Raw genomic sequence first — 531,747 nt, forward strand, 5'->3', positions numbered from 1 at the left:
GATTTTTAAACCTTTCTGAAATATACAGACGAAATGTCTATTGTCACGAAAGGAAATCATTTTCAGTAAATTTTAAACAAATTTTCTAAGCATTACTAAGGTACTCAGTTGCTTAGAAAAAATGTTTGCATCTCGAAGAGGAAGAATAACAAAATTTGTACACCTTATTTCGGAAGCACCCGGTATATGTTATATTTTAAGGGGGAACCTTTACGAGTTCGGAACGATCGATTGTTTTTCCATTTGCTCATTTAATTGTATGTAGTTAAATTGCACAAAATACAGCGCAAAAGTATAGCGCAAATGTTAATACGTCGCGAGATGATATTTGCGAAAACTGTCAATTTTAAATGGTTTCTCACAATATTTGGTGTACATATTGTTGACAGGATTATCAGCGACCTGTTGAGCTACTGTTTTAATTTCAAAATTTGTCAGCCTTTTATTCGCTAATAAAAGAGAAAATTGCTACGTAAAATGACACTATTCCTTTTAAATTCGCACGGTTTTATCGCTTATTGAAAATTTGAAAATTATCCCCGACAGATCGATCGATGCAATAATATTCGATCAAATTCCATCCGTTTTCACATCGAGAACTTTCATCTTGCAGACAAATTTAATTTGTCGGTAGTATTTGCTTGTGTACTACTTCAAAATTTTTTTACAACAATCCACAATGTATCCTCCCTTTAATAAAAGAAAATCAAATCAATTTATCGAATAGTAGTTGTGGAATAAATTCTTGGAGAATGTCCTTTTTAAAATGACAAAGTTACAAATTTTCCAAAGAAACGTACAACGATCAACGTTCGTTAAGAAATAAATAATTTTCCAGTGATAAAAATTGCACAAAATTGAAAATCGTGTTACAGGGTTTAGCTTCGTGTAATTCAAAAAATGAAATTTATTGATTTAGAAAAATTATTCGGTGTTTCGTTTTCATTTAACGATAGTGTCTCAAGTACGAAAACCGTGATAGACTCGCGAACAACTAATATTTGAGAATCTTAATTGACACAGATTCGTGTCAACTCGTCACAAAGCTCTCAGGATATCTCCACGCAAGTGTCATGACAATTTCTAGCCAATTGAAAGAATCTGACAATGTTAAGAAGCTCCAATAACGGACCCCACGGTATCTGAACGAGGATCAAAGAAACGGAGCGCTCGGTTCACTGCGTTACCATTAATTGAATGAATTATTTCTGCATCAATTAATAATTCGAGATGAAAAATTGAATACCTTACGATGAATGAGTATCAACGAACAACTCGAACCTTCTCCAAATCCTAAATTTCTCGTTCGAAGAAGGTGAAATTTAGTACCTGTATATAGGTATACAGGTATACAATATAATTTTTTACAAGGAAAATTAATTTTAGTAAACAAAAAAGGCTGATCTTTTGCACAGTCACATTACACGATTGACATTGAAATAATTGACTGAATCGAAACGTTAAATTTTGTTTCGTTTATAGGGTTTCTAACAAGACACATTCTTACATCGATATCCATCGATTTGTATTTTTTTATTTCTCTCGATGAACGTTACAAGAGATAAAATATTTTCGATCAAAATGGTAAGGATAATGGATAGGTTGTTAATAGTTCTGTAATATTTGTAACATTAAAATTATGCAAAAGTTGATCTCTCCATTCGAGTTAAACACTCCATGGGTGTTCTAAGTTTATCTTCGTTCGTTAAAATTGTTATTTAAAGAATTGAAGCAATCGTTACTTTTATAACTTGTTAATATCCCTGCAATATTTGTAACATTAAAATTATGCAAAAGTTGATCTCTCCATTCGAGTTAAACACTCCATGGATGCTCTAAGTTTATCTTCGTTCGTTAAAATTACGACTGATCGGCAAGAGCGCTCCGATTAAAAAATTAATGCGATGAAAAATGAAAGCGTATTCAGTTCACGCGTAAGAAACAGACATTCCACGTGTCATAACTTGATATTAGTTCTAAGCGCGTAACTCAGGAAGGAAGCACCGAAGGACACACGTACAGTGGCTCGCGAAAGTACTCGTACGCCATGTTAGAAGAAAATTACCCTAACCTATAAGTCCGATTTCAATGAAAGTTCATGTGTATGTAAAGCACACCGAGCTGAATACGACACAATTTTTTCGTCGATGAAAAATGTCTTCGAGGGGATGAAATCAAGCCCCGAAAATTTCACATATTTTCCTTTAATAAAATATCTTCCAAGAATTTTTCACAGTAGAGCGACAGAACTCCAAAAAATTTTTGTAAGAAAATGTTCACTCCATCTTGCGCGATTGGAAGGTTAGAAAGAAAACAAAGTTGTTGCAAGCTCTCAAATCAGTTGAAATAAAAAAAGAATATTTATAGTGCCATTTTTTCTTCCATTTTTCAAATGCAACTCGATGCAAAATGGAGCAAAACTTTCCTGCTCCATTTGCTCTATTGTTCTGTTACAAAACAAAAAGTTCCAATAGAAATTACATGTACAAAGAATTAAAGAAATCTTCCTTGAAACCTTCGAGATTTTATTTCAACTTTTTAAAAAAATTTTTCCTGGATACAAAAATTGCACGTTATACGTACTGTTATACTGTACATACGTACCAACTTTCGTTGAAATCGAACATAGAGTTAGGGGAATTTCTTTATAATATAGCGTACGAATACTTTCCCGAGCTACTGTATGTACGTTTGCATAATTTTGTTTCAGCAGTGTAACAACCAGAGCGACATTCTCGCAGAAGTATCCGCCCACTTGGTACATGTAGTCTGCTTATTCTAATTAGCCTCGATGCAAACCTCGATTCATGGTTGGCCCGAGAATGAATTCGATGGACAAAAATCGTAGGAAGTTTATTTAACGCGAGTCGTTACATTCGTCCGGGGCGATTTTTAAATAAGTCGTACATAATTTCCAAGTTGAATGCATCCTAGCTTAAAGTATGTTAACGAAGGTTTACATTAAGGCGCATTAGCATTGGTAATTCCAACTTTGAAAGTGATTATATACGTGAAATATATTATACGTGTGGCGCGGATCCTTTTGTAAGCAGCTGGTAGAGTTCGGCCAAAGAGTTTAGAAACAGTCTGTATAATGATCTGTTTATTGGTCGCGAAAATACACGAACGAGAAAGACGAGTGTTCTTGAATACAAATCCAACGTATTTCGCAACCGACATTATACAGGGCGAGACACTTGACATTTCCACCTTGATTTACGCCAATATTATTATCTCTAGCGAAAAATAGGTCGAACGAGCGTTCCACGGTTTCGAGAAGGACGTAAGTCGAATCGAACGAAATCTTTCTAGATGAAGGCATGTGAAGCTATCGAAGGTAACCTTGTTTCCTTAACAGGTTGTGCAACCGACGAGTTTTTCGTGTCTCTACATTCGCGCCAAAAGGTTTCGTAGATGTTCTGGGTTTATCTTCGTTTGTTGAAATTGTTATTTAAAGAATCGAAGCAATCGATACTTTGATAGGTCGTTAATAGCCCTGCAATATTTTTAACATTGAAATTATGCAAAATTTAATCTCTCCATTCGTATTAAACACGTTCTAGGTTTATCTTCGTTTGTTAAAATTGTTATTTAAAGAATCGAAGCAATCGATACTTTGATAGATTGTTAATGACCCTGCAATATTTATAACATTGAAATTATGCAAAAGTTGATCTCCCCATTCGTGTTAAACACTTCATGGATTTTCTAGGTTTATCTTCGTTTGTTAAAATTGTTATTTAAAGAATTGAAGCAATTGATACTTTGATAGATTGTTAATGACCCTGCAATATTTGTAACATTGAAATTATGCAAAAGTTGATCTCTCCATTCGTGTCGAACACTCCATAAGTGTTCTACGTTCATCCTCATCGTTTGTTAAAATTATTACTTCAACAATAGAAGCAATCGATACTTTTATAACTTATTAATAGCCCTGCAATATTTGTAACATCAAAATTATACGAAAATTGATTTCTCCCTTCGCATCAAACGCTTCATGGACATTCTAGGATTATTCTCGTTTGGTAAAATTATTCCTTAAAGAATAATCTTTGATTCAATAATTCCTGGTTTAGTTTATAATATTTGTAACATAAAATTATTCAAAAGTTTGTCTTCTTATTCGCGCCAAACGCTACATAGATGTTCTACGTTTGTCCTCGTTGTTTGTTAAAATTATTACTTCAAGAATAGAAGCAATCGATACTTTGATAGGTCGTTAATAGCCCTGCAATATTTTTAACATTAAAATTATGCAAAAGTTGGTCTCTCCATTCGCGTTAAACACTCCATGAGTGTTCTACGTTTATCCTCGTTGTTTGTTAAAATTATTACTTCAAGAATAGAAGCAATCGATGCTTTCATAACTTGTTAATAACCCTATAATAATAGATTGTTCAATAAATTTTGTCGTACGATAAGAAATGTCACCAATAGGTTCGTCGTTTTATTTTTCCAAAGATGGTACTACTATTTAATGAACACGTGTGAAGTTTCATGTAAATCTGTCGACTAATTTGCAGTCTTCAATATTGAAGTGTCATAGTAATTTTTTACAATAGAAAAACGACAAAACTGAACCAAGTATTTCTAATATTAAAATTATAAAAAATTTGTCTCTCCATTCACTCAAAAACGCTTCACGGACATTCCAAAATTATCCTCGTTTGGTAAAATTAATCCTTAAACAATAAAAGTAATCTTCGATTGAATAATGGAAAGTAATCCTTGATTACTTTACAATATTTCAAACTTAAAATTATTCAAAAGTATGTCTTCTTATTCGGAGCCAAACGCTCCATAAATGTTCCATGTTTATCTCATCGTTTGTTAAAATTAATACTTCAAGAAGCACTTGATACCTTCACAGCTTGTTAATAACCCTACAATATTTCTAAAATTAAAATTATACAAAAATTGGTCTCTCCATTCGCTCTAAACCCTCCATGTATATTCAACGTTCATCCTCCTTATCTGTTAAAATTATTGCTTCAAGAATAGAAGTTCAATCGATACTTCGATATCTCGGTGATTACTTTACAATATTCCTAATTATTCAAAAGTTCGCAATTATCGATCCCGGGCTCGCAACTAGAAATTATCGAGAAGGCGTTCCAATTCCCAAGCGTCGGTCACCGGTGACCGTACCCCACCCTGTCCCACCAACCGTCACCGTCTCGCGACAAGATGACGATCACGGTTACTATTCCAAACGCTTACGTCGCACCCATTTTACGATCATTCACCGTTAAAACGAAATTGACGTCTACTGAAAATAATCCTCCCGTGAAAAACTCCTTATACCTATGTAGAGACGAGTTTTGCGCGAGCGAATCGCGTGAAGTTTCGATTGAGCGAGCGACTGTTTCGATAAATCGATAGCTCATTGAAGCTCAGCTGCGAGAGACAAAATATGAGTTGTAATGTAACCAGTGACCGATACAGACGTGAGTCGATCGTTATCGGGAAAAAGTTAAGAAGATTTTTCGAGAAAACATGTGTTTGTGTGTGTGTGTGTGTGTTTGTCTTTTCCTTTTGTACGCATGGTGACCTTGCGCAGACCCTATATTTAGTAATCCCCCATCTGTAATCCAGAGAGAATATATTATTATAAAATAAAAATAGGCATATTTTTCTATACATATATATTTTCCTCTACACCAATAACTCAAAATTCTCAATATTGTTCCGTGTGTTCTTGCGTTACTTCACTGATTTACACTCTCCTCGTGAATTTTCGTCGGCAGTGGTCGCGTATCTATTTTCGTCGCGAGAGTACCCGAGCGGCGCGTTCGGCGCGTAAATATACACATAAGTGGTAATGAACACCGAGTGTCGAACGTAAGGTGCGTTACGGAAAAGAGAAGAAAGAAAAAAGAAGAAAGAAGAGAAAAAAAATATGCGGTCGAAGATTCCAGCATACGGTATCAATCGAAGAATCGATCCACCGATTACGCGGTGGCAAAACAACTGGAAAAACATCGAGACGGGACAAAAACGGAGCGGATCGTTGGTAGGGATCACCCGTAGAGTAGGACCGTGGAGTAGGTAGGAGGAGGGGTGTGGTGGGTTGGGTCGGGTAGAGGCTAGGTGGAATCAGGAAAATCGGAAACAATTGTCGCTCGTGTAGGTTCGAGGAGAGAGGTTGTGCGCGCGCAATTTGCGCGTCAGGAAAATGCATGCTTCGATGGCAGCAGCTGCGGGACGTTATTGATACTACATTTCTCCCGATTTGACGAATTGCCGTATTGGACTAATGGTCCGAATACGAAGGCACGAGCCATCAGACCTCCCCCCACCACCGCCATTGCTTTCTGACTCGCGGCTTCCTAGCCGAACTGTTGACCCCTCGTAAAACTATAACCCGCTCATAATTCTCCGGCATTTCGGTCTGGAGGAAACCGAAGGTAAACGAGAAAACGAAAACCTCGAACGAACGAGCACGACAGTACGTTCGATTCTTCCGCTGGTTGGGTTACTCGAAAAATCAATTCCATCTCGGTGTATATACCGAGTTTCGTACATAGGTTTCGACTTTGTAGGTTATCTTGATGTTTCTTCGAAATTGGGAATTACCACACGCGTAAATAACACCAAGAGTTTGAATAAAGGAATCGATCGAAGCGTTTGGATCTTCCTTGATGTTTACCATCGATTCTGTACAGGTTACCGTGAAACACGAATCGAAAATTTCAAGGGTCGAATAAACGATCACGTGACGCCCGAACACGCGCCATTTTAAATGCACGGATCGGTCCGTGTAACGTACGAACGATTCAAGTTTCGATCTATTCCGGGGTTACACGCGGAACGGTCTCGAATTGATCGATATAAATTAGACCCTCTTACCGGAGAAATGTGACGTCCGTCGAATCCAGCAGTTTCCACGTTGATCCGCACACGGTAACACCGAACACACTCACGTGAACGGGGAATGACGCGCGAGTTTAGAAACGAACGTCACAGAAATATCGCGGTGCAAGTTGGGAAAAATAGGTCGATTAAGATTGTCGGTACCCGTCGAACTGGCTGTTAAAATATTCCGTGCTCGATCGAAGCGCAATCTCCGAAATGGAGGCGAAAATACACCGGAACGAAACACACGTAACGTGTGTGTCCGTTCGAAAGGGAAAAGGGGACTGAGGTGTGCGTGCGTAGCGGCTAGCCAGGGATATCGTCGAACGTAAGGAGAGGAGAGAGAAAAAAAAAAGAAAAGAAAAAAAAAACGTCAACAAAGACGGACTGCTTGCTAGCGTACTTCTAAATATATGTGTATATATATATATATATATATATATATATATATGTATATACAAGCTGTTCGAGCTGGCCTGCCCGCTGCAGATCACCGCAAACAAAAGTAAACTGTTTACAAAGTCAACGGCTCGCGCGTAACGTCGAAATATCGCCCGACATCTTTAACCTCGGCCGCGTGGAAACGGAACGAAATATTCAACGTCGAGAACCGATAGATCACTGTATCTAATTAACAAGGTGTCGGTGTTGAAGGTTCGTTGCACGCCCGGTGAATAACTTGAACCGATACCGAGACCCATTTCACGGAATTAAACGCAGAAGAATTCGGTTCGATCGTTCCGTATCCGTTACGGAATATTTCGCATGGAAGATGATCATTTCGCAAACCTTGCACCGTTTCTCAACCGGTAATCGTACTGTTCGTTTCGTTAATGGCCGGACATATTGGATTCCGTTCACGACGGAGAACAAAACGATCGTTCATTAAATCCATATTCGCACATTAAATAAACCGATTTCGGAGTATCTTATTAAAAAGCAGTTAACTCCTAATGTATTTTTATGTATATATCTTCTAGTGTATTTGTGTATATATATACACTAGGAATTAACTGCTTTTTAATAATTATACGTATATAATATTATTAATAATTTAATTATTATAAATAATTAAGAATATTATTAATAAATATTCTAACGGATATCAGCAACGAGTTTTGTCCTCGTTTGTAACCTCTTACGGGAAACGTGTCGCCCATTTGAACGAAATTTGACAAATTTGTAAGTTCATGTGGACAATAATTCTAAACGGAGTTATAACCGTAGATGATCGATCAATCGTGAAATAAATAACAGTTTGGACAAATCGTTCGATCGAGTGTACTCGAGCAGTAGTGGATCACGACCGATAATAACTGTAACGTAATGGTGAAGATAGTAATTTGGATGGAATTCGTCTTAGGAAAGATGAAAACTTAAGTGTATATTATACTAACGCTATGATACGATAGCAGTCGTTTTATGCTTCTTTCTTTCGTGAATTATTGGTAATCAATAGCTGTGATTCCGTGGATCGTGAAGAATCGGTACCGAAATCTTTTAGGTTAGATACATCGATGAAAAATGATTTCTGTGAAATTGCAAATCATCGAACACGAACTGAAATTTTTACCTACGAATTCAAGGGGAAAAGCTATCACCTACAGACTCATATTCGACAATATTTCGCGACCAATTGGCGTACATTAACTTTCGATCGAAAAGAATGTACACTAATTGCGCAAACGATCGCTATCGAGCAAAAAGAAAAAAGAAATCGTCGAATCGAACGTTCGCTGGCCGGTAGACGTCGGTGTCGCCATCTGGCAGCGGTTCCGCGAACTCTGCCCTCCTTTTTCAATTATCCACAGTGAGTCATCGATCGTAGTCAATTTAAAATTTTTATCGCTTCTTCGAGAATCATTCGTCGTTCCTCCCGTATCGCTTTCGCGCGGTCTGCTATCGTTTCGAGATTAATTTCGATCACCAGTTGGTAAAAAAATTCAAAAGAATTTCAAAAGAATTTCAAAAATGCGACAACGTATCGTACGATAGGTTAATAACGATGGATACCGTACGTTAAAATGAATCGTCTCTCCAACAAATAATTGCGACGATTTGCGTCGACGAACGGAACATTAATAAGTAAATAATGTCCCGTTCCGTGATTCTCGTACTTTTTCTTTTAATATAATTACGAGTCAGTCGCAATTAAGGCACTCGTATTTCTTATTTCCTCCCCTCTAGGAGGGGAGCCCGACGAATTGATTCGGAAAAATGGCCACCGAAGTCGAGGAGGAACGAAACTACATTATGCACAGCGGACCGTTTTGCTCGCAGCATTCTACCGATGATAATGGCATCGTTTGAAGTGTTCGCGTAATTAATGAAGCTAAAAACTTTTGACCCTTAATTACGCCGGCCATTGTACTCGAAGAGTTCCATCTTTCGCCGGCAGTACCGTGAGAAGAACGCGAATAAAGAATCTAACGAGGGTGCCATATTGCGATCGACCGATGTCACTTTAAATAAATACTACACGCGCGCGATAATTTTTATCTTCGATCGCAACGATTCCGTTTAACGAATATCGAAACTTTTTTCGGTATTACGATACTTTCGATCGACTCGTCAAGAATTGAGTGAATCTCTAGCTCGACCATTGAACTGAAAATTCCACCAAGGACAAAAATGGCGGTTCGAAACATCGTTACCGCAAATAATCGGGATTAACCTGTATTTATCGGGACTCTTTCAAGGAATCGCCATCACGGTCCCCATTGTTCGAGTACGGTTCGAAAATGGTTGTTCGAGGGTTGTTTGCACAGACGAGTCCGTAAACACTTCCACGTTGTTTCTTTAAATACTAGTCCTTTGAATAAATAGTCCTATTGTGTTCTACTTCGACCAAGACTATTTCGACAAAACGAAATCTTATTTCTAATTCTCGATGATTCGTAGCTACACCGATAACCTATAATTCGGAGATTCTACTAAACATTAAGTCCACCGCTCGATAGTTTAACGAAACAATCACTGTTAACAGACACAGAGTGATTTTCTGTATCGATGCACGGACGATGAAACGTGTACGGTTCGAAAGGACCCGATGTAAACAACGATCGATCGGTAAGAAAGAGTCCTCGCGTCGCAGTCCTCGCAGTGGCTCGCTCGGTAAGAGAACATCCTTCGATAAGTACCAAGGTACGTACCACTTCGATAAGAATTTTTTTTTGACGAATTCAAAGGTTAGGTAGGATTGTTGGTTATTGTCCGGTCGTGACGAATGGAACGGAAAGAAACTACGTGCTTCGTGGCTGGAATCGACTCGTCCTTCGTGAAAATTATACCCGACGTGGTTCAAGGATATACTCGCCTAGGTACCTGTCTTGGTTAGGATACCTTTCGCGCGTCCCGAAGCCTCGCTGACCCTTTGTCCCGGTCGGGAGGAATACCTGGATTCGTGGAAAACTTGGAACACTTTGCTACGGGTCAGAGAGGTCTACGAATCGAAACGAGCGGCTCACGGACGGGACCGGATACAAAATGTAGCGGGACCGTGAATGCAAATTAATCATAGAACAGGAGCTGCCAACTGTGCGCCGTGTCCTCACGAAAGATATACTTATAAATATTTATCGCGCGCTATGTGATGCGTTATTTATGGAATACACGAGAAAAGTGTTTCTTTCTTTTTTTTTTTTTTAACTAAGATTTAGATTTATCGGAATTTTATTCTATACTCAGTGTTCGAGGTGCAACTACCGGGAAAGTGCAGCGTAATAATTTTGAAATATTCGATCGATAAAATCGAGTTTCTCAATCGGGAAGATTTCTATATTTTTGGGTCGGTAAGATCAATTCCATTTCGAAGTATTACGATTTGCGATAAAAAATATCGATACACACTTATGGTACCTTTGTGCCTCGTTTTAACCTTATACCGTATCCGCAAACTCGATGTTACTAACCTGAAAGGTTCCTGGATTTTCGCATCGGTGAAATCTCAATTGCATCTCAAAGTATTACAAATTTCTCGCAAAAAAAAAAAAAAAAAAGAAACAATAATTACGAACACTTACGGTACCTGCGTCCATCGTTTCAGCACTCAATCGCATCGACGAACTCGACTCTTCTAATCGCTCTTTCAATTGCATCGTACATGGTTTTACAGTCCAGCTGAAAAAAAAATAAAAAAGTAAATAAATAATCTGAAACGCTTACGGTACTTTTCCCCATCGTTTTAGCACTCTGGTCGAGTGTCTCGATATTATTAGCCGGTCTCAGGTGCCAATGGCCTATTTATAGTACACGTGGTAACCTCGTGGAACGAGATAATTTCCGCGGGGGAAAAACCCACGGTTCCCTGACTTTCGGTAAAGTATTTTTAAATCTACCGCGCGGACGACCAACGCGGATTCAAAGAACGGAATAATAATTCGGGTGCTCGAACGGTTTAGAAACGTCGCGGTGGCGATCTACCCTATCCGTTGAGTCCCGTCGCGTCTCGCGAGAGTGGGTGGGCCCGGACGCTCGCGGTCCCAGAACCGAATCGGTGTTCGTGGGGGCAGGCTACGTAATGGCAGGACAAAGAGGGGTGGTGGGGGCAGCGGCGCGAGAGTCGGGGCCTCGAGGGCCCCTCGCTCGGGTCTACGGGCCCGGTACAGGGGAGGGGAGGGGCTCGAGGGGGCAAAGGCACATTCCAAGGCGGAACGGCTGCCGGTGAAGGTGGAAGGCACCGACTCAGTCTCTCACGATATTGCGCTCCGCTCCTATCCTCCGCTCGCTTCCTTTCTTCGTGTTTCGTCGTTATTGTCGTTCGTTTCGTTTCGTTTCGTGCCTTTATCGTCGTTCGTTCGTTTCGTGTGGTTATCGTCCTTCGTTCGTTTCCTTTCGTCTCGTTTCGTTTCGTTTCGTTTCCTTTCGTTTCGTTTCGTTTCGTTTCGTTTCGTTTCGTTCCTCCGTGGGAGACGGTACGATGCGGTGTACGAGACTCTCCGGCACGGACCAAGGGGAATACGTGCGCCACGGTGACCACGGTCGCTAGTGCGGTGCGATATATGGAACGTTTTACGTGCGTCACGGTGCAACGAAGGTGGGCTAGCGCGAGCTAGCTAGGTGACCGAGTGAGTGCGAGTGCGAGTGCGCGCGATCGTCTTTTTTGGCGCCACGCGTGGCCGCCCCGACGATTCGAAAATGCGCACACCTAACCCGGGACAACACACCACGCGGTATTCCAGTGGGATGACCAAGAACGAGCAACGACGTGCCCGTGACGAAAATAGAGCCCTGCCTCGTGTTCAGAAACGTGCACCGATCGTCGGGCATGCGGAAGGAGCCTCACCGGGGGACAGTGATTGAGAGGATCCGGGAGCACTTTGAATATTCGATCGCGCGCAGGTGAGGAGACGCGAACCTTCTCCCCGATTCGACGCGATGCTCGACGCGATTCCGCCTCCCGGTGTCTCGCGTGGGCCCGCTCGAGACGGGCCCAACCGGGAGTGGGATAGGTGTTGGTATCGCGCGCGCGGAAAATATATTCTCAACGGCTGGGTGTGCGGTAGATTTTTCTCACGGTACCGTACACTCCCCCTCCCAACACCCACCACCACCCCTCCCATCGACGATACCAACGTCGTTCGAGATTCGTCGAATTCCACGAGGCACCGCGAAACCGTCGCGCCTCGCGCAATTCTCCTGCTAGAGAATCGAACTCGTTGACGCTCCAGCGCGTTTATCCTCGATCGAAACCGGTATCGGTGAAGCGACAGATAGCCCTATCCGATCGCTGGAAATTAACCCTTTGCACTCGAGACACTTACGATACGAGGAATCGAAGACACCTCGATTGGATGATTTATAACGAATGTATTATAACTGAACCGTTGGAATTATTTTTGAAGGTTACTCTTTCGTGTCGATATTCCGTGTGTTCTAAATTGTTATCTAAACGCGATATTTCGATCTTTGGAAGAATCAGACTCGACTTAATTGAAAATTTGGTAGAGGAAACTGAAACACTTCGACGAGATGATTTATAACGAATTGTATTAGAAATAAACCATTGGAATTATTTTTGAAGGTTACTCTTTCGTTTCGATATTCCGTGTGTTCTATTATAAATTGTTATCTAAACGCGATATTTCGATCTCTGGAAAAATTCAGACTCGACTTAATTAGAAATTTGCATCTCGATAAATATTTTCGATAACACTTCGACAAGATATTATATATAAATAAACGATAGAATTATTTCGAACCATTTCTTATTCTTTAGTTTCAACATACCATAAATTCTAAATTGTTCCCCGGGCGCAATATTAACGACTAGAGAAATACAACTAAATCGAACGATCTAGAATCTCCTTTCGATTGCAACGAATGAACAATCGGACAGGTTCGATTAACAGTCGATCGTAGGTTCGTAATCTCGTGGCGAGCGCGTTTCGAGGTTTCGACTGTTCGGTTTCCCTTTCTATACTTTCGCGACAGTGCGAGACGAAATCGATGTTACGCCACGGTGGATGGCCAGCTCGTGGCCGAGGGCGATAGTAAACATCTCGGTTACGTCGGTTTTACGATCGGGGCGCGTTAAACAACCGCGTGAATTTTTTCCTGCGATGTGTACCGCGGCTGTGCGAAGTACACACGCGTGTCGTGGTAGTAGGGTGCCCGGATATCGGTCGGCTCGCGTTCCGCGCGAACGAAATTAAATCCACGTGCCGCGAGTGGTCGGTAGTCGCGTATCCTACGTGGTTACCTCGATCGGGGGAGATCGTCGAACGACAGAAAAAGTGAACCGTGCGTCCCGAGCGTACGCCATCGGCATCGAACTTGACCGTGGCCTTCGGGAGGCCTTTGCGCGGCTCGTATAACGAGATACGAGGAATGCGAGTCCACCGGTGCGGAGTGTCCGTCGTCGCGGTACTCGCGAGGACCACTTCGGACCAATCGTTCGCCCGTAACTAGATGCGAGGATACCCGAACAACCGCGATCCCTCTTTAACACTAAACGTACCGGCATTTTTCTATACCTAATCTTACCATAGGGGGTCATTTGACCCCTTATGAAATAAACGTAGATTTTTCGTAAGAAATTCTTTATTTATTAAAGGAAATCATTTGCAACATCGTTTCCGATTTCGTATAAAATGAAACACATATTTTTATCGTTATAAACAAAACAATCGACCAATTACATTTTTTACATAGGATGGGTTTCTCCTTCGTACATTTCCCGCGAACAAATTTTTTTACAAATTATGCAAGTTTGTGTTGTTTTATCGCCCGCGCGCAATCTTATTTGACATTTTTTCCTGGATTGAGAATTATTATTGGAGCTGCTTGATACTCCTTCTCGTTGATTTTCCTTTTCTTCTTCGCAAAATTCGAGGTACTCTGTAACAAGCTCGTCTGCTAATTGTAACAGGAAAGATTGCCTCGATAGCTCCAACCCAGTTGTTTCCTGATAGAGTATCCACGAATTGATTCTAGCCAGATAGAAAATATTGAAAAATACCTGTACAGGCCATCTATTGCACTTCGATTTGACGCTATACTTTCGCGCCGTTTGGTCAACTATATCGACGCCAAATTTGGTTTTATTATAGTAACTGATCGTTTCGGATGTCTTCTTTCTATTGTTCTTGATTTTTACGGTTTTACGTTTGGTACTCGATATCGCTACTTTTTTTTCTTGGTTTTGATTTATAAATCGTTAGCGTACAGTCATTCGATTTGTACGTCATTGTTGAAAGAAGTTTCGAATTATCTTTCGTTGTTTTTGCAAGTGCGGGCAATTCCCTCCTGTTCGCACGCATTCTTCCCACTAACGTTGTCCTTTTCGCCAATAATTTTGCAGCCAAAGATGAAGTCGTAAAAAAATTCTCGGTTGTAATATTTCTTCTACAGTTGGTGAAAGCTTCGACTAATTTCATCGCAACAAATTCGCTGAGTGGTATTGACGTCAGGCTGGTTTCATCGCGTTCTAAGTATGAATTTAGAACTAAGATTCCAGTTGGAAAACTGCTAAAAAATACGTAAACTTCGTACGGGGTCAAATGACCCCCCGTGGTACGTAAGGTAGGTAAAGAATTTTTGTCGCTAAAAAATAAGCTACGAGAAAAACGGAAAGTGGGAAATTGAATAATCGGATGATATAAGAATTTACAGAAAGTCAAATGACCGACAGAAATAACAATAAATGTACGAATTTAAAGTAAATTTTCAAAGGGGTCATTTGACCCCGCTTGGTACGTTTAGTGTTAACGCGGTACCACGGCTGGTACGCACAACGACTGACACATTTATTCAACGGACCGAGAACGTATACTTAATAGTTGCTTCGAGAACGAAGAATGTCTCGTTCTCTCGTATCTTCGGCGAATGGAGACGAACACGAGACAGAAAACGAAGAAATAAGTTTGGTTAATCGTTGTACGTACAATAATTAAACAAACTTATTTTCTTCGTTCTAGACCTCATTCTTGTGTCTCCTTTCGGTGAAGATATCTTCTCTTGTCTGGAACTTATCAACGGTGTAACGTTGAGTATTGTATATATAATCATTGAACATTTGTAACGTTTATTACTGTATATACGAGTGAACGTTATAATGTTAATTATTGTAAATGTAATGATTAGAGAAACTTATTTTCTTTCTCGTTGCAACGAGTGAACGTTACAATGTTAATTATTGTAAATGTAATAATTAAAGAAACTTATTTTCTTTGTCGCTGCAACGAGTGCGTTGTATATACAATAATAAACCTTATAATGTTCAATAGTTATATATACAATACTTGACATTACAACGTTAATAAATTTGAGACAAGAGAAGATATCTTCAATGAAAGGAGACACAAAAATTAGGTATAGGACGAAGAAAATAAGTTTCTTTAATCGTTGTATATACAATAATTAACGTTACAATGTTCAACGGTTATATATAACGTTTTTTACAATACGTACCATCCCAATTGCATGAAACTCTCCGAGTAACTCTCCTGTAAAAAATATACTATACATACAATGTTATGACCACAGTGTTCATGTCCAACATTGCCCGTATTTACGATAAACTTCGAAGCGACGTTTCTCAAGAACAAAAGCTCCTTCTAACGAATGATAAATACGCACATCGTTGGTAGACAATGAAGATAATTACGCCAATGAAGTTTCGCGCGACGATGGACGCGCACAGCGAAGCAACAAAGCGGAATTACAAACACATATCAACATATATCTCGTTTTGTATCCCTCTTGTCGATTATTATCCGTGTCGTGATTCATAGAAACAAGCAGAAACGTAGAACACGGTGCGAACTTACGCTCGGGTCAGAATTGACCCGTCATCCGAGTGTCAAAGGTGACGGTAGATGCGATCGATATCGCGGTTAGAAACGCGAAGTCGCCATTAGGCTGAGCAGATTCCCCGGTTAAAGTAGCCGTAAACGGGCCCACGGCTCGTAATCCTAGATAATGGCCGATAAGAAGATAATGCGAGTTTCTACCGTTAACGCGTCTACGCTATGGTGGTGGTCACTGGTGACCGACGCTCGAAAATTTTCTCCAGAAAGCTTCCAAAGAACGAACTCTAATAAATCTACAGTACATTGACACATCTACACATATATTTAATGTATCTACACTTTTAGGTAACGTTACGTTAACGATACTATAAAATAACAAATACATCAACTATCGAATATTTCCACTTTTCACGTCGACTCCCATTTTTATACTTTTAATACATATACAAATAAATTACAATATATCTACACATATATCTAATGTATCTACAGTTTTAGGTAACGTTACGTTAACAATTCTATGAAATAACAAATACATCAACTATCGAATATTTCTACTTTTCACGTCGACTCCCATTTTTATACTTTTAATACATATACAGATAAATTACAATATATCTACACATATATCTAATGTATCTACACTTTTAAGTAACGTTACGTTAACAATGCTATAACAAATACATCAACTATTGAATATTTCTACTTTTCACTTCGACTCTCATATTTAAAGATGTCCTCAACACTTATTCAAACGGTAACGTGGAAAAGAGAAATACTAAATACTTCTTCGAACAATTAAAATACTTATTTTAGAAGTTACTTAACCTAAAGATAGTTTGTTGATGTATTTTTCACTCTATAGAATCGTTGACGACATTAACCACACTTAAAAGTTTATTTAGTACGGACCACTAAAGTAAATGTCCCAATTACCGCCATTTTGAGCTTATCACGTATCTTCGTTTCATTATTTCAGAAGCAACCTAACCTAAAAATCGTTCCAAATTGGAACATTACGTTGCCTAACTACTTTTTTAATACATTTTTTCTCAACTAATTTGAAAATTGAAAACAATTGAGAACAAAGACAAATATACTGTCTTACAGCGAACAGTTGCTCGTTCGTAAAAATTTAGGCAATGTGTAAATAGTACACTGCAATGACGCACGGGACAATGACGCACCCAACAAAGCACAATGCTGTTGAGGCAATGTTCAATGTGACATGTCGCATGCTGGAATGACGCATACCTCTTGGTCCTGAAAAGATACATAAGGAAAGGATAACTGTCACCAGTAGTTACTATTTAGTATCAGAGCACCAAAATGACAAAGAAGAGAATTATTGAGTCAAGAATTTCGAAAAGAATATTTCGATAAATTGGTTATCGATGATAGAGAGATTTATTCATGAACTTTTCACGAATGAGAGAGATTTTGAATATTTATCACAGAAAATTGTGAATGAGTAGAGATTTTGAATATTTTTACCAGAGAAGATTATTATTGTTTCCAAAAACTCGTTGTGTGCATCGGTAAAATTGATTTTGACGAATACTATTATACAAACATTGACGAAAGACATAGGGTGACAATTTTTCCATGTGACGTCAAAGTTGTGGGATTGGACGACATGTGGCATGCTACAAGTCGCGTATCAAAAACAGGCGCACACTGGACGACATGTGGCATGCTGCAAGTCGCATAGTGTTGCCTCACGAGGGAAGAACCTCTGTTTTTTAATGCATTTTTCTTGAAAATGGATCCCTCGCGATGTGTGTTAAATATTAGCTATGGTTATTCCATAATTTTAAGTATATAAACAATTAGAGTTACATAATCTTGATATATATATTGCAAATAAAAACTCAGAACTTTGAAACTTCATTGGCGTAATGGGATGAATACTATGACAAACAAAAACTTACTTTCAATTGTTACAAATCCAATATAAAAACTGACGCGATTTAATTGTTAAAAATTCAAAACCAAAAATTACACAATTCAATTGTTCGAAATTTAAAACCAAAACTTCCTAATTCAATTGTTCAAAATTCGAAACAGAAACTTATTTTTGATTGTTAAGAATTCAAACTAGAAAACTTTTAGTTGTTCAACGTTCAAAACCAAAAATTACACAATTCAATTGTTCAAAATTTAAAACCAAAACTTAGTAATTAAATTGTTCAAAATTCGAAACAGAAACTTATTTTCAATTGTTAAAAATTCTAAATAGAAAACTTTTAGTTGTTCAACATTCAAAACCAAAAGTCACTCGATCCAATTGTTCAAAATTTAAAACCAAAACTTACTAATTCAATTCTTCAAAATTCGAAACAGAAACTTATTTTCAATTGTTAAAAATTCTAAATAGAAAACTTTTAGTTGTTCAAAATACAAAATCAAAAGTTACTCAATTCACTAGTTAAAAATTCAAAACAAAAACATATTTCCAGTTGTTAAGAACACAAAAATACGTTCAATTGTCCCAAATTCGACGCTAAAAACACTCAATTCAACCGTTCGAGAAACGAAACAAAAATTTCCTCACGATCGTAAGAAACCGAAACGGAAAACTTATTTTCGATTGTCGAAGAATTCTCGAGCCCGAGGTATTGTTCGGTCACGTGCAAGTACGTTCTCGTTCTCTAAAAAAAATTCCTCCCCGTTCCCTGTTCTCGTCCGTACCCTCGAAAGAGTTCAAACTGGAGCCTCAATCCCCGCGAATGACGCAACAAGCGCCCCGAACGCGTCCTCCGCAAACGGGCGATCGTCATCGCTCGAATATCCCACCGGTCGTTGCGATAAAGAAACTCAACAATAGTTTCGCGACGCGGTGCTTATTATTCGCGATCCGTGAAGAATTTCTTAACAAGACGACACTTTTTGGAGTTAGTTACGGGGAAGAAGTAGGAGCAGGAGGCGATGGAATTCTTCCAAATAAACACAATACCGAACGGTGAAAGCCACTCCCCGCGATTCTTCCGTTGAATCGTCTAACGCTCGCCAAGAATATTTATATAAGTTCCCCGAGAGCTATTCGGAGAAGTTTTAACGACGGAAGGCGCTAATAGGCCGCGAAAGTTTCCCGTATTTCCGCGTCCGTTCCGGATGCGGTGTCCGCAGTTACCCTCGTCCCCTGTTCCGCGATACTGGCCACCCCTGACGCGTTCGACGTGGTAATTGGAAGATTCGTTACTTCGTCAAACGAGCGTTCTATTGATCACAACGACAAAGGGAGTCCGTTTCTTGGGTGTCTTTGCAGTCGATGCTTCCACGGACAGAGTTGTCGTTTCTATCACATCGTACGGGGTTCCTGTTACGCTGACACTGACCGTTTCGCGATAGGATACCGCTGCGTTCGGGTTCTGAGAGCCTACGCGAAAGAGTAACAAAAAACCGGGATACTCTAACACCAAGAGACCTAAAAAAAAAGTATCGCAAATTGTAAGTTGTGTTGATCGTAACGGATCGATGTCTGGTGTTTTTCAGGCACGAAGATGTCCCAGCCGCAATTGACCACCGATCTGGACGTTCCGGAAAGTCCGCAACACCCTTGCCAGTGCTCCGCGATGAGTAGCATGGATTCCATGAGAGCGCAGAGGGGTGCGGAGCGTGGCGTGGGCAGCACAAGAATTTCCAACAGCCAAGAACTACCCAGGGGTCTGGAGGCGCTTCAGAGCGCTTTCGAGCCGATACGAAGACTCGAAAGTCCGCTGTCTCATCAGGAGAGCCAACAGATCAATTTGGAGAACACGCGGAACGTCGATATCATGGAGCACCAGCCCGTCGGTCTGTCCTCGTCCGCTACGTCGAATCAGAGACCATCGTTGGACGGTCAAGGGGCGATTCTCGCCTCGCGACACGGTCACAATCTCTCGTGCAGCCCGAGGAACTTGGACCTATCGCGAAACTTGGCGTTCGAGGCCGCCCGGAGAGTTCAGGAATCCGGTAGCCTGCCGGATAACCAGCACAGCTTAACTTCAAGCCCGAGTCCTTTGTTGGAGCCGAGCGGCTCGGTGTTGCTGGAAGCGTCCGCGAAGGATCTGGACAAGCAGCTGGACGATCACGGTGGATTGTCGCAGAAACAGTCGGCACCTTCCGGCAAAGAGAAACTGAAGAATATTCAGCAAGCGTTGAACCCCTATCAGCACCATCACGAGCCGACCTCGCCGGAACGCAATGTCCACGGGCATTTCCACGGCGACACCCACGCCCACGTGCACAAACACGCGGACAATTTCCGCGCCGGGACGAATTTGGACGTCGGTGACGGACTGATGGGGTTCCAGCAACACCAACGCCAGCACACCCATCATCACCACGGTAACGCGAAGCCCGCGAACGTGACCCATCATCACGGTCCGGCGACCGTGCACCATCCCCACGGTGCGCAGGCTATGACGGGACATCATCATGGTAACCTGGCGCCAGGTCTGACGGGCCACGTTCACGGAAACACCGGACCGTTGACCGGGTCCGGTTCGACATCGATGACAGGTCACGGTGGTCAGGCAACCACCAGTAATACCAGCGCTCATCACCATCCGAACCCGATCTCCGCGTCCACAGCGATTGGGCACAGAACAACGTCACCGACCAATCATCATCGTCTCGGTGCAGCTACCGGTCTGACTGCTCACTATCCGACCAATTCGGGGTTCAACAGCGATCACCACGGCACATCCAGCGCGATGAGCGCCGCTTCCTCGAACTCGAGTATGTTGAACCACGGTGGTTCACCGGCGGTTCATCGGCACGTTGTGAACGCCAACAGCAGCCTATCGACCACCCCGTTAGCCGGCCACCATCACGGTAGCTCATCCGGTAGCCTAACCGGACACTCCAGCGTGAACCATCACCACGTCAGCTCCGGGATATCGTGCGAGTCCTCGTCGTCGAACGCCAACACCAGAACCCACAGTCGTTTGGATCACGTACACGACCATCATCATCATTTGCAGCAGGTCCATTCGCTTCACACCGGTCATCCCGATACACGGCAAAGGGACAGGGCTCCGTCGAGCCTCGAGCATCACAATCATCATCACGGGCACATTCACGGTCACGGGCATCAACATCCGCAGAACACCGATACCAAAAACTCGTCCCTCATCGGAGTGGACTCGATTCAGGTATTTCTCATCCGCAAACGTGGGAATACGCGTTACCTGGGGAGAGTCAGAGGTTCAGTGGTAGACCAGGTGTGGACCAGAGACAATGAAATTGCATCGGAGGTTACGTTTCCGAGGAAAATTAACTCGGATGTCGAAGTGACGCACACGATCAATGAACAGCCTCACGGATTTCATCGTGGACGGCTACTGCGATTGTTTTCTACGGAAGAGTATGTCGAGCACTGTGTTTGCCATTGATACTCACCTATTGACCTATTTGCATTCGAGGAGCGGAATATTCCGCCCGCGGTTTCTGGTGCGGGGAATAATCCGCACATGGAGAGTTACGTTCATGGAAGTATTCAAACGTTTCTTGACTATTGATCCGATATTGTTACGAACTTATCGATATACTCGAAAAAGTATTTCTTCCTTTTTTAGTTTACATCGTAGGAGGGATAGGTTACTATAGTGCATGGATCTATTTGAAGAAAATATTAAGGAGTTGTGTCAGTTTTGCGATGGGAAAAAATTTTGATTTTGTTTGCGAGTATTAGACCATGGTTTGAATCCTTGAAAATAATATAAAAAGTGTAGTATTGTTGCAAATATGACTCCTATTGTATGGATCATATTTTTCTCGAAAAGGTTTTCACTCTTTTTGTTACGAAATATATAGTACGTTCTGATATTTATAGACGAGGGTGTACATATGTATATTTGTGATTTGAAAAAAGTAGTATTGTTAACGACACGTGTCGAGTGTCAATGGTATAGATAACTTAATTTAAATTAGCAACGTAAATGAGTTTTAAAAACGCCATAATTTGTGGTACCAATTACTCTACTTGTTTCCCTTCTGGATACAAGCGAATAAATGCATTTGGAAGACATTTTACACCCTTTGATTATGGATTCAACGCACAAACGTACTCTCCGTGCGGAAAATCTTCTCGCGCATCAAGTATACATACTCACTGAACGCCTATAGGCGTTTACCGCAAGCGAGTGTCAAGAAGTTAAATTAAACGTCTGATTTTCGAATACATTTTTCTCGAAAACGAAGACTCTGATGTAATTTTTTTATTGCATATTCTCGCTTTATTTCGAACCATAAAATCTCCCCAACCCCGTTTGTACCATGAATTTTGTAGCGTTTTCATACAAAATTAAATACCCGGATACAAGATCGATATTCAAATGCATTTTACTCGAAAACGAAGGCTCTGATGCAATTTTTGTATTGCACAATTTAACCTCATTTCGAACCATAGAATCTCCCCAACCCCGTTTGTACCATGAATTCTGTAGCGTTTTCGTACAAAATTAAATACCCGGATACAAGATCGATATTCAAATGCATTTTACTCGAAAACGAAGACTCCGATGCAATTTTTGTATTGCACAATTTAGCCTCATTTCGAATCGTAGAATCCCCCTAGCCCCGTTCGTACCACGAATTTTTGCCCATAGTGTTTTCGTACAAAATTAAATACCCGCATACAAGATCGATATTCAAATGCATTTTACTCGAAAACGAAGACTCCGATGCAATTTTTGTATTGCACAATTTAGTCTCATTTCGAATCGTAGAATCCTCCTAAACCCCGTTATTACCACGAAATAATACGTAATGTGTATATTTTTACATACACGCACGATTAAACTCTCACGTAACAAATTGATCTTCAAGTGTACATGTCTCGATCGCGAAGCAGCCAATGCAATTTTGTTATTCTACATTCTCGTAGTTTCATTCGAATCGTTGAATTTCTACGATTTCGTTCGTAGTGGTAATTTCGGTCCACGGGGTATACGAGAAGCCGAGTTCGGGTTTCGAGCCACCGCGAAATTAATTTCCAACGAAATCTAAACGCGTCTGTAATTGACAACGGTGTCGCTCGGCGTTAACGCACACCGCGTTTGCTCCGAGAACATCGTTCACCGAGCAATTTACGCGTCGCGACAACAATAGGGCGACATAATTCAACCGTTTGCACGCGTCGCTTCGTGTCGTTTTATTGGCCATTTTTCCACGAGCGGTTGTCCCTTAGGTACACACGGTAACCGTTGAACATTTTGCAAAAGTAACGCTTTCGACGTTCAGGTGTCGGCCCCTTCGAAGAGCAAATGTCAATGTCACGTGATGCAGACCGGTGGGAACAAGAGAGGACAAGAGGGTGAGAGCGATGGCGGCGTTGAGACGGCTTCCAGGACACATCAACCCCCTGCCCTTCCTCCACGACCACCCCCTAGACCAACCAGGCGATACGAAACAGCCTCTGCTAATCAATGTAAGTTGGTACAAGACAACCATCGTGAGATTCTTAACAATGTACTGTTCGGAGCTGGAGAGTGGACCTAGCTGAGGAGCGTGGCTCCGATTGGTCAGTGTGGCTTAGCTCTGTGCATCGTATACGCGACATCTGTAACAATCAAACAGGTGTTAATCGTTAATCCAATCCATTGACAAGAAAGAAAGAAAAGATAAAAGAGGATGTCGAATTTTGTCCAATTGGTCAAATTTTGTCCAATTTTGTCTGACATGACCATAGATCATCCCTTGTGCCTTAAGAAAGAAACAAGTTGTAATTTGTATTGGATAAAATTGGATATTTTTTTTAACGAAAATTAATTTTAACGCTGAAAGGATCGATCGTAGGATCTATGTTGATTAGACGTTCTTTATGTTTGGTAATGTAAGTTTTTGGGCACTTTAGGAGTACTACAAGTTTTGAATTCTTCTTTTTTATCACCGTGTATATTTCACGTAACTATTTCCATCAAGAGAGAGAGCAATACTTTGAAAAAGATAGCTTGAAAACTGATCGTTAACTCGGTCAGAAATGACACTCGACGATCGAGCGTATGTGAAAAATCTCGCATTGTCGTAGAACCAATCAACATCGCTTGGTTGAACGGTTTTGTCGCTGTGCGACATCTAATTAGAACGTGGAGTTAGCGGTGTCGCTTAAGTAGGCGAATCGAACAAGGAACAATCGTTTTGTTTCCAGCTCTGAATAGTATGTACTGTGCAGAGTGGGAAAGTTGGCAATTAGAGGTTATGTACATTCCATTTATTTCGAAAACAAAAATAAATACTTTTTTTACGATTATGTTAGACAAGAGTGTCATGTTAGAAAAATGATTATATTATAACCGATGAAACTTGTCTACCAACTTTTCATCTCTACACTGTACAATGATACACAATTTCAATTATACTGTTGACCAGAGTATCTATCTATAGTATTGTTTTCTTTATTTACGCCAGCAACCCTTTACAGTGTTAATGATATGTTCGTTATCGTGCATAGTTCGCTTTATTTTTAGTCGTGTCGTTTAACAATAAGTAGGCGGAGCGAGCGAGGGTCGATTGCCTTTTTTCTAGCTCCGAACAGTAGAAGTGCAACTTATTGGAAATATCAGTTTAAAATAAAATTACAGCTAGGATTGGGGACAAATGATACTGTACAATATCATAAGAAAACTAACAAACTTTTGCATCTCAAATTCTCGGTATTGACGAAAGGCGAGAACTGTTCGAAACTTTGGTCCAGTTGAAAAATAACGCAAAGTAACGATTTGAAATTTTTAATAATTATATTATATTCTCTTACGATCTAATCTGAAACAAACATCACAGCTTGGATACGATTATCTTGGGTGAATATCAATTTCATGTTTGAAAATTTACCCGCAGTAATCGCGGATGCAACTTCCGGAATCGTAATCAGTATATTCACAGGGTACCCACGTTTCGCACACGAAACGCTGCGTTCATTCTTCTCTTTTGTCTTCGTAATTCACATTGCAGAAGAGGTGCATCCTTCTTGCATTTATCTTCGGTATTTCGAATTAGCAATGCGGCGTTCTAACCTAAAAAAGTTTCACGTTGTATTTCGTGTTTTCGAAACGATCAGAAAATTGAAACGAAACCGTGGAACTAATAAATGAAATCAAATAAATGAATTAAAGTATTTATTTAAAAATTGTAACATACTTTAATCATGATCGTCACGATGGAATACTTACTGGAAAACTTTTGCAAAACAAATTGACGTTCCTTAGTCATTTGTATTTAAGTATTTATTTAAAAATTGTAACATACTTTAATCATGATCGTCACGATGGAATACTTACTGAAAAACTTTTGCAAAACAAATTTACGTTCCTTAGTCATTTGTATTTAAGTATTTATTTAAAAATTGTAACATACTTTAATCATGATCGTCACGATGGAATACTTACTGGAAAACTTTTGCAAAACAAATTGACGTTCCTTAGTCATTTGTATTTAAGTATTTATTTAAAAATTGTAACATACTTTAATCATGATCGTCACGATGGAATACTTACTGAAAAACTTTTGCAAAACAAATTGACGTTCCTTAGTCGTTTGTATTTAAGTATTTATTTAAAAATTGTAACATACTTTAATCATGATCGTCACGATGGAATACTTACTGAAAAACTTTTGCAAAACAAATTGACGTTCCTTAGTCATTTGTAGGTCGAGTCTAAAATGTCAGAAACGTTCTATAAATGTCATTGGTTGACAGATCGTTGGCTCCTACTTTATTATTCGTGCTGTTGCAATTGTTAGCCCTTTACAATCGTTCGTTTCTACTTTATTATTTGCTCTGTACAATCGTTCGTCTCTACTTTATTATCTGCTCTTTACAATCGTTCGTCTCTACTTTATTATTCACGCTGTTACAATAGTTCGTTTCTATTCTATTATTTGCGCTGTGGCTTGACTAAGATTAATAACTTTTCAGTCGCTTTGGTATTCCAAATTACCAACAGTATGCCAAAAATACGTTACCACGAACACTTTAGAACTACTACTTGTATGAAGTTTGATTGAAAATAGAATGAAAAATACACTTAATTCGTAGCAACATCTCACAACTACTTCAAAGCTTTCACAATTAAAAAAAATATATACATATTAGTATATATTTTTTGTATATTAATATTTGTATTTGTATATTCTCATCTATAATTGCTCGAAAACGTTTCTGGCTGCTTTTGATATTTTTTTCACAATTTTCTTATAATTCTAGGTCGCGATTCTATATAAGTATAACTCTCTCGATCAATTGATGTTTATTTCGATAAATATGTGCGATAAAATATTCATAAATAAATTTTCCATTGAAAATCTTCAAAATAGTCGTAAGATGTTGTTACGAATATATGAATACAATTTTCAAAAAATTGAAAGTATTATTTTAAGGGCACTTTAAGTTCAATTCTCGACCAAGTAATATTTTCAAAATCTTCGTAATAATTTGATTGCCCACTGTACTTACTTCACGTACAACACGAACAACCGTTCTGAAATTATTAAATAGCAATTCTTATAATAACTATTATACAATAATAATTAAAATAACTATTATATAACAAGTGTTAAAATAATTATTATATACTAATATTTAAAATAATTATTATACAGTAATAATTAAAATAACTATTATACGATAATAGTTAAAATAATTACTACATAGTAAACTTGAAATAAGTACCATACAGTATTACTTACAATAATTATTATATGGTAAAACACGAAATAACTACTATACAGTAATACTTCTAATAACCAGAAAAATAATAATAATACTTCTACTAACTACAATAATAGTAATACTTCTAATAACCATAAAAATAATAATACTTCTGCCAACTACAATAATAGTAATATTTCTAATAACCATAAAAATAATAATACTTCTACCAACTACAATAATAGTAATACTTCTAATAACCAGAAAAATAATAATAATACTTTTACCAACTACAATAATAGTAATACTTCTAATAACTACAATAATACCAATACTTCTAACAACTATTACAATAGTAATACTGTTACCCTCGTACGGTCCACACCGACAACGGATTCAGACATAATCGACGACTCCGCGTCTTACTCGCCCCGATATCTTCGACAATATCGAATCGTTGTCTGCTGCGCGCGTAAGCTTGGCAATTTGAATGGCCGATAGACGTCGTCGTTTCCGTTCCAACTACCCTTACTCGCTTCTCGATTTCCGTTTAAAACGTTCGTGTCACCGATCGGACAGTGTTTCCTGAAACAGCGATAGAATTAAACCCGATGACTCGTAGCTCCACCCTTGGTAGCTCTCTCGAGACCCAAGTGCGAGTCCGCAGTATCACTCGCACCGTGGTCGTAGAACACGTTCGTTCGTACGTTGTTATCAGTCGGCGGACACCCGGTATCGGTAATCGACACCGAAAAACGCTAGCTGACCGATTCTGCTCGCATCGCGTAGCAACCCCCTTGGAATTTCGACCCTCGACCGCGTCGAGTCGCTCGAATCGTCACGGTATATCGACCAGTCGTTGGCTCGCACCAACCGAGAGCAGGAGCACCGTGTCGAAGAATGCTGCGAATCGAACAACAAGCCGCGACACGTACACGTTTCTCAACAACGAGACGATCACGGGACCGTACAAACGCGAACCTAATGCCATCATCGATTCCCACGCAACGGGACCATTGAGCTCGTACCACACGGGCCCGTATTCACCACCACCACCACCACCTGTGGGACACCCCAGCGTGCGGCCCGACAGAGATCTCGTGGACGGTCAACTCTCGTGTCTATTCGTCTCGAACTGGCCGACTAGAACGCGCGAGGACGCTAACGCGAGGAAACTGATCGCGAGAAACGCGAGAAGAGAGATACGGACAAGTTGGGATCGTCTCAGGTAGAAAAGTGTCTTACGGAGACGCGTCTAAGGGTGTTTTCTAATCGTCGAAGAGACGTTTCGCACGCACGAGGCAAGTAAACGTGTTCCCAGGTGGAAAGGAGAACTCGACGAGAGGATTCGACGCGTGAGGGTGTCTCGTATCGAGAAGAACGTATCGTTGATAGGAATAGAGAAGAAACGGTGTCGAGGGTGAGAACGATCTTTTGGTCATAGGTGAGAGTATTTTGGTCTTGCGAGGAAAGTGAACGCGCGAGAGGTAAAGGGAACTCGTTAAGAGGATTCAACGTGTAAAGGTGTCTCATACAAGAGTGTTCTAATTGCTTCGAGAAGGGTAAGCGCGTTTCCAGGTGGAACAAGGAACCTGAGAACCAAAAGTGTCTTTCGGTGGTAGAAGAGAGTGTTTCGATCGCGTGAGGAAAGGAAACGCGTTTCCAGGAGGGAGAGAGGACAACTTGTGAGGAAAGACAATTGGTCTACCGTCTACTCGTCTACCGTTCGTTGTCATGGGGTTTGTTTCAGTCCCACGATAGTGTTTCGATCCCAGCGAAGTAGGTAAACCCGCTTTCGGGTAAAGCGAGGAACACTTGTGGACGAGTTGGGGGGTTCAGTGTCTTCCGTTTCCGTGTAAGAGTACTATTACGGTCGCGGTAGTAAAGACGTGGGACGTGGTCGTCCTAGGGCGATCGTTGTCGCGAGATCGCGGACCGATCGATGGGAAAAGTGCAGAAACGAGGGTGATCTGACCTTGAGGTAACGATATCCCCATCGCGGGGTGACACGTGATGCGCAAACGTGGTCGATAAAAGCGTCGTGGAGGATACGTGCGTGCACGTAACGTCCGCTTCGATTTATCCGCAAGCTTGCGCGGATTACGGGACGTGGTACGTCGGCACGCGGTAAACCGTGTGCGGGACGCGATCGCAACGCGTACTGTTTCCGTCTCTGTCGGAGATAAACATCGTGCCACGTGTGTCGCTGCTCGTGACCAAGACAAAAGAGAAACAGAGAGAGAGAGAAAGAGAGAGAGGAATATATATAGAGAGAGAGACTCGACGAAATCAAAGTTGGTGAACTTGGACCGTGACTACCACCACAGCTACACATCGTGAAATCGTGGAAGATGGAAGGATATCCAGTGCTCCAGATAGTGAGATGTCGGCTCGGAACGGAAATGGAGATGGATAACCAGGGTTACCCGTTCACAATGGCGGCGCACTCGCATTCCCACTTGCCGCATCCGGCAAACCACGCGCACTTCCCGATATCGCATTATCCTCACCCCTGCGGTACGCCGATTAACCCTTCTTGTTAATTTATCAATCGGTACCACCGACCCGGTTCCGTATCCACCATTCGTGCACGTATAATCCGCTATTAGCACGCTCGTTGAATCGCCTCTGGCGCGACAAAGTCGACCGCGGTAATTAATTCGAACGCGAATTTACTCGCGATCGAAACCTTCCGGGAGGAGAAACTGACGTGGTTTTTTTTTTTTTTTTTACGGTTGGGAAATTAAGTTGAGGGTGTCTCGTCTGTAAGTACGGGAGAATATTTTGGAGGTTTGCGAGTTTTTTAGGAGATTGTGTCTCATTGGACAAATTTGGTGAAGGTTTCTCGATGAACGAGAATTAAATTATGTGTACTTGCGATCGAAATCTTTGGGGAGGAGAAACTGATGTAGTTTTTTTTTTTGCGTTTGGAAAATTAAGATGAGGGGGTCTCGTCTGTAAGTATGGGAGAGTAGTTAGCGATTTTTTAAGTAGATCGTGTTTCATTGGAGAAATTTGGTGAAGGTTTGATCGGGAAGGTTTCTCGATGAACGAGAATTAAGTCAAAGAATGAATAAGAATTAAATTATGTGTACTCGCGAACGAAATCTTTGGGAGAGGAGAAACTGATCTAGTTTTTTTTTTTGCGTTTGGAAAATTAAGTATGGGGTGTCTCGTCTGTAAGTACGGGGGAGTAGTTAGCGATTTTTTAAGTAGATCGTGTCCCGCTGGACGCTGACCAATTTGGCAAAGTTTTGATCGGAAAAGTTTCTCGATGAACGATAATTAACCCTTGTGTCCACAAGGTACCCATTTGTACGTTTCTTTTAATAATTGAACGTGTTCTTGTCAATGGAAATCGAACAAAATTTGCGACTAGGGGAGCGTTGTCGATAACTATGGTATAATATTTTGTACGATTGATTTTTTCAGAGTTGTCGATAACTATGATATAATATTTCGTACAATTGATATTTAAGATGTTGATTACTACGAGATAATATTTTGCACGATTGATTTTTTCAGAGTTGTCGATAACTATGATATAATATTTTGTACGATTGATATTTAAGATGTTAATTACTACGAGATAATATTTTGCACGTTTGATTTTTTAAGATATCGATTACTACGTGAAAATATTTTGCACGTTTGATTTGTTAAGATGTTGATTACTACGAGATAATATTTTACACGTTTGATTTTTTAAGATATCGATCACTATGAGAGAATATTTTACACGTTTAACTTTTTAAGAAGTTGCCGATAACTATTATTATACAATAGAAAAGTTCGTACATTTGACTTTTTAACAAAATCATCGTGTCCCCTTGGATAATAGACCACCTTGGTGAAGTTTTGATTGGAAAAGTTCCTCGATGAACGATAATTAACCCTTATGTGCACAAGGTACCCATTTCTACATTTCTTTCAATAATTAACCGTATTCCTTGAAATGGAAATCGAACGAAACAAACGCTTGTCGATACGTTGTCGGTGAAATAATATTTTAAACGTTTACGACATTTTAACTAGATCGTGTCCCAGTGGAAATAGGCCAATTTGGCGAAGTTTTGATCGGGAAAGTTCCTCGATGGAGATTTAACAATTCTGTGCACAACTGGGTATTCAGGTACCCATTTGTACATTTCTTTTAATAATTAACCGTCATCTTGTTAAAATATCGCAGAATTGTCCCACAGTTTTACCTCGATCGATATTTTGCAAAGAAAAATTTATCTTCACAATTTTAAGCAACTAATGTTCAAACTTATCATATGCCTGTTGTCGAGATAGTTCAGTATTCGTATAAAACAAAGTATATATAATTTAAAGAAATTATTAACAGAAATTCGAGATAGAAATTAGCATGGAACTCTAGCATGGAACTCTATCATATTTTTGAGTAATTTTTCACTTAGATTGTTTAAAACAGCGTTCGGTATATTATAGGAAAAGAAAATTTATAGCTTAGAGAATATACGAAATAAAAATAATCACTAAGTATCTGGTGTATCGTAATGCTATGCACAAAGGGAAATCAAACTCGTTAACAAACCAACTAATAACTATTATATATATATATATATCTGTTGGTTGTACTTCGGTTGTTCAACAAAGTTGAACATTTTAATTGTTTACATAAAGTTTAAACGAGTCTTCTGGAAATCTATCAGAAAACCATCAACTTCTTCTTGATTTTTTTCCAAAGAAACCGTAAGATTTTTTTGTACAAAAACTTGACGCACTTGTTCGTCCATGTTTACGTTAGCCTCGTGATTTTTTATAAAAAGAAATTGTACACACAGGGATTAAACATCGACTCGATGTTTCGAAAACGTGCGTCCAACTTTCCATTACAGAATTGTTGACACAAAGTATCGCAAGTATGGATTCTCGGATACGAAAATAAGGAAAAAAGTCTCGTGCAAACATATACTTCGTACGAAAGCTTTTTTTCCACGTAGCAATAATTCTTTACGAACACAAGACACGCACAATGCAAATATTGGCTCGGTGTTCGTCACGGGTTCAGCCAACACGCTAGACACTATATAGATCATCGATTTTCTAGGAAATGGATGTGGAAGTTCAATTTCCTGGCCACCTCGATTTCTGGATTCAAATCCAGCCCATTTTTACCCATGGAGACGTTTAAAATAGATAGTTCATAGAACTTTGATTGATAATATTGAAATTCCACGTCAACGTAGTTTCTATAAAATATCTATTGTCAAGTCCGTACACCATTGGATTTATTCCGTTCGAGAATCAATAATATTAATTCGAGAATTAATAATATTTCGGTAGCGAAGCTGATGGTAGTCACTTCGAGCAGTATCTCTGTACAGAAACAATTATTGCAAAATAATCTGTAACTTGTAACTAATCTTGAAAAGAAAGTCGTATCGTGTATTTGTTTGTACGAACTTTCTTTTTCCATTCTTAGGTTCCAAATCTGTACTCGAGATAGTTTTCACGTGCCAAGAGACACCCTGTACAATAACACGATATCATCGCGTAACGCCACCAATGACTTTTCTAGCATCCATGTTCTATTTTTGCTCGCGTAGAGAAATATGTTACACCGTGGTGGAAGGTCACGTGGACGAGGAAAGGTTGCTGTATAAATAGGTATCGACGAGTTCCTTGATAAAGAACGTTCGATGCCTGTGCCAGAGGCGAAGCTCCGTAAAATTTCGAAAAACCTCGCCTCGTATCGAGTGGTTTTCGATTCGGATAAAAGCGAGCGAACGCGGCTCGAATCGCGAAATATGTGTTTCGTTCGTGGAACTCACGGTGGCTCCGATGAACGAGTTTTTCTATTTTTCTTTCTTTCTTTTTTCTCCTTTTTGGTTGAAAAATATGGTCACAGTGTATTTTAGCAACCGAATTCCGTAGACATGGAATGGACAATTTTGAAAATTGCTATTTAACCGTGTACTGTTCTCAGGGATCACTATTCGATCATTATGTATATATGTGTATGTATATATATAAATATACGTATGTATATATGTATATGTGATATGTATATGTGTTCTTGGGGATCAGTATTATGTATGTATGCAATATTTGCTTAATACTTCAGTTTGTATAATTACGTTACACTTTTGAATTACAGTTTTCCAAAAAGGTAAAAATACATGTGCAAGTTTAAACATTTGCCCGAGCAATTATAGATCCTAGATAGCTTTTAAGAGAGAAGTCTCTTTGCTTGTAATTGTCTAGTTAGCTTTGCTTTTCGTGCGTTATAGAGATAGCACTGTCAAGTAGTATGATTTATGTCTTCCATTGCACTTTTATATTTACATACCTAATTAGTAGCTATGCAGATTCGAGATAATGATTCCGTTAAGTTGTAATGATTTGCTCTACAATGGTTAATGATTACAAGTTCACACGGAAGACTTTTACACAGAGGTATCATGGTTCTGATTTATCAGTACAATAGTTGCGAAAAGAATATTAGTCTTTGATAAGATCCTGCTCTTAGCTTGGAAAGTGTTCATAAACATTGAAATACGTGTTTAAATTGATCTAGGTATCGATACGAAAATACTTTTGTAATAAAAGATGCAATTATCTAAGATGGTAAGCTTTACCATCTTTCGAAATTTGTAATCGTGGATTGTCACAGTAATCGAGAATAGATTGAAACTCTTAATTTACACAGAACGTAAAGTGAACACTACAATGGCGTAGAAGTTACACATTTAACGATTTCATGTACGAAACATTTCAAAGTTACTGCTAATCGTAGAAAATGTAATTCAGTACCTTCACGATCCTTCAAAATTTGTAATTGTGGATTGTCACAGTAATCGAGAACAAACTGAAACGCTTCTAATTTACACTGAACGTAACACTACAATGGCGTAGAAGTTATACGTTTAATAATTTGGTACACGAAAGATGTAATTCAGTACTTTCACGATCCTTCAAAATTTGTAATCGTGGACTGTCACAGTAATCGAGAACAAACTGAAACGCTTCTAATTTACACTGAACGTAACACTACAATGGCGTAGAAGTTATAAGTTCAACGATTTGATACACGAAAGATGTAATTCAATACCTTTACGATCCTTCAAAATTTGTAATCGTGGATTGTCACAGTAACCGAGAACAAACTGAAACGCTTCTAATTTACACTGAACGTAACACTACAATGGCGTAGAAGTTACACGTTTACCGATTTCCACGTAGAAGACAATTTATTGCACGATGGGACCCAACGATCGTTGTTTCGAGGGAAATTGGAAAATCCACTGTATCTATTTACCATCGAGACGTGTACTTACGCTTGGCTGGCCCCGAAAAGGAACGATTTTCTCGGATCTGCGCCGATACAGGTAGCGCAGGTGCGGTTCGACGATTCCGCCTTAAATTTCAGTTGCATTCAGCAAGCCTGGGAGCAGGTATTCCCGAGGTATTCGGTGAAACGATTTTCCGTGGCGATTTCAATGGAGGGCCCGCGGTAAACTGTTACGCCAAGGTTGTGCACATTGAAGTCCGTGAAAAGGATTTTCGAGTCATTGAGAGGGGAAATTCCCCGACCGTGGAGAATCCGTTTCGTCTTTGACGCAAATCGCGTCAAAGGAAACCGAGAGAAAAAAAAAAGAAAAATAGGAAAAGAAAAAAAAAAAAAGAATTCGAATCCTCTGGCCCGAGATTTATTTCGTCGAATAATGGCGTCGCGTTTGTCGAAACGCGAAAAAGTCACGGATTGGTTTTTGTTAGCGTCGTTCGAAAGAATGTCGACTGTAAATTGCACCGAACGAGCCAGGACCCTTTACAGATAGGCGCGTAGCCATTCTCTCGTTTCGAGAGAATTTTTCAATTTCGAATCACCTGCCTAATATCTTCAATGTACTTTGCTCGTCGGCAGAAAAATAATTAGATTTTTAATTACGGAAGATGATCTCTCGGCTTGTTCCCTCTGGTAGCTCTATAGAACCGCACGGTATTCTTCTTTATTAATGGGAAACCTGATTAAAAAGTTCAGCTCTGGCGACTCTATCTCTATCCCTCGGAGAAAGAATCTTCTATTGTCTTTGAAGCGACGTGGTACAGACGCTTCCATCGCTCGACATTCATCCGGGGAATTTCCAATACAGCGTAGTCGGCTGAATCGGCGCGTAGCTTTGACAACAAAAGTCGAGGCCCTGAACCGCGAGAGAACGGGACCTCTGTTATACATCGAGCCGCGAAAAATCGGCGGTAGGATGCTTGACTCGAGTGCTGGCAATTTTCTACGCGAGCGTGATTTCGGATAAAATCCTATCGTCGACGTTACCGGATCGAGAATCATCGAGGGCGAATAATCGCTCGACTTCGTGGATAAGGAAGTTACAAAAGGGAGGGACGGGGGAGGGAAATTAACGAAGGACCGTTGAACGTTTTTAAAAACGACGACCGATGGTGAAAGGTAATCGACGAACGAGAACGAGTAGTCGAAATCGAACCAGAAGGTAATCGATCAGGGAGTTGGATTCGAAGAATGTTTTCTCGTTGTGGTAGGATCGAGATTTTTCTAAGGGTGTCTTTTAATTCTATGGGGAAGTATTTTAATCGAGTGTGGGAATTATTATGTAAAATATAATATTTTAATCGGTGTGAGGAAAATGAACGAGCTTTCAGGAGAAACGGAGAACGCGTAGGGACAACCTGAAGACTAGGTATGTGTTTTGGATCTGTAAGAGAGCGTTTCAGTCGCGTCGAGAAGAGTAAATGTGTTTTCACATGAAAAGAAGAACGTTTCAGGATGACTTAAAATCTAAGGTTGTATTTTAGTCTTGTAGAACAATGTTTCAGTCGCGTCAGAAAAATAAACGTGCTTCCACGAGTAAACAAATACGCGTAGAGACAACTTGAAGTCTAAGGGTGTGTTTTAATCCTATGAGGGAGTATTTTAACCGCACGAGGAAAGTAAACGTGCTTCTAAAGAAAAGAGAACGCACCGGGACAACCTGAAAACTAGGTATGTGTTTTGGATCTATAAGAGAGCGTTTCAGTCGTGTCGACAAGAGTAATCGAGCTTCCAGGAGAAAAAAAGAATATTATGATACTGTTTGAGGTCTAAGGGTACCGTTTAGTCCTATGGGGGAGTGTTTTGATCGTGTCGGAAAGGTAAACGCGCCCTTAAAAGACAGAGAAATCTTCGGGACTACCTGAGATCTAAGGGTGTCTTCTAGTCCTACGGAACAGTGTTTCAGATCGGGACTACCTGAGATCTAAGGGTGTCTTCTGGTCCTATAAAACAGTCTTTCATGTCGAGACTACCTGAGATCTAAGGGAGGGTGTCTCGTAATCCTATAGAACAGTGTTTCGGGTGTAATTTTACACAAAATCCTCTATTCAACGTTACCGGATGGTAACTCCTTCTACCATCGATGGTGAGCACTCGGTAGATTCCGCGAACAAGGTGGTTACAATGGAGACAATTAACGAAGGATCGTTGAAGGTTTTTGCGTTTTTGGATACGACGGCCAATCTCCAAACGTAATCAATGAACGCGAGCGAGCGATGAAAATTGACCCAGAAGTTAATCAACGACCAAGCGAGATTCGAAGAATGTCTCTCGCGGCACGTTTCTCATTGTGGTCGGATCGAGGCTCCCGTTGTTGGGTTCTCACGCGAGGACAATCATTATCCTCGAGAGAAGGAACCAGCACGACGGGAATAAGTCGTGCGGGACCATTTCTGAAAAGGGTCGATAGCGCGTACAAAGGATTCCGTTTTTGGCCACCAAAAAACCAACCTTCATTTGGCTATTTCGTGTTTCAACGAGATCCCTCGAAGCGATACAGACGACGACCGAGATCCGATCTCGAAGGCTACCTTCTCTCTCTCTCTCTCTCTCTCTCTCAGAACTGAGACACACCGTTCGAGATCTCTCGTCAATGATTTCCGAAAGAGTACTATGTCTTTAACTTACAATTTCTTTTTTTTATGGCATATCACATCCTGATTTTGAAAACTACCTCTTTGGAAACTAAGACACCATTTAGCTCGTCGATGATCTCTGAATCACGTTCAGGGTGCTAGATTTACCATTGCAGATTGTTTCTTCGACCTGAAATTGCATCCAGATTTCGAAAACTACCTCTTTGGAAAGTAAGACACCATTTAGCTCGTCGATGATCTCTGATTCGCGTTCAGGGTGCTATATTTACCATTGGTGATTGTTTCTCCGACCTGAAATTGCATCCAGATTTCGAAAACTACCTCTTTGGAAACTAAGACACCATTTAGCTCGTCGATGATCTCTGAATCGGGTTCAGGGTGCTATATTCATCATTGGAGATTGTTTCTTCGACCTGAAATTGCATCCAGATTTCGAAAACCACTTTCTTACTCGAACCTGAGAAACTGTTCTTCTCGTCGATAATATTATAAATAAACGGGTTTAAAGTGCTCCATCTACGACTTTTGATTTTTTCTTCAACACAAGATTGCATTTAAATTTACTTTTTGCATATACAGTTTCAAACGTGCTGATTACTTAAAATGAAACATTTCTCCTGGGTGTAGAAGGACTTGTATCTTTCTTTGCTGTGAAACGCATCGCACACTTTACGACCAATTTATTTCTATCAATCGAATAATTATTGATGTGAAAAATTTCTGCAATTAGCTTCCTAACTAATTTCTTTAGCTCTCACATTACTTTTAGACGTAATCTCTCTCGTGTGTTGTCTATATTTCTTTTACAGTTGCTTTTGTATTCTTTTTTACGTATATATTAAAAGGTTCGTGCATGTAAATAAACTAATAAGTAAATCTCGGAAACTAGCATCTCTTTTAAGACCGAGAAACTAAAAACTATTCGTCTTGTCGATAATTTACAAAGTTTGTTTAAAGTGATACTCTTACCATTTTGGATTCTTTATTTAGTAGAAAATTGCACCTCGATGTCAAAAATTACTCTTTCCTCAACCGAAAAAACTAAAGAAACTTCATCAATAATTTTTAAACCATATTCAAAGTACTAACCTCACTTTCTTGAATTTTTTATTTAGCAAAAAATTGCATTTCGATGTCAAAGACTACTTACTCTTTTCCCAATTCAAAAAACTAAAAGACTTCATCAATAATTTTTAAATCATGTTCTAAGTACTAACCTTACCCTCTTAGATTCTTTATTTACCAAAAAATTGCATCTCGTTGTCAAAAACTACCCTCTCTCTCCCCAACCAAAAAAACCAAAAAACATCATCGATAATTTCCAAATTATGTTCAAAGTGCTAACCCTACCCTTTAGATTCTTTATTCAGCAGAAAGTTGCACTCGTAGCACGAAAGTTATTGTCTCCCCTAAAAAGGAAATCCTCCTCGAAGATTTCCCCCACACACCCCCACCCTCCGCATCATCGGTTTTCTTCGAATTCCCCGCGTACAGTTCCGCGGCTATCTGTGACCGATTTTTCTTTTACAGGCCACACCGGCGAAGGTGGTTGCTGCAAGAAGTACGTTGTCCTTTGTTGCCTTTGTGGCGGGCTGAGCGCTGCGGTCGGTAGTCTCTTTTTGGCGGTGCACGCGGTCCTTTCAGCCCACACGGCCAGCCTAGCGCTCTTTGAGACTGTACCATCTTACATTCCTGGCATAATGGTGAGAGGCGCAGATCGGAATCTATTAACCCGATCCTCCTTTAAACGTAGACACTGCTTTTCTGTACGAATTCCCATATCGCGTCCACGCGTTCACAACGAGAACACCCGCCCCCTTTGCCTAGCGATCGTCTAATCGCCACGAGATAATAATTTACATTCAATGCGTTTTACAGTTAATTTTAATGGGTCTGTTTACGATGCTACTCGCGAGGCGGAAGCACAGATACGGTCTTCTGGTAAGCATACACCGTGACTCGTACGAAGATACCCGTCGCAGACAGTTTCATCGTTGAATCGTGTGCTTCATTTTTTTTTCTTTTTTTCTTACAGATGAAGGTCTGCGGATCGGTCGGTGTAGTCTGCGCGTTGGTATGCGTCCTGGTCACCGTCACGACGACTGTGATACACATGTCGCGGCTTCAGGGACTGCGAAAATGCGTCTACACGGTGAAAGCTAGGTACCGGTACCGATTCCTTGCTACGGGATCGAAATTCGCGTTCATTCACACGGTAATTGTTCCGTCAGGTCGTGCACGTGTTATGGGGCACCAGAGGGCGATCCCGGGGTCCTCTTCGAGGGCACTCCTCACTGCGAGGCGGTACACGGTGCCCTGCACGCCTGCCTGAGAGCCTTGTTCGGCGTCTCGGTCGCAGGAATCTTGGCCTGCATATTCTCGTGCATGCTGGTGTACCAGTTGTTGAGTCACGAGAAGAAGAAGATGTACTGGGAGCAGTTGGAACTCAGATGCAGATCTCTGTACGGTCAGGGAGGCACCGTGGGACCGCCAACTGGTTCCTGTGGATGTTGCAACGATTGCGGCGGTGCTAGTCCCTGGTGGGCACAGACGCCGGGAAATCTCTACACGCCGAATCCCGATTTGGCACCGTCGAGGTACGCAATATTTTTTATCCTCAATACTCGTTCGACGTATCCAGACCTCCTTATCTACTGTGAGTCGCTGAAAAGTTGACGGGCGAAAGCTACGCGCGAGTGGGCGTGGCGGAACTGGTCACGCCTCCATGTGGGCGTGTTCTCGATCGCGGTGTATTATTGGAAGAAATAGTTGGGCGTATTTCGTCGACTGACAAAGAGTGGGAATGGGAGGTGTCGAAACGAAACTAAATACTGGGTCGTTTGGAAGGTCATTTCGTTTTCCAAAATGGAGAATATATAATTTTATAAAATGTTTACACGCTCTAAACAAATCGTGTTTCATTTTCACCAAAAAAAACGAAACGACTTTCCGAACAACTTAATGGAATAATGCACGGTTAATTTTCGCTGAAATTTGGACAGTCAATTCGTCAAGACCCACTCAATCCCTTTCACTCGGAAAGACGCGTAACGTATTATGCAATATTGCATACATTAGGTCAATTTAAAATAGATTTACATCGCGCTTGGACTTGTTTCGATCGAAAGAATCAGTAACGTTTTTAGAAGTATATTGCAAAAACAATTGATACATTGCACGAATATTTTTTATCGTCGACCAACTACCACGCTTTCCCCTGTTACTATTTTCCTCGAGAAATATCCGATTCCGGTTTTACGAAAAATACGCAAAACTATCACGGAAGGGTGCTAAATTTTTCAAAAGTGAACCGTGTATCGCTGTACCACGAATCGCGTCGACTCGTTCTTTCCCCCACTCCTCCTGGATCACGATCGCGACCGAACGAACTGGGCGGAGCAAGCGGTACGGTAGTGGGCGTTACGGAGTAGCGAAGGGCGGGGTTCAGGCGGAGCCAGGGACTCCCCTTGCCCCTCCGTCGTCCCGCTGGTCATCTTTCCAACGACGCACAGTAGCAACGTCCGTCCTCGCGTACCACGTTCGACGTGACGAACCCAAACGACTCTACAATCATTTCTTCGCGATCGAAACAACGTTTGGACGTTTCGATGGACCCCGAACCTCCATCGGAAACATGATCGAATATTTATCGACGCGGTAGCAACGCGCGTAACGTGGTTACAGTTACGACGGTTCGCATCGTTACGACTTAAGGTCCGCGATGAACTTCATTGAGCAGTTATCGATGCAATTCAGATGTCCGGCGTGCAGGTACGTTCTCGAATGGAACGATACATATTCAACGGATTTCATTCACGAGTGTCACGAATCTCGGGTGAGCGAGCGGGGGCGCAATAAACTCGTAAACAAGCCAACGATCCCGCGGCTCCCAGGACGCATTGTATTCCGGTAATACGTTAATGTATGGCATTAATTAAGCCCGAGGCATTCCATTCCGCTCACCGACGTTTACCCGGAGAGGATTTCTTCGTCTCCGGGAATAAATTATGACGAACGGCGCCGCTACCCACGGCCTCTGCTTTTCGTACCCCATCGAAGTCGATGGGGGCAAAAACCGCGATCGTGCTCGGTGATCGCTCTCGCGTACCAGCACGCGATGTTTCGCGCGCAAAAATTTCGTTTAGCTGGAAAAAATATTCCACCCCTCGGGGAACGCGTGTTCGTCATCCCTCGTGATTCGAAACGGAAATAATAATAATAAGGATGATGGTGATGGCGATGATAATAAAAATAATAATAGAGAGACGCGATACTGTGCACAGAGACAATCACGTGACGAACTAGACGTTAACGAGTGAGAAGAACGCGTTTATTGTACTGGAAAATATACGAGAACACTATGAATACGAGGCAGTGTGAGATACGTTACTAGGTAGGAATAAAATTATCGTATATTATAGATTGTTGCGTTAATCGACAAAGATATAGACAGTAGTTGATAGACGTAGGTAATAGGCATTGGTAAGGTGAAAAGAAGAAGGGAAAATCGTGAAGTACGAGGTGGAAATAAGAAACAGTTACGATAGTATAACCATGGTTGTGTACGCAACAGGCGTCGCGTCGAAGGAATTCTTACGAAATCTATCAACAATAGAGCTGGACTTTGAAATACACGTAAACGTACGAAAAGCAATATCGTTAGAAACAGTAACAATGGTATGAAAAATCATACTCCGAGTGTATAGGACGAGTGTACGACTTGGAAGGGAATCCAAGTACAGCTGAAGGACTCACAAAAGTGTGAAAAGTAGGAATACTAGCAAGAGTAATAGTAATAATAATAGTAGTAGTAGTAAGAAAAAAACAATATGGAATGAACAAACAATTGCAGTAGTACCCATAGTAATGTTAACAATAGGCCTGCATTCGCGAATACACATGAATCTGCAAAAGACAGCACTACTAAAGATAGCAACAATAGTCAGGAAAACAATGTGAAGGAAAAATATATGACAAGGAACAAATCCCGTCATTATAATGAAATCCACAAACCTGTGAAATGAAAATAAGAATAATAATAGTAACAATAATAATGATAATAGTAATATTAATAGTAGTAATAATAATAATAATAGTAATAGTATTAATAACAATAATAATAGTATTAATAGCAATAATAATAGTATTAATAGTAATAATATTAATAGTAATAATAATAGTATTAATAGTAACAATATTAATAGTAATAACAATAATAATATTAATAGTAATAGTAATAATAATAATAATAATAATAGTAATAATAATAGTATTAATAGTAACAATATTAATAGTAATAACAATAATAATATTAATAGTAATAGTAATAATAATAATAATAGTAGTAGTACTAATAACAGTATTAATAGTAACAATAATAATAATAATAATAGTAATAAGAATAATAGTATTAATAGTAATAATAATAATAATAATAATAATAGTATTAATAATATTATTAATAGTAATGATAATAATAATAGTAAAAATAATATTTGAAATACGCGCCCACTCGAACCGAATTCTAGCAGCGGTAAAAAGGACTCACCGGTCTCTTTCTAATCTCGTAGAAGATGGCGACTACCTTGGTCCAGATCCAGAGGACCGGCTCCCAGTCCCGACTCGAATTACGGCTTTCACACCCAGGCAAGACAAACGGAGGCCAACGCGGAGAACACCAACGGTCCTTACAGCGTTCTCAATTCCCAATCGAGCGGACCGTACTCGGTCCTGAACGCGCAGACGGGCCCGTACACGCCCAGCACGGCCTCATACAGCGTTCTGGAGGCACCAGTACCGCTCTGGGGCCCACCGCCGCCGTACAGCGACCCGAACAGCCCGGCACGGAGACCGCAGGTGGCTGAACAGAGGCCCAGAATCGCCAAACGAATAGAGAACTTCGAGAACAACGAAGGTAAAAATCCTCGAGGAGAAATAATCGGTTTATGCCCTTTGTAAACGAGACACTTGACTACGTACTTATCGTTAGTTACTTTCACGTTTTGTAAAAAAGAAACAAAAGCGTTTGGTGACCTAATCGGTGAAAAATTGCTCAGAGGGAAGGGAACGATGAATAAATTGTCCTGGTTGATTTCGATCGAAGTGTAGATTTTGCAATGGTAGAAGAGAAATAGTATTGAGAAAGGTATGATAAATAAATTGCCCTGGTGGATTTCGATCGAACTGTAGATTTTGTAATAGTTGAAAAAAAAATATAATAGAGAAAGAAATGATAAATAAATTGCTCCGATAGATTTCAATTGGAACGTAGATTTTTTAACAATATAAAAATGTAAAAGACAAAGATACTCTTTATTCGAAAAGTACCAACCCTGACGTTAATTATTTTTAACGCACTTTTAGAATTACACCTAGGACTCCTGTTGTACTGTAAAAACGATGAAATTGGACGTTTACGTTACGTATACGTTATGTGTAAAGTATGAATAAATCGAATAAAAATCGTGTAACTATGAATAAATCGTGTTGAAATGAATACCGTGTAAAAGGAGTCTCACGTGTGTATACTATTCTTGTAGTAAATTCGAGTTCACAGAAACGCGTTGTGAAATGTCGTTTCCTGAGAAATACAGATTGATCAAACTCGCTACATTGTACACCATAGAGGTCAACATCTGAAAACTTTTCAAGTATATTGAAATAGGAACAGTTTACATTATTCTTGCAATAAATTGAAATACAAAGCGTGTATTATTCTTACAGTAAACCCAAGTTCAACGAGATAAGAAACGTAGGTCTGAAAACATAGTCCTGAAAAATATAGAGTCATTAACGTACATTGCATAGCGACGAACACCTCACATCAGAATAGAAAAAAAACGTGTATTATTTTTCTAGTAAATTCAAGTTTTCTAAAATATATATTCTTTTAAAGTGCACAGTATGCTTTAACAGCTAACACCTAAAAACTTTTCAATAGCATTGCATTCGAAACAACGTACATTATTCTTCTAGCACGCTCAAATTCAAAGAGACATCGAACCTGACCTAAAAACTTTACAATTACATTACAACGAAAACAACGTGTATTACTCTTCTAGAATTCTGCAATTCAAAAAGACGAGAGATATAATTCCCTAAAAAAATACAGCTTCGTACACTATACCACACTCTACGTCGAATCTCCCGTAAAATCTTCCCTATTGCTCACGAAATCATAAACAACATCTCCTTATTCCAGGCAACAACACGACGTAATCATTCCCGAAAGTCGTACGTTACAGATCACAGATCGAGGTCAGCGAAACGTCCCTCGGACAACTACGAGAACGCCGAGGAGATCTCGAACAGCACCGATCCGGAGGGCGGGAACGAGGGGACCATAAAGGGCAGACGGATCAGGAAACCACTGAAGGGCGTGGAGAACGGTGCGTTCCAACAGGAAGCGAATCCAGGACCGAAGCAATCGGAGAGCGAGTTGTATTTCGGTGACGTGTCGTCCTGTTGCGGCCCGGAGAGCAGTTTCTACGATCTGGCCGTGGAGAAAGAAGGTAGCGGTAACCTCCGATGGGGATACGATATCGAACAGTCCATAGCGTCGATCGTAGCCGATTAATCGATCGAATTCCCACAGGTGCGGAACACTCGGAGGGTGTGGACTACCTGGCGGCCCGATTGGGCAAACGACAACTCTCCAAACGATCCAGATTGCCTCTACCACTTCCATCTGACAGCGGTGACATACCGTCTGACAATTACGCGAACAGTGACGAGCCGAGAAACGCAAGAGGACCTTTCCTGGCACCTGACGCCCAATACGAGGTGATACAACAAGGTCGTTACTCGTACTACCCGGCGAAGGACGACGAACAACTTCAGGAGGGTCCGGCCACATCTGGTTACTTCCGAGAGGAAGAGACCGACAGAGCCAGGGAGAGAGACTACAGGGATTACAGGAGCAGCCAAGAGGAGGAAACGCCTCAGTGTTGTCTGAGCGACTCCACAACTTTGGATTCGGGCTGGCAGAGCGGCGAGCAACAACAATCGGACGACAATGTACGACCGGTGAACGTGTAACCGCGAATTGGTACAGAGAGCGAGTCAACTTTTTACCGAATGCAGTCTTCTCGAGTTGTCACAGTACGACTGGCGTCGCGCCGGATGACAAGCGACAACCATCGTGTCCTCCAGTAGTCTTTTGTCGTACGAACTGTCGCGAGTTACTAATAGGGAACGTGTGTGCATGTGTGTGTGCGTGTTTGTGTGTTTGGGTATGTCTGAGCATGTGTGTGTATATGTAGCGATAACAAAGAGATGGTGATAAGTGCAAATCTAAGATTACCAGTTAATTTTACCAGTTGATAGAGCAGTCTCGAGCGATGTGATCTGTTGCGGTAACAGTTTAGCTACTGAGACACCGTAATATACCTTAACCGTTAGCGCGTAAGCAAACAAACAACCGATCATCGTTAGAAGTCTGAATGGGATCACAGGAGCGCGCTGCGCGAAATCAATCCTACCGTAGCCACGTATTTTTGTTAATTAAGCGATGTCGCCCGTGTTGTTCGTAACATTGATCGTTATTGTACGCCGAGGATTAGAAACGGTGCGCAGATAAAAGAGAGAGAGAGAGAGGAGGGGAGAAACAGTTAGTGTCCGTAGGTGAATGACACCAAAGGAAGGATCTCTCCGGGGAAAATTGAAGATGGTTATTTAAAATGAAGAAAGAGAAAATGTAGGAAACGGTTGAAAGTAGATTCTTCGTAAGTCGTCTCGTGTAATCGGTACTCCTTCGAAGGGATCGTGTCTTTGGAGTTGCGTTAGAAACGTCCATGTACAAAAGTGTGCTTTACTCTTGCCAATACCTAGCTAGATGTCAGCTCGAATTCGCACCTAGATGCTAACCGTTTCGATGAAACAGTTCATCGTCAGAGTGTTACGTTCCCGATTCGCGCATCGAGAGGTTTCGTTAAATTTACTAAATGCTCGATCACTGCCACTCGACATTTATCGCGCTATCTTGTTCATTGTTCACTCGTATAGGGTGATTCTATTGCTGGTAGACTCCGGAGGAGTGCCGCCATCTTGACCCGTTTCTCTCTTAGGGATATAACTCTCTTGAAACTATTCGTCGATCGACTTCTGACGCAACAGAAGTCTGACCTCCTCGTCGACAGATTGTACAGGGTGATTTCGAAATGCGTGTGCATATTTAAGGACATGAATCTATGCAATGAAATGAGTAAAACAATATTCTTTGCGAACGTTCTAGACATCTTGGTCTTCGAGTTATGAACAATCGAAAAAATTGTCCAAAAGTCCACGAATAGTTTCAAACCCATTTTGTATCGTTTCTCGCACATCGTGTACAGTTGGGAGTTGGAAAGATGACGTATGGATTAAAGAGGGGGTAGTAAGACACCTCCTTTCGCTAATAGCGACCTTGCCATAAGTATTTGAGAGCATCCGATTAGCCTCAACCTCAGAATTTGACTCACAAACGGACATTTTCAATCGAGAATAACTTTACGATACAAACACATATCGATTAATGTTTCTAAAGGGTTATGTTGACGGATGCCCAAGTTTATTGAACGACATCTATGATCTATTTATTTCGGCCACCGCTTACCGCTAGAGCCATCTATCGGGAAACTGCGGAAGCAAAGTTCTGTGGATACCCAAGTATACTTAGGTATCACTTAGGTATTACCTAAGTATACTTAAGTATCACTTAAGGTATTACGCAGGTATTCCCTAAGTGTACTTAGGTACTATCTAAGTATACTTTAAGAGCACTTAGGTATCACCGAAGTGTACTTAGGTATTATCTAAGTATACTTAGGTATCAATTAGGTATTACCTAAGTATACTTAAGTATCGCTGAAGGTATTACTCAGGTATTCCCTAAATATACTTAGGTATTATCTAAGTATACTTTAAGTGTACTTAGGTACTATCTAAGTGTACTTAGGTATCACCGAAGTGTACTTAGGTATTATCTAAGTATACTTACGTATCAATTAGGTATTACCTAAGTATACTTAAGTATCGCTGAAGGTATTACTCAGGTATTCCCTAAGTATACTTAGGTATTATCTAAGTATACTTTAAGTGTACTTAGGTACTATCTAAGTGTACTCAGGTATCATCGAAGTGTACTTAGGTATTATCTAAGTATACTTAGGTATCACTTAAGTATACTTAAGCATCGTCTAAGCATAGATGAGTAGAACGAACGTTCGTAGGTAATTCTTTTGTTCATCTTAATGCGCAGATATGCCCCCTGAAGCGCGAACATGTATTTACGAATCAGTCTCCACGCAAATATGAGACTATCGTCGCGTTGGTACATCTTCGTAGTCTATCGTCGAGAGAATCACCCGGTAGATGTTGAGAGGATCGACGAAACGTATTGTACGCACGCGCGTTTGATATTCGCCGCACGCTCACGACTTTCGCGTATTCGCGCGCGTTCACGAGTTTCGAATTTTGTTGTCGCGCGATCGTTAAACCAGCGTACTCGTCACGCACCCGCGATTCGCAAATAAATGGTTAGCCTGTCGTTGTTACGTGCTTGTCGATGAATTCCATCGATGGAATACGTGTTCGTGGTCTGTGTTAGCTTCGTTCGAGAGCTTTTTTACGTTTTAGGGCCGCATTCGCTTTCGGATATAACACAATCCAGGTGGACCAAGTGAACGATATTAATCGATCGATCGATCGATCGATCGAGCCAGCTCGATCACCGTGACAGATTAGAATACCGTCTATTGCCGTAGTCAGCCGTTCGTTACGTAATACACGTTCACATACACGCGCCTGACAGCGCGCGGGCACACATAAGTAAATAAATAAATAAATATACGTACACGCACAAACGAAGCAGATACATATTTTCTAATCGGGATACAAGAGTGAAAGAGGCAAGGCCAGCTTAGGGGAGTAGTTTAACGTTGTTTACTCGATAAAGTGTACCTTAAGAGCGATCTACGTAGCAAGTCGAACGATCTGTAACTGACAATTAATGAGAATAAAGCTTCGTTTTGTAAAGAAATCGCGGGGCTCGATGAATTGTAACGATTCTCCCGAGTGTAATAAATTCAAAGAGCACACACCACCCTATCCTTGTACTATCTCGATAATTACCTATTATTTTTAGTCCCGATTCGTCGAAGCACGAATCATTCGTTCCGCGAAGAGTATTGAAAACTGAGAGCTGAAAGGTGAGCAAATATTAATTTTATTGCGAGTTATCTGTCGTGAAATTCGACCAGCTTAATAAAAAAAAAAGAAATTAGTTTCGCGTTTCGTTTTGAATAAATTGATAATTTATACGTTTCACTTTTGGATCTTTCGATGTAATAAATGAAACACCGGGAAACAAGTGTATTCGAGAATTGGGCAAAATTTGAAACGTTCGTTTGTGAAATTTGTGAAGTTTCTTGCGTATCGATACATCTTGACCATTTAAGTTGAAATTTATATATTTTCAAACAATTTAGCTTTTAGAGAAACTTTCCACAGTGCAGTACTTCCTCGAAGGATCAACACGAAATCCTGCTCAATAATTTATAAAATAGATTTTCTAATAATTTTCTTTTTTCGTCAAACTCCAAAATAGAACTCCAGAAATATATTTTCAAATATATTTCTTTTATTTTGAAAAGCTTCCCAATCGAGAAACGATACTCTTTTGAAAAATCAAAGCTAGATCCCCTCCTCCTTGATCATAAAACGTATAATTTATGTATAATAATTTATAAAATAAATTTTCTAATAATTTTCTTTTTTCGTCCAACTCCAAAATAGAACTCCAGAAATATATTTTCAAATATATTTCTTTTATTTTGAAAAGTTTGCCAATCGAAAATCGATACTCTCTTGAAAAATCAAAGCTAGATCCCCTCCTCCTTGATCATAAAACGTATAATTTATGTATAATAATTTATAAAATAGATTTTCTAATAATTTCTTCTTTCGTCCAACTCCAAAATAGAACTCCAGAAATATATTTTCAAATATATTTCTTTTATTTTGAAAAGCTTCCCAATCGAGAAACGATACTCTTTTGAAAAATCAAAGCTAGATCCCCTCCTCCTTGATCATAAAACGTATAATTTATGTATAATAATTTATAAAATAGATTTTCTAATAATTTTCTTTTTTCGTCAAACTCCAAAATAGAACTCCAGAAATATATTTTCAAATATATTTCTTTTATTTTGAAAAGCTTCCCAATCGAGAAACGATACTCTTTTGAAAAATCAAAGCTAGATCCCCTCCTCCTTGATCATAAAACGTATAATTTATGTATAATAATTTATAAAATAGATTTTCTAACTTTCTTTTTTCATCCAATTCCAAAATAGAACTCCAGAAATATATTTTCAAATATATTTCTTTTATTTTGAAAAGCTTCCCAATCGAAAATCGATACTCTTTTGAAAAATCAAAGCTAGATCCCCTCCTCCTTGATCATAAAACGTATAATTTATGCATAATAATTTATAAAATAAATTTTCTAATAATTTTCTTTTTTCGTCCAATTCCAAAATAGAACTCCAGATATATATTTTCAAATATTTAACCTTTTCGAAAAGCTTCCCAATCGAAAATCGATACTCTCTTGAAAAATCAAAGCTAGATCCCCTCCTTCTTGATCATTAATCCGTAAAACGTTCTTCTCGCAGAATGAAATACACATCGAAGGAAGAAATCGGGGATAACGCGGGTACGCGACTCGTAACACGAGAGGTTAATCCGGTGATTGAACTTTGTACAACGATGTGGCACAATTAACAACGAGCGTTCGAATCTCGGTCTTGAAACGTTTCGGAGCAATTCAACGATGCTCAACGAGGATTCCTGTTGCTTCGAGACACGCGAGTCTCTCTTAACATTAAAACTGCCGATAGATTTACATTAAAGTATTCCTCGTATGTGTTTTCAGAAAAATCAATAATCAAGGGAAAAGAGAAACTTGTAAATTGATTATACTAGGTTGTCCAATAAGTCTCGTCGTTCGATCAAATTTATTGAACAGTATAGTAATAGGTTGTTCAATAAGTTTTGACGTTCGATAAAATTTATCGAATTTATTATCTATATAATAGAAAAGGTCACAACGTCTTTTGAAAATATCCTATGGAATTTAAGTATGGTATTCTTGTCTAGAATTTAAAAAAAAAAATCGATTTTCTTTTCATTATCTTCCCTTGAAGAATATATTTTTAAAAACTGTTCATTCCTTTATATTTTTTCAAAACGTTACAAACTCGATAAAACAAAAAAACCATATTTAAACTTCAAAGTGTCGCTATTTCCTTCATTATCAAAATTTTTTATTCGGTTATAAGCAGTTCGTGCAATTTTTATTATTTTCGATTTAGAAAAATAATTATATACAGTTTAAGTATTGGTAAACACGTCTCCCCTAATCCACACTCGAAAACGTTTATAGTTTCCTTTTCAAATTCCGAGTAAAATCGAAATAAAAATTCTAAACAAAAATAACTTCTTAAAATAAATTTCATTCTAAAATCAATCAACAACAGTAATTTCGACCAGTTAGTAAAATCTAGCCACTATTAACTAACCATTTGTAATTCATCGTGAAAACGTTTCGTACGGTCCTCGATTAAAGTGACGGTGCATAAAAGCGGGGCGGCTAATTGTTCTCTTCGGTCGACGATTATATCGCGCTCGATATGTCACAGAAACACGCCCAGGTAAGCATTTAACGAGGAATGCGGGATCTATAACGGCCGACGCTATTGTCAGCAATTTTCTTGGTGAACTCCCGCGCTCTCCGCGTTGGCCAATATCAGATTATGAGATTTCGCAACAGGCGGCACGATCGTTGAACTTTCGCAACACGTATGCCCGCGTACGAGAGCCACAGCCTCATTCTACGTAACATTAGTTTCGCGTAATCTGGATCGATCGATTAACGATCGAACAATGTAAAAACGAGACGTTTCCATTGTAAATTTCGTGCTTGTATGTTCAAGTTCGACTGTACGAAACAATGAACGAGTGCGACAACCACCTTGATGAGCTTGTCCGATAAGTACGTGAGATTTCTGACAAATACGTCAGTGACTGATCAAGTTATTTACGAGTACTTTCGATGTATCGATTATTCGCAATTTGGTCGAGAATGGTGTCGAAAATGTCCTGAAAATGATACTTTGAATTTTTAAAAATGTATTTACAACATGTGTTAGAATATTTTTTTAATTCGTTGCCTACGAGATACTTCGTTTCGTGTTTAACTTAAATGGGACATCCTGTGTGATATGACACTTAAAAGATAGTAACGTGTTCAACGTGTGCATGTATATCGAATATGTGTAACACATCATATATATAAAACTTCGGTTATTGTTGTTTCCACGAACACGTAATTGCCAAAACGATGTAACAGGTTGTTCAATAAATCTCGTCGTTCGATAAAACTTGAATAGTACTGTTCAATGTAGTACAGTTCGATAAGTTTTGTTGTTCGTTAAACTTATCGACAGTAGATGTAGAACAGTACTACATTGAACGATACTTATTGAACAACCTAATAGTATCTTTCATTAATTTTATCAAACGACGAAACTTATTGAACTGCACTACATTGTACAATCTAGTATCTTCCATTAATTTTATTGAACGACAGAACCTATTGAACAGTACTACATTGAACAGTACTTATTCAACAACCTAGTATTCTTCATTAATTTTATCGAACGACAAAACTTATTGAACAGTATTTATTGAACCATCTAGTATCTTCCATTAATTTTATCGAACGACAGAACCTATTGAACAGTACTACATTGAACAGTACTTATTGAACAACTTAGTATTTTTCATTACTGTTATCGAACGACAAAACCTATTGAACAATCTAATATCTTCCATTAATAAAATTAAAAGAAAATCTTCCATTGCATTCTAACCTTTCCTCTGTATCTCGATCGATTCATTGAACAGTACTTATTGAACAACCTAGTATCTTCTATTAATTTTATCGAACGACAAAACTTATTGAACAGTACTTACTGAACAATCTAGTATCTTTCATTAATTTTCTCGAACGACAAAACCTATTGAACAGTACTACATTGAACAGTACTTACTGAACAACTTAGTATCTTTCATTAATGTTATCGAACGACAAAACCTATTGAACAGTACTACATTGAACAGTACTTATTGAATAACTTAGTATCTTTCATTAATGTTATCGAACGACAAAACTTATTGAACATTACTACATTGAACAATCTAGTATCTTCCATTAATTTTATTGAACGACAGAACCTATTGAACAGTACTACATTGAACAGTACTTATTGAACAACTTAGTATTTTTCATTCATTTTATCGAACGACGAAGCTTATTGAACAGTACTTACTGAACAATCTAGTATCTTTCATTAATTTTCTCGAACGACAAAACCTATTGAACAGTACTACATTGAACAGTACTTATTGAACAACTTAGTATCTTCCATTAATTTTATTGAACGACAAAACCTATTGAGCAGTACTACATTGAACAGTACTTATTGAACAACCTAGTATCCTTCATCAATTTTATCGAACAGCAAAACTTATTGAACAATCTAGTATCTTCCATTAATTTTACCGAACGTCAAAACCTATCGAACAGTACTACATTGAACAGTACTTATCGAACAACCTAGTATCCTTCATTGATAAAATTAAAAAACAACACTCCACCACATCCTACCCTCTCCCCGGTATCTCGATCGATGTATCGACCGCAACGTTTCGATTTCTGACGCAACGAAGAGTAGAATCGGTCACGGACGAGGGCTCCGTTTATCGTTGTTTCCACGAGCACGTAATTGCCGACTAATTGCGAGAAACGACCGAATTTACACGGTTGTCGTTCACGCGGGCAACGCTGCGCGTCCCTCAAGATGGGATCTACTCCAGTTGAAGAGGATCTCGACGTTATTCGGTCGAAGCGTTTTAATTAACGGTAGCGACGGAACGCTCCGACCGAATCATAATAAATTGTAATTAAGTGTTTTCCAGGATGGTGTCGCGGCCGATACGATCTCGTGGAACGAACACTACTCGTAAATAACTACCGTTCTTTAACTGTACCCAATTGCGCGGCCGAATCGACCGCTTCTATATGTGCACCACTCTGTTGCAATCGCGGTCGACTTCGCGGGACGTTGTTTAAATACAAATTACTCCCCAGCAAGCTCTACGGTACGTTTCTATCGCTTCGGGTCAATTAACGTAGCCGTGGACGAAGGAAATTAGCAGTATACGCTGCGTAGACGTTTATTACTTTCGTTGCATAATCGATTCGCATTATCGATGACCTTACGATCGTGAGGTATTAACGAATTATTCCAAGGGGGACTGTTACTCGAGGATTTCATCTATGGAAACGTGTCTCTGTTGAAAGAATAGTTCAAATTAACGTATCAATTCGAAGTGTACAGGGTGTTCTCGTATGGTGAAATAAATGGAACATCTCGTGCAGAATTCTAGTTGTAGCAAAAATTGTTACAAAAATTGACTATTGTATGCTTGAACAGTACGGGATTGATTTTGGGGGAGATATGTTCTTTAAGAAATTATTACTGTGTAGGTGAATGGTACGGAATTGAAGTTACAAGAAGGAGGTGTGTTTAAAAATTATTACTATATGTTTGAAATATACAAAATTGATTTCGGAAAAAAATGTTCTTTCAAAAATTGACTATTGTATGCTTGAACAGTACAGGATTGATTTTGGGGGAAATATGTTCTTTAAGAAATTATTACTGTGTAGTTGAAAGGTACGGAATTGAAGTTACAAGAAGGAGGTGTGTTTAAAAATTATTACTATATATTTGAAATGTACAGAATTGATTTTGGAAAAAAATGTTCTTTCAAAAATTATTACCGTATAATTGAAAGGTTTAGAATTGAATTTATAGCAAAGTGTTGATTTGAAGATTGTTACTGTTGTCTTGAAAAGAACAGAAATCGAATCTGTTGAAAGAAAGTTCATCGAAGAGTGATTTGGTATAAAGTTTCAGTCTTTTCTGGTTCTATTAAAGAAAAATCGATTTTAAAGTATGTCTTACTACACTACCCGAATAAAAAATATTTACAGCACTTTCTGCTTTTGTATCGAATAATTTTTGTAAGAACTTTTTCTCGTACAACTTGAATCCTGTGCAAAATATTTTATTGTTTCTAGTTAGTAAAAACACCCTGTATACTGCACACTTCAAGCGTTATCGATGTCATCATCAGTGCAGGAAATCTATATCGTAGAAATCATCACCCTTTTAGGTATTTTCACGTGTCGTTGTTAACGTTACGGTATTAATTTCTGAAATATATTCAGCATACATTTTCACGCGTTATGAACATTAACGTACATAGTGAATGCAAAAAATTTGTAGCTCAGAAATCACGGTCCCTCTGGACGTTCTCTTGTCGTTATTAACGTTATCGTATTAATTATAAAATACAAGAGTGTTGCCAAACTGATAGTTGGACAAAAAAAGAATGAATCTACGCTTTACCCAAAAAATAAATGGAAAATATAGAACGCGATTTTCTCGAATAATTAAAAAGCTTCGTTCTCGAATAATTCCAAGTAAACAATTCTTCGAATAATTATCTACGTGTACTTGTCTATACCATAGATTAATTTCTGTTCGTATTTATAAACATTATCAATCTTGTGACTTGTTATCGTCCTCGATTCGAACTTCCGGTCATGGTCAGTCCAAACGGATTGTTCTTGTATGAAAATTGCTCTTTTATTTAAAAAGGAAAGAAAAACTCTGGAAAATAATGCCAGAAATATAATACAAGGATTAGAAATTTTCAAACATTGTTCGTCCTTTATGAACTAAACGATGAAATTACCTACAAATCCGAGCAGCGATGTAGTATATTTGCAATGATTTTTATTAAACGTAGGCGTGAGATCGTGTTATGTAATTGCACGCGTACTCTTTTACATTCATTTATTCGGATGCGTAGTTTCGTGCAAAAAAATGTCAGTCTAATTATTCGATTTATTTTTGCAAGAAGATTGATTTATTCGGATGCGTAGTTTCGTGCAAAAAAAATGTCAGTCTAAGTATTCGATTTATTTTTGCAAAAAGATTCACCCCTTTTCGAGTCGTACCACCAGTTGGAAAATAATTTGTATATTTCACATGCAATTTACAAGTGTTATTCGCAATAGCAAAAATATGGAAAATCCGTAGTGCAGCGAACGTCCTTATAATTGTTTTCATCTGTCGTTATTATTGTCGTACTAATTTCTAAATTAAACTATACATTCTTCGTAGACTTCACAGATGTCGCACGAAAATTTGCAGCATAGGAATCATCGTTTCTAAAACCATTCGTTACATAACTATTTTTATTTGTCGCTATTACCGTCATCGTATTAATTTCTAAATTAAACTATATATTCTTCGTAGACTTCACAGATGTCGCACGAAAATTTGCAGCATAGGAATCATCGTTTCTATAACCATTCGTTACATAACTATTTTTATTTTTCGCTGTTACCATTATTCTATTAATTTCTAAATTAAATTATACATTTTTCGTAGAATTTATACGCATTGTTTTCAATAGGAAAAAATCCATAGCGCAGAAATTATCGTATCTGCAACTATTTTCACTTATCTTTGTCACCATTGTAGAATTAATTTCTAAATTAAACTATATATTTTTCGTATAATTTATACGCATTGTTTTCAATAGCAAAAAATCCATAGCGCAGAAATTATCGTATCTATAACTATTTTCACTTGTCTTTGTCACCATTGTAGAATTAATTTCTAAATTAAACTATATATATATATATTTCGTAGAATTTACACGCGTTATCCACCGTAGCAAAAATATGGAAAATTCATAGCTATTATCATCTGTCACTGTTATCGTTATCGAATTAATATTTAAACTCTCCATATATAAAAATCCACACATTGAAAATCATCGTCCCCGCAACTATGTTCGTGAGGTGTACCGAGATCGAAAACAGCCTGCAAATATAAAACACTATGTCCATAAATATACAAACACCTCTGAAAATATCCAGAGAAACACCATAACCGTCTCTAACCGTTGATTTCAAATATTTTCAATCACGACCCGTGATTCGATTAAAAGAAAACTCCGTTCGATTATTTACTCCAGATCGACGTAAAATAATACCAGACCTACTAATAGGAAGGTCCACGGAGAATAACATTTATTGCTTCACGAAAACTCGACAAATTCTACCAAAAAAGAAAAGACAAATTCTACCAAAAAAGAAAAGACAAACTGACGTCTCAAAATATCAAAGAAAAGTGACGAGAAGATTCCATGGAGTTTGAAAAAAAAATGGTGAAGAATCACTTTCGTGTAAACGTTTATCCCTCTTGAATCAATCCTCTCTTCCCCCCAAATCTCAAGAGCAAGATCCCTCGACGTTCCTGTGGGCAGCTTGATTCGCCAGGAATCTCTCCACCCTTTCCCTGAACTCCCTACTGGATTCCGGTAAGGGCAAGCCCGGTCCGGAGTTCCTCAGACCGTGCAACGCGTTCAAATTCTGCAAGCTGTCCGATAGTCGTCGATCGTGATCCAATATATCGGGCCTGGGAGCCGGTGGCTTCCTCTTTCCCGCCAAAACTCGTTCCGAGTTCGAACGTCCGCCATTGGCGTAGCCCGATTCCGGCAACCGGTTCAACATCCCGCGCAACGCGATCCTGGCGCTCAAAGCGGACCAAAACGCCTCCAAAAGCGAGGCGACCAACACGTTCACCGTGAGGAGGATCTTCGCGTGAGAAGCGTCGCGATAGTTCTTCTGCCAGAAGGACATCACCCTGCTCTTGATGCTCTCCAAGGATTCCTCTGTGACGTTAACCGATTGCAAGTTGTCCGCGACCATAGACACTTCGGTCGTACCGTAATCCCTCGAAGTCTCGAATTCCTCGATAATCGGTGTGGAGGTGTTGGTCGTGGTTCTAAGAATGTATCCGGATATATTGGACATGTTGTCGATCACTATCCCTGGCGTAGGAGCGTTGAAATTGCTCGCCTCGAGGATGTCCCCGTCGAGTAACCCGGTCTCGTTGTTCGATGTGTCGTTAACCGGATGTACGTCCAAGTGGGAACGACCCCGTGGTTGCTCGAGAATCTTCTCGAGAGACCACAGGGATCCAGTTGTGTTCTCGGCAGCAGCCGCGATATCGAACACCGTGGCCACGAAGCAAAGAATCGCCGCTACTAGGGAGAACAGGCTACCGTAGAAGAAGATGGCGATGTTACGATCGATGTACCAACGTCGCCAGGCGAGCAGACCCGTCACGAACGGGACCAGACACGCGACCGACAGTATCGGTCCTTGGATGGACAGAGCGAGGCTACCCAGTAGCAAAGACAGTGCCCCAAGACCGAAATGAACGAAAGACAGACCGCCCACTGTCGAAGCTGAGTAACGACGCTCCGACGGATAGAGCGAGGACAACGGTGGCTTGGTTTTCACCTTTATCACGTACACGTTCTCCATGGTTGTACGATTCGGTGACGGTGTTACGTAACTCGGCTTGAACGCGGTGCTAGCCGCGGAAGGAACGAGGCTAATTGGGGCGGGAATAGAAAATGTTCGATATTACCAACGACGAGAAGTTCACCGCACCTGGCGCGCGGCAACGCATCGCCGATGCCATTAAATTTCCCAGACACCGCGCGCACGTAATCGAGGTATCCTGGCCTGGTTCCCTCCAACGGAAATTGCTCGCCCGTTTCCTGTTGCTTCGGAATAAAAGGCACTTGACCGTGAACGAAATGTACCGGGTGACACGCCGGTCAGCGTGTCGTAGGAACGGCGTCGGTAGGTTAACGCTGAGGGCAACGTTGGGAGCGGCGTCAGTGGAACATCGTGGGGAACGTTGAGCAACGGAAACAGCGTCAGGAGGACATCGTTTTTCGAACGGTGTCGTTAGAACGGTGAGGGTAGAACAGCGTCAGTAGAATATCACTGATGGAACAGCGTCAGGAGGATATCGCTGATGGAACAGCGTCAGGAGAATATCGATGATGGAACAGCGTCAGGAGAATATCGCTGATTGAACAGCGTCAGTGGAATGTCGCTGATGGAACAGCGTCAGTGGAACATCGTTGATGGAACAGCGTCAGGAGAATATCGCTGACGGAACAGCGTCAGTGGAACATTCGCTGATGGAACAGCGTCAGTAGAATGTCGCTGATGGAACAGCGTCAGTGGAACATCGGTGATGGAACAGCGTTGTTAGAACGGTGTCAGTAGAACAGCGTCTGTGGGACAGCGTCGGTAAAACAGCGTCAGTAGAACAACGTTGAGAACAATGTCAGTGGAACAGCCTCGAGAATAGCGTCGGTAGAATAACGTCGAGAACAATGTCGGTGAAACAATGTTGATGGAATAGCATTGAGAACAGCGTCATTGAAACAGCGTCATTGGAACAGCATTATTATGACAATAGCGTCAGTGTAATAGCGGCATTATGACAACATTGAGAGCAGCGTTATTAAAACGGCATTGAGAACAGCGTCATTGGAACAGAGTTTAAAATAACAGTAAAACAGCCTTTGGTACGTCAGTGGAACAGCGTTGAAGACAGCGTCAGTGTAACAGCGTTGAAGACAGCGTCAGTGGAACAACTTTGACAACAGCGTCAGTGGAACAACTTTGACAGCAGCGTCAGTGGAACAACTTTGAAATCGGCGTCAGTGTAACAGCGTTGAAGACAGCGTCAGTGGAACAACTTTGACAGCAGCGTCAGTGAAACAGCGTCGATAAAGCAGCGTCCACGACAGTGTCGAGAACAGCGTCAGTGGAACACCGTTGAAGACAGCGTCAGTGGAACAACTTTGAAAGCAGCGTCAGTGGAGCAGCGTCCACAACAGTATCGAGAACAGCGTCAGTGGAACACCGTTGAAGACAGCGTCAGTGGAACAACTTTGAAATCAGCATCAGCGGAACAGCGTTGAAGACAGCGTCAGTGGAACAATTCTGAAAGCAGCGTCAGTGGAGCAGCGTCCACAACAGTATCGAGAACAGCGTCAGTGGAACAACTTTGAAATCAGCGTCAGCGGAACAGCGTTGAAGACAGCGTCAGTGGGACAGCGTCCAGAACAATACCGTGAAGAACGTCGAGACGCGGATGCGCGGCGAACAGGGTCGGAAACGGTCGCGAAAACTCGGTAACGTCGAGGAGGAAGAACTCGTTGATTCTCGCGGTGAATCGGTACTGGTTTCGCTACCCACGATACCTCCGCGTTAATCCAGAAAAGAGTCTTCAATAATTTCCGGGCGGTAGCAGAAGGGAGCAGCCGGAGCCGGGCCAATTATGCTAACCGCAACGGCTTAATTGAAATCTTCGTCCCTCCGTCGCGTGGATTTCTTCGTGACTCTCGGCGCGGTTGTGCAATCCTCGCTCGTAACAATAGAACGAGGACGAAAACCGAGGGAGGAAGAAGAAGAGGCTCTCTCGGCCCACCGGGGCCGTATCCAATGAGCGTGAACGCGGAACGGTGAACAAGTTTAACAAACCGACGCGTCGTCGTTGCTTCAACCTTCCACCACCTCCTCCACCTACCCCTCCTCCTTCCTCTTCCTCTCTTCTTCTTTTTCTTCTTCTTCTTCCTCTTCTTTTTCTTCCTTCCTCCTTCTTTTTCCCGACCGCGACCGAATATTGCGCAACCCGATCCTCGATTGCGAAGCGATGTCTCGCACGCGTGTGTACCGGTGCTCGCCGTCGCTCGACTTTTCTCAGACGATCTTTTCACCCGATTTCTTGCACACCGTGCCCCTCCATCGCGTTACAAACCTACACAACTCCCGATGCTTTTCGATCTCTTGGGAAATCACCGATCGGATTAACGACCAATCTCGATTCCACATCGATGATAAATAGTTCGTTGTCCCGATCGATCTCTCGTCCAACAATCTCGCGGTACTCTTACGCGCACTAACCTCCAACGAAAACAAAGACGAATAGGTGTCGATCGAAGACGTTCGACAACGATGGTCACGCTGTCATTAGCACCGTGTTAAGATCGTCGAAGGTCGCGCGCGGAATGTTTCTCAACACTCGATACACCGAACGATTTCAACCAACTGTTCACGAACACATTTTCGAACATTTTCAACACCATCCCACGAGACACCCAGTCCTCCGCAACTCCAAGAAACGGAGATGGAGTCTCGACGTTCGTGAAACCTTTTCCCTCGAAATTTGAAAGAATGGTTGAATCAACCGAGAGACTACGACGGAGACTGAGCCACGAACGAAGACTAGTTCGGGTTGAAATTGCTACGAGATCCTGAACAGGCCTCCCACGCGGTCGGTTCCCAGTGAAAGGGACAACAGCGACGTATAGACGAACCTTCGCGCGGCTTTAAGCCTTCTTCGCGCCATTTTCCGCGCTCGCGGAACGATGTCACACTTAGATACGGAAAAATGCAACGCGTTTACACGCGTTAACCGTTCGTGCACCAGCATTCTTTTCAGGCTGGAAGAACACTCGTTGGAAAGGATTTTTATCAATTTTTATCATTCTTGCAGGTCTCTGTTGGCGAAGACATTACGTTTCTTGGGGAAAAACGGCAGCTTGGTCACGAAACGTTACCGTTTTGAGAATAGTGGAGATTTTCTTCGCGTATGAGGTTCCAGTGATTGTGCAACTCTTATAATTTAACGCTAAAATTACAAGAGCCGTAGTTTTGTGGTAATTGAATAACAACGATAGCGATAGTAACGATAGCAAGTATCGATGCTTCTTTGAAAATGAATAACAGTGGAAATTTGTGTCGAAATTTGTTTACTTGGTGGTACACGAATGTAGATTATTTCTAGAATGGGAAAATAATTTCGTGTTCTCTGGAAATTGTTTCTTAGCAAACACAGTACAACGATTGTATTCCGTAAACAATTTCGAAACCGGCGAAATAATTATTCCTATGTGCAACGAAAGTATTACTCTTGTAAATCGAGAAGATACAACGAGAGAGAGAAAACGGTGTAAATATCAACTAGAAAGATTCCCAATGGGTGACGACACGGTTATTATTGTTTCCACTCCGTCGAAGGAAAGCAATAACGGGAAAAATGATCGATGGACAAGTTTTCCTCGCGAAAAGAACGTCTCTTTATGTCTCATCGTTAATCTCGAAGAATCTCACGCTGCAAAGAGTGTAAAACGCATCGACCATTTTAACGTATCGTACCGAAAAAAATTGTACGTTTAAAATAGTGTAAAAAGTGAAATTTGTGTGAAAAGTGTATTTGTCGTGTAAAAAATATACAGGTATGAAATAAACTTTAGATTACTTAAGTGACACTTGCCAAAATGCATTTTATATTTTATGTGTTATTTTTCATTTTACTTTTTATGACTTTTACGTATTTATTTGATTATCGTGTTTTTTTCTCTTTTAATAATTTTTCGAAGTCACCCTAACCAATACATACAAATACACACACATACATACATATATGTATATATATTAATTTTAAATTAAAAAGGTCCATATTTTATTTCGAATCCTAACTCCCTTAAATTCATTCATCCATCCCTAACATCTCACGATCGAAAATACTTCGACAACGACAAATATTTACAGAGTGGATACTCGTTGTAAATATTATTTTGCCACGAAGCCAACATCGGGAGTACGAACGAACCTAATCCCAGAATCCTCGCGAAGGATCGCGCTAACCTTTATTCTTCTCAGTGGAAACACATAGGCTCGGCACTCGACCTTTTAGCTAAGCTGTTGCTAAACAATAATACAAAGGTGAGTTTACCACCGTTTTTCTCTACGACAAAGGGTCGATGCACAATTCAACTACCAACGAATAATTCCCAACGAGGACGACTTGCGAGTCGATTCTAATAACCGGCATAATAATTATGGTACCCGGTTGCTCACTATCGACAAAGCAATTAAAAGGAGGATTAATAAAGTTTGTTACGGGTTGCTAACCCTCGACTCGACTCAATTGTGTGTTATAAAGACACAGTTTAACCGTACGAAGAACAAACCGAAGGACTCATTTTAGAGCCGAATGGCTACCAGAAACGAGAAAGGTACCGTATTTGGGACATTCGGTGAATAATAGCTGTAATCCAGGTATTTACCTGCGATTTCAATTATCCGGAATGGGTAAATCCCTGGTGACGAGCTGGTAAACGACCAAGGTTCAATTCTATTATAAATCTTGTTTACGATCGTATTTGTCGTGTAAAAAATATACAGGTATGAAATAAACTTTAGATTACTCGAGTGACTCTTACCAATGTGCATTTTATATTTTATGTTTCATGGTGAGTATATAAACAGTTCAAATTTATTCGAAAGACGAATAGTGGGTATTTAGGTATCTTTGAAAGTGTAAGAAACAATTTTTTGCGACAATTGGACGCGATTTCTGGTAACTTTATTTTTAGGTGAAAGTGTAAATTGATAATTTACTAAATTTTATTTATAAATTTTGAATTTTGCGATGGTTGGAGCCAATCTCGTGGAACTGTTTCGCTGGAATTGCTGGAAAAGGTGTTCAACGATTATATTTTATTAAAAATTTTGAATTTTACGATAGCTATGTAGAACTCGATAGCTTTCGTTAGAATTGTTGTCAGAGATGTTCAGGGATTAAATTCTATTGAAAAATTTTTAATTTTCTTATGCCTAATCACGTGGAGCTACTTGGCCAACATTTGGAGAACAGATGTCCAAGGACAGTATTGTCCAAAATGAAAAAGCAATGATTCATAATCCACATAGCATGGGTTATAGTTGGGCGTATGGATTTCTTTTATTTTTAATTCTCAATTTTTATCATTTTCCACGATTCAATGGTTAGACACTCTTTTCGTCAACGCAGACGAAATGACTTTTTATCGGTGCAACGAAGGATATTTACACGAATCAAAATTTTAAATAATTTACAAGAATTACAATACAATTTGGTAAATTTATAACCTCGTACACAAAACGTCCATTTTATCTCGATACGGTTGAATATCTCACGAAGAAACAAAGTCGTCAAAAATATCTTTAAAAAATTGTTTTACGCGGAAGAGGATATTCCATTTGTGTTTCTTTTTATCCAAAGACTTAGCTAAAATTTCGTTAAAAAAGAAATAGTTTCCAGAAGAATAAAATTCTCAACGTAAAGTTCTTTGAATTATATTCAAATATTCAAATTATTGCATTATACCTGTAGAAAGAAATTCTTTCTTCGTCAGCAACGCAAATTTTTAATATTCTGTTTCAACGTGTCCACGTGTAATAGTTCCCCACTTCTTTTGCACAGAAGAGATTCTTTTACGCAATGTTTCTTCCATTTCTTTCGACAATTTTACAACAATTTCAGATTCACATTCGACGAGTGGAACCCAACTCCTGATACTTTTGCACAGGGGTGTACGCGATGAAAAAGCTCGCAGACGGGGCGACAACTTCCATGCAAAATTTAATTTGACCTTCCACCTCGGTCTACGCAAATAATTGAACGGTTCAGTGGCCCGCGGATACCGCAGTGCCGCGCGAACATCGAACTGACAATGGAAAAAGGTTCGATGACTCATTGCCGGAGCACGGGTTCAAACGACCGACAAAAGAGAAACGAGACGACACGCGTTTCGACGCGTGTCACGTAAATGACTACGCACGTGCGAGCACCGTGTTTTCCGAATCTCGATCTCCGACGGCATCCACGCACGACGTTTCTCGATTTTGACCCCTCGTTCTACCGTGCATGGGTCTCCTCGGACCCAGAAACACCGTTGCTTCAATTATATCGTCGTAGATACAAATCTTCGTACAAAATTCAAAAAGGTACTAGGATTCCTAATGGAATAGAAGTTCCTAATGGAACTTTTATTTGAGATGTTTGAGATCGAATTATGGGTCTATTTGGACCCAGAGAAACTTTTATACCGTTCAATTATATCGTCGTAGATACAAATTTTCGTAGAAATTCAAGAAGGTATTAGGAAGTAATGGAATTTTTGTTTGAGATGTTTGAGATCGAATTATGGGTCTATTTGGACCCAGAGAAACTTTTATACCGTTCAATTATATCGTCGTAGATAGAAATTTTCGTAGAAATTCGAAAAGGTACTAGGAAGTAATTGAATTTTTGTTTGAGGTCGAATTATGGGTCTATTTGGACCCAGAGAAACTCTTTTACCGTTTAATTATATCGTCGTAAATAGAAATTTTCTTAGAAATTCAAGAAGGTACTAGGAAGTAATGGAATTTTTATTTGAGGTCGAATTATGGGTCTATTTGGACCCAGAGAAACTCTTTTACCGTTTAATTATATCGTCGTAAATAGAAATTTTCTTAGAAATTCAAGAAGGTACTAGGAAGTAATAGAATTTTTATTTAAGATGTTTGAGGTCATATTATGGGTCTATTTGGACCCAGAGAAACTTTTATACCGTTCAATTATATCGTCGTAAATACAAATTTCCTTAGAAATTCAAAAAGGTACTAGGAAGTAATGGAATTGTTATTTGAGATGTTTGAGATTGAATTATGGGTCTATTTGGACCCAGAGAAACTCTTTTACCGTTTAATTATATCCGTCGTAAATACAAATTTTCTTAGAAATTAAAAAAAAATACGATGAATTAACGGAATTTTTATATCGTTCAATTGTATCGTTAATACAGCTTTTCTGAAAAATTAAGAAACGTACAATGAAATGATGGAAAATTGATTTGAAACATTTCTGCAAGGATTTCAAATAATGGATCTACTTGGACCCAAAGAAACTTTTACAACGTTCAATTATACCATTAGTACAATTTCCTTAAAAATGAAACAAGGTGCAAATAGAAATAATGGAGTTTTTATTCGAAATATTTGTGTAAATATGGTCGAATTATGATTCCGTTTGAGACTTTTTCATCGCGTAATTATGTATCGTTAATACAGTTTTCCTTAGAAATTGATGGAGGTACGATAAAATAATTTATTCAAAATATTTGTACAAGCAAGATCAAATTACATAAGCACGGTCCCTCCGTGGTCGCCTAAACTATTAGTATTAAGAGGGTTGGTACAGGGTCGAGTCAACGACTATCGAACGCGAAGCACTCCTGCGGGAAGAGTTCGAAAGAACGATAAAAGGGCCAAGACTGATAAAAATCGAAAGCGAAATGCACGTCGACCCCTCGTCGAGACAAGAAAAGAGGAAAGTGGACTTTCTCGTTGTTCCGGAACAAAATTCTCCGTTGATAAATCGTTCGAGCGGAAAGTATGCTTCACTTTCGTAGCCAACGATCGCAATTCCGCGAACGACGACGTCAGTACCGTCGTTTAACGGAGGATGTTATCGTTGGAATAAATCGGACTAAATTTCCTTCATTTGAAATTCGTTGCACCGAGTACATCGTCCATGACACGACACGCATACTTTTACAAATTCGTTCGAACGAAGCGGAACGTACTTTCATCGGGTATTTCGATTTAGAATTTCGAAAAGATCGATTTTTCAATTTTTCAATTTTCTCGTGGCAGCTGACTTCGAAAATCTTCGTGGGAAAGGATTTCCATGAATTCGTAAAATTAACGAAACTACAGGCGTTCAAAAAGTGCAGTGCACGGCTCGGTGCGTGCATAAGGAAAACTTTAAACGCGTTTTTCTCGAATCTGCATTTCTGTAACTGGTTGACGGTATATCTCGAGTTCAAAACGACCGATTTACTTCAAATTTCGAGAGAATCTTCAGCAGATATTCCTTTACCACGTAGAACCTCGAATACTATATTAATATTTGATGGCTTTTTCTATTTTTTCCAGTACGCTAAGAGCGAAAAAGACACAAAGATATTAATATTCGAACTTTAAAAGCCTCAATTTTTTTTAAATTCTCGAAATTGTTTTTGACATACTTTCGTGTCGATCGAGACACCGTTTGGTGTTTTCGTGTCGCATAAGCAGAACGAGAGGAATCGCGTCATCCACTCGGACCAGTTTCTCAAAACACGCTTCACCTAAGATTGTACAACTCCTGCAATTTTGATTATTTTCGTTCCAAAAAAATCGTGAATCTAGTATAAACGTGGATAAATACCTTGCGAAAACTTCGTACCGAAAAATCTTATAGTGTCTCCGGAAATAAATCAAGAAATCGACGTACCTCGACACGAATACTCACTTGACCCTTGTCTTGTCGCACCTGGGTCTTTTCAGACCCGAAGAGAGATTTACCTCCTTCGATTGTACCATTAGCACAACTTTTCTTGATAATTGAAAATTGTACAATACGAGAATCGAATTCTTATTCGAAACATTCGCACGAGATCAAATTACGGGTCCATTTGGACCCAGACCCTTCAAAACACTTTCAAAAATTTCAAAAATTAACCACCGAATACGAATACTCGAGGAAAGTATTATTTTGTGAACCTTTCGTTCTCGATCTCTGTTCGATGTTCTCCAATATTGAATTATTTTCATATTTTCATCGTAACGCATTCCACCATTTCTGTTCACCCAAGTGTCTTAACTGAAAAAATCGGTCGATTCGCTCGACCATGAAACCCCAGTCACTTTCCTCAAGAATTGAAAAAAGTACAATACGAGAATCGAATTTTTATTCGAAACATTCGCACGAGATAAAATTACGGGTCCGTTTGGACCCAGACCTTTCAATGGTCATTTAAAGCCATTGTATTTCAACGATTACTTACTACTACTCGTATTTCAAAGATTAACCATCGAATACGAATGCTCGAGGAAAGTATCGTTTCGTGACCCTTCGTTTTCAATATTCTCCAATATTTCATTATTTCCATATTTTCACCGTAACGCAATCCACCATTTCAGTTCACCCAAGTGTCTTAACTGAAAAAATCGGTCGATTCGCTCGAGCATGAAAGCCCCAGTCACTTTCCTCAAGAATTGAAAAAAGTACAATACGAGAATCGAATTTTTATTCGAAACATTCGCACGAGATAAAATTACGGGTCCGTTTGGACCCAGACCCTTCAACGATCATCTAAAGCCATTGTATTTCAACGATTACTTACTACTACTCGTATTTCAAAGATTAACCATCGAATATGAATGCTCGAGGAAAGTATCGTTTCGTGTCCCTTCGTTTTCAATATTCTCCAATATTTCATTATTTCCATATTTTCACCGTAACGCATTCCACCATTTCAGTTCACCCAAGTGTCTCAACTGAAAAAATCATTCGATTCGTTCGAGCATGAAAGCCCCGGTCACTTCTTGTGCAAATGGATCGTTTCCAGCGCGGTCTAGCCGATCGTTTCGAGCTGTCCCGATCCAGCGTTGAAGTCCCCCGCCGTTATATTTTTCCAACGATTTCTCCCTCTGCGAGCGTTCCCGGTGATCCACGTTCGTACGTATCGGGTTCTTCCCCGTTCCACGAAAATGACTTTTCGGCCGTTAGCGAGGCGTACGTCGGTACGTACGAGCACAGACAGTGTATTTGGTGCACGAAGAGTGAAAGATAAAGAGCGTGTTTGTGATCGAAACGCGTTTGTGTTGGAGCAGCTGTTACGATCGGGGCACGCGTCCCAACGGTCGCAGCAGCTGCCCAGAAAATTATCTATAGTGCCCTCGACTGGAGTTCTTACGCGGCACACGCATACACACGCGCACACGCGTGGATAACGAGGCCTCCGCGTCGTAACGTTTGCAATAAACGTAGTTCCAATTTACCGCGCTGGTATAGATCTTTGGATAGAAATTTCACTTCAAAGTCGTCACTCGGTAACGTCCTCGTTCGTAGTTTACTTCTACGTATTCGAGTGTTCAACGACGAATGATCCGACTGTCCCTCGAGAAAGAAAAATTTCATTGAAAATTTACACAAATAATTATGAAATAAATTATTGGATTGTTCTGAAAGTCATTTCGTTTTTTTTTTTCTTTGGTGGAAATGAAACACGATTTTTGTAGAGTGTATAAATATTTAAATTATATATCGAATAGCAAACTTTTCCAACCCTGCTTCGTTTGTCTTTTTCTGGAGTATGGCAGAACGTGAGAAACGACAGTTTTTAAATAAGTTTCTTTTACTTCGTTTATCAACGCAACACAATAATTTCTTTCATTTTATTCCAGTTACTTGAATACAATTATTATAGCAAGAGGTGTTACGCTGTACAGTGTTCGAAGAGAAATATTGAAAAGGAAGTGAGATATCGGGTTGCTCGGAAAGTAATTTCGTTTTCCATAATGGAGAAAATCTTGTTTCATTTTCACCAAAAAAAAAAAAAAACGTAATAACTTTCCAAACAACCCAATAGTTGACGATTCGTAGACGAGAGTAAGAAAAATTGTGAAAACACTCCGGCTGACGAGTCGAATACAACTCCCTAACTCCGCAAAATGGTGGCACACGAGGGAACAGAATCTCTTCACCGAAAGTATTCACATTGATCATTATACAATTCGTGGATTTAAACAATACAACGAAACAAACTCCTGACGTATCGTTTTCTCGACACATAACCTACATACCAATTAATCACAGTTCTGAAAATCAAACCGTTCAAGAGTTAGCAAGCTGATTTAAACATCGACTTGGTTTCCACGTCCTATCGATATTTCGACACCATGGACCACCTAACCCAACCCACGCGTTTCAAAGTCAATAACGAAGAACCTTGTAACCGCGCGGGATTATTTAAAAAGCGGAAATTAATCTCACCAGGGATTTAAAATTTAAATGTCGCGAGAGAAACCCAACGGGGGGAATACATCATAAATGCGTCCGTGTAAATTCCAGTAGACACTATCGAGGGTAGTGGGAACACGGAAAACGTTGGAAGGAAACGTACTATAGGTGACAAGGCCCCCACCCGGTGACAGGACACCAGGCCCGTATTATACGAACCCTCTGACAACCCCTCAGGTAGTACCAGCGCACACACATTCGCACACATACACGCGTGACCGCTGGAAACGCACGAAGGAACGCCCTTCGTGCATCTGCTCCTAAGGGAACTCGCGTGGCAGTTTGTTGGAGGCAACCGTAGTGCACGGACCGAACGCAATTCCAGCACTGGACTTTGTGGACTTTGCCCCGACGGACTCGCGAACGTTTCGAGGAAGATTTTCGCGCCACGTTGGAAATCATCGAACCGACCCGTAACGAAGACACACCACTCTTTGGGAACCTGGACGAGATCCTTGGAAACTTTTCCAACTTGAAATCGACCACCGAGACGACAGAACGAAGGAGGGGAGATCGAAAGAGAGTAGAGGTTGAACGAAAAGGAGTACGCGATTCCAATCGGTCGAGAATCGCCTGAAAATGTGCAGGAGATACCAGGATCCCGAGATAGGCGTGATCTCGCCGATCGTACAAACGATCACTTTCTCCTTGGAAACCTGGACGTCACCTTCCTACGTCAGCAACGCGTTCGTGATCCTCGTGAATCGATCTTGAGGGACAGAATAGAAGGAAGAAGAAGAAGGAGAGAAGAAAAAGACACTCGGCTGACCGATTCCTCCGTAACTCGTGCGATGAACGCTGGAAGGAGCTCTAAATGCGCGTGACGAACGTCGTGCGCGCCTTAATAGAGAGTCATCCATTTACGTCCCAGTGCCGCGCGCGTACTATCAAGATATAGTGCCTCGTGCCCGCTCGGAACCACCGCACGCCGCGTAAAAACCACTCGTTCCAAAGACATTAATCAAACACGGTCGTGTTAGCCGCGAAACGATCGGTAAAAAGGGAATTGAAAAGTAAACGAGGGACAAGGTTAAAAGGGAAGTGTAGAAAATGGCACAGACCACCGAGCCAGCGCCGGTTCACTGTTACACGAATCCATCGTTCTGTCGGCAATCGGAGTACATTCCGGGCGATCAAACCGGCGATCTGCCACCGCCCCCGCAATTTCAGAGCAACGAGGATCTACCGCCACCTCCGCCGCCCCTTCAGATACAATGCAACGGCGGTCAGAGCAATCCCGCGTTTCAAGGAACGATCGAGGGTGTCCCGATCGGGAACACCGAGATCGTCGATCGTTACTGCTACCTCGACGAGACCAACCGTGGCGGCACGGTGATCCATCGTAGGTACAGTAGCCTACCGGTGGACGAACACCCAATTGGATACAATCGTGGCTCCAGGTACGAGTACCTGCAAGACGAGCACAGGAATCAGATACAAAGAAGGGGCTCCTCGAGGTACGAGTTCGTTTCTTGTCAGAGGCAGCAGGTGCAACAACAACAACGTTCCGCAACAGCGGCCAACCAAGACGACGCCCGGGAACTGCAGATGCAAACATGTCGGAACAACGCTGGTAGATACGCTGTTGTACCGGGTGATCAGGATTACCTGGACGAGGAGACTGCCTGGAACGTCACGAAACACGTATCACCGGTCAGGAGACACGTGAACACCCATCAGGGTAAGTGACATCGAGTGTCTATTACTATCACCCGCGATTTACGTTACGTTCGTCACGCGGGAACGATTCGATCATTCGATTTTCTTTTCACGAGATGTGTGAACGATTGTTCGAAACTTTGGCTTGTTCTAAGATCTTGAGGACTTCGTGGACACGCCGAGAACAGGATTCGCGATTGTTTTTACATTCGCGTGTGTGCATTGTGTGTACTGGTTTACGAAATGTAAACTATTGGGGGATGGTTCCTTGGAGCGTGGCTAGAAGTAATGGAAATCGATGAGTAGGCCAAACTTCTGAATGATTGGTGGATTATTTTATTTTAATGCAAATTTTCTCGTTTACGAAGGAAGTTGTACTAATGATGTTGATAAAATTATATAGAAGTTTTGAATAGATATTCCACTGTTTTGTAATTTTCGTACTTTTTGTAATTTCTAAATAAAGTTTCGTCAACGCTACAATTGAGCAAAAGTTTCTCTAGGACAGATTCATAATTCGACGACCTTGTATAGATATTTCTAATAGAAATTTCATTATTTTATTGTATTGTACTTTTCGTATTTTCCAAATAAAGTTGTGTCAACGTTACAATTAAATTATGCAAATCGTTTCAATCGTTCTTTGGTTTCAAGTAGACTAATAATTTGACCCTGCACAAATACTTCAAATAGAAATTCCATTATTTTAACAGTATCCTTCTTCATTTCTAAGGAAACTTTTACCAATGGTATAATAGAAAGATATAGAAGTTTCTTTGGATCCAAACTGACCCATAATTTAATTTTACGCAAATATTTCGATGAAAAATTTCGTCTGGGTTCAAAAAGATCGAGACCTGGTAAACCAGGGTTAGATATGGGTTAGGTAAAAAATACTTTGATAAAAATTTTTGTCTAGGTTCGAAAAGATCGAGACTTGGTAAACCAGGGTTAGATATGGGTTAGGACTGGATTAGGTAAAAAATACTTGAATAAAAAATTTTTTCTAGGTTCGAAGAGATCGAAATTTAGTAAGCCAGGGTTAGGTCTAGGTTAGGTAAAAAATACTTCGACGAAAAATTTGTTCTACGTTCGAAAAGATCGAGCCTTATGAGCTAGAGTTGAAGTCTCGATGTTTCGTACGAGTTCAATCGTAAAGAGTAATTTTCCGTCGAGGGAACGCTGTAAATTAAAATTGCACGCTATTTTTCCCTGCGATCGACGATGGTTAAACGGTAGCGTGTTACCAGGTCGTTACAGCAGAGTGCCTCTGCAAGAAGAAGACCCTCCGGCGCTGCCAGACAGAAACGTGCAAGAGCTCTCGATTTCACCGAGAAACAATTTGGCCACGCAAAAACTCCACGAGATACTGACCACACCGAGAAAGCCGCGATCCAGATCCGAAGAGAGGACCCTATCTCCAAAGAGACAACAGTCGTTCAATCAAACCGGTACACCACAAAGAAGAGCGCTCACGCCAGGTGGCTCCCCAACTGGTATATATTATATATATTTCTTTTTTATAAATATACACTATACGCGACTGCATCTTGGAAAATTCCGAATCGTGTATCCGATCTTTCCACCTTGGTGGTTCTTTTACCCTTAAGGTTCTTTTCACCGTCAAGGTAAAAAGGTTCTTTTAACCTTTCTCGTACATGGGTCAAAAGTGACCCGAAGGAAGCTATTAAATCGAACAGAGATTCTCTGAGATTTGTTGGCGTTAAGTATTCGTTAACCGTTCGATAGATGTTGAAATTGCAATGGTATATTCTTCGATTGACTCGACCTTCCAAAGTTATGGCACTTGGGTTCGTAATTTTATAACAGAATGTGATAACAAAGAGAATAGTGGAGCACAGAGCAGTAGTATCTGTTAGAATGACTTTAATCGCGGAGAAGAGATATATATTGCGAGGACGTGGTGGGTCGAAAATGACCCGAGGCATCTATTTAATGAGAACAAATTCTGTGGTGTATATAATATCTGCTCCCTGAGAATAATTTTTAAAAAAGATTCGATCAATTGAAATTTGTTTCCACGAAAGTAGCCAAGAATTACTGTAATAACAAAATATGGGTTGTAACAAAATATTGAAAAGAAGTTCTCTACTTCGTTCAGTGGTTGCTGCCTGTGCCATAATTTTCATTCTTTTCAAGAGTATCGGATGACCCCCGATGGGGACGCGAGTGTGTGCTCACCCTCATCACGATCGGACTGCTTCCTCAGGGATCTATTTTTTTTATCGTCGAGCTATACTTTGGGAGGTGGATTAGATTGGTATACTTTTGATTGCTTCTTGAAAATTGAAAACGACTAAAGAAATCTAATGAAAATAAAAAGAAAAGTAGTTTTCTTCAGAGAACTAAAGAAATAAAGGAACTTGAGAATGAAATCCAAGAGAAAGTTATAGCTAAGTGTCACCACGATTCAAAAATAAAAGAAAACTGTCGAAAAACACTTCGAAAGTATTATTTATTTAAAGTTTGCTCGAGAATGGAATTCAAAGTGCCCTTAAAACGATGACCTAATTTTTTTTTAAAAATGTATCGTTATATTCGTAACAACGTCTTGTAACTATTTCAAAGCTTCCTCGATAAAAGAAAACACATATTTTCATCCACAGTAAACATCGATCTCTCAAGAGAATTATCTCTGCGTGTCACCACGAGTTAGAAATAAACGAAAACTGTCGAAAAAATACCAAAAGCATGTAGAATTAAATAATGACAATTATAGACGAGAAAAATAACGTGACCAATCACCAACGCGTATAGAATTTTCTCAAAATCTTCTGAACAGTCTTAGAATATTTTTCGAATTCCATTTTCAATTCCGTTCCCGATCGAATTTTAAATAAGTAGAATTTTCTCAAAATCTTTTGAACAGTCGTACAATATTTCTCGAATTCAATTTTCAATTCCGTTCCCTATCGAATTTTAAATAAGTCTTAATTTCAAAGTGTTCTAATAATAATAACCAGCTGTAAAAGAAGGAAATACGCAATCTATCGATCTCTGGCAAGAGAAATACGTTTCCAGAATTTCGCCAAGTTTTCCAGGTCATCGAACCACCGTGTAACCCTGATCCGATATCGTTGAGCGTACGATCGTCTTTCACGGTTCGAGGTTAACGTTGATTTGTGACCGCAGGTCGTACGTTCAGCCCCAGTCGCACGACACCGCAGGGAACGCCGCCGAACCGCGCGTTTTCCGCAACGAGGCCGCAGACCTCCACCCCCAACAAGGAGTCGTCTGCACGGAGGTGTCTACCGCTATTGGAGAACTCGTCCCGACCGCAAGACATCGTCTGTCCGGCCAGCAACTGCGGTAGACTCCGTTACGTCGGCACGGCTCCGGTCGACCTTGTGTCGATGGGTCACGGTGAGCCACCACCACGTTACGCGTACATGGAAAATGGGCCGGAATCCATGCCGATGGTGTCCGGTTCGCCGAGATATCAAGTGATACCCGCGGGACAGAAACGGAATGGCTACCAAAGCGTGGAAAGTGCGTTCATCGCTAGGACCGCGGTGGTGAGTAGGGTAGTACTTTCGGGGTACATGTGTATGTGTGTGTATGTGTGTGTGTGTCATGTTCCATGTGCTGATGTGGGCCTAGAACAACAGTGGTGTCGAACACCAGGCCCGTAAGACCCCGATGTGGCCCACCTAAATTGATCTCTATTGAAGCAATCAAATGAAACTTGACAAATTTTGAATATATATTTGAAAATATTTCAAAGTGATTATTGCAAAGTATATATTGTAGAGTAAAATTTGAACGATTGAAATGAAATATACATTTGAAAATATTTCAAAGTGATTAGTGCAAAGTATAGTTTATAGAGTAAAATTTGAACGATTGAAATGAAGTATACATTTTCAAATATTTCAAAGTGATCATTTCAAACAATATACTGTAAAGTAAACTACTGTAAAGTAAAATTTCAACGATTTATCGAATTACTAACATTACTTTGAAACTCCTTTTGTTTCTACATCCAAAACACATGCACTCGATGGCCTATGTTCGTCTATGAATTGACACCATTCGTCTAGAAATGGAGGCTGAACGTGGATAGTACACGTTCGTTGATCTAACGAAAAAATGGCCCGTGAAGATAACCTAATCATTGTTTGAACAGGTCCCACCTCTGTCACCACCAAACAGCGATGCGAATACAACCTTGGCCAGTGGTTTGGAGAAGAACGACAGGAGAAACGCACCGCTCCTGTTGGTGCTTGTTGGTATCCTGACCTGTGGTTTGGCGCTTTATTTGTCATGGACCCAAGGGAGACGGTAAGTACTTCTACTTGTGAAGGGAGAAAAATATCGCTCGATAAAAGGTATTGCGAATTCAAGGTACTGTGGAAGGTACCTTGGATCAATGTTGGTGATCTACAGGATCAGATTAGATCACTGTTTGTCACTGTTTGTAACTGTTTGTAACTGTTTGTAACTGTTTGTAGTAACAGGGTTTGAAAACAAACGTAATATTCGTCTTGTTTCTTGAAACAGTTACGTGAAACATGTTTAAAATTGTACAGATATGTCAATTCTGGCTTATTTATTTAAATTCGATTACGATTTTTCAAAACTAATATTAACGATCGGCTTCTGCAATCGTTATTTTTCGTTCTATAAACTTGTCAGTTCTATATCCATTACGATTCTTCAAAATCTATATTATATTCGTTTTATAACCGTTATTTTTCGGTTCTATGAAACAAAATCCCAGAATACCCCTTCTGGTAAAATAAAAATGAAATTAATTCAAGGGATAGCTTTCCTTGAATACCTTTTCAAAGTACCTTCTTTTACCGATACAAAGATATATGTACGTCACTCGTACTAACAATAAGTGGAGCAAGCGAAAAAGAAAGTAAACAGTTAATAATAACCGTTCCGTGTGTCATTGAGCGATACACGTACAATACTTTCGACGAATTTCAGGTATTGAATTGCTCGATGTTTACTTCTAGATACTACTACGACAGTGCAGCTGGTTGTGGGGCTTGTTGCACTCTGGCTGGAGCTTGCAGAACATTGAGAAGAACTTGGACCGGTCTTGGCCTCGCGGGACTATCAGCGCTGAGCTGCGGTGGACTCTTCTTGCTTGCCGCCAAATCGCCCAAAGCAGGCACTCCTCTTCACGATGTCACCGCTGGAGCTTTATGCGGGGTATCCCTATTGGGCGCGGCTTTGGCACTATTGGCACTTCTTGCACCCAGATGCAATTTGGGGCGACACAGGAGGGTCCATTCTTGGATACCTCGTCTCTCGCCTTGATTTTCTAGTTCGGTCCATCGCCGCGCCTTTGTTTCCACAAGGCTGCGTCGTCCTAACTGAACGTCGTGAAAAATGGAAAAAATGACGATTGGAGAAAATTAGAATAGTAGACGTCGATTGGAGAAAATTTGAATAGATGTCGTTTGGAGAAAATTTAGGTAGATGTCGATTGGGGGAAATTCGGATAGAAGATGTCGATTGGAGACAATTTGGATAGAAGATGTCGATTGGTGAAAATTTGGATAGAAGATGTCGATTGGAGAAAATTTGAATAGATGTCGTTTGGAGAAAATTTAGATAGATGTCGATTGGAGGAAATTCAGATAGAAGATGTCGATTGGAGAAAATTTGGATAGAAGATGTCGATTAGAGAAAATTCAGATAGAAGATGTCTATTGGAGAAAATTTGGATAGAAGATGTCGATTAGAGAAAATTCAGATAGAAGATGTCTATTGGAGAAAATTTGGATAGAAGATGTCGATTAGAGAAAATTTGGATGGATGTCGATTTGAGGAAATTCAGATAAGAAAAGGTGTCGACTGGAGTAGATTCGGATAAGAAACAAAAGCTAAAAAAATGTGTCGATTCGAGAAAATTCGAATCCAGAAAGATGTCGATTGGAGAAAATTCGAATCAAGGAAGATGTCAATTGGAGAAAATTTGGATAGAAGATATCGATTGGAGAGAATTCGGATAAAAAACAAAGAATCGAAAGAGACGTCGAGGTATTAGACTTGGTTTCCTCCGATCGACATCTTTTATCCTCGATTTGTCGTTCAGAGACGTTCAGTTAGGTCGCGAGCCTGAGAGTCGATGCAGATGTTCGATTTTTTTCGTTGCGATCGTTAGCCTGGCTCTGTTGTCTTTAATTGGATAAAGAGGTTGTTGTAAAGAGAAATATACGATCAAACCTTAAGCTCGATGAAGACTTTTCGTCGCACGATTTTTTTATATTATACCACGCTTTTCTTTGTTCTTTCAATCGACAGCAACCGAAAACAACGAAGACAGACACGCGAAACGACGCATGATTTTCAATTATTTTTCCTTATTCTTCAGATCGAGACAAACCGAATACAACAAACATAGACGCACGATCGCAACGATGAAAATCACACGTTTGAAATCGATCTCAAACGACACGCCAGCGGAGAGATAACACGAGAACGGATGTCGATCGATGTTCGGAATAATTATTCACACAAAAGCGATTTTCAACACGTAGAAACTATCATACTAGTGTCGTGAAAATGCGAATCGCTCGAAATAACGACAGAAATAAGTTACTCCGAATTGATCGAAACAAATACGACGCGAAATTTATAAATTTCAAGCGCGAGAATTCTTTTATGTTTTTCGGGGCTCGACCTCGACAAAAATTCGACGGAAAATTATTGATCTGAAATATTGTTCGTCTCGATGTTACCGTTCGGTGCATAAACAATATCCTAGTCTGCTGGTTTTGTCGTGAATTGATCGTGGAACGCGTTTAAGAACGTAGAACGATTCGAACACGGTGATCGTTCAGTAGCATTTATACACGTAAGACATTTACGACGAAGCCAAATAAATTTTTTGTAATATTTATACGATAAGTGACGATTCACGTGGTAAACGTACGTACGTGGACACCGATCGTGATAGATAACCGAGTAAGATGTATCCTATTCTCGAGATGGAACAATTCTACAAGGGCATGTACAATTTTTCGTACCGATTCTCGAGGGAAGAATTTCTCAGATTCTCGTGGCAATTTTATTTCCACGCAACGACGCGCGTAATTTTAAACACCTAAGTGAAATATATCGCAACAAGATTCGAATTAATTTTTCAAAGAGCGTGTACAATTTTTCGTACCGATTCTCGATGGAAGAATTTCTACTATTCTCGTGGCAATTTTATTTCCACGCAACGACGCGCGTAATTTTAAACACCTAAGTGAAATACATCGCAACGAGATTCGAATTAATTTTTCAACGAGCGTGTACAATTTTTCGTACCGATTCTCGATGGAAGAATTTCTCAGATTCTCGTGGCAATTTTATTTCCACGCAACGACGCGCGTAATTTTAAACACCTAAGTGAAATACATCGCAACAAGATTCGAATTAATTTTTCAACGAGCGTGTACAATTTTTCGTACCGATTCTCGAGGGAAGAATTTCGACGATTCTCGTGGCAATTTCATTTCCACGCAACGACGCGTAATCTTAGACACTTAAGTAAAATATATTGTACCGAGAGATGGAATAAATTTTTCAAGGGCCTTTTCCTTTTTTTTTTCTTTTCTTTTTTCTGTACCGATTCTCGAATAAAGAAACGTACGCAACCGTGTGCAATATTAATTCCCACGCAGTACCTACTCAATCGACGAAGCCCGAACCGGGCGCTCCGTGGAAACGTCTGTCCCTCGACTATCATTATTGCGTTCAGGTTCATCATTTACGGCTACCGGATATATTTCTTATCGCAGATTCACCAGTAGGAAGTCCATTTCCTTTGCCTCGTGCTTCTCAAGTTTCACTCGCATCGAACGTACACGCTGAACGCTTCCTCGACGCGCAACAAATTAAACACGACCACGCCGCGATAATGAAATGTAATTGCGCGAGAGAGCCACACCGGTGGTGATTGGTGCATGTATGTATATATATATATATGTGTATATACATACCTATGTGTATGTATATATACCGATCGGTACTTTCTACTTCCGAAATTGCAAAATAATACAATACTCGGTGTTTCGTTTCACGGCGAATTAATAATGAGCGTAACGCGGATCGTGTTTCTCGTGATACAAGTGTACATGGTCTCCGGACGATTGACCGTGTTCAGGAATATATACACAACTAGTGGAATGTTCGGTTATGGGCCAGGTTCGAGGAAATTGGTGTGCGCGTCGACGAACGACGGTGGTGCTTTAATATGGAACGGTAACCTGGACTGGAAGTACAAAGATTACAAGGATTCTGATCGAAAATCGAACGTGGGTAAGTGTTTCTCCAGATGGTGTCGATTCTGTGAAAGGGACGATCGTTTTGTTTGAAATGACAGTGAAAGTGTTCGAATACTTGCGTTCGCGAAAAGAGTGTTCTCTCGAGTACGTAAGGGTCGTAATGATAATGTGACTATTTAAACCTCGTGCGAAAAAATTGCATTCTGTTGGAATATTCGTTTGGAAAGTTACTTTTTTTTTTTTATTTTTTTGGTGAAGACGATTTTTTCAGTGTATACACATTTAGTATTGTATAGTATATACACACTGTATACACATTTTATTGAATTATATATTATTCATTTTGGAAAACGAAACTACTTTCCGAACGACCTTATAGAATGCAATTTTTTCGTACGAGGTTTAAATAGTCGCGTTTTTTGACACGATGGTGTCTGTTTGAAATTTTGTACACAAATCTTGTGTACATTTGTGTACCATTTCGCGGTTTGGAATTGGAACGAATGATCTTCGAAACGTTTTCGAGAGTTCATTCGAGATTGCCCGATATTACCCTCGGTAATACCGAAGAAAGTAAAAGAGGGTTGGAAATAGAATGATTGCCCGATGAAATTTATTTCCAAAGCAACTTTTACAAATCTAGTACATTTACAAATCGAGTTTTAGTGAAGAATCGTTCGATAGAGATCATTTAGACACTTACGTTAGTTTTAATAATTTGCTTTAGTTGCTTAATAGTTAATAGTTGCTTTGTAAGTTTAATTTTAACTTCAAGTTTAACATCGAAAAAGAACAAATTCCCTCGTATCGCGTGAATTAAAATCGTATATTTATTCGCGCTTCTGGTCGTTATCTTCGTATTACTTTGTTTGAAATATCTTTCGTCTTCGACGAGTAAAAAATTTCAATCGCTCGAAACCGATTGAAACAAATTATTCCGAAACGATCGAGATAAATACGAGAAAAAAAAGAATTTATAAATGTCAAACGTGGAAATTCTTTCGTGTTTCAACTTTGACGAAAATTCGGAAACGATTGGTCCTAAATGTTATTCGACGAAACGTCGGTGAATATTTGAAAATTAATTTCAGAGAAACTTGTATCGTAGGTAGTCCACTTACATTTGCACGTTGAAATTTACTAAACTTATCTCCATACGATCGTCCACGATTTACTTTACTTAATTTATCAAAAATTAATTTCCACGAAAACGACACCGCGTACAAAAAACTTGTATCGAGCGTGATCTACTTATTTTTGTACGTTGAATCTATCCTTTTACAATTGTACCACGATTTCAACTAAACTCCGTGCAACGAAGTATCTTTTCCAACGAAAATATCTCGACCTGCGTTAATTTCAGCTTTTCGAACCGTACACCCGTACCCGAGTGCCAAAATAGACTGCAAGTTTAATTCAAACGAAAACTGCACCTCATCCTGGAAAACAACCGGCTGGAAACTAATAAATTCCAAAGAGAGACCCATGGGTCCTGTGTTCGATCGTCGATGGGAAGGTTCGTTTCGATAATTTGGTAACCATTCGCGACCAATGAAACAAATTGATACTAAACCGAACCGAAGAACAGTAAAAGTCCAAAACAATTTAAAGACACTTAAAGAAACAGCTTTTCGTATTCGTTAGATGTGAGGGACTACCCGAAAGACAGGTACAGGATAAATTCGTTGCATCGTTCTCAATCCCAAATACATTTATCGAATTTTTACGTACGGTGTCGAGGTTGTTCGAAAATGGTTTCGAACTCGTCGAAGATTCAAATTTTGGACTTGTATCGTTCCTCGACTCGTCGAAGATTCAGTTTCGTTTAACGTTCGAATTTTTAGACTTCCACGAATTGGAACACTCCTTCGAAACGAAGGATTACCTATCGGTCGATTACTTGAGGAAATCGGGAGCTATAGCGGTGTCGATACGCGGATCTGTGAACGTCGGTCTCCTGCTCTGCGAGAGAGAAAATTACAAGAGCGATTTCTGTTACTGGATCGTATTCAGCGGCTGGAACAAGAAGCAACAAGCGATACGAAAATGCCCGAACGGTTTGCCGCCTTTGTTCGCGTGCACCGAAACGAGCGTTTCCAATACCGTAACTTCGAATTTTTTCACGCGTTCCGTTCCTCACCGTCCACGAGTATCTAATTGTCAATTATCACTTGTGTAGCAGCACGATGCACTTTCTAGCACCGAATGGAGAACGTTCGTTGTCACGTGGAACGAAGACACGAGAAACGTATCGGTTTACGATACGAAGAGACTGCTCGTTACGTACACGGACAGCGAGGAACGATTATCGAATTCAACCAAATACAGACTGTTCTTACAGAGTTACAACACGGCGTTGTTTCGATTCCATATATGTAAGTCAGAAAAACGTTTAATTTTTAACGATCGACGATCAACCAACGACCATGGTTGGAATTTTATTCTAACTGGACAGTGATTATCCAATTTGATTATTCGATTTCTGTTTGGTAATTATACTTCTATTTCGATTTCACATATGTAAATCGAAAGATGTTTAATATTTATCAATCGACGATAAATTAACGATGATGGTTGGAATTTTATTCTAACTGGACAGTGATTATTCAATTTGATGATTATTTGATCTCTATTTGGTAATTATTCTTCTATTGAAATTTTACATAAGTTTATCAATCGATGATAAACTAAGATAGTTGGAATTTTATTCGAACAGGACAGTGATTATCCAATTTGATGATTATTTGATTTCTGTTTGGTAATTATACTTCTATTTCGATTTCACATATGTAAATCGAAAGATGTTTAATATTTATCAATCGACGATAAACTAACGATAATGGTTGGAATTTTATTCTAACAGTGATTATTCAACTTGATGATTATTTGAGTCCTATTTGATAATTATTCTTCTATTTCGATTTCACATAAGTCAAAAGACGTTTAATTTTTATGAATCGACGATAAACTAAGATAGTTGGAATTTTATTCTTGCAAGACAGTAAGAATTTCGCGAAACGTTTGTTTTTCAAATGTACTCCGTTCCTTTTGCTGACCAATTCGGATAGAATTCCAAGCATAAAATATGCAGGGTGTCTCAGATAAATAGGATCGCCTAAATGTCTGTCAAGGACTACGAAAATGATTTTTTCTCAAGATCATTTCTTCTACGAGATTTCAAGATCAATGATATTTATTTAAACGGTACACTTCTTTTCCTATCATTAAACAAAAGAAATTTAATGCAATAGTGCAATTAATGTTTCTTTAAACATTAAAATTGTAAAATTATGTATCGATTTGTTTTATTAAATTTCCCAAAATATCACGATCTTACTGTATTTAATTTTACATTAAACTTATGTATTTGAGATAGTGGAAGTTTAAAGGCCACTTAATCGCCTACAAAATTAATATAATTACGGTTTTTAAATGTTTGCTTCGTTTTTCACGAAACTTTTATCAATATATTCGTAAGATCTTCCTGATTAAAATTAGATTAAATATAGCATAATTTGCACGATACTTACTCATCCAGCAAGTGATGTTAACTCGATATTTTTCAATTATTAAATAAATCTCTCTTTTATTCACACTTATCGTAGTCTACCAGTGTTACATTGTAATCAACCGACGAGTATCGTAAAGTTTCACATTAATCGTACGATTGATTTCAAGGTAGACTTTCTCCAACAGTAGGGCAAAACTTTTCACATTTATCGTGGACTTTCAGTTTCACATTTATCGTGGACTTCAGTTTTTCATATTTATCGTGGACTTCAATTTTTCACATTTATCGTGGACTTCAGTTTTTCACATTTATCATGGACTTTTAGTTTTTCACATTTATCGTGGACTTCAGTTTCACATTTATCGCGACAATACTGTAATTCTTCCTATATGTTATCCAATTTCTGCGACTTTACGTTTAGAAAAGTTACAATACTTTTCAGAGCAAATCGATTATAAACGGTATGGTTATTATAATTGTTGAATTCGTTTTTTCCATGATTAAATAACTTCGTTTTGAGAAGTTTCTTCGTACACCAAAAAGTATACAAATAAATAGGTGATCCCATTTAGCTGAGACACCCTGTATACAGTAATGTACGGTTAATTGTCCACGATTCATCCCCCCAATCCTTTCCACTCAGCCTCTCGAACCTAACGAAATCCAACCCAGCGGACAAGGAAAGATATAATACATTACGTATGGTATATATTAACTGAATTAAAAGTACTCCGATATATGTTGAGTTTGGACTCATTTTAATCGTAAGAGTCCGAAGAATGCATCGGTACCGTTCTTAGAAAGCTGACGCGAAAATCAAGAAGAGTAAAATCTTATATATTGCACAATTATATATTTTTTTATCATAACGGGATCTATCTCGTTATCTAAACGATAGATCCTGTTACAAACGTTCTCTTTCTTCGTCGAGCAATGTTCGAGTCCAGTTTGAAGAAAGTTCTCTGCTCTGGTTCCCAAATCTTATGAAAATTAACCGTGCGTCACCGTGCAATTGGTAAAACAAAGAAGAGCAAGATCATTGAAATTATTGATTCGTGTAACAGAGAGTGAATCGATTTCAGACGATTTCTTTCACACGACTGATCCGAAGGCAGCTCTAACGAGTCCCGAGTTATCCTTGTCGAACAAAAATCTTTGCGTGGAAATGATAATCGGCCTGTGCACGGAATGCGAGATGGACGTATCGTTGGTGAAACATTCCAACGAAAACGTCGAGGAGAGTTTAGAGATAATAAGTGGATCCACTGTGGCCGGTGCTCACGGATTACCGATGTGGCAATACGTACGGATCAAGAAAATCGTTTCGTCCGATTTGGGGCCGAGCGTAAGATTGATGTTGACGCCGAGACTCGAGCGGAAAAGTCCCAATCCGTTGTGGGCGGTTGCGAATTTACGCGTGTGTCCACCAGTAGGTGTGTCTTATGTATAACCATAAAATTCTGTAAAACAACGACGAAAATGCATACGGATCGATCCACGATTATTACGTCGTATTCCACGTTTAGATTCCGTACGATATGGGAGTATGAGAGCCACGCATGATTACTCCTCAATTTATTACTGGCCGGTAGTTTCGTGCCAAAAGCTCTTTTACAACGAAATGACCATCGTAAATTCCGTACCGGACGTCACGTGGAATTTAGAATTCGGTAACGAACGATTCATTCAATTCAATTTACTCAATATAAACTTATATATTTCTATTTCTATATTTATTTATATTGTTATTTCTATTCCTATTTCTATTTCTATTTCTATTTTTATTTTTATTGTTATTTCTATTCCTATTTTTATTGTCATTTCTATTTCTATATTTATTTCTATTTCTATTTCTATTTCTATTTCCATTTTTATTGTTATTTCTATTTCTATTTCAATTTTTATTGCTACTTATATTTCTATTTCTATTTCTATTTTTATTTCTATTTTTATTGCTATTTCCATTTCTATTTCTATTTCTATTTCTATTTCTATTTATACTTATACTTCTATTTCTATTTCTATTTCTGTTTCTATTTCTATTTCCATTTTTATTGTTATTTCTATTTCTATTTCAATTTTTATTGCTACTTCTATTTCTATTTCTATTTCTATTTTTATTTCTATTTGTATTGCTATTTCCATTTCTATTTCTATTTCTATTTCTATTTCTATTTTTATTTCCATTTATACTTATACTTCTATTTCTATTTGTATTTTCTATTTCTATTTCTATTTATACTTATACTTATATTTCTATTTCTATTTGTATTTCTATTTCTATTTCTATTTCTATATCTATTTATACTTTATATTTACATTTACATTTATTATACACTTATATTCGCGAATACACGATTTTTGTCTTGTTCTTCGTCTTTTTCTTTCACAGACGATTTACAGTGTCCCGACGGATACTTGGGACCACACTGTTCGTTGAGTTGTCAAAATCATTTGGAAACCGGGGCAAACTGCCTGGGCACCGTAATTTGCGAAGAAACAGGCTGCACGTGTCCAGCCGGTTTCGTTGGAGCGAATTGCGATTTTGGTAAAAGTCGTGCATTGTTAAACTGCGTCTACATCGAAGCAACATCGAAGCAACATCGAGAAACATTGGAAACATCCCGTCGATGTTCCATGTTACCGAATGTTGTTCCAGATTCATTCAATTCAATTCATTTAATAAAAATTTATACATTTCATAGGATGCTCGACAAGTTTCGTCGTTCGATAAGAAATGGAGCTATTAGGTTCGTAGTATTATTTTTTCTAAAGACGATACTACTGTTTTATCGAACATGTGCGAAGTATCGTGTAAATCTGTCGATTCGTTCGTATATTTACAGTGTTCGAAGTTTAAGTGTCACAGTATTTGTTTACAATGGAAAAAACGACGAAACTTATCGAACAACCTAGTATATCCTTTTATTGTAACTTTTTTAGTACAATTTCCTTTGGAAACGAGAAAACTTGCAATGAAATGAAGGAATTTGACAATTGTTCAGAAGTTTGGCCTACTCGTCGATTTTCATTACTTCTAGATACATTCTAAATAACTATTGCCGATAGTTTACAATTCGTGAACTAGTACATACCGTGCACACGCGCGAACGAAAAATTTATTGCAAATTCTATTCTCTGCAATATATCCACAAGTCCTCGAAATCGGTGAATAGACCAAACTTTCAAATAATTATGTTACACTTTTCGTATAAGATATTGCGAGTATATATTTGTATTTATATTTATATATACATTTAAATGTATATATGTTTCTATAACAAACGACAAACATCGACAATGTTTTTCGTAAACTGTTTGCAAACCCATTTCTTCGATAAATGTTCGTAAATTGTTCCAAGCAGGAAAGAACAAAGTAATTAATTATATTAGCTTGTAAAACATTTACAATACTACTTTTGAACATTATTCACAAATTGTGTATTAGGTTGTTCGATAAAATTTGTCCTTTTTTCCATTGCAAAGAAACAAAAAGTACAACGACACATGAACTTTGAACAACTGTAAATACACGAACGACTCGACAGATCTACATCACACATATTCATCAACAGTATCATAAACATACCATCTTTAGAAAAATAAAACAACGAACTAATTCCATTTCTTATCGAACAAACAAAACTTATCGAGCAACCTATCACACCCACCTTGATTCGTTAAATATCTTCAAAAACGTTTCGAAACGTGCACCAACAACTGTCGACAAACCGTTTCTCGATGTTGCTTGGGTGTGAACGCAGCTTTATGAATAAAATCGTCATAAAATCATATTACGAATAGCGATTCTAGTTAAAATCGATTCCTTATTTACAGACTGCGATGCAAATCGATACGGGCACGGATGCAACGAAACCTGTGGCTCGTGCAAGGATCAAGCGTGCAACGTCAAAACAGGATTATGCACCCTGGGTTGCGAGAATTCCGTGAGACATTATTTACCACCGTTGTGCAAAATCGGTAGTGTTATTCACAGTCACGTTTACCATGATTTCTTCGGGAATCGGATGGTGAATATCCGCCTATTCTTTTTTTAAAGGACTGGACAATCTTCCAGCACCGAGCATCGATTTTATCAACGAGACGGCCGTTTGCGTTGTTCTTTCAACGAAAAAAGAGTACGAGCTGGCGTTTCCTAATTATAAATTGATCATACAGGTGAGTATTCCCAGTATCGAACACCGTGCACGTTTATCGTGTGCCTGTCACGAAAGTTTGTACGAGGTGTGATCGAAAAGGAACGATACTGTGCTTAGAAAAATGTTATTATTCGACGAACCCAAATTTGGCTTTCGTTATCTTCAGAGTAGTTCTCTTTTGCGTTGGTATAACGATTATGACGATACTGTCGTGGTTTAAAAGTTTCTCCTAGAGTGTCTTAGCACCTGTTTGCGATTTTCTGTTTCATACACTGTGTCGAAACGTGGTCCTTTGAGCTTTGTTTTTACTTTTGGAAATAAGAAGTCACAAATGGGCTAATTGTATCGAATACGTGTATTCGCAATGGGCTGATACGTGTATTCAACACACTTGGCCCATTTGTGAGTTGTTCTTGTTTCGACAAATGAAAACGAAGCTCAAAGGAGATGGAGTTTTAAGGTACCGTGGATGAAAACACAAATTGCAAGGGAAAATGATTTTCAAATAGCATTCGAGATACGACAGTGACGTTAGGATTGTTGTACCAATGCTAAAGATTACTAATGTTTGTAAGCTGTACCAATGCTTTATTTTAGTAAAAATGAAATAAGAGTTTTTTAGAGCGTAGAAACATTTTACTGAATTATATATTCTCCTTTTGGAAAACGAAATGACTTTTCGAACAACCCAATCGGAAAGTCATTTCGTTCTTTTTTTTTTTGGTGAAAATGCAAGACGATTCTAGAGTGTATAAACATTTTTTTAAATTACATATTCTCCGTTTTGGAAAACGAAATGACTTCCCGAACAACCGAATATTATTCACAAGGAACTATTCAAAGAAGAGCATTCTTGTGAATTCTCAATTACTATTAATTAACAAAAAAGAAAAAAGAAAGTTTTCTTCTTTCATCAAGTACCATTTACACTACAACTTACTTCCTTCAAAATTATACAGAGTATAGCAGAACGTGAGAAACGACAGTTTTTAAATAAGTTTCTTTCTTATAAAAAAGAAAAATTTATTAAATAAGTTTCTTTTTTATAAAAAAGAAAAATTTATTAAATAAGTTTCCTTTTTATTTAAATAAGTCTCCCGAGGAGACTGGTTTCATCCGTGGAAATAATTTCCTTAATATTACTCGAGTCACTTCAATACAATTATTACAGCAAAAAGTGTTACGATGAGTATTTGAACAAAAATATCGAAAACGAAGATATTGGCTCGTTTGGAAAATCGTTTCGCGTTCCATAATGGAGAATATATAATAAAATGTTTACACACTGTAAAAGAATCGTGTTTCATTTTCACCGACAAAAAAAAAACAAACGAAATGTTTGAAGAACTCTCCGAACAATATTTTAAGGGAACGAAAGCGAAGTTTAGGTTTGTTAAATAATATAACACAGCACCACGCATCTCCGTTAGAAAAAGGGAACGAACACCGCCATTGCCGATCGTTTCGTCAGATATTACGACCGAGTGTTCGAGAGAACCATCAAATTGGTCGGTTGCACCGAGAACTTGGAACCCGGCACCGTGTACAATGTTTCTTACGCGATGCACATCCGCAATGTCACGCATGTTACGCCCGGAGAATGGACCAACTTTACAACTCGTTGCACGTGTGAGTACACCGTGTAAAAGTTGCTGCGGCAAGCAATGGGGAAAAATTGAGAGACCCCGTATTATCGAATTAAAATTTTTTTTTTACAACGTTACCACGTGTTTGGTATTTTAAACAAGGCGCGTTTTCAAACGAAATAAGTAGCAATCGATCTTCATTTCTCGTCTATCGTTTACCCTGAATTTCTTGCTCGATAATACGAACATTTATTTTTATTTGCATATAAGTATTGTGTAAAATACTTAAAGATGCATACTTCTTAACGTCTATATTTGTTTTTTACGAATACGATCAGTTCTCACTGATGCGTCTAACTTCCATGGAATTTTCAATCGCTCTCGAGAGCAACCTAACCTATAAAAAACCTTACCTATAACAACATAGCAACCTAACCTATAAGAGAAAGTACTTTGTAGTTTTTATACCATTCTATGCTTAAATTCATCGGTTCTAAGTACTATCATTTTATCAATTTTATTCAGAAATGAAGTTTTCTTTAATATTTTGTTTCGAAATACTCGAAATTGTCTAAATTCGGAGTAAACAATTCAGATTTAATGGGCGCGTGGGTGTCGAGAGATAAATCGGAGAAAGGGAAGAAAATTTTGGATAAATTAATGACGATTTTGAACACGATGTTGTTTTTGATACTTTTTCAATTTCTCTTCGGTTTATTTCGAGAATTTGATAGTTCTTCTGATATAAATTGGTACGGAATTACAAAGTTGCGATAATCACTTCTCGTTACGTAACGGATAATCAATATTTTTTATCGAAGCTGTACACTTTTTGATAATAACAAATCCAGACTTGTATTTTCTTTGAGAAAGTATCAGTGGTACCGAGTCGAAAATGAAAATATTTAAATGTTACGAATTTTATCATCGCTCGTATACTTGCCGCACTGTACATCGATGCAATGGCGTAAACACCAACTATGAAATTTTTCAGCGACCCACAAATTCGAGATTGTCCCGAGAAACGATAGTCTCACTCTGAGGAAGAGCCAGCACGCAGTACGTAACAAATTGTAACTTAAAAAATTACACAGCCCGACACGATTTTCGTCTTTCAATAACTAGTGGATAATCCTCGTAGAGCCACACCTCCCAAATGAATAAATAAATTCTGTATCACCCCAAATTTTCGAAAAACACGAGATTCTGTAAAAACCAAGGATTTCTTACAAAAACTGAGATATTACATGAAAAGTAAACACGTTAGAAAGTTGTAATTGGTCTTTGAAAATAAAGGAGAGTTTCTCGAATACAATTGTGTATAATTAATTATTTGTATTCGCAAATTTACGGATAATAAACTTTCTTTAAATTAACTTCTCCGATGGCAGATCAAACTTAAGAATTGTATATAAAGAAAAAAAAAAAGAAAATGCATCGTCGAGATGCGTAAATAAAATTGATCCATTTTACAGCAAGCAGCGAGGTAATTTTTCTCAAGTGAATTTTTTCATTGCAAAATTGTACGGTAGATGAAATTTCAAAATTTTATACAAATGAACCAAATTTAAATATCACAATGTGGCCACGAAGGCTAGTGTATTTTTATTATAGTATCTGTAAACTAAAAACGAAACTCACACGAGATTATCATTAACTAGAGTCAATTAACGAGAGAATCACCTTGTATACTCCGACGATTTAAAAACGTATAAATGATTGATTGACCGGTAAAAATTATTGATTTTTGACAGGACGACTCGTCATATCCGTGTCCAGATCACTGGTACAATCACGTTTTCAAGAACCGCGAAACAGGGGTTCAAATTAGCAAAGGGCCTCTGGACGAATTGCCGCACACATTCAACAATCTGCGACCCTTCACCCTTTATAAAATTACAATCGTCAAAGGAGCAGCGATCCTCTTCTCACAGGAAATTCGAACCCTCGAAGCAGGTAACAAACAAATTTCTCGAATTTATAGGAGTCTTCTGGTAATCGAAAAAAAATTCACTCCTTTTGAATTTTTTTTCAAAGAAACCATAAAACCTTTCGGTACAGAGTTTTCGTACACGTATTTGGCCATGTTTGAGCTAGATTTACAATTTTTTACAAATGAAAATAATAAAAATTACAGTAATTGTACGATTTTAGGTGAAACGTGTTTTGAAAATTGATTCGAATGGCTAACGCTATTCCAATCGTTCTGCTTACGTGAAACGAAAAAAACTAAACCATATCTTGATCAGTATGAAAATAGCTATGGTATCAGCCATGGAATCACTAGAAAAGAATTTCGAAAATCGAAGAAATAGAGGCTCTCGAAGTTCAAGTGTCGATTTTTTCGCATATTTTGCACCTTTAGCGCAAAAAAAATTAAAAAAATAAAAAAAAATGTCAAATTTTGAAATTCGCGCGATAAAGAGACATCTGTCAAAGATTCTCTCCGAATTTCAAGTAAATCGGTCGACTATGTACTGTCGGTCAGTCTAAAAAGTGCGAATTCGAGAAAGACGTATGTTTAATGTTTTCGTTAATTTTGCGAACTCGAGGAAGTCCTTGTGCACGGATATTTTCGAAAGATTCGAGAAAATAGTGAAATTAAAAATTCAATTCTTCGTAATCGGTTTACCAGGATACTCTCTTAATTCCAAACGTTTCAATTCGTGTAATGTCCGATGTACCTGTTTTGCGTTGGTAGCGCCCTCTGACGTGAGGAACATCAAGCAAACACTGACTTCGAATAACAAAGTAACGATAAAATGGGAGTCACCGCTGAATCTGAACGGAATGTTCCGAAACTACAAGATCGAGTACAAAGTAACAAAATTCTTGTAAAAAGCATCGAGAAATCGATTCACACGTAGTGATAAATTGATGGTAATTTTCAGATCCGAAAGCATCTAGGCTGCCCCGATCGAAATAACGATTCTACGAACAAACAAACTATAATCACCGGCTACACCAACGTCACGTTGCCCGATTTGGCACCGTACGCGAAATACGTTGCAAAAATCTCGGCGTGCAATTCTTATTGCGGATCGGTCAGCGAGATTGTTTTCTCCACTGCCCGGAATGGTAAACAACGATTAACAATTCTCGTTCGATCGACAGTGTGGTACACTCGAGTGTTTCAGGTTGTAATTCCGTTATTAGTACAGTTGCAGAAATATATCGTGAAAAGAGGACACAACGTTTCGAGGAGTGCAACATTCGTAGGACTGTACATGTTTGATAAGTGCATGTGCATATGCAACGGTTCATGTGCATACAAAAGTTGCATCGTTTTCTTAAGTGGAAATGAATTTTTTCTTTTCCCTGCCGAACGAATCCACTCGTCGTTCGACGTAAACAAATATGGAGATGAAGTGATAAAAAAAAATGATAATCAATAATAACTGGTAATTCAACTATTTAAGAAATTATTTTAAATAACCGAACTGAGGTGGAACGAATTCGATATTATCGATTTATGTTTTTCTAACGATGACGTTTCAAACGGACGGAATTGTAATGTTTATTTAAATTGTCTCGCGCACTGGATACTTTTTTTTATTGCTACGATTCCATACTTTTTTACGTGGAATGACGCGAGAGATTCTATGCAAATGAAAAGCATTCTCGGTTAAAAAAAAAAGCAGTAATACAAGTATTTGACGCACGTGTATCATTGCACTTATAAAAACAATACGATCTTAAAAATGTGTCACCCTTGAAACATTCTTTTTGGACATATTTTTTTTTTAACTACACCGATTACTGAGTTACGAACTAAAACAGTTGAGCGGATCACCGTAAGTATAACTAAAATTTTCACCGTGAAACCAACGAGTGTATTCTCCTTTCAGAAATACCGACAGAAGTGTACAGTAACTTGGCAATTAACAATTACATGTTAACGTGGAATCTACCGGAAGATTGCACCACGATTACTGGACCTATGCGCACGAAAATCATTATTTCCGGTATTAGCAAATCAGTGGCGAACTTCACTCTGAGAAAGCAAACCGAGCAATTCAAAATCAATTTAACGAGCTTTCTTCACGGCGCGGAAACGTACGAAGCACGGATTTACGTGATTCGGGATTACAAAAAGAAGCACAACGAGTTGCGTTATCGGACAATTATTTTCACCACGCCACCGAAACGTTAGTACAGTTATCGCATGGTCTAGATCTTCGACACGGTGTCTTCGATCGATAACCAAGATTCGTTTGCGACAGCTCCGCCATCGGTAAGGAATCTGGAGATTTATGAAACCGACTCGCGAACCAAGAACATTTATTTAAGGTGGCAAACACCAAAACCACCTAACCAGGGAGTAATGCAACATTATCGCGTGAGCAATGTTTACAACAGAGGAAGCAATATTTTAACGAACGTACAGCCAACAGCACGTTGTAACTTGTGGGACGAGTACATCTGCGCGACTGTCACATATACCGACCAATTGCGTGGATGGATCAAGGTAAACGAAGATACCAAGGGAAAGATCGTTAAATGCAATTATTTTTTAAAATCTAATACAGTAGAAATGAAAACAAGGGTCACGCGTGCATACGAATATAAAGGGACGAAAATGCATAGAAAAAGTGAAAACATTCACAGAACTTCGTTAAAGTAAAGTATAAAGTAATTATAAGTATCCGAAATTGTGGTATTACTTATAATTGAAGTACACTTTAATTAATTTATTAGGTGCCGCGAGATTTCGTTCGAATTTTCTGCTATTCGAACCGAGTACAGTATTGTCCACGATAAATGTGAAAAGTTCATCCTCGCTACTAAGGGGGAGGAGTTTCTGGAATCAGTCAAGCAATTGATAGGACAGTTCACAATTATCGATTAGAATGTAACGAAACGATTTATCGGTACACGATAAATGTGAAAAGTTCATCCTCGCTACTAAGGGGGAGGAGTTTCTCTTGGAATCGGTCAAGCAATTGATAGGACAGTTCACAATTATCGATTAGAATGTAACGACACGATTTATCGGTCCACGATAAATGTGAAAAGTTCATTCTCGCTACTAAGAGGGAGTAGTTTCTCTTGAAATCATTACTGAATGAGTGAATATCGTTCAAATTATGTCATATTTCGTCTCACAAGTACATTGATAAATGTTTCATGGAAGAAGAAACGAAAAATTAAAAAAATGTGATTGTAAATATTAATGTTCTAAGCGATCAAGTGGCCTTTAAACTTCGAAGCTCAGTTCCTCTTTCTCTTTTGCTTTCTATCTTTTTTTCTACACTCGGTGTAGAGTTTCACGGATGGTCCTTTATAAATGTGAATCTTCGTACCGAGGTTTTCACATTTATCGCGGGAATACTGTATTACGTATAATTGGAATACATTTTAATCGATTCTTTCGATCTATTAGGTTGTTCTCGAGTTCTCGGTTCGATTAACCGAGTATTGCTCGATTCGCTTTAATTGTGTACTCGAATAGTTCTGGTTATACGATAAATGTGTCCCCCAGGTCGAAGCTATGAACGTGAACGTCTCAACGCCTGGCGACGCGTCGTTCACGGTCATTGTTGGCGAATTCAAGTCAGAAGCACCGAAAAATTTTACCCTTGAGGTTCTCGAGAAAGGTGTGGTCAACGTGAGCTGGTCTCATCCATGGAGAACCGGCGGTCACCTCGAAGAGTTTTGGCTGACTGTGCAAACGATATCAACGGATCTTCGAATACGAAATCACGAGTCGGAGAATCCTACAACCCACAAGTACCTGATCAAGGAATACCAAACTCGATACAACGAACAATTGCATTTGTTGTCGTCGACCACTTACAACATTTCCATTAGTGCTGTGACCAACACGCAGAAATTCAGCGAGGAAAAGATCGCCCAAGTGACGACACCTTTGGCCATGGCGTTCCAGGGTGATGCTTCAGTCTTTACTTTCTCATAAAGAATATTTATTAAAAACTATAAAAGTTAAAGCACAATGGATACACGTGAATACGGTGGAATAGTAATTATACATAAAGTAACTGATCATAAAAATAATGAATCGAACAAAGGCCTTAAGAGAACGGATATCGGCGATAAAATAATAGAATTTGGGAATTATTTAGAAGTTTGGCCTACTCATCGTTTTCAATTATTTTTGGATATGTTGTAGAGGGCAAGACACCGATGTAGGTACACTTATGTGTGTCTCGTGTTATGCGATTAGAACGAGATCGACACGAAAAAATAACAGTCACAGAGATACAATGATGCAAACCCTTCGCGTTATCGTTATAGAGAATTTTTCGATAAGAGCGATACAACTTTGAATCGAAATAAAATGAATGAATTTGAATTTCGATAATAAATTCGATAAGTTCTATTTCTTTTATTGGAAAAACTTACAGTACCGAGAAACGAAGAAACGAACCCTTCATCGTAATCCACATGCACGCCTCACGATCGTATAGTATTGTTGTTCTCTCCAACAGGTGAACTGACCACAAAAGTACGCGACGTGGACTCGACGATCGCGTTGCGTATTCCTCTAGTGTTGAACGACACGAAAAACAGCTTGACGAGCGTGGTCGTGAAAGCATCAACCTCCTGCGAGTACTGCGTGAAATTAAATCCGCTTCTCTCCGAGAGGGCGAATATCGGCGATTACAAATTCTCGTGGCGCGCCGCCACCTTTCCCGTGAGTATCTTCGAACTTTACCAAATTTTTATTTCAACCTTCGCAATATCGATGGTTTTGACGCTCTGGGTCCAACCGAACCCGTAACTCTACTGTACGCAAAGATTTTGTACAAAAATTCTAGGCAATTATTCGAAAGTTTGGCCTACTCAACGATTTCAATTACTCGTGGATATATTGTAGAGGGCATAATTTGTAACAACTTTTTCCTTTGCTTGTATATGCGGTCGGTCTTAGTTTTCAAGATATTTGCAAAATTCTGTCGGTAAGACTACGTTGAATTGTAACTATACATCTAAGTTTGTGACAGAGCGTATATCGATATGTGAAATCAGGCAATTGCAACTTACATACTATTTTCGTAAACTCATCGGTGATTCGCGATCAATTCTTTTCAAACTGGCGCGGAAAGTATGAAAGAAAAAATTGTTTCACCTTAATCTAATTCGTAAAAATGAATACTGTTTTCGTAGTTACGAATTAGACCAACATAGAACTAGTTTCTTTCTTCATAACTCTACGCACCCATTACTTTTCGTTTGGTCCATTCAGAGTTAATTACTACTGTCCTCAGCCATTGTAACGCGATGTGTTCAGAGAAAATAAAGTTCTACAATAAAGTAGAAACAATAAGTAAACCAGACACCACCAGACACTGTGGAACACATTGCCACGACCGCGTACGTGCAAGCCAAATTAAATGTAATACTAGCAAAAGTATTTTGCGAATATCTCAGAAACTAAGACAGACCGCTATATACCTGTACAGGAAGAAGGTATTCCAAATCTTGTCCTCTACAACATATCCGCGACTAATCGAAATCGATGAGCAGGCCAAACTTCTAAACAATTACCAGATTCTATTATACGTTTTCTCACTTTTAAAAAAAATTGTACTAACGATATAACTGAACTAAAGTCTACATGGGTTCGAAAAGACCCAATCTTAATACGAGTTTGGTAGATTCTCTTCGTCGAATGAATTGCAGACAGACAGGTTCGCCGGTAAAACTTTCATAGTAGGCGATAACGATCTTTACAACGGTGCTGTAAACGGTCCGCTAAAGCCCGGGGAATCCTACGCGATAGTGGTTATCGTGCAAACCGAAGAAGGATCGATGGACGGTCAGATTATGGTCGCGAGAACAACGTTTATTCGTATCGGTGAGGTGCCGAAGCGACACGACGAAGCGTGGTTGATCCCCATCACGATATTTTTCGTCATCGTGGCCGTGGCGGTTTACTTTTATCGAAGGTGAAAAACTCAGTTTCTATTGGGTTGTTCGGGAAGTCATTTCATTTTTTTTTTTTTTTAGTAAAAATGAAACACGATTTTTTTAGAGCGTATAAACATTTTATTAAATTATATATTCTCCGATTTGGAAAACGAAACGATTTTTCGAACCACCCAATATTAAATTATCCGATAATTAACCCGAACGAGATTCGTTCGCCCCTCTTTGAAGTCTCGAGGTATCTCAACCATCGTGTTTCCGTCGCAGGAGGAAGAGAAAACCGTTGAAAATCATCGTTATCAACGAAGAGATGTCACTGGCACGCGCCACCGAGAACCCAGTGGACAAATTGAATTCCAAACAAATTTTATCCGCGGCCCCCTCTCCGTCCGATAAAGAATATTTATCGCAGCCGAGCACGACCGAGATTGACGATTCCGTACTACTCGCGAACAATATTAATCGAAGAGAAGAGGTATCTTCTCTGGTGAAAGTGAAGGATTTCGAAGACTATGTGAAACAAGCGATCGATTCTGGGCTACTCAACGCCCAGTTCAATGTAAGCCATTCGATAACTCGGAATCAGTGGTGTCAAACTAATAGTATCCTGGTTGGTCCACACGACTGTGGATAACTCCATTATTAATGCATTTACGAAAAATTGTCAAAGGAAGAAGATAAATAGCTCGAAGAGCACCACGTCTGTAGGATCTTGGATTTTTTTTTCAAATTCAACAGTGCATGTGCAATCAAGGATTGCATCCTTTCTTTAAAGGGAAATGCATATTTTTTGTTGCACAATTGTTGAAAGTCGGTATCAATGGAAGTCGTACATATCTTTTTTCTCACTGTTGGTAAAATACATTTTTTTTTTTATTCAATGAAATACAATCAATCTTTCAAAGTCTTAGTTTTCGTACTTGGGTCACGACACGTAAATTGCTAGGCAAATCAACTTTTGGTCTTCGGGTCCCGTGTTTGACACCGCTGTTCTAAACGATTCGTTGCCCGCGTAACTTAACAATTTTGCAAATTATTTCAAAGACGCTCCCGAGAGGCGAAACGAAACCATGCACGTACGGGAAGTTGCCGCAGAACAAAACAAAGAATCGTTACGGAAATCTCATCGCTTGTGCGTAAGATTTTCCCTCGATAATTGAGGAGTCTTTGTCGAGAACAATGCAAGTGCTAGGAATCTAATTTTTTCAGGAGAAAGAAGAAGTTTATCGCGTGAAAAATGTTTCGTGAAAAAACATATAAAAAAATCTAACTTTTCAGGAAAATGAAGAAATTTATTACGTAAAAAATGTTTCGAGAAAAAAAATGCCAAAAATCTAATTTTTCAGTAGAAAGGAGAAATCTATCGCGTAAAAAATGTTTCGTGAAAAAAAAATGCCGAAAATCTAATTTTTCAGTAGAAAGAAAAAATCTATCGCGTAAAAAATGCTTCATTTAAAAAAAAATGGCAAAAATCTAATCTTTCAGTAGAAAGAAAAAATCTATCGCGTAACAAATGTTTCGTGAAAAGAAAAATGCCAAAAATTCAATTTTTCAGGAAAATGAAGAAATCTGTCGAGTGAAAAATGTTTCGCGAAAAAAAAAATGCCAAACATTCAATTTTTCAGAAAAATGAAGAAATCTATCGCGTAGAATATGTTTTCAGAAAAATAATTTAATTTTCAATCTTCGCGTCTACATTGGTTTCCACAAAGAGTCTTTAATTTTTAAACGATCGACAATATCCCCTTGTAATCGACGATTAACGATATACGAAGCGTTTTGCAGACGATGAGAATCGTGTAATACTGAACGTACTTCCGGATTCACCTTACTCGGATTACATCAACGCGAACTACATCAAGGTAGTTTAGAAAAATAATTTCAGTTAATTAAACGCTCGAGAATGTTAAACTTATTCCATTCTGCGAAAAGGGTTACAAACAAGAGAAGTGTTATATAGCCACCCAAGGACCAAAGGCAACCACGATCATTGATTTCTGGAGGATGATCTGGCAAGAGGAAACCCTCATCATTTGCATGGTCGCAAATGTGGTCGAGAACGGGAAGGTTGTATTATATACTCTTGATATTTTTAGATCGTTCGATAAGTTCGTGCGAATTCCATATAGAATTTTTATGTTTTCCAAAAATATTTAATAACGTTCGATTCATTATAGAGAGTATAATTAATGGTACAAGCGAAAATATAGTAATTCTATATGAAAACCTGAATTAAAAATATGGAATATTATATTCGTAAGAGGCTTTGTTTCTCAGAAAAATGACTGACGACAAAATAACAGACACCTACCGTAGTTATAAATCATGTATATTGTATAAATTGTAATAATTTTAATCTATTATCTGAAATTCCACAAGAAGTTTAGCAGTTCACGAAACTTGTTGACATTGTTTATTATACTGTTAACGCAGTTGAAAGAATCATAGAATACGTTATAAATCTCCTGATGGATAATGCTATAATGTTCTCTGTAATTATGCCATTGAGAAGTTCTTCTACCATTCAGAAGAAGTCTGATACGGTGCAACGATGTTCAGCGGCCATATTGTATTTAGTCGATGCAGTACCGGTAGTTAATTGTTGTCCGAAGAAATTTATTACGAAACGATGACCGCACAAACTTATCGGACAATCTAATAAAAAATCGTGCAATTCGGGGAAAGGGGTTGTAATAACGATCGAAATTTTAATAGGCGAAGTGCGAACAGTATTGGCCGGATATTCGAAAAAAGATGAAATATGGCGAGGTATTGGTCTTCAACGTTAAACACACCGTGTTCGCGGATTTCACGTTCAGTACGTTTCACGTCTCACACGGTGACGAAACACGCAAGGTAACGTCGACGAAAGTTTTCCAGATCTATATCAGGTATACCGGGTGGTCCATCAAGATCTGCCAACCGAATTACTTCGAAACTGTTCATTATGTGAGAAAATGTTTCGTACAAAAATCGTCGAATGTGACACAAAGGTTGAGAGCAATTAGAATATCGGTTTCGGTTCTCGAAACTTGTTTTAGTTACGAGAATGAAAAAAATATTATAACCGTTGCAGATATATCGGTTCAGGTTCATTTCGATTTTAGTTACGATTCTATAATTGTTATTTTTCAAGTTTTTATAGTTTCTTCTACGAGAAATCGTAAAATATCGTCGCAACATTAACGATGTATCAATTATAAGATTAAATTACAATTAATGAAATAAGTGAGTGATTGAAATATCTGAAAACTGAATAAAAGAATTATAAGTGTACGTGGATCCGAAAAATCAATATTTGCCGAGATATTCGTTGAAAAATGTTTGTTGTAAAAATATTGCTCGTTATAATCAACACATATGCGTAGTCTATACGTAAGTATCGTAAAATACGATTTTACGCTGTAAAAATACTATTTTTTATATTTTGGAGTGTCGTTGGTATTTCACATTATATTTCAAATACTTGCAAAAGAAGTAATCCTGAAGTATCGAGTCTGGATAACGTAAATTCTCCATTTGTGAAACTCTATCATCGTTCATCAAAGCCTAATACCTCGATAAGTGTTACTTTTGGACCCCTATACGTTTACAGTATTTTACTCAGTTTTATCACACTCCTTTCGATAATAAAATAAAATTCGATACGAAAAATTTCAAATGGCCTTCGTATCTCGATAAAAACAAATTTTCCATTCGCGAAACTTTATCATCGTTCATCAAAGCTTAATACCTCGATAAGTGTTACTTTTGGACCCTTATACACTCACAGTATTTTACTCAGTTTTATCACACTCCTTTCGATAATAGAATAAAATTCCATACAAAAAATTTCAAATGGTCTTCGTATCTCGATAAAAACAAATTCTCCATTCGCGAAACTTTATCATCGTTCATCAAACTTTAATATCTCGATAAGTGTTACTTTTCGGATCCCTATACGTTTACAGAATCTTACTCAGTTTTATCACACTCCTTTCGACAATAGAATAAAATTCGATAGGAAAAATTTCAAAGGGCCTTCGTATCTCGATAAAAACAAATTTTCCATTCGCGAAACTTTATCATCGTTCATCAAACTCTAATATCTCGATAAGTGTTACTATTCGGATCCCTACACGCTCACAGTATTTTACTCAGTTTTATCACACTCCTTTCGATAACAGACCAAAATTCCATACACTACAATAACCAAAAATTTCAAATAACCTTCGTGTCTCGATAAAAACAAATTCGTGAAACGAACATTTATCGTAACGATACCCTACAATTTTTGTACGTAACAGTTTCTTCGCGCGACCAACGGTTTTCGAGTAACGTAACCGTCAGATCTTGTTTGGAATCGATCGTTTCGAAATTGCAGATCGAGCATCTGCATTATACAGCGTGGCCGGATCACGGCGTGCCGTTGTCCACACATTCTGTGGTAACGTATTTAAAGAAGCTCTTGGCAACGTCACCCGGAAACGGACCGGTGGTGGTCCATTGTAGCGCAGGTGTCGGCCGAACTGGAACTATAATTTTGTGCGACATTTGTCTGCGACGAGCCGCCGCCGAGGGGGTAAATTGAAACGTTCGAAAAGATGGATGTAAACGACAGAGGACGCGATGCAATGTTTTTTTTTTCCTTTTTCAATTTTCTAAAAATACTTCCAGGTAGTGGACGTGTTCAGCGAAACCGAGTCGATCAGGAGCCAGAGAGCCAACATGGTGGACACGAGTCAACAGTACCTCTTGGCTCATTTGACTCTCGTCGAGTGTCTGCTTTCGATTCCAACGTCGTTACCTTGCAACGAGGTCCTCCCATTGAAGATCAAGGAACTTAAAAAACAGTTCGCGAACCAACAGCAAAGGTAACCGTTTAACGATTTGTTGATCGACCATCGGTTCGAGAATTACTTAAAGAGGGTGGAAATTTACAGTTTGGAAAAGACCAACTGGCAAGACGAAGCCCTTCGGCCACTGACCAGTCGAGTGTCACTGTCGGAACGCAACCTTGCCAAAAACAGATTCCCAGAATTAGCTTCAGGTTCGAAATTATCTCTCTGCACTTTCCTATCGCCCCCCTTCTTTGCACAGATACATAAATATAATACTATAGGGAGCTGGTAAATTGGCGAGTCTGAGGAACGTTGTTGGGTTCATTCTTATCGGGATAAAGAGAATTTTTTATATCGCTTCTTGTTTCTTATTTCTAGAGAAGGAATTCTGGAGAAATTTTATCATTTCTGGTTTCTTATTTCTCGAGAAAGAATACTTGAGAAATTTTTATATTATTTCTTGTTTCTTATTTCTGAAGAAAGAATACTTGAGAATTTTTTATATTATTTCTCGTTTCTTATTTCTGAAGAAGAAATTCTTGAGAAATTTTTATATCGTTTCTTGTTTCTTATTTCTGGAGAAGGAATTCTTGAGAATTTTTTATATCGCTTCTTGTTTCTTATTTCTAGAGAAGGAATTCTGGAGAAATTTTATCATTTCTGGTTTCTTATTTCTCGAGAAAGAATACTTGAGAATTTTTTATATTATTTCTTGTTTCTTATTTCTGAAGAAGGAATTCTCGAGAAATCTTTATATTATTTCTCGAGAAAGAATTCTTGAGAAATCTTTGTATTGCTTCTTGTTTCTTATTTCTAGAGAAGAAATTCTGGAGAAATTTTATCATTTCTGGTTTCTTATTCCTTGAGAAACTAAGTCTATCGTTATAAATCTCACTTATTTTCGAAAGTGAGTTTCCAGTTTCGAATTTTAAGCAGACGTTTCGAAGAGTACAACGATAAAGATTCTCCTAAAATTACCAAAGAACATTCAAATACTCAAACTGAAGAATCACCATTGAAAAAAAAAAACAATTAGAGTAAGAAATTGCAAACAGCCTAAAATTTTATATTTCATATTTTCGGGAAAAAAAACACACCCAATATACAGAAACTTCTGTATATTCTACATACAATTGAGCCAATATCCACGCCGAATAAAAGAAATTTTTCTACCTAATTAATTTCGTTAAATTTAAAAAAGCTATTTCAAGCCTAAATGCTCATATTTCATTTCGTAAAGATTCTCTTTACAAAAATAAACAAACAATTATTTATTAAATGTAAATATCTTTACCATTAGCCCTATTGAATAAACAAATCTCTCGATCCTCGAGAAATCAGAAAAACACTACCAACGAGCATCGTAAGAGAATTTATATACATCTGTCCAAAGAGGTGTTCCTAGAAGATAAAGAAAGAGAATCGTATACACGAGGAATCGTTCGGTTCATATTATTTAATTTCCATGTCTCTGTAACATATATCGTTCGTTGATTAACAGTGGTCGTTGGTAATCGAATCACTCGAACCAAATAACATTTCTTGCTCTCTAAAAAGAATCCTTCCCGTCTCTGCGACGTCCCTATTCGCCAACTTACCATCTCCCTGTGACGTGTGTATATCAAGCGTCTCGCAACACTGTTCGCGATGAAATAATGCAACGATTCCGTTACAGCGAAAATCGGTAGAGTGTACTTGAAAAGATATCCACCGACAGATGAGGACAGCGATTACATCTCCGCTGTTTACGTGGACGGTGTGAAACTTCATAACCAGTACATAGCAACGCAATTACCATTACCATCAACGTTCACCGATTTTTGGCGAATGGTTGCCGAGTACAGGGTGGAGTTGATCGTTGCCCTGCAACCGCCCGACCCGAACGATACGGTTCGTATAACCCTAACCGTGTCAACGAAACTTGCACGCAATTAATCGTGCATTACCCCGAAAATTCTCCTACACGAGAATCAAATTCTTCGCAGACCTGTTGCTCCATCGTTCCGTACAATGAATTCAAACCAGTGCCGTACATAACCATCAGATCGAAAGAGTTAGTCGATTTCGAATTCTACACCTCGCAGAAGCTGATACTCGTCGACAACTCGGAGGTGAGAATTAAGGAATCGGTTCAGCCTGGTGGCACATTGTGGTTCTAACGATAAATGATACGTATGCGTAAAATTCCAACAAAATTGAAAACACTGAACTCGAGTATCACAAGGATACATTGATTGTGTTTGTTTCGTTTCAGAAACCGGCCACGGAGTTACAGGTAACGATTTTAAGCTCCACGGAATGGCAAGCCGGTAGAAACGTGGACCCACCGACAACGATGATGTTGGTAACACTGTGGCAGGCATCGGAGAAAATACCAAGAGGAGACGGACCGACCGTTGTCCTCTGCCAGTAAGGATACAATAATTTAGGATATATTAATTCATAAAAATAATAATTTCTGAATCTCCAAAAATATCTGTCCACGAGTCGCTCGATCCACGTGTAATACGTTAAAGTGTTTCCGTTTTCAATTAGCGACGGCGTGACCGGTTGCGGACTGTACCTGGCTTTGAGTTTTCTTTTGGAAAGGATGGCCGTGGAACGAGAATGTGACGTTTGCCTGGCGATTCGCGCTGTTCGAAGATCGAGACACGATTTCGTTAAATCTTTGGTAAATTTTACCGTATTCGTCTCTGGTAATTCGAGCCATTGTTTTTACCGATCGAGATCTACGTATATCGTATTTGTAATAATATTAATTTCATTATTATCAATATTAATTTACTCGATAACAATTTCATTATTATTAGTAGTATTAATTTACTCGATATCAATTTCAGTATTATTAATATTTATTATCGTTACTAGTATTATTATTATTATTATTGGATTGTTCGGAGAGTCGTTTCGTTTTCCAAAATGGAGGATATATGATTTAGTAAAGTGTTTATATTACTCTAAAAAATAAAATATTATATTACTCTAATAATCTTGTTATACAAAAAAAAAAAAGACAAAAACGAAATGACTTTCCGAATAATCCAATAGTATTATTATTAATCGTGAAAAAATTCTACGGTAAAAATACATAATACGGGATAGAGACACGAAATAGGTGAATGTAAAAGAAAGTGAGCTACAGCCTTGGAATCGATTGTACGCAACGTCGCGATAAAAGAAACAACGATAATCGTTGGTGCGAAGCACGTGTCGGAGCTCCTCTACGTTCATTTTTCATTCTCTCGTTATCTTTATCCATTATGTATTTCTCCTTCTATTTTCTTTTTTTTTTCATTTCAGAAACATATGGAGTACTTGTACGATGCTGCGATCACGTACTTGCAATACTTCGAAACGTATGCCAATTTCACGTGAACAATCTCCGCGGCGATCGGTGATTCGAAACCATCGAACAAATTGATTCGATTGATTTTAACGATACGCGACTGCTCTCCTAATACGAGTATCGTGAAACTCATAAATTACTCACTATTAGAACTCCCGGCTCTTGATTTTCCCATTTTCCTTTACTTTCCTGCTCCCCAAGGTAAACGACTTTCATTCCCACGATAGCGTTCGTGATTTATCATAATCGTATGCAGCAATGACCTCGCTGCACCGGGATTCCCCCTAAACCGCGTGTCGCGTACACTGCACACACCGAGAAGCGTTTTCGTCCTGTTAAGTAATCGTAATAACAAGCATCTGTTTCAACGCGAACGTATAAGTGCGTATAAATGTTCAAAAGTTGCTTGCGAAACATCGATACACGGTTCGTCGATATACATTCGTCTCTTGATCGAGTCGATTATCGCGATAATCGACAACACGCGTAACGACACCGTTAATGCACGCTTTTTCCGCAAAAATTTTAACCAACTGGAACGTTTCGTTCCCGACAACATTACCGATCGAGGTGCCAACATAAAACTAAACGCACGCGCTAAAATTATCTCTCGATTTCAAATGTAACCTTAGCGACCAGCCGTGCGAGCGAAAACAACGTTTCGAGTCCGACCTTGGCAATGTAAACATAACGCGATCAGATTCACGAAACTGCGGGACAGCGTGACTTGAAACGTACTGCGTTTCCTCTTGTATTATGAAATATATCACCGTACACGAAATTGTATCAACGTCCCGTGAAGTGATTGTTTTTCTTCCATGAACTTTGAATAGAAACGTAACGAACAAAGTACAAAGATTATTCACGAAAATAGTCCGTACCGAACGTGTACAATCGTTCCAGATTGTCCCGCGTAATCTCGAGACGATCGTTCGAAACGTCTGATCGCGTTACGTGAATAAAAAAATCCAGTCGGATAATATGTATGTACGTACGTTCTCTAAGGTACACGTTGCGACGTTCGATCGGGCACAAGACACGGGCAGAGCAACGATTTGGTCGAATTGTCGACAGATTGATACGAGGAGCCGTTAACGGGATCAAAAATTATTCTTGGAAAAAGAAAACGAAGAAAGGCACAGTGTGTCGCGGTCGTGTTTCCCTTCCTCCAGTCGCGAGCTTACGTCGACGGCCGACAGGGGGTGCGTCAGTAGCGCCGATAACTCGTAATCACGAAAGGTATACGTCGACCTGCTGTAAACGTCCATCTCCGCGGATATCTTCACGTGCGTTTCCGTGGTGTTCGTGTGTCGGTGGATCGAGTGTAAAGTATCGAAAGGTTTCCCGAGGTGTGGCTGACAGAACAAAGTTTTCCCTCGTATCGTCGCCAGGAGGAAGCAGCACGCGTGAGCGGGCGAAAGGAACGTGTACTCTCACAGCAGCAGGTAAGAATTTTCATCGTTCACGGTGTCGCGAGTGGAAAGGGCGAACACGTGTGCCCGTGTGTCACAATAGTCTGCGACCTTTTGCCACGACACGACGAGACGTCCACGACGATCAAGACTGTTTGTTTTGTTTGACAAGATGCGGGACACGCGTGTCACATCTCGTTTCAAGGCCAGGGAAGACATATTGGCGCATGAACAGGACCCATTGAAAAAGCGGTACGCCCCGAACGTGGGAAATTCCGTTTTCCCGCTCGATCGGGATTTTCTCGTTACTTCGGTTCGGTTGAAACGGTCGTTCGGTTCATCGAGTGCATTCGCCTGGCGAGTTTACGTTCGCGCGTGCTGCGTCACTCGTGCCCGCTTGTTGTTCCTTTTCTGTTATATAAGGAACACGCTTCGTACGAATGTGCCACCACCATCTTGGTGGACGTAACGAGGCGCGAAATTTAACTTCTTTCGACGGTTGGCCACTGTAACGCGTGATGTGAAATTGTTCCTGTACCGATTAAACACGGAGAGAAAGATGTTGTCGCTTTCGACGACGATAACGTCACGTGTAATTGCGCGAGTCATTACCGAGAATCGGTAAACAAGTTAAATCGTTCTAATAAAAAGCGTTTCAACATTTTCGTCGACACTTGAACGAACATTTATCACAATTGAAAATTTAATTAATCGCGTTCAATGCGTGCAATCGCTTCGATTGCCGTTGTTATTTCGTTAGTTAGAATTTTATCGATAACTCGGCAATTGTAACCGTTGCCCATTAATTTCATTAGAGTGTTTACGATCTCTTACACGAGTCTACTTGAAACGTAACCGATGTCACCGGCCAGGTGTACCCAGGTAACCGAATCGAGTGACTAGCTATTCGTAAGATTTCGTCCGTTTGACAAGAATACAATGATAACGAAATAATCGGATTGTTTGCGTAAGGTGTAGGCATAAATCACAGGCCCCGCGTGTTCGCGTTTCTTTCAGAATCGGTCGATGAAATTCTCGTACGCACGTTGCGTTTTCTCACCGCGATGCATAATAAAATTATCATCCATCTAATAACCATCTTCAACAATAACCTCGTATTCGCGGCACGCTATTACGCTATGAACGTTTTATAATTTAATCTGTCCTGTCCACTCATTTATCCATTCACAGATCATCCGACCGTGGCATATTTTCCTCCCGCTGGCTGGTTAATACGCTTTAAGAAGCGACTTCCCAGCAAGCATCGTCCGATCACGTTTCCATTACTAACGAAACGCGTCCGCAACCATTTCTTTTTTCCATTTACGTGTCACGCTGACATATTCGGTTGTTCGTAAAATCGTTTCGTTCTCCAAAATGGTGAATGTATCATTTAATGAAACGTTTATACACTCTGAAAAAATTTTTGTTTTCAATAAAAAAAAAAAAAACACGAAATGACTTTCCGAACATCCAATAATTTCTAATCGTCCAGGTACACTCGAACCGTTGAAAACAAAATAACCGTGGAAAAACAGGGCGCGCTGTTTCGAAAGAATTGTATCAATCTTGCAATTTTTTCATTTATCGATTCTCCGTTCAATATTAATCGTACGCGTTTGGAAATTTATTTTTCCAACTTATTTGACCGACTTGCACGGTGACGTCTCCGACAGGCCTACTTTTAACGATATCTTGGCCGACTGATAATAGATACGGCGATATTGCGTTCACAAATATTTTTTTCTCGATTTCACGCTGCTCTTCGTGGAATCTCGTAAACAATTCCACGTGTTCCCAAAGCACCGGCCATTGCAGAGAGTTTTTCAAATCGAGAAGCCTAACTTCTGGAACGTACTCCACTCACCGAAATTATAATAATAATAATAATATTTGGTTGTTCGAAAAGTCATTTCCAAAATGGAGAACGTATAATTTAATAAAATGTTTATACGTTCTAAGAAAATCGTGTTTCATTTTCACCAAGAAAAATAAAATGACTTTTCGAACAACCCAATAATAATAATAATAATAATTTATTTGCTAGTACACAACCCTTCGATAATTCGTTTATTACACGTTTAAATCACGCTAAACGTAATCACTGATACAGAATTTTTTAATAATGATCGTATTAATAACTTTATTATTTATTTCGTTTGAAAAATATTCCATACGTATACAACACGGTACGAGAAGCGAAGCCTAACTGTCCTGCTATTTAGCCTAATTTGCGAGTAATACAATAAATATGATAAGTATAGAAAAGAAAAGAAAAATATAAACAATATCGATAATAGCTGTGTAATAAATAAACCAGAGAAAGAAAGAAAAAATCACGAGTACGTGATATCTTCAGGGAATATTTATACATATGCGTAAACGTTTTTGCGTTACTTTAAATATTGTAACGTGAATACAACTACAGAGATGATAAATAAATATTTCTAATTAAATTTCACCAATGACACACGACGTCATCGTTTCGTAATAAATAAATGTCACGAGTATCGATACCGATTCGAATTTTCCTTCGTTTCGAACGAAATAATTCGTCTCTGATTAGGTTAAGATTCACGAACAGATATATGCGAGGACGACGATCCCGGATACAAGTTGATGAAATTGTTGATGAAGTCATTTGCAATCGAGCTCATTCCGGACTGTGTAACGTAACTCTCCGAAAGAACTCCGTAACGTAGAGTAACACAAACGATTATTTCTAAACGCCCTTATCGGAATTGAAGTAACACCAATACCAACCAACTTTAATTCAGAAGTTAGTTCAATTCAGAAGATCCACCGATTAATTACACCCAGCTTAAGAGTCGAGTGTTCTCAGCGTGCTCGAAATATGATCGTGAATTTTTATTTAAAACGTTCGACAAATATTTCGAATAAAATACACCGTTTGAAAATTCACCTGGAAATATTTCTGTACGAAATAAATATTTCTGAAATAAATCGATACGACGAACGAAAAAAAATATCGTTAAACGATTCGAGCGGTTATTTTCGAAACTGCTCGGTATATGGAATTCCAATTGTACGATTCGCGTCGTTTATAGGTCACTAGAAGCCACGGGACACGTGTTAACGGTTACGCGATCTATGAAATCGATGAATCGATAAATATTCGATAACGTTCTCGTTATCGGTACCAGTCAGCCCCCCCTCCGTCCATTCATTGGTACGGGAGCACGTCGCGAACATTTTCGGTTTAAATTGAAAAGCGATTACGGGTTTAGCGGCATGGCAACAAAGACCTTATTTCTTTTGTTCGCGGATCGACGTCGCGCAATTGCGCCTAACTCCGGCAATCGATCCGACCGTGGCCCGACTTGACAGCAATTTAAAATCGCTTCTCCTCCTGCAAGCCGTACCAAGTGCACCGTCACGAGCAACGCTTCTCCCACGAAACGCACTCGTCACGGACATTCTTCCGCCTCTTTTGCAAATCACACCACTAGACGAGGGATGGGACGAAACGTCTTGTCGGTAGCTGGTGACACACGTACCGAAATATCGGTCGGTGGAATTAACGATTACGCGGGACACGTCGCGTTCAAGAGCGGTAACTCGATCGTGTATTCGATGTGACTGTAAAAATTGGTAAACTTGAACCATGTGGAGAACTCGTCTACAAGTTCGATGAGTCTTAACGAACGACGAAACTTGGTGGGATTGAACTTGTATACGAGTTCTCTACGTCTTCCAATTTTTTCCAATTTTTACCAATTTTTATTATCGATTTTATTAAGTTTTATCCAACGACGAAACTTGGTGTAGAGAACTCGTGTACAAGTTTTATCGAACGACGAAATTTGGTGTGATTGAACTTGTATACGAGTTCTCTACGTCTTCCAATTTTATCAATTTTTATTACCAATTTTTTTAAGTTTTATCGAACGATAAAATTCATCGAACTTGTATACGAGTTCTCTACGTCTTCCAATTTGATCAATTTTTATTACCAATTTTTTTACGTTTTATCGAACGATAAAATTCATCGAACTTGCACACGAGTTTTCTACATCTTCCAATTTTACCAATTTTTATTACCAATTTTTTTGTTTCTTATGTCAATAAAACTTATTGAACGGTACTAGATTGTTCAATAAGTTTTGTCGTTCGATAAAACTTACCGAACAGTATAATACTAGATTGCTCGATAAGTTTTCTCCAACGACAAAACTTATTAAACAACCTGTTACATCGTTCGTGGTTTTCTCTATCCTATAGGAAAGTATTTCAATAAGATTCGTTAGCACAGCCTGATATTATTGGGTTGTTCGTAAAGTGACTTCGTTTTCCAAAATGGAGAATATATAATTTAATAAAATGTTTGTACACTCTAAAAAAATCGTATTTCATTTTCACCAGAAAAAACGAAATGACTCTCCGAACAACCTAATAAAATATATGGAACTTGGAGTAACTGAGAGACGTGAGTAGAAATGGAACGTGGTACATGGAACTAATAGATGTGAGAACGAATGGGATTTGAAATTGTTGAGAGATATAAGAACAGATGGAACTTGAAACAGCTGAGAGATGTGAATACAGACGGAGCATGGAATATTTCAGCAAACTGCCATAGTTTCCTACAAATACTTTCAATGTTAACCATACAGTTAATCTAGTATCTTACCATAATTTGTCAAGTTTCGAATAATACCGATTATCAGATCTCGTCCGATGAAATTTTGATTTCATCTATCTCCCTCTACACGTATTGTTTTTACAATCGAGATTATTAAACTGAAAATATCAAAGTTCCTTCGATCTCATCGTTCACTTTTGTCGAGTAATTACTTTATCGAAGAAAATGAAAGAAAATTAGAGAAAACGCGAACCGTGCAGCTGATACTAGGGTTCGTCTCGTTTCCTTTCGCAAGCCTAATTAAAAACGAAGATGATTTTATCGAAACAGGTGACTTATTTTTCTCTTGTCTACATAGATAAGAGTAGGATGTTTTGACAACAGAGAAGGTTCTCCTGAGAGAACGACTTCGAAATCGTTTTTTGCTTGAATCAGATCCACCAGAAAGTAGCAACTGATCGTCGAGACCAGTTATACGGTCGGTCACGTGCATATCCAACGAGCAATGGTGACCGGGGCGAGGAACTAGCGAACCAGCAAAAAATAAGCTACTTGTTCAATAATTACTCGGCAGAGTACGAAGATTTGTACACAATGGCCTTAAAACTAGCTCTGATTAAGCTTAAAGATCCCGCAGCAGACGCGACGTCGTCGTTCGATGTCTTCGTGATGAATCTGAAAACAAAGTTATACGTAAACATAAGTGTACACATTGATAAAAGCAATATATGGATACATATTAATGAAAAAGAAGCGTAGGGAAGCAATGGGATGGGTACTCGAGATCTTTGAACTTCTTTCCTCGGGAATATCTGATCAATCGCTTCATTCCTTTTAAACAATCTTTAAAAGTTCAATGAGACACCTAGCTAAGAAGAACAGGAACATTTATCGAGGTGAATTTTTAGAGAAATAATTTGATTTTAAATTATCTTCTTTCGACGTAGCGAACACCTAGTTAAAAAGTTCATAAAAGTTTAAGAAATAGTACAGAAATATATTTAAAAATAAGTAATATTATTTTAAATTATCTTCTTTCACGAAATAATGCGAAAAGAAAAAGAGAAACCGATTGGATGAAATATCGTATTGTGAAACCTCTTCGTTCGATGTTAATATTATATATAGTTAGCTGAGAGTGATAAAAATTGAAGAAATAACGCGAAAAGGAAAATACTAACGATCGAACGAAATATTATTTTGTTTCCTATGTAACACGAGGAATCGTTCTTCGTATTTCTCTACCGAGCAGAAAATCATTGTCAAGGGCAATTCGATTCTCTTCTCGATCGAAAAAAATCTATTCTTCCGCCAGTATGTTTAACAATCGTAGAATTTATTTCTCGTCTAACATAGAACGCGAAGAGTTCGTTCTTTTCGCTTCTGAACGGATAAAATCGTGCTCAAGGTCGAGTTAAAATCAGAAACCGATCAGAGAATTAATCCTCGAGTTCTCGTGTCGTGCACTCTAATATTATTGGATTGTTCGACAAGTCACTTCGCCTTTTTTGATGAAAATGAAACACGATTTTTATAGAGCGTATAAACATATTATCAAATTACATATTCTCCATTTTGGAAAACGGAATGACTTTTCAAACCACCTAAAAAATTAAATACTCTACCGGATCCACCGTTTAATATTCAACCGATAGAATAGAAATTTTTTGGGTCGGTTTCTGAATGGAATCGACCTTGACCATTTTATCTATCGCGAAGAGGATGTAACATTGAAATAGTAACGGGGCTTGAGAGTCTCCTCCCCTCCCCGTCCCCAAGTCGTTTACACATTCTTCCATTGAACGTTACGTCAATTCTATACCTCGTTTGCGATCACACTACCAGCGTGTTTCCCCGACGTGCGACAAACGAGTGTCTCGAGGGGACCAACTCGAACACAATTTGTGCTCGTTCACGTACGAAAAATTTCCCTGTGATTTACAGCCCCTTCGTCACGATACCCAGCCTCTCGATGACAAACTAGTGCACAGATTCACGTACGTGTTACGACAATCCTCGATTCAAGTGGAGTAACTTAACTAACAACGGTCGCGATCTAGACACCTTCGAGAGTGGAAACGCTCGAGCGTTAAACAGTCCCGTGTTAACGTAACGTTTCGATAACCTCTCGAGGACACCTGTTGCCAGTTCGTGTCGCGTTCTCTCGAAACGCTCTTCCAACCACGAAGAGAGTCGTTCGATTCGGTGTGTCACGTTGCAAACATCGACGAGGATGAAGGCTTCGAAAGCTACGCCAACGGGGATGTTTCCACGTAAAATGAAGACCACCGTCTTTTCAGGGGGAAATGGCGACCACATCGCCGAAACGCGCCAAGGAGAGCGAAACGGAAACCGTGGCTAGAAGCTGGACACCGAGACCGATATTGGGTTCGGACTACACGGACGATCCACCGCTCCAGGACGTCTACGTGGGACTACTCAAGCGGAAACAGGACATCTCAATCGCTATTCGAACCGTGTCCGCTGTTCTGCCGGGATTCGGTCACCTGAAACGCTGCTCGTCGAACAAACTGCTGTTGGCGCCGGTCCTCGTTTCGGATTTGTCGGGCAAAACCCAGGAACCTTTGTCGGTAGAAGCTAGATCGGCCCAGAACGAAGATACATCCTTCCAAGATGAAGATGGGTCGAGCCGAGACAGAGATACGTCGTCTCAAGACGAAGGTAGATTGGCCCGGGATGAAGGTGGATCGGTCCTGAACGAAAGTACATTGGCTCAAGGCAAAGGTAGATTGTCTCAAGACAAAGAGAGATCGAGCCAAGGTACAGATAGATTTTTCCAAGAGGAAGGCAGATTGATCCAAGGCAAAGGTAGATTGTACCAAGACGAAAGTAGACTAAGCCAAGATAAAGGTACGTTGCCCCAAGAGAAAAGTGGATTGAGTCAAGATACAGAGAGATTTCTCCAAGAGGAAGGCAGATTGACCCAAGGCAAAGGTACATTGTCCCAAGACGAAGGTGGATTGAGCCAAGATACGGATAGATTTTTCCTACAGGAAGGCAGATTGACCCCAGATGAAGGTACGTTGTCCCAAGAGGGAGGTGGATCGAGCCAAGGCAAAGGTACGTTGTACCAAGACGAAAGTAGATTAAACCAAGATAAAGGTGGATTGACCCAGAACAAACGTACACTGTCCCAAGACGAAAATAAATTGAGCCAAGATAAAGGTACACTGTCCCAAGAGGGAGGTGGATTGAGCCAAGGCAAAGGTACATTGTCCCAAGACAAGAGTAGATTAAACCAAGATAAAGGTGGATTGACCCAGAACAAAGGTACACTGTCCCAAGAGGAAGGTGGATTGAGCCAAGGCAAAGGTACATTGTCCCAAGATGAAGATAGATCTGCCCAAGACGAAGGTAGATTCGGTCAAGATAAAGTTACACAGTCTCAAGACGAAGGTAAATTGAACCAAGATAACGTTGTACAGTCTCGAGACGAAGGTAGATCGAGCCAAGATAAAGTTACGCTGCCTCGAGACGAAGGTAAATCATCCCAGGATGAAGATACATTCACCCAGAGCGAAGGTACATTGACCCAATGTGAAGGTGGGTTGACCCAAAACGGAAGTACACTGACCGAAAACAAAGTCACATTGACCCAGGACGAATTGAAGTCGTTGTTGAGAGGGAAAGGGTTCGATCTGACCCTGCTGGAGGATGATTTCGAGGTGGTGAAAGTGCCAGCACGTGCGGCCAAGACGAAATCGCAGTCTCGACGAGCCTCGAGGATCTGGCCGGTGAATTTTCACCCGGATCCTGACATTGAGTCCCTGATCGACGGATCGATTTTCACCGATCACCAATTGGAGCTCATCGAGAGATACATGACCGTGGCTGTGGAGGCGACCAGATTGGAAGCAATCGGTAACGATAATTGCAACGGGAGCTCGGTGATCGTCGATCCGGAGGACGGAAGGATTCTCGCGATCGCTGCGTCACAAATCGATCGTCATCCGATGTGGCACGCCGCCATGTTGGCGGTGGATCTGGTCGCGGAGCTCCAAGGTGGTGGTGCTTGGAAATTGCGCGAGGGCAACTCAACGGAATCGTACTCGTCCGAAGCCAACGAGGATCCTCGAGAATCACGCTTGAGAACGATCAAGAGGAAATACCTCGAGGATGCGCCGCTTCGATATCCAAGATCGTTGTCGGTGCTTCGTCTCCCGAAAGAGGGTACCCTGAAGTCGCTCGCGCCGCGACGAGGACGCAGAAACAACGACAAAGCGAGAACCAAGGTGATAGAAAATACCGAGTCGGTTCCCTCCGAGAAATGCGGACCGTATTTGTGCACCGGTTATTGGACGTTTCTGACGATGGAACCCTGCCCATTGTGCGCGATGGCACTGCTTCACTCGCGAGTCTCGAGGATATTCTACGGTGTGACCAATCCGTGCACCGGTGTCTTAGGTTCCAGGAGCGTTTTGCACGCGGTGCCGGGTTTGAATCATCGATACCGAGTTTGGAGCGGCGTCCTGGAACAGGAATGTCGACTTGCGTTGCGCGAAGCCGCGCACCGAGACACCGATTGACACACGCTCGGGTGTATTCGTCGTAATTGATAGTAATTTTCCAATGACGGCAAGTTCGTTGGAATTGCGCGCGTAATATACATTCGACGAAAAAGAAACGCGTATATACCGCCACGTACGACGCGGTGCGGCCACGAATACGATGAAATTCGGAAACGGGACGACGATCACGTATCGCGCGCGAATTCGTTCCGATATCATACCATCGGTCACTCTAGACGCCCGAGTTGCCGGGTTTTCCGTGCCGGTGAAACGAGAGACACGTCCCGAAGTGCGTCAGTTGCACCGCGGTGCTGTAACACCGTTGTAACGACCGGTTTACGATTTCAATCGAAAACAGACGACGCAGAAAATCGTTACACGTGGTCCGTGCACGAGGCTCGCCCATCAACCGGGCTGATATACGAACGACCTTGGCGTCTTGGTATAATTTGCAGGAATGGAGACGTACATACGTCCGTGTCCGTCGCCGTTTCTTCGTCGAGTTAGCAAGCACACGCGCTCGCTCTCCGTTAGACGATGACGCACCGACTCGCCTCTAGGAAAATGGACGTCGTTTTCGTAAATTCTTTTGTCCCGGTATCGTACGAATTAAACTCGATTGAGTAACGCGACGTTCCTCTTTCGAATTGTATAACAAAATGATGATAACCACGGCTTTCTTGCGCGCGGCTACACATCCCTCACAGAAGAATTTACGATAACCGCGAATGAAATATAACGTATGGATCGAAACGTGGGAATAATGGCCGCGAATGACATTGTTCTTGAAAGGGGGAACTTGAGTTCAAGGGGACACTGCTTAGAGACTGATCGAAAAATGGGGGAATTTTACGAATTTTTTTTTACCAATTGTCACTGAACGTAAATTTAGTCTTTTTCGGAGAATGAGTACGGAATTTAAAATAAATTTCTTTGCAAAAACAATTGAAACTGGCCATTTTTACTGATTGGTAAATCGTTAAGGTAGCTGACACCAATCTGAGACGTTACAAAATGGGTATTTACGAATTTGTTTTCTAAGTAATTACTAAATGAAAAATGTAGTCTTTTTCAGAGAATGTGAATATAACTTTCTGCTTCTATTTAGAATTTTCGAAAGTACAAATTGTACAAAATGACGAAGTTATTCGCTATTCCCGGAACCCCTTCTGGTGAAACGTTGTTTGTAGGTCGTCACAATTGACAATAACTGGGAGGTTTGAAGTAAAAGAATTTTGTTCATTCGTAAACTAGGAACTATTGTCTAAAATGTGGCGTAAGATTTTTCGAAAATTCTAATAATTGTAGAAACGGTCGATTTTTGAAGAAAAAGCAACCATTTTATCCGAAAACGACTTTAAACGTTTATAAAAGATTAAATAATTAACATATTTAGAAAATCGTACGCTACGTTGTAGAATATTCTATGGAGAATATTTCTATAAAATTTGAAGTAAAAAAAACGGACAAAATTTGTATCCGAATAATAGTTTTCAACGATTAATAAAAGATGAACGACTTTTCATTCGTGACACAATGAATGGAAATTAAATTTTGATTTCTTGGAATTAAATATTTCGCGATGAAGAAATAAAATCTTAAATTGTCGTACGTTGATCTCTCGTAATCATTTTCTCTCAGCATCCCATCTTGCCCCACATTCCCCTAGATACATTGTATATCGTTCTTCTATTCATCGACTGTATTCATCGGATACAGAACGTGCCTAAACGGATAATACAAGTCGACCTTACAAGACGTCGTCCTCAGAGATCATAAATTATGTCCGCACACTCGACGAGTAATGTACCGAATAATTGCGAAAGCATGAATTTTTGGTGAGTGGATAACGACTACCGAGAAAAGATTCATCAAAAATGGTTTCGAGTTTGTAACAATTTTCGTCGACCGATCTGAAATTCTGAAAGACAATTAACATTCTTAAACATGCTTTAAACATTCTTCGAAAATTCGCATTTACAATGCCCATGCAACCGGTTGCAATTCGATTTAAAACATCGCATTAGAAAAAAGAAATAAACGAATAAATTACATTCTGTCGTTGAAAATTGAGAATTTAGTTTGTATAGAATTTTTAAAATACGGTAAAATATGTTTTTTCTATTGAAAAAATTATTAACAGTTTCTCAGAGTGCGATATGTTTCGAAAAGTATTGTCAAACGAAATGCCATTTTGCACTTTTTTAATGCCGCGTTGTTTCGCTACGAAGTCAGTGTTAATAGTGTATGTGACATCTCGAAGGTCGTTACGTCGAGAGTATTTAAATACTCTCAAGAAAATACTCCCATTTTTGCCTTCGAGTCAAATACAGAAGCGTATAATAACTTGATGGAAATCAGTCCCGGAAAAAGTGTCATAAATAGCTCAAAAGTAACACGATGGGCATTTATAACACTCGTGACATCTTGAAGGAGGGTGTTCGATACTCTCAAGAAAATACTCCCGTTTTTGCCTTCGAGTCAAATACAGAAGCTTATAATACCTGAATGAAAATTAGTCCCGGAAAAAGTGTCATAAATAGCTCAAAAATAACATGATGGGCATTTATAACACTGTGACATCTTGAAGGAGGGTGTTCGAATACTCCAAGAAAAGAATACTCCAATTTTTTCCCTCGAGTCAAATACAGAAGCTCATTACACTCGGAAGAAGTGTCTTAAATAGCTCAAAAATAACATGGTGAATCTCTATAGCACACGTGACATCCTGAAGGACGTTCTTTCGAGAATGTTCGAGTACTCCAAAAAAAAATACTCCCATTTTTGCTTTCTAGTTAAATACAGAAGCTCATTACACTCGGAAGAAGTGTCGTAAACAGCTCAAAAATAACATGTTGAATCTCTATAGCACACGTGACATCCTGAAGGACGTTCTTTCGAGAATGTTCGAGTACTCCAAAACAAAAATATTTCCATTTTTGCTTTTGAGTCGAATACAGAAGCTTATTTCCCGCTTAAAACGTATCGTAAATAGCTGAGAAATAACACGACGAGCCTCCTATGTTACAATCTCACATGACTCCGAAATCCTATAACAATACCCGCGAAACGATGGGAAAAGGTTCGAGGGCGTCGCGTCGGCTGGAAGTATCTCGATTCGAATTCCGTTGGTCGTCGATGGGACGAGCAGTAGAAACGATCGCGGTGCCATAGTCGGGGACGTCAACGTCCGAAAATTCAGCTCGTTCGGCGCGAGTCAACGTCCTAAGCCTAAATCGTCGTCCATTGTCTCTTTCGCTCGCTCTCGGAGGGACGTGCTCGTACCGAATCGACAACACCGATGTCAATTCTGTCCTCCACGCGAGTCGATCGTCGCGTTTCAAACGTGCCCCGTGCACACCAACCCCCCTCCTCTCCCCTCGTGCAAAGCGAACAGCGCTCGAACACTCTCGTTTGTTCGAAGAACGAAGACGCCCGCTTTTTACGACGACCGTAACCAAGGCCGCGGAAGCGATTCGTCAAGAAGAGAAAGAAAGAGAGAGAGAGGTGTGGTCGTTGATCTCTCGAAGAACCGCTGAAAATGTTGCCGCAAGGCTTTCCCCGCGAGATATCCTCAACGCCGCGTGACGCAAGAATATCCACGGAGTGGGGCACTCGGAACCACCACGACGACGACGCTGACGACGCTGACGACGACGACGACGACGACACTTCTAGCGTCTGTGATCTTTCCTGTACAAGAGACACGGACGGTTCAATTTGTGTAGAAACGAGTAGCGCATATAACAATGACCTCGCGGATTAACTTCAATCAGCGAAACTTCAGACGTCTAACCCTGTTGAGCCTGTGCTGGTTGGGCCTTTGCCGAACGGATGTCCAACCGCGGTGAAGCGGAGAACCTCGGTACACGCGCATGGGAGAAAACGATGATAAAAATGGAGCATCGGAAGCGAAAAGACTCGGACCACCGGCCATTTTATTCCGTTTCTACTCGACGAACTGTGCTTGGATCTTTCCGAACCGAGAGTGACTCCGCGTTGCACGATCGTAACGATGTAGCTTTGCTCAGGGATTGGAAAGGGCACGATGGAATTGTGGGGATTTTTTTTTCGATCAATTCGTGCGAGGTAAAGTTTTGGGTCTGTTACGGACCCAGAGAGATTTTTCCATCGGTTAGTTGAACCGTTGGTGGTTGTTACTTTGGAAATTTTTGTTAAAAATATTTGTTGCGTTATATATTTGGGTCCGTTGATCAAATCGTAGGAAATTATCGGTCCGTTTGGGACTAGAGAAATTTTTTCATCGGTCAATTGTACTATACTTTGACTTTCTTTGGAGATTTGGAGAGGTACGATAGAATGGTGGAATTTTTGTTCGAAATATCGATGCGAGCTCGAACCGTGAGTCCCATCAGGCCCAGAGATATTTTTTATCGTTCAATTGTAGCGTTATACAGCTTTTCTTATAAACGAAGAAGAGTGTGATGAAATAATAGAAACTTCGTTCGGAATATTCGTGCGAGGTCAAATTACGGGTCCGTTTGGGCCCAGAGAAACTTTTGAATCGCTCATTTGTACCGTTACTACAACTTTTTTTGAAAATTACAAAAAGTACGATAAAACAATGGAATTTCTATTCGAAATATTCGTGCGAGGTCAAATTACGGGTCCGTTTGGGCCCAGAGAAACTTTTGAATCACTCATTTGTACCGTTACTACAACTTTTTTTGAAAATTACAAAAAGTACGATAAAACAATGGAATTTCTATTCGAAGTATCCGTGCGAGGTCAAATTACGGGTCCGTTTAGACCCAAGCGTGGTCTCTCCCGTAGTCGCGTAAACAGTTGCCATTTGCAACGAACCCTTCGAGTACTTTGCCGGAGTCACTTTTGACTCGTTACTTTCTTCGACGCTCTAAGCCTCGCTATCGCGACAATGACAATTGTATACGTAGCTAGGTATGTACAACGATGTATGTTCCAACCTCAAAGTATCGGTGTAATGTTCGTGAGGAGCTCGAGTCTCGAGCGATCGTCAATGTGTTGTTACGTATGCGCGAGCTCGAGTCACGAGCAAATATATCTGTTTAGTGACACGTCGGTGTGAGTCGGAAATGACTTCGGCACGGGACTGCGAAGTCCCACTACTCAGAGGGTTAATAGGCGAGCGACGATGTTCGTTTCGCAGCTACCGTTTACAACAAAAACGTCACGAGTGACTCTCACCAATTCTAATAAATTTTGGCAGACATGTACTCTCACTAGTACAACGATCGTAACCGGAATTGTAACAGATGGTGGGTCAGATACGAGAAAAATGAGTGTCAATTTTGAGAAAATCCCTCAGTTAGGTACACACGAATAACAGAGGATCCTCACCAATGGTAACTACGCAAACGTAGAGGACCATATTTAGTTCTCTTGCAAGAGGGACGTCAGAAGTGATCTCTCGTCAATTTGAATGAAATTCGGTAGGCTTTTTACGTGTACGACACACTGGTATGTTGGTAATTGGAATAACCGCAGATGGTCGGTCAGATACGAGAAAAATGAGTGTAAATTTTGAGAAAATGCCTCAGTTAGGTACACACCAATAACAGAGGATCCTCACCAATGGTAACTACGCAAACGTAGAGGACCATATTTAGTTCTCTTGCAAGAGGGACGTCAGAAGTGATATTTCGTCAATTTGAATGAAATTCGGTAGGCTTTTTACGTGTACGACACACTGGTATGTTGGTAATTGGAATAACCGCAGATGGTCGGTCAGATACGAGAAAAATGAGTGTAAATTTTGAGAAAATGCCTCAGTTAGGTACACACCAATAACAGAGGATCCTCACCAATGGTAACTACGCAAACGTAGAGGACCATAATTAGTTCTCTTGCAAGAGGGACGTCAGAAGTGATCTCTCACCAATTTGAATGAAATTCGGTAGGCTTTTTATGTGTACGACACATTGGTATGTTGGTAATTGGAATAACCGCAGATGGTCGGTCATACACGAGAAAAATGAGTGTAAATTTTGAGAAAATCCCTCAGTTAGGTACACACGAATAACAGAGGATCCTCACCAATGGTAACTACGCAAACGTAGAGGACCATATTTAGTTCTCTTGCAAGAGGGACGTCAGAAGTGATCTCTTGCCAATTTGAATAAAATTTGGTAGGCTTTTTATGTGTACGACACACTGGTATGTTGGTAATTGGAATAACCGCAGATGGTCAGTCATTTATGAGGAAAAATCGTTCGGTTGATTATACTTGAGTAATGGAGCACCCTTGTCAATAGTAACTATGACGCAGCGACGAACGTAGAAGACTGATCGTCATGTTCTGTTCTTGGATTCCAATCAACAGTTACTGTTTTCGATACTCTGCTACTCGAGTATGCCCAACCGCGTCAAATAAATGAACAATTTCTCCAAATTTCCTTTATTTGGTAGCTGTTGCCCTTTCGAAGAGATTCGAGTTCAAGAACAAAATAGGATCTACGATTCTCACTATACAACAGTGTCTACCTGTGAGGATGCTCTGTTACCCAAATACACCCAAACGATCAATTTTTGGACTCATTTGGACAATTACTCACATACCGGTACGTTGTACACGTAACTACCACATTTGATCAAAATCGGCAAGAATCAGTTCTGATGTCCCTCTTGCAAAAGAACTAAATATGATCCTCTACATTCGCATAGTTACTATTGCTGAGTATGCTCTGTTATTCGTGTACACCCTGATTCCCCAAAATTTACCCTCGTTTACCTCACAACTGACCATCATTCCCTAAATTTGCATTTTCTGTTGGGTAATTTTTCGATTCGAATTCTCATCTCTGTACAGATAGAATTTCCATCCCCAATTCGGTCTGTGCCCGTAAAATTTCAAGAAAATCCACAAGAGTCGTTTCTGTAAATACCCCTGAGTGTCTCTGTAAATAAAAAAGATCCAAATCAACGAACGTTTACTCTCGATTGTACCAGTCCTTGTACAGGCAATCCCGGTAGCAGTGTCAGCTGTTCACGGGGACGTACAATTGATTTTGTTGTTTCAGGTTTACCGGCACACGGACGGTATTAGTTAATTGCGTGGAATACGAAACTCTCTCGAAACTTTTCGTGGATAGCCGCTGATAACGGAAGCTGTTCGTTCGACGTGACAAAGGGGAACACCCTAGACAGAGCCTAGTCATCCCAGGGCCAGGTAGTCTGGTAATTTGTAGCGCGAAACGAACGATCGAAATCGAGCACGTCGACGAGCCAGCGAATAACAAACGTCGTTTGTTCCACGTCCTTCGTCCAACTGGGCCGGCACGTGGCTCCAATAATCGTAACCCGGAAACGCCATCAACACAACGAACGGTTGGTCTCTCTCTCTTGTCGTTCGGTCCGCGAACAACACCAATAGGAAGGAACAGAGTTTCGAACAATCGACGACTTCCTGTTGTTCGATCGCGGTCTCGAAGGCTCGTTTTCTCGCGGTTCGCTCGGTGAGAACGCGGCTGTACGATAATTAAACCACGTGGCGGACACGCAGCGTTTTACGACGCTGGTGCTCGTCAAATCGACGCGAAACGTCGTCATCGTCTTCGCGAACTGACGCGTGATCGTTCGATCGTTTTGGCACCGCTCGAACGAACCCGGTGATGCTCTGGTCCACGATCGGTGAACGTGTCGCTGGCAAAGAAATATTTGTAAATAAATAACCAGTACGGAATCACGTTGGGCCAGGTATCGGAACTGAATACGAATTGAGCGCGTTACCGAATGCAGGACGAGTCTACGAGGTAAACCGAGTCACATTTTGCTCATCAGCACTGAGTGGTTCCAATTGACGGTCGGGTCGACCCTCCAGCGTAGACACTATTGGTCAGCCTTTTAATACCGGCGGTCGCGATTGGATCAGATACCCAGATCGTTCTTAGACAGAAGACATCGCCGGAGCATTCGGTTCAAAACTTTTAACGTCGTCGGTGTCGCGCAATTTGCTGTGCGGACCGCCTTCGGTTCTTTAAGAGCTGCCTGAATCCAAGTAGACGTACGCCTTCCACGGTTTATCTCAGTCGGTTTAAGTCGGTCAACCGTGACACCGAGTTCTCGTCGGACCAACGGACAAGAGGAACCTATCTACGAGCATCCAACGTAGGAATCGAACGTTCGAGGGAAACTGAACGTTTACGGATTCTCATCATCGAGGAAACTGAACGTTTACGGATTCTCACCATCGAGGAAACTGAACGTTTACGGATTCTCGCCATCGAGGAACTGAACGTTCACGGATTCTCTCCGTAGTGATAAATAATCCGGAGGATCTCCATCGAGTGGAAAGATTCTAGGAGTATTGGTACACACGTTCGTTGAAGAGACTCCGTACGAATCCAACCAGATATCGGGGCTACGGTGTACCCGTTTCTCTTCTTCTATTTTTTTTTTTTTTTTTTTCTTCATCATCGAACGCGCGACAATAAGCGCGTTCGACAACTACGCACTATAAGCCAGGATTCACGAAATAGGTCTGCGCGTTGTCTCGATTGCCAATTTAATGGCACAGATCTACTGGTTGTTGCTCTTCGAAAGAACCTGATCGACCCACGAGATCGTGAAGAACAAGAAGAGGAGGAAGAAGTCACCGAAGAGCAGTTCGCGGATCGAATCGTGGAAGTGAACGAATCGCGGCTGCCGATTGGAAATTCATCCGTGTGGATCGTTCATCCGGTAATCTGGCAACGGGTTTGAGAAACCTCACGGAACGAAACACCGGCCGAAATTTGGTTCCACGTTACGAGGAAGCCTCGTGTTTGTTCTCACGATACGTGTTCAAGTTTCCACCGACACGATGGAGCAAAGGATCATGAAAATGTGGTGACGACGTGCCAGGCGAAGGCCTTCGATTACCAAGACACTATCGAGTGTGTGAGCCATAGTCGTTAGAAAACAACAATAGGAAATACATGTATGTATATACGTACATGTCCCAAGTGTTCAGTTACACACGCAGGAGAGCGACAGCCGTTGAATCGTTGTAAAAAAAAGAGAAAAAAAGGAAAGAAAGACGCAAACGTTAGATATATTTATATATGTATATACACAATCATACGAGAAAGAAACGGTGGAATCGTGACGAGGATATCGACGAAACGTTCGCAAAGATCGTAAGGGATACAACGTCGAGCGAGATCACTCGTTCGATCGGTAACGAGAAGTGATAACAGTTAACGAGATCGATCGTTACGCGGTGGAATTTTGTGCGGTTGGTCGCACGGATCGCGTTCGTTGGCGTGCAACAGCAACAGACCGTTCGTATTTCGCGGGGCTTCCATCTCTACGGAAAAATAACAACAAAATGCGTTACAGCCAGGGTGTGGCGATGGTATTCGAGGACGCGTTTGTCGTCTTTTCGCGATTTTTGTCCCTGAGGTCGCGGGGTTGCGCACTCCTGGAAACGCATCGGCAGCGCGAGACAACCGGCATCAAGAAATTGTACAACAGCTTCTTCGTGATGTTCTAAGGATTGCTGTTCACGTACGCGTCGAAATACGGCCGTTAATTAACGATTAGTCGAGTGTGATGTACCGCGCGCTCCCGGGATCACCGAGGATCCAGCCGAGGAAAACGCGCGGAAAAGGAGGACGTTTTGGTTAGGGGAACGTAAAAACGGAAGAGAGTCGTACGGGAGGAAGTAGCGAGGACCGGAACAAACGGAGAAACATTCAGGGTATCGTTCAACATCACGGAGTATGTGCACTATTCTGCGGTTGATGTGTACGGAATGAAAAAATAGCAAAAAAGAAGAAAAAAAAAGAGAAAGAAACGAGAGAGAGAGAAAGAAAGAAAAGAAATCTCCCCAGTTCTAGAGTCAATGATCACCAATCGAACCGTACTTCTCGCCCTTTCTTCCAAACGCGCTACCAAAGCGTTCTCCGAGGAATCTTTGAGCACTCGAGCAGCAGGAATCGTGAACAGGATCGAAACGACGCGTCAAGGGTCGGTGTAAGGAAACAGGAGAAACCCCAGGTACGAGTGCTACGAGATTTAGGAACGTTGAATGGAGCTCCAATTCATCATGGACGGCGGCGCAGATGCTCTGAACGGGACGATATGGTTTCCCAACACACCGTCACCGCCGTACGAGCAACTGTCCCCGGTTCGTCAGAACAGATGCGACGCCATTGCTGCCCAGCAAGTAAGTTTCTCATTGATATTTATTCAACGTTCGAGTACCCGAGCGACGCGATCTCGTTGGTTAGATTTCGTCTCGAAAACTGACTGTACGTTCGAACGCTATTGATCGACCTGACGGTGCACTCGGAATCCGAACAATCGACTATAAGCTCGGATTCTGAACAAACGACGAGTAGCTCAGAATCTGAACAACCGACGGACTCGGAGTTCGTTAGAACGGTCGCGCTCGACTTTACTAATGCGTGTCAATTGTTACTTCTTTCGTCGTTCAGTTATCTTCGCCTTTAGTTGAAACTTGATTGAAATTCTTTTGAAAATTCTCCGATATTACGACAATGTTTTCTTCAACTATCCCTGGAATTCAAACTCGGTCGAAGACGAAACGGTACATCGTCCCGTGAGCTTCTTTTCCTCTCGGTAATTCGCGACAGAAGGTACTACCCCAAAACGATCCTCCGTGTGTCATTTGCGTGGTCATCGTCTCATCGATGACACCCGGTGGTCCCCTCTTTTTGTTCTCTTTGTCCTCGATATCGTCCGGCCGGTCACGACTACCCCAGACTACCCTCGACTACCCTCGAAGTCTCGCGATAATCGTCGCCAAGGAACTGGTTCCATCGTTGTCCCCCGTGATCCACGTCCCCGTGAACTGACGTGATGAAACGTTTTGTAGGCGTCAATGGGATATCACAGTCAGCAAAATTCTTTCTGGCAGGACAAGTACAACTCACCCCAGGACTCTCCGGAGGACGGTGTCCACATACGTTCGAACAGCGGATCCCCCCAGCATTTGAGCCCATCCAACGATCACGCCGCGGGTTGCCAACCGAGCAGCTTGAAACGCCGTGCCGGAGAGCCGTTGCAGCAGATCACAGAGCTCGAGAAGAAGCATGCCAGAAGAGACGGTTAGTGTAACACCGAAAATTCAACGCGAACGTGTTAATATACCTACCGACCCCCTTCTCTTTCACGTGTAAGAATTATTATTATTATTATCGGCGATCGCTGCAAGTTTCTTGGAAACTCGAGAGTAGGTTTTCTCGGCCTAAGGAACAGTAAGAAGAATTATTAGCGATCGGTGCGTTTTTTTATTTTTGGTAAGTCAAGAATGGATTTTTTGGCCCGAAGAAACAGCGGCACGAATAATTATTGTTATATGATAATTATAGTCGATCGGTGCGTTTTTTGAAAACTCAAAAGTTGTTTTTTTTTCCGCCTAAGAAACAGTAATAAGAATTATTAGCGATCGGTGCGTTTTTTTATTTTTTTTGGTAACTCAAAAATGGATTTTATGGCCCGAAGAAACAGTGGCGCGAATAATTATTGTTATGTAATAATTATAGTCGATCGGTGCGTTTTTCGAAAACTCAAAAGTTGGTTTTTTTTCGCCTAAGAAACAGTAATAAGAATTATTAGCGATCGGTGCATTTTTTGGAAACTCAAAAGTAGGTTTTTTGACCGTGAGAAATAATGACGCGAATTACTATCGATCGGAGCGTTTTTTAGAAACTCAAAAATGGACTTTTTCGACGTAAGAAATAATGTTGCGAATTACTATCGATCGAAGCGTTTTTTAGAAACTGAAAAATGGACTTTTTCGGCGTAAGAAATAATGATACGAATTACTATCGATCGGAGCATTTTTTAGAAATTCAAAAATGGACTTTTTCGGCGTAAGAAATAATGATACGAAGAATTATCGATCGGTGCCTTTTTTGAAAACTCAAAAGTAGTTTTTTTGGGCATAAAAAACTGACGCGAATTATTACCGATCGTTGCAATTTTTGAGCACGTGAAAAGGAACCCAAAAATGAATTCTTTAAGCCTGAGGAACGTGACGCGACGAAAATCATTGACGATGAATGCATTTTTTTGAAAAGAAACTCAAAAATGTATTCTCTGTGCGTGAGAAACGGTACGAATTATTATCGATCGATGTATTTTCTGAATACGTGAAAACACACAAAAATAGACTCTTCATCCTCCCCTCCCTCGATAATTGATAAACCTCCATAGATTCGTAGAGCAACGTGAAATAAGAGATACGTGTTTTTTTTTTCTTTTTTTGTTTTTTAGCGGCGGTAATTGAAGTTAGCGAGGGAACTACCCTCCAAAGTCTTCGAAACTATCGGATATACAAGGAAGTCTCTCGAACAAAGTTTCCGTACGATTCTCTATGGAGAATTGGTATATAGATTGGTATAAAAACTAAACAACGAATAAGAAACTCGCTCGTAAACTCCGAGGTCCGCGTTTCGTACCCGAAAACGAAGTCCGAAGAAGACCCCTGCGATTGACCGTTTTATGTTCTTCTACGTCAATGTGTGTACAAGATCGATGCAAAATAAAGATACTCGTGGCCAATTGTGAATTCGAAACGAGCCCATGATACATCGTATTTTCACAAATTTCGAGATTCGTAGATTGTAAAAGTGTGTTTCATCCTCGTTTATTTCTTCACCGTTGTTACTTCCCCCCCTGAACAAAAAAAGAACCATGAAGAATTGTCCAAAAAAAAAAAAAAACTTCCTTGTATCTTCGATAGTTCTCAAGATGACACGAGTAACGAAACTACCCCCTAAAAGTGAAGTTCGAGTGACCGTTGAAAAAAAAAAAGAAAGGACCTGTTCCCGATTTGGTTCACCGCTCGACAGACCCGTAGATTTCGATCGAAAATTTCGCGAAACTCGAGCCGATTGTTTTTTCAAGAACGATCGCACTCGTTGAGTTGCAACGTTGTCGTCTTTATTGCGTAGCACCGAGTAAGATATATCGTACAAGAGGTCGCGTTCAAATGACCCCAGATACACGGTCGTAGGCGCGAACAGTTTCCATACATTTGTCGCGTTTCTGTAACAACGTCTCGCGTTTGGTTCTCTCGATGCGTGCGAAACATCGTTACGTTACGATTTGCAAGAATTTTACCCGCCGCTGAACCGAGACACGTACCACGGACGATTTCGCGCACCTCCACGTTGAGAGCTCCCGAGACATCGTCGTTGCGTGTATCGAGGGTGTCCTCGACGAACGATTCCCATCTAGGAATACCGAATTCTCGTTTCACGGGGAAACAAATTTACGGATAAGAGTAGTTGATTCCACTTGGACGATCACTTGGTGACTGATTCGCGAAAAGTCTTTCGCGTTACGTTCGACGCCTTTTCGACCACGTGGTTGCAATAACCGATAACAACCGAGTACGCAGTGTATCGGAGATTAAGGCCGTGGCAGACCTGAAACCGAGGCTAGTTCACCGTACAAGAGGAACTAGGCGGTGGTGCGCGTACTCGTTTCGTTTTCGTTGTCGTATTCATCGAACGGTGTATATAACTCCCTTGTTTCGCTTACGGGAAAACGTAGAATGAAGTGGTGCGAGATCGACAGCTCCAGGCTACCGTTGCTACAGAGCCGGCGATATTCTGCGATAACATCGAAGAACCGACGACGAAACGCGGTCACGACCCTCCAAGACACCAAGTCTAGGATCGGTGCCATGCATCATCAATTTTACATCAATTATGCCAACGCGCAGGCTGGTACAATATAGAATTGGTAAAAAATAGAGTCCTGGTCTTGAACGGGTCAACGTGTCGCCCTTGCGAAATTTCCCGCAAGCGGGAAACGACGCGATTGCGTGAAATGTATGTTCCTCTCGCCGCGATACGCGTCGAAATAACGAGCTATGTACAGCTCGTTTCAAAGCACGGGTTGCTCGAAGAGAAGACGGCTTTCTATACGCGGCGCGAACCGAGAACCGCCCCTCTACGATAACAGCTCGCTCGCGGAACGCGAGAAATTCGTACCGCTTATCGGTGAAACGCGACAGATTCGTACTGTTTATTGGTGAAACGCGACAGATTCGTACCTCTTACCTGTGAAACACGACAGATTCGTACCGCTTACCGGTGAAACACGACAGATTCGTACCGCTTACCGGTGAAACACGACAGATTCGTACCGCTTACCGGTGAAACACGATAGATTCGTACCGCTTACCAGTGAAACACGACAGATTCGTATGGTTTACCGGTGAAACGCGACAGATTCGTACCGCTTACTGGTGAAACACGAGAAATTCGTACCGCTTACCGGTGAAACACGAGGAATTTGTACCGCTTATCGGTGAAACACGACAGATTTGTAACGCGTATCAGTGAAACGCGACAGATTCGTAACGCTTATCGGTGAAACGCGAGAAATTTGTACCGCTTACCGGTGAAACACGATAGATTCGTACCCCTTATCGGTGAAACACGACAGATTCGTACCCCTTATCGGTGAAACGCGACAGATTCGTAACGCTTACCGGTGAAACGCGACAGATTCGTAACACTTACCGGGTGAAACCCGACAGATTCGTACCGCTTACCGGTGAAACATGACAGATTCGTACCGTTTACCGGTGAAACGCGACGAATTCGTACCGCTTACTGGTGAAACACGACAGATTCGTACTGCTTACTGGTGAAACACGACAGATTCGTACCGCCTACCGGTGAAACGCGACAGATTCATAACGCTTACCGGTGAAACCCGACAGATTCGTAACGCTTACTGGTGAAACCCGACAGATTCGTACCCCTTATGGTGAAACGCAACAGATTCGTACCGCTTACCGGTGAAACGCGAAAAATTCCTACCGCTTACCGGTGAAACGCGACAGATTCGTAACGCTTACCGGTGAAACCCGACAGATTCGTACCGCTTACCGGTGAAACAATGATTCCAAGTGTATCGTGTGTTAACGTCTACTTGTGTGTTCGCAGGATCCGTCGGAAGCAATGGTTCCGGACAAGGTTGGTCGACCCAAGTGGAGGAACTGGCAGAACACCTTGCCGCCGATTTCGATGGTTCTCTGTCGGCACTCGCGGCGTCCGATCTCGCAACGGCCGTCGCCTCTTACAACATGAGGTAAATTGGATTTGTTTGATTACAAGTATCTCGTAACGCGAGATAACGCGATATTTAAGAACGAACTCGAACGAAAAAAGAAACATTAAGAACGAGAAAGAAAAACTAAGAACGAAAAAGAAGAAACACGAGGACTCGAAACGATCGAGGCAACGTAGAGTCTTCTTCTCTTTTCGAAATCCGCCTTAAGGTGGAGCCTGAGACTAACCGTCGAATCGTTCGGACGCCTATCTATTCGAATGTTTTGCGTCTCGATCGAGTATCTGGATATTGGTAGTACTTTGAGTATCGTAGCATGGATTTGAAATTCTTTCTTAAAATGAATTTTCATGTCACATTTTATTCGTAGCGTTGAAATATCGAATTCGAGTCTCGACTCTGTTAGACGCGACAATGAACATTTTCTTCGTGAAAATGTTCCATTCGATCCTCCTTGTCGACTGGCAGTCGATCACGCAGATTTTCACCGTGGTAGCGACGCAGGTTGTCGATAATGTAGATTTCCCCGACCGATTCGTGCGCGCGAGCGAATCGAACATCGATTGAAACGTGTTCGCGCCGTAGTGGGAAGCGAGCGTGTGTCGCGCGTGTCCAGTCAGAAATCCGGTTAGAACCAGACACAGTTGTCGATGTTCGTCGCTCGGATGGCATACACTTTGAAATCACGCCGGGTACGAACGCTTAGACGCTTAGCGAGTGTTCGCGCGTACAGGCACGTGCGTTTCTCTGTCCGGAACCAATTGAGAAATAAGTCTGCAGAATTCCTACGTCCGCCTCTGTTAATTCACTTGTACTTTCGAGTTGCTCTTCCAATTAGCGTACCGGACCAATTTCGCGATTCTGCGACGAGAAGTAAGTCCGAATCCTCGAATCGTTGCACCGCACCTTTGTAGCTCGTTTCGTTGAATCGGCCGGTTCTTCTTATCTATCGTAGATATCGATTCGGTACACTTACCGAAAGAAATTCTCCGCGAATCATCTCCGTGAGTTTCTCGCGATCTCGGTGACACTTATCGTTTCATTTTTCTCGCGTCCATTGCACTCTCGATCGCGCTAACCGATGCCTTCGTTGATAAACCGGCGTAGTAACGTTTAACGAGTTCGTCGTAATCCGTTCCACGACGAGAAACATCGGAATCGAGATTCGCGTCACGGTGGGGTGGGACTAAAGAGCGTCGTTAATGTCTACTAAAAACGGAAACTAAAATACGATTCGCTTGGAGAAAGAACCCTGTGCGACCAGATATGCGCGTGAACTTCGACGCGAGGCAGGAGAGAATCTACCGTCAGGCATCAGCTGGCGGTTAATGCACACGTGGCAGGCGTGTTTCGTCATCGCCGCGGGTAAACGTTCCGCCACCTTTTCGATCGTTCATGAATGAAAAATTTCGCGAAACGCGCGGCCCACGACGGAAATCTATGCGGAACCGATCCGCGGTGCTGTTCCTGAGCGTGGAACCAGTTATTCTTGGCATTTGAGTTCGCTGCGGTGAATCACTTTCCACTTTCTCGGCGTACTTCCTATTTAGAAGCCCCGCGTGAGTCCTCGCGCGCACGTGACGCCGTATCGCCCGGCGAAATTTGAACAGGGGAAGCTCGAAATCTCGTTAACGCGACCGTTCCATGAGTAATCGATACCGCGTCCACGGTTGGAAAAGAAAGAAAAAATATATTTATATATGTATGTGTGTATACATATATATGCGTTTGAACAACGTCGGTGTTTGTTGTTAAATGTTTTCGAGGAAGAGGAATCGTGACTGACCTTCGAGCGCAGAAAGCATGCATCAATATTTGAAAAGTGGGTGAGTGATAGACTTAAAAACATTTTACTTGCGTTTGTGAAATTTGTTCGTCGAACACGGGACACTTTCCACGGGGACCGTATGTTTTGAGAATCGTGCAATAGAACCGGTCGATGAGAAGCGAGTCGAGTTTTCATCGTTGAAGGAAACGCTCGTAACACGTTCCGTCGTGTTTCCCGAGAAATCAAATAGTGCGTCACATCGTCTCTTAGGATTTTTTTTTTTTTTTTTTCTTTTTTTCGCACTACCTTGTCCAATAATGCCTAAACAGGTTCCAAACCGAACCTTGTACTTTGGCCTTGGAGTATTTTCGTGTATTCGAATTTGTAATTTTTTTTTCTTTTTTCCTTTTTGTCTCGCAATTGCGTTCCAAGTCGTCTAATCCGATTCTTTTGACTCGTGGCGTTTTCGTGTAATCAAATTTGTATTATTATTTTTTTTCTTTTTTTTTTTTGACTCTCGTAGTTGCGATCGAAGTCGTCGAATAAAATTAAAAAAAGAAATGAGAAAACGTACTTTCGGACCGATCGAGCAATTTCGAGTATCGATTTTCTTAGAAAAGTACGCCGATGGTAAATTTGTCAACAAGTTCCTGCGGTATTTTTGACAATACCTTATCGCGGTGTTTCGCGGGCGGTTGATATTAAATTCACTGGATTGGCGAACCGGTGCGCTCCGGTTCTGGTTGACCTTAGTGACTCAATTCTTATCATAGTGGTTCTCAAACTGTTCTTCGATTCTTTGTAACGTTTTCGACGATCAAATTGCATCGCAACGCTTGTTACCTATGTTTATCAATATATCGTGTTTCGATACATCGGTGTTCGACCAAATTGCGACCTTGTTCAACGAATGTCGCGTAATTACGTTCGCGACTCGACGATGGAAAACGATAAACAGACACCAAGTGTCTGAGAATATTTATTGTTTTGTCTTTAGATAAAATGGGATTCGTGTAAATCACGGGCAACTTCCTTCCGGTTCGCGCTGGATTTTCCACGACGAAACCGTGCTTCGTCTTTAAATAAACGACTCGTGCATATATTCAACCATTTTTTTTTTTTTTTTTTTTTTTTTCTTTTTTTACGCGCGAGTCTTTAAATCATATCGGTTTCTTGGAACGCGTTTGAAATCTTGAGTCGCTCGTATCTCGTGAACGGAACACGTTAGAAGTATGAAATGTTTGCGTACGTAATGTTTATTTATCCAATTTTTATTCACATCTGCTCAAACGTGTAATACAAATAAATTTGTTCACGTTTTTTTAAATAATTTTATTAAGTTGTCCGGAAAGTCGTTTCGTTTTTTTTTTTTTTTTAGTGAAAATGAAATCCAATTATTTAAGAGTGTATAAACATTTTATTAAATAATATATTCACCATTTTGGAAAACGAAATCAATTTCCGAACAACCCAATAATTTCGAGACTGTATGGAACATAAGGAGCAAATTTTTTCAATTTGCACACTTTCGTTCGAAAGTAGAAATGAAAAATAAAAAATTTTCCACGGTAACGAAGCCGAGAAAATAATATTTCAGAACGAACAAATAAAGACCAATGTACTTTGGTGAGCGAGGGCTTGACTCGAACTGCGTTCGATGCATGACTTGCGATTTCAATTGTGGAAAATAATCAATGGTAATATTTACGTTATTCGAGAGCACAGATACCAGAGCGTGAAAATTGAAAAATTGTTTCCTGTTTTGTTCGTTGTTTCGTTAAATTGTACACGCGTTCTCTGTTCCCTCTCGAATCCGGCATATCGAGGTTCAAAGGTACTCGCCGATTCTCGAAAAGGTGAATTAGAGTTCAACAGCGATAACACCGTAATTTTTTTCGAACGTTATTTTTTCCATTCTTCGCTCGAGACGAGACCGTTATTTCGTATTCAAGCGAAGACGTAACGCAACGAGTAAATATTATTCTCGATCGTTCGTCGGTTACTCGGATCGCGAAAATCTTAATCGAGTAACGTCGATAACGCAAACTGGAATCGATCGGTTATCATCGGTTGGTGCGTTCACCGATCGGGGACCCGAATCGAGTTCTGTAACGTTTCGCGTGTGTAAACACGGCGAACGGTAAACAAAACCGTTAAGATTGCACGTTCGTGTTCACTGGGGAAACAATGCATCGAACTATCGCGCGAGTCTCGTCCTTCCCGTAAAATCGTGCTTCGTTTATCGTGCGCCGAGAATAGTGCGCAGAAAGGAGGAACGTTCCGAAAAGCCCTAGTGATCAATCGGCGCCATATTTGGCGGAGCAGTAGTAAGTAAATCCTAAATATAAAAGGTGGAGTAGTGAACCCTAAGTATAATCCGAAATGTAAAAGGTGGAGTGGTAAACCCTAAGTATGATCCTAAATATAAAAGGTGGAGTAGTAAATCCTAAATATAAAAGGTGGAGTAGTAAACTCTAAGTATAATCCGAAATATAAAAGATGGAGTAGTAAACCCTAAGTATGATCCTAAATATAAAAGGTGGAGTAGTAAATTCTAAATATAAAGGGTGGAGTAATAAATCCTAAAAATAATCCTAAATATAAAAGGTGGAGTATTAAATCCTAAGTAGAATCCTAAATATAAGAGATGGAGTAGTAAATCCTAAATATAATCCTAAATACAAAAGATGGAGTAGTAAATCCTAAAAATAATCCTAAATATAAAAGGTGGAATAGTAAATCCTAAATATAAAAGATGGGGTGGTAAATCTTAAATATAATCCTAAATATAAAAGATAGAGTAGTAAATCCTAAATATAAAAGGTGGAATAGTAAATGCTAAATATAATCCTAAATATAAAAGATGGAGTAGTAAATCCTAAACACAAAAGGTGGAATAGTAAATCCTAAATATAATCCTAAATATAAAAGATGGAGTAGTAAATTCTAAATACAAAATGTGGAATAATAAATCCTAAATATAATCCTAAATATATAAGGTGGAATAGTAAATCCTAAATATAAAAGATGGAGTAGTAAATCCTAAATATAAAGGATGGAATAGTAAATCCTAAATATAATCATAAATATAAAAGATGGAGTAGTAAATCCTAAATATAATCCTAAATACAAAAGGTATAGTAGTAAATCCTAAATATAATCCTAAATACAAAAGGTATAGTAGTAAATCCTAAATGTAAAATATTACTTTGGTATGCTTGATAGTTTTCGGAATAATGAAAAAAAATTCCGCACAATACATTGCATTTCACCAACGCAGGCTCGCGAAAGTATTCGAACGATGACATATTCCTAATTGAAATGGACACAAACCGTACGGTATAGTAAATATTTTGAAAGAAACGTCGCGTATGGGGAATATGCGAGGGAATGGAGTTTATACATGTCATCCACGTGATGTATACGACAGTTTCAAAATATTTATTATACCGTACGGTTTGTGTCCATTTCAATTAGTAACATGTCACCGTTGGAATACTTTCGCTAATGCAACCATCATTCTCTCTACTAGTATCTCGAACTGTTGAACAGCGGACCACACAACAACGATGTAGTCTTCCGTATCTATAGGGTGGTCACGTAAATTTTGTTCACGCGTTAACCAAACTGCCATCTACGAACGAAAAACTGACCCAATTCTAACCGATTCGAAAATGCGAATTTTCATTAGCTAAAATCACACGTTTCAGAGTTACCAACTGTACAATACAACTATACGTCTGTTTATCACGCCAAACTTGGCTCGGAGCCATTAAATCCATTGTTTAGGTAAAAGTAAAACTTTCGCTGAAAATTACGCCGTACCTAACGTCCTCTTAATATCCCGCGATTGGTATTAATTTTGGCGCGCAAAAACTGAAATCAAAATTGCGCTAGTTTTGTACCATTGATATCTCAAAACTGAAAGATCTCCGCCAATAAAAACTTGTACTTTCGGATCGTGCTCGTGAAACACGAATTGCGTAAAATAATCGAAAAATGTTATCTTCGTCGAAAAAGAAATTCAATCTTTTATATTTAGGATCTACCATTCCCGACCTCGCCTTTTTCCAAAATTTTACGCCGGTCACTGAGACTTTTCGGAAGTACGGACTCGAAATCTTTCAAAATTGTAGCGAAAATTTCGTTAAATTGCAGCGAAGCCCTGCTCGCTCTGCCATCGCTGACGGTATTCAAGCAAGAAGCACCATCGCCGGAAAATCAGCAAAATTCCAAGTAAGTTCTTCCAAAATCCTTTTCAACGTTTTAATTTACCCGCTCTCTTGTCCGCTCTGGTTCTTGTTCGCGCGTCGTTCTTGTTCGCGCGTCGTCCTTGTTCACGCGTCGTTCTTGTTCGCGCGTCGCTCGAAGCTTTCACTCAGCCGCGCGTTTCGTAATCGCATCCTTTGTCCACTGCGTGAAACATTACGTAGATGCATACGAAACGCTGTTTTTCCATCGTGCGTCGAGGACACGCTTCTTTTCGACAAACATCGAGCCGCAAATGCATTTCTCAACTACGGTGCGGAAAAACGCGGTTCTTTTCACCTCTCGGGAGCGAGCTCGGCCATGGTCGCGAATTTTTTTTTCTTTTTTTTTTTTTTTTCATTTGTTTTCAAGTTGCTCGACGACACACGGCTTATCGTCGATCACGCTTCTTATCTAACGTCGCCTTACCGTGTAGATTTTCTCGCGCACTTCCCGATTATCCGTTAAGACGAACTTTCGCCGATTCCGAGCGTTAAACAAAGGAAGATTCGCTCGTGGAAAAAGTATCGGACGTTCGATCGGAGATCGTCCAATCATGGAACACCAGTGACGGAACACACGGACGGTGAAGACGTACACTTTGGACTTTATATATCCAGGGATACCAAAATCGATGAAAATCATTGATTTCATTTTGAATTTCATTTTCGAACGAAGTTTATGTTCGTAGAAACGATCGAAGAGAATACATACATACGTTGATTTCTGTGTCATAGGAGTGTAGATATATTTGACATTTGATATATTTTCGTTCGACTGATTGGTAATTATATAATTAAATTTCATTTCTCTTGTTATGGAAACGTTATTGTGGAATTTTTTTGGAAATTTTGTCATTTGTATTCGCTCGTTTAGATTTCATTGTTTGAGAACTAAAAATTCTAAGATTGTTAGAAAAGGACACCGAATTTTGTTCGTTTCTCAGCTTGTACGATTAAATAATCCATCAGTGCGGACGACGGAATATTCGACAAGTATTGTACGATACTGATACTAGAGATTACAGAGCACGAGCAAACGTGGCGATAGCGCTTATTCTACGAGCGATTTCTGTTTGTCTAATTTCGAGTCTCGATGATTAAACGGTATCTGAATTTTTTTTTTTTTTTTCTTTTTTTATTGGACCATCGGTTTGAAACTTTGAACGTATATTTGACGTTCAACTTCGAGCTGTGGAATTTCTTTCGAGCGCAAATAAATCAATTGTGTCGAACGAAAAATTGTGTTCATAATTGGCATGGTTATAATCGTTAGCGACCAACAAAAAAACGAGATTTTTTCACAAAAATTTGAAGTTTCGAGGTAAAACTTCTACGACAAGATATTTGTTTTGCAGAGGGTGTCTGTTTTATCTCGTTACGATGGAATATTTTACAAGCAACCGGTGGTACCGAAAAAATGTTATTTAATACGGAGGAAGGTGGAAAGATTATTTAAACGACACGATACACCCAACGTCTTTAAAGTTTCTTACTTTGCAACAGAGTAGATTTTTGTCATGTTTAACTAGGACACTGTCATGTTAATTTGTTGATAGTACTCTCATAGAAGTATAAAAAGAATATATATAAAAATTCTTATTTTCAATTGGGTTGTTCGGAAAGTCATCTCGTTTTTTTTTTTTTTTAGTGAAAATGAAACACGATTTTTGTAGAGCGTATAAACATTTGATTAAATTATGTACTCTCCATTTTGGAAAATGAAATCACTTTCCGAACAACCCAATACAATTCTCAATGTTGTTATTCGAATATTTCAATACTCGTTAAACTTAACGTTCCTCCTAGGTTGCAAACAATTAAATCGACCGGATTTGTACGCATTATTTCGAATCGAATTTTACAGAAAATATTTCAAAAATCGATTTTCAACAACTTCCCTTCGCTACACGTATATTAATTTTTACAATACGACGTATTGCTTTACTTCGATCCGAATTTTGAAGAAAAATTAATTTTAACACATTTCTCTTGCTGCACGCATATTAATTTTTACAACACGACGCATTATTTTACTTCGACCCAAATTTTGAAAAAGAAATATTTAAAAAAATCAATTTTGAACACCTCTCCTTCTCTACACGCATATCAATTTTTACAACACGACGCACTAGTATACTCCAACCCGAATTTTGAAAAAAAAAAATATTTAAAAAAATCAATTTTGAACACCTTCCCTTCGCTACACGCATATTAATTTTTACAACACGACGCACTAGTATACTTCGACCCGAATTTTGAAGAAAATATTTAAAAAGAAAAACGATTTTTAATTTCACACCTTCTCGTGAAATCCTTCGTTGCACGCGCGACGTTAGAGATAACGATCGCTCAATCTAAGAGATCGTTCGAGGCGCGCGCTATACCGGAAAATTCGCTCACCTCGTACGTAACTATACTTCCCGCGCGACGATCTCAACATCTTTCCTTCATTTTGTTTTTTTCTTTTTTTTTACCGTTCGACCGATTCTTCCACCTATCGTGACGCGATCCGACGTCAATTTCCACACGCGTGTCGTCGCGCGATCGTCCGCGGGGGAAACGCGAAACGTCAGTAGCGATCGATCGGCACACCGATTAACCCGATCGTGGAAAGGAGGCCGGTCTAGGCAGTTGTACCGCGCGGAACCAGAAAACGAAAAGCTGAAGAAGAAACCGTGGAGCGGAATTTCCCGTAGTGGCTCTCCCGCAAAGACTCGGGCCAGATAACCGCGTTATCGCGGCGTTTCTTTGCCGATCTATCGGGCAAATGGCACGCAGGTCAGACCTTTACACTCGCGGGTTTCAACGCGCGCAGTTTCGCGCGATGTCCGTTCGTTCGTCAACGTTTCAATACTAATAACAGCGGAGGATCGTGATCGCGAGCGCGCGGAAAAATCGCGCGAACGATGACGCAATCGAGCGCGTCCGAGATCGACGATCGAGTATCGGGAAACGGAACGCGAGCGAGAGTCGTACGAAAATAGAGCGTCGATTATCCAAGAACAGAGAGAGAGAGAGAAAGAGAGAGTGAGACAAAGAGTAGCATCGATCGTGTATAGTTGCAGTTCCGCGCTCGCTGAGAAACTAGGCACCGATTCGCAGTGAAACAGTCGCGTCGATTTTCTCGAATGGAAAAGTGTCGTACGGTTCGCGTGAAACGACGAACAACAAAGTCGGTTATCCACCCGATCGCACGATCGTGAAAAGCGCGGGAATCGCGTGGCGTGTAACGCCTGTGACGCGGGGGTGGGTGTTTGTTTCATCCGGTATGAATGATAGTCGGGATACGCCGTGGTATTTTTAAGTGTTTTGACAATTGGTTCTATATTTACGCGATCCGGGGCTCGGTACGTTGGCGGGAATCGTTCACGTGCAACTGAGCGGGAAGGTGGACACCGTGTGCCACTCGGGCGATACGCAACGCGCGTCAGGGAGTCACTAGCACGTCCACGTACGCGATGACGGCGTATAATGAGACTTTACACGGGGGAAGGAAATGGATTACGCCGGGAGCACCGTACCCCGAAAGACGCGCGAGCAATGGTTAAATTGTACACGTAGAAATTGCCGCCAATTAGGAACGCAACGTTACCACGTGCGACCTACGCGCGACAACACGACCCCGCGTTGAACCGTTCCGTCTAATCGGTGGAAACTTCCCTGGGATCTCGTGACTGTACGGAATCGACCACCGTCACGGACGATATCGGTACTTCTCGCGTGGAACGTGATTTCCACCGTGGAAAAGTTTCTTTCCCCCGATGTGTGACCGCGTTAACGTCGCGATGAGAACTCCATCGGATGTAATCGTCCCGTCATCGGTGTTATTTCATTTCTAGTGAGTGGAAATTACTCTGGACTATATTCGTACACAGTCATCGTGCGACTATCATGATTTTCAGAGAGGAAAAGTTAATTTTCCCTTTCGTGTGACCGCGTTAACGTCGCGATGAGAACTCTATCGGACGTAATCGTCCCACCATCGGTGTTATTTCATTTTTAGCGAGTGGAAATTACTCTAGACTATATTCATACATAACTGTCATAATTTTCAGAAGGGAAAAGTTAATTTTCCCCTTCTTGTGACTTCGTTAACGTCGCGATGAGAACTCCATCGGACGTAATCGTCCCGCCATCGATGTTTTTCAATGTTCATCGAGTGGAAATTACTCTCAATCATATCCGTGCACGCTAGTCCGCGCGACAAACGCGATTTCCACGTCGGAAAAGTTTATTTCCCCCTTGGTGTGATCGCGTTAATTCCCTCCGAGTTAACTGTCCCGTTATCGGTGTTCTTTGATTCGAACCGAGTGGAAATTATTCCCAATCGTATCCGTGCGCTCTAATCGCGCGTGTTTCGAACGATTACGTTTCACCGTGATCGTTCCACGTGTACCGCATAGCATTAATATTCTTTCCTCGTTCGATGTCTGCTTCAGCTTGAACCATGTGTCGCACAGAACGATCAATTCGGTGCCAGCGAACAACGCGAACGGCACCGTCGAGGCTGACAGCAACAATAACGGGCAAACGACGGCCAGTCTTCACCAGTTGCTCTACTCGTCCAACGAGGAGTATCCTCCGACCTCCTCCTCCGGGAACCACGTGTCCTCCTCTCAACAAGGGAACGAACTCAACGAGGATTGCCGGTACGTGGATGTCCAGTCTCTCGAAAATTCCTCGCGAGACATCCAAGTTCAAAGAAGACGATACTGAGAAGTGTGTTCTGACTTTAACCCTTCACGGTCGTATGTCTGCTTTCAGCCAACACAGCAAGGAACCGTACTAATCGTATACTTTATTCAATTGTGTATCATTAGTTTACATTTTCTCCGAATCCAATACGGTGCTCCTATCAGAGATAACGGAATTCAGTAAAGAGGAAAGGCTCGATGATTTTATCCTTAATGGAAAAGTGGATATATCGCGGCACTGTGAAGATGTAGAAAGTGAAGATTGTTCAGTACGTTCGAAGATTGAGAGCGGAAGACACCGAACTAATTATTTTTGCGATACACGTATCTTTCGAAAGATACCATACGACGGAGAATTGTAAAATATCATTTTTACGTAAAGACATTACGTTGAAACACATCGTTGTACGAACGTGTATCTAAAGTTCAGAAAAGAATCGATGAATCTTGTTTGTCCTCAATCTTAAATGTAAGGTATCACTGCTTTCTCAAGGGGAATGAATTCCGACCGTGTCCAAATTCAATACGACCGTAAAGGGTTAATTGTGAACGAATCGTTGAATATTTCTTCTTTGTGTTCCCCCAGTTTCCAGTACGTTCTTGCCGCGGCCACGAGCATCGCGACGAAAGTGAACGAGGAGACGCTCACCTACCTGAACCAGGGACAATCGTACGAGATCAAGCTGAAGAAACTCGGCGACCTGTCCACGTATCGCGGGAAAATTCTCAAGGTACGTTGGCCGCTACCAACCTGCCCACGAGAATACGTCAGGACGCTGTCTATATGTTTGGGTAGCGACATCTTAAAAAACGTGCTGGTTTCACACGACGGAATCAAGCGAGCTCATGCTGGTCGTAGTGTGTGATCGTTTCGTAAATAACCAACGTTCCTTTCGGGCGAAAGGAACGGTGCCGTAACACGGGGACCGAAATTCAACTCGGAACTCGAGACAATGTCAAACTGTGTTGAAACGAAGGACGAGCGTGTTCTCGAGCGTCAGAAATTGTCTGAAAGACGCGGTATTGCCGTTTCAACGTTCGAAGGTGCGCGAAACGTTCGTCGAAACCGTGGAATATCAATTTTGCTGAATTACGTCCGCGCGAATTGTACGTAGCGATGGATGAACAAACGTTGTCACCGTTTCAAACGACTCAACGATTGCAGATCGTTGCCGCGTGTTTCTCGTACCGGTCAGCGGGTACACGGTCGTACAGTTTTCGAAAGGTGTTTCGAGCCACCGTTGCACCGATTATCGTTGAGGTGAATCGTCAGAGAGACGTGTCCCAATTGTTTACCGTATCGTTTGGGGGTCGTTCGGGCCTCGTACGTTTCGCTTAATGTGTACCAAGTTCGGCGTGAGCTCATAGGTCCTCGACGTTCGAAAGATGTGAGACGACCCAAACGGTGCTACAACGTCTCTGAAGGGACATCCGACCTTTTTGTTTCAGTCAACGATACGCATATGCTTCCACGAGAGGCGACTTCAGTACACGGAACGAGAACAGATGCTCGCTTGGCAACGCACAAGACCCGGTGAAAGATTGCTGGAGGTTGATGTTCCCCTCAGTTATGGGATGGCGGACGTATGTCAACCGTCTCCGTCCAATAATAGCGTGGAATTCATGTGGGACCCCACCAAGGAAGTTGGCGTTTACATAAAGGTACGGAGAATCGAACAACAATCATCGTTGACGCTCGAGTTATATTGTAAAGCGCCTTAATCGCGTTGTACGCCGATTATCTACCGTGGGGGCCATTTTTGACGATCGAGTGCGCTGAGAAGAGTTTTTTAGAATTTTCATTCGATCGTTCTTAATTCTTCGCTAGCAATTTCTCGTGGACGCTCGAGTTACGTTGTACGCCGATTATTTACTGTGGGGGCCATTTTTGACGATCGAGTGCGCTGGGAAGAGTTTTTCAGAATTTTCATTCGATTGTTCTTAATTCTTCGCTAGACATTTCTCGTTGACGTTCGAGTTACTTTGTAACGCGCTTTAAACGCGTTGTACGCCGATTATTTACCGTGGGGGCCATTTTTGACGATCGAGTGCGCTGAGAAGAGTTTTTTAGAATTTTCATTCGATCGTTCTTAATTCTTCGCTAGCAATTTCTCGTGGACGCTCGAGTTACGTTGTACGCCGATTATTTACTGTGGGGGCCATTTTTGACGATTAGCTACGCTGGAAAGAGTTTTTCAGAATTTTCATTCGATCGTTCTTAATTCTTCGCTAGCAATTTCTCGTCGACGCTCGAGTTACAATATTGTAAAGTGCCTTAATCGCGTTGTACGTCGATTATCTATCGTGGGGGCCATTTTTGACGATCGAGTGCCGTGGGAAAAGTTTCTTAGAATTTTCATTCGATCGTTCTTAATTCTCCGCCAAAAATCGCTCCAATTATCGTCACACGGTAAATTTTCATTCGATCGTGTTTAATTTCTTGCTGTAAACACACTTCGACGATACGTTACCATCGAAGGACATTGTCTCGTATATACGTGCCTTGAGTACTCGCGAATACAGTTTTTCAGCGAAAGTATGTACTGTTTTCATTTGGCATGCGAGGACGTGTGACAACTTGTTATCGTCTCGGGGATTGCTCGAAACATTTTAACGAATATTTAAATAAAATGCAATTGGAACTCGATGGGTCATCCGTGTAGCGTTTATTTTCCAAGGTCTATTCCATAGACAAATGACAACACAGATGGGAAATTTGACCGAAGACATACGAAAAACTTATCGGTACTAGTATTAACTTAAACTTGTGTAATTTTCGCGACAGAAGTCTCACCGGTGTAAAATTTCAGAACAAAACTAAGCGTGTCCTTTGTAACGAATTCTCCTGTCATTCGTCAGTGAAAGATTCGAGCAGCGTTCGAATCCTGAGTTGTTAAAGTTAAAGGTAGTTAGACGGGTTGGTGAGGGTCGCCATGATCGCGTAATAGAAGGTTTAATGAATTTTCATTAAATTTTTATTTCGGGCAGAATAACAACATGCCGAAAGATTGACGTCAAAATGCAGACTGCTTTATTCGATCGTTTCGCGGGTTTATATACAGGCTGTTATCTTATTGGAATGTTTGAAGTGCTTTGAGAGAGCCAAGCCAAAGAGCTTCGCATGGTCAAATTTTGAATAGTTTTCATTGGAGGGACTTTCTCGGAGTTTATATCGGGTTACGTCACACCTTCCATACCATCGATCGAGTCTCATCGATCTTCCGAATAATTCGGTAGATGCAAAATTCAGTAAACTTCGATCAAATATCGTTTACCGAAATTGAAATCTCCTATTTCATGGAAAACGATATCGCGCAATCAATATTAACAGAAACGATTTTTGCTCGAGTAATATATATTACTATGTAAATAGTAAGTTTTTTTTTTTTTTTTTTAATTCCAAAAAGAAAATCTTACGAACCGTACTCGATCGAGATTCGAATCTGCCTAAAAGAATATACGTTCGTACACACGTGCCTTTTTAAAATCGATTCTAATCTAGCCCCTATCGATGTTATCTTTGGATTCGGTTTACTATAAGGATTGTAAACGTGACGCAATGCGGCACGGTGCGAAACAAGCAGATCTTCCCGATCGTTTAACGACGCGTTGACTCACGCGATACGTCCACCGGTTATATTTTAAAGGAAACGGCGCGTTACGATAATAAAGCGCACGATTACGCGGACTTCAGGTGAACTGTATCAGCACCGAATTCACACCGAAGAAGCACGGCGGAGAAAAAGGGGTACCGTTTCGAATCCAAGTGGAGACACGGCTACCGGGTGGCCCCCGCTTGCACGCCGGTTCTTGCCAGGTGAAGGTCTTCAAGTTGAAGGGAGCCGATCGTAAACACAAACAAGATCGGGACAAAATTTTGAAACGACCGCCCCACGAGCAGGACAAATACCAGCCAAGCTACGATTGCACGGTTCTCTCCGACGTAAGTAACCGATCCATCGCAGTATTCCCGCGGAAAGACGAAACGACGTTTTCTTGTTCTGGTTGCAGATTCCTCTAGAGTCTTTATCGTCGTCGAATCTGATAGCGCAGAACGGAGGGAGCCCTTACGCTTCAACGGAGGCAATGTAAGTACGAATCCAATCACCGTCTGGCATCTCGATCCGTGTCCGCGCGAAGATCGCGATCTTAAACTTTGCTCGGTTTACGGCGTCCGTTATCACCGTATATTGACGCCGGTATTTATCGGCGATACCACAAATTTTTAAGTCTTGACTCTTACGCAAGCACGTCTGCGATATTGGATCGATCTTGGTTGAATTTTTAACAATCAATGGGCGTTCCGCGATACGATAAATTTATTGCCCTCCATTGTCTCGGTACTTGGACGGACGTGTTGCGCGCGAAATTCGTTGGCACGAACCGCTGCGAAATATCACGCTGGCAATAATTATTATTCGTTCCGCGACACATCAGGTTGTATAACAAATTTTCCTTTGCCACGGAAACTTTAACTGGTCCGTACCGGATATCGCAAGTTCCCGTCGTTCGTCTAAACAAACAGCAATCTATATCAGCAGCCGATGTGCGCTTCGCGTGGGAACCGAACGAAACGCAAAGCCAAATGTTCGATGAAGAATCATCGAACGTTCTCTTTTTCGAAAGACCGGGATCGTTCAAAACGATCGAACGACCGTTTCTCGGTTGATAAAAGTATTCTTAGAATCGCGACTTCGAATCGATCCACCCGGTATATTCTTCACGCCGATCGATAATTCTGAATAATCATAAATATCGAACACAACACGGTATTCGCGTTTTTCTAGCGACGCGATGGTACGAATAGACACTGTTACAAACAAGGAACAAAGAAGCTCCGCGTCCTTCGCGATGTTGCGCAAAAGGAGTTTCGCGCTCGCTTCGAATGGTAAAATAAATATCGAATCATCGCGATAAAAAAGATCAACAGACTCTCGAACACCTGTAGCAAGTTCCGAAGAAGCGTAAGATCGAGACGGAGTTTCTCTCCGTTGATTAAAATCGTACGGTAATGCCGCCGAAAGAATAAATTCGTTTCGAAGTGCTTCCGAGCCGTGATTGCACGATGCGCAACGTGCTGCGCAGAACACTCTCCGCCCGCCTCTTCGATGCGCAATGGCCTTCTGCGCTGCGTGTTGCACACGCAGGAACGTCAGTTCCTTATCGAGATCTAGGACATACGTATTAACTGTGGAGAACACAGGGCGACGCAACATCGGGATCTCGCACGCTCTCTGCGATCCAGAGAAAACGCGATCAGAAAAGTCTCTGGTACGCTCGAAGGGTTGTTCGATAATCTTTTCGAATTGCCCTAACCTCGAAGGATTGCTCGAACCTGAAAATGGCAGCAGACTGGGCGAAACATCGTCCGCGCGCTAACTCAAGAGAAAAACATTTGTCCGAGAGAAAAGGTCACCGGTATACGATGCACCGAGCGAACAAAGCTGAAATGTAATGCAACGTTGCCGTCGGTCTCTCCCCGCGAGACGGAGTCGTCGTAGAAGGGGAATCACTGATGAATCGAGTGGGGGAGGTGGAAGCGGTTCGCGAAGTGCTGGCGATGGTAATGGCAATGGACGATACGGGGCTGGGGGATAAGGTTGGTGGAGGAGGAGGAGGTGCCGGCACGGGAGTCGAGAAACTGGCTCGAACTGGCACGAGCCGGCGTCTGGTAGAACCGACAACGACGCTCCGAGGGAAAGAGAGAGACAGCGTCGACGACAAATAGATTCAGAACGCCGTACGATACACGCGTCGCTGCGCAGCCGCTTCGGTTTTCGTTTATTCGTCAGCCTGTTACGACGATACGGAGTCGTTCGTCTTTTCGCGATATATACCGGTCGAAGGCTGCGATTGCGTTTCGATTGCTGTTTTTCTTCTTCGTCCCTCCCATCGTTCACGGACGGGGATACGACGCGGACCACGAGCAACCGTTGAAGCTACAGTGAACGAGATAGTCGACGGAAACCGTATCGAGTGAGAGTCGCAGACATGATCTACCGCTGAGGGCGCATGTTTATAAATAAAGCGGTGATCGGTGACTGTCTTCTCGTGTGAGATTCTCTGCGACCGGAAGGACGCGTTATCGTTGGTACCTTCCGCAGCGATACTTCTGCGGACAAAATCGACACGACGTCGTTGGTTATCGTTCGTTTCCGCGGCCTCGAGCCATTTCTGCCGACCGAAGACACGCACGCGCGCACGATAAAAGCTTCTCTTCGGCTGGTCGACAAAGGGGGCTCCCCGATCCACGGGAAACGTCAAACATTCGACGTACGAGGGAAATTGAATCCCCTCCCTCCTCACCCCCTGCCCCCCCACGTGGACGACAACTGGTCAGTGTCGTACCGGGGTGATGTTCGAGGCTCTCGTGCACGATGCACGGAAATGAGTGCAACCGTTTCCGCCTTGTGAAATAATCTGCGCAAATCGTTAAGGAGACGTTCGTCCGCAAAGCACGGTTCGCGTCCTTCGGTGAATTCAGAGCACTGGGAAGAAACGGATCGCTGCGTCGACCGTGAATTTAAAAATAAATCGTTCGCGGACTCCCGGAACCACCCGCTTCGTCGTTTCCCCGGACACAGAGAGAGAGAGAGAGAGAGAGAGAGAGAGAAAGAGAGAGTGAGAGAGAGAGAGAGAAAGAAAGAAAGAGAAAGAGAGAGGATCGTTCGTGGACGATTGAGGGCATCGATCGTGGAGGGACGATCGACGGAGACACAACAGGAGTAGTACTTCGCGCCGTGCGTGTAATGTTGTCTCGGGGATCGCGACGACGCTAATTTCTCGCCCGCGAGGCTCGCGTGCCCGTCGCTCACCGCGATTCGTTCGTTCGTCCACGTATACGACGCGCGACCATAGTGCAACGTCAACGAGGGATCACCGCAACAACCGCCGTCGCACGGTACCCGGGAAGAAAGTTTTCCGTCGTCGCTCGGACATCGAATCGAGAGCGAAGCGTCCGCACGCCGTTGGAATGCCCTCGTCCGACGTAGAATCTCGATTTCCGGCCGTTCGTCCGCAATTATCTCGCGCGTCGAGCATCCTTGATCCCGAGTCGTTGTTACACGTCGTCGATCAACGCGTGCTTGTGCGCGAGATCCTGGCCAGCCAGGTGCTCCTGTCACGGCAGGATCACTTCCTCAGATGACGAGCAGCCTGGCCGCCGGAAAGCTGATGCCAGGGCGGTTCGATTCGGCCTTGAACTGAACGCATCCGAGAGTAACATCCGGGCCCGTTCGTTCATTACTTTCTTCTTTCCGATTTCGCGTCGGCGTCCACCGCCATCGCGGAACCGAGGAGGGTATCGATTGAATCGGATACCGGATTTCGGTGAGTGCCACGAGGCTGTGCTCGATCGTCGAGCGAACGAGACGTAACTCGATCAGGGAAAGTAAACCGATTTGCCCGGGAGCGAGAATCGTTGGCGGTGTGGCGTGTGTTGCTTGCGCGTACCTAGTCCCCGATCAGCGAACCGAGGCGATTCCGTGAGCCGTCTCTCGAGAACTCGTCTCGTTCCCTATCGACGCTAGGGGGTTTCGTTTTCGATTCGTCGCGCCGAGTGACGAACAAGGAAAAACGTGAAGCGAATCGACGACGATTTCCTGGATGCACGAGGATGCGGTTGAATAATTCGTCGTACGGCACGCGAAGGACTTTTCGCGCATCGATTGGAACGCGTTTCGCGGACGCAGGTGGCCGCGTCGCGTTCGTTTCATGAAGTATTTTGTTTCTTTTTCTCCTTGTTACATGCTCGCGCGATAAAAGGCGCGAGAACGGATCGACGAATCGACCGCGACAAGATACGGTCGGTTCGACGGTTGGAGAAGATCGCCAACCGGCTTTTATTATCGTCGGAGGAATCGAGTATTTTTTTAAAATTTAGCGCGAACGGAGTCGCGACTGGAGTTATCCGGTTCGGGGCAGACGCGTGTACCAATAGCGATCTGATTCGTACCGATTGTATCCGACATCGACCTTCTCGTTCGCGAATCGAGACTTTCGAGTCAACGATTCGATCGAAAGCTTCACTAGTCTGCGGACGAGGAACAAAGCCGACGGAGAACCACCGCCCTTCGAACCACGGGGACGACTCGTGACACCAGGAGTCGCGGGAGGAACGCGATCGCGTTGATATGGTCACCGATTCTCGGAAGGTGAACCAACGGGGAATTATCGACTGCCACTAAAATTCGTACGAATGGATGGAAAGGTAATCCGAGATTGCTCGAGCGTTCACGCGGTTAGATCGCTGCCTGCGTTCACGAAGGAACGAGTGAAGAGACGAAAGAAAGCTTTCGTGGAGAACACATGCACGTGATAGCGGGACGACCGAACGGTTTAACCGATACGAAACATAGATAGAGAGAGAGAGAGAGAACAAGAAATATATATATATATATATATAGAGAGAGAGAGAGAGAGAGAGAGAGAGAGAGAGAGAGACAAAGAGAGATAGATCTTTGGGAATGCCAGATGGAATTTAAGAGACGAGTACTCGAGATGCCAAAAAGCTGTCCCAGTTGGAAATTGAAGAGCTGCTGGGCCATCAGATTGACGCCCGAATTTCTCGGCGATGTCTCGGCTTACCTACTGGAGCACGAGGTAACGGTCAGCGGTGGCCCTCTGCAAGTGGAAGTGGTGGCTAAGTTTATTCATTCTATTTCGGAATCCAGAGCGAGAAGAGGTAATCTCATGCGCGGCGGATTAGTCAGCCTCACGATAAGAAAAGGCCGAAGCAACAAGAGAATCGACGGGAAGGGAGTCTCGAAGCTGATTTTTCGCTCGAGGAGACGCGCCATGTAAGATGTCGCGCGACGACAAAAACTTGCACGTCGCGTTTGTAAATAAGAAAGGAAAGAGAGAGAGAGAGAGAGAGAAAGAGACGGGGACAAGATTATTCCGCTGATTCTCGAATTTCGAGATCTCGCGCGCACGTGCTTACGTAACTCGCGAATAAGTTAGACGAGTTTAAGGTCAACGATTAAACGACATTATTTATTCCGTCGCGGCTTACGTTTCGAAACGAAGCGCTCGTTACGAATAATATAGTCCACGTTCGTCGGTGGCCCGACGATTTAATGTTCGCGCGCCACGACGGTGGGTTGCGGTGTCAATTATTAAACCGTGTTTGCTTTCATTGTGCCTAATGCCGTTAATTCGCGCCGCGCGCGCGGACGGACATCAATCCACCGTGACGTCGCGACGTGTCGCGTCGACGAATGAAAAAATGCTCAGCACGCGCGTTCGAACTCTCGCCGTATTCTGGGAACGCGCGCGCGGAATCGAGATCGGACGAATCGAGCGGAAAGCGATAATCGATCTCGGGACGACGCGTACCGAAGTGTACCGTTTCTCTCGAATCTTTCTCAGTGCGTTGACAGCCGCGCCAAATTTTTTTCACATTTAAGGATATCCTCGACGTTTGTTTTCTGAAACCTAAGAAAAAAAAAAGAAAAAGAAGATTCGATGTTTTGTCTATGGTACTTGTTTTTATACGATATTATAGAACGATTATCGTAACTTTATTCAAAAGTTTACGAGTGCAATAGACTCTCGATTATCCGGTCGTGTTATCTTTCTTTTTTTTTTTTAAACAAAAACATTTCGGTATTATTACATATATGGTATCAGCATAACTAACCGGTAGGAAAATTATCGACACACTCTCGCTCCGTTTGATTTTCCTTCGAACTTTTTCTTCGAATTAAATTTTTAAGAATTCCGTAATATCCTTCATCCTTATAAAGACCGATTAAGAGGGAGTCTATCGTATCGGGATTCGTCACGTGCAAACACTACAAGAAGGAGCGTTGTAAGGTTATAAAACGTCGATGATCATCGTGGCTATTCAACGCATCGACACCTGGTCGTGAAAAGTGTCCTTTAGGATTGTTTCTGTTCTTGCAGATCGCCCCAATCACGCCCGACCGTAAGCGGCAGTACTTCGCCTGTTGCGCCTTTGGCAGTTTCGATTTCCAATCCCGGTATTGTACCGCTGGCACCTGCCTCGGACGTCAAGGAAAACGTGGGAACCGCACCGGCTCTGCCATCGTCCGCGGCAATCTTACCAGATCAGTCCTGCATCAAAGCAGAAGTTAGTTTGCCTGCAAAGAGTTCTGACAGCCCGAAGCAACTGGTACCAACGAATGAAAAAAAAAAAAAAACACCCTAAGGGCGTATACGATTGACCCAAATACATGGCGCGAACGACTCCGTTATCGCTTAAAAGGAGTTTGCTTCTCACAATTTTCGTTTCTTTAGTGTGTGCTCTGTTATCGCGAGAGAATTTTTTTCTCAAAATTTGACTCTCTGTTATGTCACATGTATTGGGACAACACTATACGCCCGTGTAGTATAAGAAACAAAAGATAACCTCGAAACGTAGCCATGTACAGTTAGCTGGAAACCTACCGTGCTCGCTGTACGGATTTCGCGCGTCCTCCTAGCAATAAGGTTTTTCCTTTTACTTGATTCGTGTGTTTTAGTTTCGTCGTATAATTGTCCGAGATCATATTTTCATTTTTTACTCAGAATTTCGTTTCTCCGACGTATCAATACCGCTCTCGTCGATCGTGGAAAACTAATACTGCTCGATTTTGTCCAGGTATCGTCATGTCCGAGCCAATTGCCACCCGACGCAAATGCTGCCCAGACGAGCACGTGGCTACGTGCTGGTCGTTTCAGTGCCTTCGAATCGACGTTCGCCAGTTTCTCGGCCTCGGATATCCTGCGACTCTCCCGAGACGATTTGATCCAAATCTGCGGCCTGGTAGACGGTATCCGATTGTTCAACGCGCTTCACTCGAAAGCGCCAACCCCGAAGCTCACCCTGTATTTCTCGCTGGAGGATAACGGTTCCCTTTGGAGGGTCGCCTATTTGGATAGCCTGACCAGCAGCGCTCTGATGAACAAGCTGCTGAACATCGTGAACTTGCCCCACGATCGACTGCATTCTGTGCTCTTCCTCGGTCCCCAGGGTATCCATGTTCTGGTTACCGACGAATTGGTAGCGAACATGAAGGACGAGAGCATGTACTTCGTTGAAACTATCAAAGGTAACGGGATTCAGAGGCACTCGGTGAATGAAACTGGTCGATCCATTTCGTGGATTTCTTCGAACGAATCCCTGAAATGTGTTCGTTCTGTTCACAGATAATGCGAGCGAACGATACAAACTACTCCTGAAGCCGTCGTCGCGTCCCTGAACAGCGCAACGTTTCACCAAACGAAACGCAAGAAACTGGGTAATACAAATCTCTCATAAGTCCTACATTGCCAAATGGTATCTGTGATTCGATGGAAAATTATTACATCAGAGGAAACGAAAGTGTTCGTTACGTAAATATAAATTTAATGGTGGTTTTTTTTTTTTTTTTTTTTTTTTTTTTTTTTTTTGTTTCTTTTCGTGCGTAAATTACGACAAAAATTATGGGAAGATTTTTCGACTCGCTTAGGTATTTCCAGACACGAACGTGGTGTAGGTGAAAAATACCTCGAATTTTTAGCCAACGTTAAACGTCTACGCGATCGGTTCAAAACGAGCAATCCTTCAAAAGTACACTATTGTCTCGTTATAAGTCGTTCGCTTGGGGGGGGGGGGGGCGTTTACAACGAATCAGTCCTTTATTTTGCAGTTTTTCCGTTCTTTGCCGTGACAAGTGCTATAGGGTGCAAATGAGCGAGGTGACACGCGACCACGGCAAACCATAAAGGGCTGCTCTAGTTTCAACGGCTTTGATTCTATAGGGATACAGGAAAATAAATATCGTCCTTTTTAAAGGAAAGGTTCAAGGTTATTTAAATTTTTTAAAGTTTTAATAAATTGTACTGTACTAATTATGATTGTAATTGCGTGTACTGTTGTAGTTAAATTATCGTTAAATTATCATGGAAAGGAAAAGAACCTCGTTAACGATAGAAAGAAAGATCGATATTCTTGACAAGTTGAACGCGATGAGAGGAACTACTCCCAATTTAGCAGAACAGTATCAAATCTCTCTAGAAACGATTCTACGCATTCAACGTGAAGAAAATAAATTAAGAAGTTATGCAGCTAAAGAAATTCGTGAATTAAAATTTAAAGAACGAAAGCAAGACATACAGTTTTTGAGAATTTGGAAAACTACCCCCAGTTTTTGGGGCAGCGGGCAATGAGAAATCCACTCATTGTTTATTATCACAGGAAAAAGCATCGGAAATAAAAAATGAAATTAAGATATCGTCTTTATTCAATGCCAGTAAGTGCTGGTTAACGAAATTTAAAGATCGTCGCAATATAAGATCAGTTATCAAAGCTGCTGAAACTCGAGGGAACTTTATAGAGAGACTGCTTACAACGTAACATGAATGACGACCTATAACGAGACACGGTACTGTATATCGAAACGTTTGTTCAACGCGATAGGTTCGACGAAGGTTAAGACTCGTTAGTGAACGAAAGGAAAACAAGGAAATCGATTCTTACTCTATATTTAATACTCATCGGAAGGTTTCAGCATAATCGTTTCTCGATGGTTATCTGTACTTTGGACGCGAAATAAATGAGTTATTTTCAACATTAAAAAAATACATACGTACATATATCGGAATATATATATATATATTTTATATATATTATTTTACAAAGAATTCAGTGAATTTTCTTCCGATTTCTTTTTTTCTCGTAGGATTTAAGCGAATCGTTTTTAGTTTGAAACATACTTAGGAAATATTTACGTCGCGACGACGACCGATGTTACTCAATTGTTGTGCCACGAGCGAATCCGCAAGTGTGGTTTGCGAACTATTATTGTTACGATTATTCATCAGCGTCGAATCTGTTGTTATTAGGAGTTTACGGATGTTAACCGGAGCGTTGGTCGATGATGCTACTGATGAATATGATCTCTATTTACACAAAGTGTAATATTTTTTATTTCTACAAATTATAACGATGTTATATAGCCGTGTAAGTCTGAAAGGACGCGAGGCGTGAGCCGCTGTCTAAACGAAAGACACAGTACCAAGGGTTCTGTTCTTTGAGATTTAAAAAGGGGGGGGGGGGGGGAAGAAAAAAAAAAGGAAAACGCGTCCGTAGAACAAAATATAAGTGCCTTATTTTTTTCGTTATTATCCAAGCATTAGAATTTATTTAATAAGCGCTTGACAGTCGTAAGAGTAACGATGATTACCTCATCGAGAAGAGGAGAGAGAGAGAAAACAAAAAAAAAAAATGTTTATTCTGTTTCGTAGTACAAATTGAAAGGGAGATGAAAAACTTTCCCTTGAATGTCTTCGAGGGTCTTGAGAAAACGCATGAAGTATTATAATCTATTTACCAAATGCTAAATCGTAAGCTTACAGGAATCTTGCGAAGATACGAACAGATACGAATACACGACGCACGGTCGGTGTTTACGTTATGGCTGCGAACGGTTCTTTCTTTCAATTCTCTATATTTTACGCACGATCGAACTGTAGCGGCGTGTCAAACATGCTCAATGCGCAAGTAACTCGAACGTATCGGTGTAACAATTGAGAAGATTTTACGCGTGTTACGCTCGAAGGAACTGTCTAACTTTAATCGTATGTTAATTTCAAACTTCCGCGCTGAGACACGGAGGTTCGTGCGCAAATCGGTAAATTGCATGCAGTATAATCCGTTAGGAATTTCCACGCATGTCATGTAATGTCACAAAATGGCACAATAAATAATGCTCCGATGCCAAAATACTCACTGATAACCCTATGCGTATTTATATACGATCCGCCAAACGAATAGGTACTCTCTTTTTTTTTTCACTCGTAAATATGTTTCATTTAATAAAATAGAGCGACTCATGATAAATTGTAGATCGTCTTTTATCGTGCGTCGAGCACACGATAGATCATCGACCGAACAATGGAGCTACGTTCGCGCGGCGCGATAAAATATCTTGGAAATTGTACATTGTTTGTCGCGCCTACCGCGATCGTCGTTCGCGTTACTTCTTCTTCTTCAGTTGTTTGTTCCTCTTGTTTTCGTTGCGTTTCGCTTCCCTCTCGGTCAGACACTTGAACAATTTGTAAACGAAGAAAACTGCAACAACAGAAACATTCGTTAACACGGAATGGACGTGCGTGTTACGAACCGATACCACACCGGGTTACAGTTGATTACGATGATTCCAGAGAAGGGCAACGTACCAAGGACAAGAACGATCGATAGCACGGCGAAAAGGAAAACAGTGTACGAGGAAGTGTGGAAGAACCGCGTGTAAAAATCCAAATCGTTCGTTTCATCGCGCAAGGACTGCTTGAGCATCGCGAGCCCGTCGCGCAAGAATTGCTTCTTCTCTTCTGTGTCCAGCTGCTCGTATCGTTGCAAGATGCCCGACAATTTCTCCAGACCGTTTCCCGGTAGAATACTCGACAACTTCTCTTGCAAGCCATCGGTTAGGACACCGTTGCTGCGCAGAGCGTCCAGGATTCTCTGCGCCATGTTCGCGAGGAAACGAAGAAAGTGAAACTGAAATCAATCCGTAACACCGATTCGTTCGATGGACGAGCACCAGCTGTTCCCACCGATCGAAACGATTGTTCTGCCGGTCGAGTGCTCGATTAGATACGCGACGAATCGAAATGCGAAACGATGTACACCGTGCCCCGATACGCGACACCGATCGTTACGCAATGTCGCTGATAAAACAAACAACTTGGTTCCAACGCGAAACAGAATTCGAACCGATTCACGAATCAACGAGAACCAACGCATTGCGGAGGCTACGTGGGTTCGATCTTGACCTACATCTTGGGATCCGTGAGAACTTGCGAAACTCTGCCGCACGATTCGTCACGGAGATCAACGAATCCGTTCTAACGCACGTAGAACGAGAAACGACATCTGTAGATTAGGATCTTGACCCACATCTCTAGAGATCTTGCGAAACTTACCACGCAATTCATCATAGATTACAGGACAGTTTTAACAGAACGTAGAACAGGAAACAACTTCTGTGCATGAGGATCTTGACACCCACATCTCTAGAGATCTTGCGAAAACTTATCATGCAATTCATCATGGATTACAGAACAGTTTTAACAGAACGTAGAACAGGAAACAATTTTTGTAGAATGAGGATCTAGACACCCACATCTCTAGAGATCTTGCGAAAACTTACCATGCAATTCATCATGGATTACAGGGCAGTTTTAACAGAACGTAGAACGAAAAACGACTTCTATAGAATGAGGATCTTGACACCTACATCTCTAGAGATCTTGCGAAATTTTCCACGCAATTCATCACGGATTACAGGACAGTTTTAACAGAACGTAGAACAATTTCTGTGCATGAGGATCTAGACACCCACAGCTCTAGAGATCTTGCGAAATTTTCCACGCAATTCATCACGGATTACAGGACAGTTTTAACAGAACGTGAAACTCTCGATTGAGATCTCACATCTCCTGAGATCTTGGTAAACGCGGTCTCAAGAGGGTTGAACACGTCCAAAGAGGGCAACAGGGAACTGGGATGGAACATGGGGTTGGATATGGAGATATTTACCAAAGATTAGAACGACTACGCTCAGCAGAGACAAGAGTATGATGGTCTGCATGGTTAGATCGTTGACGGCTGCAGCCGGTTGTGCGCCATCCGCTTGTATGTTCCTCATCAAGTCCTCCCTGATGCTCGCTTTCTCCTCGTCGGATATGTCGGTCATCGAGTCGAGCATCTCGAGTAGCTGCTTGGGCGTTGGGATCTTCCCATCGAAGCCGGGCAACGCTCCCGGTGGCAAGCTCGCATCGGGTATAATACTCTCCGCTTCCGACTGAACGTGGCCCGCCGCATCGTCCTTCGCGTTCACGAACGCGACGGTCAGGAGCCCGGCCACGAGTGTCATCCACATCCTGATTAAAAATATTAACGACAGATGAGCGGTCGATCGCCGGTCACTGTCCTCTTGGAAGACGCCCGGCGAAGATTAGATAACGATATTGTTCACGCGGACACGGCTCATGGACGCGACGAGCGTACCACCATATGGTTTCCTCGGCCGCGATACGAAGCAACGCTGAACCCGTGTACCGCGAAACAACGCGCACCCGAACGACGAGAAAAAATTATTTTTCTACTTTTTCTTTTTATTTTTCTATTTTTCTTTCCCCTCTCCGTTTACTATTGCCCCGACGCGCGTTAACGAGCTTCACGGCAAACCTAATCCTCTTCCGACGGATCGTTCGCGTGCGAGAGCTAACTGGCGTACCTGGAAGATGCTTTCGTCATTGGTAAACGAAAAGACGAACACCGAACGGAGAACACCCTCGGCGTGGACGATCGAACGTTCCTCGAGACGCGCGCGGTCTCGAAAACGAGGGTGAACGGGCTCCAAGCGACTGTGCACACTCTCGAAGAGGATGATCGTTCACTAAGAAGACCGCTCGCGTTTGGCGGGAAGATAAACGACGAGCGGACGTTCGGATAACGATTGGCCGATTCGAACGGGAATCCTTATCTTATTGGTGGTCGCGTGTACGTCGAGCCAACGTGGCCGTTTCCAACGTGTTCACCGAGTAGCCACGAAACACAGGTTAACCTCGGCTGGAACAACCTGACCTTTACAACGTGTAGAACGAAACGCGTTAGGCAGGCGCGTTGCGCCTCTTGCACGTCACGCGAAACGCTACCGTCGGTACATCCTCGTCTGTTGGTGGGAAACGCGGCAAGCGCCACGTACACGCGATTAATCGTGCATTTAACGACGTGCTAGGTGCTCGTACACGAAACAGGGAAATACTTCTGTCTCGTGTACCCAATTCCGATCGGACCGTTTTCGAGATACAACCGTGTCATTTTCCGTCAATCGGATAAAGAATGCGTCCATAACGCGTCGAACGAGTAATCTGTTTCGTTGTACGTTCAACCCACGAAAGAAATATTTTCCGTCTTACATTTCGACCGAAACAAACCCTCCGACGGCTACTTTTCCGCTCCGCCATCTTGCGTGGCTCGATCTAATTTCACGGACGGGGCGAATTTTTGGAAACAACCTTTAGAAGTCGACGTTTGTAAAATCTCCGCTGTGCGTTCAACCGGGGACGCGTTGTCGACGAAATTCATCGGTTCGTGTCGATGCAAGCACATGGTAGTGCACGAGCAACGAACGTCTCGTCGTTGGAACTCGAATCGATCGATCGAGACGGACCATATGTCAACACGTTACGTCACTCAGTTTTTTCGCGTCACGCCGCATTCATAAATCGGAATCACGTGCGACTCCGTCTCAGGTGTTCGATACGGGCGGTTTCAGACCTGTTGCCTTTAAAAAAAAAAAAAAAAAACACTTGTTAATCGAACAGTGCCAGTTGCCGATTTTCAAACAAGACTCGTTGACGAAAGTGAACACGAATAAACCATCGCGAGAACAAAGTCGCTCAACCGTCGTATGACCCAAGAGATAGAACGAAAAGCAGATAGCAGACGGAATTATCAGTTTACGAGAAGAAACCATATGTTTTATGAAAGCAGTTATTCGTATACAGATACGCGTTCGATGCTGCGCTTCTCGCGAACAATTCTTACCAGAGATGACGGTAATAGCAGGAATTACAAGAATAACATTGCTGAATCCGTAATCAGTCGCGCCGTCGGTAACGCCGTTTGTATACACCATCTCGTGGTACGAAAACTAATATTTGACGAATTTTAGGAACAGACACGCTAGTTGAAATGGATTCTGACCAATTGAGATGAAAGTCACCATTCTCCGGTTACCCTTTCTTCTTCGCAGGTTGCTCTCGCGGGATAGATACCGGTTATCGGTATCGCAGAGCGACAAATATAATCTTTCGAAATATCTTATCTGTGAGCGATGTGTCGCTCAAATCGCTATGAAAGAACCGTTGCTTCGGGAATTTACAATAGACATTGCAAGCGATGCTTTTTCGTGTCATTTGGATTAAGGGCTCGCGAAATTGTTCGTTATTTCTTTGTCACTTTTAACGTTACCGATTTATGCTCGGATAAGATTGCAACATTACAAGTTGTTAGTAATTAAAGTCACCAGAATTGAAATCGGCTCGTATAGAACAAATGTTTCGAATACTCCGTTGCTAGATGGCGCGATGAACGCGCATTGTGAACTACACTCGACAAAGATGGATTTTCTTTTCTTTCGAGTATTCATTTATGTTCCAGCAACATCAATTCTTAATAAAACGAACAATTATTTCTTTACCATTGGAATGTTCAATATATTTGAATTTTATTTCCTATAGAATATGCCGTGGCAACGTTCAATTTATTATTTTTTTTTTATTAGACAGAAAAATCACTTGCTGAAAAAATAATTCGTTCACTCCTTAGTTGGGTGTCACATTAAAAGAATTCTTCGATAAGAAGGGAATTTGATAAGTTATCGAGTGACAGAACACAACGTATAATTTAAGTATATTTATCTAAAGATAAGCTGTGTTTTAAATTCGTCGTAAAGAAGCGAAGACTTTTTTTTTCTATGAGAAATATAATGACTTGTTTGACAAATCTTGGGGAAGGCCGAGAATCAAGTGAGATTTTCAAACATACGTGGTGACAAACCTTTTCACTGAATTCCCATGGCGGCCAACTGCTGTCAAAATTGGTTGGAGAGCAGAGACACTAGAAATGTCAGCAGCATAATATTTTTGATATTGCGTTAAATTCAGCAGCCAAGATTCTCTGCACTTGCTAAATGTTCTTAGGAAGTGAATACATAATTGTCAAACTTCGTTCTGTATTGTCCTTTACGTTTAACCTTGTTGCAAATTTAAATTCGTATCATTAAAGGAAAACACCATTCGAAGGTTGCCAACCTGGAAAAGTTACTCCAATTTTACAATAGTGCAATGAAATAAAACTTGGGGGGGGGGGAAACCCTTTTTATAACATTGTTCGCCATCAGGAGATTACCAGATAACTTCCATTAGGAGTTGAAATCAGTGGACTTGGTTGGTACAAACGTTATTGATAGCTTTTGAAAATCAAGAATACGTGTAGTCGCTCGTACACGCATCTTCGTAAGTTGATAATTTATAGTTTTAACATCCGTGTAGTATAATCGTGACAAAATATTCTGATATTTGTACAGTTTTAACCTTTTCCACTCGAGTGCTTTCGGTGTGCTCCCTCCAATTCGGGATACCATCGTGGTTTGGGATTGAGATTAAAATTCAATCACTCCTCTCTTGTAAGATGTAAACGTATATGTACGAAACGTTGAAACGATAAACGCTCCGTTCGAAATTAATTACACGATTCGATGGATTTCATCGAGGTGCTGGTTTCTGGTAGCAGAGAAGCTTCGAGTGCAAAGGGTTAAACATTGGGACAACTTGGACCCTGTCTTATAATACCTGAGATAATAACGCTATCCTTCCATAAATGTGACAACTCAAGGTGATTCGAGTGACGTCGTTGTACCGTGAAATTACCGCACCTAGTGTTCTGTGGTTATAACTACGATACAATTGTACAAAGGTCGGATCTTTTCGAAGAATCAATTGTTCATCGTACGAAAAGGGATCGAAAAGTTCCTTGATCGTTTTGCAATTCATAGCTCCGAGTTAACGGAATATGCGCAGTTGAGGTCTACCGATACGATTCGTGCGAACGATAACTCAACACGAGTTCACGCGTCACATGAATCGCGTCACATGAATCGCGTCACATGAATCGCGTCACGTGAACGTCATTCGCGGCACACTTGAACCCGCTTGTGTCCCGATAATTCAAAGCATCGCGATTGCTAAACGGAGAAGGCGATTCTTTTTCAGAAATTGTCGAAAAAGGAAGGTAGTATATTTATATTTATTGCGTGTATCGTTTATTATTGTTGAAAAATTCTATTTCGATAGCTGCACTCAATGGCAAGTGAAATTACAGCGAAGGCGTTCGATCCGTTGAGATATTTGAACACGCTGTCGAAACAAAAGGCACTCGAATCGTACACCAGTTACACAATAACGAAGAAATTACTTTTCGACTCTTTCGATGCTTATCGACGAGACAGGAATCCAATTTCTGCCGAGATACGTCCCAGGGTACAGGAGTTATTATTAGAGTCGGTGCCAGCGATCGAACACGGATTGAAAAACTTATACGATGGATTAAACGCTGATAAACGCATCGAGGCGCAGTGCTGCTTATCTGGTTTATGGTTTATCGCGAACGATTTTAACATTCGTACGAGCAATAAGAAGCAGCAATTACACGACTTGATAAATTCCGATGTGGTGAAAGATATCGAGGAGTTTATTGAAAATAGTACCGATTCGCCTACTTACGGGAGCACCGAAGTACCAAACCTTGAGAACGTCCCGAGAACTCACTTTTGGTGGAAACACGAATTTCAGTTTGAATCGTTATAAAATACTGTTCGATTAATAGTACAAACACGTAGGTATATACATATAGCACATGGGCTAGACTCATGCTCGTCATATAACAGCCTAGATCCCCTTTTGTGCTTTTATTCGTTCAATATTCGTGCAGATGTCACCATCGATAGAATACAGAGGTGTTCTCTTAAAAAGATCAGTCGAATTTAACGTATTTTGTTTCAATTATAAATATGAAAATCACGGGGGCACCAATTTACCAGTAGGTAGCCATAACACCATCCTTTGTTCCCTAACAACTGTTGTCATCGCAATTTCAACAATACTTGTAAAGATATAAAATGAAAAATAGAACAAAGTGCATAAATTTATCGTCGCACTGTAGCTGATGTTCGATATATTATTTTCCATATGATTTTATAAAAAACGAAATATACCTGTATCGGTGTGTGACATTTTTTGTTCAGATTGTCTAATTCCACGTTGTCTAATTCAAACCGATACGTAATTACGAAAATTCGATAGATTTTTCATCGGAACGCGTCCGTATCGATTTGTTCGTGTGTCATTGCACACGTACCTACGTAAAACTGATACAATGTTTTCAAGGCTGTAAAAAAATGGGAGACACAGTTAGTACCTTGACAGAGGAGTATCGATCCACGTGGGACGATCCGGATACGAAGAAATGGAAAGAGGATGCACGCTCTGTCCAGCAGAATTTTTATACGTCTTTCGAAGGTAAACAGTGGGACGTCTACAGCCCAGAAGACTACGATTTATTATGCGTGAAAATTTGTATCGCTGTATACGGAATACCAACGAAGGAAAATAACAATATGCCGGACCTCGAGAAGATTTACGACAAGAGTCAACGGGCATACGCCGATACGATCAAAGACAAGATACTCCACGTTTACGATCGTTATTCGAAATTATCCCAATTGCACACCGGTATCGTTTTCGTATCTTGCCTGGTCTCGAAAACGGCGTATACCGTTCCGATATTTCGCGTACGTATAAACAAATCCGAGGAATCCTATTTCGTCGATTTGCAAACCCGCGTGTACAAGTCATGGAAGGACTGGGAAGAGAACAATGTGTTACCAATGATGAAGTATTGTTATCCGAGATACGGATTTTATACGTGTTCCGGTAACAATTCCTACGAATTCGACATCGATTGTGACGTAGACTTGACATTCGGTACATCGCCTAGTTGCAATGTGACGGCCCGTACGGGAAAGGTGCTCGACGTTGGCGCCGGAGGGATCGGCTTGGTCACCGGAGTAATCGGAATAGCAGCCATGTTCACACCCGTGGCACCAGTCGTGCTTTTGTGCGCAGGCGCAGCTGGAACCACGAGCGCGATATACGGAGCTGGCAGAAGCATACACCGTTTGGTCGACAAAGGTACTCACGAGCAGAGTTTGCTCGATCTGGAATCCATATTATGCGGATTGAGTATCGCAGCGTTACCTTTACACGCATGGATGGCCTCGGTGAACAGCACATTCGTAGCCGGTGCACGAGCTGGACGCAATTTCACGTCGTTGCAACTCGCCGGTGGGACTGCCTTAAAGTTCACGACGATCGCTTTAGATTCGTCCATGCTGGTAATAGGATTCGTAAACTTGTACAATAAGAAACAGGAGGACAACTTGGAAGCGTTGGACGTTTTGCAATTTTCTTTGTCCGTGTTTTTCTTCTCGAACACGCTCATCCAGCCGAAAACAGCGAACGGTATTATTCATAAGGCTCAAACCGACTATTTTAAAGAGTACAGGGCAAACATGACCAACAGCGAGGCGCAAAAATCTTTCGATAAATTCGTCGGGGATTTCTCCGTGAAAAAAGGCGCGAGAATCGCCCGAACGATTAATAGAATTAACAGTCCGAACGAGTTCTTCGAGAAAGTCAGCACCGCCAAGTCCGTGAAAGTTAAAGGTGGAAGAAACGTTACCATTAACAAAAAACTGACCGTAAATCCTAATCGGTGAGTACAAAGAACGACCGTTCTGTCCTTTTTGTTCTTTTAAATCTAAACGCGTTGTTTTTTTTTTTTTTTTTTTTTTTTTTTAACACGTTCGATCGCCACGCCAGTTTTCCATACTTAAGGACGTCCTATTTATTCAAACCGCGGTGTAAAAGAGTAAGAATACTCGATTATTTCCCGTGTGAAGTGAACACACTTCTTATCCTGTGGCGTCACTAACGGTGATAACGTTATTTGAAATGTTTACAAGTATTTATTTAGCGTTCCCGACTTGTAAGCGTGTAGGTAAAATCGGTTACCCGTGTTTTCTTTCGCCGTGTACAATTCTATTTTACAAAGTATCGTTTCCTCGTTTGATCGATAATGAAAATCCAGGTTCAACCAACTGACCAAGGAGAACGCGGAGACGTTACTGAGTAACGTGGAAAATCATAAAAACGCGAGACAGGTCAACCAACAATTCAAACGATTTATGAAAGAGGAACGTTTGGCTTTGAACGTGAGACGCAACGATACTATACAGAAGATTGCAGATGTATTCGGAACCGATACGAAAAACTTGAAGGATTTTAAAATAAACGACAAAGAGTTGTTCGCCGATTTGACTGGCGCCGATATAGATCGGTTGCAAACAGTGTTCGAAAATACCGCGGGGAATTACAACAAGGATGTAATTTTCGCCGCGATCGCCTTAGCGGATGAATTCAAGTGCAACAACATCAACGATTTGAATTCTTGCATCGAATTGATCGCCATGGAGAAAAAACGTACGATTGAAAAATGTTCATCGCGCGTCGAAAACTCGACAAATTGTTCAATTTCATCGCTTCTTTGCTCGTTCGTTTCTTTTTAATTTTTTTTTCGTTTTTCTTTTCTTTCAGACAAAACTAGATCGGAGTATCGTCAATTTTTAACGGATATAAGAAACGATCCCCATGTCATGGAACAATTCAAGAACAGTGTCACGGATGATTGTAACACAGCCAAGGGTATCTTGACGAACACCGAATTAAAGTTCAATAGTCCATTAACCGCTGTTTATCACTATAGAAAACACGGACACGAGTTCGGAATTGGAACTACAATGGACGTGTACTTCGATCAGATTCCGAAGAATCTGTTTCGCGAGGAACATCTCTTTAGAAATGTGTACGATCAAAATGGAATGTTCCAGATCAAAACTTACGCGAACCAGAGTAATCATCAGTTCGGCGTGTTGAGAGTAGCCGAAGATGGATCGACCTCGATCGCGACGGTGTTCACGAACGAAAAATTCTTCGAGAATTGGTCGACAAAATCGGCAAACGCTCAAGAATATTTACAATATTCTACCGCTCGTTACAACAAAGATCCAACTCCGATAACTTCGTATTTTGATACTTTTGCGCAAAACATGTTAAACGAGACAGGTACGGTGATTAATCAGATACTCGTACACAAACATTCGAATGTACAACGATTGGACAACTTTCGCGGCAACGACGACGATATGGAGAACTTGAAGGAATTGGGTGATATACTTGCTGATCTGCCGAAATATATAAGGTCCAATTGAACCTTCCGCTCTTGAACCAGCGGTTCATCTGTCGATGTACGGACGAAATGTATCCATTGATTTCTTAAAATGGTGTATACTTTTCTTTAAGAAAAGACTTAATTTTCTGATTTTTATTATATATCGTTCACTCTGTATTTCTTGTATGCGATAATAGGAATGTGAAATGTTGGTACCTTCGAAACGTTGTTTTCATGGGGAACATAGTTTAATACATTTTCGTGGGAAATAACTAGAGTTAAGTCGGATTGTGTCGTACAAAATATTTGATTCCATTAAGGAAAATTAATTACATTTCAAAATCATCTCCGTTACTCCATAGAGAACTCGTTAATATTACATAATATTTTTTCTTATATTAAATAATTCTTATGAGATAAAACAGAAGCTTTATATTCATATATATATATTGAATATAAGTTGAGCACGGCTTGTTCCGAATTTCAACGTAGTGCAAGGGGTTAAAATCTACTCCTATTACTATGGCGGAGACCGTGGCTAAGGCTCAGAACGTACGACTCGGATCGAGATGGCGCTAGCGATCAGATCGCGCATAATGGCTACACAGCGAACACAGAATTTCCCCCATCACTCGACACGGTAGATTTTAGTGGGGTGGGGAAACTATCGATAGTCACCGTTATCAATAATTTTCGATAATCTCGATTACACTATCGATTAAACTATATTGACGTAAAAAAGTACAGAACTTACTGTCGACTATCGAAAACTATCGATATGTAGAAATTTGCTATTGCAACTCAATTTTTTAACTATTGTGCTTTATGTATATTTTTATTTTAACTTTATATAATTTTTCTAAATACATGAATAACTAACATTTTACGTTGAAAAAATTTTCCCTAGGAACCTAGTTATATTTTATCCAAATGAGAATTCTCTGTGTAGCGATTGGTTCTTTGCTAAATTTTATAATAAAATCTCTAGGAAGATTCAATTTCTGAAAGCTGAAAGTATCTAGTCTTTATTACTCAATTTTACGGTTCCCAACATAAATAAATAATTATCGGGAACTGATTAGAACGTCACAATGTATTTCAGTTTTCATTGAGTCGTGACATTCATGTGTTTAATGCAGTACATCACAAAGACACATAGCTGTTGCTATTGTATGCGCTTATTTGGGTTATAATACAATAAACAGTATATTCGACATATCATTTTAAAGAATGAGAATTGAGTAAAATAGTGTTTCAAATGTACCACGAAAGTGTGAGTGGTTTTTAAAATTGGATTTAGCATTATATGATGATCCCAAGGTGTATCTGTTCTCTGTTATATTAAATAAAATCACTTTACTACAATGGACAAGTCTGAAGTAGAACTCACTAAAGGTAGAAGTTAGAAATATTTTGTAAATTTTTTTACATGTTTAGAAAATACGTAATGTCAGTAACTAATTTTTAAACAGTGGCTTTAGTGGAGCGCAATATTGTACCACAAGGTATTGCATTAAATAATCCAAAAGCTACAGCTAGTACGTCGCAACAAAATCTGATTGCACTAGCTACAGAAATACAAAAAGCTGACAGCTTTATTCAGGCGATTGCATGTAACAAGATGCAAATAATTGTAGAGCAAATAAAGTTTTTACAGGATAAAGCTAAAATGATTCTCCTAGAGGCAGATTGGAACATAAAATTGCATCATGTTGCTTGCAATTTTGTGAAACAACCTGGACACGTGTATCATCTTTATGAACGAGAAACTGGCCAGCTTTATTTTTCTATGCTTAGTCCAGAAGTAAATTATATTGTTTTCAATTTAATTTAATAACCTTAAAAGGTGTACAAAGTCACAAAAATGATTCTATGTTGCAGGAGTGGGGCAGGACAGGACCTCCTCAAACTCATAAAGGTGCATATAGATTAGAAGAAGATCGTTCGTGGACATTGTTGCAGAAAAATGATGAAAAAATTAAGGACACAGCTATGATAGCTGAACTTATTTTTCCATCCACTGTTCCATTGATCGCTTCGACTTTCAAAAGTATCGATTTAAATGTAAATAAATCGAATTAAGACGAATGAACACAATCAGAATCTTGGATACGATTTTGTTTATATATATTTTACAAAACAAATTTATTTAAAATTTAGTTACTCGGTGTTGAGCTATATAATGTTGTTTTGGATTAACCGACACAGATGTTGTTTTCAAAATTCAAGTATATAATTAGATACATTATTTTTACCAAAAAAAATATTTTGTACACTAATGAACTATAAAGTGAAACATTTATAATTTAATTGGATTTTAACATTCTATACAACTTTTTCAGGCTGCTTCTCCTTGAATATATTAAGTAATATGCACCATGTCCTTATTAGCACATTGTACAAACTAACAAGTGTTTTTTTTTCTTCATTTAATGATTCAATCATTTAGTAACAATTCAGTGCAATTGTCGCAGTTACGATTAAGAATACATATTATTTATTACCTTTCTATGGGCAGTTATTGGAAGTGTTTTAAAAGTAATTTACCTTTGTGCAAAACACACAACTTCAACAGTTAAAATGTATGTACTTAACAAAATTTCAAAAAATACTTAAAAGTTATTTCCGTATATAACTAATTTTTTCTATGTTTCGAACAATTCTAATTATTCATAGTATATTAATTTAAAAGCACATTATTAAGGCGAATCAGTCCTCTAGTTTTATCTGCGCTCGTATCTATGGTTAAACAAAATTATGCGAATGATTATTCTGGGAAAGTGAAATTATTGTACAAAGTATAAATTATTGATGAACGCTCAATTTTTTCAACATGATGTTTGCATAAGTTTAATCTAAGAATGATTAAAAAAAAAAAAAACTTCAATAAAGCAGCACAAGCTATCATTGCATAATGCAATGATTTCACTTCATTTTCTTATGGCGTTGTATACGTCATGTTGTGTTTACTAAGTGTGCTGAAACAGAGAAGATATAATCATTAAAATACGTGAAACTAAAATTTTAATTATAAATAAACGAATGTATTCTCACATGGTAACGGTATTCTAACAGGTGCGTTATCCTTTACGATACATTCGTGTGTTTGAGTATGAAACAGATATTGTACTAATAATTGTTTTTCCTCTCCCACACACGGATCATAAAATCCAGGTAACTGACTCTATGAAATGTCAAAGCTTATTGTTATTTTGATTCTAGAAAGAAGTAGTTGAACAGGCACCTTATGGCAGCCCCAAAAAACTAAAGATTGACTATACCTTGGATGCATCATGCAGAACCAACCTCGAATTCTTTACTAAACATTGCAAAGGTATAGTTACATCTATTACTTCGTCTCTGTGCAAATGTTCTTCCGAAGAAGATCGTTCCTCTTGAGGATACACAAATCGTCCATATAAAGCTTTAGTGATAATTAAACCTTTTTTCGACTCCTCCTCGGCTCTTATTCTACTAACGGTGGCTTTCATTAATTCAATAGCAATTTTTGCTTCTTTTTGCTTTTCTGCCATCCTCGTTTTATTCATCTCCTTCTGTTTCTCTTTTTCGCGTTCTTCTCGTTTCTTTACTACGGGATCAATCACAAACTTCTTGACGAAAGCCCAAGTGATTACAGGTACTACGGTGGCATAAAACACAGGTGCTGGAAGAACCTCGTCGCTCAAGTGAATTGCAAACGTGTACAATTGAGAAGCACGACGTAATTTAATTTTCAGAGTGACTCCCGTTGGTAATCCAACGCGCACTGCCGCGGAAAGGTTACTATGTCGCGATACTCTTTGTTCCACTCCGTATTCCAATAATACTCCGAATGCACCAGCTCTAGAAATCGTGAAACGTTAACATTAAAACAATTTAAAATCAGTGTAGAACCAGAATAGATACAATTATGAATTATATACCAATAGAATTTACTAGTGGTTACTAACTTTATACTTCCACGTAGCTTTATCTGTTTTTCTTCCATTTTATAGGTATAATTAAGACTGACATATGATTGTAAAATACCTAAATGTATCGAAAATGCTGTGTAAGATCTAGATGTATCTCTTACAATCATTGTATTCATGGCACTTCGTATTCCTGCTCTATACGTAAGATAACCTACTGTATGATTGTCTAATTGCATTGCAAGGGCTGTAATCGATAAAAAATAATTAGAAAATTATCTTTTCCTTGTGTCTTTTTGTTACTTTCGCGTAGCGAATAAACGTACTTCCTACGATACCAGGTCTTATTCCTTGTTCAGTAAATTGCAATATCGTTGCACCGTCGCAAAATATTCTATTTGTTAAAGTACGCAAACCTTTTATAGATACCATTGGTCCATTGCCAGCACCCACGTCAAGTTCTACCCAACCTTTTGACGAAACTAATCGTCTTGCAGAGACATTTATAGAACCAGTACCAGTACCATTTTGGGTACCTAATTCACCGTACAAGGTTATTGTATCTTTTAAAGTAAGGGGTGTTTCAATGGACTGTGTGATAGACATTCCACTGACTTCGATGCATGAAAGGAGACTTGGGCTATATTTTAAAATACAGTAAGTACTGTAGTATATATATCTGTACTAAGTAAAATTTTGTATTACCTATCTTCATAGTCTTCATCATATCTGTTAAAAAGATCTGTAGCATTCACATTCACCGTGATACTGCCTCTAGGATTTGTGTATTGTTGTAGTCTCCTTTCCTCCTTTTCTCGCGCAAGATGTTCATACTCTTCTCTAATTTCCTGAGGTGTTTTGGTACGTTGTACAATTTCCCAACCTTCAGTTTCCAATCCTCGCACTCCCACAGAATCATAGATAGCTCTCTGATGTGGATCGCTTAAAACTATCGTGCAAGTAATATTTTATTCGTATACAAATATATAGTAAAATGTACTTGCAACATTATGAACAAACCTTCATAAGCTTTTTTCGTACGGTTGAATAGAATTTCTGCTTCTTTTTTAAGTAAAGGATCTGTGTGCTTATCAGGATGATAAAGTCTGCTTTGTCTGCGATATGCATTGTTAATTTCCTCTGGAGCTGCCTAAAATCAAAAGTACCATGGTTAAAAGATCCTTATACTTTAACGCAAAATATTTTACAAGGTAAAATACTTGTCAAATTATAACAAGTTATACTGTATTTTAAATAATTTTCTCAATGCAAACTTTAAACAATTATATTTTGGAAAGGAAGTATTTGTCAATCCTGAATTTTATGATCTGTTTCACGACTATAATTAGTAGAATATGCAAATAAAATTTGGATAAATATTTTAAGAATACCCTATACAAAAGGATTTGCATCCAGTTATTTTTAATGATAAAAACCTTGAGAAAAGTATCGTTTTGAAACGTATATTCTGCTGCATTCAATTGAAAATACAAAAATAAATAAGGTCGTTGCGTTTACGCAGTTAGCAATTGAAGTTCAACTGCGATTTATCGCGTGTTGAAACAATTTTAAGTGTAAAGTTTTCTATGAAACGCATTCGACAGATGTATTATCGGGTACTAATAATTTAGAATATTATTGCAAAGGGTTTGATTACGTCAGAGTTTGAAAAGGAACGTGTCACGTGGAGGGTTCGAGATTGATCTCTACCCTTGACTGGGAAAAAGAGAAAAATTCGCATGGGAAATAAATTTGCTACGGTTGCTCACATTTTTAGGGATATTCAGGAACGTGTAGTAGTCATCCTCGATTGGATTATCCTGATCGTTATCATCGTCCATATTAATTTTTCAAGTTTTTCGATCAGCGATTTACTTGCAAGATGAACACCAATATTTTCCCGAACTTCGTCTTCTGCTTCCATAGGTTACGAAAGACTCGGTCGAGAACCGGCATCTTTTAGTATCTGTATCTATCGTTAGGTAGAGCTTCGTGACACAAATTAAGTTTCATTACCGATACGTTAACTGTGTTATCAACCTGTTCACACTTTCGTTTCGTTCGCAGCTCAATCTTAGTTTCAATCGTACTAAATTTTTAAGTACCGAATTTCATATTATCGTTTACATTTTTTGCTTAACCGACCAATCGTTTATCCAGTCAGAGATTCAGTTGCACAAAGGCCAGTTAAGAGGGAGTTTACTGTATTTACTCTCTGAAGTTTGAGAGAACCGCAAACGATGTATAAAGGGTTGAATTTTCTACATTTACTACCTTTACTACCTTTACCGAACTTGGTATTTCAATTGAATATAGCTTCCATGGATCACTGGATTTAAACAAAGACGTTGCCTCGAAATCACTAATATTTTACAAAGTCGGTACTTCATATCAGTTGAAATTTTTTACCACTAGATGGCGAAGCGTGTACTATAATCGCTTTCGGACCGATTGAATACTTATTTTCATATAAATGAACCCGTGATGCAACCACTTACAGAATTTGTATTTGATTTATCGAAGCTAGAAAATCGTTAGGAAAAAGTCCTCCAATGAAAAAAAAAAACAAATAATAATTTGTAAAATTCCTAAATTTACACGTTGTTTTACGTATTTGCTTTATTCATTTACTACGAAGAATGATGCAATCAAGGATTTACACCTATGGAATTCGATATACTTATTGGCACATTGTCTAATCAATCGTTTCCTTTAACGTGCATTTCACTCGTAACATTATACACTATAAAAATACATACAAATTGTTATTAAAAATTACTCCATTAAGGATTAAACGTTGAGTTCACGCGATACTTTTTCAACTATTACTGATTACTGTATCCTAATAGTGAAATGCTTCTAATCGAATTGAATTAATCGAAGCTGCTTAGTGAAAAAATAATTGCCTCGAAAGGGGTAAAAAGCGTGTGCCGTATCTTTCTTTTGCGTAAATATTTATATGGCGTGCTTCGAGCTGCGGTCACGTAAGGGACGCGATGCAAAATGCATAGAAAAGTGCACGGTACACATGAGAAACAACCTAGTACAGTGTTGCAGAGGTTACGTTCGCCTCGAATACCAGATTTTACCGTTATCCGCGTTCTATCATGCATTTTGGATTCGATAAGACACAGATAAGGCACGAGACCAATGGAGACTCTTTAAATTGCAGCATTCGTTCTCAACTTGTTATCGGAACGAATAATTTTAACATGTAACGTTTCTCTTTAACTGTGGGCCCCAGAGGACCGAGTTAGTAGATGTGGATTATGTTTCTGTTTAATTATGGGGTTTCGTCGGGTTAAATTTCATCGATAATTGAATTATATTTATTACAACACTGTTAATTCAGAATCAATTTCGCTGCTAATTATTTTTGTTTAATACGGAAGCGGAGAATTTAGATTGCAACTATTTTGTTCAGATGATGGTTAATTGTAGACAGTGTACTTTTCATTCTTACAATGTGAAATTAGGATTCGAGTTCGATACTTGAAAACCTCTTAAGTGTTACTTTATTTTATACATTCTCTGGTTTGAATTTTTTACAAACTTAAAATCTAATTACTACAATTTACAGACTATTTTTCGTAGACTAGAAAAGGTGAACTGGATGATACAATGACAAGGAAATGGTAGTGTTTCGTTATAGGTTAAGTTCGACGTCTAATTGTTAGTAAAAATCGCGTCTTATCGTATTAGCGGGCTTCTTCTTCGGTCTTGACTTTTTCAAGTTTCCTTTGGTAGAATCTTTTTCTTTTTCAAATGTAAAATTTCGTCTTAACCATAGGCGCAAAGTGCTCCCAAGTGATAGTAATTATCTCGAGCTGTAAATAAGAAATAGTAATTGACGGAAATCGTTTTACAACGATCGAAAGTTTACGTTTCAAAGTTGAAAAAATGTTCAAATACGACGTGACAAAGTTATTCATAACATATCGATCGGAAGTTTTGTTCATTTTTGTCATTCGTGAGAGAAACATTCTCATCTGTTTCTGCATTCTCAAACGTTGCGCGTCTCAAATACTAGATGGCGTTACTTAAGATTTATGTCGTTTAAGAATGTATATCCGATATTTGGTCACGTATCCGGTACAATAAACATTTATTTTTATTTATCCATTGAAAGAATATAATATACTTGCGTGAATCATCTACGTATGAATTTACATATACATTTTTATTACAAGTATTTACTTTCGTGAAAAGAGTACAGTTAAACTATTGGGTCGTTCGGAAAGTCATTTCGTTTTTCAAAATGGAGAATATATAATTTAATAAAATGTTTATACACTCTAAAACAATCGTGTTTCATATTCACCAAAAAAAAAAAAAAACGAAATAACTTTCCGAACAACCCAATATTATTTTTAAAACTCTAAAATATACTTTTGATAGTACTATTCTAATTTCATAGGTTCAAAACATAACGATACACGTCACCTAGCGTTTCACGTATATACATATATATATATAACTTTTAAACTGATCAATTTACAACCTAAATATCCTAATACTTTTTCAAAAAGAATAGAGTGATGTATAAAGATCTATGCACAAAAAAGTAAAAACTATCGCTTAAAAAACTTGAAATAATTTTGAATTTTTATCAAATAAAATGGTTGCTAACTACCGACTGAATTTTGTTTGAAATATTTTCTTGGTAGTTCAACGGAAATTATTGTACTTTGTACAGTAAAAGTTGGATAACTGTATGAAAATTGAGATCCAAGTCAGGTACTTATTCAACAAAAGATTTTTAGACCTGATACGACTCGAACAATCTTTCCTTTCGTTTGTGCCGAACGTAGAAAAGGACAATTGAAAAAGAAAGATGTCGGAGAGTGAACGTGAGAAAAGAAAACGTATGGACGAGACAAATTAATGCAATCGTGAAACTTTTCTATCCTCAATTTATTTTTAACAAAACTTTTACTATCGTATTTGCGAGGGTTTTTCGATAAAAATGAAACCAAACACGTTATAATTTCAATTATACTTGCACACTTGATAAGTAATAATAACTTTCTGGTATCACTTGTAGGTTAAGTAAATATAATGAAAATTTTATCGCGTTTGGTCTGATTTTATTCAAAGTTTTCATTAAAAAGAAAAAGACAAAAATAAAAAAAAGTTCCACCGTTGCATTAATGTTATTCCATTGATATAGAAATAACCGAAAGATTAGCCTCTCTCAATGGCGGGGATGGACACAGGCAGTTATAGCGAGGATCGTTTCTTGCAGTTATCGAAATTTGTCTCTACCTGGTGTAACAATAAAACGGTATACACACTTCCCACCACTCATTACACGAGAGATTCGAGTTAGTTTTCTGACTACGTTAATCGCAAGGCTTGGTCTATGTTTCGGTAGAAAGAAAAGTTTTTTGAAAAATAACGATCGCACAAAACTTACAACAAAGACCAGCGTATCGATTCGAATAAGACATCCCGTAGCTGCCGCAAGCAGGATGACCTGATTGATAGGGTTGAAATCCGAGCACGTTGCCGCTGCAAGGCGAAAGAATAACGTTTAACGGTGCACCCCGAAGGAACATTTATCGAATCTAAGACGAAACGTGTGTCATTAGGTAGCATGTACGAATTTATCGACGAAATAAGTGTCCATAAATGTATTATTAATAATATACAATTTGTATTATTAATACTTATATTGACCACAATTTGTATTATTGATACTTATATCGTCCACAATTTGTATTATTGATACTTATATCGTCCACAATTTGTATTATTGATACTTATATCGTTCACAATTTGTATTAATAATACTTATATCGTCCACAATTTGTATTATTGATACTTATATCGTCCACAATTTGTATTATTAATACTTATATCGTCCACAATTTATATTATTGATACTTATATCGTCCACAATTTGTATTATTGATACTTATATCGTCCACAATTTGTATTAATCATACTTATATCGTCCACAATTTGTATTATTGATACTTATATCGTCCACAATTTGTATGAATAATACTTATATCGTCCACAATTTGTATTATTGATACTTATATCGTCCACAATTTGTATTATTGATACTTATATCGTCCACAATTTGTATTATTAATATTTATATCGTCCACAATTTGTATTCGTTCCCTCGGATTTTACATGTTTGTATAATTCGATGGAAAATTTGGAACGTTGAAATTGTAAAATTTACCGACATAGAAATCTACGTTCAACAATTCGTTATTTTTCTTCTACGAGAAGAATTTTCGTTAATTGGACAGTTTGTTACACGCAAACTGTACATCGCTCTTTTAACAATGTCAATGACGCGACAATCTTTCCTTTTCTCACGAGGGGAGAAGAATCTAATTTGTTATCACACATCCATAAATCGATCGATTTCGTTTCGCCTGAAAAGTTGCGGTGCATTCAACGAGGCTTTGGGATTTAGGATGTTCGACAAAAATTGAGAATAAATGTTCCCGTTGGAAGATCGAGATTTTTCTTCTCCCTTTTGGGGAGAAAGGGGCGACACCGTGTACACGACGACGTGTTCAATTTGTCGACAGTAATAAGCTACCGATTGACAGGAAATACTCGAGAAACTCCGTGGAAAATTTATGGAAGCCCCGACCGAATTCAATACACGTGCATTCCGTTTTCTTTATGCGTGGCTGTCTGAAAAGCGTCAGAAACGTTAAAATACAAAAATACAAGGTGGTCGTAAATTTTCCGGATTTTCCTGTTCCAATGAGCGTTCTCGACGTGTATATCTCTAAAATGATTTCAATTAATTTCGCGTATTTATCGCAAACATTATGCACTAGGTTGTTACATGTTTGCTCAAACGGGAAAATTACGTCATCGTACGTGAAATTAAATACGTATCTTGTTTGTCGTGTTCTCCGAATTAAAATTTACTCAGCACTTGTCAATACTAATTTGCATTGCATTGAACGAACACTCTTCTCGTTTTATTCGTGCATACTTCGAATTACGTGATTACGTCCCGTTTGAATTTTCGCGCGCGAACACGCAAGCCAATAGGCGACGTTCACCGTATATCTTTAGAAAAAGAAAAAGAAAATTGAATATTCGTCTTTATGGCGATATTACAATTTCGTTTTTTGTTTGGAAAATACGAGAATGCTTTCTCTCAACTTTTCTACCAATTCGGAACGCAAATAAGTACAAACGCGTTAAAAAAGTGTTAAAAAAAGTGGATTTGTCAACGTACAAAAGGAAATTAATCATCAAGTGTTTAGTTGTGTTTAGTTGAATGTCACAGTGATTGGTCACTGGTACGTCTTTTTAAAGCGTTCACAAGAAACGAAGTTTAATACTCGTAAACTTTTAAACAATATTCTACCCTTAACGACACTACAAAATAACAATGACACCAATCCATTAAAGAATATTTTTACTTTTCACGTTACAATTTGAAATAATCTCGAGAACCCTTTTAACTATGGAAAACTCACGGCAAGTAAACGTGTTAACTGTTTGAAAAACAATTAATTGTTCTCTGGAAAAATCACTCTGTAAATAACCAATTTTCTGGATCGTGTTGTATAATTGATTCATTGTCGTGTAATTTCCTTTGAACTTTATCCATGATTTTATCGGTTCACGTTGGTTCGGCGTATAATAAATTGTTTTTCGCAATTGTTATTATTATATCGCGTTACGTGTATCGGGCACGATGAAACGAAAACGAGAGTCGACCAGAAACTCGAGTCGATCGATTTCTAATGAACGTAAATTTAACTATTTATACAGTTAAAATCTAACGTAAATTTCGGCAATTCGTATCGACAATACGCGAGTTAAAGTTTATAGAGTGTTCGTTGGATCGAACATCGATGTATCGATGTATTGTTCAATTTTGTAAATCGCTCCTCGTTATTGGTATTTATTCGTCTATCAGCGAAATTCTTGTACCGATGATGCATTATTTGGAAATAAAATCGAAGTAATTTTACGCACTCGTGGACTTACGAGAAGTTTCGAATCCGCGACAGTTCGATAACGCGTTTAGAGTAGAAAATTTGCGACATTTCCACATTCGTTTCGTCTGGAATTGAATTCGGAAGAGAGCTACCGGTAATAGAATTTTTTACCTCGGTCCATAGTTGCAAACGTAATTCTTGGTGTAGCCTCGAGCCGGATCGTAGTAGAAGGAGTATCCGCAGCCCAAAAGAAACGTGTCACCCCAGACGAGCTAGAAATAATAATCAAATCTTTTTCAACATCTCGTTGCGACACGAGATATCTCGGTTTCGACCGTCACGAGTATTTAATCGGATTCATCCGAAATATAATTATTCTTCACCCATTGTATCGTTTCTTAGCCCCTTCTCTGTAAATTCTTCCGAATCGATTACGAAATTTCGCGTTTACGCTTCTTCGATGGCGAACCGTTTATCGGATCACTATGAATAGTAAATGCGAATAGAAAATTCGCAACGATACCGTGTGATCGTATTATTGCACCGTGGATATCGTTGTGCGATTATACGCATCGACGATTGTTCAAAGCACCCCTTTTCGCGTACCAAATCATCAAAGCAATCATTTATCAACGAAACCAAAATTTCAAATCGAAAGTTTTACAATGAACGCTACTGTAAACAGAAAATAGATATATTAGTTGCCTTTTAGTAGCTTTTCTTTTTCGAGTGAATTACATTTAAGGGAAACGTGTACACGTGTGTTCGTAAAATAACAATCATCGACCATCGACATTTACGATAATTTCTCATCGTTAAAATTCAGTTTTCCATGTTTCTTTCGTGGAAATTGGTTATTTTATTTTCGAAAGCTTATCGACCGTTAATTTCAACCGGTCCAAGTTGTAAATGTTTGTATAATAGTTGCTAGTAGTCTTCGTGGTACGTTAACGTAAGTAAGCAAGAAGAGTAATGGCTACTTTTTTAATCGATGATTTTCTACGTTAAATGTAACATTGTTTATTACGTTTCGACCTCTGTTTCAAATTCTCTTCGAATTATTATAATCAATGATTCGTCAACAGACGAAACGAGTTTTTGAGAATGTTATTTCAGCTTCAGAATAAATATTATCACGCATTTTGTCGATGTTTACAGCGGGCAGTATCGTGTTCCTCTTTATCAAATTCTATAAACAAATTTGAGCGTAATGTGAATTCTTTTTTGTTCATTTTTAACTGGAAAATATTAACCATCTTGTTCGAATTGATTTCAACAACTGATGAACGACTAAGTATACCAAATTGATGAATGTTCAGCACTTTAATCTACAGTAATGGACTTTTGTTAAAATCTGCACAGTTAACTTTCGATAAAATCTGTACAGTTAATATTCGATAAAATCTGTACGGTTAATATTCGCTAAAATCCGCAACGGTTAATTTTTTTACGATTCATCTCCCCGTCCGTTTGCAAAATAATCACTGGATTTGGAAAATCATCTTACGGTACGGTCGAGAAATGTAAAAGTCCCTCTGGGTCCGAAAAGACCCAAAAACGTGGTGCAGCAAAGGTTAAGGAAATCCTTCGTGCATTAACCGAACGTAGAAACCATCGAAAGACTCGACCAATGGACTTGCTTTGGAGGCTGATATTAAAGATAGTATCTTACAAAAAAATATTTAAATCACTTGTAAGAAAAGTTAAGTGATCTGGGTATTCAGAGAATGTTGCAACATTCCCAAGCAAGTAGAGTTTCCTTCCTGAAAAATAGTTGCAGAACGATGAGGTATGTTCGAGAAAAATTTGTAATCGGTCCAAGTATAACAATCACGACGTCTATTGTCACTTGACACTACTTGTACAAACGATGAGTCATGTTGCCCCTTTTAATGTACAATTGTAAAGTAAATCCACCGAGTGTTTCGTTTTCAATTTCAATCATTCCACACTCTATCTACAGTAATTTCTAAGAGAAACTGTACCACAGGTACGATTTACCAGTAGGAGGAGTAATCTCTTTGGGTCTAAAAAGACCCAGACGTGGTACAGCGAGAGTTAATGACTACCAAGTATATTATAGGCTCAGATTATACTACTGAGTATAATGACCAGTCTCGTGACTGTAGCCGGGTCTGAAAAGACCCAGACGTGGTACAGCGAGAGTTAACGACTACCAAGTATATTATAGGCGCAGATTATACTACTGAGTATAATGACCAGTCTCGTGACTGTAGCCGGGTCTGAAAAGACCCAGACGTGGTACAGCGAGAGTTAACGACTACCAAGTATATTGTAAGCTCAGATTATACTACTGAGTATAATGACCAGTCTTGTCACTGTAGCCGGGTCTGAAAAGACCCAGACGTGGTACAGCGAGAGTTAACGACTACCAAGTATATTATAAGCTCAGATTATACTACTGAGTATAATGACCAGTCTTGTGACTGTAGCCGGGTCTGAAAAGACCCAGACGTGGTACAGCGAGAGTTAACGACTACCAACCTGAGTATAATGACCAGTGTCGTCACTGTAGCCGGTACGATAGTGCTGTACCTCGTTGAACCAGTCTGAAATTCGTTGTCGCCAATTTGGTTCGTCCTCGTAAGGTCCCGGAGGCCTCGTTGTCCATGTTCGGGCGATATTTTGTCCCACCGCGAACCTTCCTGTTGATCAATCACTGTTTCCCGATCGGTGATCCCTTTTAGCGAACTTCGTGAACGGTACACGGTAGATCTTGTCGAATCGTAAACGAATCATTGTCCAAACTTGGCAACGTCTTACTCGTTTCTACATTTATTTAACCTTTACCCTACACCGGATGAAATTACATTGATATCGAAACGTAGTTAACCGATTCGAGTGTCACATTACCGATTCATCGAGATCGATGTTCATTTTCGAGATCTTGCGCGGCAAAGTATTTTATTCACACACGGTATAGCAAATAACGAGCAACCGGTACCGTAAGCTTCTGCAAAATGTTCTCTCGTTGTTCAACAACAAAGAAAATATTAACGCAAGGTAGAATTATTAGTTTGATCGACTAGAAACTTTTCGAACGTCCAACGCTGGTAAAGTCGAGCGAATCATTATCCTTCGTATACGTAACGTATTATAAAACATTGCGAACAATTATTATCTTTTCACTTTATTCAGGTTTCGAAGTTAACTTTAATACCGATGACTGATCAATTTTGTCGAATTTCCTTCGAGTATCGTACCGGTACGTAATTGATTAAACACTGTTTGTATCCACAGAGTGTTTCAACAGCGCGGTCACGCTTTTACGTCCAATTCTTGACGATTCCAGTGAGAAATCATCAAGCGTATGTGTAAATTCGGTGAAAATCGTTTGCAAAAGTGGGAATAAACTTTCGTTAATTAACTCACGAACGTTCCTCGAGTTGTCGTGAGTCTCCGCGCATCGATCCGCCCATCGTTGCGCGATTGCAGCCAACTCGTCGTCCCATACCTGAAGTTGTTTGAAAATGGTGTAAGTTCGAAGTAGTTGGTTGTAGCCCGGTTTTAGGTAAATTTGTTCACGTTTAACGTCTCACGGTTAAAGAAGAGAAAGGTGGCGAACGTCCGCGAGAATCTCTGGCGTAAACGGGGCCAGAGCGTGTTAAAAGTATCTCACGGAAAATGCGGCGAGAAGATTAAGCAAAGCAGCCTCTTACCATTTCCCTCATATTCGCAGCGCTTGGCTGTCCATGAATCTGCCCCAGAGCCACTAGCTGTCTCAAACGATTATGCTCGTCCAAGATGGCCTGTTTCTCCTTGCAAGATAAGCCACCAGCTCCTGGAAACCATTCGACACCAACGTGGGGATCACTGCCAGATGTGTACAATGTGTATCCGTGGAATTTGAACATTCGAAGGGTAAGTAACAGAGACTCTGTTCGTTCGCAATTTGTCATTTCGGGCATGATTGTTAGCAGGGATGTAAAACTCACGGTTGGGGACACTTGTCCAAGTTCTCTACTGTCGAATTAGAACAGAAGGTAGAACTCTATTTTTTCTAGATTATCTAGTTTCTCCAAACTTTCGAACGAAAGTTTTGTATCGCATAACGATAACCAATTCACAGAATTCAATCTTCCATGTTCACAGATGCACCGAGAACGTTAACTACTGATGGCTGCCGAAGAAATACTAAACAACGTAGCGTCGTCAACCTTCAAACTTAAGCTTTAGAAGGTCACCAATACGAGATACACCAATTTAAGATCACTTGGTAAATACAAATCTAACTTCAATGAGAAATATCTTCCATATTTATTCAAAAGACAATTAGTGTTATCGTGTCGTTGTCACGGAAGAAGACACTGAGAGCGTTCGCTATTGATGGCTGCCAAACAAATACTAAACAACGTAGCGTCGTCAACCTTCAAACTTAAGCTTTACAAGGCCACCGATACAAGATACACCAATTTAAGATCACTTGGTAAATACAAATCTAGCCAGTCTCTTCTATATTTATACAAAAGACAATTAGTGTTATCGTGTCGTCATGAAAGAAGACACTGAGAGCGTTCACTATTGACGGCTGCCAAACAAATACTAAACAACGTAACGTCGTAAATCTTCAAACTTAAACTTTACAAGGTCAGTACTTTCTCCCTTGGTCATTCTTTTCAAACAACTACCACTATCTATACATCAGGTCGGATACTTGTGGGACTACCCTCGTTCGAGATCACTCGTTCGAATTTCGAACTCGCTGCCTCGTCCTTGATTAAACCCAAGCCTAAAGGTAACCCCTATCCTAGTATTCTCCTACAGTATATACATTTGTTAAAAAACCGTCGCTACAAGTACAACGAACTTTTCAGTCAACGAATATCTTACGATACTTGCAACTTTCTACTCCAAATTGCATTCCGTGACGAACCAAGCGATACGGAATGCAACGATAGCGTATTTTTGCCAACTGGAACTCGAACATTGTATATTCGACGTAGAAAGAGAACGACTGCAACAAAAGATACAGATGTAGTAGATCGACAGCCTCTTCCAAAGTGTAACCGATACGATGTAGTTACAGCTACAGAGAACACCTCGTGTAAAGAGTCCATTTGCGATGCATTCAGCTTCCTCGATAATTCGCAACAAAGAGAATCGAATGTCCATCATCGGTACAAGGGAGTCTCTATCGACTCGCAGCAACTCCGCCACCCCTGATTTTTTTCTTCTCCTCCTCCAGGTTTTCATCCGATTTCTCGAGCCGCTGGATTGCCCAACTTGCCGGAAAAAGTTTCCCCAGGACCTGCTTTAACGACATTCCCTCTGTCTTTCCGTGGAAACTTTCCTTCCACCGTATTCTTTCCCCTTAATAACTTTCAGTTCCTCGACGAAAACGAGGTTCTGCTCGTTTCTCTGGTCGTCTTGCAGCTGAATGCAAATTTTTACGCTGCTGGCCGACGAAATCGAGAATCGAGTTCCGTAAAGGGTTAGAAATTTCTCATCGTACACGTATACACACACGGAGTATTAGAAATAATCGGTCCCCGTGTCGATATTCGTATTTCAACGGATAATATTCCTCCGTAATCTCAAGCGCTCTCGTTTAACGGGGAAAGAGGATTTTCATCGCTGAAGGATTTAGCTTCTTCAATACTGGAACTAGCAAAGTGGTCGTTTCAACTGTTTTCAATTTCATTTCAATGTTACTTAATTATTAACGACACTTTTCTCTATAACATTCGACGACAATTACCGAAATGGAAAACTAATTATATTCGTAAATTAATTCGTCTTCTAGCCTTCTACTTTCGAAGATTCGTACGAAATCCGGTAGAAATAGAAATACGTTCATCGTTGGTATTTTTAGCAACGTTTTAGAATATTATGAAGGGAAAATTATTGACTTGGAAGTGAAATCATCGTATTGGGAAGAACGTGTATTTTGGGATAATGAAAGTGTTAAGGAAAAGCTCAGGGGTAAGTTGATCGAGCTTAATGTTTCTTATGGATTAACAATCAAGTATAATATGTATTTGTAACTGATACGGAGAAGACGATGTGGGGAATGTATTTTTATAAATATTCGTCCGTTGAATAATCGAGCCATGAGAAGAGAGAAGTTACACGTGTGTGACGAGTAATTAATTATTGATTAAATATTTTTGCACAATATTTAGCGACTTCGTCTTCAACTGTTGAGTGTTCGTTTGGTTTTTCTTCTAATTTCAAACACAAAGATTTCAATCGAGAGAGAGAAGTTACACGTGTGTGACGAGTGATTAATTATTGATTAAATATTTTTCCACAATATTTAGCGACTTCGTCTTCAACTGTTGAGTGTTCGTTTGGTTTTTCTTCTAATTTCAAACACAAAGATTTCAATCGAGAGAGAGAAGTTACACTTGTGTGACGAATGATTAATTATTGATTAAATATTTTTGCACAATATTTAGCGAGTTCGTCTTCAACTGTTGAGTGTTCGTTTGGTTTTTCTTCTAATTTCAAACACAAAGATTTCAATCGAGAGAGAGAAGTTGCACGTGTGTGACGAGTGATCGATATTTTTGTGATATTTTTCATGATAATAAAGAGAATTAAACTGTATATCCCCCGTTATGATTACAACCTCGTATTCCAACTCTGTACACCAGTTCTGAGTTATCAACGAGACGTCAATTCTTTCATTGTTACTTCAATAATTTTCGATAGTCTTCACGAAGTAATGATTTTCGAAACCAAAAAACGGGCCATCGACAGACGTAAATGAAACGGATATGTTCCAATAATTCACTGTTGTCGACGAAACACCAATTTCCCCCATTATTACTTCCACCGTTCCCGATTGCTCGAAGTTTTCATCAAGTAATGATATTTGAAACGCGAAACGCACGTTTCACGCAACATTGGCCGACATAATATGTTATATTGCTGGATACGTTCGAGTAATTCACTGTAAATATTTAGGTCCCAATTGTCGCAGTTTAAAGTGCACGCTTCGAAACGGACGAGAATTTGCCAACGAACCGTTTCGAATAATAATTCGGTCCGTCTTGTTGGCTGCACGGATTTCCCGTAATTAACTAGCAGCTGCTTTAATTCGCTAATGTAATTGAATTTCGCGGCCGCGCATTCAGCCGCCCCGGGTTGAATACGCTATTTTTAGAAACGAATCGATGCCCGGCGTCCTATCGAAATGTAATAGATTCCAATTTTCTCCCCGTAAATAATGCACGGACTGAATTATTCATGATTTCAGTTGGAGCGTACCTGAATGAAAAGCGAAGCGATAAACCGGACCGTCTCTTTTAACTAGTTTCTATTCCTTTTCCTTTTGTTTCCAAGAATTAAGACGAATGTTACATTCCTCGACATTCGTCACTTCGAGCGACGATAGAACGTCCCGAGAATTATTCTTTGTATACACTGTGCTAGAAGTTGGTACAAACAGTATATTTTCTTGATAAAAATCATAGTTTCCTTTGTATTTAAAAGAAACTGGTCACCAATGTATTCCATCATGGGTGTACCAGTAATTGTGTCAATGTGTGACAGTTCGGCAGTCTGACATGAAAAATATAACACTATTTTAACTAGTTTCTATTTCTTTCCTTTTGTTTCCAAGAATTAAGACGAATGTTACATTTCTCGACATTCGTCACTTCGAGCGACGCTAGAACGTCCCGAGAATTATTCTTTGTTTACACTGTGCTAGAAGTTGGTACAAACAGTACGTTTTCTTAATAAACATCGTAGAGTTTGGTGTATCTTGGGGTGTGGTCGATTGTAGTAGGACTTGAGATGAGAACGGTGTGTCGCGGGTTAAAGAGTAACGTGTAGAGAAAACGTTACGAGCAGAAGTGCTGTCTGCTCTAGATACGGTGTAGTTGATTACGATTGTGGAGTATCTAGAGAAGTGCTGTCTACTCTAAATACGATATAGTCGATTACGATTGTGGACTATTTAAAGAAGTGCTGTCTACTCTAGATACGGTGTAGTTGATTACGATTGCGGAGTATCTAGAGAAGTGCTGTCTGCTCTAGATACGATATAGTCGATTACGATTGTGGAGTATCTAAAGAAGTGCTGTTTGCTCTAGATACGGTGTAGTTGATTACGATTGTGGAGTATCTAGAGAAGTGCTGTCTGCTCTAGATACGATATAGTTGATTATGATTGTGGAGTATCTAGAGAAGTGGTGTCTACTCTAGATACGATGTAGTCGATTACGATTATGGACTATCTAGAGAAGTGCTGTCTACTCTAGATACGGTGTAGTTGATTACGATTGTGGACTATCTAGAGAAGTGCTGTCTACTTTAAATATGGTATAGTCGATTACGATTGTGGACTATCTAAAGAAGTGCTGTCTACTCTAGATATGATGTAGTTGATTACGATTGTGGAGTATCTAGAGAAGTGCTCTCTGCTCTAGATACGATATAGTTGATTACGATTGCAGAGTATCTAGAGAAGTGCTGTCGACTCTAGATACGGTGTAGTCGATTACGATTGCGGACTATCTACAGATGTGCTGTCTACTCTAGATACACCGTTGTTGTTTGTTATAACTCGTGTGATAGTTGAATTAATATTTCTGATACTCCCCACCTTAAATAAAAATCCTACATAATTCACTAAAAATAAGAAACATAATGCTTTTATCAAACTGTTGATAATTATATTAATGAATTGAATGAATGCTATCGATGATTGAATCAATGTCGAAACGATCGAATCACTCTCGTTTAGTCCATTACGAAGCTGAGTCGAGTCGTTGACGAGTTTTCGAGGCTTCCTTTTTGCATTTCTAACGAGGCGAAGTTATATAAAAAAAAGACAACTGAAAGGTAAGGATTTCGCCGTGTTTCAAAAAAAAAAAAAAAAAAAATATTAAGCACCACTCTCGAAAGATGATATCATTACATCCCGTTATTTATTTCCTCGTATGTTTTTGTAGTACCACGTGGAATAAATTTCGCGGCGAGGTGTAAACATTTCGAAACACTATTTATTCTGGGTTGAAAACGTTTTTGAACTCGGAGGCAAAGTCCAAGTGTCGTTGGTTTACAGTTATAATGCGAATTCAGGTTCTCCGTTGCTATTCTTATTTCCCAGTTACATAATTATTGAGTCGTCCCATGAGTTCGTGCCGTTAATTTTTCTACCATAGGAATCAATATCTTAATCTTACCTAGGAAGCTAATATACGTTCAACTTCGACATCGTTTCCATTTTCTTCAAATTCTATGTATATATGATTTTTACACGTTTAGCATTTGCAACATTTCTCCCATTAACAAACTGTTTGTTTCGTTCACTGGATTACGAACTCGTTGCTCATCTTTCAATTCTTTCATCTCTTCCAAATCTTCCGATTTCTTTTTTTCTATTAGCCTCGTTTAAAAATCAGTACCATCGACGAACTATTTCGTAGATTTTGCTTCTTTGTAAACAACGTTCGACGTATCCTTTTTATCACACAACAGCTACATTTCTCGCGGTTTATCGTGGCAAGCGTTGAATTACACAAATTTTCAGTTATACCATATTTTCGAAAGATCAGATTATCGGAGAAATTAAAACAACGTTCGTTCGTATAATCGAACGGAATACATTTCCGCCCGTTCGTATTTTCAATACTTCCGTTTCAATAAAAATTCGCGAGGTCGAAGAATTATCGGATAACGCGCGTATGCGTATCGGAGAATAATAATTTATCGCAATATGTATAATAATAATATCGTTTTGTCGTTCTTATTTACACGTTTGTACCTTCGAACTTTATACTTCTATAGACGTTTAATAAACGAATAAATAAATATCGTAAACCGGAAGAATAAAAGTCCCTAGGGTTACCTTTACCTCGAATTTCATCGAATTGATCTCGCGACAAGATATTTGCAATTTGTTCATACATATTCATGGAAATAGAAAGTCTTCTCTACTTTCATCCTAAAATTCAAATTTTACTTAACCGAAAATTGTGTTTCAAATCAGTTTCAGTGAAACGTGGGGAGATGAGTGGTAGCGGGGAAGATATTTGATTAATTTCCATAGTGATTCAAATTATAAAAATGTAAGAGTTCCATTTCTTAAATAATACGTTATTCAAACGTTCCTTAACAAGCTGTAAACAGGCTCAACTTCTATCGATGCAACTATTTTAGGCGATAAGTTCCTTACCTTCTCCGTAACCTCGATTCTATCTAGGGAAATAGAATTGCCAACGATAGAGATCTTTTTTAATTAGAACGAAAAGAAAACGATCGGTTAGTGTTTAAGAAAAATACGTGAAAGTATAACAAACTTCAGGAACATTCAAACAAGACAAAAATCAATCGTTCGTCGATTAATTAGTTAATTAAAATAATCGGTGAAACGGTTCGGTAAAAAAATAATTCCCCACACTTTTCCTTCGCAAATGGTACTATTAATCGCAATTTCCTCGTATTCGCGCAGAGAGAGAGAGAGAGAGAGAGAGAAAGAAAAAGAAAAGAAAGAAAAGAAAAAAGTCTAGTAAAATTTCGAAAACATTGTATCGAGATTAATAATTTCCAGATCTCTCTAATGGTTGATCCATCGAGGAAAAATGAAGGAATTATTTTTCCTCGGTAACGAGCCAACCGAATGGAAAACGCTGGCAGTGAGGTTAGGTTGGCACGACTGGACGCGTCAGTAGTTTCTTTTTGCACCGGAAATGAGTGGGGCTTGGCCGGCACGTAACGATTCGACCGACACCTGCCGACTTCGTTCTGTGTCATAGCTCGCAGTTAAATGGATTTCGTGGGAATGGACTAGTAGCTCGTTAAATAAATAGTTACCCGCCTTCCGTTCAATGTTTCCCGGCCATTTCCATTTTCTGCTGGCATGTAATAGGTTAGGTTCGTTTTTCGACACTTTCGAGGTATCGATATTAGCGATAAGAACGATATCGAATTAATACGTGGCGGGGAGGGGTGGGGGGAAGTCCCTTATCGGAAATAATAGAGACGAGAAACATTCGGGATAAATGAATTTTCCTATAATCGATCGACGGGGATGAAATTAAAACGGTGGAACGTTTTCGAGAGAAATAATAATAATAATTTACATTGGTGGATTATTTATTTGCAAGGTTCCGGGCGAATATCAAATCTTTGCAATCCCGTTTAACGTTTCGAAGTATGAAAATTGAATGGAACTAGTCGACGGTACGAAATTCTAATCAGATATTACGATCTCTATAATAAGAAGACTGAAACGAAATTTGAAGTATCGATTAACAAAAAAGAGGAGCGTGTATAAAAGAATGTGCACTGCTCCAAAACCGTGATCAGCGTGTCAGTTAGGATTTTCATACGAATGGAACCTTTCTGCGAGTTAAATGAGGCCTGAGACATACACGATTTGTATCATCGAACACTAGTAGCTGGCCCAACCCAACGACATACAGATACGAATCAATTCACAAGTATTATGTTGAATGGTATGGTATGAATCGGTTGGTATGGTATACTTATTCGTTGACGTTTACTTCGGTAACGACACGATTCGAATATCGAGTTTTATGAATACCTCGACGAGACAACAATGTAATTGAACTACTGCTAGAATTACAAATTGTTCGAACAACTTCTATAAATTATTTACTAGTCGGTACGATCTCTGTTCGGCTTTACGCTTGTCGTGAACTCTCTGGACAATTAAACAACCAACGTGCAATTAACGCTGCTGGTAATATTTCTTCGTTTCTTGTAATATTGTATAAAATATGATACTTCCGAGTGTTTCGTTACCAGACGATACTAAATATTGAATTATTCGAGTGTAATATTTTCGTCGATATTTTTGCCAAAGTTACGAGTACTGTCGTTTCGTTTACGTAAAATTTACTCTAGAGATTTCTTACTCAACAGTGTATAAAAATTTAATAACGAACGCAGTAATGTAACATTTTATCTCGGATAAATCATTTAATGAATACTTTTCAGAATCGTTGTAGAATTTCATGGAATCGAAAGTGAATTAGAAATCTGATACGACCGATCCATGATACATTTTTCACTGTTCAAGTTCTCATTGTTCTCACGACCGATTTACAAGCGTGCAATATTTTTATACAGACGGAAGTTAAAACACAAACTTTCCACCGTTCGTATACCAGGTGTCCAGTAAATAGCTATACAATAATCGATGAGACAACACCTTGTAAAGCTTCCTTATCGTACACAAATGAATCTATATCCTTAAATACGATGTAAAAACTCGTTAAATGAAATAATTGAACAAAAGAACGAATATCTCGCCATATACCTCGGTTTGATTAAATTCCATCGCAAAACTCAATGGTTACTTTATCCTCCACTTTGAAACTCACCGCGCGGGACCCAAAAAAAAAGAAAAAAAAAAAAAAAAAATACACTCGAAGGTCTCGTATTTTGTCGTCGATTGTTTCCACTATTTCGTCCGGATAGTTTGCTCGAGAGTCGTCGTCGATGGTGTTAACAACGTCCGATCGGTCCGAGATCGTTTGAACCGGTTGGGAATTAAAAGGCGGGAAAACTGGTAAAAGAAGAAGAGCGCAGGAAAATATTGCGGAGAGTGGAAAACCGATAACCAAGCTCGCAACAGAGTTTACGGGACACACGAAATTAATGGAAGCGATAAATTTATAGGTGGAGACGCGGCAGTGAAATGTAGCCGAAGGAAAAATAGATTAATTCGTCCCGGTAACGAGACGCATTAAACGTTGGTTATGTCTGGTCACGTTCTTATCGGACGAACGTTTTCCCGGTTGATGGAGTAGCTGGATATCACGGTACACGGTCCCGCGGAGATTATTCAAATGGTTTCTCGCGTAGATGAATCACACGAACTCGAAATCCACGAGGCCGGAACAAAGTGGGCAACGTGACAACTACAAAGATCGAGACAATGGCCCGAGGAACGAATTCTTCGACCCTTACGTGTGAACCACCAGACAAACGAGAGTGTTCGGTCTCGGGAATTGCTCCGCGGTTGCCACCGATTCTTCCGGGTTCCCGAGATCACCATTTCCCTATTTTCCAAATTTCCTACGCGCCATCGAACGAAGGAAACGATACAGTCGGTTCCTCGACTTCTGCACGACGAAAATTTATCACTCGTTCGGTTACACGAGCTCAATTTCCCTACAGTTGTTTCCAATTTACGAAATTATCCGCTTATCTAATTTGTTCGATTACTCTCGATTCTCTAGTTTCCCTGTATCCTCAAATTTTGCAAGTTTTTCTCAATTTTCATATACCTTCCGAGTTATCCGTTCCTCTTGCGTTTTCAATTCTCTTCGATTTCGTTAATTGTACCTCGTGATTTCCTCATTTCCATTGAATTCTCCGATTCATTCGATTTTCCGTTTCCCAAATTTTCCCCAATTATACAATTTGTTTACTTTCCTTCAATGGCGTGGTTTCTCGGATTTTCCCGATTCCGAAATATTCTCAAGTTATCCATTTCCCTTTCGTTTCCATTTTTTCAGAATTCTCCGATGTCTTCGGTATACTAGAATTCCAGAATTACATCATTCTTGCATAGAATTATTCCAAATCATCCTGTTTTTCATTTCCCGAAATTTCCCCGAATTCTCCGATTTCTCATTTCCTGAAATTTCCCCGAAATTCCTCCGATTTCTCATTTCTCGGAATTGTCCCGAATTCTCCGATTTCTCATTTCCCAAAAATTGTCCCGAATTCTCCGATTTCTCATTCCTCGAAATTTCCCCGAAATTCCTCCGATTTCCCGAAATTTTTCCGAATTTCTTATTTCCCAAAATTGTCCTGAATTCTCTAATTTCTTATTTCCCGAAATTTCCCCGAGTTCTCCGATTTCTCATTTCCCAAAAATTGTCCCGAATTCTCCGATTTCTCATTCTTCGAAATTTCCCCAAAATTCCTCCGATTTCCCGAAATTTTTCCGAATTTCTTATTTCCCAAAATTGTCCTGAATTGTCTGATTTCTTATTTCCCAAAATTTCCCTGAGTTCTCCAATTTCTCATTTCCCGAAATTGTCCTGAATTCTCTGATTTCTTATTTCCCGAAATTTCCCCGAATTCCCCGATTTCTCATTTCCCGAAATTTCCCCGAATTCTCTGATTTCTTATTTCCCAAAATTTCCCCGATTTCTCATTTCCCGAAATTTTCCCGAAATTCTCCGATTTCTCATTTCCCAAAAATTGTCCCGAATTCTCCGATTTCTCATTCCTCGAAATTTCCCCGAAATTCCTCCAATTTCCCGAAATTTTTCCGAATTTCTCATTTCCCAAAATTGTCCTGAAATTCCCCCGATATCTCATTCCCAAAATTGCCCCGAAATTCCCCCGATATCTCATCCCAAAAATTGCCTCAAAATTCCCCTGAAGTCATTTCCCGGTAATTTCCCCGAATTCTCCGATTTCTAAGTCAAATCGGAAATTCTCTGTCGGTCAGTTCGATTCCATTCGTTGAGTGTTCGGCGGACTGATTCCAAGTACACCTAACCCAAACCGAACGTGTTTCGTTGCTCGTTTACCCGTCATTTCCAGCGTGTTCATACTCACTCAATATCGTTTTCCCGGCGCACGACGGCCAAGAATTATCCGCGAGGCTCGACGAGGCGAGCATCAACGTCAACGTAACCTGGATCACGTTCCCTCCTCGTGCCATTTTCCCAACCGTTCGTCGTGTACAACGCCCAAGGAACTCAATTCGTAGCCACGGTGTTGTCTCGCGGCCCTTGACCGATTCCCAGCCCCCTTTATCCGCAAACGAGGATCGGATCGTGCGAGTCGTACGCGAGATCCAATCGTGAGAGCGAGTCGTTCACTCGGACACGTGGTGGACCGATTGACCGATAAAACCGGCCGATTTACGAGCCTCTCTTCGCGAGCGCGCGAGAAAACCGGTCCTCGGAACCGGGCGGACTAATAGCTGGACACGTTTGCTCCGCCGCCTTTATATTCACCTGTCCCATAGCTTCGACGGTGTAATTGTCCGTGCTACCAGTTCACCATGGTGGGGACTCTTTACGTGGGTCAGGGTGACGCAGAATTCAAGGTAATCGTGTCAAGGGAGACGAAGTTGGGATCGTTTGATAAACGATAGGATCATTCAGATGTTAAACGCACACCAGAGGGTGAATCTGCACGTTGTGAGAGATATCCTACGAACGCATCACCTGTGTACCTTAACTCGGACGAATAGTTTCGTGAATCGGTGACGTTGTACTTGTATACAGGGCGATTCAGATATGTTTATACTTCAGAGGGTGCACTTATACCCCAGTACGAGTGAAAAATATTGTAAGAGGTATCTCCTGTGTACCTTGATTCGGACAAATATTCTTGCAAGTCAGTGGTGTCATACTTGTGTAGAGGGTGATTCGGATAGAGAATGTACGTGTCAGGACGAGTGAAAAACGTCCTGTCCTATATGTGCTTTCATAGAATATGTAAGAGTACAGTGTGAAATCGAGTGATGTTTACGCGGAAGGATCAGTGTGACGCATTTGCATGAAAAATATTCCGTCGACGACGAACTAAAGTTTGCATTGAAACGGGTGTGCATCTAACCAGGAGAGAGAGAGTCGAAGAGAGACAGAAAGGGAATCATTCTATTCCTTTGTTCTTCTGATACGTTATTTGTGAACGCAACACCGTGTACCTCAGTTTTCGTGTTACGGATGATCAATGTTAACGTCCAATGTCATTTTTGTCCTTTGAAACGTTGATGACACATCAATGTCCTTTGACACACATCTGAATCGCTCTGTATACGTAATCCGTGATGGGTTAACCCTTTCACCGATCAAAATTCCTCTAAAATAAGAAATCGTAAAGAGACACGTATTTATATTACACGTATCTTTCTTCATTGTTCATTTTGACACGTTGACTGTCACTCGAGGCGACCACCCATGGATTTTACGTGTCACCCAAATGTAGGTGACAGTCATATTTCACTACCACGTCGCGAACGATGTTGATAACTATATTCGCTAGGTCGCGTTGGAGACGATAGAAAATTATAAAAACCGATAAGTGAGATTTTTATCGGTCGTAGTTTAACTTGAACTGTAAAAATGAAAAATTTACGGTTCGTTCGGACACGTTGAAACTCCTCCACTGTCTTATTTTGTAACTGAAATAGGTACAACGAGACGAGGAAATGTAAATTTCAAGCCAAGTTCGTTACGATCAAATTGTACAAATTACAGTTTGTAAGTAGAGATTTGTTTTTCTATTCGATTGCTTTAGCACGTGTGCTATTCTTCTTACGTATAGGTCTCTAGTATGTTTTATGTATCGTAAATGTTGAAACGGTGTACACAGTATTGACTCCAGCTCTGGTAGCAAATTCTTCTTTCGTTTGTGCTTGACGATTTACCGAAATTACTTTTACAATAATTTTAAAAATACACACCTATGTATATTTTGCGCAAACGGTTCAAGAAATGTTTCTGGAAGCTGTGTAAACTGTAAGATCTGAACGTTGACCGTGAAGTACTGGCTATCAAGGGATTGGGAGGTTCAAGAAATTGGGCTTTGGGAAGTTTCGGGACTAACGTGTTTTAATAATTAACGCGGCTTACACGGTTGGCGCTGTATTACAAGATTAACGATAGTTTCCACCAATGCGGACTCGAATATAAATTCGGCAAGTTGAGACCGAGAAGCCACGAAGAGGAGGCGAACTTTCACGGGTGTCTCTGTTCTCTAATAAAGGAGTATAATTATTTGGTGCTAAGTAATTGCATCGATTCGCCCAGTAGAAGCAACTGATTAGGTGCAGACCTTGCTAACCGCATACGTTTCAAATTCAAACTCGTTAATAGCTATAGTTAATAGTATTTTACTCTATTTAAATTATACAAACAATACGAGCCGTACAAACACGATATAAACAGAATTATTTGTAGGAACGATTACAAAACGTTTTGCAACAAATTGTACTAGTAATTGTATCGACAGTTTATTTTGAATCAGTGATTCGTCAGTGCGGAAAAAAAAAATTGTAAAATTATTATTCTTTTCTAGTTCAACTGTGCTTTTCAGACAGATGCAATATCTTTGCATGCCTTTTGTGATTTGAACGTGCTTAGCAGTCATATGAAAGTTCAGAGTAACGTTGTTGATTCTCTCTTTTGTAACTCGAGTGCTTAACTAGCACGTAGAAGAGTAAATGTTCTACTATGTTGCGGTTTTTGTTCATGTTTCGTAGATACGAGTATTTTTTTTTTTTTTAATTCTTTTACTCGTTGTTGTCGAGTCTGTCAAAAATTGTAGCACGAGGAATGAAGGTCTCATTTCATAATAGTGTTCCTTAACTCCTTCTTACATAATAATTATGTTTATTGTTTATTCTTTTCTTCGTTCTTTGTATCCACGAACCTTCTCGTAATTATATCGAAAAGAAGAGTGAAACGCACTTTCTTGAGAAATATAATTAAATCATCGACATCCTATTATTATCATTAATTATTTATTATTTTTAGAAGGTATCCCTCTAAAAAAAGAAGAATTCTTGCGTTCTAAAGTTACAGACAGTGAATCTCTGTTACGTTTCTTTCAAATATAATTAATTTCTTTTTCATACTTGGATACTGGGAGCAACTCAATTCGATATGTAAATTATTCGTTCCTGAATGTAATTTTTATTCATCGAATATAAAAACTTATTTAAAGGATACCTCTGGCTAAATTAAACGTTTGCAAGACTCTATTAATAAATAAATGTTATTCGTTACATTATACATTGCGAATATTGTGATACGAAGTTAAAAAATTGTGGAATTTCGGAATTTTGGAACGGGGCAGTTACTGAACGAGATAAATAATACATTTACAATGACGTTAGGAAGATATACAGTGGTTAACCTTCGAAGAACGATGTATTAATAGAAAAGCATGTTTGTTAATCGTATTTTTCCGCATACAAAATTTCCTCTCGCGTCCCCTACCTCGAGCAGGTTGCATCGATGAATCTGAACATCGCCAGTGGCGTAGAGCAAACGCCCATTGGCGTTTCCAATGGCCATATGTAGATCGTGGAAAGTTTAATCCGATTAATATGCCGAGAGGAGTAAACAATCGGACGCTTGTACGTTAATTATTCATTAAATCTCTTATTTGGTTGCTCAATCGAAATTCAATGGCTGAATTTCTTTAAAATGGGACCAAATTAGTCAAGTTGTATCGACTGGTCCGGTTGCAACTCGTCGTCGCGCATCTGGTCAGCAGACAGCCAGGCACCAGAAAACACGATTATTTCGAGTTAACGACTTCTTTTTTTCACTCCGTGCGAATAAATTATCACGCACAACGTAGAAGCCTCGATTCCGTGTATTTCTGAACGAATCTTAACGAGGCAAGGTGGAAATAACGTTTCGCGAATTTCGTTTCTTTTTTTTTCGTTTCGATCGACGAGATTCGAAATTCGATACGATATTTCGTGCCAAGAACGATTCGTCTTAACAGTTTCGAGTTCGTCTTCGAAATTCCGAGCTGAAGCGTGTATTTTTAAAGTCGTTGAAAGTTCTCGTTAAACAAAGAAACGGATAAACGATGCCGATTAATCCTCGCACCGGTGTTAAACGAGAAACGGAATATGTGCTCGCTTTGAACTGTAATTGTTGAAGTTTCGGGAAATATAAATTTCGGTGTTAAAAGGCAGGTAATACTGCTTTTGTTAAGCTGACGTTTGGAATGATTTATCGTGTTCCAAGCATTTATCTTGTTCTTGAAGAAGCGGTGCTGTTCGCGAATGCACGTTGCATTGGGCACGTGCACTTTGGAATGCAAATTCCTTCTCCACTCTGCGCGCCAACGAGAAAATTTTCTACGCGAGAACGTGCCGCGCGTTTCGCGGTGGTTTTTTTTTCGATTTATTTTTCTCCGGTCTCTCTGTCGGTATTCGGACGTTTTCTGTCAAAATTTCGCGGCAACGGTCTCGCGAGACGATTGCGTCGAATGTAATTTCTATACCTTCGTGGTTCAATGTCAATTTACAGTAATATTTTCGCTATTGATTTTTATTTCAACACGGCGAGTAAATTTTAAAGCAAATAAATTATACGACGATTGAATTTTTGGGTCGTTGGTGTTTCAGACCGATCGAATTTTAGAACAATCGATTTTACGGTATTCAAATTTCAAGAATTTTAAAGCTATCGAATTATTATAGCTATTTTTAAGCTATACAATTTTTTATGGCTGCAGTTTTAAGATTCTTGAATACCATGACGATCAAATTTTTATGATCGATTCGATTATATTTTAATGAGGTTGAATTTTTAAGTATTTTGGAAAGGTTGAGTGTTGTGTTGTTGATGTTACAAGACGTTTGAATTTTAGTGTTCAAATTTCAAGACGTTCTATTTTTAGACAGTTAAATTTTCAATGCTATACAATTTTTGATCGAAGTTTTAACCAAATCTGTTTGGACTTTAAAATATTAATCGATTGTGTTTAAGGAAGTTGAATTTTGGGTCGCTGGAGTTCGAAGATGATTATGATAAATGTGAAACTCGAATTTCAGGTTGTTCGAGGTTGTGGTCGATTAAATTTCATATATCGGAGATGTCGAATTCCGTGTCGTTGTAATTTCAGAACAACAATCGAACATCGAACGAACATACTTTCGAGTCTTTCGTCTCCCAGGTTGATAGAAATTAAACCTTGGACTTTCACAGTGCTAAAATTCTCCGAAAAGTGTACATTCACGTTTATCGATCGTGAATCATTCAAATTGATTCATTGGAACGTTACTCTTTTATTTGTACAATAAAATAGAATTACATAGACACCGAGTGCAACTGTGACGCAACTCCTCGCGAATGCAATTCCATCGCCTTTAAGAGCTCCAAATATTCCGAGAAAAATCTCGCACAAAGAAATGGTTTTATTTCACTGTGTAATGGGAGTGGAGAAGAAAGAGGGAACAGAAGAATCGTCAACCGGTTTGTATCAACGCAATCGGGTTATCGATCAGCTTCTAAAAATATCCGATAGTTAAATGTGGTTTGCCCCGTTATAACGGTTTTCGCGGGCCACTTGTCCTTATTTTAATCACGAAGACTCTTCGTTCGATCGTAACAATTAAAGTGGGAACTGATCCCAAGATAGTATTCGTGTTCTTTGTCATTCGAACCATTTTATTATTTATTTTATTCATTCTTCGATTCATTTTTCGCGCAAATCTTCAAATTGTATCCACCTTGCGTCCAAGTTAGAGTAAATGTTATCCAATGAGACTGTTCTAATAATTATAATTTTCGTGGCCCCTTGTCCTTATTTCAATCACGAAGACTCCTCGTTCGATCGTAACAATTAAAGCGGGATTTGATCCTGAGATAGTTTTTCTGTTTTTTATTCAGTGGTTTTAATATCTCTTTAATAAAGTATTCTATCAAAATTTCATGCAAACTACATACTCGTTATATGCGAGTTAGAGTAAACGCTATCAACCCGTGTGACTGTTCTTAGTAGTATTGGAGTGTTGTAGCGTTCGTCAAAATGGGTTATCACTCTTGAGAAATTTCACTTTGAAGTTTCATTGTAAATATGGCCAATGTTGCCCATAAACACTACGATTGCGTAACATTACGCATACGTTCTTCAACGAAAAGTAATTCGGAGAATTGGTCACGACCACTGAGATAGAAAAACATTGGAAAATATAAATATTTGAAACATCACGTGCGCGTAAAAAATGTTTCAAATTCCACTGTTCATATTCGACAAATTACGTCCAGTCTTCTGTTTCTTGCATTTTCCAAGAAAGAGTTCACAAAGTGATATGTTCTCCAATGTATTTAGCTTCATTCTTAAGAAATTTTGTCTTTTTTTTTAACTTAAAAATAGGATCGATTCTATTCGAACTAAATCGTGACTTTGTTAGGTATCGTTTCAAAAACATTGCAAAATATTCGATCGAAGAAACCGAACACCTGTCTACTTCTATTCGTGAGAGAAGAAAATTCCAAGGGTTGGGTCACGAATGACCCTCGGTCCGTTATCGGGAAGCTTAATTTCTTTCGATTTTCCATCGTCGCTATTTCCTCGAAATTTTTACGAAGTTATTGTACATTTCCTTGCAGCGAATTCAACGGGGATGCATCGATGGTGGATTGGCAGAAGCATTTCCCACAGGAAGCCGATCGGTTGTAAGAACCTGGCGGAAATTAAAGTTGTACGCCACAGCTGCGACATCTCTTACGGAACATGGGACTGTAATATCGAGTCCTCGATGGCACTGAATGAAAGTTGACGTCGACGTTGCTAACTCCAACGTTGGTCCATTTTCCTGGGGGATTCCAGAGATTCACTAGTTAAGAAAAATCGGTTCTATGTATGTATCTACGTTCAATTTTTAGGGATTGTGTCCGGTTCTGCTACTGCTTGTTCTTGGAATTGAAGCAGTGGATTTTCTTTGAACCAAAATAACCGATTTCACGGGTGGTAAATAACTATAATAATAAATGGAGCTGAGATTTCTGATTGAATCTTTTTGTATTCACACTTATCGAATCCTACGGTGATTCGAATATTCAACGAATGAAATTCGAATAGTTTTCGAACCAATTCAGATTGTAAATGTGGATTGTGGATTGTAAATCAAGTTCTTTAAGTTTATTGTTCATTTCTTAAACTTTATTTTCACTGAAGATATTTATATACAACATTTGTATTTTGGTCGAGAAAAAATATTGTGCTTACATTATTTTTCTACCGTACATTAACGCAAACGAGCTGCTGTATCTGTATACGTTTATATACAACTCTATTTATATATGTTTATATAAATGTAGATTACCGATCGTTTTCTAAGAATCGTTGATTTCACTCACCGCAACGGTTCATTCGTGTGCGACCTGATGACCATGTGACTTGGATCAGCTGATGACAAGATGTGTTATTTAAATGCACTATTGTTATACGCTTTACTTAAACAGTGCACTTTAATGAATACTTTATCATTTGAATAACGTGACTCGAATAATAATTTCATAAACGGTGAAACGAAAACAATTATGTTTGTAAAATTCTAATTTAAACGGTTCCGTATTTTCTAATTGCAACCGTTTTGTTGTTCGTTGGAGCGATGTGCGAAAATAAATGTGAAATTTTTTATGATTTATTTAATACTGCTTGACGATGAATAAATCTTTTCCTTATCGAACAGTATTGAAAAATCCCTGTCACGTGGCCTTCAGGTAAACCAATCTCGTTTGAAATAAATTATCCAATAAAATTTGCTACTTTTATTACCTTTAATATAAGCAGAATGAAATTTAACGAATAAATACAAAACAATGCCGATACTGTTCAGCTTCCATATTTCTTTTTTTTTTTATTTCGATGTTTTCACTACTGTCGACAGAAAGTATTATTTTTTTTCTTTTATTAACGGCTTGTATTTAATAACAATAGAATCCACTACAGGTCCGTTGATCAAAGTTTCGAGGAAGACTGTTGTATCGTTAATAGGACCTCGTTTATCCTAGCTATGACTTCGAACACGAAGTATAATAATGTTCCATTACTGCAAGAAATTTGAAAGTTAGAGGTTTTACAATTCGTGAAAATCGAGCGTTACCTGTTCGTATAATACATGACCACCGACAGGTAGAAGGATAGTACTCAGGAGAAAGGGAAGCATAGCTGCGCAAACTCCTTCAGGTCGTAGTAATCGTCGTATCGTTTATTTCATTGTAACTACATTAATTTCTCTTATACATAGCTTCATTTTGCTCTCTTGGTTTCCCCTCTGTTAATAATTATTACGTACAACGGTGTAACATTTATAATATCTTTATGTATAACCTAACAACGTTTAACGCGACACACAGTGTTCACAGAATTTTTTTTCTTCGTTCACTCATCCCGCAGGCACGCACATACTCTTGCTACCTCAATGTATTTTTTATTCTTCTCACCTCTTCGTTGATATCCCCCTTCATCACTTTCTTTCGCTCTCGAAACGAAATTTTCCTTTCCACCCCCTTTTCCTTTTCTTTTCCCAAAGCGAAAGCGTGACTTCCGTATGCAAATGTGGTACACACACATACATTTATACGTACATACATACATATAATATATATCGTTATATAATATATATAATATATAAAATTCAATGTGTATATATATAATATGTCTGTGGGATACGTGTTATACCATTATATATATTATATACATACATGCACAATCTGTGATTTGTTACTTGTTGTTACCGGTTCCTGCTTAATTAACACGCTAAGATCATCGACTTTGAAAGCGACAAAGTAAAATTTTCATTCAGATTCCCTTCCCTCCCCTATACACCCCTCCTTCTCCCCCTGTAGTGACTAAGAAAGCAACTTTTAGCACACGACTAACGTATGGAATTTCTTCGTAGTATGTATTAAGGTGAGCTTCCTTTTTTTTTTTTCTAATCGAGCACTTCTTTTCGTTCGTTCGAATGGAGGGGTTAAAAATAGACGAACCTTCGCAGTTACCGGAAACCGAATGTTTTCCCACAGCACGATTCCACATCGTTCGGAAAAAATCCTTTTACGAGAGAATACTTGGTACCCGGCAACATTTGAAATTCGTTTATCGTTAACACGGTCCTTTTGGTAAAACGTGGAAAGTGCGCAGACGATGGAGAATGCAGGAAACGAAGTAGTACTTTTCTTTTTTTTTCACAAAATGCTTTTATCGAGGCGCATCATTTCGCTATAGCTGTCGTTCGATCTGATCATCGAGAGTACTTCAATTTTCGATTTAATCGTTTTTAAAATTAATGGATACACGTTTGATAAAAAAAAAAAAAAGAAAGATGTGAGAAGTGTATAGTCGATTGTCAAAATTGTCCAAATTCGCTCAGGATCGGTGGGTAGTGGCTTTAAGTCTAGGTTAGGCTCGCAATCAGGTGTTAACAGTAGCGCCTCTACCGTGAAGCTTATGAAGCTTAACGCGTTCACTGTCTCCAAAATGGACGCCACTCGTACGTCCCAGGAAGCTATACCACTTGAAGTTCTTTCGACTCGTCTACAGGATGATTAGGAAATTGGGGGATTTTTCTTTTTTCAAAATCAATTTGTCACACGGGAGAGAAATCGAAAATTCTTTTACCGTTTTGTAATACGAGTCCTTATCGCTGAGATACAAACGGTTAAAATTCTACTATTGGTACAGATTATTCACAGCAAAGCGACAGAATCGAGATCGTTGCAGTTTACTTGAAAACGGGGTGGCGATCTTTATCCGGAGTCGAGTCTCAGTTTAATTTTACGAGTTCAGTTGTAAATTAAAGATCGAAATAAAACGCAAAGATTTACGCGTTCTAATGACAATTCCATTCGAATAACGATGTGCTTGAATGTGATTCATACATGGGACAATAGAAAGTTTGAATCATTTGTATGGTGGGTTGTATACGAGTCATGGGACTGTGAACGTGTTAAGTTTTAAAATCCTGAATACTTAGGGTTCTGAGATTTGGTAATACAAAAAAAGTAAAAAAAAAAAAAAATGATTAGAGTCTCATTTATTGGTTCTGGGCCAGTATATTGAATAATATTGAAGTTAGTCTTAATTTTTGTGTTGTATTGTTACTTGGATACATCTTATTTGATTCAAGTGTCTTTTACGTTAATTTTGTTAACGATTATAAGTGATAATGACGTGAAACAATACAATGAATACATATCGTTAATAAATAAATATTCGTCATAAAATTGGAAACAGTGTCTTTTAGAAGGGCCCCTCGAAAATAGTAACCTCGATTTCTCAAAAATGTAGATCCGCCATTGGATGTTAGGTATCTTTTGCAACTGGAAAGTCGATCGTTAACATCGGTGAAACATTAGTCCTGGAGGGACTTGTGAATCGTATTAGATCAATCATTCTGATTAATCATCGTAAGATCTGTCACTGACGATGTCTTACTCGTGCTACCACATTCCCTTTAAGCTGGGACTGATTTTTAGTAATGGGATTGATATCAGCATGTATTGACAATAGTGAATTTCAAATTCAAAGACTGAGTAAATTTTCCTGAATGTTTATCGCAACGAATTGTACATTTAAATTGGAGATATTTAAAAGGAAAAAATTCCTTAATACGAAATATTGAAAAGTATCAAATTTTCAGGTACTTGGTATCGATTCAACATCAATTTTCGATACCGATACTTCTCTGACGAATATTAATCCAAGTAAAATGCAAAATTAACTAACTCAATGAGAACCACAATCTTCGAAGTTTTATCCCTTTGGTGTATACGTAAACTTAATGACACTTTCGAGAAAAAATCAAAGGAAAATAATTTTTCGAAGGTAGCAAGTACGCTACCGGTGCAAAGTACGAGACTCTCTTACCAACTTATCGTTTATGGCACAATAACGTCTATTTACGTTGAAAGTAATCATTCGATAATTGTTTCACAGTGGTCGCCTACAGTCCACACTTAATTCGTCTATAATATAAATTGAACCATCTTCCAAGTTGCTTACTCCTTAAGCGATTCCAGTGCGTAAAAAATAGTTTCTGATGTCAAAGATCCTCCTATTTGCATCTATACTTATCATCGTTGAAAATAATTCTCCGTTACATTTTACGTAAAATAGTATCTGCTCGGTATCATTCCTATCACCGTGTTGTTCCATCGTGTAAACCCTTTTGTCATCCAATTAGTTCGCGTAACGGAATTTCTATAATACCTACGTGTTTGATACTGTTTGATACCGTTTGATATTACAGTCTAGGGGCTGTCCTCGACGGTATCGATACGGTATCATTCCCATTACTATCGATCTATCCTCCTACGATACTCGCGAAAGGCTACAAGGTACAATCTGTCGATTCGGAGCTCGTGAACGTCGTTCGAACAGCGACGAATCTCGGATCGAGTGTCCCGGGGATCTGTTTCTCAGAAGCGCGATCAATCTAGGAAAAGATACGTAACTGATCGTACGATGGACCACGATTGTTAACGAGGCAGGTCTCCACGGGAGGGGTACGATTATACGTGGAAAATAAAGGAACGGCCGATGTTTGTTGCGTTGGAATCGGAGTGTTGACCCACTTAGGCCGAGTTTGCCCCGTAGAAACGATCAAAGGGCTGACTTTAAAGCGTGCTCGGGGGTAAGCCAGGTGTGCTTCGTGCCTCTGTGCACGCGTATTCATTCCCGTTCCATTCACCGTTTTCATCTTCGTCGCAAAGTACACCGAGCCTCCCGGGCTCGCGGTTTTTTCAAGGTGGAACGCGACCACCTTTCCTCACTTCCTCCCCCTCTGAAAAAAAAAAACTTCCTCTTCCTGACGCGGAATAATTCAGCCGCCTCTTACGCGTCGGTCTCTATTTTAAACCATATTCGGTGAAATATTTCACCGATTCTCGGATTTTCTTTGCCGTAATATCGACGATAAAAAAAAATGAAATTTTCTTTCCCTCTCCATTCGAGAATTTTCAATGCGTTACCGAGGCACAAAACCGCCCGGAAGAGAATCGAAGACAACGGGCGTTTCAAAGGTTGAACGTACCTCGTGATTGAAATTTCCTCAGAGAAACACCTGGAGATCTTTCGTCTGTTAATTCTCCATAAATTCGTTTCGTTTCGTTTCGTTTCGTTTCGTTTCCTTCGAAAACGTGGCGATGATTCGTTGCACGGTTCTTAATTTTGAATGTATCGTGATCGAAATTTTGCCAGACTGGTAGAAACGATTTGGAAACTTTTGAGTTTGCGATTTCCTTCCAATCGAATTTTTCATTTTTCATTCTTCGAACACCGCGACGACTCGTCGGTGTTTTTAAATCCATCGAGAGACAACGTTTGAAAATTTGTGGAATCGAGAAATTTGGAAATTTCGGCCTCTCGAATTACCATTGTACGCGTTTACACTCGGAATTCGAACGATTTCGATCTCCCGCTTAATGTCTCTAAATTCCGTGACGGATAACGATTGAAAATATCTGCAACGAGAAATTTGTAAATTTCGGCCTTTTGAATTTCCATTGAACAGCGTTTACATTCGTAACTCGAACGATTCCGATCTCTCGTTTAATGCTACGAATCCACGATTAGAGGATTTTCCGAGGAAACTGAAACGAAACACGTAAACTCTCAGCTGACGCTGATCGATAGGGAAGTACAGTGGCTCCGGTGAATACCATATGGAGAACACTGGCAGCCTTAGCTCTCCTTACCTCTATTCTCAGCATTTTATGTGTCTCTTTTTCCTATTGGTTTACAGGGAGCCGTTCCTCTTTTGTTTTTTTTTTCTCCGTTTAAGCGGACTCGCTGTTTTCAGTAGTATAGCTCAACGCTCGACGCGGCCCTCTTTTCAACTAAGTACCATACTCGTCCGCTTCCTTTTCACTCTGTTGGTGTCTTTTTTCCATCCCCTTTTTCTGTCCTTCCTTTTTTTCGTTCCGAGAAGCACCATCGTCCCTCTTGGCCTCTTTGCCAACCGCTCGTTCCCCTGGCACACCCCCACCAGCTGTTCCTCCTGCACTTTTATTTCTTCGAGTAGGCGGTGTTATCGCACTTTTATCCATTTCACTTTACTCCCCACCCCTCGGTTCTAACGGTTAATTCGATTACCGGAAGAAAAACGATCACGATTAATTTTTATTACCGTTTCTCTGCTTTGACTTTACTCGCCATCGGCGCCCCATTCCTCCGTTCCGTTTCCTATTATTATACTCTATTGGTTTTGTGTCACATTCCTCCGTTCCGTTTTCTATTATTATATTCTATCGGTTTTGTGCTACATACCTCCATTCCGTTTTCTATTATTATATTCCAATGGTTTTTGATAATCGACGGAAAGAAACGAAGAGAAATAATTACGATCATCGGTTCTTAGTATCGCTCTCCTCACCATTCGCATCCCCCGCCCCTTTTTCTTCGGTAGGCGGAGTTAACGTCATTATGTCCCTCCCCTTCTTCGTTTCTTTTTATCATTTTCCTCCTAGTTTCAATATCTAATTTATTCCTCCCCTTTCGGTTCTAACGATTAATTCCGTTATGAAAAGAGAAACGATCACGATTAATTTTTACTACCGTTTTTTTCCGCTTTCACTTTACTCACTGTCAACGCTATTTCTCTCACTGGTTTTCTTCACCATTATCGAGCTTCACACCGTTTTCTATCATGCTCCATTTGTTTCCGATACTCGACCGAAACAGAGAAAGAGTAATTACGATTATCGGTTCCTAATATCGCTTCCCAAGCTGTCTCCATCTCCCGCCCCTTTTTCTTCAGTGGGCGGAGTTATCGCAATTATGTTTTTCCTCCTATCAGTTTCCTTTTATTACCTTTCACCTCGTTTCGACGGCTAATTGGAATAGAGGAAGAAAAATAATGGAGATTAATTATTATCCCCGATCCTTTGCTCTGGCCCCGCCCATAGCTCCACCTCCCGTTTATCCCGCCCCTTTTTTACTTCGAATACGCGGTGTCGTCTCCACTCTCCACGCTTTCTTTCAAAATATTCTCTTTCGGCTCGTCGATTGAAACACGAGGACGGACAATCAAAAATAATTATCGTTACTGTTTTCCAACATCGCCTTCGCTTCCCACCGTTCTTTTATTCTCTCTTTTTTTTCTCGACAAACAGAGCATCCCGTTCTCTTTCATTATTTTTATCCTCTTTTTTTTCGACACTCGATTACAAATAGTACGGTGCAAGTAATCGAGATCAATATTTATTGCAGTTTTTGTTTGCACTCGAGTTGCGTCGACCAAAAAAACGAAAAACAACAAACAAAAAAAAAACAAGCAAACAGAGAGTCTGGCAGGTTGCCAATTATCAGAACGGAAATTGATAAATTCTTAATTACACGACCGAGAGGAGCCGTGGAATAAATTTCACGGAATTGGTTTTCGCGCGCGTTCGCCGAGTTCCAGATCGGTCTATATCGATACACGCAGGACACTCGAAACGCATCGATGCTGAACGAAATAACCGCGAACGATCACCGAAACGAAACTGCTCGCTCGCGCGTTCACGCACGATCGAGTTATTTAATTAGCGAAATGACCGCGCGCAATTTTTCTTCTCCTCTTTTATTTTCTATTTATCTTTCCTTTTCCAGCAATTTCCCCCGCTGACTGACTTCGTTAGTGTCCCCCTCCCCGCGTTCCCTTCTCCTTCGTTTCGTTCCCAATCGATTCCTTCTTATTTCCAGCTTATTAGTATCGCTAATTAATTTTTTTCCAATTAACTCCCAATTGCACTCTCTCGTTTTAAGCTCGTTAGTTTCATTATTTAATTTAATTCCCTGTTACTCGCACGTTGCTCATACCGTTAATACATTTCTCGCCTCAGTTCTCCCCGCCTACCAATTCATTTTTTCGTTTCTGTTTTTCTCTTTTTTTCGGAGGGTCGATGAAACGCGCTAAGAAGAAAAAAAAAAATCAAAAAAAAAAATTGACAAAGAGAAAACACGCGTCAACCCTCCTCTTGTTTTCTATGCTCGGGATCACGACGATGCTTAAGCGTACTCGTTTCCGTCGAAATTCTTAGGCCTGTCGAGTTGAGAAGCGATTCTATAGCGAAAAATATATATGTATATATTATGTATATAGTTTCTTTATCAATTACTTTGTTCTGGGGTTCACGGTTCGCTAGAGGCTTAGAGCCGTACTCCTAGTCGCTAGGCTTAAAGAAACCGAAGATCGGATTCGCATCGTTGAGTCTTCGTGTAACACACGAACCGAGGAATCGATATCGCTGTAACATGAAAATATTTTATGTAAAATATACGATAAAAGGTCCGTTCCGTGTCGTAGCTTTGAATGAAAATATTTTCGTCGGAGCCACGCGAAAAAAAGAAAGAAAAAAAAGAAGAAGATTAAACGTATCGAGCGTTTGCTTTAGCTTCGAGCGAAATGAAACACTTTTAGGTTAGTTTTCGATATTTTCGAAACTGTGATTTTTCAGGGACGTCGCTCCGTTACTACCGACGTCCCGAGTGCATCGATCGCGATGAATTATGCACTATAAACTGCACACGCAGGAACAAACTATCTAAAGACAAATATTGACCCATTTCGGCTACAAGGCATCCATAGATTCAACGCGTTCTTTCGCGGTGGATAGAAAATATATTCAATCATTTGTAACCTCGATAGACAGGTCAGAGATTGTACAGTACGAGAAATAGAACATTTCTCTGGATGAAGTTCGAGCCACGGGGCACCTTGGACCCGGAATTTTGTAGCTTAAATTTAATCGAAATTTCAAACTCAATTTTTAGCGTTTGTAGGCACTGTTCTCATTTCGGTAAGAAATTATGACAACTTGTTTTATTTTTCGCCAAGCTGTGCATACTTGTAATGTTCTCGGTTGGACTTTACAGGCTTCTTCGCTAAATAAAAGTCTACAGTGATAATACTAATGAGTGGAATCGACAACGTGTAACATTTTTCATATAATTTACGAGAAAAATTGATACGTACGAAATTCACATGTCGGATACGTGTATAGTATAAATAAAAAACTTTTCTTTCTGACCAGCAGTAACGAAAATTTCGCACGTTCGAAAGGAACGAAAGTGTGTACTGTAAACTCGTATTTATTTTCTTTTTTTTTATTACACACGCAATGATGCAATATCGATGTTTCTTATAAATTTCTCTTTTCTACAAGTATAGAAACAAGAACGCTACATTTTCATCTCATATTTAACGAATAAAAATTCATCCCAAGTAGATTTCTTCATTTCAGAAACATTGCTCGCATTGGTCCTATTTCCTAACAGTCAATAAATAAAACCTTTTATTTTTATTATACACGTGTCCAGCGAGTGAGTTTCTTTCCTATCAATTTTATTTTCCACATCGTTTAAAATTACACATTTTCCATTGGTAGTATTAATTCCAACGATTCTGTTATAATCGCAGATTCACATTTATCGAATTAGGTGTGAATTCCAACTGAAAACCGTTGCAACTGTGCAAAGCTCGAGATATACGATCGATGCACGCTCGAGGTGCTTCGAAAATTATTCTTCGATGGGTTAATTAAATAACCAACGTGTCACAAGTCAGTGTCGTGACGGTTTAGTAAATAATTCGTCGATAGAGAACGCATTTTCCTCCACGAATACACTGTGCCGATAAAATTGGGCCGAGCGTGTTGCACGTCGAGGCACTAATCCTAACATTAAGTTTTCACGACAAGACGCATGGGTAATTAGCTAATGATATGTGAAGGACGTGCTTAATCGTTAATGAGAGGGGTGCGTTGAACGCTGATAGCGTATACGGCCCTGCACTTATCTCGCGTAATCTCTAGCGTGAAACGCCACGAATCGCTCGTCGTTCGGATTTTCTAGATCAGGTCTATCGAAAAGTCATCTTCTCTCTGACATTTTCCTGGATGGAAAATCATTCGGTAGCACAAGTTGTGTATTAGAACGACTCATCTTCTCTGTTCCACAACCATGATCTTCCAGCATGGATCCTGGCACGTACGATTAGTTTTTGGATTGTTTAAAATATTCCAATGGGTAGGTAACCTGATAAACAGGAACGTAATTTTAAAAAGAAACTATTTAAATACAAGCTGGTGTACGTTTTGTTTTTTATATGTAAAAAGTTTTACAAGTACTTTTTTCGTATGTAAAAACACTTGGCAATGTTACCAGATCGGTTCGAATGTTTTTGTATTTGAAAGGAAAATTAATCGTCCTTGAGGAAGTAAGATTAATACAAATGATGCATATATAATTTTTCTTAGGTGGAAAATTCATTTTTTTTGAGTTTGTAGTTTTGGTACGAATGTACATACGTAACTTATCGTACGTGGAAAATAGATTAATTTTTTTAATAATGTTGCGTATTATATATATCGAATAACACATGGTTAGGTCATATTTGTGTTCAAAGTGGATGCAGAGCTTTTTTTTAATCTGAATTCATTACGTGTGTTTCAATAAATAATTTTCAGTTATAACAATCGTTTTGGTTCCGTTATGAAATATTTTCATTTGGAATCACATCAGTCGAGCGATCAGAACTTTCCAGTAGACCTAATCGGTTAGATCTGACTTAGGCTCGAGTGTTTCATGCTTCTTTGGGCCTTTGGTAACGGTCGAAGGGTCTAGAAACTCCCCAATATACGAATAATAATTTTTTTTTCCCATATTTTTCTACCAAAATTCAAATTTTTTGAAACAATAAACAGTCTATATTAACACACCGCGCACCACACTAATTTCATGGAAATATCAGGAGCAACACGATCATCTCTGCGGTACCAGCATGAAAATTTTGTAAATTTCTCTACGTACAGTGGTGTGTAGATCGTTAGACCAGACCTGTAAAAAGATAAGTAACGAATGTTGTTTTTGCAAAATAAATAACTTTTCCTTCGGTGAAAGAAATATCTCGTTAGATATTTCCACGATTAATACTAACCTCCGACTTCACAAGACCCGGAAAATTGCAAACGAGTACACCGTAATGATACTTTCAACCGTAATTGTTTCGTATCTGTTCAGAAAATTAACAGAAGCGCAAAAATGTACCTCTGTAACTTGCACCCTTTTGCCTCGTGACCGACCAGAGATTTATAATCTCATTCGTATTATGTCATACTACTGAATTTCCATTTTATTTGCATTCCGAATGACGCGTATTTCCAGCTAATAATACGAATGACGTGACCCACTAAGAACCATTTAAACATAATGTCATCCGTATCTGAACGAACCTGATACTCAATGCGTCAATACCGAGACACGTTATAAATTATATTAATTTATTTTCAACAGTAGTGGTCAATTGTGCACATAAATGCATAATACCCTGGAATGATTCGTTACATAGAAAACAGACCTCGCAGCATTCATTACTCACTAAATTGTATAAAAAAATAGCCTGGATAAAATAATCGAGAAATATAAATATAAATATAAATATCGTTGGAATTAATAGTAGTGATTTTCGATTTTTGACAACGTTAAAGAATCGTTTGTTTCTTCCACGGTGAGTGTTTGATTGCAATGTTATAATTTACTACATATTGCACAGCTTACAATAGCATTCATAATAGTGACAAAAATGTAATTAGTAAGAGAACAGAGTGTAATTAGTGAGAAAACGAAGCGATAAATAAAAATTTTAACACATTTGTTTACAGTCAGAAATCCATATTATGGTAAACTTTGTACACGAACGTAAGTTCAAAGTGGGTTGTATACATTATTGTGATTAATAGTTTTCCACTAAATATAGCACAGCTCGCGATATTCATAATAGTGAATATTCACGTAACAGAAAAGAATGTAATTGGCAAGAAAAAAGAGTGTAAATTCAATTTTTAACGTTTACACATTGGTCTCCGGTCGGATAGTCGCATTACGGTGAACTTTGTACAGTACTCGAACGAAAAGTCACGGAACCTGTCGAGAAATAAGAACGAAATCGTTATCGATCCAATCGAGCGAAAACCGATGTCTTCGTTCGATCGAGGGTGCTCACCCAAACCGATCGATGACGAGCGATAACGTGGCGTTGGTTCCGCGAGTTATTGAGCCTCCCGACGAAGCCTGCAACGGACGATAGGTCCAGAGACAACGGCGTCACTTGGTAGAAAATATGTTCGCTTTTCTCGTTTTAATCAAAATACCGAATCCTTTTCTCTGTACGCGTCTTTGTTCTCTTCGTTTAGCGCGTGCGCGCACCGTATGTGTCACACGCGATGATCGAACGCTCGATGCTTCAGCTACGAAAAGATATCTCTCTCTCTCTCTCTCTCTCTCTCTCTCTCTCTCTCTCTCTATCGATAGTATCGACTCTCGCTACATGATATATTTATATAGGTGATATGTACGAAATGGAAGATTCACGTTTCAGCGTTAATACGTTCCTCGCGAGACGAGAGACTGTTACGTTTCGCTATCGTCGAGCTCTTTACCGTTCCATTCCGTTCGAGACCTTTCTCGATTCTCTTTCGTCGAATTTGGTGTCGATAGCCCACGGAAGTTCCCGTGGATCAAGAACCTCCGAGTTCGTCTTCTCGAATCGGTTTCGAGAGTCTCGCGGTTCAGAAATACCGGGAACTTTACACCAGAATCTTACCTACCCCGTTCTACTCGGAGTACCGTTCATCGCGACACCAACTTTCGTACGAAGTTCTGTGAAACTTTCATTTCTGTTGGCCGTTTCAAAGCCCCGGTGTACAATTTTTTAGGGATTCGTCGCGACGAGTCGCCACGTCAAGTGTCTATGGGATCTGCGAGTTAGGCTGAGCAACGTTGAACGGACATTAGGCCTGAACTTGATACCGACAGTGAGCTCTTCACTTAGGCCTGTGGTTGTAATTGGACAGCGTTCGCGGTTCTGGAGAACGGGACACCACCTGATGTGTTTTCACCTAAATCTTCCAAACGGTTTGTTTGTTCTCTCTCTCTCGTTTCGCGAGAAACGATCGCCGGATCACTCTCACGGCGTTTCTTCTTGCGATCGAGAAATCACCACACGGCCCTTAAACGATACATCTATCTTAATCGTTACTGGTGTCTAAATGTCACTGTGCGGACCTACGTCACGGAGCAAAATTACACGGGTGCCTTAATTGTCTTACGTCTACGTCAACTGCTTGACGGCACACGTAATCAGATATACAGCTGTATGTATATTTATATTTATATGTATATAGATCCATGTGTGTATATTTGTCTGTGTATGTGTACGTGTGTGTGTATATATATATAATATGTATACGTATATTTACATCGCTTAATGGTACAATCTCTTAAGTGTCTATTTTGTTTTGTAACATGTTCACGATTAATTCACGAGGTGCCGTTTCTGTTTTGTCTCCCTTGATTATATTTTTCTCTTCTCATTTTTTTTTTTTCTTCTCTCATCCCCCCCGCTTCTATCTCCCGCGACCTCTGGTTGCCGTGCAACGAAACTGAAAAATCTTTCCCGTACTCTCGTCCCCTCTGTTAATCCCTGTCGCTTCGTTTTCACCGGTGTGGCGGTGAAAACTTTTCTGCCCCGGAAATGGACGAAAAAAGGGAAATTAAACAAACGTGACGTAATTGTTTCCTTTTTTCACTGTCAGGCTAATGTGTGTTTGCATTTTAACCCGAGGGAGTCTCTTGTTTTCCCGCGCGAAAGGAAAGTCCGAAAGAAGAGGAAACAGTGTCGAAGAATCGGATCGAATTAAAGAGAATTTTCTTTTTTCTTTCTTTCTTTCTTTTCCAAGAAGATTCAATCAGCGTCGAACGTCGTGTTCGCGACGTGCACCGTTACGCTTTCGCGTTAATTTTCGAGGTTAGTTCGAATTTGACCTGGACTCCTCCCCCCCAATGGACTCTAAGATCGTCATCGTCTTCTCCCGTTTGAATTCTACCTAAAAACGACAGATTACTCCCGACCGGTAGTATTATGCATTTTTTCGCCATTTTTTTTTCGTTTTTTTTTTGTTCTTTTTCATTTTTTGTCTCTTTTAGATACTTTTTTCTAGTAATTTAATTTATCTACTTTAAAGGTTTACTTCACTGACGGTATTGTCATGTTAGCTGTGCCCATCTCGAAAGTCCAGATCAAAATTGTTTCTTCATTTCCCTTCGATTCCCACCCTCCTCTAATTTCTCCCCTTTTGTTTGCATTCGCGTCCCTGGTCCTCGCGTTCGGAATTGATTACCCCGTGAAACGATTAGGGGGATCGTGGGTATCGTTCAACCCCTGGTCGCGGAGCTGCCAAATTGATCACGTGATCCCGTCAATTGGCGACGAATCGTCGAAATTTGTGTCGCGTTCGGTCTCGGTGACGTTGCCACGGAAATCGTTGCAACACTTCAAGGGTTTCGAAATGATTCGAGAGCGCGTCGAATATTTTTTTTTTCTTCGCTTTTTTTCCCTTTTGTCTCTTTTTTTTCTTATTTTCTCTATGCACGCGTCGTCTCGAGCATCGATCGATCGAAATCCCGTGACTCGGATAGGGGAGAGGAACGAGTCGTCGCGTGGATAGTTTCTCGAGAAATCGTTTTCAAAAACTCCTCTTGCGCGCGGTTTCGTTCCCTCTCGGTGTCGTCACAATTACCGTGAACATTTCATTGAACATTTACATTAGCCAGGAACGATTTCGAACGATCGGGAACAGCAGCACGGTACGAGGATGACCGCGACTCGATATCCATAAAAGAGGTATCCGTGAAAATCAACAAACCGGCCACGCTTCGTCGACAAATCGAACACGATCGATCGTTCCAGGTCGCCAACCTTCGTACCGGGAACCTTGGGTTCCTTAATGATGCGAATTCTTCCGTCTAGGGTCGAACGTCGTGGATGGACCAGCTTCCGGTGAACTCCAGGGTACGTCAACGAGAGACAGGGAATTTATTTACAACGATCCCGGAGCTCGAAATGGTAGCGGAGAGGCGAGTTTGTCCAATTTCGCGAAGCGGACAAGCGGACCGTGAATTCCACGGGTAACTGACACGATTCGACGTCCTTGCGTCTTCTTCCTTTTTCGTCTCGGCGGGCAAGTGGCACTCTCTCCCTGTTCGATGGTGCCATCCTCGAGCTACGGGGAAGCTGTTCTCCACTTAACCCGTTGAAGTTTCGAGAGCACCCTCTATGAATCCTTAAGCCAGTTTCCAGCAGCCACCGCTCGAGAACACCACGATTTTTGGCTGTTCAAGCGAACCGCACAGTGGTTAGGTACGTCGTAGGTACTGGGAGAAGCTCTGACGTTGGGAGCACAGTGTCGGAGGGTATCCGAACGGGATAGTTGGAATATTTTCAAGCTCGCAGTGTCCTAATTTCGGTGGACTGAGTTTGAGTCTACAGAATCGAAAGTTGTCTGTCATTATACCCAAATGGATTCTTCTGAACTGAACTGAGGTTGAGTCAACAGAATAGAAACTTGTCCATCATTATACCCAACTGGACTCTTCTAAACTGAACTGAGGTTGAGTCAGCAGAACCGTAAGTTGTTATCCTACTCAACTGGACTCTTCTGAACTGAATTAAAGTTGAGTCAACAGAATCGAAAGTTGTCCGTCATTATACCCAATTGGACTCTTCTAAACTGAACTAAGGTTGAGTCAGCAGAACTGTAAGTTGTTATCCTACTCAACTGGACTCTTCCAAACTGAATTAAGGTTGAGTCAGCAGAATAGAAACTTGTCCGTCATTATACCCAACTGGACTCTTCTAAACTGAACTAAGGTTGAGTCAACAGAATCGAAAGTTGTCCGTCATTATACTCAACTGGACTTTTCTAAACTGAACTAAGGTTGAGTCGAAAGTTGTTATCCTACTCAACTGGACTCTTCTAAACTGATAGGTACGAAACGTTTGAAACTGTTCAGCTGATATCTCTCGGATTTGTCAAATGGTTCCAATCAAAATGAATTGAATGCATCCAGGATATTAAATACCCTTAGGACATTGAAGTGTGTGTCATCGAATGGTATGTTATCCGACTGTTCATTTGGGCATCTCGACTAAACAGTGAAGCTGCTATCCGTAGACTAAACAGTGAAGCAGTTCAGTTATTCAGTTTCGTTCAGTATCCTTTCTTCCAGCCTCGTTGTTCGACCGACCATCTGATATCTTCCATCGTGACAAATGCCAGGTGACTATTATTCTTTCGTCTCCAGAATATTACTCTCTTCGCCAGTATCCAACGAGATGTTTTGCATCTCGAACGCTGTGTTCAAACATCACGAGACGTTTCCCGAGTTTCGAGGATGCAATTCAAGCGATCCAACGAATTTCAAACCGTTGATTACCAAGGAGCTACGATCCGAACATCACCAACGAGATTGGTCCAATTCGAAGACCAATGGACAACTTGCGAGACTGTTGTACTTTCTATTGTCACTTTCGTAGCGATACCCAAGACTTTTCAACGAAGCCATCTCGCTACTTCGTTCGACACAAAGACCCCGAATGGCAAGAATCCTTCTCACGAGAAGAAAACGATGCTCACGAGAACCTTTGAACACCAAGACAGACGAAGAATTCCGTTTTTCCGATCCCCCTTTCCGTGTCCCTCAGTCTGGTACGCTTCCAGTTCGCGAACAGTTTCAGAGTTGTCAAAGAAGTCCGTAGTCTCGTGAATAGACCCAGGATCTTCCCGGACGGGTCGAAGTTGGTCAATTTCAGTTCGAAACTCCCGCCATGTTGCTCTCGGAGCTCTCTCCGAGTTTTCAAAAGCCCAACGATCCAGTTCGAGCGGCGTGCGGTCGATTTCGCGGAGGTTGGCCGAAGCCGCGTCAAGGTCTGAAAGCAAACGCGGTTGACCACCTGGACGCGATCCAAGCGATTCACGATCGTTTCATCGGCTCCCCGTTCCGTGTTCTTATGTAAAACACGGCTCACTTGTTGCCTTTTGCTAATGAAACTTTTGTCATATGGCGATCGATCGTACGAACAGGTGGTTAATAGCCGTGTATCAACCGTTCGCGCGTAACTCCTAGCGGACATTGTTTTTTTTTGTTTTTCCCTCAGTTTTACGACCTGTCGATCGTGACGCTAGTATTCCGTATTATTTACGCAAATCGGTACGCGTTGTCCTCGAATCTAGTTGAGAACACATCGACGTACCACCGTCCACCATTTTCATTCAAATACCTTTGGCCTGCATTTCTCACGATCCTAGATACGGAAGCTTGGTTCCTCGGTTCCCAGAGGTTCATCTTTTATCGTAGGGTCCTCCTGTTCGTCCTATTGCTTCGAGGTGTGGAATCCGTTGGAACGATCTTGTTCGTTTTATCGTTGAAAAATCGACCGAGTGGTCCCTCGCCTCGTCACTGTTTCGGTGAACGTCGAAGCTCCTTCGAGACGCGCAACTCGTTAAGCTGTCCCTGGTTTTTCCGGTTACAGTCCGTTTCGTTCATCAATCTTCCAGAGTACCCCTCGCCTCTCCCCGACCCACGAGTCGCGATCGTGTCCGATACTCCTGCCGCTAATAAATCTGTTTCGTCGTGACGATGAACAGGGGATAGTCCTGTTAACGTTTCACGGAAAATGGGGTGAAAGGGACGCGATTACTACAACGTGGCCGTGTTTAATCTCTCGTTAAATCCTCGTCCGGTCTGTATCCGGGAATCAGGGCCCTGTCACTTTTTATAGGGAGTAAAGTAACGTCTCGAAGACGAGACGGGTCTGGGGATCCATCGATCCATCGACGATTGACAGGGTGTTAGACACTCGACGCGATCTCGGATCCGAAGAACCGAGTCCCCGATTCCCGTGCGGTTGTTTGAACAACGGATGGATCGTCGGCTTCCGGTGAAGGGTCGATCGATACGGGTCCGTTTCCGTCTTACGGTTTAAATGACTCTCGACAACACCAGGATCGACGACAGCGTCGTGATTATCAGCGAGTTACGTAGATCCTTCGTTCCCGCCGACACGCTCGACGCTATCGCGCTGTTGCAGGCCTCGGGCGCCGGATCTGGAACACACAGAAATTGAGTAGAGATCGCGAGGAACTCGTGGTACCACGAACAACGTTGAAAAACCGGCTGGGAATCGAGATATATCGTGTTCTCGATAAGTGTGAAAACTCTTCGAAACGAAATTTAGAAATTTAGCATAGACTTAGCATAGACTCCGAAGCTATACGCCTCTGTTAGGGCAGGAGTGAAGGAGAAAGAGAAACTCGAGTTCGAAGACCACTCGATTGATACAACATTGATACAATTGTATTTTTTAATTTTTATCTTTTTTTCGCGAAACCTTCACCAACACATCGGCGAGACTTTCTCGATTGAAATAAGATCAAACACGGTATAATTAAAACGATATTTAGTCATTCGGTATGTTATATCGATTCGATATCTGTCACTTATTGAATATCTTCTGTTCATATTTATCGTTGTTGTACAACGTGATAAAACGTGGTTCGGAATTGGTAAAACCTGGTCCCTTTCGCACTTATCGTTTAATAAATAAGTAAATACCATTTAAAGTATTTATATCGTGTTTGATTTCATTCTAATTGGAGAGATCTGACGAATATTACATATCATTTTTGCTGATATACAACCAATAATGAGAAATGTTCATCTTTGTATTAATATTGTTTCATCGATACAGGCATTTATCGTTTAGATTGGTGTTACGTTGTAGTTAACTGACAAGCATCGTGAAGTTATCAGTTTCACATTTATCGTGGGCCTAAGTTTCACATTTATCGTGAACCCAAGCTTCACATTCATCGTGTGTCTAAGTTTCACATTTATCGTAAAACTAAAGTTTCACATTTATCGTGAACCCAAGCTTCACATTCATCGTGGACCTAAGTTTCACATTTATCGTGGCCCTACGTTTCACATTTATCGCTACTCTCCTGTAATCGGCAATGCTGTTCTCAAACTGGCAAGAAAAATTTTGTTAAGTAATAAATCGTTCTTTATTTTTGTAAAATCGATCTCTTCGAGCATACTAGCACGCGAAGTTAGGTTATGTAATAAGATTAAGTTTCATAATACCATTTTTAGGCACACTTCGCCTCTCACACATACAAATTTGTTTAGAAATACCGAAAAACTTCTACTGGAACGTTACAGTTAATTTCAACGAAAATGTTCAAACAAGGCGTATACATCGATGAAAAAGGAAATTTAAGAATATTCCACTAACTTTTACGTAAAATTTCCATCGTACAATACGATGTAAATTTGTTCTATAACGTAAAGAATTAACAAGTACTTCGCTCTGCATTTATTAAGCATTTGTTGCGGGAGTACCAGTGTCAATATTCTTAAAGAGGTTACACTCGACAGTGTTCCATCTGCTTCGAGTCGTTTGGCGAGATATTTTTCAAATGGACAATTTCTCAATACGTGGCCTGGGCGTGGGAAACTCAAAATAAATAAACGAGTAAATGTGCTAACTCTGCACTTCTGCGGACAAAATGAACTTTAGGTGTTCCCTTAATTTTTCTCGTTTATTCTGGCATTTGCTGGCTCAGTCCCAACCGCGTTGTTCATTAGCTAGAGCTATGCGAAGCCAGTCAAGAACAGAGAGAATTCGTTTCGTGTTCGTTCGGAGCGGTATAAATATTCGAAAGCTTTAAATCAAGGGACGGTAACCTTCTTTCGGACAGAGCTCTACGAGTGGATGCCGTATCATATTCACTTCTAATTAATAAATGAAGGTATTTAGTCGTAATGAACATCCGCTTTTACAACTACTACCTTAAGGAGTCCTTATTAAAGTGCAAACGTCTTCAAAATTAATCGAAGCTAATGAAAAAATGGTGAAAGCTCTTCAATGGTTCTAATTTCTAAATTCTCGTTGCTCTCCTTCGTTATCTGCTCTAGATATTTCAATGTCACTTACTTGTAAACATTTATACACATTAAACTCGAAAGTTTCCTTACCCTTGACCGTGACGCTATCGATTTTTGAATTGTTGTAATTTTCTTGAAAATATTAGGTTGTTCGGAAAGTCATTTCGTTTCTTTTTTTAGTGAAAATGAAACACGATTTTTTAAGAGTGTATAAACATTTTCTTAAATTATATATTCTCCATTTTGGAAAATAAAATGACTTTTCGAACAAGCCAATAGTTCTACATTAATTTTCACAAAGATCGAACCCTGTAATGTAAAAATCCTTTTACATCGGGAAAAACTTTAAACTCGTAGTTCGAGTTTACGATAACCTTGGACGCATAAATAATTTCTGGAAAAATTGCGAGCGATTTGAAATTTTCGAATTTCTCGAAACGAACCATCTTCATGTTTATTAATCGTTTTCTATCGTAAGAGGATCATCAAGGGGATTTAACTTGTGACACGAAAGTAGAGGGGTTCCATCTTTAAAATTACCCCACGAAGATTATTCTCTAATTATATTTCTATAAAGTTACGACAATTCAAGGATCGATAACGTCTCGACAACATACGGAAACTGAATACAGAAAAAATGACACGATTTCGAATCAGATCGGAAAGAAACGCGTAAAATAAATTTTATTTCCAAATTGTTAACACTTTTCTCGAATCGCGGCTGACACGTTCGTCGGGTCTCCGATATTCCCGCTTCCTTTACCCAACTTCGAACCACTGATGAACCAAAAAAAAAAAAAATCAAAAAAAAAAGGTTAGAAAGTAAATGGAAGGAAAAAAGTAGTTCTCGCAGACGTTCTTTGTAATCTGTGCCCGCGACGCGGTTGGAATTCGCGCGAAATTGCGTTGCGCGGATAAGAAAGAAGGAAAAACGCGGCGATCTCTTCGAAGGATAACGAGTTTCCGTTTTCCACGGCACCGTTCCGATCTGTCTCCGACCCTCTCAGGTGAAAGCCGTGCCGCGTTTGTAATTTCCACGTGCCGAGTCCGCGGGTGGTAATCGTGCTTCCTTCGGACCGTGTTGCTTGTTTTTCAAACTGCGCGTACAAATATTTGCCTCCGGCCGGGCAAGTTTGATCCACGGTGAACGCTAAGCGGGGATCCACGGGAAATAACAAGCGAGCGAGTGCACGTGTTGTCGAGTTAACGAAAAGAGAAGTTTGCGTTTGAAATCAAGAGGTTACACGCTAGTGGAGGAGAGGAAGAGAGAACCGAGTTCCCAGCCTCGTTAAAATCACCGTCGATCGTTTCCTCGAGATTAACAGGTTGCCGGCTCGCCATTAGGGCACACGGACGTCGCGAAAAATCGTGCAATTTCGCTTCTGGTCTGACCCGCCACGCGAATCGGAACACCGCTATTAACTCCCCGTTTAACGAGTTCGAAATCTCCCGCGCGAAAAATCCGAGATTCTTCACCCTTTCAACCGATCGGAAAAAATTAAAAAATTACAGCGAGTTTGAACGCTCGTGAGCAATACTTATCGAGGATAATCTTTTCTATGTAAAAGTAGACGCTTTAGGATCTCTGATAACGCGTTGGTCATTGGATAAAAAATTATCCGATACGGAGAAGATTTCTTGGATGGTTCAATTTTTAACTTGTTTAGGAAATTTCTATTTTCCGACAGGGGAAACCTAGTAGTTGAAATCATTGTATCTTTTCAAGGCAGTGTTATTTCGTTCAATCGAGACGTCAGTTACCTACACACGAATTGCTAATACACTCGAGTATCTTGTTTTTTTAAAGAAGAAAAATTCGTAAAAATTTCCCACTCTTCGATCCGAGACACGAGGAAGCCATCTTAAGTGTGAAAGATCGATGGCGCGCGACTCACGCGATCTTGATTTACGCCCAAACGGCTGGAACCGACGGTGTACGCCATTTTCCGGTTTCGCGTTGAACGATCTGGAAATTGTTGTTATTAAAAGAAACCGGGAAGCTGGTGATTTAGATACGATTAAAGGGGAATCGAGTGTCGTGTTAATTAACACCGGTAGAAAATTGGTGGTTGTCGGTGCGTTGAAATGGCTCGGTTAATTTAAGGTTCTCGAGCGAAAGTGAAACCGTGAATCAAGTTGGCTTTAAGTATTTACGATTGTTGACAATACACGAGTAGTTTTCAGCTTTGAAATCGGGGGGGCTGGCTCGATGCGACAGTGATCGATGATGGTACCCTCGGCAGTGGATTCGGTCGTTTTGCGGTCAGACAACTTCTATAGGACCCGCGAACGAATTTGTAAAGAAGACCGATCCGCTGTATTCGCTTTTCCAATATTAATCTGGGAATTGCGAGTGGCTCGTGCCTTCTGCGGTCAAGCTATTTCCCATGGATCGATGCCCGGTTGATCAGTTTTCAAAAGGAGCGATCTAGATCGAGTGACCCGGACCGTCACCGTAAAAATTGCATTCGAAGACGTCCCGCGCGTTTTCTCAGTGCAGCGTGTGCTTCCAACCGTGTACGAAAAAATCCATTAATTCTTGTTCTTCGAAGAGAATACCAATTGTCGAACGTATTCCCTTGTTCTTCTCGCGGGTGTTCCGGACCGAACGTGGCCGCAACTGGAACTACAACTTTCGCTGTGGAAGACTTGTATTGTCGTTTGAAAGTCTTGGGAGTAATTTTAACGATTAAACATTTCTTTCAATCGGGAAACTTATAAATCTTTACAACTTTGTTACGGTTTAAGTGACACTTTCAGTTAAAAATTGTTCATTTGGAAAGTTATCATTACTGTATTGCACATTTCATAAGTATCTTTAGTTAGGATAGTTACCCTATCGACATCGAAGTGTTTCAATGTGGTTTGTAAATTTCGAATTGTCGTTGATTCGTGTTTGATGCTTGCTCTAATATTTCGTTGAAAATGCATTGGAATTCTTCACAACTGTGGACAGATTTTTATGTTTACACCATTCAGTGTTTTAGCTACGCACCAAACGGAAACTTGAACCAGATTTTTAGGCAAAACGTTTACGAACAAATGAACTGTGGTTGCTTAAGTTACGTATCTGATTATTTTACTTTTAACAAGTGTACCAATGCTTTTCATGTATCAATGTCATATTTAGCAATTGTCTTAAGATTTCTGAACGACGATGTACCCAAATGTAATCTTGACGTGATTGTTGCCAGTGCTAACGAAACATTTGCATTTACCGACACCGTTTCATTCACAATTGTTTTTATGAAAAGATGCGAATTGAAACGCGTCTGAAAAATTGAATCATCGATTGGGGATGGGGTACGTGGGAGGGGAAGGGGGTGGGGAAATTTTTCCAGAGAATACAAACGAAACGAGGAAGAGGAAACGCTGTTCGTTTCGACCAAACAATAGGATTAATCCGAAACGATCTCGAATAAACAAAAGCAGAGAATTATGCATGGGAATGCGAAACGAGTCCACGCGTACTGGAACGCGTCACGCCACAACACTGGTCGGGATAATGAAACACGGAAAGCTGGCGTGGAAAATCTCCCAGATATCGATCGGAGCGGCTTGAATTATTTATCGAAACTCTGATTCGTAGTTACGAGAGATAATTGTAAGACGAAGCATCGAGCTTGCCTGCTTTTCCGAAAGGAGAACTCTTCGAGATGTTCGACAAAGAAATAAAAAACAAGTGTACCGAGAGTCGGAAGCAACTTCACGCGTGACGATAAACATACTCGAAGTAGACGAAGTTCGTAGCGTAGACTCGATGGCGCAGCGCTAGTGTGTTTCCTTTCCACGCGGACGACCGGGTTTCGAATCCCCGCCGTTCCGTTTGGTGGAAACTTTGGCACTGGACGAATTTTTCTCTCGCGCATTTTTTCCAACAATTTTCCTCGAATTTTAGAAAAGAAAATTTTAATTAGCACTCGAAGAAATATTAAAGATGACAAAAATATTATACAAACTTTGAAAATTATAAAATGTGCTCTCGCAAAAAAACAAACTGCTCTTTCAAAATCTTTTCTACGGTTGGCTTTTTAAGATTCAGGGAAGGTATGTAACTCAAAAGATTCAAACAGGAGAAAATTTCTAAACCACCAAAAGGGTGAAGGAAAATGAAAAGACTTGCCAGGAAAATGAAAGAAAATTAAAAATGTATAAAAAAGATAGCAACGAACCACGAGAAATGGACACACGGAAATGGTGTAAAAGTTAGCTTAGAATAATTAACAGAAGAAAAGGGGAGGAACATAGGAGCAAAAGGGGGGGAGGGAGCAACGGGGAAGCTTGCTTGCTGCTCTGCTCTCTCTCTCCTTCCATAACTAACGAAAAACAGAGAGAGAGAGAAATTTCGGGACGGTAAAACGCTGTTGAATTTAGCGTCCGCTGCGTTACCTGGCATTCCCTTCAACCTTGGTAGAAATTCGTTCCAAAAGGCACACGACGTAGTACGTGGACCTTTGCCTAGGCCGGTCTTCTCTGCGTCAAAAATATAGTACTGCGGTTGATCCCTCGAATATGGCGGCCAGTCAGAAGACTCCTCGGTCGGCTTCCTGTAAAAATAAATTCATGTCATAACAGGAAATGTGTTAGGTACGTCGTCGTGTATCATCTACTTAGGAGGTAGAGAAAGTTATAGTTAGAGATTGTGTGGATGTTTTTTAGGGCACCACCAACATTTTGTGGTTTTCTAGAGATGGTAAATTATTAGATATTGAAATTCTAATAATTTACTTAAAAAAATAATTTCCTTTTTTTGTAAAATTTTGCTACTTTGCGATCATTTCAATAATGTTCCCACGTCAATTTTTTGTTGTTCACATGTCCTTGGCCATAATTATATTCATAAATACACAAGATTATGCTACTTTTTTTTTTGTTTCCGACCAATAAAATTTAAAAAGCAAGGAGCGCTTGTTTTTCTTTTACTGAGGCATTTCGGAGACACGTTTCTTTCGATAAGGTTTTCTTAGAAATAATTATTTTTCAGAAATAAATTATATATTTTCTTGAAATATGTATAAATAGATAGTACTGGTTACAAAATTCACAATGAAACGCTTTATTTTTGCGTTCTAGAAGTAGAGAAACGTCGAATTCGTACCGGTGCTGTTGATTATCCAGTAGTAATTCGAGTCGGTGGAAAAAATGGTTTCATAGATAATTAATTTAAGTTACATGTACACGTCGCGAGCATCGCCAGTTAACCAGCCTCGTTTAATGTTGATAACAATCTGCGCCTGGTTAACAAATTGAACCGTCCACTCGGTCGGAGTGGTATATTAATTATTGAAGAGCACGGCACGTCTGTCTTTCATGACGGACGCAAAGTACCTGTCAAATATTTGCGCAGTAAATTTCCATTCGTCGATCAGTCACCGAGAGACCGATCTTTTTTTGTTAATTACTGCGATTTGAAAAAAGTCATCGTGGAATCGCGCGAGCTTTTCGACGAACGAAAATCAAATTAGAACGATGGAAACGATACGATCTATATAGGGTACCTTTAAATATTTATTATTTGAAATAATTATTGATAAGTAATACAATTGGGGTACAATATAAACGTAATAAAATTCTTCCATCGTTATTTATTGCGCGACTAAAGTTTGATTAGTTAAAAAACGATGATATTTCTAATTTGTTTGAAACAACCCGATTCTTGTCATAGAACAATAACCTGATACTTGTAACAAAAGTTATGGCAAGATTTTTGTAGGTAGATATTGTACGTCCATTAAAACAGCACAGGTTAACCAGCAGGAAGATAAAAAATCGCGATAATTAATTTCCGATAATGAATACCTTGAAAAAATTAATAAACTTCCTACTGCTGAATAGAAGCTTTCGAATAAGCAGCTAATCATAGAGGAAAAGAAATTGCTGTTGGCTGATAGATGATATCCAGCCGACATATGACGTATCGAGCTCTTTGTATCGGCTTCGATAAATAATTCCTCACTTTCCGTGTAACCCGGATTGAAAACCCTTGTGGAACGTATTCCACGCCGGATCGTTAATGTTTAATTGTTGTGGCCAACTACAACGAACCTTTGTTCGGAATTAATCCACCAGTTGACTTCTCGTTGGTAGTCTAGCTACGCTAATGAGTATAGGAATAATTTTTGCAGAATTATTAATTGTCCTCGGATATAATAGAATTTTTGTGCCACTTTTGGAACCGAAGAACGTCCTTGTCGGTGTCCTTGTCTATTTTTAGTAAGATTTAAGAAATTTTTGGTTCTTCGCGCTAAGAAATCTCGATTTTCAGCAGAAAAGAACATTGCAAGAAGTTTCAACGAATGGTAATTTTTCGATCGAAACGTTACCCACTTTAAGAATTAAACGGTCCGAGATTCTTCCACTCCGCGTAAAATGCAAGTTTCAAAATTCTTCTTGACGAACTTCAAACGCTTTTAAAACGACTTCCCTCTGTGCAAGTCAAATTTCTTGCCCGGATCTCCTCCACCCTCCCCCTCACCCTTGAGTTAGGTCCTCGTCCCTTCAGCGAAATTCTTACGGTTTCTTATTAACCGGATTCTATTTCAAACGAGGTCAGACTAGAATACGAAATGCAATAATTCCCAACAACCACCGTTGGAAGACGGATTTAAATAACCAAGGAAGAATCAACCGCTGCCAGACAATTGAGTGAACTTTCGGAAAATGTCGAAACGTCGCTAAATTTAATATTAATCGAATGATTTAAATATATGTACAGAGTGAGCGTTCCATTTAACTGGAGCACTCGGAATCTCTCGATTCGAAATGGGAAACCGTCACGACGTGCGAAATTTCTCAAAATCAACTTTTCGGAATTTTTAAGGTCACTGTACGTTCTTTCGATCCGAATTGTATGGTGTTTTTTTTTTTTTTTAATGTAATGGTGTTTGAGAACCATGACCTTCGAAGGACCTTGAGTACGAAAAATTCAGAAACGCACTTCTCTAAGCAGTTTCTCCAAATTGCGATTCGTGAACAATTGTTTCACGCACGATCGAAAAATCGACAAATTTGGTTTCACTTCTACTTTCATTCTGCTACAGTTTACTATTGTACACGAATGGAATCTTATTTAAATTTTAATTTGTATCCGTCTGTGGAATAATTCTCGTTTTCGTGGTTCAGTTTACCTCGGGTTGTCTTGTCTCGTTGAACGAAGCTTATAGGTTAGATTCTCTGTCGTGCGATTGGCTGGACCGTGGATTCTCGGCTCTCCTACGTCTCATTGTTATTGTAGCGCCATCTAGCGTTTCAAGAGCGTAATAACTGGAAGCTCGTCGAGAAATGGAAAGGGGATTTGCGTCCCCTCGAACGACAGAAATGTATGCAACCCGGTGTACGGTGATAGTTCTTAAAATAATGTCTCGGTTCGACCGAAATGCGTGCAACGTAAACATCGTGGATCGATAATTTCATTTCGTTGAAAGCTAAATCGATCCTCCCCCTAATATTCTGTGTACTCGACGTCGTTGGGAACCTCTCTCGCGTAACAAGGTAGTACCTGAATCAAATTGGTCTCGAAAGAAAATTGTCTCCACTTCGGTCAATAATCTACGACGAATTGGGTCGTACGTAATTTCGTATTGGTTTAATTCGATCAAAATTTTAGCCCGTTAAACAAATATTTTCTCCCGTTGAAAGTATACTTTCTGTCATAAGGAACGTTTCAATTTCACGATTCTGGTACAGGTAAATGAAAAACCAAGATTCCCGACTACTTATCGGTCATCCAGTTCGATCGTGGCTCGATCCTTACATTTGTATCTTTTTCTATATATTTGTTTCACCTCTTTTCTGTCCCTTTTCAATCTTTTCGTACGTACGCGTGTCTTTTCTTTCGCATCTGTTCGCACAAATGGGTTCTCGAGCTTGTAAATGAATTATTATTATTATTACTATTATTATCACTCGTTCATCGCGACAGTGACGCAATTCGAAAGACCGTAACTCCCGATTTACGTAACACAAGTTGGTGAACGATTGGAGTTCGCGAGTTGCGTCCCTCCGAGTTGCATCCCTCCGAGTTGTGTCCCTCCCCGAGTTGCGTCTCTCCGAGTTGCGTCCCTTCGAGTTACAGGAAACGAGTTTTTTTCGTTTCACGATTAGGCGGTCGGGTATTCGTGGTAGTAATAACGTATTAAATTGACTCGATCTCGGCAACGGTTGGGAACTTACCCCAAGTAGGCGAACTTCGAGAATAACACTATCATCTTGAGGGACAGGTCCCGTTCATTGTCGCTGTACACCAAGGTCGAATTCAGGGGATGCCCAAACACGTACTCCACCTCGTCACCGTGCATCACGCCCATCCACTCGCCCCACAAGTTGGTGCTCGTTCTCTGAAACACGGTTCACGTCGGTTATGCTTGCGTTAAACGCTCGTTCAAATATATTCTCGGACTGTCGCCATGCATCACCCCTATCCACTGACCCCATAGATCGGTGCTACCACCCTCTGACATGCTATCGCGTTGCTATTAACCGCCTGCTACTACCGGCAGTTTGTCAATTTTGATTTGATCCGTGTCGCTACGTTGCAGTAGCGTGCCACGGAAAAATGAATTTCATCGACAGGTAGTTACTGTCAGTTGCATTCAGACCAACAGAATCTTGGATAAAAAAACACGCGTATACACAGACACACACAGGCACAATGAATCTGTTTCAAATTAGAAACGACACTTCCTATTTCATCTCTTTGCAGGTTTAATTTTCTCGTATCTCCAGCGGTAAATAAATGTTTACCTTTACATGTAAAAATAAGGGAAACTTTGTCGTTAGAGAATGACGTTACACGGAATGGTGGAATAAAAATAACAAAATGTGCAGGACTATCTTTCAGGTTTGCCATCGTTCGCCCGCGAAAGCGGCCATTGTTTCGTTTGAATTGCTTATGTTCTCTCGGGGCTTGTTATTAAGCTATTAACTTTTAATTGTCCCGACGGCACTCAACTTTTTAACCCCAGTTGTCGTTTGTCTTTCAGAACAACGATGAATTCACCTTTAAGAGTAATTTCACTTAAATACGGAAATACAATAGCGGGATTACACGTTTCTGGATTATCAAGCGTTCCAAGACTAGGCAATTCTTTCGAGTGATCGTCTCCTGCGTAGAGCGAGCAATCAAAGAAACATGTTTATTTTATCTTTCTCGGTTAGTTCCTTGCGAGGAATTATTTTCAGATCAATTGAACCGCGATTTACGAGAACGTTAATTTCGTAACTTGAGAGTAATTGAAGAATTTTGTTAACTTTACAAATTTAAAAGAAATAAAATTGTTATACTTAAGCTCAAAAATTAATACTTTTCAACTATACGAATATCAAAGCAATAAAATTATTCCGTATACTTAATTTCAAAAATTAATATTTTTCAATCATACATATTTCAAAGAAATAAAATTCATCGATACACTTAATATTTTTCCTCAATCATTTTTCCAATTTGAATAAATTTTACACAGTGCTTACTCCATGTGAGTAATTCGAAAAACTGTTGGGAATAATTTTCCGTCGACATCAGGTTGATCGCAACAACCGAAAAACGTAACAAATTGATCCAGACAATTTTGTATCTCTATCGGTTGCGATTAGTCTTGAAATTTAACTTCACTTTCGTGCAAGAACAGGGTAGAATCTTCCGGATCCATTTAACCGGACGATACACTTCCAAGGAATGGACGACTGGGTCGATTCAATGGAAACGCAATACTTATTACGACCCGGGGCACGCTCGCGGCGCACCCAGGTGTCTACTAGAAGCTGAAATTATTCAAATATAGTGGCTGCGCCGAAGAACGCAGTCTTTAGAGGATCAACGAAGCGTCAGCAACCCATAGAGTCCAACGAGTCTTTCTGCCTCGGGATAAAACTCTCGTTATGGTTATCGCCGGGATCCTGTTTCTCTGTGTTGGTTTAAGAAAATTGTGGCCCGGTATAGGCGGAAATTGAACGTCTGTCCCCGCGAATCTACCAGCTCGTCGATGCACACCAGAAGTTACTCGCTATCTTCCTGCCTTTTGTTGTGAAAATTTGAATAATTCCTTAGCCACTCGGCTTCACACGACCTATGCTAATGCTTTCGGTGCCGTGAAGCCACGGTGGAATTCACACAGTTAACGATACGTAGGCACCTCGATCGTGTTCCAACAATGAAACCACCTTTCCTAGAAGCGACTGTCTCGTATTATCTCGGAAAAATGCAATCTCGTCGATTAAAATTTTCCATCGAACACTTGCCATTGACCAATCAACCCTCTTTCGATTAATTTCCAATTTTTGAGATTAAGTATATCGAATAATTTTATTTCTTTGAAATTTGTATACTTGAAAAGTATCAATTCTTGAGCTTAAGTATAACAATTTTATTTCTTTGAAATTTGTATAATTGAGAAGTATCAATTCTTGAGCTTAAGTATAACAATTTTATTTCTTTGAAATTTGTATAATTGAGAAGTATTAATTTTGGAGCTTAAGTATAACAATTTTATTTCTTTGAAATTTGTATAATTGAGAAGTATTAATTTTTGAGCTTAAGTACAACAATTTTATTTCTTTGAAATTTGTATAGTTGAGAAGTATTAATTTTGGAGCTTAAGTATAACAATTTTATTTCTTTGAAATTTGTATAGTTGAGAAGTATTAATTTTTGGGCTTAAGTATAACAATTTTATTTCTTTGAAATTCTTATAGTTGAAAAGTATCAATTTTTGAGCTTAAGAATATTGAATAATTTTATTTTTTTGAAATATGTATAGTTGAGAAGTATTAATTTTTGAGCTTAAGTATAACAATTTTATTTCTTTGAAATTTGTATAGTTGAGAAGTATTAATTCTTGAGCTTAAGTACAACAATGTTATTTCTTTGAAATTTGTATAGTTGAGAAGTATTAATTTTTGAGCTTAAGTATAACAATTTTATTTCTTTGAAATTTGTATAGTAAACAAAATTCTTCAATTACTCTCAAGTTATGAAATTAACGTTCTCGTAAATAATCTCTCGAAATAATCTCGAGGAAGGGTATTCACGTGTTAGAAATATTCCGAAATTTTTTATTTTACAAATAGGTAAGCTATCGTTCAACATGGACACACTGATATGTAATAATATTGTATTGGGTTGTTCGGAGAGTCATTTCGTTTTTTTTTCTTTTGGTGAGAATGAAATACGATTTTTTTTTAGAGTGTATAAATATTCGATTAAATTGTATATTCTCCATTTTGGAGAACGACTTTCCGAACCACCGAATATAATAATATCCGGCAGTTCCTCTGGTCGTCTCGTTTATTCTTGTTCCTCTGCCACGTGTCGATATTTCATTTCGCGTGTTTGTGTCATCGGATATTAATGTCGTTTGATGGTGACATTGTCGTATTGTCACGACACGAGAAAAGTTCATGGCTTGAACTTAAACGACTCATCGAATGAGACCCAATTCGATTTTAATCCTTGCGCGATGACGTCTAGGTCACTAGAGATCCGAGAGACGAATGATTCATTTGTAATGTTACCACGACTAACAGAAATTTTTTACAACGACACGTCATTCACAGCCTTGGTCCCTTGCCAAATTACACGACCGATGTTTGAATATTCTTGGCAGACGTTTCGAAAAAATAACACGCTTCGATCGTGTTGCTCGTTGTCGTTGAATCGTAATGGCGTTCAATTTGTCGTTAATTCAACCGATCGTGTAATCGATTGTTCGAACACGTGTTGTGCCGACTGATCGAAACAAAATAGAAAATCAGATCGAGGAACCGTCTTCCCTTGACAAGGAAACGAATGGAAAAATGTTGACTACGTTAAAAATACGATACAAATCTGTTTATTTGACATTCAATACTTGGATGTAGGTCGTGACATGATATTGGAAAATTATACTGCACTTCTATGACGTTCGACGATATCTTTCGAGTTCTGAGCTATTCTTGAACGTCGTAATAGTGATTAATAATCATATGTATCAAAATTTGTGATACTTTAGATTATAGTTCTTATAGAGTATAATCCCTATATCTGTATAGTTTTTATAGAGTATAATCCCTATATCTGTATAGTTCTTATAGAGTATAATCCCTATATCTGTGTAGTTGTTATAGAGTATAATCCCTATATCTGTATAGTTCTTATAGAGTATAATCTCTATAGACTGTAGTTTCTATAGGCTATAATCTCTATAGGCTGTAATCTCTGTAGACTATAATCCCTATATCTGTATAGTTCTTATAGAGTATAATCTCTATAGAGTGTAGTTTCTATAGGCTATAATCTCTATAGGCTGTAATCTCTGTAGACTATAATCCCTATAGAGTATAGTTTCTATAGGCTATAATCTATATAGACTGTAGTTTCTATAGGCTATAAACTCTATAGGCTGTAATCTCTGTAGACTATAATCCCTAGAGAGTATAGTTTCTATAGGCTATAATCTATATAGACTGTAGTTTCTATAGGCTATAAACTCTATAGGCTGTAATCTCTGTAGACTATAATCCCTATAGAGTATAGTTTCTATAGGCTATAATCCCTATGGACTATAGCCTCTATAAATTATACTTTCTATAAACTGTAATGCGTATAGAATATAATCTCTATAGACTATAGTCTCTATGAACTATAATTTCTATAAACTATAAATTCTATAGACTATTAACCCTACAATATAATTTCTATAGACTATAATCCCTACAATATAATTTCTATAGACTATAATCCCTACAATATAATTTCTATAGACAATAATCCCTATAGATTACAGAAAATTTTATGTACACTCGAAATGACGTACACCTGTCATAACGAATGGGTTAATTGCACCATTCTGATTCGGAACGCGTCACGATATTTGTTCTATCGGTCGACTCTTGAAATTTTTCCTATTTGTTGAAAAACAGTAGAGTTTTTGTTGGACAATAATGGCAGTTTCGTTATTTGCCGAGAACGGGACACACTCGATAAGGGTGGGCAAATACTGCAACAGAAATGCGACGTTATTTAAATCCTAGTATTTGCAATCGCCAGCGTAAACTTCCTGTGTTTACGGATCTTCACGGACGATATACGACCGTGTTACTTCACCGATTTTTTTTATAATCGGACCGCGATACGATAAAATCGCGCGACGAAAAGAGAGAATTCACCTCGACGCGTCCCGACGTTTTCTGTATTGCAAAAAAAAGAAAAAAGAAAAAAGAAAAACGTCTCGATTCACCAACGAACAACCGTGTACCGGGACGTAGAATTTCCATTGGGCTTTCGTCGTTATGAAATAAATCGTCTTCTGAATTGGCCCGGACTTAAGACAGTCACCGAAGTTGCTCAGCTCCGAGCATCGGAGCCAATCAAGAAGCTTTTGTGCTGGAATTCAATTACTGATCGATGCTTCCGGCGTTGACCTTTTCGAGGAATAATAACCCGCCAAGATCGAACTAATTAAAATCCTTCGACTCGGCATTCACAGGTGCTTGTCGCTACTTCTATTTCCGATTTAATTCTATACGGCCTGTTCAAGATGAACGTGACCGGCATAATTATTTCTCGGATCGAAAGTGCGAAGAATTCTACACCAGTGTCGAATAAATCAACGAAAATCGGACCACGAACGTGTAACAATTTTCATGAATTCAATTTCATAAATTCAAATAAGTGTGTCTTGATCACATTGATCTTGATCGAGGTTGTTTCATTCGCGTTGAGTAAACTTTTATTCGTATTATTCTTTTGTATCGTTCACTCGTATTGTTTGTTCACATTCTTTACGTAAATTTATTCGTTTACATTCAAGCCTCGTACAACAGCTGATAATATTCGTGAAAATATATGTATCTTATTATCGTGAAAAGCGTAAAAAATAACCGACTTTCGTTTAATATTCCTTAGAGTCCTGGGACATTTGTGACCTATTTTTTAAGTAAAATTCCTTATCAGTGTCAGACGTGAATCTGACGCGGTGATCCCTGTTCTTTTTAAGCTCACGATATAGTTTAGGAGATTGTTCATCTTTCTTCCGCTCGCGGCACAATTTCGAGGAGAAAATCCAACACTTGACAGTAATCCAAAATAATTTTATCAATCATTTTAATCTCTATGGAAATTAAGAAATTTTCATCCAAGGATTACATTATATTACATAATTCCAAGGATTGTACGATCTTGCTATTAAATATATTTACCACCGTAATTTATCATTCTTTAAGTCTCGTATTATTCACAGTTCTTTGATTTTCTAAATAAATTTCTGTTTCTTTGATGCTAGAAATTCGGAAAATTCCATTTACGAGGTAATAAGATAGTCTTAAGAAACAACAAATGTGTTTACAATCTTGCACAAGATAGTGCAAATCTCTTCGCGTTATTAAAATGAGTACATTATACCTCGATGAAGAAAAAAGACATTAGTATACTTGTAGTTGTACCGTGTAGTGCACTTCTAACTTTGATTCGCCAATGATAAATTTTAAACGATAAATATCACCTTTATTTCATAATAACCGTTAATAATACCCAGGATATCTATCGGTTATTTCAAGCCTATCAATATTTCCATAATTTTCGAATAACGTCCCAGGAAATAATAGGCTGAAATATTATTTCAAACGGTCGCCACTTATTTTCATTTCACCTGGCTCGGGCTCCGGCCTGCACCGTGGTAAACTGCATCACGGTGCAACGTGCAACGTTGGTTAAGAATCACTGCTGTGTGTAATCCAGCCGCAGCTATCTTGCTAACGGGATTCAAACAAAAGTTACGCCGGTCATTCTCTTACTTGACAGATTGTAAATTGCGGAAGAAATCCTCTTTAAGTTTTTATACCGTACCGTGACGGTTACAAAAAAAAAGAAAAAAAGAAAATAACAACCCAACCGCGTCGAAAGAACGTGGCAAGGATCGCGAAGGACGAGCGCAAGCGGTGCAACGAAACTCGATACGGGCCAGTTAATTTAATCTTCTTGAATATCGTTTCGCTGTGACGTAAAATTTGGAAGTGTGAGAGAGAAATAGAGAAAGTGAGAAAGTGAGAAGGAAGAGATGGACGTGGAAACAGTCGTTTGTAGTATTTCGGCGTGGGTCGCCTTATCATCGGGGCCATTTATTGATTCAGCTCATTCCGGGTATTCTTAAACTCGGCTCGGATCCGTCGGAAATAACTGGGAGCTTTTGCATAATATCGCTTCGCATCGAATTTATAAAAAGGACGAGCCGTTGAAAAGCAGCGGGATCGAATCGGTTGCCCCGAAACCGGAGCAACCTCGGTTAAATTTATTTCAATCAAACTCGAGGTCGGACGAAATTATCGCTGATCCGTAATTGGCACGAATGGGGGAGCATTTCGTAAAAATATAGCCGGGTAATCTGTGGCGATCGGTTGAAAGAAAATGGGCGTAGGGAACGCGTGACGTCGACAAATGTATAACAATGGAACATCATTTACTGGTACTTACAAAAGTGAAGCTCCTCGTCGATCGTGAGAGCAAACTCTGAGAACGTGGATTTGTTTCTTTCTTTTTTTTTTTTAATTTGAATTTGAATTTAGATTGTATAAATTTTAAATAAACCCGAGTGCTAACCGCTTATTGTTTCAATGCGTAAGTAAACATTCTCTTATGCGAACACTTTTGTTTCTTAATCGGTTCACGTGGCGGAGAATATTTCTTTACCTACATGTTTGATATCGTTTGATATTGTTTGATATCGTTTGATATCGTTTGATATCGTTTGATATTGTTTGATATCGTTTGATATTGTTTGATATTATAGTTTACGGGCCAGTCGACAGTATCAAATCGGTATTATTCCCATCACTGTTGTTCTATTATGTAAAAATTCTCTTATACCAACACTTTCGTCTCCCAATTTGTTCATACGACGAAGATTCTACTCTAATGAACTTTTACAAGAACGAAGATACGACGAACATTCTACTCTAATGGACTTTCACAAAAACGAAGATACGATAGTGCTTCTCATTCGGAATACTGAACCTAACCATCCATGATTTCAGCTATAGCTATTTTAGCTATTTTTTAAAAGGAAGATTCAAATTGACATCTCCACTGATATAGATTTTATAGAAGATTTTTACACGAAAAGAAAATGTTTAAATACAATTTCCAGTAACTTTTGTTACATACTTTTGTAGGAATAGTACGAGGTCGAAACGTTCGGTTGGCAATATATTTCAAACAAATAGACCAAAAAGTGTTTCGTTATTCCATGCTCACATTTCAACTATCTCTTCGTTCGTTGCATCCGTACTAAATCTTCCACGAACACATGCTGTTATCGCGCATTTGAAAAGGGCCGCACACAATCTTTAAAAATAAATGTACCCTCGGTCTCTTCTGTACAATTCCGAGTATTTCGCTCCCTATTCTCTATCGTTTGTAACCGTTTAAACATACCATTCAATGTGTAAGTAAACATTCTCTTATGTGAACACTTTTGTTTCTTAATCGGTTCACGTGGCGGAGAATTTTTCTTTACCTATATGTTTGATATCGTTTGATATAATTTGATATCGTTTGATATCGTTTGATATTGTTTGATATTGTAGTTTACGGGCCGGTTGACAGTATCGAATCGGTATTATTCCCATCACTGTTGTTCTATTATGTAAAATAATAGAAATATTATGTAAAATAAAACAGTGAACCTTAATCGAGTCTGTTGATCTTTCTCCACTTTTTTTTTCTCTGTAAAAGCAACTGGCGAGCAAGATACCGTATACTCCACGATCGGTGGTCACACAACTACCCATTTTGAAAAGAATTTTCTAGGATTATCCTATCACTATACTGCAAACTTCATTCCAATCGCTTGAGCCGCTTTCACGTGACGTGGTAACAAACAGACGGATTGAACTGTGTTTCACTCATCTCGGTTACTATCGATTCTATCGAAAACTTCTATGGAACGAAAAAGCTTTCAAATTTAATTTGTAACAATTTTTGGTCGTGTGCGTTTTTCTGCAAAACCTATTCCATGCACTTCGAGGTACATTGCAATCGCTCGACCGGTTTTTCCGCGACACGGTATCGAACGGACACGACTATATTTATATTTATATATGTACACGTAGATATCGATTCAATGGTAAAAGATAAATTCTTATACGACCCATCCAGGCACCTAAGAGAGATACGTTTCGTATTAAAAATCTTTTCTGATTAGATATTTGCATGTCGTGTCTATGGACATGCTAACCTGTCGTTACAAGATAGTTGAAGTGCGGTTTGACACGGATTCCGAAGGTCTTTGGGAAATTTCTTGAAAATGTTGCATCGGTGGAAAAGTTCTGTCGTAGTTTTATAAAAATATTAACATCGAAAGGGATCGACGAAGGGTATCGAAAGTACGGTAGAATATTCGTTGTGTGAACTAATTAGAAGATAAAAGTGTTCACGTAATGGACTAACAAGTTTATTTAATACTCGAGAAAAAATCAAATGAAATGTGTGTAATTCGTTTTTGTAGATAACTTTATAAGAAATAGAAAAGAAACAATATTGGTCGGTCCTTCTTTATTTTAACGAAATTAAAGAAATGAAATCTATGGATTCCAAATTTTGTTGACAATGATCTCGCAAAAGATAATGATATAATTAAAGTTACGACAATTTTTAATTTCTATTAATCTTTTTGAATTTGGCTTTTAAGTGTGGCTTATGGTTGTATTGTACGGTATAAAATAAATAAAATTTACACACACAACGTGTGTATGTTTATTAAACTAAAGAGCGAGTTCCTAATTGCTTAAATTTATTACCATTATTAAATATACCTTCATTAATATTGATTATATATGTATTGAATAAATATTATATGAAAATTAAAATCAAATTAAAATTATTATCTTAAAGTTAAATATACGTTTAATATAATGTACATTTATCTTTAATTTAATTTCAATTTTCATATAATATTTATTCAATGTATATGCTTAATATTAATATACATTTAACGATGATAATATACTCAAAGAATTAGAAATACATAATAAATATACACATACACACATACACAGATGTAAATAATTTATTCAAAAATAACCTATTCCACAGTTAGGTCACTGGAATATTCATATAATATTTTTTCAATGTATATATTTAATATTAATATATATTTAATATTAATATACATTTAACGATGATAATATACTCAAAGAATTAGAAATACATAATAAATATACACACATACACACACAGATATAAGTAATTTATTCAAAAATAACCTCTTCCACAGTTAAATCATTGGAATATTTCCCATGAAACCTACTTTGCTCACTGAAGTTTTCTAACTGTATCACTGGAGTGATTCGCGAGTCTTGTTATATATTTGCTTCACAGCGATTCGATTTATTCTATTACCGATCCGGTACAGTGATCTCTACGTATATTCTTGTTACGCGCGTAACATGATGCATTGACCACAGTTCTAAGAACGATGGATTGCGTTGCTTCTAATTCGATTACATGGCACTTGGCTGCCGTGCCCCATAGTCGGATCCCGTAATTCCAGATCGATTTAACCCTTTGCGGACGGAACGGTTCTATAGCCAAGTTACTGTGGCGATGCTTGTTTGAAAATGTTCGTTCACGTTCCTCACTGCACACTGCATCAAGCATTGGCACTACGAGGTATGAAATTCTGGACATGTGTAAACGTATACTTGAACCATCAACGAGACACGTTCACTCGTTTCTTGATTTTTCATTGGAAATTTCAATTATTAATATTGAATCACGTGTAACGATAAATCGTACATATTTGAACGATAATAATTTTCTTTCGTGCTTAAATCATGTCCAAGAGTAGGGAAAGGCAACATGGACGAAATAGAAGAAGTAAGGGGTGTTCCTATTGCATTGTAGTTAGGTATAACGTTACAATTTACATCTGGTGTGCTAATTGTAGTCAGGTATTCCGTTATATAATAAAAGCTTACACCTGGTGTACCAATTGTAGTTAGAAATATTTTTGTATCTTACATTCAGTATATTAATACAAAAGGTGTAACTGTTACTTCTCTCACTCTCTTCATTCTGTCTTCTTTCGTTTCTTGTGTATGGAATTCATTTTATTTTTTTTGCTACGTTCATCATGAGCCTACAAAGATATCCAAATGTTTACAAGGTACAATACATTAGTAAATTTATGGTATTATTTCTTCAATTTCAAAATAGTTTGAAAAATCTACTAACACAGCGAATAAAGTTATCACTTTTCTGAATTAGCACATTTGTAGAAATCAATCAAATATAAGGAATATTTAACAACAGTTATGGAGAGTTTTCAGGTAGTTGTATCTTTCAGTATAGTTTTGGTTATACCAAAATTAAAAATATACGCATATTCTATATCGTTTTACAGATTATATTGACAAATTTATGAAGATTGGAAACAGTGCAATTGCACAAAACAAGTATAAAAACTGAAAACTCTTTAACGTATTGTCTAAACTGTTTAAACTTGTTTACTTCACAAAACTGTTTGGTACTGTTTGAATTCAATATTTAAAAGTACTTAATTTTTCTTCAAACAACATTCTTCTCACCAATTTTCGAAATATCGAGGAAACTGTATTTCTCACCCCCAAATCTCAGAACTGATTTCAACCCCTAAACACGAACAATGGCAGATAAAAAGAAACACGTGTGAAATATTTTTCCAAGAACTCTATTATACGTAAATTTCATTCAAATTGGTAATTCAAATTTTGGTGATGTCCCTCGTGAAGCAAATTTCCATTAATTAAATCTGAACGAGATACAAACTCATTTTATAATCTTCTTTTACCATTACCTTCTCTGTAAAGCTTTCTTAACTTACAGTCGATTTATTAAACGACCGGAGCAAACGTGTCCAACGTATTATTATTATTTTCTGAGTAATTCAGCGTTAATTTTCAATTTCTTTCGAATCGTGGATATTCTCGAGGTTGTAACACCAATATTTGCAAAGGAGAGCCGGTCTCGGGTTTTGCGAGTACACCGATGTAGCTCTTTATTTGCTCACAGACATCGTTGAAACTTGTCTACGTCCCATTGAATCATTCACCTTCAATTAAGAACACCTCGGGATTCCAGAGGGAAATGCAATTCAGTTTACAACTTTCGAATAAGTTGGCTCCGTGTTTAATTCGCGGTCGACGCGAAATAGATTAATTTTACACATCGCGCGTGGCGTATTGTTTAACTTTCCCCTACGAGTTTGATAATAATGTGTACGAACGTGTGGACGTTTCGTGTCACGTTCGCTCGACGAAACGTTCTCACCGAATGAATTAATTTTGCTACGACAGGACAGTTTTTTTTTTTTATAATTGAAAAGGGAAAATCGATCGAAATCGCGATAAAATACAGGGATGATTTGAAAATGCACGTTCGTACATCGGGAGATGAATTTTTAAACAGTAAAATAAATAAAAGAATGCACAGGAATGTACGTTTTTATCAAGTTTAATAATAAAAGGAGAATATAAGTTTAATAATAAAAGGAGGATAAGGAGAAGCATTTCGTTTTCCAAAATGGAGAATATATAATTTAGTAAAGTGTTTATACATTCTAAAGGAATCGTGTTTCATTTTCAGTGAAAAAATGAAACGACTATTGGATAAGAATCCAATTGTTTACTTTTCGAGTTGTGGATGAACATTTAAAGTGTCTGCTTTGGGTGACGAAATATCCTCGATAATACCGGAACTTCGAGACTCTGCATATCTTCAAGAAAGATGGAAAAAGATTGTGGAGGATCAAGAAAGTTTATTGAAAATCTCCGTGACGTTGAGAAACGATTGTTTAACTTTCACACCGAGTTTGATAATAATGTGTGCGAACGCATCACGTTTACTCGGGGAACTAATATCACCGCGACACGGCACTCTTTCTCGATCGAGAATGGCAAATCGAAAATCAATCGAAGTTCTTAAACGGTGACAAAATATAGTGGCTCGATAGTACCGGAAGATAACCTCTTTGGGAACTTCGAGACTCTGTATCTCTCATCGAGCAAGAAAGAAAAAGATTGTAGAAGATCAAGAAAGTTTGTTCAAAATCTTCGAGTCGTTGGGAAACGATTGTCAAACTTGGGTTAATAATGCATGCGAACACGCGAATAAAACGTTTTTACCGTTAAGTTAATTTCCTTATGATTTTTTTTTGCACAAAAAAGAAATCGATTAAAAATTAAACGAATTTTTTAAAGGGTGAAAAAATATAGATAACCTTTTAAGAGTATTCGAAACTTTGCATCTGTTCGAGGAAGACAGAAAAAGATTGTGGAAGATCAAGAAAGTTTATTTAATATTTTTGAGACGTTGAGAAACGATTGTCAAACTTTCACTTCAAGTGGGATAATAATGCATGCCAACATACGAATAAAATGTTTTTACCGTTAAGTTAATTTCCTTATGATCTTCTTTTTTACACAAAAAAGGAATCGATCGAAAATTAAACGAATTTTTTAAAGGGTGAAAAAATATAGATACCTCTATAATACCAGAAGATAACCTTTTAAGAGTATTCTAAACTTTGCATCTCTTCAAGGGAGACAAAAAAAGATTGTGGAAGATCAAGAAAGTTTATTTAATATTTTTGAGACGTTGAGAAACGATTGTTTAACTTTCCCTCCAAGTTTGATAATAACGTATGGGAACCTATCACGTTTACTTGAACGAATTAATTACGTTACGACACGGTATTCTTTCTCGATCGAAAAAGACAAATCGAGAATCAATCGATGTTCTTAAAGGGTAGGAAAATATAGTGGCTCGATAATACCGGAAGATAATCTCTTGGGGAACTTCGAGACTTCCACGTTCGTTGAAGCAAGCGAAAGAAAGGAACAGGAGAGGAAGAAGAATAAGAAAGTTCATTCAAAATCTCCGAGAGAAACGAATCTTGAGATACGATTCGAACTGTTCAGCGGGGAAAGATAGTCGAGAACCAACTGGATTTATCAACCCTCATCCCCTATCCGTTAAAGAAGCATCGCGTTTTCAATTGACCGCATTCCAGCGCGTTAAATAAATTCCCCCGACGTTTCGTAAATGATCGTCCCGCCAAGTTTTAAGCTGCGTCTGAAAAAGTTGGATTACTCGCGACCATCCCCACCCGGGAACTCCTCACAAAGGGGAAAGTTCGCGAACATCCTTCCGTGGAACTTGATGCGGGAGAACGTTCAAGTTGAAAGTGCGATTTTTCCCCAGCAGCGCAAACGAACGTGGAACATCGTTATTTATCGTTCACAGCTTCCGAAACAGCTTGCCCCCCCTCCGATACGATTTACCGGATATCGCGTTTCGTTTTCTAACGTTGGACGCAGTTCGAATCGAGCGATCTTCAGCAATTAGGTTGACAATGGGAATCCATAGGCGTGGAAATTGCTTTTAGGTTAGAATTTGGTATAATTTCGAATATTTCATCGAAATTGGCTTTTGTTCTTGAGAAATTTCACTTTAAAGTTTGATTGTAAATATAGGGAATATGGAGCTGACAATGAGAATCCATAGGCGTGGAAATTGCTTTTAGGTTAGAATTTGGTATAATTTCTAATATTTCATCGAAATTGGCTTTTGTTCTTGAGAAATTTCACTTTAAAGTTTGATTGTAAATATATCCAATATGGGTCTGACAATGAGAATCCATAGGCGTAGAAATTGCGAATTACAGAATAACCGAAAGAGGTTAAGTTTGTCCAGCGGAACGATATACGTTCCGAATTCCATGACGTTCCGAATTTCTGCGGCAACAAACCGAACCGCGTTTTATTTACCCAGATTCGTTCACCAAGACGGAGCAAAACGTCGAATCCCGCGAAAAGGTGCAATTCTGCTGAAATTAACCCGGTTCTCGTCCCCCCGGCTCTCCTTTCCCACCCTTCGTCAAGGACGACCCACTGAATGCAACATTTAATCGCGTACAACCGGGACACTCGGCATCCAGGCTAAGTAACATCTTTCCCGGTGAGTTTCTTTCAAACCGTTTTTCGCGTTTTCCAACGACCACGGGAAATATTCTCAACGATCCCAGCATCCTTGGTTACCTCGGTGCATCTTTTTTTTCTTCTTTTCTTTTTTTCTTCTTCTTCTTCTTCATCCCCCGTTTTGATGCTGAACGAATGGCCCTCGTTCGTTCGCACGGCGAAAAATCGTGAAACGCGATCCAACTCGGTCGATAATGAATCTCGCGGGTAAGACACGCGAGAAAAAGCATCGTGAAAGGATCACCCGCCACGGTGAGAATTTGAAAGCGAACGGGGTGAAAAGAAGCTTTCAAACCTACCGCCAGAGAGACCCTAACCGTGGACCAGCTGCGAGGATGAATCTCGTTTCTACTAATTCCTATGGCCAATCGGCCGCTCTCGGACGATTCGGTCCTTAATGAATCGACGAAACGGCCGGACTTTATTCACGCTCCCAATTATTTTTTCAACGAAGGGGTGGGAGAGAGGAAAAAAAAAACGTTGGATTCGAGGGTCCCGGGGACGGTCGATGATCAGATAAATTGGAGCGCCTGTGGCTTTGTTACGTCGACCGGATTCAATTAAAAGCCGAGACCAAGTCGGCGACCAGTTATCCTTGGAGAAGGATTGAAATTGTTCGAGGACGGCGATGCACGCCATTGTTCACCGGTTGCAACATTTTTACGTCCAACGGAGAATTACTTTAACGTTTTATTATAAATACAGGTAACATGGGGCTGACAATGGGAATCCATAGGCGTGGAAATTGCTTTTAGGTTGGAATTTGATATAATTTCTAATATTTCATCGAAATTGGCTTTTGTTCTTGAGAAATTTCACTTTAAAGTTCTCCAACGGAGAATTTCTGTCTCGCGATACCTCCTACCAGACGAAATCTTATCTGTACAGGGTGATTCGATACTTACGATTGAAGAAATTCACATGGACGACGCAAATCCACCGATCGCAATCCCTGGGGACGGAATCATTCTTTTGATTAATTTTCATACGCGATTTTTATCGATAAACAGTCTCTCGGGTAGTGCGACTACCCTATGGTTCGTCTGTGTATCGTTACTGGGTCGTTCGATAAGTTTTGTCGTTCGATGAAACGATAATATCGATAGAATCGAGAACGAACGAGATATCGAGCCGATCGTTCCTACATTAACGCGTAACAAAGTAGCAGCGGTGTATTTTCTCTTACGAATGATTGTTCACGGAAGTGTTTGCCGTACAATTTAAAATGAAAAAGCTCGTGACGTCAAAAAACACTAAGGTGCATTTCGTTCTGTAAGAAAATACCTATCTTGGACCACGTCGAGTAATTCGGCTGGTGTCTAAATCGGTAACTGTAAGTAGTGCCAGCTGGTAATATGTCAGACGCCTAATAACTAGGGCAAGTAGCAAACGGTATAACTCAGCCATGTATCAGATATCGCTGACATTTCTACAACGTATCTATTTTCGGCTGGTGAGCTCCAATAATGCGAGAAGTCTCGTAAACAGTCGATACGTCGTCGAATTTATTTTCATTAAAATATTGAAATTCGTACGCACGTCTTTCTCGTACCTTTATCTCGAGCCGTGTGACAACGCACGAATACGAAACATCCTTTTTATAGCTTTATTTACGACCACGTGTGACAACATGACAACGCAAAACATCGAGTTTAAACGAATTTATCGTTCAGTGAAATTACAAACGATTTACGTTCGCCTCCGTTTCTCCTTCTTTTCGGTAACGTTGACGAGTAAATGCTCAAAGGGGACTCCGATAAAGAGAAACGGAACGTTGTTTCGTATAAAATACCATTTACATCGTTACAAAGTTTATGCCGAATAAATTCCGCGTTCTCGTGTACCGACGAGGTGGGAAGGGCTACCTATCCCCCGAACAAACATATTATTTTTCCTAACGAGCAATCGCGACTGATGTTTGTGCAATTTAAAATAAATTTACACTTTCCGCGCGTAGTTTTATTTGCCCGTGGCGCAAAAATCCAGATACAACAATAATGGCGCGAGAGGACGGCAAGTAACGCGGAGAATTTTCAATCGCTGTCCAATTTCTGCCGGACGGAAAAATGTGTGCGGTCTGACGTTAATAGAGTTTACCGTGGAAAATTGCCAAGTTAATTAAGAGACACCGTTCGATACACGTTTATTAAGCCAACGTAACGAAATTCCAACCGTCTATCGAGTTCCGTTGGGCATTATCGATCGTCATATCATTACGCTCGCCCCTGGGCTTCTCTGGACGATCCTAACACTCACCCCTCCGACTCGTTGCCTTTGTAATTTTAAGGATCGTTAAAATTAACGACGTTTACCGAACACGGAAGACTGCCATAATGACAGTAGCACGTTCACAGTTTCTTCTTTTCACGAGGAAAGCTTCTCCTTTAACCAGCTGGAAATTTCACCGGAACAGTCCTATAATCGCATCAGTTTTTTTTTTTTTTTGCTTCTTCCTTTCGGAAGAAGCTATTGTTTCGCAGCTGATTCCTTCCACGGGAGAGTTTCGCGTGTGTATATTATCTCGAAGTTTTCGCCGACGATTTCTGATAATACCAATGCGATGAAACGAAACTCCACGTCGTACTCGTTACGCCGATAACGTATCAATACACGAGCACTGCGTTCAGAATCGTCGAGGCATCGAATGGGTACCGAAATAAGTTACAATTGATATCGACAACGTGTACCGTTGGTTATGAAATAAGTGATTTCGTAGAATGCACAATTTATGTATGCAATAACGTTTCTCGTAATATGATTATTAACAAATAGTGCGGGTTGGTATTTATCGTATCGAAATTTAAAGGTTCGAGATCATTGGACACGTAATAAGTACACGTGGTAAATATTTTGTTCGTAACGATTGATAAGTAGGACACCATGAAAATTTATACTTTCCATAGAAAACGAAACAATGGGACTTTAAAATGAAATTTCACAAGAACAAAAGCCAATTTCGATGAAGGGTATGACACGCTTATCACACTGCGTGTACATTACAAATTATACGAAATTCTAACCTAAATGCAATTTCCACGCCTATGGATTCTCATTGTCAGCTCTATATTGGCTATATTTATAATCAAACTTTAAAGTGAAATTTCTCAAGAACAAAAGCCAATTTCGATGAAATATTAGAAATTATACCAAATTCTAACCTAAAAGCAATTTCCACGCCTATGGATTCTCATTGTCAGCTCTATATTGGCTATATTTAGAATCAAACTTTAAAGTGAAATTTCCCAAGAAAAAAAGCCATTTTCGATGAAATATTACAAGTTATACCAAATTCTAACCTAAAAGCAATTTCCACGCCTATGGATTTTTATTATCAGGCCCATATTGGATATATTTATAATCAAACTTTAAAGTGAAATTTCTCAAGAACAAAAGCCAATTTCGATGAAATATTACAAATTATACCAAATTCTAACCTAAAAGAAATTTCCACGCCTATGGATTCTCATTATCAGCTCCATATTGGCAATATTTACAATCAAACTTTAAAGTGAAATTTCTCAAGAGTAAAAGCCAATTTCGATAAAATATTAGAAATTATACCAAACTCTAACCTAAAAGTTTAAGAGGAGTAAGAGGGAATTAGTTGGACGAATTGTAACTATTTCGAAGAGTAAAATTGTGGAAGTCTATGGTAAAAGCTCTTGTTTTCTATGAGTCCCTCTCTTGGGGTTTAAATTTTACGTAAAGAGAAGAGAAAGGTAGCGTTAAATTTAGGAAAGGACAATGAGTGAAAAAGAACAGAGATAACAAGTGATAGCTGGTAGAGGTCAAAAACGTGTCTGTGAGACTCGTACTGATTTAATTATAAAACGTTTTTTATTATTAATTATTTTTCTATCGAACGAATATTTTAATATTGCTTTCTTTCACTTTTTCTGGAATAATATAAGATTGGCCACGATGTAGATTGAAGTGTATTTTTCGGTTGAAGGAATCCACATGAACGATGTAGTCCAGTTATAATTGAAATTCTTTTATTTCAAATTAAATAATACGAGAAAGTCATTTTTGAACACATGTATACACCGATAACTTTCTCTAAATGTTTATATGCGTCCATAGTACTCAAAGGATGAGTACTATCCTAGTACTGTCCTCTAATAACAAGATTATTGTATTTAGTTTTGTTTTAATCGGAAAAGTGTCACGAATACGAGAGTGAAAATTTCGTTGAAAATGAATTTCTTATTGGTAAGTTTCACTATTGTATTTTTACATTTTCACCGAGACGTAACTATGTCGATTTTATTCTCCGGTGTCTGCTCGAGATTTGTTTACGTTTCCATATAAAGTAGAGTCGAAACGATTTCTGATTCTGCTGTTACTCCACAGTGAGAAAAAGAAAGAACAGTCGAATGGAAAATGCAGAAAGCTCTGGTGGCTGTTCAAGAAAAAACTCACAACTGACAACCTCCAACAAACTGTTATTATTCGAAATAAAACTAAGAACAACACTGGTGAAAAATATGTAAAACGAGAAACGTTCACCCAATAATAAGCACGTATAAATAAAAAAAGAAATCCTCGACAGTGTTGACACGAAAGAAGTTATAAATGAAGTTATAAATGAAAAAAAGAATCTCGATGCAACGAGAGTTCCAGATGAAGATAAAACTTCAGGAAATCGAGAAGTTGGTTACACGTCACCCATTCTGCTCAGAGCTTTTAAATTAATCCGATCCAATCGAGACTGATCCGACCGAGATACATTTGATCGAATAGAACTGTATTTGATAGGAAAGCCAACAAATTTCGAGAAAACAGCTAGACACAAGACTCGTGTGAAAACAACACATTAAATCTGTAATAGAAAATAGAAAAATAAAAAGGGGACAAATATATTGGCTGACTGGTAAGAAATCTAAGCTTAGCTTGGGAAACGAGTTAAAAATCTACAAGATAATTCATTTATAAAGTCGGTGTGAAGTTTTAGAATAGAAGAGCCATATATCGAAGTTGTAATCATATCTCTAGTAAATGTTATAGTAAATATATTATGGTAAAGATATCTGCAAAATTTCATAGTAATCGGTTAGCCAAGTCTCGAGACATCTTGCACATCGTTTCTGAAAACATAGTTTCGAGGAAAACGAGTTTAAACTTTCTTAAACTTCTTTTTGTTCTTAAGATTTCAAACTATTATTAAAAAAAAAAAAATTGATTTTTTCAAAATTTCAAGCCGTCTTGCAGCTTTGAAAGAATTTACCAATACCCATCGGTCAAATTGTAAAGCTGTAATTATATATATAAAAAAAAAGAAAGTTTCGAGAATTACTCGAGGTTTACTCGATGTCGACAGAGTAGCATAACAAAGATGCATGGAAAATCTCGGTGATATTTCCTCCGTTATGGAAGAAGTCGTTTCTATTCCGTTGGAACGCCAGAGTATTGATATTGTTTTCTAAATGTCCCGAATGTTGCCGATATCCCGCACATCTGGTAGTAATAAACTACGTTCGGTCTTCGAGCGGATTGAGGTGGTCGTGTCTCGATGTCGAGCAGTTTCTATAGTATGTATTTATTGACCTGGTTTCCAATCTTCGAGCTGTGTAGACGGTGATAAAAAGAACGATCCAAGACTTTGGGGACGTGTAGTGCTCATCGAGGAGAGTAAGGAAATGTTTAATCGACGTAGGTACCAAGATCAATTCTGTCTATGTAAGAAACTAAAATTTCTTTTCGTATTTGTGAAAGATGTTCGATGTATTTTTTTCCCTGACAATGACACGATGATAACACTAATTGTGTTTTGAATAAATATAGGAGAGACGGGTTAGATTTGTATTTACTAAGTGATCTTATATTGGTGACCTTGTAAACCTTAAGTTTGAAGATTGACGACGCTACGTTGTTTAGTATCTGTTCGACAGCCACCAATAGTAAACCCTCTCAGTGTCTTCTTTCGTGACAACGACACGATAATAACACTAATTGTGTTTTGAATAAATATAGGAGAGACGGGTTAGATTTGTATTTACTAAGTGATCTTAAATTGGTGTATCTTATATTGGCGACCTTGTAAACCTTAAGTTTGAAGATTGACGACGCTACGTTGTTTAGTATCTGTTCGACAGCCACCAATAGTGAACCCTCTCAGTGTCTTCTTTCGTGACAACGACACGATAATAACACTAATTGTGTTTTGAATAAATATAGAAGAGACGAGCTAGATTTGTATTTACTAAGTGATCTTAAATTGGTGACCTTGTAAACCTTAAGTTTGAATGTTGACGACGCTACGTTGTTTAGTATTTGTTCGACAGCCACCAATAGTGAACCCTCTCAGTGTCTTCTTTCGTGACAACGACACGATAATAGATCTAGCCTCCTCGGATGACTTTCTGTCTTCGAACATGAAAAAATATGCCTCTGGTGAAAGATTTGCCAACAACGAAGAGGTTGAGTCTGCAATTAATGGTTATTTTTCAGACCTGGACGATCCTCGCTAGAAACAGTGTATAGAAGCTATCAAACATCATTGAGAAAAGTGTATCGATCCAGAAGGAGACTATCTAAAGAAACAAAGATACTTTCCTCCCAAATTTGTTGTATTTTCTTTCATACACCAGCTACTTCCGACACTACCCCCATAGCACCGATCAAACATGACAATGAGCAGACAGGTTCCCAATTGAAGTTACAAAGGAACTTGTATTTTAGAAACGAAGTTCGAGAATACATCTAGGTGAAAAACTCCTCTGTGGGTAGACCCGGGTAAACATTCGAATTTTTTCACGTATGGCGGTAGTTCCCTTGGCAGAGCCAACGCGATAAAATCCCCGTGCACCGATGGAGGAAGCGTGTTTCGGCTCCGGCGGAGCGTTACGTCCATAAGGTACACGTGTATCGTGGAAACAATACGTGGAGGGCAAAGAAGGTAGATTTTCTTCTGTTTCGCGGGGACTACGTTTCAGTGTTAACCCTTTGCGGACAGGACGGTTCAAAGTGAACCTCCTGCCGCGATAGTCATTTAAAATTGCCAGCGCATATCTCTGCTTAACCTCGGCCATCGACATGCATTTAGGTGGGACATGCGTTTCTCGTCTCTATCAACTGTTTTCGCCAAACGCATATACGAGTTCTTCGGCCAATTCGATGATTGGCGTAAAACGCATATACGCGGCACTCGTCCGCAAAGGGTTAACCCGTTTCCGTGCCAGTTGTCCGCTTTGAGCTGGTCTCGCATCCGCGAGAGGGAGTTTTTCGAGACACGGCGTGGACTGTTTCTGGTTGTGTCGTGGGTTCTGGCTTTAATATTCTAGCACGGTCCAGCTCGTCGTGTATTTCGCGAAAAAGGACTCACGGAGTTCAGGTGGCATTAGCCGGTACGGTGTCTGAGTCGATTTCCGTGTCGAGCACGACGGAAGTTCCAAGTAGAACGATAATTGCCCTGGGTCCTGGGGCGAAGTGAGTGGACAACGCGCGATCGTCGAGCGTGCACACGGTTTCGGGGAAGTGAAACTTAACGGTGCTGTTTGTCAGCAAAAAAGAAAAAAAGAACTGAACCTGGAGTAACGAGTGTTCGCCCAGAGGAAGACAAACGGGATCAAGGAGACGCGAAAGTGGTGCTAAACCTAAGCTCGCCCCGAGAAACGAGTTTCCTCTGTAGCGGTGAACGTAGTCGGCATCGGGTAACGGCGCCCAGGCCTCGTTCTTTTTAATTAAGAGTTCTGGAAAGCAACAAGATGGCGCCGCGTCGCGATCCATCGATGAGAAGTACCAGACGACACGGGACCGAGAACGACACCTGGGCTAGTCGAGTGTCCCTTGGTTGACGAGAATTCCTTTTTTTCTTTATTCAATGTGCAAACGATCGATCGATCGTTTTCGCGAATTGTTTCCGCGAAGAGTGAGGGTCCCTAGAGACCCCTGATGCACGCATCGATGCACAGAGTCGTGGATTTATGACTCGAGTTGTATCAGTGAGTACATGTGAAGTTTGTTTAAGTTTGTTTTGTAAAGGTGTGGATGTGGAAGTGATCGGTTTTTTCGGATCTTGGAAGAGTGAATTTTTCTTTGTTGTAATTTTTACACAGATGGAGAGTATTATTGGGAAATCGATGCGTGTCTGTTTGGTAATACACATTTGCAAACTTTCATCTTTTGCTTGTGTGATTTTTATTGTTTTGTTATCGCGTATGTACATACCTTTGTGATGCATACTTTTGAGTTTTTATAAAAATAAATACATACTTTTCTTGTATGGATAAAATATTCGAAACCATTATAAAAGAATTGATCATTTTGTTTTCGTGTACGTACGTCACTTACTCGATCGAACCAATATCACACGTTCGTCGTATCTTTTTACACAGTTGTATTTCTTTGTTATACATCTCTCCCATAGATGGAGAAAATGTTGAAAACCGTCAGAAGAGAATTGTCCATTCTGTTCTCACGTATATCACTCACTCGAACCAATATTACATATTTGCCATATTTTTCTTCGTAGACACGTATCTATCTCAAAAATAAACAAATATTTGAAAATTGTCACTAAAAGAATCTAAATAATTTTTTTAAAATAGAAACAATTACAAAATCTTACAAATTTTCTTACAAAAATATCTGATCAACGCAATCGAGAGAATATGTATTTAATTTTAATTTTAATAAAAGCTTTGGTTATTAATTAGATATTATTTTTGACTTTTTTACATTTTTATTTCATTACAGTTTCGTCTAAGTCCTTATTGGTTTCAAATCGAACGTGTTTCGTTTATTTTGAGAGAAACTAGATTTTCCATGGAGTCTCGAATCAAATGGACTCGAACGATTGCATGAATCATAAACGTAGAATGCACGATTGTTCGAAGAATACTACTCGATGAAAGTAAGCTCACATGTAGCGATTTTTCATCCACGAATCGTACTCGGTGATCTTTTTTTCTGCACACGGTTATTTCAGAGGCTAATCAGAATGATCTAGGCTCGGTGTTATTTCCTGACGAAACTCAATTTATTTATTAGAGACGGTGTACTGAATTTTTGCAACGCCCATCAGTAAACCGTAGAAAGTCCGCACGCTATTTCATAATCAAGGTACCAGCATCAATTTAACGTTAACGTACGGGCAGAAATACTTGGCGACCGTTTAATTGGATCAATTTTTATAATCGAAAGATAAACCTGAGAACACTACTCAAACGTTTTACGAGACAAATTAAATACGCGAATTATAGTCGAAGGTTTCTTTTAAATTTAACAAACATAGAAATCCACGTAACTCGATAACAATAGAAGTAAAATACACGAAAGAAATTTTCTAATTATTTTTACTGTCCAAATTTACCTCTATGGTAATACTTGTGAATAATTTAAATAAGAGAAAATACGCTTCGGTTTCGCGTGAAATGCAAAATAATTTTATTCGTATAATAATCGAAATTGCGAAGAGTAAATGTAGGAAACAGTGTACAGAAATGTATTCGATCGGATTAGAAATAAAATAGATAGATATTTGTACAGAGATACATAAATTGTATAATATATATTTTCAGGAATTTCTTTTTACATGATCGCTACGTTAACGGTGTTATATGTCGTGTCTTTGAAAAAAATGCTGACATCGAAATCTCGTGAAATTTTATCTCGAAAAAGAAATCATTTATCGTCGTAATATTTCTATTTTCGATAGAGCTTTCCCTTTGATGTTTTTTACTGCTCTCCGAAGGAAATATTCTAGATGTTCGTGTTAGAGGAAACATCTGGTAGAAGAAAGTCGTAAAATACGTCAATAGGTACATATTGGTACACAGTATCGATGCACAGTGGTTTCTGACACCCAACGAGTTATAAAATAAGCAGATACGTCAAATGAATTTTCAATTATGTGAAATCCGGTTCACGAGCACGTAACCGTTATTCGCGACTAATATTCGCTGCACTGGTATTTATAAACATCGAATTGTCCAATGCAGCAATATTTGAGGTTTGAAATCGTGTTAAAAATTTGACAGTTCAAACTTATTTTAGATATACATCATACCTGTGTGAACCAACGTTCAGCATCGTATTCATTTTCTCTGTTTAGTTTAAAGTATCCTTTCAATGATCAATTTATTTCTGTGTAACCTGCTTGAGGATTTCTCAAATTAATTTAAGGAATTTTATTTCTTACATTATGCTGCAATTTTATCCAAAATGTTTTCAAGGATTGTATTAATTTGCAAGGAAAATATTAATTTCTGATCGTTTGCAAATGTTCATGGTATATTCATGCACAGTGTGAATGATTTTAGTCTAAATTTGTACCAATACTATTTAACATTTCTTCACAATACAGAAATGCAAAGTTTGTTCGATTCGCAATTATAATTTATCCCAGAAAACATTGAATAACTCTCAAAAAAAAAGGTTTAACAAACACCTTCTCCGAAGGTTAAAAAAAATTACAAAAACAACTACTGAACGAACACAAAGTACTTCGCGTTACATTGGGTTATTTGGAAACTCATTTCGTTTTTTGAAACACGATTTTGTTTCATTTTCTTAAAAAAAAAAAAAAACGAAATGACATTCCGAACAATCCAATACATAGTTAAATTATTTGAAAAATTTTCCCCCTGGAAATTCCTCTCCAATGTACATACGCACATCACGGTTGAAGAATAACAGAAAAGTGTCACCGAGTTCTTCGATCTCGTTCACTGTACCATCCCGTGCACGAGCGGTTAGGTGAGAGTGACCTAACGGAGACCGAATTCCGTTGAACGAAATCCAAACTGAATTGCGACACCGAATCTACCTCGAAGAAAATTGAACGTTACATCCATTCGGGGACAAAACGAGCAAGGGTACGTCGAGCGATGTCAACGATTCAGCTGGGAGACGAGTGGTAGCGGGTGGAAGCCAGAAGCGCGGAGATTAACGGCTCAAAACGGAAAACGAGTATGCGAGGTATCGCGGAAGAAGGAAGCCTCGAAGACGGGGCGGGTCGCACGTCGAGGGGGTTGCTTTAACCGCCGAGCGTAACCGTTATTAAGATTACGGCCGGCGCGCATGAGTAATGACATCCTCCTTTGCTTCCACCACCGCGCCCTGATAAATTACCTCCTCCGCTAATTACTCGAGGCCTCGGCATTCCGCTTACGCGGGTTTCACGTCCCAGTTATTCGACGGCGGCGCGTGAAACGGGCCGAGATCGAGCGACGATGCCCCACGAAAGTGAAACATCGCGGGTGGGGGTAAGAGGGGCGGGGCCGAGTCGAGGTCGCGGAATGGTTAGAGACTGGCGATCGCGTACCACCCCTTCCACGGTTCGACCTACGATCTTTACCGATGCAAGCTAGACTTTCGGCGCGCGCGATTCAAACTTGCGAAAAGTTTTCACTTTGACCGTTTTGAATGCGAAGATTTCGGAAGAGTTTGATTTGTATGTAGATTTTGGAAAGTTATAGAGGCTTTGGGTGAATAATTTTTGTGTTTGAATAGGAAAATATAGGAATAGTATTTTTGTTTGTATATATATTCTGGAAAATTAATGGGGCTTTGTGTGAAAAATTGTTGTGTTTGAATACGAAAATATAAGAATAGTATTTTTGTTTGTATATATTCTGGAAAATTAATGAAGCTTTGTCTGAAAACTTTTTGTGTTCATCGTTGAATACGAAAATGTGGGAAAAGTATTTTTCTTTATATATATTCTGGAAAATTACTGAAGCTTTGTCTGAAAACTTTTTGTGTTCATCGTTGAATACGAAAATGTGGGAAAAGTATTTTTCTTTATATATATTTTGGAAAATTAATGAAGCTTTGCCTGAAAACATTTTGTGTTTGAATACGAAAATATAGGAATTATAATCTATTAATTCCAGTTCTATCGAAATTACATGCTACGAGCGAACGAACGAATGAATGAACTATGACGCTTACACGTGATACGAATCACTGTACTCGCTATGATATTCAATCCTCTAGGCATGTTTGTTAAAACTTTCTCATCGTAGATCGATGAAATAACTATCGTTTCCTAATTCCTCAGGGCAAGCATATCTGATACACGACTTGCGGGACACGTGTGGCTCGATCCATTAAATTTAGCTGCTAGCTTGACCTATTTATTGCTGATATTATTATTTGCTCGGAGCTTCAATCTTTTGATAATGTGGAACGCAAGAAAAATTAAATCGATACATTTAAAAAACGAAGTAATCCAGTTTAAGAAAATCTAATTCTTCCCTTTAATGTATCTCAGCTTTTTCATAAATAAACGTAACTCTTTGCTTCGCGATATGCTGTTGTAATAATCTTCAAAAAACTTTAGTCTACCGCAAAAAAATTTTACAGAAGTAATAATTATAAATTAAATAAGTAGCTATCGTAAAATAATTCTACAGAAATAATAATCGCAACTTAAATAAATAACTAACGCGATATGGTGTTGTAATAATTGGTGCTGGTCGTGAACCGAAAAATAGTCTTCGAAACACTTTTGTCTATCGCAAAAAAATTCTACAGAAGTAATAATTATAAATTAAATAAGTAGCTATCGTAAAATAATTCTACAGAAATAATAATCGTAATTTAAATAAATAACTATCGCAAAAAAATTCTACAGGAGTAATAATTACAAATTAAATAAGTAGCTATCGTAAAATAATTCTACAGAAATAATAATCGTAACTTAAATAAACAACTATCGTAAAACAATTCTACAGAATAATAATTGCCCGTTGGGTTGAAATAAACTCGATAAGCTTTCCTTGTGTCGTAATACTTGTTTCTGTTACGATTAAAAAATAGCTGTTAAAATACTTTCGTCCACTGTAAAATGATTGTACGAGAATAATAATTGACTTCTAGGTGAAAACCAATTCGTTACACGTTTCTTACGGTTTATATACCCATAGATTCCCGTTTTCGGACATGATCGTTCGAAGACCATGAAAATTGAGAAATTGTTTCGACAACAGCGATTATCCGAAACTCGAGACGAATTCGGAGCGAATCAGGAGCGAAGAAATGTCTCCTCACCAAGATCCAAGTTACGACGATATTTATTCCACGTTCAATTCACGGCTCCGGGGATGGATATTTTTTCGTCCGCGATTCTTGTAACGTCCCACTCGTGCGTTACATAAATTGTGGAACTCTAATGTCCTCTCGAGCTAAAGAGGCGATGAAAGTTCAAGAGCTCTTATGAGCGGCCCGTATATACTCGCTTTTATTACTTCATCGCGGGAATATATATCGAGAAATTTCGTGATAAACTGGAGAGGAAGGGCTGAAGATCTTGCGTTGGAACCGAGATGTCTCGCAAAAAGCTTAACCGTAAGGAACAAGGAAATTACGGTCTTTCTTCAGGATAGATGAAACGACGATGATCTTCCATAAACCGTTTTTCTCGTTTTTTTTTTTACTTAATAGAAACGGACAGCATTTTATCGTCGACTCGATATTTTTCTCTGCGTCTGATCCATGGACGACTGTTACTACTAACTATCGACAATTATCGACTTACACTACTCGTGGTAGAAATTTTCATGCAAAAAGGAAAGTTTTATCTACGAGATAAAATGGGGCGATAAAAATAGAAAAATTCAACGGTAGAATTTCTTTTAATATTTTTTACTACCGACTACCGTACGAAGACCAATTATCGACTTACACTACTGCGGTAGAAATTTTTATACAAGAAGCAAATTTTTATCGACACTTACAATACATTTATATTCGATGAGAACAGTTCTGAGGGATAAAATGGGCAATAAAAATAGAAAAAGTCAACGGTAGAATTTCTTTTAATATTTTTTACTACTGACTACCGTACGAAGACCAATTATCGACTTACACTACTGCGGTAGAAATTTTTATACAAGAAGCAAATTTTTATCGACACTTACAATACATTTATATTCGATGAGAACGATTCTGCGGGATAAAATGCGCAATAAAAATAGAAAAATTCAACGGTAGAATTTCTTTTAATATTTTTTACTACTGACTACTGTACGAAGACCAATTATCGACTTACACTACTGCGGTAGAAATTTTTATACAAGAAGCAAATTTTTATCGACACTTACAATACATTTATATTCGATGAGAACAGTTCTGTGGGATAAAATGGGCAATAAAAATAGAAAAATTCAACGGTAGAATTTCTTTTAATATTTTTTACTACTGACTACTGTATGCACACCAATTATCGACTTACACTACTGCGGTAGAAATTTTTGTACAAGAAGAAAATTTTTATCGCCACTAACAATATATTCGATGAGAACGATTCTGCGGGATAAAATGGGCAATAAAAATAGAAAAATTCAACGGTAGAATTTCTTTTAATATTTTTTACTACTGACTACTGTATGCACACCAATTATCGACTTACACTACTGCGGTAGAAATTTTTGTACAAGAAGAAAATTTTTATCGCCACTAACAATATATTCGATGAGAACGATTCTGCGGGATAAAATGGGCAATAAAAATAGAAAAATTCAACGGTAGAATTTCTTTTAATATTTTTTACTACTGACTACTGTATGCACACCAATTATCGACTTACACTACTGCGGTAGAAATTTTTGTACAAGAAGAAAATTTTTATCGCCACTAACAATATATTCGATGAGAACGATTCTGCGGGATAAAATGGGCAATAAAAATAGAAAAATTCAACGGTAGAATTTCTTTTAATATTTTTTACTACTGACTACTGTATGCACACCAATTATCGACTTACACTACTGCGGTAGAAATTTTTGTACAAGAAGAAAATTTTTATCGCCACTAACAATATATTCGATGAGAACGATTCTGCGGGATAAAATGGGCAATAAAAATAGAAAAAATTCAACGGTAGAATTTCTTTTAATATTTTTTACTACCGACTACCGTACGAAGACCAATTATCGACTTACACTACTGCGGTAGAAATTTTCTTAGAAAAAGAAGATTTTATCACCACTTACAATACCTTTCTATTCGATGACAGCAGTCCCGCGGGATAAAATGCGGCAATAAAAATAGAAAAAGTCTAACGGTAGAATCTCCACTAATATCTGGCCGGCCTTTATTCAAGTACAAAAGGAGCTCTTAAAAGTTCGTCCTCAGTACTATCGACTCAGCGGCTAGGTTTTTTCATGTCCCAGACAAAGCTGAAATCGATCTCGTGCGATAAAAGAAGAGAAGGAAAACGAATAAATTCATCGATGATAAGTTACTGCCTTTACAATTCATTGTGCGATCGTCACTAACGATCGGAGTAAATCAACGACGTATAGTACTTTTTATCGATGGAGTACCATTAACACCACGATAAAACGAGAATATAGTCTTCTGTTAGAATGAATCTTTATTTGAACAATCGCTAGAATTTTCTTCAATTATTGCGAAAAACTTCAATTTTCTGGTATTGTAATATTCAACGATAATTGTATAAGTGTATTTTTTCTATTTGATCAATGAAAGTGAAATTGTTAAAAGAAATTGTTCTTTCGTAAACATACCACTTTGTATTTTACACTACTGTGTCACTAATGATGTAATTCGATATCGTTTTATCAATGAAGTATTAATCTTACAAATAGATTTCACCTTCTACTGTCATTTTGTGTTTTGTAGATACCTGTGTCTTTATCTCGGTGTCATTCTGAATATTTTCGTTGTTTCAAACAATACACGAACAAGTTACTTGCAAAAGTTGTAGAATTTAAGGAAGTGTATAACGTACCATATAAATGTTTCTTTTTTTATAAGTAAAAACGTAAAGGGGATACAGAGGTCAATTTCTTTCTTTCTTCAAGTGTTTAATTTGTTATGTCCAATTTCGATAAATATTCCAAGTATAAAAATACTCGTTACCTAATATAATAACCTCGTTACAAGTACTCATGGTAACTTTCGAAAGTATTGTTTAAAATAACAGGTATATTCAGATGAATAGGATACCTGAGAATCACTATACATAAATTTCACATTTATCGAATTACTGTAACCTCAATTATCGTGCAATAGTTTGAAAGATAGACTTCACTTTTAAAGAAATATCGAGTGCCCGAAACTTCGAAGGGTAGTTTCATCCCTTAAACTCGAGTTACCATCGTTAAAACAAAACTACGTATCGATTATTTTTTGCTACTCCACGAACCTGCAAACTTTCGTCAGAATTGGTCGGGGGAGGGGGTGGAGGGGTGGCAGTCCCATTGCCAACTATCGATATTCGCTCGTTTGATGAAACCTCGCACCATTTTTTCGCCACTAATAACAACTACAGAATCACACGTAAAGAGAACAAAGCTCGTTAAGCGAATCACACACAGACGAACTTCCACGAAGTGCATTTTTCGCGATTGTTGCGTGTCAATTAAAAATTGTTCACGGACAGTTCTTTCACTCCGTGCGGTGGACCAACGATTCGTTTAAATAGATTTTTCGAGACGTCAGAGATGAATGAGCGGATGTCAGAAGATGTCAGAATACGAAAGAGAATTGTAAATAATTTAAATTTAACGTAGGTACATTGGTTGGTGTGGCTATTAAAATAACGAACGAAAGAGGAGGTAATTATTAACACAATAATTACACAAATGTGTCAAGATCGTGAAAAGTGACATGAAACGTAATATGAAACGTAACATAAAACGTAATGCGTGTTCCATTGATGCTCGTTCGACGAGGATTGACCCCCCAAAACGCACTTCGGTCTGAAACTTAAGAAAAAAGACTGTCATTGGTCTCGATTAGAATGTAGAATGGCTCCTCGTGGCAGAGTCGCTTAAATAAACTAAACTTAATCTCGTACATTTCTCATAATTACGCCACCCACAGAACCGTTCTCTGTTTGAGTTTTTACCAGAGATTGTTGATCTTTAACGAGTCATGTTGCGAAGTGGAGCAACATTTTTCAAACCGCGACCAAGCATCGAAATTACGAAGTTCTTTGAATAAACCTGATTACAATCAACGACGAGACCGAATATTCCGGTCCCTCGTTTATGTTCATTTGCAATGTGGTCTCCTGTCGAACAACGACAAGCGACAATTAATAGCCGATTGTATTTTATGTCCTTCGATACACAGTTCTCATCGAGAGATATAGTTTAGAGATTATTCGTGAATATTAAGCGTCGAAACGAATTGTGCTTGTTCAGTTTGTGAGATTTGCGATGCAATTGGAGCAAAGTGTATATTTCATACGGTCGGTGATAATGGTCGTTTGAATCTGGTCTTTTAATTTATGATAATATTTAATATTCGAGACTGTTTCAATGTTGGTTGGTAGTGACGTTCGTTGCTAGGTTCCTTGTGTTTATTTTAGACTTCTGCTGTAATTTTCTAGCTGGAAAGTTCTTTTATTGTCTTAATTGAAGATTTTGAAAAATGTATATCCGTAGTTCGTTACTGTTCTTTCGGTCGAGTGACGTTAAAATTAACGCTGCGAGATAAGTGAATTATAATAAATGTAAAAGATCGTTCGTGGCTTTATCTGTTTTTATTCACGAGGTACTGATTCGTGGGGTTATTATCGTATCGAGAACTATGTTTAACTATTAACGACTTGTCTGAGCAAGCTCAGAAATACAAAAACGAGGGCGAGAACTTCATTATACCACTACTATACGCGAAAGTTTTCCCTAAACTTTTATCCGAAAAATTTCAAGAATAAACGAGAATTCGTTACACATGTTCCTTAAATCGTCAGACTTCATTAAATATAGTTCACTTCCCCTTTTGGACAGCACGAGAAATAACTTTCCTTTAATTTCAATAAAAAATTTGATACATAGTTTCTTAATAATCCCTACAATACAATGAGAAAAAGAGTATCTTTCGTTGAAAAATCCAAGATGATCTTGGTTTCGCCATGAAGATAAACTAATTTTGAAATTTTTACTATCATTACTTCCAATACACTTAATATCGATCAGTTTTTGTTCAAACTTCTTTTTTCTTCATACGGTTGTAAATAATCAAAAAATCGTGCGTCGCGTTAGAAGAAATATATATGTAAGTGTCATTGACATCTGCTTTATATTATTTTGTACGTGCAATACGTTACTTTTTTTTAATAATTAATTGTGATCGGAATATCGGTGAATCTATTGTTGGAATTTTTACGTTTCGAGAATTCTGCTCCACTGCGAATCGGTTCGAATGGTAGATTCATCGAGCAATCGATTCTCAGCGGTCACTGATAAGGGCTCTCTTAAATCGTTGAAAAAATTACAGTCACGTTATCGTTCTCATTTGCCACGTGACTACTCTTGCACCAACTTGCGAAAATATGGGACTACGGTCACGATTGCACGCCTGTAACATAACGGGGTCTGTTATTGATTGTGTGCGCGCCACGTGACGCGTTCCATACACACACAGCTCAATTTTAACCCATTCGTGCCTCGGGTGAAAAATATCTTTTTGTACTTTCGAAACTTTGATGTTAACGTAGAACGAGAGACTGTTACGCTCGGAATGTAAACAACAGTGATTACATTATTCGCAAAGAGTCTTTGAATATAACGAGCTGCTTTCCATTTACGAGAAAGATAATTTTTCAATAGAAGAGAGTATACATATCTTCAAGCTGGATTACAAAATACAACGCACGGCATAAATGGGTTAAGAATCTAGACCAGTTATTTTCAATATTTTTCCTAACCTTTTTCCCGAAACAAAGGGGAGAATTTAAAGAATCTCCGCACCCGAAATTTGTTATTTAAAAAAGAGTTTCTTTATTCATTTACGATAAAGTATGTTCGCTTAATGGATTTTTTAACAGGCGACGTTCTAATAAATTCAACCGAAACTTGTACAAGATATAGCAACGAAGGTAAACATGCAAATGTACGCTTTAACGACTATGGTCATCATAAGAAACAAAATCTCGTCTTTCTGTTAATTTCAACAAAAAAAGAGAAAGAGTGCACATTTGAAAATACAGTTGGTCCATTTGTTTTAACGATTGACTTTGACAGTGAATAATTGCAGTCATAGTATCCACTGCGTGCACGTTTTGTTTCTCTTTACCGACTCGTCTCGTTGGATCGACTATAGGTAGGTCAGATGCTTTGGGAGGGGATTGAATAGCGGCTTCCCCCTCCATATGGGCAGGTGTGGCTGCATTGGTCAGCCGCGGGCCTCAGGCGCGGCGAAAGAATTGGAGGAGGGGAGACAACGGGCCCGATGTATCGCCGGGAGTGGGGGAAGAACGGTGGGGCACTCCTCCCACTACTCGGGACGTGCGCAAGGACTGTGCGCAGCACGATGAAAGGGACACCAGATGTTACGCAGATAGCAGTTCTCGGTGTCTCCCCGAATCGTGCGAAGATAACCACAGTGGGGGCCTTAGTGTGTAGACTCTATGTTTGGGAGTCTCCACAGAGAATCCCACATTTCCCTGGACCCTCTCCAAGGTTCAGAAAATATTTTGGAAGACTTTTTCCATGTAAAAAATGGTGGAAAATATTTTCGAAAAGTCTCACTTGAGAGAACAAAATTAAAAATAAAAGTTCAATGTTTTCAACATTGAAAACGATAGTGGGGGGTTAATGCTTTAATAGAATTGATAATTGTTAACAGAATAGTTACCTACCTGAGTGAAAAAGTAGTAGTAGACCTTCATGCCGCGGTCAGCGAACAATTGGGCGAAGTGTATCGACGGACAGATGAAGAAGTAATCACCAACTATGTCCGCGATCATCTTCTGGTGCATGTAGCCATCGTTCACGTGCTCCCAGTCTGTGTACTGCAACAAACAACGATACCTCCGTCAATGTAAAATTTCGAAAGACGTAACCTGAACGTTTGTTTGACAATTTCGATCTTTGCATTGAGACGACATTATATGAAAAGATCACTTGCGAGGAATCGTCTGGTAAAATTTTTATACGTTTCACGTAGGGTATTACATATTTTTCTTTTTCACAGAAAAGGTACAGAGAATGAAATATTATGATTTTTAACATTTAAATTACAACTTGTTGCGCAAAGGTGCACATTTCTATGTCGAATCTCTCAACTTTTGAAATAATATCTCCCTTTGTAACTACACCTTGAACAAACCTTGGACGATCTTGAATAAAAGCTCCATTCGTTTTACAAGACTTGAACAAAAGTTTGCACACAACCTTGAACAAAATATAAACAACAAATATATTCTTCTCTTTGAAACAAAAATAATAACCTTGAAACATCCTCGGAGTTTCCAGCTGGAATAGAAAAAAAGAAAAATTCGAGCTACGTGTTCCGTTTAATCAAATCTCCGCTTTGAACATTCTTCCCAATTTTTAAAAATAACCGAACTCGTTCGATTGAAATACTCAAATCTGTATACTCTCGTCAGGCTCGATGAACGAATCGATGTACTCGTTCGATAAACGAAAAAAGCAGCAAGTCACCGAACGACCTTGCAAAATTCTTTTCTATCTTCGGGCAGAAACGAGTTATCAAAGTGTTCCATCTCTAGAGATCAGTAAAGATTAACAAAATCGAACGAAAGCGCTAAAACGATGAACATTGAAGACGCCTGGGCTTATATCTTTCTATAAATATGTCTTTTCGTATTCCATCTCGAATACCCGCAAACTTGTAGATTCTCATCGGGCTGAAAGGGATTAATCGACTCACGTGTAACCATACCAAAAACCGATAACATTCCTTCTCGCACACGTTCCCATAACAACGCACGAGACTCTTTCCGCTCTCATAACAACTCATGACACTCCATACGACTGACCGCTGATAACCGAAATTCCTTTTGCATACGTTCCCATAACAACTCAAGAGACTCTTTCGTTCCCATAACGACCCACTCCTTACGTAACGCAGGACACTCAAGATAAGAATAAATATAAAAACCCGGTACATAGGAGACAGATCAGTCTTGACCCGTGATTAGATCCCCACGAATCTGTGACCAATGGTACCGCAATTAAAGTGTAATACAGAAGAAAATAATAAAGAGTTCGATCTCCCGTTGGAGATCAACATTTTTTCTATCAAATCCTTAATTATTACGTGACACACGCGTCGATGAAACGAGAAGACTGGCAAATTACCGAACGACTTGGCCACGGTTATCTCGAAGGAAAGTTTCGATCAACGAGCGAAAGAACCGTCTATGAGAACGTTTATGAGCCTGTTTCGAGGCAACTTCCGTGGAACTTGGTTGTAATTAACACGCCGGGAAACAATGCCGGCCGTGTTATATTTACACGAAAACACGAGCAATAATCGGCGCGTATCGGAGCTGCTCGTGTTCACAACCGTAACACCCAGCCGGTGATGAATGGGGGATCGATAGCCAGAGCTACGAATTTTACTGGCCTGTAAACTCTGAAAGTACTTTGTTCGTTAAGTACGCGTGAAATATGGAGAACTAGGTAATAGTGATAAAAAAACAAGGGTAGTTTCCGTGATTTCGTTAAAAATCTCTCCGATCGATTGCGTAGGAATGTTTGGCTCATTATAAGGTTAATTAAGTAGACGAACCTCTTTTAACATTGGACACTGATCAATTGAGTTAGGTATGTTGATTCTTCGCGGTTGTATTAAATTTGGACATGTGTGTCGTACCGATCGGAATTAATTTCTTTGGAAAAAGTAGTGATATGTTACATTTAAGATTATTAGAGGTAAACGAGATTTATCGATTCTTTCGTGAACTTTATCGAAGGAAGAAATTGCAAATTATTTGTTTCGTTGAAATTCGATCAACGATTTAGCGTACTGTTTCACAATCGTGTTAAACATACATATCAACATTGTCCATATTTTATTTACTTAATAGTAGAAACGCAATTAAGGGATCGATTTATGGCTACCGACAACAGGGATAAGATTTATTGTTACCTGTAAAAATCATTTTTTCGAAACTTTCTCGATTGCAATATTTTATAATGTAAGTAACTATGTAAGTAAGTGTATAATAAGTAAAGAAACATATCTTTGCCAACGTTGCAGTACCAATGTAACGCCGAGTGTCCAATTATTTCACTTAGGAAAGAAATGCTAATGTATCGTATAAATTTATTTAAATATCATTTCACGATTCTTTTGTACGTTTGATAGATTTCTATAAATATGTCAGCTATTGAGAAATGTCACGGTTAAATCGATATATCTCCTACCAGGCATTATCAGTCCGCCAGATATCTCGTCCTAAATGAACGAAATATTAAATGAACGATATCGGGTCACGTGACATTTCAACCAGAAATAAAAAGTAGTTCAATTTGCAATTTTCGATCCTTCCGTCGGAAAGTTTCTCGATCTCTCTTTCATTTAAACAAAAACGTGTTTCCCTTTTCGTTGCATTTTTTCACGCCTTCTTCACGTAACTGTGAAATACTTCCTAATAAAAATATTCAATATATACAGCGATTCGTCTCTGTACAACAATTTCTCATTAATTTTCTAAATATTAACAACGATGTTTTCCTCGGAGTTTGACAAATCCACGTTAGTATAAAAAAACACGCGTTACGTTTTACGTTACTTTTCTATAATTTTTACCAAGTTATGTAACTATTGTGTCTTTTCTTTTCTTAAATACTCTTAACAGTATATATACATACACACCCCAATACATACATATATACATAAATTTAAATCACACACTTCAAAATTCCTTTTCAAATCCCCTCTTTCGACATCCTTTCAACCATCCTCGACATCCCGTAATGTGCGTAGATCTCTAGGACGAAATTCGATTAAATCGAAACGGTTAATAACCGTGGTGAAGTACACGCAAATTGAATCCGTTTAGCGAATTCAATTTGTAAAATCCAACCGGTCTGTATCGCGGCCACTCGTAAAACTTGGCTCCTCTTTCGGTGAAACAATTTCTCGGCTTGGAGGCGAGCCGAAAGTTCATTAGCTCTGAAAATTGGTAGCCTTCAAAGAGAGGTATTTCGTCGCGAACCTGTTGCAGTGGGTGCGTTCCAACCGGCGAGACAAAAAGTGGAAGCGGAACGGGAACCGGAAGCGCGTGACACGTTAAAGGGAGCGCCATTATTCGTAGTTCCGCGTGCAATGGGAAACTTCGGCTTCCGTGAAAACGTGTTGCCGCGCCGAGACAGCCGACCTGGATTCTCCAACGGCAGTTAACTTCCGATTAATTAGCCTCGTTGCTAATTAACGTTGGTGTCGATCGATGAACTTTCACGATCGTGAGCCCAAGCTCAAACGTCTTCGATACTCATCGTTTCGTCGCGTTTTCGTTCGACTTTGTCAATCCTCGATCGTTGAACTCGAAGCCTGGTTGCATCGTGACATCTTGTAAAACTCGAACGAAGGCAGCGTTGAACTTCCCACGATTGGAATATCAGGTGTAGAGCCTACCGAGCTTTTAACGAATAAACACATTTGCACCTATGTTAAATGCACTTGAGCTTCTGTGATTCTGCCTAGTCTTTGTAAGATGGTATTAAGTCAGAAATTACGAGAGCGTCGAGTTTTATATCGTATAGGATCGATCGAGCTTTCAACGAATAAATACATTTGCACGTATACCAATCCACTTGAGCTTCTGTGATTCTGCCTTGTCTTTGTAAGATGGTAATAAGTTGGGAATTACGAGAGCGTCGAGTTTCATATCGTATAGGATCAATCGAGCTTTCAACGAATAAATACATTTGCACCTATGTTAAATGCACTTGAGCTTCTGTCATTCTGCCTAGTCTTTGTAAGATGGGAATGAATCAAAAAATTACGAGAGCCTGGATTTCTTAAAGCGTAGGACGAATAGAGCTTTCAACGAATAGATTATACATACCGTCAACAGAAGTTTGCGTTCTTCGTCACGCGCTGGAATTTTATACCTAACCCGAATCAGACAGTAAAAACTGTCACTATCGCGACGAAGTATGCACAAGGACTCACCGATTGCATTTCCCCCTCTCCTGTGACTTCTTAACGTGTAGAACAGGGACCAATTTCTACCGCGTCAGCAATACGTCTGTTTGTAGAATATTTTCAAGAAGTCTCGATTCGGAAGGGGTTTCGATCGGTTGAAACTATCCGCGTCGCAGACATCGAGAAACGGCTGGATCGGAATTAAGTTGATGAATCGAGGCGCCAGAGCGTGGAACCTGAGGCAACTTTGATTGCTGAAAGATTACTTTGTGCGAGGCACGGTCGTGCGCAGGCCGAGAAGTTTAATGAAATGAAACTGCCGAGCTGAGGAACGCTTTTCCTCGGTACTTTCGAGCCACCGGCCAAAGAGCTCGCGTGTAATTAGCTGACCGCGCTAAGGGTTGCAATGTAATTCAACCTCTTCGGGCCTGCTGTACATCGCAACGTACATCGCGGACGTTACTATTATTTTTAACGCGGTATAATTAATTTCTCGAAACAATAACGATCCCATGTGGTGAAAGGGGACACACGGATGACATTCTCGGTAAAAAGAGAGGAAATTAACGATCGTTGCGGTTGTATTTCTACAGGAGAAGTATAATTGGTTAAGAAGTATAAATGTATCATCTAGATATTTATTTGGGCTTATTTCGAAGAAGATTTCCGTTTGAAAATGGCACACGCGTTTTTGATCGTGTAGTGTGGTCATTTCGATTTTGGAGATTATTTATGTTCCGTTATAAATACCTTCCTGAATTTGAATCTGATATATTTTATAAATTTCTATTAATTGTGTGCACAGAGAATCGTATACCATCTTTAGCGTTTCGAGTTCTATCGCTGTGTAAGAGTTCCTTTATGTATCGAGAAACTCGTAGAAGTTGACGGTATGTATAATCTATTCGTTGAAAGCTCGATTCGTCCTACGCTTTAAGAAATCCACGCTCTCGTAATTTTTTGGTTCATTCCCATCTTACAAAGGCAAGAGAGAATCACAGAAGCTCAAGTGCATTTAACATAGGTGCAAATGTATTTATTCGTTGAAAGCTCGGTTGATCCTACACGCTAAGAATTCCACGTTCTTGTAATTTCCGATTCATCCCCACTCTTCAAAGGCGAGAACGAATCACAGGAACCGAAAGAAGCGAGATACAGCTCGTGAGCGCGTCACCTGCACGTTAAGTGCTCTCAATGAACACTGCATCGAAACTAGTCAGTTCCTAAATAATCCCCAGAGCATTACAATACGAAGAAACGCAATTCGCCCGGTGCTATTGACATATATACATCACGAATGGAACACTCGTTCGATTACCATACCAGCTACACCACCCCCAGACGTCGATTAATGCAGATGCAAATATATTAATTCGTTGAAAGCTCGATTGATCCTATACGATATGAAACTCGATGCTCTCGTAATTTCCAACTTATTACCATCTTACAAAGACAAGGCAGAATCACAGAAGCTCAAGTGGATTAGTATACGTGCAAATGTATTTATTCGTTGAAAGCTCGATCGATCCTATACGATATGAAACTCGACGCTCTCGTAATTTCCGACTTATTCCCATCTTACAAAGACAAGGCAGAATCACAGAAGCTCAAGTGTATTTAACATAGGTGCAAATGTATTTATTCGTTAAAAGCTCGGTAGGCTCTACACGCTAAGAATTCCACGTCGTCGTAATATCCGATTCATCCCCACTCTGCAAAGGTGACAGCGAAAGAATCGAGAAAAGGCTCGCGAACGCGTCTCCTCCACGTTAAGTGCTCTCAATGAACACTGCATCGAAACTATTCGGTCCCTAAATAATCCCCAGAGCATTACAATACGAAGAAACGTCATTCGCCCGTCGCTATTGGCGTATACGTCACGAATGGAACACTCGCTCGATTACCATACCAGCTACACCAGCCCCGGACGTCGATTAATACAGATGCAAATGAATCGCGTTCCCACTATCATTTTCCAAACGATCGCGGCAACCTCGCCTACGCTGTGGTTAATGAAACTCACGAATAGACCTAACCCAGACCGACGCGTCTCCGATTTCCCCGTGCACCAGCAGTTGTGCGTGTGTCGAACCATTTTCAAGCGTAGACAGGATGAAATTAACGGTTTCGCCAGGACACGGCGCGCAATACGATACCGTTACCTGGGCCAGCGAGCTCTCTGGTTCAAGGCTTTAATCAAACTTTCAACCCGGTACCTTCGCGGCGAGGACGCGTAATCTGTCAAGTGTAACTAGTACGTTCTTACCACTGACGTTGGTACCGCGGTACGAAGTAACCATGGTCTCACCGTGGGAGCGTGGAACGTTGTTGATAAGGATAAATTCCGCGTACGTGCGATTATACCGCGATATAATACGGTACGCGGCGATAATGGTACGAGTTACTCGGATCTTACCCAGGTAACAAGAAAATCGTAAATTAATACCGTGAACAAACACGGTAATAACCGGAGGACATCGCCCACGGTAATCATACGTGCATAATAAAGACGTTTAACAATAACAAGAATAACGCCAGTTTATGTTTCTTAAAGCAGCCCCCGGCTGCAGATGACCTTTACGCGATATTATCTCGAACGGTACACGTATATTTACTCCTGTGGTAGATTAATAACGATAATGTAACTCCGCAACGTCCTATCGAGAAATTTCATACGTTTCTGTTGGGTTTAAATATTGATTGTTGTTCGTTTGGAACACACTGCGACACGTTCGATCCGCGGATCGACGAGTTGCGGTATGAGACAAAAGGAAGGATCGAAAATGATGAAAATTGATCCGATCGTTGTGCATTGTTACATCTTCGGAGTAAATTCTGATACGCGTAAACTTACTCGAAAAAATTTACAATCGTTTCGCGATTTACACGCTGAAGTAAATTAAAGAATGTGTCGCGAACGTGTGTTCTATGTTTCTTGCTTTCAAGGTTACGAAGAATCAAAGAAAATGTTCAAAGCGTTTCCTATAATGTGAACACTTATAGGGGAACTCTTACAGCTAATGTGAACACTATCGATTAATTTTTATTTAGTTTTAGGTCTTTGAAAGCCGATTAAAAAAAGTTTCACCCTACACGAATCTCAAATCATTCTAGAGGTCGACTTCTCAACTCTGCACAGTACATTGTGGCTTTCGTTGAATAAACAATTTCATTCCAAACGGTTCGAAAATAAAAATATTGAAGCACGAGGCGGATTGAACATATTTTCTTCAATTCTTCGCAATTCGAAAATTGTAATAATTTTTTTAAAATCAATTTTAGCGTGATAGATTCACTCACCGAAGTACTTACACGAATTCACGAATTAATTTGTATATTACAAAATGAAACGATACGTGTTTAATAGAAACTGGCAAGAATATTTAGTAATAATTTAACAACCGGTAGCTCGTCGAGGAAGCGAATTCTCCTCGAACGACAAGAATTAATGGACTCGTGTGTACGCCTAAAACTTGCTTTTCACTGTAACAATCGTACTCCGCGAGAACGTGGTAATTCACGGTGACGACTTTCGCCACTTCTCGATTTATTTTTCAAAATTCGTCGTGGAAACTACGACCAACGCTGCACATTCGGTAAATAACGAGAGAAGAGTAATTGAAAGCACTCGGTCTTGTTGAAATGTTCGTTTGCAAATATTTCGGACAACTTTCATTTTATTAATTAAATAATGGGGATCCTTCAAGCACCGTTCAAATAAATGGCGCGCGAAGTTGTCTGTTGACGAAACAATTTCCCGATGCGAAGTTATTAATGAAAATACTCCTCGCGGAGGGACCTACTCGAGATGAAATTTCGAAAATGAATTTTTAACGAACAATTGGAACGGTGTAATCGGGAATTTCTTTTAGATTCGTTCGGATACAAAATGTTAGGGTTCAATTCGATTCGTACGGAAAGCGATGCATTATGTGTTGTTATTAACGATTGGTAGTAGATGAAACCATTTCGGTCAATAATACAAAGCTTGGTGAAATTTTGTTTATCGTTATATATGTTCTTTGACATTCCAAGGTATCGAACTCTATTTCGTTAGAATTTATCGGTTTTTTATGAAGCAATAAATGTTATTTCATATGGAGTTGATCTTTATTTCACGTGGATCTTGAAGAGAAAATCAAAGGTAGTGTCTTCTTTCATAATACAACCACGCATCGTATGAACCTAACTTTCGTTTGAGAAATTTTAATTATCTAAAATAATTAATTTTTAATTAAAAATAATATAATTCGTTTAAACTCGTTTCTATCTACATAAATTCTGTGTAATTACAATCGAAATAAAAGTAGATCGTATTAAAATTAAATAGTAGCGTAACTTCGGTTTCCTCGGATTACAAATTATCCGAGGTGCTTCAGACGACAACAGCTCCTCGGAGAATTTGTAATGCAAGAAAACGTAAAAGTTATCTTTTTAATTGTAATTATGCAAAATTCATCTAGACAGGAATGAGTTTAAACGGATTTATATTATTCCTGATAAACGCAAATTAATTCTGTTAGTTACAAATGAATTTCAACGCATTAACGATTATTAAAAATCATAAATATGAGCTCGTATTTCTATTAGGAGAATCTCACCCATTCAACGTTAATATATAATACAAAAGGAAGGAAATTGTTCTGTTTTGACGTTTTCGGTCACCAGCGACCCACGCCTATGACAGTAGAAGAATTAATGGGACTGTAACTAAAGTGGGGATAGAAATACAATTGTGCTTTTTCGTGGATGAACGGTACGTTCATGGACCATTTTTCACTCGTCTCAGCGCGTAAATTCACCCTCCGAAGTATCTAAATACTAGTTTGTTCGATAAGTTTCCTTGTTCGATAAAAGTTATCGAACAGTATAGTACTAGGTTGCTCGATAAGTTTTATCGTTTGATAAAAGTGCTATCTTGAACAGTACTACATCGAATTACATTGAACAGTACTGCTCGATAAGTTTGTCGTTTGATAAAAATGATTGAACAGTAGTACATTGAACTACATTGATCAGTACTACATTGAATAGTACTACATTGAATTACATTGAATAGTACTACATTGAATTACATTGAATAGTACTACATTGAATAGTACTACATTGAACAGTACTACATTGAATAGTACTACATTGAATAATACTACATTGAATAGTACTACATTGAACAGTACTACATTGAACAGTACTACATTGAATAGTACTACATTGAACAGTACTACATTGAACAGTACTACATTGAATAGTACTACATTGAACAGTACTACATTGAACAGTACTACATTGAATAGTACTACATTGAATAGTACTACATTGAATTACATTGAATAGTACTGCATTGAACAGTACTACATTGAATAGTACTACATTGAACAGTACTACATTGAATAGTACTACATTGAATAGTGCTACATTGAACAGTACTACATTAAATAGTACTACAGTGAATAGTACTACGTTGAACGGTACTACATTGAATAGTAGTACATTGAACAGTACTACAGTGAATAGTACTACGTTGAACGGTACTACATTGAATAGTAGTACATTGAACAGTACTACATTGAATAGCACTACATTGAATTACATTGAACAGTACTACATTGAATAGTACTACATTGAATAGTGCTACATTGAACAGTACTACATTGAATAGTTCTACACTGAATAGTACTACGTTGAACGGTACTATAATACATTGAACAGTACTACATTGAATAGTACTACATTGAACAGTACTACATGGAACGACCTATGATATTACCAAATCACTTTGAACGCTCTCGGTAGCAATGATCCACAACCACGTTCGTCCGAACGAAACCGTTTCGGTGCGATCACCGTGTGTCCGAACCGGTGAACCCAAATCGAGCTTTAAGACGGAATAGAATCGACGGTGCGCGGCGTGTCACAGTGTCGGTGGAAAATTCCATCAGCAATGGGTACACAATGGGCAGAAGTAGCCGGAACGGGTTAGGTTACGGTGAAAGGGTGGCGGTCGTGACAAATCGAAACGACCGGACACGGAGCGGAGCAGTCGGTGAATTAATGAGACCCACTGTCCCTCGAGATTGCGCGAACAATAAGACCGGCAATAAATTCGTAACGAGAGTAATATTAATGAATCGTCATAGTAAAGTGGGGACCGGTCCCGTTCGAATACATCCTACCTAACCCGATGCTCGCGGACCGAATTTATCGCGGCGATAAACGGGACACGGACAAATTGATTCGCCCAGAAAAGCAACCCGTGATTAAAGGAATTCGTAATCCCGCGTGGGGTCGTTACCAACGTCGTTTTAATTCCGTGGATTTATTCCGTTCGCGGATTAACCACCCATAGGAAAACACTCTTGAACGCGTAATTGGGGGACGATTCGACGCTTGAATTTTTTAACGTGGATACACACACACAGAGAGAGATAATAAGAGTGAGAGAGAGAGAGAGGGTAGATATGCCGGGAAGTTGCTTAATTTCCCGTCCCGACGCGTGCCGCGTTAAATTATCCACGCCGGCTTTGATCTCGAGCTTTCGAAATCTCCGAGCAGCACCGACACTCTCCTTCGCCTCCACGCTTAAAGCCTAAGCTTCCTCAGGAATCCGGCTCGGAAAGCTTTGTGTTTCGACGCGAGCCACTCAGTTTCCACGGGGCGAAACGATCGTTTGCGATGCTCTGAACCTTCTTGTTGGCCTTATTCCGTGGAGCTTCTTAATGGGGAACGTGGCTCTGGTAATAGAAGGAAACCCGACGAAAGCACCTTCGGTTAGAGGCGACGATGCCATTGTTTTGTCGATTTTCAATTGTCACGCCACGGGCCCTTCAAGCGACAATCGACAATGGCGAGCGCTCCGTCTTCGTTTACGTCCCTTGATTAATTTAATGATTACAGACGCAATCCACCAGCCGGTTGTACTTTCTTCTCGTCGTTTTAAGGGACCTGTCCACGGTAACGGGCAGTCTCTTTCCTGTTATTTTGAGAGAGTTTTCATTCAAGAATTGAGACATTGCCACGCGGGGATTCGCGGTATGACTTAAGGAGAATACAATTTTTCTTTCGTGAGAAAATATTTCAAAATTGTCGAAGATACTGGGGTCGATTCATTAGGTGCTATTTGGAATTTCTTTTTTTAAATTATAAGTTACGTTGGAATTCGTGGCATGGTTTCGACCTATATTTAAAGTCTATACGTAATTTTTCTCGTGAGAAAATATTTACAAATTGTCGAAGATACTGGGGTCAATACTTCAGGTGCTATTTGGAATTTCTTTTTTTAAATTATAAGTTACGTCGGGATTCGTGGCATGGTTTTTACTTATGAGTATACGTTGCTTTGTTTGGAGAAAATATTTAAAAATTGTCGAAGATACTGAGGTCGATACCTCAAGTGCTATTTGGAATTTCTTTCTTTAAATTATAAGTTACGTTGGGATTCGTGGCATGGTTTCGACCTATATTTAAAGTCAATACATAATTTCTCTCGTGAGAAAATATTTAAAAAATTGTCGAAGATGCAGCTAGGTTAGCAGTGCCCCTCTTTTCAAGCTTTTAGAATAGAATTTCTCGAGACGTCGCTTTTAAGTTTCTTTTGGGATAAAAAATTGACCCATTGGTTAATCCTGTTTCGGATATTGCGAGCTTTAAAATGGTACACTTCGGTAAACGTATAATAACCTAAATAATAGTAAACTCAAGTACACAAAAATAACGCTGTTCTTTCTCGAAGCATATCCCAACGTGTCCAAAAATTATTCAATTCCTCGATCTATTGGAAAATGATAATTCTTTATCTCAAAAACGTCTTCAGAAGAGAATATATATATCCCTTTAAGAATTAATTTTCTTTCAGCTTTCCTCGTTCACCGTGTACGCGAATCGATTTCCAGTGGAAGCTGATTGATTTTACCGTCTTGTTTCTCATTAGCTCGAGAGCTGATTTTTACTCCGCTTTTCCTTTATTTTCTCGTTTCCATTTTCTCGTGATTTTTCTTAACGGTCCGTGGGGATTACGATTCGACTCTGTTTGTCGTTACCGGCAATTTACTTACTCTATTCCCCGGAACCTTGGAGAAGTTTTCCTGGGTTTTCCATTTTCCTTACGCACTTGAAAGAATCGTATCAATCACCCCTTCTTTAAACGTTGTTCGAAGAGAGAGCTTTGCGCTGTTCAACGGTGTAAAAAATACATTTGTAGATGAACTATTTTTGGAGCCATTTTGAAAAAATATTTCGAAAACATTAATCGGAGATATAAGTATATATTTGTGTTTGGTCGATAATCCACAAATGGTATACGAATAGTAAAATTTCACTCTATAAACTTCAATTTTATTGGCTTTATTTAAAGAACAAGTAACGAATTTTCGTTGTACAAAAATATTTCAATTTTGCACAAAGTGTTCGTACATTGACAGCTAGCTTTACAGTGCAAATAAAATGTGTTTTTATAGTGAAGTACAATAATAGAAAATAAATATAAAAACATTGCAAAAAGAAAAAAGCAAAGTTGACCTTCGTATCTCCTCTACACCTAAAATAAAAAATTATCCCTGCAAAGTGTAGCACGAATCGAGCACATAAATTATTATCCACGAAATGTTCATAGTTTTCGAAAAAAAGAAAAGAACTCGTTACATCTTAAGTGTTTCGTAAATGTGAAATTTCGTTTGCGATATTATTAATTTAAGATGCGAATAGAAGAAAGGCTTTCATAATGGAGCCTCTAACCTAAAATAAAAAATGATCCCTGAAAAATGTAGCACGAATCGAGCACATAAATTATTATCCACGAAATGTTCATAATTTTCCAAAAAAAGAAAAGAACTCGTTACATCTTGAGTCTTTCGTAAATGTGAAATTTCGTTTGCGATATTATTAATTTAAAATTCGAATAGAAGAAAGGCTTTCATAATGGAGCCTCTAACCTAAAATAAAAAATGATCCCTGAAAAGTGTAGCACGAATCGAGCACATAAATTATTATCCACGAAATGTTCATAATTTTCCAAAAAAAGAAAAGAACTCGTTACATCTTAAGTGTTTCGTAAATGTGAAATTTCGTTTGCGATATTATTAATTTAAAATTCGAATAGAAGAAAGGCTTTCATAATGGAGCCTCTAACCTAAAATAAAAAATGATCCCTGAAAAGTGTAGCACGAATCGAGCACATAAATTATTATCCACGAAATGTTCATAATTTTCCAAAAAAAGAAAAGAACTCGTTACATCTTAAGTGTTTCGTAAATGTGAAATTTCGTTTGCGATATTATTAATTTAAGATGTGAATAGAAGAAAGGCTTCCATGATGGAGTGCTGAAGGGGGCCACTGTAGTGCTTTCGGATGATGGAAGTTTTTATTAAACGCGGTGAATGGAGGTGTGGATTTTCGTTGGGCATTGTTTCGTACTATCGCGGCCCTCACCGGCCAGGAATAACGAAATTTATGATGGTGTTCCGAAAATTCAAGGCCGTGAAATATCATATTTATGGGAAAAGTAAGGGTGAAAAGTATCTCCATATTTAACGTCAACGACGAGGAAAATGGACGCATCTATACAATCTACGAGCCGGCTCTTTGTGGACCCACGGAGCCTTCTGACGTCGTTTGCTGCGCACCCATTTATTATTGTTATTGTTATGCACCGCTACGGTACACCAAAGCGAAGGAAAAACGATGGAGCAGTTTTTTTTAACTATTATTTCTTCGCGAAATACTCCTGCAACGATCCGTGTTGATTATACTCGGCTGTTTCTTTTTCGAGCCCAGTGTAACTTCTACTGTACAACGTCGAGAACTTGTTGTTCAACGGGGGTAACAGCATCTTCCGGAAGCCAGGGTCGCTAATTTCACGCGATATTGAGGAAAGTTTATTTGACCAGGCCCCGTGACCCGGTTTCTTGTCGTTGATCGTAGTGCACGGTTAATCTGATTCTCGATCGGGCCTATAATTACACGTGACAGGCAATTTTCATGTGTTGAACCGCTCTTAAGTACAGTAAGCCGTGGTTTAAATTCAGCCACGCGGTTAGCTTATCGACTTAACTCCCCGTGGAAGCATTCCGCGGCTTGGTTTAGCTTCCTTTCGCGCTACACATTGGAATGTGTTCACAATGAATTTGCATTTGCGCTTGTTGGTCGCGGACACCGATCGACCGACAAAAAATAAAAGGTATACAAGGTGGACCGAGAAATTCCGGGACAAATTGACAGTGTATTGGATTTGAATAAAATTGTATCGTATGTGGTTAAGTAGGTACGAAGACGTGGAATTTTCTTAGGTAGAATTTGAAACGATAAAAAATAAAAGATATACAAGGTGGACTGAGAAATTGCGGGATAAATTAATAGTGAATTGGATTTGAATAAAATTGAATCGTATGTGGTTAAGTAGGTACCAAGACGTGGAATTTTCTTAGGTAGAAATTGAATTAAACAAGGTTAGGTCTGAATTGGAGTCGAGAAGGTTTGCGATAGACTAAATGTTGGATTTAGATTACATCAGGATTAATAATAGGAATCTGACTTTTTTGAATGAGTTTAGGTTCAGAATGTACGAATTTAGATATATAAACGTTTCTTAAGACACTGAGGCTTTCCGATCAGATATTTTTATAAACAATTGTTTTTTTTTTCACATTATTTTTGCTTTTGCCAATTGCTTTTCACCTCTCCGCTTCAACGAACTTTCTTTAACGATACAATGTGTGAACATTGTAAAATAATATATTTTTCACGTTAACATTACTTTTATTCTTCAATGGAACATCTTATTTGCAGCACTTGCTGCAAACATCCAATGTTAAATTTCTTACACTGTTTCAACATTTTTCTGTACTATACGGTTGAAGAAGAAGTTAAAAGAGGGGAAAGTAATACGAAAGGAAGTGTCAAGAAGAAACGAAAAGCTTTATACGATGTTCGGACGTATAACTTTTTTACTACGAGTTCTCGATGTTGGGGTGATAAATAAAATTGTCGAAAAGTATGTCGATTTCTCAAAACTTGTACAAGTTTATAAACTTCGAGGCCGGTTTTTATAAGAATGGCCAGCCTGGAATTCTTAATGCTCTCCAGTTTGTTTGCACGGCAACTTTCGCTTTCGGGTGAGAAACTTGAAATCTTCGGGCGGCTTGAAAGCGAAATGGGTAGCGATTTGTATCTAGAGCCGAGGCCAAGTGTCTTCTGTATCGTCTGATGAGGAAAACGAATGGGACGATCTCTGAGAGTGAGAGAGATAGAACGACACCAAGCGTGACTCGCATTACACGCTCTCGGAGCAACTGATTCTTACCTCACAGTGACAAAGTAATAACACGAAGAGCGAACTAACAATTTAAAAATTTCGTATTACATCTTTCTAACGTTACTCAGAATAGATTTGCGAGGGTTATCGGTGAAAATGAACCTAGTTGAAAATAGCGAGGAGCGGAGACTCATTTTCCCCGACAAATTCTCACAAATCTGTTAACAATACTTGTCAACAATAACAAATAAACAAATTTTATTTTCGTCGATCAAAGAAACACAATCCGACATGTGTTAAGCACTATACAAACGTAAGTATACAATAGTGGGACATGATTTCGTTACTTTAACCTAACCTAAGAATTATCACTTGAAAACGGGGATGACTATAATCGAAAATAATTCGAACAATGTTGTGTTTGGACTCATTTTCATCGGGAAAATGTCGTCGATTCATTAACGATACTGCCACGAAGATTGAATGAAAAATATAACAATTTTCTTTATAATATAACAATTATTTTAAATCGCTTCAAGGCCTAAATGTCCGTTAGAAGACACTTAGAATTATAAATGATACGATACGAATTGTTAATTAAACGAGTGTTTCGTAATGTTCAGCTTCGATCGGCCTAACGGAGCAACAACGAAATCGAGAGTTGAATTCGAGCAAAATGTCACTCCCGAATTTCAATGTTGTCTTTCAGTCGAACGTACCGGGCTATTGTGTAATTAATTTCTGAAACAATCGTCGAGAATTTGCAACACGCTCCGGATGGTCTATTCGCGATTTCGTCGGTGATTGGACGCGATTTACGACAGCTCCCGCTAATTATAGAAACGTGATATCCGCGCTGGTCCAGGAGATGAGCGTCATTTCGCGATAATAGAGCACCAGAGGGCTGTAAAACTACGCCGCGGAATGAGCGCGTGGAAAAAATATGGCGACGGGACGCGCGCGTTCAATTAAATTGACGAATGGTATGCGCGTGAGCGCTACGTACACCTCTCCGGATGATTAACCTCCTTAGGGACACTGGCACATGCGAGTACGTTTAGTTCGCAAATTATTTTCAATATTGCAACACGGATGTAATCGCGAAAATTTCGAACAAATGTTCGTAATTGAACGAGCTACGAAATGGTAGAGGGGAAGAGGCGGGAAGAGATAGAGGGGAAGTTTTTATCGTTATTAATTCTCTTAATGTTGCTGTTAACGGTCCTGGCGTCGATAATATTTCTCCGATGTCCTGACAATTTTACAAATTCGTAGATATTACACAAATCGCAGATTTGCCTCGGTGAAGTAATTTTTAATTTCGTACGAAGAGAGATTTATGGTTATGTTTACACCGATGGCAAATTTAACCCGATCGTTTACGTATTTTCATATTTTGTTGTATATTTTTTCTAATTTTTATTGTTTCGCTTCTTATCGACTTCTGTGTTTTGTATACTTTTATATTTTTACGTCTGTATTTTATACTGGGTATTTCGAGTTTTTTGCATCGATCTTCATAAACACGCTTTTACAAATGAAAATAAGAAATAAATACGAAGATTGGCTATAAATTGGTTCTGTTACAAAATCAGATTCAAATATTGAACGGTGTATGGATTAACTGTTAATTAATGATACGAATCAATTAATGGATTTTTTATTGCAGAATACGAAAGGTCGTGTTTATCTTATATATGTGTTTGCACGATGCTGAAAATTATATTTAAATGTCGACGAAATTACTACATCATTAGGTTCACATGAGGAAATACAAGAGCACAACGAATTGATCATTTGCAGAAGTTCGATAAAATTCTCAATATTCGTAGCGTAATATTGTAAATTTATTGGAAAATAAATTTGTCGTTAAATATTTCTATGGACACGAGAACAAGGATGACGTTCTGAAATATAATGATTAAGAATTATATGTAATTGTTTATACGATTATGTATATGTATATGTAACATAGTATGATTATGTTTATGTATATGCATATGTAACATAGTATGATTATGTTTATGTATATGTATATGTAACATAGTATGATTATTTATATGTATATGTAACTTATTATGATTATATATATATGTATGTATAACATACTATGATTATTTAAATGTATATGTAATATATTATGATTATTTAAATGTATATGTAACATAGTATGATTATGTATATGTATATGTAACATATTATGATTATTTAAATGTATATGTAACATATTATGATTATTTAAATGTATATGTAACTTATCATGATTATATATATGTATGTATAACATATTATGATTATTTAAATGTATATGTAACACATTATGATTATGTATATGTAACATATTATGTAACACGATTATTAATAATTTTAGCGATCAATCCCGCTGAATAGTTTCAAGACAGCGAAATGTCATGGAAGTACACACATAAGATAAACACGATTCGTATCCTGCGATAGAACCGTCATCCATTATTACTTATGTCACATGTCATATTGCGTTCAATATTTGCTTATGGCCTTCTAACAAAGCGTTTACGGTCGATCTTCGTATAATCTTATATGCCCCTTTCTCACATATACATTCACGATTACGAAATTACCAAGAAAATGAAAGAAAAACATTGCAAGCTCTTAAATCGTCCGAAATCAACTTTCACAGTCCCACTTTCTCTTTTTCAAATACAACTTCACAATAGTACAAAATAAAGCAAAACTTTCCATACAAAAAACATTCACCTCTTAGTGCTCTATCATTCTATCGCAAAAAAGTCTCAACAAAAACTGCATTAAAATAATAATAAAAAAAAACACTAAAACCTTCGAGACTCGATTTCACCTTCTCGAAGAAATTTCCCACGAACAACAGAATTTCTCTCTATACACACACTATTACGTACACCCTTAAACTTTCATTAAAATCAGTCTTCTTACATATATAATATCCTTGCAATATTCTCCAGGAATACTTTTTCGTGCCGCTGTGTACGATCGTAAAAAATGGAGCACGACTAAAATCGTGTTAATCTACGTTTGAAGAAAATTCGTTCCGTTATCGTTCTCCGACAGCGCACCCTGCGCGCGTTTCAAGAACGATGTTTTATTTCTTACCCGAGGAGAAAGTCTCGTGGATCAATGGCGTCTATAGGAGGCGCCCGGTGAGGTATCAAAGGGAAACCTAATCGAGGATTGATCTGCATAAATCCATTGTAGCCAATCCATCGACATACGAGCCGGCCGAATGGTATTCCGGGATCGTCTTGTCGGATCGGAAATTCTTTTTCTATTCTGTTTCACTTCTGGACGTACGTATGCTCGCGCCGCTTGCGTCACTGCGGAGGAAGCGTTGGGCGCGGGATTCTCGCGCGAATATCAACGAAAGATCGGAATTGGCTATTAAAAGTTTGCGATAACTTTTCGAAGGCGGATAGGCGAGGGAGCCCGACGTATCGGGAACGAGTTTCTCCGAGTATACAGAGTGCGCCAAAAGTATCCATTCGACCCAAAAGTATCCATTCGACCCAAAAGTATCCATTCGACCCAAAAGTATCCATTCGACCCAAAAGTATCCATTCGACCCTACAAGTAGGTACAATTGGTACCAAACGTTCAATTCGATACAACGTTACCCGAATGATTATTCATCGAGCACGTGTACACTCTTGAAGCGAAATACTCGAGAGAAACATCGTTATATCATTATAACGAACCGGACGAGTATTTTACGTACAAGTAGAACAGTATAGTCGGACAAAAGAAAGAAAAGTGTGGAAGTTAAATTATCGGACCGAATTTTTCCAGCGAACTCGAGTAACGGAATCCAATTTAAATTTGCATACTTTTCATTACATATTCACGACAGTGTTACCAATAAATCGTAACCGAATGCGATCTTACTCGGACAGTTTTTAATTGTACGTAATTTGAATTATTTTTTTATATGTAAATTTATGTGTGCAGGTTTCAGTTGTAATTTCCTTGTTTTTAATTATTCTTTAAATCTACGCGTGTACGTGTGTAGACATTTCTTATTGGTATTTTGTAATTATCGGTATTTTTGTAAGTTATTTTTCATTCCACGGACGTGCGAATGTTATTTTATCAGCGGTGAAAGGAACTTTTCGTTTCTGTTGTATCGATGTTATTTATACACGTTACGAACAAGTTAATGTTTAATTTGTTTCATATTAACAAACACGCAGTGCCTTTTGTATTTCTCTCTTTCTATTTTTATATTCAATTATTATTACAGGGTACAGAAATTTTGCTTTTATCCCTATTAATAATCTTTTACGTGGATGTTATTTACCAAATTATTTCAAAACGTTAATTTAAATAAAAATACTGCTTCTTCGGCATAGAATTAAAATATCTATAATAAAAGTAATATTTTCGAAATTTCAAACTCACTAATAATTTAAAAATACATTTTACGTACAAAATCACTATTTGAGAATATTTTTCAAAGACAAGTATACAATTCTGTCAAATACTTATCTCTCACCTAAAACTACCTATTTTGAACCACAAATTAACTAAATTTAATTACAATTGTACAATTACAAATGTAATTATAATCACATTTACATTTCTATTACATTATCACATATATTAAAACACTCTCCAAATTGTAAAACATTCTGTTTATTAACATACAATTACTTTTCAACTTTAAAAATATACCAATATTACATTTCAACGTACAAAAATCCTCATATAAATCAATAAGTAACAAACCGTGTAAATCTTCACGTAAATCAATAACCAACAAACCGTGTAAATCTTCACGTAAATCAATAATTAACAAACCGTGTAAATCTTCACGTAAATCGATAAGTAACAGACCGTGTAATTCGAGATATATTTTGCGATAATTGTATTATCAATTACCGAGAAAATAATCGACAAAATTCCTTTGTTCATGGATAAAGTTCGGTGAGAATGTTTCGTTTTCGTTTTCTTTATCTTTTCGTCCAATTCTCTTCTCACAATTACGGAGTACTCGTTGCTAAAACTACGAGACACCCGTTATATAGCGTGGCGAGCGCGCGCAATCCGCGACGAGCATTTGTTGCAGGTCTATACGCGCGTAACATAACCTCTCTGTGTAACCTCATTGCGAACGAAAATGTTTGCACGAACGGGTTGGTTGTACCTAACTGCTCGGCGAACCTTTGGGATAATTCGTGACGAGGTTCGGGACGTTGTTCCACAATTTATCGGTGTATTGTCGTCCCATCAAAGAATCACTCGTGTCAGAATTACTCATGATACGAACGGACACTATGAACTACGGTAGGTGGGCGAGGAGATTGCGTCTGGGATCGTGACGTCTTCTTATTCGTTCAGGGGCCATCTCCCCAGGCATATACGGGACGGATGGTAGTATACTATGCAGATATCGTAAGTTGCCAAGTCTCTGCAAACTGAATGACAGAGGGGGACTGGGGACACCACAGCATTTAGATAGTGCGAAGGTCACACTGCATAAAACCAGAATCACTATCCTTATTGCGTTGGAAGATTTCTCGTAAACCGTAATCTCCGAATTTCCGGGAAATATAGAAAATCATCAATTGGGAGACTTCATCGAGTGATCAAATTTCTCGTCAATATTAACCAAATTAAAATATCTTTAGTGGAGATCTGAAGAAATGTATGTGACACACTCTAAAGGGGGATGTTGAAAAGATCGAAATTTGGGTGCCTTTGGTATACGAAATATTGAGAAGGTATTGTTCCATGGACTTCGAGGAATTGTATATCTACGATTATTTATCGTAAATGCGTTGGAAGTGTTGTTGGAGAAGCTGGAAGAATAAGTCCGCGAAAATATTTCGTCGAATATGTACGCTGAGAATTAATTCGTCGGTGTGGGAGATTTTTTGTTCCGTCTGTAGTTAATATTCTGGGTCCATGGCTACGCCAATGTGTGCTAGTCGTCGCTCGTTATCGCTTCGTTTCACTTTCGATTCTTTTTCTTCGCGACACTCGTCACGCGATGGATTTGCATGTGTGACCACCTCAGCCAAGAATGAAAATGCGTGCAATTCGAGGACGAATGACCAATCTGATTTCTTGGTAACTATTGGGTAGTTTGGAAAGTCATTTCGTTTTTGTTTGGTGAAAATGAAACACGATTGTTTCAGAGTGTCTAAACGTTTTATTCAATCATATATTCTCCATTTTGGAAAACGAAATGACTTGAGGAACAACCCAATAGTATACATTATGCAGAGATCGTAAGTTGCCAAGTCCCTTGCTCTACCCAATCCCTACTCATTTGAGCTCTGAGTGGTCTAATTCCATAGAAGTAGAATCTTCATGTCCATGGGAAATAAAAAAAAAAAAGAAAAACACAGATACGGGGTTCTTACTGCAGAACGAAACTTTTGCAAATGTACGAAAGAACATTATTACGGAACAACGATTATTACGTAAAAGAAAATTTATTCGAAACCATCGTGGATAATATGAAAAATAGATGATACTGATTCCAAAAATCATGACGAATACGAAGAAGAAGAGTTGATAGATTTGTATGACAAGTCGATGAAAAAATTCCACCGAATTGTAATACTCGTTCTCGACGATAATAACAATTTGTTTCCCAATAATTATTCTCTATTTCTTCCATAATTATTCTCTACGTTTGCAAACTTTTTTTGCGCAATAAGACCTTCTGTATCTGCGCTTTTTAGACATTCTACTTCTACGCAATCAAATTGTCACTTTTTCGAGAAATTTTTTGTTCCACCGATATTTAATATTCTCGGTCAATGTCTACGCCAATGCGTGCCAGTCGTTCGTAATCGCTTCGTTTCACTCTGTTTCGATCACTCTTCTCGACTTCGTCACGCGACAGACGCTCTATACGCGATCGTCTTAGCCAATAGCAAAAATGTGTGTAATTGAAGATTAGACGACTAATCCGATTCGTTGGCAACCTACGATCTCTCCGTGTACTACACACAACCTTTTCACGACCGTGAAATAACCTCTGAACGAATAGGACCCGCCATAATTCCGGACGTAATCTCCTAGCATACCGTATGTACTTGCGTACAATTGTACAGGTTTAGTCCAGGGATTGTAACCGCAATCTAAACCAGATTCAGTTCTTAAGGGGCTACCCTTTAGGGTCCGAGTTGATCGTCGTTGGTGACAATGCTGTTATCGGTGACCACTAGGTGGCTCTTGGAAATAATGACCTACTAATTAAACGGACGGAACTCCACGTCCACAATGTGGCAGCATTGTGGAAAATATGGAAGAAAGAATAGGACAAGTTAGGATTTAAATACATGCTTGTCGATACAGAGTCAATTTAAGCAAACAGGGTATATTACTGGTCCCTGTTTTTCTTACGAGTAGTAAATGTTAAAAAGAAATGAAAGAGGAAGAAGTTTCACAGTTTTCAGATTTTTTATATTTACGATATCTTTTTAAGAAACAAAGATGATCTTCGAACTAGATCTATCACTTGGTGAATAGTTGATCGATGTTTTCAAAAGATTGAATAAGAATTTTAAATATCGTTCATCGCGATGAATCTACTTTTGAGATGTGAGTTTCATCTGAAAACCTTTTTCCATTTTGTGTAGTTTCCAAGTTACGACAAATGAATAAAATAATAGCCGAATATTTGAAGCTCAATTTCTACCCTTTAAAGTGAATTTGGAGAGCAATAAAAATGGTTAAATATACATCTATTATATGTACCCTAAGTATTCCCAAGGTTTTAGAATTTGTTGAATTTTCAAATTGGGGATCATCCCTTGTTAATCAAGATATAACAATGACCGACTAAAACAGTCGTTCCACAAATTTCTATTAACAAAATAAACGTGACAGTGTAACAAAAAAACCTGGTTCCTAAACTACTTTTCAAACTATTAGATTGTTCTGAAAGTAATTTCACCTTTTGGCGAAAATGAAACACGATTTTTCCAGAAGGTATAAACCTTTTATTAAATTACATATCCACCACTATGAAAAACGAAATGTCTTTCCGAACAACTCAATACTTTACAATGCAACCTTGGTATTTTCAAGCCAAGTATCTTCCAACCATTTTAAGTAACAAAAAAAAAAAAAGAAAGAAACAATCAATATTTACACTCGATGAGGCAAACGTTGGTTAAAAGCGACGAGGAACTTGTCTTGGTATAGAAGATTTGTTTGCCACTCGACGCGGCGAGTAATTATTTTCCACGTTGAAAAACACGGTGACGCGAGGCACAACGTTCCCAGAAAATCCGTGTTCCCCAGCAACCACCCCCGGGGGCGGAATCCCAGCGTCTTTCACGTCCAAGTTCCGGGGGAGTTTCAGGGCTCCCCTTGTTGTTCGGCGAGATGTCGTTCTTCGTTTACGCGGAGTGTTGTTCCGACGCGGCGTTATTTCGGCTCGGAACAAGCGCGAGGTAAAACAAAAGGAGCTCACGATAGAAGGGTGGGAAGGAAGCTGAACCATCATGGGGACGGTGGACGCTGCGGGGGATGATTTTTCCGCGATATTCCACCGGAAACAAAAGACGCGGCTCCAATCGAATCGCGACCGAGATGAACGACAATGGCCCGGTCCTACGTGAAACTTTTGTTTAAATAATCTCCTTTCTCGTCTCCCGGACGATCCTTAACGGATACCGTGGCGATGCTGGAGGAGTCCTGTCGGCCTGTGACCGCTCGAGAAGAAAAGATCCAGCTTCTTCTATTCCGGCGGTCGGTGTTCTTTCTTCGCTCGATCTACTTGAGTGGAAAGGCTTCGAAGCTTCTTGAACCACTCCATCCTCGCTGCTGTGTTTAGCGTATCCGTTTCACGGGGAGTATACAGCGGCTCCAGAAACTATTCGCATGCTACGTTACAAGGAAATTCTTCTTGACTCGAACACTCTGATTTTAATGAAAGTTTCTCGTGTACGTGGTAGCGCATATAATATTTTATTAAATTGTATATTCTCCGTTTGGAAACTGAAATCATTTTCGTTTACACATACTTAAATATAGACAACTTAATATATAGAGAAATTCGTTCGTTCGTAGGATATTTCTAGCGAGTCTCGAAGGTTTTAATGTTTCTTTTTTTTATTCTTTTAATGCAACTTTTCTCGAGGCTTTCTTGCAATGGAATGTTAGAGCATCCTCGCTGCTGTGTTTAGCGTATCGAGAAAGTATTATAGTACTTAGTATATTAGGCTCGAGAAAGTATTATAGTACTTAGTATATTAGGCTCGAGAAAGTATTCGCATGCTACGTTACAAGGAAATTCTTCTTGACTCGAACACTCTGATTTTAATGAAAGTTTCTGGTGTACGTAGTAGTGCATATATTGGGTTGTTCGGAAAGTGATTTCGTTTTTTGTTTGGTGAAATAGAACGAGGTTTTTTTTAGTGTGTATAAATATTTTATTAAATTGTATGTTCTCCGTTTTTACTTACTATATAGAGAAATTCATCCGTTCGCAGGATATTTCTACGAGAAGGTGAAATCTAGTTTCGAAGGTTTTAATGTTTTTTTTTTTTTATTCTTTTAATGCAACTTTTCTTGAGACTTTCTTGCAACGGAATGTTAGAGCACTAACAGCTGAACATTTTACGTACGGAAAGTTTTGCTTTATTTCGCAATATTGCGAAGTAATTTTCTTTTTCTTATTTGAAAAAGAGAAAGTCCCCGATTGGATTTTCAGACGATTGGAGAGCTTGCAACGTTTTCTATTTTCTTTATAATCTCGTAATAGTGAGACATACAAGAGAAATTTTCTTGCAAGAAATGTACCTAAAAAAAGGAAAAAAGGTTCCTAAGAGAATTGTATTAAGGGAGACACCACTTTGAGACCTCAAGAAATGAGTAAATTTGGCGAATTTTTTTTCTAAGTAGCTATCATAAATGAAATTATAAATGAAAAATGTAGTCTTTTTCAGAGAATATAAATATAACTTTCAGCTCCATTTAACAATTTTGTTCGATTTTTTCGTCTCGTCAGTGTGGTGTCCCCCCTTTGAAACAATAAAGAAATTTTGAATTCTCAGACGTTGATTTTATCCTCTCGAGAAGATTATTCGTCAACAAAAAAATTGTATCACGTACGGGCCACGTATGCTTCAGATGTACGCAAACTTTCATTGGAATCAGGTTTGTAGGTTAGGAAAATTTCCTTATAATACAGTGTACGAATAAATTTTTTTTCTATGCCAGTGTAGGTCGTCGCGTGTGTTTACGTCTGATTAAAAATAATGACGTTCCCGGACTCCGAGCTTGAAATTCACAGGCCGGATTCCATGTTCTTTCCTGTTCCCTTTGTCGTTCTTTTTTCCCCTCCAGTGGCGTGGGTGGAAGTTCAACGTTGTCGTCCCGTACCATCGAGCTTTCGCCTTTAAACCGCGTGCTGACGCGCGTTACGTCCGCGAACCGTTTCACCTGGTCGACTGTATTTACCGGTAATTTACGACACGACTGTAAACGACAAGTGCGGAGAATCGATACCGCCTCTGCTCCTACACCGTGATTATCTTGTTTCCAGTGCTCGGGTTCGATTGAAATACGATGGAACCTTCTTTGTCCGAGCCTCCGTTATCCGAATTCGCTTCGACCGTAACAGGCTGCCATTCGAACATCGTATTATATCCGAACCTAGCTTTTATTCCGGGCACCTAACCGCGGAGAGACGACGTGGTTCCAGCTCGTATCTCTTTATCGAAAAAGTATAAATTGACGAGCTTTTATGCACGGGAAGAGGTTACGGGGAATAGGTATTATATTAGTTATAATATCTTATATGTAAGTATTATATTATTATATTAATTATATCCGAACCTAGCTTTTATTCCGGGCACCTAACCGCGGAGAGACGACGTGGTTCCAGCTCGTATCTCTTATCGAAAAAGTATAAATTGACGAGCTTGTATTGCACGGAGAGTAGGTATTATTGTGTAAATTTATCGAGGACAAATTTATATTTCTAAATATCGAGACGTGGCAAAAATGAGGTGAAAGACACAGATCTTTTGAGTATCTAGACATAGATTGATTACACTCGTGTTTATGAAAAGAAGTTACAGAGAAGTATTGTACAAATGTACCTAGTATAAAAAGTCAGTTGCAAGGGTCGGTGTAAGGAGTTACTTTCTTATAGTTTTATCTACAAAACGAGTTATCAGAGAAGTAGGTATTATTCCGTAAATTTACCGAGTACAAATTTATATTTCTAAATATCAAGACGTGACAAAAATGAGCCAAAAGACACACAGACTGATTGGACTCGTATCTATGAAAAGAAGTTACAGAGAAGACTCGATACATAAATTCACTACAAAAGTTCACGTGTATTTCAATAATTATTTCCCATGCAATTTTGTAAAAAGGACACTACTTCCATTTGATCCTCCCTTGGAAGTTTCTCACTGTTCTCACATCCATCCCTCGAGAACGAGAAATCCGTATATTTTCCAAGGCGTGATTTCATCCCTCGAATCGTGTTACGAGCACCGAGGAAACACATTTCCCGGTAACTACTCCGTAACTACTACAACTCCGCTTCGCGAAAATGCAAAATGTTTCTAAATTTTCCGAATTTCCAGGCACCCGTGACCACCCCTCGTCCGTCACGACTTTCGAACGCTTTCATCCCTTAAGCTGCTGTACCTCGAGCATCGTAAAATATCGTCACGAACGTGGACAACTATCGAGCAACCGTAAATGTGAATATTAAAGTCCCCCTGGTACCCCGTTATAATGGAAGACGTTAACTGTGGATACGGTAGCCGTAGTACGAGGCTCCAGGTGATGCGCGCGTAAAAATATAACCAACGTAAACGAATTAAAAGTGATATATCGCCGGGAATATGGACAACTACGAAGTATCCATAAAACGGAATATTAAAGTCCTCGGTGTGCCCGATGAACCGGAAGACGTTCAAGGGTGAATCCTAGGGGTAGCTAGAGTAGCTATGGTGGCTCGGTTCTCGCGATTTAAGGGGTGCCCACTTATCGAGACTCCCGCGTAACCACGGTGCTTGATTTACTGGCTCGATAACCGAGGACCATTAATATCAAGTGGCAAACGCGACCAGCACATCCCGGTTGCCATCTGGTTTTACGTGTAACGGCCACCAACACCCGTGCACCACATTCTTTCCACCTGTACGCAACCTGTACTGCGACCTTCGTGGACAACCACCCTCTGTCTGTAGTCGAATAAATTAATTCCTTCGAACGGACGGACGTAGCACTTTTGTTTAATTAAAAGTACAAACGACCGGTGTCGCTCGAAAATAGGGAGGGTACTCGTATTTTGGCGGGAATTAATAGCGATTGTCGGGGGTTATTGAAAAGAAAATATTACAGGGTACAAGGAAGAGAAGTATTGTATAGATGTACCTAGTATAAAAAGTCAGTTGTAAGTCGGTGTAAGGAGCTACTTGATTATAGTTTTCTATGAGGTGAAAGACACAGATCTTTTGAGAATCTAGACATAGATTGATTACACTCGTGTTTATGAAAAGAAGTTACAGTAGAAGTATTATCGGTTGGTAACGATTGGTTATCGTGGGATCTAATTGTGCAAATATTACTCGGTGGTCTGGGTTTATCGATATCGAGACCGCATTCTTCTTAAGTTGAGTATTCATTCTTACTGTGGTGGATTGTCTCTTTCCAGTTCCATTGTTCTGTGTAATGCACTCTGTGTTAGAGTGATTTTTGTCATTGAATTAGAGCCTTTGACTCTAAAATTTCTAACAAACGAGTTAACAGTATCTTTGTAATTATACGCTATTATTGCTAGAGAATAATTGTAGCTTGAATTATTTTTTCCATTGCGTCGTCTGATGAATCGAGTTTTGGAACAAAATTTATTTGAAAAAGGAAGAAGGAAATCTTACGGTCTAATTTTGAATCATTGATTTACCGATTTGTACCGAATTGTTGTATATGTTATCAATTCGTTTATTTAATAGATACTATATTTAAACGAACGTGTACATTGGTTTATTTATTAGGTATTATGTTTGAGTAAAAGTATAGATTTATTCTTAACGTATAGAATCAGAATATTGTAACTCGCGTAATCTATTTATCAAGCCGAAAGATTTTTCGTCGATCCGTTATAAAATTACCATAAATATTGTCATAAATATGTAACGTACAAGAGTATATTACTTTGTGAGTTGTAAACATACTAGCTGCCTGATTTTAACAATTTAACGCTCGCTTGTTTTGGCCAATTTTCTCAACTTTTGTACACGAAATGACATAGTTGAACGTTAAATTTTACTAAATTAGATTTTACCAGGTGAAAAATCAATCGTTGCAATTCCGTACGTGAATCTCGATCATCGTAATACGATAGAAACGTTGAAAACATATTTATTCTATTAATTATTCATCATTCAAATTTTCTCTAATTACGAAGCAATATTGGACATTTAAAATAAAGTATTCATTCGAGTTAGAATAATGAATAATGATGAGAAATATTTTTCAAAATTATTTTTACATCGCTGAAACATTATTCTAGTTATCATTTAACGCAAATAACAATCGTTGCAGGTTATTTCGTATTGTGTAAGTTCAAGGTCATTTGTCGATACCAACATTCTATTTTTCACTGGCTATTTTAAGGCCCTCCTCGAAAGGATGTTATACAACCTCCAACGAAAAAGAATAAAATGGAACGTCGATTATCGAAAAAAAAAGAGGGAGATAATACATTTCCGATAAACGAATTTTCTTTTAATCGATCGATGAGAGAAAAAATAAAAGGCGCGATAACCGAAGAGGGTGTATAATTTTTATCGCGGAATAAAATTACGATAGTTTAATATTTCTTAATGCACGTGTTCAACGATAACAGATTTTTCCTTAAATTTCAATATTTTAAGAACGAACCCTGTTCTTTTCGATGATAAGTCTTTTCAATGATAATAAATAGCTTCTTTAAAATCAGTATTTCGATTCGTCAGCGTTCTGATTGTTGACGTTCAATTCTAAAGTATTTTTTAATTTAACAAAATGGAAAAACTGTACGTAATGAAAAAGGTGCTGGGTTTTCTTTTTGATGGTTCAATTATGTCGTCGAAAAAGAATGATAGAATTCGACAGCATTCGAAGAACTCCAAGAATTGAAGAAATTACAAGAGATCGATTAAAATTAGAAATTAATATAAACAGAGCCCAGAGTAATGTAAAAATACTTCTACGTACAGGTAAATATTTCAAGTACGAAAGATAACAAACTCTATGGATATCGTTAGCCTAAATTTCGATGAAATCCTTCTAGACACTATTGGATCATAACTCTAGATATTGTCTACGGCCATTTTACACTTTTGCATATTTTTCCAACAATATTTACAATTAACGAACCCCATTACTCGTAAATCCTAATAAACGAGCTATCGAATATACTTGTATTTTTCACGTCGTAACACGAAGAATCATAGTTTCAACTTTTAAAATGCATCCAAAAGCTATAGTTAATTACGTGGACACACTGATGCATTCTGAGGGCAAAGAATCTTCACTTAAGTTTCACGTTAGTAAAAGTACATTTTAGTTCTAGGTGCTCCCGTTTGTTCTTCGTCCACGTAATTTCCTAGCAGAGTATCCTTTCGTGTAATTTCAATAACAACGATTGTTCCTTGTTTTTTCGTCCCCATGGTCGGCCTACGTGGACTCTCGAACTTTAATCCCGAAAATTGGTTTCCTTGAAACAAGTATTTTTGCAGATTCGTCGTTTTTCCCTCGATGGCCCCCAAAATATAGTGTACTGGTTGCACGATGAATATCAAAGCAGAGATACATAATTGGAGAACTTTGCAAATATATTTTGTTCCGCGAATACCGAAAACTTTATTAATTTCGTTCAATTTAAATTTAAATGCGGCTCCGTGCGCTTCTATTGCGCGAAATTTTATAAGACCGTTGAAAAATTATTTATTCGCTGCCTGGACGTGGTTGCCTCGGTGGATTTTTCAAACACATAAAGAGGATTAGGCAAGCAGGTTATAGCTTAGATCAACAGTGAAATCAGCGCCTGATAATTTCTCGCGTTTCTCAAAATTAAAGACACCGTATTCGCGTTCGTTTCATACCGCGAATATTTAAATTTCACCGAGTTTCTGCTCGTTTAAGGGGATATTGTGGTGATTACGAAGTAGATTCAAGAACGTGGAAAGCGTTACAAGTGTTCCATTCGATAGATTCCAACGTATTTTTTTTTCAATCGATTATCAAGATTTCTCGAAAAGTTACAAACTAATTGATTCATCGTTTCAACAGTATACTCCCAGATATATTGTTCGTCGTTTCTCTTTTATTCATTCGTGTGTATTCAACGTTAAAAAAACAAGAAACTTTACCCAAAACTGAAACCTTCAATTTTATACGACATCCACTTCGTAATTAATTACAATTAGGCAAAAATTCCAAGATGTCGAATTAAATAAAATTTTGAACTGACAATACCCTGACGTACATAAAACAAGAATAAACTACTTGTTATTCCTTCTTTTCTTGCCATTGATAAATGCCAATGGGAACAAACTGAACACTGATTCTTTTGCTAAGAAGCTAAGTTAATCTACTGGTAATTCTTCTAATTTTCTTTTTCTTGATGTGAGCAAACAATGCAGAATTAATACGTACATTCTCCGATTACGAGAGCACATTTTTCCAAAAGAAAGAAGAACATACGAAACGTGATTGTCTAAAAAGAAAATTGCAGTTCAAAAAATTCTAAAAAGAAAAATGTCTAAAAACGTGATTTCTAAAAAGAAAATCACGTAGAAAATTTCATGAGCTGGGATCCAGGCGAGTAGGTGGTCACGGTTTAAATAATTCTGATCTCTTTAGTTCCTTTATTCGATGTTAACGAATTTGTTCGGAGCATCTTCTATAAATATATACGTGAGTTTCTTCAGCGTCGAAAATTTCCACGGATACCAGGGTCTACAGCTTCAACGACTTGCTTCGTCGATGCGGCGACCAAGATAAGACTGCAGAACATTTATAATTAACCCTAAAACCGGAGTTATCGCGGATCTGGGTCGGTAATTATGAACACGCTTTTGCGAATATCCATGCAGCCCCTGAAACTCTTAACCAAGATCGATCGCCACTACCCCCGTTGCCCTGTATTTCCTAAATTTTTCAGAATGTCTTGCAACCCCCACTCGTAACAGTCCTGCATCTTCTGGGACGCGAATTAATAATCAATTCCAACGTCATTGAACATTGTGCATCTCGAACAACGACTGGACAGCCAGAATTCAAGGGATCTGCATTTTGAGCAGAGATTATTTGGAAAATTTCGAGTGGAGAATTTTTCTCGAGATCGAGACGAGATCCCATGAGGGAATATTCGAGAATCTCGGATGTATCAGGATTTTCGAGTACACGAGGATTCTGAAATATATATCTTGGGATTTTTGAAAATTTCGACAACCTAAACAAATGATAGGTATAGCAGATATAGGTATACCTATACGTATATAGTATCTATGTGTACAACATTTATTTAAGTTCACGAAATTCTTAGAATTACTTATGTATCCGAGATTCTCGAATATTCCTGAGATTTTACCTGAAGATTTTTGAGATTTTTTCGATCGACGAGATACTTTCGAGAATTTAATTTGATTCTACTCGAGTATTTTCGTCGAGTCTCAAGCATCGAGATCTCGATATTTTCGACCCATGTATTTTAACTTTTAAAGTGTATACTAGTATCGATTACAATCGACGTGTAGAAATTAGTGTGGAAATTATTAAACTATTTGTAGCGGTCGATCGAGGCCGGAGATTGTAGCCAATGTACAGAGTCAGTTAAGTGAAAGTCGAGCGAATTAATTACAAAATTTTACTCGTGTTCAAAGTGGACTGATTATTAGTTTCAGCGTATCGAGCTGAACGTTGGAAAATTCTATTTGCCAATTTATAACGAAAGGAAGTATCGTAATCAGGAAAAATAGGTTTCAAGGCACATAAACATATTTTAACTATCCGAGAAGAAAATTTTATTGGAATATGTTAAATACGTATATGTAAACGAGTTAAATGGCTTTGTATTTAAGTTTCGTATTCTCAACATAATTAGTTCAAGTTTTAAAAATATTTTCTGAGATATAAATTGTCCCTTATATTTGTTTCCTTCATTGATTTTCATTTTACGTCAAAAGAACTGATAAATTTTAGGGAAAGAACGAAACCTTCAATTTAAAAATATCAGCTATTTTGTTGCAAATTATTATCTTACAAACAACTGCAATCACACGATAGCCAAACTAATAAAAATTGTTAGGCTAGAAAAATTTATTCTCGTAGATTCTGTGATTGGCCAAAAGCTTGTCAATCGCGAAACAATGTTTCTTTCAGACGATCAGTTTCGTCGACAATTAATGGTAAATAAAATTATTTTATTTTTCTTATTTTATTACTCTTTAATCGTTCTTTTCTTACGTACAACGAATTCTCGATAAATTGATAAATTAGAGCAAAACAGTAATTACCAAGCTCGAAGATAAATTGCACAGATGACCTTACTTTTCGACACAGCACCTTAATTATTACCCTTAAGAATAAAAATATAGGGATTGGAGCCATTAAGGGTCACCCGGTATATTGAAGCACTTCCTGTAGATTATCGGAACTTCCTGTGCAAGGGTATGGCCTAAATTAGCGATAATTAAATGCAGAACAGAAGCTGCGACACACAGTTGCCACGTATCGAAGATTTCAGGTTTGTTTGAAATTTATCACTCGAAGTTGTTAACTGATCATTTTCAAAAGCAATGGTGAAGTTTCGTCGAGCAAGCTGAGTTGCTATTAGTAATATTCCTTTCGATTTGATCGTGACACAGGAACGATTGAAATGTTCCTTAGCTCGTAGTTGTAGGATTTAACTTGTATAATAATTTAATTAGGATTCGATTAAATTCTGTTTGTTTTAACTCGGTGACGTCAACAACCGTTTGAGAGTGAGTTATGTTCATTTGTCTGCAGTAGTCTCTCAAACGATCACAATATCATTATTGTTGTACACTTGTGTCAATAAGGTAGATTACTCGTTCATGGTTGTTCAGTAACCGAGGTATTTTGGTAATCTGAGTGTTTCTTGTTTGGATACATCGGGTCTATAGTGATTATTTCGCTTCGATGTGTCACGAAACCTCTTTCAGGGTTTCTTTCGTAACTTTCTAGCGACACATCGTGTATTGTTATCAGAGATTAGTAAAAGAAAAAATAATGATGTAATATTATAGACCATAAACGGCATAGTTGATACCCTGCTCCTATTGGAACTACTTGAAATAAAAGTACCACTTAAATTAATGCGTAACACGAGGCTCTTTTACAATGATGAAAATAGAACCTTGGTTGGTAATCAAATAACCAGAATGGTCGAAACTACTAATGAAATTGAGCAATCGTGTCAATTTTTTTTTTTAATTATACTCTTTTAAAACTTTGCGTATCTCTCCACTCGGTATTTATCATTTGATTAATTTTTTAACGTCCTATCAATGTGTTTATCGTTTTGTACTTTATGTTACTTTGTATAATATTACACTTGTATCAGAAAAGGGCTCACGAAGCTTGTTAATTATAAATCAATTTTGAGGTCGATTGTCTTTCACAAGGAAATAAACGAAGTCTCATTTATGTAACGTAGAGATAATATAAATCTGTATTCGTAGAAGAAAATTCACGTTTCCTTGGAAAAAGATCTTTTATCGTGAAAATTGACAATTTTAACGAAAATAAAAAATATATTCCAAAAGATGTGGCAACGTTTAAAGTTACTTAAAAATTTTACCATATTTTTACCTCTCACGATAATATTACAGTCGATTCATATACTATGTATAATAGTATGTCAGAAATGATTTATTTCTCTAACAAAATTAAATCTGCTGTCAACATAATGGATTGAATGCCAAAACGATATAGTACACGTGGATGAACTAATGAATGATCGTTAACTTTTTTCTAGAATATCTAGGTACTCCATATTGTTGCTCAGATGTATTGTGTGCATTTGTCAATGACAATAGTACGTTGAAATAGAAAACAAATAAATGCTGTATATTTCAACGACAATTAGGAGAAGAACAATGTTTGGAAAAGAGCCATCTATTAATACATGTGTGTCAAGCATACAAATAATGAGACATTTATTTACAAAATTAGCAATCGAAATTATACTAAACAGATCAACTACGCTATCCAACCATAAAAAATGTTGCGTATTTCAATCATTTTGCTTTCTGACTATTATTACATTTTGCTTACTTTCAAACTGTCCACCGAATGAAATACGTATTAATAAATTGTTAAAAAGCTCTTGGAAACCATCCCTGTGAATAAATTCTTAATATGCCGATTTTGAAAATATACACGTCTTATGTCTATTTGCATTTTCATCGTTTGTAATATTTCTAGAACGAGCTGCGAAAAATGAAAATTTTGGTACCGTTGCGTCATTATTAGAAACAAAACTATAATTCTATAACGCGAATTATACAATCCACCTGGTGTATAATATAGACCTTGCTCGGTTCGATTATCGTCTTAACCGAGCAATTACGATGACATCAAACGTGGATGTACGTCGTTCTTTGCATCTAAAGAACTATCATTGTCTCACAAAGGAATGTAATTGCTTTTGGAACCACGCCAGAAGGAAGACCGTGTATTATCGTACTTGAAATTATTGCTGTAATTATCATTTAATAAATTAAGATCTTGGAACTAGATTTTCTGAGGCATACTGATACAGTCGAATCTCGAGGGAAGAACTAAAATCCTCCAGTGACAGGTTTCGTCTTTACGAAATTTTCGAGTGAAAGAGCTTCAACGAACGAAGAATCGAACATACTGTTTGAATACAAAGATTAATAATTGTCCAATTGCAACGGCTTAAAGAAAGAAAAAATTCAATTGTTAAATATCATTCTTTCTTAATTATACCTTTACACGTATATATTTTTATATACATACGTAACAAACAAACTGAATCTCGTGTACAAAGAATGAGGGAAGGTAAGTGGTAGTTATCTGTATCGTTATATTTTATATCTGGTATAAAAACACAATAGGTACACCCGTTACTTCCCCCACTCCTTACACATGAGATTCATAGTAGCTTATTTCTCTGTCCACGTTACTCGTGACGTCCCGAATATTTTCATACAACGTATAGTACACACCAGTCCCTTCTTCGCTCGCATAAATTTGATCATCGCACACGAGGCCGTGTAACAACAATTTTTAACAATCGCTCCAAGATTCGAGTTGTCGAGGTTCGACAGTATCGCCGCAATCCATTTCCCACCAACGAATGTTCCGTTTCAAGGCAAAGAAAGAAGAGAAAAGAACAGAAAGAACAACGCGAGGACTTCGTACGAGACGTTGCTACTCGAGACCGTCGAGCGTCGCCTCGCGAGTCACTTGCTCTCCAAGCTGTTGTGACTGGAACGCGCGCGTAAAGAACGCCAGGTGCACTCGCAATCGGAGCTCCTCGCCACGCGTTCCGTTACCGCGGCTAGGTGTTTCTTTTTAATTATGCCACCCCACGCCGCACGGCACACTTCTCTTCCGCTTTCGTGCCCGCTTTCTGTCGAGATAATGCTCACGAAAGACCACCCGTATCGTCTTTTGCGTCTCGAAGTTGTCCGTGACCCCGTCACACGAACGGAACCGAATTTTTCGTTTCGACTCGTGGCAAATCTTCGAAACGATTCCTTTTCGCGTTACGTGTCCACGCGTACTTGTAAATTCGACGAGGAATTCTCGCGAATTCTTACGAAACAAGAACGATGGAAACGAAACGGGACAAGGTAGGAACAATGACGTCTACTCTGACGTCCGTCGTTCGGAATTTCGCCTCGCCTCGCGACTGTCTCGTAACATTTTCGAGTGCATCGGCACGTGAAAGTGTCTAACAAAAGTCAGACCCACGGGAATGCAAATCGCGCTCGACTCGAATGCATCCGGATAGGAGTTGGTTCCTTCCCCCAGGAAGAAAGGGGCGGCGGCGGCGGCGCGTTGCGGCGGGTTCCGAGTCGTGGGTGGCCGGGCTATGTAAATGCGGCCACCTTGTCGGAAATCAATTTTCGGCGTTCCCTTTTATCTTTAACGCGGCCTCTGCTATCTGTGCCGTGCCACCTGTGGAAAAGCCTTTCCAATCTTTTTCCCCAACGCTGAAAAACCGACCGCGATCCTATCGAGATACCAATACGCGCTCCGGGATGTTCACCAATGACGATGGCCAAAGGTTCACCATACGTGGACTTGATTTTTTATCCGATGAAATTTCATTCGCGAGTAATATCGGGTTGTTCGGAAAGTCGTTTCGTTTTTTCTTTTTTTTCTCGGTGAAAATTAAATTCACCGAAAGTATTTTTTTCAAGTAAATTCACCGAAAGTATTTTTTTCAAGTAAATTCACTGAACGTATTTTTTTTAAAGAAAAGATTTTTTTTAAGTATATAAACATTTTATTAAATTATATATTCTCCATTTTTCGGTAACATATTGTATTTGTGTGCAATACCATGCTGGTTCTTTGGATTCGTTAAATGTTATTATTGATCCACTTTCCACTTAGAAAAAGTTTGTCGAACGATAACTTTGATTGCCTCTCATATTGTGAAGCGATTATACCCTAACTTGTAACTTTCGTAGTTTACCACAGAAGTTTGTTGTCCATGACGTAACAAGCAGTAAATCGAAAGAAGAATAATAGTTTTTCGCAATCTATTGCAAATTGTACGATCTTAGTATATTTTTATTTCATTCTTTTGTTCGACTTGAAATTTAAATAAAAAGGTTTCGTAAATTAAGTTTTTTCTTTAATTTTATGTTTGAACACAGTTCTTAACACTAGTATGCTTTAAATTTAAATAAAAAGGTTTCGTAAATAAAGTCTTTTCTTTAATTTTATGTTTGAACACAGTTCATAACATGCTTTAAATTTAAATAAAAAGGTTTCGTAAATAAAGTCTTTTCTTCAATTTTATGTTCGAACACAGTTCATAACACCATGCTTTAAATTTAAACGAAAGGTTTCGTAAATAAAGTCTTTTCTTTAATTTCATGTTTGAACACAGTTCATATAAATGATCTTGAGTCGATTTAAGGTCTGAAACCCAACACGCTCTATTAAGATAGATGTGTCAAGCTACACAAAGACACCTTGAATACCATTGAACGTTTTCAAAGATGCTGGCATTTATTCCACAAAACATTTTCGTCATTAAAGTCTCCATACAGGCTCGAATTTTGGCGTTTAATTTTTCACGAGATCTCGAGAGAACATTCTCTGTGAATATCGCGGAGTAACGAGAGCTCGAGCAACGGTGGGGTGAAAAGATCGCGTATCGTCACAGCTTTTTATTCCGGATGCCACGGGAGCGGAAACCTTGCGCGCTCCGTGACGCTTCCGGAATACTTTTAGCGTATCCTCGGAGCCACGTTCTTCGATATTCCACGAAAAAGAAAATCGTGGATATAGGTCGCACGAAACTACCCCTCTGCCTTCTACGATTAATATTCATAAGTTCGAGAACTACAATAAAGATGTTCTTCATTTTTCTAAAAATAATTTTGTCTATTTAACATCTCGAAGCAGCGAAACGTCCAATTTCTTTTGCTTTCAGATAACCTCGATAAGGAAAAGGCAATTAACCAGTCCAAGTTTTGTCAGTTGTACCAGCAACTGTTGCTGATAAAAATAATAAATACTCTCAACGTTTCGATTAGAAAAGGACTTGACCTTCTTCGGGAGATATAGTGATATGAAAAATAAAGAATGAGAAGATAAAAATGGGAAATAATATAGATGAAAGTCTTAACGTTGAATCTAACCTCAAATTTCATTCAGACTAAGCGCATATGCGCGGGAAAATTCGTTTTTGAACGAATAACACTCGACATAAATCAATTGAAAATAAAACAAATAAAACAGTGTAAGGAAACGGATAGTACGAGATTAGATATAATTTAATATGAAAAGAGAGAACTGGAAAATAATACGGATAAAAAATTTAAATAATAACACTCGACATAGACACGAATGTAATCTTCTCGCGCGCGTACTGTAGATACTGTACACAGAATTATTATCGTACAAGGAACAACTTGCACAAAAGTTACTTTTAGACCTAAGAGTTGTTACACTCGAATACAAATAAACACGAACGTTTAAAAATAAAACAAACGAGGCAATGTAAGAAAATGGTACGAGGTTGGATGCAAGTCAGTACGTGGATAATGAATGGTGTTAAAGATTTAACGGTGCGAATAGGGCAACAAAGGTGGAACATCTATCTCTGTTCCGTGTCGAGTCAGACTTTTCAAATGGAGGGGAGGGGTAATTAAATTTACGACCGCCGTATATAAACCGGAGGCGAGAATTTTGGACACGTTGCATACATAAGAAAAGATTAGAGGAAAGACAAGCATCGTATTACAGTGTTGCAATAATCGAATGTGGAGATTACGAGAGATTGGCACAAGAGAAATTTCTGCGGCATGCACGGAAGATGACGAGAGCAATATAGCATACGGTGACAGGAGTAGGCAGCACGACACAGATTCACGACATCGTGTTCAAATTTCCAAGCTGCTCGACGAAGACCAAGATTTTCGAGAATTTTAACAGAAATGGTAACAAAATCAATGGATATGGAAATAGGAAGATGCTTCTTTAATGATAAATAATAAAATAATAAATATAAAGTATTGGTAACTTAATAATAATGTATAATTAAGGAGGGTGCATTCTTAGGGTTTGAAGAGGTCTTCTGATAGTCTACCCTTCTTGATTTTTTTTTATAGAAACCATAAGATTTTCCGATACGTAGTTTCTTCACACGTGTTTGTCCATGTTTACGCCAGATTCACGATTTTTTACAAACGAAAATGATAAAAATTACGGGAGTTACACGATCTTAAGTGAAACGTGTCTCGAAGAACTGGTTCGAACGCCTCACTACGGGGGAAGAAATTTTGAAAATTAAAAAAATTGGAGCTTTCGAAGTTTGAACATCGAGACAAAAATAGAGAATAATATCAAATTTTGAAATTTGTATTTTGTGCTATAAAAGAATGTCTACTGTTTCAAGTACTTCTTTTCAAGTTTTATATGAATCTGTACTGTCAGCCAATTTAAAAAATGTGTATTCGAGAAAAACTCGTTTAACGTTCTCGTTAAGTACACTGGTCTCTTTAAACGTTTGTAACTTCGTTAATTTCACCAACTGGAGGAGATCCTATTGCACGAATATTTTCGAATACTTGGAGAAATTATGAGAAAAAAGAATCGATTTTCCGAAGCCGGATTACCAGAAGACCTCCTTAAGCTTAGACCGTGAGATGCGGACCAGTATTGTATTCTGTCAAGATCCGATTCCACTTCCTGTATCGCAGTACTGATTCCGGATGGTTCTGATGTGTATAGAACTTGCACGTCATCGGCATACATATGCGCTGAGCGGTGGTTACAAACGTTAAGGAGGTCAGTAACATAGATATTAAATAATAAGGACCCAAGGACAGGAACTCGACGGTAATGGAGTTTCTTGTTACGAATGAAATCGTAATAAATATGAACCTAATGGATTTTCGGATACTTGTCTCCTAATAACAATTTTGTAAATATTTTACTTTAAAATCTACTTGGGAACAATGTTACAGGTTCGAACGTAACGGAGATTAAAAACAGAAAAAATCTTTCGCGAATAAATTAAATTACCCGCTGGAAAATTGTCAAAGATAGAGAAAAAGTAGTAAAAGAAAATAATTGATCGAAATCTAGTATCGCAAAAACGTTCCACTGAGATATTTGATCAAAGACTCTTTGTCAAAGATAGAGAAAAAATAGTAAAAGAAAATAATTGATCGAAATCTAATATCGCAAAAACGTTCCACTGAGATATTTTCGATCGAATAACAGTGTCCGTATTCCACTTTAATATTTCATTCTCGTTCGTGACCATTTTTCACGGTTAATTTAATTCATTCGGAGAAGATCCCTTAAAATATTTACAACACGGTACATTAAACGACACAAGTACCAGCAGCCGGTTAAATTTAATTTCTCAGAACGCGCCTTATTCCCTTGAGTTACATACTTTCTCCCACTCGGACCGAATAAAATGGAATTACTCGAAACATTTATGTTTTCCTTCCTGTGTGTTAGAATTTTTTAATTTCTATATTCCGATTCTCCACGAGAACGGATCTCCGGGTAGTAAATACTTTCCAGAGTCTCTAAAATATTTATCATCTCTATCAACGAAATTTTTACTATTACTATTATACTTTCGAAAATATTTACTATTTTCATAACCGCAAAATGTGACTTCTTTGTTGCTTTTCTTATCAATTACGTGTATCTTTTCACTCGTCCCCTTCGTCGTTTATCATACCTCGCCAGACGTTGCAAAAAAAAAATAAGAAAAAGCAATGAACGTTTTCCACGAAGAGAAAGCTTCGAATCGTTTCGAGTGCAATCTGTTCTTCTGCCTACGATTGAAAGTTCTCGAATTGTTACGATTTTAAGTAATCAACAGCGGTGAATATTCATCGTTGCTTTCTCCGATTGTTTGCCGTGGCGATCGAGCGGTGTGATTCGTTGCATACGAGCATGCATACATATTTACGCGGAGTGCATACCAGCGACATCGGAAACGTCGTTTCTGCGGAATCCGTATTTATGGAACGTGCAAAGACAAATAGTTGCATATGCATGATCGGCCGTCCAGCGACGGATCCGTGCGCGGGAAAAGCAAGTCACAAAGGAGCTCGAAGCAGGGCCGAAATATCGATTCAAGTGAACCGGGAGATTCTTGACTACAATGGAAGCGAAGTAGTATTCACGGTACGCGAAAACAGTGTAGAAAAATTGAGTAACGTCTGTCACGGCGAGTGGTTTAAAATATCACTGAAAGTTCGACCCCGTTTCGCAGCGTTGGCGAAATTTTTCCAACCCTTGTGCACCCTCTCGAACGTGTAGAAAAAAATTCGAAACTACGGGCACATGTGGTTTCAATTAACATCGAGGGGAGGTGATGACGGTTGAACAGAGTTTGAACCAGCTCGTGAAATCGCTCAAGATCTCACCGCCCCTCGTTTCTTTACGTTTTTATTTTTTTTTTCACTCGAAGGGTCTCCTCTTTCGCCCAAAAAAAAGAAGAGACGTCGAGGTTTCCCTTTTCGCGTGAAAACGAGTGCCCCGAGCGATCTGATTTCCTCCTTCGAGACGCCACTTTACAATTTTAGTTCTTCGACACGATACACGGCCCTCTGCCACCCCTTTGAGTACACGTCGCTTCGTGACGTGGAGAACAGAGGGTGTCTTTACGAATTTTTTTTTCTTTTTTTTTTGACAGTGATATCGACACGATAGGAATGAATGTTTAATTTGAAAGGAAACGTGTAACGAGCTTCGAAAAGGGAATCGTTTGTGCGTATATTGCGCGCAAAGGTACAGAATTGCGTTTGATTTGAAGATTCGAACTCGAGAGATATTATTATTGTTATTATTATTATTATTATTATTTTGGAGAGTATTTTCTACCGTGTGACGTGGAAGAATTGTAAAGTTTGAAAAATTGTAAGACTTGTAGCATTTAACGGGGAATAAGGTTCTTCCCCGTAAATACGTAATACGCAAAATTATTCAAGGTCGATTAAACCAGTCTCTTTTAAATATTGTACTTTTAAATATTGTACAGTTGCAAAGTGCAACATTAGAAACTCTAATCAGACGTCCTCACCCCTTACAGATTGTCACTTTAGGCGTCACTGTTTTATCGTTGCTAGAATTTTGCAAATGGTACCTGTTCCATATTATTTTGAAGAATTTCGATACAAACACAGATTAGCATTTTAAACGTCATAGTTTCATCGTTGCTAGGATTTTGCAAATGGTTCTACAATATTTCTAAGAATTTCTCACGATTCAGATTCCCACATCAGGCATCACAGTTTTATCGTTACAAATACAAATTAGCATTTTAAACGTCATAGTTTCATCGTTGCTAATTGTGGAAATGGTTCCACATTATTTCTAAGAATTTCGATACAAACACAGATTAGCATTTTAAACGCCATAGTTTCATCGTTGCTAGGATTTTGCAAATGTTTCTGCAATATTTCTAAGAATTTCTCACGATTCAGATTCTCACATCAGACATCACAGTTTTACCATTATCACGAGTTTCCAAATGGTACCTATTTCGTATTATTTTCTACGAATGAATTTTATCGATTTTTCTCTGTCATAAAAATGCCATAACCCCTTAATTAAATGGACGCTCGTTCGAAGTTTCGCACAGGCTGATCCTTGACAAAGTATATTTTACACGTCGCGTCGCCGATGGGAAAGTAATTAGCGGCCACCCTGTAGAATAGGGGTGTCTTTGAGGGGCGATATTAACCGTGTACACAACGATATTGATTACCAACCGACGCCCCCCTCCCCCCTTCCAGACATTTCCCTTTTGCGTGGTTACGACCACTGTTTGTCTCGAGGGGTGGAGAAACTTCCGGTCGACCCGCCACTCTAAATCCACAACCCTCGACCCTGGACCCTCGACCCTGGACACCCTTTGTGTTTCGTGCGAATCGATTTCAATGGAAAGCTTCTTTTTTTCTTTTCTTTTTTTTAAGGGTGTCTCCTGAACAGGAACACTAAAAGAGGTGTTTCTTTATGAATTTTCTGATCTCGACCGATAATGGTGTTGCTCGAACTTTCCACGTTTATTTACACGCAATTCGACAAAACGTATAACTTTTTTACGAAACTTGTCAATTTAATCGAGAAATGATCGAAGCGTATAGAACAACACTTGTCCTTCCTTGATTTTTTCCAAATTGTATCAATCTATCATTTTAAATAAAGATACAGTTTCACATTCGGTACGAGTATAATTATAATTGGAAGTAGAGTAATAAGAAAATATGGAAAATATTTCAATGATCATAATTTAAGGAAAAATTGGCCAAGTTTTGCAACAGAATAATAACTAATTTTTTAAATTGAAGTAAGTAATGTAAATAATCGGGACTACAGTAGTAAGAAAATATTGGAAATATTTCAATGGTCATAATTTTAAGAAACATTGGCAAGTTCTGCAAAAGAGAAAGAAATAATTTTTTCAATCGAAGTAAATGATGCAAATACACTGTTTGCATTTCAAACTTTGTAATCTGACGATTTAACTATATTTATTTTATTTATTTCATGCGTGTGTTGAAAGATAGGACGAATAGGTACGTGAAAAGTGTCCTTAAATCGAATTGGGCTTCTCAAAGGTTATTTTTTTACTAAATTTAACTCTCTCCATTTACTGTATATTATTTCTATTTTAATTGCATTTCTCTGTTTCTATTCCTTGATAATTATGACAAAAATAACGAGCTACAAATGTTCAGAATATTTTTAGGATTTTTGGTAAGGTTGATTATTTTAAATTACGAAAAATAGTTTTTTAAATTACAGTGTTTCGCGGAGACGAGAAAGGGATTATAATTACGTAGTTTTTAAAGTAATATCTATTTTACAATTGTGGAGGTATTTTTACAAATCGTGCTCTATTTGTTTCCGCTTCGGGGAAATCGATCTAAATTTTGCAGTGTGTTCTGATACCACAAATTATTCAGACGAATGGTCAAGTGAATGCGCACTTATAATTGAAATATTGAATAATCCTTGACAGCCGAATAATATTTACGATACCCGTTGGGCCGGTAACGAACGAGCGTTAGCATTTCTAAATTTCCCTAAGGGTGATCGAGGAAAATCAGTGAAAACCTACCGAAAAGAGCAATCAAGACATGCATTTCAATTGCATTTCAATTGCATTTCATTGCATTGCAAAAGAAAAAAAATTTGCGACACGAATTAACGAACACCGACGTATTTTTAGCAGTAATACGACTTCGATTGTTAAAATTTGGATAATAATTTCCATGATACAGAAATGATACATTTTGTCCAAATCCAATAAAAATATAATATTGAATCTACAAACTAACATATGAAAATTGAATACTTTCCAAACATTTCTGTCAAGAGTGAAATTAGTTTACACGTATCGTTTGCTTCATCTGTTGAACATTCATTTTGTCGATCCATTTATTAAATGCCAAGCATGGCGTTGATATATTAAATAAGTATAGAAATGAATTTTCATTAACATTAGTGCGATGTACTTGCCAACACTTCTTGCAATATTGGTAAAATTGAGATATTCAATATTCATCGAGAATTTGACAAGACTACGTTGCAACTAACTTATTATCGGAGTGGTGGATTATTCGAATAACTTCGAATAAATCTTTTTTCCAATTAGATCGGGTTACTTGTTGGATTCTTCGCAAAATCGCATACTTCTTGCACACGGTTCTTGTATAAAATAAATTCTTCTAAAATCGTAAACCGATACATTAATATAAATTAATACCATCTCGGAAATCCACAAATCAGTAAACCATATTTCAGTTTATGTTTCCCCGGTCCTTTCACGAATCGAAGAAAAACGATCACATAAAACAATATCTACCTCGATACCAGTAACATATTAATACTTTCGAAACATCGATTCATAAATTTCGATTAATTGAAACAAGAAAAACCGTTCAATTATCCATAAATTTCTCGACAATCGTTACTATACTTTTTCGTTCACATTGTACAAAATATAAAATCACTACAGAATAATAACGACCGTGTAGAAAAATACAGTTTGAAAAAATAAAGTTCGACTTTGTTTGGTCGCCCTCTGTCAGAAATTTCGACAATGACGACTTTTGTAACTATTTAAAAAAATGTACGGTCCATTTCGCGACTATTCATCGAACGAAACATGGCTAATTAATATTCGAGAGTCTCGAGCAATATTAAAAAAAATAAAAAATAAAAAAAATAAAAAAACTATTCTTTCATCGGAGAGACTGTTTCTCACGGGGTCTTTTCAATTCCAAAGAACTGCTCAATTTTTCCAACGACGAGTTCGAAGTGTTCCGCGCGAAATTTCATGGAAACGTCGTTTCATGAAAACGAAGAGTACCACTTTGAAACATCGCCCACCGAGGAAACTGCGCGTATATGTGCCATACGGCTAGGCCACAGTGTTGTACAGAAGTTTTCCAGCAGCTCTGACGTGTTCCCCGGCCTTCGGAGGCCGCCATTCTCCCTGTAATATTAACGCTGGGGGTGGGACGGGGGTGTAACTTTTATCCGAAGTTCCACGCGAAATTGCCTCGGCCCTATTTCGATCCCCAAAATGCCCTGGCATATTTACTCTTCGAATCTTGCCAATCTTCTTCATCCTGTCGCGATACATCCTTGATCTCGCGCGTCAGGAAAGGGGTACAAGGGTTTATTCTCACGTGACCAGAAACTGAGATCGATCAAGGGCGCTGGATGGTCCTTTGAAACTCGATTGTTGATTGTAGACTTAGAAGGAGAGGATAGAGATTTGCAACCAGGATTGCTGCGATTAGGTATCGTTGCCACTTGAGCGATACTCGAACAGATAAGGGAAAAGGTTGCGATTGATCACAGATTTTTTGACAACGGTCGCTTTGAGGTGTCATTTTTTTACGTCTGAGGTAAGGGAAATGTCCCAAATGATGACGAATTGGTTTACAACAGTTACTTTGGACGATCATTTTTGATATAGTGAGGTAAGTGAAATGTTTTAATTAATAACAGATTTTTTGACAATGGTCGCTTTGAGGTGTCATTTTTTTACGTCTGAGGTAAGGGAAATGTCCCAAATGATGACGAATTGTTTTACAACAGTTACTTTGAACGATGGTTGTTCAGATAATAGGATAAGTGAAATGTTCTGATTAATAATAAATTTTTTTAGAACTGTTACTTTGAACGATCATTTCTGACATAGTAAGGTAAGTGAAATGTTTTAATTAGTAATAGATTTTTCTTACAACAGTTACTTTAAACGATCATTTTTTACGTCTGAGGTAAGGGAAATGTCCCAAATGATGACGAATTGTTTTACAACAGTTATTTTGAACGATCATTTTTCACATAGTAATGTCCTAATTAATAACGAATTTTTTTACAACAGTTACCTTGGACGATTATTTTTGACGTAGTGGGATAAGTGAAATGTTCTGATTAATAATAGATCTTTTTACAACAGTTACTTTGGACGATCATTTTTCACATAGTAGGGTAAGTGAAATGTTCTGATTAATAATAGATTTTTTTGCAACAGTTACTTTGGACGATCATTTTTGACATAGTGGGGTAAATGAAATGTCCTAATTAATAACAGATTCTTTTGCAAGAGTTACTTTGAACGATAATTTTTTATTTAGTAGAGTGAGGTAAATATCCCAATTAACGATAAATTTTCTGACAATAGTCGTTCAATTCAAATTTACTTTTTTTATCTTAACCGGAAAATCAAATCGATAAGTTTGAAACCCCCTTGTTGACTGTAGACTCGTAAAAAGAGGGTCAAGACTTCGGAAATGATCGATACGATTAGGTAACAATGATACTTGAGCAATTCAATGTTAGAGTATCGGATAGGAACGATAACTTTTGTGTTACATTATAATACGAGAAGTCAGAGTATTTTATGGATTGCAACAACACATTCCTTATAAACTATAGTTAGTGTATTTTATATTTAAATTCCTATGGGAGAAATTCAATGTCTAAGAATTCGATCATTCGTTCTCTCAACGTAAATTTATAAAATTGGAATAAAATTGTTCCGAATTTTTAAAAAGTTCAACTAGTAATCATTATGTCAATTCGTCGGTTGCCTTTCGTGGCAAGTATTCCAGTCATTTCGTCTCCAGGTTTGAGATCACATATTTCTCGTTTAATTTTTCAACCAACCCACCCCCTATTCGTTTTCTCAATATAAATTTATAAAATTGGAATAAAATTGTTTCCAACTTTTTAAAAATTCGATAACTAGGAATTATTATGTCAATTCGTGGCCTTTCGTGCCAAGTATTCCAGTCATTTCGTCTCCAGGTTTGAGATCAAATATTTCTCGTTTAATTTTTCAACCCCTCCTCCCCCTATTCGTTTTCTCAACGTAAATTTATAAAATTGGAATAAAATTGTTCCGAATTTTTAAAAAGTTCAACTAGTAATCATTATCTCAATTTGTCGGTCGCCTTTCGTGGCAAGTATTCCAGTCATTTCGTCTCCAAGTTTAAGATTAATTCTTTCTCGTTTAATTTTTTAACCCCTCCTTCCCTTATTCGTTTTCTCAACGTAAATATATAAAATTGGATTAAAATTGTTCCGAATTTTTAAAAAGTTCAACTAGTAATCATTATGTCAATTCGTCGATCGCCTTCTCTCCCTATTCGTTTTCTCAACGTAAATTTATAAAATTGAAATAAAATTATTTCCAACTTTTTAAAAATTCGACAACCAGTAATCACTATGTCAATTCGAGGCCTTTCGTGCCAAGTATTCCAATAATTTCGTCTCCAGGTCTGAGATGAAATGTTTCTCGTTTAATTTTTCAACCAACCCACCCCCTCCCCTACCACTCTATCAATTGATATATCGCCAGAGGTTTTATGTTTTAGGCGCGAAGCAATAAAGTCCAATATCAGGAAAATCCCCGTGCCCGTTGTAATAACGCGAGCGGAATATTTAAGTTCCGTGTCTGACTCTCGCCTTCCATTACCACTGGTTCTCGAGAAACGGTACAAAGTACGGGACGGTCTGACTCGCGCGGTCCATTACTACTGCAGCATGCGTCTTATACCACTCATCCGGCGGTGGATGTGTCTCGGGGCAACGTGAGCGGAATATCGACTGCCGGGTCTCATTTCTAAGGCCAAAGTGACAAACTGTGGCACTTAAGGTGAGCATACAAGGAAATTCTGCGGCGACACGCGAGCCCCGACGTTCTAACAATCCCTCGAACCTCGCTAATGCTTCTTCGCTAAAATTTGATCGAACGATGGTGCGGTTCACAATGACAATTCGAATGATTCACGGTACTCGATTCCATCGTCGAAAACAACTATACAATTTTGTCGTCCAAACGAAATCTTTTCAAAAGAATCGTCGATTGAATATTAAATATTGAACATTGAATATGAATTACTTTGTATTAATTCTTGGTTAGGGTACATGAAATCGAATAGTTACGATTCGATCTCGGTGAAAATTTAAATGAAAATTAATTCGATAAGTGTGTTCTTTCGCTTTTTGGTTTATAGTTTATTCGTATAGGTAAATTGTATTTTTTTTTTTACTTTCAATATCTACGTTAAATTAAAGTTTCCTTGTTTGTACCGATCTCACTTCAGTTTATAATTATCTGGACACGTGTTACCTGTTTTGTAATTCACCGAAGAAAATTGTTCATTTGTTGCTCGACACGTAAGTCGTGTTACGATTGATTTTTCACGGTCAAATGAAATTACAATACTTTCTGACTTTCCCTTACTTTAATAGCCAGAGAAATGATTTTGTTACCGATTGCAGTATTTTTTGTAGGTGAAGTCGAGCTTTAGTATTTTTCTTTTTTTTTCGAATTATTGTGTTCAAGCTAATAAGAAATTTGTTACGTTATATTGAACATTTGGATGGAAGAAAAACTCACTTGGAAAGTGATGGCGTCACGCTCGATCTGAGACGTGTTCTTGAAGATGGTGTTGATGATGTTCAGAAACTTGTCGCGTTCCAGGAAACTCGCTTGATCCTTTTCGAAGAAGTCGATGAAGTCGTACAGGATAAAGTAGGTTCCTGGAAAAGAAAAAACACCTAGGTCAGAGAATTTTCAGAGGAAATTAGGTAACTTCTGGTTCACAGAGTGTACACAAATAGGAGAAAAAATCGTGTATACGTAAGTTTTTAGTTACACTTTTAACATTGCACGTTACTTTATTTCACGTTTACTTTAATTTCTAAAATAACTTGGGTTTCATAGTTTTCTTGCATATTCTATGATCAAAGGGCTGGACGAGAATATAGATATATATGCAAATGACGAATGAATTATTAAATGAGCAAATACATATTCATTCGTTACATAAACGATGATATTGCTATTTCAAAGTTTACAATGCAATAGTGTTTCTGTGAATTTTCAACCGAACTTTTATCAACGCTATCTCGAACATTTATTTATTATTCTTTCAATTTTCAGCTATATTTCTCACTAAACGATCCCATAAATGTTCGACTGCATTAATGTCGAGACATTAAAATAGTTATGGTAGCAATCGAATATTCTTTCATTGAAAAATTCTTTTGCAATTTTACACGTGGCACAGTTATCTTTCTGCAATATTAAATATTAATATTTTTAGAGGATTCTTGCGAGCTTTGTTGTGCAAAATTTGTACATTCTTCTCGAACCAATGTGCCTTGAATCATGTTTAAATTGTCTGCATTGCACAATAAGGAACAACTTCGAACTAATACACGAATAATCATTGAAAATAATACACGAATAATCATTGGAAATAATACACAAATAATCATTGAATTTCGTCAAAAGTTTCGTGTACTATTTACACATTTTTTACGTGTTTGTGAACAGTTTCGAAATATTAACTTTGACAATACGTTTACCTATTTTCTATCTACCCAACCACAAAATCATACATTTCTATTAATACTGTATTTCATTTTCTACATTACAAAATATCTGTTTTATCATTCGGAATATTTTCGAGCTTCGAGAAATAATCTTCCACGAGACAATTTTGCGAGAATGTGATACACAGATACAGTATCCTCTGACATTTATTCAAGAATACCTCCATTTTCCTTTTCACTCGCTATATTCATTCTTTCGTTCAAATTTCAACCAGAATCAAGACACCAAGACATCCGAAACTTGCAGATATGCAGATTCGATGCAATTCGAATTCTCGTATACTTTGTAAAATTCTCAACGCTTCGAAAGTTCGAATCGAACTCCTCTTGCTACTTACAAACAACGCTGTACAAGCAAAATTCGATGCAGATATGCAGATTCGATGCAATTCGAATTCACGTATACTTTGTAAAATTCTCAACGCTTCGAAAGTTCGAATCGTACTCCCCTTGCTACATACAAACAACACTGTACAAACGGTATTACGAAATCGTGAGATCGTAACTCGTGGACGTTTCCGTAAGTCGCGAGAGAATAAAAGTAAAATCGATAACTCCCGTACGATGGTTCAGTCCTTTCGTTGGGATACGAAATTGACTTCTCGCGTTCGTCTTCGGCCGTAAATCCTTACACGGTAACATCGTCGAAACGGGCAATAAACGAGCTTTCCGTAGCTTCGTGTACAAAAACGTGTCGTCGATGTGCATACTTTTCACGACGTGTAAACGTCCAGATAATATCAAAACACGTCCCGGTTCACCCGCTACGTGCAAGACACGGAACGGAATTAGCATCGACTCCCGTCGCCAATAAATCAACCATGCTGGCTGAGAAAACGGACGATTTTTCCGCGAGTCACGTCGCTTGGAACGAACTTCTCGCTTTTCACCGTTTACGCGTTTCACAACGCTGAAACCGGGGTCCCCGATATGCAAAAACTTTGCCCGGGGTGAAACCGCCTTTCAGATCACGACGAGAACCGCCAAGGCCCGACACACCTAAATGCATACCCCTGCGATATAAAGGATTTCCGTCGAACCGATACCGGCAACCTGTCAGGCTATTTACATTGTAAATATTTTACCCAAAACCCGTATATCCACACCTTCCAGATGGTGACCACGTCAACGTGGATGATATATGAATTTGTACCCCACGATTCTTCGACCGTGCATGCCACGACATAATGGAGATATTAACGTATTTGCGTGCACGTTCGTCAATGAATATTTATTATCGACGTCTTGCCACTTGGAACGTTCCTTTGCGTCGTTTTCTACGAAATTGTCGTCGTACTTTGTAGCAGAGATTTTAAATAAGGATAAATGGGGTCTTTTGAGACGTACAGCAGATACGTGTCGACTTCGTGATTTTTTTTTGGAGAAATTAGGCGACTTTTCTGGATGGAATTTTTATACGTGTATTTGTTCATGTTTTTGATAGATTCGAGATTTTTTTTTCATGGAAATTGTAAAAATTACCAAAGTTGTGCGATCTTAAGTGAAGCGCGTTTTGAAAAATTGGTTCGAATGGTTGATGTTATTTTTGGCGTTTTGATTAGGAAAATTGAAAAAATAAAGGAGTATTTTGATAGGGATGAAAGTAACTATGGTATGAAACATTCGGGAAAAAGAATCTCAGGAATTGAAGAAATAAGGGCTTTGGTAATTGTAGTATTGATATTTTCGCGTTGTGTTTGTTATTATCGTGGCGGAAAAAATCGAGCGAGATGTTAAATTTTTAAATACGTGGTTCGTGCGATGAAAGAATGTCTGCTGAAGATTACTTCCAAATTTTAAGTAAATCGGTCGACTGGAAGTCGAAATATATTGTCAATCAATTTACGAAATGCGGATTCGAAGAAACGTGTTTGAAATTGTCGTTACACCGATCTCTTTCAACCTTTATAATTTTGTTAATTTTACAATCTCAAGAGAACTCTTTTGCACGAATACTTTTGAAACTATATTCTTTCAGAATATACGAGAAAAAAACAATTGATTCTCTAATACCTCCGAAAGGGAATACTTTGAGAAAATACTCCCTTGAAGTTTTTCTTACACATGTATTGTTCTCTTCAAACGTCTACAATTTCGTTAATTTCACAAACTCGAGAAAATCCTTTTGCACGGATATTTTCCAAGTCATATATTTTAAGTAAATATTAGAAAAATATCAATTCTTTGAAGTCAGATTACCAGAAGACTCTCTCAACGACTACAGAGTCGTTGCACCGTATTCGAATATTATGAAAAAATTCGTATTTATTCTTACGAAAAACGAAACGTTACGTTACGTCTCCCGTTGTTTATAGAAAGGAGATTGGCAGATGTTGTCGGTAAAACAATCCGATACTGTTTCGCCAAGACGTTTTTCAGCTGTCAAAAGACACTGACGTGTCTTTCATAAACCCGAGCATTACGCTCACTCGCACATTCAACAGAAATCATCCTACTTCTAAGACCAGTGTAATAGCGGTGACGTGTGTTACGAGGAGACACAATGGAAATGAAAAATACTTATTACGGAATATTCCAGTTTGTGAAAGACATGTCAGAATTTCTCGACAGCTCCGGAACGACTCCGCGAAGTAGCATCGGATTATATCTTGTCCAAGATCTCCTCACTTACCCATCTCATTCGTACGTACAACGAGTGATACATAAATTAACATTTCATTATTCGTAATATTACACCCCTGTAGGGGAAACCGTAATGTCCGTTGCTCGCTCCGAACCAAAATTAATTAGATTTAAGTTACTCGACTTACGAAAGTGGGAACGTGTACGTTAAAATTGTTGTGATAAATGTGAACGTTTCAATCCTTGACATTTGTGTGCTTTTATGTAACAGTAATGTGTTAGTATTTAAATTGGAATGTACAAGTAAATATAGAAGTAAATATAGAAGTAAATATAGAAGTAAATATACAAGTAAATATACAAGTAAATATACAAGTAAATATACAAGTAAATATACAAGTAAATATACAAGTAAATATGCAAGTATATTTGAAATAAAAGTAACCATTTGAGTTAACATTTCAGTATTTTATTTCTTGCAATGTTACTTTGAAATAAACTAAACTTCAATTCATGTGAAACACCAGGTATTATAATTAAGTTACAAATAAGACAAGTAACAGTGTCTCAGTATTTAACTTGGAATATACAAGCAAATATGCAAGTACAGTTGAAATAAAAGTAACCACTTGAGTTAAAATTTCAGTATTTTATTTCTTGCAATGTCACATTGAAATAAACTAAACTTCAATTCATGTGAAACACCAGGTGTTATAATTAACTTCCAAATAAGACGAGTAACAGTGTCTAAAAATTTATCGGTAATCTGTAAATAGAAGATTAGTAATTGTTAACGAAGTGTATAATACTTTTGTTTAACTTTCGAACAGAAAATACTCTAATAAAATGCATATAGGCACTTTAGAACCACCACGTAAGTTTGCAGTATACATGATTAAAACTTGGTTAACGTATCTGACCGGTACTCGTTATTTCTACTTGTGTTTGCATTATCTTTTCAAACCGATCTTAATTAATCGATAAGTGTAAAGATCGACCGGAAACAGTACACAATAGTGTACTATCGCCAATATATACGAACACCAATGGAAAATATAATAGAAACAGTGACAAAGGGCCGGAGAATTTTCAAAAGAAAATCATCTCGAAAACGAAGTATTGCGCGAACAAATTTTCCTCAATCGTATCTCTTCGACTTCGATCGATGCCACAAGTGACACAAAGGACAACCAACTCTTCCCAGCACCGATCGCAAACTTCTTTCGATGCATCGACACTGTTGTAAACTTCAGATTATAATATCTAGTTTACTATAATATACAGGTATCTCGCGTATCTAGTAGTAGTTATTGTATACATAATGTTGTGTTTCTCTCTCCAAATCACTCGAGAAGAGATCTTTGAGTGATTGATCCCCGTACGAGCCCCAAATAACTGTTGTACTCGTGCGTGGTATATGGATATATGTATATTTATTATAAATTACAACGATAATAGTGTTAGACGTAGTTAGTTAGCTTGGTACGTCTTTCAATTGTCTCGTCTTATCGTCTTTTCAGTCATACTGCCGCGACACACTCTCCGGGCATACTCTCGTCGTCATACTTTGTCATACTGTCTCATACTGTGCGTCTTAACGTTCTTCTCGCGCTCTGTATAGTCATTCCCATTAATTCTCTTTCGTTCGAATCCTCAGTCTCTCTCACTTGAGACATTCGGTCACGTTCGACCATCCTAATCGTTCGTCTTTCCCAAACACTCTTCACTTTCTCCGAACCACGTGTATTCTCTTTCATCCCCATGCGTTCTCACGGTCGGTCGTCGCGCAAGAGCAAGACTCCCTGTAAAGGATACTCGTGCCTTCCAGGAAAGCTAGCGGACCGATCGGCGCCAAATGTTTAGTTTAACTCAAGTCCGACCGCGCGCGTTGTCTTGTTCAGGCCTATGCTCGAAGCAGGCCTAAGCGGACGCGGAAAATCCGATACTACAATAAGAATATAAAGTTCGAACAAATGCGTATACAGTGATATGTCTTGACGTGAACGACGAGAGTGTCCTGTGCCTGGTCTTTCTGACTCTGGACTTGGAACTCGACTGAAAAAGAAAAGTCAAAAGGAAAAGGGCCAAACCGTTGACCACTTGGCGGACGACCCTTCCAATACAGAGACAGTTCTTAAAACTGACATCGACATCTGGCACCCTTAAGATCGTAGTTGCATTCATTCCAATAGACACAATGCCCCCAGAGTCGATAGATACATCTCAGCATTAACGAGTACGTCATCGAATCGCTTCTGTCTCCCGCTTTCAGTGACACGAATCTACGTCGAGCCCACGGTCGATAATTCATACATTACCGCGTACGCGTAACAGCTCGACTTTTGCGGTCGCTGCGAGGCTGACGTGTTAGCAGGAAATGGCTGATAACGTTCAGTCTGCCACCTCGGGGGTGTGCCTTTGGACATACCACAGAGTAGGAAGCTGGAACGGGGCGAGCTCGATGCAAAAGAACTCAATTACCACCGTTTCCCCGAGGATATTTGAGATTTTTCGAGGCTCCTAGGAGTCCCCTTCGCGAACAAGTAACACGAGAGAGGGCGGAGGGAACGAGAGGACGGTAGCTCGTGGGAGTGGAGGACATTACGGTGAGAAGGTGAAGAAGACCGACGAGGGTGGAACAAAGTGGTCGGGGCTGAGCAGAGACGGAAGAAAATGTGGAAAAAGAGGAGAGAAGAAACGCGAGAGTCTCGGAGATCGAGAAGCTGGTTCGGTGGCACGAGGAAAGGGGAGAAAAGGGTTGAGGAACGGGGAAGAAAAAAATGAACGGGGTGGTGGTGGATGGGTCACCATCCCCCGGCTCGCTTATCTCTATCGATTCGACGCTGGCAACTTGTTGGCTGCCCTCTGGTCTCGGTGATTTTCACGTAGACCGTGCCCCGAGACGTTCGATGCTCGAGCGGTCACCCCGGTTGCGTTTCGATCATCCCTCTATTTTTCCACGTGGCAGATCGAGAGGGGTGACTTAAGGAGGGTCTCGGGCATTCAGCGAACACACGTAACTTCTTTATCCGTACGCGGAGTTCCGAACTGCCGAAACGAGGGTCGAGGAGGCACGTTTTGTCGTGATATTAAAAGAAAACGCGGATCCGGACGATGCCTCGAAGAATGACCATTTTTGGCCCATCTACGAGGGAAAGGAAGAGAAGAAAAAAACTGTTTCTCGATGACACGTATACGTCGAGCGCTTTGTACAGAGAGACAATGATTGCTTAGGCCCTTTGAGGATTAAATTGTTTTACCAAAGGTGGTCGAAAGTGGTCATTTTTTATACTTATTTGGGAAGAAATGTTTTTGTGTAATACATGTTTAGGAATTCTAAGGAATCAGAGGGTTAATCAATGGTTATTTAAGCCCTTCGAGGATTAAATTGTTTTACAAAAGTTCGTAGAAAATGGTCATTTTTGATACTTATTTGGAAAGAAACGTTTTTATGTAACACATGTTATGATTTTCAAAGAATCAGGGGGCAATGGTTATTTAAGCCCTTCTAGGATTAAATTGTTTCACAAAAGTTTGTAGAAAATGGTCATTTTTCATACTTATTTGGAAAGAAACTTTTTTTTTATATAACACGTGTTTATGAATTCCAAGGAATCGGGGGGACAATGATTGTTCGAGCCCTTCGAGGATTAAATTTGTGATCTCGAAATTTTTCTTTCCCACTCGAGCCTCCCTTCGAAAGAAGGTCTAGAACAAGATGTCTTTCGTCCTTCGTGTGAATGGACCGGAGTTAGGATAAACATTTTTGCTTCAAGTTCTCGCCGGGTTTTTCGATGGCCTAGGGGACAGGAAATCCTAAGGGGGGCAAAGAAAAAGGGCCAGTTGTAAAGACACGTGCAAAGAAGACGGTACGATGCGTACCGAAGACACTAAGAGGATTAGTTTAGTTTTATATGGGAATTCTTCGTTTATATAATTAATCTCCTAATAAGTAAGTCTGCTTTTAATATACAAAGAAAGACTCATTTTGTTACCACGTCCTACCGTAACCAATTCTCCAGCAAATTATATAACAAAAGTCGATCGAAAATTCCCAAATTTTTGTATCATCGATTTAAATACCAATTAATATTCCCAATAACACCAATAACACTTCCCTTGGTGGAAAATTAACAACAAACGCAATCGTTACCGTAAAGAACCAACAGCAATTCCCCTCATAATATTACTTTATTCAATCGTTACGAATTATGCAACATTTTGGGTTCCACCATAACTAAAAATATCTACACACACTTTTACACATATATACATAAATTTATGTAAACTATACATTTCAAAATATGGTTACTACAATTTTCCATCAAGTAATCGTTTACACATTTCCTATGATGTACAGATGTTGGATAATTCTCGACACATGGCCCTACACGCGTCCCTTTCTCCCTTTCCATCGCCGCAACAAACGTTTTTTATTTCCTCGGGAGGGTTAGGGGGACACCGGGGACAACACCGATAAAGGGAAATTTCGATAGGGTGATTCGAAGGGGACAGAAGTCGGGACACATCGATTTTACCAAAAAGATGGCAAAGTTTAAGGACTCTGGTCGATCGAACGAGCAGATAAAGCAAGGCTTACGAAAGAGAAGTGGCAGTGGAAGACCACAGACAGGGACACGACATTACGGACCTCCTCGTAAAGCCATTTCGAGCGGGGCGAACTCAAACACTTGTGGCTTGCCAGTAGTCACAACTCGCATTAATGAGACACCTCGAGACGTAAATACTGTCTGCTAACTTTCACCCCTAAGAGATCGCGAAATGGTCGTAATTCTCTGGCTGGAGAATTCCAAAGCCGCACAATCGCGTCCAATAAGAATTAGAGGAGCAACGAGTACTTGGAAAAGTCGCTACAAAGTGGTTACAAAGTCGCTACCAGCGATACGGACCGATAACGAATCGATACTTTTGTTACTCAGGCTAAAAATATTCCAATAATTTATATCCACGGTCCATTCGCGAGAGAAAAGCACGGTTTAGATAACCACTTCTATTACGGTTTCACTGGTTCTTACAGGCGTTGTTGCAACTGACCGAAAGCGATCACGAGCAGCGACGTCAGTTGCTCGAGATCGAGCGAGGAGTTCTCCTAATGGAGAAACGAGTTTATCTGGACGTCTTCGATAATCATTAGTACGTAGTAATTGTGCAGAGTTTATCTAAATTGAAATGAGTTCAAATATTATTTATATTATTTTTAGCGAATACAAATTAATTCTTTGCGTTGTACATGAATTTCTAGATATTAATGATTATTCAATAATATATCAAGGAGTTGTAATACCCCTCCCCTTTCTTCACATACACACAGATATACTCTCGTGTTACTTTGGTAAAAGTTAGACGCGTTTGGTCTCTTCTGTACAGTTCCAAACACTTCATATCCATTTGTCCCTAAAGAAAACTATGGCGCGTGTGTTTAAACTATTCTGGACGCTAGGGAATCGGGTATGAAGTGGTTGGAACTGTATAGAAAAGACCAAACGCGTGTAACTTTTTCCAAAGTATCGTGAGAATGTATATTCGTCATTTTTGTTTCATCTATTTCAAATATACTGTCAACGTTATATTTACCCCAACGAATAAACTTCGAATATTTGAGTAATTAAGTACCATCGCGAACAATTGGTATACACTGGCGTATTTATATTTGACTAAAAAAACGTTATTTGCGAAATTAGTTGCTGAAATTTCCTTGACATTTACCTTCAACAGAATGTTTTTTAAATACTCGATTGAAAGAGCATTTTTGCGAATGTAACAATATCGTGTGCTGTAATCTTTGCAATTGTATCGTGTTCAGTATTTTTCTTAATAGTGAAACTACTTTTTATTTTTCGTCAAGCAAGAAATTACACTAATTTTAACACTGATGCTTTTTACCGAAATAAAAATTGTTCCTAGCATTTGTATTCTAAAATTTTGGAGCAGAGGGTCCGAGTGAAACTTGCTTTGAGCAACAGGACAAGATAAGGGTTAAGTACTTTGGTATCGAATTGCTCGAGTATCATCGATATCTAATCGTATCAGTCCCGTCATCGGTAATGGCAATCCAATGGCATAATCACGAATACCGGTGTGTATCAAACGTTGAGATGAAATATCAACCAGTTATCGAAATAAGTTACTATTGGTATTACTCACCGATGTAAACGATATCGAATCAATCCCATCGATGGTGGATCGTAAAAAATAATTCGATATAGAACTGTATTAAATGGAATCAATACGTTTGATCCTTGCTCGAAAGTATTGTTCAGTTTATGTGTGCATCGAAATATTGCACACTTTTTACGATCGCATGGTTTTACATTTTCATTATAAAGGTGGTTCTGATCAGCTCATCTGTGGATCGTTATGGAGTACGATCTATTGAAGTATAAACTGAAGTATTTAGATATAATACTTACATCCCTATCAAGAAATATTAGAACAGTTATTCAAAGTGAATGTAAAAGACTGTTATGAAATTATCAGAGGAATATTTCACCATTTGATATTTTATATCGTACAAGAAGTATATAACTATTGGGTGTGGACCTGTTGGAATGAGATACCACGGAGTTACGTTACCTCTGCGGTGTGAAAACGATTGAATTTTTTTTTTTTTACATAATTCGACAGTTTGAATTCTTATAAATAATAGAAACAAAAAGTGACATTGAAAGAGTCGTATTATGGATAAAAATATGACGTCTGGAATAAGAACCGTATTTTTCCCGAAACGATTTTCACCCTTTCCTACGAAAAATACAATTCTTGATATTTGTGGATGGACATATGTGTACTTGTTATCAAAGTTGAAACAAGTAGGTAATCGATGATCGAAAGAGACGTATGTATATAACAAAATGATCAAACATGATTGCTCGTGTTTGTAAAATTGTTCTCCTTTTCTAAAGAATATTTACTACAATTTTTAGTTTACATTAATTTCAAGTAACGACAGAGCAAAATTATCATGGAAATAAATGTGTGGATATAAAACTTTGTTCTATTCTATACTCAAATTTTTGAGTAGTATATGTTACACGTGATTGAAAACACAATTATCAGTTTTACCATAGTTTTACCATAGTCTTATCATAATTCTTCCATGCTTCTACCATTATTTCATCATAGTTTTACCATAGTCTTATCATAATTCTTCCATGCTTCTACCATTATTTCACCATAGTTTGATCATAGTTTATCATGGTTTTATCATATTTGTACCATAGTTTACCATAGTTTCGCAATAATTTATCATAGTTTTACCATATTTGTACCATAGTTTTCTCATAGTTTCATCATGGCTTATCATATTCTTACCATATTTTACCATAGTTTTGTAACAGTTTATCCCAGTTTCACCACACTTTTACCATACCATTATCATAGTTTCCGTTTGTCAGGAACCTACAATCCGTATTGCTCGTGAATAATTAACGAACGAATTGCTCCCTCCTTAAAAAAAAAAGACACAAAAAAAAAAGAGAAAAGAAAAAAGGAAAAAGCTACTCGGAAAGAACGTTCCTTTTTGTCGTCGAGACTCCAGGAAACTATGAATTTTGCATTTCTATCCTCTGCAACGGGAGATACGCACAAATGAAGAAGCATCGCGGGTCGACCGCATAAATCTTTCCGTCGTTAATATTACCCCGTTAGAATTCCTCGTCCGTCCCGACGAGAAGAAATAACATCGAGGTAAGTAGCTCCTTTCTCTCCCTGGCGCTGAACCCGAACAGAAAGAGGAACAACGCTCGTAAGAAAGCTCGGTATAAACCATCCACGTAAGGCGCGACGCATGCATATTGCACCAGTCGAATGCACCTGGAACAAGATGTATTTCGTTTTCACGACCGCCCGGACTTTACGAGTCCGCGGTTACGTAATCGCGGCAAGTTTACGCGACTAGCAGCGACTTTATTTATTAATATTGCCCCGCGATATCAGCTCGTGGAACCAGCGTCTAACAGCGTGTTCCAGACACCCGAAAATCAGGTGGCACCGAAACCCACGAACGAAACGCGTTTAACACAACTCGGAGAATTGTCGAGGATTTTGGTTACGCCTATGCTTCACGAGACCCACAAATGGCTTCGAAAACCGTAACCAAGTGAAATCCACGAATTCCAGAAATTCCTAGACGCGAACACGACGACACGTGTGTCCTTTTTCGCGTTACCGATTAAGAAACAAATATCGGAGTCATTTGTTTGGACATCAAGAGCGATTCTTCGATTTTTAATATCAAGTTCACGTATCTGGGTTTCGGTTATGGTATTTCATTCCCTACGGATATATGCAACGATCGATTACGATACATCTTAACCCTTTGAACTCGAGAGGAGATCCTCGATCACCACCTAATTCAGTGTACTATTTTCTATCCGGAGAAACTTCGCGGTGTTGGAATTCAAATTGGAATTTAAATATTACGTTCTCGTAGAGTGTAAACGCATGTATGCAAAGTGTACAAAACTGTTTCATTCCGGATTAATTTTACGACTTGAAGGATTTTCTCGAGGCGTCGGTTTCCGGTAGTAAAAAAGCCTCGAGTGCAAAGAGTTAATACTGGTACGATTCGAGTTGCAATTCGACGATGGAAAACTTTCAAAATCAAAGACGTACGCAAGTGGATCGAGAAGTTTCCATCTTAGAAAATAGAAAAGAGCGCAAATTTTATTCGTACGTGAAACGATTTAATTAGATAGAAAATTTAATTTCGTGCAATTCGGTGAATACTATAGGAATGTACAATAGCTACGCCACTGCTTTCCCTGCGAGGTGCAATCTGCAATTTCTAGATATCTTTGGACACGAATAGAAGGACGAAAGTTTTCTTTTTCCAGTTTCGGGTCATAGAATCAAAAACCGAATAGGAATTGTTTATTTGGATATAAGGAGTGACTTTTTGATTTTGTAAAATTCATTTACGTATGCAAGGGTTCGACCTGTACATAGTCTTCTTCGGGAGAGTATGAATTGTAGAAGAGAAATGATACTTAAATTGAAAAACAATAGAAAGCAACGTAAAAGTTGAGAAACGAAGAAAGAAAAGAAACGAAGAAACTGAAAATAATAATATATTTTATAGTAGCTACTATAGAAACACAACGACCGATCGCGAAACATCTCAGTACGATTCGAATTGAAATTCAATGGTGGAAATCTTTCAAGAACAAGAATATGTAAAAGTGAGTTTAAAGTTAGAAGTTTAAGTTAGAGAATAGAAAAATAGTACAAATTTTTATACAAAATTGAATTTCGTACAATTGTGACGTTTCTGTATATTTTTAAATACAACACTGATCAAAGAGACCCGTCACTGGTTTCTGAAACTGTCAAAAGTGATATCGTCGAACTCGGAAACCAGGTTCGCGTAATTTTCAGCTCTGTTGGCCTGCTCGCGATCGTTCGATATCGTTTCGAGCACTCGCTCGAACCACTGTGCGCCATTTCTGGCGAGGGGCCGAGGAATTGGTTAGAAACGAAGAAGGGGTTTTTGCCGTGGAGTAGAAATTAACGGCGTGCTAAAATATACATTTGCGAATTAATAGTCTACGCAAAGACTGTCGGCGGAATATTAAGCAGTGGTGGAGAATTGCGAGGTGCACGGGCGGCTGTATAAATTATGTGAAACGAGGGAGAATCTGTGTCACTGTGAAGGGGTTGAAAATTCCTTAATCAGGCAGGAATATTCTTCGGAGTTTCTTTCATTCCGTCGGTTCCAAAGAATGACTACGGTCGAAGAGCACAAAGTGGAACGACATCTCATCGGTTCCTGAATCTCGAGAGTTGGTACTAATTTATTTTTCACGGTGGTGACTTCCATCGGGGTTTTCCACGTAATGGTGGACGCTTCGAGGAAAGCACACTTAAATCGAGTGTGCATCCGAACCCTTCTCGCCAATGAAAGCCCGTATTCCTTTCTAAAGGGTGAGCTCGAGTTCTTTATTTCACATTGTCAAATGTCATCTCCCGTCGACCGGGGAATTATAATTGTTTCGCGGGTATCTCTCAAGACGACCCACTTCGCGTTTCGCGTGACCTAAAAATCGATTCTTGGAAATTTCACACGACTATCCTGAATACACCTCGATGATCATTTTCGCTCGAAATCCAATGAATTCGCCGAGTGATTAAACTCGAATGACGACAATGCCTAATTGAGGTAAAAAGTGGCGATTGGAAACGTTGAAATTGAAATTTAAACAACTCGTAGAATATCTATTACGTATCATATCAACAGAGTTACACTTTTTACGACACAAGAATGAGAAAATTAGTCAATTAAAATCTAACAACGATAAAATAACATATCGATAAAAAGAGAGAAAATTTGTCTACTCTTCTCGCTCGTTTAACTTCAAAATGGCGCCCTATTCACGAACTTCCGATTCGTCACGTTTATCGACGAAACGAAGCGAACTTTTACATTAAATCAACGAATTGAATTCACTTCGGTGCAATTATTTCCACGAACGTAACGTATTCGAACGAGAACGAAACAGCAAGGAAAGTATTCTTACATTGCAGAAGCTTCAACGATAGGAAATTTTTGTACGACCGGTTTTCAATTCCAGCAAATGGAAACGCAACGGTTGCAAAATTGTGATCGCGAGCAGGCCTGCGCGTTCGACGAAAGCATAGAAGCGTGCGCTTTTTAAAGAGAAGCTCACTCTTTTCGGTGCTTTATTAACCGGCGTGGATGAGAAAATGGCAGGCTCGCGTCAATGAAAGGCATATTCAATCTACGACTGGGCATTTTTCAGCACGGTTCGTCGATGCGTTTGCTTTCTACAAATATTGTCTTCTCTTTCACGTCGGTGAAAGCAGAGCCGACGAAGACCGAACAACGCTCGGAATAAAGGGGAGTAAAACGGGATTAATGTTGGATGGAAAAAAGCAAGCAGGAAAATGAAGCGATCGGTCTATTAAAAACTACGAGAGAAAGGGAGAGGGTAAATTGCCAAGGTAATGGTCGTTTTACGACGGAGCACTGTTTTCAATTTGTTGTATCGGATTTCTGATAGACCAGCGTTTTATAAACAACTCCTCTGTCAATCTTTACTTACCCAGAGGGAAAGTATTAAAATGAGGAAAAAACTTATTTACGAAACGACGTGGATTCTATAAAATGAGGTATACCTTTTCGTTATACTATGTCAATTTTTACTCCTTTACGGAGCAAGTATTAAAATGACGAAAATTTATTTAGAAAGAATTTCTTTACGAAATGACGCAGTTTTTGTTTAACGAGACATAGTTCTCGGTTGGCAACTCTTCTGTCAATTTTTACTTTCCTAGAGGAAAAGTTAAGAAAATTAAGAAAATTCAGAAAAAACTTATTTGCAAAAAGATTCTCTAAAATGAGATATACTGTTTTTGGTTTTGCAACTACTCTATCAATTTTTGCGGAGCAAGTATTAAAATGACGAAAATTTATTTAGAAAATATTCATTTACGAAATGACGCGCTATTTGTTTAACGAGACATAGTTCTCGGTGGCAATTCTTCTGTTAATCGTTACTTTTATAAAAGGAAAGTATTAAAATGAAGGAAAAATTTATCTACGAAACGATGTAAGTTTCATAAACCAAAACGTATTTTTCTATTAACAACTTTCCTGTCGAGTTTTACCTCCCTACAGGGAATGTATTAAAATTATGGAAAATTTCGAAAAAATTTATTTATAAAAAGACGCGTATTTGATGAAACGGAGCATATTTCTCTGTTAGCAACTCTCCTGTTGATCCTTGTTTCCTTACGGGGAAACTATTAATATTAAAATCTTTTTCAAGACAAAATTTATTTAGAAAAAGACTCGCGTTAAGATTGCCGATCACATTTGAGTTATTAAAAAAGACAAATTTTTGTTTTTTAATTCACAATACAGACTTCTCTATTCGTCCCAGAATTATTCACAGATAAAAGTTAACGATAGTGTCTTCGATTATTACAAAATATTTAAACAGTAGAACTTCTGCTGTTTCTCTTTGGAAAGTTTATTTGCTCAGTTACAAGATAGAGTAATCGTTTCAAAATTTTAATCTAGAATCAAAATCAACCAACTATGTTTGCAGTTGTTTGGTAAAGTTGCCTAATTTGGGCTTCTTAGCAATAGTTGGACTGGTTCCTTGCAGATAACAATTGCATAAATGAAAAGAAAAACAAATTCTTCACGAATCAGTACAGGAAACCAATTGCTTCGGTTAGGTCGATTACGTGTTTTCGATTTATAAATTCTTCCAATGTTTTTTAATATTTTTTAAAAAATTGAATTATCTTCTTTCAAAGTGTACCTAACGACCATTTTATTTCTTAAAAGTATTTAATTTTTCACTCATTGAAAATGTGTAATGTTTCAAATACGGTAACTTCCCGCTGCGTAGTTTAAACTCCTTTAACAACCAAGTTTAAACATTTCTGCTGTACAATTTCAATTCCTCCCTTCGTCGTCCTCGTGATTATTTAAATCGCTAAGAACGGTGTTATTACCGTTCAAACACGGTAACTTCACTTTTTTTGAAAAATTCAATTACCTTCTTTCAAAGTGTACCTAACGACCAATTTATTCCTTAAAAATATTTAATTTTTCACGCACTGAAAATGTGTAATGCTTCAAATACTGCTGTGCAATTTATATTCCTCCCTTCGTTGATCTCATGATTATTTAAGTCTCTAGGAACGGTATTATTACCGTTCAAATACGATAATATTAATGTTTTTTGAAAAATTGAATTACCTTCTTTCAGAGTTTACCTAACGACCAATTTATTTCTTAGAAATATTTAATTTTTCACGCACTGAAAATGTGTAATGCTTCAAATACTGCTGTGCAATTTATATTCCTCCCTTCGTTGATCTCGTGATTATTTAAGTCTCTAGGAACGGTATTATTACCGTTCAAATACGATAATATTAATGTTTTTTGAAAAATTGAATTACCTTCTTTCAGAGTTTACCTAACGACCAATTTATTTCTTAAAAATATTTAATTTTTCACTCATCGAAAGTGTGTAATACTTCAAATACTGCTGTACAATTTAAATTCCTCCCTTCATCGAATTCGTGAGTATTCGAGTCTCTAAGAACGGTATTATTTATCATAATTGTGCGGCGACTATATTTCCCAAGTTGACCGGGAGACGGTTGTTTCGAGGTTAACGAAACCAATAGATACTCCCTGGACAATTTTTATCATTCATCAACTTCTCCCTGGTGAAACACATCCACACTTCCCCGACACCGAAGTCGCTAATAATCGGCTGAATTAATAACAGACGTTTCCTACGTCCATCTAACGATAAGTTATCCCATGTGAGAAAGAGTGTTCCAAGCAGGAAGAAAGTAGGTCAGGGTGCTCCCATGTTTGATAAGCTTGAAGTTGTTGCCCCAACGAATCACCAAGGGAAAACGATCGACCGACAAGTCCCCTACTTCTTCCCATCCATCACTCCCTTTTTTTCATATATTATATTCCAGTTCGATATCTCGAATCTTACGTGTAATTATACGATTGCCAAAAATATTCCCCGTAGCCCAGTTCAGACTAGTCCTGATCAATCTAACCTAAGACTCGAGGAAGTATACCGATTTGAGCGATCGTTTCTAAGGTGATTCTTTTTCGACGACGTGAAGAGATAAGCATTCTTAAACGTAGAAAAAACGTGGAGTTCGTGCGGGCATTTATTCTTCAATTATACGTGAACAATCACGCGAGTCGTGCATCGAAACTTATGCTCGGGTGGTAACGTTCCCGATTAGGTATCCACGTAGATATAATATTCGAGATATTTTTCGAATTAAATCGACAAAATTATCTTCATAGATGTTTCATTGGGGGATCTCGAAAGTTGAACGTGGAATCGGAAACTCGAGATAATTGAAATTGTTCGAATCGGTGGTAAAGTTATGTAGCGATCGTACGATTAAATAGAATTTTACCTTTCCCTTGTTACAGCAAGAACAAAACTTTCGTAGCGCAGAACGTTCAAACGATAAAAGGTTCGCGCCAAGAGGCGTTCATTGTGCGGCGCAACGCCGCTTTAATAATTGCACTTCGAATTAACCGAGTGTAATCGCGTTGAAAAAGTTGTGGAATTACGACGAGGTGTTTGATGCTGAACTTTGGTTTATTTACTAAGCGGAACGAGCAGAGTTTATTACGGTACGGTGGTTTTGTCGTAACTAACTAGTCTCGCGTCAGTCTTGTCTCGAGCATTTGTTTACGATTGGTGGATTCTGTCAGTGGTGGTGTCGACGGTGGATATTTTCACGGAATTCGTTAGTCTGTAATCATGCGAGTTCACGATGGCGGTTGCACACAATTCTGTGCGATGAATCATTTCTACCTTTAGATTTTCAAAAATCAACGTTTGCACATTTACGAGGGACAATTCTAATCTTGTCCCACCGTTGCAATTTTATATTCGTATAAAATTCTATTGCATTCCAGCAGTAATATTCTCCAAGATTATCACACGCCAAGTTTCCTCAGACTTGGAGACAATCGTTCCTTGCCAATTTGTCTATTTCTTCGATAAATCCTCAAGGCTTAATTCTTTGCTTCTCGCAGTGTCTAATGACCCCAATTCAATTTCAAAGTCTACCAAGATCGAACAGTCCTCGATCAGTGACGAAACACTTCTTAAAAACTAAAATCCACTTCTGTTTGAATATTATTGTAGCGAATCTTCCAGTGGACGTCGCGTAATCAATTTTCCCGCGGAATGTAAAGCGAGCCATTGGCGTCGAATCTCGTCCCTCTCGAGTAGCTTCGACTCTACGGACTGTTGATCATCGCTTTCAAAATGTTTAAACGATTTTTAAGCGGTGCGTAATCTTGACGGGTGTCTACTGTTTTTGACAAAATTTCACGTTACAGCTCGCCGGCTCCGGAGAACGAGAGAGAGAGAGAAAGAAAGAGGGATATAATGGCAGGAATGTGACGTTCCAGCTCCGCAGGCAGCAATCGTTCTCATTCGGTTTGACGGGCTTCACGGGAGAGCAGCTCTCGAAATTAGAGGAATTTCAAACAAAGGACGCTAGAGCTCGTTCGTCGGAGCAAGAATTCCGCGTATGCGCTCGCGTTGAATCGGCCACGCGATATCATTGCGCCGTTTCCCCACACTGATTCGAAAATACAATATTTCGTTTGGGAACTTTCCGGTACACGGCGATCGCGCACGAACGTGGAAGAGGGTGTATCACGTGGAATGACGAACCGAGGAAATTTCGATTAAACGGTGCTCGGTGTCTCCCGAGTTACTGGTTAAATGAATTTGATCTTCGTTTCGACGACACCGTGGAAATTAATTCGAGATCAGATCGATCGCTAGACCTTTCCTCGAACGGTCATCCCCGAAGGTTCTGGGAATTTTGCTAAATGGTTTTCAGGTGGATAAATCTTCGAATCATCGTAGCTCCCATGTTTGACGTCGAATGGTTCTAGTTGTATCGAGCAGTTCTTTGTTAATTATCGTGGATAAATTTGGATGAATTTGTCTCTGGTAATTCTAATTGTATTATAGAGTGGTTCTTTGTGAATTATCGTGGATAAATTTGGATGAATTTGTCTCTGGTAATTCTAATTGTATTACAGAGTGGTTCTTTATAAATTATCGTGGATAAATTTGGATGAATTTGTCTCTGTTAATTCTAATTGTATAGAGTTGTTCTTTGTAAATGATTGTGGATAAATTTGGATAAATATGTTTCGGTTAAAGGATTACTCGATTGCGTTAAAAGGATACATTTTCGAATCGTCACAGCTGCCATATTTGTTATCAAATGGTTCTAATTGTGTAGCGATTGTATATAGTAGTACTTGACGATGGATAAATTCGCTTCAGCTTCGCAAATTATCTGTCTTATCTGGTCTCCTCGAATGATTACGATAAATCAAGACTCGACTTATCGACAATATCGAATTGCATTGTTTTTATTTCTAATATCGGTACTTCTTCGATCTTTCAAAGTTATTTGTAAAACAAAGACAAAAATAACAAAAAAAGGCAGAACAAATTGTTTGTCGTTTCTCCATATCGTGTGGGGGAGTGGAGAAATGCAACGGGTGCATCTATTGCATTGTATTTTTTAGCTAGGGACATGACGCGAATACAGATGGCGATAGCCACACCTATTACTTCTCCCACTCCGCTGCACGGTGGGAGGCAACAAAGGTGGCCCCGCCTACTTGCTTTCCCCCACTCCTTCGGATTGGAATCTCACTTATCTACTTGACGTTGCACGTCACGTATTCAATCACAGTACCGGCATAAAGAATTAGTTCTAGATACGTGTTTTGTTTCTAATCTGTACGATGCATATGTATTCGTTTGTTTTTTGAATAAATTTTCTAATAAGAATTACTCTTTCTTTTAAGGATCGGTATATTTCCTATTAGAATACAAAACGTTTAAAATATGCGGGAAAAATATTAAAATAAAAATACATATTTCAATAGGGCAACTCAGGTGTGCGTACTGCAAGATTAACAAAAGCTTACGTTGAAAGCCAAGAAATAGATATTTCACCGTGGCCCGCGAGATCCCAGGACTTAAGTATCGTAGAAGATTGTTGGGAGATACTAGCCAAGTAAAGTATACTCCAGAGGGAAACAATTTAGTAGCGTCGAAGAACTGAAAATGTGTGTCGGGGATAAATGAAGAAATATCAAATACAAAGAGCAGTTAAAAAACTTTAATAAATCTTTTCCTAAAAGTATGTCGAAGGGCGCGAAGAATAAAACTGGTTATTGAAAAAACGATGAAAATAAATCCGTCTATTGATTTTTTTACAAAAAATATTACTCGTTTTACCGTTTCGTCACGCTCGTTTTTCATGTAAACTGTTCCGATAAAATAACGCAAACAGTGGCCGATTTGTCGTATGTCACTATTAAACGGATGCGTTTTGTATAATTTACACTCACCGACAAGAGTTACGAAACAATGTAATCGTTTGCGAATTTTTCTATAATTTTTATCTTCTGAGATACATTATACTTTTACCAACAACAACCATATGTACTGTTCGCCTGCGACAAGAAGGCAGACGTGTATTTATATTCCCACTCTAGTTTACAGTTTACCAATTCAATGTGTACACAAAATCTTGGTGTACACTATTGGTTCTGAGAAAGGTTAAAAATCGAAGGGTGTCTTCCAGTTTTCTAGGTACCCCCTTTTTAAAAATACAATTTCCAATGCAAGTGTGTACCAGTCTTTCTGCTCTTTCCTCCTACAAATTTAACATTCTTTCCCATCAAAAACAACACTCTCTACACCTATATCTCCAATTTATCGTTCTATTATCTCTCTAACGAACATTTAGCTCCCCGGGTAAACCATTTTCTTTTACCCCATAAAATTGCTTTCTATTACGTAGAATGCTCGCACACGACACGCTCGCGTTGGTACACCTAACCGAGTCCCACTCGGACGAATTTAATTAGGCGCGTAAGGACGCTTAACGCGTTGTTAACGTCTGGAGTGTGACGCGTCGCGCCAAATGTCAACGATCCGTGTTTTTCATCCATCGAGGTTACCATTCAGCAACAGTTGGCGCCGGTGTGAGATCATGGTGAGAAAATTGAACAACACGGACACTTGGCCGTAATCAGATCTGATCCCGAGAAGAACTCGTTTGAATCGAATAAGAAGAAACAACGACGCGGGTGGGGGAATTTATTACCGAAAGACGCGCTCGCGTTGAGAGGTGACTGTAAAAACGTTCATTCGTCAGGAAATATCTCGCGCTCGGTATTTCCACGCGAGGTCATATAGAATAAGAGCCGAGACAGTATCTCGATTTATTTGCACTAAAGCCGGGCGGAAATCGAGACCGAAGCGCGATGGGGACTCCGCGGCAGCCAACCAGGAATTTCACTTTTGTATTCCGAACTAAAGGTATCCTTTATTACTCGGCCGTAGACGCGTGGAGCCACTTTCGTAATTTATCCGCGGTAATTTATCTACCTTTCGACTCGACTCGTAGCCAGAGACATCATTCTTCGTCGACGGAAATGAAATCGCGCCGCTGTCACCGATCCAGCCCCACCTTGAAAGCGCGAGAAAACCATCTTGAAAGTGGAAACAGAATTTCCAGAGTCGTTCTTTAAGATCCAGCCGGTACTTAATATCACTGAGACCCGCCGTCAACGTTATTTCAAACCTCCCGCCACGAGAAAAACGAGCGTACTCTAATGCACGAAAAAAATTGCACGAGTCGAGTCGCTTGGCTATCTTCGTTCGTCTCCCGCGCAGCTGTCCGCGCGCAGGTCTGAGAAGTGGGTACAGTGCTGTCTCTCGAGTTGTCGCGGAGCCTATCTTCGCTACGATTGATTCTTCCACGATTCAGGGACGAAAATATAAGCTAATTTCAAAATTGATCAGAGGGAATAAACTGAACTGTATTTTTGACTTTTCAGATTGCTAATTTTTCCACTGAAATTAATTTTATTCCATAGTTTCTTGTTTCGGGAACGAATAGAAGTATCCAAGCTTATTATTATCCAATCGTTGGCTCGACGGTTGTAATTTATGGAAGAAGAAGAAGTTTTATAAGAGTTTTATAAATTATCGTCGTGGTAGATTTTGAAGATGCACTACTGAACAAAAGGAAAATTTCTACTTCCGTAGATTCTCGTCGTAATGCATGGTTTAACTGCGACAACTTGACGGACTTTTTGTTCGTGAAGAAACAGTACATTTACCTCCAGTTGTTGCAATTCCACGACGGTTGTAATTTATAAAAAAAAGTCCTTTAATGCGTTACATATTACAAAACTCGTCATCACGAGGGAAAGATGTAGATTTCAAAAATGCACTACTGAACAAAAGGAAAATTTCTACTTCCGTAGATTCTCGTGATGCATGGTTCAACTGCGACAACTTAACGGATCTTTTTTCTCTGGTTTTTTGTACGCGACGACGAACCGTAGCCTCGCGTTTCTTGTTGGCCAGCTCGAGGAATTTGATCAGCGAAGTTGAACCCGTTCCGTCGTCGGGGACAAAGCGCAGAACACCGAAAGAAGAGGACGGTGCATGTTTAAATCCACGCTCGGCCGACGAGAACCGAGAATTTCAGAATTCAGCGACGGTAACGAGGAAGAACTTTCGGACGCGGAAAGTTCCATGGCCGCGGTCCTATGAATTCGTACACGTCCGTGTGGTTCTAATTGACCGAGAAACAGTCGAAGCTTTGTATTAGTCAACGCTCGACGGGCGTGTCCCTTGGTACGTATGCCCGTCTACCCCGAAATGGAATTGTCGGATAGCCGGTTTCTGTTAAATTACGAATTCAACAAACAACGTTTCCGCGACGACGACGACGACGACGACGACGACATCGTCGTCGTCGTCTCTACCTTATTGTTCTCGTTAAAACTTCCAGCGTCTGATTAGAGCGATGTCGTTAGCCCCCCGCGAACTGTTTTTAAACCAATGGGCGACTTCACCGAGATTTAATCCGGATCTAACCCTCAACTAGGAAAAGGGAAAACCCGATAATCCTTCCAATTGCGACGAAAAGCGAACGAAACGACTTTAACGGTCCCTGTTATTTTCGGATACACCTTCGTGCAGAAGAAATCATAAGACATTTACTGAAATGTTGTAGAAATTTAAAAAAAAAGAAAAAATACTAACAGTCGTTGAAACCTAAAAAAAATATTAATAATCGTTGAAACATTTAACAGGGAGCAATCTTTCTTCATAGTTTGTACATTAGTACCTTTGGGTAGAGTACAAAATAATTTGTACAAAATTTCATAATCATAATCCTTCCAATTACGACGAAAAGCGAACGAAATGACTTTAACGTTTCTTATTATTTTCAAGTACATATCCGTGCAAAAAAAATCATAGGACATTTACCGAAATTTCGTAGAAATTTAACAAAAAATTAAAAAAATACTAACAATCGTTGAAACATTTAACAGGGAACAATCTTTCCTCATATTTTGTACATTAGTGCATTTGGGTAGAGTACAAAATAATTTGTACGAAATTTCATAATTATAATCCTTCCAATTACGACGAAAAGTGAACAAAACGACTTTAATATTTCTTGTTATTTTCAAGTACATATCCGTGCAAAAGAAATCATAGGACATTTACTGAAATGTCAAAAATAAAAAAGAAAAGGTACTAGTAATCGTTGAAACATTTAACAAGGAACAATCTTTCCTCATATTTTGTGCATTAGTACCTTTGGCTAGAATACCAAATAATTTCTACAAAATCTCGACCAATATCGTTAGTAATAATTAGATCTTTTTTCGTCCATATATCCTCTCTGTGCTTTAAACGTTGCTTTCAGTAATTGTGATCTTCATGGCAATTAAATTTTTTTTTTTATAATTTCTCGATTTTAATACCGTTCCATTTATCTCGTAGAATATTCCAAAGCTTCGTTTGTAATTTTGGACATTTTTTTTGCAACAATTTAAGAACGTTTCTCGTTATTTGAAACGTTTGAACGATTAAATATTTTTGTTTTTGTATTTAGCCAATACTGAATGCTACGACGAAGTAAAATAATTTCAATAATTCATATAGACGTCTTTTTAAACGATCAAGTGTTCTATGAATTTTTCAGTTATATTTTTCCTTGTGCAATCCGAACTCTCCGAATTCTCATTCGTGCTTCGAAATATCGTGTTGTAAACTTTGCACCCTCGGCAGCTCTTACTTCTGCTCCGAATTTCTTAAAAGTCTAAAGAACTTCGAGAGAAACCAGGTTCGGTAACAGTATCGTTACAACTTTATTTCCAAGTCGATATTCAATTATCGTACCGTTACCAGTTCGTTCCTACATCGACCATTGAATATTTCCAAGTTCGTTTCTAGTATCAACATTGTGAATCATTCGGTTAATTGATTGCTGCTTGCACATTTCTCCATGATTTCTATGCTTCGAATTATTGTGCTTTGCGAAGTAAAATCCATCTTCTACAAAATTAGAAGAATCAATTCTTCCACAGAATTATAAACGACGTATTATTATTTTACGTTCAGCTATCAGAGTTGACAGTAATTAGAGCTTTCAATAATAATTTGTCTTTCTATTTATTCATCTTAACTTAACTGCCATTGCTTTTGGCTGCTCTCAGGAGAATAATAATCTTAAACAACATTTTCTTTCTAATCGATTGCATTATTTATGTATATTATAGCGAGCAACTCATCGAAGATACAAATGAAATGTAATTTCAAGTATTAAAAAAAATCGACATTTTTCTTAAATAATATTAACAATAATAATAATAATATTTGTCATTGCAACTTCATCGACTATTATCCACAGTCAGAGTTTCGCGATGAAAATGAGTCTGATATGTGTAATGAATATTTCGCGATATTATTTGGTTACTTTAGATTGTACACAATAGTAAATTTTTTATACAAATAAAATAAATCACTCTAATACAATGTGTAACACTCTCATAAATATACGATGAAAAATATAAAATTTCGTATTTTTCCATCCACTCTTTACTCCATCACCTTCGCTCCATAAAATCGCAAAAGGTGATTTCTCATTATTAAACGAACGAATCGCGAACACGTTGTAATCGTTGGTGTATTTTATATTCATTATTCGCGTTCGAACAACACCGAACTTAACGAGTACCATACGTTGCTCCCGATTGGATACGTGTGTTTCTCGGTTGGGAACAACGCCGAGTGCGACCGTCCAAGTGTACAATTCGTTCCAAGTTGGTTCGTGGGTTTGTCGGTAACAACTTCCAGCGCGAATGGTTAACTTTACCGTGATACACATCCATGACACATCGGTTGCCAGTTCGAACCGAAAAATGGGTTAAAGTACTGTTAAACCAAACCGTAATCATGCTACGATGCCTACCGCGTTGCATCCTTAGGATTAATCTCTGTTCCCATGGGAGCCAATTCACAGAAGTCAGATAACGTAAGTCAGCCAAAACACTTCTTGGACCAACTTGGACCCTTCTGGGATCGAACTCTTTCTTTGTCACCGAACCGTATAAAGACCCATCGAAGACCCCGAGGATCACTCTTCTCTGAGTCATCTATAAGTGCTAAGTACGTCCGTGAAATTCTTGTCTATTTTAATAAAACCTCGGTAAAGTGCCAAGGGATCGTTGAATTTGTGGCAGCGCTACCCACACTTGCCACCAGAGGGAAACTCACCACCAACCGTTTCCCGTAAGTTCCCGTACATGCTCCGATCGGTATATATACGACCTCTTACCGATCTTCCAATGTCCCTGTGTACAAGGCAGTGCCTGCTAGGATGCCTTACTGACAAGTTCACTAGCAGGCCCGGAATGAAACGCTCTCTCCATTCCTATTTCCTTTCTTCACATACTTCAACTTACCGCCGCCAAAGTGGTGACCCCGTCTAGGAACACGCAACGAATGGACAACAGCACAGTAGCAGTAGAGGTGCAGCACAAGACGATGGAAGGAATGCAACGTAAAGGCAGATTTTCGTTAATCCCCCTCTCCTAGGGTTGACTCCTCAACCTGCCAGCGACGACACGGACGCTATACTCGGCTAACCATCAGGATCAACCCCAGGAGGACAGCAGGCAGCTTAGTCGACATCATTCACCAACCACACGATGCGTTTCATAAATACCGGTACGCTCATGCATCAACGTCGGACAAGTAAAAACGCGGCTTGAGCATACCAAGGCTCGTCACGCGTATTCCGTAATCGACAGCAACTGGCCTTTACTACGAAAATCAAAGCATTCCTCTCGTCCACTACTCTAGACAACCTCCTCCTGTGCCTGTTGTGCCAAAAACCGAACAACGGAACAAATACCTACGCCACTGGGACATCAAGACGGAACTTAAAAGTATCGTTTACCACTTACAAGGAGGTTATGTGGCGGCGCTACCCACACTTGCCACCAGAGGGAAACTCACCACCAACCGTTTCCCGCAGGTTCCCGTACCTGCTCCGATCGGTATATATACGACCTCTTACCGATCTTCCAATGTCCCGATGTACAAGGCAGGGCCTGTTAGGATGCCTTACTGACGAGTCCACAGCAGGCCCGGAATGAAACGCTCTCCCCACTCCTATTTCCTTTTCTCGCATACTTCAACTTACCGCCGTCAAAAATTCTACACGAGTGTTCTTTCAACCCTTCCCTCCTGCTAACAGTACGCACCGAGAGGAGTGAAACGGTCCTACGTGTAAATATCCAAGGGACACTAACGCGTTGTAGGTTCCGAAAACAAAAAGAAGACACCGGAGACCACGATCGCGTCTATAAAAACATTAGAAATATTCCTGGAAGTGAATCCGGCTAATCCAGTTCGGGTTCGACCTCATTGGCGATTGTTTACCCCGGAGTGATGCAATGTTTGGGAACGATGTAGATGTACACAGAGTGGCAAAGTGTTTACATTAATTTGCAACGGTGTTTCGGGGCACGTATCGCGAGCGGAGTGGAGAGGCGCGCGCATGCGCACGTAAATACGTCTGGTACCGGGGAAGCTACGTCGAAGTGTTATGAGGAAAGTTTCGACGATCGCGCGTAGGCCGGAAGTTACAGAGAGTAGATAAAAGTTGCCTCGTCGCTCTTGGGGAACTCATCGGTGACACGCGATGCGTTATACCAACGAAAGGTCCCTCTCGTGCACGGTGCTTTATTTCAATAATCGCCCGTGTAACGCAATTCGGACGTATGCATCGGTTTCGCCAATACGATCTCGCGTCACGATTTCGGTGCTAAGCGGTAGATTACATCGAACGCGATGGAACATGGTCGATGATCGATGATCGGATAATTATTTTACCCTCTTATCTGTGAATTCGGAGTGCTCGATTTTTATCGACGAGAATTGCTGGCAAACCAGTTGCTATTGAATTATTAGGTTGTTCTGGAAGTCATTTCCAATATGGAGAATATATAATTTTGATCAAATGTTTATACGCTTTAAAAAGATCGTTTTATTTTCACAGAAAAGAAAAATGGAAATGATTTTTTAAACAAGCCAATATTATCGTCCATTGAAAACGATCAATGGTCGAATATCGAGTTCAATGTTGAATAATTAGTTTACGATCGTATCTGTAAATACAGTGTCTGATCTATATATGCGAATTACACGCAAATTAGCAACTGTATAGAAAATGGTTCGGACAGGAATTGAACGAATTCGAGGGGGACATAATTTGTTGTAATTAGGTCTTTTCTACACTAATGGACGCAGCTCGTTATTTTCTACTTTGGTATTGAGCGATTTATGTATCAAGAAGAATCATTAACTTGGAAGATATTTGAATCTAAATATTGCAAAGTGATGTCAGCATACTTATCTGGAGTTACATTTTTCTAATTGACAGAGGGTAATTATGTTTAAACAAGGACAATCGGACAAAGTTTACTATATTGACTAAAGTTGAAATAGAAGATGCAATTAGTTTACAAGTAATTCGTATTTGTATATTAAAATTGGGCACTCTGTATACAGAGAACGTGTACAGTACGTAAATTGCGAAATCTTGAAGTCTTCAAAGAAAATGTTTGATACGATGCTTGACAGAATGTTTGATATAATAACGCTAAAATAATCTTCCTCGAGAAGCTAAAATAGTGAGGTAATTCGAGCACCGTGATTGGTTATCGTTCGTGGAAGTGTGAGGAGAGGTGATTCTGGAATTTGATTATTTTGGATTTTCTAAAAGCTAATACCACAGATACAAAGTGACCTTGAAATCGTATGAAAGAAAAGATATGACCTTGGAATAATTTCTTTCACTATCCCTTCGAAAAGTGAAATTTTGTTTATAATAAAAATATAGATATTTATTCTAGACTTTGTCTACAATAATAATTAAGATATAATTATAGATGAGATAGAATTATGGAAAATATAGATATTTATTATAGACTTTATCTACAATAATAATTAAGATATAATTATAGATGAGATAGAATTATCAAAAATATAGATATTTATTCTAGACTTTGTCTACAACAAAACTATAGATATTTATTCTAGACTTTGTCTACAACAAAACTATAGATATTTATTCTAGACTTTGTCTATAATAATAATTAAGATATAATTATAGATAAGATAGAATTATAGAAAATATAGATATTTATTATAGACTTTGTCTACAACAAAACTATAGATATTTATTATAGACTTTGTCTACAACAAAACTATAGATATTTATTATAGACTTTGTCTACAATATTAATTAAGATATTTATTATAGACTTTGTCTACAATATTAATTAAGATATTTATTCTAGACTTTGTCTACAACAAAACTATAAATATTTATTATAGACTTTGTCTACAATAAAAATATAGATACTTATTATAAACTTTGTCTATAATAAAATCTACAATAAAAACACGAGATCGTTCAAGAATAACCATCAATGACTTCGAAATCGTGTAAAAAAAAAAAAGAACATCAACCTCAAAAGAATATTTTCCCCGTCACGGTGTCCCTTCGAATAGTGAAAATTTACCAAATGAAAACTCATTTTTTACCGTGTAAAGAAAAAAACAAATCCCATCGAGAATATTAATCTCGAATGTTAATTTCGTGCGAACCCGGTGAGAGTGAATTTGTAACGATCCGATAGATGTTAGCGTATTCTTCAGGTGTTGCCGGTTCCGTGGTGGATCCGCGAGCGAGGCGAAATCAATTTCATCGGCGCTCTAGCCCCCACCGGTCTCGCAAATTGCTTTTCGTCGTAGAATTTTGCTTGATCGGCACCAGGCTAATCGGAACTGGAATTTCCTCGAACGCGTGGCACGTGCGCATCGACGATCAGAGATGCGACGAGATTCGATACCTCGCGCGGTAACCGAGCGGAAGTGGCCGCCGCGTTCGAGCTGTAACGAGATCCAGCGGAACCGCAGCCCGAATTAATCGCGCAGAGTCGCCGAGTCCAAGCGTCTGGCGGCCACCTCTTTGCATGTCGGCTTTAATCGAACCTACGGGAACACGGTAAACACGATTTACAACGTGTTTACACTCGGTCGTGAACACGCATGCATGATTAAACGGACGCGGCCCGATTACAGTTGGCGACGATAAACACAGCACCACCTCCAGGAACCTCGCGATTCTTTGATCATTTCAGGCGGGGAGAATCCTCCCGAAGTTCGTTCAGCCGTTCTGATTGGTGACGGAAATCGATGCTATTAGTTGGAAACTGATTCGAAGTTTCCCGAAAGGAATCGAGCGCGAGTTTGATTTAGAGTGGACAGAAAAAAAGAAAATATAGCGCTGGTAATTTTACCGAGTTCGACGACACCAATCGCGAGTGTGACGATGCTGTTCGGTGGAAATTGATTTGAAGTTTCCTGAGAAAAGTCGAGTGTGACGAGGTTTGATCAGGTTTGATTCAGAGTGGACAACAAAGAATATTGCAATGAGGATACTATTCGGTGGAAACTGATTTGAAGTTTTTCGAGAAGAGTCGAGTGTGATGAGGTTTGATCAGGTTTGATTTAGAGTGGATAAAAGAGAGTATAGTACTGGTAATTTTACCAACGAGTTCGGCGATACCAATCGCGAGTGGGACGATACTATTCGTTGGAAATTGATTTGAAGATTCCTGAAAAGAATCGAGTGTATTGAGGTTTGATTAGGTTTGATTTAGAGTGGATAAAAGAGAGTATAGTACTGGTAATTTTACCAACGAGTTCGGCGATACCAATCGCGAGTGTGACGATACTATTCGTTGGAAATTGATGTGAAGATTCCCGAAAAGAATCGAGTGTAATGTGGTTTGATTATGTTTGATTTAGAGTGGATAAAAAAGAATATAGTACTGGTAATTTTACCAACCAGTTCGGCGATACTAATCACGAGTGTGACGATACTCTTCGTTGGAAACTGATTTGAAGTTTCCCGAGAAGAGTCGAGTGTGACGAGGTTTTATCAGGTTTGATTTAGAGTGGACAACAAAGAATATGACAACGACGATACTATTCGTTGGAAACTGATTTGAAGTTTCCCGAAAAGAATCGAGTGTAATGAGGTTTGATTAGGTTTGATTTAGAGTGGATATCAATCACGAGTACGACGATACTTCTGCAAATATGAAAAAAATACTGTTCACATTCTACTCATTCGTGGTAAAGTGATGTTATTCTTCGTATCATTTATAATGTTCAAATTTCTTATTAAAAATTGTTTCGTCCATACAAATGCTTTAAAACGACTAAACTTTGAACAACAGAAGAAAAATGCACTGTTTCGAAAATCTTCGTATGCAAAAGCTAAAGTTGTTAATTGTTCCTGGGAATTATCATCGTAGCAAGACGAACATGCATTCAACCGTTTAGGACCGAAATCTACGCCAGTTTCGATTAGTTAACAGGCTAGCCGCAATTGTCCTTTGTACTGTTCTTAGCTGAAAAGGCTGACAGTTTGCGGTCCGAGTTCGCAGCTTCGAATAGAATCTGGACACCTGTCGTATAATTTATTGTTCTGTCGTAAAACCGTTCGAACGTTCGACCAAGTTTAATCGTGTGAAAAGATGTAGAACAAACTGTGTGTGCGTATATGTGTGTTTAAAGTATTCTGGACGACAGGGAATAAAGTACGGAGCGAAGTGTTTGATAACTGTGGAAAGAAAGCGTGTTTATTTCTAAAAAGGGTTTTCCAAAGTGTCATAAGTGTGTGTATATGTGTGCGTGAAAAATATAAGATGAACGTAACGAGTGAAAAGGCAATAGAAAAGATAACCTGCTAGAGTAGTCATTACTGATCCTTTTTGTTTTATTTGTTTGAAATATATCGTCAAACCTACTTTCTGACCTCACGATACCTATCCTTTCAGTCTCTGCGAACTTGATAGTTTAAATATTGAAACTAGTCGGTATTTGGCAGCTTCGAGTCGCTAACTTTTTCAAAACTTCACGATCCCTCCAGTCTCTGTGACCTTTATGGTTTAAATATTTGAACTAGTCGCTATTTGACAACTTTGAGTCGCTAACTTTTTCAAACATTCACGATCTCTAACCCCCACCCTCTAGTTTCTGAGAACTTTACAGTTTCAATATTTGAACCAGTCAATATTTGGCAGCTTGAATCGCAAACTCTTTCAAACCAGGCCCCCGAAATTGCAATTTCCATATTTCTCAAGTCTTTAAGTTAACAACAATCGTTTGGTCGTAAAGTACAAAGCTTGATTCGAAAATACAAAATGTTCTTTACATTCGGTTAATAAATTTTTTCGTGATATGTTTAAATCTTCGAAACGATTAATAAAATATTCAAATAAACATTTTCAGACTTGTCGCGTTAATGAACGAAAATACATGATTGATTGATCGGTCACAATCTTTGGTATTACACTAAATATTTTACTGCGAACATTTGCGATTAATATTCCAATTACTTGGTAATATTTCTGTAAATACAGCACGATTAGATTATTCAGAACGGTCACGGTAAGTTTGAAAATATTTCACTCAGCTTTAATTGAAAAATTTCGAACATTTCGGTATCCGGTGTTTCTTGGATTACGTTCAGAAAAAATTCCGAAGCTTTGGTATTTCATGTCGTTCGTTACGACGTAACTTCACGAAGCATAAATTTTCGTGACGCTGAACAACGTGAACCCCGGATTCTTGAAATACCACGTTCTTTCGGATAGTTTTCATTCTCGTGTTTGAAATTTTATCACGAATCTTATCGATGAAATTTCGTCGAACAACGGCGCGAAAGTTTGCCTCGGAACATTTTTACTCGCCATTGTCTCGCACTCCGAAACCGAGGTTTGTTTCACCGTAGAATTTGCATCGATCGGGTAATCGACGAACCTTTTAAATTATTTCTCGTTCGCGTGGTAAGAAAGCAGTGCCTTCTAAAAGCAATTAATCGGTCACGGTACAACTATCCTGGACACTCGATAATTGAGAACCGAGGACGACTAAAAGCAACGATTTCGAACCAGATCGGAACTGAAGTTCCCTTTGTCCGATAATGCAAACGAACGAGAAAACTTCGCGAATTGTGTACCGGATCGGACAGAAGGATTCAATCCCTTCTTTTGCTGATAAGTTGCAATTAAGCAAGGGGAAATTTAGCTCGAAGAGGAGAGCACTGAATCAATGCTTTTTAAATTCTACCTTCTCGTGAAACTCTCTTCGTTGTTTTAAAAAAAAAAAATACTATTTATAGCTTGAGAATTATGATTCCATTCAAACGTATTTTAATCGAAACACGTTCTTTAAAAGATCTATGGTACGTATTTTAATTTAAACCTGTTCTTTAAACAATCGACGCACGAAATTATATATGAAAAATAATTAGCACACTCTCACGGGTCTTTTAGAGATTTGGATAGTATTATTTAATAATAAATGTTTAATTTTGTTTAATTTCTTTCATTGAATAGTAGTAGGAGATATCAAGGAGTATTTTTAACGATTGTGTGATACTATGTTGTGGAAAATATTTGTTTCTATTTCGCTGTATAGAATATTCTTCTTTTTTCGGTCTAAAGTTTGAGAAATACTGTACTAAATAACTTGGAATTTTCCGGAAGAGAGAAACGAGACTTTTACATCGTTTGGAAACTAATTTGTTCAATTCGGGTCCTGACAATGCGAGACGTACACTTAGGACAGTAGAAAGAAAAAATAGAAAGAAATAGTTTTGGAGATTGAATTTGTTAAAAACAGTTTCAAACGAAAGAATTTTTATGTAACTTTTTTCGATTACGATTATTTTTCTTTTCAACAGGTCGACAAGTAAAATTTCATACGCGGTATGCCTAATAATTTATTGCCACGATAATAATAAAAATAAAAGATTGTCACATTTGATATTAGTTTCACACTTATTTCACGCGAATTCTAAATATTCTTTTCTTCATTTTTTCAAGTAAGAAAATTATATAATGTTCATTAATTTCTTTACTGCCTTACTGAATAATTCAATTATCCATGTCATCGTTATTATAGAAAAAAACTAATGGACGTATTTCTGTTCGAGAAACAGAAGTCATATTTCTGTTAAAATTACTTTCTATATTATATCACTATTGTATCCAATCATCGTATTTAGTGATTCTTAAATCATCGATTTGAATACCAACCCAGGTGTAGTTCCAAGTAAGAAATACCAATCGAAATGAATTTTGAGATGAGTGACAAAATAATTAGTTATCATTGATCTTAAAATTCTTAAAAGATTCAAGATTCTCAAAATACTTCGATTAGTATTTCCTCCTTGAAACTACACCTAGGTTCATATTCAAATCGATGACTTGAGTTTCACTAAACACGAGGATTCGATACAATAGTAACTTAAAAAAAAAAGTAATTTTAACAGAAACAAATATAACTTCTCTCTCGAGAACGAGTCAAATATCTAACATTCGATTGCATGAAATTTGTCACTGCTCGATCGTGTTTTTCCATTCTCAATTTTATTGTTACGATTACGTTTCCTCGAAGATTGGTAAAAGTTTCGTTAGATGAGTGTTTTTCCGTTCGATTTGCATTTAGAAAAGTTATAAATCCTTGGCGGGGTATCGGCTGCCGGATATTTAAAGGAATCGGGAGTTAGGTTCGCGTTAAGGAAGGCACGATCGTATCCACGAAGCTGCTGAATCGATTTCGAGCGGCTGAACGTCCGTTTAACGAGCTCGATCCACGAAGGAGTCATGAATCAACATTGAGAGCCCGAGGAAAATAAAGTTTTCCGACTGATTGGGTCTTACAGGAAGTTCCGCCCGCTGCGAAACCGTCCGTCCGACTTTAATCTCCCGCGGGTGAACGTCTGGCTTTCATTTTGGGGGAAAAAAGGCTCGTACGCGTGCCACCGGGAATCCTCGTGATTTACCGCAGTTTCGGTCCTCGATCTTATCGAACAACTCGATCCGACGTTTTAACAATCACCTGGAAAACGTGGGTAAAAATTTTACAACGCTACAGCAGTTGTTACATAGTTACTTAATACTTTACATAAATTGCTCATCGATTTCTCGATTATTATTTGACCCTCCGAAGTGGGTCATTTAGGACCCGGATCGCGATAACGTACAAATCACCAGTGTCGTTTATATTTATAAGTGTGAAAAATTGAACCTCATTTGTTATCGATTACACTTTAACGCGATTTATTTTAGTTATTTAAGAGTAGAAGTAATTAATTTTTGGTGCTCGATCTTATTGAACAACTCGATCCGACGTTTTAACAATCACCTGGAAAACGTGGGTAAAAATTTTACAACGCTACAGCAGTTGTTACATAGTTACTTAATACTTTACATAAATTGCTCATCGATTTCTCGATTATTATTTGACCCTCCTGAAGTGGGTCATTTAGGACCCGGTTCGCGATAACGTACAAATCACCAGTGTCGTTTATATTTATAAGTGTGAAAAATTTAATCTCATTTGTTATCGATTACACTTTAACGCGATTTATTTTAGTTATTTGAGAGAAGAAGTAATTAATTTTTGGTGCTCGATCTTATTGAACAACTCGATCCGACGTTTTAACAATCACCTGGAAAACGTGGGTAAAAATTTTACAACGCTACAGCAGTTGTTACATAGTTACTTAATACTTTACATAAATTGCTCATCGATTTCTCGATTATTATTTGACCCTCCTGAAGTGGGTCATTTAGGACCCGGTTCGCGATAACGTACAAATCACCAGTGTCGTTTATATTTATAAGTGTGAAAAATTTAATCTCATTTGTTATCGATTACACTTTAACGCGATTTATTTTAGTTATTTGAGAGAAGAAGTAATTAATTTTTGGTGCTCGATCTTATTGAACAACTCGATCCGACGTTTTAACAATCACCTGGAAAACGTGGGTAAAATTTTACAACGCTACAGCAGTTGTTACATAGTTACTTAATACTTTACATAAATTGCTCATCGATTTCTCGATTATTATTTGACCCTCCGAAGTGGGTCATTTTAGACCCGGTTCATTCAACGGTTGACGATAACTTACAAATCATCAGCGTTGTTTGTGTTTGTAAGTGTGAAAAATTTAACCTCAATTGTTGTTGGTTACACTTTAACGCGATTTAAGACTGTTCAGGGAGAAGAAAGTTTTCAATAAAAATTGATCGATATTGAAGAAGTAATTAAGTTTTGGTGCTCGATCTTATTGAACAACTCGATTCGACGTTTTAACAATCACCTGGAAAACGTGGGTAAAATTTTACAACGCTACAGCAGTTGTTACATAGTTACTTAATACTTTACATAAATTGCTCATCGATTTCTCGATTATTATTTGACCCTCCCGAAGTGGGTCATTATAGACCCGGTTCACGATAACGTACAAATCACCAGTGTCGTTTATATTTATAAGTGTGAAAAATTTAACCACATTTGTTATTGGTTATATAATATACGGGGTGTGTACTTTAACGCGATTAAAGACTTTTATGACGATGGTAAAACAGAAGACTTTATGGCAATTTAATGGCGATAGTACAAGTTTTGAAAATAGTTTGTACTCATAGCGAAACGAAGCTCACTTTGTCTATGAAAAGAAACTATTTTCTAAACTTTCATTATTGTCATTTCTTGTGCACTCAAAGTTAATCAATATTTGTTCGAAACTTGTTTCGTCGGATGATCACAAACGACTGAAAAATTAGAGTAGAGTTATTCAAAGAAATACACTTTGTATTTCAAGGAAAGATTGGATATGTTTGAAATCATTTGAGTCATTCTTGTTAATATAAACACCGTTCAGCGACAAATATATGAAATTACATACTAACAATAAGCAGTGAAAAGTATAAACGAAGACGACGTTTCGTTTCACGTGTGTTATAAACAATTAAAAAGAATCTAGTAACAATAAAATAAATTCCACAAGAATATAGATTCACCATTTATACAACTGTCTTAAGTGTCTCAAAAATTCGTTAAAAGATCGGTTATCGAATCTCACATTCTTCTAAAATTGCTAGGAACAATATTCTTGTGAAAATGGCGCGCAAGTACTTGGGGAATTTCATTTAAAATGGCGATCGACAAATTTTTCAATTTCTCAAAGTCGCTTTTTCGATTTTATGGAAAGTAGGAGGAACACGGAAATAGTGGAAATATTCCTTTGCCCGGGCCATGGAAGGGAAAACAACTTTTCATACAAATCCTATTTTCCTAGTCGCTTTATTCTCGACTAAGGTTTCCCAGCAAAGAAAAATGACGGAGTGTGGGTGAACGATTTAACACTGTCGAACTTTCGTCTCTCTGTGCGAATCAAAAGTAATTCGTAACTAGTTTTCTCCATCCTCGTCGAAAACAGCTCGCCTAATTATCTTTTTATCTTTCCTAGTTGCAATCGTGGGAAAAATCTAGGGTAAATTTAATTCTATCGATCGTACTCGTACGATTCTTTAACGAGTAGAACTTTATTAATTTTTTTCGTCGTCTATCGATCAATCTCACATTTGAATTCGACCTTTGTTTAAAAATTTTTTTCTCGGAAAAAAATGTCACGTCCAAACGAAAGGAGAGCTGATGAAATATGCATACGTGGAAGAAACGAAATTAAATTGAAATAACCGGTGCATTAGGACTAACGATAGCAATCTTGTCGACACATATACATATGTAAATAGTAGATGAGATCTGAAGAAACGAAAAATAGAATTTAAAAAGCAGCGTAATAATTTACACGGTCAGATTGTGCGGTCTGGGTTGTAATTTAGTGTGTGAGCACCGGGAAAATTAATAAGATAAATATAAACAGAGGTTCTGAGTTGATGGTAACTCAGCTAGGGAAAATGGCGCGGTAGGGGCGAGAAAAAGTTGAAATTATTTCTAATAATCCTTTTCGCGTGTGCGCTACTATTGTGGCCCGAGGTACGGAATATGATGAACGGATAACGAAAAAATATCTGATAGGAGCAAACGGGGAGAGGTTGGGTGTACGAAGGGCACGTGTGAATAACGCGGTAAATTTAAAATTTAAAAGCGTTTGGAGTGATAAAATATGTAAATATGTATGGGACTACGAGGGAATAAGAATAAAAGTGAGAATGAGCGAGAGAGGGAGTTGCCTGAAGAAAATATAATAAAGTTACACATAGAAAATAAAAAAAAAAACAGAAAATTCTCCTTAAAGAAAAAAATAAAAAAAAAAAAACAAGAGAAATATATATTAAGAAGAACTGGGGCATCCGATGCAAAGTGTACCGAATTCTCATGTGTCTTCATACGTAACATTTCTAAAATCAATGTTTCTTCTAATATATCTCCGAGTGTAAATTGTTATCAATTACACAACTTAGTGTTTTATATTATACACACAAAGATATTCGTATTCGCTGAAAAGATGAAACTTTCTACTTCGTCCTTTCTCGAAAAAGAGAAGTAGAAGTTTGCAAAGTTTCAGTATATTTTTCAACAAAATTTCCAACGTACAATGTTCAATTTACATTATCCTTAAACAATATCCGTTCGATAGAAAATAGTAGAATTGTCAACGAAACGATTGCAACCGAAAAAACTTCTACTTCGTCCTTTCTCGAAAAAGAGAAGTAGAAGTTTGCAAAGTTTCAGTATTTTTTTTAAACAAAATTTCCAACGTACAATGTTCAATTTACATTATCCTTAAACAGTACTCGCTCGATACAAAACGGTAGAATTGTCAACGAAACGATTGCAACCGAAAAGACTTCTACTTTCGTGAAAAATAAAATCGAAAATTTTGAATTTGGCGCGCGTATCCTTTCTCGTAACTACGAGCAATTAAATCCTTTCCTCCAAATAAAAAATGTTTCTAACGGGCGATAGAAATCTGGCCAGTCGTTCTCGAGTGATTCGTCAAGCATTACTCAATCCACTTTCGACGGAACGTTCAACGAAAATCCGTCCAACTCGGGCCGAAGTTGTGTCTTCGCGTTTCGATTGCGTTTAGTAGAATATTCAAGGATGTCATTTTCCCGGGCTTTGGCCGCCGGAAGCGGTGAGTTGGGAAGTTCGTAAGGGTACGGGGCTGGTGGCAGTGGTTGCAGCTGTGTCTCCTGACCGAGTTCTGGCAGGACGGATGGTTGAAGGGATGAAGTAGAGAAAGCGAATGAATAATTTAGAACTGCGGCCTGGCTCATAATCGTAGACGTCAGAAACTGTAGAGGGCTGCGTCGAATTCTCAGCACTCCCGGCTGCCCGTATTCTAGCACAAGGACGAATCGTTGGCCGGTGGAAAAGTTACAGGAAGGGACCGGCTATAGATCCCTTCCTGCTCCCCTATTTCGCGCTTTAATTGCAGTTCGTTAGTCCATCGGTGAATCGTGGCTCGTCGAAAGTTAAGCGTGAACAATGCACGATGTTTCCGCTCGGGGAGGTGGGAGGAAAAAAATATTTAGCGCGTCCGACCAGAACGGACTCAATTTGTGTATTGTCACGTGAACGGGCACCGTGGCAAACCGAGAACTCTCCGTTTCGACTTTTTTCAACGGAATTGTTTCACGATTGATTATCTTCTACGTGCATTTGGAAATTTCAATGGGTCGTTTACCTTCCACGATGGAAATTCTTCGGACAGGTTTCGTTTCTTTTTTTAACGAAGGTCAGCATTGTTTTTTTTTTAATGGAACGTTGTTTTCCGAATGGATAGGTTTTTTTTTTTAATGGAACATTGTTTTCTGAATGGATACGTTTTTTTTTTTTTAAATGGAACGTTGTTTTCTGAATGGATAGGTTTTGTTTTTTTTTAATGGAGCGTTGTTTTCTGAATGGATACGTTTTTTTTTTTAATGGAATATTGTTTTCCGAATGTATACGACTTTTTTTTTAAATGGAACGTTGTTTTCTGAATAGATACTTTTTTTTTTTAATGGAACGTTGTTTTCTGAATCCATAGGTTTTTTTTTTTAAATAGAATGTTGTTTTCTGAATGGCTACGTTTTTTTTTTTTTTTAATGGAACGTTGTTTTCTGAATGGATACGTTTTCTTTTTCTAAATGGAACATTGTTTTCTGAATGGATAGGTTTTGCTTTTTTAAATGGAACGTTGTTTTCTGAATGCATAGGTTTTTTTTTTAAATAGAATGTTGTTTTCTGAATGGATACGACTATTTTTTCTTTAAATGGAACGTTGTTTTCTAAATGGATAGGTTTTTTCTTTTTTCTAAATGGAACGTTGTTTTCTGAATGGATACGACTTTTTTTTTAAATGGAACGTTGTTTTCCGAATGGATAGGTTTTTTTTTTTTTAAATGGAACGTTGTTTTCTGAATGGATTCGTTTTTTTTTTTAATGGAACGTTGTCTTCTGAATGGATACTTTTTTTTATGTAGCTTTATGAGGTGTACAAGTACGTTCAAGGTCGTCGAAGATGAACAAAGATGGGAAATATTTAACTACGAGAAACGAACGAAACAATTCGGTTATTTTCTGTGCGTAGGCATTGCTGAGTGCCCAAAATGGCAACTTTGAGCATCGAAGTGTACTATAAAGTGGCCATTGTGCCCATCTTGAAACGCTCGAGAGGAATTGCAGGTCGTGCCGGATCAGACGTTCTAAGCAGCCTTTTCAAGACCTGCGACTAACAAAAATGACGTTGCACACTCCAGATCCCTCTTGCTGATGGACCATATTCCATTTAAATCGGAGCTCATTTTACCTAGTGTAGCACGTAAGTGTTATTCCACTTGGAGAATGATCTATAATTTCGTAACACTTATCGTGCACGTGCTACCGTTTTCCCATTTATCGATTTTTGATAGGTGTACTACACCGATGAATCACCAAAGCGTGATCATTTGTAACAAACGTTGGATCGTGGATATCGTTTGAAATATTCGTTGGAAAATCATATCAATCGCGTGATAATTTATAACGAACGTTAGATCGTGGATAGTGTTCAAAATATTCGTTGGAAAATCATATCAATCGCGTGATAATTTATAACGAACGTTAGATCGTTCGAAATATTCGTTGGAAAATCATATCAATCGCGTGATAATTTATAACAAACGTTGGATCATGAATATCATTCAAAATATTCGTTGCAAAATCATATTAATTCGTAGTCGATATCGTTGGGTCATCGACGACCCTCATATGTCTCAGTTATCGTCTCTCCGTGTATTAAACAATGCCATAGTCTCACTTTTTGCAAGTAATGTTCACTGAAAAATTCATCGCTGTTCCTTTGTTCACATTTAAAGTGTACTCACCATTATCCACACGAAACAGTAACGAATCGTAAATATCAGGAGCTGGTCATCTCACAGAGCTCATCTACACCTTTAGGTTTAAGAATAGAAGGTCTCGGACTGGGCAGTTCACGATGAAAAACAGTCGACACCTAATCGTTTAACTATACTACCAAGAGGGCGCTTTATTCCACTGAATCGTGAACTCATAAATACCAGATACGTATCTCACGAATCTGTAAATTGAAATCCTTCTAACTCTCTAACAGTTTGTTCATTGCTCTGTTCCAACCGCCAAGATAAGTCCTAATTGGTCATTAATTATAAATTATCGTCGTTAACGCGTGCAGATACCGACCAACCATAATCATCGCCCTCTAATCGTATCTGTTTCGTTCTGAAACTTTTAATTATTCATCACGAGATATTTCCTTATTAACTCGTAACCGATAACATTAGCTCTAAGAGCTGAATTCTATTATTGTTAAAAATTCAACGATACGAGTAATCCACATTACACTCTTTCTCTCAAAATTGTACGCTCACAAATATTAAAACAATTATACAACTGTATAAACGATCTGCAAACATTCGTTTGTCAGAAAAGAACGTTAAATTTGCTGCTCCGTTTCATCCATAAATGAGATTCGAGTATTTCTTCCCAGTTAAAGTCCTCGAAGAGACTACGGTTCTGTAAATTCTTCCAAAGTTCTTCTAAACGTTCCACAGAGGATTGGTTAATTTTTCAAGGGGAGATCTTCGGCAATTTTTATTTGTTACCATGGAAAATTCATCGGAAGGTTTATTCGCGATATTCGCGGCATTTCGCGGTAACGCCGCAGACTGGCGTGCGTCAGAATCGTTTACCCGTTTCGAGCGAGGAAAATTGGGTCAGATATCCTGGGATATAAGTCCTTCCCTTTGTAGCCTTTTATCGGCCTACCCTTGCACGATACTTATCGACTCTTATCTGCTTCTGTGCCTCGGTTGTTGCGTTTGTTTCGCGATTTTAACTCCACGACAATTTAGATTAACGGACTTCCTCCTGCTAATTGCTATTTTTTTGCGAGCCCCCGGCCTTTGATTTTAAAATCACAAAGCCCCGAGCAGAGATTCCGAGCACAATCGCGCTGCCTGTTTCGAAATCAAACAATCCACGCTGACGAGCGAAAATGAGAAAAAATTCGAACGAAAAGGCGCGCCACGATCGTTCAACGATGTTCCACGCGTTTAAGAATCCTCGAATTGATGGGAAAGTTTCATCAACGCGTTTCATCAACGTTAACTGGTACGAAAGTTTCATTCGTACGGAATTATTTTAAAAAATTGAATTTTAAATAATTTATCGATAATGATCATTGTTTAAGCGTTTAAGAATCCTCGAATTGATAGAAAAGTTTTATCAACGCGTTTCATGAACGTTAACTGGTACGAAAGTTTCATTCGTACGGAATTATTTAAAAAAATTGAATTTTAAATAATTTATCGATAATGATCATTGTTTAAGCGTTTAGGAATCCTCGAATTGATGGGAAAGTTTCATCAACGCGTTTCATCAACGTTAACTGGTACGAAAGTTTCATTCGTACGGAATTATTTTAAAAAATTGAATTTTAAATAATTTATCGATAATGATCATTGTATACATACATATATATATATATATATAACGTTATTTAATAATTCGATTATGGAATTATTATTCACGAATAATAAATTTACTGCTCCAGAAAGCAGAAAAGGTATTCACTTTTTCTATATTTCTGTTTCCTCGATCTATATTTACAATTCTGTTGAATTTTTTTTTTAATGCAAAAGTAAGAAGCTATAATCAGAATTCATGCCTTGCGTGTATTTGTTTAAATGGGTTTAAAAGTTCGCGCCTCAGACTCGCATGTGTAATCCGCCATTGACATGAACGGTCTACATTTCGAAATGAAGTATTCATAGCGAGTTATTAATAAAACTTGCATAGATCACCTTCAACGATTTCGTGTAGTAAATATACGTCGCGTAAAACAATTAGATAAATATCTTCGACTTATTTTTACTGCGAAATCTGTCCACGTGAAACTCGATACTGCTTTCTTTGTGTTTAATATTATCGTTACAACTTTCTAATACTGTACAGTAAAAAAAATATTTAGTATTTTTAAAAAAAATTAAAAAAAAAAATACTTAGTATTTTAAAAAAAATTTAAAAAAAAAAATACTTAGTATTTTTCTAATATTATATATTTCTCGACCTTGATCTATGTAGCATTATTTTCTTTTATCGTTACTCTTAGAACTTTTTACTGCAACTTATTTCTGAATACTCGATAAATTTCGAAGCTACGAACTAATCGATACGCGAAGAAGAAGAAAATCTATTTTCTTTTTAGATGGAAGATAAATTATTTGGAATTTTCATCGTAATCGATGGAATTTTTGTTTCAATCGCTATCTCGTAAAATGGAAACAAACAGAGTATTGTAGTACCGTTTTAGGTAAATCGATATTCGATTTCAATGTCCCGTTCATTCGCTCTCAACCATTATGTCGCGGCAATAAACGCTTCTAATGAATATTTAACACCTGCCTTGTGTAACAACATTTCATCATTTGCAATCATCGAAAGATTGTTCAGGTAATATTCAGCTAATGACGTGCGAATATAATATTGATTCTCCAAATACAAGGCTAAACTATAATTTGAACATTAATTACGACGATATATATTTTATATATAATTAATCGATTTGAATCGACCTTTGCAATGTCTCGAGGAAATAAATAAATTGGAAGATGTTCCTATCCAAGAGAAATAATAATTTTAATGTTTGTTGTCCGATTTCTATCGTTCTTCAAATTAATCGATCCCTTCCCAAGAGAAACGATGCGTAAAAATTATAAAAATTAAATACCGTACGCATTTCTCTGCAAAATAAATATTCAATATATTTCGTATTTTAAAAGATCGCTAAACTAATTATTCAAATAAGCATTATTTGCATCGAAATTCGATCAAGCTCTACTTTTACGTGATAATTAATAATTGATAACGCATGGATAACAAACATATTACACAATTGACATATAAAATGTTTTAATATAAATAACGACTACAATGAAGAGTGAACATTGTATAATCGGTCGATACAAATTTTTCTATATTTCTCTCGACTGTCAATAGTAACAATTTTTATCGAACAATAGTTTTCAATTATCGGTAAGAATGTGTATCGTGTAAATAATTATTGTGAGTATTATTTTCTGGACGAATTAATATTTCGCGAAATAATTTTTCGTTAGATCGAGTACGCGATTGAATAAATGATTGATGTTGTGACGTTACAAATCGAACCGTCGTTGTTGTAAATGTTCATTTTTCGTCAAGCTCGAAAACTCGACAGATATCTTGTACAAAGGACTTTCTCGACTATCCCATAATCATCCTTGACCACCCTCGAATTAACTACACCCTTGACCTCTCTGACCACCTATGACCATTATCGATAATCCTTCGTCCATTAACTTGGCAATATATCCGTACTTATTTTGTATAATTGTAAGTGGTCTAAGGTCACTTTAGCCGATCATTTACTTTTTTTTATTACTTTTATTTTAGTCATTAGTGGCACTTGGCTATTCCATCGAACGATGCCAATTTTGAATAAGATATTTTGCTGAATCGTTTAGTAATTTTATTGTCTCATTGTTTCTGTCATTTTTATTTTTACTCTTTGAATTTTATTCGACCTCTCTGACCATTTATAAGCATTTAATATATGCAACATACTTGTATTTCATTGTTTCGACCTAGGGTCATCACTTTATTCAGTCGTTTACCTCTGCTATTACTTAAAAAATTTATCTTATTCGTTGATCATGTATCATCGAACGAAGTGAATTTAAAATGATGTATATATTTGTTTTTCTAGAATTTTTATGATTCTTCTAGGCAAATGCAAGTGTATCGAAAGAAGATTTCATCTAATGGAATGAAAATATTCTTGGTTCTATTTACTTTAGCGCCTGGCTAATATTTCCCAAGTTTTATTTACTCTTGCGTCTCTGAAATGCTCCAAGTCCCATTCGGTTTAACATAGAGCTATGAGAATGGACGGAGATTGGACAGAAAGGATTTCGAACATTTTATCAAGATGTTAGAGGGATAGTAGTATAAAATTTTTAATATTTTTTGAGAAAGAATTTCGGTTACGTATTTCATGGAGATATTAAAACAGATGGAATTTCAAATTGTACGATACAGTATCATATATAATAGAATATAATTGTATAATAGATACAGCGTAGAACATTAATGTTCGACAATTCGAAAATTCAAAAAATGTTGAAACTTTGCACAAACGTATAGTTTAAGCGAAGCAATTCTGAGGGTGAAAACACCCCTTAAGGATAGAGACTCGAGTAAAACGTTAAAATAAAAATGATTTTCAAGAATTTTTTTTATAACGTAGAATATTGATGAAATTTTTCGTCACTTTCCATATATAATTTTTCATATTTCAAGATACAAATATTTTTTGTTACAATTTATCGGCTTTTTGCAAAGTAATAAATGTTATCCTCATAGTCTGGTGTTTTTTAATAAAAGGTGGTTCGTCTTTGTCAACGATCGAAACAAAACGCATATATATCAATAGAATCGCTAGAAATACATTCGTGGCAAGTTGAAAATTTTTTAGAATTTTTAATTCGTCGAACATACTTTGCAAGATAGAGAAAATCACGAATAAAAGTTGGTTCGTCTTTGTCAACGATCGAAACAAAACGCATATATATCAATAGAATCACTAGAAATACGTTCGTGGCAAGTTGAACAATTTTTAGAATTTTTAATTCGTCGAACATACTTTGGAAGATAGAGGGAATTACGATTAAAAGGTGGTTCGTCTTTGTCAACGATTTTCTACGGAGGCGACGAAATAATCGAGCTAACTGGTCGGAGCACTCCACTTGCGACCGGAATTTATCGAGATCTTTACATCGTTAAGCTTTCCGCGAGCGGATTTATCGCCGCCCGCATTAAGCCGTCCGGCAAACAATGGGGGCGTGTCCGTGGGGCCTGCAATAATTTATATTTTGCCCTTGTGTACCGGTTGCATCGTGATTTCGTGTCGCGGGAAACGAAAGCGGGCGGTGGGGGAGAAAAAATGTCAGGTGAACTCGAAAACTTCGATCGTAAATCTCGCAGCCGGGTCGTATTTCAAAAACTTGGTAGCAGGATAAAAGTAAAAGTAGGGGAGCACACAAAAGAGGAAAGAGGACGAGAAGAGGCAACGATGCGACCAGAATGTTGTCTCGCCATCAAATTGGTTCGAACACTCCAAGTCTTTTAAAATCCAATTCTCTTCGCGAGTCTCGCAGCACTCTTTGACCTTAATCAGACCTGAGTCAGGCTCGGTTGAATACAGAGCGAGTCGATAACAATTGCCACTCGATATCGTTGTTTATCAATTGGACCAGATTATTGTGCATCGAATGCCCGAGTGTATTATAAAATTTCCGAGCTTCGTCGAAAGTTATCGAATCTAATTCTTTTCACGAGTTTGGCAGCACTGTTGTATCATAATCTCGAGATCCAAGTTAGACTCAGTTAAATACAGGTTGAATTGGAAATTACTTGTTTATCGATTGGATAAGAAATTGTATACCAAATGCACGAGTGGATTATAAAATTTCTAAGTTCTATAAAAAGTTATCCAATCTAATTTTCTTCAAGAGTTTCACAACACTGTTAGATGTAAATCTCGTCAGGCTCGAGTTAGGCTCGGTTAGATACAGAGTCACTCGATAACAATTGCCATCTGAAATTACTCGTTTGTCAATTGGACAAGAAATTGTTGTACACTAAATGCACGTGTATTGTAAAATTGCTAAGTTTGATGAGAAGTGATTATTCAAAGGTATTAAGCATCACGTCGAAGAAGTCCCCTTGAGAAACGATAGAACGGTCCCAGCGAAAAACGAGAAAGTCACGGATGAGCAAATCGGAATAATAGGAGAGGCGGGGGGAGATATATATGGTTTTTTTTTGGAATAAAGACGAAGCTCGAAGAGTAGAGATTTGACACAGTTGAGGAGATTCGGAAAGAGACGAGGATTGCTCCGAACAGCACGAAGAAAGACTTTCAGGAAGAGGTCTAACAATGGCAGTGTCACTGGGACCGTTGCATCATCTCCCAAGGGGACTATTTCGAGGAAGATGGTGGCCACTAAGATCTCAGATTAATCTATCGTTTTTATAGACTCGTTTCGAAAATTTTACAATTCTACCGCGTCGTTAAAAATCAATGATCACGACTTTTTAGCGGTTAGAGTATCGTATTGTGCATTTAACGAATTTAAGATCACCTTGATACATCGCAAAGTGGAGAATAATGGGCCCTGTCGAATGCAAAGTATGTTAAGCGTCTTTTCGTCTTAATAAATTGGAAGACCGTCCAACACTTTGTAGTGTGCCACCTAATGACACGAATACACTACCCGTACCATAAATTAATCTAATAGAGTCACGTTGAAATTGAGATATTTTCGAAAGGAATAGTCGAATCTGTAGTACTATAGTTTCTTAAAAGAGTATATCGAATAAAGAGTACTCGATACAATAGTATTATGATTTTTTGGAAGAGTCTCCAATCCATTTCAGAGAACCAAAGATACCTGTTCTCTATACCTAATTTCGTCACGATTTCCAAGACATACAGATTAATTAACTACATCTAAATGTACGACGTAACAAATACATCGTACAAAACTGTTACGTGTTCCCAAAATCGATCACTTGGTGCAGCAAGAGTTCCCTTTGAAGTTTCATTCAGGTTCAGGATAAACGAGTCTCCAACCCATTTCAGAGAACCAAAGATACCTGTTTTCTATACCTAATTTCGCTACGATTTCCAAAACATACCGATCAATTAACTACATTGTAACAGATACATTGTACAAAACTCTTACGTGTTCCCAAAATCGATCACTCAGTGCATCAAAATTTCTCTTTGAAGTTTCTTTCAGGTTCAGGATAAACGAGTCTCCAACCAATTTCAGAGAACCAAAGATACCTGTTTTCTATACCTAATTTCGTCACGATTTCCAAGACATATGGATTAATTAACTACATCTAAATGTGATCAATTAACTACATTGTAACAAATACATCGTAGAAAACTCTTACGTGTTCCCAAAATCGATCACTGAGTGCATCCAAATTTCTCTTTGAAGTTTCTTTCAGGTTCAGGATAAACGAGTCTCCGACCAATTTCAGAGAACGAAAGGTACCTGTTTGCTGTACGTAATTTTGTCACGATTTCCAGAACGTATCGAGAGGCGAGAAACTGTAGACAAACGTCGAATGGACGAAATCGAGTTGAAGGCGTTGAAGCCCACGATGGCGTCTGCTAGGACGTACGAATAGATCCCCGGGGGATCGATTGAACATCAGGAAACGACAGTCCTCTCGCAGATGTACCGAATTATTATAAGGCCTCGCAGTAAGATCGATAAACGGTTCGTTCGAGTTATTGCAACTAGCAATCGAACTGGCCTGTGGAAGCCATTGAGGGGCAAACTTTCTCTTTTCGTAACACTCTCTTTGAAAGTTTCTGTGTAACGTTCTCGTTCGTCGTTCGTTCGATTCCTTATTTTTGACAAAGAACGCAAACTGGATGATATAGTGTTGTTGATATGAAATATGGAAGGAAATGAAACTATTCGTAGTTTTAAAAGAGGCATGGAAACAATATCTAGTCTACAGGACGAGGATTCGATACACGGATACACAATACCATTATCAGAGATCATAAGTTGTTAAGTCTAGCGATGGAATCGATATCGATACTATCGATGACATTCGACCGATAACAAAATACTCGATAAGAGATACGTACAGAAGAATCTTCGTTACACGAACCAATTGAGTGACAGAGGTGTTCATGTGAGAGTATATTTACGTGATAGAACAAATGTCTAGCATTCGAGTTTATTTGCTACTCGAACGAAATGAAACTAGGTAAATAGAATTATAAATAAATTTCTATGTAGGATACTAAATAAAAAATTCTTCTTCGTTTGAACAAAATTAAAGAAATCGAATTATCAATTGGTGGCTGAGCCGAGACCAATGGAACAGAATTGGTTGTTTAGAAAAATGCAGAAACTATGAGAAGAAGTTATTAGAACAATGTAAGGTGTATTTGAAGAAAGATCAAGGAAGGAAGAATGCGATTGTGAAGAGCGAGGAAAAGAATATAAAATATTGGAAAAAATATAAACAAGGTTCCAAATTTAATTTATGATCATTAACTGATGTGAAGACTCTTGAATCTAGTCTGTAGTCTGATGTAGAGCTGATTCGATAGTATTTAACCCTTTGACACTCAAGGAAGGAAGAATGCGATTGCGAAGAGCGAGAAAAAGAATATAAAATATTGGAAGAAACATAAACAAAGTTCCAAATTTAATTTATGATCATTAACTCATGTAAAGACTCTTGAATCTAATCAGTTTCTAGTCTGACGCAGAGTTGATTCGATAGTATTTAATCCTCTGAAAATCTCAACCAACCCCGTTTTCAAGCGAATTGGTTCCCATCGCAAAACGAGGTATACAATTTTAAATTGCGTAACGTTTCGTTCGTTAATAATTTGTTGGCGAGAACTATGTAATAATAAAAATTCCAACATAAAAAAAAGAACACACATTACTCGTACTCGACCATATTGTACACGTTGGAGCAAACCTCGGCGTGACAATCGTATTTAAATTTTTCCCCGAACCGATAAAGGGTTAATGAAATCGTCGAACGCGAATTGGCGAATCGCTGGACGAGAAACGCGTCGATTAAGTATTGTAATACACTGTGTATCGAATGAGAACAATCACTCTGGAACATCAACCTCCGACCGAGTGTAATTTCGCGCGATCGTGATTCAACGATACCTCGTGTCGATTCGCGTGTGCCTCGAAAAAAAAAAGAAAGAAAAATAAAAAGAAAAGAAAAAAAAATAGAAAAGCTGAATCTTTATGGGTGTCATCGATGCAGCCTAGCTGAAAATGATTCCAGTCACGTAGCCTGGCAACTCTTGAATAAAAATTCGATCTCTATGGAGATGAGACATCCTGGTGCTCGTGCACACAGAGAGACTACTGACTTTATAAACGGGAACGGAAAGGTGTTTCGCGCGCTGCGAGTTCTCCGCTCCTTTTCTTTCTTTCTCTTTTTCTTTTTTTCTTCTTCTTCTTTTCCTTTTGTTCCCGCGCGCTAATTGCTCGGTCTCGGTTAACCGAAAAGTGTGTCCCGTCGATGAATAAGAAGCGCGAATTGATGTCCTCGAGTCGACGCCGCGCGTACTTCCAGCGATAAAATTCAAATGAATGGAAACCAAAGATGTCGCGCGACCGTAGGAAAACTTCTGCCGAGAAAATAGGTCGGGACGGATCCTCACCGTTGGAGAAATTGGACTGAAGGATCGAAAATATTCTGAACGAACCTTTCGACACTTTCGACACTTTCGCTGTCCGAGACAGTGAATGTAACCTAGGGTAACTATTTTCGTATTTGTCGAAACGTTCGATTTGTACGAATTAATTCGAAATGCATCGGGCTGACGAACGTTTAATTTCGACGAATAAATTTACAATAAAACAGTTTGATCAAATATTCGATTTCGATGAACCGATACGAAACGAACCTTTCGAAACGAACTATTTCGTTTCGATGAATTAATTTGCGAGAAAATATTTCTATGAGGTGTTAGATCTCGATGAATTAATCTTAGATAAAACAGTTTATCGAGTTCGTTTCTCTAGATTTCGTTGCTGGAGAAAATGATGTGGCGACTTATCGAAAAACAATCGAAAGTGAATCTTCGATCGTTAACGAATGAAAATCCTTCGAAACGAAAGTTCTTCACGGTTTAGGATCGTTTGGTGATAGAAAACGTCGATTACGTCGAGAGAATCAACGTACAAGGGACGTGAACACGATCGGCGAGAAACATTGGTAAAAATGGTAAAAATGCATAAAAACCGTGCAGCAGCACGCGCATAGTGAATTCATTCGGAGCAAAGGTGGACGCCCCTAACTAGTCGAATTTGAGCTTTGAACGCTAACGAACCACGGCCGAAAGGGTGAAGATTAGATTAAACGCTGTTCCCGTCAGGTTTATCATTGTGGCCTGAAGTTCGCGCGAGTTTGCGAATATCATGGCGGTATGGTTAAACGCCATGGGACTGAGCAGAATTTTCGAGGTTAGGTGTACGATGAATACGGAAAGGGAGTTTCTCTAATTACTATGCGGCTAACGCGAGTTAGTTGCTGTGCATCGATGTTGGATACGTCTCTGGTCGATTAGAAAAAAAATTAGGAAAAAAAGAAATCGTTGATCGCTTCTTCTCTGTCGCGAGAAATAATTTTGTCGCATTTCGAAGCAAGAACGATTCTGCGAGAAGATTAACCTTAGTCGTGTACGAGTCTTTTCCCATACAGAATTTCGTATGGTTTAATTGTTTATTTATTTGTGACCACGAGTCGTTTTGTATCAGGGTACAATGAATGAAAAGAAAATATTTCTATATAAAAATGAAAATCGATTTATAGAATAAAATGTGTGGAAAAATAAGGAATACTCGTTTGAAACCAACGTAACGATTGGGTGTTTGTTTGCACTGTTTCGTGGCATATTTTGCATTCAAGAATAATTTTTTTACAATTTTTCTGAATCATTTTTTTGTACAATTACTTGGAAAATACACCATTAAACGAGAAATACGAGAATTGAAGACATTTGAGTGTCTTCTCGATAAAAGTTCGGGTTCTTACCTCGATAAAAGTTTCGGAATTATTCGAACCACTGTTAGTGTCTGTACAGTGTTATATTTTATTCACTCTTGATTTATTTCATTCGGTTTTCGTTTGAAATTATACGTGTGAGTCAGTTGCGTGATCTTACCCCGCTTTCAAGTGATATGTCGATACTGACTTAATTGCTTCAAAGCGGGAGTAACTGCAACCAGCGTTAACAATTACTTTGAACGTACTCGTTGTTTGAAAATTGAGTACAGATTATAGTGGAGATTGCAATATAACATTACAGTACATAGTATTTAATAGATTATAGTACGTACGAAGAACTTAGATCAGAAAATAGAAAGTTGAAAAAAAAATGAAAGCTTTTCGTTTCTATTTGCCAGTTCCGTTAAATAAGTCAAATGTTACTTATAATTCCGATAAACCCTGTGTATTTGAACAAAGTTGAACTAAATTACGGTAAATTCTTGATTACGGTAACCAGACTGCGGATTTCACGCGTTTATGGCATTTCGGAATATGAGAACCAGCCAATATATCGATACTGTATATCGTATTAACAATTTTAAAGAGTATGTACATTTTCTGAATACAGAGTCGTCGTTCTTACTTTTGTCTTTCATTTTGTAACGTTTTCTACATTTTTCTTTCGCTATATTTTATACGTACGTTGTTCCTTCGAATAAATAACGAAAGCTTATGACATTTACGAAAATAACAGATACACTTCTCGCTTGAACAAGCGAGCGAAAATCCGGAAAAAAAACTCGTTACCAACCGCCGAATAATTAAACAACATATTATCCCGCCATTGTGTCGCATTTTTAATTCTACAAAGACGAAACCGATATCTGTATGCGTTGAAATGTCAGTATGAAATTTTACGAGATGAAAAAAAAACGTCCCTCTGTTCGAATATTAAAATCTTTTAATCAAATGTTAAAATTGTGTTCGCGTCACGGGTAACTGATTAACAAACCGACGTACGAAAATCCAACGTACCGTTTGTACGAAAATTAATATTTGTCCAATCGTGACGGTTCAAGGAATGAAAAATTCAATTTTTGTATACGATTCTTCGTTAATTATACGTTTACACGTAATATATGTATAATATATTTCTATAAATTACATTACACATAATATATTTCTATAAATTACATTACACATAATATATTTCTATAAATTACATTACACATAATATATTTCTATAAATTACATAACACATAATATATTTCTATAAATTACATTACACATAATATATTTCTATAAATTACATTACACATAATATATTTCTATAAATTACATTACACATAATATACGTTTACAAATAATATATGTATAATATATTTCTATAAATTACATTATACATAATATACGTTTACACATTATATATATATACATATAATATATTTCCACAACTTCGAATGAAATCGTAAAATAAAAAAAATTCATACTCACAATGCACAATAGAAAGTACCACGATGGATCACGATAGAATCTCCGTTATACGAATTAATCTAAATCCAAAAGTGTTCGTGCAAAAGAATTTCTACACAGTGGAATAATATCGTTACATACCTTGCAGACCTAATATTATTATATACCTCGTAGACTTAGTATTTCGTACAAAACAATCCCCTCCAAAATCGTCGAGCGACGAGTCGTTCCGCCGTACAATTTCCATTAACTCGTTCGATAGAAAAATTCCATTTGCAACGATTTCGGGTATGTTGACACACAACTAACCGTGCAAGACTCCCGAGACTTCCCCAATCCCGCTGATAGTTTCATCGCAGATACATTCTTCAAAAAATATGTCTCCCTATGCTCCCCGTTTGACGAGCTCACTTTCAAAGAGATAAAAGAACTCGCGAGTCGGTCGTTTCCGCGAAATGGATACCCCATTTCCGGCCACGGAACCTCGTCTTCGTGTCTTCATCGCGACTTACGAAGCTGCGCCGCAACAGTCGAACGATTTCTCACGTGTTTCCGGTACCACTCGTCGCTACGTGGAATTCAGAAAACGTGCGCCATCGCGGAGCGATCCGAAACCAGTATGATTTTCCCGGACGCTCAGAAGCCTCCGAAGGAAATTAAAATTTATATTGTCCGGCGAATCGAACAGGAATTCCAGCGATTTAATTTTATCGGCGCGACAGAACACCAGATTTCCTTCTCCTGTTCGTGGTTACGCGGTTGCATCGGATTTGGTTCGTTCTTTTTTCTTTTTTCTTCTTTTTTTTTGTCTCTTTGGACATCGTTGCTCTCGATCTTCACCAATTCCCGCAGCTTGATTACCTTCAGTTTTCTCATCCCGTGGCACGTGTCGGTGACGTTTTCACTCTAATTTGGTAGTCAGCGAGTGATGGAAATTTGTGTTGAATTCTTTCAGGGTGTTTCGTTTCATACATGTTTAATAGTGTGGTAATTTTGTTCTTTATAAGGAAACGAGTCCAGAGACAAGTATATTGGGATTAATCTTAATTGTACGTAATTGAAAACTTTTCAAAAATTGTAGTAGAATTCTACGAATGTGTTTCGTCTTGAGTACATTTGGTACTTAATATCATAGTGATTTCCTTAACTGTTTTCAATCTTAGTTAATTGAATATTTATAAAAATCAGTCGAATTATCTTCGATTGAAATTGGTATTTAATATCGTAGTGATTTCCTTAACTGTATTCGAACGGTTTTCAATCTTAGTTAATTGAATATTTTTAAAAATCAATCGAATTATCTTCGATTGAAATTAGTTTCTATAAGATAGTAATTTGACTTATTTTCAGAGGGAAACCACGATATTCATTTGACGATATTCTCGCAAAGATATAATAAAAGGGAAATGTTTTATTTCGTATCAGTGGTTCGGAGTATGTAAAGCGTGACTGGAAATCCAATAATTATTTATCCCACTTGTTTCCTTCGAAACGTAAATGAAACAAATAACTTTTTACTCTCGAGTAATTAACGACGAATATAATCATTAAAACTCATTATTATTTGCGATTTTATTTAAATATACATCGCTTTAACGAATCGATTTAATCGTTATGTGGAATTGAAATTTTATTTTCATTTTTCATTCGATATTTATCTCCTCGATAAAAATTTATCCAATTTTCTTCTCAAGCAGATATTTTTAGAATATTGGACACTATTCGTTCGAAGCAACGTTAGAACTACGTTCTTGCAAATATTGCAGCGAAACTGATTGCAAATTCGGAATAAAAGTGTCTTCACGTAACAAATAAACGTGTGTAACTTTCAAGGTGCGAACGCGTTTCATTTCTATAAATTTCCTTCTCTCATTTGATTAGATCAATTTGTTCGTACTTCCGCGCGGATCGGCACACCGTCTTTCAGAACCCTTTAATATTTCAAGGTAAAAGGGCCACAAGAGATTTCATCGCGTCTCGCCTCTTGTGGCAGATTTTTCAGCGCGTTTTCACCGAGATCTCGGGACAAACGAAATGCATGGAATATATAATATCTTCGGTGAACACGCCTGACGTAATTTCATCGAAACAAAAATACTGCAGGACCAGGAATATCTCACCATCGTTTCAGTGGTTATCAACTCTATATATCTCGAATCACGATTCCCGAAAATCGCTCGTTCGACAATCGTGGAAATCGAACTTCGATTTTCGACTTCACACGATTTTTGTACGGAAAAGTATACATAAGAAATGCGGGGATATCGTTACGAACGATTAAATGAAATATCACGTGATTTATTTTGATGGTATAAATAATAGACTGTTCGATAAGTTTCGTCGATTTTTCCATTGTAAAAACATACTACGATGCTTCAACTTTGAACAACAAATCGAGAGATTTACACGAAATTTCACAAATATTCATCAAACAGTAGTATCATTTTTAGAAAAATAAAACGACGAATCTAATACCTCCATTTCTTATCGAAAATTCATTATTTATATCTCGATTTTCTAATCCGTATTTTGCTATTGATAAAAATTCAATTTATTCAGTTTTCTAATCAACCGATAAGAGTGACTTGCAACGTTACATTCCTCTTTTTCAAAATGCCTACAAATATTTGAATAATTGTATAATTATCATACAACAATCGTACTGCAAAATATTTGAACAATCGTGTCACTAAATAACCACCATACGGAAACAAAAAAACGAAGACTCCTTTTTCACACCAGATCTGGAAAATAATATCGAAAATTTGAAAAAAGCTGATTGATCGAATAAATGAAAATTCTCAATGATTGGGTGAGTGTCGATGATTAGGTGAGTGTCGAAATTAGAACCAATCGATGTAATTAGAACAATTACAAATAAATTTTTATTTGGACAATCTTTCCGATTATTTTGAATACAATTATTCGAGTAGCGTGTTCTCTCCATTTTTCATTTTTGAAAACTAACCTAACGAAATCGTTTTTTAAACATTCTTGTATCTACTCTTGTACATTTCTGTCGCAAAAATTACTATCGTACGTAAATTTGAACAAAAGTTGTTCCTTGTGTACCCTAGACTCACTCACAGTACAATAACAATGAATTTGAGATATATCTTCTGTCTCAAAAATTATAGTTTGCCTTGCGATATTTTTAAGATATCAGGAGAATCGAGACTGACTAGTTTTATCTCCCAATTGTGCATTATTCGAACAATTAAAAATCAATTTTAATTTGGAAAATCTTTCGGATTATTTTCAATAGAATTATTCGAGTAGCGTGTTCTCTCGATGTTTCATTTTTGAAAACTAACCCAACGAAATCGTTTTTTAAACATTCTTGTATCTACTCTTGTATATTTCTGTCGCAAAAATTACTATCGTAATTACTATCGTAATTACTACGAAATCGTTTCTTAAACGAAATTAGAACCAATCGACTTGTTCGGTACTTTCGTGCTCTATTTTGTAAACGAATAAACTTCGTCGACCATTTGCCAATATTTCCCACCTACTCCGTGAGTTTCCAAAAATAATATACCACGCAAAGGAAAGAAAAGTCGACCATTTTATTCCCGTGCATTCCGTAAAAAAGTTTCTTCGGTGAAGAAAATCCGCGAAAGTTTCTTAATCAAGAGAAAACCGACCTCCGTACGCGTACGTATGATAATATACTTTGTTCACTTGCATCGAAAGAATTTCCATGGGTACACTTCTGTGGCAGATTCACCGCCCTGAAAAACAGAGAAAGAAGAGACCCAGCAACGAACAGCTGCGGCTCCATTAATTACAGTTTCGCACGTAAAAAGCCAGGAAATCCGAGTTCGATTATTTCCTAGACAATAGACCGACTCGTGTAGTTTGAATTTCTTAATTAACCCGAACTCGTAGAAAGTCCTGATTAGTCGAAGATAAAGCTAGTGGAATTTTTCGACGAAAGTTGCGCGAGTCTTCATCAGGGTTGCTTTTGTCTCGTAAACGAGAAGTTTTGCTTCAGAAAGTTCTGAACTGTTTCGTTGGAAACAACCCTGCTACAAAATTGAATCCATTCGAACTTTGTGAATACTTTCCAACGTTAAGTGGAAATTAACCGAAATACGTTTCTCGCGTTGGTTCGATCTCTGTGCTGTATACCAATTCGGTTGCAAATACATGGTTGTGCACAGTGGTTTACGAAAGTATTCGTACGACATTAGACTGTACAATGCATTGTGTAATAAGGAAATTGAGTCTAAGTTGTAAGTTTGATTTTGAGGAACGTTTGTGTGCACGTAAAGCATAACAATGAAGCAATTTTTGTGTCCATGGGAAATTTCTCCAAAAGGTGCAATTACATCTAGAAGTAGTGCAATTTCAATGTTTCTTTTTAATTTTTTTAATTTAATATTTCTTGGGGTACTTTTGCAGCAGAATAATGGAACTGAGAGCTAAATATTTTTCATATGAAGTGTTTTTCTTTATTTCGTATCATGAAATTGTATTTGAAAAATTGAAAAGTAAATGGCATTGAAAGAATTTTTGTAGAAAAAATTTTCAGTTTTTAATGCTCTGTTATTTTAACGTAAAGAAGTCTTAGAAAAGAAGTAGTAAAAGAATGAAAGAATATTAAGTTTTCTGTGCTCGATTTCATTTTCTTGAAAATATTCTTTTGGACAAAAAGAATTGTGTTATATGCAGTCCAGTGTGATTCATATTCGCGCAAACTTTCATCGAAATTAAACTTATAGATTAGGGGAATTTCCTTACAATGTACCGTACCAATGCTTGCACGAGCCAGTGCAATGTGGAACACGGATTACCAGGAAACGATAAAGCGGGACAAAACAATTTCGAGAAACAAATTTTCCGATAATCGATCCACAGAAATAGATATTAAGAGTGTCCAATCTAGAATGTTGATTTCTTTTATTGGGAAATATTTATTACGCGGACATTTTTCATATAGTAAGTGCACAGATCTCTAAAAATAATAACACGATATATAATCGTGGGATATAATATATATCGAGATAAATAATATGCTAAATTTACTAATGCATCGTTAGTTTACTCTTTGCGTTACACGATTGCTTTTATACTGATCAGAGGTTTCAGTAGTTTCGAATTAAATCGAGAAAATCCCACAAAAGTGAGACACTGGTCATCTTCTTGAGCAATTTGAAGAGTTTGTTCAGAAAAATTTAGAACATCTTTTCAAAATTGATTCCACGTGTGAAATTTTGAAAGACACTTTTCTTCGTCTCGGTAAAATTAAATATACGGTGGAACGCGGCGAAATAATTTAAATAGTGGCAAATTAAACGTTACTCGATATTCTGAATTAATTCTCATACGGTGTGCGGCTTTCTTTTTTTTCTTTTAAATTTTCTTATTAATTTAATTTTTTCTTTTCTTTTAATTTCAAATTTCTTGTAATAAGAATTCTAAATTCTTATTTACCAATCCTACGGTTTATTAAAGAACTTATTCCCTTGTTTCTACTTTCTTTTTCAACTGGGTGCAACATATACTTAGATAATTCTAACTAGGTACAAAACTATAGTTTTAATAGAAACAGTTCAAATTCTACGAGCAGTCGACTTCTCGTTGCATAATTTCTCGACTGTTAGCCTTAGAACTTTCGTTGCAAATCGTGCAATATTTAGAGACTACTATTAAAATATATTAAATTGTTAATTCGTCAACGGTATGGGAGTTTATAGCCCGGATGCCAGCAGTACGTTTCGCTCTTCTCGTTTCTGTAGAACGTACAGATTGTTTGCATTTTATACATTTCTGAGAATGTTTACTTCATTAAAGTAAGCGATACCGAGGAGAAAATGCGAAGTAGTTTCGGAGATAGAAGGATTTGTATAAACAACACTTTACGTAGCTGCAGAGTCACTTTCATTACTCGTGAAAATTAAAAAAAAAAGATTTACATCATCCATTTGAATAATTAGAAACGATCCGATAAAGAAACGTTATCGATTGGCTAGAAATTTCGAAAGACGATGTATCGTTAGCTCGCAGAATATTAAAATAATTACTTTTCGGAGTTAACTCAAATAGCAAAAATATTACTTACAATTGGTTAAAACACGCAAAAATCATTTAAAAAGTATCCGTCTAAAGTATAATCGAATAAGGTCCTGATTTTGTTAAGTTTCTGACAATTTTTAATCTACCTTGTATTTATATACAATTTTCTATCCAATATTTTTTAGATTCTTGAGAATTTTTCATTTATCAATTTACTATTTATGTCTCTTTTTCTCCATAGAGTAAATATAAAATACGACTCGAATATGTAACAATACTCTATGTAACAATACACAGAATTACAGTGTTCTATATACCGATCAGTAATTATCAATAATGAACCATTTTGAATGCTTTATTACCAAAGAGCAACGAAACATGGACTGTCGTCCAAAATTGTTGGAAGATCGATAGTTATTTCCAACTTTATCATCGGGCAGGGTGGTAATTAATTAGAGAAATGAATCGGCTTTCAGTGAAGTTCCCTGAAAAAGGTGTTCCCTTTTCCCTTAAAAATTGTCCACATTAGTCAAAGCATCGGTTCATTAAATCTTCACGCGTTACTCTGCGAAGCTGAGCCAGCTTTAATGAAACTCTCTTTCGGCTTTCGATTACAGTGGCGCTTTGATTCGAGACCACCTCTGAACACGCTCGAAGCTAATTGGCAGGCGTGTTTCCTCCAGAAACGTTTGTCCACGCAAGCTCGCCAACACCATTAGCAGCGCACTAAACGCGCCACCTATTTTTCCTTGCATCGGCTGAAAAATGAAGAAATTCTCACCGAGAGAATTCTTTCCCTTTTCGGAAACAGAGAAAGCAAACGTAACCAACCGATACGTTGGGTTAGTGTCTTTCAAATTGTGGTCAGTGAAGAATCTGGGATTTGCGTCATATTGTTATTTTCATTGTGAATTAACTTTATAGTTTCTTCGTAGACATCGATAAAATATCATTATTATTATTATTGTTATCATTATTTTAATTTCTTACGATTGCAAGTATTGCTGTACGATATAATTTGTTCCATGTTATATACACTTTTCATATTATTTTCATTGTGAATGAACTTGATATTTTCTTCGTAGACATCGATAAAATATCATTATTATTATTATTATTGTTATCATTATTTTAATTTCTTAGGTTTGTAAGTGTTGCTGTACGATACAATTTATTCCATGTCATATACACTTTTCATATTATTTTCATTGTGAATGAACTTTGTATTTTCTTCGTAGACATCAATAAAGTATCATTATTATTATCATTACTTTAATTTCAATTTCTTACGTTAATAGGTGTTGCTGTACGATACAATTTGTTCCATGTTATATACACTTTTCATATTATTTTCATTGTGTATGAACTTGATATTTTCTTCGTAGACATCAATAAAGTATCATTATTATTATTATCATTATTTTAATTTCTTACGTTTGTAGGATTTGCTTTTTGATGCAATTTGTTTCATGTCATATACACTTTTCCTCCAATGTTGAATTGTTTTCCTGAATTCTGTTGTTGCTTTCAGCCTGTTCTTATTGTTTCCAGTCTGGTCGCTTTGTAGTAGCATCGCATGACGATTTTGTTCATTTTTTGGGTCCATGTCGTGCGTTGCTGTGGTAGACCATCATTAGTGGTTGACGATTGTTCCCGGAGAGTTTTTTTTTTTTTTTTTTTTTTTTTTTGGAGGTATCTTTCCTTGGTTCTTTCCATTTGTATGGGTATTCCCTATTAGTCGCCTTGTACGACACGCAGAGAATACGTTGGGTCTATTCTTACCTCCGGACCCACAGGAGGATGATTATTATTATTATTATTATTATTATTAATTTTCTTCTTCACACTTTCGTGGATCCTCCATAATTTTCTTCCGAGTTGTACACTCGTCCTTTACTATCGTTGTACAATTTTTCCGATTACTGTTACTGCTTTTTAATAGTATTTTTTTAATACTTTCGTATATTCACGTCTATTTGTAGGCGTAGGCCTATTGTTGGTACATTTTATAGGAATTCCTTCGACTGTAACTTGTAACTGTCTTTTGTTTTCATATTGTTTTCATTTCGGTCACCAGTGGTGTGTTTTTCATCATTTATTATTATTATTCGTTACTATTGCCACGATCGTCGTTGTTCACTTCTCACTACAATGTGAAATTCCTTCCTCGTTGATTTTTCGATGAAAAGAGGTAAACCGAAAATGTGAGAAGAAATTTCGCCGCGCTTCGTTTACGAAAAAAGTAATTTGGAAAATTTGTGGCGCACGCGCACGACCGAGCACGACTCGACTAACGCGTTCGTCCATTACCAATTATTTCTACTTGTATCGGGGTTTGTAAACATTGACGTTGAGGTGGTATTATCTGTTTCCCCGTGTTCTTACTATCTCCTGACTGGCTCGAACCAGTTAAACCGGATAATACCATACCAGCGTCAATATTTACAAACGCCAACGCAAGTAGAAATAATGAGAAATGGTCAGACACGTTAGCCAAGTCGTTAGCGATTATATCAAACCACCGATATTCTCATTTACAGAGATACGTATCAATTCCCGCTGGTTTTCACGTTTAAAACGTGTATCGAAATAAGTTGTCGCTGTTATTAACAAGATACCCCCCTCTTGACATTACACTATCGATTCGAACAACAGGTAGAGACACTCGGTGAGATTTTCACGAGACAACGCGGATTATTTACTATACGAATGGTGCGTTGTTCGAACAATTACAAATCAATTTTTATTTGAGATATATATTCTGTCTCAAAAATTATAGTTTCGCCTTGTGATATTTTTAAAATATCAGGAGAATCGAGACTGAGTAGTTTTATCTCTCGATTGTGCATTATTCGAACAATTACAAATCAATTTTTATTTGGACAATCTTTCCGATTATTTTCAATATAATTATTCGAGTAGCGTGTTCTCCCGATTTTTCATTTTTGGAAACTAACCTAACAAAATCGTTTTTTAAACATTCTTGTATCTACTCTTGTACATTCCTGTCGCAAAAATTACTATCGTACGTAAATTTGAACAAAAGTTGTTCCTTGTGTACCCTAAACTCACTCTTAGTCCAATAACAATGCATTTGAGATATATCTACCGTCCCAAAAATTATAGTTCCCCTCGTACAATATACAAAACAATTTCAAAGATATCACAAGACTCGAGACTACATAGTTTCATCCCTCGAAGTTGCACGATCGTAACCAAAAAACAATCACTCTCAATTTCGAAATATTTACAACCTTTTGTCAAAATTATACGCGAATTTGTCCTACAAATTTCCAAAAAACTTTCTCATAACAAGAAGTCTCTCATCGAAAAATGTCCACCTTGTATTTTCAACTTACACTCGCGTAAGAAATCAACCGTTAACTGTTAACTCGTACCTCGATCTTCGATACACACAGTGGTATTTGTTTCACAATGGAAGCACGGAACACCAATTTCGCGAAAGTTTTTCAATATTTAATGCGAAGGAAAGGTAGACGTACGTATCGCCTGGCAACTTGTTTCGTGTTTCTAATGATTCCGGTTGATCCCCCGTCCGGAGTAAAATGAACCCCGACATAGAGGAGGAAATATCGTTTAATTGAAACTGGGACGGTTGGAAGGTACTCGCTGCAAGAAAACGCGGCGCTTTTAGTTACGATAAGCTTATTAGGGGGCTTGTAAGCGTATTATCGGGCAGAGAAATGTTTTCGATGAATCTCGTATCTCAGCCGACGTGGTTCCCTCGTTAATGGGAACTCGTGGTTCAAAATTTCTGTCCGTGAAACGCGTCGCGTCGTTTCAAACGTATATTTAAACGAACCGATGTCACGATTTGTATTTTCCCTTCTATCACTTGGATCACCGGAGAAGAGATCTTTGAAGTTATCAATTCCCGTACGAGCCCCGAAATAATCGTTGTTCTTGTAGAGGCTTGCAGCTGCGTTTTATGGCGGGACCGTGCTTCGAGTTTGTTAGAGAAATTGTCCACATGGCTACGGCAAGGGCCTGTCACCGTGGGTCAGTTTATTTGTTGTTCGACTCGAGGCACGGAGCAAGTGATGGCTATTTCCCGTCATAAAACACTGCAGGCACTTGGACAGGGACCCTCTGCATAGCCTGGCACGCGAGGCTCTAGCGCCGCTTTGTTGCGTCATTCGGGATGCTGGAAAATTCCAGCCCAGGCCTGCAGGGGTTTGGACACCCTGTCTACGTCGCGACGCCCCCACCTAAGCCCCATAGCGATGGGCATGTCCTAGATTCGGCGGGACTAGGACCCGTCGTAATTGGTCAGGCATTCGTCGCCACCCACCCTTAATTCAAGGGAGTAGGGCGAACCGAGGCGACGTTTGCACTGACCCGAGAATTCTTAGACTAGTGCACAGAATACCACCAAGACAATAGAGCCAAGGGTCCACGACTAGAGTGTACAGAGTATCGCCAAGGGTTTACAGCCAGAGCGTACAGAGTACAGCTAAGAGATCACGGTTAGAGTTTTGGTCTGAACGCACGGATTGACGTGTGAAGCTTCCTGCGTTAGTTCCCATAAAGAACTTGCACTCCTCGAGGGAATTACCAGCAATCCCTCGAGCCTCCACGGAATCTTGGACCTTCGAGGAAGTTCGGCAGCCGGCTTGTGCATCCAGTGAGGCGCCGTGTGTGAGGACAACGCTCAACACCCCCCTGGACGTGAGAGAAGCAAGCGGCGGAGACTTCGTAGGCGGCATTACAACCTCCATCGGTCCAGCCTAGCGGACAACGATCAACAACAGTTAGTCCTTCCAACGGGAAGGTGGTCCTTCGAGTAATCTATAGTCGGCACCCATCGTGCAAACACATTCAATGCTCGAAAGATCCTCGAGATCTACCACGAGCAGCTACAGTTCTCGTACGGTATATTAAAGTACATTTAACGATATTATATATTACAACGATACAAGTATTAAACGTAGCGTTGGTGATTGGTTTCGCTTTCTACTAAGGTGAACGACCACGTATTGGACTAAGCTAACCGTCTTTGTGCCTTTGGCACGCGTCTTGATCGTCTTTGTTGCTTAAGTCTTTCACTGGCCTTTCGTCTTAGTACGTCTTTTAATCGTTTCGTCTTATCGTCTTCGTCGTACTCTTGTACCCAGGACACAAACTGTGTCATCAAATATTCCTTTCGTACTTTATACAGTCATACCCATTAATTCTCTTTCATTCTATTCCTTAGTCTCTCTCACTTCATGTGGGATTATGGAATTGTGCAGCGAAGTATGGTCATGAACAACTGAACAGATTGTATCGATCGCGTCGTCACATCAACGGAAATATAGGAAAGCCGGTATCAACTGATTCTTTACTTAGTAGAATAATTGAACAGATAGCGAAATTCACTGTTTTAGGTGAATACCTCCGTAGAGAATATGCATCTAGCGAAAGTGGCTGCTTTAACGAAATACTTCCGTAGAATGTATAACTTCTAGCTGTTTTTGCAGCTCTTCTTTACACCTGGTGATTCCACGGCAGTTCCAAAAAACTATTTTCAGGTCAGAGAAGCAGCGCGAGTGTCGATTGTGTTGGTGCATTGTCCAAGAACTGTTCAGAAGGATCCCACAGTATATCAGAGTACAAGAATATGAGAGTTCGGTTTCGGTTCGGTCGTCTTTAATGAAATTCGTTCGACTCGTACACCGAGTGGGGATTTCGATTGTAAATTGAAAACAGAGAGGCGAAGAATGGAAGATAGAGGCTAAGGGTTAATCAATTTTCGTTTAGCGAACTCACCGTGGAAGCGGAAAGAAGATCAGAGCTTGTTGGTTATTAAGGTCGAAAGCTCTTAGCTGAAAACACAGAACTCCGGTTCTTGAAAAGCTTACTCGGAGACCGTAAGCGTATTATCGGCCGGAGAAATGTCGGCAGTATTTTATTGCCTCGAACGTGAATATTAATTTGTCGTTAGTTTCGAGAACCGTACCAAAATGGCGTTTCTCCCGACCCAGGGTGCACCCAGTTAATTTAACACGAATTAAGGGAAGGTATCCTTTGATAAGATATCATTTCTAACACGTTTCGTTAAAATTTGATATATTATTTTCACGACTGAGGCAGTCTTTTGGTTTTACCACGAGTACTCTTTAATGCAACGGTTTTGTTAATTTTTTGTTGGAAAAAATTTTGAGAACTCTCAAAGAATGTATCTGTGTGTGATAAAGTTACTGAATTGAAATATACTACTTTTTCTTCAAAATTAATTCATGAAAGAATACTTATAGTTTCTCGAAAACTAGAAGACACACTCAATGAATTCTTTCTAGATTTTCGATATTGTAAATTTGATCGATGTAATTCGTCGATTTTTTGACTCTTCGGTTGATCGAATTCTCGAGTTTTAATTTCTTCATTGGGTCTAGTTTGTAGTCTAGTTTTTTGTGTTTCGTTTTATGAATTGTCAAGTTTTTCACCGAATGAAATCTCGATTTTCCAATTTTCCAGGTATGCTGTTTTACATTTTCCCGGTTCATTCGTATTCCAGATTTCCAGTCTCACGATTCTCTAGCATCCCTGATCGTCCTCACTTGAGATCGTCGTAGATAGGGAAATTTGTCTAAAAGTATGGTCAAAATTTGCATCTAGAGTACACTTTTATAAACGTGTTCTCTGTTATTAATATTTAATACAGACTTGTTAAATTTAACGTATTTGTTTTAGACACTGCGTATCGAAAAGTAAGAGAAAAGGAAAGTCCTTTCTTTGATTATTCATGAAGGAAAATGTTGCGTTGAAATTTACCAAACACTCGCTGTGGTTACTAATAATAATACGTAACCTTCGTGTGAAACGTATTCCAAATTTTTAGGATAGCGTCGAAAGGTGTTATTGGATAAAAAATATTGTATATGAGACGATATCGTAGGAAAAAGAATATTACGATAAAAAAAAAGAAACTATAATTTGGGTTTCGTAATATTTATAATTCAGTATTAAAACGAAGAAAAAGACAAAGAGTGAAACGAATAATATGGATATTAACAACAGGAGATATTATTATACAATAAAGTTTGAAATAATAATGGAATGCCTGCATTTATTATACGTTTGAAATAATAATGAATACGTACATACCATGGAAATAGTAACGGAAGCTTTCAAATATTTATTATAAAGTCACTTCTGAACCATAACATAATTAATCAAGCGCTACCCGGAGTTTCCGCCCTCTACGTTACTTATTTTCGCAACAATATTAACGAAATTTCACTTACTCGCCGGCCAGTTTTGTTTACCTTTTCCCAGGCCAAGTTCTCAAGTTGCATACGCGTGACTAAATATAAAGATGCAAAAATGAGGAATTTTTCTTTTGCAATATCAAGTGAAAGATCGCAGTGATAAAAAGAAACTATCGTATATTTATAATACGCAGGAGCGCGCAAGAAAGTTTCATTTTATCGCAAAATAGAAATATGGAAGATATCGATTAAATGAAAGTTCGACGAAGTGGATCAGAATTTAATATTTTTGTCTATACGTAATTTTACAGGTACAAAATACTTGCTTACCGAATATTCTAAATTTCTTTTTTCTGTCAAAGAAAAAAGTAAGTATATCAGGAGAATCATACTAAATTACATACCAAATTACATACTAAATTACATATTAAATTACACGAGATATCTTTGTAAATTCATAAACACGAAGCTGTAAATTTGAAATTGGTTAAAATCAAATTCTTGTAGACTTACGAATGTCCATAAACTTGTATAATACATAATATAAAATGAAAATAAACAATTCCTGTGCTAACCAAAAACTTTCTTCATATTTCTCCAATTATGCTCTATCTTTAAAGTAAACTTTTGACCGTACTATTTGAAATATTTTTACGAGGGAACACCTACATGTTATATTTCTACTTCTCTACATTAGCTTGCTTTTGTTTCTTTTCTTCACTCGATACTTTAATTCTTTACTTTCTTTTACAATTCTTTAATTTCTTTGTACAAATCAGCTCTCTTTCATTTTTTTCTTCACTCGATACTTCAATTCTTTTCTTTCTTTTCTTCACTCGATACTTTAATTCTTTTCTTTCTTTTCTTCACTCGATACTTAATTCTTTCTGTACACGTTACTTCTCTTTCATTTTTTCTCTTCACTCGATGCTTCAATTTCTTTGTACAAATCAGCTCTCTTTAATTTCTCTCTCCACTCGATACTTCAATTCTTTTGTTTCTTTTCTTCACTCGATACTTTAATTCTTTTCTTCACTCGATGCTTCAATTTCTTTGTACAAATCAGCTCTCTTTAATTCTCTCTCCACTCGATATTTCAATTCTTTTCTTTCTTCTCTTCACTCGATACTTAATTCTTTCCATACACGTTACTTTCCTTTCATTCTTCCCCTTCACTCGATACTCCAATTTTTCTCACATAAGTTACTCTTCCATTGTTTCTCCCCTCGTTCGTAACTTCAATTCATTTCCTACACAAAATACAACAAAAACGCAATATTATTCTTACCTTCTCCGACTTCCCCATCAAAATGATGCAATTTTCCAAGTCACGCATACGCGGAGATCATCGAGAGGTTCACACACTGGTCTCGTCGCTCGGAGAATTACGAGCCTTTTTTCTTTTTCTTTTTTTTATTTTCGTCGACGTACGATCTTGGGAACCTGCGAGTAAGGCGCGCGAGGGCGATACGTAAAGTGACATAGTATTTACAGTCACGTAGCGCGACTGCCATTTACCACCTGTCACGGCCTTCTAGATAGTTACGCTTTCTGACCGGCCACGCTATCGCGAAAACTTTCGGCTCGTGCTTACAATTAAAACCGCGCGCCCTTAGCCCTTTCGCGATTTATCACTGCAGCGGGAACCGCGTAAATCTTTCCACGATTAATAACCGTGGCCAGGGAAATTCTATCTCGAATGTGTATTCAATTGTCTTCGTGGATAAATTATTTCTAAGGGAGACCAACGACAAATTCTCGCGACTGTTTCTTATCGTTTTCTTCAACGATTGAAACGTCCCGGTTCAATTTCATAATTATTGAACAGTATCTTTAAACAGGCATCGGACACTTTTTTTTAGGAACGATTTGCTTTTAAACGAACGATTTTCTTTCAAAGTATTTATTTTCTTGCTTCCATAACTGTGTACATCTAGTTAATATCGATGGTTTCGTTGAGTTGGAAAAGCTCGTAATAAATTATTCCTCGCACGTTCCACCGGGCAGGGATTATTATTAGTTTTTTTTTAACTTTTTTTTTTTACAGGCAGACTTCTCCCGAATGGAATTCGATATTTTTTCTATTGCACGTTACGATCGTTTTTTGATAATGTAATTGTAACATTTTTTTACGTTACCAAATACTGCAAAAGATAGAAGTAGCTTTTTGTTAACAGAGAAGCACAGATTATTATTTTCTTGAAGGATGGAGCATTTAATGTTTCTTCTGTTACGTATTATTATCGTTTTAAAATTATTTCATCGGTACACGTCGATATTTGTGTATGTATATACATATAACAAAAATACATTGGACTTGGAAGAAAGTACTGTCCATTCTCAACGAAATATGTAAACGAGTCTTGGGGACCAGTTGTCGAATTGTTACACCTCGTAAATAGTTTTCCAAGGTTAACCCTTTTCACTCGAAGCGTTTTTGCTACTTGAAACTGACGCCTCGATGAAACCTTTAAATCGAAAAAATTAATACGCAATTGAACATTTTTGTTTCAATACTTGACCTATAATACATATGTTTACATCTCAAAAGAGTGTAATACCTAATTTCCAATTTCAATTTCAAGTAACGAAATTTTCCCAAATTGGAAGAAGTACACTGAATTGTGTGGTGACCGAGGGTCTCCCTTCGAGTTCAAAGGGTTAATAGTTTGAAGACCGTAGTATAATTTCTGAGTCAACGAATCAACGCTGGACATCCACAACGTTGAGTTTTTCCAAGCTAGTGTGAGCATTGGACCACTCATCGTTTGAAGATCATCATTGATAGGTCATCTGGTGAGAAGTCATCTGGTGAGATGACTTTTAGATCAGGTACTCCCGATCTACCCCAGTACAACTTTCTAACATCACAATCCCAAAACTTTGTACCATAGACAAAATACAGTTCATACTCATTTACAATTATTGTTTCGAAACCTCTCCAACGTCATTAATTTATAATTAAAGATATAGCCTAGCGAAAACAATCTGCTTTAAAGAAAAGATCAACTTCACCAATGAACTAACGGTTATCGAAAGTGGTTCTTTAACATAATTCCTCGAATGACATATTCTACCAGTTTTACTTTCAACAAAATGATAAAATTACCTGTAGATATCAAAATAGGATAGAATTTTTCCACAAATCCGATAGATTTCAATTCGTTAACTCGTTCAGGGTTCGGTTGTTTGAAAGGGGGAAATGTTATCGGAAGACAGTGGAGCACAACGCTGGTTTATTAATAAATACTACTAACGGAAAGATAAGGTCGTTAAACTTTGTATTGATCATATGATGTATACGTCAACAGTACCGTGCGCATCACACCTTGATGCTACGTGTAGAAACACGGGCTCTCCGGTGGATCAGTTTTGTATACACGAACAACTATAAAATGTAGCACGAGGTAGAGAATACAGCCCGTAAAACTCTTCATAGAAATTTGAATAGTCTGAAGCACACTGACAAAAGTCGCTCAGAAATAACCGCGGAGAACGTACGTGCCGTGTTAACCAATTGACCGTGTTGCACACAAAGCTGCATCACTGCAAATATAGCCATTTTGAATAATACCATTGTTTTTCTTCTGTTGTTAACTGTGCAATTCTGCTCGGTTAAGATAATAATGTCTTTTAATTTTTCCAATGGGTTAATTCTTTTCCTTTCATTTTTTTTTTTTTTTAAGTTGCATACTCCTTGTTGGGATATTGGTAATTAATTTTGCTCGATTTATTTTGTAACGTTTAATATGGAATATGTAGCAGATTATAATAGAATCTTCGTTGTATTCAAACGATTGTGAAATATGAGAGAAGAACAAGTGTTCGTATGAGAGAAGCTTTGCAAATTGTTAGCACACAAGATTATTTAATATTTGAAATAACATTAAATAAAATGTACAGTATGTTCACGACTGGGTGACATTATTACGTAAAATAAAAAATAGGAAAGATATGATATTGTACGATCCTCTTTCGATTTAATAGAACTGAAAAATTTTAATTTTGTTGGCAGCTAAATTACATAATTTTTGCAATACAATAAATTCTATTGTGTTACGTTCCCTTGAGGCTTTGAACTGTCTAAATACTTCGTCCAAAGCTACGAATGACAATATTACAATATTACAATATTACAATATTACAAATAGATTCCTACCAAAGTGAATAAACACTTTATGTATTTCCATACAGAATTACAATAGGCAATATACTGTTCATATAATAGAAATTTCGCACAATAGTGTTCGCACAATAGAATGTTTACATAACGAATGTTCACATAACTGTAACCCGAATGGTTCCTTAAGATTAGTCGTCGAATCGATTAGTTATACAAGATTGATGACACCTGTTTCTTTTACAAATCACGTAATTGCATTATTAAGTTACTACTGGACAATTGAACCATCAATTTTTCCTTTCTTCGTACTAATGCCATTCTGATAAAATATACTCGATAAGATAAATTTTAATGGACCAATGGATAAACTTTAATGTAATAAAATTAACAAGAATCTTCCCTATCGATCTATTCTAAAGATACAAATCTCTTTCGCTAATTCTTTCACCAATAATACGATCTTTACTAATTTTGACTCGATTGGTATAAAAGTATGTGAAGTTCAGTTGAATGAAAACTGAATAGAAATAAATAAAAAAGCGATTGAGTATCTAGGACGAGTTTGAAAATGAAACACGATTTTTTTAGGATGTACAAACATTTGATTCAATTATATATTCTCCATACCTAATATACGCTTTGGAGTTATTAATTCCCTCGTTAGGATTTTTTATGCAGTTTTCGTTCGTCGCGAAAGAATTTCATTGATAACCGAGAATCGTGAATTTGGAGAAACTTTCGTAACAGATTGTTTTCTCTGCGGTCGTGTTTCGTGGGCCTGGAAAAAGAATTAGTGGATAAAAATTTCCAACGGAAAGAGCTTCTGGCGTACGTCATTCGATGGGGAAGGAATTGGAGGATCACGAATCCCACTTCGGGTAATAAAAAGGTTTCCAGTAAATTTCCGAGCTCGATATAAATCCTTGGGAGGGTTCTAAACGGCAGATATACGGGGAATTATTTTGAAAAAATAAACCTCGATAAGAGACCGGATATTCATGGAGCAACAATGTTTGCGAATAGTCGTTACCTGAAACGAATCGTTCCAAATACGATTAATAAATCGTGATTCGAACTGGACAATTTTATTTTATTTAATCATAGATTTTATTACAGATTAATTATAGATTAGAATTCGAAAAGGATATTTTGAAAAAATAAACCTCGATAAGAAACCGGATATTCATGGAGCAACAATGTTTACGAATAGTCGTTACCTGAAACGAATCGTTCCAAATACGATTAATAAATCGATTAATAAAGTGATTCGAACTGGACAATTTTATTTTATTCGATCATAGATTTTATTACAGATTAATTCTAGATTAGAATTCGAAAAGGATAGTATGTTATAGCAAAACGTATGAACTTTCGAAAATGACAATGTAATGATTTATTACTCGTAGCAGAACGACGTCGACCTTTTCGATATGTTATTTAAACGATTGATCGTTAATCAACGCAACGCTGTCGCTAACTCCTAATTGCGAATAATGACTACTGGGGGAACGAATTGAATAGTATTTACCATTGTTGACGGCCTGTGTTGCAAATTAAACAAGGTGAATTTTCTCTAATTTTCAAATTACAATAACAGTCCATTGTAAGCGACAGTTCGATTAAAGCAATTCTCCTTTATTAGTACTGAAGTGTTTGCATAATTGAAAATTCTCGTGTGTTGGTGCACTTAGACTGATTACAATACGGTGATTTACTCTGTGTGTGTTTGTGTGTGTACGTGTGTGTGTATGCACGAGTGGAGGGAGATTTCTAGTTATTCTTACGTCTACACGTATGTGTTCTACAACAATGTTATCTTTCGGAGTGTCTAAAGCAGTCATTTTACGCCAATGTGCACAGACGCATTCATGGCATGCAGAGTACTGGTTGTTGCTGCTCTCTTGCAACAGGTTCATGATTTCTCCGTTTTCCTAGACCTTCCACAAACATTCTCAACTGTTTCCTGAATAATTGTTTCGGATACAGACCGTCACCCAAAAAGGGACGAGGACAGAGCACATTTATTAGACGAGTTGTACTCATTGTTATTCCGTCCTTTGGGTTTGTTTATCACAATTTTCCCCAGCAAGTAACGATTAAATAACCATTGTGTTATAATTCTTTAGAATTTATTGATGTGTATCAAAGACTGTGATTTATAAACTAATTTCGTTGGTTATAAGACCAAGAAAGCAGCAACGAAATTTACTTACGTATACATTGTATAATATAACACGACGACAATAACTGTTATTATTGTTCTTCTTCTTCTTATTATTACTCTAAATATATACATATACATATTTTATATCACTTCTATTTTTAAATTAAATATTATTATGTTAGTGAACTTAAAATCAATATATGTATATTCGTCTCTGAGTACAAAACGATGAATGTTTCATGGATTGTTGTTGTTATGTGTTGCTTTTGATCTATTTCAATCTTCGATTGATTTATCATAAAATTTACACTTTTGAAACTTCATATTTTAGATTTTAAGTTTTTATGCTCGATTTCGAGTAAAGTTTGTCGAGTACTTCTATAAACTAATTGTTTCTAATTCATAATCTTAAGAATTCATATTTCAGATTTCAAGTTCTTGCACTGGAATAAGATCACAAACATCGTTCAAACATTGTCGAATTGTGTGCAAGCAAATACCGTTTGTTGGTCACTTGTTTGCTGTATAACCAACTGTATTCGTAGTGTATTTCCCTTTGTTATCTAATTGCACGACGAACGACCGTCGATGGAATTTTTGTCAATTTTCGTGCGTCAATCCTATAGTAAACGCGATCAAACATCGTGAATGTTTCGGAAAGTCGTAAAAAGTTCTCTACTAAATTTCCAAGGGGGAGATAAATCTCTACGTAAGCAGTATCTGGTACATTTCTGGGCTGAGTATAAATCTTGGCGAAGGGAACAAGAGAAATATATCTGAGAAACTTGAATAGAAAGTTAAAGAGCGCGGTAGTGTACAATCAGAATGATCCATAGAGCTCAGTATACTCATACTCGACTCGAAAATAATTGCCCAGGATTTAACGAATACAAGCTCCCCAATTTTGTCAAATTAATGCAAACGTGGAATCATGTCTGGTTAGATCTATTCCAAGGCTACTTCAATCTCATTCTAGGTCTGGGTTAGATTTATTCTAGGTCTACGTTAGGCTTATTCTAGGTCTATGTTAGGCTTATCTTAGGTTCATATTACTCTCGTTCCAGGTCTGTGTTAAACTCATTCGAGATCTTAGTTGGACTTGTTCTAGGTCTAGTTAATTTGGTGATTAATGATCTTCGTTATATGTAAAAAACATTGACATTCTACCATCTATGATTTCGAAGAGAAATGATACGAATATATAACAAAATAAGAAAACAACCCTTCCTATATTGTTCTCATCTCCTCTACCTACACAATTTGTCCAAAAGGGAATGTAACCATCCCAGTTTGCATTTACTCTGCCAACTGTGTAAAGATTGTACAGTAATATAAACATTCTCCGTTTCATTCTGTCAATTTCGAACCCAGTGTCCGAATAGAAGAATGAAGAATTCTAAATTGAAGAAAAGTTTAGAGAAACACATTCTAACGATAAGAAATCTAGCTTAGAGTTGTCGATAACTCTGACGAGCAGCAAAAGAGAAATTTATTTCAATCTCGGCAAAGATTTACACAATGTTGAAGAGGAATTAATTTTTCCAAGAAGTATTCTGGATTTATATTACGTCTTCTGGTAAGTCAAGTTCTACGAGTTCTACGTTCAAATGAAACGTTTGGTTCCAGTTCTTAGAGTTCTACGTTCAAACGAAACGTTTGGTTCCAGTTCTTAGAGTTCTACGTTCAAACGAAACGTTTGGTTCCAGTTCTTAGAGTTCTACGTTCAAACGAAACGTTTGGTTCCAGTTCTTAGAGTTCTACGTTCAAATGAAACGTTTGGTTCCAGTTCTTAGAGTTCTACGTTCAAATGAAACGTTTGGTTCCAGTTCTTAGAGTTCTACGTTCAAACGAAACGTTTGGTTCCAGTTCTTAGAGTTCTACGTTCAAACGAAACGTTTGGTTCCAGTTCTTAGAGTTCTACGTTCAAACGAAACGTTTGGTTCCAGTTCTTAGAGTTCTACGTTCAAACGAAACGTTTGGTTCCAGTTCTTAGAGTTCTACGTTCAAATGAAACGTTTGGTTCCAGTTCTTAGAGTTCTACGTTCAAATGAAACGTTTGGTTCCAGTTCTTAGAGTTCTACGTTCAAACGAAACGTTTGGTTCCAGTTCTTAGAGTTCTACGTTCAAACGAAACGTTTGGTTCCAGTTCTTAGAGTTCTACGTTCAAATGAAACGTTTGGTTCCAGTTCTTAGAGTTCTACGTTCAAACGAAACGTTTGGTTCCAGTTCTTAGAGTTCTACGTTCAAACGAAACGTTTGGTTCCAGTTCTTAGAGTTCTACGTTCAAATGAAACGTTTGGTTCCAGTTCTACGAGTAAGATTTCATTGATTTACATCCAACTACGTGGGCCCAAGGAGAACGATGCGTCGAAAAATAAACATGTTTAGTTGATGACAGCTGGTAGGTTGGCTCTGATGCCAAACGAGAGCATCGGGGACGATCATGAGAAGATATCTCGACCGTAACAACTGTGAATCTACGTTCAACGTCGTCCACCCACGACAGACAATTGCTAGCCATTAGTGAAATTGCGAGAGATTGCGAGATAAGAGTCCTCACCTCCTTATCGAGTCAAGACGCCGATTATACCGACGCAGCTGCCCGGTAATCTATCAATAGACCGCTCTCTAGTACACTTGTCTGGGACGGGTTTCGGTCGCTCAACAAATTTCAAGGATAACAATGTCACAGTTTCGTCAATGTATCCTGATACCCTAACAATTATCAAGTTCAAGTTTTCAGGCTTGACGATCATCGAGTTCACCCCACGTATCACGTACATTTTAATAACGATAACTATCTTTATTGGATTCTCAAGTTCAAGTTTTCAGATTTGCCGGGTATCATTAGACAAGGTATACCTTGTCATAATTTTATGACAAACTGAAGAGTATTTTACAAATATAAAGTCTGCGAAATATAAAATTTCCAGGTCTGGAGATCGTTTTAGTTATTTTAGTATATTACTTAATGAAATGATCATCGAGTTTAGCTCACGTATCACGTAAATTTTAGTAATAATAAGTATCTTTATTGGATTCTTCGGTTCTCGATATTGATTCAACGTTTCAAGTTCAAGTTTTCAAATTTGGCGGGTATCCTTAGACAAGGTATACTTTGTCATTATTTTACAACTGAAGAGTATTTTACAAATATAAAGTCTGGGAAATATAAAGTTTCCAGGTCTGGAGATCGTTGGTACAGTGATTTTTAGTTATTTTAATATATTACTCGATGAAATGAAAAGTAAAAATCGATATTTAAAAACCATCAGACATCGTATACTTTGTCATAATTTTACAAGTAAAATATTCTACAAACATATACCTCACAGTTCGAAATAGACGCGATGATCTTTACATCTGTGATATTGTTACTTGTTCAGTTATCATAGCGTGCATAAATTATTTCTCACGTATCTATCGAAAAAGAAAAAAAACATACTCTATGTATATTCATAATTTTTGTGTTTATAAACGAAATAAATGAACTTTAAATTTTAAACAGGTTTTCCTTAAAATAGTATTTTCCACGTCAATTTTAAATAAATTGACTTCAAAGAGCACCGTTTTTTCAAACTTCAAAGTATTGTTGCACTAGAGCTATCAAAGGGGTGAATTTTACCTATTTCGAACTTTCAGTTAAAATAGCTCAATTATTGATAATACTTTTGCCCGAAATATTCAGTGACAGTTATTGAAATAGAGAACGAATTACGTATGTAAATTATTTGCCCTCTACCTTTCCAAATTTAAAGGTACATATATACTACATAGTGTGTATATACACTATATACATTTTTGGTAACTGTTACAAATCTAAGTTTTCTTTTCAAACTTCTCGCTTCTTCGATGCTTGAAAAACGTGTACTTAAAGGGAATTTTCTAATTTTAAAACTAACCAAAGTTATTCAGTTGCGAAGAACAAATATGTACACATTCACCGTAGTTAATTCTAGCGTTAACGCACAAACGTCGTCTCGATGAAACGTTTGAAAAATAACAAGAAAGAAGATAACCGAATGGTGCACTGTTCGTTAACCGACACGATCGAAAATGATCCAAATATTCTTTCGTCTACTATCCAAATATTCTACATACGAAAACGCTACGTGACAGCTTCGTTCCACTTTTGGCTGATACGTTGGAAAAGGAAGCTGGAAAATTGAGAACCGGAAGCAGGCACGATAAACCGGCAAACATGATGCTCGGTACCCTGATGACGCGTTGTTGATAATCACGCTTCCCCTTCCGGCAGCTGACGTCGCCATTATCGAGCGTCATTAGGGTGCATAACGGCATACCAAACCCCCGAAATTCTCACCCTAAATCTCTGGCTGGCACGCGACCCATTCCGCGATAAGGATCTCGCTCGTTTATCTTCACCGGATTTTCCGGATTTTTAAGTACGCACGTCGAACCGAGGGATTTCGAGATTCGCTCGCGATCACGGTGTTACGAAACACAGAAACGACGAGAAGATATCTGTACGTGTTCTCTGTGAAAAGAATCTCTTACATCGAGGTTGAATTCTAATTTCAGAGTTGTTACCTTGTTACCGAGGAGCTGTCGGAAGACGTCCATCTAGATTTCCTTCGTAAACGAAATCGCTATTTTTAATTATCGAACGCCCGACGAAAATCAACGTCAACGAAATACATGTAATGGATATTTCATCATCGATGTACAAAGTGTCTTCGTTAAATGGGATCACCTGAATGTTTGCCTTATCTCTCGTTTTATGAAGAGAAGAAATAACACACCGTGTCAAGGGCTACGTGTAACGACGAACATGTTCTTCCATCGTGTCATTTGTATACGAAATTTAAAGGTCGTTGATTATTTTTTGAAAGATTGTCAAGAATACAGATTTATCTTTATCATTCTTATAGAATATAAAAATTCTACCATGAATACATGACTTGTACATACTACGTGTATATATACATATGTATTTTTGGTAACTCTTGCAAATTTAAGATTTCTTTTTAAACTTGTCGCTTCTTCAATGCTTGAAAAACGTGTAGCTAAAGGGAATTTTGTAATTTTAAAAATAACCAAAATTATTAACTTGCAAGCTTTCAAGAGGGAGACTCGAGCAAAACGTTGAAGTAAAAGTGATTTTCGGAAATTTCTTTATAACACTAATGAAACTTTTCGTCGTCTGATAATATTATATATATATAATAAATTTTTTAACATTTCAGAATATAACATTTTCCTGTTTATTCACAATAAACGTTATTCCACATGAATCTTTCCACGTTTAGCATTTTTTCAGGTCGTTCCGGAATAGAAAATCAAATGGAGCATTTTTCGTAATAGAATTGCGCTCGTATCGAAGATTTTGACACGATTGACAGAAATTGACAGTAATGGACGAACACTTCGCATCAAACGTCCCACGATATTGCTTGAGAATATTTAAATCTCGATCGGTGGATGTACTCCAATTTTAAGATTTCGATCGCGACTTGGTCTCACGATATAGAACAATCTTCACGTGAATTTTACACGTTTACTGGGAACCTCGTCGAGGAATTCAGAAAAACGCTAGTTTGAACCATTTTTGCTCATTTCGAGGGTACGCCTCCAACGAGATGTTCGCGCTTCGATCGCGAACTTAAAACCGATGAACGTTTAGGGTCATTAGTAGTGACGAGGCGTCCGAGTGCTCTCAATACGATAAAAAGTCCCCACGTACGGTAATGGTCGTTTGTCAACCGATTCGATGTACTTTTATTCCCTCGTTACTCGAAACATCGGTCTAACTTTACAAGCGACGCCACGTTCGAAATTTGAACAATTAACCGAAACATATTTCCACGTTACTGCGTATCGAGATTTATTATCGAACTCTAGGATCGTCTCGTCGTCGAAATAAAAAATACGGTGAATATATTATCGCGAACACTTTCCAACCAACATTTACTTGAAATTCGGTCGAGAATGGAATTGAAAATGCACTTAATTCGTGGTAATATCTTACAATTATTTTAAAGCTTTCAGAATAAAAAATATATGTGTGGGTATTAATATTTGGTCAGCTTCTTTCTCATCTATAATTGCCTGAATGTTTTTTTTATATTTTCTCGGTAGTTTTCTATTTTTCTTTCGCAACTTTCTCCAACAATTGATGTTCATTGCGTATGGATGCATAGAGCGGTGTGATCAAATATTTGTATATATATTTACTTTCATTAAATGAACTTTAAAGTAGTTATAAGATGTTTCGAATATAAAAATACACTTTGTGAAAAAGCAAAGTATCGCCCTTAAAGGTATTTTCAATTCCATTTTCGACCACAGTACGAATAAGTGGTTTCAAAGTTTCCATAATAATTCGATCAACCATTATAATCATGTTGTTAGAATCGTTTGAACATTTCCGTAAAATTTCAAACCTTTTTCCAAACGTTCCAACTACCGAGCTAACCTTATAATTTACAAAATATCGATCGTTAAATCCGAATTCCATCCAGGGACGTTCCCTACAGCTTCACGGTGGAGGATATCTCTGGTAACCGATTAAAATAATAAACCGTGCAAACAATTTCGTACGACCTCTTGCAATGGGTATAAAATAACAAAGCGAACGAACAATTTCGTGCCATCTCCGATCCTCCAATCCTTTGTTTTCCTATCGCAAGCAATGAACAATGGCATGGATAACTTACGTTATCGAAATACGTGAAAAAAAACCTCGATGCTCCGAAAGAATTTATCCGAAAAAAATAAAAGCAATCAGAGAACCTGGACAATTTTCAAACCCTTTCAAATATTCTCTACATACCGTGTGAGCCGCGAGAAACTCGTGGAAAAATTCGCGAAATTTTGGCACGGATTGGCCCGATTCTCGAACCAGAAAAATCACCCTACCGAAATGATTGTATACCCGGTGACACTCACGTTTCGTACTCACCCTCGCGAGATGCAAGTTTTTTCGTAAACAGGTCCAGCCAGAAATAGTCGACATAATCACAGGAACGGTTCGATTTTCAGGTCGAACCCTGATTCACCGTTGCACGGTTTATTTTTAGCCCCGCGGGCGAAGGCTGAAACGAGGTTTCGTGGTGTTTTTCGCTCGGGCTCGTTTATAAAGTTCGACAAATTGTGCGTCTGCACAGCCTCCGCAGTTTCCATTTCCCTCCGGTGGTCCGCATCACGCTCGTGGAATTGTTTCTTTCGGTGAGATTGTACGTCGATATTTTTCGACGCGTCGAATTAGAAGGTCAATAGTGTACATTTTAGAGGAGAAGTGTCGCGAGTCGATCTCGAAAGTGTTTTTGACGAATGTGGACTACGTTTGAGAGCGTCAGGCTCTAGAATGCAGTTTTCACTGTTGAGAAATTCTCTCGAGGCCAATTTTTGGCGATTACTCTCAAATGAATATGTAGTTTTGAGTAAAACTGTCATGAGTTGATCTCGAGAACATTTTTTTCCAATAGAGACTACGTTTGAGAGCGTCAGGCTCTAGAATGCAGTTTTCACTGTTGAGAAATGCTCTCGAGGTCGACTCGTGACTGTTTTACTCTCAAATGGATATGTAGCTTTGAGTAAAACTGTCATGAGTTGATCTCGAGAACATTTTTTACCAATAGAGACTACGTTTGAGAGCGTCAGGCTCTAGAATGTAGTTTTCACTGTTGAGAAATACTCTCGAGGTCAACTCGTGACTGTTTTACTCTCAAATGGATATGTAGCTTTGAGTAAAACTGTCGCGAGTCGATCTCGAGAGTGTTTTTGACGAATATAGAGACTCAAACTACATTTGAGAGCGTCAGGCTCTAGAATGTAGTTTTTACTGTTGAGAAATACTCTCGAGGCCAATTTTTGGCGATTACTCTCAAATAGATATGTAGCTTTGAGTAAAACTGTCATGAGTTGATCTCTAGAGTGTTTTTGACGAATATAGAATACATTTGAGAGCGTCAAGCTCTAGAATGTAGTTTTCACTGTTGAGAAATTCTCTCGAGGCCAATTTTTGGCGATTACTCTCAAATGGATATGTAGCTTTGAGTAAAACTATCGTGGGTTGATCTCGAGAGTGTTTTTGACAAATATAGACTACATTTGAGAGCGTCAGGCTCTAGAATGCTGTTTTCACTGTTGAGAAATACTCTCGAGGTCAAGTCGTGACTGTTTTACTCTCAAATGGATATGTAGCTTTGAGTAAAACTGTCATGAGTTGATCTCGAGAACATTTTTTACCAATAGAGACTACGTTTGAGAGCGTCAGGCTCTAGAATGTAGTTTTCACTGTTGAGAAATTCTCTCGAGGCCAATTTTTAGCGATTACTCTCAAATGAATATGTAGCTTTGAGTAAAACTGTTGCGAGTTGATCTAGAGAATGTTTTTGACCGGTGAAGACTATATTTGAGAATGATTGTCAGTTATTATCCTATATTTCTTTAAGAACTGATCGTTCGAAAACAACATAGTGTCTTTATTATCTGTGCCGTTGATTGTACAAGGCAATTTAAATGCAAGTCAAATAATTTAAATCATAGAAAAAGTAACGATAAAGTTTAGAAAAAATGTTCCACGTAATCATTGGTTCCGAGTATTGTAAAGTCGGTTCTGATCCGATTACGCATTCATCGCGTGCATGTCGTATTCGATATTTCGTCTCGTTGGATGAATTAGAGATTGCAGTTTTCACTGGTGAGAAACACCCTCGAGACCAATTCGCGGCAGTTTTACTCTCAAATGAACGTGTAGCCTTACATTGCATTCGAGCAGCAAAATCATACCCACCACTGCTCGAGTAACCATTTTTTTTCTGTCCCAATAACCACCAATGTCCCTATAACTGCCGCTTAAATTATTCAACAACGGAATGATGCATAATGAATCGCGAATAATACAATTTTAATACTAAATTTGAACTTTGTTTTTACATAACGATAAATATGCACAGACATTGCATATTTATTTTTATGGATGTACTTAATACTCGTAAATAAATATTAGGAAATGAACGTGCTATTTAAGCACAAAAAATGCAACTGTAGTGTATTATTCTTACTCAGATTCATCCAGCATTTAAAAGCTACACAAGTTTAACTCGCAAACGACGACACAAAATTTAAAGAAACCGTCCTGACACTTGCTCGACAGTTCTAGATCTTCGCGTTATTCCCTTCGTATGTTTTATTTACGTTGCGTCAAGTTTCAATAAACTGTTGTCATCGTACGTTACGTGCAATTTTATACTCCTCGTTCACAGGTCACGCAAGATTAATTTGACGTACGACGAGTCTCAATTACTACATTGGACAAAATACATCTTATCCAATTGGAACCTGATCAAGAAACATTTCATCTAATCGATCCTAATTTGACACGAAATACAAGTAATCTACATTCTGGCAATTGTTTTCGAAAATAGAATAATATTTAATCGAGAAATTATGAACAAACTAATCGGTAGAATGCCAAAATTACCTAAAACGTACGAAGCATATTTAAAAGATCTAAATATTAATATAGGAGATTTTAGGAAAATTTAAACAAGTGTAGGAGAACCTAGATACATCGAAACTTTCGATCTTCGTTTCTTAAAATTCAGTTTTACCGAAATTCAAACAAAGTTTCCGGAAAAGAACTATATTTTAATCCAACGTTTCGTACGCCTAGGTTCTCGTTTAAATTACAAACCGTTTAACGAGAAATTTTTCGAGGTTTCCGCATTGCGGTTATCCGTACAATTCCCCTACGATTAAACTGCTTCGAAAATAAAAGAAAATGGGAAATGTAACTTTTACGATAGAAGCTTTGATCGTTCGCGATACTGCGATTGGAAATGCTCGAAAGGGTCGGGGACAAACATCGGCTAGAATTCTGATCACACGGAACTTGTTGCGTCAACTAAATGAAAGCAAAATAATTGGTCGTTGCGTGTCGCGTACGTTAATGCTTTTACTTGTTGTTTTTCCACTCGCCACCGTGCTTTGGTTTACCATCCAGGATGCTCTGAAATTCCTTAATCGAATGCCGAAACGAAATTCTCCGTGAAATTTTCACTCGTCTTTCCAGTTACCGATAGGAAATGATTTTTCAATTTTCTCACTTTCCTCGGTAACAATTTCCCGTCACTTCAAACTTCTTTTATAAGATTTTCCAAATTTCCCGATTTCGTTACACGAAATTGCAGTTTTCTCGTTTCCTAGCTACGTTAAATTTTCACTCGTCTTTCGAGTTACCGATAGGAAATGGTTTTCAAATTTTCTTACTATCCCCGGTAATGATTTCCCACGTCCTTGAATTTTCTTTACGAGATTTTCCAAATTTCCCGATCTCGTTTTACATTCCTTGATTTCTGGATCCGGGAAATTTTCATTCGTCTTTCGAATCGACAGTAAGAAAACCTTTTCGATTTTTCTTTATTTCACCGGTAACAATTTCCACAGTTTTCCAACTTTCTTTACGAGATTTTCCAAATTTCCCGATCTCGTTTTACATTCCTTGATCTCTAGATCCATGAAATTTTCACTCGTCTTTCGAATTACCGATAGGAAACGGTTTTCAAATTTTCTTACCATCCCTCAGTAATAATTTCCCACGTCCTCCAATTTTCTTTACGAGATTTTCCAAATTTCCCGGTTTCGTTTCACACTTCTCGATCCATGAAATTTTTATTCGTCTCTTGAGTGGATAACAGTGAAACATTTTCGATTTTTCTTTATTTCATCGGTAACAATTTCTACAGTTTTCCAACTTTTCGCGAGATTTTCCAAATTTCCCGACTTCGTTTCACATTCCTTGATCCCTAGATTCATGAAATTTTCATTCGTCTTTCGAATCGACAGCAGGGAAACCTTTTCGATTTCTCTTTATTTCACCGGTACCAATTTCCACAGTTTACCAACTTTTCGCGAGATTTTCCAAATTTTCCGCTTTCGTTTCACATTCCTCGATCCATGAAATTTTCATTCGTCTTTTGAATCGACAGCAGGGAAACCTTTTCGATTTTTCTTTATTTCACCGGTACCAATTTCCACAGTTTTCCAACTTTTCGCGAGATTTTCCAAATTTTCCGCTTTCGTTTCACATTCCTCGATCCATGAAATTTTCATTCGTCTTTTGAATCGACAGCAGGGAAACCTTTTCGATTTCTCTTTATTTCACCGGTACCAATTTCCACAGTTTTCCAACTTTTCGCGAGATTTTCCAAATTTTCCGCTTTCGTTTCACATTCCTCGATCCATGAAATTTTCATTCGTCTCTTGAGTCGATGACAGTGTGAAACATTTTCGATTTTTCTTTATTTCACCAGTAACAATTTCCACAGTTTTCCAACTTTCTTTACGAGATTTTCCAAATTTCCCGATCTCGTTTTACATTCCTTGATGCCTAGATCCATGAAATTTTCATTCGTCTTTTGAATCGACAACAGGGAAACCTTTTCGATTTCTCTTTATTTCACCGGTACCAATTTCCACAGTTTTCCAACTCCTCGCAACATTTTCCAAATTTCCCGGTTCCGTATCACCGAATTACGCGTTCCTCGTTTCGTAGATACATGAAATTCCCGTCTTGTTAAGAGCGCGCTTTCTCTTTTCCGGGATAGGCAGGTGTAGAACGTGGAAAATCTTGGAAATGCCACCGCGTGTTTCGCAGCTGAACACGTGTCCGTTGTAAATGCTAGCAGACAGACAGATGGCGCGCACAGAAAGAGAGAGAGAGAGTGAGAGAGAGAGAGAGGTGGTACGGAATTCCATAAGTTCAAAAGGCGAACGGTGTTCTTTACTGCCGGGAAACTTAACTTCTTGATTCCGTGTCATAGTTCCGTTTCCTCGAGCGGCCACTTGCTCGAAAGTTTCGCAGCGTCGCACGTGAGCAGCTGGTCAAAGAGACGGCGCGAAAAAAAGAAAAGAACGCGAAAGTCGATCAATTATGCAAAACGTGACTCATGCCACGGATCGATATCTCGTCTATACCGATATGCCGGTCACTTGTTACGATATATGCCCGTTTAGGGCATGCGGACGTTTAGTTATCATTGCGAGCCACTGAGACGATGTTCCTCGAATCGTTGTTCGCGAACGTGTTGATAAGGTAATCGTAAGCTTGGCAGAAAATTAACGGAAATTATTAACGTAAAAATCGACGAACAATACACTCAGATTTTCTTATTCAGGAGTAATTGAAGTATTTTTAAGGATCTCGTGGATTTAATCACTCTTATTAACTGTAAGAAGATCTTATTAATTTAGAGTGCATTTTATGCACGTCCTGTGTAATAAAAAAAAAAAATTAACAACGAATTTATCTTTCAAAGCTACCAACCTAAATCTTATTATATTTGTGATCAAATTTGTGGAATTGTACTTGGGCTAAAATAAATTTAGTTCTTTCCAATAGATAGGAATACAGGTAACTCTCGTATAACGCGGTACTTGGAATTTTTACTTCCATGCGTTCCAATGAGATTCAAGTTTTATTTGCAATTTTATATGCATGTAAGTACTCACTATCATTATTTCACGGCTTGCAGGTTGAGCTACACGAATTATTTAAGTTTGCATATTTATTAAGAAAAATTTCGATTCTCGAAGCAATTTTTTTTCAATTTACCTAACTATGTTTAAATTTTTCTACATCGGAGAAATAGCTTGTGGAATATTTCCAGGCAAAATTTAATTCTCTTACAGATTTGTACAAAACTTTCTTAAAAATGTTCGGAATGAAAAATTATACGTACAAAGAGGAACGTAGAAATTACAAGAGTCATCGTTATTTATGAAGTAATGTTTGAATCTAATCGGATCGTGAGAGAAGAATATATAACTTAAATATAAAATTTAATCGCAATCCATTCGGTCGTTTAGATACAATCTGTGTTAATAAAATCTAATACGTACTATTTATGCAAGTATGTGTATACATATTTATTGTATATTCGAAAGAAAATTTTTTTTTTATAGTCGAAACGTGACCAGGAGCTCTTAAAACGTGTTTCTCGGTAATAAAAATTTGGTCGAAATTTCTCTCGATTACGATACTTTACTTCTTTGTAGGTCACAAATTATATAGTAGAGTAAAACAATTCTACTTCCCGTAGAATTTCAATCTTATTAAAAACACGCGATGAAACGTTTTCAGTCATCGCTGGTGCAAACGTGGGAAAATAAAGCGTAAAAACGAAGAGCCAGAGAATTCGAAACGATCGAAATTTTTTATTCAATGCTGTTCGATTCGAAAAAAATTGATTCATTTTTCAACGGCATTGAATAAATCCCAAGACGACCTCGAACGAGTTCCCCAACTCTTTTCGTATGGATTTTTGTAAATCGTTTTAATAAAAGTTGAAATTAGGAAGCGCACGAAACGATTCAAAACGGGATAGAAATTTTTAAAACGCAAATACAATGCTATTGAAATGAAAAGGAAACGGTATTAAAATATACTTACGAAACGATAACTCCGCTCTAGGTGGACGAAATTTGAAATAACCAGAAAACAGTATTAGAATATATTTACAGAACGATAACTCGACTCTAGGTGGACGGAATTTGAAATAAAAAGAAACGAATATTAGAATACATTTAGAAAACGATAACTCTGCTCTAGGTGGACGAAATTTGAAATGAAAGAAACGAATATTAGAATACATTTAGAAAACGATAACTTCGCTCTAGGTGGACGAACAGTTAAAATAAAAGAAAAAACAGTATTAGAATACATTTAGAAAACGATAACTCCGCTCTAGGTGGACGAAAAGTTGAAATAAAAAGAAAACAGTATTAAAATATAGTACTAAACGATAACTTTGCTCTAGGTGGATGTAATTTGAAATAAAAAGATAACGAATATTAGAATACATTTAGAAAACGATAACTCAGCTCTAGGTGGACGAAAAGTTGAAATAAAAAGAAAACAGTATTAAAATATAGTACTAAACGATAACTTTGCTCTAGGTGGATGTAATTTGAAATAAAAAGATAACGAATATTAGAATACATTTAGAAAACGATAACTCCGCTCTAGATGGACGAAATTTAAAATAAAAGGAAACGAATATTAGAGTACATTTAGAAAACGATAACTCCGCTCTAAATGGACGAAATTCGAAATAAACAGAAAACGGTATTAAAATATATTTAGAAAACGATAACTCCGCTCTAGATGGACGAAAAGTTTCCCATCGTTCCGTGGGAAAGTGAAGCACGGGGAACACTGCCCCGAGAGATAAAGTAGATTCGAAGGTCAGCCCCGACGGAGACGAAGACTTTTATACCTCGGAGACTCGGGAAATTTCAGCCCGATTTGTCGCAGTTACTCCTCGCGAGCCGTGGAAACTCAAACAGCGATACTTTTCTAATTGACTCGGAAGATCAATTTCCAACGAACGACAACTCCTTTCGCCGGTAAACAGCGAAACGGTAAATAAGTAATGGCGCGACTGCAGAAACAAGCCTTTGACAGAGGCACCGTTTAAATGAGACTTCTGAACCAATCAAAGTGTCGAACTCGAGGGGATTGCGCCGCGTCGAAACGAGCAATTCGAGGGACAGACAGACAGACAGAGAGAGAGAGAAAAATAGAGAAAGAGATCGTGGGATAAATTTAAAATAAATTTCAACGACAACGAGGCGACGTCGCGTCGAGAGTACTCGCGAGGGTAAAAAAAACTTTTCCAAAGTCCACCCTCGTTCGTGTTAAGGTTCACTTTTCGAACGAAATGTCTTCCTTCGAATGTATTACTAACGACAAACGTTGACCGAGAATTTCAATAATTTACCGAAGCAATAACCACGAAATTAAACACACACACGTGTACACGTATACGTACGAATAAAGAGAGAAAGAGAGAGAGAGAGATAGAAAAAATGATTTCGATAAGAATGTCGGGTCACAGGCGCGCGATTAATCGTTTAACGTCGTCGTGAGCGACTTCCGCGCTTTAGCGCCGTGAGAACCAGTCCGAGAATTTATTGATTGCTTGATTAAAACATGACGGTCGAGGTATGTAGGGTAAGCTACACAGCTATCGACCCCTAGACGGTGATTCGTTATCGGGCTGAACTATCGTGTCGTGAAACACTCGTGGATGAACTTCGTGCCAGCCTCCTGTCCACGGATAAACCACGATAAATGCGAGCCACGGAGGATACAGGCTTTCCCAGCTTCCCTTCGAAAAACTGGCCACCATTTCCGAGGATTCGCGACTTTTCCCGGTGTAATCGCCCGGAAGTATATTTCCTCGTGTCGATTTTCGACCAGCTACGGACCGAACTTTTTTTCAAACTTTCACCGAGCGTGCAGACCGACTTTTCACCGTGATCGCGTAAACTGGGATGGAAATTTATTATACTTTGCATTTTCAAAGTTTTCAACGGTAGTGTCGGTTGGATTCTTGAGAAGTTGCTCGAATTGTAACTTGTCTTCGAACAGTTGTAAATTTGTATTATCTTAAACTTAAACTTGATAGTTTGCAGAGGAGATTCGTACGATGACAGTAATAAAAGGTACTATTGACTTAAACCTAGACACAATTTAATTTTACTCGTTTCGAGACAAAATCATTTCTATGAGAGAATTTAAATTGTAAAAAATAAAAAAAAACAAAGGAAAAGGTAAGAAAATAAATGGGCTTAGATTGTCCGTGTAATCGTTAATAAGGCCTAGCTGACCTTGACTCGAATCGAGTACCACCTTGGCACTCAATATCGCTCGAATGTACATGGTGATATTCGTAGAGTACCTGGACAAGGTGTGATTCAACGTGAGAAAATAAGAAAAAAAATTTTGTATAATATTCAAAGCATTCGAGCTTTATTTTCGAGGAACTCGACTTTGAAGTTTCAAGACACTCGATCTTGAAAGCGGGGTAGTGCTGTATCTCTTTATGAACTTTCGATCGAGTATTCCACGTTTTCTTCGAACGACTACAAACCTTGAATTTTTCGGTGAACGAGTCCAATTGAATCTAAGATTTAATCATCACTGGAGTTCTCATCATGGACCATCGAAACAAAAGTACCGAGTCTTTTCTTCAATTTCAACGGCAAATCTCTAGATATAATCGATCTGCGGTTCGACGAGAATTGGTTAACTCAACTCGTGTTGGTGCATTCTATTGTGTCCACGCTCCAATCCGCAAAGTTTGCTCGGAACCTTCAACTATGAGCGATTAATCCCCAAACCTAACCCAAATCGAGCGATATCTTCTGTGAAGGAAATGTTACCTGAAAGATTCTCCTCTAAAAAAAATTCTAAAACGTGCTTTGCTTCCAACGAGTTTACTAATCATCGAGAAATCCACGTTCACCCCGGATTCGTGTAATTCCTCGCGTACAGCGAGTACTGTGCAGAAGATCGTAGGTTGCTTGCAAACTGAGCGACAGAGGAACAAAGGGACTAGACTTCCAACCAATCCCCATCAGGGATCTCCGGATTTAGATGTTAAAGGTCACATTGCACAGGTGTAGGATCTCCGTATTAATGAGAAATGTACCAAACCGCGAATAATAAGTAAGAGAACGTTTGCAAACGTATGGAGATAATGGAGAGTAATCATTACGGGAAAAATAATCGATTGGAAACTACCGTGGACGATTTAACATTAGAAATGGACGATACTGATTCGAAGGACGATAAAAAATTCTGGTCACTTTGATTCTTCGAAACAGTACCGTACATTTTTTACTTCTAGGCATTGCAATCGATGGTAAAAACGAATTCGAAAGTGTCTATAGAAAGTACGATACGTGAGCGGAGGAAAGTGCTATAATCTAGACGTATACAGCTTTTCTGATACTCGTTTTTTTCGGGAGCTCTTACCTGGAACATTCGCGAAGTATCTCATCGCCTAACCTCTCTCCAACGATTTAATGAAACTTCCACAGATTCGTGGAGCGACCAAGACGAAGGGATACCTACCTATATATCTTTCTAGCGAGGGTAACTCAAGTTTAAGAGGTAACACTACCCAGCAAAGTTTCAACCCCCTAATGCTACCTTAACAACCACCGGAGAGTTAAAGAAGTTTTCTAAACAAATTCGTCACGATTTTTTTTTACAGAAAATAACGCCAGTCAAGAAGTAAAATGTTACTTTCAACAGTTACATTCCCAACATTTTCTTCTAAGTCGATACACTGGTCTATTATTATTTTCTATTCACGATTAACCACAAGTATTTTTACTTCCAATCGATATTCTATATATATACATATCGTAGATCAGTTTCGACTTTTCGAATTTACGACATTATTATTCATTTCGTTGGAATAATAGAATTTGTTTGAAATAGTTCCCTGCACTTCCAATAGTTCCTAAGGTAGTATCAGAAGTCTTGAACTCGGTCCCTTGGTGCTAATTCTATCGAGTATATACGTTCGATCCGTAGCATCAATTTCGAGGAGAACATATTTCATTATTAAAAGCACTAACGCATCTCATTGGTAGAACACGGAGATCGTTGCTCGTTTTGTGCTCGAATTAATTGATAGGGAGAACCATCGAGATGCTGTCGAGTCGCTAATAGAGGCGACAGGATCCATAATTAATTACGAGACAGTTTTTCAAATACACCTTCGATATTTATGTAATTGATTGCACAACGAATTCATTTTCACGAGTACCCATCCTCCTGTTGCAACCGAACCGTATATTTTAATATCGCGCGTTCGAAACGTTTCCTAGGCTTGTCCTTTCGCGCACAGTAACAGATATCCCCGGCAGATATCCTTTAAATCCTGTATATGAGATATTAAGGAGAAAATATGGGCCATAAAAAACACGGTACACTTCCTTACGACCACGTATCCAAGGAAATGGTCAGAGCAAACGAATAATGGCCTGGACGGGGGAAGCAAACTTGTCCGCAGCGGCCGTGCATTCGAATTTCCTGCGAAATTTTTTTATTTCTACCGGTTTTTATTTCTCGTAATCGGACGACGATATCTTTATCAACCGGGAGCCATTGAAAATGTTGGAAATTTTCAGAAATTATCGAATATGTAACTAAACACCTTCTTGAGTTTTGTTTTTTTCGTAAGGAATGATGTGACTGCGAATACGAATTTATTGCGAATATTTATTTCTCGTAATCGAACGATGAGTATGTTTATCATATAGCAAGTATTGAAAATGTTGGAAATTTTCAGAAATTATTGAATATGTAACTAAACACCTTCTTGAGTTTTGTTTCCTTCGTAAGGAATGATGTGACTGCAAATACGAATTTATCGCGAATATTTATTTCTCGTAATCGAACGATGAGTATCTTTATCATCCGGGAGCCATTGAAAATGTTGGAAATTTTCAGAAATTATCGAATATGTAACTAAACACCTTTTTGAGTTTTGTTTTTTTTCGTAAGGAATGATGTGACTGCGAATGCGAATTTATTGCGAATATTTATTTCTCGTAATCGAACGATGAGTACGTTTATCATATAGCAAGTATTGAAAGTGTTTCAAATTTTCAGAAATTATGGAATATTTAATTAAACCCCTTCTTGAGTTTTGTTTCCTTTCCAATCAATGGTGTGCCTGTAAATGTGAATTTATCATTCAGGAGGCATTGAAAGTGTTTCAAATTTTTAGAAATTATGAAACAATTATCTAAATCTTTCCCTGGAGATTGGTTTCCCCTGGAAATAATTACGTTTCTATATCTTGTGATCGGACAACGGTGTCTTTGTCATTCAGACAAGATTAAAAGTGTTAGAAATTTTGAGAAATTATGGAATATTTACCTAAACCCTTTTCTGAAGTTTCGTTTCCTCCACAATCAATGACGCGACCGCTTTGCACAATCGTTACACGTTTTCCAGGTAACAGGAATGGAAATAAACTGCACGGTGGACGAATAACAGGACTATTTTTTGCACCGTTATGACAGAACTTTAATGCCAGATGCAACAACTCCTTCGAGAGTCATTTTTCCAGCTCCTTACGACAATCTACTGCTTTGCTAAGTTCCCGGCCATTTTCCACAATCACCTTACTTCACAGAAATCCCTCGCTTCCCTAGGAAAACTTCCGACTCTCACAATTTCCTTAAACGCTATTGCGAAACTGATTCACTTTAACTCGACAAACATTTAAATCCAAAGGGCAGCTCGGTTATCGCTGGAAGTTTCGACTTTCCCGGATATTTCCCGTTTTATTTTCTATTTTTCCCTTAGCGAACAATTTTCCGTATTTTTCCGGGTTGAAAAACCTTGTAACGTTATCGATTTTCCAATGGGAGAAATTATCCAATTTTGCGCAGAAATGTTACATTTTCTTAGATTTTCTCGGTATCGGGAATTATTTTCCGGGAATAAATTTTCCTCCTACCCGGAAGTTGCACCGTTCTATGGATTCTTGGAATTATGATATCGTCTCCAAGAAATTCCGAGAATTATAATTTTCGAGATATTGGCAAAACTTTCGAATGTATACTCCAGTTACAATAACTAAGAAAGTTTCTTAGTTATTCTTGCTTTATTAATGAGTTGTACAACTTACAGAAGTTATTTGGTAAAGAAGTTATCGACTAAAAAACAATTTAAAATTCTCTAAATATCTATCCAGTATTAATATAAATACACATCTCGAATATGTTAATTATGTACCGCAACGATAACATTTGTTACTAAAAATGATATAATCGTTAATAATTATTCACAATTATTTGTTTGCTCAGGAGAGAATTGAATGAACCTTGGCTTTCATGCTTCAAATTTATTTATCATTGTAGAAGAAAAACTACGTTTTTGTAAGCGAATCAAACATTCATGGAGGAATGTAAATTTAATAAATACCGTGCAAATGATCAAAATTAAACGTCTCATTAATGAGTCCAATTAATAATTATTTTTTCCAAAGTTTTACAACTTGATTGACAAAGACACTTGAATAATCATCTAGAGTCATAATTTTCGTTAGACGTTAGTAAAAATAATCACTAGCCATTTATCAATTGTGTAAATAATGTCTGTGAATAAGATTAGGTGTATCCTCTTCTGCCCTATTCTCTCGAACCCTTCGGGCAACTGTCGACCCTTGTTACCCAACACTGATCTTTGATGTACACTCTCCAATTTTGAAATGTACTCGTTTTCGCCTCCTTATTTTATTTAAATATTTCGTTCCATGGGAATCACATTTAACTTGTAACCGGTTCTATTCTTTCATTTTCACCAATACTTTCTTATTCCTTACCTGAGTACTACATCGAAGGAAGAAAATGTATAACACAATATTTCATTTAATCGCCCACCATTCGTACAATTTAATTATTTTTCAATTTCAACGACTCTCGACCAGTTGTATTAACAATTTCTTCAAACTTGCAACTCGTCGTTTCGTACGTTTCCATCTTCGACAACGCTCAACTTTTCTTTTTTTTACGCAGCATTTATTCGTTCGTTTCATATTTTTAAATCAGATTTAAATCTAAGGTTAGGTTGCAAAACAGAAATCTCTTACTCTCTCTCTCTCCCCCTATTTCTTGCTACACGTCATATAACACCGATGCGTATGCATCGCTTTGAAGTTGTGGCCAACGAGCACATGTAATGCGAGACTCGCTCGTTGTCTCTGTCTCTCTCGCACTCGTTGTATCCTATTCGCGTTCCTAGTCGAACGGTAGCTGCGACGTTCGACCACAGCTCCAAGTAAAAATGATTATCCAGCTTTGAAGCGAACTGACGGAATTCTGTCATTGAAGACCGAGAATCACCGTACTCGTGTCGTTATCCAAAAGGTATCTCGTAACGAGGGTCTGTCCCTAGGTTAAAATATTCCTCGGTAATATCGAGCCACAATTCGCGAATTATTATTTTCCATGTGAAGATAACGTTCAAAGGTTAGCCTCCTAGAAATAGAAAGGTAATTATCCACTCTCGACCTTCCGTTTTCGCGAATAGACGAAGTGCTCGTCACGATGTGGAGTATTTAACAGTAAGAATGATTATCCCGCTTTGAAGCGAATTGACGGGATTCTGTCATTGTAAATCAAGAATCACCGTACTAGTATCGTTATCCAAAAGGTATCTCGTAACGAGGGTCTGTCCCTAGGTTAAAGTATTCCTCGGTAATATCGAGCCACAATTCGCGAATTATTATTTTCCATGTGAAGATAGCGCTGAAACGTAAGCCTCCACTCACGACCTTCTGTTTTCGCGGATAGACGAAGTGCTCGTCACGATGTGGAGTATTTAACATGCTTCTGTTGACACGTGGGCCGAGCTCTTGAAAGCCAAAGGACCCTCTTCCCGTGACTGGCGACGCCCCAAACAGCTCATACATTTTAATGTCCCATCAAAGTACATTTACAACGCACTCGGGTTAGCCCGGGACATCCAACCCCTCTATTACCCAGCTTGATGTTGTGATTGGTCAAACCGGCTACCCATAATAATCGCGAAACCGATCCGGTCCGCTGTACGACGATCACGAAGTTGAACGTTGCCATAAATAACAATCGATCCGCGACAAATTGACACACCGCACCGTATTACGTCTAGAGAGGGCACTGTTTCGCCTATACGCGTGAAATTATGGTTATACGCATTTCAACGCGTGATGTTACCCCACGTGATATTAATACATGGATACACGTGTTCTAATTAATGCTCCTTACATCACGCGACAAGGATACACGGATACAACGCGGTTGGATAATATTTCACACGTGTTTAAGATCGAGCTTGTTTCAACGTTGAGCACTGTTATGTATTTTCGTGGAGTGAACTATGTCATTGTTCGACTCGTAGTCTTCAAGTTCTCTAGATCGTATATTTTAATTTTTTACTCTTCTCTCAATTCTTTGTATTTTATCAATGTCATTGTTCGACTCGTAGTCTCAAAGTTCTCAAGATTGTGTATATTTTTATTTTTTACTCTTCTCTCAATTCTTCGTATTTTATCGGATTGTTCGGAAAGTGATTTAGTTTTCTTTTAGTGAAAATGAAACACGATTTCTTTAGAGTGTACAAACATTCTATCGAATTATATATTCTCCATTTTGGAAAACGAAATGACTTTCCAAACAACCCAATATTTTACGATTTGCCAAAGATCTCAAAGATATTGGATATCAGAAATTTTCTTTCGAGAACTTTGTCACGTTACTTATAAATGTCCAACTGACGGTTCAGGTCGCTATATTTTGCAAATACAAGGATTATGGATTCGTTAGAGCAATGAATAATTAATCTTTTCAATTATACCGGTTATACTTCATTACTGGGAAGGTATATCTCTCTTCTGTGTGCTTTCTAGAACAACTATACCGCTCTTTGGGAACTACAGTTTCAAGAAACGACCGGATTAATTTCCACCCTCGGTGTTTAATTTCGTGTACTTTTTTAAACGATTGGAACATGTGCGCGTAACAGTGATGGACAAGTACAGGTTAAAATAAATGAAAAACGAGCGTTGAAATGCCCTCGATAAACGAAGACAAAGAATGAAAAAGGTAAATGGACGTTTAAATGGTATCTAATGAAACGAAGAAACAATTAAGGAACTTTAGCGACGTGAAAAACGATAATTGAAATAATATCTTCCTTCCGTAACAAAGAAACTTTCTGCAGTTGATAAAGAAACGAAAGCATCGGAGAGATATTACAAAACAACACCCTCGCGATGAAAACACTTATTTATTTAACAAGGAAGAGAGATATTACAGTCACGGATATTAGGGGATGAATGTTCCGTTGGAGCACAAGAAATGCAATTAATTTAAGTGGAAAATATAGATACTGTCACAATGTAGCAAAGTAATATAATAACATTATATTACTTATATATATATTACCATTCGAAGTATAATAAAATTACCATTCGTCTTGTATCTGTTACATAAATTGAATCGCCAATGTGCAAGAATCGTTTCCATTCGAGTAACAATCATTCGTGCGATATCAATAGGGATTCGTTGGACGTCGTTGTACATTTTCGATTGATTAAAATTGTCAAAAATCAAAGAAACGTTAAGCTATGTTTTGCTCCGATCTGGACAATTATTAAATTGAATAACGTTTAAGATAATTGAACGAAGTTGCGCGATAAGCTTAAAGTGGCAGTAATTGGGACATCTACTCCAGAGTCATCTGCGCGAGACCCTTTTATATTGCATCTTATCAATCCTTTGATAAGACTTAATAAGTCACGTACGCCACGAGTTAGTCACATTCTCTGATTCGTTAGAGAAATACCATTGCATTATCTTATCCTGATACGATTTTTCGTTAAGATTATTGTTTATTGAGAAGAGTATATAGTAAAGGTATATAGTATCTATGTTTTCTATATTGACAGTGGGTGTACCATTATTAAGATTAAGATTATTGTTTATTGAGAAGAGTATATAGTAAAGGTATATAGTATCTATGTTTTCTATATTGACAGTGGGTGTACCATTATTAAGATTAAGATTATTGTTTATTGAGAAGAGCTTCTACAGATATGTTTTCTATATTGTCAGTGGGTGTACCATTATTAAGATTAAGATTATTGTTTATCGAGAAGAGCTTCTAAAGGTATATAGTATCTATGTTTTCTATATTGTCAGTGAGTGTACCATTATTAAGATTAAGATTATTGTTTATCGAGAAGAGCTTCTAAAGATATACACCATAGATATAAAGGCATCAGCTGTATCAATATACTTTCGTTATATATTTTCTCAGTTCGTACGCCATAATTTCGTCACATTCGCCAATTTATTAGAAAAATAGCATCGCGTTACCCCGCTTAGAAGCAATTCGAACGAACCTTTCGTTGAAAGATTATCAAAAGCTTTAAAGATACATAGCACAGATAAGCCTACCGAGAAGAACTTGTAAATGTATATACAGTACTGTACCTTATATTACCTGTTGTATTACCACTGTTGTATCAACCTTTCGTTAAACGATCGCTTATTCAGGAAAGCTTTGAAGCAATATAGTACACGTACGAAGGTATACGACGTTAATGAACAGATTTCACTGCATACAGGTTGAAATCGGTGCAGGAATCATCCAGTAGGACGTTATTACTGCAAAGACGATGACGAACGAGAATCGAGATACAAAGCCCGCACCAGCCTTTCGCAGACTTCTTGTTGCGAGCCTCGAGCAGGGTTCTACGCAAATTGGAAGTCCAAGATCACAACGGACCGAAAACACGAGGTAACGAGCTGAAGAGCTCTCAGGGCAACTTTTCTGGACCGTCGGCTTAAAGGGACCGCAACAGAGACCCCTTTAATCGACTCTTTTATTTACTCGGCCCTCTCCGCTTCATCCCCGTCTCTCGGTTGGATGCAATTTGTAGATCGAAGAAGCTGGAACAGCCTTGTTAAGTTCCCCCAGGGGAGGCGGGCGCATAAGCCCGATTTCAAAACGCGAAACGAACTCTCGAAATTCTCCAACGGAAAGTTCTGTGTTTCCCTGATACTCCAACGGAAGCTCCGGGCTTTTCCCTCGTAACTTGAGCCGCTGGAAGTCTCCAAATTTTCCACGCGAAATTGCCAATTCCTCATAACCCCCGCCGGTGTAAAGTTCTTTTTCGTTGGAAAGTTTTTCAACTCTTCTTAGTTACCGGGCCAAAAACGTTCATGCACTCGTGGGTGAAGTGGCTCGATAATCGATCTTCCTCGCTGTCCCTACCCGTCCCGTGGTTCATAAACGTTTCAGTAAGGAAGTTTCGTGTTCGGAACACTGCAATTAAAACCTCGTTAAGTTGAAACGAGCACGTAACGCAACGATCCTTTTCGATTTTCGTCGCAGAAACCGGTGTCACTTGTCAAACTGTTCGCGTGTACTCGTTTCTTGCGCGAAACGAATGACCGATCTGTGTGAAGTACTAGTAACACCGTAGCGAGGTGTTTGAAGAAAAATGGAGAAATTCGACGAGTAAAGCAGTAATGGGCAGCGGGTGTATTGTACGGTATTAAAATGTAGTATTAAAAATTACGGTATTGAAATATAGAATTGATGCACAGAAAGTATTATGCAATACTGTATTAAAATAGTGTTTGTGCCAGCGAGTATATTGTAAAATATATTATTAAAATACGGTATTGATGCAATTGATAGATTATCGTTTTAAGGTCTCGAGACGATTGTCAAATGCGATAGTATCCGATTGTATAAAATGGTGAAAAAAATGTAACAATGGTTGTACAGTACTAACTCAGAGGAACAAAAAATGTCTAATCAACATAGACCGTACAATATGTTACGTATAATAACTAAAATGTTACGTCGATTACATATTTTTTATTCTTCTCTATGAGTACTCTAAGTTACTACATCGAACGTTCATAAATAACGAAAGTTAATATTACGTTAAAATTTTACATCAATTACATTTTTTTTTATTCTTCTCGACGAGTACTCTAAGTTACTACATCGAACGTTCATAAATAACGAAAATTAATATTACGTTAAAATGTTACGTCGATTACATATTTTTTATTCTTCTCTATGAATACTCTATGTTACTACATCGAATGTTCATAAATAACGAAAGTTAATATTACGTTAAAATGTTACATCGATTACATATTTTTCATTCTTCTGTATGAATACTCTATGTTACTACATCGAACGTTCATAAATAACGAAAATTAATATTACGTTAAAATGTTACGTCGATTACATATTTTTCATTCTTCTCTATGAATACTCTAAGTTACTACATCGAACGTTCGTAAATAATGAAAATTAATATTACATTAAAATGTTACAATGATTACATATTTTTTATTCTTCTCTATGAGTACTCTAAGTCTTTAAAATCTTAGAGACCCTTTTCTTTTTTCACCTTATATGCGAAAAATCGGAACTGAAGAGTCATGTAGTCGGGGTTGGTCACGAATTCGTTCCAAAAATCGATCTGTTTTACCTTCAGCCGATACATCACGAATGAGAACAATAAGGAACGAGTTGCAATGCGAACTAAAAATTTATATAACTCGTATCTTCGTACAAGTATCGTACAATATGTAAAATACCACGTTCGGACTACTTTTACTTACACTGTGTCCTAATTAAATGTCGCACAGCGACAATACCGATATCGTCCAACCAACTGACCAACACGACAATAAACAAACAAGGGGTATCCTATGGTCGTGCCCAAATTGACTACGCGTGCAATGTGGCAGCGTCGTGTTTGTCGGTCGCATTGTTTGAAATTGAAACGAGTTTGTTTTTCGTCGCATTGCGTCTGTAACAATAACGTATAATTTCGCGAAGTTATTGATTTTTCAATGGTGAAATCAAGGGTCTGGTTTTATGGAATGAAACGTAACGAAAATTATTTAAAAAAAGCAATATAAGTGGAGAAAGAACGAGAGAAAGTGAATTCGACGTTGAAAAAAGACGGTGAATCGTTCGAATTTATTTATTCATCCGTTTCTTGATTTATATACAGGGTTGTTTGGAATGTAATTAGGACATTTTTCTCTGGTTCGAAATTGATTGTTAATTCGCAAATAGTACTTGACAGTCGGTATGTGTGGGTATGTATCAACATCGGTTAGTTGGACAATAACGATTTTGCCACCGTGCGACATTTAATTAAAGCGTGACATAATTCAAATCGTTTTTCGTAAAATATTCAAATACGTATAGTTAAAGATAATCTGAATAGGGCTGTATTTGAATTTATTTTGAAGGAAAAATCCTCAGAAAACTGTTAATAATATTCTTACGAGGATGCAATATCAAGTATATAAATTTTTATTTTTTAATTCGATCCTGCTCACGTATCTTATCACTCTTTTTTGAATCGTCGGTCGTTCGAGTCAAAGAAAACAGCTCTGATAAATTATTCGAAAAATAATTGTTAAGTAAATATACTATCTTACTCGGCTACGTGTTATTTAAAATAACCATGTTTTATTTGAAAGCAGGTTCGATCGAAATTCTATAACATATAGCTTTAATAACTGTTTTGTTATAATCATTATTTGTCATTTCATTCGGACGAAATAACAGATAATATTCTCGAGTAATAGACAACAGAGAATTATCCGAATAAAAAATGTCTTTGAAAACAATCTATATCCATTATTTCTAAACACGAAATAAAGTTACTTTAATTTTCAGTTAGTTACGATTTAAGTTACTTAAAAGTAACTTTATCTCGTGTTTAGAAATAGTGGAAACAGATAATTTTCAAAGAAATTTTTTATTCGAGTAATTCTCTGTTGTCTGTTACTCGAGAATATTATCTGTTATTTCACTTAAATAAAATTAGTAAATTTTTGTGTAATAGACAACAGAGAATTATTCGAATAAAAAATGTCTTTGAAAACAATCTATTTCCATTATTTCCAAACACAAAATAAAGTTACTCTTAAGTTACTCAAGTTACTTTAATTTTTAATTAGTCACGATTTAAGAAACTTAAAAGTAACTTTATCTCGTGTTTAGAAATAGCAAAAACAGATAATTTTCAAAGAAATTTTTTATTTCAATAATTCTCCCGTTGTCTCTAACTACGATTATTTCAAATGATTATACGTCAGCTTATTTCGACCAAACACGCCCGCCCTCGATGAAAACGTTATCCGTCCCCGTATTCGAGACTTGTACATATAACCGAGCAGCACCGTGCCTCGCGTTAGAGGTCAGGCCACCGCGTACTTCTGGACCTCGCGAGTGTGTGTCGTGTACTCGGTCGATGAGTCGCTGACGCTAAATAAACATAAACACCGACAGGAATAATTTCGTTTCAGTTACACGATGTTTACCGTATAATTCTCGCGCTCGTTAGAATTTCCATAAATTACCCGCGATCCTCGAGACTGTTACTCGTACGGTGGAACCGTTGGACGATCACGCTGCCACTGCAGAAGCAATAATTTCGAGTGTCGCATAAATCGATCGCATCTGCAGTCACCCAACGACGGAGACATCTGGAAATTCCATTTGTCATGGGTGCACAGAGGACACGGGAGAGGAGCCCGTACGTTTTCGTCTCTGCTAGTCTGGCTTGGCCGTCGTGATGCTTTCGCGTCTATCTGCAATTACGCGCCATCAAGGATTCCACGGTGTTCTCCTGCGTTTCGGGATTATCGTTCGACGAAATTGCGTTCGTGCAATTGTCGAGAGTCGCGATTTCGAGTCGATTAATCGGTCCAATCGAGCTGAATCACCCCCCGACGAGACGCGGAGCACCCTTGAGTAAATCGAGAACTCTGAAGATCTCTAACGAAAATTCCGACGGATTTACCCGATTGTTTTTTTTGTTTTTATCCCTTCTTTTCTTCGTTTCTCCCACTTCGCATCTGAATTTCGATTCGAACGGTAGATCAAGGGCGATCGTAGCAGTTCTGTGTAAATCGAGACTAACATTTGCACCGAAATCAGGGAGGTAGGTCAAATGTTTTTAAGTACGTGTCGATATAAAATGGAAGGATCAATCTTGTGTTTATTTCGTACGATTTCTTTATGTGAAACACTTTTTAGAAATTTATCCAGACGAGTAACATGAAATTCACGAAAATGGAATAGTATCTTGTACTTGCTTCCTTTATTAACGGAACAACAAATTTTCTTTTCATTTTACCTTGAATATCGATTTGGGTAGACCATGTTAACAGTTGGAAGTGAATATTTCCAAAACTGTTGGCGATACCGCAAGATATTATTTATTATTTAGTTTGATTTGCTTCTCTCTATGCACAAGTGTGTTAAGAGGGTTTTAAAGTCGGTGACTAATTTTTCTAAATACAATTTTCTCAATTTTGTCCGTGTGTGATTCGCGTTTGGAAAAAATTAATAGTCACGATCACTCGAGATCAATCAAGGTAGTGAACAAAGGAAAAGGAGTATCTATTTTTTACCAGGACACGTGGAGATGTTCACAGTGTTCGCCTTCAACTTGTAAACGTTTGTGCAATCGTTTTTCCGTTTCACTTTGAATATTTCATACCGTTTACTTTCCTCGTTGAATGCTGTGTGCGAGCCTCGGCCGCAACTCAAGATAAAAAAGTCCAGTGGAAGGATTTTTCACTCGAGTAACATTATTTCATTTCCAAACGATAAACTATCGATCAACGTATCGTTATTGATTAACTACACACATCCAGGAGAAAACTAATACAAAAATTATTATTTCATTTCAATATTTAAACTCGCGCAAAGGTTCCATCTGTACCAAATTATTTCAGAAACAGCATTAGCTGAGAATACTCCGAAACAACATTACCCAACGATCACGTTACGAAAACGTTATTCATAAATTTGCAGCTTCAACAAGCTGAATAATACCGTTGAGAAGATAATTTCTTTTGATATATTCTAGCTTTATTAACGCGTTAAACGCCATATATAGTGATTGACACTATACTTTTTGTTCGAATCGGGTCACTCATCGAACAGTATACTTTTCATTCGAGCCTCGTTTTTTTATATTTTATGAATTTTCGTAACTGATTACTGTAGCCACTCGTTCGATTAAATATATCAATGAAATATATCTTTATACAACTCCTGTATCGTGACAAACTATAATTTTTGGTTGTAAGTAAAAATCAGAACCAAATGAAAACAAACGTGGCGTTTAACGTGTTAATCGCTACTCAGACACTTTTTTTATTTTTCTCGTTATAAAATTAAAACGAAGACTCGAGTGCGTTTTTTTACCAGACGTCACAATTCTCCGAAAGGGATTCCATGCTTAAATATAATATTAATCGTTGCAGGTGGGCAGGATGCGTCCCTCTTTCTATGCAGTCTATTCCCACCGCTGTGTTTGCAATAATAAATAGCAGGTGCTCGCAATGAGCATCGTTGCATTGTTTATGCGCAGCTGGGAATTTCTTCAACGCCGGTCTACGTTAGACCCTCGTTTAAAGATAGAATTTTAATACAAGATTCAAGAAATTGAATCATCCCCACCATTAATGCAAACTAAAGATTTTTACATTTCTCGTTGTATCTTTAGCTCTCGTTGTACCAAAACTGAGTCTTTTCTGACTCAAAGAGGCTCTTGGATCGTTAGGATAATTTTTCTTAGAAATGAAGGAAAGTACAATAAAATAACAAATTTTTATTGGAAATGTTTGCACGAGAAAGGTCAAATTATGGATATTTTTAAATCCAGAGAGACTTCTGCATTGTTAAATTATATCGTTTGAACAACTTTCCTTAGAAATGAAGAAATGGACGATAAAATAATAGAATCTTTGTTTTGAAAATATTTGTGTAAGTAAAATCAAGTTATAGATTCGTTCAATTGTACTGTTAGGATAATTTCTCTTAGAAATGAAGAAAAGCACAATAAAATAATAAATTTTTATTGGAAATGTTTGCGCGAGAAAAGTCAAATTATGGATATTTTTAAATCCAGAGAGACTCTTGCATTGTTAAATTATATCGTTTGAACAACTTTCCTTAGAAATTCAAAAATGTACGATAAAATAATAGAATCTTTGTTTTGAAAATATTTGTGCAAGCAAGGCCAAGTTATACTTTCGTTTGAACTCAGGGTGTGGTTTCATCCATGGTTGTTAATTTATCAATCGTATTATAATTAGATGGACGATTTTTTTTTCGATGAAAATAACCCAGTTACGAGAAAAAATTCTGTACCGTCCCTCGGTTGAAGAAAACTGCTAGTACCGATTTTTGACCTCAAAGCGAGTAATTGCCACGGCTTTAATTAAAATCGACAAACCGACGCGTTCACCATCGTGGTGAAATATTTGTTTGAACAACATCACCAACGATCGATACCAATATCTCGATGAATTTGAGAAGCCGCATTAGCAAATTTGTGGATGAAAACTGAGTTAGCTCCAGCTGGGATCCGAACTGGATCAGGGTGTCTTTTATTGTCTACCGAAACAAGGATTGCAAGGCTCTGTTCGATCTGTGGTCAGAGATTTTATACTATATATAGGGTAGTCCACGAAACTGAAACACCTCGTATCTCTAACTGCTTGTAATTGAAAGAGAATGTTAAAGAAAAAAGGTAAACGATTAAACGAGGATTAAATTTTCAGAAATATATTTCATACAGGAGCAATTTGTAGATGAAATGTTTTAAATGAATTAAATATCAAAAAATGGACCAATCATTTTCAGATCACTTCACCGTAACGTTGTTTCACATAGAACGATAAGAGTGAACAATGCAAAGAAACACCTCGTATCTCTTACTGCTTGTAATTGAAAGAGAATGTTAAAGAAAAAAGGTAAACGATTAAACGAGGATTAAATTTTCAGAAATATATTTCGTACAGGAGCAATTTGTAGATGAAATGTTTTAAATGAATTAAATATCAAAAAATGGACCAATCATTTTCAGATCACTTCACCGTAACGTTGTTCCACATAGAACGATAAGAGTGAACAATGCAAAAGAAGTACGTTTTCGCTGCAGAAAAAAGGAAAAAATAGCACAACTGTAAAATGCACGTGTATACGTCACTTGAAAAAAAGATTTTAAATGAATTAAATATCAAAAAATGGACGAATCATTTTCACATCACTTTACCGTGACATTGTTCCACATAGAACGATAAGAGTGAACAATGCAAAAGAAGTACGTTTTCGCTGCAGAAAAAAGGAAAAAAATAGCACAACTGTAAAATACACGTATCCGTTAGAATTTCAAAAAAAAAGATACAATCCAGAAAATATTTTCGTACAATCTTCTACGAATCATTTACCGTTTCCTCTAACACCTTTTTCCAATTCCAATTAGAATCCCACTCGATCAAGTTCCGTAACACCACCCTGTGTATCGATCAGCCTTTTCCTCTCTCAGAAAGAAAGGATCGCAGGTGTTCCCATACTTTCGTAGTCAAATTTTCCCGAGCTATCCGCGAGGTGATCCTTTAATAAAATTACAAAGTGCCTCGTGACGAGATCCCCCAGTTTGAAAATAAAACCGTGTAAAACTTTCCCGATGTTGATCCATAAGGTAGCAGGCACGCTGAACGTTGATTCATAAACACGAAAGCGTCACGACCGAACTGAATAAAGTCATTAAACCGAGGAAACTCGTTTTCAACGAGACTCGTTTCGACTACCCAATCAGAATTTCGTTTCAGCGATTCCGTCTCCGTTTATAAACGTTTATAAACGTACCCGTTGAAACCGCGTTCGGTGATTCACAATCCGTGAATCGAACTCGACGAAACTCACACCTTGAAACGCGCGCAATAAACGAAGAAAACGTTAAAATTTCGTCACGCTCGTAGTCCTACCTATTTTACGGTGCCCGTGACGAGAACGAACCACCGAAAGTCCAAGGAAACAACGTAGCGAGCCCGTGGCCTGATTTCCAAGCGATCGAACGATAATCGCGGAACCAATTTCCGCGCGAATTGGAACCAGAACGAGAAAAGTAGTTTCTTTTGGGTCCGATTAAGCGACCCGATTCGATTCATGGCCGCGATCCCGTCCCGTAGTGATTTCGCGGAACGACGCGTATATAACCATCCAGACGTTTTCGAGGTAGAATTACAGGAGACAAAGCGACGAACGAGAGGAGCCACGGCTTTTATTTCTTTTACCGGTGGCGGCGTCACTTTGCAACCGTGCGAGCGCCCCGAGAAAGCGCTTCTTTCTACCCGCGAGATGCGGTTAAAGCGTTCCTCTTTGAGCTAGCTGGCACAAAGCTTTGCGAGCCCGCAAACCGTCCCTTTCCCTTTTCATTTTCCTTTCGCGAGCCTCGAAAAAACGACATTCCCGGCCCGACGATCCGACCGACGAGCGCGCAGAGAGAAAAAAGGAAGAAAGAAATGGAGGGAGAAGAAGGAAAAAAGAAAATGGTGAAAGCGAAAAGAGAAATTGGGAGGAGACAGGGGCCGGTTGTGACAGGGAGGGTTGCTCTCGCGTTATTAACAATTGCGTTCCAGGTTGTTTTCTTTCGAAAGAGAGAGATTTTATCGTACTCGAGTAGGAGTGATTCTTTTTCTTTCTTCGGCCGAAGACTCCGATCGAAATTGAATTTCCCCGCGAGGCGGCGCCACTGGTCGGATATCTCGGCTAACCGTGTTTAGGATAATCTGACAATGCGTATAAATTGATATCCAGGGATTCGAGTGTCGTACACGGTTCCACACCGACGACGGACCAATCCCATCACCGCAAACCGCAACTCGGATAATCACTCGTAAATGCGACGATCGACCGGCGTCCAGCTGATTCGCGACACGACGATCGCTCATCCCGCGCATATTTTCGTCTGCAGTCTTCGGTGTACTGGCAGGAATGTGTTCGATAGATGTCACCTGGACGACGAATTTAGGCTTGGTGAGAGAGAAAGAGAGATACGGATGCCCGAGAATCCAAGTTGTTTTTATTTTTAGGCGAACAACGCGCTGAGGTTTTAGCAGTTCCGAACGAGAACGTCGAGGACACTTCAAGATCGTTCGTTTAGTTTGTTTTCTTTTAAGAGAAACTATTCTTTTATCCAACCTTCTGACAGAGGCTTGTAAGGCAATTTCGATGATCCACGGTGCAAATAGTTACTTAGACAACAAGTTTTGTTTGGAAGATAAGGGAGAAGAATGTCTGAAATACGAAGTTTATGGGGAACATACAGGTTCTTTGTATTGTGGTTCTTGTAAGTGAGGTTTCTTATTTTCTCTTTTAAAAGAAACTATTTTTTTATTCACCCTTTTAACAAAGGCTCATAAGACAATTTCGAGATACAAATAGTTACTTTGACAACAAGTTTTGTTTCGAAGATAAGGAAGAAGAATGTCTGAAATACGAAGCTTACTATATGGGGAACGTACAGTGAGGTTTCTTTAATTCCAAAAGGGAGTACGAGGGAGATTTTTAGGTCTGTAATTTTTTTAAGCAAATGTTTGTTTATTATCTCGTAATAGACGGTTCCAAGACGATGATCGACGATACAAGGTTATCAAAGGTCGTTTAAAAGTGGTTACGAAGAAGAATTATTGTTTCACGAGGCGATATATTCACTGAGACGGTTTGATAAGGATTTTATTGCTAATACACTAGCTTTTATGGGAAAGCACAATCGTCCCCCAATCGGTGCTTAGAGGGCTAAGGAGGATAATAATTTTAATTTATATGTATTCCTATACTATTATTCATTTTGATAAGTACTGTGCTCACGGACGTAACGTAGAAATTTTTGGATATTTGAAATATATGAATTTCAATGATAATATAAATTTGGTGATTTATTATTTAAAGAACGTGTTTACGAAATCGTGTTTATCATCGACTAATGTGCAAATTATTAGTATTTACCATCAATTAATATAGTTAGTGTTCAGAATCGATTAACGTAGTTGTTACTGTTTGTTATCAATCGGTCTAGTTATTAATGTTAATTGTCGATTAATATACCTAGTCGTTACCGTGTATCATCGATTAATATAGATACTACCGCTTTTCATAAATTAATACAGCTGTTATTGTTTATCAGTATTTATCCTCGCTTGATACAGTTGTCAGTATTTATTACCAGTTATTATTAATCAATATATTTGTTAATTACGGAAGAATAATGTTAAACACAATTCATTTTACCATAATTAATAACTGTACTGCGATTGTGTAACTAATAGTATAATATAATTTGTACAATCCTATTGATACAAATAATATACAGATATGCCCATACGTTACATTTTTGTCTCTAATATTTCTTTTGTTTTAAAATTCCATAGTTTCACATAATGGAAAGTAGATGTACCTCATCGCTGATAAATAATGGGAACGATCAGTTTAACGAACAAATTTGTTCGGTCCCCTAGTGCTCGTTACGAAAAAGTTCAACTCTGTTTAAATACATCACAAGTATCCACATTACAATACGAATTATAAAATGGAATTATACGTCACGTGGAACGAATAAAAGATTACCCGAATAATTGTTCAATCGTATAAACGTGCAAATAAATCGCTTTGCAGTGTTTTTATACGTTGTGTTTATTATTCGAATAAAATTTTGCCTATCTGTGTTTGACGTACAGTGGTGGTCAGCTAGGTAGGTATGTACCTTGATTACCATGAAAAATCAATAGTTGCTGCTCTTCCATTGTAGTTTGCCACGTTTCAAAAACATATAACGCAATTAAATAATTCAACGACAATAAACTAATCCCGCGTTCAACAACGGAAAAACATGAAAAATAATTGACTCCGTATATTTTTGTCCCAGGTAAAATTTCACGAATAAACGACTATTTTTTTACGCGGCTCCGTTCCTATGTGTCATCGGGATAAATGTTTCAATCGTCGACACACTTTTTCAAATAAAGCGTTTAATGTGGTACGAACAACGTTTAAATTCTTAACGAACGATAAAGTTGAAAATAATGTCGAACATAAAGATACTGAACGTCATTGTTTCTTCGTTTCTATTATTTCTGTTCTGCATTATTTTTCCTTAAATACCGTACAGAATTTCCTTAAAAGACTTCTCCGTGTCTCCAGTAATTTCCAAGATAATATTCTGAGAGGAAATGAATCTTTGAACTATAATACATTATCATTCTTTGAACCTCAATCACGATAACCGAAAAGAAATACTCAATACTTTTACCTGACGTACTCCACAGACCCTCTATCTTTGTTCAAATAAAAGAAGAATAAACCAATACCAAAACGAAGAAACTTTTGCGTAATTTCACTCGACGATTGTTACCCGAGACGTTAAATTCCGAATTGTACGGTATCGTTTCCCCGAGAGAAGAAAACGGGACGTTCGAACAACGGTTGGATCGCGAACGTCTGATTATTTCTGTGATTTCAAAGGCAAAGACGGTTTCTCGATTCGGCGGATAAACGGACAACGTATCGGCGTAGGAGCCGGAGAACTCGGATCCACGAAACGAAAACACACGCGATTGTTATCGACATCTGTCGAAATCCCACTTGGGTTCCATCCCCGTGGTCAAACCATCGTCATCGTCTCTTTCCACTCGTGCGTCGACTACTGGCAACGTGTTGCACAGGCGTCGAACGATTTCCCGTCCAGTTGCACCGAAATTCTTCCACGAAGAATCTCTCCGCCCTTTCGATTATTTCCACAATTCGTTCGAAACTTCTCCCCTTGGATTTTCCATGCCGTTTCGGCTCCTTCCATGAAACGATTTTCCAAGTTTTACCGACCTTTAACCACCACGACCGAGTCAATTTAACCCGATAACCGGTTAATCGGAAAGTTCGTCGCGGTTCCCCGGCTGTCAGGTACACGTCGTTACAACGAATAAGAAACAAGGAGTAATGTCGTTACTTCGACGCGACTTGGCACTCGGCCAGATTCAACAGATGCGCGGATGGGACCGTGTTAAAACCAACCACGAGACCTACTGGAATTGAGACGAGTCGCCGGAATAATCGTCCGAGCCGTTTTCCTTTAATTGACTCGTACCAACGGCTGATCAATTTCTTAATTAATCGACAGAACGTTTTTCAACTTCGTATCGTAATTGCGATATGAATTCTTTACCACTCGGTTTAATCTATGAGCGATAAGGTTTGATAGACTCTAACGAATTCTTTTATTATCACAGATTCGATTTGTTTAATTTTTAAAGGGGTCGTAGTCGGTAAGGAATCTTTGAAAAATCGATTTTTCAATTTTGATGGTGTTTGAGTATATTCTGTGACAGTTTTATTGTAATTGGATGAAACATAGATACAGTAGTTTGAATATTTAAGTGTTAGGATCAGAGTAAATATAAGTTGTAAAATTTAACATTTTTGATATCGGTGATAGAAATGTTCGGTTTGGACGAAATTTTTGCAACTTTTTTTTACATACTTGTCCTCGAAGATAGGATTTTTTTTTAAGAGGTTAGAGAACATTTAATAACGAGAGAACGAAAAGAAAGAAATGTCGTTTGTAATTATCCCCGTTTTCGTATTTGCTTGATTACGCTTCTTTATGATAAACGATGGACGGACGTTTCTTCGAATTTGCGTTCGTTCACTTATTGTTAACGCAATCTTTGTTCCATAGCCGAAAAATATGGTCGTGAAACTTGAAAGATATCGCTTGTCACGACCACGTGTATTTTTTATGCTTTTACTTAGATAACAAGCTGGAAACTTTTACAGATTAAATTACAAAGTTCGTCGGTTTACAAGATAAAGCGAAACGAATCAAGACGAGCTTCGCTATACTTAAAGGCGAGCTGTTAGCGACGAAATAGAGCGCAAGTGTCCCTTAAATCAAATCGTAAAATTGACTCGTTGTACAAATGATAGAAACAAGAATCATGCATATTCATGATCAGCCCAACGCTGCCTGACGCGCGTATGCAACGTGTGTGCTAATCGTGTAATCCTAAATCACCTAATGGCTGCACCGAATACAATCAACATACGATTGCACGAAATACTTTAACTGAGGTGCGAACATTCGCGTTGAAAGACTTGCCTTGAATGGAACAAAAATTCACACCGAGTGCTAAGGATATTAAATCAGGATTAAAAATTAACAGAACACTTCGCAATATTTTTCGACGCATCGCTGTCATTATTCACGGAATGAATTTACTCGAAATGGGATCAAGTCTTGAGACGAGAATGCAAAATGTAAATGTGAGTTTACATCACTTGAAGATAAAGTTTCATTGCAGTCTATCTAACGGTACTCGACACTATTGTGTTAACAAATTTACGAACATAGGAATGTAGCTACATTGGAAACAAAGTTTTTTGTTCAATAGTAAACGTAACGTCATTGGTGAGATCTTGAAACGTGTTTTCTGTCTTTTCCAGGACTTTTTCGAAATTTTTCCCAAAGAAAAGAATCAAAGTTACGAAACAATCGTATAAATTGAATATAAGCTAAAAACGATAACAAAGTATACAAAAAGTAAATCGATCTGTGTGATACTAACCCTTTGCAATTCAAACTACGAAAACAATATTAATCAGAAGCTAGGATACACGAAACAACAATATTACTCGCAACAACAAAAGAGAATAAACTCCAGCAGTAAAGAATTTATAAATAATAAAACAAATATATTCCAAGACTTAATACGACCAGGTTTATTTAATCAATTACTTTTAACAATAAAAAAACAATCACGACACTCCCTCTCTCCTGTACAATTTCCCGATATCGTAAAATCCGTTAATACATTAACCGAACAGAAATAGTATCTTTTTGTCAGTGTTAGCGAGAAGTCCCCGTGAATGGAAAAAGCATCGAAAAATGAATTCAAAATGTAAAGAAACGACGTAAAAACGGGCGCTTCCGATATGATACGTATAAACGTAGAAAAACGAATTGAAAAACGCAGTTGCAACCCGGCCGGCATTGGAAAATGCTAGGAAGACCCGCGACGTTCCATATTTGTAGGCAGGGTTATATGCAGACTGGCTGCAGATATACGAGCCAATGTATACTAACGAGGTAATCCCTGGCCACCTGACGTTCCGGGCCACGACTGTCGTCATACGTTCTGCTACGTGTGCATCGGTGTCCCGGTGCAGTAAAACGGGCCGCAAGAATGATGCATCGGTGGACCGATTGGAATTCTGCCAGTGATTGGCACGTCCCTATTACGGTAGCACTTCGCTTGCATTACGATACGAAAAGTTTGCGGGGTGGTGGTTGGTTAACTAACGGGGTGTCGATCGTGGCCGCGTGCATTGCATTCTAATTGCACCGAACCGGAAGAATCGCGATTCGTGGATTCGTGTCGAAAACTTCCTGGCTACCGCGGCGAGTAAACCTCTCGAGTAAACCCCTCTTCGTGTACCTCGAATGGAAACGAGTACAGAATATGTTGCGCGACACGAGTGTCAAAAGACTTCGAGATTCTACGAAACCACGGATCTGGATTTAAATCCGCCTAGGAGAATACGCAAGACGGGATCGAACGTCCATCGTCGTGTGGTACGAGAACGATTCCTGGGTAACTGGTACCGACTAGTTCGAACGAGGATCGAATAAAATAGGGGATGGAAATTTTCTATGATTGGACGACCAAAGACTGTGATACGATCTGGTGGATCAGATTCTTGGGGAGGAATTTTCTACGGTTCGACGACCAAAGACGACCAAATACGATGTTTTGGAGTAGAATCGCGGAGGGAAGTTTTTATCGTGGTTAGACGAGTGAAGACTGTGATACGATGGTTTTGAAGAGAATTTTAGGGGAATGTTTTCTATGCTTTGGTGACCAAAGATTGTGATATAATTTTTGAAGTATAATCATGGAGTAGCTTTTTTGTAGGATTCAAAGACGAAAGATTGTTCAAGATGGGTTTTTTTACTATGGAATCGTGGGGGAACATTATCTATGCTTTGGTGACCAAAGATTGTGATATAATCTTTAGAGTATAATTATGGAGCAACCTTCAAGATGGGATTTTTTACTATAGAATCGTGGAGGAACATTATCTATGCTTTGGTGACCAAAGATTGTGACATAATCTTTAGAGTATAATTATGGAGCAACCTTCAAGATGGCATTTTTTACTATAGAATCGTGGAGGAACAGTATCTATGCTTCGATGACCAAAGATTGTGACATAATCTTTAGAGTATAATTATGGAGCAACATTTTCTACGATTCAAAGACAAAAGATTGTTCAAGATGCGATTTTTTACTATAGAATCGTGGAGAAACATTATCTATGCTTCGATTACCAAAGATTGTGACGTAATCTTTAGAGTATTAATATGGAGCAACCTTTTTGTACGATTCAAAGACAAAAAATTGTTCAAGATGCGATTTTTTACTATTGAATTATATGAGAAACATTATCTATGCTTCGATGACCAAAGATTGTAACATAATCTTTAGAGTACAATCATGAAGCAACATTTTCTACAATTCAAAGTCGAAAGATTGTCCTGTGATGTAATTTTTTAAAATAATATCGTAGAAGGAAATATTTTACTATTTCTAAATATTTGGTCACCTCAATGCCCAAAGAACTACTATTCCGTACAATAACTCTTTAGTATTACAGAGAATTTATTTAATGGAGAGAAATTTTCAATCGTTCAACAACGAAACACTATTCTATGACATAATTTTCTCCATTGAGTACAATTATCCTTAGAAAAAGAAAAAATCACCCCATTTTCCGTTGCATAATCAATCGAACATCCGAACCAGTACACGAGTGCAACGAACACATTTCGAAGAAACGAAAAGAAAAAAGAGACACGGTATCCAAAAAAAGGATACGGGTCATTCGCAGGAACCGGAAGAAGATATACAAAACTGACGGTGCAGAGCGAATACATCAGTGTACAAGCATTGGCATATGCAGAGCTCAATTCCACTGCTTCCACGTGAGAAATAGCGTACGAACGTGTGGTATCGGCCAAAGTACGGATTCCCGAACTTTGAAATTCCGAAAACTCTATCCATACTATTACTCCATGGAGTGGATTTCGCGCACCATGAATACTTCACGAAGAACGAGGCTGTGTCGATTTCTCCTACGGTGAGAAGAAAGTGATATAAACTTCGCCGGAACAATTTTATGGACAGTGCACCTTCTCGAACAATACACTGTTTAAAACCTGGCTGTGCAACGTCTGGGTCCTTTCGAACCCAGAGAAACTTTTGCATCGCTAAAAATTGTAATTTCAGTCTTTCCTTAGAAATTGAGAAACGTGTGCTGAAACGAGGGACTTTTTCCTCGAAATATTTTTACGGAAGCGAGATCGAGTTACGGGTTCGTTTTGACCCAGGTGTGATCTTTTTCGTGGGCGTTTGAATCGTCGATATCGCGAGAATTAATCGATAAATTGTGCTCGAGAACGAACACGCACGCGATGTGGGAAAAATTCTCGAATGAAGAGGAACACGAACAATCTGTTGTTATATACCATGGACAACGATGTGGAATTTTCAATATAGATTCGTATCGATCGGTATTTTTCGAATTTTTCTTTTTTCTTATTCTCTTAAATGTTTCAAGTGCAGAGAACGTTACGTCAAAAAGATATCTCAAGATTCAAACATCTAAGGAAGTTTCAGCGATGAATAAACTTGTTACCGATACAGTACACATCCAATTTACTTCAAATTTTATAGAGACACTCTGCATAGAGTAATCCACAGTGCAGGGTACTATTTTTTTTCTAATAGGTTAATTATTTCATTTTCTATAAACGTTTCAAGTCGTTTTCTTGGATAGAAATAATCGTTTCTCCTCAAACTTCGACCATTTCTACAATTGTTACAATTTTCGAAAAATCTTAGGTTACATTTTAGATAATAGTCTCCAGTTCATGAATCGACAACATTCTTTTCATTTCAAACCTTCCAGTTCTTGTCAACTGTCGTAATCGACGAACAATGTTTCACCAGAAGGGGTTCTGGGAATAGCGAATAACCTCGCCATTTTGTATGATATTTACTTCCGAAAAATTGTTAAATGAAGCTGAAATTTATATTTATATTCTCCGAGAAAGACTGCATATTTCATTTAGTAACAACTCGGGAAAAAATTCGTAAAAATTATCCATTTTTTAACGTCTGGGAGCGGTGTCCTCTCTTAAACAGCGAATAAGATCGGAATTTCTCAGAGTTTGGAATACACTATCTACTATATGTTTTGTCGTTACAAATAACACGGGATTCGAAGTATTTTCAATTTATTAAATTTCGTATTTAACGAAAAATGATTCGGCGTCAACGTTTCCACGCCTTAGCCACTTCGTTCGTCCGATTTGTAGCCACTCGACTTTTCGCTGCAGGGCGTTCTAAAAAATAAAACGTATTCGCACCCTTTTGTTTCGGTAGGTAACTCGCTCGCAGCCCTTCGGGGCAAAAAAGAAAAAAATTTAATATTTTGGAGTTCTTTCCAACGATACTCAACGCGTGATATAAATATTTCGTACATATATTGACAGTGTACAAATCGTACAATGTTTCTGCCAATTTTTTCAAAAACACACTAATATCATCAACGTGTTGCTTGAATTTTTTCAAGAACACACTAATATCATCAACGTGTTGCTTGAATTTTTTCAAAAACACACTAATATCATCAACGTGTTGCTTGAATTTTTTCATTTTACAATTAACGAGGCTTCTCAGATTCCAATAGTCAGAATGAAATAAAATTAGAATTTTTAGAAAGTAGATGAACTTCGATATCGTTGCCACGATTTAATAACAAACCTATTGATGGTTCAAAACAATTTACAATGTTCAATGACAATAGACAGGTACCACGTGTGTACAATAAAACAAAGTGTGAGAAACTGGTGAATGTAGAATGCATGTTTTCGGTTAGTGAATATGAAATAAATTTAAGTACTAATAATTTCTTGTTCCATTGTGTGAAAATTCTCTTATGGGAATTAAATCTTCGATTTAATTACCGAATGATTATGCACCAGTCTTGATAAGATATTGTTTGTACATTTTCGTACTCGAGTTCACTCGAGAGTCTACAAAATGAATGTGGTGCATCGAAGAAACTGGAGATATTAAATAAAATAGGGGTTGATATCTTGTTGCATGGTACGTATTTTTATTATTAGTTTCCTTCGCCGAAAATCGTAGAAAACTAGCTACACAAAAAATTCAATTTCGTCCTGCTGAAGAGTATTTCGTACCGTGTACTGTGTGTACAAAAAAAATAAAAAAGTAAGTGCAATAATAGGGGTGAACACGTTACGTTACCGTGTCGCGTACGGGCCACGTTCCTCGAGCACTATTTTCGTAAATATTCCCATTTTACACAACAGTGTACAAGAAAAAAGTAGCATCGTGTACTAGAATATTCGTAACACACGTATCACGCTGTTCGAATCGCTCGAACGAGCACGACCCAATCTATAAATCCGGATAGTATCGCGTTGCACGCGTTTTCGGCCTAATCTCATATTAACGTAAATCTATACGGGATACGATAACCATTTCTTCCTTGAATTCCATTGAGAATAAAAAATTATGATGAAACCTTTGAATTTAGAGTTTGCAACTGATCTTTGTTTCAATGAAAAGAAACGTAGTGAGTTTGAACGGTGAACAAGATACTGTTGTTTAATTGTTTGTGAGATATTGTTTAGGACTGTTTCATCTCGGAATTGAGTCATGTCTTTAGATTGTGTAACATTTTCTAGAATAATTTTTAAAAATCGGGTTTTCGTTCCAATTATCGAGGTACGTCGAATTTTCGTTTCAGAAACCTATCAACTTTTATCTCGGTTCAAAGTCGAAAATTAATTAATAGTGACAAAATTAAAAATTCGAAATTAGAAATTAAATTAGAAATTCGAAAATATGACAAACTTATATTTTTACTTCGCAAATTTAATCCTTGCTTTAAGTGTGAATCAATTCGACAAAGAAATATACATATACGAATAATAATCATATATATTCTATATACGTATTATGTTGCGTATATATTGTATCATCTATTCATTCGTACTTGGTACGTTTCGTTCACCTTCGTTCATCATTCACTACCATTCTCGAGACACTGTTTCCGAAATAAGTAAATTTTTTGCAAAGAAGAGAAATACTGAATCGTACGTATTTTTATTATTAGTTTCCTTCGCCGAAAATCGTACAAAACTAGCTACCATAAAAAATTCAATTTCGTCCTGCTGGTAAGTCGAAAGTCATTTCGTTTTTTTTTTTTCCGGTGAAAATGAAACACAATCTTTTTCGAGCGTACAAACATTTCATTAAATTATATATTCTCCATTTTAGAAAACGAGATAAACGAGATTCGTTTCCAAACGATCCAATAATTTTCAGAAATTCAGTAACGTGAATATTGAAAATTTGACTCGAAGTTTCGTTTCGAAATACGGGCGGGTGTGATTCCCCCCGTTGGGTCAGATTTGACCCGACGTCGTTAGCGAATTTCGCGCAGCCCGTGGTCCAAGATTCGATGGAAAAATTCCGTACATGCGTCAAGGTAATGCCAAGCAAATAAGACGAATTTTTGCGCTTTAATGGGCAGTCGTGCAGTGTCGACAATCGAGTTTCTTGGGAATCCAAGATTTCAGAGGTGTACACGAGGAATTGGCGGGAAATCGAAAAAGTCGATAACGGCGGCGATGGCTCGCGGGAGAATGCCCCATGAATTTCAGATGCGAATCGCCGTGCAAAAATCATCGTTCTCAATTCCTTAAACTTCCCAGCGAGAGTCGAGTTTTCTTCTTTTTTTTTTCTTCCTACGCTTCCGATCAAAATCGTAACGTAATTCGCTTATCGCGTCTTTCAGCGGCGATACCCTGGCCGCGACATCATCGCTGGAAAATGCTATTCTCCATTTGAAAACTCGGACCGGGGAAATGTTTAACCAACGAATGCACCGGAGACAATTTCGTTCACATTTTCGGTCCGTTTACCCTTGAAAACGTTTCGAATATATTTATTTTAACCAATTGAATATTTTACGAATAATTACTCGCAGTCGTTAAAAAATTCACCACCTTGAAGTCTCATTATCGTTGTGGTATAATTTTTTGTTCGTTCATGTAAGAAAATTTGTACAATATTTAACACGGTACAGTGTAACCAGAAAATAAAAGACTTTTTGTGTAACAAGAAGTTGTGGTCAATTAGGATATACAGTGATGAGCAAATCTGAGAATATTTTCTAAAATTTTCAATAATATTAACATTCCTTCAAACGTAGAACACTGTCTCTATAGGCCTTGCAATCTTTGTTTAGATTTTTTGTTTCTTCGAAACGTGCAAATCGGTTCTGCTCAGTTTTGTTACCCAACTAGTTACAAACGTCATTGAACAATCATTATCATAAAGATTATTCTTTGTGAGAACGTTAATATTTGTGACTATGCTTTCTCAGTTGTAATTTTATCGATTATATATGTATACAGAGAATATACAAATTTGTAGAGTTTAGTGTACCTCAATATGCAACCAATATCGAAAGAAATCAAGAGAAATATAATTTCGAAACTGAATTTTATATTTTAATATAAACACAGGTAATTTTTCCGATTAACCGCCGGTTTGTGATTACATGACATTTATTGCAATAACGATATGAGAAATAATGTCCTCTCAATTGTGATCACGGTTATCACGCTTCATGCGGTATAATCATTTAGGTGACAACCGAGACTGACGAAGATGAAAGATGTAGGCGAATAATCGTGTGAAGAATGGCCCTCGTTCAAATTGGATTCGTCGTACGTGAACTTTTCAGTTTTTCAAAGTAGAACAATTTTTACCGATCTTCAACCCTCTATTACAGGAGTAACATCAAACAGGAAAGAGATCATAATTTCTTTATTTGATTTTGGTTCCTCTATCGATTATAAAATTACGAAAAATATCACAGATACAAAAATTATGGTTATACGTTGCAAAATTTCTGCAACCATTTTGCAAAGCATTTTTTTATCTGTATATTAGAATTTTAAAATGTTTCGAAGAAATAATACTCTGTTGAAGTCAAGTAACAAGTTTCCATGTTCGTATTTTCACAGTTACATCTTACGATTATTAATATAATACCTGTAATATTTGGATATTTTTTAGAAAAGGATATCATAACAATTTCCAATACTTTTGTACCTTCTGACTAAATAAATTAGCCATTACTCTTCAAAATATCTAATCTTCTCAAAATCACAATTTTACTAATAAAACATTCTGAAAATTTGTTTCATCTAGAGAACTAAATAATTCTAAGGCAAACTCGATTCAATTTAGCTGTATTTTTCCATACTGATGAAAAATGGCTGCTTTCGATGCCAGTCGAATACATTTAACGCGCATCGTTCTCTTCTATCGTAACTACAATAAAATAAAAAAAAAAGACAGAAAACAATATAATACAAATCGGTTGAAAATGGAGTCTCATTATTCTACGACAAAAAAATGTCACCGAATCCAATTGCAATTATTGTTCCAATCTTAAAAGATAATCCATAAAAGAAGAACGCGCCCTTGACTGTCCAATAAAAATTTAAATCATCGGATCGGTTTACATTGATAACGATACGTGCATGTAACAGTTTCTCGCGAACTGAACTACGATTTGTTCGCGTTTGCTCGACACCGAAAGCGTTACTCTTCCAAAACGTTTCCCCGACATCGAAATTCAAGTAGTTTTTCAACTCGTCGTTCCGGGACAATAAAATCCGAGCTCGTTGATGTCCCCGAACTCCGAAATACGTCGTTCGCAAAACCTCCAGTGGCCAGCAACCGCAGACGCGTGCACGCGACTCGTTCCCCGGGAAAAGAACAGCCGTAAATTCGCAATTAAACTTAAGCGCACTCGTAAATTGTCACGTAACGTAACCAGCATCGGATTACTAGATTCGTGATGTACTGAAATCGCGTGTCGTTGACGTGACGCCTTTGTAAAAATCCGGGCGCACGAAACGAGTGGAAATCGGAATGAAATTACGCACTTGTAACGAGTATACTTTCGTTATAAAAATTCAGCAGGATACAAAGTGGAAGAGAACCAGATAAAAATGTACGATTGTGAGATTTCAAAAAATTCTAAGGCTCTATCGCGACAGGATTAATTATAGTGATTTCAATTGATTGAGTTTACTTATGTACGTGATTTTAACGATGGAAAACAGTTTCAAGTTGCAATGTGAGAGATATCAAGTGTGATGTAACAGTAAGAGTGCAATGTAACAGTAAGAGTGCAATGTAACGTAAGAGTGTAACGTGATGCAATAGGATAATGATCTACTGTACTCGCGAACAGAAAACAATAACATCTCATCGTACGAGTGTATTCGGTATCGCGTAAATTCAACCGGTACAGAGAAACCGAGTTAGCTCGAATCGATACAAGGTCAGAAACAAAAGAAATACTTCCGTAATATATCCCACCATTGTGTTTATCGGTGTTTCTGGTCGATTCGCGTTCCGCATTGAAGCTGATTTTATTGTACCGACGCTAACTTTTATTGAAAGGGTTAAATAAAAATTTTCGAATATACGTACCTTCCGTATCGGTCTGCGGTTTATATTGGCAAATTTATAACGATGTGGAACAATGAATTGTACAATATAAAAAAAAAATTCCAAAAATGAACATTTTTCAACGTACCGTTGAAACAAATTAATATTTTGCAAAACTCTTCTGAAGCTCCAGTTCATTGTTCGAAAGTGTGCAATTTTTGTTTAAACGACTTTTTTCGTAGCTCTCATCGTTTCCGAAATATCGAGGAAAATCTTTCAGGACTGATTTCACCCCGAATGGATAGTAGCTGATAGAAGAAAATACGTGTGAAATATTTTCACAGAACTGTATTATGTGTAAGTTTCGTTAAAATTGGTGATTTACGCTCAAGTGAAGTCCCTTGTGAGTTCGATTTTGGCATAGCTTGACGCTCCTCTGAAAACTCGCTGACCCAGAGAAACATAATCATCGATGGAGCTGGTGCTTTCACGTATCACCTTCCCCTGACTTGAAGTCTCACGGGAAGGGACAGGGGTAAAGAGGGGACGGACCGCCCATCCCCACCTAAACCCCATAATCTGAGCCTTACATTAGCCGCGCGGTTTGCCATAGTAGTAGGAATAGACTTCAATTGAGTTCCTACCTCAATATGTACCTATATAAATAATAGATTGTTCGATAAGTTTTATCAAACGACGAAACTTGTAGAGTAACCTGGTACTGTACTGTTCGATAAACTTTATCGAACGACGAAACTTATAGAGCAACCTGGTACTATACTGTTCGATAAATTTTATCGAACGACGAAACTTATTGAACAGCCTAGTATAAAGCTTGGGGACTACAAACTGTTGAGGTTTCGATTATACTTAAAACGTCTTGTTTACATAATATTATGTAACGTTACCAATTTTTCTATAGGTGGAGTAACAAAGATGATTCGTACTCGTTAAAAATATTATAAATCCGTTTAAACTCACTTCTGTCTGGATAAACTAGGCTTAATTACAATTTACATAATAGTAAGTCATTTTGTGAGGAACTACTGTTATCTGAAACCCCTTGGAGTATTTGTAATATAAAAGTAAAAAGTTTATGCTTATATTTAATTTCAACATAACTTACTTTCGCGTGAATTGTAATTATGCAGAGTTTATTTAGATAGAAATGAATTTAAACGGATTTATAATAATTTTAATGAGCAAAAATTAATTCTTTCGGCTCCAAATGAATTTCAATATAGTAGATTGCTGAGATAAATGTGCGTTTTTTCTGCTTTCGGTTTTCCAAAAGATATATGCGTGTTATCTTTCAATTGTCGACGGAATATCGAGTCTGCGGGAAAGAACATTTACGACGTATCTAGGTGGAACACAAAAGGAAATAAAAGTATAATTTTAATATAATGAAGACGCTCCAAAAAAAAGAGCACAAATTTCGCTCACAGCGCGGAACATTAAATGAAATTCATCTTTTTATTAGGAGCATTTCATCCACTCGGTAATAATGTAACGAAGGAAGTTATTCTATTTCGACGCTTTCATTCGAAGGCTGAATGAAACTCTGCTACGAATTATTCTATCTCGCTCGATCTCGAAATGATCGGCATCGATCTTCGTCATCGTCTTCGACCAATAGCGAGCAACGCCTGTAACGCTAGGTGAGCTGATGCGACTCTACCGTAGTGGGGATATAAACACAACTATGCCTTTCACTCGCGGACGGATGAAACGTCGTTACAAGTCGACTGGAGTATAAAAGAAAAATAGTGCATATTCTTCAAAAATATTGAAGAAATTATCGAACATTCTCCCGTGTACATCGTTAAAGTCGATCGATTATTTCTGGGCTATCAATGAACCGGCCCATGCGACCACGGACCCGTGACAAATGTGTTTACTTATTTTCTATATTCTCGAGGCTGCGTAATTTTTACGTACCGAACGGTGGTACGGCTCTGATCGTCCAGTCTCCCCTCGGGCTTTTCCCACGCGTTTTCCGGAACGATGGCGTTTAATTCGACGAAGGTCAACCAGAGGGTGGCGAAACGGTGACGAACAAATCGCGTGGAGCGGAGCGGAGGAGAATTCCAGCAGCTGGCCCGTTGTCGATGTCAGATTAAAGGATCGAACCCGTGAGAAATCGGGGCCGTGGAAACGAACGAGAAGATTACGTTCGCGAGCGCACTGCGTCCCGAGTTTATTCGCGGAGCCGCAGGAAAACACGCGCGACACTGCCGGTTTCAAAGGCGGAACGTTTACGCGAAAGAAAGTAATTAACGAAGTGCCCTTTCAGTGAAATACCTCGTGGCGCTTTTAATTATCCGATGCGTCGTTCGTAAGCTGAAAACGTTGCACAGACTTTGCCGCGAATTACGACGACATTCGTCGCTCGTTCTAAACTGGATTCGACGTTGACGGTACAAAGTCGTGTGAATTTCGACCAATCTGGTTAGTTTCCCAATTAACCAATCCGGTTGGCTCGTATTAATCGTTCCGCGAAGTAACATTTTGGAGTACGAACGTTAAGAAGGACTAAGAACAATTTCGAAACGGATGGCTGAAAATTTTAACAAGTATTTAAATATTTTTCTTATCCAGTGTGTATTATACGAATTTTCTTTAACGCGACGCGCGATTTTTGAGCAATTTGTAGCCATGTGATTTTTTGAAATTGGTTTCGAATGAAAATTTATTGGTCGTTTGAGCATCATTATCGTTACCTTTGCGATAAACTTGAAAGTAGTCGATATTAATTTCTGCGTTTTGTATCTCGTGAGCTAAATTTGAATATGCCACGCTATGATCATAACCATCTATGTTACAGTACCTGATTATGAGTTGGCAACGAATTAGTGATTTTGTTTACCTTGGGTTGGCAGCAGTGCGAGAACGGGAAAACTTCCACGTACTTTTTTCGCGGGAAATTAGCGACTGCAAGGAAGTGCGTGGCGAGTGAGTATTATTAAAAATATATTAACTATTGATACATCTGTCAAATCCTTTTTACAAAAAATACGAAAGTGTTCCATATCCGAATTAATGAAGAGAAATATAATTAAGTGTTCGAATAATATAACAGTTACTCTTCCGATATCAAACTTCATTTATTCGTATAGAAACGAAACGACAATTATTGAAATACATATTTATAGATTTTACATTTCTGTGATAGTTACATTACGCGAACGATCGTGTGTTAGAGTATTCTGAGGCTCTATCTATCGTAATCGCGACAAAACTCGAAATAATTTATTTTACTTGGGCAAAATTTTCTAGACGGAAGAAGCTTCCGTTCCGAGATAATCAGTTTTAAAAATGGCCGAAGCACGTGCCAATTTCAGTAAAATTTCAATAGGTCTCGTTACAGACGTTTCTCGCGTTCGTATCACCGTATTCGAAGGTAATTTACGATCAAAAATTTGTTTCGTAAATTAAACTACCGAAAATATTTCAAAATTAGAAGATCGAACGTTCGAGGCACCAAATATTTTCAAAATCGATTACGCTCTCAATTTATTTTCGAACGACGAAACATTTTGTCCACCCGATAAAATTGTACGTAACAGTACAAAATTAAATTCCCTAATTGAAGAACAAGATCGCGTTAGTTTCAATAACTACCAACATCGTTGTATATACGTTCGAATTTTCGTTTCCTTTAAGCCGAATAATTCAAAGTGGTTAAACGAACGAACGAACGAACTTTTTTCCATCGACATTCACGTAAACGTCGGTTTTACGAACATTAGCGAACGAATAATTAACGCAGCGCGCATACCCTGGGAAAATTCCTTGCAAACCACCTAACTACCTGCTGCATCATTCATAAGTCGAAGTGCACTTTGCTCCGACGGACTGTTATTTGTGCAATTACACCGCGTTGTTTAATCACATTATGCGGAACATTCGCCAGGCAACGTTAAAGAACAATTTAGAGTGTCAAGCAGACAGTTAAGTCCGAACGACAAAGTTTCCGTTTAACAAGCCCGAGAGATTCTCGACTTGGTAATTTTTGAGGTTAGAAACGTACGGTGGTTTCGCGTTACCTGGATCGTCTCGTCGTCGTTACCGAGTTGGATTGTAAATTGTGTTGAAATGTTGGTAAATTACATTTAAACTGGCCTAATTGCGCTGCCAGTTCGACGGTTAATACATTGCAGGCCCGACGCTCTTAAAGATCGCGAATGATACAACGCCTTTGAAAGCAGCTTTGAGTCGAGGCATTAACGAAAGAGGGCGCGCGCGAGAGAAAGAGAAAGAGAGAGAGAGAGAGAGAGAGAGAGAGAGAGAGAGAGAGAGAAGAAGAAATTAATTAACGGAGTGCACTTTTTCACAGAATTCCTTATGACCCAGTTTAATTATCCGATGCACCCATCAGTGAAGGGAAATTAGTGTCTGGACCGCTTCAAGTCATCCGCGTAAAACGCGTTTCCGCGTTTATTACGCGCGCGAGCGCGTGCAACCCGACTAATTATTAGAAATAATTTTAATTAAAACAGGGCATCGCGAACAACCAAGGAAACGGCGGCAGGGCCACGAATCTGGGTTTACCAAGTTCAAGGTGCCGGCTGGTCTCACCCTTTTAAATTCAGTTTTATCTCGTTGTATCGATCGCGTCGTTTTCTTTGAATTTTTCGCGTCCTACACTTTCCACCTTTTTTCTGGCGCGTAAAAGCTCGCGACTCGCGTCGTGTGCGCCGTGCTGGAAAATTAAGCAGCAACGAGAGTGGAGGACGGGGGAGGAAATTTTCTTTTTTCTTTTTTCTTTTCTTTTTGTTTCTTCTTTTTGGAACCGTTGAGAAATTTCCGAACGACTTCGGAAAGTCATTTCGTTCTCCAAAATGGAGAATGTACAATTTAGTAAAATGTTTACCGCTCTGGAAAAATCGTGGTTCATTTTCACCAAAAAAAAAATGAAAGCCATTTCGTTTTCCAAAATGGAGAATGTATAATTTAATCAAATGTTTACACGCTCTGAAAAAGTCGTGTTTCATTTTCACTAAAAAAAACGAAATAACTTTTCGAACAACACGGCTCGATCTCGATCGAGAATCGGGATCGAACACGACGAGTACAATTGATAGTTTCCAAGACGTACAAAGATACATTATTGTGTTTCAAATTACAGGTTGTTGCGGAAATAAATGACGATCCTTTGATGTATTCAACACCTCCTGACGATAAAAATAGATCAGACTAACGAGATTGTTCAAAATCACTGCCTCGTGCTACGGAACGTATTTTCGATCTACGTTTTACGGACTCTCGAATACGTTCAAAAGGTTTTGATATATTTCGAATTCGGTCACGTACCGTGACCATCCTCTTTCTTGGTGTCACTGTATTGTCAGTAACATTATTTTCGTAAACTAAACTTTTCAGGTGACTCCATCAATGAAAATTCAGTGGATTCCTCCTCTGCCAATTCAACGATCCGCACATCGAAAGGTACAAATTTTTTCAATATTCACTCACAAACAAAACACGTTTATATCTCTGAAAAAATTCCGGATAGGTGTCAATATCACCTCTTTTCATCTTTAGAAAGTATATAATAAATCAAAGTTTGGTCAACTATTTTTGTAACATCTTATATACAGAATGGTAAGAAATGTTGGAACCAAATTTACATTATGTTACTCGGATCAAATACATGAAAAAAGTTAACATAATTTTACGTCCGAAAATGCTTTATCTAAAAGACAGAAACTGTTATTTCAAAGATATTTATGATTTATTATAGCGGTTGTAGGTAAGTATCGTTTTTCTCTCTCTTTTACATTTTATTATTCTATTTCTGTTATTGTCATTTTCTGTTCTTGCGAGTCTCAATTGTTACTATTTGTCACTTTGCTTTCGTTCTCACTGTTCGACGGTTATTTTCATTGGATTGTTCGGAAAGTGATTTCGTTTTCCAAAATGGGGAATATATAATTCAGTAAAATGTTTGTACACTCTAAAGAAATCGTGTTTCATGTCCACCAAAAAAAAAAGAAACGAAATGACTTTTCGAACAACCCAATATATTCTTTGTAACACAAAGGGTTTCGCACACAATTTCGCTTCGTTGAAATTGAAAATAACAGAAACGAATACTATAAAAGCAACCAACGTAACGATGAAAAAGCTACGGAGAGTCTTTCAAGAACTCCATCGGTAAAGAACGTCGATGATCTCACCTTGGTACCCTAAATGTTAAGACTATCGCTCATGAGAAGCGCTCGTGAAGGTACACAGCATTAGACTGCATCAAAATCCGTGAAGCCGTGTGCTACAAGACTAAACGTTGAAGCTTCCCAAATATCGATCCAACTTTCACAGTCATTAATTACCTTTAAATTCATAATTTCCTACGAGACGTCAAAGATTGACTAACAGCCGCTAATTTTAATTACGGTCCCTGTCGACGTGCTCCTCCCTCCCCAATCGACTGTTTCGTTCATTTGTTTATTCCTTTCTCCGCGATATCTTAAACATCTCGGTACCTCGACCCCACCATGGTGTTTCACCATCGAATCACATTTGTCCAGTGTCAATCCAAACGTAGAAACTCACGAGCACGTTGTATTAACAATCGCTGAATTTACCCGAGAACTATTTAAAAGTATTCAAAAGTGGCGAAGGTCTGAAACATTTATCGAAGCGGTGGCCTGGAAAGGTCAGACAGTGGAAGTCGGATAAAAGAAACTGAATAATGGAGAGTCTGGACGAACGTGGCGGCAAGGGTTAACAGTGGTGGCCCTCCTGTGACCTTAACCCTTTGACGAAACATATTTCGAGTAGCTCGCTTCGTTGCGCGAAGCACCCTTTCGTTTGTTTGTGCCTTAAAGCGGAACGAACGAATCGCGGTCTTCGATACGCGATAAGTCACGAACACGTGCACCAACGGTTCCACGATTACCCTGTTAACTTCTCTGCTATTGGCGCGTTCGTTCTCCAAAGAACTCGAATCGCTTTTCTTGATCTCTTTCCCTCCAAATTTCCACCAAGCACAAAACTCGGTACTGTTCTTTCGAACGATGAAACTCGGTGGTTCTTTCGGTAAATTTATCGAAGAATATTCTTCGACGTATCGTGTACCAGTGTATCGTACAATTTATATACGTATTTTGTATTCAGAGAACACAAAATGGTGATCGATGGTACGAGAGATACTCTAGTCATTTTATGAAAAAGTACAATACACGAGAAAATATCAAATCAAATTTCATCGAGAAATTTTCTAGACTGTATAATTTTGTCCTGTTTCGACTGGAAGAGAAAGAGGAAGGTTCAGAGAGTGATTCTACTCACCAAGATGATTAGAAAGTATTTTACCAACGTATATCCCATGTACCTTAGTGTCAGTTCTTTTTTTCAATATTTCCTTCGATCATCCACAGCTCGAAAACTAAGATACTCACACAGAACACACTTTCATAGAACACTTGCCCCATTGTACTCATCTCAGTAGACAGATTCACCCTTTGAATTACAAATATGTGTCTCCGACAGATTCCAAATATCTCGAACACTCGTAAATTTGTCAAATAGTACACAGAACACCACGTTCACGAGGCAATCGAATCACGTGCCATAGTCACGCGAGACCCTGTTACTAGAACTGTTCAATTTCGTTCGTCAGAAATACGTACACTTATGTAAATTCTGTCCAGTTTAACGTAGAAATCGGCCGTCCCATTTACGAGAAACTATTTACAACGGGAGAAGTGTAAAGTTCACAGTCATTAGACCGGCGATCAACACGCTAAGAAGGTATTACGCTCGTAACGCGGCAGCCGAGATTTTTATTAAGATCCGGTGCTCATTAACGTGGGAACAAGGACAACGGTCACGCGACCACGAACGAAATTAAAACGAATAACCAGGTGGACGTTTCATCGTCCTTGTCGTCATCGTCATCGACCAGCTGAAGTTCCACGGATCCTCGAAAACCGTGTCTCCGCGTTATTAGGTTCGGAGCGTCGTTTGCGATGCGAGAGTCCCGACATCGTTACGGTAACGTCGTTAGAATCGTAGAAAGGATTATAGCGAGTTGCGCGGGACGTCTTTTGTCAGCTACGTGTAAACGCGCGAGACAAATTACTGCCCGGATATTCCGGAAATTACGTAAGAAGACGACACGGGAGCGAGTTTCACGGAATTTCGTGCACCACGATCGGTGTCCCAAGTCCCAATTTACCGTGGTTGCGAGAACAAGCCCCAAATTCGACCGAAACTATTCCGAATCGGTTTCGATACGTTCCACGATTCGACGATTCTCCACCGGTCGAGATTTCTACGATTTTCTAAATCAATAATCCGATTCTCGTGGCGAACGTGCCACCGTGATCCTACCCCACTTCCGGAAATAGAGTATTTCTCGGTGAATATTCGTGTAATCACGGATGTGACACCTTCTGAGAGAATTAAACGAAAGTATGGAATGTACAAGGGCTGACGAAATTATTGAAAACGCTTTTTTAAAAAACTTTCGATAAAGTTTTTGTCGTTTTCTTCGTTGTAAAGAAACAACTACTGTTTATTTGAAATTCGGTCGAGAAGAAAATGTATTCTTATATTCGTAACTACGTATAGTAACGATCGTTGCACGAGACTCGGATCTAGTGAGGAGAATAAGATTCGAAATTTTGTAAAAATTGTCTTTTGCTTTTTTATTAATATCAACGCAACCAACGAGAATATTGTTTTGTCTAATTTGAGTAATTCGTTAGGTTCGATATGTCGTGATGTGAATAATGATACGTATATACGTAACGTAAGATTATGTATGAAAATTGCAAACGAAACGTAGTCTTGGTTTGCATATAACGCGTAAGAGTAAACATTTGATGATTGTACCGCGAATTACTGGACACTCTGTATATCATCGCTCTCGAAAGAGTTCGGTATAAATTGCGGTCTGTTACGTACAGGCTAAGTTGCTATATAAATCATCCCAGCATGGCGTACTTAGTGATCTCGTTTGATTCCAATGATACGAGAAAATGTTTCGGACATGATTTTAATAGCTTTCGCGTAGAAACACAGGAGCATAAGAATTCATTTCAACGGTCGGAATTGCAGAACAGAGATCCGGGCACTCGTACACAATTTCAGGATAAATAAATTACAATTGGACATATTTTACTTAACTGTGTGAAATATTCCGAATTCTGAAAATAAATATCGATCGAGATACCAATAGAAGATAATAAATTAGTGTTCGAAAGATACAATATCTTTCGATAAAAGTTAATCGAATTATTTAATCATTGTTAACGATTACCTGGGTAGAGTTAACGTAACGCGATATATAAAAATAAGGAATCAGTTTTAATTGTTACGGAACAATATTTCTACCGTATTGCAAGCTTTTCCTATGTTTTAAGTATAAATTATAATAGTAACTATTACTCGTACAGTAGAAATATTGTGTTATAACAATTAAAATTAATTACTTTCTTTTTATCTGATACGGTAGCCTTGCATTAACCGTACACAGGTAATTATTATTACTACGCTAAGTTTAATAATAACTACCTATATTATTATTAAACTAATGATTAATTACCTAGTAATTATTATTAGTACACTCGGTTTAATAATAATTACCTAGGTACGATTGACGTAACGCTGTACAATACATAAAGAAACGAATTAGCTATAATTGTTATAGCACAATGTTTCTACCATATTACAAAACTCTCCTGTATTATAACTTTAAGTTGATATTATACTATAGGTTGATACAAATATTAATTTATTATATAGATTTCTTTCGTAAAATATTTCGTTACTAATTGTCAACCTCAAACACTAGATTGTTCGATTAGTTTTGTCGTTTTCTTCCATTGTAAAGAAAAAACTATGACACTCTAACTTTGAACAACTGTAAATATACGAACGAGTCGACAGATCTACACAAAGCTTCACAAATGTTCGTCAAACAGTAGTACTCTTCTTAAAAAAATAAAACGAACCTAATAGCTCCGTTTTTCATCTCACGACAAAACTTATCGAACAACCTATTGATTCCTCAAAAATCAGTGTCACGAGTGACAATGAAAACGGGTTTACGTGCAAATTCGTATATTGACGAAATTATAAATTAAAATCCACCCTCTCGCTGTTCCTTCGAGAAGAAAATCCCAAGAATTACCCATCTTTTGTCCTGTTACGAGCGTACACGCCCTTAAAGAATCAGAATTTCGAATCAAACGGTCCATCGAATCGATTAGGTGCTGGATCGTGCACCGTTTCGAAGAATAATGCGTTCGTAACTGTTTGGTTAATTTTATGGCGCACATTCATGAAGCAGCCGTTACATTCTTGTCCCGGTGAACTAAAATTCCATGAAGCCCTCGATTAATTTGCCACCGGGCGATTAAATAATCCGCAATTAAGAGCTCGTCTTAAATTAACGGGGAATTTTTACAGGGTGGGTGATAAATTTTTTGCCGCGATAAATCGTACCGTTGTCTCGCACCGAAGCGGTTTCCATTATTCGAAATCCCGTTTAAACGCGTTTCCGACTAATACACTGATTGCAATAATATCGCGGCTAATGCAGCTGGATCTGCACGCGAATCGAGAACAGAACCGCCGCGATATATACAGGGTGTCCCCGACATTTCTCTGCAAACTTCGCTAAAGTGTTTTCCACGGTTACACGTAACACGAGAATGTTATTGTAAGTGAACACAGATTCATAAGTGCCTCACAAACTTAATTTTGTTAAATTTGAACACAATAGGAGTTAAACGTTACACGAGAATGTTATTGTACTGGAACACAAATTCATAAGTGCTTTACAAACTTAATTTCGTTAAGTTTAAACACAATACGAGTTAAACGTAACGGTTGAACGTAATACGAGAATGTTATTATAGATGAACACATATTCATAAGTGCTTCACAAACTTAATTTCGTTAAGTTTGAACACAATACGAGTTAAACGTAACACGAGAATGTTATTGTACTGGAACACAGATTCATAAGTGCCTCACAAACTTAATTTTGTTAAATTTGAACACAATAGGAGTTAAACGTAACACGAGAATGTTATTGTACTGGAACACAGATTCATACGTGCTTTACGAACTTGATTTCGTTAAGTTTGAACACAATAGGAGTTAAACGTAACACGAGAATGTTATTGTGCTGGAACACAGATTCATAAGTGCTTTACAAACTTAATTTCGTTAAGTTTGAACACAATAGGAGTTAAACGTAACACGAGAATGTTATTGTACTGGAACACAGATTCATAAGTGCTTCACAAACTTAATTTCGTTAAGTTTGAACACAATAGGAGTTAAACGTAACACGAAAATGTTATTGTAGATGAACACAGATTCATAAGTGCTTCACAAACTTAATTTCGTTAAGTTTGAACATAATACGAGTTAAACGTAACACGAGAATGACTTTAAACGTAACGGTTGAACATAATACGAGAATGTTATTGTACGTGAACACAGATTCATAAGTGCTTCACAAACTTGATTTTTCTTAAGGTAAACATTCTTTGTTCTGTTCGATCGATTAAGAAGTGCTTCACAAACTTGATTTTTCTTAAGGTTAACATTTTCTATTCTATTCGATCATTTAAGAAGTGCTTCACAAACTTGATTTTTCTTAAGGTTAACATTTTCTGTTCTGTTCGATCGCTTCACAAACTTGATTTTCCTTAAGGTAAACATTCTCTGTTCTATTCAATCGCTTAAGAAATGCTTCACAATTTAATTTTTCTTAAGGTAAACATTTTCTGTTCCATATCGATCGATGAAATACGATACAAAGTCGTTTTCCATTCAAGATTTCCTCATCGAAGAAATTTCCCTCAACGAAAAGAATATTTTTTACCTCGATTGAAACTCGACACGCAGATGAAAATTCCTCGAATCGTTACGTCCTCTCTCGAAGCTGTTTCATTTCTGAATGTTTTTTACCAACCTTGGATAACCTTCAACCGTAAATAATTATATTCGTCGCGAGAGATTCGAACTTGAATGCTTATTATCGATCGTGGTTAACATTGACGAAGTTTGCGCAAATACTTGCGCGGCACCCTGTACAAAACCGTTTCACAGCGCAGGAAATAAAACAGGGAAACAAATTGATAAAATGTACGCAGCGTACGAGAAATAGGGTGTGGTAGAACCGTTGCGAAACGGCATAAAAATCGAGTAATTTTTCAACGGAAAATCGATCCGCGGAGAGCGATATTTAGATACGATGAGTATTTCGGTTGAACAACAGCTATTGTTTAACGCGCATCGATCAGGGGTGTAGTTTTTCAGCGGCTGGCGAGATATTTATCAATCACGTCGGGACGATAAAATTTGATCGTGGCGCAGATCACGACGTATAACGTTTAAACAATCGCGTTCCAGGTTTTGATATTGGATTCGGAGCAGTCGCCGCGAATTTTAACGAACGAACTGTGGAAATTACTTCAACAAATTTCGAAAGGGTACAATGACGACGAAAAAACAAAAAAAACAAATACACATGGGTGGAAATATTCCGATGATCGCCTAACAAACGAATTAATGTTTATTGAAAACTCGCAAGGTTTCCATCGGTGATTCTCCAAACATGTTCTATTGGGTTGTTAGAAAAATTATTTCTATTACGAGAATCTATTCTATTATAGAGTAGTAGAATATTACTACGAGTAATTATTCTATTACGCATTGAAAGTTTTCCAAAATGGAGAATATATAATTTAATCAAATGTTTGTACACTCTGAACAAATTGTGTTTCATTTTCACCAAAAAAATAAAAAAACGAAATGACTTTCCGAACGATCCTTTTCCAAACTAATATTTCGGAGGTTTTCACGCATTTTGAAAGGTAGCTCTTTTTTTATTCTTAAAAAAAAGAAAGAAGAGAGGATTTCTACGCTCAAGATTTGAATTTGTAAATGCGTATTACTCGTGAACAACTGTATACAAAATTCTTTAAATGGAAATTGAGCTGTTTCGAGGGAGACTGCTGCACAGAGTTGTATCGTGGTCACTTTATTTACTGTTATCTATTGTTTAAGTATTAATTATTTATAATGCATTAAAAGTGGTATGATTACCATTTGAAAAAACTTATATGACCTTCGTGTAACCTTCACACGTTCAGAAGAACTAATTACAGGAGGTTATGTTCACCACGATACCCTTCGATTTCTTTTTGAAGCATTTTCTATACAATGGCTACTTTACGAGTAATTTCCATTTACAAATTGAAATAAAACACCCTGTACATTGCAAACTATACTCCAATTATTCAAATAAAATCTAGGAACGAGTTTGTCAAATGAAATAAGCGGTATATTTGAAACGATGCAGAAGAAAATGTATATATACAGTTGCTAAAATTCAACGATTAACGCGTCGATAGGAGAAAAATGTTTAAGTTAATCGTATCTCTCTATTAAAAAATCTTCTTCCACGACCTTCTTCAATTGCAAGACACGCTCCCATGGGCGTCGCGTTCCCCACTTTGGAAAATACTGTTCCAGACTGTCGAGTCTCCACGGACTTGCGAAACTTTCGACTTTAAATTCCTTTGAGGTACTTTTACCTAGCGTAGCTTGTTCTATTTTTTTTTTTTTTTTTTTTTTTAAATGACCAACGCGAAGAAAAATTAACGCCCTCCTTTCGTACAATGCCGCAGAGACGCAATCTCGGCCGGCAATCTGTCATTTCGAGCATGTCGTGCGACGAGAAGAAAATAAAATTTTCTCCCTGACCTTGGAAAGCAGTCGAGAGTCGTCAAACCGGGAAATCGGTAGCTCGATCGTCCACGAATATTCATGAGATCCTGGCACGCGACTTTATCGCGCGATTACCGAGGAATTCAACTACTCGATTCGGTGATCAACGCGGTGAACACGTGGCAGCCTCGTGTAACACGGAGCGACCGTGCAGTACGAGTCGAGGTCTCGACGACAAAATTTCGATTCGATTTCGCGCGATTCGTTCGCGTTAACGAGTCACGATCGATCGTTTATTAACATATTCGTCGACGTTGACGCGATTTCACTTGAAAATTATTTTGTTTGAGCGTCTTTGATGCGCGTTGGGTGGATACAAATTTTGATAGGCAATGTAAATGCATAATTTACGTATAATGAGTGCAGATAGTAAATATAAGTGATGAATATAAATATTACGAATAATACGAATATAAATGTGTATAAATTGATGAATGATAAAATATTGGAAATGATAATATATAAATTTCATTGAGGTTATGTAACGCACATGTACTCAACGGTCAGAGTGTAACGTAAAAAAGTTTTTAATGGAATCTTAATCCATTGTTTCAATCTTCAGATATTCATGACCTTCGAAACTTCTTTATCTTTAATTATTCTGCTTACCTTGTTTATAGTACATGTTTGTACTCTTTTGGCTCTTAGTGACTCGATGCTATATTTATTTATATGTATATATATTATATGTATTATAAATGTTTAAATATATTGTATATATTATAAATATTTAAATATATTATATATATTATAAAGGTTTGAATATATTATATGTATTATAAATGTTTGAATATATTATATGTATTATAAATGTTTGAATATATTATATGTATTATAAATGTTTGAATATATAATATATATTATAAATGTTTAAATATATTATATATATTATAAATGTTTAAGTATATACACATTTGATACATCTTCGTGTGTAGGCAATAAAGACATAAAACAGAAAGAGGGAAAATAAAATAAGTGCCTAGCCCGTGTAATGATAATGAAAGAATAAAACACGCGAATTAGATTACATTAATTACTACAACCGGTTTAATAATATGTTACACGCGCCTTACATAAATACTTACCGTACGTACAACACGTTATATTACTCTTATTATCGCTGCACTGCGGACTTTATCCATTTATGGCGTATGCGAGTACGAAACACGTATGCTGACTTGTATGCAGAATATATTCACTTATGCAAAATGATATATTAATATTATCGTACCTATGTGTTCATTTCTGAAATATATTCCCCGAGCATCGTGCTCGGTTGTTTCTACGGTAATTCTCCATTTCAAGTGAGAAAATCGGGAAACGCCGGTACATTTGAAAGCGAGATGTTGCGAACCTTCCAACGAACATGGTGAACGGTTATACTTAAGAGTGAGCGAGATAGAGCATCGTTGAGCGAGCCTCGCATTATGTGCGTTCGGTGGTCGTACACCTATTTGTGTATCGATATCTCAAAAATAATGCGAAATTAACATTTTTACAATTTATATAAATGTTTTTACATTTTATGTAATATCTGATTGGAGTATTTTTATCAAAAGGTAAAATTATAAAAATGAATCCAATGACAAGCTCGTTCGAAGATTTACGTATTTGAGGAATTTTCAAACAAGTGAACGTTCGAACTCGTTTTCATTTTTGGTTCTTCGAACGATTAAGTATAATAAAAAAAAGGTACAATGAAAAATATAGAAATCTTCTAGGTTTTACGTTACGTGTAAAGGTATGTGTTATTCCCGTGTAGAGACATTTTATCAATTTATATTTAAAAAGAAAAAAAATAATACATATAGTGGATTTTAAAAGCTCTCTGAAGTTTAATCTTCTCGGAGATTATAAATTTAGCATTTTCACTGCTTATCGTAATGGATAAATTTAGTGGAATTTCATGCAACAGGTAGTTATATGCGTGATATTTTTAAACAAAATTTTAAAAAATTTTTTTATAGAAGTTTTAAAGGGATATTTCCATTTGATATATCCGTGGAAATTTTTAACGAAGAAACTACCGGAGCGATTGTTTTAAATTCGTCACGGTTGGACCGACTGTTGCAAAATTATTTACGAATTTTCATACTTTATTACGATTACTATAATTCTTGTTTCCATGACTGGTAGGATTTATCTCTCTTGGATACATAAATCCACGAACGTTTTAATCTATAAGAGTGTGGCTATCGTAACTAGAAAATACACATACAGAATGCGATATGACAAAGTGGTCATCCTCTGAAGACAAAATATCGATTTTCTCGCCCAGATATCGACTTTATTCCGATACGAGCCACGAGCAGATATCTACTTTGTATACGCGCGTTAAATTTGAATCGATTCATCCGCTACTGGAGAAAAATCGTGACAGCGAATCGAAAAAAGAAACACGCTTTCAAGAAAAACGCTTTTTAAAGCATCGCGTGCACTTTAAACGCGCGTAATAATATACACGAGTGCGTGAAACTCTTCATCCGCTGTACTTGCCCCATAAAGGGGAAACATTAAGAAAATCTCGTTAAAAAAAATCGATCTTTTCGAGCCGATAAATAAGAATACCCCCTACTACGTTCGTTCGCGTAGTCCTAATTAGGTCAACGAGGACAAAAATACGTTTTGCGCGATGTTCCATGTACCGAAGCCAACCAGAGTGTATTCTTCGTTTAATCAAACGGAATAAAAATTGTGAAACAAATACGGGAAGCAATCATTCCTCCCTTCTCGATCTATATCATTTTTCTACGCTAACAAGAGACATCGTTTAAGTGTAAATCGCCGATTTCGATGGAAAATATTTTACACGTATTTCTTTTCTTTTTTATTATCCATATTTAAGGGATGAAATCAATCCTCAAAGTTGGGAGCGAAAAAACATTTTCCTCGATATTTCAAAGAAGTGATTTCGAAAGTGAGAAGAAACTGTTTTTTCGTCTACAACTTTCAGAGCTGATTTCAACCCCTAGATATAAATAATAATAGATTTAAAAAAATATTTTAAGTGTCAAGTATTTTTCGAAGAAACTATATCGCGTGCAAGTTTCGTTAAAATCGACGATTCACACTTAAGGGTCCCTTGTAAGAGGGTTCCAAGTGAACCCGAATATTGAACTATAAAATTAACTTTCCATCTCTGCAATCTTTATTTACATATCGACCAAGATGGAATAATTACTCCTTTGTTCGTTTAACGAAGAACGAACAACTCTATCCGATTCTATTTTGGATCAGGGATGCAAATTGCTTCCAAATCTTTTCCAGCGATTTGATTTCGGTGTTCGGGCCGGAATAAAGGCTGCACAACATCGAAAGTTAATGAAAACGATAACGATGACATCGAACGCGACATAATGTTCGGCGTAGTCGCCCTTAATTACTCCCCGTTACACTTTCCTCGCGTAATTCCGTTTTGGTTAATGCTGGCTGCGCATAGGGCGATGCATTATTCGGTTAACAGCAGCAGTATGTGAATTTATGCGCGTATTATAATCCTACAGCTTGTTGATGTAATTATCGGCAGCGGAGCGTCGTTTGACCTCGTTAATGTTGCAACGTTCGTTTTCAAGGAGCGTTCCGTTGAAATTCTCCCGATAATATTCTTAATTCGAGAGAAATTGAAAGTTGCCGGTGGTTCGTTACGCGTCGTTAAATAATAATCCATCGAGAACTTCCACGACGCAAATTCGATAAATAAAATATAAAAGAAAGAGACTCGAAAACGTCTGTTAAAATTATACGTTCTGAATTTGCAAAATCGAAAGAGTTTACAAATACAGCAGCAGTCCCAATTCGGAAAGTCATTTCGTTTTTTGTTTTTTTTTTTTGGTGAAAATGAAACTCGATTTTTTTAGAGTAAACATTTTATTTTATTATATATTATACGTTCTAAATTTGCAAAATCGAAAGAGTTTACAAAGATTATTGGTGAATATTTCTTGTTATGTAAAAATGATCAGTAGTATACCTATCTAGTGAAAATATGTCGTGAGTGAGATATTGAATTTAATTAGAAATAAAATACAGGAGCAGTCCTAATTCGGAAAGTCATTTCGTTTTCTTTTGGTGAAAATGAAACTAGATTTTTTTAGAGTAAACATTTGATTAAATTATATATTGTCCATTTTGGAGAACTGAATGACTTACCGAACAACCGAATATTTTCACCGATATATATTATTCAAATGTTGATAAAGAAAACTGGTCGAGAAACGATGGAAACTTTTACACTTCCCCAATATGTATAAAAATACACATAACCGGGGTACAATCGTTCATTTACGAGTCGAAGTATGCAACTCGGGAGTCGCTGTATTCTTAAACGTCGCTCGTTCCTCCATTATCCAAATGGAACAGTACCGTGCTACGGATCAATTTATTTTCTCTGTTTTTTTCTCGCGACAAGGAGCCATGTTTTTTTTTTTCTTCAATTTTCTTTTAAACAACGAATTCTCGGTGTTTCGCATACGGAACAGAACATAAATAGAAGCTACGGCGTTCGAAATTCCTGGTTTTCCTCGGGAGCGGTCGAGAACAGAGGTGAAAAGCTTCGGTCGTACTATTACTTTTCTTTTTATTTATGCAAATACGAAACTCTGAAAAATAGCGGTGATGATGTCGGGTCAAGGGTGTGGAACTTTCACTGTTTCTCGTCCCTGCGAAAAATTCCATTACAAGTATTCTACGATCGTTTAAACCTGGTCCAATTAATTAATCAACCATGTTCACGTGTAACCCTTTCCCCCATTTACTTTCTCGAACAATCCCCATTGTCTGACATAAAAAATAACTCACACCACGACGTGTAACGTGAATGAGAACCAAGATTTGTTTGTACGAATTGAACATTTCAGAAAGTCGATACTTACGTTCTTAAATGTTCGTAACGAGATGCATACATGGAGTGGGGATGGATGGACGAATAATGGCCGAGAGAAGTTACCCAAATCTGATCTAAACGATTCGAAGACCTTCTGGGTCCATTCGATAGGCTTAACGGCCATACGAACGCTTATGGTGTTTCATTGAGATTCAAGGGTCGTGTTTCGCGCGAAAGTTAGTTAAGAATGCGCAGGCAAGGGGGTAGTAAAATTTGAATCCAGGTCACTGGATTTTCCGAAGTTTCACGAACCAACGAACTTCCCCTTTTCTCGGAAACAAAATTGCCCTGACGCGAAAACACTGCATTTCCGCCTCTCTCTTTCTCTCTCTTTCTCTTCTCTTCTCTTCTCTTCTCTCTTCTCTTCTTTTCTCTTCTCTTCTTCTCTCTTACCTTCTCTCTTCTCTTCTCTTCTCTCTTACCTTCTCTCTTCTCTTCTCTTCTCTCTTCTCTTCTTTTCTCTTCTCTTCTCTCTTCTCTTCTCTTCTCTTCCCTCTCTCACTCTTCTCTCTTCTCTTCTCTCTCTCACTCTTCTCTCTTCTCTTCTCTCTTCTCTTCTCTTCTCTTCTCTCTCACTCTTCTCTCTTCTCTTCTCTCTCTCACTCTTCTCTCTTCTCTTCTTTTCTCTTTTCTCTTCTCTTCTCTTCTCTTCTCTTCTCTCTTCTCTTCTCTTCTCTTCTCTTCTCTTCTCTTCTCTTCTCTTCTCTCTCGATGGCCACCGTTCTCCAACCCTTGAATCCTTAATTTCTCGCTTGATGGTGGAAAATCAATTAAACAAATCCCGCTTTGAATTCTCCACCGACCAAGAACACTCGAATACAAATGTATTCCGTATATTAAATATGTATATTTGCACAGTGGAACCAAACACACGTTTAATATCGAGACTTGGCTCACGTGGTGTGCGCAAAGTAACACTCGTCCTTTGTTAACTTTTTCCACGTGGAACGATCTATTGCAATAATTAACGGACAGGAATGATAAATTTAGCAATTCGATATTTTTGTTCTTCGTGCAACGATATCGAAGGAAAATGAAAAATAAGTTGGCAATAAGAGCGAGACGAACGAAATTTATTCGACACGAATTACTCTTCAGGTTTCAATAACATGTAAATAAAGTAATCCACGATTTCGAGACGTGGACATTTTGACAAGAAATCGTTCAATTTGACTAAATTTCAAGCGGAATTATTTTTAATCGATAAACGAAAGAATCTCATCGATTCACTGACAATATTCTCCCAAATATAAAAATTGTAACTTTCATTGGTAAATAAAATCCACACACACGTGTAGCTCGTGCAAACCATAGAAATTTTAACTCGAGAAACGAAATTACTATATCTTAGATCGTTTACGAGGACTTGAGATGAGTTACAATCTTGATGGTCTACGACTAAATCTACGTTTTGACAAGAAATCGTTCAATTCGAGTAAATTTCAAACGGAATTATTTTTAATCAATAAACGTTAAGTTTACAAAAATTAACTCGTACACCTAATACACTTTTGAAGAAGATTATGGACTCATTTACATCGAAAGAATCTCATCCATTCACTGACAATATTCTCCCAAATATAAAAATTGTAACTTTCACTGATAAATTAAATCCACACACGTGTAACTCGTGCAAACCATAGAAATTTTAACTCGAGAAACGGAATTGCTATATCTCAGATCGTTTGCTAGGACTTGAAATGGGTTACTATCTCGATGGTCTACAACCGAGTAAATCTACGTGGACATTTTGACAAAAAATCGTTCAATTTGACTAAATTTCAAGCGTAATTATTTTTAATCGATAAACGAAATCTCATCGATTCACAGACAATATTCTCCCAAATATAAAAATTGTAACTTTCACTGATAAATTAAATCCACACACGTGTGTAACTCGTGCAAACCATAGAAATTTTAACTCGTGAAACGGAATTGCTACATCTCGGATCGTTTACGAGGACTTGAGACGTCAATCGTGTAGGATTGAGGCTACAATCTCGATGGTCGACGACCGAGTGAATCCGCGCGGACATTTTGGCAAGGAATCGTTCAATTTAGGTAAACTTCGAGCGGAAGAAACCGCTGACGACGATATCCTCTTGTCTCGATCGTCCCGCTGGCCCTCCCTATTTTCTTCGTGGCCCGTATCGCGGATACGTGCCGTAGAATATAGATTTCGCGCGCATGGCCGGAAGTATCCTGAATTATTGAGAAGTCCGAGGACGGTCTTCTTCTCGGCCCCGCTTCTCCTCGCTCGCTCCCACCACCCACGAGCGCACGAGGGAACGTTTCCACGGCAATCGAATCAATTTACGGGGAAGAAAAAGATGTCCACATCGACATGATTTATGCATGAACCGAGTCGTTCCTTCTTTGGTATCGAACGGGGCTAAACAGGCTGAAACATTGGGACACGAAGTAACTGAAACGAAAAAAAAAGAATATGACGAACGTTTGTCGATACCAAGTTCGGTGGATCCACGCGACGATTATTTCGGTGATCGAAACTTCCGGAAACGTGGAGTGGGGGGATGAATTCTCGACGAAGATGGTCGTTGGTGAATTACAGCGCTTAAACCATTTCGCGAAGATCTACCATTAAACGATCCAGGAGCACACAATTACAGGAGCATTCAATTGTCAGCCGCAATGCGAATTTACACAGGTGTCAGGACCAAAATGTCACATCGAGCTAGCTACTGAATGGGACAAATTGACGATGCTAGTGTACGTGCACTGGGACACGTCGATTCACCCCGAACGATCGGTCCTCGAGGGTTCTTCTTTTTTTTTTTTTTGGGGAAATTCTTTGTACCCCGAAGAAGAAAGAACCAACGTTCTCGATCGTCGTTAACTGGATCAACGAGTTTTCGAAACACAGATGGACAGATCTGTTGCTTCTTCACGGTTTCTGCAATTTATTAATTAAGCTTGCATCTTGGTTACTTATCGTTCTTCCCTTCCGGTTAAAGGGGAAGAATATCGATTCTTTCAAATACTTTTCCGAAGAAACTCAGAATTCTTTATAAATAGATACAGTGAAAATTGTGAAATTTGTATCAATCATAGGTGAAGCATGTTTTTTGAAAAACTGATTCGAATGTCTGACACGATTTCGGTCGTTCTGCTCGTGCGAAACGAAAGAAGCAAACAGCACCTAGATAAATGTAAAAGTAACTATGCAAAAGAAAAAAACAATTTCGAAAAGTAAAGACATAGAGACTATAGAAATTTGAATTTTCTCTCACGTTTCTTCGTCTTTATCGACCTAGAAGAAATATAATTTAAAATCCGCGATTCACGCGATGAAGTGTGAAGTTCGAATTAAATCAGCCAACCAGTTGAAATATACAGTCAGTCGGTTAAAAAAACGCATTTAAATGCTCTCTTTAAACGTTTGCAACTTCGTTAATTTTCCAAACTCGAGGAAATCCTCTCACGTTATATTACCAAAGACATGTTCTTCAAGAACACATACAAAAAGAATGAATTTTTCAAATCCAGATTACCAGAACCTTGCCCTAAATTCGTTTCGTATTCACTCTATTCCCGATCGATAAAACCATAAACGATAAGAATCCAACAGATCGTTAAACCCTAGTACCAAACACAGTACTTTCCAGCAGAACGTTTTGGAAATACTGCTCGCTTATAACCGACCTTGAACACTGTCCCCGTTCCTCGACTTGATCGATTTCGTCGCGCCAAGAAGTAAACAAATCCCTCGTGAAATCAGTTCGGGGGATCCTCGCGGTGATCGCCTTGGACTGGTTCAGAGCAGACGGTTCTCAGCATCCAATCTTTAGAAATATCCTCGTCACTCGACCGTTCGTTCGATCTTCATCTTTGGATTCTACGTTCTCATCCGAGTCGAACGAGAAGTAGATCACGGTGTCTTCGGGACGCTAGGAAGATTGATTCTCTTGCAAAATCAAGAGATAGAAGCACTAGTCGTATCCTCTTAACGTTTCACGTGGTCCAGCTGGAATTATTAGCAAATCGAGGCTCGAATCCTCGCGATTCCAAGCTCTGTCAATGGATTTCACGATTCTTTGCTGGGTCGAGGACCTTGTCGATAAGAGAACTCGGGATCCTGACGATCGGGGAGGTTGGTTATCGATTCGAGGCTCACACCGCGTTCTTGGAGCATTTATCAGGCTTGAAATATTAAGGTGAGTCAGTTGTCTTTGCCAGCAGTTCGTCGGTGCTTTGAATCAATTGATCCGCGAGATGGTCGCGTACGATCTACTAGATCGTCTCACGAGTTCCTTTGGTTCACGGTTACCTCTCGAGGACCAAAGAACCGAAGACACATCGCGAGTATCTTTCAGACTCTAGAGAGGGATCTCCCCGAATCTCAAGTGCTCTGAGCGCTTGATTAATCATCATCGACGAGACACGTTCCAAGAGTCGATAAAAATTTATCACTCCTTCAGTGGGAGAGGACGTTCCCCGATTTTCGTGCGATTTTCGAGTCTCGTGATTCCAGTGATCGATTATTCAGCTTACTTACTTAAGAAGAATCGCGGGCCAATGGATATTTATCGAACTGGAACGATGGTATTCTTCGACCATTTTTTTTTTTGGACGATTGATCGGTACGTAATACAATACGTTGGGAAGATACTATAATATTGATATGAATGTCACCGAACGATTGTGTAAATTTAATTTAGACGAATTCGAGAAGAAAAGATCGTTGAAAGTAATTGGAAACATTATTCTTTGGTTTGTGGTAAAGAACGTTCTATGATTTTCAATTCTTGTAATTTTTCGAGAATTTGGTGCATGGAAAATGATTTTCGATTCTCGTATTTCTTAGAGAATTTGGTAGATGGAAAATGATTTTCGATTCTCGTAATTTTTTGAGAATTTGGTGGATGGAAAATGATTTTCGATTCTCGTAATTTTTCAAAAATTTGGTGGATGGAAATGATTTTCGATTCTCGTAATTTTTCGAGAATTTGGTAGATGGAAAATGATTTTCAATTCTTGTAATTTTTCGAGAATTTAATAGATGGAAAATAATTTTCGATTCTCGTAATTTTTTGAGAATTTGGTGGATGGAAAATGATTTTCGATTCTAGTAATTTTTCGAGAATTTTGTGGATGGTAAATGATTCTCGATTCTCGTATTTCTTCGAGAATTCGGTGGATGGAAAATGATTTTCGATTCTCGTAATTTTTCAAGAATTTGGTTGGTGGAAAATGATTTTCGATTCTCGTAATTTTTCGAGAATTTAATAGATGGAAAATGATTTTCGATTCTCGTAATTTTTCAAGAATTCTATGGATAGAAAATGATTTTCAATTCTTGTAATTTTTCGAGAATTTAATAGATGGAAAATAATTTTCGATTCTCGTAAATTTTCAAGAATTTTGTGGATGGAAAATGATTTTCGATTGTTCGTCCCCTTCCGAAGAAAGAAACTTCATATCGATTCATTAAAAACAAACCACCGAGAGTAGAATTAATTGGAAACCTTATTCTTTAATTTTTAGGTCGCGAGTCTTTACTCAATGACATTCTACGATTTTCGTGTAATTTTAGCGATCGATTATTCGTACCTTACCAAGGGACGATCATAAATGAATAGATAGATATTTATTGACCTGAAATAATAATACTCCTTAAGAACTTGGTAGACGGATCAGCATTCGATACAATAGTCGAATTATAGAAAATTAATAAAGGAATCACCGAACGATTAAATAGGTTGATCTAAATTTAAATGAATTTGAGAGGAATGAAGTAATGGGAATCTCCGAGATTAGAAGTAATGGGAATCGTTATTCTTCGGCTCTTGATTTACGAGTAAACGACGTCTAAGTCGAGGATGAAACCAAATCTGTCGGTGATGAGTTCCAGAGATGGAGAGAGATTACTATGAAAGATTTTTGGAACGTTGGCTGGTACCAGTGCGTGATCCTGCAATCTCTCGATCATTCGTGGCGGGATGCATTACTTTAATTTCGCGCGGAAAACTTTTCAAAATGGAACGACGATCGAGAGATATTCAGTGTACTATATACGAGACACTCGAGTGATAAATCTTCCCTCAGAGAGCAGACATTCCGCATTCATTCTATTTGGAGAAATTCACAGATCAATTTTATTTCAAAGAGATTCTCCAGGAAGCCATCTGTTGTTGAAAGATCATTAAAAGCGTACGAATAACAAGAAATACAGAAATCTTTGATAAATTTCGTCCGAAAAAGAAACAAATCAATCCCACATAACAAAAACAATACGTATACGAAATCGTTTCCATATAAATCTATTTTAATTCTAACCCCTAGACAATAGTATATTTTCCAGTAAAATTCTATTCAAGTCTTGAAAATTTGTTTCTTTTCTACAGAGTGTTTTAAAATACATAGACGTAACTTTAGAAGCAAATTTAACACACTGAAATAAAAAAAAGAAAACGTTTCTATGAACGTATATTCGAAATGAACTTGTTTCCGAATAACAACAGATTTTATATTGCACTAATCGTTCGATTTCGGATAAATTGTTCAAAGTGAGCACTTTTGCCTGTACATCATTCTTGTACAAACATTCTCTTATTTTGAAAGTTGAATTCGTCTCTGAAATCGTGTCCACATGTTTCGAAACAGCTTGTACGTTTTAGGGAACCCACGATAAGAAATTTAATATTACCAGAATTTATAAGCAGTTCCGTGCTGCCCATTCTGGAATACAAGCTGCACGAGCTGCTTGGGTAGCTTCGTTTAAATTATTTGAACGACATAAATAGGTTTCTAGACCATCGGTGTACAGGGTGTTCGGCAACAGGTGTCCGAAACTTAAAAGGGTTCTACGTGCCAAAATGAAACGAAATCGCTTTGTGTCCGAGTTATTAATCGCTAAGGATGCAAATGGTATCGGAAATGATCGACTTGTACTACTGCCGCGTGTCGACACGTTGGTTGTCTCGTGTCCACATTGGTTACTGGCAGCTACGTGATAATACAACAGACACGCGCAATCTAAATTCGAGAACTTGGGGAGCTTCGTTCATTTCAGCCCCATCACCTTGAATACAAAAGTCGTTAACTGCCGGCACGCGTCCAATACGATTAATGCCCGTTCTTTTCTCATTCTTTCCTCTTTTTCCAAACTGTCCCTGTCTCGTAGAATCGACGACGATACCGGAAGACCAAACGACAGAGTCCATCTCGTGAACGGAAGACATCACGCGATACTCTTGTAAAATATATAGAAATTTAAGTCTTTTGTCAATTTCTTGAAACAATGGTATACATTGATCCAATTACGTGCGTGGATATTCGTAGAATTCGAACAATGAAATTTCTGTATTACGAATCGAGTATTTCAAATTCGTAGATCTTTGAATTATTTCTTTCATTTAGGATCAGAGTGTTTGAATAAAGGAGAGAGCGAAGAGGGAAATCGCTGGGACTAGTTTGTAATGTTAATGATGACAAAATGTGACAAATGAAGTGCGTGTAGAAACAAAAATTCAAATATTCAATTGTTTTTTCGTAATACTTGGTTATCTAGTATTCGAATTCTATTCGTAATATTCCAATAGTCATGTATTCGAAGTTTATTCGTAGCATTCGAATATTCAAATATTCAAACTTTATTCGTGGTGTTCGAATACTCAAATATTCGAAGCTTTTTCGTAATACTTGATACTCAAGTATTCATAGTTTATTCGTAACATTTTAATACTCAAGTATTCGAAGTTTATTCGTAGCATTCGAATATTCAAATATTCAAACTTTATTCGTGGTGTTCGAATACTCAAATATTCGAAGCTTTTTCGTAATACTTGATACTCAAGTATTCATAGTTTATTCGTAACATTTTAATACTCAAGTATTCGAAGTTTATTCGTAGCATTCGAATATTCAAATATTCAAACTTTATTCGTGGCGTTCGAATACTCAAATATTCGAAGTTTGTCCTGAACACTTGATACTCAAGTATTCATAGTTTATTCGTAACATTTTAATACTCAAGTATTCGAAGTTTATTCGTAGCATTCGAATATTCAAATATTCAAACTTTATTCGTGGCGTTCGAATACTCAAATATTCGAAGTTTGTCCTGAACACTTGATACTCAAGTATTCATAGTTTATTCGTAACATTTTAATACTCAAGTATTCGAAGTTTATTCGTAGCATTCGAATATTCAAATATTCAAACTTTATTCGTGGCGTTCGAATACTCAAATATTCGAAGTTTGTTCTGAACACTTGGTACTCAAGTACTCATAGTTTATTCGTAACATTTTAATACTCGAGTATTCGAAGTTTATTCATAGTATTCGAATATTCAAATATTCAAACTTTATTCTTGGTACTCGAATACCCATAAAATATACAAAAAGTTCAAATTTGTGATCCCCGGGAAATGGAATATACTTAGAATTTTGCAAGGGTTTCGTCGATTACTTTTTTCCAAACCATGGAAAAAACTGATCCACTTCATTGACGATCAAAGATCGAGTCGTGTGCATTCCTATCGCGATCGGTCAATCGACTAGTCTTTTAAACAATTTGCATTCCTTAATACAGAACGAAAATACTGCCAATTTGACAGTGAAAAATACATTTTCTCTTATTTAGAAGTAAATAATCTACATTTAATTAGTTTCCATCGCATTTTTACAAACAGACTTCTCGACCCTTTATTATCTCAATTTTTCAAATATGTATTTTTTACATTTTAGACAAATTTTGTTAGCCTTATTGTCTTTGAAATATTTTACCTGGCATGTTTTCAGTTCACGTGAACCTGTACTTATATTTACGACTGGTGTTGCTCGATATTCTTTGCCTCTAGCTGTTGCTATTTTTAATATGTAGCGGCAAGTTCTTCTCTCAATCGAAATAAAAATTGTTCCCTCAAAATTCCTTCTCTCGTGGTTTCTTTATATAAAGCCCGAGCTTTGAACTTGGCTACGTCCAGGATATTAAAAAATACCTGTGAAGGCCATCTCTGAGATTTAGATTCTACCAGGGATGACCAGGGATGATTTCCACGCGAAACGTACTATATGTGCGGAAAGTTTCCTCGCGTATCAAGTATACATACGTTTGAAACGCCTATAGGCGTTCACCGCACGCTATGGAGCGCTTACAGGTACCGATTATTATCAAAGGTTTAAAAATGATTTCCCCTCGGTAAAATATTTCCAAATTATTATTCATTGTCGTTTGCGTCTTTAAGAGCAATATTTAAGAATCGATTACGATTTATCAAGAATACTAAACAAAATTAAGAGAACCTTGACAAAATTACACGAAGGTTTCAATGTACGTTATACTTTATCCACAAACTAATATTTTCAAGTAATTTAACGCTACGAAATACCTCTTCCACACTCGTTTAAAAGTTTCAGCCAGCTCTTGAATTATTCTTATAAATTAACGTCGAATTTCGTATTGTCACGAATATCCATGACCATCCCAACGAACGTTTTATTAAATAATTCGCAACGAACAATGGCGACAACTTTAATTTGATAATTAACGATATATCTTACGCTTTTAAGAACATCGTAAATGCAATATTTCGAACGTTATTTTCAAGAACAATGCAAACCCAAAGATTCCGTCAGGCGATGGAAATTGCGTTTCTCAGTTCGTCAATTTATTCATACCGATTGTTGTTCGAGTAAATACACAATCTATTTTAAGCGTGGCCTGTAAACTAACTCTCCATTGGATTACAAGCCGTGTTAATAATTCGATTTTGTCACGATTAAATCGAGCTTTGACGGCGTTGTTGTAATTGTGCACCACCACAATTATTTTATCGATGGGCAAAGCTAAATTCGACGAAAATGCTTTATGAATAGCAGCACCAGGTGTACGAAACTTCGATGATTTCGAAAAAGGTCAAATATTCATACCATCAACGAGTTACGGAGCTGTACGAGGCAAATCGCGAGAATATTTAAATAAATCGACTTATGTGGATGACCTTGGCGATGGTGCGGTGGTTTTGATCCGGTTTGCTTGCTATCTTCCACTTCGACACGCTTTTTGAATTATTTTGCGCCGATACCTCGTTAAAAGTTCAGACAGAAGGCCTGTCAGAACTTTTTTTTTTCTACCATAATCCTCGACGCGGTTGCGATGATTTAAAACGAACCTATACGATCGATTTAACACCACAATTCGCGATGTGCCTTGTACATACGTTTGGCGTTTTTCAAAATCGTTCAACACTTCGAAATCATCTGATAGATATATCGTATTCATTCACTTTTATCGAATTCTTCTTAAAGTATTATTTTTCTTGTGGTTTTTTTCTAAATTACTTCATCATCAGTGGACACTCTCTTTTTCTTTCCATATCCAATATTCTACAAATCCATATACTAATGGATTTTTATACACGTTTGTAAATAAATTAAGAAATAAATATTTGGCTGTCCTAAAAGTGTCGAAGGTGGCCGATTGTAACCCATTGGAAAATTTATGAGTCACACTAGCAGTGATAATACGAACAATAAACAATACGACGAATTGACGCGCTTCGACGATCTGAAAAACATAATTTTGATTGAATAACAGATTTTGAAACAAAGGTTTCGCATTGCTCACGAATGTAATAAATTCCATAAAGAATCGCATTTAAGATGTTATTAAAAACGAAAGAATAACCGATTTATTATTAAATCGGTATTCCTAACGCTTAACGAACCTGTCATTTCCCGAATTGGTGGTAAAAACGGACTTTAACTGGTAACTATCGTTAAAGACGAAAACTTGTAAACGCGCGAACAAAATTTGTAAACGCGCGAACAAAAGGTTTCCGAAGCGTTAAATTACTTGGAAAGATTAATTTCTATGAAAAGCTTCGATGAAGCTCGAAATCGGGACGGTGGTTTAATTTTCGCGCGCAGCGTGCTATTTTAATCGAAGAAAATGATTATTCCAATGGATCAATATTTTTATAAATATATTACCGTGGATACATTCGAATCGCCACAATGCTCACATTTTCATCGGAGAAGATAGAGGAAAAGTTTCTTTAACTTTTCAAATAGGTGCGAATCATTTTTGTACGAGCCGTTATAAATGTTTAAAAAGAGGTAAATATTCTAATAATCGTATTATATTTATCGCAATAGTCGCACGATACAATTTACAATACATCAAAAAGAAAAAAGAAATAAAAAGAAATAAAAAATAAAGCAAAATAATTGCAGAGTAAAAATATTTCGCAAACAAATGTCAATTTGTATAATAATAAAATTCATAGTCTTCACCTTCCTAATTCTTACTCTTACAAAATTTCTTAACTAATTCACCAATGTCCGAACAATCCGCACCATTTTTTACACACACTGTATAAAAATCTGTTAAACCTTCCTCCGATGGAACTAAAAAAGCTACCAATACCAATCAATTCCAAATGAGTGCAAGTCACGATCGGGGCAAGTTTAGAAAAAAAAAATATTAATTCGTTCCGTTTCGTTCGTATAGTTTCTTCCCTTGGGAACGAAGCTACCATTACTCGCGAAATACTTGTTTTCGAGGATCGATCTTATCCAATTATACATGACGTAGGTGAGTTCGAGGAACACCCTTGCCTCGTTCCAGCCTAATTTCAATCTTCAACGTGACGGCCTGTGGCTCGGTTTTTCCGAAAAGTTGCTCTTCAGAAGGTCCTTGATCGTTGATGTGACACGCCTGGGTCTTCTCTGACCCGGTGAGACTTTTGTCTTTAGCAATAGTACCAAGTAACAAGTATCGAATATTTTTACTATGCACGTTGGAGTTTGAACAAGTGTCCAGAAGGTTTTTAATCATTGCTGTGGCAGGCCTGGGTCTTCTCTGACCCGGAGAGACTTTTGTCTTTAGCAATAGTACCAAGTAACAAGTATCGAATATTTTTACTATGCACGTTGGAGTTTGAACAAGTGTCCAGAAGGTTTTTAATCATTGCTGTGGCACGCCTGGGTCTTCTCTGACCCGGAGAGACTTTTGTCGTTAGCAATAGTACCAAGTAACAAGTATCGAATATTTTCACTATTCGCTTTGGAGTTCCAAGTGTCCAGGTGGTCCTTGATAGTTGATGTGACACGCCTGGGTCTTCTCTGACCCGGAGAGACTTTTGTCGTTAGCAATAGTACCAAGTAACAAGTATCGAATATTTTCACTATTCGCTTTGGAGTTCCAAGTGTCCAGAAGGTCCTTGATCGTTGATGTGACAAGCCTGGGTCTTCTCTGACCCGGAGAGACTTTTGTCGTTAACAATAGTACCAAGTAACAAGTATCGAATATCTTTACTATTCACTTTGGAGTTCGACCAAGTGTCCAGAAAGTCCTTGATCGTTGATGCGACACGCGTGGGTCTACCTGGTGACCTTGAAAGACTCGAGAACCCTCGACGAGTCGTAAAGTAACGGGTCGTCCTTCGTTAACGCCGGTACCGATGCCTCAAGGACATGTTTACGATCTCCAGGAGCGAATGTATCGAACATCACGTGGATACAACAGGGGGTTCTTCGCGAGCACCCCGAGTGGCCTTTAAGCTCGCGAAGAAACTGTCGATTGCGACGCGGCCGGATCGAACACGAGTCCCCGAGGCATTTAGATCGGAAAGGTTAATCAGCTAGAGTGGCTACGCTTTCAAGAAAACCGGGCAAAATAATTTCCGTTCGCGGTAAAACGCAGCTGCGTTACGCGACAGGGCTTTTCATTAACGAGAAAGGCGATCCGCGAACCAATAATGAATAGGTTTCAGTCGTTGTCTGACAAACAATACACCAGCACCATTGTTTCGAGTAAGCACAGCCAGACGTTCATCGGATTGGACCGGGATTGTTACGTAACGGATGCGGATGAGCGACGTTTACGCGACACGAAATTGGACCGATAAACCTCCCGACGTTCGAGATTTTTGCAGACCGACGTCTCGTCGCGATACGAAATCGTCACGTCCGAGATATCGGCCGGTGTCGCAACAGAAACCAACGATGTTCACCGCTCGAAGATTCACCGCTCGAAGATTCACCGCTCGAAGATTCACCGCGATTGAAACACGAACGCGTTTGGCGGTCACCGTGGTCGCGGTATTCCGAACTAGCGATATTCCTTTATGAGTCGTTTAACATTCGCCAGGAGAGAATCTTAACATTTCGGAACTTTCGAACGACGTTTGTTTCTTTGGCAATAGCACGAAGCGATAAGTGCACGGGCAAAGTATCGAATATTTTTACTATTCGCTTTGGAGTTCGAACAAGTGTCCAGAAGGTCCTTGATCGTTGCTGTGACACGCTTGGGTCTTTCCTGACCCGAAGAGACTTGTATTTTTAGCAATAGTACCAAGTAATAAGTATCGAATATTTTTACTATTTACTTTGGAGTTCCAAGTGTCCAGAAGGTCCTTGATCGTTGATGTGACACGCTTGGGTCTTTCCTGACCCGGAGAGACTTGTATTTTTAGCAATAGTACCAAGTAATAAGTATCGAATATTTTTACTATTCACTTTGGAGTTCCAAGTATCCAGAAGGTCCTTGATCGTTGTTGTGACACGCCTGGGTCTTCTCTGACCCGGAGAGACTTCTGTCTTTAGCAATAGTACCAAGTAATAAGTATCGAATATTTTTACTACTCACTTTGGAGTTCCAAGTGTCCAGAAGGTCCTTGATCGTTGCTGTGACACGCCTGGGTCTTCTCTGACCCGGAGAGACTTCTGTCTTTAGCAATAGTACCAAGTAATAAGTATCGAATATTTTTACTATTCACTTTGGAGTTCGAACAAGTGTCAGAAGGTTCTTAATCATTGATGTGACACGCCTGGGTCTTCCCTGACCCGGAGAGACTTTTCTTATCGTATAATTATACCATTAGTATAGCTTTTCTTAGAAATTAGAATTAGATTAAAGTGTTTCTCAAGATCAATTTAGACCCAATAGGTGTAACTCATGGTTGTTTGAATCATTGATATTTCGATGATTGAAGCGCTTACGAGAAGGGAACCTTAATATTTTGAAACTTTTAAACAACGAAGGTAGTTGAACGAAGATCAAACGAACGAAGGTAGCGAAGCTTCGAGTAAGCAAACGGTGTGTTATTACGCCTAAATTTGACACGGTCGCGTTATCATTTTTTGTTAATTTTACAATTTTGGCAATCCAAGCCCGTGTCTGCACGAAGTCACAAAGCACTGCACCGTTTTTTCACTTTCACAATATCGCTTCGAGCTCACTCGATTCGTAAACTACGAACTCGTAGCTTTGATGGATCGAAACGAATTTTTTAAATGACCCTTTTTTCAATTTTTGACGCGAATTACTATGAAATTGCCCGTTGAAAAAATTCTTTCCGATCAACGAAGGAAAAAGATAACTCCGAGTGTAATTATTTACACTTAAATGGAAAAAATTCAAAGATCCTACAAGATTGTAATATCGAGTCGAAAGACATGGTTTCGAGAGAAACACGAGTTCAGTTTCAACTTGGAATATTATTGAAATTCGAAAGGGACTTTTCAGTTTAATTCCGGTCAATTAATTATGCTGTTGTATGTAATTATGTAATATTACCGTCACTGAAATTACACGTACCACTGTCTTGCAATTATTTCAATGATTTTTACGCCACGTGAAAGCCATTTTCGATGTTACTTATCATACAACGTCATCACATTATCGTTTTAATTATACACGGATTCCATCTTGAAAGATTTGTAAAAATATTCGTCCAATTTTCAAAGTATCGTAAATCGAGTAAAATTTTCATTTTATTTAATAAAGATCAATATTTAAAGCAAGATCGTAATCCGTAAATAGCTGGTCGATTAAATCATTTTAACACACTGTGGATGGAAAATTAACACACAAAATGCATCGTTGTCTAACCTACTTATCCATACATTGTAACACGTTTGCCGCACTTGGTAAAATAAGCATAGGCCACCTTTAAGGTCGAACGTGACTCTCGAAAATAATTCCTATCTCTATTATTTGTTCGTGTTCCCACGTGGGACTGGCGAGGAATTCTCTTTGAAAATTTTTGCTCAAGGAAAGATTCGCTCGAGTCGATTTTGTTAACCTAGAGCAGTGTCGATCCTTAACGCGTACGTGGCCCGTTCTATGTACACCGTGAGTCAAAATTCGTGGCACAAATGGGGACAGAATCTCTACGATTCGAAATAAGACGAAAATATAGAGTAACGAAATTGCATCGGAGGTTTCCTTTTCGAGAAAAATGCACTTTGAAACAATAGTTCGCCTGCACTGTATACGTACACACCGAGGACAAAAATTTTGTGTTAAAAACAAAGTTAAGGAGATTTTACGAATCTTATCGATTTTTCGGATCAATCGAGATTTTATCGTATTTGAGAAAAATGCATTCGAAGATTGATACATTGAACGTGCACTTAACTGTATATGTATACACCATCGAAATTTGATATAAATAGGGATATAAATATTCTACGATTCGAAATAAGATAAAAGTGTACAATAAATAGATTGCATCGGAAGCTTCGTTTTCGAGAAAAATGCATTCGAGGATAAATGCAGTACGGGTGCATCTAACCACTGACATTTCAGATTTCACTACACATGACTACTTTGATTGTTTTTGCAGAGAGTACAGTGTCGAGCACTGTTTGTTGTAAATATTTACCTCTCCTGAATCGATATTAAAATTTCCGAACCAACGCTATTGAATATAATACTCCGAATGTAAAAATCATAGTTGTACACTGATCGGTGCATCGCGTCGTGACGCTTGCTCGATAGAAACTGACAGTTACTATCGGTGACATAAATGACAGTCGCGATAGTAAACAGTGCTCGACATTGTATCCTACGCAAAAACAATCACAGTGTATGAAAGTGAAATCCGTAACGCCAGTCATCGGTTAGGTGCACGCGTACCAGATCGATTTTCAAATGCATTTTTCTCGAAAACCGACCCTTCGATACAACTCTCCCATTTTCCAATGTGGTTTAACGTCACGATGACATCGAGGTCACTAAAGGATTAACCGGTTTGGCTTTTTCACTTATAGCTCGTCGAAAGGTGGCATTTCTTTCGAAGAATGAAAAACGTCAGGTATTGTCCCACTTGCATAGAAAACGTTCGATCGTAATTTGTTGATTACCGACGTTGCAAAAAGATTCTATTTTGATTAGTCGACGTTCACAGGGGATCCTTAAATACCTGATTTCGAGTCTTGTCACGATTATCTTCTTCCTCTTGTTTTTGTCGAGGTTAGGTATTTTAGGAGAGAAATTTTGCAATGTGTCACGAATTTTTCTCCTGCTGGGTCCATACATTATTCTACGTCATCTTATTTCAAGCCGTAGAATCTCCCCAACACCGTTTTCACCACAAATTTTGTACCAGGGTGTATAAACATACAGTTAGGTGCACACGTACTCGATCAATCTTCGAGTCCACTTTTCTCGAAAACGAAACCTCCGATGCCATTTTCTTTTACATATTTTCGTCTCGTTTCGAACCATAGAATCTTCATAACCTTGTATCTACCGTAAACTTTGAACCATGGTGTATACATACACGGTTAGATGGACGCGTATTAGATTAACTTTTAAATGCACTTTTTTCAAAAACGATGTTTCCCATATAATTTCGTTGTTCTATATTTTTGTCTCATTTCGAGCCGCAGAATCTTCATAATGTTATTTATATTATTAATTTTGAGCCGTATACATATACGATTAAGTAAATGTGTACTAGAATAATTTTCAAATGCACTCTTTTCAAATACAATGTTTCCCATATAATTTCGTTGTTCTATATTTTTTTCGAGCCGCAGAATCTTCATAACATTATTTATATTATTAATTTTGATCCACGATGTACACATATACAACGAAATGAACGTCCACTGGATTAATTTTCAAACGCACTCTTCTCGAAAAACAGTATTTCCCATATAATTTCGTCGTTCCAAATCATCGTCTCGTAGCGTAGAATTTACGTAGCGTCGGTGAAAAGTATCGTCGCGCGTAGGTAGTGTGTACCCTAACCTACGGGAGTTGTTACAGCGGTGTGGATCGAAGCCACGAAAACGAGGGAAAAAGTTCGTCGAAATCCCCGCGGTTCGAGCTTGTTTCGTAGCAGAGGCCATTTTCGTACTCTTTTACCACTTGGTGCGTTCCCGGCGCGTGGGCAATACAATTTCCTCGACAGGGACAAAAATCCATACCAAAATTCCCTGGAAAACGTACAAAAAACACGAGTCCACGGAACAGGAACAATCTCGACAAACCGCACTGTTCCAGCGAACGCGTTCAACGGACTCGAAAAGTTTCAACCAAGCCGCGTGGACTTGTCCCAAAACTCCTTCGTACAATCGGCCGTGAACACCGTTAACCCGTTCCTCTGCGCTTCAAGATTTAAGATTCGAGTTTCGATACAACGAGGATCATAATCGACAACAAAGTAGGTCGCAACTCTTGCACCGTCCTCGTTGAATCATCTTTCTCGAAGCATTAAAAAAGACGTTCTTTCTAACGTCTTTAAGAAAATATCGGATTGTACGGGAAGTCTTTCTAAAATAGACAATATGTAATCGAATGAAATATCTGTACACTCTAAAAAAAATTGTGTTTCATTTTCACCAAAAGAACCAAGTGACTTTCCGAACAACCCAATATCATATTTAGTAATATCTAACTTTCAAGACTCACCCGTGGTTCTACGTACAGTTCGCGCGATAGATAAACGATTGAACGAGTAATAAAGAGTAGAGAGTAACAGTGTCTGAGTAGAGAGTACGAAAGAGTAAAACCGAACGAAATGACTCACCCTCGTTCTCGTTGTTCCCGATGAGTATCTCCGTATCCTTGAAGTCTGCCTCGCGCAACAGATCCAACGGATCCTTGGGCAGGAAGATCCCGTCGATGGTGGGCGCTGATGGGAATCCGAGGATACCCGAGTAGCTGTTCCACTGTTGCACGGAGATGCTCTTCGCGTCCACGGATCTCATGCACGCCATCACTCTGGCCGGGTTTTCCTGTAGCATGGTCGAGTTGCATCCGCAATCGTCCACCAAGACCCTTGCGACCTCGTTCGCTTTCTCGCCGGTCATGAAGCTCCAGGGCGCGTTGAGTGTTCCGCTCTGTAGTATACCACGACGCACCAATCCTCTGGTGACCGGTGATATCAGGTGCAGGGACACGGAACTGCCACCGGCCGATTCACCGAATATGGTGATCAGATCGGGATCACCGCCGAAGGCAGCCGCGTTGTCTCTCAGCCATCTGAGAGCCAACGCTTGATCCCACAGACCCATGTTACCGGGTGCCTCCTCGCTGTTGGTGAAGTGTTTGTTCAGATAAAGGAACCCGAACGCACCGACTCTGTACTGCATCGAGGCGATGATGGCGTTACTGGTCGCTGCCATGATGTCCGAATCGTACACGTCCAGTGTCGCGGTGCCGCTCATGAAACCACCACCGTATATCCACACCAGTAACGGTATACCGTGTTGATCCCCGTTGTTCGGTGGCTCGGAACTTTTGTGACGCAGACGTAACTTCTGGGGCACCCAGATGTTCAAATAGAGACAATCCTCGGAGATGTTGGTGTTCGGGTTCCACATCTCCTCGCCCGGGAAACCGGGGAAGTACTCGTACCTCTCCTGGTAGCAGCTGTTCGGTAATACGGTGGCGTTCAGCACACCGTGCCACGGTTCGATCGGCAACGGTTTACGGAAACGTAGCGGGCCTATCGGTGGTTTCGCGAACGGGATCCCGTAGAATATACGCACCTCACGGTCGAACACCGTGCGCGAGAATCCCCGTACCAGACCGCTGGTGGTCTCGACCACCAGGGGATCGTTGTGGACGTCGGCGTTCCTCTTGGCGGCGACGTCCGATCTCGCTCCACCTGTACCCAACAGGATCAGCACGAGGATAGCGTGAAGCTTGTCCGTCATCGTGCTTGGTTGTCCTGGTCTTGCACCGTGGAGTCTCGCGCACACACCTGCCGTCGAGAGAGAGACTCAACAAGTTAGCGAGTGGGGGACACCGGCCGTGAAGCCAGCCGGCTTTTGCGCGGAATCTCCTCTCCTGTTTGCCTCCACTCTCTAACCACGCCGTCTCACCGTGACTCTCGTTACGTCTTCGAGTTCTCACCGTGACCTTTCGAGGCACACTCACCAACTTCGACACACGCACGCACGCGCGCCGAATCCTCCGTTACTCGCTTCTACTCTTTCTTCTATTTTTCTTCGCTCGCCTGGTTCGTCCTACCCTCGTAACCGGGTGCCAGGTACTCAGTTTCGTGTCTCTGGCGCGCCACGAGAACGCGTAACCTCGTCCACGGCCACTAAGGCCGGTACACGTTCGGAAACGATCGCCACGAGCTGTGACAGGTGACTCGTCGAGTAACGTTCACGGATCGTCGCGAGTACGACGGGAACAAACTGAACGGAGACACCACGTAAGTGGACGCAAGGGTAAATTTTCGCGCGGCGGCCGGCGAGCCGCGTTGCACGGGGTCGACTGATCGAGGAGGTAGAGGTGGCTCGAAGTAGAGGTGCGCCGATGGCTCGCGATGCTGGTGCTGGTGGCGGTGGTGGTGGTGGTGCTGCTGCTGGTGGTGGTGGTGGTGGTGGTGGTGGTGGTAGTGGTGGATGTGGTGGTGGAGAGAAGAGAGTGTTGGCGGCGCACGCCTCGCGCCCGTATCTAGCGATGGCCATTCGATTCTCATTGTTGCGAGTTTTCGAGCAATTTCCTTACTCGTCGAAAGATTCGCATCTCGTTACGTGGAAGGTACGCGGATGGTTGGAAATATTTCGAAATCGTGGACGGTGCGTGTGTATATGTGTGCGGAGGATCTCGAGGCTTCGAAGAAACGAGATTGATGTCTCGTTCGTGGATTTTTCGAGACGAAGAAAGGTCGACGTTTTCTTGGATCGTTCGATAGCGTTCGTCGCGTCTCGAAGCCATCGCTGACCGTATCTATAGACAAAGTCGATCTTCAAACGCTGTCCTTGCTCGTTTGTCTATCAGCACGCCCTCGTAGTTTCAGTCTCGTTCTTCCTTACCTTAATCACCCCCACGACCAAGAAATCGCGTTTCTCTTTCGAATCAATGGCAGCCAACCGAACTTCCACGGAGAAAATTGCGAAAACTCGATCGAGTGCACTCCGTCGATGAACCGGTAATTCGAAGCGAAACGAAATACGAAAATTGTTATACACGTAAATGTCATTTATTTCTCGCGACACATTCTTACCCGTTCGAGGTTATTTCCTACGATTATTTACATTTTTCATTCACGATCGTTCGGAACGCTGTTTCCCAATGCGACTTTTACAAATTTTTGGAACTTTTATTCCATTTTTGGTTATTCTCGTCATGTATCGATTCGAAGGAAGAAAACTCTGGAGTCGAAACGTTTATCGTTATAGATAATAATGTAGGTGGTGTAGAAATTGAATCGTGGTCTTTCGCAAATAAATTTAACGTTTCTTTACGAATAATTCAATTATACTTCGATCTTCGAAATAATATTCATCAGCTTTTGTACAATTGCACCGTTTCTCAAGTACTTGGGGAATCTCTTCTTGGAAAAAATATGATCGGTGAAATCGTCGATGGTTTTATTAACCTCTTCTAGAATTTTTTAAAAGAACTAGGTCTGGTGAGTAAGCTTTTCAAACTCAATAAATCTTGAGAAACATTTTCTTTTCCATTTCGAACAAGATAAGAATACTTACTATTTATTAAGGTAACATCAGTCGCAAAGTCGCCTTCTATCGTTTTAAAATTAGTCAAACACACCGATTTTACTCCAATCGGGAAGAAACCTAACAACCATTCCTAATAAATAAATCCTCTGACATAACGAAAGAAAATTCAATCCAAGCAAGTTGTTCGAGAAGTCATTTCCTTTTTCTTTTGAATAAAAACGAAACACGATTTTTCTAGATTGTACAAACATTCGATCAAACTTTCCAAACAACCCAATAATTTCTACACCCAATATTCTATATAATATTTCTACCGATACACTATTCTTCCAGCTCTCGACAATACATCTTTTTAACTAATTACCAAAATCTTTGATAAAAAAGAAACACGATTTTTCTAGATTGTACAAACATTCGATCAAACTTTCCAAACAACCCAATAATTTCTACACCCAATATTCTATATAATATTTCTACCGATACACTATTCTTCCAGCTCTCGACAATACATCTTTTTAACTAATTACCAAAATCTTTGATAAAAAAGAAACACGATTTTTCTAGATTGTACAAACATTCGATCAAACTTTCCAAACAACCCAATAATTTCTACACCCAATATCATATTTCTACCGATACTCTATTCTTCCAGCTCTCGACAACACATCTTTTTAACTAATTACCAAAATCTTTGAATAAAAACGAAACACGATTTTTCTAGATTGTACAAACATTCGATGAAACTTTCCAAACAACCCAATAATTTCTACACCCAATATCATATTTCTACCGATACTCTATTCTTCCAGCTCTCGACAATACATCTTTTCAACTAATTACCAAAATCTCCTTTTCGCGTTATCCGTGAACGTATCTCGCTTCCTTCGTAAACCGCAAAACCAAACGGAAGAAGAGCGAACCAGTGACAGGTCAGCTTGATTTCAACCCCTGACCGTAACCACCCTACATTTCACCCTTCGCGGAACGAACCGAAACGATTTGCTCGATCGCAATACGGTCGCCTACTGGCCCTCATTTTGCCCCTGGAATCGTGGAAAAAATACCCGCTTATAAGACCCTTGCGGGACGAAGCTTGTCGGAAATAATTCGCTTCAATGCGAGAGAAGAGTTTCAAAATTGTTATCGGTGCACCTGGTGTACAATTGCTCGAATTGTGACAACTCGATGACGATCAACGAACTCCTGATGGAGAAGTTTCGTCGAGATGAAAAAACTCACCAATGGGAAGACATCTTGCGACACCCTCCAGCTCGAGATTCGACAGTCTCCTCGAACCGGATCTAAGCCGCATGCAAAGACATCCGGAATGCGCGATGTTATTAGTGGGAAGACCGGTCGGTACGCTTACTGCATACCTAACACCGTATCAGCGATTGCAATTGCGATCCCCTCTCAACGAATGGATCTCCAGACCGGATAATAAATACCTTGTTCCTTCTTGCGAACACCCTCGAGAACCCTTCGAGAAAAAAAATAAGAAGAAGAAGAAGGAACCGCGCGTAAAACCTAGCACGTTCCCCACGTATTCCACACGTTCCACTCTAACTCCCCGATGACTAATCATCCCTCATTCTTGACTCTGTCGGGTTCTTGCAGAGCCACCGTACGTAACGATTTATCCGACGATAAGTCACGTAATTTTCACAAAGTCGATCGTTCGAATTTATTTTCACGCGTAACCCTCCCTCGTGCAACGTGCTCGCCTAATCGTTGATTTTTTCAGAGATACGATTACTTGGAAAATCTACTCGGGACGCTTCAGTTTCATCGTCTCGAATTTCGTCTGAAATTTTAAATTCAAGCTTTTTGTGCACCTGTGATGGCGATACACTATTGTACGATGCGTATGGTAGACAGAAGTGTGAGAATGATCTAATTCGAGCAAGTAAATGACGATTCACTAGATGCATTGTGAAGTCGTAGTAACATTGATTGGTTTATGGAAATGTTACGAGAGTGACTCGAGTCTGGTAGCAAAGAATGAGATCAGGTTAGAAATTTTTCTTTCTTAAATTGGTTCTCTGCTTTTGGAATTGTGTAAACGATATCAACGCAACGAACAGGAGTGTACTTTTATCTAATTAGGAACTAAATTATAGTACAGAAATAGGTGTAAGATTATGTCTTGGAATTGCTTACGAAACATAATGTTTGCATAATAAGTAAAACGTATGGAAGTATAAATATCAAGACCAAGTTGTACGATTGTTAGCTATATTTATTTAGAAAATATTAGGCTGCGGTATTAATCGCGAGCCAATAGTCTAAAAGTTCAATTTGAATTTATCGTCTCGTCGAATTGGGAATTTTCCTACTTTCGAAACTGAACTATAATTTAAATTTCATTTCGCGCGCTCGTATTCCATAACCGGAATATTTAATCTTATTAACGCATATAAGGGGGTAAGTACTTTTTGTAGCTCTATAACATTATCCCGTACAAACGCGAACTCTAACACCAATGGACCATAATCTACCCACATCGTTCTTTTCTTCTATTATTTCTTTTTATCGTGCTCGTATTTTAATAATGTTCAAAAATTTGAGTATTCGAGTAATTTGAATATTTGAGTATTCGAGTAATTAGAATATTTGAGTATTCAAATATCGTTATTAGGGTATTCGAATATTCGAAGGATTAAAATATTTGAGTATTCAAATATCGTTATTAGGGTATTCGAATATTCGAATATTAGACTATTTAAATATTCGAATATTCGATTAATTGATACTTAATCTTATCGATCGAAATCCTCCCTTTCGTACGCATCTATGACGTACAATTTATTTTCCTTATAAAAATTAATTTATTCGTGCGTTTCCAGCTATAAATAATCGCTTTTTTCATACAACGAAATAAAACGCTGAGAAACGTCGATTTAAAGTAAACTGCGCTGCGTAAACCATATTTATTATAATATTTGTTTTGAATTGCAAAGTACGTGGGAGTTTTTATACAATCTGTAACACCACGCGATCGTATTAAACAGCAGTACGGTGTTGTCGTACGATTATCGTTAGTAGTTGACGTACGACTTACCGTAAAATAAATCGTTACTTTTACGACTACTATTAGCGATACCAAAACTGGGGCTGATGTGGCCGTACTTAATTTAACTATCAAAAATAAAGAGACGAAAAATAACAACGCAATATCTTTATTTCCAAATTATTAATAAACGTCATATACTCGAACTTCGTGTATTTTTTACACAGCGTGTCCTACAGTTTGGCAGGAAAGTTCAAGACACCTTGATAAAATATATATTTATTTAAACACTTAAATTCAAATAAATTTTTATCCAAGCAATCTTCTAAACGACCAAATTTCTACCTAGATAACAATTTATTCATATCTCGTACATGAAACGTTACTTAAGACTGCTTTGAGTTATAACTAATCGAAATAACAATGTACATAAAAATAAATATTAAAAATTGAAATACAAGGGTTATGCCTATATTATTTATAAGAACTGTGACCGTATTTCTTCGAAGAAGCCATTCTTAAGAGAAATAGTTTTTTTTATTAAAGTTTTCTGTGCTTGGAGTAACTATTACTACTTAGTTATTACCATTAAGTCGATGCCAAATATTTTGGCCGGTCAAGGTCACTTTTTTCACCATGGGAGGTTGCGAACCACCTCTTCTCCTATTGCTAGAGCACATGCCTTCGTGTTTGAGAATCTGATAGTTTATATCTGCCAGGCTTTAGCGAAGAGACGACAGATGGAGCAGCAGAATAGCTACAGGTGGTATAATGGGATTTACTTCTCCGTGGTCATGAGCGATCAAAATATTTGGCGCTTACCATGGCGTTAAATCACCTCCTTGTTACCGTTCTGTTGAATCGCACGAAAATAATAAAACAACAAGGATAACTGAATTTTTGTTCGCACAACTGTAACTATTTCGTTAATTAGAAATTTTTTAAGGATTTTCCAATGAAAAACATTTGCGTTTCCAGCGAAATTTACGCTCTTTATTATACAAAAATGTGCACGCAGTTTGAAGTCAATCGATTAATTATAACTTGAGAAATCGTGTGCTCACTTATACGAAAAGAATTGTTTCGGTACACGGTGTTAGAAATTGCACGAAGAATTCGAACTTTTATAATTCTGAAAACATTAAAAATTCGTGTGTCAATATACCTCTGGGCGCAAAATTTCAAGAAAATCCAGAGAAGAAATCGAGTTTTCGAATAGTCTGAAACAAACTACCCTTTTCACACAAAACAAACATAAAAGTCATTAGCTTACTTTCGAATAACCCAGTGATACAGATTTTGTTGCTCGACAGCTGCAATTACTTTAACCCAAATTTCCCTACTCTTTGTACGAACAACGAAAAGAGAGAAACATTGAAATTGGTAGGTGGCTGTAAGACAAACAGTTCTTGTCGCATCAGAGACTCTCTTGAATTGCGAAAGGAGATGGAAAAGTTTCACTTAACGAATTATACCGTTGTCATTCGTTTTCAAGTTCTCCGTTTCTAAACGGAACTCCTTTGTTCTAATCGCTGTGTCCTTAAAAGGTTCCTTCACAGAGGCCAGTCCTGGTCAATCCCTTTGACCCTGCTGATAGGGAGAACTCTAGTTAAGAGGGGACACCACTCTGACGAGTCGAATGAATCGAATTTTTTTTTTTTCTTAGTTTCTTAAAGCTTGAAGCGTGTAGAATGCTGTGTCGAAAAGATAATTCGAAATTCAAACACATGGCGAAGTTGCAGCGATAAATAAGCTTGTTTCACGTTTTCCTCAAAACTATATGGTCGACACGAAATCTCCGAAACTACACATCCGATTTACTTTAAACTTTATGGAGATATTCTGCATAGAGTATTCTACAATGTAGCTTACAATTTTTGAAATACGTTAATTATTTGATTTTTTACAAAGGTTAAAATAATTTTTTGGATAAAAATGATTGCTTTTTCTTCAAACTTCGACCATTCATACGATTATTAAAATTTTCGAAACATCATACGCTACGTTTCATCGTAATTGTAACAGTCTCCAGTTTATGAATCGACAACACTTTTTTATTTCAAATCTCCCAGTTCTTGTCAATTGGAGCAGTCGACAATGTTTCACCAGAAGTGGTTCCGGGAATAGCGAATAATTTCGCCATTTTGTACGATTTTTACTTTCGTAAAATTGTAAAACGAAGCTGAAAGTTATATTTGTATTCTATGAGAAAGATTACATTTTTCATTTAACAACTACTCGGAAAAAAATTCGCAAAATTTACCCATTTTTTGACGTCTCGGAGTGGTGTCTCCCCTTAACCCACTCCCCCCTCACTCCCTCTTTCTTTATTTGTGCTCTCTCTGCTCATGTTCTCTCTCTCTCTCTCTTTCTCCCTCTGTTTGTTTCTTTCTTTCTCTCTCTGTTGATATTCTGTACCGGCTGAAACGTCCGCAATTCGAGCTCGCCTCTCGGATGATAATAGCAATGTCATTCTAGGGTTTTGTTGTAAGGAAGCTTCGTGTGACGCACGGGATGCTTTTGAACCCTTTGGGTCATGAAACGTTAAAACATTCAATTCTGCGTACTCGTGGGAAGTCCATTTCGTAGTATTTACGAGTGAACGTCTGGTAGAACTAAGACACACCTTCTAAGAACATGTCTACGAATCGTTCCAAAGTTTCGAACAAAATACTTTGCGACAAAATTATAAAACGTGTATAATTTTGCTGAATATCGTAAAATGAATATACAAAATATTTTAAATTACAATGTTCTAGTACAAATAATGGCTAAAAAGCTATCAATTTCTTGAAACATTCGATTAGATTGAACAAAAACAATCGAAGTAACGGTAAGTGACCTTGCGTTGGGTATATAAAGAGTGGACGGTTTTCTTAAATTTCATTCCATGGGGAGCCTCCGAGGTGGACGGATCTCTTCGTTTTAGGTGTCCTGGAGGGGAGGGGGGAACCACCCCTTGGTAACCGGTACTGACTGCCGATAGGCGGTGGCCAGTACTGGCGACCACTTTCTTAATCCATTTTTTTTTTTTCAATTTTTTCCTTTGTTTAATTTATTTTGTTCGTGCTCTGATTTTAATTTGCACTTGTTTTTCCATATTTATTTTTTTGCCATTCCATTGTATATTTTCTTTGTTTCTGCATGGTCACTGTATAAGTACAATACAGCTCTCTTAGGTAGATGTATCAGAAAACGAAGAACGAAGAGGACGAAGAGGATGGATTGCATCCTCCGCGGGACTGTTAATCTTAAGTATAGACTAAGTTAGTTTTAAGGCCACCATGTACCAACATTTGTGCTCTGCCGAGCAATTATCCAATCTTTAGCTTCTTTTTGCTCGCTTGCTCGTATCTCATTCCGGCCACCTCTGCTTGTTGCATAAGCAAGTGACCGGCCGTGGAGGTGGACCGAACGCTCGATCGCCGTCTCTTCTGGTGCGTCCGCTTTGAGAGAGAATATGCTGTGAACACAGGGGCAGGTGTTCGCACCGGTCCCTGTGGAAGCCCTAGTGCCACAAGACCCTCTCTTCGTCATCCTCCGTGGGTCAGGTCCACGCTCTGCGTGGCTCCTGACGCGGAGTTGGGAGAAACGGGGCACTCTACGGAGTGGACGGCGTCGCGCATATCCTTGAGAATCGGGCCCACTGAGGGGAAACGGGACCGATCTAGTAGGAACAACTCTACGGTTCGCGTCGCGTCTTTCCTAATTTTGCCTAATCTTTCCATAATGTAATTGCTCGGCAGAATTGAACGAGGAGATCGAAGGAACATTGATTCCTTCTATCTCTGCAGTTAGAATAAGTTAGTTTTAAGGCTGTGATCTGCCAAGCAATTATCCAATCTTTAGCTTAATTTTGCTCGCTTCCTCGTTCCTCAGTCCGGTCACCACTGCTTCTTGTACAAGCAAGTGGCCGGCCGTGTAAGTAGTCCGAACGGTCTATCGCCGTCTCTTCCGATGTGTCCGCTTCCAGAGGGGGCATGTTGCGAGCACAGGAGCAGGCATTTTTGCCGGTCCCTGCGAAAGCCTCCAAAATAAGACCCTCTCGTCGTAAAGATGGAGAAACGGGGCACTCCTCTAGGGGAGTGGTAGGCGTCGTTCGTTTTCTCTGGAATCGGAACCACGGAGGAGAAACGGGATAGACCTAGTAGGACCAACTGCACGGTTCGCGTCGCGTCTTTCCCAATTTTGCCTCATTTTTCTATAATCTAATTGCTCGGCAGAAATAAACGAGGAGATCGAAGGAACATTGACTCCTTCCATCTCTTTGGTTTAGTATCTTCGTTTGTATCGCGTGTCGAGGGAGATCGATGGAACATTGATTCCATCTATCTCTCTCCGGGTCTCCGCTCGCAGCAACCTCCGCGTGGTGAGACCTGGTAATCGGTATTACTCGCGACGAACGATAATTCGTCGTCGCAAGTAGTACCGAGCTAATTGGCTGCGATTTTAGAATAGTTAGTTAATATATAAGAAACAATTGAATACTTTAGAAAACAACATTTTTATAATGCGTATGAAAATATGAGTATATTAATGAAGCGAAAGAATGCAATTGTATTTCCGATGTAACGATGTGTTTGAATAAATTCATTTCGAGTAACAACAGAAGCTTTCTTTCTCCCTATTATTTGCTCCCATTCCCTTAACCCGATCCTATCATATTGCTGAAAATAAATAAAACAGCACCTCCTCGAATAACATATTCTCCTGTTACCGAAGTCAAAACATAAGAGAAAAATTCTAGCTAAAGTTCAAAAATTCTTTCGAAAATCCCGCATAATTTTATTTCGCGGAAGTTCTTGGAATTTGACGTCATTTCGAAGAATCCGCGAAATAAGAATACCTCCTCGACTATCCTGTGCTCCTGGTACCAAAGTCAAAACATAAGCAACAATTTCCAACAAAAGTACAAAAATTCATTCGAAAATCCCGCATAATTTCATTTCGCGGAAATTCTTGGAATTTGACGTCATTTCGAAGAATCCGCGAAATAAGAATACCTCCTCGACTATCCTGTGCTCCTGGTACCAAAGTCAAAACATAAGCAACAATTTCCAACAAAAGTTCAAAAATTCATTCGAAAATCCTGCATAATTTCATTTCGCGGAAATTCTTGGAATTTGACGTCATTTCGAAGAATCCGCGGAATAGGAATACCTCCTCGACTATCCTGCGCTCCTGATACCAAAGTTCCAAAACAGCAAAAAATTTCAGCAGGGATTCAGAAATTCATTTGAAAATCCCGCATAATTTTATTTCGCGGAAGTTCTTGGAATTTGACGTCATTTCGAAGAATCCGCGAAATAAGAATACCTCCTCGACTATCCTGCGCTCCTGATACCAAAGTTCCAAAAACGACGAAAAATTTCAGCAGATGTTCAGAAATTCATTCGAAAATCCCCCATAATTTTATTTCGCGGAAATTCTTGGAATTTGACGTCATTTCGAAGAATCCGCGGAATAGGAATACCTCCTCGACTATCCTACGCTCCTGATACCAAAGTTCTCATGTTAGGAAGTTTTGTCTCCTTTAAGAATGAATATACATTATTTATTGGACTCCATTGTATATTGGGAACATGCGTAAATGTTAGTAACAATCGCGGAAATGAAAAAACATTCACAGAAACCGTTCGTCTGCGCAGGTTTTGCAATATCTCGATGTTTATTTATCATAATTATTAACAAATGTTGTGAGACGATGGTTAAAACAATTATTGACAATGTCCTATTATAAATAATGGCTTAAAATATCATTTTGTTGAAATATTCTTCGTTCGCGATGGATATTTTCATTGAGCTCCAACCGACATTGTCAAGGCTAAACATATCGATTATCGATTTACAAATGTGCATCACGATGATTTTTCTATCTAGAAAAGCGATTAATTGAATTTTGGCGCTTGTAAGTAAAAAATACTACTTCTACGCGTATTGTGTACATGATAAGAATTAAACAAATATTAAATTAATGTATCAAATAAACAATTATTACTTTTCCTGCTTTAAAACTTTACGAAACACGTTTTTACTTCGAATCTCGGTCAAAATCATTTTCTATAAGTTATTTAATCACTTGTAATGCATAAATAAGATTCACCCTGTTCGATTAATATTGGGAACATGCGTAAATGTTAGTAACAATCGTGAAAATGAAAAAACATACACAGAAACCGTTCGTCTGCGCAGACATTGCAATATCTCGATGTTTATTTATCATAATTATTAACAAATGTTGTGAGACGATGGTTAAAACAATTATTGACAATGTCCTATTATAAATAATGGCTTAAAATATCATTTTGTTGAAATATTCTTCGTTCGCGATGGATATTTTCATTGAGCTCCAACCGACATTGTCAAGGCTAAACATATCGATTATCGATTTACAAATGTGCATCACGATGATTTTTCTATCTAGAAAAGCAATTAATTGAATTTTGGCGCTTGTAAGTAAAAAATACTACTTCTACGCGTATTGTGTACATGATAAGAATTAAACAAATATTAAATTAATGTATCAAATAAACAATTATTACTTTTCCTGCTTTAAAACTTTACGAAACACGTTTTTACTTCGAATCTCGGTCAAAATCATTTTCTATAAGTTATTTAATCACTTGTAATGCATAAATAAGATTCACCCTGTTCGATTAATATTGGAAACATGCGTAAATGTTAGTAACAATCGTGAAAATGAAAAAACATACACAGAAACCGTTCGTCTGCGCAGACATTGCAATATCTCGATGTTTATTTATCATAATTATTAACAAATGTTGTGGGACGATGGTTAAAACAATTATTGACAATGTCCTATTATAAATAATGGCTTAAAATATCATTTTGTTGAAATATTCTTCGTTCGCGATGGATATTTTCATTGAGCTCCAACCGACATTGTCAAGGCTAAACATATCGATTATCGATTTACAAATGTGCATCACGATGATTTTTCTATCTAGAAAAGCGAGTAATTGAATTTTGGCGCTTTTAAGTAAAAAATACTACTTCTACGCGTATTGTGTGCATGATAAGAATTAAACAAATATTAAATTAATGTATCAAATAAACAATTATTACTTTTCATGATTTAGAACTTTACGAAACACGTTTTTACTTCGAATCTCGGTCAAAATCATTTTCTATAAGTTACTTAAACACTTGTAATGCATAAATAAGGTGCACTGTTCGATTAATATTGGGAACATGCGTAAATGTTAGTAACAATTGCGGGAATGAACAATCATTCACAGAAACCGTTCGCCTCCGCAGATTTCGCAATATTTTGGTGATTATTTATCATAATTATTAATAACCGTCATAAAGGCATAGTTTAAACAATTATCAACACTGATATAGTATAAATAATGGCTAAAAAGCCATCAATTTCTTGAAATATTCGATTAGATTGAACAAAAACAATCGAAGTAACGGTAAGTGACCTTGCGTTGGGTATATAAAGAGTTGACGGTTTTCTTAAATTTCATTCCATGGGGAGCCTCCGAGGTGGACGGATCTCTTCGTTTTAGGTGTCCTGGAGGGGAGGGGGGAACCACCTCTTGGTAACCGGTACTGACTGCCGATAGGCGGTGGCCAGTACTGGCGACCACTTTCTTAATCCATTTTTTTTTTTCAATTTTTTCCTTTGTCTAATTTATTTTATTCGTGCTCTGATTTTAATTTGCACTTGCTTTTCCATATTTATTTTTTTGTCATTCCATCGTATATTTTCTTTGTTTCTGCATGGTCACTGTATAAGTACAATGTAGCTCTCTTAGGTAGATGTATCAGAAAACGAAGAGGACGAAGAGGATGGATTGCATCCTCCGCGGGACTGTTAATCTTAAGTATAGACTAAATTAGTTTTAAGGCCACCATGTACCAACATTTGTGCTCTGCCGAGCAATTATCCAATCTTTAGCTTCTTTTTGCTCGCTTGCTCGTATCTCACTCCGGCCACCTCTGCTTGTTGCATAAGCAAGTGACCGGCCGTGGAGGTGGACCGAACGCTCGATCGCCGTCTCTTCTGGTGCGTCCGCTTTGAGAGAGAATATGCTGTGAACACAGGGGCAGGTGTTCGCACCGGTCCCTGTGGAAGCCCTAGTGCCACAAGACCCTCTCTTCGTCATCCTCCGTGGGTCAGGTCCACGCTCTGCGTGGCTCCTGACGCGGAGTTGGGAGAAACGGGGCACTCTACGGAGTGGACGGCGTCGCGCATATCCTTGAGAATCGGGCCCACTGAGGGGAAACGGGACCGATCTAGTAGGAACAACTCTACGGTTCGCGTCGCGTCTTTCCTAATTTTGCCTAATCTTTCCATAATGTAATTGCTCGGCAGAATTAAACGAGGAGATCGAAGGAACATTGATTTCTTCTATCTCTGCAGTTAGATTAAGTTAGTTTTAAGGCTGTGATCTGCCAAGCAATTATCCAATCTTTAGCTTAATTTTGCTCGCTTCCTCGTTCCTCGGTCCGGTCACCACTGCTTCTTGTACAAGCAAGTGGCCGGCCGTGTAAGTAGTCCGAACGGTCTATCGCCGTCTCTTCCGATGTGTCCGCTTCCAGAGGGGGCATGTTGCGAGCACAGGAGCAGGCATTTTTGCCGGTCCCTGCGAAAGCCTCCAAAATAAGACCCTCTCGTCGTAAAGATGGAGAAACGGGGCACTCCTCTAGGGGAGTGGTAGGCGTCGTTCGTTTTCTCTGGAATCGGAACCACGGAGGAGAAACGGGATAGACCTAGTAGGACCAACTGCACGGTTCGCGTCGCGTCTTTCCCAATTTTGCCTCATTTTTCTATAATCTAATTGCTCGGCAGAACTAAACGAGGAGATCGAAGGAACATTGACTCCTTCCATCTCTTTGGTTTAGTATCTTCGTTTGTATCGCGTGTCGAGGGAGATCGATGGAACATTGATTCCATCTATCTCTCTCCGGGTCTCCGCTCGCAGCAACCTCCACGTGGTGAGACCTGGTAATCGGTATTACTCGCGACGAACGATAATTCGTCGTCGCAGGTAGTACCGAGCTAATTGGCTGCGAATTGAGAATAGTTAATATATAAGAAACAATTGAATACTTTAGAAAACAACATTTTTATAATGCGTATGAAAATATGAGTATATTAATGAAGCGAAAGAATGCAATTGTATTTCCGATGTAACGATGTGTTTGAATAAATTCATTTCGAGTAACAACAGAAGCTTTCTTTCTCCCTATTATTTGCTCCCATTCCCTTAACCCGATCCTATCATATTGCTGAAAATAAATAAAACAGCACCTCCTCGAATAACATATTCTCCTGTTACCGAAGTCAAAACATAAGAGAAAAATTCTAGCTAAAGTTCAAAAATCCTTTCGAAAATCCCGCATAATTTTATTTCGCGGAAGTTCTTGGAATTTGACGTCATTTCGAAGAATCCGCGAAATAAGAATACCTCCTCGACTATCCTGTGCTCCTGGTACCAAAGTCAAAACATAAGCAACAATTTCCAACAAAAGTTCAAAAATTCATTCGAAAATCCCGCATAATTTCATTTCGCGGAAATTCTTGGAATTTGACGTCATTTCGAAGAATCCGCGGAATAGGAATACCTCCTCGACTATCCTGCGCTCCTGATACCAAAGTTCCAAAACAGCAAAAAATTTCAGCAGGGATTCAGAAATTCATTTGAAAATCCCGCATAATTTTATTTCGCGGAAGTTCTTGGAATTTGACGTCATTTCGAAGAATCCGCGAAATAAGAATACCTCCTCGACTATCCTGCGCTCCTGATACCAAAGTTCCAAAAACGACGAAAAATTTCAGCAGATGTTCAGAAATTCATTCGAAAATCCCCCATAATTTTATTTCGCGGAAATTCTTGGAATTTGACGTCATTTCGAAGAATCCGCTGAATAGGAATACCTCCTCGACTATCCTACGCTCCTGATACCAAAGTTCTCATGTTAGGAAGTTTTGTCTCCTTTAAGAATGAATATACATTATTTATTGGACTCCATTGTATATTGGGAACATGCGTAAATGTTAGTAACAATCGCGGAAATGAAAAAACATTCACAGAAACCGTTCGTCTGCGCAGGTTTTGCAATATCTCGATGTTTATTTATCATAATTATTAACAAATGTTGTGAGACGATGGTTAAAACAATTATTGACAATGTCCTATTATAAATAATGGCTTAAAATATCATTTTGTTGAAATATTCTTCGTTCGCGATAGATATTTTCATTGAGCTCCAACCGACATTGTCAAGGCTAAACATATCGATTATCGATTTACAAATGTGCATCACGACGATTTTTCTATCTAGAAAAGCGATTAATTGAATTTTGGCGCTTGTAAGTAAAAAATACTACTTCTACGCGTATTGTGTACATGATAAGAATTAAACAAATATTAAATTAATGTATCAAATAAACAATTATTACTTTTCCTGCTTTAAAACTTTACGAAACACGTTTTTACTTCGAATCTCGGTCAAAATCATTTTCTATAAGTTATTTAATCACTTGTAATGCATAAATAAGATTCACCCTGTTCGATTAATATTGGGAACATGCGTAAATGTTAGTAACAATCGTGAAAATGAAAAAACATACACAGAAACCGTTCGTCTGCGCAGACATTGCAATATCTCGATGTTTATTTATCATAATTATTAACAAATGTTGTGGGACAATGGTTAAAACAATTATTGACAATGTCCTATTATAAATAATGGCTTAAAATATCATTTTGTTGAAATATTCTTCGTTCGCGATGGATATTTTCATTGAGCTCCAACCGACATTGTCAAGGCTAAACATATCGATTATCGATTTACAAATGTGCATCACGATGATTTTTCTATCTAGAAAAGCGATTAATTGAATTTTGGCGCTTGTAAGTAAAAAATACTACTTCTACGCGTATTGTGTACATGATAAGAATTAAACAAATATTAAATTAATGTATCAAATAAACAATTATTACTTTTCCTGCTTTAAAACTTTACGAAACACGTTTTTACTTCGAATCTCGGTCAAAATCATTTTCTATAAGTTATTTAATCACTTGTAATGCATAAACAAGATTCACCCTGTTCGATTAATATTGGGAACATGCGTAAATGTTAGTAACAATCGTGAAAATGAAAAAACATACACAGAAACCGTTCGTCTGCGCAGACATTGCAATATCTCGATGTTTATTTATCATAATTATTAACAAATGTTGTGGGACGATGGTTAAAACAATTATTGACAATGTCCTATTATAAATAATGGCTTAAAATATCATTTTGTTGAAATATTCTTCGTTCGCGATGGATATTTTCATTGAGCTCCAACCGACATTGTCAAGGCTAAACATATCGATTATCGATTTACAAATGTGCATCACGATGATTTTTCTATCTAGAAAAGCGATTAATTGAATTTTAGCGCTTTTAAGTAAAAAATACTACTTCTACGCGTATTGTGTGCATGATAAGAATTAAACAAATATTAAATTAATGTATCAAATAAACAATTATTACTTTTCATGCTTTAGAACTTTACGAAACACGTTTTTACTTCGAATCTCGGTCAAAATCATTTTCTATAAGTTACTTAAACACTTGTAATGCATAAATAAGGTGCACTGTTCGATTAATATTGGGAACATGCGTAAATGTTAGTAACAATTGCGGGAATGAACAATCATTCACAGAAACCGTTCGCCTCCGCAGATTTCGCAATATTTTGGTGATTATTTATCATAATTATTAATAACCGTCATAAAGGCATAGTTTAAACAATTATCAACACTGATATAGTATAAATAATGGCTAAAAAGCCATCAATTTCTTGAAATATTCGATTAGATTGAACAAAAACAATCGAAGTAACGGTAAGTGACCTTGCGTTGGGTATATAAAGAGTGGACGGTTTTCTTAAATTTCATTCCATGGGGAGCCTCCGAGGTGGACGGATCTCTTCGTTTTAGGTGTCCTGGAGGGGAGGGGGGAACCACCTCTTGGTAACCGGTACTGACTGCCGATAGGCGGTGGCCAGTACTGGCGACCACTTTCTTAATCCATTTTTTTTTTTCAATTTTTTCCTTTGTCTAATTTATTTTATTCGTGCTCTGATTTTAATTTGCACTTGCTTTTCCATATTTATTTTTTTGTCATTCCATCGTATATTTTCTTTGTTTCTGCATGGTCACTGTATAAGTACAATGTAGCTCTCTTAGGTAGATGTATCAGAAAACGAAGAGGACGAAGAGGATGGATTGCATCCTCCGCGGGACTGTTAATCTTAAGTATAGACTAAATTAGTTTTAAGGCCACCATGTACCAACATTTGTGCTCTGCCGAGCAATTATCCAATCTTTAGCTTCTTTTTGCTCGCTTGTTCGTATCTCACTCCGGCCACCTCTGCTTGTTGCATAAGCAAGTGACCGGCCGTGGAGGTGGACCGAACGCTCGATCGCCGTCTCTTCTGGTGCGTCCGCTTTGAGAGAGAATATGCTGTGAACACAGGGGCAGGTGTTCGCACCGGTCCCTGTGGAAGCCCTAGTGCCACAAGACCCTCTCTTCGTCATCCTCCGTGGGTCAGGTCCACGCTCTGCGTGGCTCCTGACGCGGAGTTGGGAGAAACGGGGCACTCTACGGAGTGGACGGCGTCGCGCATATCCTTGAGAATCGGGCCCACTGAGGGGAAACGGGACCGATCTAGTAGGAACAACTCTACGGTTCGCGTCGCGTCTTTCCTAATTTTGCCTAATCTTTCCATAATGTAATTGCTCGGCAGAATTAAACGAGGAGATCGAAGGAACATTGATTTCTTCTATCTCTGCAGTTAGAATAAGTTAGTTTTAAGGCTGTGATCTGCCAAGCAATTATCCAATCTTTAGCTTAATTTTGCTCGCTTCCTCGTTCCTCGGTCCGGTCACCACTGCTTCTTGTACAAGCAAGTGGCCGGCCGTGTAAGTAGTCCGAACGGTCTATCGCCGTCTCTTCCGATGTGTCCGCTTCCAGAGGGGGCATGTTGCGAGCACAGGAGCAGGCATTTTTGCCGGTCCCTGCGAAAGCCTCCAAAATAAGACCCTCTCGTCGTAAAGATGGAGAAACGGGGCACTCCTCTAGGGGAGTGGTAGGCGTCGTTCGTTTTCTCTGGAATCGGAACCACGGAGGGGAAACGGGATAGACCTAGTAGGACCAACTGCACGGTTCGCGTCGCGTCTTTCCCAATTTTGCCTCATTTTTCCATAATATAATTGCTCGGCAGAACTAAACGAGGAGATCGAAGGAACATTGATTCCTTCCATCTCTTTGGTTTAGTATCTTCGTTTGTTTCGCGTGTCGAGGGAGATCGATGGAACATTGATTCCATCTATCTCTCTCCGGGTCTCCGCTCGCAGCAACCTCCACGTGGTGAGACCTGGTAATCGGTATTACTCGCGACGAACGATATTTCGTCGTCGCAGGTAGTACCGAGCTAATTGGCTGCGAATTTAGAATAGTTAATATATAAGAAACAATTGAATACTTTAGAAAACAACATTTTTATAATGCGTATGAAAATATGAGTATATTAATGAAGCGAAAGAATGCAATTGTATTTCCGATGTAACGATGTGTTTGAATAAATTCATTTCGAGTAACAACAGAAGCTTTCTTTCTCCCTATTATTTGCTCCCATTCCCTTAACCCGATCCTATCATATTGCTGAAAATAAATAAAACAGCACCTCCTCGAATAACATATTCTCCTGTTACCGAAGTCAAAACATAAGAGAAAAATTCTAGCTAAAGTTCAAAAATTCTTTCGAAAATTCCGCATAATTTCATTTCGCGGAAATTCTTGGAATTTGACGTCATTTCGAAGAATCCGTGGAATAGGAATACCTCCTCGACTATCCTGCGCTCCTGATACAAAAGTTCCAAAAACGACGAAAAATTTCAGTAGGGATTCAGAAATTCATTTGACAATCCCGCATAATTTTATTTCGCGGAAGTTCTTGGAATTTGACGTCATTTCGAAGAATCCGCGAAATAAGAATACCTCCTCGACTATCCTGTGCTCCTGGTACCAAAGTCAAAACATAAGCAACAATTTCCAACAAAAGTTCAAAAATTCATTCGAAAATCCCGCATAATTTCATTTCGCGGAAATTCTTGGAATTTGACGTCATTTCGAAGAATCCGCGGAATAGGAATACCTCCTCGACTATCCTACGCTCCTGATACCAAAGTTCTCATGTTAGGAAGTTTTGTCTCCTTTAAGAATGAATATACATTATTTATTGGACTCCATTGTATATTGGGAACATGCGTAAATGTTAGTAACAATCGTGAAAATGAAAAAACATACACAGAAACCGTGCGTCTGCGCAGACATTGCAATATCTCGATGTTTATTTATCATAATTATTAACAAATGTTTTGGGACGATGGTTAAAACAATTATTGACAATGTCCTATTATAAATAATGGCTCAAAATATCATTTTGTTGAAATATTCTTCGTTCGCGATGGATATTTTCATTGAGCTCCAACCGACATTGTCAAGGCTAAACATATCGATTATCGATTTACAAATGTGCATCACGATGATTTTTCTATCTAGAAAAGCGATTAATTGAATTTTGGCGCTTGTAAGTAAAAAATACTACTTCTACCCGTATTGTGTACATGATAAGAATTAAACAAATATTAAATTAATGTATCAAATAAACAATTATTACTTTTCCTGCTTTAAAACTTTACGAAACACGTTTTTACTTCGAATCTCGGTCAAAATCATTTTCTATAAGTTATTTAATCACTTGTAATGCATAAATAAGATTCACCCTGTTCGATTAATATTGGGAACATGCGTAAATGTTAGTAACAATCGTGAAAATGAAAAAACATTCACAGAAACCGTTCGTCTGCGCAGACATTGCAATATCTCGATGTTTATTTATCATAATTATTAACAAATGTTGTGGGACGATGGTTAAAACAATTATTGACAATGTCCTATTATAAATAATAGCTTAAAATATCATTTTGTTGAAATATTCTTCGTTCGCGATGGATATTTTCATTGAGCTCCAACCGACATTGTCAAGGCTAAACATATCGATTATCGATTTACAAATGTGCATCACGATGATTTTTCTATCTAGAAAAGCGATTAATTGAATTTTGGCGCTTTTAAGTAAAAAATACTACTTCTACGCGTATTGTGTGCATGATAAGAATTAAACAAATATTAAATTAATGTATCAAATAAACAATTATTACTTTTCATGCTTTAGAACTTTACGAAACACGTTTTTACTTCGAATCTCGGTCAAAATCATTTTCTATAAGTTACTTAAACACTTGTAGTGCATAAATAAGATGCACTGTTCGATTAATATTGGGAACATGCGTAAATGTTAGTAACAATTGCGGGAATGAACAATCATTCACAGAAACCGTTCGCCTCCGCAGATTTCGCAATATTTTGGTGATTATTTATCATAATTATTAATAACCGTCATAAAGGCATAGTTTAAACAATTATCAACACTGATCTAGTATAAATAATGGCTAAAAAGCCATCGTTTTCTTGAAATATTCGATTAGATTGATCAAAAACAATCGAAGTAACGGTAAGTGACCTTGCGTTGGGTATATAAAGAGTGGACGGTTTTCTTAAATTTCATTCCATGGGGAGCCTCCGAGGTGGACGGATCTCTTCGTTTTAGGTGTCCTGGAGGGGAGGGGGGAACCACCTCTTGGTAACCGGTACTGACTGCCGATAGGCGGTGGCCAGTACTGGCGACCACTTTCTTAATCCATTTTTTTTTTTCAATTTTTGCCTTTGTTTAATTTATTTTATTCGTGCTCTGATTTTAATTTGCACTTGCTTTTCCATATTTATTTTTTTGTCATTCCATCGTATATTTTCTTTGTTTCTGCATGGTCACTGTATAAGTACAATGTAGCTCTCTTAGGTAGATGTATCAGAAAACGAAGAGGACGAAGAGGATGGATTGCATCCTCCGCGGGACTGTTAATCTTAAGTATAGACTAAGTTAGTTTTAAGGCCACCATGTAACAACATTTGTGCTCTGCCGAGCAATTATCCAATCTTTAGCTTCTTTTTGCTCGCTTGTTCGTATCTCACTCCGGCCACCTCTGCTTGTTGCATAAGCAAGTGACCGGCCGTGGAGGTGGACCGAACGCTCGATCGCCGTCTCTTCTGGTGCGTCCGCTTTGAGAGAGAATATGCTGTGAACACAGGGGCAGGTGTTCGCACCGGTCCCTGTGGAAGCCCTAGTGCCACAAGACCCTCTCTTCGTCATCCTCCGTGGGTCAGGTCCACGCTCTGCGTGGCTCCTGACGCGGAGTTGGGAGAAACGGGGCACTCTACGGAGTGGACGGCGTCGCGCATATCCTTGAGAATCGGGCCCACTGAGGGGAAACGGGACCGATCTAGTAGGAACAACTCTACGGTTCGCGTCGCGTCTTTCCCAATTTTGCCTAATCTTTCCATAATGTAATTGCTCGGCAGAATTGAACGAGGAGATCGAAGGAACATTGATTCCTTCTATCTCTGCAGTTAGAATAAGTTAGTTTTAAGGCTGTGATCTGCCAAGCAATTATCCAATCTTTAGCTTAATTTTGCTCGCTTCCTCGTTCCTCGGTCCGGTCACCACTGCTTCTTGTACAAGCAAGTGGCCGGCCGTGTAAGTAGTCCGAACGGTCTATCGCCGTCTCTTCCGATGTGTCCGCTTCCAGAGGGGGCATGTTGCGAGCACAGGAGCAGGCATTTTTGCCGGTCCCTGCGAAAGCCTCCAAAATAAGACCCTCTCGTCGTAAAGATGGAGAAACGGGGCACTCCTCTAGGGGAGTGGTAGGCGTCGTTCGTTTTCTCTGGAATCGGAACCACGGAGGGGAAACGGGATAGACCTAGTAGGACCAACTGCACGGTTCGTGTCGCGTCTTTCCCAATTTTGCCTCATTTTTCCATAATATAATTGCTCGGCAGAACTAAACGAGGAGATCGAAGGAACATTGATTCCTTCCACCTCTTTGGTTTAGTATCTTCGTTTGTATCGCGTGTCGAGGGAGATCGATGGAACATTGATTCCATCTATCTCTCTCCGGGTCTCCGCTCGCAGCAACCTCCGCGTGGTGAGACCTGGTAATCGGTATTACTCGCGACGAACGATAATTCGTCGTCGCAAGTAGTACCGAGCTAATTGGCTGCGATTTTAGAATAGTTAGTCAATATATAAGAAACAATTGAATACTTTAATACGAGAGATTGTTGCAACACGCACAAAAGACCGAATCATTTTGTCAAATATAACAATATGAATGTAAGTTTAATATATTTCAATAAATGCATCGGGTATAACACGAGTAGCATTTTTCTTCTCCTACGTTGCTCCCATTCCCTTTCCCACTTGATTTCTAATACTAAATCAAAAGAGGAGTATTGCAAGTTTCAACTTGCAGAATTTTTGGGAAATGACATTATATCAAAAATTCGCCAAAAATGCGTACTTCGTCAGCGATCGTGTTCTCGTGGTACCAAAGTCTAAAAGTCAGACAAAATTTTTAGAAAATGTTCGTTTCTGGGAACCTTTGTATCAGGAGCATATGATACTTCACGAATCATTCTTATTCCGCCGATTGAATGAAATGACCTCAAATTTCAAGAATGTCCCCGAATTAAAATTTTGCAGTATATGCAAATCTATTTCTGAAGCTTTATTACAATTTTTCGTCAAAGGAGAAGCAAAAAGTTTACATAATCGTCTTGTGAAGAATTATACGAATGACGGAAATCACATTGTAAAGTCGGAAAGTTTTTCGCAGTTTGCGAATATTATTATCAAAAAAGTTAAGCCCCTAAAATGTAATTCCTGTTCTTTCGTAAACATGTAGAATCTGGTAGGAATATTCGCGATAATTACAATTTAGATAAAGATTACGAACTCTTTTGCAAAATAAATAACAACCATTTATAAAAAATTATTTTCATTCACTTCTCAGAAGCGTGTACTACCACCTTTGGTTTCTACAACTTCCATCATTCTTTTTGCTAACGATACATTTAATTTTTTTTACAACACTTCATCCAATACGATTTCTATTCACTCAAAGTACAAAATTTCTACTCGAACGGTCGTCCATTTGCATAAATTTCTCATACAGATATACCCCAACTGTTTTCCATAATATTTATCCGTATACCGTGTTAAAATCGAGACATCTTCTATTCCAAAGAAACATTTCACTCACGTTTGCTCTATTCGTACTTGGTACATCGTATCGAAAGATGTAAGTGTACGAAGCAAAACGTATTAATCGCAAATTTATAAAATTATACATTCATTAAATATATAACATAAATAAAATACATTATAAAATATACATTTCGTTAAATTATACATTCCTTCATTTTGGAAAACGAACTAACTTCCCGAACAACCCGATAAAAACAGTTCGAGGAACACGATTGACACTGCGCCTCTGATTCGAAATCCAACGCGTGTAGTCTCTCTAAAATCTCTCGAGAATCTCGAAAGATTCATTCGTTGAAATTTCAATCGATCACTTTCAGCCAGGATGGTCGATTTTACACGCGAATCGAACGCGTCGAATTCGCGGACACATTCGTGCGAGTCGTTTTCTCGCGTTGTAATTCGTTAAATTAGATCGATCACATGGTCGATCGGGCCACCATGAACGTTGAGGCTTTCACCACGATTAATCGACTGGTCGATTTTCGCTGGAACGGATTCGAAAGCCGAGCATTTTATTACCCGATCCGGCCGGAAGTACCACGACCGAGCGTTCTTCTTTCCGAATTTTTTTTTTTTTTATTTCTCACGCCCGGAGCCAACGGCCCATTTTGTCACGCTCGTTTTTCCTGTTTAACCCGGCCCGACGACGCAGAGAAGAGTAACGCTGTCCCGGTTTTCGTCGAACGCTTTGTCGTCGTGAAAAATCGCCGGCTAGTCGCTAAAATGAAGATTTACGCGTTGGGGATGTCGTTGTGAATGTCGTCGGGTTTGACCATCCACGCCAATGAGAAGAAAATGGCAACGACCGGACGAGTATCTTAGCACGAAGTGCTTGTCGTTCGGGAAATTTTTATCGGCGATTTTTCTGCCCTTCTTATTGATACCGAGTCCTTGTTATACATTCTCGGGTGGTAGGTTATCCCTTCTCGACTCTCGCTTCGAAGATTTCGAAAAATCGAATTTACACACACCTGATTTTCTGGAAAATATAGAGTTCAGAGAAAAATATAGCTGTGAGAATTTTATTGAACGATTCGTAGAGTTAACAAATCGAAGTTATCTGATTTTTCTGATTTTCTCAATGTGTGTTAGGAGAACACATTCGTGAAATTGTGTCGAGTGATTCGTAGAATCAAAGAATGGAATTTGTATTTCAAAATCTATCCAGAAAATACATCTGAGAAATAGAATTTACACACACCTGATTTTCCGGAAAATATAGAGTTCAGAGAAAAATATAGCTGTGAGAATTTTATTGAACGATTCGTAGAGTTAACAAATCGAAGTTATCTGATTTTTCTGATTTTCTCAAAGTGTGTTGGGAGATCACATTCGTGAAATTGTGTCGAGTGATTCGTAGAATCGACGAATCGAATTTGTATTCAAAATCTATTCAGAAAATACAAATCGAAGTTACACATACCTGATTTTCCGGAAAATATAGAGTTCAGAGAAAAATATAGCTGTGAGAATTTTATTGAACGATTCGTAGAGTTAACAAATCGAAGTTATCTGATTTTTCTGATTTTCTCAAAGTGTGTTGAAAGGACACATCCGTGAAATTGTATCGAATGATCCGTGGCATTAAAAAATTTGTAAGTAACATCGGGCTGTAATTACGCACCGAAAGATAAAGGGAAGAAAGTTTTTCTTAGCGAGGAATTATGCTATTATAATTTCCAGTATAGAGATTTGCGTCTAGATGGCCGAGCGAAAAGAACTTACGAAAAAGTTTACGCTTCCAGACGTTGGGAACTTCGTGACGGGACTTTCTACGGGTTTTCTTTATTATAAATTTACTGCGCCGATAGAAAATGAAAATCGTGTATCCTAATATCTATCACGTTGAGAATTAAGAAAACAGACAATCTAAGTATCATAAATTCTTTTACCTACGAAAAGAAAGAAAAAGAATTTTGCAAACGTTCATGGATTTTCCTGTACACCTTACATTTATCACAAGCAAACATTCACCAATATTTTCCACAGTTAACATTATTTTCACTTGGTAAACAATACTGGTGAAATATCTGAGAAAACATTCAATCTTTTCTAGAAATCAAATCACGCAGAAGTGATTGTAGAATTACAATTGTACAATGTTGCAATTTATATTTCCAAGTTCAAAATGTTTCAACCTTCAATTTTTCTCGTATTTTCTGCTATTCCTTCGTGAAATTCTACTACAGTTCGTGTTAGCTTTCGATCACCAAGTTCTAGGTACATCTGCGGCTTTGTAATACTCGATCTTCAGAAATTAACCTGCTAGATGATCGATCATCCAGCTGGTGATAGCGGGATGAGTCTCAAAGGATGTATGCAGGATGTACGATAACTCGAACGAACGAACAAGCGGCTCGAAGCAAAGAATACGAACGAAAACTTCGACTTCTCTTTATGGAGATAGCTTCCCGACATACGTTCTGTTAGACTGTCGAAACTCCTCTTGAGACGAGACGTATCTTTTAGGTTTCAATGTATGAAACTTCCGTTCGTGGGTTCTGCATCCTTTTACCCTTAAATGACGTTACGTTTTTTTACCATACCAAATACTATTTTTAATCTTCACTACATTTACCACAATCGATTCTAACTACTGCCTCTTTCCTAATGCATTTCACACTTGGTTCAAATTTCACCCAAATAGAAAAATAATTAATAGCTTACGCAAATGAAACGATGTGTATTTAATTATTTCGTCTTGACAATAATTTTTTAATGATTCTTTATGCGAAATGGGTCACTAATCCGTCAAATAAGGAATAATAATAATAAAATACTGATAAAGAGCAGTGATGGGATCAATCTACGATATAAGGGAAGATTGCCAAAATTGAACCATTTACTAAAAATACACAATTTTTAAATTATGACGTTCTTAAGGAACAAATCGAGCAATATCGTATCGATCGTCTTTCAATATTTATTAGACGATACAACGAAAATAGAAATTTTTCAGCAGATAGAAGCTGAAATTTATTTAAAAGAGTATTGAATAAGTAATTCGATTGAAATTGAAATACCGATTAGTCAATTTGGATCACTGGTGACGTAATTTGAATTGTAACAATTACAAACGAATAGAGAAAATTAAACGAATATACTTGTTCATCGAGTGATACGATTAAATCGCAAATTCATAATTTACAGGTAATATTTTCAAGCACGGTACCAGTCGTCTGAAATTTTTTTCCACTTGTAAAACACAATCGCAAATAATATTAAACGCAATAGTCGAAGTTTAACTTTCGACGAGATCCCTCCAATTGCAATTCGTACGAATTTTTTAAAAGCACCCGTGTGCTGTGATTTTTTGAGATCACGATAAAAATAATGTATCGATTATTTGTATCATCGTGTCACGAGATGACAATTTTCCCAACGTTGGCTTTCCATCGACAGTTGTCGGTGTAATCTATCCAACGATTATCTTTTAGTTCAGCTGTTATCGTTTCGTCGGGTTTCGAGCAATTGAAAGCGAATCGCTTCGCAGCAGTCTCGTGAAACGCATAAAAGAACCTCTCTCAGAATTGAGGTTGAGTTTCTCGTCGCTATCGGTGTTCGATTAGGAGAAAGCCATTATTTAGTCGGTTACAAATTGGTACAGACAATCCACTTTTCATCTCCGGTTGTAATTCTATCGAGAACCGGCTCGCTTCTCCGTCTTGTCGGCAACGTGTTGCATACCGTACATAGTTTGTTCCTTCTTGGTGGAGGAGAGTTCACGTGGAACCCACACGCTTCTCTGCGAACCTTTTCAATTTCTTGGAAATGTGTTTGCACCGTTGACCTAAGTTTTTCCGACGGATCCTGAGTTCGCAGTTTCGGATCGGGCTCCGCTAAGAATTTCGAAGTTTCATTATCGTTGTGTGCTGGTCCACTGACTCGTGGAGAACACAGAGAGGTGAAAATTATTTTCGCCCAATTTTTTAGATTAATACTAACACGTGTAATATGATAAATATCACTGATCTTCGTTACTGTAATTGTTGCATTCGATTCACATTGCACATAAGTGGAGAACATAGAGAGGTGAACATTATTTTCGCCCAATTTTTTAGATTAATACTAACACGTGTAATATGATAAATATCACTGATCTTCGTTACTGTAATTGTTGCATTCGATTCACATTGCACATAAGTGGAGAACATAGAGAGGTGAACATTATTTTCGCCCAATTTTTTAGATTAATACTAACACGTGTAATATGATAAATATCACTGATCTTCGTTACTGTAATTGTTGCATTCGATTCACATTGCACATAAAACGTCCTGAATGTTCCTTCGGAGTTTGAAATTCTGTCTGTGCGTTCTATCCAAATACAAATTATTTAAATTCAAAACGGTAAAAGAATTAATATCGCACACAAATAGTTATAGAAATTACTGTTTGTACTGTAAAGCTCCAGTAGAAATCGATAGAAATAAGGTTATTGTAAATATTTGATTACTCGTGAAAAACCCCCGGTAACTTATAGTCATCGATACGATAGTGATCTCGGTTGTCTCGTAAATTTTTCATTTTTCCAACACTTGCCTGAGTTTTCTCAGACACAGAGAGACTTTTGTATTGCTTGCATTGATATAACTGTCCTTAAAAATAAAGATTTCTTTAAAGATAAAATAATGGAATTTTTATACGAAAGATTCGTGCAAGGAGAAATTACGGGTCAAGTGTGACCCAGTCGTGGTCTCCCCCAAGATCTTCTGAACCATTGATATTGCGAGAGTTCCTTAAAAATGAAGAACGATGCTATAAAATAATAGAATTTTTATTCGAAAGATTTGTGAAAGGTCAAATTACGGGTCAAGTGTGACCCAGGTGTAATCTCTCCAACGATCTTCTAAACCATTGATATTGCGAGAGTTCCTTATAAATGAAGAATGATGCTATAAAATAATCAAATTTTTATTCGAAAGATTTGTGAATAGTCAAATTACGGGTCAAGTGTGACCCACGCGTGGTTTCTTCGACGATCTTCTAAACCATTGACATTGCGAGAGTTCCTAAAAAATTAAAAACTGTACCACGAAATAATAAAATTTTTATACGAAAGATTTGTGCAAGGTGAAGTTACGGGTCAAGTGTGACCCAGGCGTGGTCTCTCCCACGATCTTCTAAACAATTGATATTGCGAGAGTTCCTTAAAAATGAAGAACGATGCTATAAAATAATAGAATTTTTATTCGAAAGATTTGTGAAAGGTCAAATTACGGGTCAAGTGTGACCCAGGTGTGATCTCTCCCACGATCGTCTAAACCGCTGTTACCGTAGGGTCGATCAGGGCATTCTTTGAAACGATTTTACGCACAAGTGTACAAATTCCAAGTGTGTATCGATGTTATCGAAACGCGTTTAGATCCCATCGCCTAGTTACGACCTAACAGATTTGTAATATTACGATAAGAAACAAAACCAATGATTCCGTATATCTCGAATATGGTAGACGCACGGTATTGGGTTAGGTCGAAATCCTATCCCGGTTCACTGGGAACGGTGTTCTCGTCCTATCGGTCCTGATCAGTCCTAGAAAGAAGCTGAAGCACAACCTGCGCTAGGTCGGTGGGAGGTTGCCAGCAGGTGGCAGGTTTGCCGCGTATCGATTTCTTACGAATCCAGCCGGGCTTGGAATCGCTATAGGACTGCTCTCGAGTAAAACGGCCCCGAAACGATCCTTCTCGACGTATCTCGCGCCTACCGTGACAACCTATGGCTCTCTGCACGGACACTGCTCCGTGAAAAGGATTCAAACAAGGGAGGAATTAATCTCGACCGATTCGACGGTCAAGTTTCCAGTCGAACGGTCACTCGAACGATGGAAACACTCGACGAGAAAGACGTCACAACCTGGGGGGTTCATCTCGCAATCTGGAAAGTCGTCCTGGTGACTGGAGTGTCGTTCTGGTGACTCGAGTGGAGGGAGTCGGTTGTCAAATAGCCTCCAGACCGAAGGGTCCACGAACCGGGTGCAAGGGAAGTGCAAGAATCAGGTATCTCCATTTTCCGATGAAAATAAGTTAAGTGCACCACTGGTGTACCTTGCTCGTTTCGAGGAGTCTGCACTGGATTTGAGTATTTCAAAATTTAGATATTTGGAACGGTTTTATATTCGTTGAGAAGAATAATTGGACACCCCCGTTTCGAACTTTTTATATTTATTTGCGTGTTTTGTATCTTTTGTATTTATTTACATATATTTACGAATTGTAGGAATTTTTTCCAAGTAAGAATAATTTATTCTTGTATTTTACATGTATTCTTGTATTTTGTAAGAAAAATCTTACGTCCATGTTTAGTATAATAACTCTCTTCTGGTTATCCTGAACTATAAAATCGGGAATATTCTTATCTTGCGTAGATGTAGCTGTCGTTTGAATTTTAAAGGCGTAAAATAATTTCAACGCGTTGGAAACACATTCGATTTCATCCCGTTTTGTTGTTTCTTCGAACGGAGAAAAAATTGGGTGAATATCCAATTTATTCAGGATCTAACGAGAAAAGAGCACTTTATACGTGGATTAAATTTCAAGCCAATCGATGTATTAGTTCTCGAGATATTCGCCTATCTACCTTGAAAAACGTTATTCCGAGAAAAACGACTTTAAAGTTTGGCGCACAGTGTGAGATTATACGCTGAATTTGGTTCGAGGCTCTTACCTCTGACGTTAGTAAGTTGTCGAATTTCGTTGCAATTCTTCAAACATGTTTCAGAGATCTCAAATTTGAAGAAAATACTCAAATATTCAAAGTTCATTCGAATACTCAGATATTTGAAGTTCATTCGAATACTCAGATATTTGAAGTTCATTCAAACACTCAAATATTCGAAGTTCATTCGAATACTCAAATATTCAAAGTTAATTCGAATACTCAAATATTCGAAGTTAATTCGAATACTCAGATATTTAAAGTTGATTCGAATACTCAAATATTCGAAGTTCATTCGAATACTCAGATATTTGAAGTTCATGCAAACATTAAATATTCGAAGTTCATTCGAATACTCAAATATTCAAAGTTAATTCGAATACTCAGATATTTAAAGTTAATTCGACTACTCAAATATTCGAAGTTCGTTCGAACACTCGAATATTTAAAAATTAATTCTAATACTCAGATATTCGAAGTTCATTCGAATACCCAAATATTCTAAGTTAATTCGAATACTCAAATATTTAAAGTTTATTCGAATACACATGTATTCGTAATCTATTCGTAGCATTCGAATGCCTATAAAATATTCGAATACACATGTATTCGTAATTCATTCGTAGCATTCGAATGCCTATAAAATATTCGAATACACATGTATTCGTAATTCATTCGTAGCATTCGAATGCCTATAAAATATTCGAATACACATATATTCGTAATTCATTCGTAGCATTCGAATGCCGATAAAATATTCGAATACACATGTATTCGTAATTTATTCGTAGCATTCGAATGCCGATAAAATATTCGAATACACATGTATTCGTAATTTATTCGTAGCATTCGAATGCCTACAAAATATTCGAATACACATGTATTCGTAATTCATTCGTAGCATTCGAATCCCTATAAAATATTCGAATACACATGTATTCGTAATTTATTCGTAGCATTCGAATGCCTATAAAATATTCGAATACACATGTATTCGTAATTTATTCGTAGCATTCGAATATCTATAAAATATTCGAATATTAAACTCTTGGAATAATCGTAGCCCTATTTCGAACAACGCGCCCGCCCATCCTAAACTCCCGATGCATGAATTGAAAGTGCTATTCGTTGTACGTCAAATGTTTGTATGCCTTGACGTGCAGTCATTTATCGACCACGAATGGGAAATAATCGGCTCTTCGGGAAACGTCAGGCATTCGTCATTAATCATCCATCCACACTATTAGGTATCCGTCGAATGACAAAGATCCGTTATCCGGAATTCAACGAACGCCGAATTTGCGGAGTCTGTTTTATGACGGTAGATCGGTCAAAATATAGACAAAAGGGAACTTTCCATTGCAATTAACACATCCACGTATCTCTCGTGATCGGTACATCGGCCAGCCATAAATTTCGATCCCATTGAACGAAAGATTCGTAAATTTTTCAATCGGTGATACCGTTGGCTTTCCAACGATAACAAATTTATCAATTTTTATATCGATGACAAGTATCGAATAATAAAAGACTCATCAATCTTTAAATCGACGAAGGTTTCGAATAATAAAAGATTCGTACATCTTTGTATCGATAATAAATTTCGAACAAAGAAGAATTCCAATACATTTAGAAATCACTGATCTGAAAATATAGAAAATATTTAAATTATCAGCATAGGGGGAATAAGGATCTTGGAAATTTATTATTCTTCACTGTGACATTTTTAACAAAAATATAAAATTTTGAATCATAATTATAAAGTATCTATCATCGTTCCACATTCGATGATAAAATCAATTGAAAGTACTATTACACGTGCAGTTGCATACCCACTGAATGCAACTATGCAGATACTTTGAATCGTTCGAGTTCAAACTTCAATACCTCCAAAAGTAATTTGGTCACAAAGGTAATTTGTGCGTTCGAGAATTGTTCGAAAAACATTCTCTCTTCAAGATCGCGGAAACATGAGATACCTAGATTCTAGTGTGCCATAGACCCTTCTATGGTTTTCCCTCGGAATGATGAAACTTGATCCGAAATCTGGATCCCTCGTTTCTGAAACTGGTCTGTCCGGCGGTAATCGTGTTAATCTCGGACCCGCGGGGATCGAAAACAATTACGGGCCAACTAATAATCTACGCGGTACAGCCTGTAACGAGTCCGGTTTTCGTCCCTGGAATTATGCATTCCAGCTCGAAGAAACCGTGGCGTGTGGAGAACTTACATTTTTTCCAAGAAGCTCGTTCCTCGGTTCTTCGCGACATTTTATCCGAGCGTGCGAGTACCTAGTGACTTCGACACGAACGTACCTTATACAAAGGTGTATTTCCATTCATAGGTGTGGGAAAATCGATTTATTCTTACCATTTGGCAAAGTTCCTATCTTTGTAAATATCCACGTGAAATTATACTCTCCACTTTGCAAGATTAACAAAATTATAAACGCTCGAATAAGAGTAACATATAACGAAACTCTGCGCGAGTATTCCCGTTCGAATGGTCACCAAATCGATATTTTTCTTACCTCTCTTCAAAGTACACGCCTTAAAAATATCTACAGATTATAATTAATACAAATCCTCGTAACTAATAATACATCACTACCGAAAATGTGTTCGTGTGTGAATTCTGATCGATCAGACCCACGTTACTTATATCAAGACTTCTTCATACGAATTTAATTTAACCTCGTCTCCAGACACGATCTCGCGTTCAAACTTTCGAGACTATCCTTTGGTAATTATGAAAGAAAAATATTTCACGGATCAAAGATCGTTCGAAACGCGACAACTCCGAACGAGACTACCCCTTGAAGCTGATTCCTTCGATTAGAATCGAGTACACGCGTATCGTGTCTCTCGTGTTTGGTTTTTTACCTGTTGGCACGATCGTGTTCGTGGTTCGAGCGACGAAAACACGACGCTCGTAATTTCACTCGCGGCCACCGCGAACTCACCTCGGTTCTGCCCGTGTTACGGTTTACTTGGAAACTTCTTACTAAATGGTCGACCAAACACCGTGCATTCGCTTTATCCCACTCCCTGTTTCCGCTTTCGTATAAATCAGACTTACCCCTCTGAGAAACGTATCAAAACCGCTTCGAAATAATCGGGCAACCCGAAGCGTGGAAATTGCTTAAAAGTTTCGCTCGCGAACCGCGCTCGGTTCACAATACGATACGCTCGTCGCTAATTAGTTCCGTTTCGAGGGCTCGGGAAAGACTCGAGACGAGTGGGTATCAAATCGAAACGAAGGGGATTGCATCGCTCGGTGGTGAGGGAAATCTATTTCAAAGCTTCGCAAACGGTCTTTTCACGGTTTCTACGAGAAAACCGTACCAAGTTCGGTGTTTCTCAAACTTCGTTCGTAAGGTACGTGGAACGGAACTAATTTGGTACATTTTTTAAACGTATTTCGAAACTACGAGGAATTATGTAGTGGATGGCGCGAACTGGTCACGTATGGAACAGGACATTGTGATTGTTTCAACAGTGTTGAAAGAAGGGTTTCCTTAGGATGGAATTGCAATTGTTTTGGAGCTGTATCGCCAGACGTTGGGTGTATTTAATTTCGAGCCGGTGATTGTACTTACGTAAAGGTTATTGCATAAATAATATTTATTTTCAAGGGATATACTGAATGGAAAGTTTTCCTATTCTCTCGAATCGTTTCGCGAAGTGTTACCTTCGATTTTTCAAAAACGAATGACATTGAACTTCATAGTTTCAGAATTGAATCTTCGAGAAGAATATCATTACAGAAAGACATAAATTATTCTAGTGATTAAATGATTGATCGTGATAGGTAAGACACATTTTTCTCAGAAAACAAACAATAAAGAAAAAAATGAATACTGTAAAATGTATTGTGAGTATACTTTAGAAAAAGTCGTGAAGTTTAAAGTCGATGCAATTACATTGCACGATCGTGGTAGGTTTAGTGTTAATGTGATTTTATGAATGGAACGCGTGAACAATTTACAAATGAGACAACTATCCCATTTGTTGTCCAATTAAAGATTCTTCAAATATCACAAAGTCTGATTCTATAATTTTATTATATCACTATATCACATTTCTCCTATAATAATCTCATTACATCGATACATTACACCTCTCCTATAATAGATAATCTCATTGTATCATTAAATTATACTTCTCCGGTGCTAATCTCGTTATATTATTACACTATACCTCTCCTATGATAGATAATCTTATTGTATCATTAAATTATACTTCTCCGGTGCTAATTTCGTTATATTATTACACTATACCTCTCCTATGATAGATAATCTTATTGTATCATTAAATTATACTTCTCCGGTGCTAATCTCGTTCTATTATTACATTATACTTCTCCTGTTCTAACATCATTCTATCATCGAATTATATTTCTCCTGGATTACAATTATCTCGTTACATTTCTTCAAGAAGAATAGGTGTCAATGTCTAGGTCTCGAGCAACCAAACGTCTCACGAGTTATTTTTATTTCATTTAAATTCCCATTGTCAAATACACCCCACTTTTTGTATCTTCTACGAACACGACGAAAGTTAAATTCGTGAAAAAATAACCGAACTAGACCTGCCCTCTTCGATCGCAGATCGTAAGATCCAGAAGGATCGAAAAGTGAAATTAGTCGTAGATTTAGCTGGTAATCGAAACAGATGAATTGGAAATAAAACCAGAGGTCGATGAGCAGGTCATTCTTTACGTCATCAGTCTCTCGCAATCTTCGTTCCAACGTAACTCGTTCAGTGATATGTATTCCTTTTATTCGCGCCTTGATTGACTGTACTCATTAGCGAGCTTGGTATCGGTGTCCTTCTTTTCAACGAAATCGATTTTTAATTTACAGAACACTGATTCCTCGGTTGTTCTAACCGTTAACTATAACAGCCCGATCAGAGATAGGACAATTTTTTGCTCTCGTGAGGGTTTCGAACAGCGATTGGAAGATTTTTGAGAGAATTTTCTATCCGTCGCTCATCGAATAAAAATGATGATTTAAATAGTAGATGGAAATATTTCAGAGAGAAAGCAAATAAAAATTTACCTGTCCGATTGAATAAACGTCGGGAATAAATCGCTACACGCTGGTTTCGGTCGTTGTCTTTTATTCGAATAAAATTGTTCCTAGCTCTCTGGATCTGAAAAGGGACTTTAGAACGAACACGATGCTTCGACTGTCTTTGAAAAGTATTCATTTTGTATCAGTACGTAGTTATTAATATAACCGTAACGGTGAAACGAAATTTTGAATTATTTTTTTATCGATTATACTTTCCTGATACCCTGTAAGTAAATTTAAACACAATTGTTAAAAATAGATAAAATGATATCATCGTTGCTCGTAATTTTATACACTGAATTATTCCGATTTATATCTAACCGTTTCTGAATATCATTTATTATTATATATCTATAATTTTTAAATCCAAAACAAAAATATTATCGTATACATAGTTTACTACTTCCCAATCGTGTAAAATGCAAGAAAAATTTTCTTATAAAAAATTTCCAGTTCTTACTACTCTCTCGTTCAACTTTGGAAACTAAATTCCAATAAAATTGTATTAAAAAAAATAAATAAACGTTAAATTCTTCAATCTCGATTTTATTCTCACGAAAAAATTCTTTGTCGACAAAAGATCACGTCATATGCGACTCAGAGTGCTTTACATGCACCCAAAAATTCATTAAAATCAGAGCAGTAGGTTAGTGGAATTTCTTTATAATATACGAATAGACTTTTTCGATCCACTGTAAATGTTTCGTAAAGAGTGATCGCGATTACACTTATCGTATTAGGATTTCGAGGGGATCGTTTCATCGTTGGCTCCGAATCCCGAGCGGCGCGATCGTTTCGCGCTGCAGCGGATGATGCATTCGACGTTTCTGCGTTGAACGTGGTTTCATCTGGTACTAGACACGCGACCAAGTGGCCGAGATTAAATTTCATTTAACCGAGCTTCACAACGGCCACTTTAATCCAGCCGTTCCGGGGTGGCTCGAAAGTCGTAAATCGTGACGTTCACAATCGACCGCTATTTTTCCGCGTTATCTGACCGTCGCATCGCGTCGATCAAAGTTATATCGATCCTGGTGATATTGGACGACGCCGCGACGCGGAAAACTCCGCTCGAATTGGATTTAAGAACGTGGTGCCCGCGTTCCTTACTTCCTCATGGTTCGCGATTACGTGCGTGCGCTTTGTTTCGCGATGAATTACAAATTCTTGGAACGAACCAATCGAAGAGCTCGTTTCGATAAACTGTTGTTGCGTAATAAATCGAACTAAACGAAGCTTTATCGAAAGACGTTGCAAGATTATACGTCGTAAAAATGATAATTTAAATAGTAATTGGAACGATACCCTTCGGTACTTGAGAATAACACACATGTGTGTACATAGTATCTCAAAGTTGACGATTTTGCAATCTTCGACAATATTTTTTACACCTTACACTTACGATTTGTCTAAAATTGCTATAAAATAAAGTATAAGTTTCAAAATCGGGAGAGTTGAATCTGCCTCGATCGCTGTATACTTGTATTTATTTATTTATTTACAAAGGAGTAAAAAAACTTTTTGTGTAGAATGTAATGAGAAATATCTAAATTAACAAGGTGTATTTGAATTTAAAACTAGAAGTACGTCACGCTCGGAAGTGTCGGTAGAAGGAAAGAAGTTTGTCTCTTTGCTGTATTTGTTTGTATTAATAATAATGTGTAACTACAAATATAAAATTGTAGCTGTACGAGTGTGCAAATGTGCAATGCTTTTACTGTAGTCACAAAATATGTCTAATGGAATTTTACAACAGTGAAGCAATAACGATTGCGAAACGAGAACTCGAAACCGAGTATAGTCAACCCCGCTTTCAAGTAACTGTCGCAGAATCGACAGTTTGCTCGAAAGCGGGGACTATCATACTGGTGAGGATTTGGTGCAAAGAGTTCTTATCTCTTTTTTTGTAAAAAATTTCAAAACACGTAATCTTCTTTGTTAAAAAAAAAAAATGAATTTAATGCGTTTCTATGACGAGTTCTTCCATTACTTACAAAATTGTCTATTTATTACTCGAGCTGCGACGAAACTGCAATGGCTCGAGACTATTTCGATACGCAGACAATAATGTTTCACCTAATCGAAAAACTCTGCCCTCCCCTATCAATCGAGACAACAAGTTTTCCACGAACGAATAAACAAACGAATTTATCGCTCGGTTTTACACGGTTAAAAAGTATCTGTTTGCCATTTTCCAGGGGATTATCTTTCGTGTTATTGTAGTAAGCGTGGAAACAAAAATAAAACGACAAACGGGGAATGAAAATTGAAAGCACACAAAGGCCGATCCGCGTTTCGGCGAAAGACGCGGCATGAATTTGTCAGGAGAAAACGGATTATAGGTATAATCGAGAATCTGGCCACGTTCGACCTAACGGGGATGGTTATTGGTCCGAAACCTGACTACATGACGTGTCCATCTAGCCGATATAGCCTCGAACACGTGGTATTTTAACGATCAGCCACCGTGCATTTATTTCTCGGACGTGATTTTAATAACGCTTCTGACTGAGAACAGATCTCTCGGTACGGCGGTAATTCCCGCTTTCGAGCGACGAAATCTGAAACGCGAGTTCGCTCGAAAGCGGGGCAGGTAGCGATTTTTATCTCGAGCCGAGAAACGACCGCGCGTAAATCGTGAAACGAGGAGAATAAGTGAAGTGAGTGCCGAGAGTGAGTGAGACGGAGCAACAGCGAGCGAGTGTCGCGCTACACGAGCTCAATTTTGAGTGAAAGTAAAGTAATGTCTGTACATTAAGAGTGAGTGAGATAGAGCAACAACGAGCGAGTGTCGCGCTACACGAGCTCAATTTTGAGTGAAAGTAAAGTAATGTCTGTACATTAAGAGTGAGTGAGATGGAGCAACAACGAGCGAGTGTCGTACTATACGAGCTCAATTTTGAGTGAAAGTAAAGCAATCTTTGTACACTAAGAGTGAGTGAGATGGAGCAACAGCAAACGAGTCTCTCGCTACACGCGCTCAATTTTTAGTAAAAGCAAAGCAATATCTATATACTAAGAGTGAGTGAGATGGAGCAACAGCGAACGAGTGTCACGCTATACGAGCTTAATTTTGAGCGAAAGCAAAGCAATGTCTATACACTAAGAGTGAGTGAGATGGAGCAACAGTGAACGAGTCTCGCGCTACACGAGCTTAATTTTGAGTGAAAGCAAAGCAATGTCGAGAGCGAGTGAGACAGAACAACGGTTACTAAGCCTCGCATTACAAGCACTATTCGATTTTTAGCGAAAGTAAAGCAACGTCCAGCATGTATTGACTTTTCAATTAGTAATAGAAAATAAGAATTTTTATATATATTCTTTTTATACTTCTATGAGAGTATTATCGACAAATTGGGCAGGTTTCTTCGATACAAATAAATACTAAGATTAGTTTAATCGATCACGAGCACATTTGGGGAAAGTGATCCGTTTTATATATATATAATTAATCATTTCTTTGTCAAGTAGCTTTCAATAGACGATTTGAAGAAAACACGACATTTATTTTTTACACTTTTTAAATGTTTGTAAGCAGTCGCAAGAATATACGTTAAAAAACTATTCGAGTCTGCGTTACGGTATCGCGAACTCTCTTTACTGTCAACCAATTATCCGAGGAAGCTCAAGAAGCCAGAAACAAAGACCTGGAAAGTTTACGTTGAAATTTCACTCTCAGAACTTCAAGAACAGTTACAAACGAGGATCCGCTGTTATACGTGTGCTCCTTATTTTGTCGGACCCTATCGTAAGTAGTTTACGTCCACCTTCGCGTGGTATGAAAAATAGCATTTCCTTAGAAGTTATGTTACTCTTTAAAGAGCCCGCGGTATCTTTTAATCAGTCCGGAGAAATTACCAGCGAGGAAAGAAATATAAATTCCATTACCTCGGAAGTGGAACGAATTGCATCAATGATCATTCGTACGTGTTATCGATATTTTTTCTCTCACATTATTTCACACTCGTTCAGAATCATCTTAATAATTACGTTCGCGTTCGAAGTATCGATGAATCGATTAGTCGAATATTTAACTGAATGAAATTTACGACGAGTTTGATTTCGTTACTCGAATCCGGGGTGAGAGTGGTCGCTCGAATACGAGAATCGCCGTACCGAATCTCAATTACGTCGACTAACGTGTCATTTCCATATTTCTTTGGCCGCGATTCAACGTAATAAAATTCGCGAGGGCATATTGAGTTTCTTTTTTTTCTTTTTTTTTTTTTTTAATACACCGTGCACGTTTCGAGGGATCGACGGAGAGGAAAGAACCACGAGCCGGTGCTCCACGATCTTCTTAAATGCCCCCTTCTGATACGTGTTCCTTTAAAAAAGTTTGCTTTTTCCCGAAGAGTTTTTTTTAAGCGGCCACTTGACACCATTCCCCGTTATAAGCCTTATTCGTACCCTCTTTCTTCGTTTCTCTCGCGTAGCGCACATCCGGTCGGCAGTTCCCGAACTCTATATTCTGAGGTTACCCCTAACATCGTATTAAAGGAAGATATATCGGTCCTCTGTGCCCGTGAGTTTCCCGTACACCCCTCTTCTTCATCCCCCCTCTCCTTCACTCCCGATTGCGTAAATTCTTCCGTCGCGAAAGCTTCTTTTTTCGATATTGGAACCACCGTGCATCGTAATTCTTTTTAAGAGGAACATACAGGATTGGCGAGGATGTGCGGTTAGGTTGGATCGTAGAACGGTCCCTCGAGCGAAAAGAAATCGAAAATAAGACATAAAATTTTTTTTTCGCGCCATCATTCTCCGGTACATCGATTGCGAACGACTCGACACGATTGAAACGGGACGAATTTTGATATCACCGTTACGATTGAAATTGATGTCGTTTCCAAAACATTCTTTTTTTTTTACTCCATTTTTTACTTACGATCTGTCTAGTTGTGACAATAAGTAAATATGCGTAATTGTTGGTTCACGAATGACAGGTGTTCACGCGTTAATACATTTTCGTTAATTGAATTCGAATTCTTGGGTCAGGTTCAGGTTCAAGGTCGCTTCAAGGTCGTAGAATATTGGTCAACGAATCTGTATTGACATCCATCACGACGTACCATAGTACAAAATCCATCTATTTAAAGAAAAAGTACCAATGACTTTAAAATTATTTAAAAAAAAAAATGACACGAAATCTTGCTTTGATAACTATTTTTATTAAATATTTTCTTATCGCAACAACAGATATTTTCGTGTATTCTTCGTCGTTTGGTAGGATGAGAAATTATTACGAAAATGAACAAAATTTGTATTTCTTTATTGTCCAAATATTTGCTTTTTGTATCACGTTTATGTTTGTATCACAATATTTCAACGGAGGTGGTTTTAAAAGGTATTAAAAGCATTGTATTCGAACTTAGGTACACTTATGACGATATTGCGTCTTAACTACAACCGAGAATGATAATTCCGTAAATTATTAAAATAGTTGCGAGCTTGCGGTGCTCTTGGCACCGCAGAGCACACTTTCAGAAACACTGCTGTGACCGGATATCCCCTTAAGGGAGTAACCTCGTGCCTCGTGACGGAAAATGGACAACCTTTAAAATTTTCTTTTAAGAAAACCACGCGACGCATTAGGCAGAAACGTTTCACGATTATCAATATGCCCACGAAGACATTGCAATGAATTTTCTTTACGTATTATATATATCTTCTACGAAGGTAACTTCTAAAGATGTTAGTAATGACTCGGTGCTTATAACGAAGCACCATTATTAAAAGTGTCATCGTTCTCGTTCATTAATCGTAAATAATACAAACGAAATACCATTTTGGACAAATTTTCGTACGAACAAGATGAAATCGAAACACGAAAATTGACAAGATACCGCTTCGAGTACAGTGATTTTCATCCTAATTTCTGCACTACGTAATAGAAATGCTCAAGACAGAGATTTAATTTGAATCGAAACGAGAACCAGAGGTTTACCTTGTACGTTGCGTTGGTATTTGCGTTAACGTGCATTGAAACTTTCAAACTCGTCCCAAATCGTTCGATGATTGAATAATGAACGTGTCCCAAATGCTCTCAACGAATTGCTGTCTGCTCCTCGCAACGATCGGAGATCAAACGTGTTTGCTCTAGAACTGACCTACCGAATTTTCCACGGCGATCCATCGTTCCACCGATTCAGTGGCGATCATTCGAGAGGGTTATCTCGAACACGATTGGTCAATTCCTAGATCCAACCGCGTCATTGTCAGCTCGACATCGCCAGGATTACGTTTTACGATGGTATTGTTCCGCGAGTCAAGAGACGGAAGGGTGCATCGTGTTACGTGTTAAATCCGGCTCGAAGGACCGAATTGTTTCCAAGTTGAATCCAGAATTCGATCGGATCGAATAGTATTCTGTTCGGTGTAATAATCGACACTTGAGAAATTAATCTTCCGCGAGCGATGAACAAGCACGAAATTGCGCACCATCTACGACACGGTAACAACAATGTGTTAAAGATTGTATTAATAGATCAGATTGTAATAAGACGTGGTATTGTAATAGGTTTCTCTTTGGACTAAAAGTAGATCGATTATCTATAAAACTAAACTAATCGTCTTAGTGCACTCACAAGTCTCTTCTCTTACTTTTATCGTGTCTTTCCAACTCTCCTCTCTTACTACGTCTTCACAAGTCTCTTCTCTTACTCTTATCGTGTCTTTCCAACTCTCTTCTCATATTAAGTCTTCGCAAGTCTCTTCTCTTACTCTTATCGTGTCTTTCCAACTCTCTTCTCATATTAAGTCTTCATAAGTCTCTTCTGTTACTCTTATCGTGTCTTTCCAACTCTCTTCTCATATTAAGTCTTCGCAAGTCTCTTCTCTTACTCTTATCGTGTATTTCCAACTCTCCTCTCTTACTACGTCTTCACAAGTCTCTTCTGTTACTCTTATCGTGTCTTTCCAACTCTCTTCTCATATTAAGTCTTCATAAGTCTCTTCTGTTACTCTTATCGTGTCTTTCCAACTCTCTTCTCATATTAAGTCTTCGCAAGTCTCTTCTCTTACTCTTATCGTGTATTTCCAACTCTCCTCTCTTACTACGTCTTCACAAGTCTCTTCTGTTACTCTTATCGTGTCTTTCCAACTCTCTTCTCATATTAAGTCTTCATAAGTCTCTTCTTTTACTCTTATCGTGTCTTTCCAACTCTCTTCTCATATTAAGTCTTCGCAAGTCTCTTCTCTTACTCTTATCGTGTCCTTCCAACTCTCATCTCTTACTCTTATCGTGTCTTTCCAACTCTCATCTCTTACTACGTCTTTACAAGTCTCTTCTGTTACTCTTATCGTGTCTTTCCAACTCTCTTCTCATATTAAGTCTTCATAAGTCTCTTCTGTTACTCTTATCGTGTCTTTCCAACTCTCTTCTCATATTAAGTCTTCACAAGTCTCTTCTGTTACTCTTATCGTGTCTTTCCAACTCTCTTCTCATATTAAGTCTTTCGTTCCAATCCTCGATCTCTCTCTCTTCAAGCATCTGGTCAGGTTCACTCATCTCGATTACTTGTCTTTTCTAAACACACTACATTTTCTCCGAAAGATCTTACACAACCCCCCGTAAAGGGTCTCTCGTACCTCTTGCAACACCTGACGACAGATCTGCACCAAAGTGTTCATCCTAACGCAGGTATCTTGTTCCAGGCCTGCACTTGAAGCAGGCTCAAGTGAGAACGGAAAATCTCGATACAAATGTAACATTGGTAGATTGAAACTTAACGCGATACAATTTCGGTGAAACATGTTCAGAGAATATCGCGAAGATAGATCACTGTCGAGCGAGTGATTTAGGTCTCTGAAGGTCTATTAAAGTTGATCCGAAGATCTGCGAAGGTAGACGGTTCTCGAGGTATCGATGAGGAAGATCTTTGTCGAGTAACTGTCGGGGAGGATCTCGTCAGATTTTGTCTTTGCTCGTGAAACTCTTGTAGCTTCTAATCGGTGAAGTCGTAACCAATGGAACGAAATTGTGAGCGGTGCAAGATTGAATGTTTAGGGAAGTATAGAAGCGCGGGAAAAGATCAGGAAAGAGGAAACGCGAGCGAGAGGATCGAGAAAGAAGACGTAAAATATTGAAAAGGAAGAAGACGTAGGTTTTAGGGCGCTCTTCGGGCCTTTTTCGACTTATCGCGTCCCGGTAATATATTGTTTCTCCAGCGTTTTAACTTCCATAAAGTTGAAAATACGAGCCACGTGCATTTGGTATATTTTTCATCCAAAAATTTTTGATGCACTCTCGAACGAATGAATGCTTTAGAGTTATTCTATGATTATTCCAGAAACATGAAAAGTATTTTTCTTTTCCTCGTGAAATTTTTGGAGATTTAGATCCTTTAGATTCTTTTATCGAGTATCAACTTTTGTCCTTGTTACTGGATAGAAAAATCATTCGCTGACTTGATTACGTAGTAACGAACAAGTGCATCGAAGATTTTCAAACTTGAATGCTGAATGTTGAAAATTCCAAGTAGATAGGTAAACTAAAATTTTAATATCTTTCGAGCAAACGATGGCGATGAAAAAATTAAAACTTACGTTAGTCGTTTCGTATATTGTTGCCCAAACATTGCTGCAACAAGTCGTCGAACGACAAATACGCGCGAATGGGCTCGATTCGTTCGAAAATTATTATATCTCACAGCTAAGCGGATCATGCGTGAAATTATCAAAGGCCTTCCTCTTGAGTCTTGAGCTCGAATCTGCTTTCATCGTCTCTTCGGACGGTTAATGTGTTGTGGATTCTCATCGGTCGAATATTCGAGGTAATAAGTAGCTCTGTGGCTACCACGGAGTTAGGGAAGCCAATTATTTAGCAAATAGAACTTTGTACCCAGACAAATGATGTTTATTCGACAATAACGAGAAAACGTAAAACAATTAGGAGTGTAACGAGATTATTACGATTTGAAATTTTCAAGACCGGAATTTTCGATCATTTTTGAAACGTAGACTCACGATGGGTTCTTCTGAACTCCAATCGAGAAGAATGCAATATTAACATCTTCGTTAATCGTTACATCGTTTACTCACAATTCCAAAACTCTACTATTAAAAGTACAGTTAAGTACACTTAACAAAAATGCAACGTTAAAATCTTCGTTAATTTCTGAATTGTTGACTCGTGATTCTAAAGTTGTTCCTTCGAACCCTCCAATTGAAAAAATGCAACGTTAAAATCTTCGTTAATTTTTGAATCGTTGACTCACGATTCCAAAGTTGTTCCTTCCAACCCTCCAATTGAAAGAAATGCAACGTTAAAATCTTCGTTAATTCTCGAAACGTTTATTCGCCATTCTGGAGCTCTTGGAAACCTTCTTCTTAAAAAAAAAATACAACGATCAAATCTTCTATAACTTTTGCAACGTTTGCTCGTTCTAAACATGTATCATTCAAACTCTAAAAATGTACCACCAAACCAAAAACGCAACGTTCCGTTCAAAGACCCATCTCTTCGTTAATTCTTGAATCGTTGACTCGGCATTGCAACAATTCTTTCGTTCTTCACCACTTAAAAAAAATAAATCTATACAACAATAAAAAAGAATCGATTTCCATCGGCGTAGAATGTTGAAATCTTCGTTCAGCCCATCATTCCAACAATTCTTTCGTTCTTCTCCGGTTAAAAAAAATAAATCTATACAACAATAAAAAAGAATCGATTTCCATCGGCGTAGAATGTTGAAATCTTCGTTCAGCCCAGCATTCCAACAATTCTTTCGTTCTTCACCACTTAAAAAAAATAAATCTATACAACAATAAAAAAGAATCGATTTCCATCGGCGTAGAATGTTGAAATCTTCGTTCAGCCCAGCATTCCAACAATTCTTTCGTTCTTCTCCGATTAAAAAAATAAATCTATACAACAATAAAAAAGAATCGATTTCCATCGGCGTAGAATATTGAAATATTCGTTCAGCCCAGCATTCCAACAATTCTTTCGTTCTTCTCCGCTTAAAAAAAAATAAATCTATACAACAATAAAAAAGAATCGATTTCCATCGGCGTAGAATGTTGAAATCTTCGTTCAGTCCAGCATTCCAACAATTCTTTCGTTCTTCACCACTTAAAAAAAATAAATCTATACAACAATAAAAAAGAATCGATTTCCATTGGCGTAGAATGTTGAAATCTTCGTTCAGTCCATCTTCGAACGATCGAACTGTAAAACTCCGTCGACAGAAGCCAGGGGGGGGGGGGGGGGTTCCTTTCCCTTGAATTCCGATTGGCGTCACGCGTCGGTGTTCCCCACCCATCCCTCGCTTCAACGATCCCGCGCTCAGTGGTGTTCTCTTTGTTGTCTCGAAGTTCCCCGGCGAGTGGTACACCCCTCCCAGCAGTGTCTCGTAACGACGTCTTAAACGAAGACGTAACGAAACGCGCGTTTGATCGGCGGGTCACGTTGTCCGCAATGATCGTGGACCAAGAGACAAACGATTGGTCGGTTCGGTCGAGGGGACAACGAGTCACTTCCGCTGGCAATTGCGCGACAGTCCATTTGTAAGTAACTCCGATGATTACCAGCAGAAGCGGCCCGCATCTTGTTACAGGATGCAATTCACCGCGTACCAGCTCGTTTCGATCGTATAAATCGTCGACTCGATTTTACAGGGAAACCCTCTGTCCCACGTGCACGGCTACGAGGATGATCGACACGTATCACGACCACGATACGGGAGCCCTGGCAGCCGGTAGTTGGGTGGAATTAAAGTTCAAGGACGAACGCCAGCCTCGGCCCCGGCACGGCCGGCATTCCCATGTTGGCGGCGCGCGCGTTCGTCCCTAAGCTGTCACCGACGTAATTGAAACCAGCCATCGAGCCAACCCCGGTCCCCGCTCGTAGAAAGCCTCTCCTGACCTTTCTCATCCTGGAAACCTTGCGACGCGCGACTCTCGTCTCTCCAGCCAACTGGACCGACCGACCGACCGCCCTACCTTTCCTGCTCTTTCGCAACAAGCGACGGGTAAGGGTTACGTTGAAATTCAACGAGCACTTGTATCGGATCGATGCATAAATTCCTTCGATGTGTTCGAACGTAAGGTAATTCGTCCCATTGCGAAGAAAGTGGAGATAGATTTGGGTAGTGTTAATATCTATCGGGGTATTGAGAGTATTTTAGGTTTTCGAATCGAGTGCATACATCTCTTGAGAGATTTTTAATTGTTTTTGTGTTGGAGAAAGTGTGCCCGAGGGATATGTATTGAGAGGAGTTGACATGGTTTGGGAAGGTTTGAGAGAAGAGTATAGGATGGTTGTAAATATTTGATGTTTTTGAATTGAATAAGTAACTTTGGAGATTTTTAATTCTTTGGTGTTGATTGGAGAAATTGTACTTGAAGGAGAAGTTTTGAGAGGAGTTGATATTGTTTGGGAAGGTTTGAGAGAAGAGTATAAGAAGGTTGTGAATATTTTATGTTTTTCAAGTAAATACCTTTAGAGACTTTTTAATTCTTTGGTGTTGATTGAACAAAGTGTATTCGAGGGAAAAGTATTTAGAGCAGTTGATACAGTTTGATAAGGTTTGACAAATAATGTAAGGCAAAATACTTAAATGGGATTTATTTATTAATTTATTGGTCACTTCGCGATTTATTCTCCTTAGTTTCGTTTTCGTTTCCTCATTCTAAATTTAATTGGACAGTGAATATTAATTATTGGAATTGCGTATCTATTAAACTTTTAGTCCATATTTATCAGATTTCGGAAGCATGCCTACGTAAATTTTGCCTCCCTGAAAAGCTATTTATCAATCGTTAAATTTGCAGAGAGTTTACGTACATAGTTTTACTAAATTAGAATTGAGCATAATCCACATATCGCGTATAGAAGTTGATTTATCATTTGTTATTCGTTGTACACGTGTTTGTATCATCGAAACGAATAAACCTAAAAATATTTCAGAATCTACTCAAACCTGTACCTACACCTTTAAATATCTATACACGATAATTATAAAAGTTTACTATTCCTCCATGTTAAGGGTTTTCCACGTCGGGTAATTTTTTCAACGATTATTATATCTCGCTCAAATTTCATATAACAGTGCTTAACAGATCGTGAAAAGGTTAAAAGATAAATCGAAGAGAAAGCGTAGAAACGAGATCATTGCTGCGTATTTGATTTATCCGAGCTGAAACGCTTCAGCTACCCGGATAAGTATATACCTGGTTATTGACAAACGTGGAAAAAGCTGGTTATCGACATAAAGGTTAAATGGTAATTACTTCCATTGCGAATAAACTTGACAACAGAGACTTATAGAGCAATGTCTCGTGTATCGATAACACTTACCGTTAAATAAACCTTGAATAAACGTAAATACGTTACTGTCCCTATAACACTTACCCTTAGTGTTTCTTCGACTCGAATAAGTCCTGTCACAGACATATAAATGATAGAATATCTAATTGTAAATAAATTCAACGACCAAATATCACGTGGTAACGTCACGGTTAATGTTTCCCTGACTCGATCGTAATTTCCAAGTACGTATATGTACCCGTAAAAGCAAAACCCAGCTGACCAAACTCCATCCCATTGTACCCCACTAATTGAACCTGTGTTTAAAAACAGGGCATGCGTTGCATTTGGTGAAACGTACCGGAAAATTTCGAAACAATTTACACCGTGGCTATTAAAAAAGCAACCGGTGCGACATACGTTCTTATACCGCTTTGAAACAGTTGGGGAAGGTTTGAGAGAAGAGTGTAAGAAGGTTGTAAATATTTGATGTTTTTCAATTGGAGTAGAAGAGTAGGTAAATAGAAATTTGATAGTTTGCATAGGAATGTATTATGTAAGCCACGTAGGAATTTATTTACATACTTTGCAATATTTTTTAAATTGTACTATAAATACCTTCAGAGATTTTTAACTGTTTGGTGTTGATTGAAGAAATTGTATCCGAGGGAAAAGTTTTGAGAGTTGTCCAACGATAGTCCAACAACGAGAAAGTAATTTATTAATCGCGAATACAACATTCGGTGTAACAAAAAAAAGAAATCATTGTTTTTAACACCGTACCAATTCCTCCATACAACGATTACTATCATCGAAGAATTGTTTCAGTTCGATCGATTCCTATAAGAAATTCTCCATCTGTGCCTCGCATATTGATAATCGAGAATCTCGATTGGTTAACATCTTGCGTACATACATACACGAATTGAAAACTCGTTGTTTCCTCTGTACGATAAAGGACTGTATAGATTTGACGAATGTCTCGCAATGAAATATTTTCATTCGGTGAAGCAATTATGGTGTTTTCGACTCGACGGAAATCGACATCGTCCCCGACGTCTCGTGCTTCTCGCGTTTGACGTTCGATGGCATTCATCTTTGATTCTTGTTATTTTCGTCGATCCCGCGTAGTACCCAAGAGCTTCCAAACTTTTCCATTTTGATTGGAGGTGACGGACAATTGCACTCCGGTCGTGTCCCATCTGCTCCGGCAATTCTCGAGTCGTTTGACGGTTGTCATCTCGGAGGAGGGCTTCCAGACGTTCCTCGTCGAACTCCATTTGGCGTTCGGATCGAGGAGAATCACCGCGGCGCGAAATTGCCCTCTCGGAAGCGAGGTTTATCGCCTATTAACCGTCATTTTGATGGCGAACTTTTTTTTCCCCCGTAGACGATGGAAATGTTTCGAGCCGCGTCCGTGACGTTTCGGCCGCCATTGAACACGAGAAATACGAGGTGAACGTTGTCTTACGATGAAAATTATCGCGCCGAAGTTAACGGTATACTAACATCGTACAGGATTGTCTACGTCTGTCTTTACTAACGTAAGATAATGACGACGTTGAACCGGATGAATCATCGTTAGAGCAGGTAAATAGAAATTTGATAGTTTACACAAGAATTTATTATGCGAACCACGTAGGAATTTATTTAGATACTTTGCAACATTTTGTAAACTGTACTGTAAATTACTAAGGTTCTGTGAAAAGAAAGCGTACCGAGTGTGCTCGATGGATACTTTTAAACGAACGATGAGATCTATGAGACATTTAGAAGCTTTGAATAAATGTTATAATACAAAATCGTAATTGTAATTTATAAAGAAGCTTGTGCTGAAAATATTACGTTTATGTTATCCTTCTTCCTTATTTCAGTGTGTCGAACTTGCTTCTGAAGTTACGTCCACGTACTTTGGAACACTCTGTATATTACTCGCGATAGGACAAATTACAGATAGAATTCACGCACCGATCCAGTAACAGAACGAGTACACGGTGTCGTGTAAATCTCCAAATCGGTTTCACGAAAAGTGACTAACCTGAGACTTTAGCCGTGATTCGGCTCGCGTTAGTCCCCTTGGGAGTCGATGCAGCGGTCATTGTTGAAACGCTTTCGAAAAGTCGTCTTTCTTGGTGTCTGTTCGACGCGATCCTCGTCGCTCCCCGAATATCCCCGACCGTGCCAAATCTCTTTCGGAGCTTGGTCTTCGTTCCGGAGAAGATGAAAACCGTTGTCTCCCGATTCGGCCATCTGTGACCTTCCCATTTATCAAGAAACATCTATGTACATATTCGAAACACCTATAGCAGCGAGCAACGTAAATTATAACTCATCAGAAAGGTTACTTTTATCAGGTTGTTCGAAAAGTTATTTCGTTTTTTTTTTGGTGAAAATGAAACACGATTTTTTCAAAGTGTGTAAACAGGTTATTAAATTATATATTCCCCATTTTGGAAAACGAAATAACTTTCCGAACAACAACAATACGATCGCGAACGAATCACGGTCCAGTCACCCTGTAGATATTTTCCATTTAGAAACATCTATATAAATATTTAAAACATCCGCGGTGGAGAACAATGTAAATTAATACTCGTCGAAGAGTATAGTATTCCTATCGCCTCGACAATCTCGAAGGCAACTTCTCGGAATAAAATCGAGCGAGTTGACAACCCTGGAAGTGACGTTCGAATCGTCGATATCCCATATCCGTGAACACAATCTCGTCATACTGTAGATGTTTCCCGTTTGTCGAGAAATATCTATTCACGACATTTTAAACATCTACAGTAGGGAAAAATATCCGGTTGGAACGTATCGAGAGAGATTTCTTTCGATTCTACGAACGAACCATCTTGGAATCGAATCGACCCGGTTGGCAGCCCTGAATGCGACGTACGAATCGTCGGGATCCCGTATCCGTGAACAGGGTCTCGTTACCCGGTAGATTTATCAACAAAGATTTCTTTTTTTTTTATTCGTTCAAGGTGCACCACCTTGGGTTGGGTTTCACCGTCGAGATTTGCGGTTCCACGTGAAACCGTCGCTGTTTGACAATCCCCTCGAAAATGTTTGCGGAGTTCAAACGTCTTCGGTCGTATCCCGACGCCACTTGGAAGTAACGCTGTAACTTCTTGCGGTGCGCTCGCGGAAGTTTAGACAGAGCTCCTGACGTTCGCGAGTTCGGTCCTCCGAGCGTCAGTAGCAACATAGACGTAATATCCGCGTGGATATCCGTAACCATCGCGGCACTGTCGGTTCGACGAATCCGTAAATTAGCTCTGTGCCTGCGATCGAGTCGTATCTGTCCCCTCGGGCTCGAGAAACGAAAAAGGATCACCGTGACCCCCTCCCCGTTCGGTGTTCGACGCGATTGATCCTCGCGGTTTCGCGGGATGGGCGTCTCCTATTGGCCAGGATTCATTTTCCGTTTCTTTAACGGCTCCGCTCACCCCACCGTGCACTCTTTGTGCTTTCGCCTATTTACTCTGTCCCAGTTTCCGGGAGCTCGGCCCTGCGTAGGCTCGATCCTAATTGCGCCTCGAGGAGTCCTCCGTGCTCTCCCACGACGTCGTACTCGTTAACGACACCGTGATATTTCCACGGTCTCTTCAATTACAAACGCGTTGCGAGTGTTTTACCCCCTCCCTCCCATCCTTGCGTGACGTTGCAATATTAATACGGAAGTTTCTACGCCGTTAACATCGGAAGTCGAAACCCTTGAACAGCTTTCAGGGGTAGACCAAAATGCGTACATTTTTGTTAGAGATCAGTTGTGTGACGAATGTGACATACACATGGCTAAGAAATGGAATGGGATAGTGTATGGAGTACTGTAAACCGATGGAAAGATGACACAACTTGCTAATTGGCTGTAGCATACTAGTTCAGTCTTCAGGGGTCAATTTAGAGGTCAATTGTGTGACGAATATAGTAACGCGTGGATAATAAATGGAATGGGATAGTACAGGATGATTCTCTTGTCAGCGAACTCCAAGACAGTATCACCTAAACGCACCAATCCCGTGTGAGTCTTATTTTTAGTTCACAGACGTTTCACTTTGCTGAAGTAGTCGTCGACCAATCGATGTGAAAATGGCAAAACTTAAATTCTGATCTTCGATTTTCATTTGTACTCGCTTTCCCTCGATAATTGCTTTTGCGATTCATTCGGTGTCCTCATCCTTCTTCGCTTCTTTTTCTTCATCTTCTTCTTTATCCGATTTCTTCTCTTCTTGTAGCACGATCGAGCAATACGTTTAACTTCGTTAATTTTACGAGTTCGATGATACGCTTTGGCACATATACGTCTAAGACTATATCTTTTAAGAAAATGCAAAAATAAAAATGGAATTCTTTGGAAGATTATAGTAAAAGACTTTCAGAACCCTTCACACTTTAAGACGTTTTTAAGGTTCCACTGTCTAGAGTAAAATGCTCCCTTGAAAGGTTAGTTACGCTCTAGTTTTCGAACCGATACAACCATCCTCTCGACGGATACGTTCGAACCAGTTTACTATAGATATTGTTTAATTCTTGTTCGCTATTCTATAGTACCACGGTATCGAGTATTCCTTGCGAGCGTATCTCGATCTCAATGTGGCTCTATTAGGTTAACACTGGAACTCCGACAGTGAACGTATTCCTATTTATATCAGATCACGTACATATCTCTGAAATGAAATAAGGAGAGACAAATCAATTTTCGATCATAATTAGTTCTCCGTTTCGATAATTGTTACCACGCAATTGGGCAAAAGTATCGTCAATAATCGAGCAAAGTTGGGAAATTAATACAGTTAGCTTCGGTTGTTAATTTATAATAGAAATAGTGTATTCGTATCGTCACACGATACATTACAGAGTATTAGAACAAAACGAACTATTAAGTTTATAACTTTCTTCAACATAAAGTGTGTCTCAAATGAATGCAATCACCCATTAAATATCTGCCTCACATTTTCCTGTACGAAGAAACTTCAAATTTACATTGTTACAAGAGCCATGTGTAACCATGGAAAGAACTTTTTCTGAAAATTATTTTTAACCAGATTTCAAGGTTAATTAAATATTCTCTCGAAATACTTCATGCTTTATTTCTGTACTTATAAAGCATCAAACATTCGAGTACGTAATTAAGACAACTCTGTCAATTATCCAAACGAGTCGTATTCTTGACCTTAAATTTTCAGGTTCTTATTTACCGATAAATATACATTAATTTTCACATCGAACCACCACCAAACGTCGTGCACGGAATTCGTTGTACCGTATTGTAATTTTAACCATTTTCTTCAAGTAATCTACAACCTATCCCCTCCCTATAAAATCAAAGTCCAGTAATTCTCGACTAAATATTCAAAAGAAATTTCTTCTTACACCGATAAATATATAATATATACACCCTATAAACCTCTTAACTATCGCGCTCGTGTATACTCGAGCACCTGTAACAATATTATTCCAGGACCTCTGGTTAAAGAAAACACCGGGTGTACAAACTTTTTCTATTTTTCTAATATTGTTATCTCCTCGTTCAATTTCTAGATACCATCTCGACGAGTCGTAAACTTTCATTTCGCAAAATACGAAATTAATTCAACATCGAGGTTTCCTTACCCCGATTAATTCAGCAGCGAAACGGTTAAACACTCCATCTCCCCGAATCTCTCTTGGCTCGGGATTCTTTGACGATTTTCATTTATTTATTTACTTCCTCGTCTCCATTTTCGATACAGGCTGGATCCTCCGTCTCGATCCACCGTGAGAGACGCTTCTATCGGTGCACGTTGGTCGTTTTGCGGGGCAGTTTATTACCTTTAAGTTCGAGTATCCCTCACATTGTCACGATCGAAGGAGGCAGCTCGGGCGCGTTTCAATACGGAAAGAAACGAGCGAACGAGGAGGAAACGAACCAATGAAAAATAAGGGCGCGGATAATGCTATTTATCACCGGGCGATTGCATCGAGGCGCGACCGGTTACCCCTGGGGCAAACTTTCCCATGGATTCCGCAACTGCGCCATACCTTTCGCCGGATTTAATTAAAGTCTTTTTCGGTCTCTGAGAATAGCCAGCTTACCCAGCTCGTCGCGAAAACACAAAGGAGGACCGCGTCGCGCTGTACGCTTTCGACGAACTAAATTCCACCTTCAATATATTCCTGGCATGTTACCACCGAACCTTCAAATTTCAACACCATACCGGTATATAATAAGACCAACGTAACAATGCTCGTCTTTGCACCGAGTACATAGCAAAATCGGGCCTAGACAATTTAACCTTCTTCTTTCCAGGAATTTGCAAATTGTCCCGGACAAAGGCCCCTTTTAATCGCCTTTCGCACATCGAGCAGAGCTAACCGAGTGTGGTACTTTATCGCGTCGCTACAATGGTACACGTATAAAAAAAAATTAAAAAAATGAGTTTCTGTTCTTGTCCAACACTGGTTTCTATCACGTAGGAAATGTAACGAGTATTTTATCCTTTTTATGAATTTTTATGTTCGTGTTATCAATGCAGACATTCGTTTACCGAAAAGGGTTCGTTGAGAGCATCATTTATTCGTTTTATATGCTTCGAGGAATTCGTAGTAAGAATTAGAATTTACAAACGATCTTTTTTTTGCCAATTTTTCGCTACAACCTTTTCATCTGTACCAATTTTAGAAGAATAAATTATGATTCCATTTTTGTTAGAGTGAATTGTGGTTCCATTATTACAAGTGTGAATTATGGTTCCATTTTTATAAATTATGGCTCCATTATTACAAGTATAAATTATGGTTACTTTTATAAGAGTAAATCATGGTTCCATTATTACAAGTGTAAATTATGGTACCATTTCTATAAGTGTAAATTATGGTACCATTTCTATAAGTGTAAATTATGATACCATTTCTACAAGAGTAAATCATGGTTCCATTTTTACAAGAGTAAATTATGGTTCCATATTTACAAAAGTAAATTATGGCTCCACATTTACAAAAGTAAATTATGGTTCCATTCTTACAAGAGTAAATCATGATTCCATATTTACAAAAGTAAATTATGGTTCCATTTTTACAAGAGTAAATCATGGTCGCATTATTACAAATGTAAATTATGGTTCCATTTTTACAAGAGTAAATTATGGTCCCATTATTACAAGTGTAAATTATGGTACCATTTCTACAAGTGTAAATTATAGTACCATTTCTACAAGAGTAAATCATAGTTCAATTTTTACAAGAGTAAATCATAGTTCCATATTCACAAAAGTAAATTATGGTTCCATATTTACTAAAGTAAATTGTGGTTCGATTTTTACAAAAGTAAATCATGATTCCATATTTACAAAAGTAAATTATGCTTCCATTTTTACAAGAGTAAATCATAGTTCCATATTCACAAAAGTAAATTATGGTTCCATATTTACAAAAGTAAATTGTGGTTCGATTTTTACAAGAGTAAATCATGATTCCATATTTACAAAAGTAAATTATGGTTCCATTTCTACAAGAGTAAATCATGGTCCAATTTTTACAACTTTCATTCCATTCCCAATAAATGTGACCAAGTTCTAAAAGTTTATGTTTGACCATTTTTGTTTTCATAATGTACACTAACGTACAGGTGCACAGGTGTGTGGGTTGTTTGACCAAGGGAAAGACGACTGATTAACTCTCCGAGTACTTCGAATATCTGTGCTGAAGTCGTTTCTGACTTACACCGACATTTCACCAATACGGATATATTTTCTCTCGAAACTCGAGTTCACGCATATGTACGAACACATTGACGGTCGCTCGAGCTCGAGCTCCTCACGAACACATTACACTAATACGTTGAGGTTGAAACATTCATCTCTATTAGTCGTGTGTCCTAACCTACAAGTCTGAATTTAATGAAACTTTGTGCATATGTAGAGTATAATATACACATATGTAACAATTTTGTTGTCCACGGGAAATTTCTCGAATAGAATTTTGCTTCCAAATTTCGAAGTCGTTTTTAATTCGAGAAGATTTCTCGAAGCTCGAAATAATTAGAAATCTTTTGCGTTAATTATAACGGTGTTACAGGAAAGTTTAATAGATTTAACTATACCGCGTATAGAAAATTATATTTTAACAAGGAAAAATTAATTAAGATTTTCCCGGTAGCAAAATCACGAAGATCAAATACTATCATGCAATACGATCGAATTCTGTTGTTCTATAAACTAATAGTTATTTATCAAATTTCTTCGTAACGTTCAAAAATGATTCTCTCCTTTCTTTCATTATCAAGGACGATTGCTTAAAATTTCGTCTACAGTTTGTTCAAACACGAATTAACAACCGTTCAAACTCTCGATGGTTTATGTTCAAAACTTCTTATCTACTTTATAAATGATCACCTCTAGAATATCTCGTTAGCGATTATCATAACTGTGCAATAGACTTAGAGATTAATTACTGTTAGTGACTAATCAATATTAGGCTTCATCAATAGCACAAATAATGAACTGATTGATCATTAATCGCGAAACAATTGTACACTTGATTGCGATTGAATCAACGAAACACAATGGAAAACCTAAAATGCTTGCAAATTACGGTCACCTTTCTTGTGAAGCATTACCGATGTTATACACGGCCACCGATCAATCTCGGTGACAAGTAGTTGCTCAACGATTCTTATTATAAATTATTACCTCTGTCACTCGATTACAAAGTAATCACGGAATAATCAATAACCGTTTGGTTCTAGCCACGAGCATTGAATTTCATATTTTAATAACCGCTGTCACGTACACGTGATTTCGTCAATCAGCGGTTATCGGTCGCTTTCAGGTATGCACGAAGCTACACTTTCGACCATTGTGTCATCGTCTAATGTTTAAAACAATCGCGTGTCATTTGTCGATAACGAGAGCATCGAATTGCTGACTTCGACGTCGAAATTCTACGAAATTTTACAATGACAATTCGATCGTTTTTCTTACAACTTTTTGATATTTCAAACATTTGCAATCTAAAAGTCAATCACAAATGTAACGAGTGACATTGATACAAGAGATCCGTGTTAGGTCTTTACTCGAAACGTTGTGCAATGTCTCTTGTAATTTAAAAGATGATCGCAAATGGAACGATGATTTTCGTACAAAAGATAGCGTACTCTCTTAAAGTCGACAAATAACAGTAAGGAAGTGTAACAGAGTTTTCGTGTCGGATCGATAAACATTTGCGCAAAATTTCATCAAAATAGACGTCCGAAAGTTCGCAGTCTTCCCCTGTCAGTGATGCACGCGCCATCTGTCGTCTCAACCGCGCGATCGTTGGAAACTTGCCTAGAAAGAAGAGGGGGGTGTATTTGGCGCGCAGTGTTCTCCACGAATGGCAAGAATTAAGATACCCGTGTGTATAGCTCGATCGAGCGAGAGCAAAGTCCAAGGGACATGGACAGGGATGGGCAAATAGTGTCACCCTTAGCCCTTTGAGCGCTATGAACCCATATATGCGTTCAGCAAAGTCGTTCACTATCGGCTATGAACCCATATATGGGTTCTCGCAGAACCATTCAATTACAACAAACGCTTAACGTCGCACAACTCAGTGCTCAAAGGGTCAGAACTTAGTACTAGGCACTTGCCCCAGATTTTCTACTTGTTAACTTATTTTCGCATTTTATACAAAATGAACAAGTGTATTATTCGAGGTTTCCAATTTTCTTTAACATATCGACAGAAACGAGTGGGCCGTAGAATACAGTTTCCTGAAAAATATAAATTTTTATTATACATTGTACCAACGTTCGAAAACTTTTTATAGTAGGATAAAAATAGCGAGGCTCGCAATCTCTAGAGAATAGAAAATAGAATAGAAAATTATTCATCTTTTGTTCGTTATTCGAAACTTATACTCTACGTAACAATATTGCCACACTCTAGTGGAAGGAGTCTCCGCGTTGATCGCGGCCACCGGTTCGCGCATGCGCGATCCTAACCTCGCTTTCGCTTGGCCGAGCTGTACATCGGATTCGAATTGTCCTTGGAGCGGATTGGAAGCAGAGTGTCGCCAACGGAAGATTTGATCGCGTTTCTTCTTTGTAGGAGGGGTAACATTCCGAGATGGGAAAAGGGGTTCGCAGCTGCAACGAGGAATAACGCTGGCCTAGCTAATAAATGCCAACGCCGCGGGCTTTCGAGCTAGCTCCCGTTATCAGAATTCTCCAATTATTGGAACTGACGCGAACTCAGTTGGATAACGGTTCCACCGTGTGCTGGCGGTAGAAAAGAATGGCTGACGTTAACAGTGCGTACTGTCCCAGCCACTGGCCAATATTCAGATATCGACGAACAATATTAAACAGCGGTAATAACACCATGGAAACCGCCACTCGTCTCCACTTTCCTCGACGAATCGGACTTACTTGAACATCTGCTGTATCCACGATCTGGTAAAAATCGTTGGAGAGACTCTCATGGTAAATTGGTACAAATGCACTTTTCCTCCCTCGAAAAAAAAAAAAACAAACGGATAAATACAGGAAACGATACAATCTGTATTTATCTAGGGAAGTAACTCACGAGTCGTGCACATTGGTGGACATTATGAGAACAAGAATGGTGAAATATGAACTTTTAGAAGCAGTATTTAGCTGGAATGATACCATTGTAAAAATTGGTATCATAATTTACTTTTGTAAAAATGGTACGGATTGAAAAGTTCTTGTGGGAAATTGGCAAGAAATTAACCGTTTGTAAATTCTAGTACTTATTATGGATTGGTTGAAATGTGGAAAAAAATAGACGACGATTACCTAAACGACTCTTTCTCGATAAAGAAATGTCTACACTGATGAAATAAATATAAAAATTAATAAAAGGAATAAACTGCATGTTACATTTTTCGGGTAATAAAAAATAATAGTGGATAAGAAAAAATCTCTTGTTCTTTCCTTCGTATGTATTATTATTACAGATCTTTGATTATCGAAAATGATTGAGAACTTTATAAATGTAAAGAGCTTACCAAAGACTATAACGAGTCACCGTAAATTCTTACGAATAAGATACTAGGTATATTATTTTAAAGAATAGAAAAGACGATATTATGACCCCCTGCTGGTAAGTTGGCCCTCGTGATTTTCGTATTTAAAACAAAGACATCTAGCGGCAAGTAGTGTCATGTGCTTCGTCCATTGGCTACATAAATAAAGAAACGTGTTTACACTAGGTGAATCATAGTTGTCGCTAGTGGTAAGCATAAATGATCTAACGTGGAAGTCGAAAATTTCTAGTAAGTTAAGAAAATTAAAGAATTGTATATTGTATATTTCTATACAATTAACGATTGGGATATACTATATTTCATAAAAGGTATATAGAATCGATATTTATAAGTAAGTTTATGCAATCATTTATATTTTCAAATATAAACTTAAACTTTCCTAAACACATTACGCACAAAAATGTAATATGTGTGCGATTTTTATTTACAAATTTTAGTACATAGTTTATCGGTTCACTTTTACATCTCTAATGTTACCAAAGAATTATTTTTTATAACTAACATTATTTTCATAACACGTATTAAATTCAGATCGATCCTTTTTCTTTTACACCTACTTTTCACCATATTAGTTTACCTACATTTTAAGCAATAATTCGATTTAAATTACGAATCAAATTTTAAGTAGAAAAATACAATTAGAAAACCATATTCACTATCGTGAAAGTTCCTAAAATTATTTCATAATACGTGTTAAATTCAATCCGATCCTTTTTCTTGTGCACATTTTATCACAGATACTCATATTACTCTACCTGCATTTTGAGCAATAATTCGATTTAAATTACGAATCAAATTTTAAGTAGAAATATATAACAGAGAGATCGTATTACTATCTCTTCCTTTATGATTACCTCGATGATCGTCCATTCGTATCTATCGGTAGCGCTGACCAATGCCGCGAAACGCTGTCTTTTGGTATGCAAATTACGCCATTGAATGGCATTGACCAGCCCTTGTGATATCAATTCACCGCAAGGAACACCGCGTTCTCGATATCACGGCCGCTTTGTGGTGCAACGGAACATTTTTCCAAGCGAACCGTGTTTCTTACCAATGAAATTATGTTCTCCATCGTGGAAACAGGGTTTTCGGGGAGCCCCAAGAGAGAAGCAAGGGGGTGCCATTGCAACTGACTTGGCCAGCCGTACCTACGTGTCGTCACGTGCGCCCCGGCAGTTCCCGCCACAAAATAACATGTTTATGCGTGGAAAGAAAGAGGCGTTGAATGCACCACAGCGTTCGAATGCGCTCGTGCACCGGGTCCCAACTTCTTCTAATACCTCGAGAGTCGGAAATTTCGCCCGCATGCTTTCCCCGGAAATAAGGAATACACTTTCCGGTAGGCCAGATAGGGGCGTGGCCTCGTGGAAATCTTTCGTGCCGGTTCGTCCCGGTTCGTAGAACTGGAACGAATTAAAGAGGTACTTTACAATTCTTTTTTCGTACGTTTTTGGTCTAACGAGGAAGTAATTGGATCAACCTGGAAATTAACAGACACGTTACGTATTTTACGTAACGAGACACGTACAATAAAATTCCAATGTATATTATATTCAACATTTCGACAATGTTGGATCATTGTCGTACAATGCGGTAAAAATGAAGAAAGTAACTTAAGAAACGATCATGGTTGATACGATGATTTATTGATAGAAATAAAATATATATATAGGGTGTTTTGGTATCGGTGGTGGAACTAAGGAGATGATTCTAAGTGAAAATTCATTGTTTGTGAAACAATTAATCGAGAATGTATATGGAATAAAATATCAGAATTGATTTTGAGTGAGTGCACTTAATTGTCTCATGGTTGAACGGATCTCGATACAAACCATACCGTTGTTCACAAATATTAATAATTTGTTATTATACGTAATGTTGTGCGCTGGTATTTATCTTCGTTCACTTAGAGAGAGTTTGTATATGATAATAAAACGCGTAATTTGTAAGCTGCACTTTATTAATGCAAAAATTGTTGAAAATGGTGCTCCCTCCCTTCCAAAAAAAAATTTTTTTTTTAATTTTTGCAGCATATGCGTTACTATCGCGCGCCCCTAATGCAAGAAGCATATCAGTGTATACATGATCACTGTATCTTATCATTGCGACCGATCGATGGAAACTGGTGATAAGTACACAGGACATCGTGTCAATACAATTATACACAAACGGGAGAGTAAATAGTGGTTTGTAGCGAGATCGGTTCAACTACGGTATAGTTAAGTCCATACATACTTGGTGACTACTCAATAAACACTATTCTCGAACGAATAAATTTTATTCTATGTACATTCTTGATTTATTTTTTCACAAAGAAACTCTTCCTGTCTTTATCTTACCTTAAGAGAAGACTCAAGTAAAATGTTAAAATAAAGGTGGTTTTCGATCATTCTTTTATAACGTAAAACTTCGATGAAACTTTTCGTCATTTTTCATATATATTCTTCAACGTTCCAAGATGTAAATTTTGTTGTTGTTGTTACAATTTATCGGCACTTTGCAAAGTAATAAATGTTATTCTCCATCGATCTTCCTGTCAACGTGCAGTCTAGCATTATTTTATGTTGATCCAGAATAAATAATGGAGAACAGAGTTCCTTTTTTTTTCCATAACGGAATTACGCGTCGCATGAATATAAATCCTGTTTAAAAAAGTGTAAAATTAATGATAATACACGGTTTTGGAATTTCTCTGGATATCCTCTCGAATTTCTCTGTACATTGTCCCGAATTTCTTCGAAATTTCCAGAACTGCGTATTATCATTAATTTTATATTTATTATATTTATTATATTAATTATATTCACACGGTGTGTAGTTCTATTACTCGCACAGTTCTATGCTAGACACGATCCACAGACAGTAACATTTATTACAAGTCGATAAATTGTAACAAAAAGAATTCTATCTTGGAATGTTAAAAATTGTATATGAAAAGTGAGGAAAAGTATCCTGGAAGTTTTACGTTACAAAAAGATTAATTTTTATAAAATCATTTTCGTTTCAACGTTTCATTCAGTTCCCTTCTCGTAGATAAGGTACACCCGGATTTATCGTTACAGCCAATCGAAGAACGTCCAGTGAGCGAAGTGTAAAATTATCGCGAACGAAATACGGAGCGTTATTCGGAGAAATTGAGTCGAATCGATGAAGAAGGGCTAAAAAAATGGAAGCTCGGGGAGCGCCGTGTCCGATCGATTGCAACGAGGCACGTGAGCAACGTGAAATTACTGCTCGCGATCGTCTCGGAGGAAATCCTGTGATGGACTCACTCGGTGAAACGACAAACTACGACTTCTTATTAGATTAACAAAAAAAAAAATAAAAAATAATCCAATAGAAGAAGCCAACTAAAAGTGTCCTTTCGAATTTCATTAGGAAGACATCGAAGAATCGAATTTCAAAGTGGCGCCATTTTTTTAATTCTTTTAATAGATTTTATCTGCTTAGAATCGACTCGTGCCAATTGAGAATCTTTTTTCGATTACCGAATGATCTGCGAGTTTGAATTGCTGTTGACTCACGTCGTACACAAATTTTGTTATAATTGTGTTAAATTGTTTGGAATTAACAATATTTATATAGAATTTTACCTATTACTGTACAGTATTTAAAATAACTTCGAAACGCATGGTTAAAAATCTCAATTTCGAGAAGTCAAACTATCTGTGATTATTTCTGTCGAAATCAATGCTTAGAAATTTCAATCTAAAGATGTTAAACTATTCGTGATTATTTCTATCGAAATCAATGCTTAAAAATTTCAATCTACAGACGTTAAACTATTCGTGATTATTTCTATCGAAACCAGTGCTTAAATATCTCAATCTAAAAATGTTAAACTATTCGTGATTATTTCTATCGAAACCAGTGTTTAAAAATTTCAATCTACAGACGTTAAACTATTCGTGATTATTTATACCAAAACCAATGTTTAAAAATCTTAATCTAAAGAGATCAAACTATTCGTGATTATTTCTACCAAAACCAGTGTTTAAAAATTTCAATCTAAAGAGGTTAAACTATTCGTGATTATTTATACCAAAACCAATGTTTAAAAATCTTAATCTAAAGAGATCAGACTATTCGTGATTATTTCTATCGAAACCAGTGTTTAAAAATTTCAATCTCGAGATATTTTTCAACAATTTTTTCCACTTTTCATCCATCCTTCATTTCCCTAATGATTGCACACCTAAGCTGTGCCCACTTCGTTCTACATCGACTCACAAAAAGTGCCGAGCAAATTGTAAGCAAATATCGGTGTTAGCGAAGCGACAGATTACCTTCCCCGGTTAACGCACTTCGCTGGTAGTTATCTTCTTACATACCGTGTTCCCAGTTTTCGTTGAAAACTGCAATAAGAATACGAGACTAATTACCCCGGTCACGAGTATACTACGCTCCGCCAGCGTAACTGTTAGCACAGTTAGCGAACGACTGAAGTTCCCGTTAAACACTCACCGAAGCAACGTTAAACAGATGGAACTCGCGAGCGTGTCGCGAAAGTAACGTCCCCGCTTATTTGCCCAATTGGCGTGATCCAGCGTTGAAAAGGTAGAAGAAAAAAAAGCAACTCACGAACGGAACGGTCCATCGAGACACCCTCTGAGTATACTCCGTTTGGATCTCTAACCCGTACCTAACCGACCGTTCGTTCTTTGTCGACCGCGTATTAAAATACTCGAGCGTTTACGGGACACTCCCCCGGCAAAAGTGAGCGCAATTTGTCGCAACAAATTGTAATCTTTCGCGGAAGAAATGAAAATTCCCGACAGTCGTCGGGAAATTGAGCACGAGTTTTGACGTCAACGCGGCTAAAAGCGGGTCAAGCCCTTTGGCTGCGTAATTATTCCACGAGCGGTGGGGTGAAGTGGCGTCATAAATAATGCTGATGCAACATTTAACATTCCGATTTTAAAAGGATAATTCCGAGCGAACTCGTAAAGAACCGGAGTGTTCGCCTCGGGTGGGGGAAACGAAACTTGTTTCCGCGCGAGTGTAATATGTATTTACAACGAAAGTTAGCGAGCGAGTGGACCACCGCCCCGACGACTCGCTCGAGGGGCTAAAACACCGACCCTGGAAGAATTTCATCCGACCGCAAGCTGGAAGTAATCCAATTGAGATTGCGCCCGTGATAATTGAAACGCCACTATTCCACTCCAATAAATCAATTAGAAAACCGCTAATGCGACCGGTGATACGAGTATCATAATTGTGTTACGCTCGCGGGGGAACCACGGGATTCTTGAAATTTCTAAGGGAGGATAAAATTTGAAGAAAAAAAAAAAGAAGAAAAAATATTCCTTTTTCAACGTCCGACGCCGCTCGTGGTGAATTCGTTGTTTCTTGTAACGACGACAAACGTTGAAAATGTACTCCCCCGGTGCTACGAAAATGAAACCGTTCGGAGCAGAAAACATTTCGTATTGTAAGATTTTTCATTCCGCGATCCACCGTGCAATTATTTTCCGAGAATATATTTTTCGTTGGGAGATATGTGGCTCGTGTGCATTATCCGTGCAAATGGAATCAAGCACCGTGGCTTCTAACGAGGATAATTCATCCCTTTGTAAATGTTTCGAGAAATGTTAAACGTTGACCACGATATGAATAAAATGAAGCGTGGTAAGTGTAACAAGGGTAGTTTGCTTCTTCGTGGATGTCATGGAAAATGTTAAACGTTGAGCATAAATTTGGGTCATTTTTTATACGATGGGGTAAAAATGTAAGTTATTTTGATTTGAATTATGAAAGTGTATATATAAGCAAAAATAACTTTTTCACACAGAATGGAAAGTAAAGTATGAAAATTTTGTAAGAGACGGCAGATCTCGTGGATATTCGTGGATTGATAAATTTAATAATGTTTACAAATGAATAAACTGAAATAATACATATTTCATTGGTTTATCTTCGAATATGACAAACAATCAAAGTGAGACTTCAGATGAAAGATAACATTGAAAATGACACGATTTACGACTCGTTTAAATTCGTTGATCTATGTTTAAAATAAAAAAATATACCACGTGTATAAATAAAACAGAATTGTGGAAACTTGGAGAACATCTGTAGAGTAACCTAACTTAAAATACACACTACACAACATCGTAAAATTCTTACTGGAAAGTGAGACCGTTGGTGCTATTAGAAAAATTGCCACGTACAATATTTCACTTGCCGTTGTTTTTACAGCAAAACTCTGCATGACAAAATTTGTCGAAAGTTTGGAAACATTTTTGTTCGAAACAAACTTCCGTTGCAACCGCTGGTAATCGAGATAGAAACAAAATCGACTTTTGTCTAAATATTTACCAACGCGTCACGAGAAAATAACAGAGACGCGTAACTATGAAACTTGGAGCGTAACCCACGATCGTTTCAACGCGACGAAATCGTGGACAAAAACTTGTACACACGAGCAAAATTGGTTTGAAACGATTCAAAGAAAGTATAATCGCACGGTTGTAGAACTTCGATAATCAATGTATCGATAAAAAGACACCGTCGATAATCATGATGTACGATGTCTTTAGAATCCAACGGAGAAACCTTTCGAATGTCTTTCATAACGATATCGATTTCAAATATTTCACGGACTGATAATTTTTCGAGGACTTCGATACTTTTTTACATAGAAAGTCGAGAGGATTTTTGTCCGTATAGTTTTCTATTCGAAAGTCTCTTTGAATCATCTTTTCGTTTTGACATCTCCTTTCTAATTGCGATTAAAGACATACATGACTTGTTCCAATTTCGTGGACCACCCTGTATATTTAAAAAAGGATGTCCCTGACCCTTAGACGGTAAATAATATAGAAATCGAACTAGGAACAGAAACAATCTATCTAACACTATTCTTCTAATAATAATTAAACACATACGTGTTCCAGTTGCACGAACCACACCGTACATTTAAGAAAAAGTATTCCCGACCCTTATACGGTAAATGTAACTGATAAATAAAATGGAAATCGAACTACGAATGGACACGACCTGCTGTACAAGTTTTGTAGATTTCCCGAAGACTTAGTTCCTGTTCGAGAAAATCGCCGTATCGAAACTCGGCGTGTCCCGGCGAACTGACACAACAGCTGACCGCTCGAGATCGTCGACGCACGAACGAGAAGCACACGAAACCTTGCAACTCGGAGGGAAAGTACTCGAAACGTCGAAACGGAGGCGCGTCCTCGTCTGAAATTCTTCCCCAGGACGATGGAGACGAGAAAGGGGAAAAAATGAGAAAGCAACGCTACCACCGGTCGACGAATGCACAGGGGAATGAAAAAAGAGAAAAGAGTTGCCATTGTGGGAGTGAACCGGGACGCGACGCGCCGGTTAGGAAGACACGAGGAGTAGTTGCGGTTGTTGCGCCTGTAGAGATATTGATCGGCCGAGTCACGCAACAGGCTGCTTGTCAGGATACTCGTCAAGTTTCTCTCCCGGCCCAGGAACTCGCCTAAGGATTCTCGACGATATCTCGCGCGGCTGAAGGATCCGCGGAGTATGCTCGAGTGTTGCATAACCGTCGACATCGTTCCCATTAATAATTCACGTGCCGAAGCCGATGAACATTTTCGGCAGGATGATCCCTTTGCGGTCGCGCCGCCGACTAATTCCGTCGGTTCGGCATCGGTCCCGGTGAATTACTCGAACTACGCCGACAATCGGACCCTTTGACGTGCACCGGTATCGTCAAACGGCCGGAGATTCGCGACAAAATGAGTCTTTGATCGAATTATTTCGACGCTGGCTTCGAATCCGAAAACGCGGGAACCACCGATGGCCCCGAGATACCTAACTCCGCGGGAACCTGACTGGGGAAAACTTCACGGTCTCGTCTCATTGGGACACCGTGCTCCCCACCACGATGCGTTTCGTAAATACAGCAACGCCCCCAAAGGTTCCGATGTTTCGTACAGGTACGCAGGAGGAGGAGGAGGAGGAGGAGGAAGAGGAGGAGGAGTGAAATTTTCATTTTGCGTACGAGTACACACCGGTGGCGATGAGAATTTAAATAACAGATTATTATAATTTAAGGGGTGCGTTCGAACGCGAATGTATCGATTTGTTGTTTTTTTTTCTTTATTCTTTTTTCTAGGAGGACTGTGTTCATGAATATACGAATAAAATGTATTTTTTATTTTTTTTTTTTACACGGAAAAATTGCAACGAACGAGTGAATCTTCCGTGCGAAAATTTTATACAGGCGACAGAGCTCGATTTTGCCCCCCCCCCCCCCCCCCCGGAGGATTCAAACGATTTCGGAAAAATTTAATTTACCCGGATTAATTGTTTTCCAAACGACAATTTTTCCATAACTTTTCACGAGATCTTTCGATCGTACTTTCTTTGAAA

At 38.5% G+C, this 531,747-nt stretch overlaps 13 protein-coding genes and 2 long non-coding RNA genes across 33 annotated transcripts; 8 read left to right on the forward strand and 7 right to left on the reverse strand.

The window, feature by feature from the left end:
• The first annotated feature begins 18,838 nt into the window (after positions 1-18,838).
• Positions 18,839-23,594, forward strand: LOC143153042 (uncharacterized). Its single transcript, XM_076323790.1, has 4 exons — positions 18,839-19,034; positions 19,239-19,397; positions 19,605-21,247; positions 23,337-23,594. Exons 1-4 carry the CDS (start codon positions 18,839-18,841, stop codon positions 23,592-23,594), a joined length of 2,256 nt encoding a protein of 751 aa, XP_076179905.1.
• A 900-nt stretch (positions 23,595-24,494) lies between these two features.
• Positions 24,495-104,901, reverse strand: LOC143153079 (uncharacterized). 2 transcript variants are annotated; one of them, XR_012993711.1, is made up of 6 exons: positions 104,592-104,901; positions 103,741-103,901; positions 27,111-27,327; positions 25,697-26,572; positions 24,987-25,108; positions 24,495-24,857 (listed from the first exon to the last, which is right to left on the reverse strand). It is a non-coding gene; the product is annotated as an uncharacterized LOC143153079 (long non-coding RNA). The 2 variants fall into 2 exon arrangements; XR_012993710.1 differs by having other exon boundaries at positions 24,927-25,108; positions 104,592-104,899.
• LOC143153075 (uncharacterized) lies at positions 27,612-47,731 on the forward strand. Of its 3 annotated transcripts, none has more exons than XM_076323870.1 (8): positions 27,612-29,259; positions 38,182-38,354; positions 38,530-38,592; positions 38,687-38,814; positions 38,883-39,248; positions 42,222-42,565; positions 43,896-44,162; positions 44,246-47,731. In XM_076323870.1, the coding sequence occupies exons 1-8, from the start codon at positions 29,094-29,096 to the stop codon at positions 44,686-44,688; spliced, it is 1,950 nt and encodes a 649-aa protein (XP_076179985.1). In that variant the 5' UTR covers positions 27,612-29,093; the 3' UTR covers positions 44,689-47,731. The 3 variants fall into 3 exon arrangements, with proteins under 3 accessions (XP_076179985.1, XP_076179986.1, XP_076179983.1); XM_076323871.1 differs by having other exon boundaries at positions 27,612-29,127; XM_076323868.1 differs by lacking the exon at positions 27,612-29,259 and having other exon boundaries at positions 37,772-38,354.
• LOC143153076 (uncharacterized) lies at positions 55,666-59,201 on the reverse strand. Its single transcript, XM_076323872.1, has one exon. It carries the CDS (start codon positions 57,167-57,169, stop codon positions 56,069-56,071), a length of 1,101 nt encoding a protein of 366 aa, XP_076179987.1. The 5' UTR covers positions 57,170-59,201; the 3' UTR covers positions 55,666-56,068.
• LOC143153298 (uncharacterized) lies at positions 69,423-75,485 on the forward strand. The gene is made up of 5 exons (XM_076324327.1): positions 69,423-70,053; positions 71,282-71,527; positions 73,185-73,567; positions 74,179-74,333; positions 75,017-75,485. Exons 1-5 carry the CDS (start codon positions 69,423-69,425, stop codon positions 75,321-75,323), a joined length of 1,722 nt encoding a protein of 573 aa, XP_076180442.1. The 3' UTR covers positions 75,324-75,485.
• LOC143153405 (receptor-type tyrosine-protein phosphatase S) lies at positions 77,868-104,151 on the forward strand. The gene is made up of 33 exons (XM_076324526.1): positions 77,868-78,317; positions 79,647-79,799; positions 80,128-80,387; positions 80,463-80,658; positions 82,877-83,227; positions 83,321-83,464; positions 84,187-84,342; positions 85,632-85,775; positions 85,855-85,973; positions 87,385-87,583; positions 88,136-88,307; positions 88,932-89,026; positions 89,320-89,496; positions 90,242-90,360; positions 90,432-90,618; positions 91,389-91,688; positions 91,764-92,008; positions 93,023-93,428; positions 93,990-94,195; positions 95,185-95,450; positions 95,698-95,989; positions 96,475-96,562; positions 97,216-97,292; positions 97,363-97,497; positions 98,146-98,286; positions 99,794-99,991; positions 100,087-100,283; positions 100,353-100,459; positions 101,926-102,140; positions 102,236-102,361; positions 102,505-102,659; positions 102,786-102,921; positions 103,551-104,151. The coding sequence occupies exons 1-33, from the start codon at positions 77,963-77,965 to the stop codon at positions 103,623-103,625; spliced, it is 6,192 nt and encodes a 2,063-aa protein (XP_076180641.1). The 5' UTR covers positions 77,868-77,962; the 3' UTR covers positions 103,626-104,151.
• Positions 104,902-107,049: 2,148 nt separating the features above from the next.
• On the reverse strand, positions 107,050-127,494 carry LOC143153078 (uncharacterized). 5 transcript variants are annotated; one of them, XM_076323877.1, is made up of 5 exons: positions 127,255-127,494; positions 125,239-125,331; positions 125,018-125,163; positions 124,728-124,935; positions 107,050-110,286 (listed from the first exon to the last, which is right to left on the reverse strand). In XM_076323877.1, exon 5 carries the CDS (start codon positions 108,633-108,635, stop codon positions 108,276-108,278), a length of 360 nt encoding a protein of 119 aa, XP_076179992.1. In that variant the 5' UTR covers positions 108,636-110,286; positions 124,728-124,935; positions 125,018-125,163; positions 125,239-125,331; positions 127,255-127,494; the 3' UTR covers positions 107,050-108,275. The 5 variants fall into 5 exon arrangements, with proteins under 5 accessions (XP_076179992.1, XP_076179990.1, XP_076179991.1 ...); XM_076323875.1 differs by having other exon boundaries at positions 127,236-127,494; XM_076323876.1 differs by lacking the exon at positions 127,255-127,494 and adding an exon at positions 126,911-127,230.
• Positions 123,613-155,456, forward strand: Gem (transcription factor CP2 like gemini). 9 transcript variants are annotated; one of them, XM_076323861.1, is made up of 13 exons: positions 123,613-124,287; positions 124,960-125,191; positions 129,053-129,197; positions 135,103-135,180; positions 139,634-139,843; positions 140,475-140,619; positions 141,314-141,550; positions 143,583-143,831; positions 143,900-143,976; positions 149,795-150,023; positions 150,492-150,942; positions 151,040-151,131; positions 154,037-155,456. In XM_076323861.1, the coding sequence occupies exons 1-12, from the start codon at positions 124,150-124,152 to the stop codon at positions 151,090-151,092; spliced, it is 2,244 nt and encodes a 747-aa protein (XP_076179976.1). In that variant the 5' UTR covers positions 123,613-124,149; the 3' UTR covers positions 151,093-151,131; positions 154,037-155,456. The 9 variants fall into 9 exon arrangements, with proteins under 9 accessions (XP_076179976.1, XP_076179974.1, XP_076179975.1 ...); XM_076323859.1 differs by lacking the exon at positions 154,037-155,456 and adding an exon at positions 151,522-153,598; XM_076323860.1 differs by lacking the exon at positions 154,037-155,456 and adding an exon at positions 151,547-153,598.
• LOC143153077 (uncharacterized) lies at positions 153,721-156,460 on the reverse strand. 3 transcript variants are annotated; one of them, XR_012993709.1, is made up of 4 exons: positions 156,115-156,459; positions 155,415-155,758; positions 154,052-154,373; positions 153,805-153,944 (listed from the first exon to the last, which is right to left on the reverse strand). XR_012993709.1 is itself a non-coding variant. In XM_076323874.1 (3 exons), the coding sequence occupies exons 1-3, from the start codon at positions 156,132-156,134 to the stop codon at positions 153,850-153,852; spliced, it is 459 nt and encodes a 152-aa protein (XP_076179989.1). In that variant the 5' UTR covers positions 156,135-156,409; the 3' UTR covers positions 153,721-153,849. The 3 variants fall into 3 exon arrangements, 2 of the variants coding, with proteins under 2 accessions (XP_076179989.1, XP_076179988.1); XM_076323874.1 differs by lacking the exon at positions 154,052-154,373 and having other exon boundaries at positions 153,721-153,944; positions 156,115-156,409; XM_076323873.1 differs by lacking the exon at positions 153,805-153,944 and having other exon boundaries at positions 154,022-154,373; positions 156,115-156,460.
• A 2,304-nt stretch (positions 156,461-158,764) lies between these two features.
• LOC143153070 (uncharacterized) lies at positions 158,765-163,948 on the forward strand. Of its 2 annotated transcripts, none has more exons than XM_076323856.1 (4): positions 158,765-158,902; positions 160,832-162,218; positions 162,594-162,985; positions 163,100-163,948. In XM_076323856.1, exons 2-4 carry the CDS (start codon positions 160,843-160,845, stop codon positions 163,771-163,773), a joined length of 2,442 nt encoding a protein of 813 aa, XP_076179971.1. In that variant the 5' UTR covers positions 158,765-158,902; positions 160,832-160,842; the 3' UTR covers positions 163,774-163,948. The 2 variants fall into 2 exon arrangements, with proteins under 2 accessions (XP_076179971.1, XP_076179969.1); XM_076323854.1 differs by lacking the exon at positions 158,765-158,902 and adding an exon at positions 160,155-160,280.
• Positions 163,949-164,694: 746 nt separating this feature from the next.
• On the forward strand, positions 164,695-166,066 carry LOC143153072 (uncharacterized protein C1orf50 homolog). The gene is made up of 3 exons (XM_076323858.1): positions 164,695-165,128; positions 165,206-165,537; positions 165,615-166,066. Exons 1-3 carry the CDS (start codon positions 165,098-165,100, stop codon positions 165,813-165,815), a joined length of 564 nt encoding a protein of 187 aa, XP_076179973.1. The 5' UTR covers positions 164,695-165,097; the 3' UTR covers positions 165,816-166,066.
• LOC143153071 (dnaJ homolog subfamily C member 11) lies at positions 165,849-169,670 on the reverse strand. The gene is made up of 8 exons (XM_076323857.1): positions 169,414-169,670; positions 168,665-168,794; positions 168,350-168,593; positions 167,971-168,284; positions 167,684-167,891; positions 167,015-167,576; positions 166,788-166,917; positions 165,849-166,711 (listed from the first exon to the last, which is right to left on the reverse strand). The coding sequence occupies exons 1-8, from the start codon at positions 169,483-169,485 to the stop codon at positions 166,689-166,691; spliced, it is 1,683 nt and encodes a 560-aa protein (XP_076179972.1). The 5' UTR covers positions 169,486-169,670; the 3' UTR covers positions 165,849-166,688.
• A 1,608-nt stretch (positions 169,671-171,278) lies between these two features.
• On the reverse strand, positions 171,279-190,227 carry LOC143153282 (venom allergen 5). Its single transcript, XM_076324293.1, has 7 exons — positions 190,099-190,227; positions 179,259-179,380; positions 178,972-179,053; positions 178,084-178,244; positions 175,750-175,850; positions 173,061-173,155; positions 171,279-171,471 (listed from the first exon to the last, which is right to left on the reverse strand). The coding sequence occupies exons 1-7, from the start codon at positions 190,202-190,204 to the stop codon at positions 171,425-171,427; spliced, it is 714 nt and encodes a 237-aa protein (XP_076180408.1). The 5' UTR covers positions 190,205-190,227; the 3' UTR covers positions 171,279-171,424.
• A 19,066-nt stretch (positions 190,228-209,293) lies between these two features.
• Positions 209,294-465,880, reverse strand: Ache-2 (acetylcholinesterase 2). The gene is made up of 6 exons (XM_076324138.1): positions 464,201-465,880; positions 308,470-308,612; positions 259,343-259,495; positions 224,971-225,134; positions 221,188-221,345; positions 209,294-214,955 (listed from the first exon to the last, which is right to left on the reverse strand). The coding sequence occupies exons 1-6, from the start codon at positions 465,330-465,332 to the stop codon at positions 214,831-214,833; spliced, it is 1,875 nt and encodes a 624-aa protein (XP_076180253.1). The 5' UTR covers positions 465,333-465,880; the 3' UTR covers positions 209,294-214,830.
• Positions 465,881-510,505: 44,625 nt separating this feature from the next.
• LOC143152981 (uncharacterized) lies at positions 510,506-511,083 on the forward strand. The gene is made up of 2 exons (XR_012993683.1): positions 510,506-510,605; positions 510,717-511,083. It is a non-coding gene; the product is annotated as an uncharacterized LOC143152981 (long non-coding RNA).
• Positions 511,084-531,747: the final 20,664 nt, after the last annotated feature.

Source organism: Ptiloglossa arizonensis, chromosome 12, assembly GCF_051014685.1.
Source record: "Ptiloglossa arizonensis isolate GNS036 chromosome 12, iyPtiAriz1_principal, whole genome shotgun sequence".
In the NCBI taxonomy this organism is placed as follows: Eukaryota; Metazoa; Arthropoda; class Insecta; order Hymenoptera; family Colletidae; genus Ptiloglossa; species Ptiloglossa arizonensis.

What these genes read in the sequence shown, in the direction of transcription:
- LOC143153282 (XM_076324293.1), bottom strand. Translation starts at nt 190,204, where the DNA reads ATGGCACGAGGAGGGAACGTGATCCAGGTTACGTTGACGTTGATGCTC. An exon ending in CGACAACTCGAGGAACGTTC is followed by an intron (nt 178,245 to 178,971) that starts GTGAGTTAATTA and finishes ATTGATCAACAG; the next exon opens with GAAGGTTCGCGGTGGGACAA. An exon ending in TCGATACGCTGGTCTTTGTT is followed by an intron (nt 171,472 to 173,060) that starts GTAAGTTTTGTG and finishes TCTTATTTACAG; the next exon opens with CTCGAGATAATTACTATCAC.
- Gem (XM_076323861.1), top strand. Translation starts at nt 124,150, where the DNA reads ATGGAGCTCCAATTCATCATGGACGGCGGCGCAGATGCTCTGAACGGG. An exon ending in ACGCCATTGCTGCCCAGCAA is followed by an intron (nt 124,288 to 124,959) that starts GTAAGTTTCTCA and finishes AACGTTTTGTAG; the next exon opens with GCGTCAATGGGATATCACAG. An exon ending in AAGTTGGCGTTTACATAAAG is followed by an intron (nt 141,551 to 143,582) that starts GTACGGAGAATC and finishes CGCGGACTTCAG; the next exon opens with GTGAACTGTATCAGCACCGA.
- LOC143153042 (XM_076323790.1), top strand. Translation starts at nt 18,839, where the DNA reads ATGACGCAACAAGCGCCCCGAACGCGTCCTCCGCAAACGGGCGATCGT. An exon ending in GGAAGAAGTAGGAGCAGGAG is followed by an intron (nt 19,035 to 19,238) that starts GCGATGGAATTC and finishes CGGTGTCCGCAG; the next exon opens with TTACCCTCGTCCCCTGTTCC. An exon ending in TCGGAGTGGACTCGATTCAG is followed by an intron (nt 21,248 to 23,336) that starts GTATTTCTCATC and finishes TTCGACGTTCAG; the next exon opens with GTGTCGGCCCCTTCGAAGAG.
- LOC143153070 (XM_076323856.1), top strand. Translation starts at nt 160,843, where the DNA reads ATGGGAGACACAGTTAGTACCTTGACAGAGGAGTATCGATCCACGTGG. An exon ending in CTGACCGTAAATCCTAATCG is followed by an intron (nt 162,219 to 162,593) that starts GTGAGTACAAAG and finishes ATGAAAATCCAG; the next exon opens with GTTCAACCAACTGACCAAGG. An exon ending in GATCGCCATGGAGAAAAAAC is followed by an intron (nt 162,986 to 163,099) that starts GTACGATTGAAA and finishes CTTTTCTTTCAG; the next exon opens with ACAAAACTAGATCGGAGTAT.
- LOC143153076 (XM_076323872.1), bottom strand. Translation starts at nt 57,169, where the DNA reads ATGGAGAACGTGTACGTGATAAAGGTGAAAACCAAGCCACCGTTGTCC.
- LOC143153071 (XM_076323857.1), bottom strand. Translation starts at nt 169,485, where the DNA reads ATGGACGATGATAACGATCAGGATAATCCAATCGAGGATGACTACTAC. An exon ending in TCCTGAATATCCCTAAAAAT is followed by an intron (nt 168,795 to 169,413) that starts GTGAGCAACCGT and finishes TTTTGATTTTAG; the next exon opens with GCAGCTCCAGAGGAAATTAA. An exon ending in TGTTAGAATACCGTTACCAT is followed by an intron (nt 166,712 to 166,787) that starts GTGAGAATACAT and finishes TCTCTGTTTCAG; the next exon opens with CACACTTAGTAAACACAACA.
- LOC143153072 (XM_076323858.1), top strand. Translation starts at nt 165,098, where the DNA reads ATGGACAAGTCTGAAGTAGAACTCACTAAAG. An exon ending in TGAAGTAGAACTCACTAAAG is followed by an intron (nt 165,129 to 165,205) that starts GTAGAAGTTAGA and finishes ATTTTTAAACAG; the next exon opens with TGGCTTTAGTGGAGCGCAAT. An exon ending in TTTCTATGCTTAGTCCAGAA is followed by an intron (nt 165,538 to 165,614) that starts GTAAATTATATT and finishes TCTATGTTGCAG; the next exon opens with GAGTGGGGCAGGACAGGACC.
- LOC143153078 (XM_076323877.1), bottom strand. Translation starts at nt 108,635, where the DNA reads ATGGTTCAAGTTTACCAATTTTTACAGTCACATCGAATACACGATCGA.
- LOC143153298 (XM_076324327.1), top strand. Translation starts at nt 69,423, where the DNA reads ATGGCACAGACCACCGAGCCAGCGCCGGTTCACTGTTACACGAATCCA. An exon ending in TCATCGCTAGGACCGCGGTG is followed by an intron (nt 73,568 to 74,178) that starts GTGAGTAGGGTA and finishes TTGTTTGAACAG; the next exon opens with GTCCCACCTCTGTCACCACC. An exon ending in TCATGGACCCAAGGGAGACG is followed by an intron (nt 74,334 to 75,016) that starts GTAAGTACTTCT and finishes GTTTACTTCTAG; the next exon opens with ATACTACTACGACAGTGCAG.
- Ache-2 (XM_076324138.1), bottom strand. Translation starts at nt 465,332, where the DNA reads ATGACGGACAAGCTTCACGCTATCCTCGTGCTGATCCTGTTGGGTACA. An exon ending in ACTACTACTTTTTCACTCAG is followed by an intron (nt 225,135 to 259,342) that starts GTAGGTAACTAT and finishes ACCGTGTTTCAG; the next exon opens with AGAACGAGCACCAACTTGTG. An exon ending in AAGGTTGAAGGGAATGCCAG is followed by an intron (nt 214,956 to 221,187) that starts GTAACGCAGCGG and finishes TGTGTGTTCCAG; the next exon opens with ATCCGGCGCCCGAGGCCTGC.
- LOC143153075 (XM_076323868.1), top strand. Translation starts at nt 37,980, where the DNA reads ATGTTCAAAGTGCTAACCCTACCCTTTAGATTCTTTATTCAGCAGAAA. An exon ending in CTTACATTCCTGGCATAATG is followed by an intron (nt 38,355 to 38,529) that starts GTGAGAGGCGCA and finishes TGCGTTTTACAG; the next exon opens with TTAATTTTAATGGGTCTGTT. An exon ending in GTCTACACGGTGAAAGCTAG is followed by an intron (nt 38,815 to 38,882) that starts GTACCGGTACCG and finishes TTGTTCCGTCAG; the next exon opens with GTCGTGCACGTGTTATGGGG.
- LOC143153405 (XM_076324526.1), top strand. Translation starts at nt 77,963, where the DNA reads ATGTATGTATATATATATATATGTGTATATACATACCTATGTGTATGT. An exon ending in CACGTGGAATTTAGAATTCG is followed by an intron (nt 83,465 to 84,186) that starts GTAACGAACGAT and finishes TTTCTTTCACAG; the next exon opens with ACGATTTACAGTGTCCCGAC. An exon ending in TTTCACCACGCCACCGAAAC is followed by an intron (nt 91,689 to 91,763) that starts GTTAGTACAGTT and finishes CGTTTGCGACAG; the next exon opens with CTCCGCCATCGGTAAGGAAT.
- LOC143153077 (XM_076323873.1), bottom strand. Translation starts at nt 156,134, where the DNA reads ATGACGAAAGCATCTTCCAG. An exon ending in ATGACGAAAGCATCTTCCAG is followed by an intron (nt 155,759 to 156,114) that starts GTACGCCAGTTA and finishes ATTTTTAATCAG; the next exon opens with GATGTGGATGACACTCGTGG. An exon ending in CGTAGTCGTTCTAATCTTTG is followed by an intron (nt 154,374 to 155,414) that starts GTAAATATCTCC and finishes GATTGATTTCAG; the next exon opens with TTTCACTTTCTTCGTTTCCT.